At 39.2% G+C, this 576,716-nt stretch overlaps 12 protein-coding genes and 3 long non-coding RNA genes across 37 annotated transcripts in view; 9 read left to right on the top strand and 6 right to left on the bottom strand.

Annotated features, from left to right (window-relative positions):
* gpm6ab (glycoprotein M6Ab) overlaps positions 1-8,502 on the bottom strand; it is a 29,392-nt gene extending 20,890 nt beyond the window's left edge. The window contains exon 1 of the mRNA XM_058067409.1: positions 8,250-8,502. Coding sequence (XP_057923392.1) covers positions 8,250-8,286 — 37 coding nt within the window. The 5' untranslated portion in view covers positions 8,287-8,502. The remainder of the gene's footprint in view (positions 1-8,249) is intronic.
* A 4,579-nt stretch (positions 8,503-13,081) lies between these two features.
* LOC131130145 (uncharacterized) lies at positions 13,082-13,794 on the top strand. Its single transcript, XR_009129963.1, has 2 exons — positions 13,082-13,416; positions 13,713-13,794. It is a non-coding gene; the product is annotated as an uncharacterized LOC131130145 (long non-coding RNA).
* Positions 13,795-14,055: 261 nt separating this feature from the next.
* On the bottom strand, positions 14,056-17,949 carry spcs3 (signal peptidase complex subunit 3). The gene is made up of 5 exons (XM_058074343.1): positions 17,696-17,949; positions 16,565-16,638; positions 15,757-15,833; positions 15,316-15,431; positions 14,056-14,495 (listed from the first exon to the last, which is right to left on the bottom strand). Exons 1-5 carry the CDS (start codon positions 17,836-17,838, stop codon positions 14,363-14,365), a joined length of 543 nt encoding a protein of 180 aa, XP_057930326.1. The 5' UTR covers positions 17,839-17,949; the 3' UTR covers positions 14,056-14,362.
* A 532-nt stretch (positions 17,950-18,481) lies between these two features.
* On the bottom strand, positions 18,482-32,131 carry kdm2aa (lysine (K)-specific demethylase 2Aa). The gene is made up of 24 exons (XM_058091303.1): positions 31,969-32,131; positions 31,232-31,370; positions 31,067-31,145; positions 30,921-30,967; positions 29,711-29,889; positions 29,415-29,521; positions 29,252-29,345; positions 28,517-28,670; positions 28,332-28,447; positions 28,138-28,264; positions 27,850-28,052; positions 26,002-26,079; positions 25,275-25,402; positions 24,979-25,102; positions 23,242-23,370; positions 23,060-23,143; positions 22,864-22,963; positions 22,031-22,582; positions 20,479-20,608; positions 19,977-20,201; positions 19,737-19,900; positions 19,519-19,665; positions 19,230-19,448; positions 18,482-18,929 (listed from the first exon to the last, which is right to left on the bottom strand). The coding sequence occupies exons 1-24, from the start codon at positions 31,972-31,974 to the stop codon at positions 18,748-18,750; spliced, it is 3,513 nt and encodes a 1,170-aa protein (XP_057947286.1). The 5' UTR covers positions 31,975-32,131; the 3' UTR covers positions 18,482-18,747.
* Positions 32,132-42,534: 10,403 nt separating this feature from the next.
* Positions 42,535-49,447, bottom strand: hand2 (heart and neural crest derivatives expressed 2). The gene is made up of 3 exons (XM_058077844.1): positions 49,333-49,447; positions 48,525-49,260; positions 42,535-44,517 (listed from the first exon to the last, which is right to left on the bottom strand). The coding sequence occupies exons 2-3, from the start codon at positions 49,107-49,109 to the stop codon at positions 44,386-44,388; spliced, it is 717 nt and encodes a 238-aa protein (XP_057933827.1). The 5' UTR covers positions 49,110-49,260; positions 49,333-49,447; the 3' UTR covers positions 42,535-44,385.
* Positions 49,448-72,500: 23,053 nt separating this feature from the next.
* Positions 72,501-96,670, top strand: LOC131131312 (uncharacterized). 2 transcript variants are annotated; one of them, XR_009130177.1, is made up of 3 exons: positions 72,501-72,964; positions 81,633-81,739; positions 96,389-96,670. It is a non-coding gene; the product is annotated as an uncharacterized LOC131131312 (long non-coding RNA). The 2 variants fall into 2 exon arrangements; XR_009130176.1 differs by having other exon boundaries at positions 81,600-81,739.
* A 14,503-nt stretch (positions 96,671-111,173) lies between these two features.
* fbxo8 (F-box protein 8) lies at positions 111,174-129,857 on the bottom strand. 2 transcript variants are annotated; one of them, XM_058078929.1, is made up of 8 exons: positions 129,616-129,857; positions 128,674-128,776; positions 128,452-128,535; positions 118,300-118,444; positions 118,025-118,151; positions 117,769-117,887; positions 117,377-117,573; positions 111,174-115,773 (listed from the first exon to the last, which is right to left on the bottom strand). In XM_058078929.1, exons 2-8 carry the CDS (start codon positions 128,774-128,776, stop codon positions 115,586-115,588), a joined length of 963 nt encoding a protein of 320 aa, XP_057934912.1. In that variant the 5' UTR covers positions 129,616-129,857; the 3' UTR covers positions 111,174-115,585. The 2 variants fall into 2 exon arrangements, with proteins under 2 accessions (XP_057934912.1, XP_057934911.1); XM_058078928.1 differs by lacking the exons at positions 111,174-115,773; positions 117,377-117,573; positions 117,769-117,887; ... (1 more) ...; positions 118,300-118,444; positions 129,616-129,857 and adding an exon at positions 122,070-126,380 and having other exon boundaries at positions 128,674-128,715.
* A 609-nt stretch (positions 129,858-130,466) lies between these two features.
* cep44 (centrosomal protein 44) lies at positions 130,467-139,504 on the top strand. 4 transcript variants are annotated; one of them, XM_058091676.1, is made up of 12 exons: positions 130,467-130,663; positions 130,777-130,875; positions 131,525-131,672; positions 131,952-132,089; positions 132,324-132,398; positions 132,477-132,638; positions 133,458-133,586; positions 134,653-134,751; positions 137,297-137,368; positions 138,422-138,459; positions 138,544-138,613; positions 138,715-139,502. In XM_058091676.1, exons 1-11 carry the CDS (start codon positions 130,626-130,628, stop codon positions 138,569-138,571), a joined length of 1,026 nt encoding a protein of 341 aa, XP_057947659.1. In that variant the 5' UTR covers positions 130,467-130,625; the 3' UTR covers positions 138,572-138,613; positions 138,715-139,502. The 4 variants fall into 4 exon arrangements, with proteins under 4 accessions (XP_057947659.1, XP_057947658.1, XP_057947660.1 ...); XM_058091675.1 differs by having other exon boundaries at positions 138,544-139,501; XM_058091677.1 differs by lacking the exon at positions 137,297-137,368 and having other exon boundaries at positions 138,544-139,501.
* Positions 139,505-140,183: 679 nt separating this feature from the next.
* Positions 140,184-152,530, top strand: dctd (dCMP deaminase). 2 transcript variants are annotated; one of them, XM_058091680.1, is made up of 6 exons: positions 140,184-140,348; positions 140,600-140,708; positions 141,802-141,937; positions 143,428-143,544; positions 145,911-146,007; positions 151,756-152,530. In XM_058091680.1, the coding sequence occupies exons 1-6, from the start codon at positions 140,320-140,322 to the stop codon at positions 151,838-151,840; spliced, it is 573 nt and encodes a 190-aa protein (XP_057947663.1). In that variant the 5' UTR covers positions 140,184-140,319; the 3' UTR covers positions 151,841-152,530. The 2 variants fall into 2 exon arrangements, with proteins under 2 accessions (XP_057947663.1, XP_057947662.1); XM_058091679.1 differs by having other exon boundaries at positions 140,597-140,708; positions 151,756-152,525.
* A 352-nt stretch (positions 152,531-152,882) lies between these two features.
* LOC131134245 (teneurin-3) lies at positions 152,883-407,740 on the bottom strand. 10 transcript variants are annotated; one of them, XM_058079310.1, is made up of 56 exons: positions 407,183-407,740; positions 369,472-369,674; positions 369,023-369,143; positions 366,959-367,029; positions 364,782-365,069; positions 294,433-294,615; positions 277,601-277,868; positions 264,228-264,401; positions 264,046-264,110; positions 257,747-257,866; positions 254,281-254,364; positions 254,074-254,198; positions 251,175-251,424; positions 247,508-247,609; positions 247,025-247,219; positions 241,931-242,131; positions 241,108-241,293; positions 235,329-235,355; positions 228,030-228,176; positions 226,126-226,256; positions 225,942-226,030; positions 223,738-223,857; positions 223,389-223,521; positions 223,119-223,247; positions 217,428-217,559; positions 217,186-217,321; positions 210,931-211,074; positions 203,234-203,305; positions 200,595-200,772; positions 197,398-197,418; positions 193,591-193,715; positions 193,341-193,448; positions 192,345-192,499; positions 188,788-188,889; positions 188,520-188,693; positions 187,103-187,162; positions 186,793-186,955; positions 184,264-184,402; positions 184,060-184,165; positions 183,747-183,889; positions 183,370-183,548; positions 179,412-179,516; positions 177,550-177,680; positions 176,492-176,661; positions 174,907-175,033; positions 167,597-167,794; positions 167,290-167,349; positions 164,123-164,467; positions 163,628-163,872; positions 163,366-163,547; positions 162,286-162,488; positions 161,289-161,399; positions 161,044-161,186; positions 160,810-160,934; positions 159,332-159,462; positions 152,883-157,066 (listed from the first exon to the last, which is right to left on the bottom strand). In XM_058079310.1, exons 2-56 carry the CDS (start codon positions 369,572-369,574, stop codon positions 156,311-156,313), a joined length of 8,481 nt encoding a protein of 2,826 aa, XP_057935293.1. In that variant the 5' UTR covers positions 369,575-369,674; positions 407,183-407,740; the 3' UTR covers positions 152,883-156,310. The 10 variants fall into 10 exon arrangements, with proteins under 10 accessions (XP_057935293.1, XP_057935301.1, XP_057935309.1 ...); XM_058079318.1 differs by lacking the exon at positions 407,183-407,740 and adding an exon at positions 378,299-378,642; XM_058079326.1 differs by lacking the exon at positions 197,398-197,418.
* Positions 407,741-453,147: 45,407 nt separating this feature from the next.
* Positions 453,148-453,997, top strand: LOC131138929 (uncharacterized). Its single transcript, XR_009132170.1, has 3 exons — positions 453,148-453,279; positions 453,389-453,508; positions 453,906-453,997. It is a non-coding gene; the product is annotated as an uncharacterized LOC131138929 (long non-coding RNA).
* Positions 453,998-541,554: 87,557 nt separating this feature from the next.
* Positions 541,555-555,133, top strand: vegfc (vascular endothelial growth factor c). 2 transcript variants are annotated; one of them, XM_058074549.1, is made up of 8 exons: positions 541,555-541,956; positions 544,489-544,702; positions 546,005-546,044; positions 546,126-546,195; positions 546,445-546,584; positions 548,866-548,990; positions 549,836-550,160; positions 553,308-555,133. In XM_058074549.1, exons 1-8 carry the CDS (start codon positions 541,852-541,854, stop codon positions 553,414-553,416), a joined length of 1,128 nt encoding a protein of 375 aa, XP_057930532.1. In that variant the 5' UTR covers positions 541,555-541,851; the 3' UTR covers positions 553,417-555,133. The 2 variants fall into 2 exon arrangements, with proteins under 2 accessions (XP_057930532.1, XP_057930531.1); XM_058074548.1 differs by having other exon boundaries at positions 541,556-541,956; positions 546,005-546,195.
* A 1,785-nt stretch (positions 555,134-556,918) lies between these two features.
* On the top strand, positions 556,919-567,016 carry naf1 (nuclear assembly factor 1 homolog (S. cerevisiae)). 6 transcript variants are annotated; one of them, XM_058075046.1, is made up of 13 exons: positions 556,919-557,017; positions 558,914-559,119; positions 559,183-559,294; positions 559,808-560,001; positions 560,065-560,176; positions 560,686-560,891; positions 560,955-561,072; positions 562,932-563,025; positions 563,107-563,189; positions 563,509-563,669; positions 563,747-563,798; positions 564,647-564,728; positions 566,482-567,016. In XM_058075046.1, exons 1-13 carry the CDS (start codon positions 557,000-557,002, stop codon positions 566,793-566,795), a joined length of 1,752 nt encoding a protein of 583 aa, XP_057931029.1. In that variant the 5' UTR covers positions 556,919-556,999; the 3' UTR covers positions 566,796-567,016. The 6 variants fall into 6 exon arrangements, with proteins under 6 accessions (XP_057931029.1, XP_057931056.1, XP_057931064.1 ...); XM_058075073.1 differs by lacking the exon at positions 556,919-557,017 and adding an exon at positions 557,742-557,980 and having other exon boundaries at positions 560,065-560,131; XM_058075037.1 differs by lacking the exon at positions 556,919-557,017 and adding an exon at positions 557,749-557,980.
* A 481-nt stretch (positions 567,017-567,497) lies between these two features.
* LOC131135867 (CD209 antigen-like protein E) lies at positions 567,498-571,405 on the top strand. The gene is made up of 5 exons (XM_058082265.1): positions 567,498-567,606; positions 568,306-568,419; positions 568,642-568,793; positions 569,892-569,992; positions 570,390-571,405. Exons 1-5 carry the CDS (start codon positions 567,498-567,500, stop codon positions 570,598-570,600), a joined length of 687 nt encoding a protein of 228 aa, XP_057938248.1. The 3' UTR covers positions 570,601-571,405.
* Positions 571,406-571,635: 230 nt separating this feature from the next.
* Positions 571,636-576,716, top strand: part of LOC131139116 (zinc finger protein 638-like) — a 21,758-nt gene continuing 16,677 nt past the window's right edge. Inside the window, exons 1-2 of one of the 2 annotated variants that reach the window (XM_058088414.1) lie at positions 571,636-571,779; positions 574,016-575,661. In XM_058088414.1, the coding sequence (XP_057944397.1) occupies positions 574,339-575,661 (1,323 nt within the window). In that variant the 5' untranslated portion in view covers positions 571,636-571,779; positions 574,016-574,338. The remainder of the gene's footprint in view (positions 571,780-574,015; positions 575,662-576,716) is intronic. The other variant, XM_058088422.1, reaches the window with a different exon arrangement.

Raw genomic sequence — 576,716 nt, 5'->3', positions numbered from 1 at the left:
CATTCTAGCCAGCTCGCTAGCTAGCTAGCTAGCTGCGGACAGCCAGGCAAACAATGTAAAGAAAGATCCAAGAGAAGTTGGAACGCCAGTAGGTTCGATCAACACACTGGCATTGACCGGCATAGCCTGTGTCAAGCTGGCTAACCGAAGCCATTGGCGGTTTTACAGACTTGAGTTGATTCTCGCGGCAATACCGTAACACATGTTGGAAACCCTCCGTGACACAGCACACGTACACGTTCATGTCACATTTGTGTTGAAGGCAGCGGATGCGGCTGGAGGGGCCCGGCTGAGGCGGGCAAACTTTAAAGAAATGCATAGTGAAATACCAAAAGTGAGTTGTGATACCAGCGTTTTGTTGATGTTCTGGTAAAACAAGCATATTGGCTTGAAATAAGCTATGAACATAAATGTTACCAAAATGAGTAGCTATTGGCCGTTTGTATTTTGTAAAAGTAGCTCTCACAAGAAAAACACCTTGTTGACCTGTAATATAGCAAGTAGACTTCATGTATGTGATCGGTATTGGTATCGGACGATTTCACTCATGGATTATCGGGATCCGTATCGGCAACATAAAACCCTGATCGGAACATCTCTAGTATAAAGTGTATGGTGATGAGTTTTGCAGTTTTAGTGATGTCCGATAAATATCGGTGCCGATAATTATTGGCGCAATATCAGCATAATCGGTTGACATCGGTATAAGTTTTTTTTTCCTGATCATGAAATCGATATTTTTTTAAAATGCTGTATACAACACATTAGTGTTCATTCCACCACAGGAGGTATGTCATGTTACACTTATCGATATCGTAAATTGGCATATCGGTTTTCGTCAAAAAAAAAAAGCCAATATCGGACATCCCTAATTATAGTGTTAAAAAAATAAATATAGATACTATTTTGGGAACGTATCACCCATGATATGCGAGGGAAGACTGTACTCACGTTGAAATACATAATAATTTCATATAAAAAAAAACACTTGTTGGCCGTCATTTTCAACAAACAGTGCCAAAGATAAGCCCGTCCTAAAATTTTGATGTGAGAAATTCAAAATATTTCATGTCGGACTGGCACAAAAATGACACCAGCCTCATGAAACAAACACAAAAATATCTGCTGATGCAGCATAAACTGATGAACACACACACACACACACACACACACACATGTACACACACACACAAACACACACCAGTATTCCTGGTTCTTAGAAAAAGGTTTTGTGCGTTTTCATGGATGTGAGTCATGTGAGCGCTCAGGTTTAATTGACCAGGCTTGTTGCCATGCCAACAAGGGTGTGGCGGGTGCCCGCTGACCCACTTTGCCTGTAGCGTTGTCATGGCAACAGTGCAGCTCGGCAAGCGTTACAGTCATACTAATGCACATCTTCCTGATCAGGCTGTTCGGTGTTCGGGTTATATTTTTCAGCAGAAAGTGACAAAAAAAAAAAAATAATAATAAGAGCCAGTATGGCGGAGGCAGGAAGAACGGGGAACCATTTTGTATGAAATGAAGACAATGTTCTTGCTTTTGAGCTCCTTTGCATAAATAATGACGGTGGCAATTCTCACCGCGATGGAGTGTGTGATAAACGAGTTTATGCTCTCAATGTGCCCACACCTACAAACATCTATTCATTTGTATGACAATCAACATGTATGTTTTTGTATATTCCAGCCATATTATAATCCTCCTCATATTTCCATATTTGGCTTTGATACACAGGCAGGAAGACCCAGTGACCTGGTAAAAACTGGGGCACGCTAAGCACAAATGGCGGTGTACTCTCCATAAACATGAGGGGGTTTTTCTTTGTCTACGAGGAGACACAGCGACGGTATTCAGGTTTTTTTTTTCAATATTAATTCCTGGGAGTCTTTATGATGCTATAATATGTTTTAATAAACAGCATCGTTGTTTGGCTTGTTAGGTTTTGCCACTGTTGTTTTTATTGGCTGCATTGGTTGGGGATATTCTGTATGGCCTCTCTCAATTTATAGTTAATTAAAACAATAATCAAGAATATTTTTAAAAATTGTAAAATAGCAAAAAAAAAATATGTGAAAATAAAAATTAATTCAGTAAAAATAAGGCAATTAATCTATATTTGATGATTTTTATGTATGTATTATGAGGAATTATATTACACTTCTTTTTACTTTAGTCGCTTTGGTTAACAAATCAATATTTGTCAGTGTTATTTTGTATTTACCACGACGATTTTAAAGAGAATTAAACTACTTTCCAAGTGTAGTGGGAGCCTTGGAGCAGAAAACCTAATTGTTCTTTCATTTTTGCACACACACACACACACACACACACACACGCTTCCCCGGCTGACTACTGCAATGATTGTAACTGCCAGTCAGTGTTCATAAAGTCCCCGTTCCTGCGTCCATTACTCACTGCCTGCCGTTTCTGCTGTAGCTTCACAGTACCAAAAACATTCCTCCACACACACACTTTCTAAAAAGAAATCAAATACAGTATCATGATTAAGTACGCGAAGTAATACGATCGCATTCAAAGGAAACAAACAGAAAATCTTTGTGGTCTTTTGTACTCCACTCAAGCCATCGCTCACCCGCAGCAAAGTGTGCTAAGTCAATTTATATCGACTTCTTCCTCTCGCCATTAAGTTGCTCTCCGTTAGCGGTCATAATAATGAAATGGATATGAGGCATATATATACGGCAGGACTTCATCGATAGAGCTCGACATTACTTACACAAACTGGAGTGGTCGCACAATTAAAAAAAGTGAAATGACTTCCCGCATCCTGTATCACAACTTGTGTCAACAACCCGTGTCCTGACGCAGTCCATGGATATACCGTAATGTGACCTGATATACCTACTCGAAAAAAAATCTGACATTGTGATACTTTGACACAACCAAAGAGAAAAGTAACGGCAAGCGATTTGTGAGATCGGAGAGGCATTTTTTTCCCAAACTAACCGGAATTCCTCATCACCAAAATCCGACCACAACTCGGCTCACGGCACCAACTTGGTTGTAAGTCACCGCTGATGGCGATGACCACGATGTCATACAACTTCATGTCAAAATAATTGAACTAATTCAACTACCCGTCTAAGCTTTGAGATTTCTTACTTTGTTCGTTGGTCCTTGGATGCACCATCAAGATAGCAGGGGAATTTGCAAGGTAGGGAGCAATCGGTGTATCAAAAATAAACATTTTCATGGGACAATCTACTGCACACGTGCTATACATCCACTTTACCCGGAAGAACGTCAGACAAAAGCTCAACCAAGCCAATTTCGACAAACCACAAGAACCAGGATGTCACGGTTTCATAAAACTAAACACAACACTGAAACTCACTGAACAAGAAGCTTCATTTACTGGTAAAAACCATCAAAGTCTCGTCCGGACCTTCATACCAATTTCATCCATGTAGACCTAGTACATACACGCAAAGCTATGATCTATTTTGGGCAGGTCTTGTCTCTGGTGCAAGGTTTAAGAGAGGTTCACTTCTAAATTTCTATTCCTAACACCCACATGCTTTCTTCCCTCCGGCTTCTGCATCCTGTTTGTACGGTACGAGGAGGACACGGGGTGAAGTCCAACCAATGCGTGATGCGTTCATGTCAACCGGTGTCTTGGAATTAAAGAGGAAGTTGCTACACTAAAAAAAAAAACAGTGTACAAGGTGGTGGTACCCACTGAATGTACTTTGTCCATTTTGACCATCACTTCCAGTTCATGTCTGTCTGCACAATATAACGAGGGAAATTATCAGACAAGTCAGCAGAAAAGCATATTTAACCCACAAGAATAATTTCAATATGTTTACATTTCTCATTTCCAAATCAGATGTTCTCATAAAGTATGCAAAAACCTGATGACAAGCTTCTAAATGTGTTTTTTTTAAAACAATAGAGGCCTCTATATCACCTTTACTTTGGTATTATATACCAAAATAATCAACATAATAAGCCAAGATAACGCACTTAGGACATACCGTAAATAAGACATGTTATCATTAGGAGTTATGATTTATTGTTGTTCTGTACAACACTTCCTAGGGCATTTTTTTATCAATGACACATAATTATCAAAGCTGAAAATGCATGCAATAATTTGTGGTATGCATTGGCTTGTAAAATACAGTGCGTATAGTACACTGTGATTAAATGACTGAATGCGGTTTATTGAATATAAATGCACAAGGGTCCATTATTCTGCACGAATATGACCTATATGTAGATGTCAATAAAAACCAGAGTACCAGTATAAATGTAATGAATGTAAACTGCTATCATACAGTGCTAACATTAGTCACATTCGCAGATGAATACATCAAGAGCATGACATAAAAAAATGGTATTTGAACTACAACACAAGTGTACAGTGTATATACTGGGGCAAACAGGAAGTAGTGTTTTTGCTTCAGAGTTGAGTTTTAGCTTGTCATGGGTTTTACGGCCACAACAGTAGCCTGTGGAAAGGAATTAATGTGAGATGATTCGAACCTGCAATAAAAGCCTGTTGTTTTGGCGATCAAGTCTGGTGCTTGTGCGTCTCACCAGACATTACAGTAACATTACCGGCACCTAATGACCGGTGTAGAATACTACACATCATTGCGACATCTTTGGAAGGAGTCTTCTGGATTCCTTAGATTTGTATTTTACTTCAATTTATCAATTTTCATGCTTGAAAATGCTTAATTTAAGCAAAGAAACATGGAAAATTTGCTGAAATATGCATTTTTTCAACTAATAACATGTATTCAATCACAAAACCGAGATTATATATGAACTCATTCAATAGCAAAGACGTAGTTATACGTTTTTATAAATCTGAACAACCAATCCTTACAGCATATATACACATCTGCTATATTTTTTAAGGCTAACGTCGGTGATGATGCATCTCCTCACCAATGGATTAGGCTTGAGAGCAATTTTAGTGCCATTAAAAACGGCCACTAGGTGGCAGAACTGCATCATGGGAGGAAAGCCAAACACACCTGCGTAAATGTAGATGTTACGTAGCGTACTAAGTGACGCATTTTAGGGAAATTTTAATGCATGCACATACACACACAGTTCAGTTCCAAATGTGAAAATTGTGAATAGTTCATGGTGTTATATTGGTAAATACATTATTATTATTATTATTGGATGGTATTTTGATGTACAAAAAACTTTTTGTGTGGTATAGTTGTTTACATATTTGATATTATATTAAGTTATGCTTGAAATGTATCTTTTCACAAAAAGCTGGTGTTCTCCCTTTTTTTTTAGTTGGGAACTGCAATTTTCCTGAAACTTACCTATGTTTTCCTTCTGATTACTAAAGAACTGACAACAGTAGAGATACTCCTTTTTTTTCTGATGAAAGACAGGGTGTTTGTTTTGGTAGGTTCCATGTTTATATAGCCATAGAACACAATATTCTCAATATTCAATATAGTCTTTTGAAGAATGAGATTGAATGAGTTAATTAATACATTTCAAGAATTAATATATTTTTGGAACCACAAGAGAGTGAAGTCTGTCAAAATTTGAAGCGTAAGTGATTAGTGTATGAGAAACATTTTGGAGTGGTTGTCATGTGTCATGTGACTATCCCAGGATATGGCTTCTACAAAATGGCAGTGTGTCAAGGTAAGCTAGCTATTTTTTTCCATTAAAGTTAATTTTAAAACCATTTAAAGACAATTTGAATATTTTATTAGGGTGTCCAATATTACAATTCAACTATATTTCTTCAATGAATTTACATAAAACAAGGTAGGAAAATATTGCAAGTGAGCTTTTAGCCTTAAAGAGATAGTTTAGATTTATTGACATGAAGTTGTATGACATCCCCATCAGCAGTGTAGCGTATCAACTGTGATTTAAGACTTTGTTCTGTGAGCGGGAGCGAGGAGCAACATAGTTCCTGTTGGTTATTGATGTCACTTAAGTAAAGAGTTTGGCTCTTTATGCGTTCAAAAGAGTCAAAACTAGCTATTGACCGTCCTTTAAGTCGCTAGGTGAGGTCTAATAGGTCTAATTAGCATGTCATATGCATATTGTGTACACGCATAATCTGTACAAGTGAGTAAAAAGCCTTAATTACACTTAGAACTACAAGTATTTTTGATTCTTGGTTTGTTCGTTTAAAATGGTTCATCATTCCATCAAAATAGGAATGGCTTGGCTTGTTGGGTTTTTATTGGCTGCATTGGTTGGGGATATTCTGTATGGCCTCCCTCAATTCATGGTTAATTCATAAAACAATCATCAAGAATATTTTAAAAAATTGTAAAATAGCAAAAAAAAATATATGAAAATAAAAATTAATTCAGTAAAAATAAGGCAATTAATCTATATTTGATCATTTTTATGTATGTATTATGAGGAATTGTAAATACACTTCTTTTTACTTTAGTCGCTTTGGTTAACAAATCAATATTTGTCAGTGTTATTTTGGTATTTACCACGACGACAGACAGAATATTTTAACTGTAATAACTCTTTACTTAGGTAGCCCCAGCTACTAACTGGCACTACGTTTCTCTTCACCAAAATCTGATCAGAACTGGGCTCACGGAACAAAATGTGGGTAAGTCATTGTTGATGCACTACACTAAGCTAATGGGGATGTCATGTTATGTCTTCACGTCAAAAAATCACAACTCTCCCTCGGTCTCACTCACAATAAATCAAAAACTACATTTGTGGTACAAAAAAAAGTGTCAAGTTCATGACTACATTTACCATAAACAATGTAACATCACACCTTGGAGCATTTCAAATCCCAAACGTCTTCTATCCACCGTCATTACACTTGAAATGATTGTTATGGCTCTGATATGTTTGAATCTAAGATGACTATGACTTTTAAAATATTTCATATTTTTGTGTGTAAAAAAATCAAAGTTTGTGTGTCACTTATGTCAGGATGCAGCTTGAATTGAGTTCTTTATTTTGCTGTTGAGAACGCTTCAGATTGTGTGCTGGCTGGGAGGGGGATGGGTGGTGGTGGGGGGGGGGGTGGGGGGTACCAGTGTGGGCGTAGGCCAAGCCAGACAAATATTGTCAGCGGAATTATGTTCCCTTTCCGACACTAAAATAAAGAAGAAAGAACGCAAATAAAGCCAAGAAGAACAACAACAAACACATTTCATAATCAAATGTCGCCCAGGAACCTCATTGGCTACAACATAAGGCTTCCATGAAAACATTAATAAATAAATAATCCACTCGTATTTCTGTGGATTCGGCGCTAATCAACACAAACATACGATTTTAAATAATTTTCTTTTTTTTTGTCATCATTGCTTGGTTGGTACGTGAGCAGAAAGCGCTTATGTTGACGCTGAGGGTGCATGGAAGAACATGGACACGCCCATTCTGATGGACGACAACTGGAAAAATAATAAATAAAAACAGGGAGGTTATGTAAAAAGAGATACGTTAGACACAGACCGAATGAATATGAGCCCAATGAGGCCGGCGGTGCAAGAATTAGTGGAAAAAAAAAAAGAAAATGGATACCAAAGGGTGGTGACGATATGATAGTTGGGAGCAGAAATAGACGTTAAAAACAAGACCTGCAGTGGCACAGGGATGGATACATGAAGCCAGCGAATGCAGTCAGACGTGCTGATGAGAAACAGTGAGGGGGGCTCTTCATGGACGTAGAAAATGGAGGGAGACGCGTAGGGAGCCAAGAAAACGGCGCTCAGACAAGCATGAAGCGCCAACAATGGAGGCTAACAAAGAAAACCCCAATAGATCCATCAATCACTGCTCCGTTTAACCCCCCTTCTCATTTCTCTTTTTTTTTTTTTAATCCCCGTGCCACTCCTACATCCAACTATTCAGGGTGTCCATCCGTCCATCTGTCCACCCATTGATCCATGCAGCCTTCCAAAGCAAAAAAAAAAAAAAAAAAAACAACAGCATCCCACCAGAGTCTGCCATTTCATCTCATCCTCAAGCTGCTTCATTATCCATTCATCAAAAGACACAAGAATATGGCGGGATGTTCTGCAGTATTGTCAACAGCACTTGCACGGCGTTAAATAACACGACAAACAAGCCCCCCCAAAAAACGGATTTTTCATTGAATTTATACGTGACATGTTTTGCTGTGCTTGCAAATACACGGATGCTGTCTGCCCACAACACAAAGACAAGACATAACACTTAAGGATGCACGAAGAGAACAATGGCACCGCTGATGCAAGATGAAGAAACGAAGCATCAATAAATACCTTTCTGGCTTTGTGAGTCGTCCATGTTCTCCTCCATCGTGGCAGGTTGGAGCGTCTTTGTTTTTTTTTTTGTTGAGTTCGAGGCAAAAGCGCTTTAAAGCTCCTTGCGAGTGCTCAGCACGGTGTGCATGCGCGTGTGTGTAGGAGGCTCTGCGTGTGCACGCGCGTACGTCCTTTTCCCTCCCTGCAGATGATGGAGGATCAGGGAAGTCCCTCTTTCAAAGCTCTCTCTCCTCATCTGCAATCTCAGGGTCTGTACCTTTCTGTGTGGAGAAAAAGGCGTATTATTACATATGTAATAATACGTACTATTTACATATGAAGAGCTTGCAACCAAAAGGAGCTAAATCCAATTTTCACTAAGTTGCATGTTTTTCATGAGTTTAATAGACCTCTGTCATGTGTATCCAAATCACATATTTTGGTCTTGAAATCATCAAATAAATCAAAAAAATATGAAAAAAAGTGATGTGAAATTTATGCTTTCAACCAAAAGGCCCTATTTCCATTTCAGATTTCAACCAAAAGGAGCTAAATCCAATTTTCACTAAGTTGCATGTTTTTCATGAGTTTAATAGACCTCTGTCATGTGTATCCAAATCACATATTTTGGTCTTGAAATCATTTTTAAAAAATATGAAAAAAAGTGATATGAAATTTATGCTTTCAACCAAAAGGCGCTATTTCCATTTCCATTTCAGATTTCAACCAAAAGGAGCTAAATCCAATTTTCACTAAGTTGCATGTTTTTCATGAGTTTAATAGACCTCTGTCATGTGTATCCAAATCACATATTTTGGTCTTGAAATCATTTTAAAAAATATGAAAAAAAAAGTGATATGAAATTTATGCTTTCAACCAAAAGGCGCTATTTCCATTTCAGATTTCAACCAAAAGGAGCTAAATCCAATTTTCACTAAGTTGCATGTTTTTCATGAGTTTAATAGACCTCTGTCATGTGTATCCAAATCACATATTTTGGTCTTGAAATCATTTTTAAAAAATATGAAAAAAAAAGTGATATGAAATTTATGCTTTCAACCAAAAGGCGCTATTTCCATTTCAGATTTCAACCAAAAGGAGCTAAATCCAATTTTCACTAAGTTGCATGTTTTTCCTGAGTTTAATAGACCTCTGTCATGTGTATCCAAATCACATATTTTGGTCTTGAAATCATCAAAAAAATCAAAAAAATATGAAAAAAAGTGATGTGAAATTTATGTTTTCAACCAAAAGGCGCTATTTCCATTTCAGATTTCAACCAAAAGGAGCTAAATCCAATTTTCACTAAGTTGCATGTTTTTCATGAGTTTAATAGACCTCTGTCATGTGTATCCAAATCACATATTTTGGTCTTGAAATCATTTTAAAAAATATGAAAAAAAAAGTGATATGAAATTTATGCTTTCAACCAAAAGGCGCTATTTCCATTTCAGATTTCAACCAAAAGGAGCTAAATCACTGTCACATTGTCACTGTCACCTTCATGGTGCAGTCAAATATGAGCACTGCTTTTAATAATTTTTTATTAATTTAATTAATAATTATTATTTTGTATTGTATGTTGAGAATGGCTTCTGTGTTGTAATTATTTAATTAGCATAGCACATTAAAGCACCTTACATTCTTTTACAACAATGCCATTGAAGAAGTTAAAGGTGACTTTAAATTTATTTCAGCCAAAAGGCGCTAAATCCATCATTTCAGCCAAAAGGCGCTAAATCCGGAAAAAAATTAATTAAAAAAAATATATAAAATACATGGTGTGTGCAGGATTTTTATAGCATGCATTTTTATGACCTATATTGATAGCTCTTTCATTTGCAATATAGACCTGATGACCAAATAGATTGATATGTGCGTAGTTAAAAATCATTGATTTTCGCAAAATCAGTCAAAATGGATTTAGCGCCTTTTGGTTGCAAGCTCTTCATATGTATGTACTATACAACAGTAGCAATTTCGTCACATTTAAATGTGCAATCATTTTCATCTTTCAGGTATTTTTGTCAGATACTGCAAATACAGTCAGCCTTGGTTGACGTACAAATTATGTTCTGCTTTGGTTTTCATGCACTGTGTTATTATTATTATTATAATATTGTAACGTAACAAACTAGTCCATTTGCACTGTACTATATTAAAGCATACTATGCGTTGGTGACTCGCCATCCATGCATTTTTTTCATTGAGTGTGACTATAAATAACCCGCCACCGGGTCAGCGCTTAAGGAGGGAAATACTGTTGAATTTCATCTTGTCAGGATTTACAGGAAGTCTGCATCAACAAGTTCCAATCATTTGCTAGTCATATTTCATTTTGTATTGTTTTCTATATTTATTTGCTATAAATGGTCTTAATTCAAAGTAAGGTACACAAAAATAAAGTATTTACTGAGGAACTAATGATTAAGGCACGTATATTCATAGTAGTTACTGAGGAACTCGTGAAGAACTAATAAGAACTATAAGAACTATAGGAACTAAAGAACTAAGAACTATAAGAACTATAAGAACTAACAAGGAATTAATAAGTAGAGCAGATACTGAGGAACCAAGCCACATGCATTTAGAGTGGTTACTTAGCAACTAATGAGTAGTTACTGAGAAACTAAGCCACCTTCATGAAGAGTAGTTTCTGACAAGCTAAGAAGCGGGCGCAAATGAATGCTTTGCTCCGATGCAATGCATTATGGGGAAACTTTCTCCCCCCCTATTTTACACTCTCATTGGTACATGTTTATATATTTCTTGGGTGTAGCTTTTGAGTGTTAAGTTGCTGTGTGATGTTGTTAAGTGATACCATGAGATTGTTCTATTGATCAGCTCAGTATCAGAAATAGTTCAGAAGTATTAGAAGTTCACAAGATTTGAATTTAGGCATTAATTAGTTGCACAGCTGTATAAGACACACGGTTCAATTAATTCATAGATTAAGGAATTTTCAGGAAGGAAGGAAACTTTCCACTTGCACAGGCAAGCTTTTATTTATAACGCGGTAGCAAAACGGAGCAGTTGAGCTCAAATAAATTAGCATGTTAGCATACATGTTAGCAAGGTGCTCACACTTGCACCTTGCTTAACCCCGCTTCCTACATGTGCTCAAGGACAATTTGTTGTGATATATTTCTGTTCGTAAATTTACAACCCAGCCGTCTTGGGGCGAGAGGCGGGGTAACACCCTGAACTGGTGGCCAGCCAATCACAGGGCACATATAGACAAACAACCATTCACACTCACATTCATACCTATGGACAATTTGGAGTCGTCAGTTAACCTAACATTGATGTTTTCGGAATGTGACCGAAAACCGTGCGGCTCTAATATTAATACTAAACAAATACACTCCCTTTAATAATGTAGATTCAATTTATCCATTCCAAAAATGTGAACATAAAATACGTTTAGTTAGTTTTACATGTAGAAAACAATTTGAAATGCATATATATGAATGAAAGGGATAAATGTGTAATGTGTACTTTGCTGTTTCTGCTGCCATCTGCTGTCTGTTTTCAGTACCGCTGGTAGGTCTTCATTGGGAGGAGCTGCAGCTGCATCCCTGCCTCCCATCAGCAATCACTGGGACTCTTAAGCTATGCGTCCATGCTTGTTCGATGCCAGATTGTTTCTCTTACCTTCACCAGCATCCAGCATGTCCTCCTCCTCCTCCTCCTCCTCTTCTTCGTGCCTATCCTGCTAGTCATTTGTTTTTGTGCCTTCTGTCTCCGCTTTGGGGTCCAAACCTCTGGCGTGACAAAAATCAACATTTAAGGTTAATTTTACTTTCATTGAAGACATGTGACTGTTCCCAAAGACACAATGCAGCAAGATCAACCACAATCATATTTATCGACTTTAATAGGCGAGAAACTTTTTACTTTTCTGACCTCAACAACCCAAAATAGAGCCATTTTATTTCATGTCAAACCATGTTTTAGAGCAGGGGTGGGCAAACTACAGCCCGGGGGCCACATCCGGCCCGCCAAGTGTTTGAATACGGCCCGCCCAATCTTTCCAAAGTATTTCATTTAAACTCAACATACAACCTGGCATCATGGCCTGAGCCAACCTTTTGATGGTTTTATCAATTTCGTTTTTTGACATGGTCTGTTGTTTACAAAGTGCTCCTGAAAAAAGGGACACAAGCACATAATAATAATAATAATTATTATTATTATTAATTATGGGCGGCACGGTGGTCTAGGGGTTAGCGCACAGACCTCACAGCTAGGAGACCAGGGTTCAATCCCACCCTCGGCCATCTCTGTGTGGAGTTTGCATGTTCTCCCCGTGCATGCGTGGGTTTTCTCCGGGTACTCCGGTTTCCTCCCACATTCCAAAAACATGCTAGGTTAATTAGCCACTCCAAATTGTCCATAGGTATGAATGTGAGTGTGAATGGTTGTTTGTCTATATGTGCCCTGTGATTGGCTGGCCACCAGTCTAGGGTGTACCCCGCCTTACGCCCGAAGCTGGGATAGGCTCCAGCACCCCCCGTGACCCTCGTGAGGAAAAGTGGTAGAAAATGAATGAATTATTAGATTATTATAATAATTATTAGAACTATTATGATTATTATAATTATTATATTAATGCTAATTATTATATTAATTATATATAATATTATTGTTATATTTGAATATTTTACATAATAATAATATAATAATTATTATTTTAATTATTATAATATTTTATTATTTTTAAAATATTTAAATATAAATATAAAATAATAAATAATAGCAGATTGCGTGACAATTTTACAGATACAATAATACCAGGTGGACTGTTACGTGTCTGCCCCCCCCCCCCCCCCCCCCGTAAATTTTGTCATATCAATGCGGCCCGCGAGTCAAAAAGTTTGCCCACCCCTGTTTTAGAGAGACATTTTAACTCATGGTAAAACAGGAAGGTGGTGGTTGATCTCGCTGCCATAGCGTGTCTGTGGGTGACAGTCTCAGCAACATTCAGTCTTAGTAAAATTCATCTATTTCATTTGTCCCTTGTGCATTTTCAACTGTTTTATGCATGTAAAACCATCACGATAAAACTAGAAAGACATGTTTTGTGGTAATTCTTACCTTTGTTAGCCAGCTAAGAGGATGCCAACAAGGAGCAACACAAGACACACCATATTGGATTTGAACCTGAGAATGCACCCAAACCGAGGTAAAAATGTGGTGTAGATTGTCGACATGAACCTAAACACATGCTATCATGGGTGGATGCTAACCAAGGTTCCACTGTATATCCTACGTAGGACATTGTGAGTTATTGTCAATGTCTTTTTTGGTCTTTTACACCATGACTGTTTTTCTAACACAGAATTGGTTTATTTTATTTTGTACTGGCTGTGCTTGTGGACATGCCCACGCTACTTTTTCAACTTCCTGTCCTCGCCTCTGCATCTCATTGTGATACTGTAACATTTTTGTTGCACTAACTGAGCTTTTTCCTCATTGCAGATCAATGACAACATATTTTTGTCATGTTACGGATACATGAAAGCCCCAAGAGGACTTTTTCATGCGCTAGCCATCCAGCAAACAGAAAATGTGCAAAAATAATTACACGGGTGAAAATGATCTTTCTTACAAAGCTAGAGAAACTTGGATGAGCACGTTGTTTCTGCAGCGAGCAGGAGAAAAACCTGCAGCAAACGCCTATTCCTACACCCTCACTGCTGAACTGCTCAGTGTAATTCACACACACACTCATTCATAACCCTTTTGAAGAGCCCACTGTCCCACTATAAAAAAGCCCCCATCCACACACACAGTGACTTAAATGCACTAAAAAATGGCATCATTTGGTTAAAACAGTTCTTGTGTACTTTATTCAATGGTCCATGAGCGCAAAAGTGAAACTTCTACATAACTTCCTGTGATGTTGATATACGTAATTATTTTTTCTTTCTTCTAGCACCTCACCCTTGTTCCCAAATGATGTTGTTTTTTATAACTGACATTTAAATAAAAGAAATCAATCTTCAAAACTTTACAAGTCCCCCTCGCCCCCCCTCCCCATGCTTGGGGCCCTGGTACAACATTCCCACTTTATCCCCAAATGTTATCATCAAGTCTGCCTGAGAGTGAAGTGTGTATTTTCTTTATCCCTAATAGCTCTTGGTAGTCTCATATTTATCAGGAAAGGGAATACTGACGTATCCGCTCCCAACTACAAACGGCAGTATTCCAGCGTTGGGAACGACGTTCCATGCCAGCGTCAGCGTGATGTTCTTGTTGGCCCTGGCGACACAGAAATCAAAGTCTTAATGACTGTCACAACGGGCAAGCGACTGAGACAAACGCGGACGATGTTGAGCAGATACTAGTCTAATCTTTCGGGGTTGGCGCTGGTGGCGACAACGAAAGGAGGGTCACCAGCGGCGTTTATGTTGAGGGGACCGACCGTAGGGCTGGTCGCTTCCAACACTTGAAGATGACAACTAGTGGTTTTAGTTTTGAGGGGGAAGGACAGCGATGAATAACTTTTCTGGTAAGGCTACTGTTTAACTTCTGCACTGTTTGGGAAAATAAACATTTATTGAATCGTAAATCTTTCTGAGTAACATCTTTCTTTGTACTAAATATCTCATGTTATGATGTTGACATTTGTAGCTTATAGATGGGTGTGGCCTATACACTTACAAATCTTTCTTTCAATTTAATGTGTGCGGCTTGAATTCAGGAGCGCTCTATAGTCTATTCTATCTATTTATTCTACACATTATTATTATTATTATTTATTACTTATCTTCTTTTGTGTCTGTTATTATATGGGAGCCAGGCAACGACATTTCGTTGGCAATTTCACTACTGTGTTTTTGTGCAATGACAATAAAGGGAGTCTATCTATCTATCTATCTATCTATCTAGTCTGGAAATTACCCAATTTCACAAACAAGTCTGTTGTTTATGAACCAAAATTTACTGTTTAATTAAGTTACGGGAGCTCGTACATAACCAAGAAATGTTGTAAAAGTCATTTTTTTATATTGCGGTGTAAAAACAATGTTTGGATTGGAACAGTTGCTTTTTTTCTGCTACTGCTACATTTGTGCTTTACCTGAGGCCGTTTCCATCGTCAAAGAAGAAATACTTGGATTTATTGTCTTTGAGGTTCAATTTGGTGTTTTGACCACGGAGGACAATCTTATCCCAGAGCACAACCTGGTTGAGAGACTGACACACACACACACACACACACACACACACACACACACGTTATTAGTATAGTCGTAGTTAGGATGTCTTTTAACTGACATTATGTTTACAGTCACACGTAAAATTTGCAGTTGAACTCGCCAGGAGGCCTGTCACAATAAATAGGCCTATGCTACAAATTATTCTTGATAATCGATAATGAATTTCTAGATTATCATGACAGGCCTACTCGCCAGATTAGTGTAGCCTCCTTCACAGCACTAAACTCACTGGAAATGATTCAGCAAATTAACATACACTGTGATGAATTGTCATGTAAAAAAAAAAAAAAAAATCAACTTACATTGCTTTTTGTCGTGTACTCGGCTGACAAATACAGAAAGAGCTGTTTGACATTCCAGTCAAAAATGGGCTGCAAATGTACAAAGGTTAAGGCAAAAGAAAAGTACAATCACTTCTGTCAACTTAACATGGATCATATTAGGATCACATTAGGATCACATTGTGTCGGAAATGATGTGCAAAACTCATTATTTGCACGTGAACAATGTGATTGTGACTGGACTACAAAGTACTTGCGGGCCTTATGCTAGCACAGCTGAAAAACAGGACAACTCGACGATGTTGCGTCAACGAGTGGCCAACTTTTTGTTCAATCTTTTTCTTAAAAATGCACCTATTATCTAATTTTTCAGCCCTTTATATCAAGTTGTGGACTACTATAGGGCAGCTACACACAATAACCTGCACAGAAAACTTTCTAGATCTTCCAGAATCTGCCCCTCTTTCTGCCACATTTCCTTGGATTTCAAAAACTGTTTTTATTTATTCCACCCATGACCCACTCCACTGTGATTGGTCCCACTCAGCTTGTATAGCTTGTAGCCAGGCATGCCCATATAAGAAAATCCATACAGAGCATTCAGAGCCATCACAGCCGTCTTTCAAGGCTCAATTCCAAATGCTACAACTCTCATTATCCGAAACCACTTTTCACACAGGAAGTGAACAAAATGTAAACAATGTAAGCAAGTGAAATACTCACCGTTTACATGGAAGATTATGGCATAATTGAATTAATATTATTGCACTTTAGGTGTGAAGTTGACTCATTCGTGGTTGGAATGGTGCGAGTACACCTGAAAGGATATCAGCTGTGAGGTCAAAGGTGATGAAACCCAGATCACTGCGCTCTTTGGGGCCAGTGAAGTCATTCACATTCTTCCTGTAGGACAAAGGCAAAAAGTTACTTCATAACAATAAAAGCGACAGTATATTTATTTTTGTTATTTATCTCATTCACACCAGACCGCAAAAAACTATATTGATACAAAAACAGTCGTATAAAGAAAGAAGGAAACCGGGTAAACTGACGTAGCGTACAGGCGTGCGTAGACACAGCAGTATCTTTGAAGCGCCAACCTTCAGGTTGGGAGACAACTCAACCTTCATGAGCCATGACATTGAAGGGCCAAGGTGGCGTACTGGCAATATTTGGTACGTTACAACGCCATGGTCTTAATAAAAAGTACATATTGACAGTTGCTCAATACTGTGTACACTGTACTTGGTTTTGGAGTGTATTCATTTTGACAGTATAATGGTGGACCCAAATCTACGACCATTTTGACAGTATAATGGTGGACCCAAAACTACGACCATTTTGACAGTATAATGGTGGACCCAAATCTACGACCATTTTGACAGTATTATGGTGGACCCAAATCCATCACCATCGTTGTACACTTTTCGCAAATGACAATATTTTGCCTCATCTTCCTCTGTTCACTACTTTCCACGCTACAGTTTTCTCCCCAGCCACCATTATTTAAAGCTTCTCTCTCCTCTTCCGTTATGCAGCCAAAGTGACGACTACCGAGGGTAAGAATTGAGTGCAACATCCGGGGACTGCCAAGTGCACTGCATCACTTGTCAGCGTGAACGCACTTATACACTCATAAGACGAAGTGTAACGACGAAAGTGCCTATCATATTGTGTTCATTTCCACGTCACCGACAATCAACGGATATCTTATCATAGTGATTTTAAACTGAATACGCATTAAACTACATATTTTAACTTCCCGCGTGGAAGATTTTGGCATCTGTACAGTCTAAACTGTTTTAAATAAAATACCCACCAATTGTCGGATTCGCTAATGAAACCGTGTGATAAGATGTCACCTAAAACCACAGTAACTATGATGGGACATTTCATGTGTGGACAAAAATGGAATATTAAATGACGACTTTTGTTCAAAATGGACATTAAAGAGGCTTACAACATGACTTCGGAGACTCGGACGTCCACGGGAACTGTTCTGTCCTTAAACGCTGTGGTGATGAAACAGCCGAACGTTAAAGCTGCCATGACGCTGAGAGAGAAGGCGAAAAGGGAGTTCGCTCTGGACAAAACAGTGTTCATCTTTTCTGAACGTTTCAAGGCAAAATATCAAATAGTCAAACTGATGAGGACGACTGCGCGTGTTTGTATGAATTCACTGTGCTACCGCCGAAAAGTTACCATCATTGCTTGCATAACGTACTTTCTTCTAGGTCTTTCAAAATAAAACGAAACACCTTAGGTAAGTTTTTCCTTTGCACCTGTATTTTTGACTTTTGTTATCATCTAAGTCATTCAAATACAACGCTTAGGGTTATTAGAAAACATTATACTTCAATTTGTTAAAGACTTACCAGGTTTATGTATTGTAAACAGAAGGTAGCTTTTATTGTGAAGGGTGGCATGAAAGATACTTCCGGTAATGTAAACCGGATGCTCATGCATTTTTAACGATGAGTAAGCGGAAGTTATTTTTTTCAAAATAATTATTTTTGTGCATTTCCGCCACTACGCGGTAACGAGGTTTTTCGAGGAATATTCACTGTATCATAACAGCGAAATAACAACAATAGTTACATTCTCTTCATCATGTTTGTTGTTCTAAGATTCCACTCTCCACCCTTCAGTTTGCATGTTCTCTCCGTGTGTGCGTGGGTTTTTCTCCGGATACTCCCACATATGTACATATCTCATATGTACATATTCAGAATCAGACAACAGCTTTATGTTGAAAACGGACATTTTTTTTATTTTAAGTCACTTGCATAATAATTTACAATAAAAAATCACGACTCAAATGACTACTTTAATGTGGAAATGGAATCCAAATGAAGGTCTGCAATTGTTGAGCAAGTGTTGTCCACAAGGTCAAACAAAAGATGTGCTAATCATGTTTCACAAAGCTCTGTAGTGTTTTCACTCAAGGAAAGACATTTGTCTTCTTCTTTAGTTGCTTGACCTACAAAGCTTGCAGTAGTCACATGTTGTCGTTTAATTCAGACACTGGATGAGCTTCTCTTCCATCATGCAGTACGCGGCAACGTGCGACAGGTCAGAGATGAAGGCGTTGCAGACTTGCACGCTGATTCCCTTGCAGCCTCTCATGTCCAGAAGGGTCAAAGAGGACATTCTCTTCAGGTAGGACATACATCCATCTGTCAGCTGATTACAACCTGATCAGATAAACACATAATTGTTTTGGTTGTATTGTAGTTCTGCACATTTGAAAATCTGCCATCATAAGTGTGTGTATGAAGGAGAGATATCGCAGATTTCATTATATAAACTACAAAAAACTTCTTGTATACAACTTCTCTGGTGTGGTTTTGTACCCTGCTTTTGCTGCTGTAAACCTGGAATTTCCTCTTGTAGGACTAATTTATCTTATACGGATCAAAGCATCTCTAACATTCTATTGAAATGCTTCATTGGAGTGAATACGGCGTGAGACAAAGCAAGGTCAAATGAGGTACCTGCTAGGGTGAGTTCACTCAGGTTGTTGCGCGTCTGTGTGCCCCCTGCAGCCAGCACCGCTATGGAAGAATCCGTTATGTTCTTGCAATGAGCGAGGTCCAGCTTCTCCAGGTGTGGCATATTTCGCTGGAGCAGTCTCACGGAGGACTCGGTGATGTCCAGACCGGACAGGTGTAGCGTCACCATGTTCTTCAGCCTGCAGCGAGGCATGTAGGAGCCTGAGAAGGAACAAAAGAATGTAAAACGAGAAGAAAACTTGTGAGTACGTTCGTTTCTGTCGCAACGGACCATGCGGGGTGAGGAGCTCTTTAATTTGTGCATCTTTGATTCCCTCACACCAGCGCAGGTCTAGTAGTCGAAGGTAGGGCGTGACATGCGAGGCTAATGCTGACAAGGACGACCACGGCAGCCCAGCAAGCCTTAATTCACGAAGACCTGCAGTAACAGACGGAGGGATCAGGCTGCAGAACCCGTCAACGTGCATGTTGGTACTGGATGTGTTGTACCTGGAAGTCTGGCGAGAAAAGACGTGAGCTGTCTTTTGGCCACGGGGGTCCATGACAGATCCAGAGAGATGGGCCGGTGTTGTACGATGCCTAGCAAAGCATTGTGAGTCAGATGGCGCCACTGACGTAATTCCAGATGGCTCCAAAGATTCTTGTCAAACGTCCTGCAGCAGGAAGTAAAACTGTGATTCCAGGATGTACAACGTAAAAGTTTTCCGCATCATATTGGGGACAACATACCACTTGTACCAGGTCTTGCACACCATCATGCACTTTAGCAGGTCAGCTCTGTTGAGGTACTTAAAAACAGACACCCACACGTCCTTTTCTCCTCCATTCTCTTCCACATCCGCAAAGGGCAAGGGTTGTGACCCCCTGATCGATGAAGCCACCCGTGCCTCTTCCTCTGAGGATGTAGATCGCTCAACAGTGCCCCGAGTGACATAGTTACCGCGAAGGCCTGACCTGCAAGATAACATTTTAGTTACCCCATTGTCCTTTATAAACGTGCTCATGTTTTCATTAATAAGAAAAATGTCAACCTGAATCAATATTGTGTGAATAGAAACTGTCTATGTGTCTGTAGGAATTTATGGATGTGGATGCTCTTTCACATTTTAGTTTCAAGACATTTCCGTCATGGAGATTTGCTTCCACATTGAGAGCTGAGTGTCACAGTGATGATTGGAAAACATTCTATTATTATTATTATTATTCCATTTAATTGTATGAAAAGTCCAACCTTCCTGGTCCTTGTGGAAGTTGTCCATCACGGGTGTTGCGCGTAGTTTTGGAAAGCGTGGTTTTTCTGTTAAAGTTGGCATTTTGTGTCCGAAAACCCATTGCGGCTTCCAGTTTGGGAACTATAGAACCTGTGTCGGTCATAAAAAAGGGAGGGAAAAAAATCAAGCAAAAATCTCCAAAGACATTACACCAGGGGTCGGGAACCTTTTTGGCTACGAGAGCCATGAAGGCCAGATATTTTAAAATGTGTATCTGTGAGAGCCATATACATTTTTTTAAACATTGAATGCAATAAAATGTGTGCAATTTTATGTAAGACCAACAGTTTTAGATATAATGGGCTCTAATTACGTAGACCAGGCACACTACCCCACGCCAAGGGGGTGTGGCCAGCACACTTTCGTGAGCAGCGCAGTGTCTAATAATAAATCTAATACTTGTTGCCATTAATACAACTTCTGCTGCTGCATGGTTTTGCACCATACTCCGTACATGTATTTCATTCTTTTGGCCATCTTCGTCAGAAGGCTTAGTTCTGCAGCTTTAGCTAGGTGACTATTTGACTAAAGGAGGAAAGTTTATATTTACATGTTGACATCTCAATGACCGAGGTAGACTACCGCATTACCCAGTAATAATCGAGTTTTGGTGTTTGACCTGGAAAATATCACCAGGAAAGATTGATATGGTCGGCCGTATTGCAGTAGAAAATAAATGGACGGATTAAAATGCATAAGAAAGTTGTTGATTTTGAATATTATTTTTAACAGTCATTTCCGTGATGTTTACTTTAAAATGTTAGCAAAAATACATTTTTATTGTGGTAAGAAACGCTTGAGAGCCAGATACAGTCATGAAAAGAGCCCTACCTGGCTCCCGAGCCATAGGTTCCCTACCTCTGCATTAGACGTATACATAGAAGTAACGTTCCGTGTCCCAAGAACCAGATACTGTATGCGGTCACGGTACCGGACCGTTGGGTTGAAGAGAGAGCTGAGCTAAGCGCTCAATTTACCGGGCCATCTATGTTCCCACCATGACCTATGGTCATGACCTTTGGGTTGTAACCAAAAGAACGAGATCAAGGATACACAAGCGGCTGAAATTAATTTCCTCCTCATGACGCATTCTAAAAGACAGGGTGAGGAGCTTGGTCCTTCAGGAGGGGCTCAGAGTAGAACCGCTTCTCCTTCACATAGAGAGGAGCCAGTAGAGGTGGCTCCGGTATCTAGTCCCTGGTGAGGTGTTCCGGGCATGCCAGGATAAAGAAGTCCGGGGCAGACCGAGGTCACGCTGGAGGGATTATGTCTCCAACCGGCCTTGAGGTTGACCCATTCATGCAGCCCCTTGGCCTTTGGTAAAACCATAGCTCATATGAAACAGGACTGAGTTTTGAAGGACAGTGACAATGACTCCATGAGAAATGTTGAGGATGACGATGATTATTATTATGAACGAACGTCTGTCAACACAGAGGTCATTTACTACTGGTCACCGGTAATGCCGCCATCATTTGGTTTTGATCTTCTCACTCCATGCCTTGTACTTACCAGGTTTCTCTGTCCTGTCGGGGCTTTGTAGCGTCACAGTCAGGTAGGATCCACACAGGATGTCATCATTCAGATCAGACACCAGGAGCACTGGAGGTTCTGGGTCAGAATCCCAGAACTCTTCCTGCCCCTCTTCATCTTCAAAATTGTCCACTTCCTCTTCATCCGGGTCAAACTCCTGTCGGTCGCTGTCCTCATCTTCCTCATCATCAGTCTTGAACCTCCTACCCGGCTGATAAGAACGCTGATCCTGGTCTCCATTTCCGCTGTCGTCGTCATCTTCCTCTTCGTCGCCATAATCAGACTCGTCAGTTGACGCTCCTCTGTGCTGGATCCTGGAGCCCCCCCTCAACCTCACCCCTCTCCTCCTCCTGCCGCCGTCCTTCATGGTCTTCATCTTCAGGATGGAAGAACTCCCAAGAGTCAGTGGACTTTCCCGGCTCCCTCTAAGAGACAATCCTCCTTTGAGGAGTCCCCTCCTGTTACCAAACCCCCTCCTAGAAGAAGAGTGGCCACCTCCTCGTTGGAGGCGCATCCTTTTTCTCTGAGTGGCTGTGGACAACATCACAATAAAATGTGTTAGAAGAGTGACATTCGTCATCAGATAGCGGTCATGAGAAATTAGTCAACAACACTGTGTCCCGTCTCCTTCTTTTCAATGACGCATTCAAGTGCACTGCGTAATTCCCTGTTATATCACATCTCCTAATCATATTGAGATGGTTCTGTGTATTCAAGTGTTCTTGCTGAGAAACAACGGTCCATATAACGAGATATGTATAACCCACAGCTAATGAAGAAGAGCAACTTCATCTCATGAAGTCCAAACCAACCTTCATCCTCGTCATCACTGGAATCTCCATCACGGCTGTGTCTTTGTTGTCGGAAGATCTTAGCCATGCGGGCGTCCAGCAGAGAGGAAGATTTCCGTTTCTGGGAATGTATAAAAAAGAAAGCAAAAGGAAACTGACGAAGGAGAGCGAAGATACGTGAAGAAGTGAGGGCTGGTCCGGGTTTTCAGTTGCGTACCTCAGTGTCAGTGAGCCCCTGGACACACTTTGGACATTCCCAACAGCTCGGCAGGTCGTTATTGATAACGCCTTCACCCCTAACCTGTGACAGAAGGGAAAAACAACAAACATGATATGAGCTTGTACCTTGGCCTACTTGATGCCAAAGAGCTGGTGTATTTGAAATAAAAGTTCTAGTACCGTGAGGCAAGCAGGGTGGACGATCTGTGCACAGTTGGAACATTCCATCAGAGTATAGAAACCATCTGCAGTTTCCTCTTGATTCGGCTCCTTGCATACTTCACAAACTGCAGACAGTGGAAGTCCTGGCTAAAAAAAAAAACAAAAAACATAAAAAATGGTGAGAGCCATTGATGGCAGTGATTATCACCACACGTCCACATCTTGGTGAATGTAAACAGGGACGTGAGGATGTGGGTGGGTGATGCGGGGACACGTTTGATTGGCTAGACAGCGGACATGCTCATTTTAGTGCCACTGAGGAACAAATTCCACTGGCAAAAGTGACAATGATGGTCCAAAATGTGCATAATTTGAGAGGACGGGTCAAATCCACGACGTCAGAAAATATTGTGTGAAAAAATTTGTTTTACCTAACACACAAAGACAATAGGTCTGCTTTCATGGATGATTACAGAAATTGAAAATTAACCATATCTGAGACACTGAAATCAAAAGGACATTTACATTTTTTATCAAAAAATGATTAATCGTTTTGGAGTCGTTGATGCAGCTCTAAACAGGAGACATGAGCGTCTAACACAGGGGTGGGCAAACTACGGCCCGGGGGCCACATGCGGCCCACTAAGCGTTTGAATCCGGCCCGCCAGTTGCTTTCTAACTTTTAACATACGTACATGCTGGCAACATGACTTGCAAGTCAGATGTCTTATTCAGTCAAAAAATAAATTATAATAATAAAAAAAAAAAAAAAAAAATATATATATATATATATATATATATATGTGTATATATATATATATTTTTTTTTTAAGTTTGTAGTTTGATGTGATCTGATGTTTAAAGCGTTTGAATCCGGCCCGCCAGTTGCTTTCTAACTTTTAACATACTGGCAACATGACTTGCAAGTCGGATGTCTTATTCAGTAAAAAAAAAAACAATAACAATAATTTAAAAAAAATTAAAATGTAAAATTCAAGTTTGTAGTTTGATGTGGTTTGATGTTTAAAGTGCTCTGGAAAAAGGGATATATGGAACATATTTAAAACATATAGCTAATAATCTGACACGTTTACAGATAAAATTATACAAATAAGTAAATAAATAAAATAAATAATAAATATATAAAAAATAATATAATTGATATATAATATAATTAATAATATAATTATAATATATATAATAAATTATATATATAATATGTAGATTAAATATAATATATAATATAATAAATAAAATTAGACAAATAATTCAAGGTGGACTGTTAGAATTATAAGCAAATACAAATATATACAAATATATATATATACATATATACAAATAAATAAATAATAAATAAATAAAATATAATATAATATATTAAATATAATATATATAATAATAAATTAATATATATATAATATAATTAATCATTATAATATATAATAAATAAATAAAATTAGACAAATAATTCAAGGTGGACTGTTAGAATTATAAGTGTAAAATAGTGTGTGTTTTATAAAAAATATATATTCTGGACCCCCGGACAGTTTTGTTAACTCATTGTGGCCCACAAGTCAAAAAGTTTGCCCACCCCTGGTCTAACATGTATTCATGGTGAGTTGGTGAAGTTAAAGAGCTAGCAATTACTTCAATAGTTGTTGGCCTCCTTGAACACCCTCAATTTCGACCTTATTTTGTCATTAAATTCAGAAGTCATTCAGGAAAACAATGAAAACATGAATATAAGTTCCTTACTGAGAGACACTGGCGCAGCACACAGGTTTGCTTTAGCTTTCCCGGTCCTCCAAACTTCTTCATGTCTCTGCAGAAATTGCAGTCTCCGCATTCAGTTCTCATGCAGGCCTCACAGCGCTTACATCTGTAATCACACAGTCACTTATTATCTTTGTGACGTGATGTTGGCCATCTTAAAACTGTGGCACATTCACACCGGCCAAGATCAATAAGCCATTTCATCATTGATTAGCAGAATTATTATTGCATGTCTTAGTCAGCAACAGTGGCAACAGTTTGCACAATCCATTGATTACCTGACCCTACGCCTTCTCAGAACAGACATGGAGGAGGGAGGCTTCTGTGGGCGTGGCATGACTGAAACAGTGGTCGGTTTAGGACGAAGATGAGGCGGTGGAGGAGGAGGCGGCTGATAATTTAAGGCCTGAAGAAAGAAAGAAAGAAAGAAAGACACAAGCGTGCTATTCAAAAGCAAATCCATATTGTTTTTATTAGGAGTATACACATACAACTTTTTCATTTCCGATAATATACCCACACTGCAGCAAATACCGATATCGATCTCAATGAAGAGTTTAAACTCCACATTACTCACTGCTGACATGGACCCGTGCTTTTCTGATAAATTGATTTTTCGGATTTGAGATACAGGCTGATATAATCTGATATTGTTTTATCGGCCCGATATTAGCATATCAATATCAGAATGGGACATACTTAGTTAGTATGGTAATTTCTGCCTTGTCTTCCATATTTTGAGTGCTGCTCATACCCCTTCCATAGATAACTAAACTAGCTTTGAAATGAGGAGTTAAGGGATAATTGCGGTAAGATAAATTAATATATACACATTACCAAAAAATAATTTGAAAAAACATAACAGTGTGTAAAAAGAGAACATCAGTGTAATTTTTGGGGTTGCTAAAAGTAAAACAACAAATACATTTAGCAAGAAAGATGAAAGACACCAAATGTGTCAATGTAAAATTCCATTAACATATCACATGCCAGATTGTCACTTACCCTCTTTGGCCACCTGACTATGGGTTTTCCAGTGTAGGACTGTTTGGGATTGTCATTAGCATGCTCCTTGAGTAGTGCCTGCAAGACACCCATTATTGTTAACAGAGGACTGGGACTTTTACAGACACTTTAATGGATGAAATAACTTTAAACTCCGCACACAAACAAAATGGGGTGTAACGTGTTTCCTCAAATGTTGTAGTGTTAGAAACTATGAAATGCTAACTACAATGATATACTGTAATTGGATTGGTAATACAGTGGATTCAATTGCATGTTTGTGATTTTTTTTGTCAAAAATTTCCCTTCAGGGGTCGTCACAGCAAACCAAATATCCTCCATCCAACCCCGTCTTCTGCATCTGTCTCTCTCACACCAACTACCCTCATGTCCTCCTTCACTACATCCATAAAGCTCCTCTTTGGTCCTCTACGCCTCCTACCTGGCAGCATCCTTCTACCAATATATTCACTATCTCTCCTCCGAACCATCTCAGTCTGCCTTCTCTGACTTTATCTCCAAGGCCTCCAACATGTAATGTCCCTATGATGGACTTGTTCGTGATCCTGTCCATCCTGGTCACTCCCAATGAGAACCTCAGCATCCTCATCTCTGCTACCTCCGGTTCTGCTTCCTGTCTACTCCTCAGTGGCACTGTCTCTAGACCAGGGGTGGGCAAACTACGGCCCGGGGGCCACATCCGGCCCGCCAAGTGTTTCAATATGGCCCGTCTGTTTTTTCCAAATATTTCATTTGAACTCAACATACAACCTGGCATCGTGGCTTGGGCCAATTTTTTGATGTTTGAGGTAGCTGCTTTATCAATTTCGTTATTTGATGTGGTCTGTTACAAAATGCTCCTGGAAAAAGGGACACAAGCACATAATAATAATAATAATAATAATAATGTTGTCAATAATGATAATAATACTACTATTATATTAATATTGTTGTTAATAATATTAATATAATAATGGTGGTAATATTACAAAATACTCCTGGAAAAAGGAGCACAAGCACAATAATAGTAATACAAATAATGATAATATTACTACTATTATGTTAATATTGTTGTTGATAATATTAATATAATAATGGTAGTAATATTATTAATATAACAAAATAATAATAATAATAATAATAATAATATAATAAAATTACTATAACTAATAATAATAATAATTGTAATAAAAATAACAATAATAATAATAATACATTGAGAAACACACTTTACATCAAATAAATGATTTCAAAGTGCACATATAGCAGATTGCATGACACTTTTACATGTAAAATATGTGTAAAAATATAGGTGTAAAAATGGACTGTTACGTGTAAAATACTACATAATCCCCCCCCCCCCCGTCAATTTTGTTAAATTAATGCGGCCCGCGAGTCAAAAAGTTTGCCCACCCCTGGTCTAGACCAAACAACATGGCTGGTCTCACCACAGTTTTGTATACTTTTCCTTTCATTCCTTTTCATCACGCCTGACACTTTTCTCCACCCGTTCCATCCTGCCTGTCAAAACTAAGTTTAAAACTAGTTTTAAGTTAGAACATACACAAAAATATACATATATATTTATTTTTCTCCCCAAAATAGGATGCTTTTTCCCCACAGAAATCACATTCATGCTAAGTAAAAGAAAACAGCTTTAATGAGGATAAGCTGTGTAGAAAATGGATGATGGATATATATATATATATATATATATATATATATATATATATATGTACACATAAAGGAACAGCAAAAAAAATTGTCAAACAATATACAATTGCTGCGGGGAGTTTAAAGCCGTTTTTGAGGTTGGTAAACAAAAATACTGTCTGCACCGTCTGTTACCTTCATGTGTGTGATGAGTGCCGAGGAATTGTGTATACCCGCCGGGACACACTTCTTGTTGGACGGCAGTGACTCCAGTTTGCCCACCAACGTCCACAGCCCCTCCAGCTCCAATGCAGTGAAATGAACCGCTTGTCTGCCAGACTCCTCTGAACCATCCCCTTCACTTGCGCTCTTATCCTCTTCTTTCATACTGGCTGCATCTGCGGCAGACACGGGTTTTCCATTTGACATATGATGATTGACATGATAATGACAAGATGATTTTTTTTTCGTGTGTCTTCATACCGACACCCAGAGAAAATTTCTGGAAATCTGGCGTAAGATACGATGTCTGGGTCACACTGAAGATATATCGCTCCAACACATACCAGCACATTTCATAATAGAACGGGTGACGGAACTTGACTGGAACCTGTGAAGGTAGCAGACGGTTACAGGAGAAAAGTGTTTCTTCGTGTCAGCAGCTTGTCTGCGCCTACCCGTGTGCGGTCCTCTATATTGCAGATGTTTAGCTGCATGGGAATGTTAAAGCTGTGGAGGAAGTTTCCTCCAAACACGATAGAATCCACAGGGGTGTAGACGGCATGAATCCAACCTAACAAACGGAACAGATTATATGTACGGTACATGCAGTACATCGTGTAGCATGTACATCAATAGTCACCTGACGGTATGATGAAGGTACAGCCTTGGCGCAGTTCTATCCTCTGGCATTCAGACGCTCGATCGCCCAGAAAAATATCGCCTTGCTTTCCAGACAGCACCCAGTTTTCATACAGTTCTAAGTTCTGAGTAGTGGGAGGGATCAACCAGAAAACCTGAGAAGACACCAGTTTGGATGTTTATGGGATGTGACTTGGTTTTCACTAAACTACATTTTCATTTGAAAGAACTTGCTTCAGATCTGTCAACCATGAAATGTAATGAGTGCAGATCCTGACAACTTTGTTAGTTTGATTTTTTTTAAATGTCCTATTTAAAAGACAAAGCTTTGTTTTAGCAGAAAAGTTACATCATTTTCTTGTTACATAATCCCCTTCGCTTTATTCTTACCATTTTTTGTTTTAATTTTATTTTTACAATGTGCTGTAGTCCGATATAAAAATGGGCCTCAGGCCACAAATGACCCCTGGACCGCACATTGGACACCCCTAATTTTATCGTTCTTCGTCAGGCCTGGGCTTGTGACCTGACATCAACTCTTGCTGACTATTTACCTTGTTAGCTTCCTTTGTAGCGAGTGAATTATGGTAATTATAGAGCGAAGGGGAGCCTTTTATTGCAAATGCTTATCAGAAATCCAAGGATTCAAGGACAGAACTTGAAACTGAAACCGGTGAAATGCAACAAAATGCCTACTTGGAGATCAGCAAAGTGTACAAAGTGTCAAAATGCAAACCTTGCTGCCTCTCAGAACATGATACCACACAGATGTCCCTCCAAAGTCGATGTGAAAGTCTGTATAGCATCCCTCCACACTCATCAGACAGTATCTGTGCAAACAGCGGCAATATTGTGAGAAAACGTACAAAAACAAAACAAGACTGCAACGCCGCTCTTACTTTTGTACTTTGGGATATTGCATGTCACTGATTGAGTTGGTGGAGTCCCTCTGCCTCTCTTTCAGGTGACGAGGCCACATGTTATCAACCCAGTCGATAAGATCTAGCTGAGAGACGCAAAGAGAGAGAGAATGAACATTCGCTACCGAAGAGGGCTTTTGAAAAATGAGAATAAATAAATAAAGCTGTTTAATCTAATGTAAATTTGACACATGCTCTTTACTTTATGTATTGATTAATGCATGAAATTAAAAATAAGTATATAGTTTTCCCATCAAAGTATGTACTGTACATACTGTGGAAGGTCTCTGGACCAGGTTTTCCAGCTTTGTGTGGCTGAATTCCAGACTGATGACATTGTAGAGCTTCTCTCTCTGAGACGGAGAACTCTCGTAGTAACGTGTCCACTGGGCCATGGACATCTCTGTTCCCTTCTGAGTGCTGACATCCATGACGTCAATCATACGTCTGCTACCTGAGTGGAGAATGGCAAAATGAAGATGTTTTAAAATATTGAACATATTTTAATTCATCTATTCTACTGTTTTCTAATGAATTATTATTTATTAGAAGTATATGTTATAGTATTTATGTAGTTTTTCATTATAATAGTACGTATATTCTAGTTTATAAACACATGAATGCAAGCACTTCCCAATCCAATCCCCACTTTTTAAATGGCGATGAACCACTTTAGGTTTTATCCACAACCCTACACATAATGCATTCACACTTTTAAAATGACTGAAAAAAAAATACTGCCATAATAAATGGCAGAAGGTGGACACTTCCGCCATCTAGTGGACGAGCATTTCATTGTTTTGCCTTGCATTGTTCATAGCAAGTCAATAATAATTCTCCAAACAATTGAAGGACATGAGAAATTGCATGACTTCACAACCGCCAACAGCAATAGTATGTGGGCTGGGGAGGTGTTTTGTTGTATGTCGAATTTTGACGGGAACAATGGATGTATTAAATTTGGAATAAGGCCATAACATAAAATGCGGAAAAAATGCAGCACCGTGAATACTTTCAAGATGCACAGTTTGTACTTAAAATACATGAAATGTACACTTAAAACATTTAGCACTCTATCACTGACCAAATACCTCTATATACAGTATAAATAATATATCCATCCATCTTCTATGCCGCTGATCCTCACTAAGCTCGCAGGGCTATGCTGCAGGCACATATAGACAAACAACCATTCACACTCACATTCATACTTATGGACAATTTGGAGTGGCCAATTAACCTAGCATGTTTTTGGAATGTGGGAGGAAACCGGAGTACCCGGAGAAAACCCACACATGCATGGGGAGAACATACAAACTCCACATAGAGATGCCTAATTGGAGAATCAAACCCAGTTCCTCCTGATCTCCTGACTGTGTGGCCTACATGCTAACCACACCGTGCGGCCATAAATAATATATATTTGTGAGTAACTACTGCTAAAAATAGTTTATTAGTGCAGTACGACAAGAACATATGTCTTACCAACAAACATCTTGACATCACTGACACTGAAGTCTGGCTCTGGCATCCTATGGAACATAAAGAAAAAACATTCATCTTCTGTAGATTATACATTCAGTCATAACGAGTGATAAGAAGGGGAAGAGGTGAAAGAAAAAACTATGTACTTTATGCCCAGGCCATCAGTTTCCTCAAAGATGATTGGGTCTTTCAGGCCTCCTCTTTGAATGTACTCATAAGTTAAATCTAAAAGACACAAATTCAGGACCAATGAAACAATGAAATAATTAGCATCTGTACGTGTCAATAATTAATGTAATGTCATTTTCTACCTTTGCCTTGCATGCGAATGATGCGATCAGAGTTGAATCTTTGGCTGTGGACCTTTTCCTCCAGATCAAACATTCTCTTTCCATCAATCTCCTCATCAGAGATGACCTCCTCATGATAACGCCGCCGAGTACTAGACCGCTGGAGGGGGAAATAAAAATCTTGGTTAAAACAAAGAAAGAATGGAATGATATGATGCAGCGTTTCATCATGTCACCATCAAACCTAGTCAGGCCTAATGTGAAACATGTTCATTCAGCAAAGACCCACTATCGCTCCAATCTCGTGACGTCATTAAAGAGGGACGACACAAACTGAGGAGAGCCACACTTTGGACACCCTGTCACATTGAATGAATGACACAACATAGCCCCACATTTTTAGCAAACATCAGATTCGGTCAATAAATTTAAGTACGATATACTTAGTTGTGGTGAATGTCGACAATTTAGCATTGAAACAGTTGCAGCGGCTTCCACCACGATGTGTGACTTTAACTTTTTTAGAATAAAAACATGTACGTCATTACAAAGTAAGAGTATTGATCCATACAAAAACAAACAGTGTATCAATTCATAAAAACAAATGTTTTCAATTGACAATAACTGGATTCTGTTAGTTCAGACACAACAAAGTGGCAAATCACGCGATAAAACTATGCGGTGAACGTCGCCAATTGCAAATGCTAATGCTACATATAAACTTGCCGTGATTAAAGATGTAATTTACACATATTTACCCCCATATTCCACTCCAAATAAGATGTATCTGTCTTATTTTGTTGCCATGTAGTTCATTCCCTTTTCTCCGTCTTGTTCGTCTTCTTCTTCTTCTTCTTCTTCTTCTTCTTTGGTTTAAGGACGGTTGACAAGCTTATTGGCGCATTGGCGCCACCATATGGTACGGAGTGTAACTACGGCTTTGAACTGAATTTCCTACTCCAAAAACAAACGAACATATTGATACGTTTCACATCACCAACTTACTGTAGCTGTTTGGTTATTTGAAGAACATTAATTTGAACTTGTTTCATTTCTCTCCCTGAGTTGGGAGCTGAATATTATTATACTGTACGTGCATTTTCATTAGGAGTGTCATGGTGCAGCATTGCAAACCTTTTTGACATTCAGATGGCAACACCCCGTTCAAGCCATTCACTCATAATATTGCAATACAGTGGAGAAATAAGTGTTTGACCCCCTACTAATTTTGTCAGTTCATCATTTCGATGGCAGGTTTATTGTAATAGTAAAACAGGAACAGTAATGTGTCGGAAAAACAATGAAACTTGCAAAACATCCAAAACCATTGAGCAGAGGTGTAATTAATTCATTAAAGAAAACATAAATTGAATTTGATTGAGGGACAGAGGTATTTGATCCTGAAGTAAAATGAGACAAAGTGTGTACTCAAACCAGAGCAGTGATTTCTAACTTTAATGTTTGACTTGACCCTAGGTTCCCAAAGTGGGGTACGTGTGTAACAGGTGTGTTCCAGCAATAGCGTTATAATTCACCAAAAGTCCATCCTCGGTATTTATTTTCATTTTGTCATATCATTTTCATGTTGAATTATTTATTTTACGTATATTGTCATTTTATTTTGAAATTTGTTTTATTTTGGTGACTTCCTGTAAGGAAGGCACTCCCTGTAGTTTCGCGGTACTCTCCTCAGACGGCGCGAGATCATAAGTTCATATAGTCGCTCTTGTCTTCAGAGCTAAAACACAGTAAAAAAAACATTCATGAGTTGTATACATTTATATTGTTAAGCTCACATGCATTGTATGAAAAGAAGGTGTGCTTTGTGCTGACTTTTTGAGGCACTTTATGTAACGTACAGTACAGCAGTACGTACAGCTCCGTGCTCATTTATGTGAATGGCATACGCACACGGTTGCTAATGTTTCAAAAGTTATTGGCTATCCTAGCTGTGGCTACATGATGTTATTGTCTAATTTGCATAGAATTTGCACGTGATGTGGTAAGATATTGTAGAAAAAAAGCACAACCTTTAGGGGAGACAAAAAAATGAGTAAAAACATGACCATGACCAAGTGTGGTTTGTGAGTAGCACCCTCTCCTGGTGAATATATGGTATAGCAACTGAGATTCATAAAGATGGGCAATACAATAGGCTTATCGATTCCTTACATTTACCCGCAGAATTGTCAGCTAATCGTTCTATTTCTGTGAGTGATATAAAATGAAAAAGATACCAAAAATATCTCACAGGGGTGATACGACAAAAAGCTTTAATTTAACAAAAATGTGATTCTCATGTGATGTGAATCTAGTGAGCTTTTGAGGCTCAGCATCAGTCAAACGATAGCTTGCACAGCCAACCGTGGACAATATTCGCCCATATGCGCAAAGGCTAAGCAAATAACCCGAAAAATAACTAAATTAATAGGACTATAGGACCAGACTTGGAGCCCAAAAACTCCATCCATGGGGAGAACATGGAAACTCCACACAGAGATGCCCAAACGAAAACAAACCAAAAACCTGAACTCGCAATCTCCTGACTGTGAGGCCAACATGCTAACCACTCGCCACTGTGCATCCCTTCAGGCTAACAATTTTCCACATTCCAATAATTCCCTCTTTTACCACAATTTCACATTTTCCGTGCAGCATTTCAGCTCGGCTTCAGCTCTTGCGGCATTCACACACCATCTCTACACGCATTGCTTTCTCGCTTTTCGTTTCATGTCCAAATTAGACTTGAATTATTCAAGAAAAAAGCAGCGAGAGCAGCTGCTGTGGCACATAACTGGATTTGCTTCATTGTTGACACAGAACATTAAATATATAATAGACCAGGGGTGCTCACACTTTTTCAGCATGCGAGCTACTTTTAAAATGACCGAGTCAAAATGATCTACCCACTACAAAAATGCAAAACATCTATTTATTTTCAAATGTATTGAGGATTATTTGTACGTACAATGTATGTTGATGTACCTTACATAACCAAATGAGCCAATATTGCAAAACACACATAATTAACTATTAACATTTTTTGTAATTACCTGAGTTTACTTTGATGACTTGCACTGAATTGAACCAGCCAGGGATGCATAGTCCGGACAGTAGCTGCTGATAGCCAGCCTCAAGCACACTTCCAAATGTTTATCAGTCATGGATAATATCCGTATCATAATATCCGTATAATATTCCATATCCGTATGGAAGTGATATGTTTTTTGCCTTTTTACTTGGTCCAGTTTTTGCCTTTTTACTTGGTCCAGCTCCTTCACTCATTTTAGTGACCATAAACTTTAGCGAGGGCTTAAAATCTCGCAATTCGCCGACTAGCTTAGCACTTTGCATCGTCGTTTACGCATGAGCGGTGACCTAAAGGTCAAAATTCAGTTGTCATCTGACTGGTTGTCCTGTATGTCAATCAAGTAACGGGGATGGATGATAGGCTGACATCGTAAGTTCTGCTGCACTTAGAGACGTTGTTTGATTTGATTGGTCGCCCGAAGGGCAACATTCAGTTGTCATCTGAATGGCTGCCCTGTATATCAATCAAGTGACGGCATTGATGCTGGGATGATATTTTTTTAATGTCACGCCGCGATCGACCAGCGATCGACCAGTACCACCTCCGCGATCGACCGGTAGCTCGCGATCGACTTAATGAGCACCCCTGTAATAGAGCATAGATGATTATTTTGCATAGCTGGGTATTACATTTGAGGGAATTCAACTTGTACTTTTTGCAGTACAAGCATTAACAGGGACTTATTATGCTTTTCCCACTTTTCTGACCTATAAATGTCGTTAGAATGTTGCATTCACGTGTTAAACAGTGCAAAAGTTTCAGATAGTGAGGTTTGTTTGCATTTGGAAGTGAGGCCTGAAAAAGTTTGGGATGGCTCTGAACACTCAGTTCACATCCACTGACTGTGACTGATATGGGCATGCCCGGGTACAAGCTGTTAGCTGTACAAGCTGAGCAGGATCATGGGTGGAATAAATTAAAACCAACCATTTTGGAAATCTGAGGAAATACAGCTGGAATAGGTGCAGATTCCGGAAGATCCGGAAAGCTTCCTGAGCGGGTTATTGTGTGTAGCTGCTCTACACGAGTCCACAACTTAATATAAAGGGCGGAAAATGAGCATAATTGGTCCATTTTAAGAAATATTCCAAGTTATTCTTATTGTATAAGTATTTCAGCACCAGCTGAACTCTAATTTATTAGTCCTGGACTTGTTCCCGGTGTCCCCCCATGTTAATCCCCATCCAAGCACTCAACCCCCTACTGTGTGTGCCCCGATCAGTCAGCCCATTAGTTCTCATCATGTCACACACAGCTCTAATGGTGTTTTACACACACACACACAAAGACAAAAAAAACCATCAAAACCAGGACTCCATTAGTGGCCATGTGTGTGACTGTGTGTCTCCGTGTGTGTGTGACAGTATTACGGCTTTGCATGTGTCCACTTTTTACCACCTTTTATTCATGTTCCCAGGCCCGCTGATCAAAAACATGCACCCGCGGACTGGACAGCCTGGTGGTCTGTCGGGTCCCGGGTGGTCTCGGGATTTACAGCATGCTGCGTTCATGTGTGTGTATGTGTGTGTTCCAGGGGGGGGTACTTGTTACTTCACCGTGTTGTTGGACAATTTGTATGTCCTAACAAGCGACAACCAATTTCTCACAAGTTTGTTAGCAGATCATATGTTCTAATGAGACTTTGTTTAGTCGGTGTCACGTGACCTTGTACTTTTTTTTGGTCAACTATATTCAGACTTGGATGCAAAAATCAATACCACAGAGTATATTAATAGTACTTTTATTCCTTGTGTGTTGTGTCACGCCATGGTGTAACGGCACGCCATCACGTGTACATTGATTTTAAGGTCACATTGTGAAAAATGAAAGGATACAGTAAGTAAGTTATACATAGTATATTGCAATAAAAAACAGCATTTTTGTAATATAGGTGAAAAAGCGTATTATTAGTATGAACTTCACCAAATTATGACTTTTTCCCACTTTTTTTCTCTAAATCTTTTGACAGTATTATTGTAAAAGAATGATGATATTTCCATTTTTGCTGTTTTTTTTTTAAGTTTTCCTGTTTTTTTGAATTTTTGAATGTCCCACAAGGAAATATGATATTACAATTTCATCTTTGGAAAATTCCTACTTTCCTTATGATATTCTCTAACTACTTTAATATTGAAGTTGAAGTTTCATTGTAAAATTGTGTTTTTTTTCTCACAATATTCCAACTGTCATTCAGCCATTTTTTTGTGTTTCAAATTTCTTGTAATATTCTGTATTTTTTTTGGAGTGTTCTGATTTTTTTCTCATTTTTAGATTTGTTTGTTATAACATTGCAACATTGTCTTGTAAAATAATGACTTTTTCATGTGAAATTACTAATTATACGTACAAAAACTGTAGCATTTTTCTAGCAAAATTCAATTAATCTTGTAAAAATGTTCAAAACTCCAATATTTTTTTTAATTTTTTTTCCCTTTATTTGGGCAAATATGTGAATCATTACAGTGCATTTCATACATTAATCCAAATATAACTTTCCATTATTTACGTTTGTATTCAACTATCTGATCCCAAGCCCAAAAGGAGTAGGCTGAAGCAAAAGCTTATAAATGCCTACCCCTTTTTGCAGGATATAATCATGTTCATGCCATATATTAAATGCATAAAACATCAGTAACAGTGTCAAGCGTCTGAATAATTATTTTATTTTAAATAAAGTTTGCGATTGGCTGCCCGAATAGTTCCAGCTTGCTCTACCGAGCAATGGCGGCACCCTGCTTTGTCTTTGTCTATTTACATATTTCCCCGGGAAGACCAAGCATTCCCAAACAGGACACTATAAGACAAAAGAGGGTTTCCAAGCTCTGGCTTCTCTTCTGTGCTATCACTAAGACTCCAGCCAAAAACTCCCACAATGCTGTGCCGCATTGAGACCCCTGGCATATGCATGTCTTGTTTGCATGCAACACCATGCTATAGGACTGCATATTCCGCACAGCTGTAGACAAGGGCAAGGGCCCCCGTGTGAAGGCTGGAGGTGGAGGCTCCCCAAGATGAGCCTGCAAGGCAACAAAGGAGATTGTTTCTGGAGGTCAATTTGGCACAAAGTGCTTCAAGATGTTGCTTGAAAGTTAATTGGCCGTCGAACCTGACACCCAGGTAGGTAGGGGAGGCATTGTAAGGTGGAGGTGATGCATTCAGGTTCACTCGCTGGTTTTGAGGTGGAAGGTTGTGGTGGGAGTTTCTGCTGTCCTCGGTTTCTATGTCAGTATCTTTCTCTAGAGCTGCCTCCACATTGGAACAACAATTATTTGAGTACAGAAGAGCAAAATCATCAGTGCATCCATACTGAAGACCGGGTCTAGTAGAAAGGTCACTCACGTTGGATGTAATACATTTCGATAATATATCATAACATCATTAAGATCATTAAATATTTTGGGGGTTAATTAGCTTGGGATATGTGAGTAATTGGTTAAACATCAAGCAGATTCACGCCCTATAAATAAGATCTCCTCAAGCAAGTTTGTCTCTGACTTCTTCCTGTGCAACTCAAGCTTTATCGATGTAGTAAATGACCGAATTATTGAGATTATAAGCATAAAATGGCAAATTTTTCCCACAAATGACCATAAATTCCGGCATATATAGCGACATGAGTCTGTGAGAACCAGGCGGGTCTTTATTTGACAGGAGTCAATCATGAGTCAATATGAAAAACTCACAACGAGGTTGTCAACGCATTGGAAATTGCAGGAGGTCATTATTTAATATAACAGTCTTACTCACGGTGTCAAATAATACTACGCTCAACACACAGCAACTTAACACTCTAAAGGTACACCTGAGAAACCAACAAATATGCACCAGTACAAGTTGTCCCAGAATGCATTGCTTCTGAATGCATGAATTGGAGGACAAACATCATCGCAAATGGATGGATGGCGATGCAATGCTGTCTTTGTCCAGCAGAGGGAGCCAGAAAAGCCAGATACCAAAGCCCAGAAGGAGGCTGACGTCATCGCAGTGCCCTAATTGTCACGCCCTGTGTTGGTTCCCACGTGACAGTTTGTTTGAGTTACCTTCTTGGGCTTTGGTTTCCGTTTGGTTTTTGGTTTCCGTCGCTAATTTCTGTGTGTATTTAGTTCAGGTGTGCGCTTCTCCCTGTGTGGGATCATTATCGACAAATAAATATTATTTACCTGCAATTGGTCCTGGGATCATTTGAATATGCATCCCTGGGGGTCGAACCTTAAAGCTCTCGAGACCGACCGTGACACTAATGAATACATTGATGAGGTGCAATGCATATACTACATACACCACTCGTATTGGTACATGTTTGTATATGTCTCGGGTATACCTTTGGAGTGTTAAGTTGCTGTGGGATGGTTTAGTGTTACTTTTAAGGTGACACCGGGAGTCAGACTCTTATATCTAATGACATCCCGTGAGCTCCAATGGGTTGAGAAGGTACCAATAAAAACCTACCTCTAATAGAAGGCCACAAATATAATAAAAAAAATGGCAACTCTTGGCAAGCAAACAAAGGTGAACACGGGGAAGCCATGAAAAATAATCTGGCGTCTTCCTGGTGTGGACTCAGGCGTAATAAGTCATCTCAATTGCTGATTGCGTCGCCCAACGGCATCGTTGCTCCGTCCTCCAGCCACCAGACAAAGCTGTCTGAGAAACAGGAAACGGCAGGCATGAACAGGAAATTCCAACAATAAAAGCAAGCACTGTCATGCAGTACTATAGAAGTAAAATAAAGTGATATTTATTGTACTGTATGTATGTATGTATACTGTATGTATGCCATGTTTTAGTCTTGTTTGACGTAGTTCAAAGCAGACATTAAACATATCCAAAACGGATCTATTTTTATCTGGTCAATAAAAACGGAGCAATTGGTGCAATCTGTTTTTTGGTGTGGCTGCAAGAACATATTTTTTAAAAATAGTAAACATTCCTAAAATGTCTCTTTTATTGAAAATATCTTTGTGTTAAAAATGTATAGGTGTAAAAAGTTGCAGCGTAGTCGTTACGGTGTGACTGACATGACTTCAGGCTTTGTTTCCCTTTGCTAGCTTCAACTTAATCCTGCATTTTGCATGACCAGTTTAAAAGTACTGCTCATTATTCACCCATTCATGTAAAATATGTGCACCACTATCTTCACCGTTCATCGTTCACCACTCAAGAAACAAGAAAAAAAACAAACAGTTGACTATACAGTAGGTAGAAATGGCGCCACCTTATGAAGGACAAAGAAGCAGAGACAAAATGTCTGGTCGGCTGTAAAGGAGGCAGGAGTGGGAAAGGGGAGGATCTGCATGGAGTAATGGCTGCCAGATGTTTTGCTATTATTGCAGGGAGAAATTCTCTTGCAGCCTTATAGCGATCCATCATGCTCAGCGGTCCAGGAACAGGAGATATACTGTATAGGTGAGGAATGTATGCCATGTTTTAACTATTTATTTTACAATATGATGACTCAGGTCTGTTTCTGATGAGGCACATTCAAACTATACCATAATACAGCATCATAATAAGACACTAAAATTATATGTTTAAGATTAAGATTAAGATTAAGATATGCCTTTATTTGTCCCTCAGTGGGGAAATTTGTATTGCACAGCAGCAAGAGTCAGTTAAGCAGTACAAAATACACAATATAGAAAAATAAACAATATAAACAACCCAAGTATTAACAAAATCAACAGTTTTTCCCAGAGTTATATAGTACAATACAGTATGTAGATAATAAAATAAAAATAACAAAATAACAATGGGTAGTAGCACAATATCCATGGTGGATTATTCAAAAATAACCCTAAAAAAAACTCTTATAATAACCTATAATAACTACAAAACTTGATTGGATGAACGGGTTCATCCAGGCGTGGGACCAAAACCGGAATCATTACGCAATACAACAGTCTGACTCACAGTGTCATCTTACAAATAACGTTCCACTCATCACACAGCAACTTAACACTCCATAGGTACACGTCAAAAATATACAAACATGGACTACTATGAGTTGTCCCATAATGCATTGCCTCTGAACGCCTTCAATGGAGGACAAACAACACAGAAAAATAATGGATGGCCCTGCAATGCTGCCTCTGTCCACCAGAGTGAGCCAGAAAAGCCGTAGACTCGAGCCCAAGATGGAGGCTGGGAAACAGAACTTTTGTATACATTGAAAAGTTTCAGATCTTTGCGTTCAGGTTATGATGGACGATAGCGTTGAGTGTCCAAAATGAACCAAGCTGTTACTTTAAAATGGAGGTAGATCCAACCATATCGTTACACCTCTACTTAAAGACAATCGGCCATTTTTTCAACACTGAATTCTTATAAAACATCGGCAGGCTTTCACGCGGTAACGCTACAGAAACAGAATGACAAAATCCTTTGCTGGTTTTACCTCTGTGAACCCATGATGCAGCTAACAGAAACACCAGGAACAGAAACGGAACGCACTACAAGACCATCAACAAAAAGCTTGGCGAGGCCATAGCGACACAATAATTGATTACCAAATACAAAATAACAATTAATCGTCTTCGGTCAAGAGCTACATACACAATTACGCCTGGTAAGGTAAAAATGAAAGGTCAGGGACCAGCCCAGAATTGCAAGGTTAATGATGTCAAGGGAGTTGGGAGCACAGTTCCCAAGAATAGCATTAGGAGACACATGTACAGGCCCATCGGAAATGTTACAATCAACACCGGAATGACGACTAAAACTGAGCTCTTTGGCATCAGGTGAATATTCTAATGATAAGGACACAAATACTTTTATCATTTCGGTGATGAAAGGACAAAAAGAAACAGCAAAAGAAGGTCATCAAAAGGTCACTTATCAGTTCTCGGCGCTACCTCAGGCCATTACGTGCAGAAAAAGTCTCTCCAGCTCCCGTCCTTTTGTTGTCTTGTCTCCCTCCATCAACATACCAAGTGGTTTGCCAGATAAGGCATTATCAATCGATGACTGACCGCCAGCTCCATCAGTGACGACCAAAGACAATAATTGCCTTCAGGGATCAATGGATTCTGTTGTAATATTTCGTCTGAAATAGCTGTATTAATGCGTCATATAGTTATAAAAACACACAAGTCATCTATGACAGGGGTGTCCAATTGAATCGATATCCATTGATACATCTCATTCATAAGCAGTTCATTGTATTTTTACAATATGTCAATGGTCAATAAAAATTATAAGCAAATACAGCATAAATACCAACAGTTTGGAGTGCAGAGCTATAAAATATATTCATAAATATGTGAAAGGTGAAACAGAATAAGAAATCCAAATAACTGAACAGCATGAAAAAGTTACCATGTAAACATTTATTCAATTCATGACACAGATTACATCCTATACACTTAGCATTATTATTATTATTATTATTATTATTATTATTTACACTTCACAACACGGACACTGTGTCGTCACAACATGTATTTACAGCCCAGCCACTACGGAAACACAAAGACTTCACAGACACCTTGGAGTGGAATCATGACAAACATCTAGTACACGATATCCCTAAAGTCTGGACACAATATGTATATACAAATATGGATTTGGATAGAAACTAATAACTAGAGATGTCTGATAATTATCGGCTCTTTATCAGCATAAAAATGTGATATCGGTCGACATCGGTATCAGATTTTTTTTCCCCGATCATGAAAAACACATTTTTTAAATGCTGTATGTGTTCATGTGTCATGTTACAGATATCGGTATCGGAAATTGAGATTTGGACAATATCGGCATATCGGTTTTCAGCAAAAAAGCCAATATCAGACATTCCTAATTATAACATAAGGTATGTTTTTTTTTCAATTTAATGTAGACATTGTAATATATTCACTATAATTACTAGACCAGGGGTGGGCAAACTTTTTGACTCGTGGGCCGCATTGATATAACAAAATTTCCGGGGGGGTAGGGGGGGGGGGGGGCAGACTATATATTTTACACGAAACAGTCCAATTGTCATGCAATCTGCTATTATTATTTATTATTTTATATTTATATTTAAATATTTAAAAAATAATAAAATATTACAATAATTAAAATAAAATTAAAATAATAATTATTATATTATTATTATGTAAAATATGCAAATATAACAATATTATTATATATAATTAATATAATAATTAGCATTAATATAATAAATATAATAATCATAATGGTTATAATAATAATTATTATTTTAATTTTTATTATTATTATGTGCTTGTGTCTCTTTTTTCAGGAGCACTTTGTAAACAACAGACCATGTCAAACAACGAAATTGATACAACCATCAAAAGGTTGGCTCAGGCCATGATGCCAGGTTGTATGTTGAGTTTCAATTAAATACTTTGGAAAGATTGGGCGGGCCGTATTCAAACACTTGGCGGGCCGGATGTGGCCCCCGGGCCGTAGTTTTCCCACCCCTGTACTAGACAATAATTTGTTATTATGTCATTTCATTTATTTACATTTCATTAAATTTAAACATTTCATTAATTCTATAGTTTTATGAACTAATTATTAATAAATTGTACTTTTAGTGTGGAATGTACGCGTGTATTGTATGTGGACAGTAGACTTTAGGGACACCGTGTATTTTGTATATTGGTATTGAGTGGCGTAATAGTTGGGCTCGTCCTTACGGCCGCATTGCACATAAATATATCAAGTTAAATAAAGCTGAGAGCCAGCTGGTCTGCTGTGTGTGTGTGTGTGTGTCTAGGTGTGTGTGTGTGTGTGTGTGTCTGTGTGTGTGTGTTAGATGTTATTTATGGGGCCCTGGATGAATGCCACCAAACTGTTGTGTTCACTCTCATTTCTTTGAAGACAACACAACTCAATGTCAGGGGTGTCCAAAGTGTGGTTCTGCGGACATTTGTGGCCCGCAGCTCATTTCTTTTTTTTTTTTTTTTTTTATTCTCTCTCACGTATTCTAAAATTAAAATTAAAGACGACCTACAATTCATGAAAAAGGTCACCTGTAAACTGAAATCGCTGATGATGAAGTATGTTAAAGATTATTTTGGCCCTTTGGCACCAATACTACTAAGCTTTATTTAATTTATAACATTTTTATTTTGTAAAAAAAAAAAAAAAAAGTCTAAAATCAATCCAATAATGTAACCTGCATGTGTACTAAGCGTGTATTCTGTTCTTATTTGTGGCAAATCACACAATTTTATGCCTACGGTATATTCTCCATCGGCCTATTTTGGTAACGCTAAGGTAAGGAAGTTCCCCAGCAGTACCACACAGGTTATACATTTGTATAAAGTAGTACAGTTTTGCATGTATACTGGCGTATAAGGGTTTATTTTAGATGCATGCATCATGCGTGTGGTGCAGTTCCATTGTGTGTTCCACACGCTGTTATTTTTGGCTGCGCCGTGAGTGAAGGAGACGATTGGTTTGGTGACCTCTTGTCGCCGTCTCAATTACTTTGCCATTGGTGGGTGGTCCGAGAATGAGAACGCAGCTTTTGTGGCATTTCAACATTTTCTTGTTCCTTTAGGACTTTTTGACTTTTTTTTCAACATTGTTGTTTTTGTATTTTCTTGTTTTATAATACGCTGATAGGGCAATGAAAAACAAGCCGCATGCTAAAAAGTAGCCCCAGGACAACACTTTGGACATCCCTGATATATGCTAAACCAGGCGTGTCCAAATATTTTGCAGTGGGGGCCGCGTAGTAGGATGCAGGGAGGCCACTTTGATACGTTTTGTATATTGCAGATGCTAAAATGTCATTCAAAAACAATCACATCTTCGCTTTGTGTTGCATATGACAAAGCAAATTATTATAATAAATAATAAGATTTCTCATTCCTGAATATAAAATAATATAAAACAAGCTGTGGGCTGAAAATGGCCCCCGGGCCGCACTATGGACACTCACTGCAAGTGTACTGAATGCATTGTGGTTGTCAGCAAACAGTAGAAAAGTGTATAAACACACGACCGTAAGCGTCTACCGGGACTACAAATTGTGTGTCCGGTCCTGTGGTTGGGCGTCCGCACCATTCAAGAGATGATGACTTTTAGTTCCTGTGTTTGCAATCAACCTGCAACGACGTTTCAGCTACTGTTTGAGTTCCAGAGCCCAGACATGTTGGGGCCATCCTGTCCTTCCTTTTGTCTTCTTGTCGCCCACTGAAGACGACGACGATGATGATGATGATGAGGAGGATGAGGCTGTCTTGGGGATATCCGCCTACAGAAATTATTATTATTATTATTATAATCGAGAAACACATCACAGGCACAGTTAAATTGATCAGATTGATAACAATGTGGCATATTGTTCATAAGCCTGACACTAATTAGATTAACAACAAGGCTGTGATTAATTCTCTACATCATCTAACTCCTAAAGGTGTTGTGTGATATTCGATACTATTTGAACCCAAAAAAGACAATGTACTGCTTTCTGTTTGACTTCAACTCCTGAAGTCCCTATCAGTGACATATAGGAAACATTTCATGTGGTTGTCATGTGACTATCCCAGGAGATGGCTTCCCCAAAACGACATGCGTCAAGTAAGCTATTATATTTTCAAAAGCGTATTGATTTCTTCTCATGAAAATGCCAAATAAAGCCGTTTAACAATAACAATGCTTTTATATCGCGTCAAATATTAGGATTTGACTGTTCTTACTGTATTTCCTCAATTAATTTATATGGAAAAAAGCTTGGAAAATACCAGCTTTTTGTGCTACACAAAAAGTGTCAAGTTGAATTCTTTTCAAATAAGGAGTACATTTAACATCTGTACTTAGTAGTACTTTAGGATATGTGTTCCAATTTGGTCTGTCAAACAACTTAAACAACTTTGGAACTGCCACTAACAGCAATCTACATATATTTTAAAGTATTATAATATTGATATCACATACTTAGAAATATAAATAGTAGTAATTGTAAATCAATGCTAACAGATGAATAAGATTGGCGCACGCGTTTGCACTGCAACATTTATCAGCTATGGATGTGCAGTAGATATAAATAGAATATATTCTTGATAAAATGAATAAAATAATAAGATTACAGTTCCAAAATGGATGAGGTATGTAGAAAAAACGTGTACCTCTTCAATTGAAGTGATCACCTTGTGAACAGGCTATATACTAAAAATCATACAAATACAAGTATTCCAAAGGACATATATATTAATTTAGTGGCATTATTTATGCTAATAATATTTAACAATTAAGTTAATTCATGGACAATTATTTAACTGTATAAGTACATCTTCACTGTTTAATATTATTTGAATCGTATATGTTTAGTTCACAAACACACTCCATTATATATTAAACACACACACACACATATATATATATATATATATATATATATATATATATATAATTATCATAATAACATCAAATACAAAATGTATTATTGAATAATTTATAAATATGGCATCAGTACAAATGAAATAATACACAACTTAGTCCTAATAAATAGATGCCTGGCACTCTCTGGAGTTGAGTCAAATATTTATTTAAAGACTTCAAATAACTAAGAATAATTTATAATCAATACAAGGGCGATGTGATGTGTTGCAAAACGGACAAAAAAGAACTATGTCTTATTTTTGTCACAGATTTTAACCCAATGTTATTGTAATCATTTCGTCGTTGTTGCTTTCTTAATTTTGCAATAAATGAAGTCAAATCAATATAGTTTACATCACAATTGATTAGATTATTGATTAGACTTGTTCGCACGTATTTAATTGTCTGTCATTTTCCTCCCTGGTCATTCTGATGACATTTAAACATAAAGCAGCGATAAACATTTACATTTTTGCAACATGAACCAAAAGGAAAACGACTTGAGTCAGCGTCTTAAAGGAGCTGCTATCTACTGTATGCTACTTTAGTATTAAAAAATGTACTGTACCAAAAGTACTCGTCCTTTTGTGCTCAATTAACAAAATAACATGAAAAAACTCGTTTACTGTGGTTGTCCTTTTAGCACGTCAACCCGGAAATGCTATATGCCAGGTTATTATTTCCTGTTTACGTTGGCGCCTCACACAAACAACCAATCATACACCGTCCTCTCCTTCTTCTTTGTATTGATTGGCTCGCGGCATCACAGTACTTCTTGCAGCCATTAGCTGTCGAAAAAATACGAAAAGTACCGAGTAGGGAAGACACTAAAGTGGTTGGAAATGGATCACAATTTTTTTTGTAGTCAAACAGAAATAGTAAATTGCAAACATTAATGTTTAATGTAGGCTAAGGACGTATTTCTACAAGACTATTGATTACTTTACGAAAAGGAAGTGAGTGGGCAATACTATTTATCGTTTTGTGGAAGAAGTACTAAATGTAGTAATAAATCGCCATTTTCTTTCTATCAGTAAACGGTATACTCTACATGTGGGCATGTTGATATGTTTAATTTAGTTAAGAAAAAAAGGCTAAGCAATCAATTATGGTAATAAGTGAAATACACGCCCGGTTGTATGTAAGTTTTATACAGAGCTTAAGCGTCAACGTTTGAATTATTTGTCATTACATTCCAACTTTTTCATCTCCACGGTTTTATTTTTACACTATATTGAGGGACAATTTAAAAATGAGTTAGTTCTCGCTTCTAATGGCATTTTGTTTAAAAAAAATAAGCAAATATTTTTGAAATATTAACACGATGTTAGCACGTGGTCTGACGTTCGACGTTTGCTAATACTACTTAGCATATGTTTTTTTTTTTTAAAGCACGTGCCGTATTTATTTACTGCAGCCCATTGGACAGCCCTGCCCTCGTGAGCTAAGTGATCTACTTGGACAACAAAGCTGCCAATAATCTGTCCCAACAAGATCTAAATCACTTTGAAATCATAATAGCAACACTAATAATATAATAACACGTAATACCACGTTGAACACGGGGGGCACGTGTCATTATAATACAATTATCATGGCGCTGACGCTCACTGGCACGCTTAAGGAGACACTGAATAGTTGAACAGGTTGGTTGTAATCTATTGATGGGCAGCATTTATTCAATATGATATTATAATAATATAATAATATGCCTCCTATTGCAGTGCCTGTTTCTGCTTTCAGTGATGAAGGAAATCACTTAGACATGATGATATCATTTACTGTGTGCTGCCTTTATAGGCTTCCAGATATTAAACATAGAGACATATATATTTGTCTTATGGGGATTAATAAAGTGAATACGGTATGTATTTATTTTCCACCTATTCAATATTTCCACATCATACATCATGGGCAATGGTTGTGCTGAAAACACATGGTGACACAAAAGCAAAGGTGAATATTTTTAATAAATGAAAACTGACTCGATTGTAATATGAATAATATCATTTGCAATGGTGGACACCAACTGGACACCATAGCTTCACAAATGTTTATATTTCATAAGCCACATATATATATAATATAAACAGATGTCTTAATATGTTAATGTAATTTAGTAATTGCAATATCTTTATTATTATTATTACAAATACTACTACTACTAAAAAATAATACATTTGCACTGTTTGTATTATCATATTTATGAAATAATTGAGTGTACAATGTGCATATATTATTTGTTTACATTTTAGGCACACTGTTCATCAGGGGTGTCCAAACTTTTTCCACAGTTTATGTTTCAGGTGACTGTAACTTACATTAATAATTGCATTATGTAATCAAAAATATGATTCACCCACGGCTCGCAAATGACACATAAGCACGACTAAGTGGCATCTTAGATACTTTCATAAGAGTTCATAAGACAAAAATTAGTATAGGTCACAATAACATTGCTGTTCAATGTCAATGAGGCTTCATATAGTTCACTATTATTATTATTATTATTTTTTTTTAATTATTGTTCTTTTTTTGTAGACTTGCATGTAAAATGTGCAGTGGTATGCACTTTTATTTTGCACACGAGCGTCTATAAACACAGCGTGTAAATACAATATAACATACACATAATTCATAATATATGGAATAAATGATTACGGTTTATATACCAAGTTAATAAACACATATATTATATGTAATAATAAACACAATGAGGACATAAATAAATTAAAATAACGAATGTATGTTATTTGTTTATTTGTGTTATATGTATGTTATTAATAAATCATTTTAAATGTATATATTTTTACAACATATAAGATGTTTGGATAATTGCAATTCAATTCAATTCAATCCAATGGAAAAAGTAAGTCTTACCGTGTCCCTCTTCCTCCGCTCGTCCCGGCCATCGGACTTCTTGAGGTCGGCCTTGAAAGCCTGCGTGTCCCCGTGCTGTCCGTCCTTGTCCAGGATGTCCATCAGGTAGGAGATGTAGCTGGTGGCCAGGCGGAGCGTCTTGATTTTGGACAGCTTGGTGTCTGCGGGGACGTTGGGGATACATTCCCGCAGCTCCGCGAACGCCGAGTTGATGCTTTGCGTCCTCCGCCTCTCCTTCCGGTTGGCGGTGGGTCTCCTCTTAACGGTGCGGGGGTGGTGGTGGTGGTGCTGGTGCATGCCCACGGGGGCTCCGTTAACGGAGACGGCGCCGTGTCCGCCGTGTCCGGCGTGTCCGTAGTGGTGGTGGTGGTGGTGGTGGTGGGGGTCCAGGCCGCCCGGGGTGTTCCCGTGGTAGTCGGGGCTGTATCCCGGCGCCATGCCGTACTCGGTGGGGGAAACGTCGGCGTGGCTGATGAGCCAGCTGGTGAAATACGGAGGGGCTCCGGTGTCTCCGTGCAGGGAGTAATGGTGGCTGTCGTGGTGGTGCATGACCGGATGGTGAGGGAAGCCTGAAAGAACACTCATGCTGGATCTCCCGCAAGTTCTTCTCAAATATATATCTCCTTCAAATTAAAAACACTTCTACTAATGTCCCCAGCACATCACCGAGTCCGCGTTGGTACAAAGAACATCCTGGACCCGGGCTGATGTCTACTCAAGTCCATGGTGCCTAAGCCTATGCAACAAATACACAGTATTTATACTCGGCAGAAAAAATATAAAAATATGCATTTTGTTCTCTTTTTACCTTTTTAGCTCATCTCAGACGTTTTCTGCTGCTGCGGCATCTCGGCGGTTTGGTGGACTGGACCAGTGTGTGCACGACCCCGGGAGACACGTCCAGCTTTGCTGCAGCCTGGACCGCAAGACAGGAAGACCGCTTCTGACGTCATTTTTACTACCGGGGGGAGGACCAATCAGCAACCTTCTACCCTCCATTGGCCTCGTCTGTAATTCGCACACACTCTCACACACACACACACACACACACACACATACACACATGCTCTCACTGGTTTCAAAGTCAAGGCCCGCGAGCAACATCCGGCCTGTCAGTCATTTTGTCTTTAGTCATGAAAGTAAAAATATTATTTATTGATGTCTTATATGTTTATGAATAAATGCATGCAAAGCAATGCTGGTAGTAGCTTAGCTTTTCAAAGCTTTTCCATTATTTACAAAATATTACTCTGAATTTATTTTAACATATTATGAGCAAAAAAAAATTAAACAAGTATTTTTATAATTTAAAAAATATTCATTAAGAATAAACATGGTACTTGGAAATTTTACAAAAAATGTACATAACACATATCAATTTATATAAGTTGATATTGATCCTTTGTCACTGCAGCCACATGTATGACAACACAGTACGAATAATTATATTATATTTTTATATAATTATATAATATATATTTTTTAAAAGTACTCAAATAATAAAACAATACCACCCAGTGCTGTATAATAACACCAACATATAGTCAAAAAGCACACGTAAATAACATAATAAAATGAGGAACTAGAATGTAAAATATGTATAAATGTGACTTTAAAAAACGGTTTAACGGCAAGCATCGTGTCTTCTTGAGTTGCGTGTTTTCATCTTATCAGCACGTCCAAGATCAGGACCAACCAAACCAGGACTTGGGAAGCTTATTCCATCTCCATCACAACTTTTGTCAGAGGGGGGCAAAAAGCAGAAAACGCATAGCAGCAACATGCGTAAATGCCCAAAACACTTCCTTGAAATAGAACCTAAATAAGGTTATATATAACTTATATATAACCTAAATAAATCCCAATAAAATATACAATTCTTCTTTCAGTGACAAAAAAAGTACAATTTCAAACTGACAACCACGTATGTGTTTGTAGACATACATGGAATAAAATGTACATAATTTATATCGCCTATGTTTAACCCAATTCATTAATATATAAAAAAATATATTGAAATGAAATAATTTTAAAACAGTTAATATAAAAATGTTTGACATAAATATAAATATACAACTACCGTGTACTGTTATGGATATACAATAGCTTTTAATGACATTTGGATGCAGCCAATGAAAAGTAATGTTAACTAATTTATATTTCAATTTCGCTACTTGGATTCCTTTCACAACAGTTGCACAACTAAAAAGATATTTGACCACTTCAATACTTTATAGTTACTTTATGCACTAAATAACATTTTTCAATGTAAATATTCCATGCATTATTTTCGGCTTTATGGTATTGTAATGATGTGAAATCATAACGTACACAGACGTCAGGTTCGCTTCCACAACAACAATAAATATTTATGTTTTACACCGGAAATGAAGAAAGGAGACATCCGGGTTATATGAAATAAATAAAATTAGTAAAAAAAAAAAATCAAAAACTTTTGACAGCATTTATGTATATTTATTTTTTCCCAGTCTGCTTCATTGAACATTTATGCCAATGTTCAATTCCATACTTCCATACTAAATGCTCTCATAAGAGCCCATTCATTGTCCAATCACGTTATGAATATACAACTAAATTAATTCCAATATTCCATCTTCTGGTTGCAGCATCGTCTATCATACTGCAGAGTTACAATAGTTGCAATCAATAATCACCAAACTGGCTGCTAATAATCATAATGAATATGATAAAAACAGGTCCAAGTGCTGCGCTTGTGTAGAAGATGAGGAGCCAGACTGGAGGTTGGACTCATTTGTATTTGTGTGTGTGTGTGTATTTGTGTGTGTGTGTGTGTGTGTGTGCCTGCTGTGTGTAATCCATCTATGTGAATGGGAGCTGTTGCAGTAATTTAGATGAGTTTGTGTCTCCTGATAATGATATATAATTACACTGTAGGTCAGTCGGTCAGACTCCTGATCTTTCTTTCTTTTGCACACACACACACACACACACGCACACACGCACACACACACACACACACACACACACACACACACACACACACACACCTCCCCCATCTCCTCTCATCTACTTCTTTAGTATAAATAAACCTGACGGAGTAGCACTGCGTTTGCAAAGGAGAGAACGTAAAGGTGTGTGTGTGTGTGTGTGTGTGTGAGTGTGTGTGTGTGTGTGAGTGTGTGTGTGTGTGTGTGTGTCAGGCAGTGTGATGACGTACAGGTACATTCTTCAAGTGCTGTTGCTGTCTGGATTCAATTGGATTTGGGGTCTCCCTAAACTCTGGACACAGGAAAAACAGCACACAATGACATATAAATAATATTTTTTTATAATTTATCATGAGTTTGATATAATATATAATCTTATTTTTTTAACTTATATTTGTTTTTATACTTATTTTATATGACACATTTTTATCGATTTTTATTGTCCAATGGGTCGATTCTGCCGAAAATTTCAATATTTTATTATTATATATCTTATTATACACATACGGATAAACATACAAAATTTTAATTGAAATAATAATTATAAAAAAATACATAAAATGACATAAACAATTTTAAAACAAAAAAGACTTGTATTTGTTTTTATACTTATTTTACATGACACATTTTTATCGATTAAATTGTTAAATTTGTATCATCCAACGGGTCATTCTGACGAAAATTTCAATATTTTATTATTATATATCTTATTATACACATAATGATAAACATACAAAATTTTAATTGAAATAATAATTATAAAAAAATACATAAAATGACATAAACAATTTTAAAACAAAAAAGACTTATATTTGTTTTTATATTTATTTTACATGACACATTTTTAGCGATTAAATTGTTACATTTTTATCATCCAATGGGTCGATTCTGCAGAAAATGTCAATATTTTATTATTGTATATCTTATTATACACATAATGATAAACATACAACATTTTAATTGAAATAATAATTATAAAAAATACATAAAATGACATAAACAATTTTAAAACAAAAAAGACTTATATTTGTTTTTATATTTATTTTACATGACACATTTTTATCGATTAAATTTTTAAATTTTTATCATCCAATGGGTCCATTCTGCTTAAAATTTCAATATATTATTATTATAGATTATAGACATTATTATAGACATAATGATAAATATACAAAACTTTAATTGAAATAATAATTATAAAAAAACAATACATAAAATGACAAACAATTTTAAAACAAAATATGCATGCGAATATATATAAAATCAATAAATAAAATTATTACACAAAATATAATATGATTGAATGCATATAATATGTTCACAAAAAAGACAACAATTATTATAATAATATCTGTATTTTTGTAGATGCATGGTGGGATACATTGTGGTTGTCCACAACTGACACCCTCTATACTGCAAGCCGTAAATTAGCACGTGAATTTAAAAAGCTAAATAAATACACCCTCCTTAGCACCCAAATGAGGCACTGCCGATAAAGTTTGAAAGCGTGAAACATCTTCATCATCATGGACTTGATTTGTTGATGGTCCTTCTCATGCTTGTTCTCACGTCAGAGCAGGGTCACGTTTCTAGAAGGACATTTGAATCAAAGTTCTTTCCTCGGGCTTTTCCATACGATCGGCGAGGCCTTCCCACCACTCAGACAGGCCTGGTCGTCCCCGACTAAAAGGACGCTTAATCTCAGGGATTATCCCTTTGCAAAACGGTCAAGTCAGATTGACACCCTGAAACCCGAGTGACAGGAAAGACAAGATGATACCTTCACACCAGATGATACCTTCACACCGTGTGAAAACACTCAACATCTTTCACACGATTATTGTCCAAACAGACACAAAGATTCTCAATTCCACCTTTCAGCTCTCAATTACCACATTTGGCCACAGAAGACCACGTCGCCCAGGCGCCGGCCCCCGGCCGCCCTGGGCCGCCGGCCCCCGGCCAGACAAAACACGTAGCACCGGACGTTTATGTGTTGGTCTACTGGTGGGGGAGATCCTGTGTGGCTTCTTGGGGCTGGGCCTGGCCGTGCCCCGTGGATGAAGGCCCGACCGGCAGGCGCTCGCCTGTGGGCCCCTCCCCCCGGGCCTGGCTCCAGGGTGAGGCCCAAGTCTGGGCAAGATGCGGTCCCTCCTCTTGAGTTTGTTCATAAGTGAGTTTGTTCTGAATCACTCTTTGTGACCCACCCTAAAAGATGAGGAGATGATCGAGTCCGGATCCCTCTTGGACGCCTCCTTGGTGAGGTGCTCCAGGAAGGCCCAGTTCGGAACGAGCCCCGGGACAGACCAAGGACACGTTGCAGGAACGATGTCTCACAGCTGGTCTGGGAAAGCCTTGGTGTCCTCTCGATGGAACTGGGTGGCCCGAACAGTCTGGACTTCCCTCCTGACACTCATAATTTCCTAGTGGACAGAAGTGTTCAAACTTTGTCCACTAAGGACCACATCAGTAATATTCAAGTCTTGACCCTAGTCTAAACCTGTACGGCCTCCGTTCCACGCCAGACCCTCCTGGCAAGTAGGATAGCAAGGAAGTTCGACTTTGGGCTGTTTTGGGAGTTTGTGGAGTCATCCTCTTTTACCTTCAGGTATCCGAGGAAGGACTACTCTTCAGATGGTTTCTTGCTCTCTTCTCAAAACCTGCCCAGATTTCCTCAGGTTGGTATTTAGGCCACATTGAGGTCTTCCAATGCTGAGATGAAGGTCCATCTCATACCTTTTGTTTTGACTTTGGCGCATCACCAAGTCAGTAGCAATGTTGAATGCTAACAATGCTAACCTCACCTGGATTTCCAAGCTCCTGTTTCCCACCTGGCATTCAAAGTTGGCATAGAAGGTCGGAATGAGATCCACCATATGGCGTTAGATTCCATCGAACCGTAAGATGTTTCAGAGGTTGTCTCGGTGTTTGTTTTTGAAAGTTGACAACATTTCCTGTGTTGCCAACATGCTAACCAAAAAGTACATTCATTCATCGCATGGGTGCTGGAGCCTATCCCAGCTGTCTGTACACCCCGGACTGGTGGCCAGCCAATCACAGGGCACATATAGACAAACAACCATTCACACTCACATTCATACCTATGGACAATTTGGAGTGGCTAATTAACCTAGCATGTTTTTGGAATGTGGGAGGAAACCGGAGTACCCGGAGAAAACCCAAGGAGAACATGCAAACTCCACTCAGAGATGGCCGAGGGTGGAATTGAACCCTGGTCTCCTAGCTGTGAGGTCTGCTAACCACTAGACCACCGTGCCGCCAGCCAAAAAGTACATTCATTCATTCATTCATTCATTTTCTACCGCTTTTCCTCACGAGGGTCGCGGGGGGTGCTGGAGCCTATCCCAGCTGTCTTCGGGCGTAAGGCGGGGTACACCCTGGACTGGTGGCCAGCCAATCACAGGGCACATATAGACAAACAACCATTCACACTCACATTCATACCTATGGACAATTTGGAGTGGCTAATTAACCTAGCATGTTTTTGGAATGTGGGAGGAAACCGGAGTACCCGGAGAAAACCCACGCATGCACGGGGAGAACATGCAAACTCCACACAGAGATGCCCGAGGGTGGAATTGAACCCTGGTCTCCTAGCTGTGAGGTCTGCGTGCTAACCACTCGAGCTCCGTGCAGCCTCCAAAAAGTAAATTTCAATTAAAATGTAAAATAAACAATTATAAAAAATAGTAATTCTAATTGCATAAAAAAATGCAAAAATAATTATGAATGACCAAAATTTGCATTTTCTTGTTGATGCAGACTTCCTGTACATCCTAATGAAATCAAACACATTTTCTTTGGCCCCATGGCGGGTTATTTAGCAGTCACACTGAATAAAACAACGTGAAGGTGATGAGGGTGTACCCTGCCTCTCGCCCAAAGACTGCTGGGATAGGCTCCAGCATACCCGTAACCCCAGTGAGGATAAGCGGCATAGAAAATAATTGATTGATGAATTGAAATTGTTCTTTTCCTGTTATCTCTTCTGTATTATCAACCTTTTCATCACAAAATGATTCAATCTATCATCATTACTGTGGTTGAATATTGTAGGAGTTTCCTTCTGGAGGAGAAATGATCACCAGGAGAAAGCAGCCGTCATGATTAATGGACTGCATGGGCCGTATGTGTGTGTAGTTAATTATGAGCTCATTAAGGGGTAGTCCAAACTTTGTAAGACCTATCTGTTTTTACTTAAACACATTCCTGTCATGCAAGTGTGTGTAATATGAAATCAGCAGTAGTCCATGTTTAGTCTTCAGTGACAAGAACGCTATCTATACATCATTTCGCCATTTGGCATGGCGTGTTCCAATAGGTCATCGCTATGTTTCCTGTCTCCATATGGCAGCGTTTAGAAAGTTAGCCTTCAGAAGACCGGCCACTTTCACTCTGCCGTGTCTGCCGACACGCATTTTCAGCCTCATGACTTCGACTTTGGCTGAGTCTCAATTGGCGCACTTTGGTACTTACACTGGATTTTGGGAGGGCATAAGTGCTTTCACACCGAGATCTACCCTAGAGAGATCTGAGATCTACAAACCCTACACAGAGATGGCCGAGGGTGGGGTAAGACAAAATAAGAAGCCAAAAAGTTACCACTTCCACACAAAATGGGAGGAGAACTCCTTCATTCATTCATTTATTTTCTACCGCTTTTCCTCACGAGGGTCGCAGGGGTGCTGGAGCCTATCCCAGCTGTCTGGCTGTCTGATTGGCCAGCCAATCCCAGGGCACATATAGACAAACAACCATTCACACTCACATTCATACCTATGGACAATTTGGAGTCGCCAATTAACCTAGCATGTTTTTGGAATGTGGGAGGAAACCGGAGTACCCGGAGAAAACCCACGCATGCACGGGGAGAACATGCAAACTCCACACAGAGATGGCCGAGGGTGGAATTGAACCCTGGTCTCCTAGCTGTGAGATCTGCGCGCTAACCCCTAGACCACCGTGCCGCCCGTTTATTATTATGTTTATTATTATTATTATGTTCTATCTGCATCAAAATGTGTTTTTTAAGTCTTATCTAGGCTGCACGGTGGTCTAGTGGTTAGCGCGCAGACCTCACAGCTAGGAGATCAGGGTTCAATTCCACCCTCGGCCATCTCTGTGTGGAGTTTGCATGTTCTTTCCGTGCATGCGTGGGTTTTCTCCGGGTACTCCGGTTTCCTCCCACATTCCAAAAACATGCTAGGTTAATTAGCGACTCCAAATTGTCCATAGGTATGAATGTGAGTGTGAATGGTTGTTTGTCTTTATGTGCTCTGGGATTGGCTGGCCAATCAGACAGCTGGGATAGGCTCCAGCACCTCTGCGACCCTCGTGAGGAAAAGCGGTAGAAAACTAATGAATGAATGAGTTCTCCTCCTATTTTGTGTGGAAGTGGTTACCTTTTCGCTTCTTAATTTGTCTTACCCCACCCTCGGCCATCTCTGTGTTGAGTTTGCATGTTCTCCCCATGCATGCGTGGGTTTTCTCCGGGTACTCAGGTTTCCTCCCACATTCCAAAAACATGCTAGGTTAATTGGCCACTCCAAATTATCCATAGGTATGAATGTGAGTGTGAATGGTTGTTTGTCTTTATGTGTCCTGGGATTGGCTGGCCAATCAGACAGCCAGACAGCTGGGATAGGCTCCAGCACCCCTGTGACCCTCATGACGAAAAGCGGTAGAAAATGAATGAATGAATGAGTTCTCCTCCTATTTTGTGTGGAAGTGGTTACCTTTTGGCTTCTTATTTTGTCTTTCCCCACCCTCGGCCATCTCTGCGTGGAGTTTGCATGTTCTCCCCGTGCATGCGTGGGTTTTCTCCGGGTACTCCGGTTTCCTCCCACATTCCAAAAACATGCTAGGTTAATTAGCCACTCCAAATTGTCCATAGGTATGAATGTGAGTGTGAGTGGTTGTTTGTCTATATGTGCCCTGTGATTGGCTAGCCACCAGTCCAGGGTTTACCCCGCCTCTCGCTCAAAGACAGCTGGGATAGGCTCCAGCACCCCTGCGACCCTCGTGAGGAAAAGCGGTAGAAAATGAATGAATGAATGAATGAGTTCTCCTCCTATTTTGTGTGGAAGTGGTAACTTTTTGGCTTCTTATTTTGTCTTACCCCACCCTCGGCCATCTCTGTGGATAGAATTATGCTAGCATACTAAAAAAACAAAAACAAATAAACCATCCAAAAGCTAAATTCATATGATCTGCCCCCCTCTCCTTCACACTACAATGGACTGTCCCACGATGACGAAACACAGAGCAAATTTATGCGTGCCAGTCCAGTAGGTGAGGGGCCGGTAATGCGCCTTTAGGTTGGTTTGCGAAGCACCATAAAACCAAAATGGAAGAGGAACAAGTGGAGAGTTTAAGTGTGAAGAAACTTCAAATGAAGCCAACTTGCAGAGAAAAAGAAACCGGCAAGAAGATGCCCAAAAATATATTGCCCCATTAGCGAAGGTGTCAAGTTATTTACGGTGTCGGTGAGCTGAGTTCCGGTCGGCTTTTTGAACGTAAAATCTCCCTGTTTCTGTTTCTCCATCTCACATCATTTTTGCAAACAATAAATTTATGACAAAGGATTGTTGGCATATATTGTTGTGTAATTGCTTTTGTTACATTTCAATTGTTATTCTTCCAAGCAAATACATATACACAAACATGCGTGATGATATCTTTGTGGTTTTTGTCCAAAACTAAATATGGTTTTAAATGTTCATCCTGTATTCATTTACTCCAAGGTCGTATACTCATAAGGGCCTTTGAAGCTGCTTTTTTTGTGTTAAAAGAACATATGAAAAGCATACACAAGATAGATTATATCCTGAAAGTAAAACTCTCAAATCTAGCATGTATTTTATATAAACAGGCGTCTACAACGGAATCCTGCTCAAATGTTCCTGAAGTTGTAGAATTCTGATTTTAATCAGTATTGTTCGGGGGAAATACTTCTGAAGTCGTACAATATCTCCTTTGTTCTTTGTCGGTAAGCCCGAGAATATAGTTTAGCAAGCATTGGTATGTCTTTTCTTGCATTTTTTTGTTTTGCTAAACATATTTTTCCAAGAAGGAATTGTTAAGAATACACACCAGACAGATTTTAATTTATTTTGAAATGCGTTATGTGTTTTCCCACAATCAAATGTTTTCAATATTGTGATAATAACAATGTTTTCAACATTTTCAATCATACTGTTTTAGTGGTAAAATACAGCCTATTAATTCTGATTGTAAAATTTTGAACATGCATCAGATTGTAAGAAGTCGTGCTGCGGCATTTTGTACAAACTGCAGGCTTTTCAGCATTACTAGAGCCCTCTAGACCTGAAATAACACCCCTATAGTAATATGTTTAGCAAAACAAAAAAATGCAAGAAAAGACATACCAATGCTTGCTATACTATATTCTCGGGCTTATCGACAAAGAACAAAGGCGATGTTGTACGACTTCAGAAGTATTTCCCCCGAACAATACTGATTAAAATCTGAATTGTACAACTGATTACTCCAAAATGCGCACATTTAAGCAACTTTACATATTTTTGCCTAAATCAAGCATCAAAATTGATTAATGAACTAAAATACAAATATAAGGCATCCAGAAGATGCATTCAAAAATGTGACGCTGTGTAGTAAACTACACTGGTCACTAGGTGTCAGTAGTGTTCCTGTAATGTTTGAAGAGGCTCACAAGCATCAACATTAATTTAAACAAAAAGTTTGATTGCAGGTTTGAAATATTTCACAATAATTGTCACGATAATAATATGGGCTACTGTCGTGGCCATATTCCACTCCACTCCACTCCGAGCTCAACGCTGAACCCCAAAAATCAACTGTTCAAAACACATTTATAGCAACACACACAAAGACGAGTCTTAATTATGTCCTGAATTGCTTTTTTTCCCTCTGATTATATTTATTATATTGGGTAATACAAGTGTAAAAATTACTATAGGGGTGTTATTTCAGGTCTAGAGGGCTCTAGTAATGCTGAAAAGCCTGCAGTTTGTACAAAATGCCGCAGCACGACTTCTTACAATCTGATGCATGTTCAAATTTTACAATCAGTAACTGTTACATTTGTTCACTTCCTGCTTTCCTAATATAGTTGAAGTTTTTATCATTATTATTATTATTATTATTATTATTATTATTATTATTATTATTATTATTATTATTATTATTATTATTATTATTATAATAATTATTATTATTTTGTCACAGACTTGCTGGGCCTCACTGCACACCACTGCACACATCTACAATAACATCTCGGCCTTTTACATGTTGCAAAAAATATCATTTACTATGTCTATGCCTTTTTCTCTCAAAACGGTCGGCCATACTTTAAAGAGCTTAAATAAATAAACAGCGGTTACTGATGTTTTGTATTTTCCTGGAGAAGAGGCTGGCCTCTGCTCTGTTAAGTATGGAGATACTTCAACATGTTTACATTTCACAGACGCTTTTCCATGGTGTCCATGTGGTCTCACAATACTGAGGTAAATGATGGTTGGACATCGGGTGTCACGTTGACCACATGTTGGTAACATGTCTGTGGCACGAGGAAGAGGTCTGTTGGATAACAGAACAAACAATCCATGCAAATGTAGGCCCGCCCAGGGATCACACATAATTGTGGGTCCAGCTAAAATGGCTTCTTATTGGAGGGCAGCGGGGTGTGCGGGGACTGCTGGGGTGCTGGGCACTCGGTGGGTGCACTTAGGGGCTAGGGGGGTCGGGGCCAGGTGGGTTGACTGGCGGGGTTGGTGGTGTGCTTCAGCAATGTCCTGGGGTTTTGCTGGGGTGTCCGATGTTCCCAGTCTTCTTTTGTTGTTTGTCTTATGTAAGATTCTGTGATTATATGTGTGAAAAAAAACAAACAAACAAAAAAAAAAAACTTATTGAATTGGTAACTGCTATGGCGTGGAGAAGGGGTAGGATTTAATAAGCTTTGCTTCTTCCTGCTCCTTTTCAGACATGTGTAGTAATGAGGTGTTGTGTATATGCATGTATGTGTATGTGTATATGTGTATATATATATGTATGTAGATATGTGTGTATGTATATGTGTATGTATATACGTATATATATATATATATAAATAGATATTGTAAGTGTATATGTGAGAAAGAATAATGTAACATAGTATGCATGTCTGAAATAAATTAAGAAAGAAGAAGAAAGACAACACTGTGAAAGCACTTATGAACAGCGGAGGTGGATTTGAGTTGTACGTGCGATATATATCTCAATAAGTTCTATTTTAACATGTTTGGGATAACATCTAGTATCCGAACACGAATGGAAGGATATACACAGGAGCGCACACCCGCAAAAAATAGCGTTTCTCACGCTGGCTTTAGGACTAACAAACTCATTCAGACAGATAGCTGCAGCTTTGCTTTGCAAACAATGAACAACTAAAGTAAACCACATGACAACATAATAAGTAGAAATGTATTTATAACATAAAAAGGGCTAAAGTGGATAAGGATGTTTTGTAGTTTTCCAAAGACGACTTTGGCAGAATCTCTCTGTGCTGTCAGGAAGAGAGAGGATAGATAGAGCGAGCGAACGCAGGCTCAGCTATGAAATTAGCAGTTCAAAAAAGGAGGACACCAAAAATACATCACATTTTGGGAGCACGGACCTCTGCCAAGGCCTAAAGCTTACATATTTATTTAAAGCAACAGAATACCTTCCTCACGGGCGGTGTTGTTGTTTGCTTTGTGGAGGATTTTATCTGTTTGAAAATGTAAACACGTAAACACGTAAACAAACACCCGGTCAATTTCTACACCATCTACTTGTATTAGCGTTTGTCTTTTCTATGACCAAATAACATGACTTTTGTTTGGTTCCAGTTCACTTTAATTTGTTTGTTTTCCACTGTTATTGTTTCCATTAGCTCCTGTGATACGTACCGATTCATGTCTTTGCGGTGAACATGCAGTCCCGACGCTGTGTTTGTAATTATTCTTCCAGCAACAGTCTTTTGAATAAACAACGTCACACGCTGATTTATCACGGTAATGCTTTGTGGTTTGTAAAGATGCTTTCGTCTTCCTTCTGTGTCTTTGGATAGCAATTCTTACAGAGATATTTGCACTTTACGGTAGAGTGGTTGAAATTACTTTCACATCCGAAACGCCAGTGGTTGTGAAAAATGAATGTTTTACTGGGCAATTTAGAAATGAAAACAATTTCAGTCACACCGAATATAGAAAAGCAAACATAAATTGAGTCATAATACAAAGAGTGCAACTTAACTGAATAACTCTGGAGCACATTACATGGTTAAAATAGTTAAGTATTAATCATTCATTAAATGTCCGATATTGTATGGTAGCATATGTACTGTACAAGATAACACCGTGATAATGATAACAGTGAGAACAATGATAACATGATGTTACTGCAGAGAGTGGTGAGGACAGCAGAGAAGATCATTGGGACCCCGCCCCCCCCCCCCCCCCCCCATTAAGGAATCAAGAGCCCGCAAAACTTTAAATTATTGTTATTTATTCTAAATTATTTAAATTATTTGTACAAATTACTGTTTACGCTGTACATTGTTCATATTTGATGTCATCTATTTATTCTCCACATTATTTTTTATTTGTTATTATTTTTTTAATTTTTAATTTTTAATTTTTAATTTTTAATTTTTAATTTTTAATTTTTAATTTTTAATTTTTAATTTTTAATTTTTTTTATTTTTTTAATTTTTTTATTTTTTTTATTTTTTAATTTAAAATTTAAAATTTAAAATTTAAAATTTAAAATTTAAAATTTAAAATTTAAAATTTAAAATTTAAAATTTAAAATTTAAAATTTTTATTGTCCTCACTTGGGTCATGGGGGAATGCTGGAGGCTATCCCAGCTGACGAGGTACACCCTAGACTGGTGGCCAGCCAATCACTGGGCACATATAGACAAACAACCATTCACACTCACATTCATACCTATGGACAATTTGGAGTCTCTAATGATGCATTAATTTTTATTTGATATTATTTTTTCTTTCATTTTTTCATACACAAACTGCCTTGTGTAAACTTGTTACACATTCCAAACACAAACATTATTTATTGTAAGTGTGTAATATGTTAAACGCAGGAAGTGAACAAATTGTCCGAAACAAATAAACCATGACCATGTCAATGTTTTTATTACCACCATTAACCACACCAGTCGTGGTATAAAATGTACTAACGATAGCCAAAGGCTTAACGATGTGTTCATCACTACAGGCTCATCTAGAGTTGCTCAGTTGCTGCTTACGTAGTTATTAAACCATATTTTCCTCCCCCATACTTTCCTCTTTATGTCTCGGACTCAAACACGGACAGTCTGTCTGTCTTCCTTGGTGGCCCCATCCATGAGTCATCTTTCATTTTTGATGTCTTGTCATGACCACAATCACATTAGCCTCTTCTATTCTGCTGTGTGTGTGTGTGTGTGTGTTCTACCGTCTCATGTTAAGGCCAATATAATTAACAGTCTGACCTCGTGGCATCGGACAACGACGTTGCTCCTGACCTCATAGTCATTTGTGTGTGTGTGCGTTGTTCGACACGGAGAGCCTTCAAATCTGCAATAGTTTCAATACATATGCTCACACCGTTATTAAGCTATTGATATATATATATATACGTATATATATAGGTATGTATTGAGTTCCGGGCTGCACTGCTAGGAGACAGTGAGGAGACCCAAGTTCGATTCCACCCTCGGCCATCTCTGTGTGGCGTTTGCATGTTCTCCCTGTGCACACATGGGTTTTCTCCTGCATTGTTTACATTAAATATATTTTCATATGCTACATCCATAGGGCAGCGCAGCGTATCGATGAAGGACACATACAAGAACGCATTCATGCTGACTGACTTGGAGACGTTCCGTCTTCCGTCATGTGACTGGGTTGCATTCACAGACGTTATAAAAGACCGGGGAATATTTTTATATTATATAAATATTTAATAATTTTATTATAAAATATATTTTCATTATTTTCCAAGGATGCATAACTTCTATGTGGGTTAGACGCTACAGATACACATGTATGAAGCGTTATTTTCATACGCTTCTTTCATTATGTCTTACACTGAAAATAACCTACAACTATTTCATGTTTTCATGCAACACACCACGCACACTCACATAATTGGAACAAAAAACTACTTACATGTTTATTTCACCATTTTTATATCACCTCATACTTCGGTAGGAGGTGCATTATTTAAAAAAAAAACATACCCCCCCCCCCCAAAAAAAAGTCAACTGTATTATGGAAAGCAGGAAGTGAACAAATGTAACAGTTACTGATTGTAAGAGTACCAGATGGAGGGGTAGGATTTAATAAGCTTGCTTCTTCCTACTCCTTTTGGACATGTGGAACTGGGTTTAAATGTTCAAATGAAATAAAACCATTACCATTACCATTACCATTACCATTATTATTACCATATTTGCATTAATGTGCCAAACATTGAACAAAGATACTGTGAGTGTACTGTATTTGGCCATATTCAATGTTTTTGACTTGATTGAGGTAATGTAGCTGTGGCGATCCCTGACAGGAAAACATACAAACAAAAATGAAGCTGTTGGCATTGGGTACTCCTTCTTTTCATCCATCCATTTTCTACATATGTCGATTATCCTCACAAGGTTCGCAGATACGGACTGGTCGCTACTCCTTTATAGTATACCATAAATACTACAATCCCACCAGTGACTAAGTGAGCTTTTCCAAACTTAAGTGTGCTGTGATGCATGCTTTTTTGCACCAAGGATATTTAGCAACAACAAAACCTGCAACCTCATAAGCGGTCTTGCAGTCTACGTCCCATAATGGAGCCACATCAGCTGCATGCAAATGAACAATTTGCACCAACGCCGTTTTATCTGCCGCAGGTTGGTGAGCAGAGTGGTGCAAAAATGCATTACCAGATGAACAAAGACGTGGAGTAAATAATGAGCATCACTTCTAAACATTCGTTCATCAGTACGAGCTGATGAGGTTAACTCCCTCTGACCTTATTATTCACTCGGCTGAAGTTTGACAACTCAAGCAGGAACTATCTTTAGACTTGCCTCTGTGTGTGTGTGTGTGTGTGTGTGTGTGTCCTGTCTCCTGCATGGCCTCGGGCGTGTTGTTGCTTACCTCATTAGAGCCATGAAAGAATGGCCAGACCACCATCACACACACACACACACTGCAGACTATTGTGCTGCGTGGAGCGCAACCTCAGTGATTAGCGTCCCAGTCTCTCGTGTCTTTGACGGGGAAAAGACCGAAAATGTCACCGGGAAGCCATTCACACACTGACAAGCGACATGTCAAGAGTGGCCGTCTTTGTCTCGCCATCGTCGAGCGCTTCCAGCTCAAGGGATCATTTTTCTTCGTTAGTGTTGGTCATTAACATGTAGCCTGCAGACACAGAGACACACAAGTTCTTGCTGTACAGAGCTAAGCCTTGTGGGAGTGTCAGGAACACTCGGTCTTGGAGATCCTACTCAGTTGTAGAAAACGCTGGAGTACAAATGACCAGGGAGGGTTGTCATCATTGGTTTGTGTAGTTTGCTGTACCAAATGTTCATTCATTCATTCATTCATTTTCTACCGCTTTTTCCTCACGAGGGTCGCGGGTGGTGCTGGAGCCTATCCCAGCTGTCTTCGGGCGAGAGGCGGGGTACACCCTGGACTGGTCGCCAGCCAATCACAGGGCACATATAGACAAACAACCATTCACACTCACATTCATACCTATGGACAATTTGGAGTGGCTAATTAACCTAGCATGTTTTTGGAATGTGGGAGGAAACCGGAGTACCCGGAGAAAACCCACGCATGCACGGGGAGAACATGCAAACTCCACACAGAGATGGCCGAGGGCGGGGACCGAACCCTGGTCTCCTAGCTGTGAGGTCTGCGCACTAACCACCAGACCGCCGTGCCGCCTACCGAATGTTCAAATACTACAATATTATCTTACTGAATTTGAGGTTTTACCTCGACATTTACGTACTTGCAGGGCAAAACTGGTTCTAAAATCTGTCACGGGTCCTATCCAAGCTCTTCAGATGCTGGTCCTGGTATCCGTTGGACCCACCTATACAACTCGGGTGTATGGAATGACCCGATCACTATTGGCCGTCTACATTTTCCCTCGTTATGTTCTTCACTGGGGGCGGCACGGCGTGGCCGTTCTTTCATGCAGTGGTTAGTTCGCAGACCTCACAGTTAGGAGACCAGGGTTCAATTCCACCCTCGGCCATCTCTGTGTGGAGTTTGCATGTTCTCCCCGGTTTCCTTCCACATTCCAAAAACATGTTAGGTTAATTGGCGACACCAAATTGTCCATAGGTATGAATGTGAGTGTGAATGGTTGTTTGTCTATATGTGCCCTGGGATTGGCTCCACCCCCGCGACCCTCATGAGGAAAAAGTGGTAGAATATGAATGAATGAATGAATGTTCTTCACTGGTATTTCCCCAGTTTATCTCTTTGTGTACAGCCTCAGGATGCCGGACTTCCAGAGCTTTTTTGCCTTGACATCGGTGGCTTGCATCTCTTCCAGTGGTCCAAATCTGATCACTGGTAAGGCATAGGTGTTAATGGCCTGGATCTTTTTCTCCAGGATCTACCTCACCCTCTGTAGGTATTTGACTGTGTCTGACCTCCGTGGTGCCTTTTCGTTGTTGCCATTTGCCTGTGGAATCCTCAGGTATTTGTAGCCGTCCTGTACTTGTTATGTTGCCTTCAGGGAGCTCAACCCCTTCAGTTGTGGTCAGCTTCTCTTGTCTAGATATCATTTGCCAACAGTAATGGTAATGGTAATGGTAATGGTTTAATTTCATTTGAACATGCATCAGATTCCAATTGAGTGCATCCCATAATCAGTTCCCAGTTCCACATGTCCAAAAGGAGTAGGAAGAAGCAAAGCTTATTAAATCCTACCCCTCCATCTGGTACTTTTACAATCACTAACTGTTACATTTGTTCACTTCCTGCTTTCCATTATACAGTTTAAGGTTTTTTTTTAATTTTTTTAATGTTTTTTTTTAAATAATGCACCTCGTACCGAAGTACGAGGTGATATAAAAATGGTGAAATAAACACGTAAGTAGTTGAAGTTATTTGCTCCAGTTGTGTGAGTGTGCATGGTGTGTTGCATGAAGACATGAAATAGTTGTCAATCATTTACAATCACTAACTGTTACATTTGTTCACTTCCTGCTTTCCATAATACAGTTTAAGGTTTTTTTTTGGTTTTTTTTAATAATGCACCTCATACCGAAGTACTCGGTGATATGAGCATCCAATGCCATAATGGGTACCATAGTGCGTGTCAATATAGTGATATATATAGCACATCATGACTGGTTCAAGACTCTTCATCCTTGTATTTAGCAAACATCAACTGCTTGTATTGTTTCTTGAATTGGCTCATCGTTGTGCATTGTTTGATTCCCTTACTCAATCCATTCCATAGTTTGATTCCACATACTGAAATGCTATGCTAATGCTAACGTAGTCCTAGCATAGAAGTGTTTCAAATGTACTTCTTATTTCTCCTCTCTTGTAGAGAAGTATTGGATGACATTTTTAGCTAATTGCTTATTTTTAGCCTTATGCATTATTTTAGCTGTTTGGAAATTAACTATATCAGCAAGTTGAAGTATTTGTGATTTAGCAAGTTGAAGTATTTGTGATTTGTGACAGTCTGAAAGGAATTCAATCAATAAAATGATGACAACCATAAAGTCGGTGTCAGGTGTTGGGGAACCGCACATTGGATGAGACTAGGATTGGGTATTGTTTACATATCATCCAATACTGACAATAGAGTAGTGACTGAAGGGACAAGATCACCATAGGGTGGCCGGGTTCTCCCTTTGAGATGTTATGAGAAGCATTAGGACTGGAGGGTCTCCCCCACTTTGAAAGGAGCTTGATGAGGTGGCTCTGGGATGGTCAGGAAGCCTCCTGAATGCATCACTTGGGAGGTGGTCAGGGTGCGCAAAAACCAGCAGGAGACACATTGGAAAGACCATGTCTCCCAAATTGGGAACGCCTTTGGGATCCACTAGGGCAGGGGTGGGCAAACTACGGCCCGGGGGCCACATCCGGCCCGCCAAGTGTTTGAATACGGCCCGTCCGTTCTTTCCAAAGTATTTCATTTAAACTCAACATACGAACTGGCATCATGGCTTGAGCCAACCTTTTGATGGTTTTATCAATTTTGTTATTTGAAGTGGTCTGTTGTTTACAAAGTGCTCCTGAAAAAAGGGACACAAGCATAATGATGATAATAATAATAATAATAATAATAATAATAAATTTTAAAATATTTAAATATAAAATATTTAAATAAAAATATTTAAATAAAAATATTTAAATATAAAATATTTAAATAAAAATATTTAAATATAAAATATTTAAATATAAAATATTTAAATATAAATATAAAATAATAAATAATAATAGCAGATTGCATGACACTTTTACAGATACAATAATACCAGGTGGACTGTTACGTGTAAAATATATAGTCTGTCCCCCCGTTTTGTTAAATCAATGCGGCCCGCGAGTCAAAAAGTTTGCCCACCCCTGTTCTAGGGAATACCTAGACAAAGTAGGTCTGGGTTTTTTTCAGTTTTACCTATCCATACACAAATGCAGAATTTTTTTTTTTTACATCTTCACCCTGACCGGAGTTTTTTAAGGACAAAAGCCTACTTTTGTGTGAGGATGAAAGGATAAAACTATTAAAAAATATAAATATGCCCTTAAGTGTCAGTGCATACCCTTACTGACTATTACTGTAACTGGGCCAAGAATCGCGGATAAAGATTGTGTGTGGTTTCACGACAAATAACTATAAATACATCATGAAATCATACGTAAAAGTATGCAGGGGATGATGAAAGAATATGGTAATTAAAGCCAGGAAGTTACATTTTAAAGTCATTGCCAATAGATGGACTGTTCTCGCTTTGTAGGATCACAAAACACAGGATGTGTGTGTCCGTGTGTGTGGCGGCACCACTCAGGTCAGGGTCTCCGGGAGAAAAACCCTGTGTAATAGTTTAAAGCTGCACACACACACACACACATAGACACACACATACATACACAAGCATAAAAGAGCGGTAGTAGATTTTGTGTTATTATTGTAATTGTGCTGCCAGTTTGTCTGTGCGTCACCTTCATCCAGCTCCAAAATCTGAGTGGACAACAAAGTGTTTGAAAAGCCAATTAAAGCAGCCAAATAGTCCGTCCTAATGTCAGCTGGTATTAGTAGGAAGGTTAGATAGGGGTCACTTTGGGAGATGTGTAACCTGAACCACGTATCATTTTGCAGTTAAAGATGATCTCAAAAGGACATGTCTAATTTTCAGAAGAAAAAAAAATAGACCTGGTGGATTATTATTTGGGGATGTCTCGCAATTTCTATGTGTTCTTCCACCTTAACACCATATGAAATTTTCATTTCAGTTGTATGCTTTGAAAGGGGAAAGAATCGCATCACGAATGAATGAATGAGTTCTCCTCCTATTTTGTGTGGAAGTGGTAACCTTTTGGCTTCTTATTTTGTCTTACCCCACCCTCGGCCATCTCTGTGTGGAGTTTGCATGTTCTCCGCGTACATGCGTGGGTTTTCTCCGGGTACTCCGGTTTCCTCCCACATTCCAAAAAACATGCTAGGTTAATTAGCCACTCCAAATTGTCCATAGGTATAAATGTGAGTGTGAATGGTTGTTTGTCTATATGTGCCCTGAGATTGGCTGGCTGGCCACCAGTCCAGAGTGTACCCCGCCTCTCTCTCGAAGACAGCTGGGATAGGCTCCAGCACCCCCTGCGACCCTCGTGAGGAAAAGCGGTAGAAAATGAATGAATGAATTTTAGTTATTAGCTCTAAATATTCATATATCCGTATCTATTCATTTTGTATATGTCTGACTTTTACTATAACACAAAAACCTGCCACATGGAGAAGTACTGGGATGAAGTACTGGGTATTGTGGCTTGCATAGGAGGCGGAGTAAAAAGGCCTTGTAAGACCTTTTTGTGACCGGAGTGAGATGAACGGCCGACTCATTGGAGTAAGACACTGCATAAACATTGCCAATACCAGGGAGATGGTCACTGACTTTCGACAGCCAGTCAAGGGTGACACCATTGAGGTTTACAAATATTTGGGCGTATACCTAGACTGCAACATGGAGTGATCCATAAATACGGACATGCTCTAGAAGAAGGACCAGAGCAGTTTTTTTTCTTCCTAAGAAGACTAGTGTCTTTTAACGTGCGTACAGAGATGCTGGTCATGTTCTACTGGTCTGGAGGACCTGGAGTTCCAGTCATCTGCTGCCCGGGTGACAATATCACAATATCACAGCAAGGGACACCAGACGGCTGAACAGGCTGATGAGGAGACCGGAGTTCAGTATTGGGGACTACAAATGGGCAAAGCCGATGTCCAAGCTACTGAAAAGCCTTCCAGATGAAGCCAATGCTGCCCCCAAATGACTTTTATGTTTTCCAGCTGTGCGTGGTTACTGACTCCTCAGTCCTTCCATTGCATTCTAGCAGAGGAGTATCGTCATTACCGCGATACCTTTCTTTATATTAGAATTTTCACTCAATGTAATTATACGTTAAATTATGCTTAGTTTAACAAAACCAAAATAATTTGAATCGCTCAATGCTTACAGTAGATATTGTAAAATATTACTGACTTTTTTTTTCATTGAAGGCTAGTATGATTAGAAAATAAGTATCTGTTGATTTTGTAAGCTTTTTTTATTTATGTAAAATTTTTTTTTTTTTTTTTCAACTTTTGGCCTTTTTTCCGTATGAGGGAGGACATCTTTTAAAATAACTGATGCAACATTCCTCCCCGACTTTAACATCCCCTCCCCAACTGGCTGTCCAAGAGAGCATGGGAAACAGTGATGAAGATATTCTAAAATCCCTGCAATCTGTTATGATGTTCTACCAGTGACGTGCGGTGAGGTTCATGACTGGTTCTTTAGGCACTTGACTCCTTTTTCTCGTTAATACAGGTTGCTCATTAAGAGGATAGCTTGGATTTATAATAAGACATTTTGGCAGTCAAATTCATTAATTCATTCAGCAGAGAATAAAAATATATTTACATTTGGCCTGCTGCCGGCTGCACGGCGACGAGTGGTTAGCGCGCAGGCCAGACAGCTAAGAGACGCGGGTTCAATTCCACCCTCTGTGTGCGGTTTGCATGTTCTCCCCATGCATGCGTGGGTTTTCTCCGGTTACTCCGGTTTCCTCCCACATTCCAAACACATGCTAGGTTAACTAGCGACTCCAAATTGTCCATAGGTATGAATGTGAGTGTGAATGGTTGTTTGTCTATATGTGCCCTGGGATTGGCTGGCTGGCCACCAGTCCAGGGTGTACCCCGCCTCTCGCTTGAAGACAGCTGGGATAGGCTCCAGCACCAACCGACCCTCGTGAGGAAAAGCGGAAGAAAACGAATGAATGAATGAGTTCTCCTCCTATTTTGTGTGGAAATGGTAACTTTTTGGCTTCTTATTTTGTTTTACCCCACCATCGGCCATCTCCACCCATCGCCCCAAGACAGCTGGGATAGGCTCCAGCACCCCTGCGACCCTCGTGAGGAAAAGCGGAAGAAAACGAATGAATGAATGAGTTCTCCTCCTATTTTGTGTGGAAGTGGTAACTTTTTGGCTTCTTATTTTGTTTTACCCCACCATCGGCCATCTCCACCCATCGCCCCAAGACAGCTGGGATAGGCTCCAGCACCCCTGCGACCCTTGTGAGGAAAAGCGGTAGAAAACGAATGAATGAATGAGTTCTCCTCCTATTTTGTGTGGAAGTGGTAACTTTTTGGCTTCTTATTTTGTTTTACCCCACCATCGGCCATCTCCACCCATTGCCCCAAGACAGCTGGGATAGGCTCCAGCACCAACTGCGACCTTTGTGAGGAAAAGTGGTAGAAAACAAATGAATGAATGAGTTCTCCTCCTATTTTGTGTGGAAGTGGTAACTTTTTGGCTTCTTATTTTGTTTTACCCCACCATCGGCCATCTCCACCCATCGCCCCAAGACAGCTGGGATAGGCTCCAGCACCCCTGCGACCCTCGTGAGGAAAAGCGGAAGAAAACGAATGAATGAATGAGTTCTCCTCCTATTTTGTGTGGAAGTGGTAACTTTTTGGCATCTTATTTTGTCTTACCCCACCCTCGGCCATCTCCACCCATCGCCCCAAGACAGCTGGGATAGGCTCCAGCACCCCTGCGACCCTTGTGAGTAAAAGCGGTAGAAAACGAATGAATGAATGAGTTCTCCTCCTATTTTGTGTGGAAGTGGTAACTTTTTGGCTTCTTATTTTGTTTTACCCCACCATCGGCCATCTCCACCCATCGCCCCAAGACAGCTGGGATAGGCTCCAGCACCAACTGCGACCCTCGTGAGGAAAAGCGGTAGAAAACGAATGAATGAATGAGTTCTCCTCCTATTTTGTGTGGAAGTGGTAACTTTTTGGCTTCTTATTTTGTCTTATCCCACCCTCGGCCATCTCCACCCATCGCCCCAAGACAGCTGGGATAGGCTCCAGCACCCCCCGCTACCCTTGTGAGGATAAGCGGTAGAAAATGAATGAATGGCCTGCTGCTGTCCAGCTGGTTCTGCTGTTAAAAAAAGAAAAAGAAAAACCAACTTCCTCTCTACGCACGGACAGAAGTGTTGATACATGTACCTCATTGTTAGAAAAATGTAATTGAGACTGAATACATGTATTTGACAACATCCAGGAGAGTCAAATGTCATAATAATACTAAAACAATTACAAAGCTAACTTCACCCTACAACACACACACACACACACACACACACACCTAGCTCTTCAGAGTGGCTAATAAAGTGGTTTTTATGAGGATCAGGTGAGTGAGGCCCATGATCCTGAGTAGAGGAGACAGCGGGCCAATAGAAGGCCACCCAGCTTTTATATCCTGTCTGGATAATCAACCTAGCAGCTTGACACACACACTCGCACACACACACACACACACACACGGACGCACATAAAACATTGTGACCTATGGACGCTTTGCACAGGTCACTGCTGAGATGACAGAGGAAACAAATCTTATCAACAAGCAATATTGGCCGCCAAATTGCTTCCTTTGGACCAGTTGATTTGGCCTACAGATGACATACCTGTATGTTGGGGTGCATCAAAAACACAATTATTGAATTTTGATATGGCTGGGTACTAAAAGTGTTCCAATATATGTCGAAACAACACATACAAAATATTTTTTCAATACATGATTATTTAGGGGTGTTTTTGTGGAATAAAGTGGTGAACAGTTCAATGGTCGCCATGGAGATTTGAGGTCGGCAAAGACTGCAGCTCAAGAACTCTCAGGTGATCTTTATGTTTTTGTTGGTATTTATACTCCTATTACATATTACTAGCAAATTTGTGGTTTTGTCTTTGTAATTTGAATGATTTGTAGTCATATTTATAAGTATTTAGCGCTCATTGCCTTGACTGTAGCTAACGTTAGCTAGCTACAGTTTGCTAATGACAGTTAGCTAATAGCTAATATCAAGCATAACATCAACAACAGTAATATAGAGTAGACAGTATTACTGATGCTTCATATTTATTGAGAGTAGTACTGTAGTCCTACATAATGTGATATACACTTGTCCATTTATTATTTTAGGCACTGTTTAGTGCTCATTGCCTCTACTGTAGCTAACATTAGCTAGCTACAGTTAGCTAATGACAGTTAGCTAATAGCTGAGCAAGCATAACATTAATAACAGTAATATAGAGTAGACAGTATTACTGATGCTTCATATTTATTGAGAGTAGTACTGTAGTACTACATAATGTGATATACACTTGTCCATTTATTATTTTAGGCACTGTTTAGTGCTCATTGCCTCTACTGTAGCTGACATTAGCTAGCTACAGTTCGCTAATGACAGTTAGCTAATAGCTAATAGCAAGCATAACATCAATAACAGTAATATAGAGTAGACAGTATTACTGATGCTTCATATTTATTGAGAGTAGTACTGTAGTACTACATAATGTGATATACACTTGTCCATTTATTATTTTAGGCACTGTTTAGTGCTCATTGCCTCTACTGTAGCTAACATTAGCTAGCTACAGTTTGCTAATGACAGTTAGCTAATAGCAAGCATAACATCAACAACATTAATATAGAGTAGACAGTATTACTGATGTCTCATATTTATTGAGAGTAGTACTGTAGTCTTACATAATGTGATATACACTTGTCCATGTATTATTTTAGTCACTGTTTAGTGCTCATTGCCTCTACTGTAGCTAACGTTAGCTAGCTACCGTTTGCTAATGACAGTTAGCTAATAGCAAGCATAACATCAACAACATTAATATAGAGTAGACAGTATTACTGATGTCTCATATTTATTGAGAGTAGTACTGTAGTCTTACATAATGTGATATACACTTGTCCATTTATTATTTTAGGCACTGTTTAGTGCTCATTGCCTCTACTGTAGCTAACATTAGCTAGCTACCGTTTGCTAATGACAGTTAGCTAATAGCAAGCATAACATCAACAACAGTAATATAGAGTAGAAAGTTTTACTGATGCTTCATATTTATTGAGAGTGGTACAACATGTAGTCCTACATAATGTGATATACACTTGTCCATTTATTATTTTAGGCACTGTTTAGTGCTCATTGCCTCTACTGTAGCTAACATTAGCTCGCTACAGTTCGCTAATGACAGTTAGCTAATAGCTAATAGCAAGCATAACATCAACAACAGTAATATAGAGTAGACAGTATTACTGATGCCTCATATTTATTGAGAGTAGTACTGTAGTCCTACATAATGTGATATACACTTGTCCATTTATTATTTTAGGCACTGTTTAGTGCTCATTGCCTCTACTGTAGCTGACATTAGCTAGCTACAGTTTGCTAATGACAGTTAGCTAATAGCAAGCATAACATCAACAACAGTAATATAGAGTAGACAGTATTACTGATGCTTCATATTTATTGAAAGTAGTACTGTAGTCCTACATAATGTGATATACACTTGTCAATTTATTATTTTAGGCAATGTTTAGTGCTCATTGCCTCTACTGTAGCTAACATTAGCTAGCTACAGTTCGCTAATGACAGTTAGCTAATAGCTAATAGCAAGCATAACATTAACGACAGTAATATAGAGTAGACAGTATTACTGATGCCTCATATTTATTGAGAGTAGTACTGTAGTCCTACATAATGTGATATACACTTGTCCATTTATTATTGTTCATTAGAAAAAATGGAATGCCAGCCAAATTGATATTATGAATTTAAAATTAAAGTTCTGCTTTGTTTTTGACGTCTCGTGGGAGGGCGCTGTGGTCATGTGAAAGTCCTTATGCTGTTTTTTTTGTGATGCTGCGTCAAATGCGTGATACGGTTCATCGCCAATTTGGGGGCCACCACGGGGAACTTGTGCATGACAAGTTTTGCACTCAGTCTATTTCAGACTTAAACATTTCTGACTCCTGACTCCTTGTTATTGTTAAAACGTTGTTGTGATCACATGGGCTGTGATGCTGGATCCGCGGCCGGATGCTATTGGAGGGTGCTAATATTGGACATTTTAGATGAACGCCAATAGAATCGGATTATATAGGATGATGATGCAAGCACAGTTATGAGCTGGTGATGAAAAAATATTATACATAATATATTATACATATACTTAATATTGACATATAAAACAGGTCTAAGTGTCTTTTGTAGCTCCTACCTCGTTGCCCATTTGGCGCTTTTAAGCTTGTTGCCCCCCCCGACCAAAAGTTTCTAGAGTTGAAAAGCTAAGGGTTATTCTGAACATTTTTATGGCCAAATTCCTGCCCATATATCTGCCACACAACTCATCAACTACACAGTGTGTGCATGTGTGTGTGTGTGTGTGTGTGTGTGTGTGTGTGTACAATAGTAGCTGCAGAGTTTCCCAGTGAGAGAAGAAGATAAAAAAAAAACACCGCTTTCATCTAAATGTGTTTCTTTACGGGCTGAAGTGTGTCGCGTGTGTTTGTGAGAGAGAGATAGAGTGTGTGAATATAAATATGAATATGTGTGCTATTGGTATACAGGGTGACTCTAAAATCTGGGCAAATAAAATAATAAAAATAATAAAAATACTCTGAGATCTGACAAGACAAAAGTTGAACTTTGTGGAAAGTGTGTGTCCCGTTAAATCTGACGAAAAAGCAACGCTGCAGTTCAGAAAAAAGAACATCATACCAATAGTAAAATATGGTGGTGGGAGTGTGATGGTCTGGGGCTGTTTTGCTGTTTCAGGACCTGGAAGCAGTGATAAATAAACAAATGAATTCTGCTGTCTACCAAAAAATCCTGAAAGAGAATGGTCGGTTGGTGAGCTCAAGCTGAAACCAACTTGGGTTCTGCAGCAGGACAATGATCCAAAACACACCAGCAAGTCCACCTCTGAATGGCTGAAGAAAAACCAAATGAAGACTTTGCAATGGCTAAAGTCCTGACCTGAATTCTATTGAGATGCTGTGGCACAAATGTGACTGAATGTGTATTAATCAAAGAGGATAACAATTGTCATGTTTTTATGACAATTGGAGAATCGAACCCAGGTCTTGACACTTAACCAACATGCCAAAAAGATTTTGTTTTGCTTGACGCCATGAGTCCGACCCTGACGAAAATACCAGCGGCCATTCATGGATCAAGGCTCATTTGTCATTGCAAAAATGTAAAAAATAGAGTAAAATGTACAATCAGAAAAAGCAATTTCCTTTAAAAACATTTCTACAAAATGAATGAATACATAAATATATATGTATACGCCAATTTCAATATACAGTGTTGTGAAAAAGCGCCCTAGTGCCTTTTCCTTATTTCAGATCATCCAACAAATTTAAATATTAGTCACAAGTGAACACAAAATTAAATACAAAAAACTGCATGAAAATAAATGCTGAAAAGCAAGTGGACATCATAGCTTAGCATCTGCTCTTACCACGCAAGCAATTGGAGATAGTCATCTGTACACAGCATGTGTGTATTCCAGCGTTAGCCTCAGGCTGCGGCAGGTGATGTCTGCACTAACGAGGCTGAGTCTGATGTAATCTTCGTATCAGCTGTCAGTCCGTTTACAGACGAGCACTAATTCAGTCTGCTTATCTGCTCTTTATGATCTTTTCTGACATCCTCATCCATCATCTCCCCTCTTGTGGTACTCGTGGACATCGCGTACAGCTGACTGCTTGTCTTGACAAGTTTTACATTAACATTGACAGACTATTATTTTCCATGTATTTATACTGAATTTAATGTTGTAGTGACAATTATATAGAAGTCATTTAGAAAAGGTCTATGCGTTATCCTTTTATCAAGCAAACAAAATGTTCTTATCTTATTTATCTGATTTACATGACAGCATGTCGTGTCTGCCTCTACATGGTTACATTTATGGATTATATCATCTGCTCCCTGTCACATGTTGAGGAGCGGCCGCATGAATTAATGCAGTCATGCATGTGTATGCATGTTTTAAATACATTCCAAAAACATGCTAGGTTAATTAGCGACTCCAAATTGTCCATAGGTATGAATGTGAGTGTGAATGGTTGTTTGTCTAAATGTGCCCTGTGATTGGCTGGCCATCAGTCCGGGGTGTAGCCCGCCTCTCGTTCGAAAACAGCTGGGATAGACTCCAGCACCCCTGCGACCCTCGTGAGGAAAAGCGGTAGAAAATGAATGAATGAATGAGTTCTCCTCCTATTTTGTGTGGAAGTGGTAACTTTTGGGCTTCTTATTTTGTCTTACCCCACCCTCGGCCATCTCTGTGTGGAGTTTGCATGTTCTCCTCCGTTACTCCGGTTTCCTCCCACATTCCAAAAACATGCTAGGTTAATTGGCCACTCCAAATTGTCCATAGGTATGAATGTGAGTGTGAATGGTTGTTTGTCTATATGTGCCCTGTGATTGGCTGGCCACCAGTCCAGGGGTGTACCCCACCTCTCGTTCGAAGACAGCTGGGATAGACTCCAGCACCCCTGTGACCCTCGTGAGGAAAAGCGGTAGAAAATGAATGAATGAATGAGTTCTCCTCCTATTTTGTGTGGAAGTGGTAACTTTCGGGCTTCTTATTTTGTCTTACCCCACCCTCGGCTATCTCTGTGTGGAGTTTGCATGTTCTCCCCAGGGAACTCCGGTTTCCTCCCACATTCCAAAAACATGCTAGGTTAATTAGCCACTCCAAATTGTCCATAGGTATGAATGTGAGTGTGAATGGTTGTTTGTCTATATGTGCCCTGTGATTGGCTGGCCACCAGTCCGGGGTGTACCCCGCCTCTCGTTCGAAGACAGCTGGGATAGACTCCAGCACCCCTGCGACCCTCGTGAGGAAAAGCGGTAGAAAATGAATGAATGAATGAGTTCTCCTCCTATTTTGTGTGGAAGTGGTAACATTTGGGCTTCTTATTTTGTCTTACCCCACCCTCGGCCATCTCTGTGTGGAGTTTGCATGTTCTCCCCGGGTACTCCGGTTTCCTCCCACATTCCAAAAACATGCTAGGTTAATTAGCGACTCCAAATTATCCATAGGTATGAATGTGAGTGTGAATGGTTGTTTGTCTATATGTGCCCTGGGATTGGCTGGAGACCAGTCCAGGGTGTACCCCGCCTCTCGTTTGAAGACAGCTGGGATAGGTTCCAGCACCCCTGCGACCCTCGTGAGAAAAAGCGGTAGAAAATGAATGAATGAATGAATGAGTTCTCCTCCTATTTTGTGTGGAAGTGGTAACTTTTGGGCTTCTTATTTTGTCTGACCCCACCCTCGGCCATCTCTGTGTGGAGTTTGCATGTTCTCCCCGGGTACTCTGGTTTCCTCCCACATTCCAAAAACATGCTAGGTTAATTAGCCACTCCAAATTGTCCATAGGTATGAATGTGAGTGTGAATGGTTGTTTGTCTATATGTGCCCTGTGATTGGCTGGCGACCAGTCCAGGGGGTACCCCGCCTCTCGTTCGAAAACAGCTGGGATAGACTCCAGCACCCCTGCGACCCTCGTGAGAAAAAGCGGTAGAAAATGAATGAATGAATGAGTTCTCCTCCTATTTTGTGTGGAAGTGGTAACTTTTGGGCTTCTTATTTTGTCTTACCCCACCCTCGGCCATCTCTGTGTGGAGTTTGCATGTTCTCCCCGGGTACTACGGTTTCCTCCCACATTCCAAAAACATGCTAGGTTAATTAGCCACTCCAAATTGTCCATAGGTATGAATGTGAGTGTGAATTGTTGTTTGTCTATATGTGCCCTGTGATTGGCTGGCCACCAGTCCAGGGTGGACCCCGCCTCTCGCCCAAAGACAGCTGGGATAGGCTCCAGCATAGGATAGGCGGTATTGAAAATGAATGAATGAACTGGTGTGGTTGGAGATGAATATGAATATGTTATTGTGGACATAGTCATAGGCAATTTGACACAAAGTGGTACAAAAGACAGTCCGCATCCGATTTGGAACCATAGAAGTGGAACAGTATAGAGCTCCTCAGCAAAATTAAATAATAACAGCTTATTTCTTCCCATAAGCAGCTTCATAGAGTTACATTTTCCATATTGTGTCCCTTATGTGGTGAGGTCGTGTTAGTGATTCTTTTGATTGTCCTTCCTCAGGGCAAAGGTGAATCTATTTATACCACAGACACAACCTAGAAATACACCCAACAACATAGCCATTAACAAGGGAAGTGTGCGTGTGTGAGTGTTTACCAGGAAGGTTCTACACCTTGTGACCTAGGCACAAGCCAGGGTCAAAGATCAGGAACTTTTTGTCTGCCTCTTTTAACACAATGACCCAAAATGGCCGGTGCGACCTTTTGTGCACACACACACAAACGCAACCACAAACCTTTTGGACAGCAGCTCACCATACATTGGGACAAAGGAGAACGTTTATGTGGAAAATGTTTCAGTGTTGGAATGATATTGAGAAATATGGAAGTAGTAAGAATACATATTTGTAACCCTATGTGTGTGGAATCTGGAATTTCAGGAAAAGGGAAATGAGAATAGTTTTAGTCTGAATGTCCTGAACAGATCTGGCAACATCCCAAAGACCCCCTGATGACATATTTTCTCAAAAGCGACTAACGATAAATCTGGCGACTTTTCCTGGGGTCATTAGGGAGTTTTTGGTTATTCGGGGACTCAAAAGTGAAAGCACGTTTTGTGTTCTCACTGAGCAACAGAGGGCGCTGTTGAGAGGCTTGTCCTGCGGGGGGTGGAGCTCTAAAAGGCAAATATTTCTACATCTTCTGTTAGCCTGAATAAAACAGGAAGTGTGTTTATATTTCATTGTTAGTCTACAAAGACAGCTGGGATAGGCTCCAGAATGAGGATAAGCGGCATAGAAAACGGATGTATTGATATTTCAAATCGGCAGCACGGCGGTCGAGTTGTTAGCACGCAGACCTCACAGCTAGGAGACCAGGGTTCAATTCCCAAATCTCTGTGTGGAGTTTGCATGTTCTCCCCGTGCATGCGTGGGTTTTCTCCGGGTACTCCGGTTTCCTCCCACATTCCAAAAACATGCTAGGTTAGCAAATTGTCCATAGGTATGAATGTGAGTGTGAATGGTTGTTTGTCTATATGTGCCCTGTGATTGGCTGGCCACCAGTCCAGGGTTTACCCCGCCTCTCGCCCAAAGACAGCTGGGATAGGCTCCAGCACCCCCGCGACCCTCCTGAGGGAAAAAGCTGCGGCCGTCAGTGGCTAAAGCAGACGGGGTCAAACAAGCGTATGGAGCTTCGGCAATTAATCGATGAATACATGATTAATCCATTGTCCAATTAATTGACTATTATGGTATTCGTTTAAAAATGTAAATATTCATGTGATTTCAGTCTGTGAATATTTTTGAATGTCCTCAGTCATCTCATTCTCATGTGCCCTGTGATTGGCTGGTGACCAAAGACAGCCGGGATAGGCTCCAGCACCCCCCGTGACCCTCGTGAGGGAAAGCGGTAGAAAATGAATGAATATTTCAAATCATTTTCAAACCAATTGTGTTACATCAGTATGTGCATACATTATATAAATTATATACTATGTATCTATATAAGGGCGGCACGGTGGTCTAGGGGTTAGCGCACAGACCTCACAGCTAGGAGATCAGGGTTCAATCCCACTACCGGGCATCTCTGTGTGGAGTTTGCATGTTCTCCCCCGTGCATGGTTTTCTCCGGGTACTCCGGTTTCCTCCCACATTCCAAAAACATGCTAGGTTAATTAGCCACTCCAAATTGTCCATAGGTATGAATGTGAGTGTGAATGGTTGTTTGTCTATATGTGCCCTGTGATTGGCTGGCGACCAGTCTAGGGTGTACCCCGCCTTACGCCCGAAGTCAGCTGGGATAGGCTCCAGCACCCCCCGCGACCTTCGTGAGGAAAAAGCGGTAGAAAATGAATGAATGTATCTATATACAATATATATCCATAATTTAAAATGTTTTTCAAGTTGTGGTGGCTTTTATTTTGTAATGGCGTCCCGCCACAATCAATTACATGTAGCGGAAACACTCAGATTGAGAAATGTGGAAGTAGTTGAGGGTCAAAAAAATGATGAAATGCGAGGAATAAAGTTATTTCATCACATTTACGATTAATTTTTTTTAAGCCTAAACACCTTAAGTATAGAAGTTGGATGGTCCCATGTCAGTATACAAACATTACACTGATTTTGAGGTTGTTTCAAGTGAAGAGGGTTTAGCTGGAGACATATTACTGCTGAGAGGCCTATTACACCTAAATACCTCTCTTTCAGTGTGTGTGTGTGTGTGTGTGTGTGTGTGTGTGTGTGTGTAGCATGTGGTTTCTGATGACAACCATTTAAAGGTGTCAGACTGGAGCCAAAGAAAATTATCAAAGCCACACACACACACACACACACACACACACACACACACACACACTCATTCCTCTCTCTCTGCTTCTTTTTCTGTGCAGTCTAAACAAGTGTGTTATCTTGGCCCTCATTAGATAATGGATGACAACAGGTCACATGACCCGCCCTAACAAGGTTGCTGAGAGCGACATCTTAATGGCGCCTTATAGCACCGCTCACGGAAACGACGCACGTATTAGAGGTAAGTACTTATAATTACTCCTCCACAAACACCCACCATGTTATTTGGACGTGTTTGGAGTTGGATTTAACCTGTCTCTTGAAGGTTATTGACCAACATGGAATTTCAACAATTCCAATAGTCGGAAAAACATAGTGATACACTATCAAAAACTATGCTAACATGCTACCAAGAAAGAACAGCATGCGTCACAAAGATCCTTAAAGCTCATCACATGTTTACACTTCAACATGTGTGAAAGGGAGTAGGAAGAAACAGATCTTATTTAATCCTACCCCTTTTCCATATCTCAACAATTACTTCCAGTGTTTGACATGGAACATTTCTGATAGCAGAGGATGAGGAAAATAGTTAATAGAGTTTGGAGAAAGCTTAGTATTCATAATAGAACAATAAATGGGTAAATAAAGTAGTGAAACATTGAGTAATAAGGAATGAGAAAAATACACACAAAAAAACAAAAATATACCTTATTTAGTAAGACCATAAATGGTAATTTAAGGATAAATGATATCAGATACTGGTATTCATTAATAAATAATAAATATCATCTATCTAGGCTGGAGCCTATCCCAGCTGACTTTGGGCGAGATGCGGGGTAGACCCTGGACTAGTTGAATAAATATCATATATATTTATTTATTCTAAAATTAAGAAAGGGTTTCCAAGAAAGTGAGGAAGAACGACAGTAAAAAGTAAAAAGTCAAAATACCACTTCCACACAGAATGGGAGGAGTCATTTTTTTTCACTTTATCATGCTGGACACGCCGTGGCTGACTGTCATTCCATGTCTCAATAATGTTTTTTTGTTGCCTACTGACCAGAATACAGTCATCCATCGCAATTTGATTAGTTATTGATAAAGTTTTTCATAAATGAATGCATTAATAAATGATTGCTGTTTCATGGTTGACTATGGTTTATTGTTAGTACAAAAAATATTCTGCTCACTACTTGGCGTCAGTAATGTTACATTGATGAGACATTGCCTCCATTAAGTCAGCCATCATGTACCTTTTGGGGAATTTTCATTCACAAACTAATATGAGCTTGCTAACAATGGACCACATGGGAAGTACTAGGATGGATTTCCGAGATACTACAACAGCAAGGAACTCTCCCAATGTATTATTATTACTTATCATGTCTGCTACATTAAGTAATACAAGTATAAAGGCAACTATAGGGGTGCTATTTCATGTATACAAGGCTCTAAATAAACTCAAACAGGGTTCCTGTGCTCTATGACAATATTCCATTTATTAATATTGAATCCTGCTTTGTGGAAATTCACATGTTGCAGTCAGATCAAACAAGGGACTGTTCTACATATGAATTGTCTTTCAATATTTTTTTGATAATCCGTCTCTTTTATAGTTATTATCCCATATTTCCACACAATAAGTAAGATATGGTAGAACCAGAGAGCAATAAAGAGTGTGGAGTGATTTCTGATTGAGAACAAGTTTTGTTTTGTTCAATATTGAAATATTTCCCACACATAAAAAACTTTCATAAAAGAAAAAGCACTTCAGCTGCCACCATCTTAATCCAAATAAGTGTTTGTTTGCTAAGTGTGCCACACACTAAAAGACGCAGGCGCGCACCCTCAACGCCACGGCTGGCGCCTGTGATTACGCTGTTAACCTAAATGACTTTCCTGTGTTTGGTTTGATGGATGCCATCATTCTCGTGGATCTAAAACAGGTAAGTGCGCCCCCTCCCAACCTTTAGCCCTTTTATTCCCGTCCGCTGACTTCAACCACCCCCACCAAATTCCCACATGCACACATTTAGCCAAAATTGCCTTTTCCTCTTGCTTTGGATTTGAACTCACTTTGCATTATTATTGTTATTGTTGTTATTGTTGTTATTGTACCATGCAAGTCAGTTATGTGATATATGTGTTTATGATTACTATTTTTGTAAACCATCCTCTGTTGCTCTCGTGTTCCAACATTCCAACAGCTTTAGTGTTTACGTTTACGTTTTGGGAAAAAGGAGGCGGGATGAGCACAAACTTATAATCCGCTTGATACAATTTATTATCATTTCTGTATCACATGTAGAGGAGCAGTCACATTAACTAATTGATATTTTCATTTCTGGATTATTTTCAACTCTTTTGTTTACTTTCTATTATGAAAATATAGGATTCAATTGTTCCCACTGGTTTTGTCCGATATAAGCGAAATCCGTTATATGCGTATACCGGAAAATGTCCGTTTTACGCATATATCGGATTTATATCCGGTATATGCGTAAATGGGATTTTATCCGTTCTAAAAAGGCACTTCCTTGACTATGTTTCCAATGTACCTGGACGCGCAGGCAACGCCGCAAACGCTGCAAATGACGTCGTATAGCGGCCTGTCACGATTCGGCCAATCGGAGCGCCACGATGCGGCCATCCGATATATATGCGAGGGAAATTTCATGGAAATGCATTGGAACGGGACTGGAGATTTTGTCCGAAATAGGCGAAATCCGTTATAAAAAAATCCGATATATGCAATGAATTTTTATCGGAAATGCATTACAGAAAAATCGGTTCTTTTTTATCTGTCCGTTGTGAGCGAATTTCCGATATATCCGAGTCCGATATATCCGAGGTTTACTGTATCAGTATGGTAATTATCAGACCAATGCCTCCAACACACACAAACACATCGCTAGCATCGCTAATGTAACTGTCCAAGAGCGATTGCATCACAGTCGGCTATGCTACGTGCATTCGTGTTATCCCAGTCTGCCTCCGGAAGCTAGCAACCTAGGGGTTGTGTTTTACTTTGGAAGAGTGTAAATGTATGAATAACATACATTTACTTTAATCGGTCAGCAATATTGACCAATTCATAAAATGAGCGGCGTTGTGTGCATCTGTGAAAGACAACAAGTGCGTATGAGTGAGAAAGAGAGAAAAGCAAGACAGCTGGAATGTGTCAAGACTGACGAGAGACATTCCTGTTAGTGTAGCATAACCGTCTACTGCTTTGCTGATAACGCTGGCACCTCTCTGTCACACACACACACACACACACACACACACACACACACACACACTTACGCTGTGCTATCTCCTGGACCGCACTAGCGCTACTAACGCCATGGGAACCAGACTGTGGGTCCGGCAGTGTTAAATTATTCCACGGTGGACTCGTACACACACACATTGACCCACACTTTCACATGGTTTGTGTGTTTCAGTGACCTCACCGTGGAAAGAGTTAAGATAGCAATTCTTATCTGTTGTGCTCACACGCTAAAATGCTTGTGTGCCCACATACACACACACACACACACACACACACACACACACACACACAAGTCATTAATTGGGTTAATTTATTAAAGTATTTTTTTTGTATTGTTAACTTGTCATTAATTGCATATTTTTCAGGTTCTCTTTAACTAAAAGATAATTAACATTTTTTTATAACAACATAGGAACAGGGCGGCACGGTGGTCGAGTGGTTAGCACACAGACCTCACAGCTAGGAGACCAGGGTTCAATTCCACCCTCTGCCATCTCTGTGTGGCTTTTTTCCGGGTACTCCGGTTTCCTCCCACATTCCAAAAACATGCTAGGTTAATTAGCCACTCCAAATTGTCCATAGGTATGAATGTGAGTGTGAATGGTTGTTTGTCTATATGTGCCCTGGGATTGGCTGGCCACCAGTCCAGGGTGTACCCCGCCTCTCACCCGAAGACAGCTGGGATAGGCTCCAACCCCCCCCCCCCCCCCCCACAACCCTCATGAGAATAAGCGGTAGAAAATGAATGAATGAATGATTCAGGTGAGCTGGTTTCATAATTATACCTTTTGAGTGTTAAGTTGGTGTGTGATGAGTTTAGTGTTCTTTGTAAGAACACTAACACATTCCAAAAACATGCTAGGTTAATTGGCCACTCCAAATTGTCCATAGGTATGAATGTGAGTGTGAATGGTTGTTTGTCTATATGTGCCCTGTGATTGGCTGGCCACCAGTCCAGGGTGTACCCCGCCTCTCGCCTGAAGACAGCTGGGATAGGCTCCAGCACCCCCCACAACCCTCATGAGAATAAGCGGTAGAAAATGAATGAATGAATGATTCAGGTGAGCTGGTTTCATAATTATACCTTTTGAGTGTTAAGTTGGTGTGTGATGAGTTTAGTGTTCTTTGTAAGAACACTAACACATTCCAAAAACATGCTAGGTTAATTGGCCACTCCAAATTGTCCATAGGTATGAATGTGAGTGTGAATGGTTGTTTGTCTATATGTGCCCTGGGATTGGCTGGCCACCAGTCCAGGGTGTACCCCGCCTCTGGCCCGAAGACAGCTGGGATAGGCTCCAGCACCCCCGCGACCCTCGTGAGGAAAAAGCAGATGGGGTCAAACAAGCGTATGGAGCTTCGGCAATTAATCGATGAATACATGATTAATCCATTGTCCGATTAATTGACTATTATGGTATTTGTTTTTTTTTGTTTAAAAATGTAAATATTCATGTGATTTCACATCTGTCATATGTTAATAATTTTGAAAGTACTTAGTCATCTCATTCATTGGCCAACCGGGGGGGGGGGGGGGGGCTGATGGGAAGAAATTAAAAAATAGCTGCTGTTTTTCATGTTAAACCTGATGCTTGTATATTTCTTAGCTACCTATGGAGTGTCAAGTTGCTGTGTGATGAATTTAGATATAAGGCTAAACGACTGAGTCTGACTGTTGTACTGAGTAATGACCTCCTGCGATTTTCTAAGCTAGTTGTGAGTTCCCTTATAGATTGCGATCGGCTCTTGCTGAAGAAAGAACTCCCAACTCCTCCCTGACTCGCAAGCTGTAGCTACAAAATATGACCACAACATACGTTCAGAAGTTGGGGTTGGAGGAAGTAGGAGAGAAGAACATTCCTAATGTCCTTCAACGTGTGGACTAGTGGATGGTTGAGACCAGGTGACTGCTAGTCCTAGGATACTTTCATCATTACAAAGTCTTTCCAGGGAAGACACTTTTTTTTTCTTGTTCTAGATCATTCCAGCACTTGTGTGTTTCCTGCGCCAGTGATTATCTGACCCACTCTAATGTGGTCCACCTGTGTACGATTATCCCACTGTAGTGAGGGCGCCCTGTCGCCGAGTCTCCTTGGTACTTGTTCTCCTTGTCTACCTATTCCACCCTTTCTGTCATGGAGTTTAGTTTTCTATATAAACCTATCCTTTGGAATTCAGTCTTTCATGGAATTGCTACGTGAGAAGTGGGAATACAGCAATAGGTGAAAGTTATTCCGACTTGGCTATCTTTGTAATCTCTGTGGGAAAGGCTTTTACTTCCTGATTTTGTGCAAGGTTTTCTTATTATATGTGAGGAAGTTCTTTCTTGTCGTAGTGCAGGGTTTTATTTGTTTTTGAAGGTAATTTTGAACGTGTTAAAATATCTACAAAGCACAATAGAAGCCAAAATCTTGATTGATTGATTGATTGTTTGTTTGTATCTGTTGACTGTATGTGTTTTATGCTGTATTGTTTGGTACATGAAGTGCACACGCTGATGCTCGGCACAAATGAAGTTCCTAACGGATAAATAAAGTTCTTAAGTAAGTTAAGTAAGTAAGTAAGAATACAGTCCAGACGCATCACAATTGTATACTTACAGTAGTGTGAAAAAGTGTTTGCCCCCTTCCTGATTTCATATTCAAAAAATCCAAACCTATATGGCTCTGTGTTAAATATTTCCCCCTAAAAGTTGCCCCCTAAAGCTAATAACTGGTTGGGCCACTCTTAGCAGCAACAACTGCAATCAAGCGTTTGTGATTGTTGTCATTCAGCCACATTGGAGCCACATTTCTAGCATGAAGCACCTTTGTAAGGTCATGCCACAGCATCTCAATAGGATTCAGTGAGGACTTTGACTAGGCCACTTCAAAGTCTTCATTTGGTTTTTGAAGTCCACTTTTCATATAGTAGTAAGTCGATAATTGACATACCAATTGATTGTATTGTGATTGATCCCCCATGGTTACATTTCATAAACTTCCTAAATAGAAAGTATTACAAAGACCTATAATAACATTTATTTGTTTCGCAAAATAATGTTTAATACACCTGTTCTATGCAGTGACTTACCCCCCGCCCACATAGTCCAATGTGGACCAATTCTGGTCAGAATTTGGTGATGAGGAACATAGTTGTGGTTAGTTGGTGGAGCCACTTAAGTGAAGAGTTTGGCCTCTCAAAACAATATGCGTTCGAAAGACTAATAAGTTTGCATCGCAAAAGTGTCATCTCAAAAAAATCAGACCTCACATTTGCTCGTCGTTACTTTGTCTCCGGTTGTATCATTGTGTGTTGTCGCCTGTCCATTTTTGTGTATGTGTTCCACCTCCTCTGACGTCGCAACGTCCATACACAACACACGCTAGCTACGGTATATCAGTTATCACTTGTTAGTTCACTGATTTTGAAAACATTCCAGGGCTCGACAATAACGTTGTACCGATGGCCCGGGGCAAGTTAAAACAAAATTGGGGCAAGTAAATCCAATCATTAATATTCCCGTCGGGCAAGTGCACTTTAGCATGCCGTACTGCCAAGAGTTTTTTTTAAAGCGGTTCTTGTTGGGTGTTGGTAAAACACGGACTGCGTAATTCCGGTGGTAATTTGCAAACCAATCCTTGCAAATCTTGAAATGGACCAATCAGAATCGTTTTTTTAGACCGCGGTCCGTAATCCACAATCCGCGTTTTACCCACACCCGTTCTTGTTCGCGATCAACCAATCAGCGATGGTTTTACTAGGAAAACATCTATCATGGCGTCCCTGCCAACATGGTCTAATTCTTCAACAACTTGTGAAGGAAAACACCAAAAAGTGATGAAGCAGTGCCTCCTAAACAAGTATTTTATTAGCGGTTAGCAAATCAAATGATGTCACAGGTGAGTGAATCACATTGCTGTGACAATTTGAAGTGGTCACAATGAAACACCACCCATTAGATCCAATACCAAGTGCTGATTTTGCACAAGCTACAAAATCTAGCGGTTTCATTTCTCTGTGTATTTTTCTCACCTTTGCTTCACAAATTATTGTTTGACCATTGAGCATTTTTTTCTGGATTAAAAACACTTTACTAGTACACAAATGTGTCTATTCAATAATGTTTCATTGTGGTGCACAACTTATAAATATCACTGCTTACTACGACTACCATGTGTAAGGTAGCATGGCTTGCCATGTTAACATACATCTCCACAAATTTTCAGACATTCCTCCAAATACAATGCATCAGTACTATTATCTGATGAATTATCAGCATATATTGATATATGATATCATTATGACAGTATTTTCATTTTACATGGGGCAAGTTCGGGCAAGTAGTTCTCACCTTAAGGATTCCCCATGGGCAAGTCATTTTTGTTTTTAACGTAGAGCCCTGCATTCATTCCAAAAATATACTCTATATGTGTGTTTAATATGCTGTCCGCTAACATGAGGTGAAGAAGGTACAAAATGTAGCTATGAGCAAAGACACAAACAGGACAAACGGAGGAACATCCAGAGAAAGGAGCTGACCAGATGCCTCAATGATGATGTCCAGACGAGGGTCTGGACCATCCTTAATTCAGTTACCATGTACCAGTGGGCCCAGTAGTGTGTATTGTAGTGTGTAGTGCTGTGTGAGTGTTTGTTGCAGCTTGATTGGCCCTCGGCCTTGTGGCTCTGGCCCAAGAAACAGAAGGTTAACTGAATTTGGTCAAGATTGAATTGATGTGTCCTTTTTACTGCCTTTGTGTTTGCGCGCGTGTGTATGTGTTCATAGGAAGACTTTTGTAAAGAAGAGCAGAAAATGTTTGATGGATGTCGGAGTCTAACTGTATAAGAATTAGTTGTATTTCTGAAAAAAAAACAAAAAAAAAACCGTCACAAATATCTTCTATTTGTTCCACTTGGTTGGCGCTGCAGTCATCCCTTGACTCTTTGTGGTTCAAATTTCACAGCTTCAGTCCAATACAGGTTTTAACTCATTTAAAATTAATATTTATTAATAAATTGTGTTGTTGAGTATGGCCTATTATTACTAAAAAAAAATATCCACTTTTTTTAAATGACACATTTTCAATAATAAAAATAGCAAAGAGACCTGGACTAGAAAAAAACGCATTCAGTGACGCTTTGAATGACTTGTAGCATTTTCTACTTGTCACTAGCTGTCAGTAATGTTGCTGTAATGTTCGCTGAGACACACAAACTGTCACTTCCTGTCCGCCTGCCAATCAGCTCACTTAGGGAACACATTTATAGCGACACATACGAAGACAAATACGAATACGAAGACATACTTATGTCTTAAAGTGGACCTATTATGCTCATCTTTCGACCCTTTGTGTTGAGTTGTGATCTCCTGTAGAGCAGCTACACACAATAACCCGCACAAATTTTTTTTTTAGATTTTCCAGAATCTGCACCTATTCCAGCTGTATTTCCTGCCAAATTGGTCTGTTTTAATTTATTCCACACACGATCGGCCTCCGGGCATGCCCACTCCGCTGTGATTGGTCGCACGCCCAAAGTGAATTCTAACTATGAACCATATAAGGAAGTGACATCACGAAGTGGCAGTTTTACCACGCAGTTTGGAGCCATCCCAAACTTCTTTCAGGCCTCACTTCCAAATGCGCAAAGCTCATAATCTGAAACTTGGCTTCGTTTAACACGAGAATACGACATTGTAACTACTTTTATAAGTCAGAAAAGTGGAAAAAACATTAAATGACTTAAATGGCTTATTTACTCTTATTATGTCTGCTATATTAGGTCATACGAGTGTAAAAGTAACTTTAATTTCATGTCTAGAGGGCTCTAAGTATGTTAAAAACAGCATTTGGAACTACAGAGATATTTAATTTATGAATAAGGAATCCTACTACGAAGGAATTCACTTATCAGGGTCAGATCTGCAATCAATGAACCGCAATAAATGAGGGATTACTACACATTTTCCTAAAATCCTTTTAATGAATACTTCACTGAAGAACTGTGGTCTTTTGTCCAACAAAAAATGAATCTAAAGTGATGCGAGGATATGTGTTAAAAACATGAACTAGCATATACGTTAGAATTTTTCATGGTTAAAAAAAAAAAAAATAGTGAGCAAACTGTACATTCTTGAATGTGTTAATAAAAAATGTCCATGCCTAATTTGTGTTTAGTGTCCCCAGCTGAAAACTAAATAGCCTTTGTAGCACAAGATTTATTGTGTGAGCAGTTCAGGTAAGTACCCTATTAAAGCTCAACAGTTACTAACGTGACCCTTAAACGTGTACGTGTGTGTGTGTGTGTGTGTGTGTGTGTGTGTGTGTTATAAAATCACTCCGGTGGTCAGTTATGTGCTTTTTCCTGAATGTACAAAGTATGCTAAGGCTAAGTCTACACAAACTCACATGAATACACATTCACCTGAAAAAGGAATTTGCTGGCGTATTATATTATATATGTTGATATAGTGACATAATAGTACAATGTGTGTGTACATTATCTTTCAAATCAGTGCTCGCTGACACGGCGCTCTGGAAACAAAATAAATGTTTTTAACCATTTGTTGTAAGGCGCACACACACATGTCTACTGCTCCATAAAATAAAATACCTGTAAGTCAGGGGTGCTCATTAAGTCGATCGCGAGCTACCGGTCGATCGCGGAGGTGGTACTGGTCGATCGCTGGTCGATCGCGGCGTGACATTACAAAAATATCATCCCAGCATCAATGCCGTCACTTGATTGACATACAGGGCAGCCATTCAGATGACAACTGAATGTTGCCCTTCGGGCGACCAATCAAATCAAACAACGTCTCTAAGTGCAGCAGAACTTACGATGTCAGCCTATCATCCATCCCCGTTACTTGATTGACATACAGGACAACCAGTCAGATGACAACTGAATTTTGACCTTTAGGTCACCGCTCATGCGTAAACAACGATGCAAAGTGCTAAGCTAGTCGGCGAATTGCGTCAGATTTTAAGCCCTCGCTAAAGTTTATGGTCACTAAAATGAGTGAAGGAGCTGGACCAAGTAAAAAGGCAAAAACTGGACCAAGTAAAAAGGCAAAAAACATATCACTTCCATACGGATATGGAATATTATACGGATATTATGATACGGATATTATCCATGACTGATAAACATTTGGAAGTGTGCTTGAGGCTGGCTATCAGCAGCTACTGTCCGGACTATGCATCCCTGGCTGGTTCAATTCAGTGCAAGTCATCAAAGTAAACTCAGGTAATTACAAAAAATGTTAATAGTTAATTATGTGTGTTTTGCAATATTGGCTCATTTGGTTATGTAAGGTACATCAACATACATTGTACGTACAAATAATCCTCAATACATTTGAAAATAAATAGATGTTTTGCATTTTTGTAGTGGGTAGATCATTTTGACTCGGTCATTTTAAAAGTAGCTCGCATGCTGAAAAAGTGTGAGCACCCCTGCTGTAAGTCAATAACTTCAAAAAATCAGTTTTACTCATTCATACATAAACACGGAAGCCAACTTGCGTTTGCATGTGGACGAGAGGCCAAAAAATCTAGAATCTGAAAAATGTGCATTTCTTCTGAAAGGCAACTTGAAATGTATATTTAATACTTACTATATTACTTCCAAACCAATACATGAGTAGTTTTCTACAGTTCTGGTTGCAATAGCATTGCCATATAGATTATATTAGGCAGTAGAGGTGAATCTCACATAAACTGAAGTAACAACTAAAAGTGTACAGTGCTCCAATAGACCAATGATACCATGCCTGGTACGTTTTGTAAGTGCATTTCCAACGTATAGACCAGGTCTATACGTTGTTCTTTTATCAAACCAACAACATAACCTTATCTTAACACAGACCTGCAATACGTCACATTGAAAAGAAATGCTGCGGTTGTTTTTTCCATGTCTTTGACAAAATATTGACTTCGATAATGAGTCTCCGACATCAAACTGTCAGCGTTACTTGTGTTGTGACAGCGGAGACACAAAAACTCTGCAATGCAAGCCAAGTACAGAATAATAATTTAAAAAAAAAAACACTCTTGGACTGGAAAGAAAAGCATTTGGTGCACAGGTGCACGGACCGATGTGCACGTTGCGTTATTGGCTTCGCTGTTTGCCGTTGACGTCATGATGGAAGAGTTCCCTCACATGTTTCATTACACGGGACAGACATCCTTGTATTTTCATTTGTGTGTGTGTGTGTGTGTGTGTTGAAAGCACCATTCATTGGAACCGTCGTTCACCACAACGTGATTGGACAAACAGAAACTCTATGCATTTTATTTGGACTTTTCTTAACCGTTCCATCTTGCTTGAAGTCTGTGTTTTACTGAATGTCGCCATATTAAAGAGGACCTGTTACACTTTTCCTCTATTCTGATCAATAAACGTTGTTATCAATAATATATTCTCGTGTTAAATGATGCCAAAGTATCTGAAAATGAGTACTGCGTATGTGGAAGCGAGCCCTGACATCAGTTTTGGATGTCTCTCTATGCTGTGTTATTTTTAACACCTAATTGCACTGACGTCAACGCAACCTGGACTTCTTTATATGGGCATGCCTGCGTACGCGCCGAAGGCCTGCCCTCCCACTGCTCCGCTTAGCTCTTTTGTTTCAAGATTTCACACTGTTAGCACAGAGCAAAGGCTCCCAGGAAATGTCTGTTTGGGTGTGAGGGAAAGCTAATTTTGTTTAGTTTTCCTAAAGAGGCAAGCATCAGGGAGAAGTGGTTGGAGTTCCTGATTCCCCATCAGCGGCACTTCACACGGGACCGTTTTGTCAACAATACGAACATCTTAATACCGGGAATACCGAGCGACCTACTGTTTGTTCCCATAACCAGCACAGATCCAACCATCCCTGAACGGGCAGTTGCTAGCGGCCCAAGACGACCAGGGGCCCAAATAAATCGAATGAAGTAATCACCGTATTGAGCACTGTCTAAGACAAACCTCAAACTAATATGGCCCCACTTTTTAAAACTTGTGATTGGAAAAAAAAGAGTGGAATAAAAAAAAAAAAACATCAAATTTCATATGATGCTTTGACATATACGGTATTAAAATATTGGCCTCAATTTTTAAACATAATTCAAATAAAACTGAAAATTAAACAAATGTAAACATCTAGCATCGATACTATAATTATGGTCTTCAATTAACAAAAAATACAATTTTCAAGAAGTCTTTATTTATTAAAATTGCATGTTTATAACATGCTTAAAAAGTAATTAATCACCTGCTATTTATTGACATCATTGTTTCAAAAATGAATAAATCTTCATATCAAATCATCATAGTGTTTCTTGCTATTTAGATAATCAGGAATATTATGTTCATTAATGTAAACTTTAAAATGCTGTTTATAAATTACTTAATTTTATATATATAATACATATATATATTTAACCTTATTTAAATTTATATTTCATTATATATTATTATATATTTTATTATTTTTATATTTATATTTTATTAACCTTAACGTTTAACGTCATATAATTAACCTTAGTGGTTTATTATTTCTAAAATTAATCATAATTGGAATATTATAAAATCAAAATCGATGCTAGAAGTGTATCAGACTCTATTTTTTGTAGAGTAACATATCTTGACTTGCACTAATTTTTTTAAAAATAAAATAAACAAGCAATTTTTTTTCTCCTGGTATAAAAAAAATGCGGACTTTTTTTCCCTTTGGTATTCCACTACCCCTGTGAAGGGGTCTATACTGCCCCCTGTTGGTTGCCAGTGATAATGCACCGTGGTTCCCGCTGGAAGTTGTGCAGCATATGATGAGACGCTCACATCAAACCATCTGGAAGAGATGATTGCTCACCCTTGGACTTATTACCTCCTTGAACCTTGCATGAGGCCAGTCATACAGTCTTTTAATGTTTCTGCAGCACTTTGCATACCAAAAATAATGCATGTATTATTTCTTTTCAAATTTAAAAAAATATCAATTTATATGGTTTTTCTGTTCAGACTGAACATTCTGTCATGCACTTTTGGAAAACGGATGCTCAAAATCAGTGAATGTATCTCCTTTTATACCAAAAAGGCCTTTTTCTGGTGTGTGTGTGTGTTGGTCCAAGTATGTGTGTGTGTGTGTGTGTGTAAAAGTGATCAGGAATTCATTAGTGAGAGGAAGCTCTATGCCACAGTCTGTTTTCCGTCAGTCTGTCGCACTCTGATTTTTCCCAAGGCCAAGAGTATATCCCTTACATACACGCACACACACACACACACATAAAACTGTTGATACAACCACACATGGAAAAAGAAAAGGCACAACATAAAGACGGCTAAAAAAGCGTACATACGTTTGTCCTTTAGCAGAGGCAACATGATGTGTGTAAGATAATATTATGACATCATTTCATAATAAAACCCCTTTCTTTTACTTTAAACTTGGGGAAAAATATCATCATTTTTTTACATGTTTCTGTCAATGTTCCACTGATAATGTTCTTTTCCTCAAATGTTGAGGTTTTGCGGCGAGACCCCAAAGTGAAATTTATGTATAACTTCTACACTCTGACTTTCATGTCATTATCATTCATGTCACTACACATTTGATGTGTTTAAAAAATATGTGCGGCATATTAAAGACGAAAGGAGAAATCTGGAGCTGACTCTAATCTAACACTTGGCACTTTTATTGCAAATGTTGACCCGAAATTGAAGAACATCAATGTATAGCGAGCAGATGAGAGCGAGCCGTGTGTGAAGAATAAACATTTTTATGGGTGCCTCAATTACCCGGAAAGTCCATCCATCTCATTTGGGTGGCGGGGGTATGCTGGAGCCTATCCCAGATGTCTTCGGGCGAAAGGCGGGATCTGGTTGCCAGTCAATCACCGGGCACATATATGTAGACAAACAACCATTCACACTCACATTCATACCTATGGACAATTTGGAGTGGCTAATTAACCTAGCATGTTTTTGGAATGTGAGAGGAAAAAACGGAGTACCCGGAGAAAACCCACGCATGCACGGGGAGAACATGCAAACTCCACACAGAGATGGCCGAGGGTGGAATTGAACCCTGGTCTCCTAGCTGTGAGGCCTGCGCGCATAAGATGAAATAAGTATCTGACAGAATACAGCTTATACAGTAATGAAGTAAAAAGAAAAAAATAACTGTTACCAAGTACATTATAATAGATAATAATAATAATAATAATAGATATGTTGATAATAATAGTAAATAAAAAGAAAATATATAAATAATAAATGAATACAATTTATTGTTATTATATACTGTATAATTTAGTATTTTGGCTTTTCCTGTTTAACACTAATTATTTGGTTTGGTATCTACACCTACAAGATGTAAAAAAAAATAAGCAAATAAGTAGAGTTTTCTTTAAATATGGTATAATGTATAAATAAATGCAGGACATACATTAAGCAACATATGACTAATATGAATAATGCATGAAATATGTTCGGCTGTACAAGATGATATGGTAAAACGTGCAGGAATTTCGTTTTATTGTTGTTTTTATGATTAATTAATATGGCGGATTTGTGAGTATCTAAGTTGAGATCAAATAAAACATACCATGTATTTATGATTTGTATACTTCTTTTTATCATCTGCAGAGAACAACCGTGAGGACTTCTGGATGCGATGCAGAGAAGATGATGAATGATGAATGTTTCCAATTCATAAAGTTCCAGTGAAGACACTTTATGTTCTTGTTGACGTGATACAAAAAAACCTAAAAGTCTTGAAGATTTACAGTACGTGAAACTCTAAACGCTCGTAAAACAATAAGAGCTGACACATTTCTGATGCGCTGTAAAAAACATTTCATAATCACTTCATCGATACTATTCACTTCTAATATCATACAGAATATGATTATTATTATTATTATTGATGGCAACATTGGACGACCATTGAGTCGCAAATACACAAAGGTGATATTATTATGGTTTTTCTTCCATCATTTGAAATATAAAAGCTTATGTCTAATATCTTGATGATGTTAATGAAAGCAGGTTAAGTGTGTGACCTGTGTGTGTGTGTGTATGTGTGTGTGTGTGTGTGTATGTGTGTGTGTGTGTGATTGTGATAAATGGCCGCCATTCAGGGTGTGTAGTTTGTGTACATCACATGTATTTGATGTTGTTGTAACATTTAGATGCCGTCCATGTGGATGTTTGAAAAGTGCTCTACATGACATACGTCTACTACACGGGTGCCCAAAGTGTGGCCCGAGGGCCATTTGTAGCCAGCAGCTTGTTTTTTAACGGGCCTGTGGCATATCTTAGATATACAATTAAACAAGAGAACCAAAAAAAAAAAAAAAAAAAAAAACATCAGGAAATGTTAAAAAAAGAACACTAAGGCGGAAAGCAGGTGTGCCCAAAGTGCGGCCAGGGAGCCCTTTGTAGCGCACAACTTGTCTTTTATTGGCCCGGAGCATATTCTGAAATTAAAATGAAATAAGGAAACTTAAAATAAAATACATGATTGAAGGTTTTTAGTAGACGGAAGGGAAAGCAATGAAGCAGATTTGGTCTATTTTTACTACTATGCTGGCCGTTAAAGACATTTGATGTCTATATCGTAAATGCAGTCAGAAAGTAAAAAAAAATATATATATAAATATATAATCAAGATTGAAAACAGAGACAGACTTACACACAAACACACACACACACACACCACAAACGTATGAGTTCTGTGTGAAATGAAGCTTAGTAATTTATTTGCTCCTGACATAAACTAAAAAAGTGAGGGCAAATTTTTACACTCGTGGCTCAGATAGATGGATAGATTATTGTTTGCATGCATTCTCCGGTTAGCGTACAATTTGGCGTGTTATTAATACACTGCGTGAGTCCATCTGTATTTTTTAGAGCAAAAAAAATAGAAACTGTAACACATTTGTATGCATTTACAGACATAAAAAATATATAATATATATAAATGACAAATAAAATGGCTAGATGAACATATAAATTTACTTTTACCTCCATTGAAGACTGCTGTTTGTCATTAGTTATTTATGGAATTTAATTCTTTATCAAAATTCTGGCACTTGCAACTTTCTTCGCTGAGGCGAGAAGTACCGTTGAATTCCAGAAACAACTCATGTCAAAACAAGAAAGTGGTGGTGGTTGAGTTTGCGGGCATTTTGTGTCTTTGGTCTTCAAAGACAGCAAAAGTAGCCTAAAATATTCATTTATCCCTGTCATTGCATGTTGAATTGCTTTATGAATGTATATCTTTGTTGACATTTTTAGCGAGCTAATAGGACGCTAGCAAGGAAGGATGATTTGTGATAAAAACGCATAAAGAACACAGTTGGACTCAGACAGTGTATTAATATCATGCTATATTGTATGCTAACCCGAGAATGCACACAAACCGAGGCAAAACTTTGGCGTAATTTTTATTATGTTAACCGAGAAACATGCTAACCGGGGCAGATGCTAACCGAGGTTCCACTATATAGACATCTTACTGCTGTGTTATTGTATTATTTTTTATTAATATTTGGATAATAAAGATGAATAAGGGTCTGCCACTGCTACAAAAGGAACCACTTGTTGAGGAGCAACAACCGATCAAGAGGGGACTTTGATGTTAGCTGGCCGATTGGGTTAGCCCAGGGGTGGGCAAACTACGGCCCGGGAGCCACATGCGGCCCACCAAGTGTTTGCATCCGGCCCGCCAGTTGCTTTCAAAAGTATTTCAACTTTTAACATACAAGCTGGCAACATGACTTGCAAGTTGGATTAAAAAAAAAAAAAAAAAAAAACACAAAAAAAAGTAAAATTCAATTTCGTAATTTGATGTGGTCTGATGTTTAAAGTGCTCCTGAAAAAAAGGGACACGAGAACATACAGCTGATAGTATGACACTTTTACAAATAAATTACACAACTAATTCAATGCAGAATGTTAGAATAGAATTATAAACGTAAAATATTGTGTGTGTTAAATACCTTTTACGGCGCCCCGGACAATTTTTGTTAACTCAACGCGGCCCACGAGTCAAAAAGTTTGCCCATCCCTGGGTTAGCTTATTGTTCGATTCACCGCGGTAACCGACCTAGACCACTGTATCAAAAAAAAAAAAAAAAAAAAACACAAGGAAGTTCTGGAAAAAAAAATTAGACCACTTCAAAATGATCCAATATCTCTGATTTTTTAAAAATTCCATTTGTGGTGACAGCTTCAGTTTTGAGAAAATAATTTGGAAAAGTTGAGCGTCCGGATTAACTATGGGTAAACTACGGCTTTATGGACTAACTACGACCGTGCCTGATTTGAACCCAAACCACAAAGGAAATTAGCAGCTGTAATATACTTCAATTTTGAATATACGTACGTATATATATATAATTAATAACGATGATCCCTAGGGGCCAATATTTCAGTGTACCGACTTAACAACATTAACACTTTTAAGCTCTGTAATGGACTGAAAAGTACAAAAACCCTCAAGTGTCCAGTTAAACGTCATCTCCTCCATCTGGTGGGAACCGGTTAAGAAACGTGGAAGTCGTTGAGTGTCAAAAAAATGACGGAATAAGGATAAAAACACAGATAAACATATACAATTTTATCGTGAGTGGCACGGTGGTCTAGGGGTTAGCGCGCAGACCTCACAGCTAGGAGACCAGGGTTCAATCCCACCCTTGGGCATCTCTGTGTGGAGTTTGCATGTTCTCCGGGTTTTCTCCGGGTACTCCGGTTTCCTCCCACATTCCAAAAACATGCTAGGTTAATTAGCCACTCCAAATTGTCCATAGGTATGAATGTGAGTGTGAATGGTTGTTTGTCTATATGTGAATGGTTGTTTGTCTATATGTGCCCTGTGATTGGCTGGCGACCAGTCCAGGGTGTACCCCGCCTTACACCCGAAGACAGCTGGGATAGGCTCCAGCACCCCCGCGACCCTCGTGAGGAAAAGCGGTAGAAAATGAATGAATGAATGAATTTTATCGTGTAATGCAAAAAAAAACCTTCCTGACTTACTCAGTACTCTATAGAAGAGAGTCATTTGAATTTCCTTGTTGGAAAAAGAAAGGAGTGTTCTTTTTTTGGGGCGAATATGACGTGTTATTTGGCTGCAGTTGAAACAGCAACTGCTCAGCAGCTGTAATATGCATTCATTTGATTATGTTCATTCACCAAATCACTTTAAGGCTCTCTTTAGTTAACAACCTCACTTGGATGTACTTTACTTTTTTTGGAAAATCAAGAAGAAAAACACAAAGATCAATCCTTGTTTAGGATAAGTTAAAACCATTAAAACCATTAAAACTGCCCTTCTACTACATGCCTTTTGTTTGTTTCCCCCAGGTTGGATATTTTGCTGTTGTAAATAGTATTTAGTCATGTACTATAGATAGTTATATCCTATTTGTGATTGTACTGTGGTGTAATTTGTCTTACTGCGGATTCTAATCTGTTTTGTCAGCTTCCTTTCTTCCATTTATTAATTCCACTTGTATCAACATTACTCTCAATTGTTAGTCCTTTTTTGGGAATTTTGCCCATCATTCCGAATCCTTATGCGAGACACGAACAAATACTTTCTCTTTTCTGTGCCTTCTAAAGATGTAAAAAGAGACATCTGATTACTCATTAGATAATGAGACACACCCGTGCCGCCTACAAAGACGCTTTAATAATTAAAACACTTTCAAAAAAGCGCCAAAAAGGTTTTATGCATTTAAATCCATGTAGTAATATGTACATTCACGATAACATGTAATACTTACAGTATTTTGGTCCTTTTACACATTACCAGAACTTCCTTCCTGGGCGCAGGCATGTGGTGAAGCTAGCCAGCTAGGTGCTAGCCAGCTAGGTGCTAGCCAGCTAGTCGCTAGCCAGCTAGTCGCTAGCCAGCTAGTCGTAGCCAGCTAGTCGCTAGCCAGCTAGCAAGCTAGCCAGCTAGTTGCTAGCCAGCTAGTTGCTAGCCAGCTAGTCGCTAGCTGGTGTGGTGTGCTAGCTAGCTAGTAACGTAGCTCGATTGGTGTAACAATGTTGATAAGAATAATAACAATGTTGCTGTAGTTTGGTTAATATACACATCACGTTATATATATATATCACGTTATATGCAAATGGAGAATTGTTGGAAGCTTTGTTTTTTTTTGTAGGTGAAATAAGTGTTTGCCATTCCGTCATTCTTAGCTGTGTCTTTTGAGATATTTTTATATCTTTAGAACGCACAAAAAGAGGAAGAGATATGTGCTCATGTCCCATATAAGGATTGTGAATGATGGGAAAAATGTTTTTTAAAAAGTGCCGTTTTCGGTCTCACTTTACAATAAGGTACACAAAAATACAGTTGTTACTCTGGAACTAACGAGGCACTAATGAGTAGAGTAGTTACGAAGGAATTAATGAAGAACTAATGAGGAACTAATGAAGAACTAATGAGGAACTGAGGCACATAAATGTAGAGTAGTTACTGAGGAACTAATGAGGAACTAATGAGGAACTGAATAGAGTAGTTACTGAGGAACTAACGAAAAACTAATGAGGAACGAATGAGTAGAGTAGTTAACGAGGAACTAATAAGGAACTAAGGCACATTGATGTTGATTGGTTGCTGAGGAACTAATGAAGATCTAATTAAGAACTGAGTAGAGTAGTTACTGAGGAACTAATGAAGAACTAATGAGTAGGGTAGTTAGCGAGGAACTAATGAAGAACTAATGAGGAACTGAGGCACATAAATGTAGAGTAGTTACTGAGGAACTAATGAAGATCTAATGAGGAACTGAATAGAGTAGTTACTCAGGAACTAATGAAGATCTAATGAGGAACTGAATAGAGTAGTTACTGAGGAACTAAAGATCTAATGAGGAACTGAATAGAGTAGTTACTGAGGAACTAAAGAACAAATGAGGAACTGAATAGAGTAGTTACTGAGGAACGAACAAAAAACTAATGAGGAACTAATGAGTAGAGTAGTTACTGAGGAACTAATGGCGATCTAATGAGGAACTGAATAGAGTAGTTACTGAGGAACGAACGAAAAACTAATGAGGAACTAATGAGTAGAGTAGTTACTAAGGAACCAAGGAAGCTCTAATGAGGAAGTAAAGCACATACATGTACATAGAGTAGTTACTGAGGAACCAATGAAGATGTAATGAGGAAGTAAGGTACATACATGTAGAGTAGTTACTGAGGAACCAATGAAGATGTAATGAGGAAGTAAGGTACATACATGTAGAGTAGTTACTGAGGAACCAAGGAAGCTCTAATGAGGAACTAAGGCACATAAATGTAGAGTAGTTACTAAGGAACTAATGAAGAACTAATGAGTAGTGCTTAGGTTTAGGTGGGTTCATACCTCATGAACTACTCTAATATTGTGTACCTCATTATAGAGTGTTACCCAGTTTTCCTTTAACGCTTTCAATGCTAAAGACATATTTATATGTTTTATATGTTTTATATGTTTTTATGATTCCCAGTGTGATGCCACTGGATCCATATATAGACTCTCCTTGGCCTCTTTTGGGAGACTAAGACTAACACCCCAGGTATTTTTTACCGACTAAATAGTCTTTTACTTTTACTTTTTCCCTGCAGGTCATTTTAGTTTCCTTGTTACCCGAGAGTACCCAGATTTTGGGTGTACTGTTAGCTTATTATGGGCAACCATTAACGACTTTGTTTTTGCTGGCTTCCATGTCTGCACCCAGGGTCCAATGAAAAACGATGGAAAGCTCTAGTCGTTGTCTGAACAACAGAACAGACAAGGTTTTCCAAAGTTGTTCCCCAAAAATCATCTGTACACACCTTAGCTCAGATCTTCTGGGAGCACATGAAGGAGTGACAGAGTGCGACGTCCAACATGGGACATCTTTCTCTCTCCACAAATGGTTAACAGATGCTTGGAGCTGAGACGCCTTTGGGTGACCTTTCCTCATCTCCGTTGTAAAGCAAGCTAGGATGGGAGCTATGTACATGAACAACACGCAGGCTCTGGCAATCCTGCCTTGGTTTTCAACTTCAAACTATTTGGTATTGTGGTCACATGTGTAATTATCCCTCTGAAGATGTATGCACGGGACTTTACAGTGCCGGGAAACATATATAAAAACTTAAAATAGACGCCACACGCATCGCCGTGAAGTGGCGTCCCACTGGGATTGGTCACAGCCAATCAACAAAGGAAGGCCATAATAATAATGATGGTTAAAGCTAATGGTTTAGTGTCTCATTATTAATTAATTACTCATTATTATTAGCAATTTCCTATTTTTTGTGTCCACTGGAAAGTCAAAAACATTGGAACTGCCCTGACTTCCCTTTTTTTATGGCACCCCTCGCCAATAGCGCTCATCATAAATATATAAATACATTTATAATTAAGCCTTGGGATTGGTATCGGAATCAGCAACGTAAAACCTTGATCTGAGAATCCTGAATTTTAGTCTTTTATCTCTTTGTTATCATTTGTGTTTTTGTGTTTCTGTGTACTTTAAGGCTTTAAAACCCCTCACAATACTCTTTATATGTTTTTCTTAGACATGCATCAACATTTTCTTACATTTCTCTCAAGTTTAAACACTATCAACGTGGAAATGTTACTTGAATTTTAATGATCTATGCTACTAGATTGGACACAATGACTCATACGTATTCACTCCTCTGACCGTGCCTCGTGCTGGCGCCGTTCGGCTGTAGCGTTTTTGTATCCTTGTTAAAACATATTGTTCCTGCCATCGTATTTTCCTCCTCTTCGTCCTATTCCTTGAACCAAAGATTAATTTAGGTTTTGGTAGCTTCTTTTTCTTCTTCTATAAACAGGACAAACACAACAGGAAACAACACCAGGAGATTGATTGACAATGGTCTACAGGCAGAACGCAGAATCAGTACGCAGAACACAATAGGCGGGTTGTCCCTTACCAAGTTAGGACAATGGTGGCTCTATATTTAGCCAGTTATTGTCTACTGTGCCTTCCTAAGTAACACATACAATAACAGACACATACAGCAGAGATGCTAGATTGCACCAATACACCACAAGGATGTAGAATACAATAGGCAACCCTTACCAAGTTAGGATTATTGTGGCTCTATATTTAGCCAGTTATTATCTACTGTGCATTTCTAAGTAACACATACAATAACAGACACATACAGCAGAGATGCTAGATTGCACCAATACACCACAAGGATGCAGAACACAATGGGCAACCCTTACCAAGTTAGGATTATTGTGGCTCTATATTTAGCCAGTTATTGTCTACTGTGCCTTCCTAAGTAACACATACAATAACAGACACATACAGCAGAGATGCTAGATTGCACCAATACACCACAAGGATGTAGAACACAATGGGCAACCCTTACCAAGTTAGGATTATTGTGGCTCTATATTTAGCCAGTTATTGTCTACTGTGCCTTCCTAAGTAATACATACAATAACAGACACATCCAGCAGAGCTGCTAGATTGCTCTAATACACCACAAGGATGCAGAACACAATGCACACTCAAAAAAGCCCATGCAATATTGCACTTTAAAAATCAGCAAAACAGCAAATCCGTGAAAGATGAAGAGCAATGTAGTGAGGGAACACCTTATCAGCTATTTTTGACACTTTTAATTTATTTATATGATATTACCATATAATGGATTATTATTGTATGTCCTGTATAATCTTTACACGGGTCTGCTTGTTTTTTTTTTGTATTATTGTTGTAGTTGTACATATTTTTGTCTTACTATCAATAAACTGATTTATGTATCGTGTAACTCGGCAGGCCGTGACAGTATTACCGTTACTATTATCAATATCCTAATTTGGTTTGAAGTGTTTGTTTCGAGGCCTGATGGGCATCTGTAAAGTAGTACTACATCGGAGGAAATACTGCAGACATTTCACATCCACTCTTGAAGCGTCTCAACCGGCTTTATCTGTGATGGAACAGTCTGGAGTGGATCTGCCACAAAAGTGTCTCCCAAGTGGAAACGAGGGCTTTTTCATCTTATCATGCGATGTGCTTCCTCTGGCCTTCAGCCCATGTGAACACGCAGCTCTCTCTTCAACTGCCGTAGTCTTCTTCTTCTGTTTTTCATGTTGTGGATTCATTTGTATTTACAGGATGTCCCTAAAGACACATCAATACTAGTAGATGTATTTAAAAATGTAATATACGTACATAAATTAAGATTTCTATTTCATCAATAGTAATATATTGTTGTTGTTAATACAATATAAATAATATTACACTTATTAATTGTTTTTTTTACATAAATACAACATTTTTATTTTATTATATATTATATATTTTTTATTATTATTTTTATATATGAACAATTTAATTTAATTTAAATTTAAATTAATTTAATTAATTTATATTTAAATTAATTTATATTTAAATTAATTTAATTAATTTATATTTAAATTAATTTAATTAATTTATATTTAAATTAATTTATATTTAAATTATTTTAATTAATTTATATTTAAATTAATTTAATTAATTAATATTTAAAATAATTTAATTAATTAATATTTAAAATAATTCATATTTAAATTAATTTAATTAATTTATATCTGAATTAATTTATATTTAAATTAATTTAATTAATTTATATTTAAATTAATTTAATTAAATGAACCTTTTTGTATAATATATTTATATTCTATGTACACAGCCTTTATTGCAGTTTTATATTTGACGTCAATGTTTTATGCTTGTGCATTAATTATTACGTTGCATACAGGGTGCTATCATACATGATAAGGTGTAATTTCTCATTTTTTTCTCTCATCTGTTTAGTCCAGCAACATATTGTTTCATTCCCATAATGCTCACTTCTCACCTCATCCAATTTCCTCCTTCCTTCCTGTCTGTGATGAAAACGCAAGCTCTCAGCTCGTTGCTGTCCTGAAGCTCCACTGGCTGCAGTAAATCTACGAGCGGATGAACACAGAACAGAGGGAAAAAAAATGTCATCTAACAACATTTGCGTCTTTGCACTTCTGCTAAACTGATAAATCACGAAGGAGAAGGCCTGTGCTTGTGTTGTGTGGCTCGCCCATCTGCAGCCGAGTGTTGGACAACATCTGACGTGCGTCGAGACGTGGAAGCAACGAGACTTTGAAGAACAGCTGCTAGTAACGGACGCAAAAAGCAGCAGTCTGTCATCACCTCTTCTGTTGCCTGTTATACAATATATAGATGAATTCTAAATCATACGTATGCATATAATACACACTGTATGCATTCTTATTTATGCCAGTATTTGGCACATTATTAAAATTATTATACAATTTATTAGAATTATTTATTAGAATTGTTAAATGGCTTTAAAATTAGCTTTAGAGTATGTATATATATATAATAATAATAAATCGTGATCTTTATTTGTAAAAAACCTGCATATTTAAGCACATTTGACATATTTTTTTGCCTAATTTAAGTGTTTTCAAGCATGAAAATGGCTAAATGAATTATAATAAAAATAGTAGACATTAAGAAGATGCATTGAAAGACGTGATATGTAGCATTTTACTTTAGCCACTAGGTGTCAGGAATGCTACATTGATGGGACATATTTTCTGAATATTTTTTTAATTAACTGAAAATGTGAATGAAAAACAGGTTTGCCCGCCTCTGCAGGGCCCCTCCAGCTGTATTCGCTGCCATTGATGGGACATTAGGCACCAGGAAGTACGCTCACCAGAAAAACTCGCCCAGTGCTAATGTGTGAGTCTAATACGTTTATGTCTAATATGTCATATTTATGTCTACTACAATGGGTACTACGAGGGTAAAGAGTGTTGTTTCATACATACAAGGCTCTAATAATGTTGCAAAACACATTTAGAAGGTAAACACACATTCTATGATCTATTCTATAACTATGAAAATATTCCATTCAGGAATATTTTCTGAATATTTTTTTAATTAACTGAAAATGTGAATGAAAAACAGGTTTGCCCGCCTCTGCAGGGCCCCTCCAGCTGTATTCGCTGCCATTGATGGGACATTAGGCACCAGGAAGTACGCTCATCAGAAAAACTCGCCAATGCTAATGTGTGAGTCTAATACGTTTATGTCTAATATGTCATATTTATGTCTACTATAATGGGTATTACGAGGGTAAAGGGTGTTGTTTCATACCTAGAAGGCTCTAATAATGTTACAAAACACATTTAGAAGGTAAACACACATTCTATGATCTATTCTATAACTATGAAAATATTCCATTCAGGAATATTTTCTGAATATTTTTTTTAATTAACTGAAAATGTGAATGAAAAACAGGTTTGCCCGCCTCTGCCGGGGCCCCTCCAGCTGTATCCGCTGCCTTCTGAATCACAGATGCAGCCGACGTCCTTTTCTGTGCCCTCGCAACCTGGAGAGGAGACAAAATGGCAGCACTCATCCATCAGCTTGGCACTCGTGAGCTATGCATGCTAATTGGACAGTCCAACTAGGGAAGTGCCCCGAGACTGACGTGCGTACACGGAGCCCGACGCATCCCCGATATTAAAGCAGGTATTGGCCGATATTGATACCATACCGTGCTTTTTCCACTGATATCGACCAGATACCACCATAAAAGTCTTATTTCATCAGTTTATGAAACTTTTTCATGTTCATACTTGAACATTGGCTGGCCACCAGTCCAGGGTGTACCCCGCCTCTCGCCCGAAGACAGCTGGGATAGGCTCCAGCACCCCCGCGACCCTCGTGAGGAAAAGCGGTAGAAAATGAATGAATGAATGAATGAATGTTTCTTTTACCAGAAAACAACGTCTGATCTCGACATCCGGAAGAGCACAACACTGGGAACCGCTAAGATCCTGTGCAGAACCCCCAAACCTCAAGTTCTATTAACAGGGGTGTCAAGACATTACAAACATTACTTTTAAGAAAAGTCCAGTGACAAAATAAAGGACTCGACCATTTTTATTGAACAGAGGGTCATAACCCATTTTGAAATACATTTGCATGCATGACCTAATCACGATGCTTTTAGCTTTTTTCCCCACAAATTGAAACAAAAAGTCGTAATACAAGTTTCCCTGATGCCTACAAGGCTACAAAAACTCATGTTTTGAAGTCTTATGCAGTGATCGTTTTTTGATCTGACAAATCTCAACTTAGTTTGATCGAATGTAGAATTTGAACTTGGATGAAAAAAAAGTCTCAGACTCAGTTGCTATAGTGTACTAAAGCACTTAATATGTGGTTCCAATCCTGCCTGGCACACTGATGCTTCCATATTATTACATATACGCTGCAGGACGACCAGGTTCAGAGACAGCTACTTCCCCCTGGCCATCAGACTGCTCAATGCCAAATAAGCCCCTCTACCTTTACTCACATTATTATTATTTATTTAATTATTTAAATTATTTGGGCAATTTACTGTTCACGCTGCACTTTACATTACGTTGTTCATATTTGGTGTCTATTCTATCTATTTATTCTCCACATTATTATTATTATTTATTATTACTTATCTTCTTTTGTGTCTGTTATTATATGGGAGCCAGGCAACGACATTTTGTTGGCAATTTCACTACTGTGTTTTTGTGCAATGACAATAAAGGAAGTCTATCTATCTATCTATCTATCTATCTATCTATCTATCTATCTATCTATCTATCTATCTATCTATCTATCTATCTATCTATCTATCTATCTATCTATCTATCTATCTATCTATCTATCTATCTATCTATCTATCTATCTATCTATCTATCTATCTATCTATCTATCTATCTATCTATCTATCTATCTATCTATCTATCTATCTATCTATCTATCTATCTATCTATCTATCTATCTATCTATCTATCTATACAGTATTATCATTCATACTAGCCATGCCATATAGCGCACAGTTTGATAAACGTGCCCAGATCTGGCAAGACAGCTGTAAAATAAAATAAAATTTATGATTCTCTAAACGAGAAATATTGTCATGTTACTCTTGCGACCATATCTATATTCTGCACAAAGCGGTACATTTGCAGAAAACACTGAATTCCACACACCCAATTCATGATCTGCATGCCAGCAACTCTTTATTCACTTCCTGTTTCTGTTCTTTGTAGGCAACGTGGTCTGATGACTGTGGGTGGAGCCAAGCAGGTGGACTCAATCACCAATTAAGATGATTCATAAACACTGCGTCCACACCGGAAAGACATCCAATTATTTGTCATGGTGTGTTGAGCCGAGCTCCTTTTGCTGCCTGGTGCTAAATCTGCTTTCTTGTTGGATGTTTAGTCTTTTTTTCACCCTTTTGGTACGTTTTGGTTATTACTTTTTATTATTGTTTCTAATATCATTTTAATTGACTTCCTTGTTGCTTCGTTCCAAGTCTTGTTTACTCACCTTGTTTTTATTTGACTGTGACAGCGTCAGATTCTAAAATCTATCCGGGTTGTCACAAGAGGAATAATAAATCTGCAGCTTGCATGTGAATTTGATAGGAAAGGTAGAATAAATCCACAAACCCGGAAGCCTTTAATGTGACGCCGACACGCAAGCCAATGCTTCACTTTGACGACACATTAAAGCATTCCCAATCCATCAGTGAGAAGATGTGAGTGTTGGAGCACCAGAAGCTCTCCAAGTATTTGTGGTGTGTTAAGGACTAAAGGTGTGTGAACCGGCCTGCGTGGTGTGTTCGTGTGTGTGTGTTCATGTGTGTGTTCATGTGTGTGTCAGCAGCATGGACTTCCATGCTGATGAAGTGCAGAGACGGAGCTCGGGAGGCCATCCATCATCTCCTTCAAGCTTAAGTGTACCTCTCCGTGCAGGGACGCCACCAGACGACGACCCGGACTCGCTGCTCCGGGCCGGCCTAAATAAACACCAGGCCTTCATCCTCATCATCATCATCATCAGCAGCAGCAGACCCCGATTGGGTCAGCATCATCATCATCTGAAGCAGTGAAGAGTTTAAAATAAAAAAAAAAAGCAAAATGGAAGCTAGTTGGAGAGATGCTCATGTGCTTCTGACTTTCAAGGTGCCCTTGAACTACACACCAAGACCTTCTGGGATCAACTCATGGTCACAATTTGCATCCCGGCTCATGAGGGAAGTATGGAATATGGACGCTTCAACACTTCCTTTTAGGATACGCTCGAACAAACCTTTGCCAATGAGGCATAATAATAATAATAATAATAATAATAATAATAATAATAATAATAATAATAATAATAATAATAATAATAATAATAATAATAATAATAATAATAATAATAATAGCATATTTTAAAGATATTTATGAATTGTAATGTTTTTATGTGTATCATATTTTAATTATTTTTACATAATTGTTTATTATTATAACAATAATAATAATAATGATAATAATAATGATGATAATAATAATAATAATAATAATGATAATAATAATAATTTTATTGTTATAATAATAATAATAATAATAATAATAATAATAATAATAATAATAATAATAATAATAATAATAATAATAATAATAATAATAATAATAGCATATTTTAAAGATATTTATAAATTGTAATGTTTTTATGTGTATCATATTTTAATTATTTTTACATAATTGTTTATTATTATAACAATAATAATAATAATAATAATAATAATAATAATTATTATTATTATTATTATTATTATTTAGTATTATTATTATTGTTGTTGTTGTTGTTGTTGTTGTCATTATTATTATTATAAACAATAATTATGTTAAAATAATTAAAATATGATACAAATAAAAACATTACAATTTATAAATATGTTTAAAATATGCTATAATATTTTAATATAATAAAAAATATATAATATATATAAAGATATAATATTAAATATTACATTTTCTTTTTTATTAATAACTATATAATTTTTAAACCCTGCACATATGAATAAAGACAAGCATTGTCAATAATTTATCATCATCCCAAATACTCCAATACTAGTACTTCTGGTACCATTCAGTACTATGACTATACTATGACTACGATGTATGAACAAGCCTGACGTGTGTGTGAGTGATTGCATGTTTGATGACAGGTCACGTATCTTTGCCCTCCACTCTCTTCCTATTTGCTGTACCTTAAACACGCAGCTCTCTCTCCTTGGCTCTCTAACACACACACACTCACTCCTAGAGGTCAGGGTTCAGAGGTCATATTGTGTCTGGAGAGGATTTACTTTTTGGCTGCTTGATCTAAACCACACACACACAAACACGCATGTAGGCGCGGTCATACAAGACAGGACCATTCAGCTTTATTGATTGGGAAAGTAAGGACTCAAAAATAGTCAAATACTCATCCAAATCTTTTTCTCCTTAAAGTCTGTTTGAAATTTGAGAAGGAGAAGAAAGGAAAGGTCAAAGAAAGTTTTATTCTGTGAAAAAAAAAAAAAAAAGCTTGACGGTCCTGATGGCTTCCAAGGTTACTGGCATGACAAGGAGATCCCACAAGGCACAGATTTGGGGTGCGTTTCCCTTGCAACAATGGAGCTTCAGGTTGTGCAGGGGCGTCAAACGGCAGAAGGTTATGTGGAGAGGTTGCAGGGGACATCCCTCATGACTGAAAGCCCCCATCTGTGCGGTAAAGATTGTTATTTTCAACACGACAATGCTGCAGTTCACAATGCTTTTCTATTTTATAAATATGGTAATGGTAATGGTAATGGTAATGGTAATGGTAATGGTAATGGTTTTATTTCATTTGAACATGCATCAGATTACAATTAGATTACATGTCCAAAGGAGTAGGAAGAAGCAAAGCTTATTAAATCCTAACCCTCCATCTGGTAATCACTAACTCTTACATTTGTTCACTTCCTGCTTTCCCAATATAATTTAAGTTTTATTTATTTTATTAATTTTTATTTTTTTATTAATTTATTTTACTTTTTTTTATAGATTGTGCTTTTGTTTCATTTTTTACAGTGTATATGACATCAGTCTTTTTGTAAATAATTTAGTTTAATAATTTTAACTTTCACGTTTAACTCGTTATGTTGTGAGTTAAACGAGGATAAGTCAAAGGACTGTATAGTATTTTATAGAAATGTCCGATATTGGCTTTTTTGCCGATATTGTCCATATTTTGTATATTATATTGATATATTTATATTTATATTGTATTTATATTGACTCTTCTTGAACACTTTTACTTTTTACTTGTACTTTTTCTTTATATATTTAAAGGAAAACTGCACTTTTTGTGGAATTTAGCCCATCATCCTTTTGTGAGACATGAACATTTGTGTCTTTTTCTCTTCTAAAGCTATAAAAACAGTTAAAAAGTGGCCTGCTATTAAAACACCTCCAACAAAGTTTATGGTTTGGTAACATTTTACAATATGCTACACAAAATGACAATAGTTTTAGTAACCACGCCTAGCGTCAACTCATTATCTTCAGCTAGCCGGTGTGATGTGGCAAGGTGTCACTATGCCACTAACGTAGTTCTTCAGTGTAATAATAATAATAATAATAATAATGTCATTGTAGCTTGGTTAATATTAATATGCAGGTCACATTATGGAACTGGAGCGTTGTTGGCCTTTTTATTAGATCATTCTTAGCTGCCTCTTGTTTCTGTTTTTATATCTTTAGAATTGAAAAGAAGCAGCCAAGTGTTGTATTGGTTTGTATTCTCGACTACGTCAGGGGTGTCCAAAATCTGGCCTCAGGGCCATTTGCAACTTATCTGCTGGTCCATTCACAGTGCATGCATTTTTCTAGTTTAAAAAATCAACAAGTTCTTTCCACCACAGTTTCTTCATAGCTACATGTCTCGGCCAAACATGGTAGCAAACTTTTAATACGTTAAGCATCGGTGATGAAATCCACTTACAAAGCATTCAAAACACCAAGGAAACTACGCTATCCTTCATCCGTGTGACAAAGTGACAAAATGAATGAATTTACAAGCAAATGATGAAGGTAGACAATGAAGAAATGGTCATTTCAAAAATCAATCTTTAGTGTCAATAAAACATTCATTAATAATTCACTGGTTGCCTCATGTTAAATGTCACGGGTGTCCAATTTTTTTTTTTAATTGGCCCTTGGTATATTCTAAATATGCAATAACCAAATAAAAACCCCACACACAACAGTAATGAGAAAAATAAACTACATAAAATGATACCTGTTTTTTTTTTCCATGAAATATAACTACAACAAATATCAAAATGGCACCCGGCATCTTTAAATTGTTCAGTATGTGACCCTCTCTGGAAAAGGTTTGGACACTCCCGATCTACATTAATTTGCTATTAAAAAGTCCTAATTCTTATGAAGGGTCTTCCAAACCATATCTGGGCTTGAAACGATCAATATATATATTTGTTATGTATAGAAATAAAATACTTTCCAATGTAGTGTTGCCCTAACAAAGGTGTTAGTTAACATTCAAGGTGCAAAGTCTGTCATGGAACCGGATTACAGAAATTGCTATTTTAAAAATTAATTCAGAGGCTGAATTCAGGGTTATTTTATGATGTATATTATGGACCAGAGCCTCATACAACTGTCATCCAACGGTTGGAAGTAATAAAAGCCTTCATGATCAAGTAGCTTTACATCTGTCAACGTGTATTATTACACTTTGTCCATTATGAATCTATGCTTTCCTTGTATTCAGTGCTTCAATATATACTATATTAATAGCTTGTTCCCGATTTTCCCTCTGTAGGTTGTTGTAGTAATGAACAAAATCCCATCTATACATTCATTTTCTATACATATTCATAAAAGTGAGCTGAGGTAAACCCTGGACTGGATTTTAGAATCAGACATTATTTTTAAATTACATTACATGGAATTTACCTTGACGGGTTTCAATTATCACCTGACCAGCAACAGCGGGTGACATTTCTGAGGAAGCCTGCGAGTGACAGTCGCAACACGTCAAGGTAAAACTCCCATCTAGAACCCAAAATGAGCCTGTATATGCAACTATACAGATAACCATACGGATGTAGGAGAACCCCCCCCACACACACTGCTATCTGAACCCCCGATGTCCCGACGTTGAGGCCAACATGCTCACCACTAGGACAACGTGCAGCCTATTATCTAAATTTGTCAGTGCAGCGACTAAAAGGCTACGTTGTGGAACTCACCCAAGTTCAAATTTCTTCAAAACGTGTACTCGCGCGTACTAGTGAGTACAAAGTGAACACTTAGTCAGTGTACAGCTTGTATGGCAGAATAGTTGAGTGCAAATCCATCATTTCTCTTCCGTGTCTTGCCTACAATCAAACATGACGGTGGTAGAGGCACGAGTGCTGCCAAGCTGTGGTTCATGGAGGCGGAACATGAATTCCAACAGAGTAGAAGTGTTGATTTCTTAAGGGATCGTGCACGGTCCAAAACATGAAATAAACATCAACGAGAACTTGGAAGAAGAGAGGTCAGATGTTTGTTGTGGTTGTTTGGCTTGCACGCATCCCAGGAGGGATTTTGGCTGAGGAAACATCTCCGAAGCAGAATGTTTCACGGCGTTGCGGGGCTCATATTCACCATTTTGCTGCCTCCAGTCCACTTGATGCCAAAGGGGTCAACTTTGGTCTCACGTAACCACAACACATTCTCCCAAGTCTTGTCTGAGTCATTCAGATCTTCTCAACAAGCTTCTGGCTGATGTTCTTGTACTCCGTTCCAGGCGTGTGCAGGTGGATGATCATGTCACTGAGGTCTTTTTTTTTCCTCTTTGAATGGAAAAGGTGTCCTTTATCCGCATAATGAGTTGACATTAGGGGTACTTTCCAAACGGGACAGTACTAATTATGTACTTCATGGACATACCATATAATGTCATGTGTCAGAATGCTTGCTGGTTGATACGGGATCAAATACTTAGTCCCGTCAATCAAATTCATTCATTCATTCATTCATTCATTTTCTACCGCTTTTTCCTCACGAGGGTCGCGGGGGGTGCTGGAGCCTATCCCAGCTGTCTTCGGGCGAGAGGCGGGGTACACCCTGGACTGGTCGCCAGCCAATCACAGGGCACATATAGACAAACAACCATTCACACTCACATTCATACCTATGGACAATTTGGAGTCGCTAATTAACCTAGCATGTTTTTGGAATGTGGGAGGAAACCGGAGTACCCGGAGAAAACCCACGCATGCACGGGGAGAACATGCAAACTCCACACAGAGATGGCCGAGGGCGGGGACCGAACCCTGGTCTCCTAGCTGTGAGGTCTGCGCACTAACCACCAGACCGCCGTGCCGCCAATCAAATTCATATTCATTTATAATGTAATAAAGTTGTTTTTTTTTACATTCTGTCGCTTTATTATAATAAACCTACCATAAAAATGTACCCTACAAAATCTGCAGGGATCAAATACTTTCCCTACTGTATATACTGTGATGTCATCATTCCAGTACCAACCTAAGGACAACTGATCCCATCATACCCGCTTGTACTAAGTCATATTAGTGAGTTATATTCTCAATCGTCCTTTTAGGAAGCAGTCAGCATTGAAAAGGAAAGACCGTCCCCCGTGTCTGACAGTCTGTGGACTCGTCCTTCCGCGGCTTTAGTAGTACTAGGCGTCAGTGCAGTACCAGAGCTCGTCTTTATAGTTTCAATTTAAAGCATCCTCCGCTGCCTTCGTATGTGTACATATTTTAAAAATCAATCTAAAAACATTCGGTAGCGTAGTCTCTCCCACGTTGCCGTGCTAAATCATCTACAAAGTCCGTTGTTGTTATGCTTCTCAAAAGGTTTTTTTCTTCACAATTTTCCATAACATTTCAGAGTCGCATTGCGGCGGGGGGGGGGGGGGGGGGTTCATGGAGCTACGCCGCCACGTGTCCGATCAGGTATATGTTGTCGTAAAGATGACCCACAAAATCATCCGAGACGTTATGCGCCGCTCTGCGAGTGTTCCTGATGAACTCCCTCTTTGACATTTTGTTTTTGACGTGAGGACTGGTTAGATCGATGGACAGCAGGATCAGACTGTAGCACAGCACGTACACGGCGTCTGCAAACACAAAGCGAGACATGTGATCACAGCGTGCGGGGATAACGCCTCAGAAGCCATTCAATGTGTTGAAATATGTACTAAAGTCAGGTACAGGAAACATTCGGGGGGGTCTCCCGGCGTGCGTTTGTGCTGCATTTGTGTCTGCATCTGGGGTCCAAATGACATGAAAACGTTGCGCTCAGAGGCAGCGAGCGTTCATCCGTGGTTTACAAGCCATTACACTAAGTCCGCTAATCACGCAAGTAAGTATCGCAGATGGCTTCAGTATGGGCTGGCGAGGAAGATACTTCACTTCGGGATCTACGGATTTGTTGCTAATGATATCTCATTTTTGGTACCTGTTGAATTTTTGCCAGTATCTCACGTCCATATGTTGAAATACAGTTACAAATAAAGAAAAATGTTCAAAGGTTTCCAAGCATACTGAAAAACGCAATAATTTGGCACATAACAAAACGTAATATTTAGTTGTTATTTGTTTGGTACATAATAAACTAGTCTTTTTTTCACCACACATAATAACCATCTATCAATTATATATGCTGCTTATCCTTACTTGGGTCACAGGGGTAGGCTGGAGCCTATCCCATTTGACTTTCTAAAACACATTTAGAAGGTAAACACACATTCTACGATCTATTCTATAACTAAGAAAATATTCCATTCAGAAATATTTTCTGAATATTTTTTTTAATTAACTGAAAATGTGAATGAAAAACAGGTTTGCCCGCCTCTGCAGGGCCCCTCCAGCTGTATTCGCTGTACTACGTCGGATCAGGGCACATATAGACAAACAACCATTCACACTCACATTCATACCTACGGACAATTTGGAGTCGCTATTAACCTAGCATGTTTTTGGAATGTGGGAGGAAACCGGAGTACCCGGAGAAAACTCAAACACAGTAATAAATAACTAATATCTTCTAGATTGGAACAGCCTGCAGACACATTTTTATGTTTATATGTTAAATACTGTATATATAAATATCATACATATAATTCAGGGTTTTTTTTTTATTTAAAATTTTTTTAATTATAATGTATGTTACTATTTTTTCGTTTTTTTATGTAAAACCATATACTTATAACTGTATCATCATGTAAATTTGTATTTTATGTCAGTTAAAATTACAGATACAATTTCAGTTAGTTACAACAATACAATCACAAAATACACGACTATTTTTTTTTCTTTACAATTAAAATTCATAAATAACGCTAATTATATTTTTTGCTTCAAGCGCTGTATGAAACTTAACTTAAAAAAAGATTAGAAAACTCAGTGCTGTAAATGTAATCCAGCGCTAGCATATTCCTTACAACTGACCTCCACTATGAACAATTTTGATTTTATTTTCTGACATGGGAAAATTCATTAGTTATTGATACATTTTTACAGCTTCATTCAAATTGTGTTGACCATTTAGCAAAGTTGAAAACCTGACAGCCGCCTCCTGCCATATACTGAGCCAACATTAAATACATATTATGGGTAGGAAAAGAAATCTGTATTACAACTAATATAAAATATTATTTCAATTATTTTTATGTAATGGCATTTGATTCCCGTGCTGTGTGGTGGTGTCCGATCACTAACCGGGGCTGAGACCCAGCTCACGCACGAGCCCAGGGTTGCAGGTACAAAACCGGTGGCTAAATTTGGTGATGAGCGTTTCCAGATACTCTCCTCTCTCCTCCGGCGCGTGAATGTGTCTGAAGAAATCCCTCAGAGCATTTGGTAAGAACTGATTGCTGAAGTTATGGAGGGTCACCAGCTCATCCAAAACATCCCGCCTGCGCACACACAAGAAGACGCAATGTCCGTGTCATAGTTTGCCATTTTTACACTGACAGTAATGCTTGTAGATTCGTTACCATGTCAATAGATAACTCAAACGACATCAATAATTTAACATTTTTTTACTTTCAAATTAATTAAGCAAGTGTTGACGTGCTGGAGAGTTTCCAAGCATGCGTGTGTACGCCAACCTCTCATCCAGGTAAATCCTCAGCATCTTCCAGTTTAGCCGTCGGGTGTAGAAGATGAACTTGGCCAGCTCCGTGGGGTGATCCACGAGTATGCCCTTGGACATGAAATAACCGATACCCTATACGGAAGGGACACAGACAGATCGTACATCATGCAGCCTTACGGGGGCCTCCGTGCATCAGAACATCCAAGACCCAGGAGCATAGGCTGGGGGGACGGGAGGACGAGCCATCTTTGATGTTTGGCATGTGTTACCTCCTGCGGGTTTGCGTTGAATGTGAGGCTGCCTTCATCTAGCTGTAGATATAGTCTTCTATATGAGAAACCAGCAGGCAGCCTTCTGTTGTAGATGGAGCAGTGACCCCATGTGGACTTACAGAGCCTGGGAGATCCACACGCGAGGGTTATCAACAAGACTCGTTTAGGGGGGGAAAAAAAAAAAACGACATTTACTGCAAACATGTGGCAAAATGCCATAGCTGTGTAGTCACACAAAGAGGGGGACAAAAACCAGACCTAAATCTCCTTACCCCTGCCAGAGGTATTCATCATTTCCCAGGTCCTGCCACACGCACCCGGCCAGACACAGATCAGTGGCATTCAGGTATGACAGTATGGTTATGCCTAACTCTGGTGGGAGCATCTCCAAATCTATAAAACCATGTTGCTCTTTACCTGGAAGAACAAAAAACGACAAAGGTGAGATACACAGTCGTGATCAAACGTAGGTTTTTCTGTCATACATCCATCCATCCATTTTCTTTTTTTTTTTTTTTTTTTTTTGTCCCGTCCAGCCATTGGGGCAGATAGTATTGTTGATCTAAATGCCCTTACATGCTAGACAGATTTGCTCTGTGTCAGGAAAGGTGTTGGCTACAACTTCCCTGTACCATGAAATTTTATTTGCCGTTATTTGATGTCTTTGTTATGCCATTTGGGACGACCGGACCGGAGCAAGAAGAAGAACAGAAAAGAAGAAGAGAGAAGAGAAAGGTGGGGTCGGGGGGGGGGGGGCAGTAGAGGGAGAGACAAAAACAGCAACAAGAATTCCCAAAACAACAACAGTGACAAACAGAACAGTTAAATGTCAATGATGGCTAAGGGTCACACTGGAGATGATATCAGTGGAATGAAACAGTCCAACTTACCAATAGCAATAGTAACAATGAGGACATGACCCATGATAGTAAACACAATTGCAACCATACAGTTACAGTAATTAAAATCTCATTGCTTGACATCATTATTACTGTAATAATAGCATACCAATACTATATAAACATCAGGGATAAGAGAGTAGATTGTATAGAGAAGCACCCATGTGCTGTGAGTGCCCATATGGAGGTGTGTTGTGTATGTGAATGCGAGTGTGTGAATGTGTAATTGTCACTGAGAATGACAAAAGGAGAGAGACTGCCTTCTACCACCCAGCAAACCCCGCCCCGCGCAGCCAGGTCAAGCCCCCACCGCCAGAGATCCTCCGGCCCCGTGGGTGTGGGCAAAGCCAGGGCCGACTCCCCAAGACCCGCCCCCGAAGCAACTCCCCGAAGAGACCAGCAAGAGGCCATGGAGGAGCAATCCCAACCGGCAACAGGGCGCCAGCAGGCCGGAGGAGAGCCGCACCCCCGAGACCAGCGGGAGACCATACCCTACTAGGGCAGAAGGGCATCGAAGGCCACACACCCGTGGGCACAGGGGCGCCCCTGCCGGCCGGAAGGGAGCCCGTCCACGTCCGGAGGCACCGCCTCCCACCCCCCACACACCCCCAGGAAGCAGAACCCGGCCCGACCCAGGTAACCCCAGGCCCGACCACCGACATAGGACCGCCCCGGCCAGGACAGAAGAGGCCCGGGCACACTGCCCCATGGAGGACCGGGCGGTTGAGATGGAACACCCTACGCCAGACCCCCGCAGAGCCCCCCCCCCGTATATCTACATGGCCATATACCCACATACACATCCACACATATACATATATATATACATATATATATAATTATAATAAAACTAATCATTAATTATCTAAGTATTTAAAACAATAAATACATAAAATAAACTCAGACACATGCACACCCCATCCACTCAGTACACACACATGCTGTGGACGTCCCCGGGTGGGGCGTCCGGGGCATCACAGGGTGGGGGACCCAGGGGTCCCAGACCCACAACCAGGCCCCGAGCCCAGGGAGGTACGGACCGCCAAGGCATAGCACCCCCAGACTCCCCTCGACCACGGCATCAGGGCTACTGCAGTGTGGCAGCCAAGGAGCGGGCGAGGGGAGGAGGCCCGCACATGAGCAAGCGGAGGGGGCGAGCAGGCGAGTGGTGAGGCGCTCCACTGCGCCGGCCGACATCCACCGGGCAGCTCACCCCCGTGAGGGAGAGCCATAGCTCCAAGTCACGGGGAGGCCACGCACCAGAGCCGAGGAGTTAAGACCAGCGCAAGGCCCCCGAAGGACCCCACCATCCACCGGGAGGGCCAGCCCCCCCCCCACCCCCAGAACCAGCAGCGCTCCGCCCACGTACCGGAGAACCATCCCCGACGAGCCCTAAGGCAAGACTGGGGATGGGCAAAGACAGGGACAGCGATGCGGCAGAGCATAGGACCAGTGGCAGCAGACACCCAAACGCCCGAAAGAGTACCGCCCCCCCAGCAGGCCCCACCCCGAGGAGCATGCTCCCCATCCCCACACGCCACCCCGGCCCCCGTACCCACGAGCAGGATCAGGTCCCCTCCCAACACACAGCCCGGTCCCCGCAGCAGCCACCACAGCGCAACAACCCCAAGCCACCACCGTAGACTTCAGGCCACCAGCAGCGCGGACCCCACTGCCTGGAGGCCGGTGAACGCCCCCCCAAGGGCACGTTGGCGCCCGCGACCCAGGACAGATCCAGGGAGGTAGCGCCAACCATGACACCAGGGCAAGCCCCGGCGTCAGCTGGTTCCAGCGGGACCCCCAGGAAGGCCAGGCAGACCAGACCAAAATATCCTGCAGCCCAGGGCACCCCGAGCGAGCCGCCAAGCCCCAGCAGCCAGCGGGCCAATCGCGGGGGTAGGCAGTAGGCTCTCCGGTCCAGCCCGCTACACCTGTGTGTGTGAAGATGGTATTGTGTAGATAGTGCAATTAAAAATAGGCCTGTCCCATAGGGCTGACCTATGTGTGTGGTGTATGTGTATGTGTGTGTGTGTGTGTGTGTGGAAGGAAGCTGAGCAATGGTGGGTCCCCTGCCTGCCCAGACCCCCCCCAGAACTGAGTGTCTAAGGTGCGGTTAAAATTGAAGGGTGACCAGCCAGAGGAATGCCGAGGACAAAAGGGCATCCGCAAGGAAACCCTTCGCCCCCGGCAAAACCAGTTGCAGGCCACCCCCCAAAGTCCTACATGTATGTGAGGTGGTGCAGTGCAGCAGGGAGGATCGGGGCCCCACACACGCCCACCCCGCACTACCGGCCAACCGAGCCGGGCAAGCCAGCCGCCCGGAGCAAGCCCTGGGCCACAGGACCAACCACGGGCCCCACCCAGCCCATCGTGGCGGCCAGTCCGGCCTGCCAGCTCCCCCCCGGAGGGCCCCACCAGAGATTGAGCCAGCTATGCCACCCCCGGACCACCAGGAGCCGCGGACAAACCACACGCCCCGAGGCTGCTCCTACAACCACCAGAACAGCAGGAACCGCGCCCCGGCAACACATCCGTCACCATGGCAGCCCAGGGAGTGACACCACAGAGACCGCAGGAGAACCGGGACCCGCATGGGGAAGAGCCCAACCCCACCCCCCGGGCTCGTGAGCCAAGAGTGCCAGGGCGGGACAGAGACACACACACCAGGCAGCAGAGCCCACCAGGCAGACGATACCCCAACAGCCGCAAAAAGTGAATGCCCCCCCCAGTCCCACCCTCCACCACAGCGCCGACCCGTCTCCACCATATCTCCCATCCACCCACGGACCCGCCAAGTAGGACACCCCGGAGGCGGGAAGACCGCCACCAGACCGGAGACAGAAGGGGCCAACCAGACACCGGCAAATAGCAGGGGCCGCCCGTGAGCCACCGGCCAGCCCCACCCCCCAACCCTTGGTCGAGGCCCCCCCACGACCCAGAGCCCACCACCCCGCCCCCCAAGCAAGCCCCCCGCTAATCCCGGCCCACGCCGCGCAGAGCACCACCCCCACCGCTATCCGCCCCGCTACCCACGCACCCACAGCCAGCCCCCCACCCGCCCGCCCCACATCCACCACAACCCAGCCATCCCTCCACCGAAGGGAGGGAAGCAGGTAATGCCCCACCCCAGCACCGCACCTCCCCACCCAGAGCCCAAGCTGCACAAACGAGACCCCCCCTCCCGTATGAGCTTACCAGGCGCCCCACCCGGGGCCATACACCTACCATACACAAAAATTAAAATTGAGAATAAAAATAATAAAAAAAATATATATAATAATAAATAAATAAATAAAAATAAAGTAAAGTAATTGATAATAATAATAATAATAGTAACCATAATAATAATAGTAGTAATAATAATAATAATAATAATAACAATAATAGTAATAACAATAATAGTAATAATAATAATATTTATTGATAGTTATGTATGTATAATAATGATACTACTATTGATACTTAATATATAATAATTTATATAAAATATATTTTCTAATAATTTAGATCTTTTAACTATTTTAGATATGATAATAATAAATATATACATGCATACCTACACACACACATATATAGCCATGTACATACCTAAGAGGGAAGGCTCTGCAAGGGCAGCGGGGTATAACCACCCGTGCCCACACCAAGGGCAGGGCCAAAGCCTCCCATGCCCACACCCCACGGTCCCACACAGTAGCCAGGCCAGAGCACCCAGGGCAAACCCGGCCCACCCCCAGGGGCGAGGGAGGCCGCGGAGGAACCAGCGCCACCGGACGCACACAGGCCCCCCCCAGCAGCAGCAGGCGCCCACCACCCACAGGATGCGGCTCCCCGTCTACCCACCACCCCGAGGGACGGCCTGCACCACCCCCGGGACGACCACCACCACCCCACCCACGCCCCATCCCCAGATCCGGACAGCCCCCCACCAACCCCCACCTGAACCTCCAGGGGGTCAGCCCAGCAGGAAGGGACAGAGATCCACGGCACCCACCTGCTCACCCCCCAGACGCCAGGGCAACCCGGCGACCAAGACCATGCCCCAAGCCAGAGGAACGAGACCGCCAGGGGCAGAGACAGGCACACTCAGCCCTTCGAGAATTACAAAAAGAGATTAATTTAAGAGATTAATTATTGGAGCCCATATAGATTGAAATTCTGACAGTTGTTCTTTGGATTCAGCAGACATTCTCTCAATTGCTATATGATCTAACAGAAGATTTTTGTAAGAGGCTATGTTCAGTTTTTTTTTGGATTTCCAATTGATAAGAATGGTTTTCTTGGCAATGCTTAACGCTGTGATGAGGAGTTGTGTGTGATTTGTTTCTACGTTGACTGTAGAAAGATCACCCAACAAGCATAATACAGGTGAGGAAGGAATAGAGGTCCCAAGTGCCAAAGAAAGGTCCTCGCACACTGCTTGCCAGAAATTACTAATGGGGGCACATGCCCACATGGAGTGTAAATAATCATCAACTACATGATCTGGGCAGTATACACAGATGTTGGAGTCGGTTAGACCCATTTTAAACATTCTCTGCCCTGTGTAGTGTACTCTATGAATGGTTTTGAACTGAACCAACTGTAGGTTGGGATTTTTTATTAAACGGAACGAATTAAGGCATATTTGCTTCCAGAACTCAGGGTCACAGCTTGTAGATAAATCTAGGTTCCATTTGGAGACTGGGACCCCAACGGTGTTGTCACACTTTGACAAAAGAATGTACAACTTGGATAATGTTTGGGGAGCGGATATGTTTAAGAATTGGTCAATGGTGGGATAGCTTTCCCAAGATATGTTACGAAACCTAGCTCTAATTATGGATTTAATTTGTGAGTATTCAAGAAATGTATTCTGGCTTAACCCATACTGTGTAACAAGGTAAGTGAATGACACAAACTTTCCCCCCCTTATGATATTTTCCAAGCAACTTATTCCTTTGTCATGCCATGTTGTAAAATCCAAGGGTTTTTTTTTAAGCAATATATCAGGGTTATTCCAGATCGGAGTGTACTGGCAAGGATTGAGCGAGGACCTGGTTATTTTTAAAAATTCCCACCAAGCTGTCAGAGTGGTTTTAATATTTATGCTTTTAAAACAATTGTGTTTCCTAAGGATTTGACTTATGAAAGGTAAGTTAAAGATGGGGATTTCTTGGCTAAATGATTGTTCAATGTCTAGCCATAACTGATCCAAGGGGTTAGGTTTTATCCATTTTAAGATATACTGTAGCCTATTTGCCAGGAAGTAATTGGAGAAATTTGGCAGTTCTAAGCCCCCACATTCTTTAGATTTTTGTAATGTTTTTAGGCTTATTCGTGCTGGCTTATTTTTCCAAAGAAATTTATTTATATATGAGTCTAATGACTTAAACCAAGTTATAGATGGTTTGGTTGGGATCATAGAGAACAGATAATTGATCCTTGGTAATATCATCATTTTCACAGTGGACACTCTGCCCATAAGAGAGATCGGCAAAGTTCTCCAACGTTCAAGATCATCCTCAATCGATTTCAACAGTGGGGTATAATTCAAGCTGATCAGGTCTGACAGATTGGAGGAAATGTTGATGCCCAAATACCTGATATTCCCTGAACGCAGTGGTATAGAGGGGGTGCTCTGGAAAACGAAATTAATGGGCAATACTATGGATTTAGACCAGTTAATAGAGTAGTCCGAGAAGGTGCTAAAGTTATTGATGAGTGTGATAGCTTGGTGAAGTGAGAAGTGTGAGTTTTTTAGGAAGAGTAACACATCATCAGCATAAAGGCTTATCTTATGATGAACATTTGTTGTCTGGATCCCTTTAATATTTCCATGTTGTCGAATAGCAGCTGCAAGAGGTTCAATAAAGATAGCAAACAATGAGGGGGAGAGTGGACAACCTTGCCTAGTACCTCTTTGTAAAGTGAATTCTGGAGAGATCAGATTATTGGTTCGAACGGAGGCCTTTGGGATGCTATATAATATTTGGATCCACGTTCTAAATGACTCGCCAAAGCCAAATTTCTGTAGGGTTGCAAAGAGAAATTTCCAGTTAACTCTGTCGAATGCCTTTTCAGCGTCTAGTGAGACGATTGTGGTTTCCAAATTATGGATGATAGAGTGATCAATCAGATTGGTTAAGCGGCGTACATTGCTAACTGAGTGTCTCCCCTTGATAAATCCTGATTGATCGGGATGTATTATATGAGGGGTAACTTTTTCCAGTCTTCTAGCTAATACTTTGCATATTATTTTAAGATCCGCATTAATAAGTGAAATTGGACGATAACTGGAAGGTAATGTTGGGTCCTTTTCTGATTTTAGCAAAAGACTGATTGTAGCAGAATTCATATATGGGGGTAGGCGTGCATTTTCTTTTATTTCCTGAACCATTTTAAAAAAAACTGGGGCTAGCAGTGACCAGAATGTTTTATAAAATTCGGCAGGAAACCCGTCCGGTCCTGGTGCCTTGTTATTTGGCATTTCCTGTAGAGCATCATAAAGATCTGTTAGTGAAATGGGTAAGTCCAGGGTTGTCACCTGATTTTTTTCTAATTTTGGTAATTCTATGGTACTTAGAAATGTTTCAATGTCTGGATCAGAAGGGTTAATCTGAGGTGTGTATAGTCTTTTATAAAAGTCCCTAAAGACTGAATTAATTTCCTCCGGAAGGTGAGTGATGTTACCTTCTGAGTTTCTAATGGAGGAGATAGAGTTTTTTTCTTTATTGAGTTTTAGTTGGTTAGCTAAGAATTTTCCAGATTTATTGGCATGTTCAAACTTCTCCAAACGTAGTCTTTGTAATTGGAACTGAATTTTCTTATCAGTAATTTCTTTTAAATCTAATTTCAATTTTCTAAGATTATTCAGAGTATTCTCATCCTGTGAATTTGCATAAGCGGTTTCAAGGAGTTTAATTTTTTCCTCCAATTCCAATTCCAATAATCTTTCTTTCTTTTTCTTATATGATGAGTAGGAGATAATTTTCCCGCGCATTACTACTTTTGCTGTCTCCCAGAGAACACAAGCCGAGGTTCCCGGTTGGTCATTAAAATCTAAAAACATTGTCCACTCTCTCTCAAAGTCGTTTAAAAAGTCTGGGTCTTTAAGCAATGATGTATTAAATCTCCAGCATTTAGTAGGTGTACTTGTGGTTTGGTTAGTGAGAAAGAGAGAGACTGGTGCGTGATCACTAATAATGATAGGGTGTATGTGAATATTTGATATGTCAGATAAGATTGAGCTACTTGTTAAGAAGTAGTCAATTCGGGAGTACGTGTGGTGCACTGGTGAGAAATACGTATATTCTCTGTGAGTAGGGTGATAAGAGCGCCAAGCATCACAAAGACCAAAATCAGACATATATTTTTTCAGTGTTGTTGTTGCTTGAGACTCACGATGTCCCCCAGCTGGGCTAGACCTATCTAAATCTGGATTAAATACCAAGTTGAAGTCCCCTCCCAAGATCAAGCTTGAATCCAGGTGTGCAGAGAGAGAAGAAAAAAAGGTGTGAAAGATCCAGACATCCATTTGTGAAAAGACATCCATCCATTTTCTACGCCGTTGGAGCCTATCCCAGCTGTCTTCCTGCAAGAGGCGGGGTACACCTTGGACTGGTGGCCAGCCAATCATAGGGCACATATAGACAAACAACCATTCACACTCATTTTACTGCAATTACTATCACCAAACATCCATTCCAGTCTAGTCTTTAAGGTCTTTTCACAGCTCTTTGGTCTTGCCCTTGGTGGAGGAGAGGTTTGAACGACAGAAAGCGATTCCGTGAGGTCTTTTATCTACATAATGAATTGAGATTTGAGGGACAGGACTAAATTGTATATTCCACGGACACGTAACATAGCCAAGCTGTATACGCTTCTTGTCAGTGATCATGATTGACTGCAGCTGAGTTTCTCTTTAAAAGAACCGTTTGGCAACGCACACTGGAACAACAGCTAATACATAAAATAATGGCAAAGTCCAAAGAGCATAAGGAATGCAATATACCAATTTCACATCAATGCTGGTAAAAAAGTACAAAAAGCTATGAAGGGAAATCGGGAGGTCCACGATAGAAGCACAGCATACTGCAGAGGTACTTTGGTTTTATTTTATAGTTATGTTATATGAAGTTTTTGCATATGTTTTAAATAAAAATAATGTTCATCCATTTCTGTGTCCTTTCATTTTGAATTGGGCAAATGTAACCGCTGTTCCTTAATGTAACTTGTTAACGAGTGTCTGAAAGAATAAACCATACAACAGATTCTGACATTTTAAGGCCTTATATTCAAACGATCAGATTTGAGACTTTTTAAGACCCTGATGATACCCTGAAAGAACTCAATCAAACTCAATCTGGGAAAGTCTTTTAGACTTAGATTTGTTGATCCATGAGGGAAATTACTTGGTTACATTAGTAGCAGTGGTTTATTTAAGACACTCTTAAATATGATGCAATGTAATATGAATAAAATACAGTAAAATAAAAAAAGATCAATAAAAGGAATGAAAACAATACAAGAAACAATATTTGCATATTTACAAATAGTTTGTAGAAATATGGTACATACAAGTAAACGTACACTTTCACTAAACGTGGTGGATTATCTTTTACAGACAGGTGAGGTGAAACATTTACACCGCCCTTCTATTGTTCGATTTGAGTGGGTGGGTGGGTGGGTGGGGTTGTCCATGATGGAGAGAAGTTGACAGTTTTGAATACAAGTTACACATTCCAAGGTCATCACTTCAAACAATTCACCAAAGCTTGAATAGAAGTTATTTGTATGTATATGTATACCAATTGCTAAGGTCTGAAGGTGTGGAGGTGTGAGCCCCAGATGACAGGAATTTGGTTAGGCTTGGTTAGGCCGTGCTATAAAATTGACAGCTTCAGGCCTGACTAAAATTTCCATTTAATCCACATGGATTAGCCAAGTTTTAAAAGTCAGACACATCACGTTCCGGTGCTATTTCGCTCTCTGTGGTATGAAAACTAGACTGAATATGTGGGCACATTTGGGTGTTCCAACAGGACAATGAACCCAAACAAATATCCAAACTTTTTTTTTGGAATGACTCAATCATTGATCTTCCGGAATGGCCTTCCTAAAGTTGGGGTGTTATGTATATTTTGTGTATCGGAGAATTATCTAAAATAAAAGTAAACTAGTGCACCCAGTTTGTGTTTTTAGAATACATAGAATGTACACTGTGGAATTATTCCACTCTAAATAAAGAACAAATACATATGACATCCATGCCCATGATAAGTGTTTTCATTGCAGGAAATAAATAACACAATAGTATCTGCAAAAAAAAAAAAAACTTTTTATTTTTTTTCAAGGCTTGAGATTACTTTTACACCCGTGTTTAGGTTAAATTACACTTTCCAATTATTTATATTCCAGTTACTAAGTGTACAGTAAGCACGTCATAAATAAATCCAGCAACAAATAAAGCAATGTATCCAAAATACACCAAAATGCACATAACAGCAATCAGCAACATAATAAAAAATACTGAAACACTTATCTTACCTCCTCTGCGTGTTTTCAGCAAATGGTATATGTCAGGGCCATAACAATGCTGTGGAACTCTTCTCAGTGGCCGCTCATCCCTCCCTGGGAAAGAGGGAATATTTTTCTTTGGATTAAGAAAATAAATGACATTCATGCCCCCGATGAGTGCACATAAATGTCTGTGCAACCGTATCTGCTCACTGCAGCAATTAAAAAAAGAGACGCCACAGTCAAGGTTACCTTGCTCTCGCCTTGCTCCCCCCGTGTTAGAAAGCCGGCCGACAAGTTCTTCTTGAAGCTGCTGCTGTTGTCTGGGTGGGAGCCTCCACAGTGCCTGACCCATCTGTGCGGCAGGACAATGAAAATCACAACAACGTCGGTTACACTACATGTTGCACACTAATACATAGTCTTATCATCTGTGTCAGTGAAATGTTACTAGATTGCATGTTGTTTGCCATTCTTAACACCAATAAAATGTTCCAAACAATGGCAATCATTATGATATTAAAGTAATGGAAACCCACAAACAAGACAATTCAGAGTAACATAGTGATGATCAAAACAATTATCAATAAACACCTATCCAGGACAAATGAGGACAGAATACATTTCATATGCACTACATTTATATTAATTTCTTTGCATTGATGAAAAGTGTCAACGTGTGCATCATACAATGAGCAAGCATTGTCATTGTCATTGTTGTCATTAATAAAAAATAAATCAAACTTTTCTTGTGTTTTTTTGTCTGACATTTAGCAGCAACAAAGTGTCACGATGACAATGCCAAATAAAAATTATAAATAAAACAATCTCACTGAAAGCTATTTTCGATGTTGGCACTTTATAGTGGGCAGGTCAGTCAGCTGTGTTACGTAAACAATCCCTGACTTGTCAACATCAACGGTGGAACTTCTACCACCATAGGTAGGTTGGCGCGTAGTCCCGCCCTCCCTCCAATGAGAATCAAGCTTTAGTTCACATGAACCCCCGATTTGTGACGCTATTGGCCGAAAGGGATTTCTCTTGGCCACCAACCACCAGTTTGATGACTTAGCATTGCAAGCTATTTTTGTATTGACGAAGAGTGTGTTGACTTCTAAGTGTTAGTTAAAGCTTATTTATCTCGTGAGGCGTGTTTACTAAAGTTTTCGCTTGAATGAAACACTAGTCACCTACCTGAGTTGAAAGATTCCCGTGACAGCTCAACCTGTACACAATGACAGCTGCAAATGTAGTTTCTCTGAAGTGAGATTTACCCTGTCGTCATTCCATGTAGCTACGTCAGAATATAATAGAAATATTCAGCGATTAAAGCCAATGTAATTGCTGCTTTGGTTCCGGAGGAGTCGTCCATACTGTCGTAACACAGTTATCATTAGTATGTGTTGATCGCGAGCGAAGCGTGTCTTAGAAACGGCTCTTTGAGGTAAACGAGACGTCACTTTCCTCCCGTTCTTTTCTGTTAAAGCGGTACGTGATTGGCCAAAATGTGTGGTGGCGTATGTGTCGACACTAAGCAGAAGGGGGGGGTGAAGGTTTTACACACACAAGCAAGCTGGAAAGATGAAGGAATATGAATAAAATAAATCTAAACTGAGTCAGTTTGTTTTACTAAATGCCAATTTTCAGGCTAGCAAACAGTTAAATTTCCATTTGATTTTGTAATATTTGGAATTTTACAAATAATACACACAATCAGATTGGACCTTATTGTTTAATTCAGGTGGTTCACTGTTTTCTCTGTTTTGTAGCAATCTGTGCCATTTCAGCATATAAATAAAGCCATATAATGAATAAACACTTGATATAATTCTAGTTTTACAATACTAATTAATTTTACACGTATTTTGGTCAATTCAATCAACAACAAAAAAATATGAGAAGCGATTTGGGAGGCGAAATGTTCGGCAATACTTAAGTAGCCGAACTAAAAGAATCGTCTCCTTTAAAAGAGCCGAAATTCCCATCAGTCGTTATTATTTTGTTAAACCCTCCTCCTCTGCCGTCATCGTCGCCCCTCCCCCTTTTCCTCACAGGGTTCTCGAAGCAAGACAACCAACGTCACTGACGTCGATGACGTTTTTTACGTCAGTCTTACGTTTCACGGCGAGCCAATCCACTTGTGTTGTGCTGAAACCCGGTAGAAACAAAAAATGTTCAACCGCCGTCCTTCTCGCGTCCTTTGAATGACTTATTTCAACATACTTAACACAGTCCTGTTCAGGTGAGCAAATACTTAAGAACATTATTATACACGTATGTTTTAAACAGTATTTTCGAAACAAAGACACGAAGAAAATTTCAGTAACATTATTTGAACTTTTTCTGTGTCCAAAGCGGTAAAACTATGTTTTCTGGCGACGTGCGAAGCTGCCTTCGTAAACTGGATACTCTCTTGCGGGTAATAAAGTACCCAGGACACGTCGATTACAGTGGGTAAGTGGTTTTCACTTGATGGCATGTCCGCCATGACAAATGCTAAACATGTTGCTATTAAAACACCGTTTATGCCACACGGTTTTTCCAACTACCACTTTGACAAACTACTTGTATGTTCAGTTGTCATTATAGGGCCACAATGATTACTCGACTAGGGTCTGAATTGGCGCACTTCCGTACTTCGTCTTAGGGTTTGCTTGTAATGAGTGGGTTCACATGGAGAAATAAGGCAAATGCAGCACAGTACCCGGATGTTGTACTCAGAGTGATGGACACCGGGTACCCCCAATCGTCTCTATCTTGCCTACGTAGCGGAAAGGGAGGGACTAATTTGAAATACGGCGGCTGAGGAGCAACCCTAAGGTGGAAAGTAGTGGACATTGTAAGTTATACAATACAATTGTGTCAATAAATACAACAAGAAATAAAAAAAATGTTTTTGTATATATTTCATGCGGTGACTGTCAAATCCTGCACCCTCACTGTATACGTACATTGTTCAAAGTTTACTTATTTAAGTGCTTGAGGGGAAGTAGCCAATTTGACACACAGTCCGTATAATATTTGAACTTGTTTTTGTCCTTCCTGCGAGCAGTGATAGCTGTTTTAACTTGTGTGGCTTGACTTCTCTTGAATTTTCTAACAGCCTATCCAAAGGAGAACTCTCAGCTTTTCTGCCAATACTCACCTTCATTCTCACCACCGTCTCGCCATCTTTTGCCGAGCAACTGGTGGAAAGTGGACTGGAGCTGAATGGAAAAACTGACATGAGATTCATAGACACTCTCTATAAGGTACACTGCTTCACTCTCACACATGCCATGGAGTGTATAGTGAATGCTTACACAATGTACATGTTCATATTCAATGAATTTACACAGGGCCAGAAATATACATGCAGACTCATCTGCCCCTGCTATATTTAGTTGAATGCCCTTGAGCAAGTTTCATTTCAGGCTTACACGTTTTGTATCATCAGTGCTACTAATGTCCAGTTGAGACAGGAGCAGCAACGTGTTTTTTTTTCTTTTTTCATTACAAATCTTTTAAACTGCCTTCATTTTCTTCTTAAGATTCTACGAGATATCTTCCATTATAAACCCATCCTCTCCAAGCAACAGTTTCTACAAAGGGGTTTCCCTCAAGGAAAAATGTCCACAATTTGTGACATCATTGACTTGGTCCTTCAAAGACACAATGAGCTGAAAAAGGTACATACATTTCTAATGTGGTGTATTTCCTTGTCAAACCGTTCAAATGCTAAATATGCTTGTATTAGCGATGGGTTTACATGATATGATTACATCAAAGCATACTTACCTTTTATTTATTACAACTTTGACTGTCTCTGCTGGCCCCAGTCTAATGAATTCTAATGAATGGACCCCTAATAGAATTCCTCTGCAGGATGTGATTGCGTTTTGTCACTTAACATCTGCTTTAAGCCCAGAGTGAGATATCCTGTATCACACAAAGGCACCAGAAGAGAAGATCATCCATCAGTTGCCAAGCTGGACATTGTAAGTATAGTAATATGTTTTTCTGTTGCTATATTTTGGGAATATGATATGATTAGCTCCGTTTCTCTTCTGCTTCAGGTCTGTGCGAGTCCTCTTGTTGTGAATCACATGCAAAATGACGACTCGCCGCCATGCCACATTGTAACGAAGCCCTCGCACGATGACATCCACTCTCATCCTCCTGAAAATGTGACCACCCAGCCGGCTGAAAAGGAGCAGAAGGAGGATGTTACCTTTCTTGTAAGGATGTATTTATTGCGCTGCAACACTAATTAAAAAATAATTAATAATTCATTAAAAAAATAATAATAATTAATGCTACATGTTAAGGCCACATATGCTTGTAGTTTTCTATGATGGCAGAAGAAGCTTTGGTAGAAGTAGTTTGTCTGAGCCAAAGCGATCAGGTCAAATCAATGATGATACCACACAATACTGAGAAACCTAAGGCTTATTATGCCCATTTGTCACTGAATATTTAAATATGGGATGAGAGCACCTCCAAGTCTTAGTCCATGGTGCCATTTCCTGGTCAAGGATGAGATTCTGCCTCAAGTGGAGGAGTTTCTTGTTCATGAGTGAAGGAAGAATAGAGCACGAGATCGACAGGCGGATTGATGCGGCGTCTGCAGTGATGCAGACTCTGCATTGGTCCGTTGTGGTGAAGAGGGAGGTGAGCCTAAAGACAGAGCTCCCTCAGTTTATCAGTTGATTTACATTCTTACCCTCACCAATGGTCATGAGCAATTAGCTTTCTCCATAGGCACTCCCATGGAGGTTAGATGAGAAGCACTGTCATTTGGGAGAAACTGAGGAGAACTGCTGCTCCTCCATATTGAGAGGAGCCAGGTGTTTTGGCTCGGGCCGAACGGTAGGAGGCAGAGCTGGATGAAGTTGCCAGAGTGAGGGAAGTCTGGGCTTCCCTGCTTAGGCTGCTTCCCCGCGACCCGACCTCGGATAAGCGGATGAGGATGGATGGAATATACAAACACTGCATATTTTAAGACATCATACTGATGCCCAATAATAATTTATGCTCAATGTAATGATGTCTTTCAGTCTTCCAATATGGAGCAACGCCTTTCTGCATTGGAAGTTCAAATTGAGAGCCTTCATTGTGGTCTTCAAAGGCTCTGTGCTTTGGAGGACCGTCTGGAGAAGCTAGAGAGCCGAAGTAACACAGAAAAAGTAACTAGACATTTGTTCTTTACCTTTTTGTTTTTTATAAATCTATTGGAACAATTACGTTGTGGTGATTAATTAGTTTATTATGATTATGGTTTATTGACAAGGCTCAGGAAATAATTCTGAGGGTGGAATGATTATAAAATGGAAAAAAAAACATTATTGGGTACACGTTTGGATTTTTCTCAAATGTACAAAATATTACTTACAAATTCCTTCACCACTTCAAATATCACAGCTTTGCTCTCACAGCTTTTAGTCATTAATAAATCATTGCTGTTCTGTGGTTGAATATGGCCTATTATAGACCTATTATAGTTAATTTAAGAAAATTCTTCAAATACTATAAGGCACTCAGACTTATTCAAAGCCATTTTGCGATGATATGAGATATCCTCCACTGGTCACTTGATGTCTGACATGTCACATTGATGGGAAACTGGCCAGGGCAGGAAGTACTCTGTGATGATGTGACTCTCTCAATGCTAACATGTATGAGTTTATATTATCTCATGTCTCCTATATTGTGTAATATGAGTTTAAAGGTTATCATGGGCAGCTCTGGAACCAATTAACCGTATAAATGAGGGATTATATATATATACAATTCCACGAATATTTAGTTGAGTCACTTGGCAAGTTTCAGCTCAACCAGACGCTTTGGTAGCTACCACTAAACGTCTAGCTAGAACATGTATTGAGGTGTAAAATTACGGCGTGATCATAATACTTCCGGCTTGTCGCCCCATCTGTACTAAACTATGGTGGCACACCGATTTTGTCTTATACACATGACTTTGTTCTCCGTTTTCTATTTCACTGAGATTTCACCGAGACGTACGAATATATTCAAGTCTGCATGTGTAGTTCTGCCCTGGATAAAGTCAAGAAAATCCCCAATAAGTGTGCATCCATTTGAGTCCAGTCCATTAAAGATGTACGTTGTATAATCATCTCACCCTAGAAAAAGAACCACTCAAATAAACTATTAAGGTCCCAAAATGAGTATGACATTCAAGCCCATGATGAATGAACTGTGATCATCCAGTCCTTTTTGTATTTGGTACAGAAGGAAGAAGAATTCATCACAATATCTAAAGAGAGCTGGGAAAATCTCAACGATCGAGTCCTATTACTGGAAACTAAAATGGAGCTGGACCATGCAAGGGTAAGACCCATGTAGCCAAGCACATCACCTCTGCCATTTTTAAACAAATTCTACATGTCATGTACATAGAAATGACAGAAGTACATAATATTCCATTGAAAGATTGACGATGCAAAAATGCATTTGAAGAGAGGTGTTATCAATAGCTATACCAACAAATTAGCTATAACAGTAGGCTAGCATGTTGGAAGATCTGGGTTTTGGGGATCTCTATCTGGAGTTTGCATGTTCTCCCTGTGTGTGTGTGTGTGGGAGGGGGGGTTCTCTGGGTGTGCTCTGGTTTCCTCCCACATTCCAAAAATATGCATGTCAGGTTAATTGATGACTCTGATTCAGGGGTGGGCAAACTTTTGGACTCGTGGGCCGCACTGAGTTAACAAAACTGTGCGGGGGGCCAGAATATATATTTTATAAGACACACACTATTTTACGCTTGTAATTCTTACAGTCCACCTTGAATTATTTGTCTAATTTTATTTATTTATCATATATTTTGATTAATTATATTATATATATTAATTGTATTCTTATATATATTATATTTAATATATGATATTATTTTACATTTTTATTATTTATTTATTTTATTTACTTATTTGTATATATTATTTGTATATATTTGTATTTGCTTAATTCTAACAGTCCACCTAGAATTATTTGTCTAATTTTATTTATTTCTTATATTATATTTAATGTACATATTATATATATATAATTTATTATATATATTATTATTAATTACATTATGTATCAATTATATTATATTTTTATATATTTATTATTTATTTTATTTATGTACTTATTTGTATAATTCTATCTGTAAACGTGTCAGATTATTAGCTATATGTTTTAAATATGTTCCATATATCCCTTTTTTCCAGAGCACTTTAAACATCAAACCACATCAAACTTGAATTTTACATTAACATTTTTTTTTGTTATTTTCTTTTACTGAAGAAGACATCCGACTTGCAAGTCATGTTGCCAGCATGTACATATGTTAAAAGTTAGAAAGCAACTGGGGGGCCGGATTCAAACACTTTAAACATCAGACCACATCAAACTACAAACTTGAATTTTACATTTAAAAAAAATATATATTTTTTATTTTTATTATAATTTATTTTTTGGCTGAATAAGTAATCCGACTTGCAAGTCATGTTGCCAGCATGTATGTTAAAAGTTAGAAAGCAACTGGCGGGCCGGATTCAAACGCTTAGTGGGCCGCATGTGGCCCCCGGGCCGTAGTTTGCCCACCCCTGCCCTAATTTGTCCACGGGTGTTTATCTATATGTGATTGGCTGGCCACCAGTCCAGGGTGCACACCACCTGGGCCCAAAGTCAGCTGGGATAGGCTCCAGCATACCCCAACTACCCTAGATAGTTGGCAGGATGGATGGAACATAATGTGTGCTTACTTCATGCAGCACTTTGCTCTAATGTACTGCCGGTACACATACCTATAATGTCTCTGCAGTGAGACGTCTGGAGGGTAAACTAATAGCTTGAATATTTCCTCTGGAGCTCTTCTGAGTGAGGTTAGTAGGTGTGCACTGCGCTTAATCAGGTTGTTGAGGCACTGTGGAACCTCCAGTCTTGCTCTGCATGCACAATAACCTGCTCTTGTGCTTCAACAATTCTTACTCATACTACAGTAAACCTCGGATATATCGGATTCAATTGTTCCCACTGGTTTTGTCCGATATAAGCGAAATCCGTTATATGTGTATACCGGAAAATGTCCGTTTTACGCATACGTATATCGGATTTACATCCAGTATATGCGTAAATCGGATTTTATCCGTTATAAAAAGGCACTTCCTTGACTATGTTTCCAATGTACCTGGACGCGCAGGCAACGCTGCAAACGCTGCAAATGACGTCGTATAGCGGCCTGTCACGATTCGGCGAATCGGAGCGCCACGATGCGGCCATCCGATATATGCGAGGGAAATTTCATGGAAATGCATTGGAACGGGACTGGAGATTTTGTCCGAAATAGGCGAAATCCGTTATAAAAAATCCGATATATGTAATGAATTTTTATTGGAAATGCATTACAGAAAAATTGGTTCTTTTTTATCTGTCCGTTGTGAGCGAATTTCCGATATATCCGAGTCCGATATATCCGAGGTTTACTGTATTATAATCCTGTTTTCTAGCAATTTGATGTGTGTTGTTTAGTAGCACCTCTTTAGTTTGCCACTAAAACAGCCTAGTGGAGGTTGCTGGAATACATATGACATATATTATGTATTTAGTAGTTTGTTTCGTTGGACTTCTGGACACAACTATTGCGTGCCACACAGTGTACCTTAGCAGATGTGAACAAAAGGATCAGAGCAATTATGTTGATTTACTGGATAAATGTCCGTACTTTCAAATCATACTACCGATAGTGTAGCTAAAGTGTTCCTTGTAAATGCCACTGATTTGTAAGCTGACCTTTCTGTTTCTGCTTTGCTTGGTTCTTTGACTCGATGTGTTATCATCTTGTTCCAGGTTTTTTTTTTTTCACATCTCCTTCAATGTCTCTTTGTTCTAGCTGAGTGTTCCTCCAACATGTCAGGCATCTTCTCCATCCCACTCTGTCAACTCCATGTCTGATGCTTTAAAGGTGAGACACAGCGCTGTGCAGTGAAGGAATAAATCTGATTTTTTTTTTTTACATGAAGTTGCATGACATCCCCATCCAACTATGCAGTACATCAACGATGGTCCCATGACTCCGGTGCTGGTTCTGGTTGGATTTCCGTGATGAGGAAATGAAATTAGCGTTAATGAAATAGAAAAAATATTCATTGGGAATGAATGGTTAGCAATAAATAGGAATACATTTGAATTAGTAAAACATAAAAGAACACAATGAGGATGTCGACTTGAAGTCTTTGGGAGCTGTCTTTAATTTCCTTGTCGTCGATGAGTACTTGGCGTCCTACAGTCCTCCATTTAACTTGATGTTCATTTTGCAGTTGGCGCTCCAAGTGCCTTGAATTTTTTGAATTTTAAGTCGCGTGTCTTCTTGGCGATGTCAGCGCTGCGTTTTGTCATTGATGGAGAAGTTTGTTTCTTTCATATTACTTCTCTGCCTCAGCAATGCTACCTTGTTTTTCCTGTTGTTCAACTTCATGATGATGACAGACGTTCTGTTGTTATTCCTGCCTAACATCGGCGAGCATGTATCTCCACATCCACCCCCTTTGGCTGAGGACATTTGGGCCCCCTATTCCTCTTTCTCTTTGGGCTTTTTCCCCTTCAGGGTTCGCCACAGCAAATCAACTGCCTCCATCCAACCTTGACTTCTGCATCTATCTCTCTCACACCAACTACCCTCATGTCCTCCTTCAGTACATCCATAAACCTCCTCTTTGGTCTTCCTCTACGCCTCCTACGTGGCAGCTTTAAACGCAGCATCCTTCTACCAATATATATTTGCTGTTGTCTTTAGGATCTACGTGTTATGTGAAGCACAGTCACACTGACATGTGTGTCGACTGCTCCCAATCATCCACTCTGCACATCATTTGCAATACAATGACATCCTTTTTGCTTTTTTTAAAACGTTTTACGCTGTCCATTTCTTTGCAAAGTGATATATTTTCATTCCTATTTGAACACCTTGAGGCTCTTAGTGCTTTTCAATTCAATATTTCCTTCTGTCTTTGTCCAGGATGATTTAAAAGACAGACTACATCGGATCACCAACATGTAAGTCGTTACTCTACTGACATTGTTTTCCTAATTTTAATAAATGCTGTATTTAGTTTGCTGTTTTTGTGTCTTGACATGTAGGCTGAAAAGTACTTCTGAGTACCTCTGATGAACAAACACAAAATCCTCGACAAAAAGCTCAATCCATCATGTAGGCTATTAGTCTTTTTATATACAGTAGTCGTATTCACAGCAGCTTGATTGTTTACACGTCATTCTCTGGTCGCTCTTTTAACTATGGTGGAAAGATAGTCATCGTTTGTGAGAGTTAAAAGGTATGGATACGCACACAAACACGCAGTTGGTGATGGGTCACATTTTCATTTCGCAGAATTCCAAAAGGATTCAGGAAATGAAAATATTTCCTGCGATGATATACAGTACTGTTGTGCTTCATTAACTTGCAGATGATGCTTTCGGCACTCATCAAGCACCCGTGGAGCACCTCCCTAATATAATGGTGGGACAAATGCATACAGTATCTCCTGCACTTGGATAGTATTCCATATGGCATGAAATGGCACCACTTTATGCAGGTTATTTACTTTTTTTTTTACACATTTTTGTCCACCTTTTAAATGAATTTGACACAAAATAATCCCCCAGTTTTATTATTTGTTTAGTTGTTGTGTTTAGTATACAGTAATGCCAACAATTTTTTTTCTCTTCCTTTTATTTATTTTACTCGATGATCATTGTTTCTTTACTATAAATAATCCATTGTACATTTTGGCCCAGTAATATAATTTCTGTCTTCAGCATTTGTTTTGACATGTCAATGTTTTATTTTCTATAGGTTCTTTCTAATAAATCATTTTCTGATTTTATTTTAAAAAAAATGTAAATCAAATGACTGGATAATGTCTGTCAGTGTTAATGTAATGCGTGTTTAAATGCTAACAAAAGCCAAACAAGGCCAGCAAAGACCAGCATGGTGTAGCCCGGCGCCCGTGAGGAAAAAAGTAGGATCCTTGAAGCGTTTTATTGAGGCGTGTCCTCCCAGGTGTTCCAGATCCTATGAGTTGGCCAATTGCAGACGTCCTTCAGCACCTCAGACAGCGAGAGCAATGTGAGGACACAGTTTATGCCATAACACCATTTAACATTATGGAATACACTTGAATTGAATGGACAAATTGCATTAATTGGTTCAGTTAATTTTTTTAATTAAAATTTTATAGTTCTGAATTGCTCAATGCTGTTGCTTAATAGCTAAAAAAAAAACAAGTTTACAAGTCAAGTTTACATCACCTACATTATTCAAAATAACTTAATTCATAATTAACACACAATAAGATTATATAATATATTAAAGTTAATAATTTAAATAAAAACATATATGTAATAAAAATGTGTACAGTATTTACAGTATGTTGCACAGACAGACTCGGTATGACTCGGAGACGCTGAAACCACAACTACATTTGTAAAAGCAATCCTTTTCATTAACCACTAGATGGCAGTATTAGAAAGGAGACCGGACGTGTACTCCCCATTTAAGACTGACAGGTATCTGCGTTTTAATGTTTAAAAGTTACGCAACTCGTTTTCACTTAAATGCAGAATTACATAAATTTTGGGGTTAATTGCCAGCACAGGAGATTTTGACTGATTCGTGCAACAAAACTAATTTTATTACAGAGCTCAGATTATGACCTATCAAACTAAAATCGGGAAAAGACAACAGAGTGTGTGTATATCAGGGCGGGAAATGTCTTCCGGGTTCGTGTAGTGCCATACTGTAAGCGTAGTCCATAGATTGCATGCTGAATTTTAGTTAAGAGTCATAATAGTTAGTTGTTTTTTTTTTTTTTTTACAACGTTTAAACTTCATATTGTCAGTAAAAAGTTGTTTTCATGGAAGACACGGCGGACACTTGTAATGGGTAGGTTCTATCTTGTGTCGACACAGCCACAAACTTTGAAGGCGTCAAATTGTCTGTCAGAACACTTTTCTATTTCTGCTTACATTAACGTCGCCAGTAAGAAAATACTTGCATGTGTGCTAAGTATTCCTTATGACATTGAAGCCATGAGTTTCAGCTTCAAACCGCGTTTACAAACATCGAAGTAAATGTCAAAAGCTGCAGCTTTAAAAGTAATTTGCATGAAAAGGTGACGTTCTTGTGTGCAGCAGTAGCAGCAGCAACATCACTAAGAAGAGGGAGGACTACCTGGAATGGCCTGACTACTTCATGGCGGTGGCCTTCTTGTCAGCACAGAGGAGCAAAGACCCCAACTCACAGGTATTTTCAAACTACGTAGTCTTATCCTATCTATGACAGCATGCAATTTCTGTCTTAGGCTTAAGTGACCCAGTCCTGTGACGTCACAATTACACAAACCAGCAATAATATACCAAAACACAATATAACAATGCTTTGCATAACCAAATGGGGAATGAATACCATCATTACTTCATGGAAGTTAACACTTTATCTGTTTCTAAACCATTCCAAGCTCCAAATCTTTACACTACAACATCACCTGTAGCGATTCAGAATCAATGTTTATCAAATATTATGACAAAAACACACACACGTCACTCTGCAAGTTCATGTATGCACACCAAAGGTAATTGTAGAGAAGTGATTGCATTACAGTCAGGCATGCATGTGCACGTTTGTGTTGATACAGTAAACCTCGGATATATCGGATTCAATTGTTCCCACTGGTTTTGTCCGATATATGCGTATACCGGAAAATGTCAGTTTTACGCATATACCGGATTTATATCCGGTATATGCGTAAATGGGATTTTATCCGTTCTAAAAAGGCACTTCCTTGACTATGTTTCCAATGTACCTGGACTGGGCAATGAAAAGAGACGTAAGGTAATGAGAATTGAACTTTATTGGACTCTGAGCATAACAAATTGTTAATTAAGCTAGGCCCTGTTACGCCCGTCAGGCCTACGTTATTTCCAATAGTGAGGTTAAGATCTCATTCACTGCTGTGCTAGTATTATTGACGTCACTCACTTTTATATTTGTCCTAAATCTGGCCACGATGCGGCCATCCGATATATGCGAGGGAAATTTAATGGAAATGCATTGGAACGGGACTGGAGATTTTGTCCGAAATAGGCGAAATCCGTTATAAAAAATCCGATATATGCAATTAATTTTTATTGATGCATTACAGAAAAATCGGTTCTTTTTTATCTGTCCGTTGTGAGCGAATTTCCGATATATCCGAGTCCGATATATCCGAGGTTTACTGTATTTGACTGATACCTAGGGCAAATACACAACAGATAGCATATGGGTCTAAAATCCTGCTAGTATTTATAATCATTTTGGTCGCAACATTTTGGTGATGTTTCATGTGTAATCGCAGGTGGGTGCCTGCATTGTGAACCAGGAGAATAAGATCGTCGGTATCGGCTACAATGGTATGCCCAATGGCTGCGATGATGACATGTTGCCTTGGGCTCGATCAGCTGACGACCGTCTGGACACTAAATATCCTTATGGTGAGAATGCATCTCACTTTTCATCTGGCACATTGAATATGGTCACCTACTAAATTGTCTGGAACCTAATCAGCTGTACAGTGAGGGTCATAAGAAAGGACTTAGAAAATAGAAAGACATCTAAAATGTTCATTAGAGATGCATTTCCACTCTTAGACACATAATCTAAACAAAAAAAAAAATCAAAAATTTTTAAATAATTTATTTGTGAATTCCTATGGTTCATAAGTATTTGCACCCTTGAGATAATAGTGCTAATATTTAGTGCAGAAGCCGTTATTTGCAATTACAGAGGTCAAACGTTTCCTGCAGTTCCCCACCAGGTTTGCGCATACAGCATACAGCAACAGGGACTTACGACCCTTACTGTATAATTAATCTCATATACAATTAATTTTTAAAGAAAAGTGCTAGCAACATTATACAGTTTGTCCCTCATGTCTGGGCACATTGATAAAAATGTATGCAGTACAATATATGATTCCATTGATTGCATTTAATGGATGAAAAAGAGTTTATTGGGTAATTCTGGTGCATTTTCAGCACACGTATCTATGAAATAAACCAATAAATTAAATATAATTGTATAGCAGGCATGTTTGCCTCTGGGAAACCCTATACAGGTACATCACTTCATCGTACAGTGATCGCTCACAAGTACTAGCACATGCTAAGCCAGGGGTGGGCAAACTTTTTGACTCGCGGGCCGCATTGATATGACAAAATTTACGGGGGGGGGGGCAGACTATATATTTTACACGTAACCACCTGGTATTATTGTATCTGTATCTGTAAAATTGTCATGCAATCTGCTATTATTATTTATTATTTTATATTAATATTTAAATATTTAAAAAATAATAAAATCTTATCATAATTACAATAAAATTAAAATAATAATTATTATATTATTATTATGAAAAATATGCAAATATAACAATAATATTATATATAATTAATATAATAATTAGCATTAATATAATAATTATAATAATCATAATAGTTCTAATAATTATTATAATAATCTAATAATAATAATAATAATTATTATTATTATTATGTGCTTGTGTCCCTTTTTTCAGGAGCACTTTGTAAACAACAGACCATGTCAAAAAACAAAATTGATAAAACCATCAAAAGGTTGGCTCAGGCCATGATGCCAGGTTGTATGTTGAGTTTAAATGAAATACTTTGGAAAGATTGGGCGGGCCGTATTCAAACACTTGGCGTGCCGGATGTGGCCCCCGGGCCGTAGTTTGCCCACCCCTGTGCTAAGCTGTAGATGGCAGAATAGGGAAATTAATTATTACATTTGTGTTTTTCTTGACAGCCTCTGACCTTTTCTTTTGAACAAATATCAGGCCTGACTTGTTATTCCACTATCTGTGACCGACTGGGGTGAAATAAATGTTGAATCTGGATGGACAAAAATAAACGGTACCCATGACTGAAATTAACAATTGACTTGAAATGTTTGCCCTGCCCCACAGTGTGTCATGCGGAGCTCAATGCCATCATGAATAAGAACAGTGCTGACGTGAAGGGCTGCACCATTTATGTTGCTCTGTTTCCCTGCAACGAGTGCGCCAAGCTTATCATCCAAGCAGGTTGGTGTTGACGACATGCATGCACGCATACGCGCTCTGACGTCTTCAGTCATTATCGAAAGTCCTCGGTTTTCATGGTTACCGTACGCGCTACCAAACTCGATTCATGCACTGGTGCGCAAAAACACAGATGGATGCAGATGTGCCTTATTCACAGCTTCTTACACGGCGTGAAGAACTGCTTATAATTGACTCTTTACACTTCGATATGTCTGCCAAGCATAAGGCAGCCTGTTCTGGTGGATTCTTGTCCATGAAAAAGGATCTGCCCCTATTAAAAGTGACAGTGAAGTCTCACTTTTCAACGAGGTACACAAAAATACAGTAGTTATTCAGGAACTAATGAGAGGTGGTTAAGGTTAGGTGCGTTTGTTGTTCTCATTAACTGCTGTAATTTTGTGTACCTTATTGTAAAGTGTTCTGAAAGACCAGAAACAATGCTGGTTCAGGTAGTGATCCTGTACCATCTTCTACATCAGCTTCTGCTACAGCATCTCCTGCCACTTCTACTTCGTTACTGTATTTTATGTACTTAACGTTTTATGTCTACAGTGTGACTTAATTGGGACTTAATTTAAGTTTTGGCTTACACCCAAATTCAACTTTCATTGCAATGTAGGAATGGAACTCGTACTCGTAACCCGAGGACCACCTGTATTACTAATTGTACTGAATGTTCAGAAAATCAGCATTTTAAGCAACAGTTGCTGAATGTCTCTTAACTGGACAAGGAACTTATTGTTCTTCATCTTGATGGACTGCAGCAGGTGGTTTCTCTCTCATGCAGCTCTATGTATGGACAGGTTATTTAATATGTCTGGAAGAAGACCCATACTGTCACCAAACGGCAGACTGAACTGGAAACTGCAGGAACACCAGCGTCACCACGGTGGACGCCGTTTTTCATCACCATGGGCCGAGAAGAAGCCAAACTGTAATTTGCAACTGTCCACTTGTCCGCTCTAAATGTCTCCACAACCAAATAGTTTGAGTCAGATTGAGTCAGACAAGATTGAGCTAATTTGTCCACGATGACGAGAAGAAAGTCAAGCTGAGGCTTTCAAACTGAAGAACGCTGTCAACAGCTGTCAATCACGGTGGTGGTCGCAACATACCAGTGGTCCTCGTCCGCTTCACTAAGTGGATGCAAAATCATGAAGTCAAGTTAGTTTTATTTATGTACCTAAGGGTACTTTACTCACTGAGCAGGCCTTCAACCACGTTCCTCATATGGACAAAAAAAACAACTGAACCCCACATAATGAAGGAAGTAGGGAAATATCTATCAGGAAGAAACCTACAACAGAACCCAGACTCTGCCGGGCGGCCATCTGATGAAAAAGGACTACCTCCAAATTCTTTAATTTCACCTCAAATCCACAGCTAGACAGCTTAATAATATTCATTCATTCATTTTCTACCGCTTTTTCCTCACCAGGGTCGCGGGGGGTGCTGGAGCCTATCCCAGCTGTCTTCGGGCGAGAGGCGGGGTACACCCTGGACTGGTGGCCAGCCAATCCCAGGGCACATATAGACAAACAACCATTCACACTCACATTCATACCTATGAACAATTTGGAGTCGCTAATTAACCTAGCATGTTTTTTGGAATGTGGGAGGAAACCGGAGTACCCGGAGAAAACCCACGCATGCACGGGGAGAACATGCAAACTTCACACAGAAATGGTAGAGGTTGGAATTGAACCCTGGTCTCCTAGCTGTGAGGTCTGCGCGCTAACCACTCGACTGCCGTGCCGCCCGCAGCTCAATAATATAATAATGTAATACTAATATTAAGCCGGGTCTTTTACAAAAAGGGAGACTTATTACAAAGTCTCCCTTTTGTGGATGAAATTATCATGAAAAAGTTATTATTATTATTATTATTAGTTATTATTTATTATACCGTCTTTCATCCATCGCTCTCACGCTGCTCGCAACTTCACTTTGAATTCAGCGGTTGGAGTTCTTTCATGATATTTGATGATGATAACGACATTTGGTTGCCATGGTAGTCAAGTCAAAATGCAAATGTAAACAAGCGATGACGCTCACAATCACACCTATGCAATTTAGAGTCTGCAATTCATATAGCATGCATGTTTTTGGGATGTGGGACAGAGTCCAGTACCAGTCCATAACCCACATCAGCACCAGGTGAAAACATGCTAACGCCGTACAAAGACGCTCCAACAAATATTCAAATCTGGATCTCCGGAACTGCGCGGCTAACCACAAACTCCATCGCGCTGCCACTTTTGGATTTGATCTCATTAGAGTGCATACGATCATAATCATAATCATAATGTTGTGGCCGCTCAATGTCAAATGTAATGACTATTACCATCCTCTAATCCTCTGCCTAGGAATTAAGGAAGTGGTCTATCTTTCTGATAAGTACCACGACACACCAGAGATGACCGCCTCAAGGAGACTACTCAACATGGCAAGGATACAGTACAAGTGAGTACCTTTTTCATAGTAACTGTCCAAATTAGTGTTTCCAACATGTACGCGTCCTGACGTGCAGATAAGCCAAAAAAAAGCTATCCTTAATTTTTTCCGTCATATGTTAGCCGGAGATTTTTTTTTACATATACAGGGTGACCCAAAAAGATGCGTACCCATGAAAATTTCAATTGTGACTTTGATTAAATTACAAAAAAAATTCAAATTACAACCACACATTATTCAGTATATGGAAGACCATTCACCAGAGTTTCAGCTATTTCTGTCCATTTTTAGTCAATGTATGGCTTTCCCAAGATGTGTTCCAAATGTCCACCATTCCGTGGACATACCCAGGCAGTACGTTTAACGGAATGAAGCGGCCTCTGAAGCACTTTGTCTGGAACCTCCGAACCCCCAAAAAACATTGCTATTGACGTGCCCGGAAAGCAAAAAATAAGCTTCATCTGAGAACCAGACGTTCTCAAGAAAGTTTTCGTCATTTTCAAGCACATTACAGAACCATTCACACATTGTTACTCGCTTTTCCTTGTCAGCATCAGTTAGTTTTTGCTTTCAGGGCTCTACGTTAAAAACCAAAATGACTTGCCCATGGGGAATCCTTAAGGTGAGAACTACTTGCCCGAACTTGCCCCATGTAAAATGAAAAGACTGCCATAATGATATCATATATCAATATATGCTGATAATTCATCAGATAATAGTACTGATGCATTGTATTTGGAGGAATGTCTGAAAATTTGTGGAGATGTATGTTAACATGGCAAGCCATGCTACCTTACACATGGTAGTCGTAGTAAGCAGTGATATTTATAAGTTGTGCACCACAATGAAACATTTGACACATTTGTGTACTAGTAAAGTGTTTTTAATCCAGAAAAAAATGCTCAATGGTCAAACAATAATTTGTGAAGCAAAGGTGAGAAAAATCCACCGAGAAATGGAAGCGCTAGATTTTGTAGCTTGTGCAAAATCAGCACTTGGTATTGGATCTAATGGGTGGTGTTTCATTGTGACCACTTCAAATTGTCACAGCAATGTGATTCACTCACCTGTGCCATCATTTGATTTGCTAACTGCTAATAAAATACTTGTTTAGGAGGCACTGCTTCATCACTTTTTGCTCTTTTCCTTCACAAGTTGTTGAAGAATTAGACCATGTTGGCAGGGACGCCATGATAGATGTTTTCATAGTAAAACCATCGCTGATTGGTTGATCGCCAACAAGAACGGGTGTGGGGAAAACGCGGATTGTGGATTACGGACCGCGGTCTAAAAAAACGATTCTGATTGGTCCATTTCAAGATTTGCAAGGATTGGTTTGCAAATTACCACCGGAATTACGCAGTCCGTGTTTTACCAACACCCAACAAGAACCGCTTTAAAAAAAACTCTTGGCAGTACGACATGCTAAAGTGCACTTACCCGACGGGAATATTAATGATTGGATTTACTTGCCCCAATTTTGTTTTAACTCACCCCGGGCCATCGGTACATGGTTATTGTCGAGCCCTGGCTTTATTTGGATCTTGTACGGGTATAGGTGCAGATCAGACGTAAGAACACGCCGCAGTGACTCCCTTGTCATTCCGAGTTCTTGGCTGCGTCTACGCACTGATTTCCTAGGGCTGCGTCCTACTGAGTCCCTCACTGCAGCAATGTTTTCTTCTGTCCTTGCACTCTTTTTCCTGCCTGAATAAGTTCCCCCTGTGGCTTTAGAACAGGGGTGCTCACACTTTTTCAGCATGCGAGCTACTTTTAAAATGACCGAGTCAAAATGATCTACCCACTACAAAAATGCAAAACATCTATTTATTTTCAAATGTATTGAGGATTATTTGTACGTACAATGTATGTTGATGTACCTTACATAACCAAATGAGCCAATATTGCAAAACACACATAATTAACTATTAACATTTTTTGTAATTACCTGAGTTTACTTTGATGACTTGCACTGAATTGAACCAGCCAGGGATGCATAGTCCGGACAGTAGCTGCTGATAGCCAGCCTCAAGCACACTTCCAAATGTTTATCAGTCATGGATAATATCCGTATCATAATATCCGTATAATATTCCATATCCGTATGGAAGTGATATGTTTTTTGCCTTTTTACTTGGTCCAGTTTTTGCCTTTTTACTTGGTCCAGCTCCTTCACTCATTTTAGTGACCATAAACTTTAGCGAGGGCTTAAAATCTCGCAATTCGCCGACTAGCTTAGCACTTTGCATCGTTGTTTACGCATGAGCGGTGACCTAAAGGTCAAAATTCAGTTGTCATCTGACTGGTTGTCCTGTATGTCAATCAAGTAACGGGGATGGATGATAGGCTGACATCGTAAGTTCTGCTGCACTTAGAGACGTTGTTTGATTTGATTGGTCGCCCGAAGGGCAACATTCAGTTGTCATCTGAATGGCTGCCCTGTATGTCAATCAAGTGACGGCATTGATGCTGGGATGATATTTTTTTAATGTCACGCCGCGATCGACCAGCGATCGACCAGTACCACCTCCGCGATCGACCGGTAGCTCGCGATCGACTTAATGAGCACCCCTGCTTTAGAACATAAGTTCACTACAGTCCCATGCTCTCTGAACTTCGTAACCCAACTAACAATCGTTGATTTTGGTGGAAAGTTGCGACAATGGAAACGTTTTCGAAACTGAATCTGTACACTCTGGTATGATTTTGTCGCAAAATAGATCTCCAGGGAGAATATCTTCTGCTGATTTGTCCAAGACATTTTTGGGGCAACTATAGCTGAAAACGATCATCCATAGGTTCACCTTTCACGTCCTGCAACAGAAAAGACATTCGTTAAAAAATGGATTTTTTATCGAATAAAATATGGGTACGCATCTTTTTGGGTCACCCTGTATATACTATAGGCTGCATCGTATTCATATTGTAAGATGTGATATTTAGTACACAGGCAGATGTTGCACAGAAATATTGTTTTAACTTCTTATTAAACCGTGACGAACAGTTCATTTAACAGTACCTTCCTAGAAAAGTATTTATTGTCCACTTCATGCTCCACCTGGGAAATAAAACCAATAGAGTCAAAGTCTTCTTCAGTGTCACAATTGAACAGCCTCATAATTCTTTTGTCACACACGTTGTCAGTCTCTGTACTTTTGTTTTCACTTTCATCTCAAAGTGTATTGAAGATCTGTCCTATTCAATACTCAGTAGTCCAGCCTTTGGAAACCCGTTTGCGATAGTGGATGGTTGGCGGTCCAAGCGGTCCAAAGAGAAGCTGTAGCAAACATAAACGTTTATCATGACTCATCATGAATGGGAAAGGTCACCGTAACTGTAGCTGCGTCACTGTAGGGTTCAAAGCGTGAGAAAAAAGTATTGGTACGTTTAAATCAAAGAAACTTTTTCTTTTGAGGGTGCCCCCATAACACAGGTAACAGAATACAGATAACTTTTATTCAGAAAAGAAGAGTCATTGAACTAACCATTGAAGTTTCAAATGGCGGCCACAGGGATGCTCTCGTTGCATCGTTCCTCTGGCAACCCTGGTTGGTAGGGTGCCCAAGATTTGCTCTTTGGGCTTAGCCGAGGTCCCCGGACTTCTCATCATGTGTGATTATTTTTCTTGAGGGGTAAAAGATCTCGATTTTTGCTCCTCTGCTACCCACTAACCTTGATGACCTTAAACAACTCAGTGGATCGTCATATGCTGATACTCGTGTGGGAGGGGAAACACTCAGGGGTCTCAAACTCTATTTACTTGGGGGTCACTGGAGCTAGGGTCTGGGTGAGACTGGGCCGCATCAGGTTTTCAAAAAAAAAACCTGCATTTATTAAAAACAGAAAATAATACAAACTTTTTTAGTGCTTTGGTTCCGATTTTCTACAATAAAAGCTCTGATAAAACATTCCACTGTTCTCAAATATCTTCATTTTTATTTTTCTGCACAAAATAAGATGAAAAATAAATAAACAAATCAAGAATAAAGAAAATCAATCAGTAATAAATAAATATAATAATAATAGATAAATAATAAAATAATTAATAATATAATAATAAAACAGCAAATAATAAAAACTTAAGAAACCACATATAGTTGGTGGGTAGACTAATTTATTTTTTTTCATATTAAAATGAACAAAGCATTATTAGAGCCCTGTAGACATGACAAAACACGACTATAGTCACATTTATACTCTTTTTATTTACAACATATTGCGCAACTGCCGGGTCTTGAGACGCATGCTAACTCGCAAACTAGAGAGCTAGCCACCTAAACGGTAGCCTTCAAGTTATTTCCTTTCAACTTAAATAGCCAAAAACTTACCACTTCCACACGGATAGGGAGGATAACTACTAACAGTTATTTAACCTTTAACATTAAACTTTCATATCAAGGCGGGGGCCTCAAACTAGTGTCCTGTGGGCCACATTTGGCCCGCGGGCCGCGTGTTTGAGACCCCTGTACTAGAGTGTGGTCCTACGGTCTTCTTGCTGGAGCTGAATCAACAGAGCACCAACCACAAGGGCACAGATCACAACACAACATATGGACTGATGAATCTCTCCTATAATAGCCAAAAACTTACCACTTCCACACGGATAGGGAGGATAACTATGAACAGTAATTTAACCTTTAACATGAACATGAATCAAACGTAATCATTTTTTTTTACTGGGTACATGATACCATACAGCATCCATATCAAACTTATCAAGGCGGGGGCCTCAAAGTAGTGTCCTGCGGGCCACATTTGGCCCACGGGCCGCGTGTTTGAGACCCCTGACTTAAGGGATTTACCACTGTAGTAGGTAGCTGGAGGGTAGCATTATTCATTTCATGATGCATTTGAAGTGGTCCAACACAAGACATCGGAACGACTTCATGACCTCGGTCATTGAGTCCCGTGGTTGCAGGTTTCTTGGGGACTCGGTTGATGGTAGAACGTTTGAAGCAGGATGGAACTTCATACGGGTCCAGAGATTGATTGATGGTCTGAGTGGAAAAATAGAACCAGTTGATCAGCGCAGTGCACCATCCAGGCTGGGAACTTTATTGATCCTTTGTTTGATGTGGAAATGTTTCTTTTTCAAATCTGCTGTAGAATTGACCTTCATTTTTCGGAGAATGGTCTCGAGGAGTTGGTGATGGTTTGCAGGCCTCGTTGACGTCATGTGATGTGATGGGACACTCATATGTTTGTAAAGGCGGATGTAGGATGTCTGAGATGCTAGTCCTGTATGCTGATATTAGCTGGATTAAACGGGTAGTAGAGCGATATGTGTCTTTTCTGTGGTGTTGCAGATCCAAAGTGATCCAAAGTGTTCCAGTCTGTGGTGGGACAGTCGGTGTGCTGCTTTTATTTTCACGTTCATGGTTTAGTTTTGATCTGTTCAAGTCCCCAAAAATGATAAGGAGCGAGTCTGACTGTTTTAGCTCCAATCCAGGGAACGTCGATACACCAGCTTTTCTTTGGGAACGACTCATTTTGTGTACCTTATTGTAAAGTGTTACCGGTCATCAGTAGTCATGAGTATACTTATGAAAGTTAGCTACTTTTTCCCAACTCCACAACTACCCCAATTTATTTGCAAGCGGTGTTATTTAACTATGTTAAATTCCATTGTCTCGTTCCCCAGTCTAATGGTGTCATCACATTTTGACACACCAGACAGTCGGGTAGGGCGTGAACATGTTTATTGATTAACCTTTCTGATTTCTTTTTTTTTTTTTTTTTTTTGTCTTCTTGCGGTAGGCAATTCCAGCCCAAGAGGACTTCGATTGTCATTGATTTTAATTCCATTAACCATCCGCCGCTGCTGAACAGCTCAACAAAGTAAAAGTCCAAACGTCCGATAACCGGGAACGCCGCAATGAGAAAGAGGTGACGCAACATGGAGATGTTTCCTGCCTTTTTTTAAAAAATGTTTTTAAAAATGCTCTTTCAACCTAGATGACTTGGAAGGACGTATTTTTCTGTTTTTACAATATCGCTTCAAAAACTCAATGGTAGGGACCTTTCAATGTGGGTTTAAAAACTTACGATCAGTTTAAGAAGTTGGGTTTTGTCATGACTGGGACCCCCCCGACATTTGTTTATCCTGGTATTGACCCCTTTTACATAGTTGAAAGGCAGCAAAGTGTTCTTCAGTTCTGACCTCGTGAAGGGTGTTACTTTTTACATTTTTATTTTTTGCTGGTGCTGGCTAGCAGCCTCTGATTGTACGACTGCTTTCGCTGTTGCTTTCCAACATTAGAGGCTGCTGACGATCTCATTGTTCCTCATGCTTATTTATTATACACTATTTTATTCGTTTCTGTCAGCTACACTACATGGCTACATAAATCCCAATGGTGTGAAGGTTGCTTTCTACATGGTGTAAAACTCTGTGCTACCAATTCACAGAAAAATGTAAAACTCGGGTGAATAAATCAGGTACACACACAAAATGTTTTTTTCATTCCATGTACGTAGTGGACGCATCTGGATGCCACACAGCGTGCAGCATATATTTTGTGTAACCATGGTTACCGAATTCATGAAAAAGGGGCACAAGTAGAAATGATTTGTGGCGATTGTCATTGGGGGTGCCATGAGACGCCCAACTCATGAGACGAGATTGCGTCCATGAGAACAAAATGAGATTTTAATATGAAGTTTAACAAAAGTGCAATGAAAAAATATGAAGAAAAAAGTCCCAAACAATGCAGAAGCTTTTAAACAAGTTTAACATACAAATTGTCAACATTTTTAAGACCAAATAAACCACTGTTATGATAATGTATAATATATAAAAATGCATTATTTCCTTTAATATGTCATCTTTCACTGTAGAAAGTTGTGAAATTGGCGTTTGTGACTTTTCCCTCACAGGAAATGTGTATTGACGTCTCAATGTGGGGGTGTAGCACGGACAGTTCCAGCTGATTGCCCTCCATTAAAATCTAACTGCGATTAATTGAGATCTATCAGTGTGGAAAAAGCTTATAGAGCCGTTTGTAAAGCTTTGGGACTCCAGCCAACCACAGTGAGAGCCATTATCCACAAATGGCGAAAACATGGAACGGTGACGAACCTTCCTAGGAGTGGCCTCAAGAGCGCGGCGACGACTCATCCAAGAGGTCACTGACGAAAGACTCCGCAGCAACATCCAAAGAACTGCAGGCCTCAGTTAAGGTCAGTGTTCATGACTCCACCATAAGAAAGACACGGAGAAAAACGTTCAAAAAAAACATTAAAGCTTTTCTCAATTTTTGGGAAAATACTCTGTGGTCTGTGAGACCCGAGTAGATCTAGGACACGCTGGAGGAATTATGTCTCAGCTGGCCTGGGAATGCCCAAGTGTTCCCACCGGTGGATGTGGAGCAGGTGGCCGGAAAGGAGAAGTCTCTGCTTCCCTCCTGAGACCGCCGCCCTGATGATCCTGACCCGGATAAGTGGAAGAAAATGGATGGATCGACACGTCCAAAAGAGGTAAATCTTCATATTGATTTTACTGCTCTAACAATAGCAGAATAAATAACCAAGACATTGAGTTGTAATAAAACCCCAGATGACACAGGAGACATTTCAAGGATTTTATTGTTTACTGTAGAAACACTAGTAGTCTAGTATTTGTTGTACAGATAAGAGTGGAGTTTGTCAACCTTTTGAAATAAAGACGATAAATCCATAAACACACCATCAATTTATCTTGCTTCTGAAAAAAAAAAAAAAAATAGTGGCATATGATGTTACAGTAACACTCTGATAAGTTTCTTTAAAAATAATTCAGATTGCATTCCCACTCTTGGAAACACACCAAACCCTTTCTAAGAGTACAGAGACCCACAGTCAATGGCAAAACATCCACACGATTCTTCATTGATTATTGTTACTCACCAAAGTCACTGATGGCGATACACTGTCCTCTTAAAGAGAAATCATCAAAAACGTAGCGAGAAGCAACCATTGGTTACGACTCGCAACCCCCCCCCTCCCTCCCGCCCGCACTCCCCAGAAAAGCAAAGACGACATGTTTCTATTGCAAGCAATACTACCAACTTTGACCGATAAAAAGCACACATTCTATGCATTATGAGACCATTATGAGTCACATGTTGCAGAATTGTACTCTTCCTGAAGAGGGTTCAGTGTGGACCGCTGAGCCAACTGGGCCCACAAAAGAGTCCATCCACAGAGAACCAGAGCGAGCAGCCATGGCACTAAGCTACCTTCTTCCATGGAGCTGTTGATGCACAATGAGGAGTTACATGAACTAACCAAAACAGATAATATATATCACTAACCAAGAAACAAAATATGACTGCTTTTTGTTTGATTAAGCTTTCAAAAGCGCAGAAACCGCAGTACCGGAGGGGGTTGCTGGATTGCGTCTGTGTTGCTATGGTAACTGCTCAACATCCACCTAAGTAGAACAACGTCAGCTTAAAGCCCAACGTAACTGATTTTCGGGAAACAAAAGACAATTCAAACGACAAGCACTTCAGCGGGAACATGGAAAACAAGCAAACAGGCAGAGAACCGCGTATGTCGGGAATATTTGCAGAAAACAAAACACACGTGTGACCGTTTTTAAGCTAACACTTAGCCGTTCCGACGGTACAAGTCTCAGTCCTCTACCGCTAAAAGTCACCGAACAAGCAGCTTCATTTACTCTCATCCAGTAGATAGTAGATCCAAAGATATGTACATTGTCACATCTACAATTACCATAACCAAGTCTCCATTTTACTTTCATTCCCACATCAGTCATGGACATCAGGGGTCTCAAACTCATGGCCCACATGTTCTGAAGAACCGTTCATGATCTTATGTGTTGTTAAGAAACCTTGAGAAGATTGGATCTGTTGTACCTTTTGGGGAGGAATCCAATCCACCCATTTTCTTCCGCTTATCTGGGTCCGGGTTGCGGAGGCAGCGGTATCAGTAAGGAAGTCCAGACTTCCCGACTACGTTTTCCAATTCCACCGGGAGAACACCGAGGCATTCCTGGGCCAGCTGTGAGACATGATCCCTACAACTTTTTCTAGGTCTGCTCCGGTGTCTTATCCCGACTGGGCATGCCCAGAACACCTCATCAGGGAGGAATCTGGACTAGACTCCTCACCCTGAGTGCAGCCACCCTACGGAGTTCATCCGCGATCTTGTTCTCGTGGTCATGACCCAAAGTCCATGACCACAAGTGAGAATTGGAACCTAGAACCTGACTTGCGGTTCAGTTCTCTCTTCACCAACGGGGGCGGGGGGGTCTGGTACAGCGACCGCTGCACCGATCTCACGCTCTAACCTTCCCTCACTCGTGAACAAGACTTGAACTCCACCGCCTGGGGCAGGACCTCATTCCCAACCCGCAGGGTTACCCTTTTTGTGGAATACATGATTGGACCTTTAGCGGCCTCCAGGTAAGTGGACTTTGAGACCCCTGATGTAGACCTTGTAGATGCACACAAAAATGCTTCTTTAGGATATGTCCTTTGTTGGAAAAATGGCCGACGGTCGAAGAGGTTAAGCTCGCAGTCCATTCCGGTGGTGATCGTAGTTCTAGTGGTATCTGTTATAGTATGTAAACACTTTTTTTCTTTATTTTTATAACCCCTTTGTTTCCCAAAGCAAATGCGATGCAATGTTTTCATATAAAACAAAACAAAAATATTCAAACTGAACTTTTTTTTTTTTAGAACTTTGTACTAATCATTGTTCTTTTTTGTGCTTGTCTCTCTTGGAGAGAGTCCACAACAGTTCCATTCGATGGCTTCAGCCATGGAAACAAAAGATCCACATCGACGTACATCCGGGACCCACGCTTGATGGATACTGGCGACATCTGGTAGGGATCCTCCGACGTGTTTGGTTCAACGTTCAGACAGTTTTTTTAGAACTGCCACAAATGCTTGGCGACTCTTCCAGTCGTGATGGCGTCTGCTCAAACGCTCCTTTTTACATCCCACCGTATCACAGCTTGACAGCATGACATCCAGCATTCAGGTTTGGGGGGGGGGCAGGCATGCGTGCTGTTTAAAGGCTGGTAGAAAGAATGTAAGAAGGAGAGAAAAAGTAAGAAAGAAAGAAAAAGGCATTGCTCAACTGACAACGTTTTGTTGGCTTATGTTTGAAATCACATCTGGATTTGTCGTATTTTTCCTGATTGTTTCCTTATCTTTGTTATTTGTTATCTTTGTCGATCATCCTCGGAGAAAAATACATTAGTGTGTTCTTCCGTGAACACCTTTGACTCGGAATACAGCTGAGTCAGCGACATCCATTTAGCGTCTTTTTGGAGCGTCTGACAGTCCCTTTGCTGATGCCGTTACCTCCGTCCTATCTCGCTCTGCCGCAGGAACTGAATGTTGTTGGCGCTGTCAGCCAGCTGAGGGTACTGTTCGATGGACAAGACGTAATATCCGTCGTAGCCCGCCACCTTGCCGCTGCTCAGCAGCTGTCTTTTCTCCCCCTCGGTCCACAGCCGCACGCCCTCCTCGCCGTCTCGCACCCGCTGCTGCTCGCGGGTCCAGGCGCTTGTCAACGCCCTCTGTCTGGCGTGCTCCAGGACTCGTGCTTTCTCCTCGTCCAGCGTCGTCCCGTAACGCACGTGGAGCGCCAGGGTGCCGTACTGCAGCTCCACGTCAGCGAAGCGCCGCGTTCGGCCGTTCATCACCGTGGTAGACTGCGACACTGTGACATTCACGCCGTTTTCCAGCGATTTACGTCCCGAGGTTAGACGCAGAGCGCTGAGATCGTTCTCGGGCAGGCTGGTCTTGATGAAGTAGTGCGTGTCCCGTCCCTCCACTGTAAAATGCAGGCCTTCCAGGTAGAAGGCATTGTTTAAAACCGCCGCCACTTTGATGCAGTCCTCATTGGCGATGTTGAGAGCGTTGGTCACCACGCGGCCTTGAATCACGGCAAGCATCACTCCTTTCCCGATGAGCGACTTGATGGTGGCGAACCAAAGCCAAGGCTTAGCGTGGTCTGAATAGCGGCGGCTGAGCTGGATTTCAGGCATCCGCTCGAAGGACAGGAAGGCCCGACACTGGCGAGTCACTTCCTGCTGGACACCTGAGATGGACTGATGAAGAGAAGACAGACAATTTCAGGCACTTCCACACACATTAGCATACACATTAGCTGTCAGTGGGGATGATAAACGTGGAGTGGGCGAGTGTTACTGTTACACTTTTCTTTGTTGCACTTTCATAGAAACAAACCTTGGAAACTATTTTAACAATTTTTTATTTGAGAAATGTATTCATTGGAGAATTGCCTGCAAAAACTCACCTCTTTAAATCTGTTTTTAATGTTTAACTTTTTATACTTGACTGCTATGCCCCGCCCCGCTTTTACTCATGTTTTAACTGTGTATAAACCAATGAATGTTGTATTTTAACGTATCTTTTACACTGTTTACTTGAAATTTTATTATTATTATTATATTTATATATTAATATTATTATTATTATTATGTCATAATCATTAGAGAATGAAATAATAATAATAATAATACATTTTATTTGTATAGCGCTTTTTGAAAATACTCAGACACTTTACAGAAAAATGGAGTTGAATAAAATTAATAAAAATTATTAATAATAAATATTAATATTTATTATTAATAATTTTTATTAATTTTATTCAAAAAGAAGACAAAAAACAGAAAAATTTAGTTGAATAAAATTAATAAAAAATTATTAATAAATATTATTTAGTATTAGTAATTTTTATTAATTTTAGTTGAATAAAATTAATAAAAAATATTATTAATAAATATTATTAATTATTATTATTATTATTTTTTATTAATTTTAGTTGAATAAAATTAATAAAAAATATTAATAATAAATATTATTATTATTAATTTTTATTAATTTTATTCAACTCCATTTTTCTGTAAAGTGTCTGAGTATTTTCAAAAAGCGCTATACAAATAAAATGTATTATTATTATTATTTAATTCTCTAATGATTATGACGTATTGACATATTCCTTTTATTAATGTATCACAAATTATTTTTAACTCATTCAATACAAAAGACGTAGTTTGTACGTTTTTAGAAACCAGAACGCCTGATCCCAACAACATATTTATACTTTTTTTTTTACATTAGTTTTGTGTGCGAGGCTGAAGGTGGTGATGATGCAACTCCTCATCTAAGGATTAGACTTGAGAGCAAGTTGAATGCCATAAAAACGGCCACTAGAGGGCAGAATTGGATTTGATAGGAGCTGAGAACGGAGGCTAATAAAACTAAAGAATGGAAATGAGTGACCTTTCTGATGAAGGACGAGGGTCTACTCTTTTGGTAGGCTCCATGTTTATGTAGCCAAAGAACACAATATTCTTTGTGCCTTTAAAGATCAGTCAAAATCATCAAAAGTGGCCGTTACTGAAGGGGTTGTCTTGCAAATGGGATGGGATGTATAAATTAAATTAAAATTAGTGATAATTTATAACTAATCGTACTTTCAAAATGGAACAAATGCAGTCTCTATTTTATGTAATTATCATCCGGGCTGGACATCCGTGGGCTCCGTCTCCACAAACAGCCACACTAAAAGTCGTGTGGGGAAGAATGATGGCTTCACTAGATGTATCTTTATTGGCTTTCCCCGCCATTTCCTCTCTCTTTATTCCCACACTACATCCAATTCATTTGTCTCTTCATTCCCTGAAAGGCACCGTTTTGGCCTCAACTGACTATGAATCTATATTTTGTCATAACTCTGCCCGTGCCGCTGTCTGTTAGCGTTTGTGTGTTGCACATGGCTAGTTTATGTTGGAATGTTAGAATATTTAGTTTAGTTGAGTTTAAAATTAATGACCCCCCCCCCCATAATGCATTTAGTTTCAGCAAAGCACAGAAAATGAACTATGGAGCTGCAATGCTGTCTCTATCCACCAGAGGGAGGCTGACATCATTGCAGCGCCCCAATGAATGCATTGCTCAGATGCAATGCGTTATGGTAAAACTATAAAAGAGTTGTTTTTTTATCCCATTTTAAACTCGTATTGGTACATGGTTCTTGGGTATAAGGATTGTGTTAAGTCGCTGTGTGATGAGTATAGTGTCCTTTTTAAGATAACGCCGTGTGTAGTCATACTGTTATATATAATGGCCTCCTGAAAGAGCTACCGTTTCCTTACTGACTTGCGAGTGGCCCAGTATTCCAACAATTAGTAGTATTTCTGAAGTCACAGTCATGAGATCAGAATTTAGCCACATAGCTATACAAGATGCAGGGTTGAAAGTTGGAGAAAAAAGTAGTGGAATTGATGGTAAACCATGATCTCAAGTTCTTGTAACCAAATATGACGTCGTATGCGCTAGTTACTCACAGGCAGGTCATCCCACAGCTGACTTTTTTTCATCTCCAACGACGGCTGTGTCAAGTCAAATTTGGGAATAGGGAATCCTGGGATGGCGTTGTGCAGATGGAATCCAAATGTGACCAACCAGATGTTAACATCTCAAGAGACAGAGCAGAAGCACAATCAAATACACTGAAAATAAACGTACCATAAAAAGGATATATGCTACATACTGTATGTTTGTAAATATACAAAAGAATCCACACCGAAGTCTTAGGTTTTCTATAATGGTTACAAATCCAGAATACTGCATGTATGTCCATATATCCACATATAACTCAATTTTACGGTATTTAGTATTTTTCCCCCGATTGCCTTGTCACTGTATTTCTCCCCAGATTCCAATTAGCGGTGTAGTCCAGCAGTAGTGTTGTGAAAGATAACCAATATGACAAGTGAGAGATACAGCTGTGTCGGTAGCAGCCTCCTCGATCGATGGGAATCGGCCATAAGTCCTTAGATTCATCGATGGTAGCGACATGCACCGGGTATCACCAGACTAGCAATCGGTTGACATCGTGTCCAGTCACCGCAATTTCACATCTCAGGGAAAACTAAAAGTTTGACAAAAGCCATGCCATTTGTAAGGTATACAGAGCAGCTCCGAAGGCCGCTGGTTTATTTTTAATAATGCTGACTTTCTGCAGCCGCAGTCCAAACCTAAACCCCTAACGTTATTTTTTTTTAAATTTATTTTATTTTCTTTGGGCAAATATATGAAATATTACAGTGCATTTCTTACATCAATCAAAATATAACTTTCCATTATTTACATTTGCATTCAGCTATCTGATCACAAGCCCAAAAGGAGTAGGCTGAAGCAAAAGCTTATACAGTAAACCTCGGATATATCGGATTCAATTGTTCCCACTGGTTTTGTGCGATATAAGCGAAATACGTTATATGCGTATACCGGAAAATGTCCGTTTTACGCATATATCGGATTTATATCCGGTATATGCGTAAATGGGATTTTATCCGTTATAAAAAGGCACTTCCTTGACTATGTTTCCAATGTACCTGGACGCGCAGGCAACGCTGCAAACGCTGCAAATGACGTCGTATAGCGGCCTGTCACGATTCGGCGAATCGGAGCGCCACGATGCGGCCATCCGATATATGCCAGGGAAATTTCATGGAAATGCATTAGAACGGGACTGGAGATTTTGTCCGAAATAGGCGAAATCCGTTATAAAAAATCCGATATATGCAATGAATTTTTATTGGAAACGCATTACAGAAAAATCGGTTCTTTTTTATCTGTCCGTTGTGAGCGAATTTCCGATATATCCGAGTCCGATATATCCGAGGTTTACTGTATTATATAATGATATAATATATTATGAGTTATTAGGTTTACTGTACATTAAAAAACAAGAAGTTGAGACTGTGTCTGGACAGGTGACCAACCCAAACTTAACTCCACTGTAGGTTCTTAGTGTTACCTGTCACATATTCTTTGACTTGATGGATCTTGCTGATGGGGTTGTTGCCCCGGAACATGTAGAGATTGAAAGGCTGAGGGTCTTTACCGACCCTTGTCCACGTGCTGATGTCAGGAGTTGTCCACCTTGGCGACAAACACATCGGGGTTAGATGAAACGCTGACAAAGCTGTTATGTAAAACAGAATCACATCTCACGCTCGGAATAGAAAAGAGTGAATCAGGGACAGCCTACCTTCCGGCGGGGATGTCATAGTCTCTGTCCCCAAAATGCAGCAGTCGTGTCAGAGGATCATACAGCCCTCCGTGGAAACCAATTACCAGCACAAAGTCTGGGTTTGAATCAAAATAAATCTCGCCGTATGCCGTGTACTGCACCTTTAGATATCGAAAGAGGTCTTGTCATTCTGGTACTGCAACTAATACACTGCAGGCAAACCACGCTTGGGTTTTTCCATCCATTCATTGTACCACACGTACCTGCTTAAGTAAAAGCCCGTTGTTGCTGAAAACAGCCAGTGGGGTTCCGGTGTTATCACATGCAATGTAAAACTCCTCTCCACTGCTGATTTCCATCGCAAAAACATGACCCTGTGCAATAAACATACAATCATTATTCTATCATATGATCTCAGGGAAGAAGTACATTTGACACACTTCTATGCTAGGACTACGTTAGCGTTAGCATAGCTTTTCAGTATGTGGAATCAAACTATGGAACGGATTGAGTAAGGAAATCAAACAATGCACAACGATGAGCCAATTCAAGAAACAATACAAGCAGTTGATGTTTGCTAAATACAAGGATGAAGAGTCTTGAACCAGTCATGATGTGCTATATATATCACTATATTGACACGCACTATGGTACACATTATGGCATTGGATGCTCATATCACCGAGTACTTTGGTACGAGGTGCATTATTAAAAAACACAACAAAAAAAACCCTTAAACTGTATTATGGAAAGCAGGAAGTGAACAAATGTGACAGTTAGTGATTGTAAAAGTACCAGATGGAGGGGTAGGATTTAATAAGCTTTGCTTCTTCCTACTCCTTTTGGACATGTGGAACTGGGAACTGATTATGGGATGCACTCAATTGGAATCTGACGAATTTAGACGTTGGAATGGTTGAAATTGTTTGAGAAATGTGGACATGTGGTTGTTGCTAGTAAAGAAGTAAATAGTGAAGAATAAGAAGAACAATTGGTGTGGTGGTTCTGTAGTGACCTATACCACAATCTTGACCCACATGTATAAAGAAATAACATGTGAAGGATATGAACGTGCCCCCCCCCCCACGCTTCAATTTTTGCAGCCGTGAGTGAAAGCGTTTGCACAACCCTGATCCGTAGTTTCAAGGACACCGAAGCGTCTTTCACAAATAGATTCTGCAAAATTGGTGTTGGTGTTGGTCACGTTTATTTTTCAGCTACACATCCGTTTGTGCGAAAGTTATACAAAAAAGTTGTTACCTGCAAGTCGTAGTAAAATGATGTGATTTCTGAGCTGGAGTGGTTGTAAACGTGGGTAATCCTGGTGGGGTAGTTCAAGTCAGCGTAGAAGAACTGCAGATGTTGGCCCAGGCTGTTCCTAGCCGCCACCCGTCTACCCAGACCGTCATAACGGTACTGGATGGTCCAGCTGGAGGATTTACTGTAGACCCGAACGAGAAGACCTGAAGTATTCCAGAGGAAAACATCAATGTTAGGTTCAATAAAAAAATTAATTTCACAGCATCTTTCTGTGGTTTTCACATTGTAACCGGATTTTTTTTTAATTCTATTTGATATATTTTTAAATATACTGTTGACATAGTGTGTCCACTCAGCTGCTAGCATAACCGAGGACAGCGATTTGGGGGCTTGTGTCAATGTGACCACGGCTTGGTGATCAATGAGATGGCAGTAAAGGCTCGCAAGGAAATTCATTAATATTATTATGATTTATTAGTCAACTAGTTCAGGGTGTACCCTGTCTCTTGCCCAAAGACAACTGGGATAGGCTCCAGCATACCCGAGACCCTAGTGATGATGGAATGAGAAAAAGAAAAAAAAAAGAATGTTTGAGTGATGGACAGTTTACCTTACTAATGTCTACTTGTTGTATATTGTGTTTATTTTTTTTTTTACCATGACATCTATTTTGTGTTGGCAATTAACCTGGGCTGTGGGAGGAAACCTTAGTACCCGAAGTAACGCCACACAGAGTGGGAATCGAGCCCGGGTCTCCTAGCTGTGTGGCCTGCGCACTACCCACTCACGCACCATGCAGCCCTCATTTCAAAAAGTGTATTAAAAATGTTTTAATGACGTTTCAAAGTTATACTTATCATGTGATTGGGATTAATTACGAGTTAAAATGAGATTAAATATTTTAATCGATTAACAGCTGTAGTTTTGTTGGTTTTGTATTTCCCCCCTATTGTACATTCAAACAAATATGTATAATCTAGTCAATATTGTCATCACAATCACCAGGCAAACGTATTAACTGCATACGATTAATACGATTAATCACTGAAAAGTTCATTTCAAGAAAGAGCTGGCTCCTACCTTTGGAGTTGTACTCAAATATTTCTGCCCCTCGCTGTCTGAGAAAACCGTCTTCATCCAGTTTGTACTGAACGTCTCCCAAACGTGTGATTCTGTCTCTGAGGTCGTAACGAAGAGGCGTCAACCGACCACTGTTTCCAGGATTCAGCAGATGTAAGTTCCCATTGAGGTCATAATTATACCTGCAAGGCCAGTTTATGATGTTAGCAATCGTGGCCCTCGGACAAAGGGCTTTTCAAACAGCCTAATATGGCCGTCTTACCTCCACATCATCTTCTCATTGAGGGAGACCGTCTGCAACTGTCCATCAACATCATACTCATAGCCGTATTTAGTCGTGTTGGCAAATGGTCCGATTTTAATCTCACGCTTGGTGACTCTGCCCATGGTGTCGTACTGGATGGTAATCCAGTACATCAGAGACCTAAAGATCTCATACTGAATCTCCTTAATGCGACCATGCTGGTCAAAGTGTTTGGTGTAGGTCATAACGGCTGTGGAAATGATCTGAAAAGCGGAGAAACAAGTAGAGGCCATTACGAGAGAAAAAACAATACTGTTGACAAGGGAATGCAAGGGTACTACATTAGTACAACACATTCACTACCAAAGACGTATTTAGTTAGTACTTTGTATTTTAAAAATAAAAGTTGTTTACACAAAAACTACAAAGGTTTGTGTTTTGCATTTGTCAAAACAATTAGACAACCACACACAACACGTATGACTTTATTGAAATAACGCTAAGTTGTCTTACTTGGTTGATATCGTAGTAGATGACGCCAAACTTTCCAAACTGCTCGACCTTCCCTGAGATGTCATCAAACTGGTAGAGGTCGATTGGCAGCGGCGTCTCGTTGATGACAGCCTGCATGCTGGTGACTCTGAAGCTGTTGTCGTAGGTGTAGTCGAAACGTGCGTTCACCATCCCATCCTCGCTGAAGCGGAATATCTGTCGGTCAACCAGCGGGCCGATTTGCCGGTAGCGGATTGAGCAGATGAAGCCTTCACTCTGCAAGTTGACAGTCTTCAGCACGCCAGCAGTCTCATCATATGTGAAGCTGACCCGCGTTGAATCATACAGGATCTCCGCCAGCTTGTTCTGAGGAGGAAGATTAAAAAAAAAAAAAATGGTATGTTTATAACGCCAGCTCCTGCCCCCTGTTTCGCCCTCCCATCAGGTTGTGTGCAGTTTATACAAGCTGTCAAACATTACCGTTTATTCACTACTGCAGCATCACACCTCAGCACCCGAGGGACCGTCTGACATTGTTAGTGTGTGTCCACATTTGGCTCGTACTGTGTTGTACTGTGTTAAATTGATCTTACTGCTGAAGATGTACAGACGCGTGTACGGTTTGACAATGGACACCTGAACGTTTCAGACAGGGAGAATGCGATGCGGTCACACGAGACCAAAATTGAGCTTTTTGGCATCAAGTGGAGTGTTTGGAGGCAGAAAATCACGACTATCAGCCCAACGCCACGATTCCGACTGTCAAACATGGAGCAACAGAATATGAACAGTACATGAAACACAGCAAATACTGGTATTTCCGCTGTATGATACTTATACTCCTATCTTGCAGTGAATACGTGTCCTACAGTAAACCTCGGATATATCGGAAATTCGCTCACAACAAACAGATAAAAAAGAACCGATTTTTTCTGTAATGCATTTCCAATAAAAATTCATTGCATATATCGGATTTTTTATAACGGATTTCGCCTATTTCGGACAAAATCTCCAGTCCCGTTCCAATGCATTTCCATGAAATTTCCCTGGCATATATCGGATGGCCGCATCGTTATGCTAATCTTGTTGATGTCACTGGCTATTGTCTTTCTCCTGGCTCCAGATTTCGGACAAATATAAAAGTGAGTGACGTCAATAATACTAGCACAGCAGTGAATGAGATCTTAACCTCACTATTGGAAATAACGTAGGCCTGACGGGCGTAACAGGGCCTAGCTTAATTAACTATTTGTTATGCTCAGAGTCCAATAAAGTTCAATTCTCATTACCTTACGTCTCTTTTCATTGCCCAGTCCAGGTACATTGGAAACATAGTCAAGGAAGTGCCTTTTTATAACGGATAAAATCAGATTTACGCATATACCGGATATAAATCCGATATATGCGTAAAACGGACCTTTTCCGGTATACGCATATAACGGATTTCGCTTATATCGGACAAAACCAGTGGGAACAATTGAATCCGATATATCCGAGGTTTACTGTATTTCTATCATTCTGGATGGATGCAATCTACATTCTGTTACCTTGTTCCTGTCTTGTTCAATTGGATGTAATGCAATCGAAACCTGGACTAATTTAATTCATCGAATCTAGTATACCTTTAACCTTTAAAAAAAAAACGCTTCCTGTTGCAGAGAGAAGTTGTAATGCTTCTGTGTTGCTATGGTAACTGCTTTGCAACTGCCTGTATAAGTAAACACATGTTATCCAGCCGAGTAACTGGAAGAATATCAGCGAAGTAAATGTGCAAAATGTGTGTTAAGGCAGAGGATGTTACATGTCACGCCCTGTGTGGGTTCCCTCGTGACAGTTTGAGGTGACACTAGACCAGGGGTGGGCAAACTTTTTGACTCGCGGGCCGCATTAATTTAACAAAATTGACGGGGGGGATTATGTAGTATTTTACACGTAACAGTCCATTTTTACACCTATATTTTTACACATATTTTACATGTAAAAGTGTCATGAAATCTGTTATATGTGCACTTTGAAATCATTTATTTGATGTAAAGTGTGTTTCTCAATGTATTATTATTATTATTATTGTTATTTTTATTAGAATTATTATTATTATTAGTTATAGTAATGTTATTATATTATTATTTTGTTATAATAATAATATTACTACCATTATTATATTAATATTAACAACAATATTAATATAATAGTATTACTATCATTATTGACAACATTATTATTATTATTATTATTATTATTATTATTATTATTATTATTATTATTATTATTATTATTATTATTATTATTATGTGCTTGTGTCCCTTTTTACAGGAGCATTTTGTAACAGACCACATCAAATAACGAAATTGATAAACCAGCTACCTCAACCATCAAAAAATTGGCCCAGGCCATGATGCCAGGTTGTATGTTGAGTTCAAATGAAATATTTGGAAAAAACAGGCGGGCCATATTGAAACACTTGGCGGGCCGAATGTGGCCCCCGGGCCGTAGTTTGCCCACCCCTGCACTAGACACACTAGAGGTGTCAAATTATGCTATTAATTAATTTTTCATCCCTGTAGTTTCTGTATGTGAGTTTTTATAAAACGTTTTTATAAAAAGTTATTTTTATGTGTTGGGCCTGGAAAACAATGGTCACATCCTGAATTGAACACTGATTGTGTTTGGGCTTGTCTAATATAAGCTGTAGTATTTGGGAGGGCAAGGTGATGAGCGGCGAATAGCAGAGAGGAGCATGTTGGAGTTGTCAGTCCAATGGATGGAAAATGTACATTTCAAAAATGCTCCATTGATAAAGATAGTGATATGCCTTCTTTGTTGGGAGTTTCGGAGCTTACCACTGAAGCAGCTCAAGGTTAGCTTAGCATATCCATGCAGTCACAATTGCAGTGAACATTAGCATTAAAGATGTTAGCAATTTAGTGAGTCATAAAGCTTGTGACAACTCTAAACTGGAGGATGAATGTTTGAGGGCATTCTAATGTAATTCCAATTACAGATTAATTACAGACCATAATTAATTAATCTTTTTTTTTAATTTTTTTTAGTAAAAACACATTCTACAGTAGTCTTTAAAGTGTCCTCTTTACTTTGATACTAACATCATCCAGAGAAAAATGTGTCTTTTTCTAGAAAACTGTCACTCTTACTGTGAAGAAGTGAAACCCTGAAACAAATGCACGTACCTGTCTGCGGTAATTGTACAATATACGACGTCCGGTCCCAAGATGTGCAACTCTGAGAAGCTGCAGAGAGAAATAGTTGTAAAATTTTAATATCATCACCATCCCAATATCCATTACCCTTGAAACATCGGCTACTCTCAGATATTGAGATCTCGGCTACCTAAAAAGTGGAACTATGACTTGCAAATTAGAGTTGACACAAATATGAAGATTTGACTTCTTGACAGAAGAATCTCTAGTGGGAGATCTCTACCTCCTGTCAAATGACGTATGTGATGCCCGTCATCAGTGCTACTGATGCACACACCTGTCCATCTTCAGAGTAGTCCACAGTAACTGAGGCGTTGCTCTCAGGGGGGGTGTAGATATTTCTGTAGTAGCCGATGGATCTGATGGTCTGCATGGTATGTCGAGCCACGCTCGGCATCGTGACGGCTGACAGGCGGTCCCCGGAGTCGTAATCGAAAATGTACTGGTGCTGGCTGTGCAGCAGTAAGACCATGGACTGTGGAGAGAGCAGAAGACAGGAGCGCTGTGGAACAGTCGTTCATTCATTTTCTACCGCTTTTTCCTCACGAGGGTCGCGGGGGTGCTGGAGCCTATCCCAGATGTATTCGGGCGGGGTACACCAGCCAATCACAGGGCACATATAGACAAACAACCATTCACACTCAAATGGACAATTTGGAGTGCACTGTAAAAAAAAAACCTCTGTAGTTTTTACCAAAAAAAACTGGCAGCTGTGTTTGCCAGAATAATCCTGTAAAAATTACAGTAGAAATGTAAACAGTCTTACAGATTAAACTGTAAATTTTACAGTTTATTCCTGTAAAAAAATAAGCTCCCAACATGAATTATCCATTATTTTAACACTTTAATGCTGTAATTGTGACCTCATTGTACTGTTTATTGCATTACAAGTTTTCTGTGTCTAAGTCAGGGGTGGGCAAACTTTTTGACTCGCATTGATATGACAAAATTTACAGGGGGGGGGCAGACTATATATTTTACACGTAACCACCTGGTATTATTGTATCTGTATCTGTAAAATTGTCATGCAATCTGCTATTATTATTTATTATTTTATATTTATATTTAAATATTTAAAAAATAATAAAATCTTATCATAATTTCAATAAAATTAAAATAATAATTATTATATTATTATGTAAAATATGCAAATATAACAATAATATTATATATAATTAATATAATAATTAGCATTAATATAATAATTATAATAATCATAATAGTTCTAATAATTATTATAATAATATAATAATAATAATAATAATAATAATAATTATTATTATTATTATGTGCTTGTGTCCCTTTTTTCAGGAGCACTTTGTAAACAACAGACCATGTCAAAAAACGAAATTGATACAACCATCAAAAGGTTGGCTCAGGCCATGATGCCAGGTTGTATGTTGAGTTTAAATGAAATACTTTGGAAAGATTGGGCGGGCCGTATTCAAACACTTGGCGGGCCGGATGTGGCCCCCGGGCCGTAGTTTGCCCACCCCTGGTCTAAGTTATAGGAATCTGTCAAGTCTACAAAGAAAGTTGATTTTTTCCACATTATTTTACTTTAAAAATAACAGTTTTGTTTTGTTGAAAAAATAGCTGTTATATAAACAGGGGTTCTTTGTTTTTCTCTATTATTCTTATGATGTCATGATTTTACAAACATTTTTTACAGTGTGGCCAATTAACCTAGCGTGTTTTTGGAATGTGGGAGGAAACCGAAGTACCCGGAGAAAACCCACGCATGCACGGGTAGAACATGCAAACTCCACACAGAGATGGCCGAGGGTGGAATTGAACCCTGGTCTCCTAGCTGTGAGGTCTGCGCGCTAACCACTAGGCCGCCGTGCCGCCTTCATTGTGTAACATTCATTCATTCATTCATTTTCTACCGCTTTTCCTCACGAGGGTCGCGGGGGTGCTGGAGCCTATCCCAGCTGTCTTCGGGCGTAAGGCGGGGTACACCCTGGACTGGTCGCCAGCCAATCACAGGGCACATATAGACAAACAACCATTCACACTCACATTCATACCTATGGACAATTTGGAGTCGCCAATTAACCTAGCATGTTTTTGGAATGTGGGAGGAAACCGGAGTACCCGGAGAAAACCCACACATGCACGGGGAGAACATGCAAACTCCACACAGAGATGGCCGAGGGTGGAATTGAACCCTGGTCTCCTAGCTGTGAGGTCTGCGCACTAACCACTCGTCCACCGTGCTGCCCTCACGTTGTACCATAATACATAAAAAGGACAGGTACTCTAATTTACGGTGTATATGTTTCTGTGAGTAATGTAACGCTCCAAATGCAAGTTCCAAAGCCAAATGACAACCGGTTCGTTAACGGTGAACTCGCCAAAAGCCCTTTCCTAAACGTCGTCACGGTGGGATGTGAGCCTGACATCGGTCAAATGGCAGCACTTCTGTGATTTAACCTTTTTTAAAATCAGTCTTTATCTGGAGATTTAGTGCCATTTGGTGAAGCCGTGCCCTCTGTCCCTGATGTAAAATTGGTAGCTGCACCAATGTCTGTGCTTGCATTTTAAGCAGACTTTATTCACACCCTCGGGGACATCAGTAAGCAGTTGGCATCACCCGTTCAGCTCAGGCAAATGCAATTTGGTGTCGCGTCCTGTACACGTTTGACTGTAAATACCCGCCAACAAATGCAAAACACAATCATTAATTACTGCTTTTAATTGTAGCTGCACCAAATCATCTGAGACAGTTAATCCATCATCTTGGAGGTGCGTTTGGGCTCGCTATCATTTTGAATGCAGTCCAGTTTCCAAAGGGAAGGGATTATGCTGTGCTTACAATACACGTTGGAATTGAATGAACCGCAGCCCCTGAGTGCTGGCAGCACTCAAGCAGCCCCAGACGGTGATGTTACCGCAGCAGTGGTTGATTGACGCAATGGTGTTCAAATTGTATCCTCGTTTGTGTTGCCAGCCATTTGACCAATAATTTACGTATGGTGAATAATGTTCAATTATACAACTTTCATGTGTACTAAATACTTGAAATCAGTGGAGTCCACATTTGTACTTAATATGAAAGGATGCAGGGGGAATTTTACAGTAACATTACTGACACCGAGTGACCAGTGGAGAATTATGCATAGCATCATCAGTGTCATTGAATGCATCTTCTCAATGGCTTATTGGTATTTTTAAATTACATTTAAAATGCTTCATTTAAGCAAATATGCATGTTGAAGCAGCAAAATTCAAAACACCCTAACAAAGATGCCAACAGTCCAGTTTTTACCGCTTTTTTTTTTTTTTTTGGCAAATATATGAAACATTACAGTGCATTTCTTACATTAATCAAAATATAACTTTCCATTATTTACATTTGTATTCAACTATCTGATCACAAGCCCAAAAGGAGTAGGCTGAAGCAAAAGCTTATAAATGCGTACCCCTTTTTGCAAGATATAATCATGTTCATGCCCCAGTCTTGTTTTCCCGTTATTATTATCATTGTAATATTATTATTATCATCATTATTATATTATTGTTATAATCTTTATCATTATTACCATCATTATAATCATCATTAATATTACCATTTTCATCATTAGAGTTAACAATTTTTGGATTTTTTTTTAATCATTTAAAATCAATAAAATACTTATTTTCTCTGTCCAGTTTTTCCAGCAATGTTTTCATTTGACCTTTCAATGAACCAAACGTGCTGTCTTTGTCATCTTCAGGAAACCTTGATAACAGCAACTACTGTTCAGGAATTCCCTTAACCATCTCAGAATTGTGTTATGTATTCCCTTTTTAGTTACTGCGCACACAAAGCCAACAAATACTTTTACAATTCCATGTTAATAAATTATGTTCTTTTAAAAAATGGCAAGTCTTTTAAGATTGTGAATAAAAAAAATCTATTGAAGTTTTAAAATCAAAGTGAAAACAGCAGGCATTCCAGCAGTGGGATGCTGCTTGGAGAGCGGTTGGTGGCTTGCTCAAGGGCATCTCAGCCTTGAATAGGAGAAGGGGACAGTTACTGAGCCGCTTGTTCCTGCCAAGTTACTGAATGGGCTCTGCGATGGCTGCCCGGAGTTCGCCTTAATGAGCCTTAATGTTGTCTTATCAAGATCTTGGCATTGACTTACCTCGGCTACAGCACTGAGGAAAATCTACGGAATGTAGGATTAGAAAACTCGGCTATATATTTTTTCATGTTTTACCTCCAAATGTTTATAAAGTTGTTATGAAAATGTCTCCTCTCCTCCTCTCCTCCTCTCCTAAGTGAGGGAGCAGCCAGAATGACAAGGTGTCAGAGAAAGCTCTTTAAGCAGTGACTGTGAAGGTTATCTAACAAGGTGGAAAGAATCCAGGTACATGGACAATCTGGCACTGGGGTCCACCCACTGAGGTGGCCGGGTGCTTCCTTAAACCTCTGACAACAAAACACTTACACCACATTAACTTAAAACCCCTTTGGCTGCACGGTTGCCACTCTTCTAACCACGCCCTCGCCCACTCTGCAGTCTAAAAAAGAGCCGGTTTCCTTATTTTTTTATGCTTTTTTTTAAACGTTGAAAATTCAAATTTCCTGAAAATCAGCCACCTCTGCTGATTGTTTCAATACCGTGCTGCTCAACCCATTATACTCATTCGGGTGCATCAAATTTGAATGGGAAATTTTAAATTCATAATATCAATTTGGCTGGCGTTCCATTTTTTTTCTAATGAACATAAAAATGTATTTTGCAAAGTTTTGAGAAAATCCATTGAGATTTATGGGGGGGGGGGCACCTCACACATAAACTTTTGTAAAATTTCGGAAAATGTGCAATTTCTAGTCTAATTGCCAAAAAGTTGACCTGGAAATGTTGAGTACAATGAACTTGTATACAGCATCATTTTCTATATGTTAGGCTTGCTCAGCTATTAGCTAACTGTCATTAGCAAACTGTAGCTAGCTAATGTTAGCTACAGTAGAGGCAATGAGCACTAAACATTGCCTAAAATAATAAACTGACAAGTGTATATCACATTATGTAGTACTACAGTACCACTCTCAATAAATATGAAGCATCAGTAATACTGTCTACTCTATATTACTGTTGTTGATGTTATGATTGCTCAGCTATTAGCTAACTGTCATTAGCAAACTGTAGCTAGCTAATGTTAGCTACAGTAGAGGCAATGAGCACTAAACAGTGCCTAAAATAATAAATGGACAAGTGTATATCACATTATGTAGTACTACAGTACCACTCTCAATAAATATGAAGCATCAGTAATACTGTCTACTCTATACTACTGTTGTTGATGTTATGCTTGCTCAGCTAATAGCTAACTGTCATTAGCAAACTGTAGCTAGCTAATGTTAGCTACAGTAGAGGCAATGAGCACTAAACAGTGCCTAAAATAATAAATGGACAAGTGTATATCAAATTATGTAGGACTACAGTACTACTTTCAATAAATATAAGGCATCAGTAATACTGTCTACTCTATATTACTGTTGTTAATGTTATGCTTGCTATTAGCTAACTGTCATTAGCAAACTGTAGCTAGCTAATGTTAGCTACAGTAGAGGCAATGAACACTAAACAGTGCCTAAAATAATAAATGGACAAGTGTATATCAGATTATGTAGTACTACAGTACCACTCTCAATAAATATGAAGCATCAGTAATACTGTCTACTCTATATTACTGTTGTTGATGTTATGCTTGCTATTAGCTATTAGCTAACTGTCATTAACAAACTGTAGCTAGCTAATGTTAGCTACAGTAGAGGCAATGAGCACTAAACAGTGCCTAAAATAATAAATGGACAAGTGTATATCAGATTATGTAAGACTACAGTACTACTCTCAATAAATATGAGGCATCAGTAATACTATCTACTCTATATTACTGTTGTTGATGTTATGCTTGCTATTAGCTATTAGCTAACTGTCATTAGCAAACTGTAGCTAGCTAATGTTAGCTACAGTACAGGCAATGAGCACTAAACAGCTCAAAATAATAAATGGACAAGTGTATATCACATTATGTAGTACTACAGTACTACTCTCAATAAATATGAAGCATCAGTAATACTGTCTACTCTATATTACTGTTGTTGATGTTATGCTTGACATCAGCTATTAGCTAACTGTCATTAGCAATTTGTAGCTAGCTAATGTTAGCTACAGTAGAGGCAATGAGCACTAAACAGTGCCTAAAATGATAAATGGACAAGTGTATATCACATTATGTAGTACTACAGTACCACTCTCAATAAATATGAAGCATCAGTAATACTGTCTACTCTTTATTACTGTTGTTGATGTTATGCTTGCTCAGCTATTAGCTAACTGTCATTAGCAAACTATAGCTAGCTAATGTCAGCTACAGTAGAGGCAATGAGCGCTAAATACTTATAAATATGACTACAAATCATTCAAATTACAAAGACAAAACCACAAATTTGCTAGTAATATGTAATAGGAGTATAAATACCAACAAAAACATCAAGATCACCTGAAAGTTTTTGAGCTGCAGTCTTTGCTGACCTCAAATCTCCATGGCGACCATTGAACTGTTCACCACTTTATTCCACAAAAACACCCCTAAATAATCATGTATTGGAAAAATATTTTGTATGTGTTGTTTCTACGTATATTGGAACACTTTTAGTACCCAGCCATATCAAAATTCAATAATTGTGTTTTTGATGCACCCTAATACTAATACTATTATATATAACAGTATAATAAGAGTCTGACTCAGGGTGTCTTCACACTCCAAAAGTATGCAAACATGTACCAATACAAGTTTAAAATGAAAACAACTCAGTATTTTAAAGTTTGGCATTTTGTCTGAGCAACGCATTGACGTCAGCCTCCCTCTGGATTCTGGTCCTCTGGCTCCCTCTTGTGTTATGTTACATTTACATTTTACATTTGTCAGTTTCGTTTTCGACCATTTTTAAGTATGCTCATGCTTCCGGACAATCACTCTCTTTGTGACAACCCATTACAAGACTTTCTTCTACAATTCTGCTGTCATTGCCTCGTTCTCTGAATCCAAAAACCTTTCAGCCAGACGAGAGATTTCTCAGTAGTAACAAGCGACTTTGACGCAGTTTCTTTCCCTCACTAACTGTGGGACAGGACACTTTCCACCGGGGACGTGCTTCAGTTAGTTTGCTTCCTCTGTTTGACTAACATTTCCCGTGATAACCTTGCTTTGTGTGCGCAAGGAACAGAGAACAAACCTTTTAAGTACCTGTGCTTTTTTGGTGTGTGTATTCTCTCCTTTTTTATCGTGCCTCTGTAGACACTTCTGTCTATCCACTTCACTGAGAGAAAGGAGCATGTGGGCTCTTCTGTGTGAGCCCACCTGTGTAGCATCTGCCTCTCCTTGAGTTGGTAGGATTACCGTGCATGACCGTGTTTATGCATATGCTGTCTCGCTTCATTTAAATATAACGCCGCTATAAGGCTGTCCGTGGTGACATTCTCACATTATAAAGAGAAGGACATAGCGATGAATCTGAAGGAAAATACACGCTATAGTATTTGTATGAATGTACGTATATACTAGTATGAAGCTGGGATTTTACTTTACCTTATCCAAGTAGGTGTAGCTCCATGTTTTTCCGTCAGAAAATACTCTGGAAGTAATTCTTCCCTGACTGTCGTACTCCCACTTCTCTGTGGTTGGACCCCTCTGCAGACCAGTCACCTGGCCCGTGCTGGACAAATATAAGTATAAAATAAAATATAAATATAACACAGCGGTTCATTCATGTGCTACTAAAAACAACAACTATGCACATATATTGTATATATATACATATATATATATATGGTCAGGCAAAACTATCTGACACATTTGTATGCTAAATAAAAGGCAAATAAAGTAAAGAAACAAAAAAGTGTTTATCTTTGAAAAGTACATATAATGCAATTTTTGTGCTACTAAAAACAACAACTAAGCACATATACTGTATGTGTATGTATATATATACATATATATATATAGGGTCAGGCAAAACGATCTGACACATTTGTATGTTAAATAAAAGGCAAATAAAGTAAAGAAACAAAAAAGTGTTAATTTTCAAAAAGTACATATAATGCAATTTTTGTGGTACTAAAAACAACAACTATGCACATATACTGTATGTGTATGTGTATGTATGTATGTATGTATGTATGTATGTATGTATGTATGTATGTATGTATGTATGTATATATATATATATATATATATATATATATATATAGGGTCAGGCAAAACGATCTGACACATTTGTATGTTAAATAAAAGGCAAATAAAGTAAAGAAACAAAAACGTTTGTTTTTGAAAAGTACATATAATGCAATTTTTGCGCTACTAAAAACAACAACTATGCACATATACTGTATGTGTATATGTATGTATATATATATATATATATATATATATAGAGGGTCAGGCAAAACTATCTGACACATTTTGTATGATAAATAAAAGGTAAATAAAGTAAAGAAACAGTTTTTCGTTTCTTTTTCAGTTGCTGCCATGAATTGGACTGGTGAGCATCGCGCTTTTATTGTGGAAACGTTTATCAAAACAAACGAATCTGCAACTGCAACACAACGAGCGTTCCGTTTGCACTTGGTAGGTCTACTTGGTAGACATGATCCCGTGCGTACCAGCTCGAAACACGATCACATTTCAAATCAATTGCTAAACCATTTGTTCACTTCCTGTATTCAACATAAGCTATTTATATTATTCTTCATAATCATTTTTACTCTACTTACAACCTCCTAAAGCTTCAACAGTGCAAATTCTTGCAATTTTTCTCACTGGTTTTAAAACTTAGATCAGGAGTGTAAATCTCATGAAAAGTCGGGCAGGAGAACGTCACCATATTCCTGCAAGATGTTTTGAATGCCTCACATCCCAACCTTGGGTAGCGTGGGTGTCTCGTGGTAATCGGGAGCAGCTCAGTATTCTTTGTCACTTTTTTGGGAAATGGCAGGGTTCAAATTGTAAAAAAAAACTAACCATATCGCCCCACTGGGATACAATACCATTTTAAAAGTCTCTGAAATGAGCGGAATATTGTGTTGGTCTGGAGCCTAAGCGTCTTCCAAAGTGTGTCTTGAGATAATTCCAAAAATGAACAAATGGGACTGAACCCCAGGGACAGGATGCTTACCTGGAGTATGTCAGGTTAACAGAAAGTAGCTTGCTGCTTGGGACCCACAGCGTTGGATGGCCTTGTGTGTCGTAAATGATCTTCAGCTGAAACTTCCTGTGATCGTCGTAGATTTTCTCTGTTCGTAGCGTACGGTCATAATCTACAGACAAAAGGTTTCTCCCATTGACCTAAGAGTGGAAAAACACAGCGGTACACAGTGAGACCTTGGCAGATGTAAAGTGAAAAGCAGATCATTGTGTTCATTGACAAAGCAGCAGTATTTCACTCTATTGTCTGACATTTTACACAGGAAGAGACAATTTTGAGAAACGACTAATCAAGACCAGACAGCTTTTGGATATATCGGAATGATTTCCTGGTGTCCAAATTTAAAAATACTGTTGTGAATATCATCCACAGTAACTCAACAATCTGCTCACTTTTATAGGAATCGCAAAATTGGCGTTAAAATACAGGTTACAAATATACAATATAAATATAGGTTCTCATTGGGAGTGACCAGGATGGATAGGATCAGAGGGACATTACATGTTAGAGGCCTTGGAGATAAAGTCCGTTATCGGCCAGACTGAGATGGTTGGGACATGTCCAGAGTGGAGATAGTGAATATATTGGTAGAAGGATGCTGCCAGGTAGGAGGCGTTGAGGAATACCAAAGAGGAAGTTTATGGATGTACTGAAGGAGGACATGAGGGTAGTTGGTGTGAGAGAGACGCCTCCATGTTTGACAATAGGGATGCTGTTGTTGGACTCATATTCACCATTTTACCTACGCCATTCATCAGGAAGTGCATCCGGAATCTGGAAAGACGGAAATAGTCTTTCCAGATTCCGGATGCACTTTTATGTCTTTTATCCACATAATGAGTTGAGATTGGGAATACTTTCTTAAAGGGACGGGACTAACATAATTGCTCTGAGGGAGCCAGAATGCCTTCCGGGTGGTTGGTTGGTTTGTTTTTCCAAATTGGAATCCAATTTTTCCCTTATCCAGTTTTGTTGTAGTCAAGTTGAACAAAACTCTGGTACTCCCTTTTCAAGCTTAGGTTACTCACCCTAAGCTTTCTTCCAAATACTATGACTTTTCCTCGTGTCTGTTCCTTCCTGAAACGCCATTCCACCAGATTTTGTCCGTTCTCCCCTGGAAGAGTCATGTTCCGTCGTGCAATAGTCGGGTTGGCGGCACCTGCGTTTCCACACAAACGGATGTTATTTACATTTCGTACATACATTCTCTTATTCATGAGGTACTACTGTGATACATTTCAGGATCAACCGAAAATGTCAATTTTCCTCCGCTTATCTGGGAAGCAGGAGTTTCAGGAGGGAAGCCCAGACTTCCCAGGAGCCACCTCCTCCAGTTGGACCCGAAGAACACCAAGGCGTTCCCAGGCCAGTTCATCCTCCAGCGTGTCCAAGGTCTGCTTAGGGCCTTCTCCCAACTGGGCACACCGGGAACACCTCCGTAGGCGTCCGGGAGGCATCCAGACTAGATGCTTGAGGTACCCGAACTGGCTCCTTTCAATGTGAAGGTGCAGCGGCTCTACTCTCAGCACCTCCTGGATGACTGAGCTCCTCAGCCTATCTCTTAGGTTAAGTCCAGTCACTCTACAGAGTAGAGTAATTTTATTTGCCATCTTGTTCTTTCGGTCACGACCCAAAGCTCATGACCGTAGGTGAGGGTGGGAACATAGATCGACTGGTAATGAGAGCTTTGACTTCCGTCTGAGCTCTCAACGGTCCCACAACACAACGGTCCGCTACAGCGACCACATTACTGCAGACGCTGTGCCGATCCGTCTATCGACCTCACGCTCCACCTTTCCTTCACTCGTGAAGAAGACCGCGAGATACTTGAACTCCTCCACTTGCGGCACCTCATTCCCAACCCGGAAGGTTCAATCCAACTTTTCCGACTGACAATCAGAGCATCGGATTTGGAGGTGCGCAGTCTCATCTCGGAAGCTTCACACTCGGCTACAAACCGCCCCGGTTAACGCTGAAGGTCACAGCCTGATGAGACCATCAGGACCACATCGTCTGCTAATAGCAGAGACAAGATCCCAAGGCCCTGCGACCCGGACTCCCTTGACTCCTTGACTGCGCCTATAAATTCTGTCCATGAAAATTGTGAACAGAAAGGGCAGCCTTGGCGGAGGTCAACGTTCACCGGAAACAGACTCCACTTACTGCTGGCAACGTAAACCAGCTTCCTGGTCTGATTGTACCGGGACCCAAAGGCCTCCCATAGGACTCTGCGAGCGACACTTTCAAATACCTTTTTCCAAGTATAACGATCATTGTTACCACACAATACATCTTGGATGATTTTCCTAATGAACAATTAGGAATAAACAGTGAGAGACGGAATTACAGTAAACCTCGGATATATCGGATTCAATTGTTCCCACTGGTTTTGTCCGATATAAGCGAAATCCGTTATATGCGTATACCGGAAAATGTCCGTTTTACGCATATATCGGATTTATATCCAGTATATGCGTAAATGGGATTTTATCCGTTATAAAAAGGCACTTCCTTGACTATGTTTCCAATGTACCTGGACGCGCAGGCAACGCTGCAAACGCTGCAAATGACGTCGTATAGCGGCCTGTCACGATTCGGCGAATCGGAGCGCCACGATGCGGCCATCCGATATATGCCAGGGAAATTTCATGGAAATGCATTGGAACGGGACTGGAGATTTTGTCCGAAATAGGCGAAATCCGTTATAAAAAATCCGATATATGCAATGAATTTTTATTGGAAATGCATTACAGAAAAATCGGTTCTTTTTTATCTGTCCGTTGTGAGCGAATTTCCGATATATCCGAGTCCGATATATCCGAGGTTTACTGTATTATATAATGATATAATATATTATGAGTTATTAGTGTATGGTAGCACGAGTACATACCTGCCAGAATATGAGGCTCTGTCTGATAGTGTGTATCCATCCCATTGGCATAGATGACTCGAAGAGAATGGTCTTTTCCCACTTGGTAGCTGTTACGTAGTTGATCTATGAGGGGATTGGGGGGGGTTGGGTTTAGGGGCAGAGGCGGAGGGCGGATAATGGCATATGATTACCAGAGAAAATGCAGTACCTTTCTTAAAATAGAAAAAAAAAGTATAAGCTTTGAAAATATTAAAGGTGTGATGTGACGCGGATGAACTAAGAGGAGAGAAAACGGTTCCATGAATTCCTGTGATTGGTGTTTGAACCTGCTAATAGAGCACAGAGCAGGTATTACAGGCTCTTTTAATTACCTTTCCCTTGACCTCGCACGACTAATGGCCACTAACATCAGACTGTGTTAGTGTAGAAATGAGGCAGAACAGATGAATGAGCAGGAGGCCATCAGACAATTACTGCTAAAAATAGCATTTCCATTGATGGCGGATTCAAACGTTAAAATGCATATCAAAATTTTCATACCAAAAGCTATCGGGATTAACATATGTGATGTCCCAAAATATGTGAGATTAAGATTAAATGCAAGAACTAACCTAATCTAACCTAAATTGGCGACGCTGCACGGCGGACGAGTGGTTAGTGCGCAGACCTCACAGCTAGGAGACCCGAGTTCAATCCCACCCTGGGATGTTCTCCCCGTGCATGCGTGGGTTTTCTCCGGGTACTCCGGTTTCCTCCCACATTCCAAAAACATGCTAGGTTAATTCAAATTATGTATTATTTTTTTTATTAATTTATTTTACATTTATTTTTTATAAATTCATATTAATTTATTTTTATTAATTTATTCTTTATTTTATTTATTTTATTAATAATAATATTAATACATTTATTATTTATTAATTATTTTGGATTATTCAAATAATCCAAATTGTCCATAGGTATGAATGTGAGTGTGAATGGTTGTTTGCCTATATGTGCCCTGGGATTGGCTGGCCACCAGTCTAGGGTGTACCCCGCCTCTCGCCCAAAGACAGCTGGGATAGGCTCCAGCACCCCCGCGACCCTCGTGAGGAAAAGCGGTAGAAAATGAATGAATGAATGAATGAACCTAATCTAACCTAAATTGGCGACTCCAAATTGTCCATAGCTATGAATGTGAGTGTGAATGGTTGTTTGCCTATATGTGCCCTGTGATTGGCTGGCCACCAGTCCACGTTTAACGGCCAAAGTCAGCTGGGATGAGCTCCAGCATACCCCCCCAGTGACCTTAGCGAGGATAAGTGGCGTTGAAAACAGATGAATGAATGTTTGGTCTGCACACTGGAACTGCAAAGGGGCGTTGCAAAGAAGGATGAGAAGTCTCAATAACGCAACCACTACGTTGCTTATTTGTCGCTGTCCATTTCATAGGCGCACATGTTGAATAAATGAATGATCGCAACGTTAGCACTTTCTGAGCACTGATGCACCGTTATCACGCCTGGCAGACATAATATAGGGGAAAGTTAACCAACAGAATGAAAGTGATGTTTTTACAGTACATATTCTTGTTTTGTAACTACTTCTCTGTTTCTCTTTGTACAGTATTAACAACTGTGAACGCCTGTACCCATTTTCGGGGTATTCTTGTACGTTGTTTTCAAATTGTATCCTACGTAACGTGAATGAACCGAAGGAAGAATTAAATATTGTGTTCTGAAACCAAGGCAGTTTATTCTGTTATTGTTTACAAGCTCACAGGAGAGCTCCTGGGACTTTGCAGACTGGCTGCATACTGAGCCAGCGTGAGACGAAAGCATAAATAATGTATATATATTGATGCATAGGAATGCTTCACGGGTCGATAGCGTTGAATAACTTATTACGTTTATGTCAATGCCGCTCTGCTGTGTTTGCCTCACACTGTGGCCACGCGGAAACAAATCACCGCTGGTCACACATGACCCGGGTTCAACTGAGTCGTTCATTCGCGTTGAACGAGGGCGGCGCTACACGTATGATTTGTGTCCTGGTTCGGGCTCGGCGTGACAAACGACAAGAGCGCATAAGCAACAGCGTATGTTTTCTCGCCTCTCGCTCGCTCATACGGCACCGACTGTTTTTAATGAATTCATTCGGAATCCTTATGAATTTGGGCAATCATTTGGGATTAGAGTTATCTACCATATGTATCTAGGAGATTACTTGGGAGTCGTCCCTGCCAAGCAGTTGGGGGGGGCGGGGTACACGGGAATTTACAACCAGCAGATAAGAACAACTCATTCAGGCCCAAGTAACTTGCTTTCTGGACAAACTGCTTTCTTTTAAATGATGTTAACAATTCAGCCTCGGTGGAGGTCTGAAGCCACGTAGAAAAGCAATTGTGTTTGTGGGGGGGGGGGGGGGGGGGGGTTGTTAATATTCTGGGGGTTACTCTTATGCCATTGCGACTAAAACTATAATCATACTTTTCTGTATTCAGATCCTCAGCAACATTTCATGGCTTCTTCCTTAAAGATATGACTTCCTTCAGCTGCTGCTTGTTGGTGGGAATATTGCCCCCATCGCCCCCCCCCTCCCTCTGGCTTTATCTTCTTCACTTGTAAATTGAATGGTGTTAAGTTTGGCGCCATGACACTCGCTATCCACGTGAGTTCTTTTAAAATATTACATCCCTCTAGGCTTGAAGTAATGCCATTATAGTCGCTTTTACACTTATATTTCCCAATATAGTACACATAACATTTTCATATTATGACATTTGCACTCATGTGTGTTGCTGGAAATGTGGGAGAGCAGAACGGCAGGTGGACAGGAAGTGACGTCGGGGGTTCAGAGTTGAGTTTTAGCCTGGTGTGACATTGGGCCGCAACAGTAGTCAGTAGTTTTTATTATCAAAAAATTAAATAAATAGGCTGCACTGCGGATGAGTGGTTAGTGCGCAGACCTCACTGCTAGGAGACCCGAGTTCAATCCCACCCTGGGTTGTTCTCCCCGTGCATGCGTGGGTTTTCTCCGGGTACTCCGGTTTCCTCCCACATTCCAAAAACATGCTAGGTTAATTCAAATTATGTATTATTTTTTTTTATTAATTTATTTTACATTTATTTTTATTAATTTATTTTACATTTATTTTTATTAATTTATAATTTATTTTATTTATTTTATTAATAATAATATTCATACATTTATTATTTATGAATTATTTTGGATTATTCAAATAATCCAAATTGTCCATAGGTATGAATGTGAGTGTGAATGGTTGTTTGCCTATATGTGCCCTGTGATTGGCTGGCCACCAGTCCAGGGTGTACCCCCGCCTCTCGCCCGAAGACAGCTGGGATAGGCTCCAGCACGCCTGCGACGCTCGTGAGGATAAGCGGTAGAAAATGAATGAATGAATAAATTCACTTATCACGGTCAGGTCCAATTAACCAATTAACAGTGATAAACGAGGGATTACTATATTTGCAGTTTTGTTAATTTATGATTGAAAACGCTTCATTTAGGAAATAAAAAAGTAAAATTTGTTTCAATATGCATATATTTTGTCTAGCAATAGGCTGTATTCAACAATAAAACAGCATAATGTATTAATAATTAATATATTTTGGAAAGATTGTGATTGTGATTTTAAGCGTGACATGTCGAGGGATGACTTTTACTTGAAAATGAGTAGTTATCAAGTTCCTTATACTGTACATCAAGTCATATTTTAAAGCAATGGCTATAATTTTATCGCTTGTTTAATATGAACCATTGAAATAAAATCTAGTAATAACAGTTTAATTTTAATATTTGACACCCCACACAAATTGTAATCGGACACATTTGTTCATTTTACCGCTCTTTGTGTGTTAATTCACTTGCTTCAATTCAAGTCATATTCCCTTTGGAAAGTGACGAGAACATCGCAAACAATATTTACATATATCAATATATGACAGCGTCCAAATCCACACATTAAACCCCTTACCCTGCACCAAAGTGTAGAACGAGTCTACTGAGGACAGGTTGGTCGTTATGGAAACATCCTCATCTCTCCCTGACGTCTCAATATCCACAGCAACGGCTCCTGATGACATGTCGCCATGGAGATTGGTAACCACGCCAGTGGGGAAGGTAACATTAGTCAAACGACCCTCGTTGTCATAGCTGTAGGTAAAGTGAAACGGGAGGGCGGAAGGAAACACAAAATGATTTTCCATCATTTTCGGTAGAAATATATACACACGGATAAAACTCAGCAGGAGCCAACACGTATATTCATATTTCATAACGTTTTCCTAATAGACATTCACCCTACATGAGCTCGTGGTTCGCTATGCAAAGAATAACAAACATTCTGCTCACTCATAAAAAGTCGTCCAGCCAATTTGGATGCTCTTGGTCGCAAGTAAGCCACTGTTGCCATGGTAACTAAACAAAACCAGCTCTTGACCCTGAGCTGTGAGAGACTTCAGACCCCCATTTGTTCCGATGGTCAGCCAGATGACCTGGACAGAAAAACACGGGTTACGTATTCACAATCTGCTCATGCAGTTCTACAGCCTCAAACTTATTTTTTATCACTCCTGCAATGCGGATGCAATGTATGTATTTTGTAGTTGTAAAGCCAGCAAAGAGGGAATAATACTACTATGTACTACTGCAATACACCGCATACCTGATTGTCCGGGGCGACCACACGCACGGGCATCCTATTGGTATCTCTACGGATACGGAGGGTGTTGCCGTTGCTGTCAGTCACCGCTGTTAAATCCTCTTCATTGCTGTAAAAAAAAAAAAAAAAAAAAAAATGTGGTAAATGATGGTACCGATAAGGAAAAAGAAGGGTACAAGCCTGCAAATCAAATTTCCACACACCAACCTGTAGCTAAAATTGTATTTATAGTCTCCAGTGACCAGGGATATTGTGAACTGATGAGTTCCATTCAAGTCAAACACGTAGAGCTCCTGGGAGGCTGGAGAGGCCACTTCATAGGAGCTGGGTCCTGATGCCAAAGAGCCTGAGGACAAATGAAAAAACATTTTTATTTCAACTCTCGCCAGTCAACGGCCACAATGGTTGCTTTAAAAAGCTTTAAGATGCTTCCTTTCAACTGGCGTGCAGAGTGCAGACATGAAACTGGACGCGGCCTTTAATTGTATAAATCGGTCAAGTAAAAGCTGATATCTTTGCGGCGGCACGATTGAAGAAAGGGGCGTGCACCAAAAGTATATGCAGGCAAAGAAACATGACAGCATCCTCCGATTGTCACCCGATTAAAGCATTAGAGGTCATTTGGTTGCTGAGGGTTAGGGGTAAGGGTAAGTAAACACTGCCGCCATGTGGACAACTGACATGCGGCCCGAACGCTCCAAACGCCCAAAGATGTTTACATTTTTTTTTTTTTGCACGAGAGGCAAAAAAGAGGTGACTTTTCATGCAGTTTTTAAGCCATAAAAACAACCAAAAAGGTGGCAAAAATGCATTTGATAAGCGCTTGGCATGCATCTTTTCCATGTATTAGCACGCTAACATCAAGGAGGAAGTGAGGGAGTGTGGAGGAGTGTAGCGTGCAAAGGGTTATGCATTTAACGCATGACAGCTTAGTTCCGAATGTGAAAATTGCAAATAGTTCATTGTTATTGAAAAAAAAAAATTTTTTTGATATAAAAGAACCCTTTTTGTGTTGTTAGACATAGACATAGACTTTCTTTATTGTCATTGCACAATAACACAGCAGTGAAATTGTCAACAAAATGTCGTTGCCTGGCTCCCGTGTAATAAATAATAAATAATAAATAATAAATAATAAATAATAAATAATAAATAATAAATAATAAATAATAAATAATAAATAATAAATAATAAATAATAAATAATAAATAATGTGGAGAATAAATGAAGAGCTTGCAACCAAAAGGCGCTAAATCCAATTTTCACTAAGTTGCATGTTTTTCATGAGTTTAATAGACCTCTGTCATGTGTATCCAAATCACATATTTTGGTCTTGAAATCATTTTAAAAAATATGAAAAAAAGTGATATGAAATGTATGCTTTCAACCAAAAGGCGCTATTTCCATTTCAGATTTCAACCAAAAGGAGCTAAATCCCTTTCTTTATTCTTTATTCTGATTGGCCCAAGTTTCCCATCTATTGATAATCTGACCAATCAGAGAGAAGAATACAATTGGCACTGCACATACAGAAAGCCAGTATCAGTGCGCATCCTGTTTTATTTGTGTACATGAAGTACACGTATGATAGTTACAGTATGTTATGCAATTCAGGAGAACACAAATTGTGTTTTTACAGTATTCTGTAACATGGAAGGTTTTTTTTTACGCCATAAAAGGCATGTCTCTACCTTGACACCTCCAACTTTCATGAGAAACATTATTTTACTTGTACTAAAAAACATACAATGTAAAGAGTTTGGAATGAGATGATTTTTGTCACTGTCACCTTCATGGTGCAGTCAAATATGAGCACTGCTTTTAATAACATTTGTATTAATTTAATGAATGATAATTATTTTGTATTGTATGTTGAGAATGGCTTCTGTGTTGTAATTATTTTATTAGCATAGCACATTAAAGCACCTTACATTCTTTTACAACAATGCCATTGAAGAAGTTAAAAGTGACTTCAAATTTATTTCAGCCAAAAGGCGCTAAATCCATCATTTCAGCCAAAAGGCGCTAAATCCGAAAAAAAACATTAATTAAAAAAAATATATAAAATACACGGTGTGTGCAGGATTTTTATAGCATGCATTTTTGATAGCGCTTTCATTTGCAATATAGACTTGATGACCAAATAGATTGATATGTGCGTAATTAAAAATCATTGATTTTCTCGAAATCAGTCTTTTGGTTGCAAGCTCTTCAAATAGATGACATCAAATATGAACTATGTACAGCGTAAACAGTAATTTGTACAAATAATTTAGAATAAGTTTATGTTTAGAATGTGAGAATGTTTAGAAGTTTAGAATGTTTATGTTGTAGTCTCACATAAGCAAACAATTTGTGTCAAAAAGCTGTTTTTCCTCAACTTTTTTAGTTGGGAAGCGGTATTTTCCTGAAACTTACCTATGTTCTACTGCATTTTTTTTCTGATTAAAGACAGGAGTCTAATCTTTCTTTTGGTAGGTTCTATGTATATATTGAACACAATATACTGTGTGCCTTTAAAAATCAAACCAAATCATCTAAAATGGCTGGTACTTAGATATATTAGGGATTTAGATATTTTAGTGTGTTGTATACACTAAAGCAAAATGAAACATGTGAGCTTGTATTGAAAGAAAGGAAGTGAACCAAGTCAAGCTACAAACAAGTCCAATCCATGGTGGACCCCAGAGGTTGATGTATTGGTTCATCTAGAATATCGGTACCGACTCCACATACCAGTAGGCGGTTGGTTGCGTCGTATCGCTCGAATGCGAATGTTCCCTAAATCAGCCACATACAACGTCCCATCCGGGGACACCACCAAGGAGGACGGACAATTAAGTCTTGCGTCTTTTGCATAACCGTCTCCACTTTGGTAGCAATCACAGTTGGCGTCATTCTGTGGGAAGGAAGGGAAAGGAAGTGAGAAACAGATAATAATAGTAATAATAATTGTATAAATCATGTAGCGTTCATATGCATCTGAGTGGCGTTGAGAAGTGAAGGATTCATAAAGGAGAACATTTTCTCCCGCGTGAATAAGTACCTTGCAATCACAATCAGATGGTGCTCCGGCGAGGTAAGTCATTTCCCCGTCAGTCGACACCTACAAGCAAGCGGTGAATAAAAAATACGGGGTATTAAATGAGGCAAAAAGAGTAAAAATGAGTTTTATTTACTGCATGTCTTAAATGCCTCATATTCTCATATTCATGTACTATATTAGGTAATATGAGTGTAAAAAAAATGGTTTTCTGTGCTCTAAGTACAGAAATATTCCATTTATAAATATGGAACGCTACTTCACAGAAATTCACTTATCCCGGTCCAATCTGGAAACGATTGACTGCCATAAACAAGAAATCACCGTCGATTAAATTAGATATGACATTATTGATCGCGTGCCCTCAGGGAAATTAAGGTTACTGTTTCAGCAACACCGTATGCAGTATAAAGACGGTAATAATAGAAGTACAGCATACAGAGTGAAAATAGAAAACACAACAGCTAAGTAAGAATAAAAATAGCTTTAAAACGTAATTGTAAGAATGTACATACGTATGTGTACTATATACACCAGGGGTGGGCAAACTTTTTGACTCGCGGGCCGCATTAATTTAACAAAATTGACAGGGGGGGATTATGTAGTATTTTACACGTAACAGTCCATTTTTACACCTATATTTTTACACATATTTTACATGTAAAAGTGTCATGCAATCTGATATATGTGCACTTTGAAATCATTTTTTTGATGTAAAGTGTGTTTCTCAATGTATTATTATTATTATTATTGTTATTTTTATTAGAATTATTATTATTATTAGTTATAGTAATGTTATTATATTATTATTATTATTATTTTGTTATAATAATATTACTACCATTATTATATTAATATTATTAACAACAATATTAATATAATAGTAGTATTATTATCATTATTGACAACATTATTATTATTATTATTATTATTATTATGTGCTTGTGTCCCTTTTTACAGGAGCATTTTGTAACAGAACGAAATTGATAAAGCAGCTACCTCAACCATCAAATTGTCCCAAGCCACGATGCCAGGTTGTATGTTGAGTTCAAATGAAATATTTGGAAAAAACAGGTGGGCCATATTGAAACACTTGGCGGGCCGGATGTGGCCCCCGGGCCGTAGTTTGCCCACCCCTGATATACACTAACTAATAGGAATAGATCCCATGCTAGTGTCAATCTAGATTTATTCATTTCTTGGTCAACCCTGATAATTGTTGGCATTTTTTTTCAAGCATAAAGGTATATATGTATGATTTGTGATGTATTAGTATTTTATATAGGTGGGATTTCAAATTTGTATTCATTACAGTGTTGCGTAATATGGATTACTTTTTTAATAGCGAACCTGAGAAAGACTAGCAACCGCTGGAGCGGACGCTAACGAGTAAATAAACGATAAACGGTGTAGCGATTACCTGTCGAATGCGGTGTATTTTTTTCTCGTCTGTCTCAGCGATGTAGAGAATACCGTTGTAGGACAAAGCGATGGCCGTTGCTCCCTCTAACATGGTCTGGACCGCTCTCTTACCGACTGTATATTCAATACCCGGGACTTGGCAGTGCATGGGACGACCTGCCACAATTCGAACCTGGACGTCCACACACACACAAACACACACAAACACAGATACACAACTCAGGTGTTTTTATCTTAGTAGAAAAAAAAGACAACAGAGACAATACCTGTCTGTTTTCAGTGATCTGCAGCACAACATTGTTATCCAAAACATAAATGGAGTTATCCATGGGACTGATTGCGAGATCAGTGGGCCATTCCAAGCGAACCTGGGCACACAGAATGACAAGAACGTTATTTAAATATAATATCATATATAATACTTCATTATCCTATAGGTAAAAACCAAGACAGGCAACTTAGATATTATATTGTTGCCTCTACACCAGGGGTGTCAAACTCATTTCGCATCGTGGGCCACATAGGGCCTCGGGCAGGGGTCGGGAACCTTTTTGGCTAAGAGAGCCATGAAGGCCAGATATTTTAAAACGTGTATCCGTGAGAGCCATATACATTTTGAATGCAATAAAATGTGTGCATTTTTATGTAAGACCAACAGTTTTAGATATAATGGGCTCTAATTACGTAGACCAGGCACACTACCCCACGCCAATGGGGTGTGGCCAGCATACTTGTCCAATAATAAATCAAATACTTGCTGCCATTAATACAACTTCTGCTGCTGCATGGTTTTGCACCATACTCCGTACATGTATTTCATTCTTTTGGCCATCTTCGTCAGAAGGCTTGGTTCTGCAGCTTTAGCTAGGTGACTATTTGACTAAAGGAGGAAAGTTTATATTTACATGTTGACATCTCAATGACCGAGGTAGACTACTGCATTACCCAGTAATAATCGAGTTTTGGTGTTTGACCTGGAAAATATCATCAGGAAAGATAGATATGGTTGGCCGTATTGCAGTAGAAAATAGATGGACGAATTAAAATGCATAAGAAAGTTGTTGATTTTGAAAATTATTTTTAACAGTCATTTCTGTGATGTTTACTTTAAAATGTTAGCAAAAATACATTTTTATTGTGGTAAGAAACGCTTGAGAGCCAGATACAGTCATCAAAAGAGCCCTACCTGGCTCCCGAGCCATAGGTTCCCTACCTCTGGCCTAGGGAGATGTCAAGTGGGCCGGACCATTAAAATTATACCATACTCTGCTATAAATAACCAAAATAATATGTATTTCCTTTGTTTTGGTGTAAAGAAGCACATTAGGAACATTAGGAAAATATGGAAATTTAATGAACTATCCTTTTACAAAACATTTCATGAAACACCTCATATTTCCTTAGACAAATGTGCAATTTACTTTTATCATTCACAAATATGCATTGCAACTGATCCCACTGATTGTACAAAGGCACAAAACTTTAATTGGTACTGAAAAATATAGTAATGCACTTTAAGATTAAATTAAAGGGATTTTTAAAGCACTTACACATACGCATATAAAATGTAAATGTAATCCCTGCGTACACCTTACAAACTAAGGAGAGTGATTTTAAATGTGTAATGAAGAAAGTGTTCGCCTGTCCTGTAAATCTGTAAACTTCATACATGAAACATACATACACATACAATATATACTGAAAATTTATGGAGTTGTATGAACAGTAGAATTCCATCACACAACTTTTGTTTTGTTTTTTTTTGTTTTTTGTTTTGAAGCTGCTGACTAACATTAAAGTGCACATTTTTTAAATCACCACAGTAAGGATTCATCTTCACAGAGCTGTATTCTTTCAATGCAAACAGTAAGCCGTCATATTTTTCGCTGTGATGAGTCTCGTAGTGGCGTCGAATATTATATTCCTTCAATACCGAAACTTGTTGCAAACACACCAAGCACAAAGGTTTTCCGTGTTTGGATAACGACATTTTGGCTAATGAGGGTGTAGCGGAGAGGTAGAGACCAAGGTATTAACAACGTCGTAACAAGCAGCAGATGGCGCATTGATACCGTCTGCTGTTTTCAGTCTGTCTCAGTGATGCGGCTTGTCTTCTACTCTGATGGAAAGAATGCGCCCCTCAGCGGATAATCCATGAATTGCAGCGAATTAAAAATATTAATTCCATGTCTTTTATGCATTTTTTCCACTTTCAAATTATCCTGCGGGCCTGATCGAACCTCCTTGGGGGGCCGGTTCCGGCCCGCGGGCCGTATATTTGACACCCCTGCTCTACACTGTAAAAAGTCAGCTTTCATATCAAGAAATTTGACATTTTGGAAGATCCATGTATCAATTTTCTATAGCACTTGTCCTCATTAGGGTCATGGGTGCCTGGAGCCTAGACCAGCAGCTTGGGGCTAAAACCTTAGACTGGTTGTCAGTCAATGAAATACCCGAGAACCTGCTAAAGATGGTCCCCTTTATGCTGACAACCCGTCTATGTCAAACAACTCATCAATCCCAGTCCAACATGTTCTTATTACTAAAAGACCTGCTTAAGTCAAGGGGAGCCTTAAAAAGTACTTCCTGTTCAGTGCAAAATAAGCTTCAAAATAGAAGCATGTTTTTTTTTACCTGTATATAATGCATTTTTACATTTGTAGTACACAAAGCTTACACAGAAATTACCCAAGCAGCTGTTACATAAATATAAAATATTATATTATAATAATTCTCATGTCTCATGTATACGCCCTGTATACGCCCTGTATACGCCCTGTATACGCCCTGTATACTCCCTCCACCCGTCTCTCTTGAGAATAGCAGCTGTACTGGAATATTTGTAATATTTGGGTATGATGAAAATTTCGGGCTGCACGGCTGATGAGTGGTTAGCACGCAGGCCTCGCAGCTTGGAGACCCGAGTTCAATTCCACACTCGGCCATCTCTGTGTGGAGAGTTTGCATGTTCTCCCCGTGCATGCGTGGGTTTTTTCCGGGTACTCCGGTTTCCTCATCCGCATCCGCCATTTCCTCATCCTATTATCCGCATCCTTGTTACTTAATTAAACTTACTTAAGATTTGTCCGACCAAAACATGATCGCTGCATAAGATTCGGCATCCACTTCACTATTTTCACTGGAAATGTTGTCAGGGAAAATGTGGAAATTTGAAGAAATGCGGAAGTCGCTGAGAGTCAGAAAAACAGGGCAAAATAATAATAATAAAAAAAAATAAAATGTATAATTTGGGCTGCACGGTTAATTGGCCACTCCAAATTGTCCATAGCTATGAATGTGAGTGTGAATGGTTGTTTGTCTATATGTGCCCTGTGATATAGATAGATAGATAGATAGATAGATAGATAGATAGATAGATAGATAGATAGATAGATAGATAGATAGATAGATAGATAGATAGATAGATAGATAGATAGATAGATAGATAGATAGATAGATAGATAGATAGATAGATAGATAGATAGATAGATAGATAGATAGATAGACTGACTCCCTTTATTGTCATTGCACAAAAACACAGTAGTGAAATTGCCAACGAAATGTCGTTGCCTGGCTCCCATATAATAACAGACACAAAAGAAGATAAGTAATAATAAATAATAATAATAATGATGTGGAGAATAAATAGATAGAATAGACACCAAATATGAACAACGTAATGTAAAGTGGCCACCAGTCCAGCTCCCAAAGACAGCTGGGATAGGCTCCAGCACCCCCGTGACCCTCGTGAGGATAAGCGGTAGAAAATTAAAGAACGAATGAACGAATGTTTAGGTGGCACGGTCGTGATGAGAGTCACCTGTCTTATGTGCATGCTGGTATCACAGGTGAGAGGTCGTGCAGACGTCAGGTCATTGCTTCCAAGAACTGTAGATATGATTCCGTTGCGATCCACTTTCCTGATCATTGTCCCATCCACAAAGTAGATCAAACCATTCTTGTCAACTGCAATCCCTATATGGAGGAGACGCTAACGGTTACATTTTCACATTTACAGATCGGGACATTACATTTAGTCACAGTTGATGTACTACGCTGCTGACGGGGATGCCATACAACTTCATGTCAGAATATAAGAGCTACTGACAATGACCAATAGGACTTAGACACTGAAAATATATATTTAGGTTGGCTTTTATTTGTTAACTGGTTCGGAGGTATTGACCGTAGTTTGAGTCCTTCCCTAATCCTATTTCATAATCCGTTCCAGAGGAGACATATTTCCACCTGGAGACACTCAATGTCCACACCCCGTTGACACAGTCCACTTTTTGCGGAAGCAATTGGCCCAAGTGACGCACTACTTTTTTTTTTATACTTAACTTTTTATTTATTTTTATATTTTTTTAAACAAAACGTCAACAGCAATACAAACAAACTCAAAACAAAAAGTGGGCACTGGAGATACACAGCACACAATTTGGCTATCCCACATTCCCCGTCAAACAAAAAACAGACTGTGTACATATATTTATACTGTTATTCTGTATATTTTGTATTTTTCATTCTTTTTTAATAGATGTGTCTGCACCTACTATACCAAAACAAATTCCTAGTATATGTTTGATCATACATGGCAATAAACATTTTCTGATTCTGATTCTGCAATTTGAGTCATTTCCTTGATTTTTGTCCATTTCACCCATTTTTCTCCACACATGTCTTTTTTGCACTACTTTTTTTTAATGCAATAAACAGTTGGGTTGTTGTTTTATGTTAGCACAGTAAAATAAACAATACTTGAATGTAGTACATGCATGTATGTACAGGTACTATAGTATGTGTCTTCACGTACCTTTAGGTCCCAACAACTGAGCTTCTGTCGCTTTTTTTCCATCTCCACACCGCGCTTCATCAAAGGGGGGGCATTGTTCACCAGTACCTGCCACGACTTCCCCGTTACCTAAACACACAACGTAACATCACCGAACTTCATCACCTCTAGAAAAACGCAAATTATGTGTACTTTTCATTTCAATACGCTTGAAAAAAAAAGAGAATAATAACAGGACTGTGCAAAAAGGAAAAGTAGAATAGGGTCTTACTGATAAGGTCCCGTGCCCCGCTGAGGTTCTTGGGTCTGTAGATCCGTCGAGAGTTGGTGTCGGACACATAAAGCTGACCTGTCACTGGATCAGTGGCCAGATAGTATCGGTGGGCAGGATTGTTGCTAAGGTAGAGGGTCAAATAAGAGGAATAAGATTTAAAAAACGCAACAATTTGGGTGTGGAATGGTAAAATAAGATGAATAAGATTAAAAAACGCAACAATTTGGGTGTGGAATGGTAAAATAAGAGGAATAAGATTAAAAAATGCAACAATTTGGGTGTGGAATGGTAAAATAAGAGGAATAAGATTAAAAAATGCAACAATTTGGGTGTGGAATGGTAAAATAAGATGAATAAGATTAAAAAAATGCAACAATTTGGGTGTGGAATGGTAAAATAAGAGGAATAAGATTAAAAAACGCAACAATTTGGGTGTGGAATGGTAAAATAAGAGGAATAAGATTAAAAAACGCAACAATTTGGGTGTGGAATGGTAAAATAAGATGAATAAGATTAAAAAATGCAACAATTTGGGTGTGGAATGGTAAAATAAGATGAATAAGATTAAAAAATGCAACAATTTGGGTGTGGAATGGTAAAATAAGAGGAATAAGATTAAAAAATGCAACAATTTGGGTGTGGAATGGTAAAATAAGATGAATAAGATTTAAAAAACGCAACAATTTGGGTGTGGAATGGTAAAATAAGAGGAATAAGATTAAAAAATGCAACAATTTGGGTGTGGAATGGTAAAATAAGATGAATAAGATTAAAAAACGCAACAATTTGGGTGTGGAATGGTAAAATAAGAGGAATAAGATTTAAAAAACGCAACAATTTGGGTGTGGAATGGTGTCGCACAGCATCGGTCAATATCCTATCTACAATAAAACGACATTTAACAGGAAGTGAGTACGTCTGGAGGAACATCGGTAGGTCAAGGGTCAAGTCTAACTCAACAAGTTAACACATTTCTGTTTGTGTACCTTCAGAGGCTTCACACACAATCCAAAAATCCAAAAAAATACAATCCAAAAAAAAAAAAAATTGGGGGATTCCATCATATTTGTTCCCCAAAGGAAATCTGCATTTTTTTTTTATTTACACTTTTTACTAGTTTAAAGACTGAATGTTGAGTTTCTATGTTAATTAGGTTAACTAGTGAGGTATATTGTCTTAGCACCGATTTAAAAAAAAAAAAAAAAACCTCTCAGTTTGATGGCAAATCCTTTCAGACATGCCTCAGTGTGTGAGTACAGCTGAACGTAGAAACACACACACCGCCCGAGGACGTGTGTACCATGTGGACGCCACTTGATCATCTAAACACGCCAGGACAGATTAAACATTTGACTGGAAAGAAAATAGAAACAGACAAACAGAGGACATAGAAAAAAAAGAAAAGACAAAGAATGATATGGGATGGAGTTAGGAAGTGAAGATATATAAAATGGGGAACGTCAAGAAAGGAAGTGAATGCATCATGGATATGAGTGATAAGTAATTGTTATTTCTCAATTCACTTTAATTTTACTGTATTTTCCTTACTATACGTCACCTGGTGTGTCAGTCAAAAAAATCATGAAAATGAAAAAAACATATATTAACATAACAGTTATCCAACCACGCAATAGCATAAACAACACAACCAAGTTCACCGAGCTCACGATCTCATTAGTGAATCCATCCAATGGCATATAATTGTCACAGGCCAAGATAATGGCTAACATTGCGGCTAACAATGATAACGTTCACTACTTGGTTCATGCCAATGAGTATAAATAACATCTAAAAATATTATAAACTACTACATATATTCAAATAATCCGAGTATGAGTTAGCCAAAGCAGTTAATATGGAAAAAGTGTAACTTATAGTTATATTCAGTGAGGTTCATATGGACAATATTCCTTTTGGGATATATTCAGTATCTCCAGCATCTACTGTTTCCCCCTCAGCATGTCTGGAGTACAGTACGTTCCCAGTCGGTGTGAATGCATCATGGAACAGTCTGCGTTACAGCGGCACCACCGATTGGTTGTCAAAAAAAATCATGAAAATGAAGAAAAAATATATTAACATAACAATTATCCAACCACACAATAGCATAAACAACACAACCAAGTTCACCGAGCTCACGATCTCATTCCACATCAGTGAATCCATCCGATGGCATATAGTCGTCACAAGCCAAGATAGCACTCTTGCGGCTAACAATGATAACGTTCACTACTTGGTTCATGCTAATTAGTATGAATAACATCTAAAAATATTATAAACTACTACATATATTCAAATAATCCGAGTATGAGTTAGCCAAAGCAGCTAATATGGAAAAAGTGTAACTTATAGTTATATTCAGTGAGGTTCATATGGACAATATTCCTTTTGGGATATATTCATTAGCATCCCTCAGCATGTCTGGAGTACAGTATGTTCCCAGTCGGTGTGAATGCATCATGGAACAGTCTGCGTTACAGCGGCACCACCGATTGGTTGCCGTATATGTACATTATCGACATTTCTCAATAACAACTTCTACGAGTTTAATTCAAATAGTGTGATTAAGGCTGTTTTATAGACAATGGCATATTACATATTATCACATACTACAGTATTAATTGGCCCTGTACCTTAGAAACCGCCCATGAATGATACGGGAAAAGGCCGAAATGATACTGTGTCAAAGCCCAGGGCAGTGATACTGATAAACTATAGAGTTTAACCATGTCAGTATCAGCCCCCGTAGCTGTCCAATCGGAGCGCGCTGCTCTGGTATCGTGCCCGTGAAACAACCAATCAGAGAACAGCGCACGAGGGTTTGTTTTGCTAGAAATGGAACGTTTTATCGCCATTAATGAGGAGGAGACTCGAAAAAACTAAAAATGCAAATACAAGTCGGAAAACCAAGGGCGACTGCAACTGCAAGAACGAACGAAGACTGGTAGAAAGTACTCCCCCGCCTGAGTTGGACAAATACGTGTCTATGTTTATTGTAACGTCGTTGCCGACGCTACGGAAAGGACACGACTGTGATCGCTAACGAGCTTTTATTACACAACAATACTGGCTACTGTCGGCCGTAACCACGCCGTTGCAACCGCCGCCAGCAACGCAACGGTGCTTCCTCAACACGACACGCCCCCACCCCTGGTGCATTCACAGTCACGCGGAAGAGTCAGAAACTCAAGAGCACAACATGTCAACATGAACACGTCAGTGTCGCTACATTATTTTATCAATCAGAAAAGAAAACGGGGATGAATACGAGCCTGATTCTCTCAAATCAAAATTCAACTACACGTTACATGATGGAAAAACCAAAGTACGTGATGATAAGCTCATGATTAAATAGTATGTGATAATAAGATCATCACATGGTTTGTCTGGTATCAGGCCCAGTATCATGCCCCCTCATGATACTGACACTTGGGGGCATGATACGGGGCCTGATACCAGACAAACCATGTGATAACCACTAAATACAGCTTACTTCAATCTCACATCTCCTAGTTTGGTTTTTATGCTGCTTCTGTTCAAAACATCTGAGCCGACAACACAAAAATCACGTCTTTATCTACAACTCTCGTCACAATTAGAGATGGACAAACAACTTTAAAGAAAACTGAATTGATAAATCTCAAAAGGATATTTTTACTGCATTTACAAAATGGACCAATATCTGTAAAATGGAGCGAAGATAAGTGATTGCTTGGAAGAAAAGATGATAGAAGAAGAAGAACAGAAACTTCCAGAGTGGAGAGTTCTCAGTTAGTGGAATAAAGAGTGCTTATTGGCTCTTACCTATGTCTGAAATCTTTGTTTCTTTAATAAAGCGCAAGCAAAGGAAGAAAAGAAAGGAGACAGGAGTTAGAGGACAGGAAGGTAAGGGGGGGGGGGGACACGTTCAAGTGCATATGGAAAACCTTCAGGGTCAGTATTAGAAGCGTTAGAATTTCCAGCGCCGCATTTCATTGAAAATACAACGTTGCTGTCAAGTAATCCGACAGGAGAGATTCATCAGTCCGTATGTTGTGTTGTGATCTGTGCCCTTGTGGTTGGTGCTCTGTTGATTCAGCTCCAGCAAGAAGACCGTAGGACCACATTCTAGTACAGGGGGTCTCAAACACGCGGCCCGCGGGCCAAATGTGGTCCGCAGGACACTAGTTTGAGGCCCCCCGCCTTGATATAAAAGTTTAATGTTAAAGGTTAAATAACTGTTAATAGTTATCCTCTCTATCCGTGTGGAAGTGGTAAGTTATTGGCTATTTAAGTTTAAAGGAAATAACTTGGAGGCTACCGTTTAGGTGGCTAGCTCTCTAGTTTGCGAGTTAGCATGTGTCTCAAGACCCTACGGTTGCGCAATATGTTGTAAATAAAAAGAGTATAAATGTGACAATAGTCGTGTTTTGTCATGTCTACAGGGCTCTAATAATGCTTTGTTCATTTTAATGTGGAAAAAATAATTTGTCTACCCACCAACTATATGTGGTTTCTTAATTTTTAATTATTTGCCGTTTTATTATTATTATATTTATTTATTACTGATTGATTGATTTTCTTTATTCTTGATTTGTTTATTTATTTTTCATCTTATTTTGTGTAGAAAAATAAAAATGAAGATATTTGAGAACAGTGGAATGTTTTATCAGAGCTTTTATTGTAGAAAATCGGAACCAAAGCAAAGTTTATTCATTTTTCTGTTTTTAATAAATGCAGGGGTTTTTTTGGGGGGGGGGACCTGATGCGACCCAGCCTCGCCTAGCTCCAGTGGCCCCCAGGTAAATTGAGTTTGAGACCCCTGATGTAAAAAAAAAAATAAATAATAAAAAATAATTTGACTACCCACCAACTATATGTGGTTTCTTAAGTTTTTATTATTATTATTATTATTATTATTATTATATTTATTTATTACTGATTGATTGATTTTCTTTATTCTTGATCTTATTTTGTGTAGAAAAATAAAAAGATATTTGAGAACAGTGGAATGTTTTATCAGAGCTTTTATTGTAGAAAATCGGAACCAAAGCAAAGTTTATTCATTTTTCTGTTTTTAATAAATGCATTTTTTTTTTTTTTTTTTTTTGGAAAACCTGATGCGGCCCAGCCTCGCCCAGACCCTAGCTCCAGTGGCCCGCAGGTAAACTGAGTTTGAGACCCCTGCTCTAGTACTCCTGGGTACTGCTGTTTGGTGTTGCGTGCCTCCAGTACCTGTTCATCCAACTAGACTTGTTCTTAAAAAGCCTCCATCTTTTTTGGCATGGTACATTTTTCTTGCCTTGTCCCACTGAGTGCCTGAGTGAGTGTCCTGGCTTCCCTCTTTGCCTGATTAAATTTCGTTCTATTTCATCTTTTCTTCTAGTTTTCACCACACTTTTTGTTTTCATGTGTACCCGTGCTTTTAGTTGATCTCCCAAGAATCCTCGCCGGTTTTGTTTGCACTTTGTTCTTAGGAATGTGTTCGCTCCACATGAGTTCTCATTAAATACTTGGTGGCTTACTTGTTGTCGCCGTTTCTACATCTGCGGTCCAAACTACCTTGAGGCAACGCCATTTATTGAATATGATTGTATTTCCAGCGTATGAGCCACTACCGTTTCCTCATACTTCGGACCCTGCAGCTCGTCATGAAGAAGATGTGCTTGTGATGCAGCTTTCAGGTTGAAGACCATGGATTTAGCGGCTTTTGTTGAGGTCTGATGGTAGATGTTGGAAGTGTGGCGTGCTGTGGCGAGTGTCTCCAATGAAGGACGAAGATACGCTGGCGGGGTTGTTTGGTTCCGACACCGAAGAAGTCGACTTTAGTGGTTTTAGTGTGGAAGGCGGACGACTTTTCTGTGTACTAAATGCCAGATTGTTACGATGTGGACCCTTGCAGCTTTTAGATTAATTCATTCATTTTCTACCGCTTATCCTCATGAGGGTCGCGCGGGGGTGCTGGAGCCTATCCCAGCTGTCTTCAGGTGAGAGGCTGGTGGCCAGCCAATCACAGGGCACATATAGACAAACAACCATTCACACTCACATTCATACCTATGCACAATTTGGAGTGGCTAATTAACCTAGCATGTTTTTGGAATGTGGGAAAATAACGGAATACCCGGAGAAAAGCCACGCATGCACGGGGAGAACATGCAAACTCCAACTCGGGTATCCTAGCTGTGAGGCCTGCATGCTAACCACTCATCCACCGTGCAGCCTATGTTCTTTTTTGTCTCTTTAAATGTAGTCAGTGTGGTAATATTCAGATGCGTTCAATAGTCTGGAAATTACAGTATGTATATTTTTTAGTATTTTTATATTGAAATCTTTTGATAATTGAACATGTACTCATGTGATTTTTCAAGATTGTCAAAGGACGATAACGATCATAGCAAGTAGGGTTTGTGCGGGTGCTTGTGTGCTGAAGCTGAGTGTCGTATGAGAAAAGTGGGACTTTTCAGGATGTTGGAATGGTTTGAATGGGTTGACAAATGTGGAAAAAATGTCATTCAGTTCAATGGAATTTTATGGCTCAGAAAATATGGAATGTTTTGAATGAGCTGAAATGGTTTCAGTTTTTTGAGTGTGGAATTAGTAGGAATTCTCAATAACAAAGAGAAATTTGTGTTTGGAAAATGTGGCATTTTTGAAAAAGTGGGAATTGTTGGGATGTGGGATGTTGGTAGTTAAAATAGTCTGACTTGGTGGAGGAATGTCAAACTTTCAGAAGATGTTCCCTGCTTTTTTGAATGGGAATACTGTCATGGGAAATGTGGTATTATGGAAAATGTGTTCATTTGTGGAATGTTTCAATAGATAGCCATCACCTTCCCAATGAGCTGAACCTTTTGATCTGGGAATAGTTCTATCGGGTTGATAAATGTGGGAGTACCCGAGCGAGGTTCTACTGTAGAAGAAGTTTGGTGCACTATAATGTGGGAATGATCTTCAACACCAACACAATAAACCTCAACGGATTCAGCCCACAAACAGGAAACACGTCCTTCCTTTCTTACCTGAGCTCCATCACACTGGTTACGTTCCCGGAAGGGAAGATCCTCCTGATGTAGTTAAAGTCTCCAACGTACACGCTGCCATCTGCTCCACAGGCTAGAGCCAGCGGTGCCAGCAGCTTGTTGCCCTCTGCTTGCCCATTGCAGCTCGGGCAGGAGATGCTACGGCGGCGGCCATTACCTTGAAGAAGATGACACATTGCCAAATAAAAGTCAGAGGCGTGACAATTTGAGGTGTGACACAAATCCACAAATACATAACAAATATCCAGTCGTACTTTGTGGTACTAAAAGCCTTGCTGGCAAGCACAGAGGTCAGATGTTTCTTGTGGGTGGGGTGGGTGGGTTGCCCCAATCCCAAGAGGGATTTTGTGATCACATCCCATTCTTCAAAGCCTCGTCTAAGTCATTCAGGTGTTGAATGTTAAATTTCAGACAGGCCCGCACATGTGTCTCCTTGAGCAAGGAGACCTTGCAAGCACTGCAGGATCTCCGTCCATGACAGCAACGTGTCTTTTTCATGCTTTTCTTGGTCACTGTGCTCCCAACTCCCTTGACATCATTAACCAGAGGCTCCTTTGTAATTCTGGGCTGGTCCCTCCCTTTTCTCACAAACATCCTGACCCCACCAGGTGAACTCTTGCGTGGAGCTGCAGAGCAAGGGACGATTGGCTGTTTTCTGGTATTCTAACATTTTTTATCATGATTTGTCCAAATTTATTAAGAAATTAATAATATTTGTTTCACATTTGGCTATGGCCTATTACAGGGGTGGGCAAACTTTTTGATTCGCGGGCCGCATTGATACGACAAAATTTACGGGAGGGGGGGCAGACTATATATTTTACACGTAACAGTCCACCTGGTATTATTGTATCTGTAAAATTGTCATGCAATCTGCTATTATTATTTATTATTTTATATTTAAATATTTTAAAAATAATAAAATATTATAATAATTACCATAACATTAAAATAATAATAATTATATTATTATTATGTAAAATATGCAAATATAACAATAATATTATATATTATTAATATAATAATTAGCATTAATATAATAATTATAATCATAATAGTTCTAATAATAATTATAATAATCTAATAATAATAATAATTATTATTATTATTATTATTATGTGCTTGTGTCCCTTTTTTCAGGAGCACTTTGTAAACAACAGACCATGTCAAAAAACGAAATTGATAAAACCATCAAAAGGTTGGCTCAGGCCATGATGCCAGGTTGTATGTTGAGTTTAAATTAAATACTTTGGAAAGATTGGGCGGGCCGTATTCAAACACTTGGCGGGCCGGATGTGGCCCCCGGGCCGTAGTTTGCCCACCCCTGGCCTATTATTTGTCCAAAAATATAATACATGTTTAAATAAAATGTATGTATTTTGGCCAATATGAAGTATTTTCAAACATAAAAATGAGTAAATATACAAACATATACATATAAGACAAGACATGCTGTGGTATGTAGTATTCCAAAGTGGTCACTAGATGTCAGTAATGTTACATTGATGATATAATAGCCACCGCAGGAAGTACAGTGACTAAAAAAAAAGAAACAAATAACTCCCCCATGTATGAGTCTATTGTATATCTTATTTGACTATACAGTAAACCTCGGATATATCGGATTCAATTGTTCCCACTGGTTTTGTCCGATATAAGCGAAATCCGTTATATGCGTATACCGGAAAATGTCCGTTTTACGCATATATCGGATTTATATCCGGTATATGCGTAAATGGGATTTTATCCGTTATAAAAAGGCACTTCCTTGACTATGTTTCCAATGTACCTGGACGCGCAGGCAACGCTGCAAACGCTGCAAATGACGTCGTATAGCGGCCTGTCACGATTCGGCGAATCGGAGCGCCACCATGCGGCCATCCGATATATGCGAGGGAAATTTCATGGAAATGCATTGGAACGGGACTGGAGATTTTGTCCGAAATAGGCGAAATCCGTTATAAAAAATCCGATATATGCAATGAATTTTTATTGGAAATGCATTACAGAAAAATCGGTTCTTTTTTATCTGTCCGTTGTGAGCGAATTTCCGATATATCCGAGTCCGATATATCCGAGGTTTACTGTATTTTGCCAGCAATAGTCTTTGGCATCATTCATATTATTGACGTTCTTGTATCTGACTTTGACAGCTCAATGAATTAATCCCATCTCCAACATGCCCCATTCTTAAAGAATGTGCTATTATTGTTCTTATGCGCTAATGCTTTCTTGGTGCAGTCCATCCATTGACATTCCTATTTGGCCGTACTGCGGGAAAATGGTAATGTATTATAAGGTAATAAAGGGTACACAGGAGGAACATTTAGAATTGACTTGATGAACTGATCCATCCTCGTCTTGTCCTCAATATTTTACTTGACTCATTGTTAAAAATAGTCATCCGGCCATTAAAGTCTGCCAAGTAATAAAGTGAATATGTGTCTTTTTGCTTCAGGCTGAGAGATTAAATAAAGGCAAGAAACTCTTGTACACATAAGACACACGCAAATATGCATTCTTCAAATGCATATTTAGACAAAATTCTATATTGTTTGTTATCATACTTGAGGTTTTGTTGTTACTGTGGAGGAAATAAACCACAAGTACTTTCTTACCCATGATGCTGCTGATGACAGGCGGCTGTTGGGAAACAAATACGTTCTCTCCATTGCCTTTGTACAGGATGCCTAAGAATGATAAAATGTAAAAAAAGAACACAGTGAAATTTAGCTATCAACTTATTGAACTCGTTCAGTACCGACCATTTTGCACAATTTTGACTGATTTTCCAAGGCACACGGAATATTGTGTTCCACCGATATACAAACATGGAACCGACCAAAAGAAAGATTAGACTCTCGTCTTTCATTAGCAACAAAACAAAGTTTCTAACTTTTTTTGTTGTTGAGTAATCAGCAGTAGAACATAGGCAAGTTTCAGGAAAATATCAGCTCCCAACAAAAAAAAATTGAAACATTTTTTTTTGTGAAAAGATGTACTTCTCAAACATAACTTTCACTTTGACGTATATTTTTTGCATTTGTGACATACATACATAAACAACACAAAATGGTTCTTTTCACAATTTATGTACAAATATTTCCCTATAAACATTTCCCTATTAATGCGTAAACGTCCGCAAAAGGCTTCATAGTGCTTCAAATGGGACATCTAGTAGTATGGCCTGCACGGTGTCCGAGTGGTTAGCACGCAGACCTCACAGCTCGGATACCTGAGTTCAATTCCACCATCTCTGTGTGGAGTTTGCATGTTCTCCGAGTGCATGCGTGGGTTTTCTCCGGGTACTCCGGTTTCCTCCCACATTCCAAAAAACATGCTAGGTTAATTAGCCACTCCAAATTGTCCATAGGTATGAATGTGAGTGTGAATGGTTGTTTGTCTATATGTGCCCTGGGATTGGCTGGCCACCAATCCAGGAAGACAGCTGGGATAGGCTCCAGCACCCCCGCGACCCTCGTGAGGATAAGCGGTAGAAAATAAATGAATGAATGAATTTCGTAGTGTGTAGTTTCATCATGACCTTTTTTTTCCAATAATGCTATTATAGGAAAATGCTATAATACTACAATAGGGAATGTACAGTGGGGACAGTTATTAAGACATTAAGAGGAGTGTAGAGATACTTGAGACTTGTAAAGTGGTCAACTCATATAATTGATAAGATTTTTATCAAATAACTTAATAAAATAGGTTCCTTTCTTTTGTTCTCTTAAGTCAGGGTTGCCCATTTATTTTCCAAAACGGCCAAATGCAAAAAAAATTCAAGAAAATGGTGGCAATATCCTTGTTTTTACTTTTAAAAAAAAAGAGTGACCTTAAAATCAAGGTACATACTGAACGGTGATTAAGGCGCAGCGTTACACCCCTACTAGGGATTATTATTCATAATATAGCCAAAGCCTTTTTGCCCCCGTTCAGACATGAAATAGAAATCTCCTGTGGCGAACTATATTTTTTAAAGTTGGACACCATTAAAAGCTTGCCTGAATTATACTTCCTTTTCATTCCCGCCTTCCATTCTTTCCTTGCTTTCTTTTTTTTTTCCATTCCTTCCTTCCAGCGTCTATTGCTTTTTCATTTTTCTTCTCGCTCTCATCCTATCTTTAGTCTTTCACAAACGCATCTACTTTTAATCGGGCTTTTAATTGGTGACTTTCTATGTTCTTGATAGCCAGCATCCAGCATTAGTCGCACCAAATCCCACGGGGGCTTCCTTCAATTCTTCCCCAGGTCTCTTTCATCTCTCCTTCCATTAGTAGGTGTTGATTGATCATCAGAGGCACAGCCAGCAGGCTCGCACCCATGCTGTGTCGCGGCCCACAATGACAACAACTGCTTGCCTGACTACAAAACCGGCCCGTGTGTGCGCGAGCATGTTGTGATGTGGGTGAGACAGACAGGAAGTAATGCAACGCTCCAAGAGGCAACTCTCCAGCTGCGTTAAAAGTCAAGCCGCTGCAGTTTTCTCGCACTCTGGGAGTGAATGTGTTTATAAACGAGTACATTTGACCTTGATCTAAAAGACATACACTCGCAAAGTGAGTCGGAGAAGTGGGTGACAAGGTGTTGACAGCATGGAGAGAGGGATGGGGATGATGGGAACATGATGGATGAGGTGACAAAAAGGGGGGGTCGGTAAGAAGAAGGGTAAATAAAGTCAAAGCATTTTTTTTTTCCCCTAAATATTCATTATTTTTTTATGTTAATGTAAATAAACTATAAAGCCATCTGGCTAAAACACACAGCGTCCATGCACATTCATTCATGCTGCGGTGGAATCGGTAAAGCGGAATGAAGAATTTTAATTAACAAAAGGCTTCACTTCTAGCATTTCATCAAAGGGCGACTCGTGTTTTATGTCATTCTATGACACAAGCGGTACAATTGGGTTACAATGTTTAGGAGTTGGGCGGCACGGCGGTCTAGTGGTTAGCGCGCAGACCTCACAGCTAGGAGACCAGGGTTCAATTCCACCCTCGGCCATCTCTGTGTGGAGTTTGCATGTTCTCCCCGTGCATGCGTGGGTTTTCTCCGGGTACTCCGGTTTCCTCCCACATTCCAAAAACATGCTAGGTTAATTGGCGACTCCAAATTGTCCATAGGTATGAATGTGAGTGGGAATGCCCGAAGACAGCTGGGATAGGCTCCAGCACTCCCGCGACCCTTGTGAGGATGAGCGGTATAAAATAAATGAATGAATGAATCTATTAGTGTGGAGTTTCATCATGACCTTTTTTTTCCAATAATGCTATTATAGGAAAATGCTATAATACTACAATAGGGAATGTACAGTGGGGACAGTTATTAAGATATTAAGAGGAGTATAGAGATACTTGAGACTTGTAAAGTGGTCAACTCATATAATTGATAAGATTTTTATCAAATAACTAAATAAAATAGGTTCCTTTCTTTTGTTCTCTTAAGTCAGATTTGCCCATTTATTTTCCAAAACATAGGTATGAATGTGAGTGGGAATGCCCGAAGACAGCTGGGATAGGCTCCAGCACTCCCGCGACCCTTGTGAGGATGAGCGGTATAAAATAAATGAATGAATGAATCTATTAGTGTGGAGTTTCATCATGACCTTTTTTTTCCAATAATGCTATTATAGGAAAATGCTATAATACTACAATAGGGAATGTACAGTGGGGACAGTTATTAAGATATTAAGAGGAGTATAGAGATACTTGAGACTTGTAAAGTGGTCAACTCATATAATTGATAAGATTTTTATCAAATAACTAAATAAAATAGGTTCCTTTCTTTTGTTCTCTTAAGTCAGATTTGCCCATTTATTTTCCAAAACATAGGTATGAATGTGAGTGGGAATGCCCGAAGACAGCTGGGATAGGCTCCAGCACTCCCGCAACCCTTGTGAGGATGAGCGGTATAAAATAAATAAATTTATGAATTATCTTCATTTGGGTTGCGGGTATGCTGGAGCCTATCCCAGCTGACTTTGGTACACCCTGGTCCGGTCGCAAGTCAATATAGACTATGTATATAATTATATATATATATATATATATATAATATAAAAATATAATAATATATAAAAAATAATAAAAAAATATAATATAAAAATATAATATATAATATTACTGGACGAGAGGCAGGGTACACTCTGGACTGGCGACCAGTCCAGAGTGTACCCTGCCTCTCGCCCGAAAACAGCTGGGATAGGCTCCAGCACCCCCCGCGACCCTCGTGAGGAAAAAGCGGTAGAAAATGAATGAATGAATGTTTAGGAGTTACGATGCACTGCAATATTTCTTAATACTGTGCGGTGGAAAAATATGTATTTGTGCGTCGCTACACTAAGAACGGATGTCTTTCTTTGCCCTTCATTTTGTCTCCCAAGTGCAACGCAGACTCTTCTAAACATAGTCCGTCAAAGAAAAGGAACGTGAAAAGTGAAATTTGGTATTATAAAATGCTCAGAAAGTTGGGAAAAAAACTGGAACAACAACTAAGCAGTGTAGTGGTCTCACTAACGTCCCTTCCAGTTTACAAGCCAGTCACTGGGATCAAGAAAAGGAAGTGTTGTGTTTTTTTTTTTTTATTAATTTTTCCACTCAATTTTTGTATTCTGTATTCTATATGGGGCTGCACGGTGGAAAGTGGTTAGTGCGCAGGCCTCACAGATAGGAGACCCGAGTTCAATTCCATCCTTGGCCATCTCTTTGAAGAGTTTGCATGTTCTTCCTGTGCGTTTCAGCACCTCGGCATGTTTCTTCCATAGAACAACGGCATGAACGAAGTGAGTCCTTCAGTCATACAGTCTCTTTGTCTCAGTGGGGGGAGGCAGGGCCGGTAGCATACACACAGAAGAGTGTAACGTAATGTGAAGTATATTATTCATTCATTCATTCATTTTCTACCGCTGGGGATGCTGGAGCCTATCCCAGCTGTCTTCGAACGAGCGGCGGGGTACACCCTGGACTGGTGGCCAGCCAATCACAGGGCACATATAGACAAACAACCATTCACACTCACATTCATACCTATGGACAATTTGGAGTGGCTAATTAACTTAACATGTTTTTGGAATGTGGGTGGAATCGAACTCGGGTCTCCTGCGCGCTAACCACTCGTCTGCCGCGCAGCCCTGCATTGCAATCATATTTCCCCAAATAATAGCAAGATAGAATATATGCCATTAAAGAAATAAATGAGGCATGCCAATAACTCTTAATTTTTCTTAATTTTTCTTTTTCTTAATTCAGATTTTTTCAAATGCAACACAGGTATCATTTGGATGAAGGCATAAATGCAATATGTCCCAACTATACGTCATCGAATCGGCATGATGTTAGTCACCGATGTAGGCAAAAGTTCTTCTTGTCATGCTAAAATTATTTTTTTTATATCACGTAGACATATCACAACATATCTGAATACATATTTGGAATTCTTTATATTTATATTTTAGTTCAATTAGCCCCACTTTAAGCAAAATATATGTAAAATTTGCTGAATATATTTTAGAAAAAAATTATTTTAATTGTACAAAATATTTAAGTTAATATTATATTTAGTTAATAATATTTAGTTATGTTATTTATGTTATTAATTAATTATCGTTATGTTATTAATGTTATTTTTTTTGTTATTAAAGGCTTTAGAATGGTGTTAGGTTGAGCCCGGAACAGAAAAATTCAACCATTTTCTATGGAAATATTTGTTTCTGAATAAGAAGGAGGTCAACCCAACTTCCCCAAATAGATTCCGTCCGACCTCCGAGACGTTATGCTCCGTGTTCCCGTTCTACCTTTTATATTATATTGGTTCCCTTACCGTGCACAGCATCTTATTTTTGGTACGGGTCCTGTCACCTGTCAATTTGTTGTGCTTTTAAGCACAGCAGCTGCAGCAGACAGACGGAGGATTGAACTTCACTCCTGACCCCTCGCTACTACCGCGAGAGCTACATCTCTTTCCGATCCACCTCCGGTATTTATCGTCTTTGCTTTCAGTGCTTTTTTTTTCCTGTCGTCCTTTTGACACAGCTGTTACTTTTTGTACCTGTTGATTGGATTTATATACTGTGCCTTTGCAGACAACCCAAGTACTTTACTCCGAAAGCCATTATTCATTCACTCCAGCGCTGCCCCGGGGTAATCTAGTTTCTATTTTTGTACGGTGCTCTATTTGATGCCCCTGTCGCCGTTTTGGAATTACTGTTTTTGTTTAGTACTTTGTATTCTTCTCCAACTATACGTGAGATATTGAAAAAAATATGACTTTTTTCTCATACTCTGCTTCTGTTGTCTGCATCCGGGGACCAACTGTACCAAATCATCACATTTTCTCCCTTTTGTCTCAGGTGCCAATCAGGTGCCAATCAGGTACTGATGATGCTAATGTCTTGGGGTGATATTTGACTCCGGTGTATAGATTGCGGCATATCATGAAGCTGGATTTTATATAAAGCAAACATCATTTGTGGAACAAATCAATTCATTAAAATGATTTTGCCAAATACTTTGACCCCCCCTGCTGAGGCGCTCTCTATATTTTAGGATGCCAGCGCATCTCTGACAGCCAGTCATTTCTGCTCTTCCTTAACGGTATAAAATGATGGATGCAGTCAAGGTTCTTCTGAGGCCGTGCAGATGAGACAGCAACATAATAATTCATGGGAGAGCCCATTAGAAGAAGACAGGAATACATTTTGAAGCATAGTCATTTGGATGTCAACACTATATGATTATTATTATTATTATGAATGTCTAAGAATAGTCTATTTTTAATAGCTAGATGGAAAAAAAAAAATATTTCCTAATTCCAGGGAGTCTTAATTAGGGATTGTGGCGCTGTCCACGCGAGTGTGGGATAAAAATGAGATCTCGCGAGATTGAAATGTGATGAGAAACGAATAACGATAAACAAACAAATGAATGACATGATAAAAGAAAATGAACTCTATCATTTTCCCAGCCTCCATACATAGCCGTGTGTGTGGTTTAGCGCCGAGATGCTTCATAGAACAGTGGCAGCCATCAAAAAAAAAAAAAAGTGAGACCTCTTGCCAGACATACAGTCACTTGAGGCGGGGCCTTTAGCATTCACACGCAGAGCAGCAAAGGAGCCTCGGAAGGAGAAATGCAATAATGTAGTAGAAATTAGGAGATAATGAGCAAGCTGAGCCAATCAACGCCATCAAGCAAGTATGCTGAATTTCTTTGATAGTGGTTGCAACATGAAAGGAAAAACGAACTTGCTCTCCTCAAAAATTAGTTACTTGACGCAGTTTTCCCATCTGGGAAAAAAAAAAAAAAGATTGCAGTCTTCGTCCTGACAGTCAACGTTCACTAAAACATTTCATCGACAAATTAAATACAAACGCAACAACGCAAAAATGGTGTGCATTCACACAAAGTCTAGTTTCCCCCCATTGAAAAAGAAATGCTGCTACAGTTCAAAAGCCAGCATTCCCGGAAAGGCTGCAAACATTTAACAAACAGTACACATTACCTATGAAAAAACACTTGAGATTAAAATGTATTCATAAAAAGAACTGTCTCATGGGCACCAGGCCTGAGAAGATCAGGAATTAATTAATTAATCACACAATAAATCAAATTAACTAGATCATTTTGTTGGTTATGTGCATGTGTGTCTATTTTTCTTGTGTCTCTAAACTCGTTTTCAGCACCTCGGCGTGTTTCTTCCATAGAACAACGGCATGAACGAAGTGAGTCCTTCAGTCATACAGTCTCTTTGTCTCAGCGGGGGGAGGCAGGGCCGGTAGCATACGCACAGAAGAGTGTAACATAGTGTAAAGTATATTATTCATTTGTTCATTTATTTTCTACCGCTTATCCTCACAAGGGTGGCTGGGGGTGCTGGAGTCTTTGGGGGAGAGGCGGGGTACACCCTGGACTGGTGGCCAGCCAATCACAGGGCAATAAAGTATATTAGTATATTGCAATTTTTTCAAATATTTTTTCATTGTACTTTCTTAAGCAAATACGACAACGGTGTCACCGATACTCCACACTCACAACCTGACTGGAAATAAGACAGGAAACAATCCACAAATTGCAGTAAAAGAGCAGAATGGGGTAATAGCACGACCGCCCAGGGGCCAGGAGGGGGAGGTGGGAAGGAACCATGGCAATATGAATGGCCTGTGACGGTGCCTCAGGAAACACATTAGCATCTCTCCTGTTTTTTTTAAGGATTATAAAATTGATCTCTGAAGGCCAAGGTGAGGTCCTCCTGGACTGAGCCCCAAATCTATGTAAATGTATGTACAGCGTGGGATGGCTCCTATTCGGCCTCCTACCGTTTTGCACATCCAGAATGTGATGCTTATCCAGGGTCCATCCTCCCATGTTGGAGGCGTCCATCTCATAGCCTTGTAACACCGCCGTTCTCTTCTCCCACAGGATCAGGTCCAGGCAGGACTCGTATTCAAAGCCCACGGACACTAAGGAGACACAGAGGTTAGGGGTAAGTTATTCAGCTAGGAATTTAATATTACAGTAAACCTCGGATATATCGGACTCGGATATATCGGAAATTCGCTCACAACGGACAGATAAAAAAGAAGCGATTTTTCTGTAATGCATTTCCAATAAAAATTCATTGCATATATCGGATTTTTTATAACGGATTTCGCCTATTTCGGACAAAATCTCCAGTCCCGTTCCAATGCATTTCCATGAAATTTCCCTGGCATATATGGGATGGCCGCATCGTTATGCTAATCTTGTTGATGTCACTGGCTATTGTCTTTCTCCTGGCTCCAGATTTAGGACAAATATAAAAGTGAGTGACGTCAATAATACTAGCACAGCAGTGAATGAGATCTTAACCTCACTATTGGAAATAACGTAGGCCTGACGGGCGTAACAGGGCCTAGCTTAATTAACAATTTGTTATGCTCAGAGTCCAATAAAGTTCAATTCTCATTACCTTACGTCTCTTTTCATTGCCCAGTCCAGGTACATTGGAAACATAGTCAAGGAAGTGCCTTTTTATAACGGATAAAATCCCATTTACGCATATACCGGATATAAATCCGATATATGCGTAAAACGGACATTTTACGGTATATGCATATAACAGATTTCGCTTATATCGGACAAAACCAGTGGGAACAATTGAATCCGATATATCCGAGGTTTACTGTAGTTCATTGTTATTGCAAAAAAAAAAATTATATATAACAACCCTTTTTGTGCTGTTTATGTTGTAGTCTCATATAAGTAAACAATTTGTGTCAAAAAGCTGTTTTTCTCAACTTTTTTAGTTGGGAAGTGGTATTTTAACGGATTTCGCTTATATCGGACAAAACCAGTGGGAACAATTGAATCCGATATATCCGAGGTTTACTGTATAATAATACGTATGAACTATTATTTCATGCGACTGTCAGTACTTCCAATAAGTGAGTGATTCAACCAAAGGTTAGAAAAGGCAACAAAAACCAGTAGAAAGACCACCTCCATTCGTCTGTTTTTATAAAATCCACTGACTCCTGATGTTGGCTCTCTAAGGCACTCCATTGCACACACACACACACACACACACACACACACACACACACACACACACACACACACACACACACACACACACACACACACGGTTTAATGAGGCTTCTGGTCAGACCTGTCTGCTGTCACTACGATGCTGTAATGTCAAGGGTGGGACACCCGCCAAATCAGTGTGCACGCTATCATACACTGACGCACACACAGCTGCAGAACTGAACAGTCATGTAGCCGACAGGACCCCCCCACAACCCCCCCAACCCAAATTCTATTGTGTGACAGTTGCAACATATTCGATTTAGAATAGTTATTTAGAGTTATTTAAAGGGAGTCTGACAGTAGGAAAAGTGAGGGGAGGCTACAAAAACATGGAGGAAGAAGAAATTCCATATGGGCAACATTTTGATAATTGTCGTCATAATTAGAGGGCATTAACCCTTTCAAATTGCGGCATTTTGAGGGGGCTAAAATGCCTGAAAAAGTCATACCCAAAGTAAATGTTACGCTGTCCTTGAACCATTTGGGGTTGAAGTACGGATTTGGGCTCTTTGAAAACTAACAAGCTGATTTTTTTCCCCTTCCAAGTAAGAATGAGTCTAAGTGCTGCTGACACTGAAAATGGGAATTTGAATACTCTGGGAATGAGTTTTTTTTTTAGGTTATATATTATATATATATATATTTATATATATATTTTTTTAGAAATGTTTGCCTTCAAAATAACTACTTTGGAAAAATGGACTGGAAGCCATAATGTATTTGTAACGTGATTTGTTACCTGGTAATACTTTACAAAAAGATACTCAAAATTACAGTCGCAACGGACCTGCCTAACCCTAACCACTACTCATTAGTTCTTCATTAGTTCTTCAGTAACTACAGTATTTTTGTGCACCTTACCAAATCATATTTAAAATTTCACAATGATACTACAAAATGTAGTATTCTCAAAAGTTACGATTCGGTGTTCCATAGGCGTTTCATCTGGAGACCCCTGGTCACACGAGGTCAGACTCCACTAACTCCAAAAAAAAAAAAAACCCTCCATGGCTTCCTGGCACTGCATCTTGCCATCATTGTTTATATAGTAAAGACATAAAATAAAACTTGAAACTTTAAAAGGCACAAAGTTGTGTCCACGACAAAGTCCACATTTTCCATTGCTATGGAGATGAGTTGATTTCCTTGCTTTTATGACAAATATCCACTAGCAAATCAGTATTTTCATAAATCTATTAGCTAGTTATTGCAATTAAAATTTAATGTAATGGGTCCGAGCGATGTACAGGAGAGGGGCTGCTATTTTAATTTACCTAACGAGGTTGGTCGGCACAGAAGACAGGCTAAACAGTTTTTGGGTGGAGTGAGGCGTTTCAGTAGCCTGGTGTGTCTAATTCATCCAGGCTAACTGAATTAATAATCAATAATATGTGGAAAATATGCATATAAGTGTGTCTTTATAGACTTCATGCTTATAAATATATCAAATAATTAAATTACAATTATAATTGTGTCCTGGAATGAAGTACTATATCAGTTGGAACTTGCTTAGGCACGCAAATAGGGGACGGCGGTACACCCCATCGTTGTCGTGACAATAGTTGACGGCAGTGGACAAAAACAAAATAAAATCAGTATTTTAGTGCATTGGTCTTTTTAAGTTTGTTTTTAATATTTATTCAAGCCAAAAAATTAAAGCAATATAGTGTGTCTCATGTCTCCCTTTGTCAACTATTACCAGTGCGATGAATAAAGAACCAACAGAAAATGAACACTATAAGAAATGCACTAAACATTTAAGACCATGACAAAACAGTCGTGAATCTTCTTAACGCTGAACCCAATGAGACCGTCTCGTCTACTAACTGCATAACTCACCACAAGGGCATGCCTGCGGGGTATTTTTTGCTTGACTCAGAGAGTGTCAGAGGGTTAACTGGCCCATTATGTCAGAGCCATTTCCCTTCCAATGTCTTCACTGTGGCTGGCCAGCCAATTTAGTGTATATCGTACATAAGTTACATTGATTAGAAGTTTTGTTTTTTAGGCATTCTTATTGTTGGGTCCTTTGTGTCGTTTCATATTCATACTGATATACCCTGCTGTCCTGTTTGTATCTAAGTGAAATAAGTATTGATCCCCAACCAACCAGCAAGTATTCTGCCTCCTCATAGACCCCCATCGACACACATTAGTCCTCTCTCTTCAGGAAAGTACTCAAATCTTAAGACACTGAAGGCACTGAGACACCATGAGCAAATCCAAAGAACTTCCAAAGGACCTCAGGGACAAGATTGACCATCGGTAAGAAGCTTTTACCTGGTAGGGCTAAGGATAATTGTGAGAAAAGTGAGAGACCAGCCCAGCATTACAAGGGAAGAAATGGTTAAAGATGTCAAGGGAGTTGGGAGCACAGTCAGCAAGAAAAAACATTAGGAACACACTTTGCTGTAATGGACTGAGATCCAGCAGTGCCTGCAAAGCCCCCCGTTCAAGAAGACACAGGTATTTATCTCAAGTCCGACAATCGACACCTGAATGACTCAGACAAAGCTGGAGGTCTTTGGCATCAAGTGGATTGGACTCGCTTAGAGACAGAGAAATGGCGAGTATGAGGCCAACAACACCACCCCTTCTGTCCAACATAGGAAGTAGAAACGTTCTGTTTTGGAATATTTCCCTGACTAAAATCCCTCCAACTACAAGTACTGTAATTTTCTGTGCTTCTGCTTCAGGATGTAATGACATGGATGAGTGATAACATCATGCTAACATCACGACACGTTTCTAGTAAGTTTGATCAAGTGTTGAATCACTAGAGCTTCCGTCCACTGTCACCAACGGGTTTCCGAGAGTCTGGACTGAATGGAGCTAAATGGCTAAGCAAGATTGACAAAGAGAGAGCGGGATAAAGAGGGAGGCTGACAAAGTGTGTGACAAAGAAATTATGAGGTTGTTCAATTGTGATGCTTGTCAAGATGATTTGGGTGGTTTTAATGATCAGGAAGAGGAGGAAGAGGAGGCTACTGTTTAACTAGTCATCGTACTGTGGCTGTTCGTCACTGTTTAACTAGTCATGTCAACGCACTGTTTGGAGAAAGTATTCATAATTTATGTTTGGAAGTTAAAAGAATCTTCCTGTGTCTATAGTTGTGAAATTAGGTACTTCTTATTTCTCTAACCTTATTCTTCCTGAATTTATTTACACTTTCTTTGTCTGTTAAAACAAAACCTAGCACAGGGGTGCTCACACTTTTTCAGCATGCGAGCTACTTTTAAAATGACCGAGTCAAAATGATCTACCCACTACAAAAATGCAAAACATCTATTTATTTTCAAATGTATTGAGGATTATTTGTACGTACAATGTATGTTGATGTACCTTACATAACCAAATGAGCCAATATTGCAAAACACACATAATTAACTATTAACATTTTTTGTAATTACCTGAGTTTACTTTGATGACTTGCACTGAATTGAACCAGCCAGGGATGCATAGTCCGGACAGTAGCTGCTGATAGCCAGCCTCAAGCACACTTCCAAATGTTTATCAGTCATGGATAATATCCGTATCACAATATCCGTATAATATTCCATATCCGTATGGAAGTGATATGTTTTTGCCTTTTTACTTGGTCCAGCTACTTCACTCATTTTAGTGACCATAAACTTTAGCGAGGGCTTAAAATCTCGCAATTCGCCGACTAGCTTAGCACTTTGCATCGTTGTTTACGCATGAGCGGTGACCTAAAGGTCAAAATTCAGTTGTCATCTGACTGGTTGTCCTGTATGTCAATCAAGTAACGGGGATGGATGATAGGCTGACATCGTAAGTTCTGCTGCACTTAGAGACGTTGTTTGATTTGATTGGTCGCCCGAAGGGCAACATTCAGTTGTCATCTGAATGGCTGCCCTGTATATCAATCAAGTGACGGCATTGATGCTGGGATGATATTTTTGTAATGTCACGCCGCGATCGACCAGCGATCGACCAGTACCACCTCCGCGATCGACCGGTAGCTCGCGATCGACTTAATGAGCACCCCTGCACTAGAGCTTCCGTCCACTATCACCAACAGGTTCCGAGAGTCTGGACTGAATGAAGAGGATAGCTCGAGCTTAATGGCTAAGCAAGATTGACAAAGAGAGAGCGGGATAAAGAGGGAGGCTGACAAAGTGTGTGACAAAGAAATTATGAGGTTGTTCAATTGTGATGCTTGTCAAGATGATTTGGGTGGTTTTAATGATCAGGAAGAGGAGGAAGAGGAGGCTACTGTTTAACTAGTCATCGTACTGTGACTGTTCGTCACTTTTTAACTAGTCATGTCAACGCACTGTTTGGAAAAAGTATTTATAATTTATGTTTGGAAGTATTTGAAAAATCTCCCTGTGTCTATAGTTGTGAAATTAAGTACTTCTTATTTCTCTAACCTTATTCTTCCTGAATTTATTTACACTTTCTTTGTCTGTTAAAACAAAACCTAGCATATAAATTATGGTATGTTCACATCTTTGGAAGGGGGTAAAATTAGCTCCAATGTCCAGAATCTACAAATGATTAAATGTGTTCTCCTTTTAAAGAATTTCCAGGGATGCAATTGTGAATCTTCGACAGTGTAGAATTATTTTTAATGCCAAAGCAAGAAATATTAGAGGCACACTAGAAAATATGAAAACAGAATAACCATGACACAACAAGCAGCCTTGTTATGGGCAGTACTGGCTCGTCGCTGAACATAATCCCAGGAAGTAAATCCTATTTTGGCAAAGGCCCCCGGCCAACTCGTATGGAGGCCCCTGCTGCTATTGACTGTCCATATTATTTGAACACGCCTTGAGTTGCAAAGCAGTGACCGACAGATTTGACATTTTCAACTGTGAGACATGGAAAGAAAGCTGGCATTCTTGTCAACACAGCACTACAGCATGTTTCTCTTTCCCTGTCATCTCCAGGAGTCATTTTCAAATGTCAGTTGACTTATTGGTCCGGCTATTATAAAGCATAAACCTGAAAACATCAGAATTAGTAAGACACTCACCGACTGCCTCTGATAGGCCATAAACACGTTGGCCAAAAGCGTCTGTCTTGTCCCAGATGAAAGTGTAAGAAAGATTTGGCTGGGCCGGGAACCATTTCTGGAAAAGACGTCCTACGACCGCAACCATAAGGTGAACCTGAAGGAAAAAAAGCATATTTTAGTATTCAATTCCACGCAATATGGTCTGACTATACGACACAAAAGAGTCGGCATCCCATTGATATAAATACTTCAAATCTCACCTTCATCAGGTTGAAAGGTACTGAAGACTGTGTCATGGTGACTTTGAGAACCGGTTTGTATCCTGCAGCTCTTGAGCTCAGGTAGATCAGGTTGAGATCACTGCCCGGTATTGAGGTTTCCTCTTGTAAAACCTGAAAGACAAAACGTGTTTTTAGCAAAATAGTAAAACAATAGTCGTTTCTCTGAGGTTTATAGCTTTAGCATGTGACTGCATTGCAATTGTTCGTACACGGTTACTTATATTTTAAACTTTGAACCCTCTAGCTTATGCAGCACTGTGGCCAATTTCACTTCAGAACTACTAATAATCATTTAAATACTGTACTGCTTGTGAGTCAGTGTAAAAACTATAGCTCTTTCTTTGGCAGGAGCCAATCACGAGCTATAGAGGGTCCTTACTATTAGCTTGTCTTGATCCCCCCCCCCAGAGGGGGCAGCTGAATGAACTATTGCAGTGCCCATGGCCAATGAAATGCTTTGCTGTGAAGAAATGCGTGATGGAAAGCTGTTAAAAATATTCTAAACTCGCATTGTTTTTTTGTATTGTATATTTCTTACCGACCTTTTGAGTGTTAAGTTACTGTGTGATGATATTCGAATTATTTCTCTGATGGCACAGTGAGTTATCTCATAGCTCATGATTGGCTCGTGTCAAATAAAGAGCGACCCGCCCCGGCATCTAAGTGTGTCTTTATAGACGTCATGCTTATAAATATATAAAATAATTAAATTAAAATTATAATTGTGTCCTGGAATGAAGTACTATATCAGTTGGAATTTGCTTAGGCACGCAAATAGGAGGCGGCGGTACACCCCATTGTTGTCGTGACAATAGTTGACGGCAGTGGACAAAAACAAAATAAAATCAGTATTTTAGTGCATTGGTCTTTTTAAGTTTGTTTTTAATATTTATTCAAGCCAAAAAATTAAAGCAATATAGTGTGTCTCATGTCTCCCTTTGTCAACTATTACCAGTGCGATGAATAAAGAACCAACAAGGGGTGAGGGGGCAGCTGAATGACCTATTGCAGTGCCCATGGCCAATGAAATGCTTTGCTGTGAAGAAATGCGTGATGGAAAGCTGTTAAAAATATTCTAAACTCGCATTGTTTTTTTTTGTATTGTATATTTCTTACCGACCTTTTGAGTGTTAAGTTACTGTGTGATGATATTAGAATTATTTCTTTGATGGCACAGTGAGTTATCTCATAGCTCATGATCGGCTCGTGTCAAATAAAGAGCGACCCGACCCTCGTGGACTCATACGCGCCACAATGTGCTATTTTATGAAGTGGAAATGTGTGACTCATAGCGGCTTATAAATGTACAAATCTGTTGTTCACTAGTAATATAATGGAAATATAATATATATATAATATAATATATATATATAATAATAATAATATATATATATATTTCCATACATATATTATTATTATAGAAAGCAATAGAAAACTCCCAAATAATCTCCCAAAAGTTAAAATAAATACATCTTAGCAAACACACTAATAAGACAAACCTAGTGTGTCACAGTGTCAATGATACAAGTTAAAGTACATTTGCGCTATAAAAAAAAATAAATTCTCAATGAACGATGCCATAAACATCCAGGACATAAATTAGCATGTATTAAAAAAAACATTGCAAATGCCTTGAATGTGTTCCACCTGGTCTGTGCTATAGCCACCATCATTTTATCGCAATTGTCTTTGGCTCCTTACGAGGTCAAATGAATAAATCAAACAGTCAGAGGTAAGCATGTTTTGTTAATTTATACTTGAAAATATGGTAAGCCTGTTGATAATGAAATCTGGCTGCACTTGAAGCATCCTTTCAAGTCATGTCTCTTAACAGCGGGCGAGAGTCGGCCTCACCTGTGCTAGATCTTTGAAGGCACGTTCAAGTACATATTTTATCAAGTGCACCTGCAGGTGAAGGACAAGCAGGAGGACTGCTTTGATTTACGTCAGGACACGCACAGCATATCGTAAATCCTTGACCTGTTGAGGATCAGGGTGACTTTGGTATCCGGTCCTTTAAATGTGATACTTTTTCACTGGACACTGAAAGACGCTGCTTTGCCAACAGGCGAAGGCGGGCCGGTGCTGAAGGCTCCCCACAGGGGTGACCAACTTTAAATCACTACAGAATAGCGGCAATGTGGAAGGTTTATCATGACATTGGCTGACTGGCACCGAAAGGAGGCCCACGCCGTTGCTAGATTTTGCAGCGAGTAGAACCAGCTTGTGTAAACTAGGGGTGCCCAAATTGGTAATGGTAATGGTTTAATTTCATTTGAACATGCATCAGATTCCAATTGAGTGCATCCCATAATCAGTTCCCAGTTCCACATGTCCAAAAGGAGTAGGAAGAAGCAAAGCTTATTAAATCCTACCCCTCCATCTGGTACTTTTACAATCACTAACTCTTACATTTGTTCACTTCCTGCTTTCCAAAATACAGTTTTTTTTTTTTTAGTTTTTTTTTTTTTAATAATGCACTTTGTACCGAAGTACTAGGTGATATGAGCATCCAATGCCATAATGGGTACCATAGTAAGTGTCAATATAGTGATATGTATAGCACATCATGACTGGTTCAAGACTCTTCATCCTTGTATTTAGCCAGTAGAACATTACAGAACATTACAGATAGTAATAGAAGTTGGATATGGAAATGCATGTCATAATGACTGACATTTTTTTTTCGAGTGACTACCTTTTCATTAAAATAAACAAACATTCAAACACAGGAATGTAATCTGTTTACACATTTTGGAAGTAACTCTGTCTCCGGTTCAACGATTTGTTGGGATTACGTTAAAAACTCTTTCCAAAAATGGACACTGTTGAAAACTCCATTGGGAACGTCTTCTATGTTTCAACCGTGCTATAGCCTTTTCATTAGCCAGTCCTTTAGTGTTCACTTCGGATCCATAGCATTTCATTTAAGACTGCCCTTTTCACTTCCTTCCTCTGTACTGGATCTGGGTCCTCCTAAGCTAAAAAGCAGATTCATTAGATTTGTGTTTGCATGACCTTAAAACCGAGGTATGTATGTACTGAATCATTCTTATGGCGTACCGATACCGAACCATGCTGTGGTTTGGTCATCTGCTGTCGTGGTAAAACAACATGACAACTCGGTAAAATATATTATACATATACTGTACATACTGTTGGTTTCATGCTTACCATCACGTTTGCAACCACAAACAGACCAGTGGAACATTTGTGTGTGTGTGCAGTGACATTGGACCATGATGAGAGCCTCCGTTGGCTACCCGGAGAAACGTGCTATTAGGCCTATGGACAATTACGGGCCGGGTCGGGCTCTAAGTGTGTGTGGGAATGTGCAATTAGTTTCCAAGAGAAACCACTCAACAGCCACACATTCTCAGCTGTTGCATCATTGATTGTGTTATTTGTCTTTGTCCCTGGTAGTCCAGAACAAAGCTTGAAATCGTTCAACCACCATAGGCCAAAGAGCTTGTCAAAAAGATTGTAGAACTGCACCAGACTGGAATGGACGGGATGGACTACGATACCGTCAGCAGGACACTTGATGACAAAGACACCACTATTGATGCAATATAATCAATCCATTGGCGTCACTCTAGAGCTCCATGCAACACTTCTCCTGGTAGAGGAAGAATGATTGTGGGAAAGATGTGGGACAAGCCCAGAATAATATGAGAGGAGCAGAAGCTTGATGCCAAGGGAGTTGGGAGCACAGTCACCAAGAAAAGCATTAGGAACTGTAATTTGCTGTAATGGATCGAGATCCTGGGGTGCCTTCAAGGTCCCCCTGCTCAAGAACACATGTACAGTATTTCTCTGTAGAGAAATGGTGAAAAACCATCCCGAGTGTCAAACATTGTAATATAGTATTCTGGTCACTAGGCGGCAGTAATGACACAAAACATTGACGAGACATGAGCGTACTCCAACATGTCCGGCATGATAGAAAAAAAAAAAAATTCTCCTCCCATTCCGTGTGGAAGTGGTAAAGGCTTTTGGCTTAAGTTTAGAAGAAATCATGTTGAAGCTAACTGGTTGGCGCTCTAGCTTGCTAGTTTGCTAGCTAGGGGCCGTCTCCAGTCCCTGCAGCATAAGGGTTGTGCAATGTGTAAACCCATAGTGTTTTTATTTCATGTCTATAATCTGTGTTTAGAAAGTCCTAAATATGTTTTATATGCTATAACTACAAAGATACTATTTATTAACATTAAATCCAATATTAATTTATCAATTTAATCGCTATAAACGAGGGATGACAACATGCAAAAGCGCTGGCAGAAAAGGTTGACACAACGACAGTATGACCTTGACTTCTCAGTTCCGCTTGTTGTCTGCGTCTTTCAAAGATACTTTTGGAGCATTCGTTGAAATCAACACCATATGGTGAAAAACAATAAATGTCATCATGTTTATGCACCGTTTGGCATGCCGGCATGATGGATGCAGTTAATTTGTTGCCCTTCATTAATATGTATCGTCGAACACCTTTGGAGAGCAACCCAACCAAAAGATCCCGTCCTTCCCCCATACCTCCATCTGTCCTTCTAGTTAACCTCTTCAAACCTGGACCTAAGAGGGCCATTTTGCTGGAAAAAGACTAAATAAATAAGATTTTTGTGTGAAAGGTCTACATCAGGGGTGCTCACACTTTTTCAGCATGCGAGCTACTTTTAAAATGACCGAGTCAAAATGATCTACCCACTACAAAAATGCAAAACATCTATTTATTTTCAAATGTATTGAGGATTATTTGTACGTACAATGTATGTTGATGTACCTTACATAACCAAATGAGCCAATATTGCAAAACACACATAATTAACTATTAACATTTTTTGTAATTACCTGAGTTTACTTTGATGACTTGCACGGAATTGAACCAGCCAGGGATGCATAGTCCGGACAGTAGCTGCTGATAGCCAGCCTCAAGCACACTTCCAAATGTTCATGTACATTGTGAAAAAAAAGTCCACCTCCCATTCCGTATGGAAGTGATATGTTTTTGCCTTTTTACTTGGTCCAGCTCCTTCACTCATTTTAGTGACCATAAACTTTAGCGAGGGCTTTAAAATCTCGCAATTCGCCGACTAGCTTAGCACTTTGCATCGTTGTTTACGCATGAGCGGTGACCTAAAGGTCAAAATTCAGTTGTCATCTGATTGGTTGTCCTGTATGTCAATCAAGTAACGGGGATGGATGATAGGCTGACATCGTAAGTTCTGCTGCACTTAGAGACGTTGTTTGATTTGATTGGTCGCCCGAAGGGCAACATTCAGTTGTCATCTGAATGGCTGCCCTGTATATCAATCAAGTGACGGCATTGATGCTGGGATGATATTTTTTTAATGTCACGCCGCGATCGACCAGCGATCGACCAGTACCACCTCCGCGATCGACCGGTAGCTCGCGATCGACTTAATGAGCACCCCTGGTCTACATGGATGGTCTTAGTATGAAAGCAAAGGGATAATTCTAAATGAAGCTGCTTCTTCAGTGAGTTGTAGCCATAAAGGAATTTAATTGGCTTCTGTATTCCTAAAATTGCGATTTCGCTTTTAAGTGACGTTCTTCCAGTTAGATGGCTATCGATACAAGGGTCGCTCAGAAGTTAATACTACAAATACCCCCGGTACTGAGGTCCGGACGTCTTAAAAAGTCCATATAGCTTACTTGTGTTTCAGGTATGATGGGCCCATCCTCAGGTGAACTTCTGAAGAACATAGACAAAGGGGGTGTGACAATAACAGGGCTGGGTCTGATGAAACCGCTCAGGTCACAGCTTGGGATGTCATTCTCCTCCTAAAAACGGACATTGTACACATGTCAATCAATGTCAATCAGTCTTTCCTTTTACTCACCGATTCATCGACATCGGCAACACATGTCAAAAAACCATCCATTTTTTGAGAGTAAAGCGGATCGGATCAAAGTACGACTCACCTTCTTCATAGCCAGTGTGTCCATCACGTAAAAGACATTCCAAGGCACCCACACGGTTCTGTACTGGGTCATGAACGGGGAACGTTCAAAGCTCAATGTAAGGGAGGCTCCACCGTTGGCCAACAAATCAAACCTACGGCACATTGAGTAGAAATGTCACTACACTTAAGTCGATTGTTTAACCAAGGGTTTCAAACATGTACACATTTAACACGATAATGCTAGCATTGTAGGCTAATCGTCATAAATGTGTGCATACTCACTGAGGCAGATAGATACTATAATAAGGGATGACGCATTGGAACCAAATATAAATACATGTATTATATTCATCATACAGCATACATACATGCCATCTTTGCGTGTAACAGTGTGTCCATGTTCAGGGTAGTGAACAAACGACACATTGACTCCAATCAGAGGCGTTCCATCTGCGGTCAAAACCTGGCCCCGGATTATTGACACCAAGCTGAAGGAAGACAAACCAAAAGATAGTATTAGAGATGCTCGATGTAGGATTTTTATATTCAATATACCGATATGGTCCAGTGCTTCATTACTAATACCAATAATGTCAGATCATATCTCGTGTAACGAGTGAACACAATATATACGTCCTTTATTGTGATGACACCGTATGCATTTCATAAATAAACACTGCTGATCCAAAATAAGTCATATTTATTCATTTAGTCACTCAAAAAAAAATAATGACTAATTAAAGTAAGACGCCTTACTTCATAACCCTGACATAACCAGCTCTTTCATTGCAGACTGAAGATACTTTATTTCAATACGTAGATAGCATCTGACACAATGTACCGCAGGGTGTTTTTATTATGAAGTGCATTGTTTTGCCTTTTGGCTCCTGACAATGTGTGCAGTGACAGCGAGACAAGGCTACCTGCATGCTAATAAAACCAACCCCCGAGCTTCATGGCTGCCGTGCTTTCATCGTGTCAAATTATTAAAACCCTCTGTTACTCATATTTACAATCCAGAGGCCAAACTTGGATATAATCCCATACTGCGGACATAATGACTGAGCTGAGCCAGCAAACCTGTTGCTATGTGGAGCACATCATCGCTTCTATCATCATCAACAATATCTTCATCAGCAGAATGGCAGATACCAATATGAACTGAGAGATAATTTTTATGCAAATAATTACCCTAAGAGAAACCATTATACAGGGTGCTCCAAAAAATGTACACTCTGTAGCATCTGATAAAGACATAGTTTTGTTTCTTTGCAGATGAAACCCATTGAAATGAATGATGGCAGCCAGAATACACAAAAAAATTAATAAATACCAAGGAAATTGTTCCACGATATGTGCCATTCCATTGCTTTGCATTGTCAGCAGAAATTCTATTACAATTTGAAAATTTAAAAAATGCTAATAATTATTATTCATTCATTTTCTATGCCCTTTATCCTTATTTGGGGTTGCACGGTAGATGAGTGGTTAGCACGTAAGCCCCACAGCTAGGAGACCCGGGTTCAATTCCACTCTCGGCCATCTCTGTGTGGAGTTTGCATGTTCTCCCCGTGCATGCGTGGGTTTTCTCCGGGTACTCCGGTTTCCTCCCACATTCCAAAAAAAAAACATGCTAGGTTAATTAGCCACTCCAAATTGTCCATAGGTATGAATGTGAGTGGGAATGCCCGAAGACAGCTGGGATAGGCTCCAGCACTCCCGCGACCCTTGTGAGGATGAGCGGTAGAAAATAAATACATTAAAGAATTATCTTCATTTGGGTTGCGTGTATGCTGGAGCCTATCCCAGCTGACTTTGGTACACCCTGGACTGGTCGCAAGTCAATATAGACAAATATACTATGTATATAATTATATATATATATATGTATAATATAGGGCGGCACGGTGGTCTAGGGGTTAGCGCACAGACCTCACAGCTAGGAGACCAGGGTTCAATTCCACCCTCGGCCATCTATGTGTGGAGTTTGCATGTTCTCCCCGTGCATGCGTGGGTTTTCTCCGGGTACTCCGGTTTCCTCCCACATTCCAAAAACATGCTAGGTTAATTAGCCACTCCAAATTGTCCATAGGTATGAATGTGAGTGTGAATGGTTGTTTGTCTATGTGTGCCCTGTGATTGGCTGGCGACCAGTCCAGGGTGTACCCCGCCTTACGCCCGAAGACAGCTGGGATAGGCTCCAGCACCCCCCGCGACCCTCGTGAGGAAAAAGCGGTAGAAAATGAATGAATGAATGTATAATATAAAAATATAATAATGTATAAAAAATAATAAAAATAATAATAATATAAAAATATAATATATAAAATATAATATAAAAATAAAACAATAATATATATAATAATAGACAAACAACTCCACATTTGCATACTGCTATATTGTCCTAGCACAGGTTATGTTTTTCTATCAGAAGTTTATTAGGAATGAGCCTTCAAGAGTGGATCTTTCTAAAATGACAACATCATGAAAACTATGTATGCAATACTTGCAGTGCAACACGTATTTATATATAGTATACGTATATATATCATATAGTGTGAGACATGCTTGCCTTTTATTGAATGGACTCTCTGCTGGGATGACATGAGTGGATCCAGGGCCAAGTAAGAAATGTATACGCTGGTAAAATGACCTGGCAGCCTGAAAAAAAAAAAAAAAGTGCAACACCTCAGAAAAAAAGACTGCAGCTTCCTGACTTTCTTGGACATGAAGTTTGTGTTCTGTAATCTTCTTACCTGCTGAGGAGCCAGCGAGGATGGAGACTGGCTAAGTACTTCCACCGGGTCAGGAGAGCCTTTACAGTACAACTGGTTCTGACAGGAGAGCTGCAGACAGCAGTCTGGATCCATACAATCGGTCAAGCCATCTGAGACACAAACACCCAAAGCACACCATAGCTGAAGCCGAGGCGCATGTCAGAACGAGATTACAGTGGAAAAGTAGGAAAATAAATTGGATAAAAACGGGGAGACTGGGGAGACATGAAGTAACGGGGGCGTAATGGTCTGCGTCCCGACTGACTCTTATTTCGGTCACTTCCTGTCTTATTTCTGGTACTTAATTTGGTGTCATGGGTCAGGTGGACACTACTGGTAAACATTCCCATTCTTAAACCCTGCGTCCACACCAGGAACATCTTAGGATAATCCTCTTGTGTCTGAGCCATGACTTCCTTGTTACTCTTTCTGCTTGTTAATACAGTAAACCTCGGATATATCGGACTCGGATATATCGGAAATTCGCTCACAACGGACAGATAAAAAAGAACCGATTTTTCTGTAATGCATTTCCAATAAAAATTCATTGCATATATCGGATTTTTTTAAACGGATTTCGCCTATTTCGGACAAAATCTCCAGTCCCGTTCCAATGCATTTCCATGAAATTTCCCTGGCATATATCGGATGGCCGCATCGTGGCGCTCCGATTCGCCGAATCGTGACAGGCCGCTATACGACGTCATTTGCAGCGTTTGCAGCGTTGCCTGCGCGTCCAGATACATTGGAAACATAGTCAAGGAAGTGCCTTTTTATAACGGATAAAATCCCATTTACGCATATACCGGATATAAATCCGATATATGCGTAAAACGGACATTTTCCGGTATACGCATATAACAGATTTCGCTTATATCGGACAAAACCAGTGGGAACAATTGAATCCGATATATCCGAGGTTTACTGTATATCATATTACACTCTTTATTGCTCTCTGGTTCTACCATATCTTACTTATTTTGTGGAAATATGGGCTAATAACTATAAAAGCAATCTTCACTGGCTAAATGTACTGCAAAAAAGGCCAGTAAGGATAATTCATAATGCCGCCTACAGAGAACATACTTATTTCTAAAATCACAAATACTTCAACTTGCTGATATAGTTCATCTTCAAACAGCTAAAATAATGCATAAGGCTAAAAATAACCAATTAGCTAAAAATGTCATCCAATACTTCTCTACAAGAGAGGAGAAATATGATCTCAGGGAAGAAGTACATTTGAAACACTTCTATGCTAGGACTACGTTAGCGTTAGCATAGCATTTCAGTATGTGGAATCAAACTATGGAATGGATTGAGTAAGGGAATCAAACAATGCACAACGATGAGCCAATTCAAGAAACAATACAAGCAGTTGATGTTTGCTAAATACAAGGATGAAGAGTCTTGAACCAGTCATGATGTGCTATATATATCACTATATTGACACGCACTATGGTACACATTATGGCATTGGATGCTCATATCACCTAGTACTTCGGTACGAGGTACATTATTAAAAAAAAAAAACAAAAAAAAAACCTTAAACTGTATTATGAAAGCAGGAAGTGAACAAATGTAAGAGTTAGTGATTGTAAAAGTACCAGATGGAGGGGTAGGATTTAATAAGCTTTGCTTCTTCCTACTCCTTTTGGACATGTGGAACTGGGAACTGATTATGGGATGCACTCAATTGGAATCTGATGCATGTTCAAATGAAATTAAACCATTACCATTACCATTACCATTACTATACAATCAAGATTGAGTACATGGTGATTAACATAAATAATAATATTCATACACGTCTCATCTTAAAGACAACTTTAACCAGAATATTGTAACTAGTATTGATTCAATTAACCCGTACGTGAACTTACCTCCTTCGTTGTCTTTGCCATCAGTGCACAGCGTTTCCATGGCTACGTGACATCCGGCTCCTCTCCATCCCGACTGGCAGACACAGTGCCAGCCACTGGGCTCCAGGGTGCATCGTCCATTGTTGTTGCAGAGGCCCGGACAGCCCTCTGATCGGGTCAGAAAATACAGTTGGGAAAGTTAGATGAATGAGTGGGATGGGGTCCATGAGTGGAAATAGGCTTCAACCAACATACATTTTGGAAAGTTGGTGGAAAATAGTTTAGCAATAGAGAGGAAAGTGCATAAAGGCCACCGTGGGTAAATAACTTGGCATTCACGGTTGCCAACAGCCCGGGATGACTTTCTTAAATGATATTTTATTGGGTCCAATCTTCCTACACAGCACTGAAGTCAGCTTATATGAACCCTGATAATATAACATTAAATATATTGTGTGCTCGCTAAGTAATCTACACTAATTCTAGCAAAAAAGAAAAAAACAAATGTGCAAATAATAATATTAATACTAATACGGGGCAAAGTAGAAAACAGTAAACAGATTAGTAAGTATGGAAAGGTAAAATTAGAAATACAGACAATAAAATAGGGGTAAAACCAGCCTTATATTCAAACTAGTGTGTATATTATATTGTAATTACAGACAGTTGATTATGTTTAATATAGGAAAAAAAACATCTGACACATAAATATATGATTATTTAGCTGCAAAGGATGTGGACTGTCTTCAAAAACACCTGTCTTCAAAAATCCATATTGGTTTAAGCCCAAATGTGTGAAAGTAATAATGTGGTCCTATGGAAGCACATGAACTGATAGTCCCAGAGACAGACGACAAAAAAAAAAAAATGATTAAGAGATTAACCCACAAGTAAGACAAATATGTTGTAGTTTCACATGAATGACTTTGACTGCAGCCAAGCGTCTGTACTGCACAGCTTCAACAGTTATCTCAAAAATGTTTTTTCAATTATGTTATGTTTCATGTTATTTAAATTTTTCAATTTCAACTAAAAAAAAAAAATATTATTTTAGTAAAGGATGTACCCAATAGTGTGGACATATGATATAGATCAATGATTAATATAGTTTCATTGAAAAAAAGATAAATAAATAAAAATAAATTAAATTGTTATACCAAAATAATTAAAGTGAATGTGAATGTAAATAAAAAAAAAAAAATAAAATAAAACATCTATAAAATACCAAAAATTTACAAATTAGACGCATTATTGATTTATTGTATTATTTTTAATTTTTATACGTATTGCCGTTAATTGGTTGGCCGTGATGAATTTCCGTCCTTATATATAAAGTCTAATATTTTCATAGTTAAAGTATAGAAAACCTGTTTACAACCATGTAAATACAGTTTTTAACGTTATCACAGCCATCAGGACATAATCCAACACCCCTATAGTCACCTTTACACTCGTATTACCCGATATAGTAAACAATAATAACATAAAATATATCTTGTGTGTTGCTATTAACATGTTCCCCAGGGGAGCTGAGTGACAGGCGGACAGGAAGTGACATCAGGGGTTCAGAGTTGAATTTTAGCTTGGCGTGGGTTATAGCCAGAGCAGTAGTAGTAATAGTAGTAGTAGTTGTATTAGGGATTGTTGTTCTTGTTGTGAGATATTTCAGACCCGTAATAAAAGTGATGAGGTCTGGTGTTTGTGTGTCAGCCCAAGATTACAGTAGCAGTACTGACACTTAGTGGCCAGTGTACGTACTGTATCATTCACAGCGTTATATATAAATGCATCACAATTCAGCCATGATTAAGCTTAATTTAGGCAAAAATATACATACAATTTTCTTCAATATGCATGTTTTTTGACTAAAAATAGGCACTTTATTTATTAATTAATATATTTTGGAAAAACTGCGATACAGTGAAGATGAAAATCCGAACTGGAAAGTGGTGAGGGACGACTTTATATGCATTTTTGCAAATGTGTCCAGACTGTGGGTACACCCTGTAGTATAATATGGTGATGGGCAATGGAGCACTGATAATAATACCAAAAATATTTTAAGGATTCAAAAAAATCTCAAATCAGAGGACAATGGAAAATCTTGCAATAAAATCAACAAGACTTTTTTCCCCTTCAAGTTAAACCTCATTTCATTAAAATCCTTCTTTTAACCAGAAGTGGAAAAAAAAAAAAATCCCATGTTGGCATCCATGTGAAAACACAACAGGCCGAGAGTGGCACATGACGTAAAATGCTGGTGAATGCGGTTGGGGCGGCATGCCTCCAAAGATATCGTGTACTTGATGCCTGCGTGGAGCGTTCCATCGCCACAGACTACACAGCCAGGCTTTATTGGAAAGAACAACTTTCAGAACCAAGCCAAGCTTTGCTGAAGAGACAGAATGAGTTTCAACGTGGGGTTGAGGACAGCGTGAAGATCATGAAAAGATCATGAAAAGATCATGAAAAGATCATGAAAAGATCATGAAAAGATCATGAAAATACAGAAATACAGTCAACACAAACGTATACGTCAGGCTTCTGTGTGCAAGGCAGCAACGGGAGTCACATTGTGGGCCGTCTGTGTTGTGGTCTGATATTCTGACGGGAAGCCCAAATGCTCATGGAACCAGCAACATAGAACCAAACTATAGGCATCGATCAAGTATAGTGATAAAAATAGCATACAAAAGAACAAAACCACATGAGGGACAATGTGTACAATTTGTGTACAAGTTTTAGTGTGAACGCTGAAGAGCTGTATAAGAAATGTGGAATTAAGTGTGATTTTTTTGGGATGTGGAAAATTGTTAGTCTGAATATTTTTTTAATGTAGGAATGGGTTGAGAAATGTTGGGAAATTATTCAAATTCCCTTTTTTTTGCAGGCCCGAAAATACAGAATTGCAGGAAAAACATGGCTTTTTGGAATGTGCTGGTTTCAAACTGCGGTTTTGGGCACGTTGGTGCAGAATAACATACTGTATGTGTCGATGCGCTTCAGAATTCACACAATAAAAAAAAAAAAGAATAAAAATAAAGAAAAGTACGATGAACGCCAACAACAAAGCGGGTGACGTGTTTGTCATTTAGGGCAGTGGAGCCTCTGATTCAGTCTTTGGGGAAATGAATTACCTTTATATCCTGAGAAAAGGAGAGGCCACAAGGAAGAGAGGGAGGACAATTAGGGGGGGAGGGAATATAAATGGAAGAAAAGCAGCCCTGCCAAATACACTCCTGGTAATGAACAGATAGATGGACTCTGCAGCCAAAAGGAGAAGAAAGCGGGAATAGTTGGGATAATGATAAAAAATCCAAAAGAAATCTTAAGTTTTGTGTGCATGTACAAGATCTATACATGGATGATCCTGGTATGAAACCCAAGACGAGACTTTGACGGTTACAGTTCTTGTGAAAATGTTCCAACCTTTGCTACTAACGATGAGAAAAAGAAGCCGCTTGTTCAGTGACTTTTGCCCCGGGCTCACGCTGGATCCATCATGGCCGCCGGAAGCACCAGCTCCGTGAGGCAAAACGTAATGAATCCATTCAGGTTCAAACTTTTTTCATCACAAAGGCACCAAAAAACATCCAAATCTAATAAATAAATACTGTTTACCACAAGTTACCACCAGTTATCGCCTGAAAATCTGCTCTCATAGCGTCACTGCGGCAAGTGATCGCACTTGATCAGGATCAGGACCGCAGCCGCAACGGATCCAGTGTGAGCCCGGAATAATACTTGTTCTATTAGTGTTAGATTAAGTTAGGTTTGTGGCATTAGTGTTTTGTTTTTAATGAAGTTATTCTTGACATAAACTGGTCTTGGATTTTTTAAATGACTAAATGTCATCTAAAAGTTTTTTTACCGTAAGTTTAAACAATAGGCTTATTCAGGCAAACATCTAAAACAGAGGTAGGGAACCTATGGCTCGGGAGCCAGGTAGGGCTCTTTTGATGACTGTATCTGGCTCTCAAGCATTTACCACAATAAAAATGTATTTTTGCTAACATTTTAAAGAAAACACAGAAATGACTGTTAAAAATAATATTCAAAATCAAAACTTTCTTATGCATTTTAATTCGTCCATCTATTTTCTACTGCAATACGGCCGACCATATCTATCTTTCTTGATGATATTTTCCAGGTCAAACACCAAAACTTGATTATTACTGGGTAATGCGGTAGTCTACCTCGGTCATTGAGATGTCAACATGTAAATATAAACTTTCCTCCTTTAGTCAAATAGTCACCTAGCTAAAGCTGCAGAACTAAGCCTTTTGACGAAGATGGCCAAAAGAATGAAATACATGTACGGAGTACGGTTCAAAACTATGCAGCAGCAGAAGTTGCATTAATGGCAGCAAGTATTTGATTTATTATTAGACACTACGCTGCTCACAAAAGTATGCTGGCCACACCCCATTGGCGTGGGGTAGTGTGCCTGGTCTACGTAATTAGAGCCCATTATATCTAAAACTGTTGGTCTTACATAAAAATGCACACATTTTATTGCATTCAATGTTTAAAAAAATGTATATGGCTCTCACAGATACACATTTTAAAATATCTGGCCTTCATGGCTCTCTTAGCCAAAAAGGTTCCCGACCCCTGATCTAAAAGCATGTGTATTAGCACGTAGATAAAGAATTAACATATAAAAAAAACAACCTAAAAGCGCTGCAAATGTTACTGTAAAAAACATTATATTCTTCAAAATGCTTCATTTCCAGTACCTGAGCTGTTTCCCAGACATCCATGCTTAATAGGCTTAAAATGAGCTAACATGATTCAATAATGTCACAGCTTAAAGAGCCGAGAGAACATCACAAAAAAAAAAACAATCCTACAAATGTTCTGTCAAATGTTCTGACTGACATCTTTAGCGGCAAATTGAGTGTGATTACGCCGGATTAAACCCATTCACACTCGTGTGGGCGAAGAGTAGAGCATAACAACATAAGACGGACAGAAGGGGAAACAGCTTGGAGCAAAAAAAATGTACACAAGACACCGGGCCAAGACTTCATCCACTACATCAGAAACTTATTAATTTTGTTTGTGCAATCGTGATCTCGTCTGCGGAAGGAAAATATTTCTCATGGCTGCCTCAGGTTACTGGGGATAAATATCAAAATATGACATACTGTACAGTGGGGAGAATAAGTATCTGATGCCCTGCTGATTTTGTAAGTTTACCCCATTACAAAGACATCAGTGGTTCATCATTTTTATGCTAGCTTTAATGTAACAAAGAGAGACAATATATTAAGGGAAATAGATATTGGTTCCCCAACCAACCAGCAAGCATTCAAGCGGGTATGATTCCGTGGAACACAGAAATTAGTCCTGGCCCTTTAAGTCGAGGTCACAACCGTTCGTACGGACTCTTACGGATGGTCGATGTGCAAAAAAAACCTAAATAAACACGTGCAAAATTATTGAGAAATAGATGGTTCTCTGTCATATCAAGCAAACTCTACAAGTGCTTAGTTTTTTTCAGGTCACAAGACAAACTTAAGTACTTTGTACTTTGTACTTTGGCCAATGTCTGTTGTACATTTTGCTTGTGTCCGGTTTGGACAAAATGTCAACGTTTCTGTACGTTGCAATTGCGGACTCAATCATGTTTGTGGTAAGGATCGTACGTCATTGGTACGCAGAACGAACAGCATAGTTCTAGCAACCTTCATTGCACCTTTGATACACGGTCTTACAATTTACGTGTACTGGCTGTACGAATGAATCAACAACAGTAGCCTCAGATTTTGCGCACGGTATGCACGTTCAACTTACAGGGTCCGGTTGTGACCAAGGCTTTAGCAAAGTAATCCTAATCTCAGGTCATCATGTGGATAAAGACACCGGTCACAGAAACAGTCTAATCAATTCAAACCTCTTCACCACCATGGGAAAGACCAAAGAGCCATCAAAGGGCCTCAGGGACAAGACTGTAATACACTATATGACAATCAGCAAGAAGAAAGGTGAAGGTCCAACACAGCTAAGAACAAGCTAAGAACTGCTTTGTGATGCCAAGGGAGTTGGGAGCACGGTCACTAAGAAAAGCATCAGTACGGCATTTATAAAATTTGTAATGGTTGACACCCTGCAGTGCCCACAAGGTCCTCCTGATGAAGAAGACACATGCACCTCCTTGGCATCAAGTAGACTGGACGTGTTTGGAGAAATGGTGAATACGAGCCCACCACCATCACCGTTACTGTCAAACCTGGAGGTGGAAACACGTGTGCAACCCTGGTGACCAAGAACAAGACAAGTCTGACCTCCGTTGTGTTTTTTTTACATTCTGTCTCTCTTTGTTCCAATAAAACAACCTTAAAAACAATCATATCTTCGTGACTTTGAGAGGTAAACTAAGGTAAAAATCAGCAGAGGATCAACTAACTATTTCCCTCACTGATGTTTCCATTGTTTTCAAAAGAAGCAGATGGGAACTTCTTTGCTGTTTTTTTAAAAAGAGCAAAGTTCAATGCCTTTTATTTCCCTTCATACTGAGGAGCGTTCATGTTGGAGTGATGCAAATGGGAATCCGATTGTAAAATAAAACAAAACAAACAAACAAAAAAAACATTACATAGAAAGGTGTGCGAAATTTAGGAGCAAACGATTGTAAGATTGAAAGGAGAAAATATTATAGCGTTGGAGAAAAGGAAAAGGTAAAAATGATGGAAGATATTAGAACAAAAAAAATTACTATAGGGATAAACATACGTATATTAGAATAATATATAGCATCAAATTGCAGCCCTATTTTTTCAAGTACTTCAGTATTTTGTCCATTTTGCGAAACAAAAATTAAGAGCTGCGAGGAAAAATACCCCCCCCCCAAAAAAAAAAAAAAAAAAATACCAAGACCAAATCTAATCTTCATGAGGAGGATTTAGTGAAGGAATGTTGCATTGTATTATACTGCATTCATTTAGCTCAGGGGTGTCCAAAATGTGGCCTGGGCCCCATTTGTGGCCCATAGCCATTTTTTTAACATATTAAAAAAATAAATTACAAAAAAATAAAACAACACATAACAAACATAAGAAAAAAGAGCAAAAATGTCAGCTTAAAAAAAAAGCTTCAATGTTAATTCTAATTTAAAAAGTATACAGTATTTAACAAAAATATTCCCCACATCTTTTGATTTTTCACTTTGCCACCCTCACTGGAAAAAGTTTGGACACCCCTACTTTTGCAAATGAACAGATAACTGCACAAAACAATTAAAAGAATATACACCATATGATGGAGAAGTACATGATGAGTAAGAGAACAGAGGAAGAGGGGAAAAGAGTACAGTACCTTTTACTCTAATATCCGGATTGTGAGCTTTTAAAGAAGACAAAGAGAAGTGGAAAGACTTTAGTGTAGAGAATTGGCCTCCAATACCAACCATCACATCTCATGACAGAAACCAGTAGGTGATTTACTCGCCGGATGATGGAGGAGGGAGGAAGGAGATATCCGATTAGATATCCAATTAGACACACACAAGTTCAGGGAAAACAAAGTGAAATCATTTGTACTAACCAGCATGCATATTATATAATAAAGTCATGGATGGGGTCTCGCCAATATCGAAAGGCAGTTCGCTGTCGGTACCCGGATGCTGCACTCAAAACACCCAAAATGGTGAATGTGGGGTGCTCGATGAAGTAAATCCATTACTCTTGTGGCAATGACGATTACAATCATTTCCTGCTTCTTCTTCTGTTCGCCGCCATTATTTCAAGTTAGTGTCTCCCCTTTTGAGGGTGCTACGTGGTGTCCATCGCCACACACTCACCATTTTGACCCTTTTGAGCGCAACATTCAGGTAGTGCATTATTTGATTACAGAGATATTTGGGTGTGTGTCCTAAGGAAAATGAATAATACACTTATGCAATCAAAAGACAAAGGTGGCATGACTCGGGTGGTGGTAGAATAGTCGTCTCGATCCTCAGTCCTCCTTAATTATGTCAAAGTATCGTTAGGCAGGATAGTTACTGCTGATGCTGCGTCAGGTTCAGGAACAGCTTTTTCCCAACAGCTGTCTCCTTGCTGAACTCTGCCCCCCATTGCCCACCCATTCCACTACGTACATCCCCCCGCTGACCTATGCCCTCCCCCATCACTTCATTGCACTATTGTACTATTGCACTACTGTACATATACTATCTGTTGATTCATTGATCACACTGTTCATAATTTATATAATCTGCAATAACCATACTCTACTCTAGTCACTTCACTGCAATACTGTACATATTACTGCTATTATATATTGTCATATCCATACTGTTTATAATCTGTATAATCTACAATAGCCATATTATAGTCATTTCCATACCCTAGTCACTCCATTGCAATATTGTATATATTACTGTTATTATATATTGTCATACCCATACTGTTTATAATCTGTATAATCTGTATAATCTACAATAGCCATATTATAGTCATTTATATCCCTGTACATATCCTCACTGTATTATAGTCATAGCCTGTATAGTTTTATTTACATAGATCTGTCCATACTAATGTACTTATAAAAAATTGCACTTCTGGTTGGATGCTAACTGCATTTTGTTGCCCTGTACAAGTGACATGAGCAATAACAATAAAGTTGAATCTAATCTAATCTAATCTAATCTAATCTAATCAGTAGTGAAATACTGTTTACCATTCCTCCATTGTAAATACAGAAGTACACCAATTGAGACACAATCCTGGACACACCCTTAATAATCACCATCTTGGCTATGCAGCGCACATAACAAGTGGTGAGTTAACCCCTTGAAACGTGGGGGTACATGCAACAAAAGGAAAAAAGTCATAAATTCGTTTTGTAGACATAAAAAGGTGACAGATATTTTATGGGGTAATCCAAATGTTGGCAATAATGCTCAGTTGAGCGGTTGCAATAAAGTTATTGCAACCATTAAAAATGAAAAAGTAGCAGGTAAATGTTGTGATTGTTATTTCCGGCAAGTGCACCATTCCTGGGTTTGGGATGGCACTAAACTGTGTGCCGGAATTAAATACGCAATGTATACAGTATTCCATTTGAGCAAGAACACATTTTTTTTTTTTTACAGGAATACTGTGTAAAATATTCCAAATATTTATTTTACGATACAGAAAGTGAGATCATAGCTTCACGTCGTTTCATACGTGATGTGAATGTCCCGTTTGGAACCAAAGGAAATTAAAAAGCGAGTCTTGTGAGTTTAATGCGAAGCCGTTCCGCCACGCCAGTGTACAATTCCTCTAAACAAACAAGCGTTCTGTTAGCTAAGCGCTAAATAGATTTCTCCTCGTCTCGCTGTTGTTCTCTCCCGGCTCGCCGTGAGTCACATGGAACGTGTGCCTGCAAGTGATAATAACCGAAGCCAATTTGCGGCTCTTTGACAGCGACACTGTGGCTGTCAGTCTGTTTGACAACACTTTTCATGTCAAGTGTTTGTTGACGAAGCGAGGCCATCGCAAATGTCCGACTATTTCAGCTGGCGAAGCCACAACAACACAATTATGTATTTGATGCGTCGACGCAGCTTTTTCCGCTGCGCATTTGACTTGACTTGGGCACCGTCTGCATGTTGTGTATTTATAAAAGTGTGACGCAAACCACCGTCTGTTCGATACCACCTTGCCAGCACCTTTAAGTCAAAGGTGTTTGTCAGGTCAGTAGAGGATCGTGACGTCTTTGTGAGAACAAGAGTGACATGGGAAGAACCAGGGCTTGACAATAACGTTGTACCGATGTTAGAACAAAATTGGGGCAAGTAAATCCAATCAGTGATATTCCCGTCGGGCAAGTGCACTTTAGCATGCCGTACTGCCAAGAGTTTTTTTTAAAGCGGTTCTTGTTGGGTGTTGGTAAAACACGGACTGCGGAATTCCACTGGTAATTTGCAAACCAATCCTTGCAAATCTTGAAATGCAATCAGAATCGTTTATTTAGACCGCGGTCCGTGGATTACCCACATCCGTTCTTGTTGGTTCTTGATCAACCAATCATCTATCATGGCGTCCCTGCCAACATGGTCTAATTCTTCAACAACTTGTGAAGGAAAACATCAAAAAGTGATGAAGCAGTGCCTCCTAAACAAGTATTTTATTAGCGGTTAGCAAATCAAATGATGGCACAGGTGAGTGAATCACATTGCTGTGACAATTTGAAGTGGTCACAATGAAACACCAGCGATTAGATCAGGGGTGGGCAAACTATGGCCTGGGGGCCACATCCGAATATGGCCCACCTGTTCAAGCACATAATAATAATAATTAAAATAATAATAATAATACATTCATTTTCTACCGCTTATCCTCACGAGGGTCGCGGGGGTGCTGGAGCCTATCCCAGCTGTCTTGGGGCGAGAGGCGGGGTACACCCTGGACTGGTCGTAATAGTAATAATAATAATACTACTAATAATAATTCATTCATTTTTACCGCTTATCCTCACGAGGGTCGCGGGGGGTGCTGGAGCCTATGCCAGTTGTCTTGGGGCGAGAGGCGGAGTACACCCTGGACTGGTCGTAATAATAATAATAATAATAATAATAATAATAATAATAATAATAATAATAATAATAATAATAATAATAATAATAATAATAATTTCATTCATTCATTCATTCATTTTCTACCGCTTTTCCTCGCGAGGGTCGCGGGGGTGCTGAGCCTATCCCAGCTTCTTGGGGTGAGAGGCGGGGTACACCCTGGACTGGTCGTAATAATAATAATAATAATAATAAATTTATAACGCACTTTACATCAAATAAATGATCTCAAAGTGCACATATAGCAGACTACATGACACTTTTACGTGTAAAATATGTGTAAAAATATACGTGTAAAAATGGACTGTCACGTGTAAATTAGTATATAGTCTGCCCCCCCCCCCCATCAATTTTATTAAATCAATGCGGCCCGCGAGTCAAAAAGTTTGCCCACCCCTGCTGTAGGAGCTAGGTCGCTATATGCCCTTGGTAGGATCTCGCAAGTCCAAGAGTGATTCAGAAGATCCTATAACGAACAACGTTAGGAGAGGCTGCACCTCACCCAGGCAATAACCAAGCACCTGGTGGTCACCTCCATACCTCCATAGACCCACCACCTGGCAGCCGAGGACGGGCACCAGGAGGACCTGGTCTTCGCCTTGATGAAGCCACGAGGCAAAGCTCTCAATTAACCTGCTGATCTACCTTCCTACCCTCACGTATGGTCACAAGCTTTGGATCGGGACCAAAAGAGCAGGATTGCTAATAAAAACCGCCTTTCCTTAGCAGGGTGGCTGGACTCACTCCAAGAGAAAGGTCAAGGAGCTCAGTCATCCGGAAGGAGCCCTAAGTAGACCTTCACTTGGAGACCAGCCATTTGAGGTGGCTCAGGCATCTTGTTCTGAGGCCTCCTGGATGCCTGCCTGGGAGGAGGCCCGGGGTAGACCGAGGACAAGCTGGAGGGATTATTATGTTTCACAGCTGGTCTGAGTCCTCTGGTGGAACTGGAGGGGGAGGGTGGAGGCCGGGAAGCCCGGGGTTCCCTATTGAGACCGCTAGCCCACAAATAAGCAAAAGGAAATGGATAGCTGGACGGCTGAGCGGAGGGACGGCTTCTCAAATGTAAAAATACGATCAACAATCAAGTGTTTTCCTTCTTTACTGAGTCGGGGATTACCTTTTACAAACTGAACTTACTCCAGAGCGACTTATAAATAAAAAAAAAAAAATATGCTACATAAACACTGGACACCTTTTCAGTCAAGTAGCATCCTCATAATTTCTAATTACCGTATTTTCCGAACTATAAGTCGCACTTTTTTTCATAGGTTGGCCGTTCCTGCGACTTATACTCCAGAGCGACTTATAAATGAAAAAAAATGTTTATGTTACATAAACACTGGACACCTTTGCAGTCAAGTAGCATCCTCATAATTTCTAATGTACCGTATTTTCCGGACTATAAGTGGCAATTTTTTTCATAGGTTGGCTGTTCCTGCGACTTATACTCCAGAGCGACTTATAAATAAAAAAAAAAAAATATGTTACATAAACACTGGACACCTTTGCAGTCAAGTAGCATCCTCATAATTTCTAATATAATTTCTAATGTACCGTATTTTCCGGACTATAAGTCGCACTTTTTTTCATAGGTTGGCTGTTCCTGCGACTTATACTCCAGAGCGACTTATAAATTAAAAAAAATGTTTATGTTACATAAACACTGGACACCTTTGCAGTCAAGTAGCATCCTCATGATTTCTAATGTACCGTATTTTCCGGACTATAAGTCACACTTTTTTTCATAGGTTGGCCGTTCCTGCGACTTATACTCCAGAGCGACTTATAAATAATAAAAAAAAAAATTATGCTACATAAACACTGGACAGCTTTTCAGTCAAGTAGCATCCTCATAATTTCTAATTACCGTATTTTCCGGACTATAAGTCACACTTTTTTTCATAGGTTGGCCGTTCCTGCGACTTATACTCCAGAGCAACTTATAAATAAATAAAAAAAATTATGCTACATAAACACTGGACACCTTTTCAGTCAAGTAGCATCCTCATAATTTCTAATGTACCGTATTTTTGGGACTATAAGTCGCACTTTTTTTCATAGGTTGGCTGTTCCTGCGACTTATACTCCAGAGCGACTTATAAATAAAAAAAACGTTTTATGTTACATAAACACAACTTTTGTGTTCATGTTTATTTTTTGTGTAGCTGAATAAGCATTGTGTTAGCATATCTTACACCTATTCAGCCTGTTCTCTATTCTTTTATTATTGTTACAACTTGAATTCCAAGATGACGTAATGTCTGTTTTGGTCAAGTAGTTTGGAAAAAAAAATGAAAAAATGAAAAAAATGAAAAAATGAAAAAAAAGAAAAAAAAAGAAAAAAAGAAAAAAAATGCTACTTATACTCCAGTGCGACTTATGTATGTTTTTTTCTACCTAGTTATATATTTTTGGCCTTGTGCGACTTATACTCCGGAGCGACTTATAGTCCAGAAAATACGGTAATATTGTAATACACTGCTCTGCTTTCTGTGTGTGTGTGTGTGTGTGTGTGTGTGAAGACGATCCACTTACCAATATTGCAATGCTCCCCAGTCCATCCTTGGTCACACTCACACTTGCCCTCCTTACACACACCGTTCTTGCTACACATTGGATGGCAGGCCTTCTGGTCGCACACGGTTCCAGTCCAACCCTCCTCGCATCGACACAGACCACCGTAACAGACTCCATGGTTACCGCAGTCCACTTCACAGACCTCTGTTTGGAAAATTTAAATATAATATCATTTATTAAAAATGCATTAACCATTCGGGCTTCATTGAGCTCTCAGAAAATGCAGGTTCACCGTGAACCTCAGAGGTGGAGTAGCAACTCACGTCAGAAGTGCAAACTTTAAACCCCCTAGAAGTCTCTAAACGGTGGAAATTGCTATAAAGTTTGTATAGTTAACTTTATATTGAATATTATTTCCATTTGTTTAATAAAAAAAATGTATTCTTCTCTTTTCAAAACAGCAGAAAGGATGATGGATTAAAGACACTCAATAACCTTGCACACTGCAAAGGACATCGTATAAAAAAAAAAAAATCAGACTATTGTGGAGTATTGTTTTAACCCAAGATAATAAAGACAATTTACGATTTAACACAATGCAAAAAGAAATGTAATTTATATTTTTCTGGGTTCAAGGAGGTCCTAAAAAAGTATAAATATTCCTAAATATTTAATTTAATATTATATTTCTTTGTAGAAACACTACTTTCATGCATGGGGGGGGGGGGGGGGGGGGTGGACTCCCACTCCACATGTTGAATACTGTGACTGGGCAAACGTGTGATTTGCTTTAATTTAACCAAATAAACCATCCGAAATAGAAATAAATCATGATACAAACCTAAGGAACAGTCCGGCCCAGTCCAGTTCCGGTCGCAGGTACAGGCACCGGTCTCTCCATTAAATGTGCCATGGCCGGAACACTGGTCCGGACACATGGCCTTGGCAATCTCACAGCTGGCTCCACCCCAGCCGGGCTGACAGTGACACTCGCCGTGGATACACACTCCGTGGGCCGAACAGCTGGGGTCTATGCAATCCACTGCAGGCACACAAATACAGCGGTACATTCAACTGAAGAGTGCAGCTATGAAAAGGGCCGACTTTTTTGGGGGGGCATCTGGAGGGGGGGGGGATCAGGAGTTTTACTGCCATGTTATAAATAAAAGCTTGCCTGAAGCTTCCCCCCTAAGTTCATAGGAGAACATCGAGCATAGCTCAGTTTTCCTTCTGACATAATCTTACAACTTTTTTTCTCATAAAGTCAGAACTTTATTCTCCTACGGGTTTTTTCTCGTGAATTTATGACTTTATTCTAGTAAACTTACCACTTTATTCTCGTAACATTTCAAGGTTACAATTTTTCTTTCTCAATGTGGCTCTACTACTCCCGTCGTAATTCTGTGTGTTAAATTAGTATTTTTAATGGCCTCTTGTATTATACAGTAAACCTCGGATATATCGGATTCAATTGTTCCCACTGGTTTTGTCCGATATAAGCGAAATCCGTTATATACGTATACCGGAAAATGTCCGTTTTACGCATATATCGGATTTATATCCGGTATATGCGTAAATGGGATTTTATCCGTTATAAAAAGGCACTTCCTTGACTATGTTTCCAATGTACCTGGACGCGCAGGCAACGCTGCAAACGCTGCAAATGACGTCGTATAGCGGCCTGTCACGATTCGGCGAATCGGAGCGCCACGATGCGGCCATCCGATATATGCCAGGGAAATTTCATGGAAATGCATTGGAACGGGACTGGAGATTTTGTCCGAAATAGGCGAAATCCGTTATAAAAAATCCGCAATGAATTTTTATTGGAAATGCATTACAGAAAAATCGGTTCTTTTTTATCTGTCCGTTGTGAGCGAATTTCCGATATATCCGAGTCCGATATATCCGAGGTTTACTGTAGCTAAGGCTGTCAATCAATGAAAATATTTGATCGCGATTCATCACATTTTGTCCATAGTTAACTCACAATTCATCGCATTTAATCGCAGATAGAAATACATTTTTATCTATACTAAGTAGATGAAATCTTATTTGTGGTAAACGATTCCATGTGCAACTATAACTATAAATTTTATGTAAAAGGATATAAATTCCGTAAATGTGGGCCATTATTTCAATCAAACTACGGTGTGGGCCGAGGGTCAGAGAGGAGGAGCGCATATTAATCTAGCGTCCAAAAAATTGCCACCGTCATTAACGCGTTAACTTTGACAGCCTTAGTTACATCATATGTGTTATATTTTTCAAAAAACTTTGTTTGTTCTCATAGACTTACAATTTTATTCTCGTAATATTACGAGATTCTCTCATAAATTTAAGATTTTTTTTGTCATAAATTTATGAGCTTTTATTTATAAATTCATGACTTTATTCTTGAAAGTTCAGATGTCTTTTTTTCCAATGTGGCCCTGAATACTCAGTTGTAATTTTGTCTGTTAAATTTGTATTTTCTTTAATGGCCTATTGTGCTATATGATATTTATTTATTTTTATATATGCATTTTTTCGGGTTTTTTTGGTTTCTTTTTTTGATTTCTTGGTTAATTCTTGTAAATTTACAACGTTATTCTCATTAATTTATGACTTAATTCTTGAAATTTTAGATTTTTCTTTTCTCTGAGTCCCTAATACTCTGTCATAACATACTGTTTGTATATAGTAATAAGTATTTTTTTAGGGTGCCTTATGTTAAATGATCCGCGTTACATTTTTCAAGGTCATAGGGACAGAAACACTGAACACAAACATTGTCGGAAAGTCCGATATTTTGACAAAAGTCTAATGACACGCCTCTTAAGCAAGTAATTTGGCTACTTTCGACTCTGAGTTCTTGTAGATGTAATGTTTTTTGTTTTTTTTTACCATAACATAAGATCGATTTTCACTCTTAATATTGTTGAATGATATTGTCATTGAAATACAATTTTTGTGAGTCCTCTTTTGTCCGTACAGTAATGACATGCAGCATTTATTAATAGCTTTGTTTTGTTTTTTCACCAGAAATCAGACAGTACCACAAGGACAACAATCACACCGAGAAGAAAGAGTGACTGGCGAAGGGAAAAGATAAAATCTCCCATGAAAAGACAAAAAAATGAGCTGCAAGCAACTCATATGGGAATCATTCTCTTTCTCTACTCCGTAATGCTTCCCTAATGTACACGTACGTACATGAATGGCCTTTATTGATGTACATATTTATGTTTCATTGAATTGCCAAATGCCATAGTTAACATCATTTTCCACTCATAGCCACAGTAAACAGGATTAAAGCATGCATGCACACCGACACACACACACACACACACATTCTGTCACTCGGACACATTCTCCTCTTTGACTCTACCTCTTTCTGTCTCATCATCACACACGTCGACCAAGGATGAGCCAGACAGATGGTTTAATTGGTCTGAAATCTAGTTAACGTTCCTGCGTAGATATCTGGTGGCGTGACATATGTATGTGGGTTGTGTGTGCACGCTCAGCAACTCCAAACCGTTACACAGCGTCTCCTGTTCTTGTGCTCCCAAACGAGGCTCTGACTTGACTGGAGTGTTGAATTAATCATAATGAGTCAGCATCGCTATACCCGACGCGATTAATCTATCTATCTATCTCATGCGACTCACTTCAGCGAGACTTTAGATTTTAGAAACAAGTCAAACCACAAGCGTTTAAATCAAAACATGCTGAACACATTTATTTATTCTAAATTAAAACCTTCAATAAGGAGTTTTAAATATTTCACTATTAAAGGTGATCAATATTTCTGTGTACACAAAAAGTAACTACAAAAAGTTATGTGGGATTTTTGACTCCCATTATTCTATTCCTCAGGGAAAAACTGAAAAACATCCCTCAGTTGTTTAATTGTATTTTCTATCAAATGGCCCCCGAGTCACACTTTGGACACCCCTGGTGTACGGCCTTAGACGTAGGCAAAAATACATATATTGTATGACTTTAATAATTATTATTTTTTATTTAATGTACAGTATGTCATTAAATAATACAAATCATGTATTTAATTTGGGCGGCACGGCGGTCTAGTGGTTAGCGCGCAGACCTCACAGCTAGGAGACCAGGGTTCAATTCCACCCTCGGGCATGTCTGTGTGGAGTATGCATGCGTGGGTTTTCTCCGGGTACTCCGGTTTCCTCCCACATTCCAAAAACATGCTAGGTTAATTAGCCACTCCAAATTGTCCATAGGTATGAATGTGAGTGTGAATGGTTGTTTGTCTATATGTGCCCTGTGATTGGCTGGCGACCATTCCAGGGTGTACCCCGCCTCTCGCCCGAAGACAGCTGGGATAGTTGAATTCATCTGGGATAGTTGAATTCATTTTTTTATATTATCAATATGAATTTTGTTGAAATTGTTATGATTATATCCATCCATCCATTTTCTGTACCGCTTATCCTCACTAAGGTCGCGGGCATGCTGGAGCCTACCCCAGCTGTCTTCCAAGCCAGCCAATCACAGGGCACATATAGACAAACAACCATTCACACTCACATTCATAGCGATGTAGAGTGGTTAGCGCGGAGGCGTCACAGCTAGGGGACCCGAGTTCGATTCCAACTTCGGGCTTCTCTGTGTGGAGTTTGCATGTTCTCCCCGTGAATGCGTGGGTTTTCTCCGGGTACTCCGGTTTCCTCCCACATTCCAAAAACATGCTAGGTTAATTAGCCACTCACAATGTGAGTGTGAATGGTTGTTTGTCTATATGTGCCCTGTGATTGGCTGGCTTTATATGTATGCTGCATTATATTTATACGCAGTAAGAGTACACAGTTCCAACTTTCACTATTTTGGCTAATTTAATGAATTACTTCATTTTGGTCCACAAACTCTGGACTAACGTGATTGAACACCCAGCGGATCGATACGTGTGCAGCGGCTCGCTGCAGCGGTGAGACGCTAAGAGAGATTCTGCTCCGATGAAAGCAACAGAAACAACTCAGAAAAGATGTTAATTTGTTGTTTTGGATGGAAAGGTTGCTGGTGCTCTGGCTGGAAGACCAAAGACGCACCTTTTTAATCAGGCTTTTAACTAATATTGTTAAGCTTTTATTATGTTTTCATCCTTTTAGTCCCATTTTATGTTCTTATTCTTCAGCTTTTAACTCCAGTGTTATGTTTTATCTTTTTAGTCATATTTTCTGCTCTTGGTCTTCAGTTTTTTAACTCCAGTGTTATGTTTTATCTTTTAGTCCTATTTTATGGTCTTAGTCTTTAGCTTCTAACTCCAGTGTTATGTTTTATCTTTTAGTCCTATTTTTTGCTCTTAGTCTTTAGCTTCTAACTCCAGTGTTTCCTCAGGGGGGTCCTCCACACTGGGGGCTGTTCGGGTATGCTGAGGGGGTGCCATCCTTGGGTCCCTTCGACACGGCCGGCTGGGGGAGTTCCTCCCTTTAATGTGGGGGTCCGCCCGTCTAACGGAGTCGGGGGGCCCGGGTGCTGGTCCTCCGATGGCACGGCCTGCAGCTCCTCCCAGTGTGGACGGCCCCAAAGGTGGCGTTTCCTTGTTCCTCAGTACCATGCCATGTCTCCCTACTGTGGGTGTTTGTGTGCTTGCGTGTGTGTGTGTGTGGGTGGATGGGTCTAGTATGGAGGGTGGGAAGGAGGGGCTTTCTTTTTGCTTCATTGTTTTCCTTTTTAATCGTGGAAATTGTTTTAATTCTGGAAAGCACTTTGTGTTGCATCTCCTTGCAGGAAAAGTTCTATATAAATAAAGTTGATTTGATTTGAACACCGTATCGCCTTACATTGTACTGATTGTATATTTGTATTGTTTCAGTTCAAGTACCTGAGAGTGACATGACATAGGTAGACCTAATTATACGTAATGGTGTGATGGTTATGTAGTAATAATATCACTGTGGTCGTAATATTATGAGGGATTTACCTTCCTCACAGTTGTCTCCCTTATACCCAGTGTTGCATATACAGGCGCCCATGATGCAAATGCCGTGTCCTCCACAATGGATGTCCACACACTGGTTGGCGGGCACATCACACTCCGTGCCTTTCCACCCGCTGTAACACTGGCAGCGCCCACGGGAATACTGGCCATTCCCGCTGCACAGCACAGGGCAGGAAGCTGGAGCAGACACAAAGATAAATGGCTTAGACTCCACTTTAGTAGCTCCGCTGGTCTCAATAATGCAGGAAAAAAAACACCCAAGCGATTCATTATCTTGTGGCGGTCTTATTTCAGCAGTGGACTTTCACATTCATTAGTTTTCTTTCAAAACGGAAGACAAATAATACATGATGATGATAATAACGCCTTGTTGATCGAGCATCCTGTCAACCACTTCTATTGAAGACTCGGCACTTTCGCTATTTCTCCCCACGGTTACATCATTTTTGTGTGTGCGTGGCGTACCTCGAGAGCAGTCAGGTCCCAGGAATCCAGGAAAACAATGACATATTCCTGAGAGGCAATCTCCATTTCCGTGACAGTTCTGGGGGCACTCCATAATCGACTCTGATTTAGCAAAGAGGTCATGCAAGTTAATTGGGCAGGCAGGAAATGGAACAGTGTATCATAAGAATAAAAAAAAAAAAAAACACTGAAAGACATGTATTCTACAGTTGCCATAGTTACAGCCAGTCAGTCCAATCAACACGTTCTAAAATCCAATTATCCTGCTTCCTTGCTCTTGCTCACTCTCAACACCGCACGCCGTTTGTGTGTCTCTGCTTCACGGAAGGACAACATGTTGTCGGTTATGTCGTACACGTGGTATACGTACGGAGCTAAGGCCTACTCCTTTAACCCAGGGGTGCTCACACTTTTTCAGCATGCGAGCTACTTTTAAAATGACCGAGTCAAAATGATCTACCCACTACAAAAATGCAAAACATCTATTTATTTTCAAATGTATTGAGGATTATTTGTACGTACAATGTATGTTGATGTACCTTACATAACCAAATGAGCCAATATTGCAAAACACACATAATTAACTATTAACATTTTTTGTAATTACCTGAGTTTACTTTGATGACTTGCACTGAATTGAACCAGCCAGGGATGCATAGTCCGGACAGTAGCTGCTGATAGCCAGCCTCAAGCACACTTCCAAATGTTTGAGTCATGGATAATATCCGTATCATAATACCCGTATAATATTCCATATCCGTATGGAAGTGATATGTTTTTGCCTTTTTACTTGGTCCAGTTTTTGCCTTTTTACTTGGTCCAGCTCCTTCACTCATTTTAGTGACCATAAACTTTAGCGAGGGCTTTAAAATCTCGCAATTAGCCGACTAGCTTAGCACTTTGCATCGTTGTTTACGCATGAGCGGTGACCTAAAGGTCAAAATTCAGTTGTCATCTGACTGGTTGTCCTGTATGTCAATCAAGTAACGGGGATGGATGATAGGCTGACATCGTAAGTTCTGCTGCACTTAGAGACGTTGTTTGATTTGATTGGTCGCCCGAAGGGCAACATTCAGTTGTCATCTGAATGGCTGCCCTGTATATCAATCAAGTGACGGCATTGATGCTGGGATGATATTTTTTTAATGTCACGCCGAGATCGACCAGCGATCGACCAGTACCAGTACCGTGGACTCAACGTGTCAATAGTGCATTGACTTATCTTGGTGCCAGGAAGCCGTGGAGCTTTGTTTTCATCCAGTTATTGAAGACACTGACTTACAGGATGTGACAAAGGATCTCCCAATGGAACACTCGGTTCAAACTTTAAAAAAATGTGTGAAATCCTTCATTTCTGTAGTATCGTAGTCCACTTTAAAATGTAATCGGGTACGGACTCGAGCCAAGGCCTCACTGGGTTTCACATCCCATATCTGTAAACCTGTTCCGGTATTCAGAATCTGATGAGTCAGTGTCAGTAGCAGTTAGACCAGGGGTGGGCAAACTACGGCCCGGGGGCCACATCCGGCCCGCCAAGTGTTTGAATACGGCCCGCCCAAACTTTCCAAAGTATTTCATTTAAACTCAACATACAACCTGGCATCATGGCCTGAGCCAACCTTTTGATGGTTTTATCAATTTCGTTGTTTGACATGGTCTGTTGTTTACAAAGTGCTCCTGAAAAAAGAGACACAAGCACATAATAATAATACAAATTAAAATAATAATTATTATATTATTATTATAACTATTATGATTATTATATTTATTATATTAATGCTAATTATTACATTAATTATATATAATAATATTGTTATATTTGCATACTTTACATAATAATAATATAATAATTATTATTTTAATTTTATTTTAATTATTATAATATTTTATTATTTTTAAAATATTTAAATATGAATATAAAATACTAAATAATAATAGATTGCATGACAATTTTACAGATACAATAATACCAGGTGGACTGTTTTGTGTAAAATATATAGTCTGCCCCCCCCCCGGAAATGTTGTTATATCAATGCGAGTCAAAAAGTTTGCCCACCCCTGAGTTAGACACATTCTAAATATTTGGGTTTCTTTCAAATTAATGGTAATGGTAATGGTAATGGTTTTATTTCATTTGAACATGCATCAGATTCCAATTGAGTGCATCCCATAATCAGTTCCCAGTTCCACATGTCCAAAAGGAGTAGGAAGAAGCAAAGCTTATTAAATCCTACCCCTCCATCTGGTACTTTTACAATCACTAACTCTTACATTTGTTCACTTCCTGCTTTCCATAATACAGTTTAAGTTTTTTTTTTTTTTTTTTAATAATGCACCTGTACCAAAGTACTCGGTGATATGAGCATCCAATGCCATAATGTGTACCATAGTGCGTGTCAATATAGTGATATATATAGCACATCATGACTGGTTCAAGACTCTTCATCCTTGGATTTAGCAAACATCAACTGCTTGTATTGTTTCTTGAATTGGCTCATCGTTGTGCATTGTTTGATTTCCTTACTCAATCCGTTCCATAGTTTGATTCCACATACTGAAATGCTATGCTAACGCTAACATAGTCCTAGCATAGAAGTGTTTCAAATGTACTTCTTCCCTGAGATCATATTTCTCCTCTCTTGTAGAGAAGTATTGGATGACATTTTTAGCTAATTGCTTATTTTTAGCCTTTTGCATTATTTTAGTTGTTTGAAGATGAACTATATCAGCAAGTTGAAATATTTGTGATTTTAGAAATAAGGAGTTAGTATGTTCTCTGTAGGCGGCATTATGAATTATCCTTACTGGCCTTTTTTGCAGTACATTTAACGAGTGAAGATTGCTTTTATAGTTATTAGCCCATATTTCCACACAATAAGCAAGATATGGTAGAACCAGAGAGAAATAAATGTAATAAATTACAAAATACTTTTTGAAATACTACAATTTCTACACAAGACATTTTTGACATACTTTTATGTAGAGGCTCAAATATACCATATATATATATATATATATATATATATATATATATATATATATATATAAAATTAAAATATGTCAAAGGTCCAATTCCCTCACCCCCCTAAAATAACAAAATGTATCCGGCAGGGGGTGTAAGAGGTGGGTGACCTCTGGGTCCTGGGGTACTTGGTTGAAATTCAGGTGGATTATTCCTACTGGGTCTGCTTATTTTCTGTGTCCTGAGTTCAGACTTGTAGGTACTGTATGTTTGGTACTTGGTACTTTGTATGATATATGAGCACCGTGATCTCTGAGTATACAATAAGACTCAGACTCATTTGGTGCTCCCAGGGGGAACAATGAATAGAAATGAGTACTTTGGGTAGAACGCCCCAATTTTTGCTCTTCTAAGAGAGAGCATCATGTGGGGTATTTTTCTGTTATCTGCTGCTTATTCGTTTCGATATCTCCATATCGCTTACTTGTCTCTTTATTCTCTCTCTCTGTCTCGCTTTGGATTTAGAGTCGGATTGTTCAGAGCCAAAGCACAGATTTGATTGGCTGAGTGGTTTCATGTTGGATGCAATTGGTCGGTGGATTTCCTTATCTGAAGTAACATAAGTCACATTTCTTTTTGTTTTCTTATGTGTTGACCACGCGTCTTTTAAAATGACCTCCAAGACCTCCAAGACCTCCAACTCACCAATGATGACAGTACTGAAGGCCACTTGTTCTGGATTGCGTCCGTCGTTGTAAAAGGCCAGATGCCAAATGCCCGTGTCCAGGTACTGAATGAAGCCAGCCTCGTGCACGTTCAGTGAACGTTTGTGACGCACCTCTCCCAACGAGTCCTTTTCAAAACCACCGAGGAAGAGTACGTGCGGCACGTCCACGTCACTGAGGGACCGTTTGGAAATGAGACGACTTCCATCCAGCAGCTCCACAAAGTCATACTAGAAGATAAGCATGTAGCAGAGTTATTATTTTTGACAAATTCTGTTTATAAGAACCATAGTTAGTCACATGACAAGCAAATTCCTATATGTCACTTAAGGACCGATAAGTTCAAGTCCAGTTCGAAGCTGTCCAGGATGCGTTTGAACCTTTAAAGTTCTTTATGGGTTCTTATGAGATAAAACGTGGGTGACAGCTGTTGGCTTTTGTGATGATTAGGTTGGTTTCTGTTGTTTCTTTCATAATAACAGCAATAATGTGCCTCCTACTCCAGGTCGTCAATCAAGCCGTTACTATTATCCAAACATTTATTACATTCTATTAAATCTGACATGCAAATAACTCATTTAAATATCGGGCTATTAATTGTAACGAGCCACTGCACAAGGGCATTCTACCGAGCTCCAATCACAAGGATATGTGTGACCTTTCACCTCTGAAGCGATAGATCGTATGTGAAGATTAGGATTAGGATGAGCGGTGCGACCGTTGCTTTCTCGCGTACTGACTGACTTGACTCTTGTTACACAAAAAGACACCGCACGAGATTGACAATCCACAATAAAACAACAACTATGACCGGGTCGGACTACGACAAGGACACACACCAGCGTCTATCTTCATAAGTGCTAACATTAAGCTGTGATATGTCTTATGCAGATAAGTGGATTAGTCCCTTCACAGAAGATGTGATTTACCACAGAGAGATGTAAGTGTGGTCATTAAAAAAATATCCTAGCCTTGTAAGAGGCTTATCTCCTTCATTATGAACAAAGACTCCATAAAGCACTTGGAATGCAAAATTCATCAATACTTTCTATGACCGCTCAAGGTTCAGAGTTTGAAAGATTCTGAAAGGAGAAAGTCGGGGTCATATGTTTGTCAGCAGTTGTCCTGTATAGTCATTTTGTTTCCATGCACTAAATATTACAGCGTTGGGCAGAACACAGTAATATATTGTGACAACTTTTGAGATGTAAACATATTTTTCAAATTGCAGATTTAAAATCACCATCATAATGGGAGCCCCTGGCATATATCAACTGTAGTAAAGTTTATTTTTGTAACGTTTCACCTTTAAATATTTTGAGGTCATAAATTATTAATATTGTACAAAAATAATATGGAAAAAAAGAACGAAGTCACGCATTGTTAAGAACATTTAGAAGTGTCAGAAATTGTGAACGCACGGCAAACACACCGCAACCTTTGCTGAAACAATGTGGGTGGATTCGTTTCTGATTCATATGAATGGGCTAACTTGCACTTCCAACTTGCCCACCACCGCTTGGAAAAAGTCAGGGGAGGGAATTCTCGAGCTAACCCTAACCCTAACCCTAACCCTAAAGCTAACCCTAACCCTAACCCTAACCCTAACCCTAACCCTAAAGCTAACCCTAACCCTAAAGCTAACCCTAACCCTAACCCTAACCCTAACCCTAACCCTAACCCTAACCCTAAAGCTAACCCTAACCCTAACCCTAACCCTAAAGCTAACCCTAACCCTAACCCTAAAGCTAACCCTAACCCTAACCCTAACCCTAGCCTCTGAGACCTTCCTTGTGAATTTCTGTGAAAAAGGGACCTATTATGCTTTGTCCACTTTTCTGACCTATAAACGTAGTTAGAATGTTGTATTCTCGTCTTAAACGATGCAAAAGTTTCAGATAATGAGCTTTGCGCATTTGGAAGTTAGCCCTGAAAAAAGTATGTCATGGCTCAAAACGCTCGGTTTCAAAAGGCGTGGTAAAATTGCGACGAACTGTGATGTCACAAAGGGGTGGACTTCCTTATATGGTTCGTAGTTAGGAGGCACTTTGAGCCTGTGACAAGCCGGCATATCCGGAGGGCCGTGGGTGGAATAAATTAAAACAGACCGCTTTGGCAGGAAGCACAAATCAAGGGAAATACAGCTGGAATAGGTGCAGATCCTGGAAAATCTAAAAAGTTTTCTGTGCGGGTTATTGTGTGTAGCTGCTCTATAGGAGACCACAACTCAACCAACAGACATAAACAGTACTTGATATGCACCATTTTCGGCCAGGAATGGCATGCAAAGTACGTATTTTATGTGTGAACACATTATTAAAAGTGCGCAAACCAGTTTTAATACTTTTGAAATTGTTCGGCAAAATGCGTTCAAGTGTAAACACTGCTTAACTAACTTCCTAAGCCTGCCACTCATTCCCTTGCAACACAATACTGCCAATGCAACATCCCGTGTGCAAGTAATACAAGTAAGAAATTGTTCTCTATTTATTACAGTTTCATTTTATTCTTGTATTTAATCCTATTATTACATTCATTGATTCATTTTTTAAACCGCTTGTCCTCACTAGGGGCGTATGTCATTGAAGTCTTAGATCTCCTTAAAGACTTCAATGATATTGAATGCATCCATCAACACTAATTTTATCAAAGTAGTATCCAAAAAAAATTACTTTTTTTTTTAAATGCTCTATACTATTATTTACAGCACTATAATATAAAGTATGTTTTCAATATTTTCAATATATTTTTAATATATAATGCAAAACCTACAAGGCAACAAACATAAAAGCAAGCATTTCGTAAAAAAAAAACTAATAACATTCTTATTCTTATTCGCCATGATATTGTGAATAAGCTGCTTGAGTCTTGGTGTGTACCTGTGTGTGTGAGGGTGGCAACCCTTTGCGTCCATACACTCCAACCAGCGCGTCTTTATGGACTGAAATGTTGAATTTCAGGAAGAGTGCTTGATCAACATATAACTGAGATCTCCAAAACACACCTACATAGGGCGAAATAATAAATACACCAACGTCCAAATCAATCACCATTGACGCTGACACACTATCTGGATTGTTATTAACCTGGTGGGACGTCTTGTATGGCTTGTCGACCCACATCCACCCCTCCTGTGTCGATGGTGTTGTTCTCTAGGAAAAACATTTTAGCTGCAGACACAAAAAAAAAACACAACCTCATTAGTGTTATGACTGAAACCTCAGAAGATACTTTGATGATGACTGTAAAGGTACATCTAAAGGAAATAGAATATCATTTGAAGTGAAATATTTTTTTATCAGAATCATATACCTTGTGTATCGCGTCTAATTGGTTCCCGCTCTGACAATGATAAGTTCATTTCCGCAAAGTAGGATTCCTTATAAATGGAATATGTCTAAAGTTAAAGTATACTATATTAAAGCCCTCGAGACACAAACTAACAACCCTATATTTACACACATATTACATTACGCATAAACATCCATATATTTTCTATGCTGCTTATCGTCACTAGGGTCACGTGGGTATGGTGGAGCCTATCCCAGCTGTCTTTGGGCTAGAGGCACCCTGGACTGGTGGCCAGCCAATCCCAGGGCACATATAGACAAACAACCATTAACGCCCACATTCATACCTATGGACAATTTAGAGTGGCCAATTAACCTAGCATGCATGTTTCTGAACATTCAAAACCAGGTAGACATAATACGAGTAAATAAGCCATTTATGACATAAATAAGACTCATGCTCATGTGTGTTGCTATAAATGTGTTTTCCCTAAGAGAGCGGAGTGGCAGGTGGACAGGAAGTGATGCCCGAGTTTTATCTCGGTATGGGTTCCTGGAGCAACAGGAGCTGGTGTTTTTAATAGGGATTATTGTGCCTGTTAAGAGATCATTGACACCTGCAATAAAAACCTGTTGTTCTGGCGATCTAGTCTGGTGCTTGTGTCTCGCAGTAACATTACTGACACCTGGTTGCCAGTGTACAATACTACATATATTCACAGCATATTTGAATGTGTCTTCTGAATGCTTTATATGTATTTATTATTATTTCTAGTTTTTATACTTTTTTAATACTTTTTATACTGTTTTTATACTGTTTTATACTGTTTTTATACTTTTTTTATACTTTTTATACTTGAAAATGTTACCGTGTATACTTTAATAATGTCAATGGTGTTAAGTCTGTATTTATTGCCACTATGGAATACAGGAAAAATAATTTTGAAGATTATATAAGATCAGTCAAGACGGATATTAAACAATTGTCAAGCTTGTAAAAATGATGTTCATTTCTATGCACACGAGTTAGTGCATCCATGGAGGCAATCAGCCTGTGGTACTGCTCAAGGTGTAATGGAAGCCCAGGTTGCTTTGATAGCGGCCTTCAAGGTCATCTGCATTGTTGGGTCTGGTGTTTCTCATCTTCATCTTGACAACACCCAATAGGTTGTCTTTGCCGGTCAGTCAAGCAGAGTAACACCGTGGTCATCAAAGCAGCTTTTGGTCCCTTTGGCAGTGCGGGCAAGTGCCAAGTCCTACTAGAAAATAAAACTACGTAAAGCTTGTCAGCAGACGCAAGCATGAGGTGTCCTGGCTATGTTGACTTGAGAATACACAGCGGACCAAGCTCAGTAGATGACATGGCAGCCCAAATCATTCTTCCACTCTTCCTCCAGACTCCGGCTCATTGAATTCCAAATGACATGCAAGATGTAGTTTCATCTGAAAGGAGAACTTTGGACCACCGAGCAACAGTTGTTTTTCTCCACAGACCAGGTAAGACACTTCTGACATTGTCTGTGGTTTTGGAGTGGCTTGACACGAGGTAGATATGTAGCTCATATCTGGGATTCGTCTGAATGTAGTGGCTCTTCATGTGCTCCTTGTGGATCTCCTCCGAATTCTTGAATCTGGAATGATTTTGGTTGACAATCCTCGCAAGGATGCAGTTGAAACTTTTTCCTTCCACTCAACTTTCTATGAATATGCTTGGATAAAGTACTCTGTGGACAAGAAGCCTCTTTAGCAACGACCTCCTTGTGGGGGGGGGGGGTCCCAGTCTTCTCCAAGCCAATGACCCAGACTCAAAGACTATGTAAAGCAGGGGTGCTCATTAAGTCGATCGCGATCTACCGGTCGATCGCGGAGGTGGTACTGGTCGATCGCTGGTCGATCGCGGCGTGACATTAAAAAAATATCATCCCAGCATCAATGCCGTCACTTGATTGACATACAGGGCAGCCATTCAGATGACAACTGAATGTTGCCCTTCGGGCGACCAATCAAATCAAACAACGTCTCTAAGTGCAGCAGAACTTACGATGTCAGCCTATCATCCATCCCCGTTACTTGATTGACATACAGGACAACCAGTCAGATGACAACTGAATTTTGACCTTTAGGTCACCGCTCATGCGTAAACAACGATGCAAAGTGCTAAGCTAGTCGGCGAATTGCGTCAGATTTCAAGCCCTCGCTAAAGTTTATGGTCACTAAAATGAGTGAAGGAGCTGGACCAAGTAAAAAGGCAAAAACTGGACCAAGTAAAAAGGCAAAAACATATCACTTCCATACGGAATGGGAGGTGGACTTTTTTTTTTTGTCTTTTTCGAAGTGCGTTTGCCTCATATGCCATTCTACCATCGCAGTACCAAAGAAGGGAAATGTGGAGTAATGTGGAGGTAATTACAAAAAATGTTAATAGTTAATTATGTGTGTTTTGCAATATTGGCTCATTTGGTTATGTAAGGTACATCAACATACATTGTACGTACAAATAATCCTCAATACATTTGAAAATAAATAGATGTTTTGCATTTTTGTAGTGGGTAGATCATTTTGACTCGGTCATTTTAAAAGTAGCTCGCATGCTGAAAAAGTGTGAGCACCCCTGATGTAAAGGCTCAGAAAACCTTTTTGAGTTATTACATTTGGCTGCGACACCATGTATATAAAATAATGCTCGGTTAAAACGGGATGATTTATTAAAGTAAACTATTAAATCCACAGAGGTCAAGAAATATGCCCTGCGTTATATGAAGGTGAAATGTTTTCATCACTGTTGGTCATAAAGTTTGTAATTCCATCGGTCCTTCCTGTTCATAACACTTAAATTTAACAGCTTAAGTCACAACATCTGGGTAGTAAACCTTCCCGCCTTTTTAGACTCGGCGCGCCGTTGTTACACTAATTTAACCTGCAACGCGTGGCAAGCCTCAAACGCTGCGATCATAATACAAACTCATTAAAGTCATTACAATAGCTGAAACCTGTACTGATGCGGCGATAGGATTGTTCTAGAACTGGAAGGATATGAACGGAAACAATAGTCAACAGAAATAATATTGTGGAATGTATCACCGTTCCAATGAAACAAAATGTATTAGTGAGTACAAAGAGCACGTAATTCACAGGTTGGATCAAACGTTCAGTGGTGCTCTTTTGAACCCTAACGAGCATTGATGACTTCGGATGGCTTGGTAAACGCCGAATCGTGCACCGTCATATTTGATCTGGTAGGAGAGAACGGTAAGCGACTCACCGTTGTCTGTGGACACCATGAAGGTGTTGGGGGTCGTGTCTCTTCCGATACCTCCATTTTCAAATGCACCGTATCCATCGTTGTCCTGGAGCTGCCAGTTGAGACCAAACAGGTGCATCGCTGCAACAAGAGGCGGGAAGTGAGAAAGTGACGGCAAAGAACAGAAGTGAACCATAAAATGAAGAAAAACAACTCAGAAATAAGAAATACTGACAATAAGGAGAAGGAAAAGAAATCATGAAGCAATAATGGACAGCGGAATCTGGAAAATAGCGTCTCATCTATTTTGGAAGGGACCACTACAATATGAATATGGGTTACATTCAGTATTGCACAGCGATAAAGTAAGTACCACTAAAGTCTACATACCGCAGATTTTTATTTTACAGGAGCCAATGATCTAATCAAAAACCCATTGGTAATTGCAGGAGATCATTACTCAATAAAACAGTCTGACTCACGATGTCATTTTACAAACAACACTAAACACATCACACAGCGACTTAACACTCCAAAAGCAAACCTAATAAAAATATATAAACATGTACTCATATGAATTGAAAATGAAAAACAAGTTGTCCCATAATAAATTGCGTTTGAACAAAACATTTCATTGTCGGACAAGCGGCATAGAAAATAGTGGTTGGTGTTGCAATGCTCCCTATGTCCACCAAAGGGAGCCAGAGGAGACCACAGGGAGGCTGATGTCATTGTAGCACCCCAATGAATGTTGTTCAGATGCAATGCATAATGGGCAAACATTAAAAGAGTTACTTTTTTTTCATATTAAACTTGGATTGGTACATGTTTGTATATTTTACGGGCATATCTTTTCTCGAAGCTTACCCATGTTCTACTGCTGATTACTAAAGAACGGAAAAAGGTAGACACAAACAATTTTTTTCTGATGACAGATGAGAGTCTAATCTTTTATTTTGGTAGGTTCCATGTTTATATAACCATAGAACACATTATTCTGTGTGTTTTGAAAATAAATGATTTGTGTGACAAGAATATCTCAAGGGGCAAACAGCAGTATTGGACATTTCAACGAACCACAACAATTGATATCCAATTCACTGCTTAACCAACCAGATGAACCAACATAGACTGCAGCATGGAACCAGGAACTACATGTCCGTGTGCACCTTCAACAAATGTGGAGACCAATAATAATAATAATACATTTTATTTGTATAGCGCTTTTCAAGATACTCAAAGACACTTTACAAAAGAATGAAGTTGAATAGAGCAAGTAAACAGAATAAAAGACACACCAAAATGGCTAGGCTCCATTATAATCCATCTTGTTTTTAATATTTTAATATCCATTTTACTATTTTATTTCTTATTTGATCTATTAGTTTTGGATTAAATTCAATTTGTACCTTTATTTATTGTATTTTATTTGTACTTTTTATTTTACTAGTCTGTGCAGCATTTTGGAAACTCTGTTTATAAAATGTGCTCTATAAATAAAGTGGATTGGATTGGATTGAAAGGCAGAATGAAGTGACTACATTGATGTTAAAGAGGGCAGGTACTTTGCTCCACTGGGGATATGCTATTACTACTATAATACTATCTCATTATAAACTGGAATTATATGTAAATATTTTCATTTACTATATTTATTTTTTACTTGATCCACTTTTAATTGTATTTTTTAATGTGCTTCTGGAAGTATTGGCCAATCAAAAAAATGATTTGAAGCCTTTTAAGTTGAAATAATAATCAGCAGAAGTAATTTGATGTAAGTTATAACACAACATAATAGGCCAATGTCAAGTGTCCAAAAAATCCCACTATTATCAGATCACAAGAGATACACACGGGACAGAATCACAAAGCGGTAATTATGTTCCGTTTGAGTTTGATGAAGAAAATGTCTGAGTCCCATGACAATACCGTACTCAGCGACTCCACAAGCAGTAACCTGTTTCTGTCGGCTGGAAGAACATTTGAGAGACCGTGAAGCGGACTCCTCACAATACATATATTAAAGTGTGAGTCAAAGACCAATTATTGATGCAACATGGGGATATTTGGTGAGAGAAATCCCTGCCGCCCCTCCCCCCCCGTACAAAACACAAACACACACATTCTGCTAACACACCTCACTGCCTCATTAAATTAGAGCCATGCTGTGCCAGTCCGTTAACCACAACACCCCCTGGTGAGCACAGGAGCAAAGGGTCATGGGAGAGAGCTATCTAATCGACAGCACCCGTGTGTGCATGTGTGTGTGTATTTTTGTGTGTGACAAAATTCGATGATTAATAGCCACTGTAATGGGCACGGGGCATTGCATGTTTTTATCTTTTTAACTCGCATAGCGCAGAAAACTACTACTAAATATGTGAAGTAAAAATATGGGAAGAATTGAGCTAATGGCTTAATGGACTGCATGGAATATGCTTACAAAGTACATGGAAGAGGAAAAAGACGAGGAGTACTTTGACATATTTACATATTCTCAATGGTATTCTTCTATTACTGTTAACAACTGATTGCTTCGTATAATTGTATTTTTTTTTACTCCTGCATTAATTTATTCAAACATTATCTATGGTATTAGCATTGTTATTGTTATTATGATCAATGATTATTTTCTATTTATTTAAGTGGTTTTTATTACTTTTTATACATCTATTTAATTTATTGCCATGAATTATTGAATGACTTAGTTATATAGTCGTGTGAAAAAGTGTTCCTGATTTTTTTTTAAATTAAAATATTTATTGTTAAGGGAGAAAAAATGATTGCACCCCCGTCAAAACATAACTTAAACGAGATGAATTGAGATCCATCAGTCTGAAAGGGCTTATAAAGACATTTCTAAGGCTTTGGGACTCCAGCAAAGCACAGCGAGAGCCATTATCCACAAATGGCAAAAACAGTGGTGAACCTTCCCAAGAGTGGCCAGCCAACCAAAATGACCCCAAGAGCGCGGCAGACTCAATTCATGCTAGAAAAGCCTCCAATGTTTGTCCACAGCGCTGGAAGAGACTCATTGCAAGTTATCGCAAACGCTTGATTGCAGTTGTTGCTGCTAAAGGTAGCCCAACCAGTTATTCATTCACTTTTCACACAGGGCCATGTAGGTTTTTTTCCCTTAAAGATGAAAAATTTCATTTAAAAACTGTATTTTGTGTTCAGTTGTGTTGTCACCAACTAATATTTTAATTAGTTTTATTAACACTTTTTCTCTCACTGTATGTAGTGTATTTATTGAATAGGTTTGCCATTTTTTTCATTACTGCATTAATATGACTACAGTATTATTACACATTTTCTATTTGTTTCTATCGCTCTATTAGAAAGTGGTTACACGTGAACACAAAAATTGAACAAATTGTCACTAATAACTGAGACTTTAAGACATAATAATCAACCATGACTATTTTTAAGAAAGTTGGGAGTTAACAACTAAGTTCAGAAAGGAAAACACCAAGCTGGTCCTCTTCCTCATCCTCTATGCTTCTTGTTACCGTGTCAAGAACTGTGAATGTTGTCCTCCTCCTCGTCCTTCACTTTCTTCCATTCTGGTCTCAAAATGTTTCTACTTCTTTTTTGCAGCTTAATTCTTCCACTGCTTCCTCATCTTCCTGCCATCCTCGGTGCTCTGATCTGCTTTTGCCTGGCATTCCATGAGTAGTAGCTTTTAGTTTGTTCTGGCTGTTTCATCAATGCTGAACATGAAGTCTCATACCAAGCCAAGCCAAGCCAAGCCAAGCCAAGCCAAGCCAAGCCAAGCCAAGCCAAGCAGGATGGGATAAACCATTTGAAGAGCAGAGTCAGGCCCTACCATATCATAAATTGTCGGAAAATTGAATAATGCGCCTCTGCTATTTGTAAGATTTACAATTTTTCGAATTGCGGCGAAGGTTTTTTCCCAAATCATTTAATCCTAACAGCCTAAAATGTTCTGATGGCGTTGCCAAGGCGGCTGATCAACGCCCATGACGTACTTTTCCAACATTTTCCAACATTTTCCAACAGAATGAGAAGATGTCAATTTATGCATTTGAAGGCATTCATTGCCACACAGCCATCCCTGATTTATTGCAGTTCGTTGGTTCCACACCCACAAGGGAGGATTTGCTATTTAGAAAAATAATAATACTATGCCCCGTGATTGGCTGGCGACTAGTCCAGGGTGTACCCCGCCTCTCGCCCGAAGACAGCTGGGATAGGCTCCAGCACCCCTGCGACCCTCGTGAGGAAAAGCGGTAGAAAATGAATGAATGATTAATACTATGCCCCTGTGATTGGCTGGCCACCAGTCCAGGGTGTACCCCGCCTCTCGCTTGAAGACAGCTGGGATAGGCTCCAGCACCCCAGCGACTCTTGTGAGTATAAGCGGTAGAAAATAAATGAATGAATAATACTATGCCCCTGTGATTGGCTGGCGACCAGTCCAGGGTGTACCCCGCCTCTCGCTTGAAGACAGCTGGGATAGGCTCCAGCAACCCCCTCGACCCTCATGAGGATAAGTGGTAGAAAATGAATGAATGATTAATACTATGCCCCTGTGATTGGCTGGCGACCAGTCCAGGGTGTACCCCGCCTCTTACTTGAAGACAGCTGGGATAGGCTCCAGCAACCCCCTCGACCCTCATGAGGATAAGTGGTAGAAAATGAATGAATGATTAATACTATGCCCCTGTGATTGGTTGGCGACCAGTCCAGGGTGTACCCCGCCTCTTACTTGAAGACAGCTGGGATAGGCTCCAGCACCCCTAGCAACTCTTGTGAGTATAAGCGGTAGAAAATAAATGAATGAATAATACTATGCCCCTGTGATTGGCTGGCGACCAGTCCAGGGTGTACCCCGCCTCTTACTTGAAGACAGCTGGGATAGGCTCCAGCAACCCCCTCGACCCTCATGAGGATAAGTGGTAGAAAATGAATGAATGATTAATACTATGCCCCTGTGATTGGCTGGCGACCAGTCCAGGGTGTACCCCGCCTCTTACTTGAAGACAGCTGGGATAGGCTCCAGCACCCCTAGCAACTCTTGTGAGTATAAGCGGTAGAAAATAAATGAATGAATAATACTATGCCCCTGTGATTGGCTGGCCACCAGTCCAGGGTGTACCCCGCCTCTCGCTTGAAGACAGCTGGGATAGGCTCCAGCACCCCTGCGACCCTCGTGAGGAAAAGCAGTAGAAAATGAATGAATGATTAATACTATGCCCCTGTGATTGGCTGGCGACCAGTCCAGGGTGTACCCCGCCTCTCGCCCGAAGACAGCTGGGATAGGCTCCAGCAACCCCCTCGACCCTCATGAGGATAAGTGGTAGAAAATGAATGAATGATTAATACTGTGCCCCTGTGATTGGCTGGCGAGCAGTCCAGGGTGTACCCCGCCTCTCGCTTGAAGACAGCTGGGATAGGCTCCAGCACCCCTAGCGACTCTCGTGAGTATAAGGGGTATAAAATGAATGAATGAATGAGTAATACTATGTATTATTTTTGTAGTGAGAGTATAGAAAAAACTGTTTAGGACTTCTAAATGATATTTTTAACATTATTAGAGCCCACCGGACATGACATAGCACCCCTATAGTCATCTTTACACTCATATTAACCAATATGAACCAAATGACGTTATCCTGGTGTGGGACTGCAAGACAGACGATGGCCCTTTGGCCATCAGTGGCATTCTTAAGCACAGCGTACTTATCATACCCAACCTTTCCCTCATATCTCATGCCCTCAGTCCTCCTGAATGCCTTGTTGCTCCATCCTGGCTTACCCTTTTTTTTTGCTTAAGCCGTGTCTTTTTCCCGCCGTGCCTTCTTGATATTTCTATGCACCGTTGCTTTTTTGTTTAATGACGTGTTATGAAGGACACCACAATTAGCGTACAGTCGTTGTTGATTATTCACAAAGGTACTTGATTACTGAGAACACAATGCTGTCTTAAGTTTGATTAAACCTTTTTATGGGGCTATTTCTGATATTGCCTGCAATTTATCACATACTGTAGCAATTAAACAAATGAGGGACAATTTATTATAGCCATGCCTGAGATAACGGCCAACATCGGTAATTCAGTCGGTAGGACTTATTACCTCGGGAGACAGTCAGCTTATCTGATGGGGCCATACCAAAAAGTGAAAACCAACCAAGAAGCGTATTCATACGTAACTTTGAGAAGACATAAAGGATAGCATTGTAACATATGGAGAACTGTAATGCAAAGTTTCATTTATGAAATGTATTTATTATTTATGGTTATTTATTTATGGTTATGTGATTGGGACATAGGAGATAGAGATGTTAGGTCTTACCGATGCAGTAACACAGCAGGACCGACAGCAGCAAAGACAATCCTACTGCACTGAGGGCTGTACACCTGAAAGGGAAACACATCAAACCGTGATGGTGTGTTCTTGTTCAAGTGAAACCGCTGAAAACGTATTATTATTATTATTATTATATTATTATTTCATGTTACTTGATGCAGCCTTACCTCCATGAGCAATACTTGGAGGATTTCTTAAACTTGAAAGCAGAGCGGGACAGAGTGTTTCGTGGCAACGGTCTGGTCGGAGGCGAGTACACTGAGCCCGTCGCCATCGTGTAGCCAGGTGTTGCTGTGGAGAAGAGGGGGGTGGTACCGGTTCCTGTCTTAAAAAGGAAGTGCCTGCAAACAAATAAGACAGGATAAATAAGGTACTACACCAAATACCAGTACTGCATGTCAACGTGTCTCCGTCATGACTTCAGTCTACAATAGTCAATATTCTGAATTGAAAAAAACATGTTTGGCTTTTGGGCTGCACGATGGCCACACAGCTAGGAGATCCAGGTTCGATCCCCGTCTTGGGCATATGTGTATGTGTGGAGTTTGCAAGCGTGGGTTTTCTCCGGGTACTCCGGTTTCCTCCCACATTCCAAAAACATGCTAGGTTAATTAGCCACTCTAAATTGTCCATAGGTATGAATGTGAGTGTGAATGGTTGTTTGTCTATATGTGCCCTGGGATTGGCTGATTGGCGACCGCCTCTCGCCCAAAGACAGCTGGGATAGGCTCCAGCACCCTAAGCGCTAGAAAAAGAATGAATGAATAAATGAATGCTCGGCTTTTTGTGGATGATACCACTTTGCTCATTAAGTTTGCTGCTTCAATCTATGCTAATTAATAAATAATTGCCGCCCGGTGGTGAATATAGCTTATTGGTTGTACAAAAATGCTAATTTTGTGTATTTTTGTGCCAAATTAAACATTTTCAGGTATTATATTCAGGTATTAAAATGGAAGAATTAACTAAACTACAGTATAAAGTGTTCAAAAGATGCATTCAAAGACACTGGGTCACTCTGTGTCGGGAACGTTTCATTGATAAGACAATAGAAGTAAAATAGAAACAAAAAAAAAAACGTACACAAGTCTATAGTATGACTTATTCATGCCTTGTCTTGACTGTGGATGTGATTTTCATAGAAAGCATGTGATTGGCATATGCCGATCAATGCCTTGCAAAGCGAATCGCAAAACGATCATCTGTGGCTCGTATCACTGCCGAGATCCCTGTGTGCAATGTTGCGTCCTGCTCGAAAAATGAACTTATATGCCATTTGTGTCATTTGAGTGATGTCAAGTTTGCATCCTGCAACATATGCCATAACATTTAACTCGCCAGGGTTTAAATAGCTTTAATTGAATAAAGCAATTGAAGATCAAACACTTGACGGAGTATGGCGAGTTTTCGAGGCTCACGGCGAAGAATCAAAATCGACAAAATAAAACCTTGATCGGCGCATCCCTAATGAAACCTATTTAGAAGGTCATAATCAGACTCTCTATGCTCTAACTATGAAAATATTCTCCAATAAATCCTACTTCACTTATCACGGTCATGTCTGGAACCAATTAACCTCCATCAATTACTACAAATATAATTATATAAATGCAAATCTGTACAAAAGTTAGTTTTTTTCTTCTTTTAAAAGTATCAGTCGAGAGATCCACAGTGATGAAAATCACTGCAAAAAACATGTACAGTAATTACCTAGGTCACTATGTGTAATTAATGGCACAGCTTCACATAATGAGCATCTGCAATTACAATTAGACTCCTCTCTAACAAGGCTGTGTGATTAACAATTAGAGGCGATTATAACAAGGGCCCTGCAATTAATACCTACCTCCAGGCAAGATGTGACGAGCGAGAGGAATTTTGGCGGCACGAGTGATTTTTGCCGAAAACGATTGAAGAAAACACCTGCAAAAGTTACACACCGTCATGGAAAGACGCCGAGCGCTTCCATTAACCTTTTAGGAATTTCAGCAGTTCAATTTAAGGACCAGTCTGGAGGACTTTTGTCCAATCTCCTGCCTGAATTATTTAAACACATGGTGTAATCTATGATGACCTTAGGTTATGTTAGCCGCAACGCTTCATTTCGCCAACAAGTTAACACCGGCGGGTACAACCATGTCTCATTTATCACGGTTAGCTGGTTAACGACCTGACCGTGATGAGTACATTTCCGTCGGTAGAAGTAGAAGACATGAGATAACACCCCTATAGTCACTTTTGTACTCTTATTACCAAATATAGTAGACGTAATAAGACTAAATAAAGACTTGAATTGACTCCAGAATTGAGTTAAGATTTCAATTTCAGTGTTGAGTTTTAGCTTGGTGAGGGTTATATGGTTGTGTCCATTCATTTTCTATGCCGCTGATTGTATGCTGGAGCCTATCCCAGCTGTCTTTGGGCTTAGAGGTCACCGGCCAATAACAGGGCACATTAAGACAAACAACCATTCACACTCACATTCATACCTATGGACAATTTGGAGTGGCTAATTAACCTAGCATGTTTTTTTTGGAATGTGGGAGGAAACCGGAGTACCCGGAGAAAACCCACGCATGCACGGGGAGAACATGCAAACTCCACACAGACATGCCTGAACGGGGAATCGAACACAGTTCTCCTAGCTGTATTATTATTCATTCATTCATTCATTTTCTACCGCTTTTCCTCACGAGGGTCGCGAGGTATGCTGGAGCCTATCCCAGCTGTCTTCGGGCGAGAGACAGGGTACACCCTGGACTGGTGGCCATTTCTTATTAATAATATAAGAATCAATTTAATAATAATAATAAAATAATCATAATAATATAATAATAATAAAATAATCATAATAATATAATAATAATAAAATAATCATAATAATAAAACAATAATAATATTATTACAATAACATTATTATAATAATTATAATATTTATAATATTATAAATAATAATAATCAAAATAATAATTAATATAATCAAAACATGGAGGTAGAGTCATTCATTCATTTTCTACCGCTTTTCCTCACGAGGGTCGCGGGGTGCTGGAGCCTATCCCAGCTGTCTTCGGGCGAGAGACGGGGTACACCCTGGAATGGTGGCCATTTCTTATTAATAATATAAGAATCAATTTAATAATAATAATAATAAAAAAATAATCATAATAATATAATAATAATAAAATAATCATAATATTTTTACAATAACATTATTATAATAATTATAATATTTATAATATTATAAATAATAATAATAATCAAAATAATAATTAATATAATCAAAAAATGGAGGTAGAGTGAATCTGCAAAATTGAAACCATGCCGTGCGTAGGTCCGACTATGTAGCTGGTGCTCGATGTTTTGTTATGATGTGCCTTGAGAATGCAACCTTCCACTTTATATATCAAATTTATTTTGTTATCGTTTCCTCTACTGGTCTTCTTACTGTATTCCATTTTTAGATGAGCGCCACCTACTGTGCCGTCCTGTTAGTGAGGTTTTTAAGCGCTGCGGTTGTGTTAGGAAGACACCGGAATGTTCCTCCTCTGAAAAACTTCCCTTGCTGCATTCCTTACTCGTCCTCCTCCAGTAGCAGCGACCTACCACGGTCTTGTATTACAATCCCTGCTTTTGTAGTCAGTCATGCAAACTGTTTACCATCTTCCCCACATTCTCGTTGCTACGCCCCCGCCCCAATTTTTTAATCTAACCTGTCCTTTTTGTAGTATTAGTAGATTTTTATTGGTAATGCACTTTGGGGTTTTTTCCCTGCACCATCGTTTTTAGTTGCAAGTGCCTCTGTTTTGTATTTTTGCCCTCCGAGAGCAAAGATATTAAAATGCATTCTTTTTGGCAAGCTTTGCATCTGTCTCTGCATCCAGGGTCCAAGCCACTATTATTGTCTCACCTAGCTTCCTGTCTGGGTACCAAAAAACTTAAGACGTTGCCATGGGGGCAGTGAGGCCAAAATCATCAAAGATAGATATGATGGCATTTTTCCACTTGATGGAATGTCAGATGGCGGCAGGATGATCAATGACCTTGCAGTCCCGTTTGGACATCTTTGTATTTTATTATATTATATTTGTCTTTTATTTTGAAGTTAGTTTCTTTCATTCACTGTTGGTTGTGTTTCCGCCTCATATCACCTAATCTTAGCCGACATCTACTAGCAAACATCAAAAATGTGTGGCAATTTGTGCATACTATGCAATATTTATTCAGAATGCAAGTGATGATCCTCTTAATGTAACCAGGATTATAATAATATCTCACAATGGATAAAAAGAGCTGGGAGGGGAGCGTTAAAAAGATAAAAATGTCTAGAGATGCGAGGGTACGCCTTATAAAAAATGTATCATCATATTGGACCCCTCTGCGACTGTTTCAATGAGGACTAAAAGAATCACCTAATTGGTGGGGCTGCAATCAAGAAAATTATGGTTTTGCAAAGAAATTCAACAATTCTGGGCACAAATACATAAAAAAAAAAAAATGATATTAAAGAGCTAGATATATAGTCCTAGATCAGGGGTGGGCAAACTACGGCCCAGGGGCCACATCCGGCCCGCCAAGTGTTTGAATACGGCCCGTCCGTTCTTTCCAAAGTATTTCATTTAAACTCAACATACGAACTGGCATCATGGCTTGAGCCAACCTTTTGATGGTTTTATCAATTTTGTTATTTGACGTGGTCTGTTGGTTACAAAGTGCTCCTGAAAAAAGGGACACAAGCATAATAATAATAATAATAATAATAATAATAATAATAATAATAATAATAATAATAATAACAATAATAATAATAATAATAATAATAATAATAATAATAATAATAATAATAATAATAATAATAATAATAATAAATTTTAAAATATTTAAATATAAAATATTTAAATATAAAATATTTAAATATAAAATATTTAAATAAAGAATATTTAAATAAAAATATTTAAATAAAGAATATTTAAATAAAAATATTTAAATATAAAATATTTAAATAAAAATATTTAAATATAAAATATTTAAATATAAAATATTTAAATTAAAATATTTAAATATAAAATATTTAAATTAAAATATTTAAATATAAAATATTTAAATTAAAATATTTAAATATAAAATAATAAATTAAATAATAAATAATAATCTTGCACAGATACAATAATACCAGGTGGACTGTTACGTGTAAAATATATGGTCTGCCCCCCCCGTTTTGTTAAATCAATGGTTTTAATACAACAAGACAAAGATACTAAGAGTTGTTTTCAGTTGTATAAGTGCCGTGATTGCTAGAATCATTCTATAAAAATTGGGACAATGAAGGGCCACCATTTGTTCATGAATGCGTGATGGAGATGGCTAGAGTACCAGATACTGACCGATACAACCGCTCTGTATCAACCCCCCCACCCAGTTGGAGAGGGGGGTCGGCTGTCTGGAACTCACCCTGAGTGAATCAGACAAGATCTGAGGTGGTCCACCTCTAAGAGGCGCTGCAAAGGAGGGCCCCGCTTTGGCTGGTGATCATCCCAAGACCCCCTGGCTCACCGACCCCCCTGATGTTGTCACCACATACAGTATATGATATATGAACTGGACTGCTATCCAATGCTATTGGAATATACATTTTTATTATGTTGCCCACTCCGCATCCATTGCAGCCTGGTCATCCTGGAAGCGGGAGTACCCCCTTTTTTCACCAATGATTTTTTAGCTTTACCTTGCCCGGATGGGGGTTCAGATCCGGGGATGTCTACTGTTGTCTACTGTTGTCTATTGTCGTCTATTGTTGCTTGCCCTTTGAGGCTCTTTTGTAATGAAGGGCTATATAAATAAACTTGACTTGACTTGACTTTCAGCGGCACGGTGGTCTAGGGTCTAGCGCGCAGACCTCACAGCTATGAGACCAGGGTTCAATCCCACCCTCGGGCATCTCTGTGTGGAGTTTGCATGTTCTCCCCGTGCATGCGTGGGTTTTCTCCGGGTACTCCGGTTTCCTCCCACATTCCAAAAAACATGCTAGGTTAATTAGCCACTCCAAATTGTCCATACTAGGTATGAATGTGAGTGTGAATGGTTGTTTGTCTATATGTGCCCTGTGATTGGCTTGGCTGGCCACCAGTCCAGGGTGTACCCCGCCTTACGCCCGAAGACAGCTGGGATAGGCTCCAGCACCCCCCGCGACCCTCGTGAGGAAAAAGCGGTAGAAAATGAATGAATGAATGAATGACTTGACTTTCATTCATTCATTCATTTTCTACTGCTTATCCTCATGAGGGTCGCGGGCTGTGCTGGAGCCTATCCCAGCTGTCTTTGGGCGAGAGGCGGGGTACACCCTGGACTGGTGGCCGGCCAATCACAGGGCACATATAGACAAACAACCATTCACACTCACATTCATACCTATGGACAACTTGGAGTCGCCAATTAACCTAGCATGTTTTTGGAATGTGGACAAAACCCACGCATGCACGGGGAGAACATGCAAACTCCACACGGAGATGGCCGAGGGTGGAATTGAACACGGGTCTCCAAGCTGTGACGCTAATCACTCATCCGCCGTGCAACAGACTTGACTTTCAATAACTCAAATTGAAAAATTGGTCCTAAAAGCAGAGTCAGACAGTCGCTTTTGTTTTGTTAGAAATAGAAAACAACAACAGTGTTTGATTTTATTATATTATTTTTGCAGACGACACCACTGAGGACGAGCAGTACAGAAAATGGATGTCTCCTGTCTAGCAATTTTCCCGTGAGAAAATAATCCCATGTTAAAAAATTACAGCCAATTCTTTTGAATATGTTTTAAATGTGACTTTTCACTGAAAAAACGTAAACCAAATAATGCAAGATAAATAGTTTTGTTTTTTAAGGTGAAATACGAAGGGAATCACAAAAGTGCAAAATCCTACCCGGCATGCCGGAGAACTATCAGTTCCATGCAAGTTTTCCTGAAATGAATCTATCCATGTGTGGCAGTTGAACGTGGGCTCGTTGTGGCCTTTGAGTCATGAGCTTCTTTTCAAAGCAGCGCCGGGACACATAAAGGGCTTTGGAATTGACAAATGTCCAACAATATGCTGTGATGGCTTGATGCAGCGGAGCAGCCATTCAAGGTGTTAGTGCAAACTAACGACAGCAGACAAGCAGAGAATGCGGGGACAATACCGACGTGAAGTGACACAGACCACAGTGGGTGGCAACCATAACTAATATGGTCGCCTCTTGGTGCTTGGAAATCTCTATTCAATAACCCGCATTAAGGAATTATTCACACTGGATCTCTGTCTGTATTAATCAGAGCAATGTTGGAGTTATTTTCTTGCTGATTTTAAGTCGTATGAAGAAAATCCAGATGGCTCCACAGAGTACAGCAACTGGGACGGTATGAAAGCCTTGAACGCATCACCAAGAATAAGCAGAAAAACAACTTAGAGCAATTTTTCAATAAATGCAAATAGACAAATTGGTCCTAAGAGCCCAACAGTTATTACAGTTATTTTTGTTTTCTTGGAAAAAAAACCCAAAACAACATCAGTGTGTTTAAAAACCACGCTCCTATGAAATTGTTTATTTTATTCTTTTTGTAAAACCTCTTGTATAGCAAATCAGCATGCATTGCTATCTTTTTTTTACCGACCATAAAAGCTCCTTGTTCCTCCAATGGCGGAAAAGAGTGAGATCCAATTCATATATCATGCTCATATATCATGCTAGATCAGGGGTGGGCAAACTACGGCCCGGGGGCCACATGCGGCCCACCAAGTGTTTAAATCCGGCCCGCCAGTTGCTTTCTAAGTATTTCAACTTTTAACATACAAGCTGGCAACATGACTTGCAAGTCAAAAAAAAAAAGTAAAATTAAACTTTGTAATTTGATGTGGTCTGATGTTTAAAGTGCTCCTGAAAAAAAGGGATATCCAAACATAGCTGATAGTATGACACTTTTACAGATAAATTAGACAATAATTCAATGCAGGATGTTAGAATGATTATTATTATGACTTGTAATAATAATAATAATAATTATTATAATTATCATTATAATAATAATTATTTGTCACAATATTATTTGTTGGAATTAATATAATATAATAATAATAATAAGTATTATTATTATTAAAAAAAGTGTGTGTGTGTTAAATATATTTTCTGGCCCCCTGGACAATTTTGTTGACTCAACGCGGCCCACCAGTCAAAACGTTTGCCCACCCCTGTGCTAGATCATCAAGTAGTTCATTAAGCTAACGTCCGTATTGTGCTTTCGGACATGGCAGTACGGGGGATGCTAGGATACAGTGACCAAATGTCCTATCTTCCCAGGACTTGATGAAGTCATAAAAATCCCTGTTTTATATTTGGGCACTTTTCTACATGTGACGTAACCCAATTTCAATTAGTGCTGCTAAAAAAGCCGTAAAAAGCCAAATAAAAAGCAAAACATGCATGAGTTAATCCTCTCTATGTGAATCTGGTGTTGTCATTTTTTAAATATAATAATGTGTATATACAGCATACTTTAAATATACACATTTTAAATTCATTATTTGAGTATCACATTGGCCGTATGGCTGCACAGTGGTCCGAGCGGTTAGTGGGAAGGGTTCGGTTCCCCGCTCTGTGTGGACTTTGCATGTTCTCCCCGGTGCATGCGTGGGTTTTCTCCTGGTTTCCTCCCACATTCCAAAAACATGCTAGCTTAATTAGCAACTCCAAATCGTCCATAGGTGAGTGGGAATGGTTCTTTGTCTAAAATCAAATATGGCCACCACAGCTAACGTCCGTATTGTGCCTTCCAACATGGCAGTACAGGGGGATGCTAGGATACAGTGACCAAATGTCCTATCTTCCCAGGACATGATGAAGTCATAAAAATCCCTGTTTTATATTTGGGCACTTTTCTACATGTGACGTAACCCAATTTCAATTAGTGCTGCTAAAAAAAGCCGTAAAAAGCCAAATAAAAAGCAAAACATGCATGAGTTAATCCTCTCTATGTGAATCTGGTGTTGTCATTTTTTTTAATATAACAATGTGTATATACAGTATACACATAAATACATTTAAATTCATTATTTGTGTATCACATTGGCCGTGTGGCTGCACAGTGGTCTGAGCGGTTAGTGGGAAGTGTTCGGTTCCCCGCTCTGTGTGGACTTTGCATGTTCTCCCCGGTGCATGCATGGGTTTTCTCCTGGTTTCCTCCCACATTCCAAAAACATGCTAGGTTAATTAGCAACTCCAAATCGTCCATAGGTGAGTGGGAATGGTTGTTTGTCTAAAATCAAATATGGCCACCACAGCTAACATCCGTATTGTGCCTTCCGACATGGCAGTACAGGGGGATGCTGGGATACAGTGACCAAATGTCCTATCTTACCAGGACATGATGAAGTCATAAAAATCCCTGTTTTATATTTGGGCACTTTTCTACATGTGATGTAATCCAATTTCAATTAGTGCTGCTAAAAAAGCCGTAAAAAGCCAAATAAAAAGCAAAACATGCATGAGTTAATCCTCTCTATGTGAATCTGGTGTTGATGTGAATGTGATTTTTTTTAATATAACAATGTGTATATACAGTATACACATAAATACATTTTAAATTCATTATTTGAGTATCACATTGGCTGTATGGCTGCACAGTGGTCTGAGCGGTTAGTGGGAAGAGTTCGGTTCCCCGCTCTGTGTGGACTTTGCATGTTCTCCCCGGTGCATGCGTGGGTTTTCTCCTGGTTTCCTCCCACATTCCAAAAACATGCTAGCTTAATTAGCAACTCCAAATCGTCCATAGGTGAGTGGGAATGGTTGTTTGTCTAAAATCAAATATGGCCACCACAGCTAACACTGCTGTGTTTCTGACTACCAAAATACCGGTGCAAAAAGAGCGAGTATCCCGGGAATCCGTTCCAGTGCCCGGTTATGTCAGACGTTCCTTTAAACTACAATTGGTTGCAGTACAAGTGCTGCGTATGTGGCGTGACGTGTACTGCTGTGCCTCCTGTGAGATGATTGAGTGGAACACATCCTTTTCATCGGACAAGAATCCAATACATGTTCCAGTATTATCCTAATCTGTGTACTGTATGTGTCTTTTCGCTGTACTGGGCTCTTGTGTTCTCAACAAACAAAACAAAAATAGATATGCAGCTTAATCAGTGTTACTTTTATTTTTTCTTCCAACCTGTCCGTCTATAAACAACACAGCAAAACTACAATGGATGCTTATTTAACTCAACTCTTCTTCTTTCTCTTTGGGCTTCTCTCGGGGTCGCCACAGCACATCAATCTCCTCCATCCTAGCCTGTCTTCTGCATCTGTCTCTCTCACACCAACTACCCTCATGTCCTCCTTCACTACATCCATAAAGCTCCTCTTTGGTCTTCCTCTACGCCTCCTACCTGGCAGCTCTAAACGCCGGACATGTCCCAACCATCTCAGTCTGGCCGATAACTGACTTTATCTCCAAGGCCTCTACATGTAATGTCCCTATGATGGACTTGTTCGTGATCCTATCCATCCTGGTCACTCCCATTTAATGTCCCTATGATGGACTTGTTTGTGATCCTGTCCATCCTGGTCACTCCCAATGAGAACCCCAGCATCCTCATCTCTGCTACCTCCGGTTCTGTTTCCTGTCTTTTCCTCAGTGGCACTGTCTCTAGACCAGGGGTGGGCAAACTACGGCCCGGGGGCCACATGTGGCCCACTAAGCGTTTGAATCCGGCCCGCCAGTTGCTTTCTAACTTTTAACATACATGCTGGCAACATGACTTGCAAGTCGGATGTCTTCTTCAGTAAAAAAAAATAATAAAAAATAATTTTTAATGTAAAATTCAAGTTTGATGTGGTTTGATGTTTAAAGTGCTCTGGAAAAAAGGGATATATGGAACATATTTAAAACATATAGCTAATAATCTGACACGTTTACAGATATAATTATGCAAATAAGTACATAAATAAAATAAATAATAAATGTATAAAAATATAATAATTGATACATAATGTAATTAATAATAATAATATAATTATAATATATACAATAAATTATATATATATATATATATATATATATATATATATATATATATATATATAGATTAAATATATAATATAATATAATATAATAAATAAATAAAATTAGACAAATAATTCTAGGTGGACTGTTATACAAATACAAATACTAATATATACAAATAATATATACAAATAAGAAAATAAAATAAATAAATAAATAATAAAAATGTAAAAATATAATATCATATATTAAATATAATATATATAATAATACAATTAATATATATAATATATTAATCAAAATATATAATAAATAAATAAAATTAGACAAATAATTCAAGGTGGACTGTTAGAATTATAAGCCTAAAATAATGTGTGTGTTATAAAAAAATATATATTCTGGCCCCCCGCACAGTTTTGTTAACTCAGTGCGGCCCACGAGTCCAAAAGTTTGCCCACCCCTGCTCTAGACCAAACAAGATGTCTGGTCTCATCACAGTTGTGTATACTTTTCCTTTCATTTTAGCTGAAACTCTTCTATCAAACATCACGCCTGACACTCTTCTCCATCCGTTCCATCCTGCCTGAACACGCTTCTTAACGTCTTTTTCATAATCTGCATTGTTCTCAACTGTTGACCCCAAGTAATTCCCCACCTTCGGTATCTCTTCTCCCTGTAACCTCACTCTTCCACTTGGATCCCTCTCATTCAACTCAATTCAACATATAGTCCGTCTTGCTGTGGCTAATCTTCATTCCTCTCCTTTCCAGGGCAAACCTCCACTCTTCCAGCATCTCCTCCACCTGGTCCCTCCTCTCACTACACATCACAATGTCATCTGCAAACATCATAGTCCATGGAGATCCTTGTCTAACCTACTCTGTCAGCCTGTCCATCACTATAGCAAACAAGAAGGGGCTCAGACCTGATCCCTGTTGCAGTCCCACCTCTGTCACACCTACAGCACATCTTACCGCTGTTTTGCAGTCCTCATACGTCCTGCACCGCTTGAACATACTTGTCTGTCACTCCAGACTTCCTCATACGATACCACAGTTCCTCTCGAGGCACCCTGTCCTAGGCTTTCTCCACAAGACACCAAGCAGCTCCTTCTGACCTTCTCTGTACTTAAAGCAAATACTGCATCTGTCGTACTCTTTTTTTGGCATGAAACCATACTTCGGTACCTCAGTGTTGTGGTCACAGTTTTTAATTATTTTTAAAATAATAAACGGCAAACTTCTTCTTCTAGAAGAGTATTTTTCCACCTTAGCATTGGTATTAGCTGATTGGAATCAAACAAGACTGCCTCAGCAACTCTTTCTACATTGATCCACACGTCCAGGTCTGTCTTCCATGAAGGCAGTTCTGAAAATGCTCTGAACATTCAATACTGAAATACATCCAAAGCAGAGAGACAACTATTTCCTCTTCCATCAATCTATCAGCATCCACGTTTCTCCTCCCGGGGAATGAGAACCAAAGACATTTGGACAGAATGGGATGGAGGTGGATCTGACAATAAGGTGTTTACTATTACTATTGTCCTAAACACTCACACAAAGTCTACATGGAGTATTAGTACTGCTGACAAATACATCTGTCTATGGAATACAGTGATACAGACATTGACAAGTGTAGTAATCCCTCGTTTATCACGGTTAATTGGTTCCGGGCCTGGCCGTGATAAATGAATTTCCATGAAGTAGGATTTCTGATTTATAAATAAAATATTTCCATAGTTGGAGCCGCAAATTATTATTATTATTATTATTATTATTATTATTATTATTATTATTATATAAATTATATAATATATAATTTATATAATATAATAATTTATATATTATATAAAACATTTTTTAATTTTAATATAATTTTAAATATTTTTTAAAATTAAATTACATGTATATATTATATGGATTATGTAAATGTATGTATACATTATTATCATTATTATTATTATTATTATTATTATTATATTATATAAATTATATAATATATAATTTATATAATATAATAATTTATATATTATATAAAACATTTTTTAATTTTAATATAATTTTAAATATTTTTTTAAAATTAAATTACATGTATATATTATATGGATTATGTAAATGTATGTATACATTATTATCATTATTATTATTGTTATTATTATTGTTATTATTATTATTATTATTATTATTATTATTATTATTATTTATTATACAGGATCCATCCATCCATCCATCCATCTCTCGATCTATTTAAACGCATTGTTGAATACAGCAAACCTCATTTAATAAACCAACTAGTCCAACTCTCCTTTGGTACGGTGTCACACATAAAACATTCCCTCTGTAACTTGCGTCAACTCAAAACATTCCCATTGCAGTCCTATTGTAAAAGTGTCCCACTGTTCGTGTGCTGTGGATCAAAGTTAGATTTATATTTACAAATTTACAGATTTACGTTTTTTTGTGTGATCTAAACAAGGCATGGAACGTTGAACAGACATTCCAACAAAAGAAAATCTACCTTGTTTCCAGAGGCACATTGCTACCCAGCACCCAGCTGTCTTGCAGCGGGACGCTCTCCGGGGGTGTGGTCTGCAGCTCGGCAGGTGATTGGCCGGCCACGGCGGCCGGGTTTCCAGTAGGAGGAGTTAGCTGCCGCGTCGAATTCAGAGATTGGCCAGCGTGATGTGCGGAGCCCAGGGATTGGTTGAGAGCCGTTACCGAGGGTCGCTGACGATGTGGGGGGGGCACAGGAGGCAGAGTGGAGCTGTGGTGATTGGATGGTTGTTCTGTTGGAAAAGACATACACAAAAACTTAAGTTTTAACTTAAAACTTAACACACACACACAAAGGGTAACTCCCATGATATGACCTTCAAGTCCTCTGGAGAGATCTTCTGCAGTTCTTTTATAATCTTCTGAATCATCTGTGATAATGGCTTAGGTATGACATGTACAGTAAATCATAAAGCATCGCTCGCCAAGAATATGTTTCCATGGTCTGCAAACTTTTTGTCTTTTTGTCTGATTGCTTTCCAAAATGTGTTCTCGGTCCTTCCAGCTTCCAATGACAACTGCCAATGTAGTTATTGATAACATGTGAAGGAACAGTAGTCATTGAGGCCAAATAATAATCTCTCTGGTGGGCTGTGGAAAAAAGTATACCGCCATAAAATTCTGAAAGTCAATCTCAGTGTGCACAGCGGCCGCGATGGTCACTAGTCTATCTCTAATCAAAAACTGATAGGACCTGTGGAACTCGCCAAGGGTCTTTGCTGTACTCGCTTAGTCTACAACAGTGTTTTTCAACCTTTTTTGAGCCACGTAGGGCCCTATAATTTCCGCGTTTGCGGAATCGCGGACGGAATCGCGGAATTGGACAATAAAAACGGAAATTATTTTGAATGCGGAATATCGCGGAAATGCTGTTTTCATGACAAAGAGGAACATAAACCTGGGGAATCGTTCCCGGAGGTCGGTAATCAATGTGACACAATACCTGCCTACCGCCCTTTTTCAAACATGGCACTCCCCCCCGTCTGCGAATAAGTTGCGCAATACCACGCTAACGCCGAAATACAGAGCCGAGCAGTACCCAGGTGACTTCTATGTATCTGGTGACATGTTATTTTGTACTTTGGAAGCGAAAAAACACATGTGATGACCACTTGTTATCCAAAAGTCATCTAAAAAAAAAAAAAAGAAACGCATAGCGCTAACGCTAGCAGGCAGCCCCGACAGACATGCGTTACTGCCTCGTTCAAGTCAGCGGACTTAAGAAAAGACTTTGTCGAGGATTTTGTGAGCATGTGTGCTGAGGCCGACATCCCCTTGGAGAAGTTGGGAAAAATACGTCCTTTTCTCGTGAAGCACTGCAAACGGGGAGGAGCGCTGCCTGAAAATGCCAGCAGCCTCCGACAACTTCACCTCCCCCGAGTGTACCTCGTGCAATGTCGTGTTACATGATGCAGTAGTAAAGTATTGAGGAAAAGTGCAATATTGTGTCGCCTCAATGAATGTAAGTTCATTTATTTTTTATTTTTTATTTTTCCCTTTATTTGGGCAAATATGTGAATCATTACAGTGCATTTCTTACATCAATCAAAATATAACTTTCCATTATTTACATTTGTATTCAACTATCTGATCCCAAGCCCAAAAGGAGTAGGCTGAAGCAAAAGCTTATAAATGCCTACCCCTTTTTGCAGGATATATTCATGTTCATGCCACTGTCTTGTTTCCCCTGTTATTATTTTCATTGTAATATTATTATTATCATTGTTGTTATAATCTTTATCATTATAATCATCATTAATATTACCATTTTCATCATTATAGTTAAAAATTTTGTGATTTTTTTATTTTTAATTATTTAATTTTACAGACTTCATAATTAATTTATAATTAATTAGTGTGCATTTTATTCATAAACATTATTAAAACACACTCTTTTGTGGTAAAATGAGTAAAAGGTAAAACAAAAATGGAATTCCAAAAAATTAAAACGGAAAAAACGGAATTTGGGAAAAAATAAAACGGAATTTGGGAAAAAATATAACAGAATTTATAGGGTGTATATAGGTGCCCTAGCCACGGCACGTTTTTTACACTGGAAAAATCTTGTGGCACACCACTAACCAAAAATGTTCCAAAATGTCACCACGACCTCACACGTGCATCAATAGGTCCATCGGAGGAACAAGCTAGGTGTTGCCACACGGACCAATATTACATTGCTCTGCCAGTCTTTACACCACAGACACTCCACAGTAGCCACGTTTTTACATCACCACTTTTTCTCTTTCCCAATGACCTCTCGGGAAACAATGGTATCCATGGAAAGGAATATTCCAATCTCTTGTCTACATGCGGCGTGAAAATCAACCAGAATAGTCAATAGGGCATGCCCAGTAAAACGTAAACATCAACATCACGTGATACCGGCTTCCCAAAGTTATTCTTTCACTTGTCGGAATAACTCCGTATTGCCAGTTTTTCGTGTGTCCAGTTTTGAAATTTAGTTTGAATCAAAAACAAACTTTGCTTAGTCCAGTGCCGATTGCTGGCCTCCATTTTTAAAAGTGAAGAACGTCTGGATCTGCGTGTTACGTCATATCTGAGCATGCTCTGAAAGATCAAATTCAAGCATATAAGCATACAAAAGCTGCTTGCCAACCGCCAATAAACAACAGAAGAAGAAAAACACCAGGAAGAAGAACGCAGTCTGACAACTTTCCGTTTGAGCGGGTACAAGATACCTCAATCGGATTGGTTAAAGGAATATTCCTTCCCTGTTCAATTATTTTCGTTTGAGCAAATAAACCAAATGCATTTGGAATATTTGGGTCCATGTATACTATTGACATAATGGCTATTGACATCATATTTGCAAATGATGATTAATAAATGTTAATTATAAAAAGTGATATTGGATAATTTAGAATTTTGCCCATGCATTTTACCCAAGTCCCGGTAATGCTTAAAAGGACCAAAATACTGTAAGTTTTACATGTTATCATGAATGTAGCCGTTACTACACGGTTACAGCACGTATATAAAACCATGAAACCGCGTTAGAGGTTGTTGGATGTGTTCTAATAGCAGGCTTTGCAGACGGCCGAGGTACAGGTATGCCCCATTATGTGCAGTAACAAGCTGTCTCTTTTCATCTGTTCTCTCTTTAGAACACACAGAGAAGAGAAAAGTATGTGTTCATGACTCACATAAGGATTGTGGATGACTACAAAATGACAAAAAAGTGCAGTTTTCCTTGAAAGTATGTCATCCTTTCTCAGAACAAAAGGGTGACCTGTTCAGGTCTACAGTGAAGACACCAATGAAGAAGAGGAAAGAAAACATTGTTTGTGGTTATGAAAAAAATACATCTCTTTTATATATACATGCATGAGTCATTCTGCGTCAAAAAGCGCAAGGAAGCTAATAGGTTAGATGCAAATCAACAATGATTCGACACAGTAGAATGTAAACAAATTCCAAATTAGTCACATTGTCAGCAAAAAAAAAAAACAATTTTTGTGAGAAATATGCCGCTGAAAGGAAAGCTGTTGGAAATGGGAATTTTGTACTTGATGCTACTGCAAGGAGATGTACTAAATTATTTTCAGTCATGTGTGAATTGCTGTATTTACAGCATTTTTTATTTACTGTATTTACATATACATTTGTATTTATTATTTAATAATTTAATAATTATTTAATAAATTTAATAATATTTTATTAATTATTATTTATTATTTACAGTTTGAAATAAAATCGTGTTTCTTGATTGTTTTATTTCAAACAATTTTCATACATGAAATCGACAAACAAATCTTGTACAAAATACATTGTGTAGAGCAGGGGTGGGCAAACTTTTCGACTAGCGGGCCGCATTGATTTAACAAAACTGACGGGGGGGGGGGGGGGGGGGGCAATCCACAGTCCACCTGGAATTATAGTATCTGTAAAAGAGTCCTGCAACCTGCTATTATGTGCTTGTGTCCCTTTTTTCAGGAGCACTTTGTAAACAGCAGACCACATCAAATAACCAAATTAAAAAAAAAAAAAAAACCTACCTAAACCATCAAAAGATTGGCTTAAGCCATGATGCCAGGTTGTATGTTAAGTTTAAATTAAATACTTTGGAATAAACGTGCGGGCCGTATTTAAACACTTGGCGGACCGGATGTGGCCCCCGGGCTGCAGTTTGCCCACCCTTTTTTTTTTTTTTTTTTTTTTTTTTTTTTTTTTTTAATGCCCAAACCCTAAAGTAAAATAAAGTGAGGCATTTTGTTTGCACCAATTCATGCAAATTCACAACTCGGGCGGCGACTTCCTTATATATTTTGGCTTTGTCACGGAGCCTAACCAAAAAATGTTTGTTACCAGACAAAGCAGGAACACAAACATGTAACGACATCATAGCCATTTATTGCTTTTACACCACAACTCTTGGCTAAGCCTTCTGGGTAATGCAATATTGACCAAAATTCAAAAATCCAAATTCTCACGACCAATCCCAGGGCACATATAGTCAAACAACCATTCACACTCACATTCATACCTATGGACAATTTGGAGTCACCAATTAACCTAGCATGTTTTTGGAATGTGGGAGGAAACCGGAGTACCCGGAGAAAACCCACGCATGCACGGGGAGAACATGCAAACTCCACATAGAGATGGCCGAGGGTGGAATTGAACTCGGGTCTCCAAGCTGTGAGGTCTATGCGTGAGGTCTACGCGTTCCCCAATTTTAACAATGACCAAAGTAAATCAGGATACAAAAGAGCCAGCTGTGCCACAAGAATTCTATTAAAAGTTTCAGTACAGCAACGGTCAACAAAGTTGAACAGATACCAAAATCCAACCATAGACGGACGGCAGCATAGGCAGCGAGAAAGTGAACGACAGAAAGTGAGTGATTGAAAGAGGAAGACGGGAAAAGGGACAAGAGAAGAGGAGGTGGAAAAAAGGTATGGACACTTGACAGAGTGAATGAGGTCAGTAGAAGAGTTAAGACTCGTGGTTTGTGAGGCGTGAAAACTCATTCCACCTCTGGTCTCCGCCAAGAAGAAGGCAGCAAGTCTGGGTTCTTTCAAAACAACTATCTTTGTGTGCCCCTCTTGGACTCGTGACCCACACCGAGTAAAAGACAGCAAAAAGAAGAAAAAAAAAAAAAAAAACAAGCGAGATGGAGCATGACAGATTAGAGGTCTTGAATGTAACACGTGTTTACTCAGGTAGGATTTATTCAGGGACAGGAAGAGAAATCTAGCATGTTTTACTCAACATGGTTTTAACTGTTCACCATTTCCTTTAGGTTTACAGCTTTGGGGTTTTACTATAAACACACACATGCACGGACATTGTAGTGCTATCGCAGAAACAGACCATCCAACCCTGGACTCTAAAGGTTTCAAATTGTCTAAGACAAATAAAAGTATTACCATAAGAACGACAAATAGAGTTGGTCCTTTACGGAAAACCCAATCAGTTTCTCTAGTCACACTAACTGTAGCATGACTTGGACTTTTTATTCTCTATCCTCATACCGCTTTCCCATCCCCTCGCTGACACTCGTCCAATCCTCTTCATCTGACCTCCTCTTACTTCCCAATCCTCTCCTTCATGTTCTCCTCCAGTGTAGGCAGCTGCAAGCCTCTCAGAGGCTCTAATCAGTCTTCCACATTTTTCTCTGTGTATTGAGGCACCAGTGTACTAACCACTCATACGCCCTCCCTCTCTCACCCTTATTCTTTCATTTTCTCCTGCCAAGTCAGCTTTTGGCGCCCCGTCTCTCCCCCTTTCTGTCAGGCCTTTTTTTTTTTCTTCCCCCCTCTACGTTGTTAGTATGGAAAAGCACATTCCTCTAGTCAGTGGCTCTTCCTTTGCTTGGGCTAATTTGGTCGTTTATCTATTATCTCATTGGGTCCCGTGAGCCAACAGCTTTTGTTACACTAACGGTTTTATGTACTAATCTCCTACAATGTTTGTGTGCTTTACTGAGCTCAACATTGCACTTTATTCAATGGATATATGACAAAGTCTAAGCTCCATAGACAAGTTTCGGCCCAATTCCGCATCGTGTTTCCAAGCTGCTTGAAGCCCTGGGCTGTGCCGTACTTCTCTGGCTTGTATCAGGTGCCAATTACTTCTGCATTTTTTGAGTTCGAGTTTCAACAATAATAATAATAATAATAATAATAATGTAAACTGGAGTGTGTCTATATTCGGTTTCACTCGACTTAAAGCTCAGGGTTAGAAAAGTGGCTTCTCTACGTTTCATGGTTGTTTCCTGAACATTTTCATTGTTATGATGGACTATCGTAGTAATTGCATTCGTATAAATCGTATAAATACATTTATACGATTCCCACATGCGAGAACAGCAAATGTATGTAGCATTTTTGCTCTGATTTTGCTTGACTTCTAGTTACGAATACACTAATTTGCCCCCCATCTATTTGAGGTGGGCCGATAACAACTGGATGTGACGTCACATGAAACGCAGCATTTAGAATATAGTAAATACCTTATTTTCCAGACTATAAGTCGCACTTTTTTTCATAGGTTGGCTGTTCCTGTGACTTATAAATGAAAAAAAAAAACTATTTGTTACATAAACTGGACACCTTTTCTGTTTATGTTTATTTTTTTGTGTAGCTGAATAACCATCGTGTTAGCATATCTTACACCTATTCAGCCTGTTCTCGATTATTTTATTATTGTTAGAACTTGCCTTCCAAGGTGACGTAATGTCTGTTTTGGTCAAGTAGTTTGGAAAATAAATTACCTGCAAAAGATGCGACTTATACTCCAGTGCGACTTATAGTCCAGAAAATACGGTATAAACTTTTGAGACAATTTTTTGAAGATCGTCAATTCATTTACATGGAAATGGGAACCTCCAATTGGTTGTGGATACAAATGTTGTCTAACTCCAAACTGCAATATTTTGCACATGGAAACATGTTCAGTGATGGTTTTGCTATTAGTCAGTAGTTTTTTTTTTTTTTTATATTGGTTTGTGTAATGATAAGGGACTTTCAAACTCAATGGGTAAAAAAAAATGCTAATCTTGTAGGAGCTAACAATTCCTGGCAGAAACAACTACAACTACAACAACTATAAACACAGAAGTCATTTTCACCATTACACTCCATTAAGAGTATTGGTTTATTGATTCTCTTTCAAGATCCATCCAGGTCGCATGGGCAGCAGTGTCTGTAGGAAAGCCCGACTTCCCGGACTCTGGCCACCTCCTCCAGTTCCACTGGGAGGCACAGAGAAAAAAACATAATCCATCCAGCGTGTTCTATGGTCCACCCGGGGACCTCCTCCTAGTTGGGCATGCCTGAAAGGCATTCAAAAGTAGGAACTTCCTCTTTGGAGAAAGCCTCTTTAACTTGTGGGGTTCCCCAAGGCTCAATGTTGGGACCATTGCCATTTTCCTTCTACATGCTGCCACTGGGATCTATTTCTTTGCATATGATGTGCAAATGTATTTACATTTTTGAAACACTATTTAAATGCCTACAATAAGTTAAAAGACTTAAATTTTCTTAATTTAAATGACAAAAATAAACAGCTTTTCACATTTGATGAGGTTCTGGACTTGAACAGTGCCCTCGGCCCACTACGGTCCTACTGCTGCCCCTCTGTAAAAAGTCGGAGTGTTTTTAATAGTTATTTTGAACTTGACAAGCAGATAAGTTTAGTGATTAAAACTACTTTTTTTCAGCTCAGACTTTTTGGGAAGGTCAAGCCATGCCTAAACCAACTAGAAACAGTTTTGTTAGCTATTTGATAACATCTGGCATGAACTATTGCTAGTCTTTATACTCCGGCCTTGAACAGTCCTCAGCTTGCTGCTTACCATTGGTCCAAAATGTGGCTGCTCGACTATATTCCATCTGCTCTGGCTTCTCTGCACGAGCTGCCTGTTGATTTTATTATTTGGTTTTTTTTTTACTTCTCCACGGGCTGGCTGCACCTTATACTATACTGGAATCTCTTGTTCCGCAAACTTCAGTCAGCTCTGAGGTCATCTAACCTGTGTCTATTAGAGTGCCCAAGGTCTAGACTGAAAAACAGTCGAGACGGAGCCTTTGTGGTCGGCTCCACACTCTGGAATGCTCTCCCTCTGAAAAGCTGCTTCATCTTTTGAGAGTTTCAAATCAATGCTCAAACACACTTCTTTGCACTGGCTTTTAACACTGGACATTTCTTAACGGCTATGATGCCAGTCAGGAGACCCGGGTTAGTCTCTTCGTTGGAAAAACTCTATGTGGATCTAGCACAGGGGTGGGCAAACTACGGCCCGGGGGCCACATCCGGCCCGCCAAGTGTTTGAATACGGCCCGCCCAATCTTTCCAAAGTATTTCATTTAAACTCAACATACAACCTGGCATCATGGCCTGAGCCAACCTTTTGATGGTTGTATCAATTTCGTTTTTTGACATGGTCTGTTGTTTACAAAGTGCTCCTGAAAAAAGGGACACAAGCACATAATAATAATAATAATAATAATAATAATTATTATTATTATTATTATAATTATTATTATTATTATTATTATTATTATAATTATTATTAGATTATTAGATTATTATAATTATGATTAGAACTATTATGATTATTATAATTATTATATTAATGCTAATTATTATATTAATTATATATAATATTATTGTTATGTGTGCATATTTTACATTATAATAATATAATAATTATTATTTTAATTTTATTGTAATTATTATAATATTTTATTATTTTTAAAATATTTAAATATAAATATAAAATAATAAATAATAATAGCAGATTGCATGACAATTTTACAGATACAATAATACCAGGTGGACTGTTACGTGTAAAATATATAGTCTGCCCCCCCCCCCCCCCCGTAAATTTTGTCATATCAATGCGGCCCGCGAGTCAAAAAGTTTGCCCACCCCTGATCTAGCATCTTCTCCCAATACACCGGCTCCCTCACACATGTCAAAAACATGAGTGTTAGGCTGGAGATTCAGAATGATCTATATAGGTATGAATATTAATGTCAGTCATTGTTTGTCTATATGTGCCCTGCGACATTTGTATTTATTATGGTACTTTTATAACCATATTGTTTCGTTATACTTACTTACACTACAGCACTTCGGGGCAATAGTGGCTGTTTTAAAACATTGCACGATAAAATACAGACATAAAAAAACGACATAAAAAAACAGGGGGGCAGTATAATTGTCAACTGGCACAGGGTCCCTTAATTCAGGCTCGCTAGTGCATTTAAAACGGATATACTGTGTGCTGTGTTTAACAACTAAATCCCATTTCACAGTACTCCAAAGGTACATATGATTTAACAAAAGTGCATACACATTACATCATATGTATTTACTGGATGCGTCATCCTTGGGGAAGCTTGTGCTTGTAACCCACTTATTCACATACAGAAGTTCATGTTACTTTGGGGTGACAGTAGATACGTTTACATGAGGAGTTTTGCCTCTTTCCGAATGACTTATCCCAAAACAATGGTATACATGGAAAGGAATATTCCAATATCCAATGTCTACATGCGCTGTTATAATCAACCAGAATAGTCAATGAGGCATTTACAGTAAAACGTAAACATCAACATCGTGAATGGCGTATAGAAGGGTTTAGATTGTGTTCCACAGATGGCGCTAATGCACACGAAAGCTGCTTGCCAACCGCCAATAAACAACAGAAGAAGACGACGAACTGATGCTAACAACATTCCGTTTGAGTGGGTACAAGATACCTCAATCGGATTGGGGAAAGGAATGTTCCACTCCTGTGAAACCGATTATATATTCAATCGGATTGGCACTTTTCTTTCGGAATGAGGTGTATTCAAAAGGTTCAATTCTTTCGTTTGAGCAAATAAACCGAATGCAATTGGAATATTTGGAATATACGTGGCTCCTGTAGAAGATTCCACAGAACAAAATGCTTGGGAATGTGAAGGAAACGGAATCATGTAAATGAGTCTTGATTGATTATTCTGGAATTTTAATCGGAAATTTATAATCGGTCAGGAAAATCACCAATTAATTCCACTCCTATTTCATTGTTGTTTATTTACAATAATTACATTGAAGTTAATGAACTTGACCTTCTTGGGCGCCCTTAAAATTGATTCATTCTCGTGACTGGAAGCATTCTTACATTGTCTCTCATTCTTTTCATCCAATTGCCCTCATTGATTAGGAGTGGCGTTGAAGAGAATTTTTTTTCACCCTGAATCGCTCCATCCTCTTCTTCGTTCAGTGGCTCATTGATTATTTCTGGTGTTGAGGAGAATTGTCCACTTGGTCTTGGATTAAAAAGCACTAAGTGTTATTTGCTGTCTCTCTTTGCCAAGTCTGACCTCCCTTTAACTTGTAGTACAGACGTCGTCAATAAGCTCTGGCGTCATCCCACCATTTGCAAGGAAACTTTGCTTTTTTTTTTTCCCTGCTGTGTCTTCTGTTCTGAGCTGATGGCCTTGGCGTCACTGAGGCACCAAAAGGCTGTGGACCGTTGTTGGCATCTTTTCACTCTCAGAAAAGAAAGTGGTTGCTTCAAGTTCCAGTAAACGAATGCCTTGGTCATGTGATTTCTTGTTGTATGCTTTAAACAAAGCTGATGTGCTGTCATTTCCACTATACGTACTTTTTCTCAGTCTTTGAACCTTGCAGTTTTTACAGTGATATTTTACTTAACGATATTTACTATAATGGTATCGATGTTTGATTTTAGAGCCAAAATATCTGGTATCAGCGGTGTCAATATTTCAGTACTTTTCACTACTCATCATGGAGAACGCATGTCGAGGTTCATGTGATGTCTTTCAGGTGGAAGGCGATCGGTCTAGCGGCTTTTGTTGGGGTCAGCCAGTAGATCTTGACCGAATGGAGCGGCGCTAGGAAGTCCGCTGAACACTGGATCGGTGGCTGATTTGCCTCAGGGCGGGGGTGACGGTGGTAGCGACAAAGAAAGGAGAGAGACGAGGGGCCGAGGGGATTGTGTGGGTTTCCCAGGAGGACGAGGACAGTGATGAATGACTTTTCCGCTAGGCTGCTGTTAAAATAGTTATATTACACGCATTGTTTGGAGGAAAAAAAACATTTATTTAATTTAGAAAGTTTCAAAAAAAAACCTTCTGTGTAACGTCTTTCTATGTCCTAAATATCACAATATCCCACCACATGGACACCTGGTCCTGTGGATGGATGGATGGATGGATGGATCCTTCCTTCCTCCTTCCTTCCTTCCTTCACAATATCCCACCACATGGACACCTGGTCCTGTGGATCGATGGATGGATGGATCCTTCCTTCCTTCCTTCCTTCCTTCCTTCCCTCCCAATATCCCACCACATGGACACCTGGTCCTGTGGATGGATGGATGGATGGATCCTTCCTTCCTTCCTTCCTTCCTTCCTTCCTTCCTTCCTTCCTTCACAATATCCCACCACATGGACACCTGGTCCTGTGGATGGATGGATGATTCGATCCTTCCTTCCTTCCTTCCTTCCTTCCTTCCTTCCTTCCCAATATCCCACCACATGGACACCTGGTCCTGTGGATGGATGGATGATTCGATCCTTCCTTCCTTCCTTCCTTCCTTCCTTCCTTCCCAATATCCCACCACATGGACACCTGGTCCTGTGGATCGATGGATGGATGGATCCTTCCTTCCTTCCTTCCTTCCTTCCTTCCTTCCTTCCTTCACAATATCCCACCACATGGACACCTGGTCCTGTGGATGGATGGATGATTCGATCCTTCCTTCCTTCCTTCCTTCCTTCCTTCCTTCCTTCCTTCCACCGCTTATCCTCATGAGGCTTGCAGGGGGTGCTGGAGCCTATCCCAGCTGTCTTCAGGCGTGGTACACCCTGGACTGGTTGCCAGCCAATCCCAGGGCACATATAGACAAACAACCATTCACACTCACATTCATACCTATGGACAATTTGGAGTGGCCAATTACAAGTACTCCGATGTGTTTCCGAGGTCCAGCCTCCATTATTCCCAGTGAGGTGAAGCAACAGGTACACCAGTAAATAGCCGTACGTACATAGCGGCTATTACCGACTTCCAGAGCGGTTGTATTTCCTTGTCCGTCTGCAGTATTTTTCTTCATGAAGTATTCCCTTTCTTGTTTTTGTACGCTCCTACATTTTGTCATTGGCACGTTGAGCTATTGGGTCTTCAAGATGGCCTCCATGTTTTGTCTCAGCCATCTTTTTGAAGTAGCTGTTATTTTTTGTTACTTGCATTACCTGTTGCTCTAAACGTCTTTTTGTTCCTTGACTTTTTTGTACTAAAATGTTATGCATTTTTTGTAAAACAAAATGATGATTTTTCATTCAAACTAAATCCTCGCCAAAGTTGTTGTGAGTTGGAGCGTCAACTGGAATTTTCCTTTCCCATTTTGGCAGCTGTGAAACTGTCTGCAGTGAGTATCTTCATGTGTGTGTTGAGGTGATAAAGTGGTCAACTGGAAAGCCGCTGGGTTTCCCGGTTCCTCCTGCAGACAGACAGCGACTGTACCCCTTGTTGCCCCCGAGGCTGCATCATAAGCGTTTGTGGGAACAGTTTGTGTGAGATGATCTCGGGCAGAAAGGAAAACTACTGCCCACTGGCCATATGCAGCCCATTAAGCTTTCTCATCTGGCCCGCCCAACTTTTCAGAACTGTTTTAGCCCTTGAACCGCAAAGGAGTCACTGGCGACTGGATTTGGAATGTCACTTTTAAACCATGAGCCTTGAACCATTTCAGCTATTCAAAATCATCCTAATGGATTCTATAACAAGACGCTCTGTGCTTCCCGGTGATATAGACACTCATGTACACACATATCAATGAACATAGTAAAAATATGACACGATATTCTGCTTTCCCTTACCCAATATGCACAATATTATTGAAGACTGCAGCACCTTATAATCATTACTGGATATTTTACATACTATGTTTTATATCAATATATTTAGACTTTTTAAACATTTTAAATCATGCTTTAGAATCTCCTATTGCTGCTAGAAATGGAAGTGAAGCCAGCAAACTAAGTTCCACGGTATATTGTGTGCACATATAGACAAACAACCATTCACACTCACATTCATACCTATGGACAATTTGGAGTCACCAATTAACCTAGCATGTTTTTGTTTGTAGGATTCCTTATTTATAAATTAAATATTTTTCTAGTCAGAGCATAGAAAACCTGTTCACTTCTAAATAAGTCTGATTTTTTTTACATTAGAGCCCTGTAAGCATTAAATAACACCCCTATAGTTACCTTTACACTCATATTACCCACTGTAGTATACAAAATACACATAAATGAGCTATTTAAGACATAACTAAGACACATGCTCGTGGTGTATGTTGCTGTAAATGTGTTCTGGTGCAACAGAGTTTCTGCTTGACGTGGGTTATGGTCTCAACAGCAGTCTGTGATTTATATTCGCAATTATTGTGCCTGTGCCAGATAGTTCAAGACAGCACATACAGACAAACAACCATTCACACTCACATTCATACCTATGGACAATTTGGAGTCACCAATTAACCTAGCATGCATGTTTTTTATCTGTAGGATTCCTTACCAAACTCTGCAGAATCGAACCCAGTGTCACGATCTGAGAAGCGGTCCATGGCTAGACCCCCAGGATGCAGGTTGCTTTTAAAAATGGTTTCATTGAATACGGGCTTTTAAACCCCACTGATTGTAATTGCCACCAGCTGTGTACAATTACACCGGGGTCAACTTCCTCACAACAGGAAGTGCAGTACACCAAAAATAAGAGCATGACACCCAGGTCTTGCCGATCTCCTGACTGTGGCCAAATGTTAACCACTCATCCACCGTGTGGCCCATAGTCGCAAGTAAAATCTGTAAATCCAATTCAGTGTTTTGAGCTGGTCCGCCATTATAAGCCGTTGTACCACTTAAAGTATGTACGTTACATGTACAAGTACATATTAGAAGCCATTGTGACTCCAAAGTCAAAAAGTATGCCCAACTTTATAGTAGTCGGTAAAATAGGTACTCCAAATAATACATGAAATACCTGTTTGATAAACTACATGTGGACAATAAAAGCATATTTTGAGTGACTTCCTGTCAAGGTAGACAAGTTGACTTCCTGTCAAGGTACTAGGAACCGAAGGAAGGCAAGGAGAGAAACATTAGTGAAAGTGGGGAAACAAAAAAGACTACAGGAAGTGGTGAGAGTGATATTTTAGATGTTTGGCTCAACAGTGGTTGGTAAAGTAAGGCTGGGACAACTTTGTGGGAAAAAGACCACACACATCTGCAAACACACACACACACACACACACACACACACATAGAAGAACACGCACAAGCATTTGGTACATTCAAATCATTTCAGAGCTGTTTCTGATTATGTTTAGATGGCAACATAAACATGCACAGACGTCGTTCTGTCTGTTCCGATCATTCCATTCAGCTCGGCAACACTTTCTCACACCGCCTCGACTTTTCTCTCGTTACGCCACCTTTCCTGGTCTACTCCGGCTGCGCTTGTGGTTGTCCTCGTTCCTTTCTTCCAACCATCAAGGTCTGTTTCCCATCCAAATACAGAACGACAGAATGATGCGGGGTCATTGGCGAGCCAACAGAACCTGACAGCATCCGGAGGCGATCTGGACTAAACCCACTGGAATTAGCTCTTATGGCTGGACTGATTTTGGAAAAATCTGCCCAGCTTCCCCCTGATTTACAGCTTTGGGGCGTGGGGGGAACAAATACTTGCGCGCATACAGTACATGTGCACAGCACACGCTCATAATAAAAAGCTTTGATCTGGCGCCCCTCTACTATATTGGGGGGAGGCGGGGCATACTGCTGAGTCTAATGTTTATCACATACAGTGTGCCGTGAATTAGTCTCACAAATGCAAAACAAGTACATTAGATGGATAAAGCCACTGCTAATACTGGTGACATCGTTGTTTATCTTTCCCCAAAACATTCCCATTAAAAGTTGGCATGAGTTCAACCAAAAAAAGAGATTACATATGTTTTCCACTACCTCAGCGAGCGACCCATTCAGTTTGAGACCATGAATCTCTCTTTATCTTTTACCACATAATTGGATAATCTCCATCTTGAACTTTTGCCGCCACTACATATTTACACTAAGACTAAAAAAAGCCTCCGAGTGAGAAAAAAAACATCCATTCAACTTACTCACTTTGCTTTCTTTTGGTTTACATTTCTAAACACGGTTATTAAAATATAATATCAAATATCTCCATAGTGTGTTAACCTTAAAACAACAGGACCCCCCCGCCCCCGGTACTGGGGAGTACTGACTTATGTATGTGTTAATATGCTAATTGCTCAATATCAATAAACACATGTCCACGGCGCTACAAGAACATCACCTAAAAGCTAAACATGACTGATATTAAGAAAACACAAGACAATTCAAACCATAAAATAAAGTTGAAAACATGAAGCAGTCAGGGGCCCTCAGGGGCCATCGGGGGCCAGCAGAGGTCATGAATCATTTTATAAAACAAATCACTAACGCAGTACACTACGTTAACACTTAGCCCTCTTTTTTTCACACTTCATTGGTCCGAGACACAACTGTGAAAAGTCAATTTCAATGAAGTATTATCTAAATATTTTTTCCACATAATTAGAGCCCTCCGAACGTTAACTAGTACCCCTATAGTCACCTTTTTACTCGTATTTCCCAATATAGTAAACATAATAACTATAAATAAGACATTTAAGACATAAATATAACTCACACGTGTTGTGTGTTTGTGTAAAAGTACTCTAGTGATGGGGTCGACACAGTTGAGTTTTACCTTGACGTGGGTTACGGTTGCAACGGTAGCTCATGGGACTGTTGTGAGATAATTCAAACTTGAAATAAAAGCCTGTGTTTGTGTCTCACCCAACATTACTGTAGCATTACCAGGTGACCAGTGTAGAAAAGTAAATGTATAGTATTTGAATGCGTCTTTGAATGCCTTATATTTGTATTATGGATAATGGTGCTTTTTTTATGTTTGAATTTAGACACAAAAATATGCAACATTTCCTTCAATATGCATTTTAACTAATAAAAGTACGTATTCAACCACAAAATAGTGATGATTTATGAATTAGTATAATTTTTAAGAATCGTGATAAAATGAAGCCAATCTCCTGACCACTTGTCCACCATGCGACCTAAAGGTAATGTCATGTAAGCTAATGTCTCATCTGAATAACTACTACATATTCATTTTCCTGTAATATTTTTGACTAATAATAATCCATAATCAACCACATTCTTTAATTACATTTAGAAAAAAACGTGACATTGCCAGGAACGGCTGTATTGTTTTTTTTGGTGCTTTTACGTCCATTGTCGGAATGAAAAAATTATAGGCTCAATGATAGGGATGTCTGATATTGGATTTTTTTTTTTTTGCAGAAAAGTATTATTATTAGTATTAGCCGATAGGGACACTAACATGTGTAACATGACATATCTCGTCTGGTAGAATGAACATACAGTATATGTGTCTTATACAGCATTTTTGAAAAATATTGGTTGTAATGATCAGGAAGAAATCCGATACCATTGTAAATTTTTTATGCTAATATCGGGCCGATAATTTTTGGCGATCCCTACTAAACAAGCAATACAGGTAAACAGAACAAAAAGCGCTCCCAAGGGAATATAAACGGAAGACAAGCACAACACGATTGAAAGAAATCAGTCTTGCTACATTTCAGAGCAGAGAGTAAAGCCACAAGGAGCCTTTTAAATGCTTGCATATAAAAAGATTATAGTTCATTACCATGGTTTACCGGTAAGTACAATCGGCTTCTATAATCCACCTGCTCCTCCTCTTCCTCCTCCTCTTCCTCTTCCTCGGGCTCAGCTGTGTCACTTAACGCTTGGTTGTCATGCAGACGGGATGATTGTGGATGTATTTGGTCAATGACAGATGATGGACAGGAGGGAGAGGGCATGGGGGAACCTATGAAAAACAATAAAACAATAAAAGGGAGGGATTTAATGAATGATATATGAGACAAATCATGGGAATAGAATGACGATGCTCCTTAAAAGCGCTGGATTTTGGTTACTGAGAAAACACAATAAAAGTACTTCATCTTGCCCGCATCTACTACAGTAGCTTAATTGAACGACATGCTAACCCTGAACCATGCACAGAAGTCCTGTCTTCTCTTGGCGGACATGATGTTCACCCAGCAATGATTGCCAAGGAGACTCAAGGCAGTACACATCACAGGCTCTGATCGATGTACTAAAATAACTTTCCACTGAAATACTGAGCTCTGCGCCTGCTGGCATCGCAACATGACGCCTGAGGGAAACATGTAATGCTGCGTTCACATGACGGCTGACTCACGGCACACAAGAAAGACAAACTGTTATATGCCAGAACACAGGGTGGCCAAAATGTTTCCACATACAGAAACTTTGATATTCAGCACCTTTTGGTTTATTAAAGTAATTAAATGCAGGTGAGAATACAGTCATTTCCATATCCATTCTTAGGTCACCTGAAATCTGCAGATATAAATCATTATCCTGGTACTAATTAGCAAATAATTGTCATCAATAATAATTATTATAATATTCTAACTATTTTTCCATAGTTATTATAGTGATTAAAATAATGAATGAATGCACATTTCCTCACCATTTTAATTCACAAATGAAATACATTAATATATTCTTGCTGATTATCTCAACACTAGGTGCTGGAGCCTATCCCAGCTGTCTTGGGGCGAGAGGCGGGGTACACCCTGGACTGGTGGCCAGCCAATCCCAGGGCACATATAGACAAACAACCATTCACACTCACATTCATACCTATGGACAATTTGGAGTGGCTAATTAACCTAGCATGTTTTTGGAATGTGGGAGGAAACCGGAGTACCCGGAGAAAACCCACGCATGCACGGGGAGAACATGCAAACTCCACACAGAGATGGCCGAGGGGGGGATCGAACTTGGGTCTCCTAGCTGTGTGGCCTGTGTGGTAACCACTCGCACACCGTGCAGCCCTATAGATTTTTTTCATTATATTCGTTCATTCATTCATTCATTCATTTTCTACCGCTTTTTCCTCACGAGGGTCGCGGGGGGTGCTGGAGCCTATCCCAGCTGTCTTCGGGCGTAAGGCGGGGTACACCCCAGACTGGTCGCCAGCCAATCACAGGGCACATATAGACAAACAACCATTTACACTCACATTCATACCTATGGACAATTTGGAGTCGCCTCATTATATTCAATGAATACTTAATTATTAAAATACAATTTATCACACCAACAACAATGACTAATATTTGAACTATTTTTTCCTACAAAATGTTTGAATGATTGAGTAATTCCACTAAATGTTGTTTGTTGCTGCTTTATAGAAAATGGAAGCTTGGGGGAGAGAGAGCAACAACAATGTACAATGTTCAATGTATGTATTTTTCCATGGGTCATATCTAGTGTTGCGCAACTCTGATTGTGCTATGTGAGAAGAAGGCCTTCTGTGAGAAGCTATTCTGAAAATGCCAACAGAGCCAATAAGAAAATATAGGCGTAATATAGATGTAATAGTAATATTTAAGAGCAGTTTTTGTACATGTCCGGTGTAAGTAAATGTACCTGCTGGGTGACAACAGAGGACAGTACAGGACGAATGCAACAATGCCGTGTGTGTGTATCTGCTAAAAAAAAAAAAAAACAATAAAAAAAATATAATAAAATGCCAAGAACACCTGCCTACATGTGACTTTCTGTGTTCCACCAGGTCTTCCACACATCGTGCCTGGGAGGTGGAGATGAAGAAGAGACAGCAGAACAGGAGCCAGGAAACAATAATGAGATGAGAGATGAAGGAAGAGGGCAGGACAGCGAGCAGGAAGAGCAAACCCAGAGGAGATGTGTTAGAGAGCAGGGCTTCCAGGGCTTCTTCACAGGAAGCCACACTCTGGAGACGCTGACATAATAACAGCAACACTCTGATAGTCCGGTTAATTTAGAACATCACAACGTGGAGTGCACCGAGGTTAGAATACGGGCAACAAAACAAGTCATAAATAATCATGAATAACCCTTACGCTCCGTAAAAAACACCGACTTCCATTGCATTTTTTGGACAAAAAAAAACAAAAAAACTCATGAAATCAGACATTCAAGGTCACAACAATGTTGTGCCAGAGAATAAAGAAGCCAGAGAAGAGTGGAATGCTCAGCGAGGGTGAGGTCGTAGTCACACTAACCCAAATGTGGACTTGGTTTCAACCCCCCCACACCCCCATCCCCATCCGCCCACCCTCTCCTGGCCTGCGTCCACACTGTCAGCCTTTTGTTTGTCCCATCACTTTGATTTCTTTCTACATGTGGACGATATTCACCCTTTTTAGACACGTTCAGATGATTGATTTTAGACGAGGTTGCCACTGTTATTAATGCCTTGCTAGAGGAGTGGATGAATGAGGAAGTGCAGGGCTCTACGTTAAAAACCAAAATGACTTGCCCATGGGGAATCCTTAAGGTGAGAACTACTTGCCCGAACTTGCCCCATGTAAAATGAAAAGTGCCATAATGATATCATATATCAATATATGCTGATAATTCATCAGATAATAGTACTGATGCATTGTATTTGGAGGAATGTCTGAAAATTTTCAGACATACTACCTTACACATGGTAGTCGTAGTAAGCAGTGATATTTATAAGTTGTGCACCACAATTAAACATTATTGAATAGACACATTTGTGTACTAGTAAAGTGTTTTTAATCCAGAAAAAAATGTTCAATGGTCAAACAATAATTTGTGAAGCAAAGGTGAGAAAAATCCACAGAGAAATGGAAGCGCTAGATTTTGTAGCTTGTGCAAAATCAGCACTTGGTATTGGATCTAATGGGTGGTGTTTCATTGTGACCACTTCAAATTGTCACAGCAATGTGATTCACTCACCTGTGCCATCATTTGATTTGCTAACCGCTAATAAAATACTTGTTTAGGAGGCACTGCTTCATCACTTTTTGATGTTTTTTCCTTCACAAGTTGTTGAAGAATTAGACCATGTTGGCAGGGACGCCATGATAGATGTTTTCATAGTAAAACGATCGCTGATTGGTTGATCGCGAACAAGAACGGGTGTGGGTAAAACGCGGATTGTGGATTACGGACCGCGGTCTAAATAAACGATTCTGATTGGTCCATTTCAAGATTTGCAAGGATTGGTTTGCAAATTACCACCGGAATTACGCAGTCCGTGTTTTACCAACACCCAACAAGAACCGCTTTAAAAAAACTCTTGGCAGTACGACATGCTAAAGTACACTTGCCCGACGGGAATATTAATGATTGGATTTACTTGCCCCAATTTTGTTTTAACTTGCCCCGGGCCATCGGTACATCGTTATTGTCGAGCCCTGAAGTGTGCTGTGGGTTTCACTTTGGGATCCTTTAGAGCAGGTGTGGGGCTGCATGGCGGATGAGTGGTTAGCGCGCAGACCTCACGGCTAAGAGACGAGGGTTCAATTCCACCTTCGGGCATCTCTGTATGGAGTTTACATGTTCTCTCCCCGTGCATGCGTGGGTTTTCTACCCATGGAAAAATACTGGGACAATTGGCAAACACCAGGTACATTTACTTACATCGGACATGTCCAAAATCTGTTCTTAAATATTACTACAGTAAAGTCTCGTTATATCGATAGCGGTTATATCGATAGTACTGCTTATTACGATACTATTTTCATTTCCCGGCAAATTTCTAGTCTTTTATGATATAATTAGTTCCGCTTAGTACGATACCTGGTTATTACGATAATCCGGTTACTACGATGCCCTTTTCATCTCCCGCCAGCCAATTTGGTCTGCTTATATCGATACAAAAGCAGCTTAAAGCTGAATCAATATTTGCTTAAGGATTTCAATACCACCATTAGCGAAATCTGTAAACGCCGTATTGTTTGATTTTCGGCTAACACCGTTTCGGCTTTTCCACCGACGGACGGTAATTAATATGAGGTAAGTATTAAACAATCTTTTGAAGTAAAGGAGTAAATATTCGTATAATTTAGAGGGAAGATTCAGTGAATAGACTTAGTGTTTTCAGATGTGTTCAATATTCTTGGCACTAGCTTTACTGATAAATTATGAAAATAAACTTACGGTATTGCTTGATCAAAGAAGCAATCTCTTGTTGTTTGAAATAAATCAATACACGTGTATCTTAAAGATGAATATGATAAGTAAATGTACAATACTAGTAAACACCAAAAGGGATGAAAGCAGGTATAAATTGGAGTTGTGAAGCTTGTGAAGAGAGATTTTTTTAAAGTATTTCAAAATAAGTAATGTAAACGTTGCAGTTTTTGTTTTCCATACATGTATTTAATTGTGTTGTATTCAGATATCTTTTTATCGCTTGCAATAATCACTGTTTTTCATGTGTACATGCTGGCGTTCGTGGTTTCTCTCGTGTGTATAGAACAATGTCGAGTGCATTATTCAATATTTACTCAGAGTCACTATTGCAAGAGTGCGTTATGAAAATAATAAATGTTGACTTTTAATGCAGTTCGGCGCAGGAACGGATATATCGATAGTCCGGTTATATCGATATTTTTTCCGACTCCCGAGAATATCGATATAACGAGACTTTACTGTATTACACCTATATTTTCTTTTTGGCTCTGTTGGCATTTTCAGAATAGCTTCTCACAGAAGGCCTTCTTCTCACATAGCACAATCAGAGTTGCACAACACTTAGTAGATATGACCCATGGAAAAATACTGGGATAATTGGCAAACACACAACATGTACATTGTTGTTGGTCTCTCTCCCCCAAGCTTCCACTTTCTATAAAGCAGCAACAAACAACATTTAGTGGAATTACTCAATTAGTCAAACATTTTGTAGAAAAAAAAATGTTCAAAGATTAGTCATTGTTGTTGGTGTGATAAATTGTATTTTAATAATTAAGTATAAATTGAATATAATGAAAAAAATCTGTAGGGCTGCACGGTGTGCGAGTGGTTAGCACGCAGGCCACACAACAAAGAAACCCGAGTTCGATTCCACCTTCGGCCATCTCTGTGTGGAGTTTGCATGTTCTCCCCGTGCATGCGTGGGTTTTCTCCGGGTACTCCGGTTTCCTCCCACATTCCAAAAACATGCTAGGTTAATTAGCCACTCCAAATTGTCCATAGGTATGAATGTGAGTGTGAATGGTTGTTTGTCTATATGTGCCCTGGGATTGGCTGGCCACCAGTCCAGGGTGCACCCCGCCTGTCGTCAACTATCCATTTTATGTGCTGCTTATCATTACTAGGGTCGAGGCGGGTATGCTGGAGCCTATCCCAGCGGACTTTGGGCAACACCTTAAGAGTAGCAGCCTAATTTTCTAGAATGTGGGAGGCCACTAGAGCCCCCGGTGAAAGCCCAATGCCGTATGGGGAATAGACAAAGAGATGCCCAAATTGAGATTTGAACCCATATCTTCCAATCTGTGTTACCAACATGCTAACCACGAGGCCACCGCGTGTCCCGCTACTGTACAAAACATCCATCCATCCATTATCGATATCCTAATTCCTGCATGGAATCCTGACAAACCGCAAACGACCTCCTTCAATGGCGGGTCAAATATACTCTGCTTTGGTTGTGAAGTGGGCTCAGGCACAGAAAGATTGTTCTATCTAGTGTGAGTATGCCCTGAGTTAGTCAATTAGTGTACATATGCCGGAGTAAAAAAGGGAGTTAGTAAATCAGTGACAGATTGAAAGAATTTAGGTTTTGAAGAGCATCACAGCCTTTTTTATTTTTTTTATCACTGCTTGGATGAGTTCTGGCAGACACACACACACATCTGTTTTCTGTGGTCTCTTGAGTGCCTTTACAGTTTTCTGGGGCTGTCTAGACAACTTTTTGTCATTGTGTGAATGTTGGAAAACATACACAACATACTGTATTTTATTCTGCACAAAATATCTATACTGACATTTCTTTCACTACCACTACTTCCACATTTGTAAACTCATTCAAATCATTCCAATATCTAAATATTCAACTTATTTGCTACCAAAGATATATTTATACTTTTTTTTTAAATTTACTGTTCTGTCACAAAGACTTTTTTTGCACGGTAGGGACAAAGCGGTCCAACTCTACAATAGAAGAGCGCACGTTAAATGCCGTTTTAAGCCAAGAAAGCGACCAGAAGGTGTGCATTATATAAGAACTTGAGCTGCGTTTCTCCCATTGAAATAGACGCTGCACAGCAACCAGGAAGCGTGAAGGCATCTGACAGTGTTGCACGCGTCTGTGCACGAGTGTACGCGTGCACACACACACAGTTCAGTAGCAAAAGAAAATGTTATTTTCATGTAAAACAACCATTGTGTTGTGTTGTTTATGTTGTGGCATCATTGTTTAGGCTAAATATGTGTGGCTAAATTAATGTAAAAATGAAAGATATGCTTTTCACAAAAGGCCTTTTTTTCCCTTTCTTGTTGAGAAGTCATATTTTTTCTGAAACTTGAAACTGAAACTCTACTGCTGATTACCAAAGAAGAGAAATAGCCCAAGAACACAATATTATGTGTGCCTAAATCAGTCTAAATCATCAAAAATGGCCGATAGTTGGACTGTTTCATTCCACTGATATCATCTCCAGTGTGACCCTTAGCCATCATTGACATTTAACTGTTCTGTTTGTCACTGTTGTTGTTTTGGGAATTCTTGTTGCTGCTGTTTTTGTCTCTCCCTCTACTGCCCCCCCCCCGACCCCACCTTTCTCTTCTCTCTTCTTCTTTTCTGTTCTTCTTCTTGCTCCGGTCCGGTCGTCCCAAATGGCATAACAAAAACATCAAATAACGGCAAATAAAATTTCATGGTACAGGGAAGTTGTAGCCAACACCTTTCCTGACACAGAGCAAATCTGTCTAGCATGTAAGGGCATTTAGATCAACAATACTATCTGCCCCAATGGCTGGACAGGACAAAAAAAAAAAAAAAAAAAAAAAAAAAATGGCCGATAGTGAAAAACATCTGGGATTGAATGAGTTCCGCAAAACACACTTTCTTTAATTCCACATTTTCTGAGACAGCATTCCCATTGAAAAATAATGGTAAATTTTTCAAAAGTTGGACAAAAGTTCCTCATTTTCACACTCTCAACCAATTGGAACCATTCCTGTATGGAAACACATCATTTCAGGGCATTAACACCAAAATTCCCCACTCACAAAAATTCCCTTTTATCCTGATAAATAATAATGATGGTCGTCTACATGACTTAACTGATTCCAACAATTCCAACAACAAATTCAGAGTATCTATTTCCAAAATCTTAAATTTCCTGAGCAACTCGATGCCATATTTTCCATACAGCCCTCAAGTTCAACTTCAACATTCACACACAATTTGTACACAAATCATCTTTAGTGACTTTTAATCTCCGCTGTCTTATGAGCTGTCTTCCAGACAGATGTGCGGCTCGGTAGGTGTTCTCCACTTTGCTTCAACTTTCTCAGGATAAATCAACAACAGCTGAGGGATTTACATTTTAATATTGGAGTCCCTGAATCTTGACAGTAAATGCTTTATTAATTGTTGACCTTGTCAGTCAATTTTACCCTTGAAATAAAAGTTTTTGGTGAGGGAAAATATTCAATCCTCTTTTTGTGTTGTCTTTGTAAAACAATAGCAATAAAATGAAGACAACATTAACATGTGGACAGTCAAGAAGTTGACTTTAATTCTTGGTCAAACCCCCCCAAACATTGCCGTGTAATTGTCTGGTGAACATCTAGTGTTTAGCCTGGCTAAAACACGCTACCAAGTAGATTGTCTGCTATATTTGTAGCTGTATTAATCACTTTTAATTGAAGCTATTACTGATCACGTAAAGACAGAAATGAAATGGCGTATTCCAAATGATGTGTTTTGGTAGTGTGTCATTTATCCTTTAAATATATTTAATTTGCTAAAGAAATGTCTAATGCATATTTTAAAAAGAACAACAAAAATGGCAGAGAGAACAGCTGTTGGTTGGTTATTGTTATTGCTATTGCCCTTAAAATAATAAAAGAAAACAGCTTTTGTGATGATGAGTTGATAGTGAAACTAAATCTAAATGGTTGCCATCAAAAGAGCAAACTCCAGATGTAATACATGTGTACATATTCCAAAAACCTTCTACTGTTTTCCACATATCCACACACATCCATTTTTTAGCCATTGGTGGCTTTTAATGTAATGAGTGCTGCTAACACATTTCCTAGAAATGGTTTGGGGATGGTTTGCAAAGTCGGGCATAACTGGAGGATATCATGGATATCATGCGAGATATGAGGCTTTTGGCTAACCTCGAGCTATCTGGAGCAGCCCGACATATGCCACCCACTACCACACGGAACACCACGGCCGGAGGCCAAGTAAGGTTAGACTAAGTCACGGTTATTTTTGACAAATACCACAGGCACAATCAAAGTACTTTTTCATCTGTTTGTTTGATGCTAAAACAAGCAAAACAGGCTTCAGGCCTCAGGCACTGATTGTTGTATAAATATACAGTCGTTTGGAAGAATAGTCAAATTACACGACTATTGAAGCAATGTTTATGACCAAGTGTTTTCATTTTTTCATTCGGGCCAACACTACTTCTTTGCTTTGTCTCGTTCCCCTGTGAGTCTCGCCGGCCAGGGCGTGTTGGCCCCACCGTCCTGGTTCTACCCACTGAAGACCATCACTTATCAGATCGTGGGAGGAGTTGACTTTTAATGAATTGACTTGTCTTTTGACTCGACTCGGCTTCTTTTGAGTGAACAAGGCTGCCTTGTGTTTGACCTGATGGATTCTTTTCATTTCTATGAAGAAAATCCCCAAACTGACCTCCAAAGAAGACTAGGAAGTTTCTCATTTGCTACAAAAGATGCATTTATGTGTTTTTTCAAACCCAAACGCACCATCCTATGTATATTTATTTTGCACAAAAGTCAAAAAGGGGTAATGACGCAAGTCCACAATCAAAGAGATGAAGAGAAGGTGGTAGAAGTGCTTTAATAAGAGCTCGGCATGCATCTTTCCCATGTATTAATGTGTTCCACAGCAAGGACCAAGTGGAAGGGAAATTTTAATGCTTGCACACAAACACTTCAGTTCCAAAGGTGAAAATTGGAAATAGTGTAGTATTTGTAAATTAATTGCTATTTTGATGTAAAACAACCATTTTTTTGTGTTGTTTATGATGCGGCTTAGTTCTTTGGATATTTTGGCAAAATAAATGACTATATTTGTGTCAAAGTATAGTTATGCTTGAAATTATACGGGAGCCAGGCGACGACATTTCGTTGGCAATTTCACTGCTGTGTTATTGTGCAATGACATTAAAGAAAGTCTATATATCCATCCACCCATCCATCCACCCATCCATCCATCTAAATATAAAAAGCGTTTTTTGTCGAGAGCTGATGTTTTGCTGAAACTTACCGATGTTCTACTGCCGATTACTAACGAATGGAAAAAGGTACCAAAGGTTCTGATGAAAAACAAAAGTCTAATCTTTCTTTTGGTATGTTCCATGTTTATGTAGCCTTAGAACACAATACTTTATGTGCCTTGAAAGATCGGTCAATTGTGAATTGTGCAGCCCCGGTTTTCACCATTTTTTGCAGGAATTCTTCTTCTTCTCCTTCTTCAAGTAACTGTTATACGGCTGTAATAATGCTAAAAATACTATTTAAAAAGTCGTAAAAAGGATTTCTATATTCTAACTACTCAAATATTCCATTTATAAATAAGGAATCCTACTTCACGGAATGGTAAATGCATCTTCAAGGCACTCAAAGTTATCACATTTGCCAACTAACGGGGCAGTATGAGCAGCAATCACGGGTTCTGTATCTTGCCCAAGGATACTTTGACATGATCAGGGTGGACGGGGAATCAAACAGCCCTCAGGTTGGGAGACAACCACTCCACCACCTGAGCCATGCCACCCCTGAGCCAATTCGCTTATCACGGTCGCATCCGGAGCCAATTAATCACAGTACACGAGGGATTGCTGTGAACCATAAAACTGATGAAATTCATTTAAGCGAGACTCGAGTGGCAAACAAACGTACTAATGGACAAACGGTGAGAGGTATGGATCTTGTATGATTGTACTATGGAACCAATAATGTTCATGCATCCGCCAGTGTTTAACAAGCCATACAGGAGGCATCGGGCCAGGCTTAAACATGCATGCTAATTAGACTGTCTTCCTTTGCTTCACATAAAAAACACACACAGTCCCACAGCATGTCCACTTGAGCCAAGACAAAGACAGACAAATGATAAATGCTCATGAATCCTACCCATCATGTCCACTCACTAAATTTAATTTTGGTTGAGTGACAAGGAGAAAACAATGAGGAGGATTAGAATTGTGACAAGCGCCATCCACCATTCCTCCCTTTATTCACGCTAGGGGATTTGTTTGCTTCTCCCAAACAACTGCCTGGAAACAGACAAAAAAAAAAACCAAACTTATACAAAGCGGTGCTGCAGTCTTGGACACTGCAGTCTGATTTTTTTGCGGTCCTCTTTATCACTTGTCTTTTGCTTTTACGGGCCGATGAGATCATGCTGGCCTTTTGTTCTTCTGAACTATAAGATGGTGTAAAGCCACAGCGTCCCGTGGGCACAGTAATAGTAAGAACCGCGGTGGTGAGGAGACACATGCTAAAACCATCGACTCACGCAGACTCCCAGATAGAGTCTTGACATGAACATGAGCGTGGATGAGAAACAGATTCGGAAAGAGATGCCTTTGACTTGAGCGTGGATTGTGATTAGAAAGCACGCGACTTGGGCAAGCGGGGGGGAAACCAAACCATTCGGGTGCCAACTGTAAAATCTACACTTGGAGGACCGGCCACAAGACAATGAAATACACAACACACATGAAAAGCTTGGATTACGGAATAAAGTCATCAACCTTCAACAGTACTACAGTACAAAGGATGGTTGATGAGAAGATCTGGAATTGGAAACTTCACAAAACTTAGAATTCAATATGACAATAAATTATTAATTGCAATATACAGTAAACCTCGGATATATCGGATTCAATTGTTCTCACTGGTTTTGTCCGATATAAGCGAAATCCGTTATATGCGTATACCGGAAAATGTCCGTTTTACGCATATATGGGATTTATATCCGGTATATGCGTAAATGGGATTTTATCCGTTATAAAAAGGCACTTCCTTGACTATGTTTCCAATGTACCTGGACGCGCAGGCAACGCTGCAAACGCTGCAAATGACGTCGTATAGCGGCCTGTCACGATTCGGCGAATCGGAGCGCCACGATGCGGCCATCCGATATATGCCAGGGAAATTTCATGGAAATGCATTGGAACGGGACTGGAGATTTTGTCCGAAATAGGCGAAATCCGTTATAAAAAATCCGATATATGCAATGAATTTTTATTGGAAATGCATTACAGAAAAATCGGTTCTTTTTTATCTGTCCGTTGTGAGCGAATTTCCGATATATCCGAGTCCGATATATCCGAGTATGTTATTATCAATGTACTTGTTAATGCATGATCACAACATGTACGTATATATGACACAATAGAAGGCTTGGTAATCCGAATAGGTACCTCCTAATGACTTGCATTGTTGGCTTGCTCATACTAACCGAGGAAAGAAATATGAGTTCATGTTTCACATAAAAATCGTGGCTCCTGGGCAAATAGTAAGTGCAGTTTTCCTTTAAGGCATTAGAGTTAGTAAATGGCTTTAAAATGAGATTTAATTGAAAAAAAATGAGCTTAAGTTCAAGTGAAGCACAAAGCTGTCTCGGGCACATTTTATGGTTATGGCTTCTTATGGGTTATGTGTCTGTGGTTTAAATTAGGACTCTGCTATATACACAAAGGCAGATTACAATGTATTATACTCATTTTCAACAGCTACACACAGTCAATCTCCTTGGAAGGTGCATCAAGAATGCAGTTGTATTGAGACGTTAAGATCCGCTCAGCATGCATGTGTACACAAACGGAAATATTGGCCTTTTTCCACATGGACCAACTGACTGTAAAACATCAAGTCTGTCTTTATTTGAGAAAGGCAATAATTTAAAGCTCAAATTAGACATTTGTGGGTGTTTTCTAAAACCAACACACGGTCAGTGTTCCACAACGTGCCTGGTAGATGTACAGTAAATGCGCCCAATGAGATTGTTATTTCAGTCGCGCCGAATGAGCCAACATGTCTTTTAACTTCACAGGGCCTCCGAGCTTCCTGGTAGTAATGATGATGGAGTACAGCTGCTAAATGGTCTCCGCCAACATTTAAAGCACTAACACAGCGCCGTACCCAACATCTGACCACAACTGAAGGTCGGGAAGTTGAAGAGGTCGTCCGAGAGCGAAAGCTCATCGCTTGTACGTTTTACCATTAGTATATATTTACTTTTTATACAGCACCAGACCACTAAGATATTAATTGAGTTCAATTTAACAACTATACCTTTCATACAGAACAGGTGTAGACATTGTTCTTTTCTAAAACAAACCAAATTGTATTACCTGAATGACCTCATCGACATCACAGCATGCCATGGTGATGTTTACAATGTATCGTCTGCTCTCTTATTGTGTGTGGAGGAGTGATCGCATTCATTAAACCTTTATTTTGACTTTGTCAGCTCAACTCGCAGCGACAGTAGATACAAATAACTTTGGTCTTGTGGAGAGAGCCATCTGCCAGGGCTTTGACGCTCAACTTAACATTCAAAATATACTTTTCATTCTCCATTTCTGCTCAATATTTGCATCTGCAGGCACGTTTCCTCATATAATTATAATATATTCCTAATATAAATACATATAAATGATGGCATTTATGGTCACTTTTTACCATCATTGAAGACGTAAACATTGAGCTGACTGACAACAGGGAGGTGGTGGTTGCCAGATTGTGTCACATCTTCATTGAAGGTCAAATAAATCTAAAATGTTCATTTATTGCTTTTATTCGTCTTATATGTGCATTTAGAATTGTTTATGCGTATAAAACTATTATTGTGAACCTATAAAAACATGTTTTGGATTCATATTTCTGAATGTTAACCGCTAATGACTTCTGGTTCCATTTTTTTTTTTAGCTAGCTAAATAGGACGCTAACAAGGAAGAATGTTTTGTGATTCAAAAAAGGACATTTAAAACACAATTGGACTCACGCTGTGTATTTATTACGCCAACTAGAGAATATACATAAACCGAGGCAAATATTTTCCAACATAAGAAAAAAAACAAACATGGCGGACGCTAGCTGAGGTTCCACTGTACATGCGGTTTGACACGCAGGTTTGTGTGACTTGCTATTTATTAACACTTGCTGTCATAGCAATGTCCCCACTGAAAACACTGTCACATTAACAAACCAGGTCAGGCACACCAGTAAAGTACACACACACACACACACACACACACAAAGATACTTTCTCATTGTGTTCTGAGTGACTGCTCAACTTTTGCCTGTGGGCTGACAGTGACCTCCAAGTTGCATCATTCTCGTCATGTGTGTGTGTGTGTGTGTGTGTGTGTGTGTGTGTGTGTGTGTGTGTGTGTGTGTGTGTGTGTCATGTGCTGACCTGACAAGAGCTCCATGCATCCCCGCAGACATTGTCTACCTTTCATGTCATATTATTTCCAGTGGGAGTATAATAGAAAATGTTAGTGGGATAAGTGTGTACAAATAAACTAATCACTACGACCATATTGACAAAGCAGTAAAAAAAAAAACCTGTCAGCATGAAAGTCTTTTTATTTAACTGTTTTACAATTATAGTTTTACATGCAGAAAACAATTTGAAGTACTTACAAATCAGGAATGAAAGGCATAGCGTATAATAATATGTGAGTTTATCGCCTTTTTAATTAAAAAATGCTGGCACTCGCAACTTTCTGGGGCTCCATTGTGGATTATTTTGTAGCCATGATCAATAAGAAACACTTCACGAAACAAGACAACACGCAAGATTAATCTATGTACGAGAATGTGACGTTATGAGATATTAATATCACTTTTAAGAAAAGTACAATGAAACATATAAAATATATATATATATATATATGACAGTTAGGGATATCAGATATTGGCTTTTTTGCTGAAAACAGTTTTGCCAATTTCCGATATCAGCCGATATCGATATGTGTAGACTCCCAGACTCTAATCCTGCAAAGCACATTTTATGGATTGGAGCTTTGCATAGAAACGCTACACGTTCAGATTTACCTCCAGTCCTCCTTTTTCTACGTTCAAACATCATAATCTGAGTTCAAATCTCCTTTCCACAATTAAAAGTGATATCACAAATAAAAGATGACCAATTAGGGGTTCATTCATTCCCAAAAACAGCATTCAAGGCTCCACAAACGCTCTGAAAATTAGAAAATACATTTTGCACTTGCTACAGCAGACCTTCAACGCACGCTAGCTGTGTGCTGTTATATATCATAACTCAGCTTCCATTATGGATCATCCTCCATTATCATTCACTAGTGGTGAGCACCTATACATTTTATTCTGTCAATGTGTTTTAAAGATGTATGAGGCATTTTAGGGTTTAAATCTGGATTATGTTGCAGGTGAACAATGTTATTTAAAGAAAGGTCAGGGTTCTGGAGCTGAATATAAAATATAATAATTACAAATAATTTTAATATTACATATAATAATAATAATAATATTACTTTATAATTACTTTTATTGCAAATGTTGATTCAAAATCAGAGAAATACGTTCAACATGAAGATAGCAGGAGGCTTTTGGATTGGGGGAGTGATCCACGTGTGATATATTATGGTGTATAAATTACTTGTGGTTTTTCGTCCCTTGCTGGCGGTCCCGGGTGTAACCATTGCAAAAAAAAACTGGGATCTACCAAATGAACTGGATGATCACTCACAATAATGCCAGTGTGTTTTCTTTTTGGCATTTACTTCAATGTTTATTATTGTTTAGGAAATAATCAATTTCCGATATCAGCCGATATCGATATGTGTAACATGAATTATCTCCTGTGGTGGAATGACTACATATGTGATGGAAAAAATCCAATCCAATTTCGGGCCGATAATTATCAACCATCCCCAATGATAATATATTAGAGTCTAATAATTGAATCTGTACCGTGTTACACTCTTCTAGTACACTCATATTGCTGGGTGTACAATTTGATGTTTGTCGCTTTTAGTGAGTCTTGTGTGTGGAAAAAGACACAGGGGAAAAGAGTGGAAAAAGAAGAAGAAAGAAGAGCAAATGAGTGCCTGCTCGAGAGCAGGACAGATGGTCTGATACAGATCACTATTTGCACATTCCGTCCATCTTTCACCAAGTCATTCGCTCAATGGTCGTGATAGAGGTGACATGTGACACGTGTCATTCAGTCTGCAGTCATTATCATGGGAAATATACTATGCCGTTTTTCATGTTACGTCCTATGGTCGTCTACTTTATACTTTATATAGGTGGTACTGGTCGATCGCTGGTCGATCGCGGCGTGACATTAAAAAAATATCATCCCAGCATCAATGCCGTCACTTGATTGACATACAGGGCAGCCATTCAGATGACAACTGAATGTTGCCCTTCGGGCGACCAATCAAATCAAACAACGTCTCTAAGTGCAGCAGAACTTACGATGTCAGCCTATCATCCATCCCCGTTACTTGATTGACATACAGGACAACCAGTCAGATGACAACTGAATTTTGACCTTTAGGTCACCGCTCATGCGTAAACAACGATGCAAAGTGCTAAGCTAGTCGGCGAATTGCGTCAGATTTCAAGCCCTCGCTAAAGTTTATGGTCACTAAAATGAGTGAAGGAGCTGGACCAAGTAAAAAGGCAAAAACTGGACCAAGTAAAAAGGCAAAAAACATATCACTTCCATACGGAATGGGAGGTGGACTTTTTTTTCACAATGTCTTTTTCGAAGTGCGTTTGCCTCATATGCCATTCTACCATCGCAGTACCAAAGAAGGGAAATGTGGAGTAATGTGGAGGTAATTACAAAAAATGTTAATAGTTAATTATGTGTGTTTTGCAATATTGGCTCATTTGGTTATGTAAGGTACATCAACATACATTGTACGTACAAATAATCCTCAATACATTTGAAAATAAATAGATGTTTTGCATTTTTGTAGTGGGTAGATCATTTTGACTCGGTCATTTTAAAAGTAGCTCGCATGCTGAAAAAGTGTGAGCACCCCTGGTCTGAATGATGTTGCTGTTCAAATAAAGGAAGGCTACATCTCCGGTGTTGTTGTTAATTCACGGTGTCTATGACCACCACCAAATATTCATTCACATTCATACACACTGGAGGTGAGTGTCTTTAACAACGACATATTGTTGTGCTCATCCTTTGATAAATATAAATCCAATTATCATTTACTTGTGAAGGGGAGCACTTTTTACTTGAACTGAATTTAACACATCAATTAGTAGAAAAGAAACCGTCATGGCTTCAAGACATTAACCTTTCCAACGGCCTGGATCCTAGTGCAGGGGAAAGTGTGGGTGCAGTTGTGTTGCTATGGTAACTGCTACGCCACGCTTGTATCAGTGGATACATGCTATACATCCACGGAACCGGGAAAATGTCAGCTAAAAGCTCAACTGAACCAATTACAGAAAGAAAAACAGACGGCAAAACAAATTAGGGATGGGAGAGTACACAACGGTCTGTGTCTGTATCTGTGTCTGTGCTTGGAGTGGGCGGAGCATAAACCAGATGTGGGTGTGGTTTAACCAACATTTGACGGGCTTAAATCAGTACATTGAGTCTGAAATTGACATGGATTGATCAGAAGTTGCGATACGTGTTGCATGTATTACTCAGCTCTATGCGTACTGACTGTGTATCTGTATAAGTGATCTGTAAGACTTTATTATTTAGAAATGACCTGTGTGAAGTTGGTGACATTATCTGTCAGCCTTGTTCACTGTATCTTTCTCAAAAGCGCCGAGCAAAATTTTCCAAGCGACATCATATTACCAGCCAAATCAGTAGCAAGCAGACAGACAAAAAAAAACAGGAGTAGTTTGAGTCGTCATGAACGTGCAAACTCATGAACAAGTCTTTATGCGCGCTGAGTATCTTTTTGTGTGCACTGATTTTGTCTTTAATGTGATTAATCGCTGTGATTTTAGGATTAATTAATTTATGATTAATTAAAACCGCTGTACGGCGGTCTAGTGGTTAGTGCGCAGACCTCACAGCTAGGAGACCAGGGTTCAATTCCACCCTGGGCCATCTCTGTGTGGAGTTTGCATGTTCTCCCCGTGCATGCGTGGGTTTTCTCCGGGTACTCCGGTTTCCTCCCACATTCCAAAAACATGCTAGGTTAATTAGCCACTCCAAATTGGCCATAGGTATGAATGTGAGTGTGAATGGTTGTTTGTCTATATGTGCCCTGTGATTGGCTGGCGACCAGTCTAGGGTGTACCCCGCCTTACGCCCGAAGACAGCTGGGATAGGCTCCAGCACCCCCCGCGACCCTCGTGAGGAAAAGCGGTAGAAAATGAATGAATGAATAAAACCGCTGTACGGCGGTCGAGTGGTTAGTGCGCAGACCTCACAGCTAGGAGACCAGGGTTCAATTCCACCCTCGACCATCTCTGCGTGGGTTTTCTCCCACTCCCCCATTCCAAACAAGGTTAATTGGCCACTCCAAATTGTCCATAGGTATGAATGTGAGTGTGAATGGTTGTTTGTCTATATGTGCCCTGGGATTGGCTGGCCACCAGTCCAGGGTGTACCCCGCCTCTCACCCAAAGACAGCTGGGATAGGCTCCAGCACTGCAGCCAACTGTGAGTTTGACTGGCCAACCACTGAGCGTGAAGTCATCACTATTACAGATAATGACAAGTTGTACTTGTTTTAGGCTTGTACTCTGCAAAACTGCATTATCTGTAACGGATAATCATCTCAAACAAGTATCCGGCTCATCCGTAATACAAACCACAAGCATGTGAAAGAGGAAATGTGGAAAACAAGCAAGCGGAATTTGTCATAATTTCATAATACAAAACACTAATGTGAAAAACGTTCACACGTAGACCTTGCACAGGACGAGCGTCATTCATCTACCACTGACACTCACCGAATAAGTAGAATCATTTACTCATTTTTCATCCCATCATCCATGCAGAGCCAGTATATGCACAGAAGAATCTACTTTTGTCTTTTTCTAGCAAGGCTCTCAAGCCAAGGGTTTAAGACAGGAATGTCAGCTGTCACTCGCTCATTAATATGTCACCGGCCATATCTTATACACCACGCCCTCTACATCTACACCAGGGGTGCTCACACTTTTTCAGCATGCGAGCTACTTTTAAAATGACCGAGTCAAAATGATCTACCCACTACAAAAATGCAAAACATCTATTTATTTTCAAATGTATTGAGGATTATTTGTACGTACAATGTATGTTGATGTACCTTACATAACCAAATGAGCCAATATTGCAAAACACACATAATTAACTATTAACATTTTTTGTAATTACCTGAGTTTACTTTGATGACTTGCACTGAATTGAACCAGCCAGGGATGCATAGTCCGGACAGTAGCTGCTGATAGCCAGCCTCAAGCACACTTCCAAATGTTTATCAGTCATGGATAATATCCGTATCATAATATCCGTATAATATTCCATATCCGTATGGAAGTGATATGTTTTTTGCCTTTTTACTTGGTCCAGTTTTTGCCTTTTTACTTGGTCCAGTTTTCAGCTCCTTCACTCATTTTAGTGACCATAAACTTTAGCGAGGGCTTAAAATCTGACGCAATTCGCCGACTAGCTTAGCACTTTGCATCGTTGTTTACGCATGAGCGGTGACCTAAAGGTCAAAATTCAGTTCAGTCATCTGACTGGTTGTCCTGTATGTCAATCAAGTAACGGGGATGGATGATAGGCTGACATCGTAAGTTCTGCTGCACTTAGAGACGTTGTTTGATTTGATTGGTCGCCCGAAGGGCAACATTCAGTTGTCATCTGAATGGCTGCCCTGTATGTCAATCAAGTGACGGCATTGGTGCTGGGATGATATTTTTTTAATGTCACGCCGCGATCGACCAGCGATCGACCAGTACCACCTCCGCGATCGACCGGTAGATCGCAATCGACTTAATGAGCACCCCTGATCTACACTGTCCCTTCTGTAACTTCCCCAACTCTTATTTCCACTCCAGCTCATTGTCTTCTTCTGATACCCCCCCCACCACCACCGCCATGCTTTTGCACATAATAATCAGTGTCATACGACACTACAACACTTAAGTAACCTGTGGAAATGATTTATTACAGTCACTCACGCACACTTGTGTACACGCACCGGGTGATTTATTGCTTTGCAGGTAGGCAGTAATTCAAGGGTGAGAGATTAGTCTAACACCCACTGAACACCAAATTATTACTACACATTTTTTCAGCCCAAGAAGTGGGTCCTCCTGCTGGCGCTCTCTCTCTCTCTCTCTCTCTCTCTCTCTCACACACACATGCATCACACGCAATCACATACACACAAACGCACAAACGCACAAACGCACAGATGCACAAGCGCACCCTCCGGTAGCCTCTGATTTCATATTATTTTCAACTACCAGCTTGGCCTAATTTGTTGAACAAAGAAAGCCTGAAAACTAGAAGTCGCTAGATGATGTCATTATCTAATTTGCATATCATTTGCATATAAGGTTGTAAAATGTTGTCGGAAAAAAAAGCACAACCTTGCAGGAAAGACAAAAAAAGTCAATAAAAACACCTTAATTAAAATGGTATGCTGCGTTGCGGACTACTATAGTGCAGCTACACACAATAACCCACACAGAAAGCTTTCCAGGTCTTCCAGATTCCGCACCTCTTTCTGCAGTGTTTCCATGGATTTCCTGTTTCCCACCCAAATAGTCTCTTTAATTGACTCCACCCATGGCCCGCCTCCAGACACGCCCACTCTGCTGTGATGGGTCACATTCCCAAACGCTCCTGAGGACTTCTGGACACATAGGTCCGTGTTTACTGAGTGCAGGCAATCTGCAGCCCAATGTAAGGAAGTCCGGATCGCATTGGTTTTACCCAAGCAGTGTGCCGCGGAAGCTGACTGTACACGCCCTGCTTGGCAGAACTGTCAACAGCAGATGACAACGTGCTTTCACTTTTGAGTCCCCAAACACCACAAAACTCCTGAATGAAGCCATGAAAAGGCCATCGAGTCGCTTTTGAGAAAATATGTCATCGAGAAGAGTCATATTGAAAAAATCGTTGGCAACACTGCCTCGACCAGTGTGCAAACTACGACCAACGACCCGTTACGATTTTTAATACGGCCAACCCAACTTTTCCTGATAATTTTATTCATTTAACACACAATTTACAAACCATTTACACTATCAAAATAATTCCAATGGTTTCGAAAATGAATGTTTTCCTGTGATATTTGGGTCATTGTGGAAACACAAGGGACTATATCACAGCAGCTCAAGGAAAATGAGGCATTGATGCAAAGCAGAGTGGGGGTTTCATTACAGAGGAGTGATGAAGGATGACGCAACAAGCGGTACATAACAAAAGTTCTCCCAAAAAGTGATGTTATGTTGGACATTTTGATGTTTTTTATATTTGTTTTTTGTGTTTGGAGGTGCTTTTTCATTTTTTCCGTGTTTTTGTTTGCAGGCAAAACTGTGGAGATTGATATACAGCTGTCTTTACCAGAAAAAAAACATGACAGCTGAAGATTAGACAATCAAAATGCAAACATGCACTCTGACAACTTGCAAATAGCTGTGAGTAGTTGTCAGGATTCCACGCGTGTTTTCATCTGAGTAGATTGTAGTAACAATTGGGTCGTCAGCAGCTAAAATGGCAATGCTGACCGAGCTGTCTCTTCACATGGGAATCTACTGCCTGACAAGAGTGTGTGTACGTGTGTGTGTGTGACGGAGAGGGAGGGCAGGCTAGTTTACAGGGCAGTTAAGTTTATTGTAAGAGAATTTTATTGCAAAGGATGACACTTAGCCAACCCTTAGCTGACCTCACCGCCAATGAGGGGAATTCTTATGCTTCATTCTTTTCCATTCCTTATTCACCGTCATCCTTTTTTTTTTTCTTTTTTATTCCAAATGCCACCCACAAACACAGCCCAGACTCTAATCCTGCAAAGCACATTTTATGGATTGGAGCTTTGCATAGAAGCGCTACACGTTCAGATTTACCTCCAGTCCTCCTTTTTTTTTACGTTCAAACATCATAATCTTAGTTCAAATCTCCTTTCCACAATTAAAATTGATATCACAAATAAAAGATGACCAATTAGGGGTTCATTCATTCCCAAAAAACAGCATTCAAGGCTCCACAAACGCTGTGAAAATTAGAAAATACATTTTGCACTTGCTACAGCAGACCTTAAACGCACGCTAGCTGTGTGCTGTTATATATCATAACTCAGCTTTCATTATGGATCATCCTCCATTATCATTCACTAGTGGTGAGCACCTATACATTTTATTCTGTAAATGTGTTTTATAGATGTATGGGGCATTTTTCGGGTTTAAACCTGGATTATGTTGCAGGTGAACAATGTTATTTAAAGAAAGGTCAGGGTTCTGGAGCTGAATATAAAATATAATAATTACAAATAATTTTAATATTACATATAATAATAATAATAATTCATTCATTCATTCATTTTCTACCGCTTTTTCCTCACGAGGGTCGCGGGGGGTGCTGGAGCCTATCCCAGCTGTCTTCGGGCGTAAGGCGGGGTACACCCTGGACTGGTCGCCAGCCAATCACAGGGCACATATAGACAAACAACCATTCACACTCACATTCATACCTATGGACAATTTGGAGTCGCCAATTAACCTAGCATGTTTTTGGAATGTGGGAGGAAACCGGAGTAATAATAATAATATTACTTTATAATTACTTTTATTGCAAATGTTGATTCAAAATCATAGAAATACATTAACATCAACATGAAGATAGCAGGAGGCTTTTGGATTGGGGGAGTGATCCACGTGTGATATATTATGGTGTATAAATTACTTGCGCTTTTTCGTCCCTTGCTGGCGGTCCCGGGTGTAACCATTGCAAAAAAAACTGGGATCTACCAAATGAACTGGATGATCACTCACAATAATGCCAGTGTGTTTTCTTTTTGGCATTTACTTCAATGTTTATTATTGTTTAGGAAATAATCAAGGTGGCTGACAGGGGCATTCACAAAGCAACATATAAACGCTCCAAACACAACAATGATCCAAAACAAAACAACACACGCGCACCATAAAGTGGGAAAAAGGGAAAATGCTCATAATCACATAAACACTGCAGGATCAAAAACAAATAAAAAAAAAAGAAAAAAAGAAATGCTACAAATGCCAAAACCACACACAAACCCCCAAAACAACTGCAATAAAGAAATGTTCATGGACGAAAAGGCAAGTTAGCCAGCCTGCCAGGAAATGAGCCAGGCTACCAGTGGAAGCCAGACCTGATGGAGATACGAGCAGGATGCCCAGAAGAATGTTGGCACAATGAAAGGGGATATTTTTCTTTGTCTTTGTTAAACACTTGGCTATAAAAAAAAAAGGTTGCTCGGTAATCATGGAAAATATTGCAATCTAAGACTTTTTATTTTAATTAAATTACTTAACTTCATTTATTTCAATGACTATTTATTTTTATTTCTATGTCTATTATGAAAGTTTGTGTTATGTAACTGTGGAGGAGGGATTACAAAACCGTCTGGAGGATTCCATCCATCTTTTTTCTATGCCGCTTATCCTGGACTGGTCGCCAGCCAATCACAGGGCACATATAGACAAACAACCATTCACACTCACATTCATACCTATGGACAATTTGGAGTCACCAATTAACTTAGCATGTTTTTGTCTGTAGGATTCCTTATTCATGAATTAAATATTTTTCTAGTCAGAGCATAGAAAACCTGTTCACTTCTAAATGAGTTTGATTTTTCTTTTACATTAGAGCCCTGTAGGCATCAAATAACACCCCTATAGTTACCTTTACACTCATATTACCCACTGTAGTAGACAAAATACACATAAATGAGATATTTAAGACATGGAACACTGCATATATGTATATACTATATATTTGTTAGTATATTAGTTCATTTAGACATTTTATGCTTAAACCTGTTCGATTTAGGCAAAAAAGTTAGTCAATGATTAGGGTTTCTCCGATCGACATGCCACAAAGAGCACTTGGTAGGCTGTGGTGAATTTTCGAGGCTTGCGATGTGATCAACCACCAGGCAGAGACCAAAGCCTCGGTCCCAAACCCAATGTACTTGCAAGTGTGGGCACAATTTGGGGATGAGTACCGCCTCAGTACGGATTTGGGAGCATGCAGACACTATGTAGCACTTTTAGCGCAGGAGGAACTTTTGTTGTGTGTCAGGCTGTGTCGGGCTACTGATGAGGCATGACAGAAGAAGGGTTCCGGGCTGAATTGGCAGTCCAGAAGGCAGCGGATGCGGCTGGTGGGGCCCAGCAAAGGCGGGTAAACCCGCTTTTCATTCAGGTTTTCAGTTAATAATGTGAGAAGACTAGAAAGAAATACAAACGGTGAATTAAAATAAAATAAACTGTGAAAATAAATGTTACCAAAATGAGTAGCTCTTGGCTTATTTCGTTTTGTAAAAGTAGCTCTCACGCGAAAAAAAAAATATTGGTGACCCCTAATATAACCATTCATTCATTCATTCATTTTCTACCGCTTTTCCTCACGAGGGTCGCGGGGTGCTGGAGCCTATCCCAGCTGTCTTCGGGCGAGAGGCAGGGTACACCCTGGACTGGTCGCCAGCCAATCCCAGGGCAAACAACAAACAAACAACCATTCACACTCACATTCATACCTATGGACAATTTGGAGTCGCCAATTAACCTAGCATGTTTTTGGAATGTGGGAGGAAACCGGAGTACCCGGAGAAAACCCACGCATGCACGGGGAGAACATGCAAACTCCACACAGAGATGGCCGAGGGTGGGATTGAACCCTGGTCTCCTAGCTGTGAGGTCTGCGCGCTAACCCCTAGACCACCGTGCCGCCTAATATAACCAGTAGTACATTTAAACATTAACACTGCACATAGGTGACTGATTTCGTTCATGGATGATCAGGATCCGTATCGGCAGGATAAAACCCTGATCGGAAGTGTGTAATAATAAATGAATGTGGATTCATGTGTTAATATTTTCAGATTTACATATGACAATACATATTAAGTACCGTATTAAGACTAGAAGTAGTCTGTCAATGTCAAGCTTCCAAGTATTTCACGTGCATCCCTCTAATTTCTCAGCAGAGCAGCACTTTGAGCAGCACATTCTTGTCCATTTGGCTGCTGATCAACTGCTGAGGAACGGCGGAGTCTCACTGCTTTGACAGTTGGGCAGCAGCTGCTCCAGTAGAAGAGGAATATTGTCATTTGTCACTCAACCGAGATCTAAGATAACAACCTCCCAATGACCGCCCGAGTCAAATCTACAAAGGAATTCTCCGTCTTAATACCCCAGCACTTGCTAATGTTTCTGTCAAACACGTTTCCAATGCTGCGAAGAATGAACGAACAAGCAGAGGTCTTGTTTGTGCCACATGATGACAGCCCCTCGCAGATACAGCAAACTTTAGTGCCGCTGGCGGGTGAATTTGGAGCCGGAGTCAAGCCGGTTTGTAGACGGCTCCGGCCGCGAACTGACTCGACACCACTTTCACTTTCCGTGTTCTTGTGGCGCTGTGTCATCTCTCGTGTCGGGGTTACGGCTCCCATCAGGAAACCACAAAAGCTAGATCAGCGTGAGCCGCGTGATTAATTATTGTTTGTTTGGTCCAATGTCAGGATGAAAAGTAATGAGGTTCACACAAGAGCTTTTATTTTGAAGATTCATGACAGCCAATGAAAAAAAAAAAACATTTACAGCTATTGTGTGAAGGCATTTCTGGCATTTTAATTCACTTTATTAAACTCTGTTGTCTTCAAAATTGGTTTCTTTTCAATACATTTTAATTTGTTTTTGAAATATATATATATATTATATTAGCATTCTAAGTTACAAAAAATAGTTTAATATATATGTTTAAGGGGCGGCACGGTGGTCTAGGGGTTAGCGCGCAGACCTCACAGCTAGGAGACCAGGGTTCAATCCCACCCTCGGGCATCTCTGTGTGGAGTTTGCATGTTCTCCCCGTGCATGCGTGGGTTTTCTCCGGGTACTCCGGTTTCCTCCCACATTCCAAAAACATGCTAGGTTAATTGGCCACTCCAAATTGTCCATAGGTATGAATGTGAGTGTGAATGGTTGTTTGTCTATATGTGTCCTGTGATTGGCTGGCCACCAGTCCAGGTTGTACCCCGCCTTACGCCCGAAGACAGCTGGGATAGGCTCCAGCACCCCCGCGACCCTCGTGAGGAAAAGCGGTAGAAAATGAATGAATATATGTTTAAGATTATCACAATTAATAAAAACATTTTTTAATTTTTGACTGATTTTAGGACCAATGTTTTCATATGTAGTTATAGAAAAAAATCAGTTTATTGATCAATTTTAATGCCTGGTCCAACTAAGTGTGCATTTGTTTGTATGCAGATATAATGATGGTACAGTAAACCTCGGATATATCGGACTCGGATATATCGGAAATTCGCTCACAACGGACAGATAAAAAAGAACCGATTTTTCTGTAATGCATTTCCAATAAAAATTCATTGCATATATCTGATTTTTTATAACGGATTTCGCCTATTTCGGACAAAATCTCCAGTCCCGTTCCAATGCATTTCCATGAAATTTCCCTGGCATATATCGGATGGCCGCATCGTGGCGCTCCGATTCGCCGAATCGTGACAGGCCGCTATACGACGTCATTTGCAGCGTTTGCAGCGTTGCCTGCGCGTCCAGGTACATTGGAAACATAGTCAAGGAAGTGCCTTTTTAGAACGGATAAAATCCGATTTACGCATATACCGGATATAAATCCGATATATGTGTAAAACGGACATTTTCCAGTATACGCATATAACGGATTTCGCTTATATCAGACAAAACCAGTGGGAACAATTGAATCCGATATATCCGAGGTTTACAGTAATAACAACAGCTCATAAGAGTTAAGAGAGTAGTATTTTTTTATTTACACCAGAAGCACCAAAGTGTCCACCCATGCTGCCTCTCCCATACAGTAGATAAGGCACCTGAGTGTGATGTGATGTAGGTCACTAATCCGTTTCCACGGTGATGCCCTGTGTGTAAATCAGAAGTTGTTCTTGTGCAATGTCCACCCAATGGAAAATCCATCCACAAGTACGTGTGTGTATTTCTGGATGCCGGTGAGTGATGGCTCCCTCTCCCTGCTCCACCAAGTCCTCCTTGACTGGACAGTCTACAGTACTGGTAATCAGTTCAGCTACTTACTTTTCACTGGAAAACTGTACATATATTATGCCTTCAATTAGTTTCTACTAGAAAATAATTCTACAATGATTGTTGAACTCAACAACAATCCAACCCCTGACATGGACTGTGCTTCTGGCAAACTGGCTCTGCATGCTATGAACTGACTGAAACTCCAGGTCTTGATATCAAATCAAGGCTAAAGACTCATTATGAAGCTTTTTTAAAAATGTTGATTCGGTTGGTTGTGAGTTTGCGTTTAACTACATAGCACATGATCTGTCATATGCAGTGGCGATTATTCTCCATTTGTGTATTTTTGCACTACAGTAAACCTCGGATATATCGGACTCGGATATATCGGAAATTCGCTCACAACGGACAGATAAAAAAGAACCGATTTTTCTGTAATGCATTTCCAATAAAAATTCATTGCATATATCGGATTTTTTATAACAGATTTCGCCTATTTCGGACAAAATCTCCAGTCCCGTTCCAATGCATTTCCATGAAATTTCCCTCGCATATATCGGATGGCCGCATCGTGGTGCTCCGAAGCTAGCTGACATTCTGAGACGTTTTAAAGCAGAGGACATTTTTAATGCCGACGAAACTGGGTTATTCTGGCAAATGCTGCCAGAAAACACCCTGGGATTTATTGAATGAGATCTTAACCTCACTATTGGAAATAACGTAGGCCTGACGGGCGTAACAGGGCCTAGCTAAACTTCCGAAGTTTACTGTATTTGCAGCACAAAAGCGAATGAGTACATTGCGGATTTTGTTTATGTACTGGTCAATGTCTTTGTCAAGTGAATTACCGATAAGCATGCTCCTGCTCGATCGGTGGCAATCCTTACATGTGAATCCAATCTTATCTACTTCAGCAAATTGTGTCACTGTCCCCTTTTGCTGTACCTGACTGACAGCTATTAATCGGCAAAGCAACTACAGTAAACCTCGGATATATCGGATTCAATTGTTCCCACTGGTTTTGTCCGATATAAGCGAAATCCGTTATATGCGTATACCGGAAAATGTCCGTTTTACGCATATATCGGATTTATATCCGGTATATGCGTAAATCGGATTTTATCCGCTATAAAAAGGCACTTCCTTGACTATGTTTCCAATGTACCTGGACTGGGCAATGAAAAGAGACGTAAGGTAATGAGAATTGAACTTTATTGGACTCTGAGCATAACAAATTGTTAATTAAGCTAGGCCCTGTTACGCCCGTCAGGCCTACGTTATTTCCAATAGTGAGGTTAAGATCTCATTCACTGCTGTGCTAGTATTATTGACGTCACTCACTTTTATATTTGTCCTAAATCTGGAGCCAGGAGAAAGACAATAGCCAGTGACATCAACAAGATTAGCATAACGATGCGGACATCCGATATATGCCAGGGAAATTTCATGGAAATGCATTGGAACGGGACTGGAGATTTTGTCCGAAATAGGCGAAATCCGTTATAAAAAATCCGATATATGCATTGAATTTTTATTGGAAATGCATTACAGAAAAATCGTTTCTTTTTTATCTGTCCGTTGTGAGCGAATTTCCGATATATCCGAGTCCGATATATCCGAGGTTTACTGTACAAGCAAAATCATGCCGTTCATGGCATTGGGTGAGCTGCCAGTTTTGGTCGGTGTGCACTTTATATTTGGTAAGAGGCTCAAATCAGGTGTGCTCAGCTGGTCGTCTCCCAACCCGAAGGTTGTGGGTTCCGTCCTCCGTCCTGCTGTGATCCTTGGGCAAGATACTGAACCCCCAGTTGCTACCGATGCTGCATCATCAGTAGGTAAATGTAAACACAGTCAAAGCGCTTGGAGCACCTTAGGGTTGGAAAAGCACTGTACAAGCGAAAGACCATTTACCATTGTAACCTGATGTGCAAGTTGTGTTTACTTTTAAAAAATAAACAGGAAGCTGCTTTGACATGGACACTTTTGACAGTATTTTTAACACCAGCAAACTTTATGGACAGAAACATCGATAAGTTGAATGCCCATACTTTCTGCACATTGACACTTGTGAAACCACTGGAATACATGAATAAATCAACTAGAAATAATAATGTTTGAATAGATACACATATCCATATCCTCTTCCCATTCCCCAGCTGAGAAATTAGCTCAAATGTAGCATTATTACAACCGAGTGGTTTAAACAAAATATGGCACAGACTAAATGCCCCCCCCCTCCCAAAAAAAAACCTATAAAAAAATAAATAGTTTGTAGCCCGGCGTTGTTTTGAATGTCATTTAAAGTGTAATGTGGTGTGTTAATTAGCTCAAAGACAATCAGCCAGGTGGCGGGTGGAAAAGGGGGGTTTATGGCACTGAATTGAACATTTAGGTGTACACCTATGACAGCTGAGGACGTGTCGGAGCCGTGGTGCAATGAAAGACACACACATGTATGTGTCTAGGACATGTGGGGGTGGGGGGGGGGGGGCTACAGGACACCGAGACAAACACATGCACACATGCAGCGCAGCCAACTGTATTCCAATCCCTCCTTTATAGTTCCATTGGGTGGGAGGGGCAACACCCTAATTTAATGGTAGGGGAAACACTGCACTGGTACCGCAAACAGCTCTCATATTTGTCTGTCTCCATACACCACAGAAAATACTACTGCGGTAAAGTCCTATAATGTCCACTCTATGATACACTGTATGTGTGTATTGTGCATGGAGGAACGGAGAATGGATGTCAGTCTAAACCAGGGGTGGGCAAACTTTTTGACTCGCGGGCCGCATTAATTTAACAAAATTGACGGGGGGGATTATGTAGTATTTTACACGTAACAGTCCATTTTTACACCTATATTTTTACACATATTTTACATGTAAAAGTGTCATGCAATCTGCTATATGTGCACGTTGAAATCATTTATTTGATGTAAAGTGTGTTTCTCAATGTATTATTATTATTATTGTTATTTTTATTAGAATTATTATTATTATTAGTTATAGTAATGTTATTATATTATTATTATTTTGTTATAATAATAATATTACTACCATTATTATATTAATATTATTAACAACAATATTAATATAATAGTAGCATTATTATCATTATTGACAACATTATTATTATTATTATTATTATTATTATTATTATTATTATTTTATTAATATATTATTATTATATATAGCATTTTGTAACAGACCAAATCAAATAACAAAATTGATAAAGCAGCTACCTCAACCATCAAAAAATTGGCCCAAGCCACGATGCCAGGTTTTATGTTGAGTTCAAATGAAATATTTGGAAAAAACAGGTGGGCCGTATTGAAACACTTGGCGGGCCGGATGTGGCCCCCGGGCCGTAGTTTGCCCACCCCTGGTCTAAACTATTGACTTCTCGCCTCGCCTCATGGAAAATTACAACCTCCGCAACACATGGACATTGATTATGTTTATAATACCAAAACACTCCTGAATTACCACAAAAAAACACAAAATCTGAAATAAAATTAAAAAATATTTGTGACATCGTCTTCCAACTGCCTTAATTTTATTTTATTGATTTAGTTGACTTCATATTTTAATAATACAAATAGACCGAAATGGTATGCTGTCAAGTAAATAAGAACAATGACCAATATATACACAGTGGGGATGCTGTGGTGGTGGGTTGGAGTGGGGGGGGGGGCTCCCTAATATAATGGTCTAAGAAATAGTGAATCGGTACTGCCAGTCTTGTGTGCTTTGCAATTGCTAAAACAACAAATTTAAGGCGAAAAAAAAAACACACCCAAACCTGAAACTTGACCAGAGGGCCTGTTGGGATGGCGACCTCGCCTTGCCCCCAACACCCCCACACAAAAGAGATTGAGGAGGAGGAGGAGGAGGAGGAGGAGTAAAAGAGCAAGGGAAGGGGGGGTTAGCACCCAGAGGACAAAGGGTTAAGTGTGCCTGAAGGTCTTTGTAAGAGGTTTTGTTTGTTGTTTTCCTTCAGTTATTTATCACTAACCGCTAGGCTAGGACAGATCACACAAAGACAAAACAAAACCAAAACATGACGGTTAAAACTCCTGAGCAAATGTTTGATGGTTGAAATGTCGAATGCTACTGCCTCCCATTGAGACACTCACGTCACACAAATTGTACTTGGCTCCTTCGCTTTTTGGCACTTAAAGTAACTCCATGAAAACGGTGCTACCGTCTTCGCTAGCTACTGTGCTACAAGGCGTCACACACATTTCCGTGTGTTTACGGAAGCAAAGATTGCTGCAGCGTGTGTGCTTCCCTTAACCGTCTCAAAGATTTTCTGCAAAGGGAGTGAATATTTTCTTAACCAAATAATCCCGCATGGAAGATTGAGAAGAAAAATAATTTTGGCTATGGAAGTTTGTGGAGAACTTCAAATAAACAAAGGGCTAAGTCCAGGGATAACTGTACAAATCAAAATGATGGATTCATGCATGTAGAATATACATACAAACACACACACACACTCAAAAAAACATTATCAAACACCAAACACCACTCCCCTCCACCAGGTGCTTTTTTGCCGTCACCTCGTCTGTCTTCATTTTCCATTGACGTTAGATAAGACTAAAAAGAGGTTAACTAAAGATATCAGAGTCTGCATCTTTGTGTGCATGGCCTTGTGTTTTAAAGGTTTGCTTCTCAGTAATGATTAATTACGACTAACATTATACTGTCTACAATAAAAGTCTAGGATGTGATATTTTCATGGTAACCACTGCTAATCATCGTCTTTATTTGTTCAGTCAAAAAAAACTAGAGTGAAAATTACTTTTTGATTATGTCTGATTGAATAAAATCTCTGCGAAGGTGCTGGTATCATGGCCTTTTACTGTATGTGCTGTTTTTAATGAATTTAATTATTATTTTCAGGAACTCCGTTGACTCAACCAGACACGGGCAAACTACGGTCATATGCTGTCCATTAAATGTCTTAATCCAGCAGCGACAACTTTTCAAAATAATTTTGTTCAGACCCCTGAACTCATTCAACACCAGGCCTTTTTGAAAAGACAACCCCTTCAGTATCATCCATTTTAGACGATGTCAGTGGATCTTTCAAGAGAATAGTGTGTTCTATGACTCTATAAACATGGAAACTACCAAAAGAAATATTTGTTTCTACCTGTTTCCGTCTTTTAGCAATTAACAGTAGAACGTGGGTAAATTTCAGGAAAATATCAGTTCCCGACTAAAACATCTTTTTTGTGTGTAAACATACATTTCAAGCGTAATTTTCACTTTGACACAACTCGACCAATATTAACAACTCAAAAACGGGGCTATTTTACATCAAAATAACAATTTATTTACAAATATAACACCATGAACCATTCATCATTTCCATTTTCAACTATGTGTGCATGCGTTAAAATTTCCCTACAATGCGTAATCTTCTGCATGCTACACGCCTCCACACGGTTGTGAAACTTTTGAAAGTTTGAAAGTTTTGTGATAATAATTCCAATAGCTTCCGAATATAGAGGTTCTGTTATTTCCAATAACATACATTGGGTCAGTCGTTAGGGTAATCCAAGGGACTGTCACAGCACCTCCCAAAAACAAGGTTGTTATACAAAGCAGAGTGGGGGTTTGTTTACAAAGTTAATCTTGTATGACAAAGATGGCCGGAGAAGCAAGGTTTATATGACAAAGTACTACAGAAAAGTCACATTTGGGTCTTTCTTTCTCTTCTCACGTCTTCCCATGTTATTGTTTGATTGTAAATCATGCCTTGAATGACAGCTGATTCAAGGGGGGGGGGGGGAAGAAAAAAGAAATACAGCCCCAGAGTTCATATACTCTATGATGTTCATAGTTCATTTATTCATGTTCATATTGTGTGCCTTATTCAGTAAAACCCTGTTAAATTCAATTCCGTTTTATTACTTGGTCATGTGTTATTATACACTGGTTTTACACCAGCATCTCTGGTTCAGCAGCGCTTTTTCCTGCGGCGCACTATGATGTCTACAACGCTGCTCTCATGATGTAATGCAGCTCATGTTCAGGGAAGTACAGCCTTTTGGATGAAGCTGCATCAACAGTCAAAGCCGGTGCACAATTTAAAACATTGAGGTCATACTCAAAATGTGCATGTTGGGCTGCTGGGGATGGAAAAATGGGGCTGAAAATTGAAGAACGGATTGAGGAAAGATTTAGGAAAAACAACAGAGCGAGAGAAAGAACACAAATGAGGTGTTTGCAAGCCACCTGGACTCAGGCTCTGATAAGACACGCTTTGTCAGCAAACGTCTCGTTTTTCCAGCCTTTTTTCTCTTCACTTATCTGAATCTTCAGGTCCTCTTCTGTTTTTTTTTTTTTTTATCTCACTGATGATAAAAAACTGGGTAGTGATGACTAAACGTTTAGGAATGGGAGGCTTACTGTGGGCTGCTTGGGGCGGCTTTCTTAGATTCAGGGTGGCTTTGGTTATCGGGCATTGAGGCAAATATATTCTTAAAATGTATCTCAATGACGTGAAATGTTTCAGATATGTAGTAAGTATAAATCTTTAATAACACTATCGTGTATGCCAAGTATGACTAGAGAATTAATCACAACTGCACTGTTCAGGTTCTCTTAAAAGACACTCAAAGAGTATTTAGGACAGCTCTAGTCGGCTGGTAGTTGACTACGGTAATAGTAATAGTTTATTTTTATATGAAAATGCAAACAAGTTATATTGGAATACATTCACAATAATACAATGCCTATTAGCCTTCATGATTTGATGCTGCAATTAATTGAATCAGTTAAGAAATGTAGTAAGAATTATTTTAACAGTTTATGAACATGCATTGTGCTCTGTGTCATTGTGGTGTATTAGAGTGATCTATCTGTGCTTTGTTGTATGAGTCTGTTGTACAGTATACTGGGTGTTGTATAGTCACGTGAGAGTTGAAGACGTGCCCAGGCATTTCCAGTTATTTCCAAATATAACAAACACAACATTCCTGAGTGGCCATTGTATTCTGCCTTCTGGCTTTAGATCTTTGTCAATCAATCTCCTTCGTGCAGGACTGCTAGCAATACATGCTGAATGAAAGCATACATGAGGTAAATGAATCTTTGGTTCATGGAGAACGAGGAGAAGGAAAATGTTTTTACAAGGAAACAAAAACGCCACAGCCTAACGGCCCCAGGACCAGCCACGATCAGAGTGAAATATGCATGAGAAATTTCTTGTGTCCAATCTCAAGTTGATCATTAAAAATTAATTCTTTGAGAATGTTTAAACACAATTTATCATTTATACGCATTTACTTTTTTCAAATTGTAAAAATAATTGCAAAATTATTTGTGTTTATGGAACTGATTAATTGGATTTGCATGACTTCTTATGGGAAAACTGATTGAAACTGGTTTGAGTCAAATGAATGAGGCTAACCGAGTTACCGTTACCGTTATGGTTTTATAATTCTGTGAATGGTCTTCATCATTAATTAGGGGTAAAGAACCATGTATGGTTATCTAAGTAGGTGTTCAAAATGGTCATCTTCTCAGGCAGTACAACTACATGTTAAGCAGGTTTGTGTGAAATGCAACCAAATCAACCTGATTTATCCAGCCATGACTAAAAACATCGACTTGCCAAAAAAGTGAAAAAACGTGAAATGATATAATTTTATTTTTTTTATGTGGTAAACACTTGAATAATGATGAATAATTGCACCCATTATCTAATTGAATCTGCCCTTGAATGTTTGAGCCTGCATTCAATTTAGTCAAAACATATTTTTCAATTTTCTTTGTGTTCGCTTTTCAATGGTGTACTTTTTGCCTGCACAATACTTGTGTAAAAATGACTTACCCATCATGCTGCTTTGCTTATTTACACAGAATTTAACAGTGTCTGCTTACTGCTGGCCCAGCGTGTCACTTCAGAATGTGTTCTGGCGTTCCATAATAGAGATGTGATGACACCATTGGTGTTTCTAATGAGCTGGCCCGCTGTTCCGCTTGTCCAATTTACGCAGACATCTACTGGGACACCATTCAGTCTGTGTGCGGTGTAGACTGCACTGTGACAATACGTACTCTCAAACGGATGTTGCTCACAAGCTGACCTTGTTCACTCCCAAAATACATTGTGCACTTTGCACGATACGATTCATTTCAATGTTTTCACCGTGTTCTTTAGTCATTTATGACAAGTCAGTCTTCCTTTTGAATTAGTGATGAGAAAGGATTGTGCTGCACTTTTACCTGAAGAGCTTTCCTATTACACTGTGCAGTTAAACACACACCAGATAGTGCTTTAGAAAAGAGGGTTATGGCATACTGCGCGCTTGTACACGTATACACAATGCATCCTTGTGCGTGATCAACAATGGATAAAAACAACACTACAACACAAAGGTTAGCTGAACAAGAAGATGCGGAATTGGAAACTTTTCACCGCACCGACCATAAACAACTGACTGTACTGCTTTTATTGCATGTAAAAGTAACATTGACTTTGATGATAAATGATCAACATTTAGCAGAAACATGGATGCTAACTTCAGGAAAATAAAATAATACATTTCACTCATTCATTCAGCCATGTAGAAACTGGATGGGTCTGGTCTTTTACTATTCATTCATTTATTATTTAATCGATTATTGAATTTCACCATTTTTTCTATCCATTTATTCAAATTAATGTCTTTTCCATTGTAGCTAGTCTAACCATTTTGTTCATCACTGCAAAAGCTGTTTATTCTGTCATTTTGTTTATAAGTTATGATTTATATTCACTTTATTTGTTCTTCATTTCAATTTATCATATTGTGGAATTATTTTTGAATTTATTCACTTGTCCGTTATTTATTTTCCCTTTTGTATCTTTTTTTAATTTTTACATTCTGTCATGTTTGACTCCTATTTACTTAATGAATCAATTACTTGGCTTTATTTATTGTAATTTACCTTTTTAAAAATGTATGTATTATTTTATTTATTTGATTTTATTTATTCACCCATTATTATTATTCTGTTCTTTCCATTCATCACTATGATATTCTCTATTCTTCTCTCTCCCTGTTAGAAAATGCTAACATTTAAACACAGGAAGTGAACAAAGTCTCAGTAATTACTGAGAAATTGAAAAAGGGTAGGATTAAATAAGCTATGCTTCTTCCCGCTCCTTTTCCGACGTGCTGAATTGTGTCAGCATGCCTGAAACATTGTGTTGGTGAACTGGTCTAAATCTTTTTCTGCATAAATAGCTAAAAAAAAAGAATGTAACAAATGATGGCTGTAGGCCAGTGGAACAATAAACAATGAAAACAAAGCGATCATTTAGTTTATGTTAAATTGAAGCAAACGACTAACTCACTTGTTCACAACCTGAAACAGACACACACATACACACATGCACATACACACACACACACATTCCACTGTACATTTCTGTACTCCCCACCAACACACTCCAACATCTCCTAGCAACAAGGCCTCTGTGAGATACATTAGGTGTGTGTAAAATGTATTTACATACATGCACGTATATGGAGGGGGGGGGGGGGGTTAACACAGCCTGTGGGGTAATAGAGAGAAAAGATACAGGACTGAGGAACACATGGCAAAGTCAACTATCTTAACACGCAATCAGGTAGGAAGAAACAATGTCAGGCTGTAAATCCATACAAGTACAGTAAACCTCGGATATATCGGACTCGGATATATTGGAAATTCGCTCACAACGGACAGATAAAAAAGAACCAATTTTTCTGTAATGCATTTCCAATAAAAATTCATTGCATATATCGGATTTTTTATAACGGATTTCGCCTATTTCGGACAAAATCTCCAGTCCCGTTCCAATGCATTTCCATGAAATTTCCCTGGCATATATCGGATGGCCGCATCGTGGCGCTCCGATTCGCCGAATCGTGACAGGCCGCTATACGACGTCATTTGCAGCGTTTGCAGCGTTGCCTGCGCGTCCAGGTACATTGGAAACATAGTCAAGGAAGTGCCTTTTTATAACGGATAAAATCCCATTTACGCATATACCGGATATAAATCCGATATATGCGTAAAACGGACATTTTCCGGTATACGCATATAACGGATTTCGCTTATATCGGACAAAACCAGTGGGAACAATTGAATCCGATATATCCGAGGTTTACTGTACTGCCATACGTACGTTACCATACTGCTTACGTATGATCACACAACCTTTCCCTTTCGTCATCGAGCATCGTTTCCATAAAACACTTAGTCTTGTACTTCAACGAAAAAATCATTTATGTGCGAGTGTCTGTGTAAACCCTATACACTTTCATTTTACATAAACAGAATATAATATATATACTAGTACAGTAGAACAATGCTATTTAGGATCGACCGATATGGGTTTTTAAGGACCAATGACGATTAGTAGTCCTTCAGGACAACAGATATTTGCAGTGTAAAAATTAAGGTAAAAACGTTGAGTAATGGCTGCATGGCGGTCAAGTGGTTAGCACGCAGGCCTCACAGCGAGGAGACCCGAGTTCAATTCCACCCTCGGCCATCTCATGTTCTCCCCGTGCATGCGTGGGTTTTCTCCAGGTACTCCGGTTTCCTCCCACATTCCAAAAACATGCTAGGTTAATTGGCCACTCCAAATTGTCCATAGGTATGAATGTGAGTGTGAATGGTTGTTTGTCTATATGTGCCCTGGGATTGGCTGGCGACCAGCTGGAATAAGCTGCAGCACCCCCCGCGACCCTTGTGAGGGTAAGCGGTAGAAAATGAATGAATGAATGAATGAACATTGAGTAATCAATAATCAATAAGTTGGTTTAACTGCCTAAAGCATGTTTATTTAACCAAACTAATGGAAAAATAGCTCCAGAAGAGCATGAAGTTCCTGGTGCATCTCCTAGAAATTGAAGAAAAACTTCAATCAAAAGCTCCCTGAGATGTTTCCACAGTCAATAAAGTAACATTTATATCTAACTGATCTTTCTTTTAACTTTGAACACAACAGAAAGTACAAGGAGTTAACAAGCTCAGCAGCGACTCTTGCAAAGTTGAATAAAAACTTAGATAATAGCTCCCTGAATGTTTTCAGCCTTCATCTTTGCGTACTTTCCTGCAACTAAACAAGACTGAATAGAAGTTCTTACTCTTTCACAATCACACACACTGGCGTCTGTGATCATGGACTGTTTGCACATTTATATTACCAACCGCTTTGTTTCAAGTCATTCACAGACATATTGGGAGGTCGCAAAACTGTAGTAGTCATTGTAGTTATTGGAGTAGTTATAGAGTTTCATGTTTCTTTCATGCAGACGCACACTATGCTCTGCATTACATACGTACATTCTACCCATTGCTAATATATAGTCTGCTGAATCTTTGGACTAAGCCAGACTGGCAAACTAATGCTATGGCCGGCTAACCAGCCTCCATCTTGGTGTACAGATGTCAACACCTACCGACATCTACCCATGAAAACCTTTCTGTTAGTTTGATGTTGACGTTCTCCGATGTTTCCAATATAATAATAAACATTTCCAATAAAAGTAATTCCAATAACGTCCAATAATGTCTTCATCTTATTGTATATTAAAACAAAGTGTCAAAGGCTGTTTATGTTCAAGTCAAAGAAAACGGCTTTGTGCTGCTATTAAAATGCGCTCTGTCACAAATTGACAAAGAATCATCAGTGAAGCAATTATCAATGTTGCACACAAAGACAAGTCGCTACACAAAAGGCAGCACTCAGGGATGAAAGCTTAAACAAACGAGGGTTATCAGTGGAATAAAGGAACCTGCTAGCCTAAACAGCACGCTAGCATCACTTCATGTGGCGTTATATTGTACACTGCAACAAACACACGTGCCATAATGTTATCAAACATGACTTTTTGTGTTTACATGCAATATCAGAATGTGGGAGCAAAGTAATTTTCAATTTTTTTTTACATTACATTTATAAATCACTAATTCTGTTACTAATTCACTTGTTTTCGGGGAAAGTAAATATAACGACTTTTTTAAAACACATAAACACGTAACTATGGTGCCTTCAAGGACTACCAAATAAACTACATCCGGCCGTAATAACTCATTTTCAGCAAGAAAAACATACTTAGCCATGATGTTCCTGCATTATTATTCCCGTCCCTTCATGGTGATTCTTCTGTCAAGCGTGATGACAATATCTTAATTAATTACGGCTGTAGACTTCTGACGGCTTGAGTGATCTCCCAAACAAGAACAACACAATCAGCAATTAAAACTGACATGAATGTGTTGTTCTCTTTCCAAATAAATGAAATCACTACTTTGTTATTGGGATTGTGTTTTTTTTTAATTGAATTATTTTTTTACAATTGTATCTGGCAGCGGAATGCAGCTGCTTTCTATGCTTGACTGATTCTATTGTCTTTCCCAGCGGTTGGTCCGAATCTCCTAATCCACTAAAACATTCCAGAGAAGAGGGGGGGGGGGGGAGCCTAAATATAAATCTCCCTGACAGACATGTATGATTATTTATTCTATAAAAGCAAGGCTGTTTTTCCCGATGACCTGGGCCCCGTTTCAAGAAGCAGGTTCAACCAACTCTGGAGTCTAACCCTGAACTCTGAGTTGATCTACTCTGAGACAGGAAACTCTGACTTACGGGTTTCAGAACAGGTGATTTCAATTGGTTCAATCAACACAGAGTTTGTTCACTCTGAGTTAAGTGCGTGCACCACGACTTTAAAAAGCCCTGATCAATGGAGCCCTGTTCCCTCGATTCACCATGGCAACGAGTGAGAAGAAAAGATTGTCGTATTTCAGTCCTCTGGAACTGGATATATTAATGCGGTCATACGGCAAATTTGAAAGCGTTTTTAAAAAGAAAAGCAACATTGAAAGCGTTTTTAAAAAGAAAAGCAACATTGAAAGCGTTTTTAAAATGAAAAGCAACATTGAAAGCGTTTTTAAAAAGAAAAGCAACACGGCTGCAGCAGCGAAAGAACGCGAGTCGGCGTGGGAGAAGATTAGTGCTCGAGTCAATGCGTAAGTTTAAATTTATTATATACATTTATGCAATCACAATAATATTAGGCTACAGATGCAAACAAGTAGAATGGTGTTACAGCTACAATTTATGTCACTTAGATGTAATCCCACCGGCGAAAAAAGAACGTGGAAGCAGCTGAAGATGAAATATAAAAACATTGTTCAAACAGGTAAGCCCTCAGCATAACAGTCAGGGTGCCTTTTTTTAATCATGTTTACCACTAAATATCATTCAGCAGCTGTTTCAGTGTGCATTATCTCCAACATAATATTGTTTTCACACACATAAATGTCCTCGCCTGTATACAGTTAAATCAGACATATGAAAAGCAACATCTAACTTCTACTCAGCCAACAGAAAGCGGGCATCTGCCCGCAAAACTGGCGGAGGACCACCCCCACCACGTCTGACCGAGGCAGAGGAGCTGGCCATGGGTCAGACTGTCGGGAGGCCAGTCGCAGAGGGGATCCCTGGAGGAACCTCATCCTCGGACATGATTACACAGGAGCCACCAGCCTTGATAAGATGCAATAGGCCTAGGCCTCAAACTTCTTTTGGGCCTATAGTTCAATGTTAATTTCCCTTTCATGAGTTTTTCTTTTGTCTCAACAGATTCTGAAGACGTACTTGGTCTAGTGGATCCATGTGCCACTTTAACTGTAAGTAGCCAATAGTCCAGAGATTATGCCATATTTAAAGTATAGCATAGTGAAACACAACACTCTAAACAGGATGATGAAGATGATGGGACCACAATGTCTGCTGCCTTCTCTGTGGTGTCTGAGAGGGAGCCTGAGAGGCCTACAGAGGTAAAATCTTGATGTTACTGATTTCCTCTCCATTCACATGTGTTTACATGTGGATTATAGTGACTTTTAGCCTACACTGAAGTATTAACGGATTCTTATCCATTTTAGCAGAGCATGGCTGGGCAGCAGGAAGAGGGTCCCTCAACCTCCACAGCACAGATTGACACAGTGAGATACGTATTCAGTAAATTCCAGAGGTTAATTCAGTGGAATTCATGTGCAACTGTATAATGTCATCCTTATGTGTTCCCAGCTACCACTAAAAGAAATCTACAAAGTGCATTTATTAAAAACAGTACAAAAAACAGAAAAAGAAATGGTGCTGCTGGACCGCCAGATAACTAAAACGGATCTGGAAATTGAATTATTAAAACACAAGTTAGAGGTGGGTGCATGGTCATAGGTGAATTGTGTTGATGATTGTAACAATTAAAAAGTAAGAAACCATTTTTTTTCTTATTTGTAGGAAATAAAGAAGACCAAATAAAAATTTTTTTGTCTTTCTGTTTATTTTACTGCTGTTAGTGATGGTGATTATGAAAAACGACCAAACTGGCTTTAAACAGGCGCGACAATGAATGAATCACACCGGAGACAGAAAGAAACTCGAGGTTCATTGAAGAAAACCTGGTCCCGACCAGGTTATGTTCACAGAGTCTGTTGCCATAGTAACTGACACCGAGGTTAAGTTACCTCTCTCTGTGAAACAGGCTGGAGTTACTCCTCTGTCTCTGGTTTGACTTACCTCCCTTTTTGAAACGGAAAACTCAGAGTTTCCCTCATTTCAGGGTTAACATACTCCGAGTTTTCACTAAACCTGCTTCGTGAAACGGGGCCCAGGTGACTAGTTCTGGTGGTCCCTGTCAGTTGCTCCAACTGAAAACACCTTTATTTTTTTTTAATTCCTCTCCTACTTCACACAGCATCTGTATTAACTTCTCAAGTTTTTATCATCTACAATACTTTTGTGAGCCATGAGCATATACGCCGCCCATGAAGCCTTCTGAAAAAAACTCCAAAATGCGACATGCATATTAACCAAGCTACAGCCACATTGTTTTTATTATAATTATCACCCCCTCCAAATGCAAGGTTATGGTTTTTGCCGGTCTTCACCTGTTTGTTTATTTATTTGTGTTCAAAATAACTTCTGAATAAGTTCTGAATGGATTTGGATGAAATTGTCAGGAATTGTCGGAAATGGGATATATTTTATTTTCAAAATTACATTTTCACCGTCTGGGCCCATTAATTGTCTTGGGGCCATTCCTGACATTTGTGCATGTAACTCTACAAAAAAATGGTCAGAGCACTTCCAACAGGTTCTACAATATATCCTGATTTATTAAATATGATATATTGATATTATTCCAGATATGATGGTCCAGAATATGAAAAAATGGGGGACGTTTGGAATTTTTATCATAGGAAGACAACAAAAGAAGCTATAAGCATGAATCACCATTATATTCTATATTATAGTATATAGCCAAGACACTGTGGAATCTGGAGTGCAACAGCGGATTAGTTGTATGTTCAAAAGCTATGGAAACAAAATTTTGTTTTTTGTTACTACTGAACTAATATTGAAATAATGAATCCAGTTGCTCATGGTGTGTTTTAATGGTCAAGTAATGTAAATACGCAGATAAAATAAATATAGAACTACAATTTATGGTGTAAATCGCAAAATGGGGGGAAACCATGGCACTTGGCGGAGGTCTGTGCTCTTCAAATGCCTTTCTAGTTAACATTGTTACTCCAACCAAACTACGTTAGTGACTACATATTGACACCTTGTCACACCACACCGGCTAGTAGCTAGCAACTAGCTTCACCACATACTCTGCTGTGTTTTTATTTTTTTGAGTTTGGAAAAGTGCAGGCTTTGGTTTCTATGTGAAATCAATGCACCCATAAATGAATATTAAATGGAATATTAAATATTAAAAGTACCAAAATATGTTATCAAGAATATACTGTATGTGTTACTACATGGTTACGACATGTAGTGATGTGTATATAAAACATGAAACATGTACGTACAGTAAACCTCGGATATATCGGATTCAATTGTTCCCACTGGTTTTGTCCGATATAAGCGAAATCCGTTATATGCGTATACCGGAAAATGTCCGTTTTACGCATATATCGGATTTATATCCGGTATATGCGTAAATGGGATTTTATCCGTTATAAAAAGGCACTTCCTTGACTATGTTTCCAATGTACCTGGACGCGCAGGCAACGCTGCAAACGCTGCAAATGACGTCGTATAGCGGCCTGTCACGATTCGGCGAATCGGAGCGCCACGATGCGGCCATCCGATATACGCCTGGGAAATTTCATGGAAATGCATTGGAACGGGACTGGAGATTTTGTCCGAAATAGGCGAAATCCGTTATAAAAAATCCGATATATGCAATGAATTTTTATTGGAAATGCATTACAGAAAAATTGGTTCTTTTTTATCTGTCCGTTGTGAGCGAATTTCCGATATATCGGAGTCCGATATATCCGAGGTTTACTGTACAACCATAGAGCCTTGTTTGAGGTTTTTGGAGGCGGTATAGATGTCTCCCATTATGTGCAGTAATGAGCTGTCTCTTTTTATCTGTTGCTATATCTTTACAACATGTGAGCCCATGTCCCACATAAGGATTGTGGATGATGATGGACAAAAGTCCCCAAAAAGTGCCCTTTTCCTTTAAAGCATTATGACGTCTTACGGGTGAAAGTGTATATATAATTTTAACAGACATCTTATCATGCTCAATAGGCCCCTCGGAATCTTAATCAGTTACACATGTTCATCGTCTCAGAAGTACTATCTTTGCCCTCCTGTCGTTACTATGTGTCTCTTTAAGCGTGTTTCCGTTCACTGTGACACTTTAATTCTTTTAATCCATCACCTACTTCCTGCCATGACTTTCTTTCTCACACACACACTTTAGGAGTGTCTCAAAATGTACGTTTCCAAATGAAAAGGTAAAGGCGGGAGGGGTTGAGGGGGTTTGGGGGGGGGACACACACTCTCACACACACGGCAATGGAATGCAAATGTGTGTGTCTGGAAGTCATTAGGCAAACAGAAAAGCCCGTCTTCTTTCTCTGCGTCTGATCAGCAGCACGGCGTCCACCCTTACCTTCACCTCACCACACACACACACACACACACACACACACACATCGGTGCGCCTCCAAAAACACACACTGCGCTAAAAGAAACACTGAAGGCTTTCCCGAGTTTTACGCTGTTAAAGGCAGTTCAACCACAGCTGTCATGGTGATGGACTGTCACACATAAATATATGTATTTAAGTCCAAGGCTTCATTCGTTAAGTATAAGTGCTATCAATTTATCACCCAATGATCTTTTTCACTGATTAAAAGAATGCATGTATGGGAAAAACATTCTTGCGTGAAAAAGGTTTCACCAACTGTACTGCAATCCCGCCTCCGTAGTTTATACATTAGGGTTGCACACATGGAGCGTAGAAATGTTTTCCAGTCGTTCTCCGCAATTATATTTCGCAAACTTCCATAATGGAAACCAACGGAAAGATTCTAAATACAAAATAAAACTAAAAAATGTCATTAAATTCATGCAATCGCTCCTCTAAATTGCAAATGTGATCACGTAAAGACAGAAACGACATTCTGTAATGTAAATAATGTAAATAAGGTCAATAACGTCCATTCATTCATTTGCTGGAGCCTATCCCAGAGGCGGGTTACACCCTGGACTGGTCGCCAGCCAATCACAGAGCACATATAGACAAACAACCATTCACACTCACATTCATACCTATGGACAATTTGGAGCCGCCAATTAACCTAGCATGTTTTTAGAATGGGGGAGGAAAAGGGGGGAGAACATGCAAACTCCACGAACCCAAGTCTTCTCGATGTCCTGACTGTGTGGCCTACATGCTAACCACACATCCACCGTGCGGCCCATCGATCAATAACATGAGACTATTTGAATTGTTTAATGAAATAACAATCTATTGACCTGTACTGCATAAAATATCGAACTAGCGAGGATTAGTCATTCATCCAAATGTTCCCGTGCCACATTTTGGACAGTAAGCTAAATAAAATTAAATAAGAAAGGTGTGTCCAAAGTGCAGATGGAGGCCATTTTTGTTGTAAAAATAAGACATTTATTATAAATGAGATATAATATTTGACATTAAATATTTTTTAACATAAAGGTGGTATGTTGATGGTTTTTTCAGACAGTTTCGCATATGTCGACCTAAACTGCGTTGGTATTAATGTCCAAAATGTACCACAGTAGCCCCCTCCGTCCCTTACGTTGAATGTGCGCAACCTTCACTGGAAATGGACACCCCTGATCCAAGAAGATAAAATGCACAAAGCTTAGCTCGGATGAAAAAAGGCTTTTTTTCCCCTCACTGCATCGCTTAGCCTCTCTTTCAGGGGTGTCCAACATGTGGCCCACATCCCGTTTTTTATTGGCCCGCGGCATATTGTCAAAATAAAATGAAGCATGGTCCACATGAGAAGGATTGTGAAGTATTTCAGCCACTTAAAAAAAAAAGAAATGGCTCAAATCCCTGAAAATATGCACCTCCAAACCAAAATGGCCGACGACACTCTTCCTCTTATTCGATGATTTTCATGCATCTTCTTATAAATTGGCGTCAATGGCGCGCCCTGTTGGTTTTGGGTGATTGTGTCTGGCGTTCTAAAATACGTACATTTTCTTTCAAGCCGGACCGCATGAAAAATAGGAAAATGTGCCATCTCGTCAAAATTTTATTTTATTGATAAGCCGCATCACCAATGCTTACTTTTTACTCAAGAACTCATGACGGCCGACGCTTTCCTCATTGACCAGGACGAGTTGGCTCCACAGCCCGAATGCTCCACATCGATGTCTTTACGCTTAACGTATTGTGGCGCGAACAAGTGTGCCATGTTTTTGACTTGATGGCTTATTTTCAGTCTTTACCGTCTGTCAAGAAAGTCCCCTGTCAATTGTTGGTCCCGGACATCCCGTGTAGACCATTGGGAGGGTTCTTGTTCAAGCAGAACAAGACAGTGAGGAGTCTAATAATAAAAATGATGATGGTGTGATATATTTAAAACATAAGCACATGGCCCTGAACATGGTGTGTGTGTGTGTGTGTGTGTGTGAGTGTGGTGTGTGCTGTGAAAAATCATCCTAACAAATCACTAAAAAATTATGAATAACATTTTTTTCTTTGTAACCTATAAGACAAAACTGCATTTTTTTTTCTTCTTAATCCTACACTGGATTGGTTTTAAAATGTCCCAATCAAACTGGTCCTCATGCTTCCATTTGGGAAAAGTTTGGACAACATACCAAAATCCAAACACAAGTAAATTAGGAAAATAATTGGTGAAACAGTTTAGTGATGAATGAGTTAGGATGTAAGGAAGGAGAGGAGCATGAATGCTGCCATTGAACAAAGTCCTTACCTGCTGGGTGTGAGGACTCCAGTTTGTTGTGCTGTGAAGCCTTCTAGAAATCGCATAAGATCCTTTCATGAAAAAAAAAACACACCTCCGTGTGGTCCTTTTGTCTTATTCTTCTCTAGCAAAAACAAAACAACCAAAAACAGCCAACACGTCTGTCGTCTGTCGGCGTGTGAGGACTGACTACACTTGTAAGGAAAATAAGCAGGACATGTTGGATGGCTCCGCTGCCTTGTCTTCCTTTCTACTCGTAACAAAATCCTTTTTTTCTCTACGCGCCGATGCCGCAACCTTTACGAACCGGTGTGTGAATGTGTGCGTGCGCGCGCCTTGCGTGTGTGCGTCCACGCCTGATTCTAGCAGTACAGCTGCGTGTGCGTGCGTGTGCGTGTGTGTGTTGCCTTGGTGAGTTGTGATGGTCGAGCGAGGAAAGGGGTGGAGCCACGTGGACAGAGGAGCTGAGGGAGGGCGGTGATTGGTTAGCTGTGAGGTGGGCGGGACTTTGGATGATAGGGGTAGAATGTCTATTCTGTGCATTTGGAGGCAAGAAGTGTGCGACCGTCGCTCTTTTTTCCTCCTCTTTTAAAATCCACACACATAGATTCAGAAGACTCACTTACATGTACAGTAAATACCCACTCTAGTTTTTTTTTAACATTTCTGTGTTTTCACTGTTTTGCACGGACACCCCCACTGGTGTGTGTGTGTGTGTGTGTGTGTGTGTGTGTGTGTGGGTGTGTGTGTGTGTGTGTGTGTGTGTGTGTGTTTGGCAGCAGCTGTATAAACTCCAATAAAGGATTAAAAAAGGAGAGAAATACATATGGTTAGTTACTCAGTCACTGGTATCCAAAGTGTAGTCTGGAGGCCTTTTGTGGCCCGTAGTTCATTTCTTAAATCACATTTTCTACAACAAAAAAAATAAAAATGCAACAATAGCAAAAAATATTTTGTTCTTTTTGTTTGTTGTTTCAATATGTTGTCTATATTCATACATTGTTCACAAATAAGTTATCACCACTGTATATCCCCACACATTCATACATATAATTAGTCACACTTAAATGTTTCAGATCATCAAACAAATGTAATTATATGTAATTATGTAATTATAACACAACTGAACACAAAATGCAGTTTTTAAATTAAACATTTTATTACTAAATGAGAAAAAAAAATACAAAAAAATATAGCCCTGTGTGGAATAGTGATTTACCCCTAAAGCTAATAATAACTGGTTGGGACACCCTTATGCTATGTTCACACCGACGCCGAATCGATGGCGAATTAAATCGGCGAGCAAAGCGGCGGCAAAGCGTAACAAAGCTTAATGAAAAGACCGTAATACAGCGTAAGAAAGGTTTGAGCAATTCGGGACATTCGGCAAGAGCGCCAAAAATTTTTAAACTGTTTAAAAATTTGAGGCGATCTGTCACGAATTGCGTAAAGCGGGGAGAGCGTATTAAAGCTTATCAAAGCGTCACAAAGCTTATCAAAGTTTTTCTCAAAGCGTAGGAAAGCTTAACAGAGCTTGGTCCGAAGGATCAATGGATCTGCTGCATCTTTATTATGCTCTGGATCAGAGGCGGGATGCAGTCGGGATCTCGAAATTTTCCATTGCGTAACAGAGCTTAACAGAGCATAAACCTATCTGAGGAGATCGTGAGATTTTTTGAAAAATGACGCCGAATTCGTCGCCGATTCATTCGGCGTCGGTGTGAATGTAGCATTAGCAGCAACAACTGCAATCAAGCATTTGTGATAACTTGCAATGAGTCTCTTCCAGCGCTGTGGACGAATTTTGCACAATTGTTGTCATTCAGCCACATTGGAGGCTTTTTAAGCATGAACCACCTTTTGAAGGTCATGTCGCAACATCTCAATAGGATTCAGCTCAGGGTTTTGATGTGGCCAGTCCAAAGTCTTCATTTGGTTTTTTCCCAGCCATTCAGAGGTGGACTTGCCGGTGTGTTTTGGATCATTGTCCTGCTGTAGAACCCAAGTTTGTGTCACCAAGGTTCAAGATTTTTTGGTAAACAGCCGAATTCATGATTCCATTAATTACAACAACACTTCCAGGTCCTGAATCAGCAAATCAGCCCCAGATCATCACACTACCACCACCGTATTTTACTGTTGGTGTGATGTTCTTTTTCTGAAATGTTGCTTTTACGCCAGATGTAATCGGACACACACCTTCCAAAAAGTTCACCTTTTGTCTCATCAGATGACAAAGTATTTTCCCAAAGGTATAGGGGATCAATCATCAAGATGTTTTCTGGTAAAATTGAGACAAGCAGTAATGTTGTTTTTGTTCAGCAGTGGTTTTGGTCTGCTCTACTATGCAGGCCGTTTCTGCAGTGTCTTTCTTATGGTGGAGTCATGAACACTGACCTTAACCGAGGCAAGTGAGGCCTGCAGTTCTTTGGATGTTGTTGTGGGGTCTTTTGTGACCTCTTGGATGAGCCATCACTGCGCTCTTGGGGTAATTATGGTTTGCCAGCCACTCCTTGGAAGGTTCAACACTGTTCCGTGTTTTCGCCATTTGTGGATAATGGCTCTCACTGTGGTTTCGCTGGCGTCCCAAAGCTTTAGAAATTGTTTTATAACCTTTTCCAGGCCATTAGATCTCCATCTCAGTTATGTTTATGTTAGGGTTATGTAGGGTTGGATTTTTGGAGTTTCATTTAAAAAACGCATTTTGTGTTCAGTTTTTTTGTCATTGACTAATATTTACATTCTTTTGATGATCGGAAACATTCAAGTGTGATAAACATGCAAAAGATCACACAAGAAAAAGCCAACAGTCATTCAAGCTGTGTCATGTTATCGTGTTATGAGTCCAAATTGCATCTTGACCACCAAGACGCACCTACTATAAAGATGCACCCGCTTCAGCAACGCAAAAGCAGAATAGTTGTGTAAAAAGCCGAGCTGACGGACAATGCAACTCCTTCTTTTGCACCAAAGAGTTAGGCTTACAAAGGGGAACACAAAGCATTCTACTATGTCTTTATGAACAAAACCATCCAACTCAATACACAAAGAGAGTGTTAACACGCTTAAGGTGGCTGAGTGAAGTGTGCTAAATTTGTACGACATAGCTCCGACTTCAATGGATCTGGTTGCCTTACTGCAACCATCCAGTATTATCATTTAACAATAAGCAGATACGCTCCATTCTATTTGTGGAAGTAAATAAAGCTCAACCACCTTCTTCTAACGTCATCCATTCCTAATGATATCCCAAGAAAATGATTGTTTGTTCAAAGAAGTCTTTCAGTTGTAGAACGGAACACCTGGAATGAAAGCAGGTCATACAATTCCTTATTCCGACAGAACCATTCCTCTAAAATCGCACAAAGCTTTAGCGTCATTCGTGACGTCACACATGCTTCAGTTTCTTTGGCTTTCGGTGGCTTTTTTTGTATCACTCCTATTCAGGACAAAGATTCAGTCTCAAGAAGGATTATGGAGCAAAGTAGAATGATTTTTTTGTGAATGCAGAGCAAATATTTAAACATCGATGGCACTAATTGAAAAACCACTGAGGAAATGACCATTATTATAGACCACAAACAGCGTGCACTTGGCGTATTTACACAAATGAGCCGCCGTGGTGTAGTGGTGAGCATTCTGGACTTTGGTGCAAATGCCCTAAAGTGATATCATATTTATGATCAGTAATGCCTGCAACACCCGAAGCCATCTCATCCAAAGTCAGCTGGGATAGGTTCCAGCATACTCCAGCGACCCCAGTGAGGATAAGCAGTATAGAAAATGGATGATCAGTAATGTCCACATGATTTTGTCTTGTGATTTGATGACCGATTGATGGACTAAAGCTTGTCATAGCTTGACCAAGGCATGGACAGCCATTTGGTTGCAGAGGGGGGAAGGTGAGCAAACAGCGACATCAAGTGGCCAACTGACACCAAGACCAAGCCTGGCTAAACGGGTGATCAGTAACGTTAGATGTTCATTCATTCATTCATTTTCTACCGCTTTTCCTCACGAGGGTCGCGGGGGGTGCTGGAGCCTATCCCAGCTGTCTTCGGGCGAGAGGCGGGGTACACCCTGGACTGGTGGCCAGCCAATCACAGGGCACATATAGACAAACAACCATTCACACTTAGGGGTTAGCGCGCAGACCTCACAGCTAGGAGACCAGGGTTCAATCCCACCCTCGGGCATCTCTGTGTGGAGTTTGCATGTTCTCCCCGTGCATGCGTGGGTTTTCTCCGGGTACTCCGGTTTCCTCCCACATTCCAAAAACATGCTAGGTTAATTGGCGACTCCAAATTGTCCATAGGTATGAATGTGAGTGTGAATGGTTGTTTGTCTATATGTGCCCTGTGATTGGCTGGCGACCAGTCCAGGGTGTACCCCGCCTTACGCCCGAAGACAGCTGGGATAGGCTCCAGCACCCCCCGCGACCCTCGTGAGGAAAAGCGGTAGAAAATGAATGAATGAATGAACCATTCACACTCACATTCATACCTATGGACAATTTGGAGTGGCCAATTAACCTAGCATGTTTTTGGAATGTGGGAGGAAACCGGAGTACCCGGAGAAAACCCACGCATGCACGGGGAGAACATGCAAACTCCACACAGAGATGGCCGAGGGTGGGGATTGAACCCTGGTCTCCTAGCTGTGAGGTCTGCGCGCTAACCACTAGACCGCCGTACGTTAGATGTTATGTTCTACATTATTTGTTGTGTACATAGTAAATTGTAACTGCCTGAGGCCCTGCCTGCCTTTCAAGGTGAATCATTATTTTGGGTTCTCACGTAACCTCAGTTTGTTGCTTTTTCTGTGACTCCAAAAGAAAGATCAGATTCATGAAAAGATGTTAAGAGAACACACGCTAAAAGTGATACAAACAGTACAGTAGTACCCATAAGTGTTCCTTACTGGAAAAACGAAAGGGTAAGTTACGTTGGCCGTAATGGTTTTAGTGTTTAAGTGGGACATTTGGCCATGGAAGTGTTACTTTCTTTCTTACTTACGTTATTCTACTTTCAAGCTACCACTGTATTATGATAAATCTGTACATCATGATCACAGGCACATGCAAGGTAATGATATAGACATCATCTCACACATAGGTTAATAGAGTATTGATTTTTCTATATAATCCATTGGCAAAGAGCTTACATAAATTTTCCTGAATGGTTCTTTGTTCACTCTATCCAGCAACGAGCCATTACGTCATTGGTCAACGCTGTAGTGATAAAAAATTCCACTCTTATCAGATTGTTTTGTTACTTAAAATGTTTTATTAATAAAATACATGTAGGATGAATTAGTAATGTAAAAATATTAGTTTATATAATATTAATTATTTATTCATTCATTTTCTACCGCTTATCCTCACAAGGGTCGCGGGCGTGCTGGAGCCTATTCCAGCTGTCTTTCAGCGAGAAGCGGGGTACACCCTGGACTGGTGGCCAGCCAATCACAGGGCACATATAGACAAACAACCATTCACACTCACATTCATACCTATGGACAATTTGGAGTGGCTAATTAACCTAGCATGTTTTTGGAATGTGGGAGGAAACCTGAACATGCAAACTCCACACAGAGATGGCCGAGTGTGGAATTGAACTCGCGTCTCCTAGCTGTGTGACCTGCGTGCTAACTACTTGTCCGTCGTACAGCCTATTCATTAATTATATGGCTTTAATTATATGCTCAATATGGAATTAACTGCAAGAAAAAATGAATGATAACATACAAAAACAAAGGCCCATCTCAATAAGACAAAAAGTCAAATTTGACAATTGGACAGTTACACTTGACGGCCAAACCCTAAAGGAACTTTTTCTCTCCGTAGGAACGGACAACGATAATCCCAGCCGTTCATTGTCACGTTCCCTTGCTACCTGAAGCTGTGGCCAGCCACCCCCAACCGGCGGTGAGCTGCCACTCTCGTGGCAACTTCCAGGCATGGAGCATGGTCCACCGGGAGCTGGAACCTACTGTAGCAGGTGACTAGTGACGAGTGACTCGAGTGAATCCTGGTCCCAACTGACTTGAGTGAGTACGTAACCCCTGAGAAAACAAGTCAGTAAAAGGAGTCAAGTTTGCCATCACAGTGGACCAGTACTGCTTTGGCTTTGCATGTTTCCCTTAGGCAGTATTATCAGAAAGTACTGCTAACTTCTACTGCTAAGCAGATAACACACAACTTCATTTAGCAATGAAACCCAATAAAGTAACGAGCTATCCGAACTGCAGGCGTGTCTTTAAGACATCAAGAATTGGATGACTTGTCACATCTTACTAATGATATCAGATGGAACTGAAATTGTAGTCCTTAGCTTCTGGCGTAAGCCAACTGCGTTTGGTCATGTGACAGTGTTGGAGCTGTGTGTAGATTACAGTCCCTTCTCAAGTCAGGCCAAAGTGCCACAAACTGGCATAGAGCTACACAATCTTCCTTACAGCACCGCTTGAGCACTGAATAGAAATGTTCGATATCAGTAGATTTTATAGTTGGTCACAACTCAGAAGGGATTTTGGTCAGAGAAACATCCCTAAAACAGAATGTTTCCACCTTTCCACCATGACGTTGTTGGTCAAATTCACCATTTCCTTTACTCCAATCACGTCCAGTCCACTTGATGGCAAAAAGCTGAAAAATCACGTTCTCCCAGGCCTTTTCGGAGTCATTGGGGTGTTGGGAAGGAAGTATCAGATGGTTCTGTACATACTGTATGTCTTCATGAGCAGTGGGAGCTTGCAGGCACTGCAGGATATCAATCCATTACAGCAAAGTGTCTCACTAATGCTATTCTTGGCGAATGTGCTCCCAACTCCCCTGACATCACCAACCAACTCTTCCCTTATGATTCTGGGCCGGTCCCACACCTTTCTCGGAATCCTTACACCCCATCAGGTGAACTTTTGCATGCAGGTCCAGAGTGAGAGTGACTGACTGTTGACTTGTACGTCTTCTATTTGTGAATTCTTGCACCAATACTTTTCTTTTTCTCACCAAGCTTCTTGTTGACGGTCTTGTCGGCCGTCCCCGCCTTGTACAGGTCTACAATGCTGTCCCTGAAGACCCTAGATCAGGGGTGGGCAAACTTCGGCCCGGGGGCCACATGCGGCCCACTAAGCGGTTGAATCCGGCCCACCAGTTGCTTTCTATAGTAATGGTCATGGTTTTATTTCATTTGAACATGCATCTGCATCACTGCATTTTGTTGCCCTGTACAAGTGACATGAGCAATAACAATAAAGTTGAATCTAATCTAATCTAATCTAATCTAATCAGATTACAATTGAATGCATCACATAATCAGTTCACAGTTCCACATGTCCAAAAGGAGTAGGAAGAAGCAAAGCTTATTAAATCCTACTCCTCCATCTGGTGCTTTTACAATCAGTAACTGTTACATTTGTTCACTTCCTGCTTTCCATAATACAGTTTGTTTTTTTTTGTTGTTTTTTTTAATAATGTACCTCGTACAGAAGTGATGTGACTCTACAATGACATAATAATTTGATCACTTCCTGCTTTCCTAATATGGTGTAAGGTTTTTTTTGTCACGTAGCAAGTACGAGGTGATATGACCATACAAAGACATAATGGGTACCATAGTAACTGTCAATATAGTGATTTATTGTATTTATTAGTGATTATTTCACAAACATCAACTGCTTCTAAATATTTCAAATTTTAAAGTCGGCTGTATGATTCAGAAAAAAAACTGTAAAATTCAATTTCGTAGTTTACTGTGGTCTGATGTTTAAAGCTCCTGAAGAAAGTGACATGAGAACATACAGCTTATAGTACGACACTTTTACAGATAAAATTAGACTAATAATTCAATGCTGACTGTTAGAATTATAAGAGTAATATAGTGTGTGTTAACCCTTAGATGCATGAGTGACTGGACCCTACACTCTTCCATAAGAGGGTCAAAAATGACCCATACTAGAATGAATGCGTTTTTATGCAATTTTGCCGTTTTGGTTAGGAATAATCACTTGTATGATATTTAGTATTATATTTAGGAGTTGATAAGTTGATAAGAATCAAAGGTTCCTATTGGATTCCATAGAAAATGCATACGGGTCATTTTTGACCCACTTATGGAAGGTTGGGGTAGTAACACAAAAACTAAAATTTCTTAAAATGTATAAAAGGCAAGTTAAAAATGTGAATGGCATGATATCAAAAACATGTTTTTTGAGGAATACCTGGAATATGAAATGAAAAAAAATTCTAAGGGTTAAATATATATTCTGGCCCCCCGGACAATTTTGTTAACTCAAAGCGGCCCGCGAGTCAAAAAGTTTGCCCACCCCTGGACTAGATAGCTCTTATGCAGGTTTACAATCCTGTCCCTGAAGATCGTAGACTGCTCTTTGGTCTTGCCCATGGTGGAGTCGAGGTTTGAATGGAAGAGACTGCGACAGGTGTTCTTCATTCATATCATCTGTTAAGATCATCAGTACTTTCTTCAAGGGATCAAATACAAACTCAAGCTAGTATATCTTGACACGTCCCTGTTTTTACATTTGAAAAGATAGAATATCACAAGAAGCCAACACAGTATATTTTGAGGTGAGGTGTTTTTTTCCACACTACTGTAGATTTCATCGGAAATGACTTGGGACTGGATTTACTGAGTAGAGTACATGAGAAAGAGTACTCTGGAGAGAGTACTTTGGACCCACTGGACAGCCTCTGTGTTCTTTTCTTTATCTCCATCTCCGTCCTTCCAGCTGTGATGCTTTTCTTCCACCAATGAATTTGCAGGTACCCCCCCCACCCCCCCACCAACTATACCACAGTATAGACCTTCACAGCATGGATGCATAATCAATGGGGAGAGGGGAGCTGTGTACAACTCTGTTTCATGTTGAGCTATTCCTGCCAGTTAAACATCCCATATTTGACCCCCCCTTGGTGTGTGTGTGTATGAGTGTGTGTGTGTATGAGTGTGTGTGTGTGTGTGTGTGTGAGCGAGCGAGACAGAGAGAGAGAAAAGAGAGTTGGATCCTTAAGCTCTTTAATTTCCATGTATAGGACCCCTACTAGGTAAGTTCATAACCTTAGAGAGAGCAAAGGAGAGATGGAAATGAAAGAAGAGGAAAAAAAGGAGAAGATAACAAAAAGAGAAAGAAAGTTTAAAAAAAAAAAAAAAAAAAAGTGTGATGCTGGCTTAAACAAGCCAACTGGTGAATCGACGATGGAGGAAAGCAATGAGGCGAGAATCCACATCCTTAATCCCTCATTCAGCATGTGAGGATTTCAGTTGATGGTGAGATAATTTTCGCACTGATGAACACACTGGTGTGTGTGTGCGTGCATGTGTGTGTGTGTGCGTGTGTGTGTGTGTGCGCGATCCACTGTGAATTTGGACGCTACACACCTCCTGGTTAGACTACAAAATAACAGTAATCATCTTGACCACTGTTCCCCGTAGCTCTCTGTTAGAAAGAGCCCAAAATTGTGTGCGTGCATGTGCGTGCACGTGCACGTGTGCGTACCCTATCAACCTTTGTACAGTCCACGCTAATAACAGTGATTTTAAACATACGGGGGTGGACTAAACCATTTTAAATAAATGATGGTAACCTGCCACTTTGCCCACCTGGGATTTAACTGCATCATTACATCATAAAACTACACACTACAAGCTTGCTGAACATCCATCCATCCACTCATCCATCCATCCATCCATCCATCTCATGTATTTAAACCTTATTTACAGTAACAACATAACACGACTCATTAAGTTATTGATTTACGAGTGCTTATTTCATTTCATGCAGCGATGGACACACAACTACGCATGGGTGACTCCAAAATGCAAATGACGGCGTATTGATCCATTTATAGTTCTTCAGCTGGGGACCAGCACTGGATGTGCAATTCTCCAACATAACACTAGGGGTAGAGTTTTCCTGAGAGCTAGCAACCACAAGGACCAGCATCTTCATGTACAGAATACATCAAATTGTCTATAAGCAGCTCTCAGTGGAAATTATTGTACAGTAAACCTCGGATATATATTATATTATATATATTTATATCCGGTATATGCGTAAATCGGATTTTATCCGTTATAAAAAGGCACTTCCTTGACTAAGTCCTCCTTGACTGGACAGTCTACAGTACTGGTAATCAGTTCAGCTACTATCTTACTTTTCACTGGAAAACTGTACATATACGTATTATGTCTTCAATTCGTTTCTACTAGAAAATAATTATTCAATAATTGTTGAACTCAACAACAATCCAACCCCTGACATGGACTGTGCTTCTGGCAAACTGTCTCCGCATGCTATGAACTGACTGAAACTCCAGGTCTTGATATCAAATCAAGGCTAAAGACTCATTATGAAGCTTTTTTAAAAATGTTGATTCGGTTGGTTGTGAGTTTGCGTTTAACTACATAGCACATGATCTGTCATATGCAGTGGCGATTATTCTCCATTTGTGTATTTTTGCACTATTTGCAGCACAAAAGCGAACAAGTACATTGCGGATTTTGTTTATGTTCTGGTCAATGTCTTTGTCAAGTGAATTATCGATAAGCATGCTCCTGGTCGATCGGTGGCAATCCTTACATGTGAATCTAATCTTATCTACTTCAGCAAATTGTGTCACTGTCCCCTTTTGCTGTACCTGACTGACAGCTATTAATCGGCAAAGCAACTACAGTAAACCTCAGATATATCGGATTCAATTGTTCCCACTGGTTTTGTCCGATATAAGCGAAATCCGTTATATGCGTATACCGGAAAATGTCTGTTTTACGCATATATCGGATTTATATCCGGTATATGCGTAAATGGGATTTTATCCGTTATAAAAAGGCACTTCCTTGACTATGTTTCCAATGTACCTGGACTGGGCAATGAAAAGAGACGTAAGGTAATGAGAATTGAACTTTATTGGACTCTGAGCATAACAAATTGTTAATTAAGCTAGGCCCTGTTACGCCCGTCAGGCCTACGTTATTTCCAATAGTGAGGTTAAGATCTCATTCACTGCTGTGCTAGTATTATTGACGTCACTCACTTTTATATTTGTCCTAAATCTGGAGCCAGGAGAAAGACAATAGCCAGTGACATCAACAAGATTAGCATAACGATGCGGCCATCCGATATATGCCAGGGAAATTTCATGGAAATGCATTGGAACGGGACTGGAGATTTTGTCCGAAATGGGCAAAATCCGTTATTAAAAAATCCGATATATGCAATGAATTTTTATTGGAAATGCATTACAGAAAAATCGGTTCTTTTTTATCTGTCCGTTGTGAGCGAATTTCCGATATATCCGAGGTTTACTGTATATATTAAAGTATTATATATTATTTCATACTTTTTATTGATGTTTTGCGTCCCTTAAAATCAAGGTACGTTCCGAACCGTGATTATGGTGTATTGTTACACGCCTACCAGGTATACATTCAACTGGCATCGGGGCAAATCCCACATCAAGTTCCAATGTAGACGAAGGCTGAACAAGTATAAGAGGATTACAAAAAGCTTGAGTGTGCAATATGAAAGAAATAATACCTGAAGGGTGCAAGAAGATGGGGGACACAACAGAAGACTCTTTTTAAGAATTGTGTAACTTATTCTCACACAATTGTTGAATGTTTTTTTTTTTTCCTTTCTTGTTTTTTTTTAAAGCTGCCTCTGTCATTCGGTCCTTTTAGATGATGTGATTAGTTAAAAGCCGATATTCACTCATCACGCTGATGGCGATGGAAGTAGATCAGCGTATCCTTGCACGCCCTTGAGCGGGTGTGCATGTGAATGTGTGAGTGCACGTGTGTCTCACAGTAGAGGTGCCATTCAAAATCCACCTACTCGCCTTCTGGTGTTCAAACCAATAACCTGTCCTCCTTCACGCTTCAACAGACATGTTTTGTACAGTCATCTTTGTGGGGACATTTAGGTTGCGTTTACACTTGCTTTGGTAATCTGGTCCACACCGAAAATTTATAAAAACATATTTATTGTGTATTTTAGTCATCAGACCAAAGTCTGTGCAGTAAAAACATATGCATAAAGTAATGGACAGTTTTCGTGACTTATTATGTGACCTAAGTCAAGCATTGCCAAACAAGCTAGCATCTGCTGCATTGAATATGTTGCTTATTTTGGTGTAAAACGTGCCCAAAAAAAGCCAATGTATTTGACTTACAATCATTTGTTTAGATTTTAGTTTGTTTGGGGACAGTCCATGAGAGGAAAGTGTGCTAAAAATTATTTTATTACTGACTTTTATGAGTGGCTCCCAACTCCCTTGACATCATCACTATTCAAATTCGTCTCCCCATGAATTTGCAGATTTTTGGTAAAAAATTTGATTGATTAAAAAATCATTTTTCTCTTTGAAAATGAGTGGCTTATGAGGTAAAGCAGGTAGTCCAGAAACTACCTGTTGTACTACCTGTACTACCTACTTGTTGTGACCTTGGCCAAGACACCCGCCTTTCCTTGAAAGCAAATGAATATTTGGTGGTGGTTAGCGAGACCGTAGCCGCCAATTGGCAGCCGCATTTGCGTCAGACTACCCCAGGGCACCTGTGTCTCCAGATGTAGTTACCACCACCAGTGTGGGATTGAGGAGTGAATGAATAATGGGTTCATTTCACTGTGAAGCGCTATAAAATGTAATCCATTATTATTATCATTTTTAATTAGTGTTACTTTTCTGGAATTTTTTTGTACATTCTGTCTCTCCTATAAAAATTGTTCACATCGTAAGAAAAATCCCTGGCTATTTTTATCTTTGGCATAATTGTTTGTTCATACACACACACTTCTGAACAAATGCATGTAGTTTATATTTAGTGTGTAATTAATTTAATACATTGGTTGTAGAACATTTGTATCAAATACTTCAACCATGTTAGTGAGACAGCTGCAGTCTTAAATGAAGAGGGACCAGTTCCAGCGGTCAGTGAGGAGCAGATGATGGAACAAATGAGCGGGAGCAAAGAGAGGAGGCTGGATTTGACCAGAACTGTGGGGAGGGGATCAAGCTGGCATGTGGAGAGTTTAGATCTAAAGATGAGGTCTGAGATTTTGGAGGGGTCCGGTAGGTGGTAGGTTGGGGGGGTTTAACTGGGCTTTGGAATCTTGCTGAAAAGTGAAAACCAAATTTGGATGAGGGAAAAGGGATGAGACCACAGCAACAAATGAGATCCAAAGTATGACCTTTTATGTGAAAGGCAAAAACTGAAAACTGATTAAAACCAAAACTGTGGAGGCATGATGAAATATCCCTTGTGAGAGTAAAATGACTGTTTACTGTGGCATGCTGGGAGTGGGACCAGACACGTTTACATGCTATATATCCAATTGAAGTGAAGACTGGGGCAGATTTGGACTAGACTTTCCACATTCTGTGGTAAATGATCTTGAGACCTCGTGACCTGAGCCATGGAGTTGACATGTAAACAAACCCTTGATAGAAGAAGCGTTGCGAAGCCTGGTGGTGTGACAGGTAGGTTCAGTTTCAAGTCTTTAAAATTCTACATGTGATCAAATCTACTTCAGATTTTTCGGATGAAAACATGTATATGTCCCAACATGTCTGCACTCTTAATCATTGAGCTGTTTTATTTGCACTCGTTAGATTAGGCTGAATGCCAACGTCATAACACACCTCATACGTGAAAGAGATCCGTGTTGACAATTTAGCCACATGGTGTGATTAAGCGAGTAGAAGTGCATTTTATACGTTTTTCTTTTTCATGCATTTATTCAGTAATTATGTACAAGCACTGCAAAAATGTAGTAGTAGTATCCGCCATGCAGACAAGTGTGAGTGCAATGTACAATGGGTGTGTACTTCCTACCGCCGTACAATGTGGGTGTGAAAGCTGCATAAACCCCTCCATAATGCAATCCGACACACTCCTTTGTCACCTGGCAACACTGGCGAAACATGTATGAGTGTCCAAATTGTGGCTCAGGGGCCATTTGTGGAATGTGGCTCAATGCAGAAATAAAATAAACAAAAACCCAGCAAAAGTGGAAAAATACAGCAAAAAGACATAATTTAGCTCATAATTTTTCCTATATTTCTCAACCCATACCAGCATCAAAATATTCAACCTCACAATTTTCCACATCCCAAAAATCTCTACTTCCCCCGTAGTTCCACATTTTCCATACAGCATTCCAGTTCAGCTTCAGCTCTTCAGCATATACACCCAATTACACAAATTCTCTATTATTTTTCCTCCTTTTTTTTTTTTTTTTTAAAGATTTGGCGGGACAAATCGGACAACCCACTCAACAGGTGCACACAGGGGGCGGCATAATTTGGGTGGTAGAGTTGCCATCTGGCAACTGGAAGCTCAGCGGTTCGATTCTGGTCTCTCAAGTCTTGTCAAAGTATCCTTGATGGAGATACTGGCCGCACACACAACTGTGACACGTAAGCATTTCGACACACAGATACACACACTCACACATACACTGCATACATCGTGATGAACGTGTGACAGGTTCATAATAACACATGTAACCAGAGATGCGTAAATAGAGACTATTTATTTATATATGACGACTTCATTACGTCTTCCTATTCAGAAGTCTAATTGTATTTAATTGATTAAAGTGTATATATTAATATGTATTATGGTGGCACTGAAATGAGGCGGGGCGGCACGGCGGTCTGGTGGTTAGTGCGCAGACCTCACAGCTAGGAGACCAGGGTTCAATTCCCACCCTCGGCCATCTCTGTGTGGAGTTTGCATGTTCTCCCCGTGCATGCGTGGGTTTTCTCCGGGTACTCCGGTTTCCTCCCACATTCCAAAAACATGCTAGGTTAATTAGCCACTCCAAATTGTCCATAGGTATGAATGTGAGTGTGAATGGTTGTTTGTCTATATGTGCCCTGTGATTGGCTGGCCACCAGTCCAGGGTGTACCCCGCCTCTCGCCCAAAATACAATACAATACAATACAATACAAAGGGTTAGCCACTTGCAACCTGTGGTTGAAGGTATCTAATGTCAAAACAACACAAAATGCAGTTTTTAAATGAAAGTTTATATTATTAATGGAGAAAAAAAAAATCCAAACCTATATGGCTCTGTATGAAAAAATCATTACCGCCCCAGATAGTCCAGTCAGAAGCATAATGTCATGAAATAATCATTTAATTTAATCCCACGCAAGGTTACTTTTGCAGTTATTCTTCCTCATTTCAGGTTTTTGCTTACTGTTAAATGACGTCAACGCCACAATAATGATGTATACATGTACTATACATCCAAATTATAGTGAATTTGGAAGCGTTTTAACACATTTTTTGGTTGGTCTCTGCTTGTTAAAAGTGAGTAACTGTGGAGAATATGTGTGTATTTGTTGTATTTTCAGTGTTCCATGTGTAATGTGTTTTATGCACTTAATGTCTGCTGTGTTAAGACTACTTCATTGAAAGTATTATTTTTGAAAATGATTTTTTTTTTACACTGTGTTTTGTATAAACAAACATATCACACAATAGTTCACAGTGCTGAAGCAACACAGCATTACTCGTGATTATTTCACACACACACACACACACACACACACACACACACACACACACACACACACACACACACACAGCTGAGGAGCCATTGTTAGTGTCATAATCACATTTAGTGGAAGCAATATGACACTGTAAATATGTGCCAAGGACAGGCAATGCAACGTGAGAACATGCAGATTTGTATTGAAGCAAGAGATGTTTTTTTTTTTAAAGAAAGAAATTAGCCATATGCCGAGGTCAGCCACACTATCACTTCCTTTCCGACACTTTTGGAAGGCTGGCATGCGTGTAAGAAAGGAAGACAGCGAGAGAGAGAATGAGTATGTCGTATGTTCCATCCTAACTACAGTTTCACATACCAGAGTATACAAGCGTTCAAGAAAAACTACATTGTTAGTAACTTGAAAAGGTCATTTGAAAAGTGCCGTACGGAAAATGACGAGTTGGGAAAAGTGGGGATTTGGAAAATTGTTTGCATGAATGTTTCGAGGCTGGAATGCTTTGAATGGGTTGTCAAATGTGGAGAAAAAAAGGAATTTATGGCCGGGAAATGTGTAATTTGGGGAAAAGTGGAGATTTTTGGGATGTGTAAATTGTTCATCCGTGAATCATATCACCATAGGTTTGTTTTTTTATGTGTCGGTATTTAGTCATTGTGTCCTGAACGAGCTGAACATGATGTTGGAATGATTTGAATTGATTGGAAGATGTGGAAGCAGTCGAGTCGTACTTGTCAACATTATAAAATATGAGAAATGTTCAGTAAAAACGGGAAAATAAGTAAATATATGAAATAAATATTTAAAAAAAACAAAAAAACAATAATAATAATAATAATAATAATAATAATATAAAATAAATTCTGATGCCCAAGAATTTCCACCGCCACCACTAATATTAATATTATTAATTAATGCTATTCATTTGCAAATGATGGAATAATCATTAATTTTACTTCATATGTATAATTAGAGTGGTATAGTACTTCATTCTGATTATTTTGTTGAAAACCGGGTTAAGAAGTATTAGTCAAGCGTCCAATAACAAGGAGGAGTAAAAAAAAACAAATATAAACTTGTGAATAATATTATGTTTTATATGTTTTATGTTTTAATATTATGAATTATATTATGTTTACGTATGTGCAGATGCTGATATCCCATTTAAAAACTTAACCAGATTGTTACCAATAAATAATTAAACCTTTTTCCTGACTTAAATTTCATATCATTTTATATGATATAAAGCGATGTGCGGACAAGTGGTTAGCATGCAGGCCTCACAGCTAGGAGACCCGAGTTCGATTCCACCCTCGGCCATCTCTGTGTGGAGTTTGCATGTTCTCCCCGTGCATGCGTGGGTTTTCTCCGGGTACTCCGGTTTCCTCCCACATTCCAAAAACATGCTAGGTTAATTAGCCACTCCACTAAAAAGCCACTAAAAAAAATAAAAAAATAAAATAAAATAATAAATAAAATAAAATAAAATAAAATACCACTCCAAATTGTCCATAGGTATGAATGTGAGTGTGAATGGTTGTTTGTCTATATGTGCCCTGGGATTGGCTGGCCACCAGTCCAGGGTGTACCCCGCCTCTCGCCCGAAGACAGCTGGGATAGGCTCCAGCACCCCCGCGACCCTCATGATACACTGCATACATCTTGATACTTCTTAAAAAATATCATGATATGTGCTAAGGTCCATATCGCTACTGCAAATCCTTTAGCATTTGATTAATCGCACCAGATAAAGAAGAGGCTTTAATTACACACGCACGCTGTTCCATGAACTTCCTTACTGTTCAAGTCCCTGAGCAGCCTATTTAATTATCTCTGCTGGACAACAATATATTCCTGTACTCTATAACGTGATAACTGCTGATGAATCAACTTGCTGAATAGGGCGAGCTTCCCTCAGGCTGACACTGAGGGTTTAAGTGTTATTGCTCATCAGAGATGCAACTAGTTGAAAGTCCTTCCAGCAACAAATATGTTTTCTTTCTTAAGATGACATACAGGACCCATTCAGATCAATAATGAGCAAGGATGCAAACATGTACACGCTTTCGTTCGTATTTAATTCAGCAATTATTCAGCTGGAGACAATAAATAGAAAATGGATGAAATGATGGTGGAGAGAGAGAATGACAGTGGCGGCGGACCACAAGCCAGTGGAAAGTGTGGTGAGTGGTAATTATCACTCTTGTGTTTCTGCACCTAAATTATTCTATTTATTTTTTTCATTCTGCCCCATTTGGACTCAACGACTTCCACATTTCTCAGCCACTTCAAACTATAATGATATATACTATCATTAAAATGTTCAGCACATTCAGGACACCCAGGCTGGCGCAAAACCTTCATCTCAATCAGCACATTTGGACGAAGAATTCCACACATGCCCAAAACGTTCAAGCTGGTTATTTTCCACATTTAAAAACGGCAGATTTTCCAGGAATTCCACAAATTCCCCAAAGTCTCCAATGGAATGACGGTAACTTTGTAACTGTTGAACATGTCCTGCAGAACATCAGGCCACCAAATGACACATTCCCAAAAATTCCATATCTAATAAATCTACATGTTCCAAGGAATGGACAGTTGTTACAAGTTCCACATTTCTCAACCGACAAACATTCCCAACATAAAAATGATATCAGGCTTCTATCAACAACAATAGGAGTATCGGATTATATCAGCCTCCATCTGCAATCTCCGATATTGGGAAGCAGTCGATTCCAGATTCCATCCAGCAGCCATCAGTAAGAGCCCATGTGATCACAACAATAGCTTGTGCTAACGTGCTAAAAAAGTATCGTGAGGTTTCAACAAGGTTTCAGCAAGAATTCTTACTACTTACACATTTTACAGTCTACATATTTGACACATTCCAAAAATTCCAGTTTTTTTCATAACTTCACATGTACCGAGACAACATTCCCAAAGAAATGGACCATCATATTTCTTGACTAATCTCAACACCAAAATATTCAGCTCAATGAAAACATCCAGGCCTTATTTTCTACATTCCAAAAATGTCCGCATTTGTGGCCAAAAATTTACATGTAAAAATATTTTCCGTATATGTCAAAATTCAGCCCATTCATTCCATTACATTTCCCCAAATTGTCACGTTTTCTGAAATTTCCACATATTCCCTGACAAATGACAAGTCCCACATTGCTCATATTTTGTAACTGATTCAAATCATTCCAACATGAAAACAGTGTTAGACATCCCGTACATTCCCATTTACCCCAAAATTCTAAATTTGTTTAAAATTAAGAATTCTTAACAGATACTTCCATATTTCCCAACCGATTTAAGGCATTCCAACTTGGAAACATTCAGCTCACTCAAAACATACAAGCTTTATTTTCCCACATCCATCCATTTTCTATGTCGCTTATCCTCACTAGGGTGATGATGGAGCCTATCCCAGCTGTCTTTGAGCGGTGTACACCTTGGACTGGTGGCCAGCCAATCCCAGGGCAAATATAGACAAACAACCATTCACACTCACATTCATACTTATGGACAATTTGGACTCGCCAATGAACCTAACATGGATGTTTTTGGAATGTGGGAGGAAAACAGAGTATCCGATCTCCTGACTGTGTGTCCTACATGCTAACCACTCATCCACTTATTTTCCACATTTAAAAAAATATATATAATTTTTTATTTTTAAAATTTTTTCCACATTTCTCAACTCACTTCAGTTTCAGCTCTTCAGCATTCACACGCAATTTCTATACAAATTGCCTTCTCCCGTTTCCTAATGATGTAGTGGCTGTCAATGAGGTCACATGATCCTGTAAGAACAGTAGAGATATTGATCTAGCCATTACACAACACCACGTACTAATTAATGCATGTGTGTGTGTGTGTGTGTGTGTGTGCATGCATGTGTGCGTGTGAAAGGAAGATGAACATTATACAGAAAACACAGTGTGTCTTATTTAAAAAAGAAACGTCGGTGTTGGTTTTTGTGAGGGCGGCTTTAGCCGGCCAGTTTGTCACTACTCCCATTACTATAATGTGACAGATATGAAACCCAAGCTGAACTTGATACGCGTGATATTTGATCATAGTTCTCACCTTGAATGTTTGACACAAAAAACATGTAAAGTACAACAGTTTTTCTTCACACATTTATTACTGCACAATATCTCTGATATGTTCATTTATGAATTACATCCATACACTTTCTATGCCACGAGGGCCGCATGGGTATGCTGGAGCCTATCCCAGCTGACTTCAGGCGAGAGGCGACTCTGGACTGGTGGCCAGCCAATCACAGGGCACAAAAAGACAAACAACCATTCACACTCACATTCATACCTATGGACAATTTGGAGTGGCTAATTAACCTAGCATGTTTTTGGAATGTGGGAGGAACGCTGGTCTAATTTATTAATTGGTTTATTTATTTATTCTTTCTATGAATGTGAGTGTGAATGGTTGTTTGTCTATATGTGCCCGGTGATTGGCTGGCCACCAGCCAGTTAATTAACTTATTCTTTCTTCAATAGCAATGTAATAAACTCTCCTAAACATTCGAAAGACTCGAAACATTCCCACAAGTTTCCATTGTTAATAAAAGTCATATTTTCTTTCTGGCCCCAAAATGAAATGAAATTCCACATTTTCAACTCATTCAAACCATTCCAACATCAAAACATACTTTTCCACATCCCGATAATTCCCACTTTTCCTATAATTCCACATTTTGCGTACAGCATTTGACATCAGCTATGGCCTTCTCTAGTTCTTATTATTACGTTTATGTTTGTTATTCAATGAAATGGTGTTTTTGTGATAGCTTTTACTGGGAGACAAAGGAAAAGTCAGCATTCCCAACCAACAGTCCTCAACAAGATGCATTTGTTTTATTTTCAGATCATTCCCAGTTCCGTGTGAACCCATCCAGACATGTGGCTAAGTGTAGCAGCTCATGCTATCGTGTTAAGCAGCTTAAAGATGGTGAATGGATTAAGTGTTTGTTGACACATAGTAAAGTAATCTGGTTAGAAAAGAGCGATTACATCCACATTTTATATCTTCTGTCTGCTTCTTCCTGGACTATTCTTCTGGTGTTGGGTTCTAAAATATAAAAATATGATGTGCTTTTCACTTTCTGTTTTTTTTTTTTTTTGCCTCACTTGATATAGGGGTGTCCAAGTATTTTCCAATGAGGGGCACATATTGAAAAACATTGTTGGTGACAAAGTACATTATTAATTAATACAGGAAGTCTCATGTTACAGCGTTCAAACAAACAAATTAAAAAAATGTTTGAGGCTTCCATACATTCATTTTCTATGACGCTTATCCTCACTGTGGTATGCTGGAGCCTATCCCAGCTGTCTTGGGGTGAGAGGCGGGGTCCACCTTGGACTGGTGGCCAGCCAATCCCAGGGCACATATAGACAAACAACCATTCACACTCACATTCATACCTATGGACAATTTGGAGTGGCTAATTAACCTAGCATGTTTTTGGAATGTGGGAGGAAACCGGAGTACCCGGAGAAAACCCACGTGGAGCGAAGAATCAAACCCAGACTGTGTGGCCTATGTGCTAGCCCAGGGGTGGGCAAACTACGGCCCGGGGGCCACAAGTGTTAGAATACGGCCCGCCCAATCTTTCCAAAGTATTTAATTTAAACTCAACATACAACCTGGCATCATGACCTGAGCCAACCTTTTGATGGTTTTATCAATTTCGTTTTTTGACATGGTCTGTTGTTTACAAAGTGCTCCTGAAAAAAGGGACACAAGCACATAATAATAATAATAATAACAATTATTATTATTATTATTAGATTATTAGATTATTATAATTATTATTAGAACTACTATGATTATTATAATTATTATATTAATGCTAATTATTATATCAATTATATATAATATTATTGTTATATTTGCATATTTTACATAATAATAATATAATAATTATTATTTTAATTTTATTGTAATTATTATAATATTTTATTATTTTTAAAATATTTAAATATAAATATATTTAAATATAAATTTAAATATAAATTTTAAATGTAAATTTTGTCATATCAATGCGGCCTGCGAGCCAAAAAGTTTGCCCACCCCTGTGCTAGCCACTCATCCACCGAGGCATATTTTAGCAATTGCAGTGTATCAATCAAAAGGGAAGTGAAGTTAAATTCGACATTGTAAAATGCTCAGGAAGAGGACAAATGCTGATCACCATTACCTTGTTTCAGCCACTCAAACACTGTGACCATCATCAAGGATAAGATGGTCACATGTGAAGGATCTGGTCCTATAAAATAGACAATGACCACTAAGCAATATCGTGGTCTCACAAAGGACACACCCTGGTCCCAATAAACCCATCTCTGCCTCTCATGTAATACCCCTTCCATAGTGCAAGACTACCCCAAGGATAAAAGTAAGAAATGTTATCTTTTATTATTGTTTCACATGATACCAAGATTTGTAGCATCGTCCACCTCAGTCATCACCGGCCTGACAAAGATGCTCCATGCTCTCTCGTAAGAAGACAAAAGTATACTCCCTGTGATGCAATCGGTCCCACAAGTGAGCAAGCGTTGTCATTTCAACCACTTCAATCTCCATAATCAAACATGAAAATAAGAGCCAGCACACCGACTTAAAGCGAGGCTTAATAAAATGAGTTGCGCACCAAACGCCCACTCAAACCTGAACAGCTGCTTATTTAAGTGTCAATTAGCCACGGGAAACTTGACGACTACTCACTTTTACAGGAGAAGTGTATCCTCCGGAGCTCTGACTTACACCGTATAATGTCATCTAATAAAAACATTATCAAACTTAATATAGGAAATATAGCCACTCAGCACTTTATCTCAGCGTTAATTACAACATCATGTCTCTTAATGAAAGCCCACTCTGGTGTGTGCTAGTCCACCTTAATGAAAATACAGTGCACACTCTAGTGTGTGTGCATTTGTGACTGAAAGATGTCCTTTATTAATTATGAAAATCACACCTGTTAGGGAAAGCCCCTCCCACAAACAGACACACACAAACACACACATAAACACACACCATGCATTTACACAACACACACAACTTGGTGAGTGGATGAGATCGGGTACATACATTTTCAGTTTAGTTCAAATGTTCCAACTTCCATCCATCTTCTGCTGCTTATCTGAGGCCCAGAATTCCCTCTTCCCGCCCACTTTGTCCAGCTCCTCCTGTTGGATCCCAAAGCGTTCCCTAGCCAGTTGGGAGACATTATCTCTCCAACGTGTCCTGGGTCTTCCCCAAGGCCTTCTACCAATTGGACGGGCCTTGATCGCTTCCCCAGGCAGGGAAGGCATCAGGGAGGCATCCTGACCAGATGCCCAAGCCACCTAATGTGGCTCCTCCAACAGCGGTTCTTCCGGATGACAGTACTTCTCCCGTCATCTCTAAGAGACAACGGACCGAGGACAACGGACTTCATGACAACGGACCCATGCAGAGTTCGCATCACTGCAGACGCCCCAACAATTCGCCTGTCGATCTCGACTTCCATCCTTCCCTTGCTCTTGAACAAGACCCACGAGGTACTTAAACTCCTCCACTTAGGGCGGGGGTGTCAAGGTCATGCCATGGAGGGCCGAGACATTGCAGGTTTTCTTTCCAGCCGGTGACTAAAGCAGGTGATTTTAATGATTAACCCTCCGTTGGTTTGACGGAATGAGCTTGTCAATCAAATCACCTGCTGGAGAAACTGGTTGGAAAGATAACCTGCAGTGTTTCGACCCTCTGTTGACACATGTGACTTCGGGCAAGACCTCATCCCAGACACTAAACTCACTCTCCCTTTCGGGGCGAGTTTTTACAACTTTATTGTATCCACGTAACCACAAAAATCCCAGGAACTTTTTAAACAACTTAAAATAATTCCTGGTGTCTTTTACTGTATTTGAGCTAGCGGTATTACTATGGGCCCTTTTCCATCCAAATTCCAGGAACATTTTTACCAAGAGGTAAAACAATTGCTGGTCATCTGTGTTTGTTTCCACCTCAAAGGTTGCAATTTATTGCAATCAGGCTGATGATGAATGAAGGGTTGCTATATTTTGACATTGATGTCATGTAGAGTGGAAGTGTTGGTTTATGTAGTGAAAAATCCATCCATCCATTTTCCGGGTCGCGGGGGCAGCAGTCTTAGTAGGGAAGCCCAGACTTCCCGATCCCCGGCCACCTCCTCCAGCTCCACCGGGAGGACACCAAGGCGTTCCCAGGCCAGCTGTGAGACATAGTCCCTCCAGCGTGTCCTAGGTCTGCCCCGGGGCCTTTTCCCGGCTGGGCATGCCCGGAACACCTCACCAGGGAGGCGTCCGGGAGGCATCCGGACTAGATGCCCGAGCCACCTCAACTGACTCCTCTCGATGTGAAGGAGAAGCGGCTCTACTCTGAGCCCCTCCCGGATGGCTGAGCTCCTCACCCTATCTCTTAGGGTGAGTCCAGCTACCCTACGGAGGAAACTCATTTCAGCCGCCTGTATCCGCCATCTCATTCTTTCGGTCATGACCCAAAGCTCATGACCATAGGTGAGGGTGGGAACATAGATCGACCGGTAAATTGAGAGCTTTGCCCTCCGGCCCAGCTCTCTTTTCACCACGACGGTCCGGTACAGTGACCGCATTACTGCTGTAGTGAAAAAGTGAAAATAAAATCCTGTAATGCTGCATTTATGTTTCTGTCAAGAGATGAATATATAGATGTAAGAAATGAAAAAGACCAGTCATGTCATGTGTGTTTTATCCAACAATACTGAGACATCAGAAAAGAAGAGAAAATATCCTACCATTGTCACTGTCGGACTTGTTCTCATGCTCGGTATCGGTGAGAGTCAGTACCGAGTTGGAGCGGCTGGACAGACAGGAACTCCTCTCAGACGACTTGCCCAAACCCCCACGGCCCCACAAGTTCATGGCTCGATCTGGTGACATCACAGCCTGGGCGTCCACGTCCAGGTCCTGGGTTGTGGTCACAGAGAAACCATGGTGGGGTAGGCCCATCTCGGAGCAGAATACCAGGCCATGACGTGAAGATGGCTCACAGATGCCCAGCTGACGAAGACTGAAATTTTGACCTAATAGAGTTGGAACAGAACCATTAGAAAACATTTCTATTATTCATTCATTCATTCATTTTCTGCTGGAGCCTATGAAAAAAATGAATTGGTCTGTTTTGGTTAAAGTGGGACCTTCTGGAATGGATTAAGGACGATAACCAAGGTTCCACTGTTCCACACATTTTCACAAGAAGACAAATGAAGCACATTTGATAACGGGTATTTAAGGATGAAGGTGAAAATTACCTTCAAATTGGAAAATGAAATCGGGTCCAAATGATATGCAATCCTTTGAAATATGAATGGAAGGGGGGCAAACAAATTATCTGAAAAATCACAGCGTGTTCCCGTTCATCTTTAATCAGCAAATGAAAGGGAAATTACAAAGGCGTTCCGTAATTAATGTCACAATTGAAGATAAAGAGTGCCGCTCTCCAATTAAAACTCATATTAATTTTAAATGAGCTCCAATTAGAGCAAAAGTGAATATAAAGCAGATAAGAATTTCTCCAAATTGACAATGTGTTAATTGGTGCAGGAGAATATTGGGGCAGCTATGGTCTGGTATACTTTCTGTAGAAGTCGTATTTAAGTTTGGATTTTTTTATCATTTTTGTTCTTGTTGCATTTTGTCAATTTTGATGCAACCAAGCGTTTAGTGACGGTAGCCCATGACTGGATGACTTATACGTACATTTGTATGCTCGCATATAATACACTTATATTACACTGATATATTGATTTTTTTGTAACTATGTCGGACCTTTTTGTTCTGCCGCTCCTCACATCCAGGGGGGGTGACCCACAGTCCACGGAATGCGAATTGAGACCTCTCAGCGTTGATCTAAAAACCCGTCTGTCAACTCAGTGTTCAGGTTGACTCTTACGGCGTCGGGGAGGGAGGTTTACCGATACACCTTCACACAGCTGGCATCCATTTCACCGGCATGCTAACTTGGATCACCATAAATGCGCTTGCCTCACATGCTAGGCAGTAGACCATCATTTGTTTATTCTTGACGTTGGGGAGACGTTTTAATGGGTGGGAAATTGCAGGACGAGGTCAAGCTCCAACTTGAAAGAGGTCAAGCTGCCCATGGAACGAAACCAGGAGAAAGATCAAATGAAACACCCATTTTCCCGGGCGAGACCAGGACTATACTACTAAGTCAGAACATGAGGGGGGTCAGACCTTGGTGCGGGGAGAAATTGCTCTTTTCACCAAGACTTTTTAACCGTTGCTTTCAAGCAAGTTTGTCCCCCTGCTATTATCATCTTTGAAATGATATATTCTATACTATGGATTTTTACATGCCATGAAAGCAAGTCCCGCATTGGTGTGGTTCCCTGTTTATTGTTGAGAAAAGAAACGTAGGGCAGCAAGGCAGCAGATGAAGTTAAGATGAAAGCCAAGTGGCGAGCAAGGAAGTTGAGATTCCAACCTTTAGTATCTTCTGCTATTATGAAAAACGTGCCTGCGCTGAGAAGGAACATCAAGACCTTCAGGGAGTGCATCTTACTGTGCTTCAATGGAACATGGCTAGGAGCTACTAGCATCCCAGATGCTAAAGTAGAGCTAGCAGACTTTAGCACAGTCCGAGTGGACAGGGACACAAGACCGTGTGGGCTTGCACTGTATGTAAACAAACGGTGGTGTCATCCTGGACGTGTGAACATTAAAATATCATATATATAGCATTTTTTAAATCATTTTTCATTAAATGAAAAAAACATGACACCAATATCTGTCCAATATCTATCAGGCCAATCATATCGGTGGGCCCTAATTGAAATGCATTATGATCACAGATAAACAACAATGTTTATTCCAAATTCACTATGTTGATTTTACAGTAAGTATGCCCAAAAAGAAAATAAAGTAAGAATTGAAGAGAATTGATACTCACCATCTATGTTATAATCATCTTGCTCACGACGAACCATGTCCTTGTGTCCTTTTGTAGTCCCATAAAGTAACCTGTCAAAATATGTCATAGTTTCCTCTGATGAATTACAAACAGAAAATGTATAATTACAGAAAAACAGTTGGTAGACAGAATACATCTTTTTTTTCCTCCTTTCAGCTTGAATGCATGTTCATGATTTCAGATGGGAAGTTTTTGGTTTAGTTGTTACGCTAGATGCCCTTCCTGAAAAAAACCCTAACTAGGAATTGAATAAATGCAAATACAGTATTTGCCATATTACACCACCACGCAGCTATAGTGTAGAAAATAATATTTGAGCCGAATTTGCAAGTTTACCTACTTGCAAACATAATTTTACCCCGGGCTCACACACTGAATCCTTCATGACACACTAACGCCGTCTGCGGCGGCTGCCGAAACGGAATGGAGCACTCTCTGGTAAAGCTGAGAGTTTCGGCACCCAGATCGAACCTTACTGCTACGTCTACCGGAGTCAGTATGGATGGCACCTTGAGGCAAGCCGGACTTGATCAGGATCGGAGTTACAACAGATTCAGTGTGAGTCCGGACTTATGTTTTTTTTAATGTAAAAAAATACAAATAAACTCAAAAAGGATAAATAACATTAAATCGACTTTATAAATTATTTGTGACATGACATATCTCCTGTGGTGGAATAAATATATATGAAGAGCTTGCAACCAAAAGGCGCTAAATCCAATTTTCACTAAATTGCATGTTTTTCATGAGTTTAATAGACCTCTGTCATGTGTATCCAAATCACATATTTTGGTCTTGAAATCATTTTAAAAAATATGAAAAAAAGTGATATGAAATTTATGCTTTCAACCAAAAGGCGCTATTTCCATTTCAGATTTCAACCAAAAGGAGCTAAATCCCTTTCTTTATTCTTTATTCCGATTATCTATTGATAATCTGACCAATCAGAGAGAAGAATACAATTGGCACTGCACATACAGAAAGCCAGTATCAGTGCGCATCCTGTTTTGTTTGTGTACATGAAGTACACGTATGATAGTTACAGTATGTTATGCAATTCAGGAGAACACAAATTGTGTTTTTACAGTATTCTGTAACATGGAAGTTTTTTTTTTACGCCATAAAAGGCATGTCTCTACCTTGACACCTCCAACTTTCATGAGAAACATTATTTTACTTGTACTAAAAAACATACAATGTAAAGAGTTTGGAATGAGATGATTTTTGTCACTGTCACCTTCATGGTGCATCAAAAATATGAGCACTGCTTTTAATAACATTTTTATTAATTTCATTAATAATAATTATTTTGTATTGTATGTTGAGAATGGCTTCTGGGTTGTAATTATTTTATTAGCATAGCACATTAAAGCACCTTACATTCTTTTACAACAATGCCATTGAAGAAGTTAAAGGTGACTTCAAATTTATTTCAGCCAAAAGGCGCTAAATCCGAAAAAAAAATTAATTAAAAAAAAATATATAAAATACATGGTGTGTGCAGGATTTTTAAAGCATGCATTTTTATGACCTATATTGATAGCTCTTTCATTTGCAATATAGACTTGATGACCAAATAGATTGATATGTGCGTAGTTAAAAATCATTGATTTTCTCGAAATCAGTCAAAATGGATTTAGCGCCTTTTGGTTGCAAGCTCTTCATATGTGTTGTATATCGGTTTTCATGATCAGATGCCGATATCAACCGATCACATTTTTATGCTGATATCAGGCCGATAATTATTGGTACTGGTAATTATTCCACATTCCTTACTGACATTTTTTGAACACATTTCATCCTGGAATGGATGTGTTTGACAATGGAGGTTACACTGTAATATTAATAATAATCAGTGCTGGAAACGCATGCTAATTTCCAATCACACATACATCCAAAGCTAAAAAAAAAGTATATGATGTATTTTCTATCCAAATGAAAAGCATTGATTTCAAAATTATCTGACTTTCTTTGAACTTAAAAACAACCAAAATTGAAACTTGAATGGGCAGCAACATTATGTAACGTGGTTGCAGTTCTAACCTGGTCTGGTCTTGGTGCTGGTCAAAGGCCTTGAGGGTTTCACTAGATGAGTAAGACTTTTGAGTCGGGACTCGCAGGCCGTGTGGAACAATGGCACAGTCTTCACTGTCCCCTGAAGAACCTACCATAGATTCATACAAAGGAGCGGATTTCACATTCCTGGATATGAACTTCCAGGACTTCTTCAAAGAAGCGTAGTAGTTCCATGTTTCTTTTTGCTTACGTGTTAATTTAGGTATGAGTTTTGTCTTACACTATAATTTGAAAAGTTTAATTTTTTTAACCTTATCTTTGGCATGAATTACTAGTACTTCAGAACAAAAACATTATCGTATATCCACAATAATTTTACTTCTTGAGTTAAAGATGATTCTTACGGGTTGAAAGATAGTTTCCAATTTACAAGCACCGCGGAGTGAAATCAAATGAATGAATGCTGACTTTCTCACCAGGGTACGGCCCCTCCTTGTCCTTGTGGCCCTTGGTCAGTGAGCAGTATGGACGTCGCTCTTTTACTTCCATAATGCTTCTGCTGGTGTTGCTGGCAAACATTGAGGCATGCTGTGGTGCAGCTGATCAGGTGGAAAGACAGAAGCAAAGAAAAAGAAAGCAAGAATAAAGAGCAAAGAGATAGAGATCCGTTGAAGTCCACCTGTGAATACAGAGAACACAGAAAGAGACATATCGTCACTTATTTCATATTTATATCATGATGAATACCAACGATGCTTACTAGGGGAGATTTGAACCTGGATTAACACGTTCATCCAACAGGGTGGGTTAATATTCATTAAACACACTTTGAAGCCTCACAGTGACTACTGGTTCGACATCACTCATATATGTACAATGTTTTACATTTGAAATGTAAGAATTTGTTTGAATTGGATTTAATGTATCACAAGTTAAAACTGATACTAAGGATACTTCAGTGGTGAATATCATTTACATCAGCGGTGGGCAAACTACGGCCCGGGGGCCACATGTGGCCCACTAAGCGTTTGAATCCGGCCCGCCAGTTGCTTTCTAACTTTTAACATACATGCTGGCAACATGACTTGCAAGTCGGATGTCTTCTTCAGTAAAAAAAAAAAAACAATAAAAATAATAAAAAATAATTTTTAATGTAAAATTCAAGTTTGATGTTTATTTGATTATTTATGCAAATAAGTACATAAATAAAATACATAATAAATGTATAAAAATATAATAATTGATACATAATGTAATTAATAATAATAATATAATTATAAAATATATAATAAATTATATATATATAATATGTAGATTAAATATATAATATAATATAATAAATAAATAAAATTAGACAAATAATTCTAGGTGGACTGTTATACAAATGCAAATATATACAAATAATATATACAAATAAGTAAATAAAATAAATAAATAATAAAAATGTAAAAATATAATATCATATATTAAATATAATATATATAATAATACAATTAATATATATAATATATTAATCAAAATATATAATAAATACATAAAATTAGACAAATAATTCAAGGTGGACTGTTAGAATTATAAGCCTAAAATAATGTGTGTGTTATAAAAAAATATATATTCTGGCCCCCCGCACAGTTTTGTTAACTCAGTGCGGCCCACAAGTCCAAAAGTTTGCCCACCCCTGATTTACATGATATATATGTATGACATTTGTGTTCTTGGACAATCCATGAATACCAAAAAAATTTGGAAACACAAACCAACAGGAGGTCATGCTTCCCTCACTCACGGTGCAACCAAAAATAACACAACAAGTAACACGTGGGACATAACTGCACCACACGCCACTTTAGTTCTTTTTTAGTAACTTATTAACGTTAACTTCCATGTCGACCAAGCGTGAGGGACACTCTTCTTAAGGCAGTGCATCAAAGAAAAGGAAAGTGACAAGTGAAGTGCAAATTAGACAGCGTTAAATGCTGATCAACGCAGACTGCGTGCCTTGTACAAGCCGTTAAAACGCTGCGACCATCATCAAGGATAAAGATGATATGTTGGAACACATGTAAGGATCGGCTCCTATGAAATGGACAGTGAAAACTAAGCATGACTAAAGGTGTCGTTATTGTTGAAAATGGTAACTATGTCTCAGACAAAATGGCCATGACCTGGGGGCTCCCCAGAAGTCAATCCCGGGACCCCTATTGTTCAATCTGTGCATGCCAACGCTACACATACAAATGCTAAGTGTCTGTGTCAGTTTAAACCTGTGAAAATGGTTAAAATGCTAACATGCTAAACAACACACTTAGCGTCCCACCGCCACATTTAGCATTCTCAGTTTTTTTTATCTATGAAGTGGGCCACTTGTGTGGTAATGACCGGGTCTTTCAACAGGACAACCCTGCAGTTCACAATGCCCGCCTGACAAAGGACCCGTCCAGAAGAATAACCCCTCTCTTTTTGGACCATCCTGTGTAGTCCCCTGGTCTAAATCCAATTGAGAACATTTGCGGATGGATGGCAAGGGAGGTTTATCGTAGAGGTTGCTCAATTCCACTCAATTTTGGGAGATTTTTGTGAGTTTTTTTCACACCTCGACAAGGAGCTTGTCAGGTTCGTTTGATTGCATATTTAAAAGAATACATACCATATTATAATCAGTGTTACTAAATCAGTTACATCATCATCATTAGTATTTTTTAAATGTGTGTGAATAGCACACAATAGCACCAAGAGTGCTGTCATATGGTGTTTACATTTCGCAACACATTATGAAATCAAAACATTTTGACCTACGACATGTCTAAATTGATACAAGTAGAGGAACAGTTACCATGACAACACAACTGCAACCAGACTGCCCCTTGGCATTGTGTAAATGGAAGCTCTTGCTTCAGTGCTGCATGTTGGCCTCACAGACAACCCCACGTTCAATGCTGTGACATTCACCCACCAACACAATGCATTGCCGTGAATGAAGAGTGGATAGCGATCAATAAACTGATCAAGTCAATGCCAAGTAAATGCAACGATATCCAGACAGTTGACAGAAACTTAGTTTGTTGTTGACAATATAACACTTCAAGAAGGTTCCATATCGAAAACTCAGATTACAAATACATATTATGGTAATGGTAATGGTTTTATTTCATTTGAACAAGCATCAGATTCCAATTGAGTGCATCCCATAATCAGTTCCCAGTTCCACATGTCCAAAAGAAGTAGGAAGAAGCAAAGCTTATTAAATCCTACCCCTCCATCTGGTACTTTTACAATCAGTAACTGTTACATTTGTTCACTTCCTGCTTTCCATAATACAGTTTAAGGTTTTTTTCTGTTTTTTTTAATAATGCACCTCGTACCGAAGTACAAGGTGATATGACCATACAATGAAATAATGGGTACCATAGTAACTGTCATAGTAACTGTTAGATACATTACTAATGAGGAGGTTCTAAGTCGAGGTTCAACATGCAAAATTTAACGCAATTCAATGCAATTTATTGAAATTATTCAATTTATTGAAATTATTACTATTATTTAACTGAAATAGGCTCTCAGATGGTAAGGTGAAGTTGAAACAATGTAGCATCAAGTTGCTAACATTGCAACAATGTTCATTTCATAACAATGCGTCAACACAATTTCAGTTGTATTTCAGTATTGTGAACTTTTAAATGTTTCAAATTCAATGTCACTAAAAATCAATGTGTTTTCAATATTTCAATGATAATGTAAAAAAAACCACGACTTATTTAATGCTTCATTCATTCATTCACCAATGAATTGAATGTTGTTCGGTACCAGCATTTAATAAAAATCATGCTTTGTCCAAAGCAGTTATTTTCTGTCATGGCCCCCCCAAGGTACAGAACATTTTTCACGCTTCCCTGATTTTAAATACTAGAGAAAATGATAATTCTATTCATTTATCTGTACCGTACAAACTGAACTTGAGACTGAAACAAAGAAAATGCAACAAAAAGGTACAGCATACAAGCGTATTCAAGAGTCAAATTGCATGTTGAGTACTAAAATGAAAGCATCTCGCGTTCCCCCCTGACAGTCCCTCGAACCCCCCCAGGGTGATCTTCCCCACTATTTGAGAAGCACAGGTCTAAAGTCTGGATGTCATAGGCTTAAAATATATATGATTTCATCAAACAGGTTTTATTTCATTTCATTCATTGCCATGACTAACACTTCCTGTTTGTCCTGGTGCATCGGGCAGCCACGTTTCCACCGCTTGACTAAATCATCATCGTTCGGTGCCGAGATGTTGGGTTAGGGCATCTGAAACAAAAGCACAAAACACACAAAGTAAAGACATGTCCATTATGAGTCAATGCAAACGTTTCAGAAAAGAAATGTTTATGTTCAACTTCCTGGTCGTGACATTGTATTCTATTGGAAATGGAAGGCCAGTGTACATTGAACTGGGTCCAAAGATGTGGAAGACCTTTCTGATCCCGGGTGACTGGCTGGGATTTGAAGAGACTGACTGGTGTTGATTCATCTGAAAAGGGGATATGAATGTTGAGTTCATTTATGGTGGGCTTCCCATATGGAGGACCAAAACTGCCAAAATAATAAATAAATAAATAAATAAATATATAAAATATAAAAGCAAAAAAAAAATAAAAAATAAAAAACAAGATTCAAAAATTTAAAATAAATACAAAAATTAATGTAGAAATAAATACAAAAATAAATATATAAATAGAATTACATATCAATAAATAAATAAAAGCACTCTGCTCTCATATGTATTTATTTCATGCAGCAGACAATGTCAGCTTGAAATGCAGAAGGAAAAACTATTCAAATGAGGGGGCGGTCCTAAGTGTGTCTTGGGTTGAACTGTTCGCCTATTGGTTGATCGACATGTGAGTGCGAAAATCGACTAGGTATGCCTGCAAACGGCCACAGCAAGAGGAAGTCACCACGCCACACTCAATGGCGGTAAATATGGCTGCAATCTCCAGCTCGGACACCGACTTCCTGGTGGACCCCGCCATTATTGTCCCGGTAAATGTATACTTTTCTCCCTGTATACTTCCTCTTGCTGTGGCCGTTTACGTTTACGCTTTTATGTAATTCTATTTATATATTTATTTTTGTATTTATTTCTACATTTATTTTTGTATTTATTTTTAATTTTTGAATCTTGTTTTTTATTTTTGTATTTATTTTTGCTTTTATTTATTTATTTATGTATATATTTTTTATTTTTGTTTTTATTTCCATTTATATTAATTTTTTTGTATTTAATTTTTTGATATTTTTTTTCATTTTTGTTTTTATTTCCACTTTTATTTATTTCTTTATTTATTATTTTGGCAGTTTTGGTCCTCCATATCCTATACCCAATGTGTGCAAAAGATAAACCGATAGTAACAGTATTAGACAATAAAAAACCTACATGGAGGTGGTGAAGACATACATATATCTGACCTGCAAAAGGCACATAAACACAGCAGATTGGTCACATAACGTGCGCCACGCTGTTCATCGTGAATGTTAGCTCAAAGCAGGGATATAGTATGACTTGATTGCCAATGCTCTTAAATACATAACTGCATAACTGTATAACTTCACCACAGGGCTTCCAGGCACACGGACAGTCCTGTACAGCTTTCTTGATTTTTTTCTTTCTTTCAGGATTCATTTGGAAAGAAAGACCATACAATGTGTACTGATTGGAGAAAGAATATTGAATAGTGTTACTAATGTAATCTGCACTGGAGAGGTCAGGAGTCTGAATGGGACCTCCTTGGGCGTCTATGCTGCCAGGATGGAGGGATGGTCGTGTTATCCTCTGTCTCAATACTTGAGTCCATCAGCTGCAGACATTTCTGATCTGCTTTGGTGTTGGAATCTATGTAAAGAGAAAAATGTTTTTGAGCCAGTAGCAGAAAAATTATACACAGAGGAAACGTGCTAAATACAATCTATACAATCTATGCATAGCAACATTAGCTCACCTGTTGTGTAGCAGTCTTTTTTTTTACCGAATGTTTGCACGAGCTTGTTAAGTGCCCAGCTGGCACTTCACAATATGACATCACACATTAGTTGCTGCAGATGAAGCCATGCTTAAAAAAATCAGATCACTAATTACAATGGGGTGAAAAGATATATAGAAAGGAAAAATATACCTGCTGTAAATGCATAAACCACATACCTGAGAAGTGTTTTAACACACCATGTCGTCAGGCCAGCTAGCCAATTACCATATTACATGCTTAATTCAAAATGGAACAAGCGTGAATGCCAGTTACTCTCGCTGACTGTACTATTGTGTGCTAAAAAAAATATATTGTATTTAGTTTTAGCTCCCAATTCACTGTCTAAATATAGGCTACCACATACACTGTAATAGTATACAGCTAGGAACAGTAGAACAACTGCTTGCGCAAACAGACATATAAATACAAATATGGCATCATGACTATTAAGCTGATTTTATAAACAACAGAGCAATTTTATTAAATCATTTGAACACAGTCTTCTGTCTATCACTTAAAAACAAACAAGTACCTGATTAATTCCTCTGGAAGACGTCCTTTGATATATTGTGGCATTGTGAACTGCAGCCGGTCATTACCACACAGACCAGGGCCTTCATCTGCTGTTTGACGCCCCTGCACAACCTGAAGCTCCAATGTCGCATTGAAGGAAAAATCACCCCAAATCATGACGGCGCTCCTTCCACTGTGGCGTATGGAAAACATCTCAGTAACGTTGGAAGTCATCAAGACCGTTAAATTGTTTCTTAATAGAGGACATTTTCTTCCACCTTTTAATGAATTTTGCGTCTGGCTTCAAAATAGACAAAAGCCTAAAGAAGTTCTTTAAGAATAATAAACAATTAAATAAAACGCTGCATGAGACAAATGTATAACTTCGACATCATATGCAAGGGGAGGGCTAATCTGAGAGGTTAAAGCTATCTTAAAATGCCAGGACGCCCAAGGATGTTGAACCTGAGCATGTGAAGAGAAGAGGTCTTGAGCTTTGAACAAATAATCATAGCAAGTCTGTGTGAAAACTGTGTCAATATTTTTGTGGGTTTACCACTTGACTTTTTTGTTCCACCCTCGGGATCGTTTACAGAAGTTGAAAATAAATGTCGCACTGCGTCCAATCTCAGCAGGAACGGCGCAAAAGCCTTTTTGTTTTTGCCGTCAAGAGATCACGACATTGGGGTAACATTAATAAAATAAATTAACATTGATTCCGCATTTTGAAGCTCTACTTAACCTCCTTAAGATCCAACAGTGTAAAATGTCAATTCTTGCAATTTCTCAATACTTGTCACAATGGCATTGTGCAAAATGATGTTCAAACCCTGCCTCCGCCACTGTCACTCACACACATCAAACCACCTTTTCCGTGGAAAACTCAAGGCTTACATCGATGGGGAGTCAGCACAAATGTTTGTGAGAACACACACGTGTGACTGTGATATGATTACTACATTACAATTACATCAGGGGTACACATGTGGTGTGTGTGTGGTGGGGGCTTTGTGGATGGGGCTGATCAAATGCAATGTAGCCAAGTGTATTGCAATTGATACTTTGACAAAATATAATGCATTTCTTTTCTTGGTATCAGGAACTCCAACCACTTGTGCTTGATGATGCTGGCAGCTTCGGGAACTGTAAACAAATGTGGCGTTCCCTTTTGAGTAAAGCAAGTAAACTGTGAGGCAGCACTTGGGGGAGGGGTGGGAAAGCCGAGCTTGGGGGATGGCCAGAGAGTTTATATATAAGGAAGTCTGTCCCTCTGTGACATCACAAAGGAACGGTTTTACCACTCCTTTTCAAACCCAGCGTTTTGAGCCATACTAAATTTATTTTAGGCCTCTTTTTTTTAGGCATCGTTTAACTCGATAATACAATATTTTAACTACATTTATAGGTCAGAAAAGTGGAAAAAGCATAATAGGTCCACTATGAGAAAAACATTGATTTTTGCAAAAAAAATGTAAAACAGTAATCCCTTGTTATAATCACGGTTTATTGGCTCCAGACCTGACTTGTGATAAGTCATTATAATACAGTAAACCTCGAATATATCGGATTCAATTGTTCCCATTGGTTTTGTCCGATATAAGCGAAATCCGTTATATGCGTATACCGGAAAATGTCCGTTTTACGCATATATGGGATTTATATCCGGTATATGCGTAAATGGGATTTTATCCGTTATAAAAAGGCACTTCCTTGACTATGTTTCCAATGTACCTGGACGCGCAGGCAACGCTGCAAACGCTGCAAATGACGTCGTATAGCGGCCTGTCACGATTCGGCGAATCGGAGCGCCACGATGCGGCCATCCGATATATGCCAGGGAAATTTCATGGAAATGCATTGGAACGGGACTGGAGATTTTGTCCGAAATAGGCGAAATCCGTTATAAAAAATCCGATATATGCAATGAATTTTTATTGGAAATGCATTACAGAAAAATTGGTTCTTTTTTATCTGTCCGTTGTGAGCGAATTTCCGATATATCCGAGTCCGATATATCCGAGGTTTACTGTAGAATGATAACAGAACACAATCAAAGTGTAACATATATATTTATAATGAACTGGAGAAGAACTCGTAGAGCACAGACCTCCGCCAAGTGCCAAGAAGGTGTCGACATTATTATTTCAAAGTGGTGAATGTGCCGGCCACACTTGACTACAAGTCAGTTTCCAGGTCATGCAACTACGGAGTCAAGGGTTTGTACCACTTGTCCTCCATGCCTGTCTCGTTCTGAATCACATTTGGTGACCCTTGACGTGAGTAATACGTCGACAACAGCGTGGCCCGAGCGGCTCCACTCAGTGCTAACGAGGCAGCTAAAAACGGCGCAATCAATGCCCAACTTTTGGCAACACGGCCCACAGCCTGTGGTTTGAGCACATCAAAGCCTAGTTCCAACTGCAAGGAATAACACAGGATGTGACAAAGTATTTCCATATAGCGGCCCCGCTGGACCGCCACTTTCTCTCATTCCTCAGGAACTGCATGGCGGACAATTTCATTTTGAAACCGTGACTTTTTCATACCATGCTTTACCTTCAAACCGGAAACCGACACTTGCTTATCTGCTACAATGGCTTTTCCACCTTTACGTACATGTGGACGGCGGCGTGAAAAGAACAAACAATATCAGCATGAAACTTGCACAAACAAAAGCCAATTCTTTCAATATTGTAGGAAAATGGGTGCCATGACATAACACTTAATTCTTTGGATATATAAACACGGAAACAAGCACATCTGCTTTGAATTTGAAGCCTACCTGATGTTTTCTGCTCATCTGTTGGCAGTTTTCAATAACTCTTCTCCATAATAATCAAATGAATCTGAATGAAACTCATCCATACCAAATCCACAAACAGCATAAGTGCTCTTCCCTTCATTTTTTTTCTGCTTATACTTTGCCATCCCACATAATCTGACCTGAGTTTCAAGGAGTTCACAAGTGCAATCTACTTAATCTCTTTCTCTTTCCCATCATCTCCTAACTTTCCCTCACTCTCACCTAATCCCGCATCTCTCCTACAAGATTAAAATAGAGGGAGGGATGGCAAAAGTGACAGTTGGAGAGAGGATCAGGTTTGGGGGGAAAAAAAACGGTGTGGCTTTTTTTTGCTAAACTTATTCCGATGAATGACCGGCTTCAATTTAGGTATAAAGAAAAGAGAGGTGTGGAATGAGAAGAAGAAAATATATTACAGTAGAATCCCGATTTTCCCGGGGGTTACCATCCCGGACCAACATCAAATGGCAAGTCATTGTTAAAATGGGTATTTTTGATACACACCTTGCTACCTATCCAAACCCTCTTGCAAGATTGTGTTGACATTCCCCTCGGATTCCTGATCAACATATGTAATAAGACTGTCGGAATTATTAGATTAGATTCGGCTCTTTGGTGTGTCTCGCATATTATAATTTTTTTTAAATGCATTTAAATGAAAAAATGTGCACATATTGGGGTCACGGTGTAGAACAAAGTGTGTAATCTCAACATCTGATGAAAAAATATAAGTTATAGCATAAAGGCATAAACATGGGCACTGGTACCGGTACATGTATTATGTAGTATATCTGCATTATCACATATTTCTATATTTCATTGTGGACTTATAACGGTGCTTCTCAAATCACGGGGCAGGCCCGGTGAACAGCCGGGGAGACGCGAGCGGCAGGGAGGATTTTCAATATTTGTGCAGACCTGCCAACATGTATTAATTTGTCATACTCAGCATGCAATATGACTCTTGAATATGCTTATATTTCTCACTGTTCTCCATTTTGGTTCAGTTTCCAGTTCAGCTTGAACAGGAACTACTGATAGTGTATGGAATGAGATGTGTTTTCTGCAGAAAAATAGCTTATTGTCAGAGAAAAAAAATACAATTTTGACAAAAAATCCGCAAATTTGCAGGGCCGTGACTGCTGAGGGTGAGTGAGAGGATCTACTGTAAAGTGAGCCAAACCTAGTTGACTTCAGGTACACTCTGGACTGGTCGCCAGCCAATCACAGGGCACGCAAACAACCATTCACACTCACTGATAATTTAGAGTCTGAAATTAGCCCAACATGCATATTTTCAGAGAGTGGGAGAAAGCTGGAGAAAACCCACAAATGGGAAAAACATGCAAACTCCACACAGATGTTCCAACAGAGATACAGAGCTAGATCTCCTGACTGTGCACTCAATATGCTAACCACAAGGTCACCGTGCAGCCTGCAAATGAATCTAGTTTTCAAACTATTTTCATCACCTGGATGTTGTGGGACCGTCTTGGTCTTTTTAACATTGTGTGTTAGTAGGTAAAGGTATCTTAGGATTGGCAGACTACTTTGGTGGTCCCGTTTTTAAAGAAGACCCGAGGGTCTGTTGTGACGACAGGGGATCACACTCCTCAGTCTCGCGAGGAAAGTCCAAGAGTCCCAGAGTGCCGGAGAGAAGAGTGCATCCGTAAGTCAAACCTCGATTACAAGAGGTCCAATGTGGTTTTTGTTATGGGCATGAAACACTGGACCAGCGCTACACCCTTGTGTCAGAAAAGGGTGGTGTTCTGGGAGTACAGGGTTCCTCCATGCAATGAGTCTGGTTCCCACTGCCAGTAGTAAGTCGAGCCTGTTCACGGCTGTGACCTTTAGCATTTACTGAGGCCCTCTGCAACTGAGTGTGAAGCTTCTCGGATGAAACACAGCACCATCTGAGGCCATGGTCCTCGGATGGATTTCACCCTCCTGGTTGGGAAAGAGGTCTGGTCTAGGTGGAAGAGTTCAAGTATCTCTCACAAATTTAGGCATTTAGTTTTTTTTATGGAAAAAAAAAGTTGCCAGCAAAAGAATATTTAAAACTGGATGGACAATTGGCCAATGAATGGCCTCTTTCATAAAGCTGGGACTCCACATTCTAAGTCCATTGAGAGTATTGTTAAATAGGACATCATGCTGATGACAACGTCTGCACAGCATATGAGCAAAAAAGATGGCACTCCATCTGGGCCCTTGGTATCACTGGTATCACTGGTATCACTGGTACCGTTGTACTCAGAAGTTTACATTCGATCACCATCAATGTCAAATTCATTTTTAACTTAAAACTAAAATGCATTCTAATTAATTCATAGAATGAATCAGAACCCTGCCTTTCCCCGATAGAATGATTATATGCCCCACGGTGGTGTAGTGGTTAGCATGTGGTGGCGTACTATTGTCGTACTATTGTTGTGCACGAGACATAAACAGTGTCCGCCATGGTGTAAACAAGTTGTGAATTTCTATCGTATATCGCAGGAGCGTGGTCGGTTGGCGTCAATGGGCCAATTTCGCTCACAAATGCCAAGTACCAATTTATCCATACACAAACTGAAACAGTGCGTAAACTAGTCTTTTAGGTGTGTTATAAATAAATAAATGACACACACTGCCGCGGAAAAATTGCAGGACCATGTGGAGGGCAAACACCGCTCTTGTGTACTGCTATGCGAGTTTTTGGACTACTTTGGCGTTTTTTCTGACGACATATCTTGACCACAATCACAAGATTGCTTGCCGATATCACCACAATCCAAACTTATTATAGACCGGAGGAAGGAAAACCATAAACTACTACTTAAAACTACTTAAACCATCAAAATATTGGCTCAAGCCATGATGCCAGGTTGTATGTTAAGTTTAAATTAAATACTTTGGAAAGCAACACTTGGCAGGCCGGATGTGGCCCCCGGGCCGTAGTTTGCCCACCCCTGATATACAACATTCACAACTTCTGTGCCCAGGGTCCAAAACCTAGCTGGACTGTAACAAAATATCTACAATACACAATCATATGGGAGAAGTTGTTCCGAAATGAAAACAGTTTAGCCACGGAACAGATTGTGTTTCCCTTTGGAAGTTCCAGTTTATATACATTTCCATTTTTCAGGAAGGGCATGTAACCTTCCACATGACGCTTCAGGCATATCTCAACGTAAAGCCTCACTTCTAAAATGTAAATGTGAGCAGTCAGGTGACTGGAGAGTCCCGAGCATGCAAATAGAATCTCATCCTGATTTGAGTCCAGCTGGTGAAAATGCCAGATGTCCGTGCGGATTACGTGAGGTTAATTCCTTTCATGAAAATAGCACAAATGGCATCCGAATCAGTGAGATAAAACCTTGATCTCTCCATAGTGGCTGGTACTGCTTTAATTCTGTTATTTATTATGTCCATGATTGGCGTGCTGTGGACGACAATTCAGATAATGATTACCTTTTTGGAATAAATGTACTGTACTTATTGTCACTATATCTCCTCATCTTGTGTCTATCCAAAAAGAAAAAGAAACATGCTAAATTTGAAGATTTTTTTTCATTTGGACAGCAATGTTATTGACATTCCCGTCTCCCCTTTTTCCCTTCAGCACTTTTTAGTAGACTTTTTTTTAGTATCTTAGATTTTAGTATCTGACCGTACAACATCCTCAGACATCTTGTTAACAAACTGTTAACCCAAACTTCACAACTGTAGGAAGAACAATGAACAAAATCCCTGATAAAGTGAACAGTTTCAAGCTGGTTAGTATTTTAGGCTAATCTACTGTGTATTATTATATTTAGTCTAACTTCTGAGCGATTTAGAAGAATACAGAATACACCATTGTACAAAAACGCAGGTTCTGTACCAGAAAATCTGACCCAAATTACATGTACATGGACCATTACTACCGTGATAAACACTAAGGGAAAAACATTCTTGTACGCAAATCATGAACACAACACATGCAGGGAGTAGATACAAAGAAACGGAAAAGGCAACAAGAAATTGGAAACAAGTGATCGCATCATCACAATCACTCAAAGACAACAAGAGTTCAAGTGTATTCATAACTGAAGAAGCAGATGACTATTCCCTCTATGAACAACCACAGAATGAGGATGATAAATCGCATCCCCAATCACAACATCGAGTCATGGCGGCCTTCAACGATCAGCGACTGTAAGCCTCACAGCCGTGGTCTCCTTGTTTGCTGCCCAAGGCCAAGTAAAGCCACCTTGACACTTGCACACATTTTGCCTCTGCATTGTCCGGCATTTCTCTGTGGCGATGCGTGTCATTTTAGATGGTACGCCTGAACGTGTGAACACTGGTTTTGTGTGCTGTTTACGTCTTGTTTACAAGCATGTTTTACACTTGGCACACAATTCATCACACACTTCAAATGCCACGTTACTGCACGACTTATTTACACCGACTCCGAGTAGTGTTAAGGTGGAGTGTACGACATAATACACACAACACAACGCATTGTTCCAGCATGGGTATGTACTGTCACCACTACTTCCCGCATCTGTGAAGCAGTTATTTGGACGCCATGCTATAGCAGACTTCTAGCTTCATGGATTCTTCTATTCAGGGTTCTCACGGATTCAAAATTCCATACTTTTTCCAGCCTCAGTCAATAGATGTGTATCATTAAAGAAGCAACAATGAATCCATGATTTATCGATTATCCAATTAATCAACAACTCTCGAATTTTACAGCTTCACTCTGTCACGGCTTTTATAAAATATATTAATTTATAAATCATACTGTTTCATGGTTGAAAAAAACATATTAATTTTATTAATATTATTTTTTTCTAAATGAAGCATTTTGTAAGTAAAATGCAAATATAAGGCATTAAGAAATCAGTATTGCAGTATTCTACAATGGTCACTCAGTGACACATACAAGCATGCTAGAATTATCTGACAACAGACGCAATAATAACATAACATGTATTATTATTATTATTATTATTATTATTATTATTATTATTATTATTATATCCATAATGATAACACTATTGTTGTGGCCATAATCCAGATGAAATTCAACTCTGAACCCCTGGCATCATGACACGTCCGGAACACATTTATTGTGACACACAAGCAGGAGCCTTATTTATGTCTTAAATAGCTTATTTTTTCTGAATGCATCTATTATATTTGGTAGTATGAATGTATTGCTTTGTATGAATTTAATGCTTTTAAATCCCATATTTACAAGGTGGTTTTCTATGTTCTAACTGCGAAAATATAGAAATATAATTCATTTGTAAATCCTAGTACATGGAAATTCAGTCATCACAGTCAGTTCTGGATTCAACCGACTGCGATGACCGAGGGATGACTGGATTTTGGTATTCAAGTCGTTGTACTCCAGAGAAGAAACTCTCATTGCGTGAAAGTAAACTAGTCTATATTATCTTGCAACTGCAGTACTATTGTGGAAGGATACAGGGAGAAATATCCCTCTCTGCAACTTCCGGCTTTCCTTCTGTCTCAGTTTCTTGCCTGGGCTCTTCTTCAAGTCCAGGCAGTGCTGGCCTTGTCCTGTTGTTGTCTTCCTGGCAGGCAACTTGTATTGCAGTATTGTTCGCTGATGGCTTTGAAATAACGGGACTCTGCATTATTTTATGTACTGCAGAGTGCATGAAATCAATGCATGGAGGGTCGGAAAGAGGCACACTTTGATATGCACCACTTGCATTGTTTACAAATACTGCACAATATTCACGACTAGTTGTGGCAAGAAGAAATTTGAAACATCGCAAAATTGGCACATAGTCCCACTGTTTCCACATACTTCACACCAGTCTACGACAGATTTACACATTGGCTTGCAAAGTTGCATAACTTGCAAAATGTGTGCAAGTGCCAAGGTGGCTTAAGTCATATCATCATCAGGGCAAAACTTGTGCGACTTGAGTGAGTGCTCTGTGCCACGCAAACTCAATACACCTCCCTGGCTGCAGTACAGTTAGAACACATCAGCCTCGGCTCGACACAAATGCTCACGCATGAGTACAGGCTTGGCCCAACTGTACACATTACATAATCACCGGGACTGTTCCTCACTTCATCATTATTTAATGACTATTAATCCCACTGTAAAACCCATTGTATATCTGTTCATGCACAATCACGTTGGTCATTAACGCTGGCAATGACATCACTGATCTTTTGCTTCAGGTCACTGATGTCTGCGTAACTTTGTTCCATACATCTTTAACAGAACTCATAGAAAGAAGTCAGACAGATAATTTGGTCATTCTTCCAATCCAATGGTCTGGAAAGGTTGGATTTAGGAAGCCACGATCATGCAGTCCCAATGTAATGCAATGTGATTCAAAAGCACTGAGTATGTACAGTAAAGGTTTGTGGATATCCTAAACATTCTGCATTCTTTGTCCGAGGTTGGGTCGCAGGGTCAGCAGTGTAGGTATAGAAGGCCAAACTTCCCTCTCCCCAGCCACTTCGTCCAGCTTCTCCCAGCGGATCCTGAGATGTTCCCAGGTAAGCTGAGACACAGTCCCGTCGGACGCGGTAAATGATAAATGGTCTTTCAGTTGTATAGCGCTGTTCCACCTCCAAGGCACTCAAAGTGCTTTGACACTGTTTACCTACTGATGACGCAGCATCAGGAGCAGCTGGGGGTTCAGTATCTTGCCCAAGGACACTTTGACATGATCTCAGGAGGACGGAGGATCGAATTTGGCCACCACCTGATCCATGCTCCCCCCTGCCCTGAACACCTCCCCAGGGAGGCACCTCCCCAGGGGGACATTCAGACCAGATGCCCAAGCCACCTCACCCGGCTCCTCTCAGTGTGGAGGAGTACTGGTTCTACCTTATTTCCAAGGCAGGGCTCAACCATACTAGGAGGAAAATTCATTTTGGCTGCTTGTACCCACAATCTTGTCCTTTCGGTCACTAACCAAAGGTCACGACCATAAGTGAGTGTAGAAATGTAGATTGAGAGCTTTACCTTTTGGGTCGGCTCCCTCTTCACCATCAGTCCACATCACATTACATGCCACACCAATTCGCTTGTTGATCTGTTCCAACCTTCCTCACTTGTGAACAAGACCCTGAGATACTTAAATCTGGTGCTGGCCACTTGGGGCAAGATCTCATCCCCCGATGGCACTCCACCCTTTTTCTGGGCGAGAATCATGAATTCGGACTTGGACTCGGAGGTGCCGATTCTCATCCCAACCACTTCACACTCAGCCGCAAACCGATCCAGTGAGAGTTGAAGGTGACGTCTCGATGAAGCCAGCAAGACCACACCATCTGCAAAAAGCAGACACCCAGTCCTGCAGCCACCAAACCGGAACCCGTCAACACCCTGATAAGCCAAGACATTCGGTCCATAAAAGTAATGAACACAACCAATGACAGATGCAAGTGTATTTTTTGTGTACCCATTCTTCCTATTAAAGACGTATAATTATTCCAAAGTGGATAATTAATTGTTCAAATAAATGATTGAGTGCCCAAAATGAACATGACATTAATTCCCATGATGAATATATCTAAACATCTGGCCACTGTGCATCTCATGATTTATCTCGTATTTTATTTACTTGTTGTTGAGCGAAACACTATTCAGATTCTCTGCACGCGCTGTACATATGGCGACTTGACAATAAAAATCTTTTCAATCTCGATTAGGTATTCCAGTGCTGAAGATTGTGTCAGGCCGGCACCAGATTTCTCTGCTTGTTGTCAGAAAGGGGAATTGGGAATAAGTTGGCTCAAAAGCACTCAATTGTGTATTCACCCCAAGGGAAGCTTCCAACTGGTTGGGAGAGTCAGGAGCCTGACTTGGCATGAGTGTCATTAGCAATGATGGCCCAGTGGGTCTACCTCTTTCTGTTAGCAGGTCTATCCGAGACGTCACATGGTTATTCCCTAGCTGTCAGCTCACATCAATCACTGCCGAGGGTTTATATGGTTACATAACTATGTTGACAATACGAGACAGTAGGGGCGTAATGGTACGCCATAATCAGAGACCAGTACGTACAACACTGTTGAGGTCACGGTTTGGTTCATTTTGAGAACTGTAAGGGAACGGAATGTACAAAATAAAGCTGCTTAGCTTTTGTGCACACACTGTTAATTATTTTGAATTAAGCATAAAAATGGCAAAATATTCTACAATATTTTATTTAAATTAATTTATATATTTTCCTTTATATTATGTTTTTTTTTTAGCTTTTTTTGTTTGATTTGGCTTAGTTTTTACAAGGGACGTCATTTATTCAGGCTTGAGTCTGACAATGGACAACCCCAAAGGCAGTGTGTTGGTGCCATGGTTAAAAAAATCTTGAACAAAAATAAAAAAAATTACAAAATAAGATTTTTAGAAGGTGTCTTTTTTCTGAAAGTGCAATAGTAACATTTTTCACAGTATGAACAATTAATTGATTTGTATTGAAGTAAAGGGTTTTCTCGAGTCATGACACCTGCTAGCCAAAGGCTAGGCTGCAATGTGTTTATTAACGTGACAAACATTTCCTGCCAATCACTTAATGTAATTGGCATGTCTCTGTACCAAATATACTGAATATTAAGGACTTATATGGTTACATAACTATGTTGACAATACGAAACAGTAGGGGCGTAATGGTACGCCATAATCAGAGACCAGTACGTACAACCGTGTTGAGGTCACGGTTTGGTTCATTTTGAGAACTGTAAGGGAACGGAATGTAAAAAATAAAGCTACTTAGCTTTTGTGCACACACTGTTAATTATTTTGAATTAAGCATAAAAATGGCCAAATACAATCAGTAATTCTACAATATTTTATTTAAATTAATTTATATATTTTCCTTTATATTCTTTTTTTTTTTTTTAGCTTTTTTTGTTTGATTTGGCTTAGTTTTTACAAGGGACGTCATTTATTCAGGCTTGAGTCTGACAATGGACAACCCCAAAGCCAGTGTGTTGGTGCCATGGTTAAAAAAAAACCTCAAACAAAAATAATTAAAAAAAAATACAAAATGAGATTTTTAGAAGGTGTCTTTTTTTCTGAAAGTGCAATGGTAACATTTTTCACAGTATGAACAATTAATTGATTTGTATTAAAGTAAAGGGTTTTCTCGAGTCATGACACCGTCTAGCCAAAGGCTAGGCTGCAATGTGTTTATTAACGTGACAAACATTTCCTGCCTATCTCTTAATGTAATTGGCATGTCTCTGTACCAAATATACTGAATATTAAGGACTGAAAAATCTGATTACAAATACATGTATGCTTGGACCTCTCCATAATCATTGACATTAACATTGGCGGTCCAGCCGTTTCCAGGTGTTCCTGAACACCCTAACCACTTCTCCTTTCATCAATAAGGCACCAAGAAGGTACAAATGATTGTTCTTGTTGTAGCAAAATAAAGTGTATTTAAAATAAATTAAGTCAGGGTGCCTCTTTAAGCCAAAGAAAGATGTACCTCTGTAATATTTGTGCCTGACTCCCATGAGCTTGGAGGACTCCATCTGTACTCCAATGACTCAAACAAGTAATTGATAACCCCCCCCCCCCCCACGACTTCATCAAGATTCTTTGGTTTCATCTTCCAAACCTCCTCCTTCATCTAACCCCAAACAGGCTCAATAGCGTTCATGTATGATGTCTGGGCTGGCCATTCCTGGAGCATTTTGATCTTCTTCACTATCAGGAACTTTGATGTAGAAGGTCCTTCTTAGAAGCTATTAACAATTACCAGTCATGGCTGAGCATGCGGAGCATGTTCGAATGTTTGCGTCTCCAATGCAGTACGAAACATGACAGACAGCACCTTTAATTACCAACAATTTGCTTTGTCAGCTATAATACAAAGCTTAGTTAAATATATTTACCTACAAGTATTATCACCTTTATGGAATTGGTTTAGCATGTAATTAAGTAAAGAAATAGCAAATTAATTGGACGTTGGATGTGCAATTTTTTCGATATGCTGCCGTCGGTGCACAATGTTTGGACACCTCAGACTGAAGAGAAGATGAAGATAGAAGTTTAGCTGACTGATAATTTACAGTAAGAGCCCTGGAAACTCCAAACTGTACCAGTATGATGATAATAGCAACCCAGGTATTGTCTGCATAATAATCAAGCATTTGACGAGACTTGTGTTGCATGTGAAAATCAAGGCTATATAGCAGAGGTAGGGAACCTATGGCTCGGGAGCCAGGTAGGGCTCTTTTGATGACTGTATCTGGCTCTCAAGCATTTCTTACCACAATAAAAATGTATTTTTGCTAACATTTTAAAGTAAACCATCACAGAAATGACTGTTAAAAATAATATTCAAAATCAACAACTTTCTTATGCATTTTAATTCGTCCATCTATATTCTGCTGCAATACGGCCAACCATATCTATCTTTCCTGATGATATTTTCCAGGTCAAACACCAAAACTTGATTATTACTGGGTAATGCGGTAGTCTACCTCGGTCATTGAGATGTCAAAAAAACATGTAAATGTAAACTTTCCTCCTTTAGTCAAATAGTCACCTAGCTAAAGCTGCAGAACCAAGCCTTCTGGTGAAGATGGCCAAAAGAATGAAATACGTGTACTGAATACGGTTCAAAACTATGCAGCAGCAGAAGTTGCATTAATGGCAGCAAGTATTTGATTTATTATTAGACACTGCGCTGCTCATGAAAGTATGCTGGCCACACCCCATTGGCGTGGGGTAGTGTGCCTGGTCTACGTAATTAGAGCCCATTATATCTAAAACTGTTGGTCTTACATAAAAATGCACACATTTTATTGCATTCAATGTTTAAAAAAATGTATATGGCTCTCACAGATACACATTTTAAAATATCTGGCCTTCATGGCTCTCTTAGCCAAAAAGGTTCCCGACCCCTGCTATATAGTATTGTTTTTCTAAATCTGTCAATCACAAATGTGGCAGTAAAGAAAACTGATCGGTCCTGCTCTGTTGAATGCAGAGCGTCATCCATTCAACCACACACACACAGAGAGAAGCTGCTCTCGGAATGTTTTAGTGGAAACAGATTTTCCTCAAGAGTTGCCTTCCACACTTGACAAAACCAGAAATTGGCAATTCATTTGCTTGTTGATTTTCCTTTTCTTTCATTGTTTCCTGCCCCTTCTTTGATTCATCACAATCGCTTGTTTCCTGCACGTGTTCAAATTGCAGAGCGGGTGATGTGCTCCCCCCCAGTCGAACTGTGAGAAGAATGTCCTAATCAAGTCTAATGTTCTCACTCTTCAACAAGAGATTTCCAGAGAAAAGACACAAGACAAACGTCAATGCAGTCAACCAATAGACAGCACAATACATTACAGAATAACTCAGACTGTCACGTTACGCTTTTCCGCCCAGCCTTTTATTTCCTATTATTTTCCTCCACTGGTTTCTTTTTGTGTTTGCTCTGCAAGATTCAGTTACTTCCACTGTGGCGTCGGAGCAATGAGACACACCTGCAGTCGCTTCCCAATTAGTCATGTTCAAAAGCACAGCGTCTGTGGCGGTCCTCTTCCTCGTCTTCCACGGTTCTCATTACCATGCCAAGAACTGTGAAGGTTGCTCGTCATACTTCTATTATGGTCTTTTCTATCTTTAAATAGCTTTATTAAGCTTCATTCTAAAAACAAACCTAAATAAAAAAACATTTAACATTAGATATGAAACGGCGGCAAAAATTGAGTTTGGCAGCAAGAAAATTTCAAAATGTTTAAAATCTTCGTCCACCAAGTGGAACCAAATGTCACAAACAATCCGCCGATTGGAATCCACTGGAATGTAATGGTGCGAGCCAAGTTGCGCCACTGATGCTTGGAGTCCACTGGGCCGGTGCCAGTTGGTGCCAGTTGGTGCCAGTTCATGCCAAAGATTATGTGATTGCCGTGTAGTGGCTCGCTGCGGCGTTGAATAACGGCAACATGGCAACATGCCGAGCGAACATTAATTCGGCGCTACAGCCAGCCACTACGCACCAATCACATAATCGTTGGCGCCAACTGGCGCCGGCCCAGTGGACTCCTAGCATAATATAGGCAAAAAATACAAAACATAACATTTGCTGAAATATGGATAGCATAGTGTTAAGTATGTTTTACTTGAGTGAGATTTACTTAATATTGAAACAATAAATGGTTTTTGTGCAAATTGTTAGAATAAATCTTTTAAGTGAATGTGATTTAGTATCATGCATGTGTACACACATGGTTCAAGGAGTACTGGATCTGATTCCCAACACTCATGCCATATAATGTTTGTTATGATACAAAGGCTGTCATCATCTGGGTTTTTAATAAAACCGCAATTTGTATATACACTCAAAATACATTTTGTTGAAAATGAGCTACATTAAAAGCATCTCTTGAATGGAGCACGGCAGTGAGTGTTCCTGCTGCTTTTTAACGGAAAATTCTCTCTAATTTAAATCAAATAATGAATGGGATTTTATAATAGCTATCTCCACTCCAAAATGCATGTTGCTATTTACCGCCTTTATCTCGCTAATCACGGCAAGAGCTTTTAGAGTACAGAAAGAAATATGCATTTACTGTCTCATTCAACAGTCAGATTTTCTCAATGGAAATGAATAATGGATTGAATAATCAGCAATTTGTCACATTAGCATTCTGCAAACTATGAACCTCCCACAAAGCAGAGAATCAATACCCAAATTAAAATGAAAACTGGGAATGTTTTTAGTCATTTAAAACCGCCCAACTCCATAGTGGGGCCTGCCAGGTTGTGTCTCTGTTGCTATGGTAACTGCTCATACCAATATAGACATGTCCACCGAACCGGTCAGCTGATACCAGCTATAACTTAAACTGCTGTTTATGTTGTTGTTTTTCTGTCAAAATGGTCCAGGATTTCACAAAATATCCTTCACACTTGTGATTTATGAATGAGGAATTATAATTATGAATTATAGTGGTGGCATGGCTCAGGTGGTAGAGTGGTTGTCTCCTAAACCGAAGGTTGCAGGGTCGATCCTCCATCCTCCCCTGATCATGTCAAAGTATCCTTAAAAGTTATCGGTATCGGCTTGAAAACAAGAATATCGTGCATGCCTGCTTCATAAAAAATAAACATTGACAGTAGACTTGCTTTTCATATTACAGTTTTGTTACAAAATGCAAACACATGCACATCAACACAACTGCTTCAACAATTTCTGGGAAAAATAGCGAGGACGACTTAAAAAGGAAAGGTTGGGTTGCAGAGGATTTCATGTGCTTGTCACCGAGCAGTGATAATGAGACACATGTCACCCTGTCACCTCTCCAACACCATGACACCAGAAGCAGCTTACAACTCGCCCACACTGGAGTCCATATAGAAGGCCATCTGTCTTTTATTGACAAGGTTACGTGTTAATGTCTGTCTGGCCTCCTTTCAAGAATACCAATACAATACTATAGCATACTATATTATACTGTGATATCCTAGACTTACAGCTCCCCATGTCATCTACCTGAAGCTGCAGTATGTATACGTGCAAAATGCATTTGGGTCAGTAAAAACTGACTTTGAAAAGCGCAAACAAGGATGAAGGTTATTCAAACGTAGATTTTCTGCATGACAGAAAAAAATATTGCATAAGAATCCATGCTGACATAGTTTAAATATGTTAAAATCACATATGTCTGGTCTGGGAGCTGCAAGGCCTCGGACTGGACGTTACTGCAGAGAGTGGTGAGGACAGCGGAGAAGATCATCGGGACCCAGCTCCCCCCCATTAAGGACATAGCAAACAGCCGGTGTGTATCTAGAGCCCATCGGATCTGCTCTGACCCCACACACCCCCAGCATGGACTGTTCTCTCGCCTGGCATCGGGGAGAAGGCTCTGCAGCATCCGCTGTAGGACGACCAGGTTCAGAGACAGCTACTTCCCCCTGGCCATCAGACTGCTCAATGCCAAATAAGCCCCTCTACCTTACTTACATTATTATTATTTATTTTAATTATTTTAATTATTTGGGCAATTTACTGTTCATGCTGCACTTTACATTATGTTGTTCATATTTGGTGTCTATTCTATCTATTTATTCTCCACATTATTATTATTATTATTATTTGTTTTTACTTATCTTCTTTTGTGTCTGTTATTATATGGGAGCCAGGCAACGACATTTCGTTGGCAATTTCACTACTGTGTTTTTGTGCAATGACAATAAAGGGAGTCTATCTATCTATCTATCTATCTATCTATCTATCTATCTATCTATCTATCTATCTATCTATCTATCTATCTATCTATCTATCTATCTATCTATCTATCTATCTATCTATCTATCTATCTATCTATCTATCTATCTATCTATCTATCTATCTATCTATCTATCTATCTATCTATCTATCTATCTATCTATCTATCTATCTATCTATCTATCTATCTATCTATCTATCTATCTATCTATCTATCTATCTATCTATCTATCTATCTATCTATCTATCTATCTATCTATCTATCTATCTATCTATCTATCTATCTATCTATCTATCTATCTATCTATCTATCTATCTATCTATCTATCTATCTATCTATCTATCTATCTATCTATCTATCTATCTATCTATCTATCTATCTATCTATCTATCTATCTATCTATCTATCTATCTATCTATCTATCTATCTATCTATCTATCTATCTATCTATCTATCTATCTATCTATCTATCTATCTATCTATCTATCTATCTATCTATCTATCTATCTATCTATCTATCTATCTATCTATCTATCTATCTATCTATCTATCTATCTATCTATCTATCTATCTATCTATCTATCTATCTATCTATCTATCTATCTATCTATCTATCTATCTATCTATCTATCTATCTATCTATCTATCTATCTATCTATCTATCTATCTATCTATCTATCTATCTATCTATATGTCTGGCTGACATTGGCATAAAAGTCCAATTCAGCAACAATGACGGCAACGAATGAACTGCAAACAGGTTTGCTTTGCTGGGAAACAATGCATGATGGGAAGCAGTTAAGAGAGTTGTTATTTGACCCTCGTATTGGTACTTGTCTTCTATATTTATTACATACAGTGTCTTTTGTGAGTTAAGTTGCTGTGTGATGATTTTAGCATTCTTTCTTCAGTCAGACTGTTTTATTGAGTTTTACCTTCTGTGATTTCCGATGCGTTGACAAGCTCGTTGTGAGTTCCCTTATACAGCTTATCTTTTATATTATTACACATAACATTATGACATAATGTGTGCTTAAAATATTTGGATATTTATTTGATAATTTTGATTGATTAGATGACTCAAGATGATGCCTGTACAAATTACCAGGTGTTTTATTTCTATGTTGTGCACAGTGAATTGAATGTTTTGGGTTTTTTTCTGCAATGCCACTCCATGTACATCTACATTACCTGCTTATACTATACATGTATCCGTAGTGGTAGTGTAATATTAAAGAAAATACATAACATTATAAGAATACACTTCCAAGACAACTGAGGCCACATTCATCCTGTGAACTTAGAGGAGTCTGTGATCCCGTCGGTTCAAAGCCTTTCTCGTTCTTCATGTTTCTATTTTCAGCAAAGATTGTCTCAGATCTTCTCTTTTCTATGTCATATCTGTTCATCGTGTTTGTCGATGTGGCTGGTTCAGTTGTTAGATGAGAAAATATGGATGGTATCAAGTCAGGACAGGTTGGATATGTTTTTATTCTGAAAAGTGAAGATTATTCATTTGCATGCTTCACATAATGTGTTTGCATTCATTTTTGACATTGATAATTGCTGTCCTGCAGAAGGAAAATACATGAAATGTAATCTGTCTAATACTGACATAACTGATATAGATGTTCTGGATCCACGCCTCTCTGTCTGTTTTACATGGAAAAGGACATTATATATGTATTTACAATTTTATTTTATTATTGTATTCACATGATCTAACCATTCCACCTTGTTTATCCAAGTCCACAGGCATTGTTCTCGCTCATACCCAATTCCTGCTTGCTTCACGCTACCAATGAATTGTTGACTACACAGTACTGCCTGGAGTGGAGGTTCCCATTCCCATTCCTTCCATCATGATTTTCTGTTCAAAACACTTGAATCTACTTTTTTCATCAATTACTGTCCTTCCGAAATACATGAAACAATATCTTTATGCTTCATGTTGTGGTTTAGCCTTAAAATCGTTATGGAAAGCCTGACATGACATATTTGTTAGAATAGCAACAGTAATAATAAGACACTCAAATGTCATTCTTTTAATGATTTTCAATGAATACTGTATATATTGTACGTATATTCAATTCAACGTACATTTGTGCTACACAAAACAATATTAAGTCGTCATTTAACCTTAAACAAACGTCTCCGGATTCTTGATTTTTAGGATTTTTTTGTGCTAAAACTAGGCATTATTCAATCCCAAAACAGCATGATTTTATATATTTTTGAAAAACCGTGAGAGTCAAGCGGCCTAAGTAGAAGTGCCAAGCTGCAATGGAAGACTGTATATTAGTCCTGTTGTATGTCGCTCTGACAGAAAGTGTTTTGTTGAAATGGGTTTCTACTCAGCTTTTGGCAATGTTTCTGCCAATGACTACTCCCCATGTCCTGTTCCTTTCTTATAAAACTTAAATTGGGTTGTGGAAAAAAAGAAGTTCAGCAAAATCCTGCCAGTCTGCACATTCCTGCTCTTGGGTTCACTTGTCTCCCCTCCTCATAACATCTTAGTCTGCGTTGTGTGTCTCTTAGCTGGATGCTTCTTCACCCTGCCAAGGAGGCACAGTAACATTCTGCACGTAGGAGGACTGGCTCAGCCGCACAGTTCCTTTCCATATTTATGACTGAGAGGTGTGCAAGGAATTACTCCCACATCCCCCTCCCAACTTACCTTTCCCTCCCTCAGCTCTCGTCTATGTTCCCTCTTTTCCATCTGACAGACCTTCCAGAGTGCCTACTAATCACAGAGGGCTTCCACTAGTGTACCTGAAGTTCATTGGCTTTAGTTTGACATTTTGTTCCTCTGTGCCAACACGGTGGAGTAATATCCACAGTAATCCATGCATCCATCCTTTCATTTGCTATATCGCTTCTCCACCTTAGGGTTTCGGGTAAGATGGGGACTATCCCAGCTGACTTCAGTCAAGAGGCGTAGTACAACCTGGGCTGGTGGCCAGCCAATCGCAGGGCATACACGCTAATCAAAATTTGAACACCAGCTGAAAAATTGCAAGAATTTCAATTTGCACCGTTGGACCTTTAGGATGTGCTCCAAAATTCAAAAAGTAGTCAGCAATTTATTGCAGTAAAGTGAAGACCACAGCTTTTTGGATCTTGGCAAAAATATGGATTCAATGTCATTTTCTGTTAGGTATTCAGTCATGGTTTCCTGATGGCAAAAGCAAAAAATGTTTGTCTCTTTGGACACAATCAGATTGTTGAGCTGCGTAAGCAAGGTCAAGGTTGGAAGAAGTAAGACAGTCATTTGAAACCTCCTCAAAGATCCTGACGGTTATGGAAGAAAAAGTCAAGTGGCAGACCTAAAAAATTGTCACCTGATCCGGTGGATCCGATTGTCTGCCTGTCTTGACACTGGACAATACTTGGCCTAAATGAAGGTTGTTATTGGTGTCGAGTGCAGACCAAGTGTAGGAACATCTGCGAGAGAACAGATAAAAAAAATCTTCAAAGGCCTTATGTCCTCTGATGCCACCAAATGCTACATTTGGACAATTTTTGTACAATTGCACAAAAGCACAAACATGGGAAATTGAAAAGTGGAAGAAAGTTGGATGGTACTGATTGGTTCCCATCTTACTGGCGTGACAAGAAGATCCCACCTGAGATGTTTTCCACATGGCACAGTGGAGGGGGCGCCATCATGATCCGAGGTGCTTGTTCCTTCAGTGGAACAAGGGAGCTTCAGGTTTTGCAGGGGCATCAAACGGCAGCTGGTTAAGTGGAGATGCTGCAGGGGTCATTCCTCATGACTGAAGACCCTTAGACCCATAGACCCTTGTGGTAATAACTGTTTTTTTTTTTCAACAGAACAACACTACAGTTCACAATACCTGGCTGACGAGGATGAGCATCACTCTTTTGAAGAATCTCTTTTGAAGAATCTAAACGAGTGAGTGTGCCATCTTTTTCACTTGATTGATTTTTTTTCTGAACTTCCAAGAAGAAAGACCAATGGAAGCTTATTTCAATCAAAACAAAACCATGAGGAGTTTAAGGTAAGCACTGAACAATAAAATCAAGATGTACATTTATTCCAGATTCATGCAGCCACAGCAGCAATGATTAAACATGTTGTTCTACTGTATTTGTTGTTACCTTGTGTATTGTTTCAACTGCAGACTCTTAAGGGTTCCTGTTTCTATTACCGAATTCCTGGCACTTGTTCAATTGACTACCAAACTGATCAAAGAAAAAAAAAAACAGGGGCCATAGTTGGATACAATATTTAAAAAACAAATGAATGAATATTTTAATAGTCATATAATAAAAGAGAGTTTAAAAACATAAACCGATGATGTAACCATTCAGCAAGCCCAAGCACACATGAGATTACAGTTACACAAAAACAATACGAGACCTTCTGGGAACTAATTCATTGTTTTAACTCTACAGAAACAAACGTCTACCACAACCACTCGACAGTTTAGCTTTTTTTAGCTACTAAAAATTAGGATCCCTTGTTGACATATTTGTATGCTATTCATTAATTTATGAATTAATTAAGTGATGCACTGTAAGGTTGATGGCTGGTGTGGCACTGACTCCTTTGGAGTTTTTTTATGTAATACTCATTAAGAGGACAGCAAGGAAAAGAAACGGATAAGTCACTTTTGGGAAAGAATTTGGACTAAAAATACTACTTGGTTCAGTGAAAATACACAAAAAACAAGAAAGTACAAATAAAGCACTAAAATAAAACACTAATGCCTTAACTAGCTTGCGGCATATTAAAACATGAGACCTCCACATCAAATCCTGTCCATATCGATATGAATGATATGCTTGTTTTTGATATCATGCTTAACAGAAATACTGATATTTGTAAAAAAAAAAATCTATATCAATCCAGGACCATGGAATAGACTTTGCCAGGGAGGCTGAGGAGTGTGACCCTTATTAGGGTTGTGGGTATGCTGGAGCCTATCCAGCCTATCACAGCTGTCTTCGGGCAGCCAAACAACCATTCACACTCACATTCATACATATGGACCATATGGAGTCACCAATGAACCTACAGATTTTTTTTTTTAATGTGGAAGGATGAAAACTGGAGTACGCGGACAACATGCAAACTCGAACTCAAAGTCCCGATCTCCTGACTGCGTGGCATACATGCTAACTACACGTCCACGGTGCGGATCCGCTATTTTAATTCATTTTATTTGTTCACTTGGCAGATCATCATTATTTTGCTTATTTTAAGTCATACAGCTTCAATTTGAGTACATATAAACTTAAGACAAGCAAACTGGTGTAACATAGTACGATTAAAGCTATTTTAAGGATATTTGGCCGAATTGTAAGAACATTGCAAAGCACTAGACATTAAATTTAAGCTTATTACTACCCACTTATACTAGATACACTGCTTCGACACACACACACACACACACTCACACACATTTAGAGTCCAGGATATACACACTGCCGAGTAGAGTTTCAACATGGATGAGCACCAACGATCCAAATTTGAATATGCGCAGACATCGAGAGGAACACATTCACAGTGTGTGAAAATGTGTGTGTTTTGTTTTTGTGTGGACTGATATGCAAATACAATTACTGCGAGAGAGAATTTCACACTTTCAGGCAGGATGGCGCTGACCTTTCCACACATAAATGCATACATTTTCATTCTGTGTTGATTTTTTGCTGCAAGTCTAGTTTTATTTTGTGTTCTTGTGGCCTAGCTGAAACATGAAAAATGTTTTCTATTAAAGCAGAGGTGTGGATTCCAATGTGTGTGTGTGTGTGTGTGTGTGTGTGGAGTCCAGTCCACTTGAGTCAAACTTGTGTTGGCTCTTAAAATTCAACAATTCAATTGACTCGGGACATGACTTAGACTTTAGTCTGATGACTTGAAAATACCCTGTCAAGTAAAAATGGGTCTTGTCACACAGGTCTTACTTTATTTAAACAATAAACCAATTCAAAATGTACCATGCTTCAAATTTAATAGATGCATTGTTAAAATAGAACTTTATTTGAGAAACAGTAAACAGTGCTTGTAAAATTCCAAGACTTGAGACTTGACTCATCTGATTTGCTCCCACTTCTGTTATTAAGTATGATGAATGCAAACCATTTAAACCCAAAATAACCAGCAAATGCAAGCATAAGCGCATGAGAATGAGCACCTGCAAGTTATACTTATTTTCATCCCACCCACCAGACCTGTAAAAAATATACTTTTTTAAACCTTCAACATCCAAGCGGTAGCCAGCAATATGGCTGCAATGTCGTTCTTTAATTACCGTAAGTCTTGAACTAGGATGATTATTCTGGTATTTGGTGACTGACACAAACACAAATTTCTAACATCACAATATTTACATTATTTGGGACAAGACACAAATCGATTAAAACATTCCAAAAAAAAGTCACTAATTCCACATTTTGGAATGGACAATTTTTCCCACATATTCCTTTTTCAAGATCCCAAAATTCCAACTTTTCACACATTTCTCTGTGATCTTAAAAAATCAGACAATCCTATGATCTTCACATTGTGTTATGACCTGTGGTTCCGTTTAGCCTTTTATTTTGTATTGGTTGGCCTACCTGCATGGCGGCGGTCAAGTGGTTAGCGCGCAGGCCTCACAGCTAGGAGACCTGAGTTCAATTCCACTCTCGGCCATCTCTGTGTGGAGTTTGCATGTTCGGGTTTCCTCCCACATTCCAAAAACATGCTAGGTTAATTAGCCACTCCAAATTGTCCATAGGTATGAATGTGAGTGTGAATGGTTGTTTGTCTATATGTGCCCTGGGATTGGCTGGCCACCAGTCCAGGGTGTACCCCGCCTCTCGCCCGAAGACAGCTGGGATAGGCTCCAGCACCCCCGCGACCCTCGTGAGGATAAGCGGTAGAAAATAAATGAAGGAATGGCCTACTTGTATTGTATTTGGTTTTGTTTCCTGTCCCGCTTTCGGTTTTGTTCCAGTCTGTGGTGGAGCAACGAGGTACATCAGCAGCCACTTGACAGTTAATCATGCTTTTAAGCACAGCAGCTGCAGCAGGAAGTGGGATTGTACTTCACTATTGAAGAGCTGCATCCCTTTCCAGTCTGCGTCTCGCACATATTCTTTTCTGTTCTTTTCTGTCTTCCTGCTCCCTTGGAATTTGGAATTACAAGTTTTATGTTGTACTTTGTATTGATATTGTGTATTTTTTGTCATGCACCGCGTCTCTGCCAATACAGAAATCCTCACATTTTGATTTCACTGTCCAAACATAAGTAGTAGTTGTAAGTATCAAATACTATAGAAACCTAAATTATTCATATTTCTGTAAATACAAGACTATTCTTGCTTTGCATAAATCTGGAATACTTCTGTTGTGATTTACGGGCTCCACGCGGAAATGTTGTCAAGTAAAAATGGCAAATTATCTTATCGCTATAGCCTCTCATCGACACAGAAACAGCGTACTGGGTTCCTATTTTTGTAGTATTGCTCTGTTCTTTATTGCTGCCTCTGTTCCTTTATCTTCCTGCCATTGGCGTTGCTCGGCTCCAGCTACATCTTAGCTATTATGACTAATCATTGTAATTCCAAGAAGCATGGCTGAAGCGTTCTAACGAGAAAAGAAAATGCAAGCGTGGCTGAAGACAAGTCACTGTCTTTCTCTTAAACATGGCGCCTATTCACTCCACCGACCCAAGCATTTCTACAGGAATAAAAATATATAAATCGCAGATCCTTTGTCATCATAAATTTATTTCAAAAATGGCCGAGAGGAAAACAAAGTTCCCACGGTTCATGTGGCGTGCTTACCCAGCCGCGGCCTTCTCTCCTTTTCACGCTTTTAAGTGAGCTGGCTGGCTGCTATGACAGCACCACAGTAGTTTTTTGTACATCACGTTGAATACAGTCAAGCAAATCCTCGTGTCGGTGTTAAATAGTTCCGGCAGGGGTGTCTAAACTTTTTCCACCACGGATAAAAAGATGCAGGGGCCACAATTCTTCACATTTGTGTTTATAAAACCAATCCTGTGCAAGTGAAAATATGCTTAACACAATTTGCCATTAAAAATACCTGTATAATTAGTAGAATTAATAACAATAATATATAATAACATATAAATGTAACACGTTTTTTATTTGCAATTTTATTTCAATATCCAGGATTTTTAAATAAATAAATATACTATGGGCAAACCAAAACAAGCTGTTGGCCACAAATAGCCCCCAGGGTGGACTTTGGACCCCACTGAGTGGAAAATTCAATGAAAAACAGTATTCATCATGGGGGAAACAGTAATTGTGTAATGATCCATGACAAAACACGCAGTAATACGACAGACGAGAAAGTAGCGTTGAACGATTGTGAGGTCCGATTTTTTGCGAGGAGGCGTTTTTATCACCATCACCTAAATCCAACCAAAACTCGCGGGATGAAGTGTGGGGTCACTATTGATGCGCTACGCTGATGATGGGAATGTCATGTCAAAACATCTGAACTATCACGTTAAAGGAAATATTATTATTATCATTATTATTATTTTTTTTTCCCTTTATTTGGGCAAATATGTGAATCATTACAGTGCATTTCTTACATCAATCAAAATATAACTTTCCATTATTTACATTTGTATTCAACTATCTGATCACAAACCCAAAAGGAGTAGGCTGAAGCAAAAGCTTATAAATGCCTACCCCTTTTTGTAAGATATAATCATGTTCATGCCACTGTCTTGTTTCCCCTGTTATTATTTTCATTGTAATATTGTTATCATTATTATCATTGTTGTTATAATCTTTATCATTATTACCATCATTATAATCATCATTAATATTACCATTTTCATCATTATAGTTAAAAATTTTGTGATTTTTTTATTTTTAATTATTTAATTTTACAGACTTCATTGCTTCTTGTAGAGTGTAGAGAGTTATTTTCTGAAATCTGCAGTCTTTGTGTGTCAATTTATTAGCCCACTTTTTTTGTGACATTTACTTATTTACTGTATTGCATGTGTCTAATCTTATGCATTAAAAAACAAGAACTTGAGACTGTGTCTGGACAGGTGACCAACCCAAACATCAGTTTCTTCTTGTTAAACCCTACCTGAGGTTTTTAGACGTGTTTATTAGTTTGTGTGTGTCTAGTCTTGTGCATTAGGAAGCAAGGTTTTAGGTCTGTGCTCAAACCAATTTTTGAAGCAATGATGTCTTGCTGTCCATTATTACTATTTTTTGTAAAGTAATAATTAATAATAATTAATGATAATAATAATGATAATCCCTACCTCTATATTTATGCATGTTAGCCTGGGTACCTCTAACAATTTATAGTTGTATGTGGTATTAAGGTAATATTCTTACATTTCTCATATCAGTCAATCAGAGATTCCAGCATTATTATTATTATTATTATTATTATTATTATTATTATTATTATTATTATTATTATTATTATTATTATTATTATTATTATTAGTTTGACAATTTCAACCCCCTCCGCATGGTTTTGGTATTCGGGATTGGGATTGTTTGTCCAGTCATACAGTATTTACTTGCATTATACTTTTCTTAAAATCAATATTAAAATCCCGCCTTATCTCATGGAACCAATCTCGTGTATCGTCTCGTCTCGTGAGTTGGTTGTCTTGTGACATCCCTGAACAAGACAATAAGGAGTCTAATACTAACAGTAAAAAACAGGCATATGACCCTGAACATGGTCTTTGTGTACATGTGTATGTGTGTGTGTGTGTGTGTGTGCCCATACAAATAGTCCCAAATAATCAGAATCTCTCTCCACACCCACACACAAACACACGCACACACAACCATGCATATACATATGTATAGCCTGCAAGTATATTGTTCAAAATTATGGATGGACAAAATGTTTAATTCTGAACTCTATACTCCTTTTTTCTATATGCTTTTACAATGTAAAGCGTCTTTGATTTTTTGGAAAAGTGCTCAATAAATAAAATGTATTATTATTGCTAATTTCTATAGTTTCCCAACCTTTATACTTGGAAATTTAAAAAAAAATTGAGATCACATCAGAAGTAATAACAAACTGCATTTCATACAATATCTTACTTCGCTTACTTGCATGGCAGTATGGCATTTCTGTCGCTACACGTTTCCAATTTATCATATGCTCTCTGTATCGCGCGTGGAAGAGAAATGCCGTCATTTCAATGATCATCATGTCTGTAATTGACTTTTTTGGAGTCTTTCTATTGCTTTTTCTTATGACAGACTGTGAGATGTAACTGTGTTGTTAGCTTGTAACTGAGCGATTGCATCACAGTTAGAGTCTCTCACACACACACACACACACACATACACAACAAAACACACGTGCAAATGTAAGTGTAAGGAGCAATCACAGGACACTTTGTATGTGACCTTGATTGAACCAACAACACTTCCAGTTCCTATAAACTACACAGAATTACAGTATTTAAGGAGGAACGAACCTACCTAACACTAACCACTACTGATTAATTCTTCATTAGTTCCTCAGAAACTACTCCAAATGTATGTAATTTAGTTCCTCAAATTCAGGAATATAAGAGGTTACATTCGTATTCCACACACTTTCAACCCTGTGGCTTAAATGATGATGATGCGTCCAAACAATGGCTATAAAGTCAAATAACCCTATCATAACCGGAACATTGCACACGGCCATTTAGACACCAATATACCTTTTGATAAACCCAAATATGCTCATATTCCGTTTCTCAAAAACCTGAATATTACCCCTGGGTTACCCCTTTCCTAACCTGAATATTGGGTCATGTATACGCCTACCAGGATATCGCCATGTAAAGGAATATTGATTTGTGTTCTGCGCATGTTCCATTCAAAAGGAATCTTGGGTCTTTGAAGGGAACTATTGAATTTGAAAACATGGCGGCACGCAAAACTGCACGTTTTTTGAGCGGGGAGGAAACGAAGCATCTCATTAATGTGGTGAAATGTCCAGGGTTGTTCATTATAGTGGAAGAAGAAATCAGAAATGACGCGCGTTGTGTCATGACGTTCTCCGTGCGTCGAGACATTGTCTGTGCATCGCTGTTTTGATTGGGATATCCCGATTGTTTACAATTACAATGTCTACAGGAATAACCCTGTTTGCTCAGGCATGTAAACAGATTATTCCGAATGTTTCAGAAACCGGAATATTGACTGAATGTAGACGTAGTGAATGATGCATCAATGATGCGTCTAATTTATGGCAGGTCCTGTGATGCTTGGAGTGCAGATTCAGGAAGTAGCGAATTGGAGTACTAGAGAGCACACTAATGTCACCTTTTGAAGTCTTTTTGATCTGACAAATATTAAGTAAATTGGATCAAGTGTAGGATTACTACAGCTTCTGCTTGGAATTATTGGACCACGGCAGATGTTCAGCTCAGATGAAAAAAAAATCACACTCACCGAAACTGACGCTGGGAACAGAGGTTAGAAGAAAGATAGCAAGGTTTATAGTCTGTTCTTCTTTGTAAATATCCCATGTTACAATGTCGACATCTATGGCTTGTAAACAAGAACGGCCTATGTAGTGCAAAATGTGTTTCTCTTTAGAGTTGGTGGCTGCAGCTTGTATTCAGCTTACCCTATGGTTAAAAAAAGCCATTTAAGCATATATATTACATATAAGTATCATATTTACAATAGTCACCATGACATCAGTCATTACATCATCAACTTACAGGTTTTTGCAGCTCGAGAGATGAGTTATATTTGATTTTCAACCCATCAAAACAATCCTGATCTACAATAATCCGACCATCATGGTTAGATTCTATTGATTCATTTACAGTACAAGTGTTACATGCAGTATCAGCTCGTTTATTATTGGCCCGCATGTTGCAGCGTGACACGGTGGTGCTGTGGCAACGGCCTCAAGATGAAAAAGACGGAACCCAAGTGCAGGTAAAATGGATAAAGACTTCACAGCAGAAAAAGCCACCCGGCAAGACAAAACCTAACAAGCACAATGCTCAATACGCCAATCAAAAGGCAAACACAACAAATAATCCCAACACAATTTAGCCGCAGGTGCGTGAAAGCGGCAGGTTAAGGCGGCGGAAAACTAGATGGAACCAAACAGGAAGTATAACAAAATAAGAGCATGGAACCGTAGCTAAGGCAGGAACGGAACGCAAAGTCCAAATTGTCAACCGGAGCGTGACACCGCAGCGCATTCTAAAAATACGATTAAAGAAGACTGAAACTACTAGTAAAAATAGCAAAAAAGATCAAAGGGTGTCATATATGTTCATAAATTAAATTCATCAAAATTAAAAAGCCCACATTTAGGTCATTTTTGGCACACCATCATCCATACTGTACAAAGTTGTGATGGTGATGTTAGCTCTGTGTGTGTGTGTGTGTGTGTGTGTGTGTGTGTGTGTGTGTGTGTGTGTGTGTGTGTGTGTGTGTGTGAGATTTTAAATGATTATATACTTCAAGCTCAGGCTAGGTCGGTAGGTATCTAGGTATCAAGGCATACTGTATATACTGTGTATTTAAATACATATACAGTAGTTAGGTTACACTTATTGTGTAATGACTGAAGGTTATTCACACAATAATAAATGTTATATTACAATATATGTTATTCTGCACCTACATTATTTTGTTTTTATGCCAGACATTTTTTTTTCGCTCACCGCTGATCTACTCTCACATTTCTCAAATTCGAATCATTCCAAAATCAAACACATTCCATTTCAAATAATTCTCTAATTTTCTCTAAGTCCACTTTGTCCGCAGCAACATTCCCATTGAAAATGAATGGAAACAACGTACACAGAGTCTTCAACGTATCTAGGACATTCGAGCTGATGACTTTACACGCCCCAAAAATTCCCAATATTCCACATTTTCGGCAACACAAATCCTAAGAATTCTTACCACTCGCATATTTCTCAAGCGATTCAAACCATTCCAACACCAAAACATTCAGCTCGTTCAAAACATCCAGGCTATTTCTTCTACACATTCCAACAATTATCCAAGAATTCCACATTTCCAGTACAGCATTTCAGCTCAGCTTCAGCAATTCATTTTCAAATGTCCACATTTCTCAGCTCATACAAAACATTCCAGCATCAAAACATTAAGGATAACAATTTCACCATTATGGAAAGTCACGACTTTCCCACAATTTCACATTTTCTGTCTCAGTTCAGCCTCAGGATTCACACTAACTTCTACACGAATTGGCCTTTCTATTTATTATTACTAGTCTCAACATTTCAACAGTCTTTTGTTACACATATTTTTGCTCTTTTCTCAAATGTTTCAGTTGTATTTATTTGATTGTACTTTTAGAATGTGCCGAGGGCCAGTAAAGAACGAGCAGCGGGCACCAATGGCCCCCAGGCCGCACTTTGGACACCAGTAAGTCATCGTAAAAACAGATGACGACTGTATCTTGCAAATAAATGCACAAATTTGGGCTTTCTGGAACTAAAACTGAATTGACTTGATGTGTGTCCGTCTGTGTGCGTGTGTGTGTGTGTGTGTGTGTGTGTGTGCGTGTGTGTACACCCAAGTCCAGATATTGATCCATGCATCTGTCCAACCATTTTCTGTACCGCTTTTCCTCACTAAGGTCGCACGTCTGCTGGAGCCTATCCCAGCAAGAGGACGACATACACCCTGGACAGGTTGCCAAATATTGACAAATGTATTTATGTATAAGTGTATACGTTTTGACACACTGTACAATATATACGTTCATTATAAAAAAGATGAATTTAGTTTATATTTACTTGCTAACTATCAGTGAATAATACATGAAATTTAAAAACAATTAAAATGTAATTAAAAAATATATAATTATATAAATATGTATGTATGTTATGGATGTATATATATTTATGAACTTAAATGAATGAATAAGATGTGAAAAATATATAATTGTAGAGCATGAGCATATTTGCCTGTGTCCAGACTTCAGACCCCCTGTATATAATATACACATATATACAGCTATATAGGTATTAGACAAAAAAGGAATTTAATAGAAAAAAAATACATATACCAAATTATTTTTAAAAATCTAATCAAATAAGTGTCAAAACTGTTAGTAGATTATCATTATTAATAATTAGTAATAATCATAATGAATATTAATACATATATTATGTCATAATAATTATAAACAAAATAGATAACAGGAATAAATCAAATGTCAAATATGTATTTTATATAATATTTAAGATTATATATATTAACTAAAAATGTTAATACATAATTTGTATAATTGTATACACATTATTTCAGGTTAAAATTAGATAATCTTAAACTTAAAAATATATAAACACAAAATGTAAAATGTAAATCCATTGTAAATGAAATAAAGAGTTTAAAAGATAGATGTATTAATGCTATATTATACGTCCATCCTAATGTTTCTATATGCATTCGTGCCTGCACGTGTCCATACTTGACAGCCTTTTGAATGAACAGCAAAAGGCGGCATGAAGAAGACGTTGGAGACTCAACGGCAACAACTAAGTCTTCCCATTCCCATTATTCCTTTACTTTGGTGTCTCTTTTGGCACACGTCTGGCTGCTTGAACGCCGACCGATGACACAATAAAGTCTTTTGGTTTCACTTTCACTTACCTGAGATGTTCCTCGTGCGTGTCGTCAAGCAGACTCCTCAATGGAGGAAAGACGACATGGGGGGTGGGAAAAAAAAAGCTACAAAGTTCTTCTTCCACTCGGTTGGTTTGTCTTTGCTTTTGTCCGTCTTCTCTCGCGTGTCTTTTAATTGTCAAAATGACATAAAAAAGGAGAGTCATTGAAAGAATGCTGCGTCCATCCAAAGACAATAGTGTCGTTAGAAAAGACTACACGCCGTCAAAAAAGAAAGACGGTGATTTCATCTCCGCCTGTGTGACCTTGTGATGGATTCATCACGTCCAATTGTGAACGATCATCATCGTCAATGATAGAGCCTCCAACAAGTCGGAAAGTATAAAATAACAAAGTGCTCTAAAGGTCAACCATTTTGTTCGCTCGTCCGACGAGGAGCGCGCGTGCGGCCAAAGAAATAAAGTGCGCGGGAGGACTTCTTCGTCCTCTTCTTCTTCTTCTTCGAGTTTCTCTGCGAGCGGGAGACGCCGCGATGTCATCTCCTCCTCCGGTAAGAAGATGATGACACGCCGAGCGAGGCACAAACGGACTGCCGGGGATCCCCTGCTGCGTCCAATCCTGACGTCCCAGCCGGGCCGCAGCGATGTGCGCGTTTGCGCGGGGAACGGTGGCGGGTGTGCGTGTGCGTGTGTGCGTGTGTGCGTGCTTGAATGGTGGGTTGGGTCAGCCGTGACTTTCCAGGTGGAGATACACAGCATCGTGGTTAAAGAGTATCGTCTTTAATGGCACAGTCGTCCTCTTTGGTGAAAGCATGTGTAGCTACAGCCACAATATTAGGTACACCTGCCGTAAAGCCAGGGATGTGCTCACTTTATCCTAATAGCAAAACAATGGGGCTTAAGAAATTAAATACAGGCCAAGGAAAACGTGGTATGTGCTTAAAATTACCATGGGGGGGTATGGTGGGGGGTTCCAACTGCCTACTCTTACATGCTTTTCTTACTTTAATTATTGTAAAGGCTATGGGATGTAGTACACCTGTATTGTATGTCTATTTTCCATATTCATCAGACTGTGCTTCCGGAAAATATACAAAAAACACACTGTGTATATATATGTATTTATACTGTATATTCTGTATATTTTGTATTTTAATTTTTTATTTTTTTAATAAATATGTCTGCACCTTCTTCACCAAAATAAATTCCAAGTATGTGTTTAATCATACCTGGCAATAAACAATTTCTGATTCTAAATATTTCTGATTTTCTTAGAATTTCCAGCCCAAACATTTCTACTGAATTGATTTTATTTTCCCTATTTTCCCATAATTCCACATTTCCATCCGCGATATCAGTTCAGCATTCACACATCATTTTAAGTTATATTAACAAAATAAATCATCTTTTTAATCTCTTGTTTACCTTAATTGGTTCCAGACCCGAACCTGATAAGACGATTCCCGCAAAATAGGATTCCTGATTTGGTAATGGAATATTTTCCTCATGTCTTGTGACACGCCTGCTATTGATCTAAGTAGAATACGTACATAACTACATATACGTATTTTAGCTCATATATTGTATTCATATAGCAATTTTCATGCTTAAATGCTTAATTTAGGCCAATAATAAGTACTACTAATTTGCTTAAATAGCCATAGAGTTGTTTTGAAAAGCCATGGCAGAATGAGGGAGCAATGCTCGAACCGCAATGTAACAAGGTATGACTGTACTGTATGTTCAATTTCTTTTGTGAAGGGAAAGAATAAATATTGCCCAATCCTTGAGCCTCTGAGGCAATTATTTGTATGCAAATATGGGCTTTACTTTGATGTCTGATCATTGCAGCCAACATTTACAATAGCGAGAGCATTTTCCTTCTGGTGGGAAAAATAATTGCAGTTTCTTCAAATCAAATAAAGTATAATTTACAGGGCAGCTCGTGCATACTGTTTTTTTTAACAGATTGTTTCTCACACATCCACACATTTTTACGACCTTATCATTGTCCACTTTTACATTTGTACTATCTGTATTCATGATTGTTTTGACTGCAAATTAATTATCCAAATGAATAATAATGGATAGTCACTACCACTATACATATACTATACATCTACGTAAAACTACAAGAATCCAAAATCCCAACTGCATCATTCCCTGCAGTGGGAATATATCCACGTATGGATCCACCAGAGGTGTTCGTCTCACAAGCTCGCGAGATTAAAGCCTGGTCAGATTTCTCATTCCTAAAAGTCTTGCGATAATAAATTTCCTTTTAGTGCAGCCCTGCCAACATGTACAAACTTAGAGTACTCAACATGCAATTTAACTCTTAAAAACGCTTGTATGCTCTCCCGTTTTGTTGCATTTTCCTGCTTTCAGTTTCAAGTTCAGTTTGCACAGCACAGATTAATGAATAGATATGATCAGTTTCTCTGGTATTTCAAATCAGGGATGGGGGAGAATTTCTGGCCCTTGGGGGTGCAAGACAAAAAATAATTGAGAAGCACTGAATTAGCCTAAAATGCATGTTTTGGGGATATGAGATGACACCAGAGTAATCAAAGCATTAAACGGGAACAGCATTTTTTTTTTTAGAATTGCATTCTAACATGAGAAAACAAGTTTATATGATATATATATATATACCTATTTTTTTACACAAAAATGCCAACATACCTGCCTTGTATATCAACCAAGCTACAGCCATATGAAATATTTTTATCTCGCTAACTAACACGATACGTCGCTAATGGCTCGTCTCAGCGTCATTCACAGACGAAGAGAGGATATTGGATGCTGGAACATGTGATTTATCTGCTGAGAGCAGACATCGTAAGTTCCTGTTGTTGTTGACAGAACTAGCATACGTAAGTATGAGTATAATATATATATAAATGTGCACTTTCGGTAGATACTGCAACTCTTACATGTTGTCATCAGTGTACGTAGTAATGCATGATCATAGCATGTATGTCAAACGATGCAACCTTGTTAGAGGTTATCCCAATGAGAGCATTGTAAGATAGCTGAAATTAACACATTTTTCTCATGGTATAATGCACAGAAAAAAGAAAGAAATATGTGTTCGTGTTTTACATAAGAATTGTGAATGATGGGCAATTTTTTTTTTAAAGTGCAGTTCCCTTTCAAGTAAATGTGGGACAAAGAACATTGTTTACCAATAAAATCCCATACAGTGGAACCTTGGTTAGCGTATTTCGGTTTCGGTTAGTGTCGTTGAGCTTTTGACAAAATTCTGTCTCTATTAGCGTACATTCTTCAATTAGCATACAATGTGCTGTTCGTCATCTTGTGTTAATACACTGCGTCAGTGCAACCGTGTTTTTAATGTATTATTATCCCACAATACATCCTATTAACTTGCCACATGGAAACAGGAACTGTTCCCAAAGACACGATGTGGCAGCAAGCTCAACACGAGCATCAACTTCCTGTTGCCATGAGTTATTTATTAAATTCAATCGTGATTGTCACATTCCTTATGAAATGCTGGCACTTGCAGCGTTCTTTGGCTCAGTTTTGGGTTATTGAGGAAGGTGGTGTTTGTATCCGTCCCTTTGGCAAGAATCATGTCTTCAATGACGGCAAAATAACCTCAAGTGTTCACTCATCATTTATATGTATTTTGTATCATTTTAAGCATGTCCAACTATAATTGTAAAACCCCATAAATGTTTTTTTCATTTATCATTTTTGGATTTCTGGAATGGATCCATCGGATTTACATTATTTCTTATGGGAACATTTGTTTCAGTTACAATTTTTTTGTTAGAGTTGGACCTTGTGAACCAATTAATGAGTGAAACCCACTTAAGTTGACCCCCTTTATGTCAACAAACCATGGACCAACTCATCAAGTCTTGGTCCACCATTTCCACAAAGTTACACAACATAGAACATAGTCACTTCCTGTTCAGTGTAAAATAAGCCTCAGAATAACAGCATGGCAGTATTACCCAGTACCTCTCTCGAGAGATTAAAGCCTGGCAAGATTTCTCATTCCTAAAAGTCTTGCGATAATAAATTTCCTTTTAGTGCAGCCTTGCCAACAAGTACAAACTTAGAGTACTCAACATGCACGTTAACTTTTGAAAAGGCTTGTATGTGCTCCCGTTTTGTTGCATTTTCCTGGTTTCAGTTTCAAGTTCAGTTTGCCGAGCACAGATTAATGAATATTTCCACATTTCATTTCCACAAAGTTACACAACATATAACATAGTCACTTCCTGTTCAGTGTAAAGTAAGCCTCAGAATAACAGCATGGCAGTATTACCCAGTACCTCTCTCGAGATTATAGCCTGGCAAATAAATTTCCTTTTAGTGCAGCCTTGCCAACAAGTACAAACTTAGAGTACTCAACATGCACTTTAACTCTTGAAAACGCTTGTATGTGCTCCCGTTTTGTTGCATTTTCCTGGTTTCAGTTTCAAGTTCAGTTTGCCGAGCACAGATTAATGAATATTTCCACATTTCATTTCCACAAAGTTACACAACATACAACATAGTCACTTCCTGTACAGTGTAAAGTAAGCCTCAGAATAACAGCATGGCAGTATTACCCAGTACCTCTCTCGAGATTATAGCCTGGCAAATAAATTTCCTTTTAGTACAGCCTTGCCAACAAGTACAAACTTAGAGTACTCAACATGCACTTTAACTCTTGAAAACGCTTGTATGTGCTCCCGTTTGTTGCATTTTCCTGGTTTCAGTTTCTAGTTCAGTTTGCCGAGCACAGCTTAATGAATATTTCCACATTTCATTTCCACAAAGTTACACAACATAGAACATAGTCACTTCCTGTTCAGTGTAACGTAAGCCTCGGAATAACGGCACGGCAGTATTACCCAGTACTACCCTGAATTCTTTATGTAATCTTATGTAATCGGAAGGAAAATTTGCACATGCACGAAAGCTCATTACCGCAGCAGCTTTGCAGAAGAATCCAAATAAATATATATATAATATATGCACAAGTGGTGCAAAAAGAAACCTTTTACTATCACCCGTTCTCTGTGTGTCTTTCATCAAAGTTGCATGTAAATGTACAAACAATGACTTTGAGTCAGCCGGTCCGAGGGGCGTCGACATACATAAACAGGTTCCACTGTATCACCCTCGGACGTGATCAACTCCGTGTTGAACACAACGCCACACGCCCCGCCTGTTCATGTGCTCGAGTGTATCCACACACAAACACCGCCTCACAGGTTGACACTCCCCAAACTGATACAGTGACACACTGACACATCACATCTGGGGACATTTCCAAAGTAAAATCATGCAAATGTATTCCTCTTCTGGGACAAAGTGGGCAAACCCTGAGGAAAAGTGGAAGTAAAAGAGAGAGAGCGAGAGGGGAAACAAGTCAAAAGGGTGAATGAACAAGAGAAGTAAGGGAAAAAAGCCTGGCTGAGGTTGTTATACAGAACTTTCACCCTGTGAGGAATTGCCTGTGTACATGAATACCCAGGAGTGGGTTAAAACACACATATGCACGCAGAGGGCACGGCCTGTGGTCAGTCTGGATGCTGTGTTCCATCGAGCGTAAGGACAGGTGTGTATTCAAGCGAAACCTTTCTCTGTGTCACTGTCAGCGTCTGTGTGACTTTGGCTCGGGGTTGGGCTCTTATGTACATCCGTTGGCAATGTGTGCGCATTAAAAAAAAATAGCCTAAAGCTGTTGTTAATGTGGAAGTAATCTGCGTCCAATTGTTCCTGCCTGTCCTTTTCGCAGTTTGGTCCAACCCTCGATAAAAAACACAACGATCTTCTAAGTTCTGTCATTCTTCTATGACGAGTTGGCGGCCTTTAGCATCAAACGAGTCATTTCCCCTCATCTTCCTGTTCAGGAAAATGGTCTGGAACCGCAAAACATGACACAGCATATAAAGTTTTCGAAGTTATAAACCTTTTTCAGCTTTTTACAAGAACAGAATTCGACTCGTACAAGTGGATGTCTAGGCAAGTTTAAACACCGAACCACATCATTACGGTACAGTAAACCTCGGATATATCGGATTCAATTGTTCCCACTGGTTTTGTCCGATACAAGCGAAATCCGTTATATGCGTATACCGGAAAATGTCCGTTTTACGCATATATCGGATTTATATCCGGTATATGCGTAAATGGGATTTTATCCGTTATAAAAAGGCACTTCCTTGACTATGTTTCCAATGTACCTGGACGCGCAGGCAATGCTGCAAACGCTGCAAATGACGTCATATAGCGGCCTGTCACGATTCGGCGAATCGGAGCGCCACGATGCAGCCATCCGATATATGCGAGGGAAATTTCATGGAAATGCATTGGAACGGGACTGGAGATTTTGTCCGAAATAGGCGAAATCCGTTATAAAAAAAATCTGATATATGCAATGAATTTTTATTGGAAATGCATTACAGAAAAATTGGTTCTTTTTTATCTGTCCGTTGTGAGCGAATTTCCGATATATCCGAGTCCGATATATCCGAGGTTTACTGTATAACATTAAAACAGGACATAGCCAATGTCATCATAAAAAAAACATCATAGTTACATTATATACTGTACATATGAGTGCTGTCTGCTCAACGTCCTTTGTCGCTTGAGTCGTCACAGGCAATTCAATATGCTGAATTAATGTCATCAAGTCGCCTACTGGTGATGTTTGTTGCCATTGTGGTGGTCCTGGCCTTGACCGTCTTTGCAGAGAGAGGAAAATCTTTCATTTTGTGACTAATTTCCTGTTTATTTTTTTTTTCATTCGGAGAATAGATGCTGCTTCTTGAAAATCTCTTTGCTCTGCTCAACCTTCCGTGGTAATTCCGAAATCACTCCCTCGCATCCATTTGCAATGGGGTACTTTTACGGAAAAGCTGAATGCTTTCTTTGAAAATTGTTCTCAACGTTACATTTTCTTTGTCCTGCTGTTTGCTAATTTCTTGTCACACATCAAGCACACGAGAAAGAATCGGCAGTGAAGGCGAAGGAATATGTCCATTCAGAATGCCTGTGAATATTCGTATTCATCCGGGTCATTGTATTCCCAGGGCATTCATTTAGCCTCGAACAAATACGAGGCACAGCCACCTTGGTTTCATCCCATTTGACTATCATGTCTTGGAAATATTCCACTATTAGATTTGGAGGCCATCTCTGTGTGGAGTTTGCATGTTCTCCCCGTGCATGCGTGGCTTTTCTCCGGGTACTCCGGTTTCCTCCCACATTCCAAAAACATGCTAGGTTAATTAGCGACTCCAAATTGTCCGTAGGTATGAATGTGAGTGTGAATGGTTGTTTGTCTATATGTCTACGGGAGTCTCCGTGTGAGTTTTTTTTTTTTTGCACATGAGGGCTGCGACACCCAACTCGAGTGAATCAAGTACTCAATTCACTTCAGTGAGTGACTCATGAAAACTCATTCACTTCATTCATTTTCATGTTCCCACCTCCACGCTTGACAGTCGGAATGCTGTTGTTGGACTCATATTCACAATTTCTCTGCCTCCAAACTCGTCCAGTCCGCTTCATGCCAGAAATTTCCATTTGGGTCTCATGTGACCACATCACATTCTCCTAAGCCTTGTCAGGGGGTGATTGACTGTGGTCTTGTATTTCTTCTATTTATGAATTATTTCACCTATAGTTTCTCACTAGGCTTCTTGTTAATGGTCCATTTCAGTTTTGTGCAGGTCTTGTCCCTGCCTTCCTTTGACGGCTCTTTGGTCTTGCCCATGGTGGTGGGGAGTTTTGAATGGAAGAGACTTCCTGTGATAGGTGTCTCATATCCACATAATAAGTTGAGGGGTACACCCTGGACTGGTGGCCAGCCAATCACAGGGCACATATAGACAAACAACCATTCACACTCACATTCAGAATCAGAATCAGAATCAGAAAAGGTTTATTGCCATGTATGATCAAACACATACTAGGAATTTGTTTTGGTGTAGTAGGTGCATACACATCTATTAAAAAAGAATGAGGATACAAAATATGAAATACAAAATATGAAAATACAAAATATACAGAATAACAGTATAAATATATGTACACAGTCTGTTTTTGTTTGTTATTCCGGAAGTGCAGTCTGATTGTTTTCCTAAGAGTCCAAACTGAGCGTTAATGTAACGTATACAATGAAAGTGTCAAAGTGTCAAAGTGGCAGGATGAGGCAGAGGTGGGGTGTGAAGAGTGTCAGGTGGGGTTCCGGGCCTTGTTGATGTTCATACCTATGGGCAATTTGGAGTGGCCAATTAATTAATTAGCATGTTTTTGGAATGTGTTGATGGAAACCGGAGTACCCAGAGAAAACCCACGCATGCACGGGGAGAACATGCAAACTCCACACAGAGATGGCCGAGGGTGGAATTGAACTCGGGTCCCCTAGCTGTGAGGCCTGACTGGAGTCAGTAAAAGGAATGGAGTTTACCATCACTAGTGTGTGTTCATGCTGTTTTCATTAACTTCTTTATTTTGAAAGTCTGGTCAAATGGCTTATATGAAATGTTTTGGGGTTTTTTTTGTCTTTTAGAGGTAGTAACTCTATCTTGTGACAGCAATGTCTGTCAGTATAATTAACTCACACGCATACCCTGAAACAGCGTCTGCCGTGGTATGTTCAAGAGGTAAGGTGGAGTGTTTGACACACAGGAATGGCAGCCATACAGCTATGAAAATAGGTTTAAAAGCACTTGGGGAAACTGTTGTGTCAAGGCAGTTTCCCATTTAACCCCCCCTCTCTCTCACATACACACACACACACACACACAGTCGTGCATATATTCCCATTCACAGATCAGTTTACTAATGGTTATGTTTTAAGTGCCAGATGAACTTGACTGGACTTGCCTTGAGGGGCTCTTGAATGTGTTTTCTTAGCAGAGTGAGTGCGTGCCACACCAGTCTTGTTTCAATGAATTAGGCATCAGTAACATGTAGGATAGAAGACCATTGACAACGCCTTGAATTACAGGACATTATCAGAACTTCAGATCTTGGCTAGGTGGCTATGTTGGCCTCTTCTAGGGTTTTACGTCTCTGCATGCCTAAAGAGGTTGTCTTCATTGTTTCAGTATTATTTCTTCCTGTTCATTCTTATACAGTGGTTTAGTGGACATCATTTATGTCGACAACCTGTCTAAGTCGACCAACCCATCAAGTCCTGCTACACAGTGTTTTTGTTATTACTATTATTACTAATTTCAGTAGGTGGTAATTTCTACAAAAAAGTTTTTGTTAATGTGTCTTGTAGAGTCGTTAACTTCAAGTTGATTTGTGGTTCTGTCCATAGTGGGTCAGATTTGACCATAGAGTGACAGAATAGCAGAGTACCGTGATGTCCGGTAAAGGGAGGCATAGCCTCACTTCAGAGCCTCATTTGGCATGATGAAATATTTTTTTATGAATTTTAACCAAAAAAAATATGAATGTGTCAATTGAACTGTACTATAAATGCATTGTCTGTTTGATTCCAATCATTTGTGATACAGTAAACCTCGGATATATCGGACTCGGATATATCGGAAATTCGCTCACAACGGACAGATAAAAAAGAACCGATTTTTCTGTAATGTATTTCCAATAAAAATTCATTGCATATATCGGATTTTTTTATAACGGATTTCGCCTATTTCGGACAAAATCTCCAGTCCCGTTCCAATGCATTTCCATTAAATTTCCCTGGCATATATCGGATGGCCGCATCATGGCGCTCCGATTCGCCGAATCGTGACAGGCCGCTATACGACGTCATTTGCAGCGTTTGCAGCGTTGCCTGCGCGTCCAGGTACATTGGAAACATAGTCAAGGAAGTGCCTTTTTATAACGGATAAAATCCCATTTACGCATATACCGATTATAAATCCCATATATGCGTAAAACGGACATTTTCCGGTATACGCATATAACGGATTTCGCTTATATCGGACAAAACCAGCGGGAACAATTGAATCCGATATATCCGAGGTTTACTGTACTTTCTTAAGTAAAAATCACTGACTTTACACATTTCCGGATGTAATACAGGTCAGAAACCTAAAATGAGGCCGCAGTGAGCTCCACTTCTCAACTTTGTGTGTAAGCCCCGCCTCCCGCCTCCCGCCTTGCGCTTTCCGTCTTTTGTACACACTGAGTGCGATCATGCTCTGCAGAACGAAGGAATGAATTTGACTGCCAAGATGGAGGATTATGTACCCAACCTCACCAGGGTTCACACTTGTCTGCCTCCAAACATGTTGAATGGATTTGAAGCCGAGACCTCCCTTCCCATTCATTCAGATATTGTCAAGATATTTTAACATCTACCACAAAAATTCACTCCTTCCCGACACTCCTGCTCTTGGACTCAGATTCTTTTAACTGTCATGTCAATCAATCTATAGTAAACAATGAAAAGCAAAGATCACCCACAGTGTTTTTGGAGACAATGGACCTTTTTAAAGTCTAGTTTTGGACTCTGGCACAGAGGTGTTGTTTTTCGTTAACAACGAAATCAAAATCATTACATTTAAGCTTTTTTTTTCATGATGAAAACCAGATGGTGACCAGCCAAAGATGGCTACTGGATGACTAAAGTAGTGAGTGAGCTTTCATTGACAAGACCAGACTGGATAAGAATGTTTGTGGGTGGTCTATCAGATGTTTTAACATGCTAATATGTTGTGCTGGAACAAATGATGATTTAAATGATATGTATGTTATTTAAGATATGCCACACCTACAGTTGATTATGTAATAACCTGTTGACCTGTCATGCCCCCCTACTGGAGGACACAATTGTTTACTTATAGGAATTCCTTGCCTTATTAACACGTTTGGGACCACCAGTTGTGTTGTGTGTGTCCAAACTTTTGTTCTGTACTGTGGAACTAACTCAAATGTGATGAAAACAAGAAGCGTTTTTGTCCAAAAATCAAAGCGCCAATAGCAAGACTGCGGTTCAGGGGGTGTCCGTGTTGCTATGGTAATTGCTCAATAATAATAAACACATGTCGGTGTAACTGAAGAATGTTAGCTAAGGTCAAATAAGGAATATACAGTATTCACCATGCACAAAGATACACATACTGTATGTAACATCACACATTGTTGACATTAATCAGCAGTATTGAAGAAAAACACACGTATTCCGCCGCGTCATGTTACTTGAAATGGCATAAAATGACATATATTAGCATTTAGTTAACGTTGTCTTTTTATCCTAGTCTGCATCGTAGGGAAGCAGAGTGAAATGACTGTGTCGATGTCAATCAAACAAAGGTGCCAGTGATCTGTAAGACAAAACATGACAATAGCTACAGATCAGTGGACTGTACATCTGCCTTGTTAAAAAAGGCTTTCCTAAATCTGTGACAGCTCCAACAAGTTGAAACTACGTACTACTGAACCATTGCTAACCGTGACTGGCATACTTGGCGACATGCTGAACGCATTCGTAGGAACGCTTCCACTATTGCTTGCAACCACGGAGAAGACATTTTATCTGCTTTATCCCCATCGGGAGAAATGTTCACTTGTGATTTGTGAAGGACAACGTCCATTGGTCGTCCAAATGAACAAATTATATACAATGAAGTTGGTCTCTAGGTCTCAAGGCAACATATTTGGACACACACAATGGACCAAGCGTTCTACACTATGAGACCTCATAATGCCTCTTCATCCTCCTACTCGCTGTTCTTTGTGTTTCCTCCCCAGAAAACCTTGCTCCGGTGTGGGACTGAACAAAGAGCAATCTCAGCTCGCTGCCTATCCTTCTAAAACCGCAAGTTCTGAGGCCTGCTGGGTTGTCAGCCAAGTTAACCACCACACTCTGGAGGACCAAACCCCCCATGATCCTCCACTGCAGTAGTTTCATCTACATCTCGCGTTGTGAATCAAGCTATTCATCAGAAATATTGGCAGTCATATTGAAGATGTTATTTGTTTAAGGGATTGTGTGCGGCTCGCTCCAAATTACATTTTTTTATAAAGCAAACAAGAAAGAGCACCATAGCATATGTTACCAATAGTGGTGTAAAATGACAGATTGTCCAAATCTTTCACAATTATGAATTCAACTGCATGGAAAATATTGTCATTTTTTTCCTGACTGAATAAAATAAAATAATTCCTGGCTGCCACTTACGGCTGTCTCATATACACGTTAATGTCCATACGGTCTCAGAGAAGCAACCAACAATTTGGAGTTCTAAGGTTATGATACCAGGCTGCACGGTGGTCGAGTGTATAGCATGCAGGCCTCACAGCTAGGAGACCCGAGTTCAATTCCACCCCCGGCCATCTCTGTATGGAGTTTGCATGTTCTCCACGTGCATGCGTGGCTTTTCTCCGGGTACTCCGGTTTCCTCCCACATTCCAAAAACATGCTAGGTTAATTAGCCACTCCAAATTGTCCATAGGTATGAATGTGAGTGTGAATGGTTGTTTGTCTATATGTGCCCTGGGATTGGCTGGCCACCAGTCCAGGGTGTACCCCTCAACTTATTATGTGGATATGAGACACCTATCACAGGAAGTCTCTTCCATTCAAAACTCCCCACCACCATGGGCAAGACCAAAGAGCTGTCAAAGGAAGGCGGGGACAAGACCGTAGCCCTGCACAAAACTGAGATGGACCATTAAACGAGAAGGCTAGCGAGAAACTATAGGTGAAATAATTCATAAATAGAAGAAATACAAGATCACAGTCAATCACCCCCAGGGTGTACCCCGCCTCTCGCCCAAAGACAGCTGGGATAGGCTCCAGCACCCCTGCGAACCTCGTGAGGATAAGCGGTAGAAAATGACTGAATGGTTATGATACCATCCATTCCATATCCATATGTATTATTATCATTACTTCTGTTTGTTGTCATACTTTTCTGGAGAATGGTGGATTGTATAAATGTGAGCATGAATGGTTGCATGTGTCCTGTGATTGACTGGCGACCAGTCCACGATGTACCCGCCTCTCCCCCGAAGTCAGCCGAGGCTCCAGCCCAACTGTGAAACCCAATGAGGACACGTTCAGTAGAAAATGAATGGATGGTTGAATGTTGTTCTCTTCCTGTGCCCTAAATGATCAAAATTGTGACCTTGAAGCCCAGAAAAGTACCCAACTATGATTATGGCGTACTGCTCCATTCCTACAGTTTCAATTGAACTACTTTCAACTTCATCTTTTATTTTTCAACATGAAGTTGATTTACTTTGTTTTGCATGGGACACACACACACACACACACACACACACACACACACACACACACGTATCTCTGCTGCTTTTCCGGGATTGAGGATAGGGAAGAAAAAGTCTAAGGAGCAAAAAAACCCTGACCTATTTTCTGGTCTTGACCCATCATTAAATGCAGTTGACAATAAAGAATTGCCTTGAATATTTCAGTAGCATAGTAAGCCATCCTGTGTTTAATAGTTTGAATCCCAAGCCAAGCCTTTCGACAGATGCTGTATTTGAAGAATCACAGGAGGGGGCTATTTGAAAATCCCCTACTGAGGCGGCTCTTTAAACTTTCTCAGCCTGGGACAGAAATTGAATAAATTCAGCTTATCTTGTCGACTGAATCTCATTAGGACATTCTCTTGCTTGCTATGTTGGAATGAAACAAAAACAAGACCTGTGACCCAGTTCAATGCATTTACCAACAAAATAAATACCATTTCAACAAAATCATCAAAACATTTACTTCAGCGTGACAGTCGAAGCCAATTTTGTGAATTCTGCACCTTTTTTTTCACTAATGCAACATTAACCTTTTAAAAGGGTCGGACCCCAGTCCAGGGGGCAGCTGGGTTGCGTTTGTGTTGCGATGGTAACTGCTATGGGACACTTGTATCAATATACACACGCTATACAGCCACATAAATAGACCAAGTTCAGCTGAAACTCAACCAAACCAGTTTTGGAAAAACAGGAGACAATTCTAACCACAAGCGCCGAAATTCCTCTACCGCTAAACGTCAAACGTCAAACGTCACTGAACAAGCGGCTTCGTTTAATCTTATCCAGGCACCATTTTTACATCCACGGTAACCATCAAAATCTCTTTACTTTCATACCAAGATCAGCCAAATAAACCTTGTACCCTTGGCCCCTGGGCTTGAACCGGGGGCCCCTAAATGAGTGTCGAGAGCGCTAACCATTGAGCTAGACAAGGAGGAATTAGTTAGTGATTTAGAGTCGTGTCTCCTAGCATACCCGGGAGGCTGGGTGAGTGTTCAGCGGGGGGACACAGTTTGAAACAAAAGGCTAAATTGGTTCTAAGTCCTATTGTACGTTTTGAGAGTCAAACCACGTACCAAACACAACCATTCACCTGCTGAGAAACCAATTCTTGCAGGATCCGTTGTTTGGTGAGTGGAGTGAGCAACACCGCTGTTAAGTGTGTCACAAGAACCGGGATAGGTAACGTTGATTCGTGTTTGAAAATAAATGTGATGGTGTTATTTTTGATTTGGGAATTGGAATTTATTGGCAAATTTGTCGCCATACAGTTTTGACACCACGTGAACCAAAAGGGTTTATCTTTGTCTCATCAGGCTCCAGGACATGGTTCCACTAATCCAAGTCCTTAACCAGATTGTCTTCAGTAAAGTGTTGGCGGGATCATCTTTCCAAGAGGCTTCCACCTTCTGCGGACAAATTTGATGCAGAGTGCACCGTATGGTTTGGGCACTGACAGACTGACCCCCCCCCCCCCCATCCCTTCAAATTCTGCAGTACTCAACGGTTGATCACCTGCACTCAACTTCTTTGGTGAACCGTGGGAAGTACTGTATATACCTGTTAAAGTACTGCATATACTATAGTCTTTTTCCTCATGCTGCACCTAAGTTTCGGGGTGTTCGGAATGTTCTTATAGTATAGAACATCTTTATGTCGAGCAACAATTCTTTATCCACATCCTCAAAGAGTTCTTGGCAACGAGGTGCCATGTTGAACTTCCAGTGACCAGGATGAGAGAGCAGCAACACCAAATTTAACACACCTGCTTCCCATTCACACCTGAGACCTAAATGAGTCACACCGGGAAGGGGAAATGGGAAATAGGAAAAAGGGCCAATTTGGACATTTGCTCTTAGGGTATAAGACAATATGTTCTATGTTCTATCTATGATAAGACAATCAGGTTAGGCAATACATTTACATTGTCGTACGAGTTGTACGCCGACTACTGTACTTTACATCGTATCAAAGTACTGTTTTCAGAGTTGTCCCATGAAAAGATATAATACAATATTTGCATACTGTAGGGTCAAACAACCATTCACACTCACATTCATACCTATGGACAATTTGGAGTGGCTAATTAACCTAGCATGTTTTTGGAATGTGGGAGGAAACCGGAGTACCCGGAGAAAACCCACGCATGCACGGGGAGAACATGCAAACTCCACACAGAGATGGCCGAGGGTGGAATTGAACTCTGGTCTCCTAGCTGTGAGGCCTGAGCGCTAACCACCAGTACGCCGTGCAGCCCAGTTTTTAATTAATTCAAGTTAATTCATTAATTGTACTCAGTTTCATTCTTCTGATGGTCGGATTTGTCATTTTGGTCAAAGCAAGGTTTTAGGTTTTCGCTGCAGGGAACCTGCTCGTTTTACCTGCGTTTCCATTTTTTATGGTTTTCCAACATGAAAGTGGTGGCTCGTTTCTAGTAGACATTTGAATGACTATTCCTTTTCCAACTTCATCCTTGTCTTTCCCGCATCACACGTTGTTAAACATCTCTATATCCAAAAGTCCGAGTACGACTCCACCAAGAGACTAAAAAGTCATTTAGGCGCGCATGAGCGAGGCTCACAGATCTGTAATCGTGAAGTTGAAAATGCGCGGTTGGCTTGTCATGGTTACTGGTCGTCTAATGGAATGTCACGCTGATAGACACCGCCCAGAAAAGATGAGAGGGACAGGGGCACAGACGCAAAAGGGCGATGACACCGATGACTATGTTGCTGGAAAAGGTGAAGTCGGGTCTCTGATGGAGGCGTCGTGGAGGGAAAAGAAGGGTTCCTGTGATGAAGAGCATCAAGACTCCCGGAAGGACAATAAAGTCATCCATCTGGGGGTTCTTTGATAGAATACTTATTTCTTCCGCATGACTTCCAACTGATGACCACGCTAACAACAAGCATCCAGCACATTCAACATATGAAGGCTATCTGCGTTTCACATTCCAAACACAAACATCGCACATTGAAATGAATGTCATTTTTCTACATTTCTTAACCTTAACCCATTCAAAGTATTCCAGCATTAAAACCTTCAGGCTAATAATTCCTTCCTGCTGCGTACAGCATTTCTCTTCAGCTTCAGACAACCTGACACTGATCCTTTTCTCCCATGTAGCTTCACTAAGTGTGTACCCAAGTGTGGAATGTATGATATTGATTGGGTTGAATTTCGATGTGATTGGGCATGTGACCAATACTTTCTTAGTATTAGTCCGATAAACGAAGCTATATGATATATTTAACTGAAATGGCTGATCCCGACAAGCAGTGATTTATAAAGAAAAATCTTGAAAATTAGCAGGGGTGCCCAAACATTTTCCTGTCTAGCATTTCAGTTCAGCTTCCACACTTCAGAATTCACACGCAATTTCTACAACAAATGTATTGTGTAGTGCAGGGGTGCTCATTAAGTCGATCGCGAGCTACCGGTCGATCGCGGAGGTGGTACTGGTCGATCGCTGGTCGATCGCGGCGTGACATTAAAAAAATATCATCCCAGCATCAATGCCGTCACTTGATTGATATACAGGGCAGCCATTCAGATGACAACTGAATGTTGCCCTTCGGGCGACCAATCAAATCAAACAACGTCTCTAAGTGCAGCAGAACTTACGATGTCAGCCTATCATCCATCCCCGTTACTTGATTGACATACAGGACAACCAGTCAGATGACAACTGAATTTTGACCTTTAGGTCACCGCTCATGCGTAAACAACGATGCAAAGTGCTAAGCTAGTCGGCGAATTGCGTCAGATTTTAAGCCCTCGCTAAAGTTTATGGTCACTAAAATGAGTGAAGGAGCTGGACCAAGTAAAAAGGCAAAAACTGGACCAAGTAAAAAGGCAAAAAACATATGACTTCCATACGGATATGGAATATTATACGGATATTATGATACGGATATTATCCATGACTGATAAACATTTGGAAGTGTGCTTGAGGCTGGCTATCAGCAGCTACTGTCCGGACTATGCATCCCTGGCTGGTTCAATTCAGTGCAAGTCATCAAAGTAAACTCAGGTAATTACAAAAAATGTTAATAGTTAATTATGTGTGTTTTGCAATATTGGCTCATTTGGTTACGTAAGGTACATCAACATACATTGTACGTACAAATAATCCTCAATACATTTGAAAATAAATAGATGTTTTGCATTTTTGTAGTGGGTAGATCATTTTGACTCGGTCATTTTAAAAGTAGCTCGCATGCTGAAAAAGTGTGAGCACCCCTGGTGTAAGGCGTATCGCGGAGGGACATGACTATTGACAATATGGATTTGTAGCAAATGTAAGATCAGACAGTGAATGCAGTGAAATCATTCATCTCCAGTTGGGCTCTTTTGAAACAAGCAAGTCTAGCAAAGTCAAACGTTTAAGGGAACAAGGATACCCGAAGAAAGGAAAAGGAAATCTTTGGAGAATTGCTGTAAATGCCAAATGTCAGCCGTGAGTCTCTAAAGCTTTGTTTTGGCCTACTTTAGTTTGGGATGCTACTTACAATTCTTGAACGCTATATCATGCTAACATCATGTTTGTATTAATAAACCACAAGCTTAAGCTGCACACATACAATACTGTGATTGATGACTCCAAACTTGTCTGTTACAGAACGGTACAAAAACTATTTTTAGCATGTTAGAACCGTTGTAATGGTACGCCGTAATGGCAATTCAGTACGAGCCCCAGTCAATGACTTTGAAAATGAAACTGCAGGGAGGTGATTTTCCAATCATTCATTCATTCATTCATTTTCTACCACTTTTCCTCACGAGGGTCGCGGGGGGTGCTGGAGCCTATCCCAGCTGTCTTCGGGTGTAAGGCGGGGTACACCCTGGACTGGTCGCCAGCCAATCACAGGGCACATGTAGACAAACAACCATTCACACTCACATTCATACCTATGGACAATTTGGAGTGGCTAATTAACCTAGCATGTTTTTGGAATGTGGGAGGAAACCGGAGTACCCGGAGAAAACCCACGCATGCACGGGGAGAACATGCAAACTCCACACAGAGATGGCCGAGGGTGGAATTGAATCCTGGTCTCCTAGCTGTGAGGTCTGTGCGCTAACCCCTAGACCACCGTGCCGCCCCATTTTCCAATCAATGCAATTATAAAAAAAATAAAGAAATATATTGGTCAAAAACAAGATGTTTCAATTTCAGTGTCCAAAGCTAATATATCATGAATAAATATTTAGATTTAAGCAGTAATTGTTTGGTGAACTGGCTGCAGCAGCTAGGAGACCCGAGTTCAATTCCACCCTCGGCCATCTCTGTGTGGAGTTTGCATGTTCTCCCCGGGAAAGCGTGGGTTTTCTCCGGGTACTCCGGTTTCCTCCCATTGGCGACTCCAAATTGTCCATATGTATGAATGTGAGTGTGAATGGTTGTTTGTCTATATGTGCCCTGTGATTGGCTGGCCACCAGTCCAGGGTGGACCCCGCCTCTCAGCCATTACAGCTGGGATAGGCTCCAGTACCCCCACGACCCTCGTGAGGATAAGCTGTAGTGTTTGGTGAACTCGAACAATGAATATCTATTAACTTTGATATGCCATTTTAATAACCTTAAAATCCATTCTCATTAACCTGGAAGGCCATTTTTCATGTTTATCCCAGCTGACTTTGGGCGAGAGGCAGGGTTCACCCTGGACTGGTTGTCTTTGACCCCTAAATATAAAATGATAAACGCTTTCTTTTTATGAACATACAACAATGCCGTCAACTACAACAGTCGGAATTTGAACAGCGTGAATGATTATTGTACTTTTAGTCAGGTAAAATTCCTTAGGGGCTGAAGTGTCGTATTAATAGTTCCGGCTTGTTGCCCCATTCCCCATCTCGACGGAATAATGGCGGAATGCTGCTTTCTTCTTATTCACTTGTCTTTGTCCATCCATTCATTTTCTATACCGCTTATCTTCATTAGGGTCACAAGGTTATGCAGGAGCCTATCCCAGCTGTCTTTGGGTGAGAGGCGGGGTACACCCTGGACCGGTGGACTTGTCTTTGTATGTTTATGTATTTCACTGGGAGGACCATGACATGTTCCCAACCTCAACGGTTGGGCGGTTTCAACTTCCGACTTCTGCTTGATGCTATCGCTAGTCATGATTCCAGCTTGGCATTCTACCGAGTAGAAGCCCGTCATGATCCGGTCCTTTAGTATGTATCTTTACCAAACACAATGTTCCATACCAAAAAAATGTGATGATGAATTACCATTATACCATTAAAATAAGTACTTAAGTTCAGTTAAGGGCGGCACGGTGGTCTGGTGGTTAGTGCGCAGACCTCACAGCTAGGAGACCAGGGTTCAATTCCCACCCTCGGCCATCTCTGTGTGGAGTTTGCATGTTCTCCCCGTGCATGCGTGGGTTTTCTCCGGGTACTCCGGTTTCCTCCCACATTCCAAAAACATGCTAGGTTAATTAGCCACTCCAAATTGTCCATAGGTATGAATGTGAGTGTGAATGGTTGTTTGTCTATATGTGCCCTGTGATTGGCTGGCCACCAGTCCAGGGTGTACCCCGCCTCTCGCCCCAAGACAGCTGGGATAGGCTCCAGCACCCCCCGCGACCCTCGTGAGGAAAAGCGGTTGAAAGTTCAGTTATAGTTGACACAATTTGGTCTTGCTGAGGAACAAATAGGGAAAAGAAAACAAGGAAAACATGGGTCAAGAAAGCAGAAACAGGATATTCACTCCTGAGAGTTTCCAACATGAAAAGTCCTGAGAGGTACGTATAATGGCTGACAAACGCCAGTAGTCCTACCTCCGTAGAGCTGTTGTTGGCCTAGTTTGTCTTGAGATGCAGCTGTATGCTCTGTCATAGAGGTGGCAAATAAGCACCACAGGGGGTTCTAAAATGCACATGTATGCACACCATTTACAACCACCGAATACACCCAAAATACAAGTACTAGTAAATAAATAGCACAGACCGCCAACCTTGGTATGGCTACTAGTCCTTGCGATCATATTTTATTAATACATGAATTACAAACAAGCACTGACGGGAAATAGGCTGTTCATCACCTGATCAAAAGTCATAATGTTGGCAAAATTTCGACTTAATGTCATTTGCTCAAGTCGGAAAATATTTGATTTGGAAATAAGAATTCCTACTTTGTGAAAATTCCGTTATCACTGTCTGTTCTTCAACCAGTCAACCCCAATACACTCATGATTACGTACGTGGTTAACGTGTCCCTTTCACTTTCTTGTGTATCACAATTTTTTACCTTTTCCAGTTAGAGTACAATATGGCGTCCATCTTCAAAATGTATTTGGTTAGCATCCGTTTTGGTTACTGTCGGACATTCAAGAAGGAGTTAATGATTCATTAATAGACTGTATTAATGATTGTGGTCATTGTACTGTTTTCATTTCTAATAAGAGCTGGACCTCCAATCGGGTATAAGCAAAGATTAGTAGAGCTGGAAAGATCAATCAATCAATCAATCATGTCAAGATGATTTCAAATTGTAAACCAATACCAATGTATGTTCACACCGTCACAAAGCTAATTCACTTCCTTTCCTTTCCTTTTACTACAATGACTCCAGGTAGTTGGTGACGAGTTCCTCCAAAGCATGGCCATATTCAATATTTACAATAGTGAGCAATCGCAGAGGATGTCCCTTGGCAGCAGTGAAAAGACTGTATAGACGTGACATCATTTACATTACGCAAGTAAACACTACACTACACTACTCCAAATAGTGTCTTAGTAGGCTATTTGAGACTCATATACAGTAGCACCATTAACTGCAGCAATTTTCACTTTAATTTTCAAAAAAAAAAAAATCCCAACAATTTAAATATTGATTAGTTTAAGTGAAAGGGAGGGAATCATGTTCATTATTGATGGCTATACACTTGCATACACTTACCATAGGAATTAATGTCGAATGCATTGTGTTCCCTTAATGATTTATTTGAAGTATTCTTCTTCCAGAGTCAGATGATTATACAAAGTACATTTTCACATCTTTTCAAGAGTACATTCTTAAAAGTGGTCAAAAGTACATATGTTCAATCTGTTCGTCCTACATTAGTATTGAGTACTGGTACAATTGGCAGAGTTCATTTAAATCAGGGGTGCTCATTAAGTCGATCGCGAGCTACCGGTCGATCGCGGAGGTGGTACTGGTCGATCGCTGGTCGATCGCGGCGTGACATTAAAAAAATATCATCCTAGCATCAATGCCGTCACTTGATTGATATACAGGGCAGCCATTCAGATGACAACTGAATGTTGCCCTTCGGGCGACCAATCAAATCAAACAACGTCTCTAAGTGCAGCAGAACTTACGATGTCAGCCTATCATCCATCCCCGTTACTTGATTGACATACAGGACAACCAGTCAGATGACAACTGAATTTTGACCTTTAGGTCACCGCTCATGCGTAAACAACGATGCAAAGTGCTAAGCTAGTCGGCGAATTGCGAGATTTTAAGCCCTCGCTAAAGTTTATGGTCACTAAAATGAGTGAAGGAGCTGGACCAAGTAAAAAGGCAAAAACTGGACCAAGTAAAAAGGCAAAAACATATCACTTCCATACGGATATGGAATATTATACGGATATTATGATACGGATATTATCCATGACTGATAAACATTTGGAAGTGTGCTTGAGGCTGGCTATCAGCAGCTACTGTCCGGACTATGCATCCCTGGCTGGTTCAATTCAGTGCAAGTCATCAAAGTAAACTCAGGTAATTACAAAAAATGTTAATAGTTAATTATGTGTGTTTTGCAATATTGGCTCATTTGGTTATGTAAGGTACATCAACATACATTGTACGTACAAATAATCCTCAATACATTTGAAAATAAATAGATGTTTTGCATTTTTGTAGTGGGTAGATCATTTTGACTCGGTCATTTTAAAAGTAGCTCGCATGCTGAAAAAGTGTGAGCACCCCTGATTTAAATTGTTTGCTTTTATTGGGACACATTCCAAAATCAGTCCAAGTTTCAGCCATGTAGATGTTGATCTGAGGGGGATTTGATTAATATGGAGGCAGTACCAGTAGCAGTACCAGTAGCAGTACCAGTAGCAGTAGCAGTACCAGTGGCAGCCAAGCAGCCCCAGAGCATGAGAGCATCTACCACCCACATCCATGACTGACAGTTGGAAACCTTCCTGTCATTGTTGACAAATAACGTAAATAATCTTTTCCCTTATGTTTAGTTGTTCTTCCTTGGTGCCATTTATGTGTTTTTTGTCGACGCACCATTGCTTTTACTGGTCAAATTCTCTGAAACTTTGGTTTAGTTATACTATGTTCTTTTTTGCTCACTTGAAATGGTTCAAATAAACGAATAAGGGCCCACATTAAGATGACATTGACTTTAGAATTAAAGAAGGCTAGATACGGGTTTTAAGGCGTAACCTTGTGACACAGCTTGGCGGTTATGTAAACTGTGCATTACTATTAACTCATTCATAACAAAGACATAGTTATACATTTTAATCAACCCAAACGCACAATTCCAACAAATGTATTTATACATCTTTTACATTTTTTTTTTGCGCAAGAGGAAAATAAAGATAATGTTGCTACTCCCCACTAATGGATTTAATTTCATAGCAATTTTAAGCCATAAAAAGGGACACCACGCATTTGATAACAGCTCAGCAGAGATCATGTAGACAGAAAAAACACACATGACAGGAAGGAGGAAGTGGAAGAGAGTGGATGAGTGTAGGGCGCAGAACACGCAAAATTGTAAACAGTTCATGGTGTTTTATTTGTAAATAAACTCTTATTTTGATGTCAAACAACCAATTTTTTGTGTTGTTTATGTTGCTATAGTTGCTTAGATATTTGATTATTCATGAAAGCAAAAAATATTTGTGTCAGAGTGAAATTTGCTTCTAGTCGGGAACTGATATTTTCCTGAAACTTACCTATGTTCTGCTTCTGATTACTAAAGAACGGAAAAAGGTAGAAAGAAACTATTTTTTTCTGATGGAAAACGAGCGTCTAATCTTTGTTTTGGTAGGTTCCATGTTATTATAGTCACGGAACACCATATTCTGTGTGCCTTGAAATATCAGTCAAAATAATCTAAAACCGACGGTACTGAAGGGGCTGTCTTTTGAATAATGGCTGGGATTGAATGAGTTAAATACCATTTTTTGTATTATTTTAGTATTGTTGGCGATGTTATAACATATCATTGTGACTTTTCTGACTAAATGATGAACAGAAAACAGCAAAAGCACACATTTCTTGCGCAACGCCTCAACGACTGTCTATTCAAGATTTAATCATGCAGAGTTTCAAATGATAAAATGAATCATATTTTCATGCCAAATATAATCTTACCAGTGTGTTTGCCTCTCCATAAGTCATCCACTGTCTTTGCCCATGAATGGTTTTCTTTGAGAGTTGGAAAAGAAATGATCTTTTCTCCGTGGGGTGGTTCCAAATCCAAACAAGAACACCTGCAAGGTAAATGAAACAACAGGTCTTAGTTGAATTAAACTGGAAGACCGAAGGCATGTTTACATTCAACAAAAGCCGCATGCTATCTCCATTAATCTGTAGTTTCGATGACCGGACACAATCACGTGAACATATTTACCTACAATTCCGATAAAACAGCAGCTAGATTGGAACATAATGCAAAATAAGTCCATGCCAAAAGATGTTGGGTAACGGCCTTTGCACAAGGAACAAGTCAGCTGTCAGCTGTCAGCTCGGTTGCACTGTACAATTTTCTCTCCGTGTGCTTTGTCGTGTGTTCGCTCCAGCCTTTCACAAACCTTTCTGACCTTTCGGTAAATGAATGGTCATGGGAAACTCAGTAGGCAGTGCCCGGAATCCGCAGGGAATCCCACCTCTGCTAGACCCCCCCCTCGGATGACTAGTGTCTCTCTGTCTAATTCTGTTCCATGCCGCTATGTCGTCCCTTAGGCAGAAGCTTCGTGGAAACTAAGTCAGTAAGAGATATTGTTGGTGTTGTTGTATTCTTGTATGTTATCCGCACCTACAATATGTTTTTTGACATTAAAATTCTTCTATTTATTATTTTTATTTTGTCATTTGTCATGAACTACTTTCACAAAATGCTCAACACAAGCACGACACAAAAAAATGCACATGTATCCCATGTAAAAATGTACAATTTTTTAAAGTATTTGGCGATAAGGTTATATGATATAAGGATATAACAGGAGCACAAACTCAGGTATGTAAAATTACAGTCGTTAATGAGGAACAAACCAAGCTGCCCCTAACCACGACTCATTAGTTCCTCATGAGTTCTTCATTAGTTCCTCAGTAACTACTTTCAATTTATGTGCATTAGTCATTAGTTCCTCATTAGCTCTTCTGCAACTACTGTATTTATACCTTATTTTAAAATGAGACCATTTTTATTTTTTTTTTAATTGTTTAAAATACCATTTTCACATATTTGACATGATTTAGTCTTCTGTTTTTCTCTACACTGCATAGTTTAAAATAACTCAATACTGTGTTTTGTATTCTGTATGATTTGAAATACATAGATTTTTCAAATGTCCTAGAGATATTTGGCGTAATTTGCACAAAAATCAGATTCTGTATACCTGATACCAACCAATATTTGATTCCGTGGATCAATGAAGCTCATTAAATCTTTTCCCGAAATTCCACACAAGCATGTAACAAAAATGTCTCCTTGGAAAAAAAACACTCGCACTCTGCATCCATTGTGGAACACATTGTACATAAAAAATGGACGCTTTTGAACGCATATTGTTTTGAAAAAAAAAAAACCCAATTCTTTAATTAAATGGCCACACCAACTAATTGGAACTACAATCCTCATCGTCGACCATCGACCAGAACGTGGTTGACGGGACGAAGTGGGGGGCAAGTTACCGTTGATGCACTACACTGCTGATGGGGGATTTCATATAACTCCATGTCATAAAAATCCCAACTATTCCTTTAATGGTTTGATTCAAACCATTTTTATCTATTTTTCACATTCATGCAATTCCCAGTTATCTGGGAATTCCACATTTTCTGTCCCTTTGAATTGAATGTCATTTTGTTCCTAGGTCACATAAAAGACTTTGGTTTTTCTAAAATACTACTAATTTCTGTCCAAGATGTGTAATGTTACATACATGTTACGTTGTTCATGGTAAATGTGTTTGTCAATAGAAACACAAATGTAACATTATTGATCACTTAGAGAGAATCAGCGTATGAAGTATACAGTAATAACAGCACAGCCAATGGAGTCAGAGTAGAAAATACAAAAGTACCAAAAGTACAAAAAATTCATGACAAAAATGTCCATGTTTGGTGGAAATGCAAGAGATGTTCCGATGAAGGTAAATCCTCTTCCTATTCATGATTTTGATACCATTGAAGAATTATGGACAGCATGCATGTCCATAATTATTTCATTCAAGGTATAGCGGTCCCGTCGTATAAAAGCCGTGTCCCTTTAAACACATTTGGGACCTGACAGAATGAAAGAAGCAGATCTGGGCGATGACAATCAACCAGCACCTTCAGCCGCTCTTCTCCTCCATTTGGCACAAAATGGCTGCCTGGTGGGAGAAAGGATGCCATGGAACAAGGTTGGACAGGAAGACATTTACAGGCCACAGGAGGTCAATGCCTCAAACTTCATTCAGTGACCGATGCACAATGTCCCCCCTGCTGGGTGAGCACAGGCCGTGAAATAATACCAGACCCCAGAAGCACCGCATAAATACGTCTGTCAGACAAAATGGCTGACTGCAGAGAGGCCCTATGGCATGAAATAACATTTGGCAGAAATACACTGGCTGTGTTGTGCGGGGGGTAAAGCTGTGGCACGCATGGAGTGTATGGACGACCCTGGAAAGCATGAATGTTTCTTTCATGTTGACAAGAACCAGGACTTTGCCCTCACATGATCTCTTCAAATGCGTCAAAACAAGACGTCCTGCTCATCAAACTTACCCGCAAGAAGCCATGATGCACCTCAACTCATTTTGGAAAACATTTTGGAGTGGTTAGCTTCCCAAAATGGCAGATTGTCAGGTAAGCTAGCATTTTCCCAAGCTTGTCTTTTGCCATTAAAGCTTATTTTAAAGCCATTCAATGCTTTAATATGGTGCAATTATTATCACTAAATTTATTTTTAAATCCTTTTTGTTAAATCGGACCTATTTGTAGGGTTGTCATCATCCTGTATTAACAATTAGACACGATAGTCTCCGTTATCATGAGAATCCAAAAATAGTTTTAGTAGTTAGTGTACTTATTCCCAGCCTTTTCCTGCTCCGTCGCCAATGATTTTAAATTAAAGAGCAAAAATCACCACTTATTTTGGTAATAAGCTTCTTTCTTTTGTGATTGCATTGTCCAACTCAGAGGAAAAAAGTTATAAGCTAAAGTTATTTTTTTTTGTTCTCTGTTAAATGTGTTATTTAGCACAAAAAAATAATAATTATTGCATAACTTCTTTCCCATTAATTCATACCACTCCAAAATTCCAAACAAATTCAGCTTTGGCTCAAAATCATTTTGCACAAACAAAAAAACGACAAAAAAATCAAATCAAATGAAAGATGCTAATATCAGTCTTGATCAATAAATGTCACTGTTTCAATGATTTTCAATGACTTTATGTTCTCAAGTACATTTGGTCTACACAAAAAGTGTCAAGTTGAGCTATTTTGAAATAAGGAATACATTTAAATAATGTAACATGAACACATCTTTGGTACAAATTAGTATAGTATTTAATATTATATCTATATTGACCTGAGGAAAAACCACGCATGACAGAATCTAACCTGGATATATTTGCATTTGTTGCTTTATCGCAGACGCTGCTCCGGTTCACTTAGGTCATGCTGTGGTGGTGCATTTGAGGCCACGGAATAATCCATATCGTCACATCTTTGAATGCATTTTCTTTATTAACTCAAATTAGATTGATTTGGTATCAAAATAGGTTATATCAATCCAAATAAAATACATTCTATATAAAAATATACTTTAAAACCCCATGTTTAAAGCATACATCCATCGCACAGAAAATGCTTGTGGAAGTTTTTAGCAGCAGTAAGTCCTCGTACTCCAGCCCACTTCTTTGTACAGAGGAAGTGATGCAGCCTAGTATTCAGCATACATTATGTCTTCACTTTAAATGTCAAGCCAAACATACACTGTCATAAATCTTCAAAAATGAACACAGCATCGCCGTTCCCGAGGGACGTACGTGTTGTTGGGGAAATGAAACAGGCCTCCAAAGGGGAACTCTTGGTAGCGCCTGTCTGTAAATTGCAAATTCCCCTGAAACACTTTGTCCCCGTTTTATAAACGATGCAATGCCTTGTTTTTTTTTTTGGTTTTCAAAGTAAAACCAAGCATTTCTTAGTTTAGAATTGTTTTCTGAAAGCGCCGTAATCAATATCACACAACTGAGGACAGCTTCCGTACAAGTGAAGACGGGATCCCAGTGTCCATCAGTAACCAGGGCTCGACAATAACGATGTACCGATGGCCCGGGGCAAGTTAAAACAAAATTGGGGCAAGTAAATCCAATCATTAATATTCCCGTCGGGCAAGTGTACTTTAGCATGCCGTACTGCCAAGAGTTTTTTTTTTTTTTAAGCGGTTCTTGTTGGGTGTTGGTAAAACACGGACTGCGTAATTCCGATGCTAATTTGCAAACCAATCCTTGCAAATCTTGAAATGGACCAATCAGAATCGTTAATTTAGGCCGCGGTCCGTAATCCACAATCCGCGTTTTACCCACACCCGTTTTTGTTCGCGATCAACCAATGAGCGATGGTTTTACTAGGAAAACATCTATCATGGCGTCCCTGCCAACATGGTCTAATTCTTCAACAACTTGTGAAGGAAAACAGCAAAAAGTGATGAAGCAGTGCCTCCTAAACAAGTATTTTATTAGCGGTTAGCAAATCAAATGATGGCACAGGTGAGTGAATCACATTGCTGTGACAATTTGAAGTGGTCACAATGAAACACCACCCATTAGATCCAATACCAAGTGCTGATTTTGCACAAGCTGCAAAATCTAGCGATTCAATTTCTCTGTGTATTTTTCTCACCTTTGCTTCACAAATTATTGTTTGACCATTGAGCATTTTTTTTTCTGGATTAAAAACACTTTACTAGTACACAAATGTGTCTATTCAATAATGTTTCATTGTGGTGCACAACTTATAAATATCACTTACTTACTACGACTACCATGTGTAAGGTAGCATGTCTGAAAATTTGTGGAGATGTATGTTAAATACATCTCCACAAATTTTCAGACATTCCTCCAAATACAATGCATCAGTACTATTATCTGATGAATTATCAGCATATATTGATATATGATATCATTATGGCAGTCTTTTCATTTTACATGGGGCAAGTTCGGGCAAGTAGTTCTCACCTTAAGGATTCCCCATGGGCAAGTCATTTTTGTTTTTAACGTAGAGCCCTGGTATCGGATCAATACTAGTGGGATGACTTTTCTGTGTCCTTCCACTTTATACTTAAATATATTAAATATCCTGGCGGCTGTTGTGTTGTTAATATTGTTGGCACTGTCATATTTATATCTATTGTAGCTACAAATAAAGTACACAACAAAATACTATTGCCCTAGCATTTGATCATTGAAAGAAAAATAAACAACTACTGTATATGAAAGATGAAAAAATCCACCGACAAACCAAATGCAGCCTCAAATAAAAGCACTGCTACACTTGTGTTGTACTGGAGATTTTTATATTACAGATTTTTATATTATTCACCCCTGCAACGGCAGGAACATCCAGAGGGTTGAGTAACAAAGTTGCACAAATGTAATTGTACGTTTTGAGTGCATTACGATAAATAGATTACCCGGGTTGGTGCAGGCCAGACGTACTGTTGGGGGAACTATGCGAGAACCTTCTTGAAATACTGCTGTGGTATTTTACGATCACAAACCGAATATTTGTTGTTGTTGGGCATTCTTGTCGACCAGTGAGACCAGCTGCTGATTTGAAACATTTATAAATGTTTGTATGAGCAACAGGGGAAGAACAATTGACAATTTCACAACAACACCAAAGGAAGTAACAACATTGGTTGGTTTAAGAGGGGACAGAGAAAAGACGACAAAAATTGAGCGTATCAAAGTCAAACAACAAAAACAATGAATACAAGAGTGACCTACAGTAATTGATGCAGATATGGAGTTATTACCTATACAACAACTGTAGACTTCTTTTACCACTCCCACAGTGGGACCATTACTGACTAAAACTGGTTTATAGCGGACAACAGCAGGAGGACATCCCACAAATCCACCGTGCAGCCCAGGCTGAGATTCATTCATTCATTCATTCATTCATTCATTTTCTACCGCAAGGGTCACTGGAGTGCTGGAGCCTATCCCAGCTGTCTTCGGACGAGAGGCGGGGTACACCCTGGACTGGTGGCCAGCCAATCCCAGGGCACATATAGACAAACAACCATTCACACTCACATTCATACCTATGGACAATTTGGAGTGGCCAATTAACCTAGCATGTTTTTGGAATGTGGGAGGAAACCGGAGTACCCGGAGAAAACAGAGAACATACAAACTCCACACATAGATGGCCGAGGATGGAATCGAACTCGGGTCTCCTAGCTGTGAGGTTTCACGCTAACCACTCGTCCGCCATGCAGCCCAGGCTGAGATTCAATTTGTTCGTATTGTTTGTAAATTCGTACTGCGTAAAAATTTGGGTTTAGATGTTGAGTCGTGGCGGCACGGCGGTCTGGTGGTTAGTGCGCAGACCTCACAGCTAGGAGACCAGGGTTCGGTTCCCGCCCTCGGCCATCTCTGTGTGGAGTTTGCATGTTCTCCCCGTGCATGCGTGGGTTTTCTCCGGGTACTCCAGTTTCCTCCCACATTCCAAAAACATGCTAGGTTAATTAGCCACTCCAAATTGTCCATAGGTATGAATGTGAGTGTGAATGGTTGTTTGTCTATATGTGCCCTGGGATTGGCTGGCCACCAGTCCAGGGTGTACCCCGCCTCTCGCCCGAAGACAGCTGGGATAGGCTCCAGCACCCCCCGCGACCCTCGTGAGGAAAAAGCGGTAGAAAATGAATGAATGAATGTTGAGTCGTATGGTCCTTATGGAACCAACAGAATCAGGAAGTGCTTCAATTTGGAAAAATAATCAAATCATTGATTGCATGATGGTAACGCATCACTTAAAGGTTGTAAAGATAGGGAAAACTTTTCTAAACCTCCACTTGCTAAGTGCATGTCATACAGTGGTACCTCAATTTTTGCTATGAACATTGGAAATAATATCAATTCAATAAATTTGTTCCGGAGACCCCCAGTGTACATTTATCGAGAATAATTAGAGATTTACATGCAGACAACAATGCACAACAATCAGGGATGTCCAATAATATTGTCTGACTGATAAAACGAGACATCAAGTCATATCAAACTTTGGCTGATATCCGAGCTCGAGGTGAAGACGTCTTCCACGCTAGCTCACTATATCCAGAGTCCAGAATTATATTCCAAGTTTCGCCTCCGGATTGTAAAATTTGCAATTTGCAATGAGTGTAAAGCAAAGGCAAGGGTGAGTAAGATGACTTCCTTTAATACTTCCAATCTAATATCACACCTCAGGAAGGATCACTTGGACTCATACGAAGGTCAAATAATGAGTGACGGCAGACGTGCTGAAACGAGTCCAGTTCATTTAAGTGCGTTTGTTGGTCCAGAGTTTCATACTTGGAACTTTTTACTTTGTTCTTTTGTTCTCCAAAGAGTATTGTCGCCAACGTTATGTTATCATCATTTATTAATCTTGTAATCATCTTGTAAACATTTGTCCAAAATGACTTAAAGACTCAAGATTCAGAGGCACATCCAGTCAGCGGTCTAAGGGTTCACACTAAGGGGTTTAGTCTAGTCCAGGGGTGGGCAAACTTTTTGACTCGCGGGCCGCATTGATATGACAAAATTTACGGGGGGGGGGGGGGGGGGGGCAGACTATATATTTTTCACGTAACAGTCCACCTGGTATTATTGTATCTGTAAAATTGTCATGCAATCTGCTATTATTATTTATTATTTTATATTTATATTTAAATATTTTAAAAATAATAAAATATTATAATAATTACAATACAATTAAAATAATAATTATTATATTATTATTATGTAAAAATGCAAATATAACAATAATATTATATATAATTAATATAATAATGAGCATTAATATAATAATTATAATAATCATAATAGTTCTAATAATAATTATAATAATCTAATAATAATAATAATAATTATTATTATTATTATGTGCTTGTGTCCCTTTTTCAGGAGCACTTTGTAAACAACAGACCATGTCAAACAACGAAATTGATAAAACCATCAAAAGGTTGGCTCAGGCCATGATGCCAGTTCGTATGTTGAGTTTAAATGAAATACTTTGGAAAGATTGGGCGGGCCGTATTCAAACACTTGGCGGGCCGGATGTGGCCCCCGGGCCGTAGTTTGCCCACCCCTGCACTAAGGGGTCTAGGCTAGTCCAACTCCTGATTGATTCACTCCTTTTTTTCGAGCTCATTTTGTGTACACCCCAACATAGATTGTGACACTCGTGCTTTCATATCTCCAAACATTTCTTTTGACTTCATCAGCCCTTTGTCATGAATTTTAATGACCATAAGTAAGCCATAATATATCAGCGTACGCACACACTTGGACACGGCCACAGGCGCCACTGATCCTGGAGCGCAATCATTGTCTGCACTTTGTTTATTATCTTTTACGATAGGTAAGGGAGTATGCGTGTCTGCGTGTGTGTCTGTGTGTGTCTGTGTGTGTGTGTGTGTGTGTGTGTGTGTGTGTGTGCGCACAAGGCCATGAAAGGTGATATGAGCACGGACCTTTTGGATGCCATACCAGGCCATGGCCGTTGTTGAACTGGGCCACAAAAGAGGACAACAGTATAGGAATGTCATCAAGCAAGGTCGTTTGAGTCAGTGTAGGCCTTTAATGGTATCACTGGCCTTTTTAAAAATACCATTAAAGAAGGAAAAAAAAAACATCAAAAATTGGGGAAAAGGAAAGAAAAGGTTGAATATTACACTAAAAATAATAATAAGAAAAATTATTTATCACATAATTTTTTAAAGGTTATGTCAAGTGTGAAAATATTTAAGACATTAGATTAATTTTTTTTTCTGATATTCACAAATATTTGGACGTAGTAACAAAACAAATGAGTACATTAAGATGATGGTTAAGCAAAACCCAAATTATGTTGTTAGGAATTTATATGGTAGAAGAACATTTATAACTTTTTTTTTTAAGGTTATGTCAAGTGTGAAAATTCTGATATTCGCAAATAAAAAAAAAAATTTAAAAATAATTTTTTAAAGGTTATGTCAAGCGTGAAAATATTTAAGACATTAGATTAATTTTTTTTCTGATATTCACAAATATTTGGACATAGTAACAAAACAAATGAGTACATTAAAATGATGGTTAAGCAAAACCCAAATTATGTTGTTAGGAATTTATATGGTAGAAGAACATTTATAACTTTTTTTTTTAAGGTTATGTCAAGTGTGAAAATTCTGATATTCGCAAATAAAAAAAATAATTTAAAAAATAATTTTTTAAAGGTTATGTCAAGCGTGAAAATATTTAAGACATTAGATTAATTTTTTTTCTGATATTCACAAATATTTGGACATAGTAACAAAACAAATGAGTACATTAAGATGATGGTCAAGCAAAACCCAAATTATTTTGTTAGGAATTTATATGGTAGAAGAACATTTATAACTTTTTTTTAAAGGTTATGTCAAGTGTGAAAATACTTAAGACATTAGATTAATTTTTTTTTGCTGATATTCGCAAATATTTGGACGTAGTAACAAAACAAATGAGTACATTAAGATGATGGTCAAGCAAAACCCAAAAAATTGTGTTAGGAATTTGTATGGTAGAAGAACATTTATAACTTTTTTTTAAAGGTTATGTCAAGCGTGAAAATATTTAAGACATTAGATTAATTTTTTTTCTGATATTCGCAAATATTTGGACGTAGTAACAAAACAAATGAGTACATTAAGATGATGGTTAAGCAAAACCCAAATTATGTTGTTAGGAATTTATATGGTAGAAGAACATTTCTAACTTTTTTTTTTTAAGGTTATGTCAAGTGTGAAAATTCTGATATTCGCAAATATTTGGACGTAGTAACAAAACAAATGAGTACATTAAGATGATGGTTAAGCAAAACCCAAATTATGTTGTTAGGAATTTATATGGTAGAAAAACATTTATAACTTTTTTTTTTAAGGTTATGTCAAGTGTGAAAATTCTGATATTCGCAAATATTTGGACATAGTAAAAAAAAACAAATGAGTACATTAAGATGATGGTCAAGCAAAACCCAAATTATGTTGTTAGGAATTTATATGGTAGAAGAACATTTATAACTTTTTTTTAAAGGTTATGTCAAGCGTGAAAATATTTAAGACATTAGATTAATTTTTTTCTGATATTCACAAATATTTGGACGTAGTAACAAAACAAATGAGTACATTAAGATGATGGTTAAGCAAAACCCAAATAATGTTGTTAGGAATTTGTATGTAAAAGAACATTTATAACTTTTTTTTGAAAGGTTATGTCAAGTGTTAGTGTTTAGCTAACATCGTAGCACAAACTATCTTCAACAACTTCTTTGACAAATATGCGACCGTAAAACAAGCACCAATCCGAAGGTCCCTCGAGCAAATAAATAAATAAACATGATCAAGCTGAGCAAGAATGCGAGCCAAAAATAACAGCATCATAATAAGACGATTTAACCGAGGTATCACAGCCATTTCAATTACAAGTCGACCATATTTGTCCCCTTCCCTGGTCGGCGTCGAGCACAACTGATGCCACACATAGCCACTATTAAAAACACCAACTGATTAAAAACCATTTAATTTGATGGCTAAATGGCGCTTACCCATTTTGAGACTCGCCATTCATCATGGCGCCAGACGCCCAAATGCAAAAAACAATTTGCCTCCAATTGTTGTAATTGTTGAATCACGCTGCGAGACATGCTAAAGCTAATTTGCCAGACAAATTAGCTGGTGCAATCAGACTTCATCGGCAAAGTTATAAAACCACGTATGGAAAGTAAAGTGCTCTCACCGTACTTTATCCTAATTGTTTGGATGAAGACCACCGTGGGGGGACATTTTAGATGCCCACCCTTGAAGCCATTTTTTAAAAACCGCAGCTGTCAGATGGCTCGGCGTAGGACACCAACCATTACGACAACTGCTCCTCCATTTCGCTAATGGAGTCTTCCATGTGATGCCAACACATGCCGAACTGTTGCCATATCGCGTGCCTAAAGTAACCGTTTCAATATCCTGCTCAACCAATAAAATGCCAGCTTTAAAATCCACTTTCACTCCAACGACTCAATGTTGGGAAGAAAACATTTACAGTGTGTACTCAAGTACACAAAAATGTTCAAAGTGACTCGAAAGTTACATAAAAGTAAGTTTGAGTCACTTTTATTTTGTCGTTGACTTTCCTTGGCATTTAATTGTTCTTACTTTGCTACGGATTTTCACACAAATACATAATATTTAATAACAATGATTTTTTTTTAAGTTACACAATAAATTACTGATGCATGTTAAAGGTTGTGCGATTTCAAATATCATTTTTCGATTCCATTACAGTGGAAAATGTGTTTGTAACATTTTGAGGACAATTCCAAAAAAGTATTTGGAATAAAAAGTATTTTTTGGAATTGTCCTCATAATGTGTTTGTAACATTTTGAGGACAATTCCAAAAAAGTATTTGGAAAAAAAAGTATTTTTTGGAATTGTCCTCAAAATGTGTTTGTAACATTTTGTAACAATTCCAAAAAATAATTAAAAAATGATTAGGATTTTGTCAAAAAAACAATCTCTTTGTTTTACTTTTACATTGACCAGCTGCCCCCCATATCTAGATGAAATGGTTTGGCCCTGCATTTAGCACACAGTCTGGTGACAGTACTTCTTAGCAGCCCAAAAGATACAGTGTTGCCGAGTATTAAAATAAAAATACATGGTGTATTACTTCATAACATGCATCTACGGGGGCCCGATATGATTTTCTTTCTTGGGCCCAGAATTCCTGTCGGCGCCCCTGTATGCGTGGATGTGACATGGACCAGAACTCCTGATGCTAAAGGCCCTACATCAGGGGTGGGCAAACTTTTTGACTCGCGGGCCGCATTGATATGACAAAATTTACGGGGGGGGGGGGCAGACTATATATTTTACATGTAACAGTCCACCTGGTATTATTGTATCTGTAAAATTGTCATGCAATCTGCTATTATTATTTATTATTTTATATTTATATTTAAATATTTTAAAAATAATAAAATATTATAATAATTACCATAACATTAAAATAATAATTATTATATTATTATTATGTAAAATATGCAAATATAACAATAATATTATATATTATTAATATAATAATTAGCATTAATATAATAATTATAATCATAATAGTTATAATAATAATTATTATAATCTAATAATAATTATTATTATTATTATGTGCTTGTGTCCCTTTTTTCAGGAGCACTTTGTAAACAACAGACCATGTCAAAAAACGAAATTGATACAACCATCAAAAGGTTGGCTCAGGCCATGATGCCAGGTTGTATGTTGAGTTTAAATTAAATACTTTGGAAAGATTGGGCGGGCCATATTCAAACACTTGGCGGGCCGGATGTGGCCCCCGGGCCGTAGTTTGCCCACCCCTGCCCTACATGGATTACATTGATATGGCAACACATACAGTAGACGCTGAAATCAGAAAAAAAACCCATTATCAGCTACTGGAAGACGAGCACCCTGAAAAGACGCTACTAAACTTAGATAATAGACTGTTGGGAATAAATGACTACTATTGCATTATTTTTTGGAATTGTCCTCAAAATGTTACAAACACATTGACAATTCCAAAAAATACTTACAAAGTGATTAGGATTCTGTCACAAAAACAATCTCTTTGTCGTTACAATTCCAAAATATCTTAATTATAAATGAAACTGTAGGTGATTCACCCCCAAAAAAGGCGGCTAGTTGGTGCGGTCCCAATAAAGAACTCCATGAAAGTGGAGCAGGTCCATGCAATTGAATCCACCGTGTAATTGAAACATTGTCATGTGGTCTAACTGCTCTCCTTTGACTGAGAAAGGTATTCATGTATGCCCTGCAAAAAAAAAAAAAAAAAAAAAAGCTTAACCGGGTTAAGAAGACTTCAATGATCATTATTTACAAAGAGGATCGTGTCTTAAGTCACTGAGGATTGCACATTTCAACGGAGACCACAAATTGATGACAAATGAAGAAAAAGCACAAAGGCGGAGTCTGGAAAGTAACAAGAATGGATGGCGGATCAAGAGAACGACAGCATGGCAAATTGCTTTCCTCCTGGCTGTCGTCACAGGTTACACATTTGGCCCTCTGTCCTCTCTTTCGTACACGTATCCCTCTTCAGATGTCTCCTTGTCCTTCATTTCCTACATCTCACGTCCTTTTTTATCAATCTGACTGCCAAGATGGAGGATGATATACCCGAACTCACCAGGGGATGATCAGACTTTTACCACAAAGTATCATAACTTCAAAGAGAACGAGTAAAGCGGCAAATAAGTCAAGTAAGAAGACGTTTTTTTTGTGTATAAAAAAGTAAATAGTATCAAAAAAACTATCTAACTATAAAAAAAAAATTCTCTTCTTTTTTTGTTTTTGTTGCTATACTTTTGACAGGCACAAGAGTTTTAAAAATAATTTTGACATGACTATTTGAAAAGGTTGTGGTTTGAAAATGGTTAGCGATAAAGGCACACTGAAAATTAGAAAAAACATCAAGTTTGTGATTGGTAAATTTGTGCATTTTATGACATCACCAGGCTCAGAATTTGTCAGATTCCTGTCTCCATGGTACCTGATACCATGATACATGGAAATGTCCATAAAATCCACTTGATGATAAAACTCTCACTCATCTCGTAAACAAACCCTTGTCATTTACAGCAGAATCTTCGATACCACTGCTACCTCAAAGGCTATTTTTACTGCTATTATTACATAGATGGATATAATTATTTGCTATTTGTCTGTTTATTTTGCCTGTGAATATTCTCATGAATCCAGACCCTTGTATTCTCAGGCTATATCTATTGACTAGCAGTTTATACTTTCTGAGTCGTCTCCAACGGATCATACCGCATATGCTGCTATTTCCGCATTTTTTTTTAACGTTGCCTCAAAGTATATTTTTCTGCTAATAAAAATAATATGAAAAATTGTATTCAAGGGTGTGCGGATACAGTCAAGGTCAAAGCAATTCAACTTTTTTCTCCTTGTGTGTCACCCCTCTAGGAATTTGACCCTGGCCTAATATCATTCTCTGTTATGAAGAAAAATAAGTACCCCCACAAAAAAAAAGACGTACGTGTGGGTCATATGTTTCCATACATAGGAAAAATAATCATTCATTTTAGATGTTAGTTTTTATGCCTTATATCTCCTATCACCACCTGATACACCTTGGTCTACACCAGGGGTGGGCAAACTTTTTGACTCGCGGGCCGCATTAATTTAACAAAATTGACGGGGGGGATTATGTAGTATTTTACACGTAACAGTCCATTTTTACACCTATATTTTTACACATATTTTACATGGAAAAGTGTCATGCAATCTGCTATATGTGCACTTTGAAATCATTTATTTGATGTAAAGTGTGTTTCTCAATGTATTATTATTATTATTATTGTTATTTTTATTAGAATTATTATTATTATTAGTTATAGTAATGTTATTATATTATTATTATTATTTTGTTATAATAATAATATTACTACCATTATTATATTAATATTATTAACAACAATATTAATATAATAGTAGTATTATTATCATTATTTGTATTACTATTATTGTGCTTGTACTCCTTTTTCCAGGAGTATTTTGTAATATTACTACCATTATTATATTAATATTATTAACAACAATATTAATATAATAGTAGTATTATTATCATTATTGACAACATTATTATTATTATTATTATTATTGTTATGTGTTTGTGTCCCTTTTTACAGGAGCATTTTGTAACAGACCACATCAAATAACGAAATTGATAAAGCAGCTACCTCAACCATCAAAAAGTTGGCCCAAGCCACGATGCCAGGTTGTATGTTGAGTTCAAATGAAATATTTGGAAAAAACAGGCGGGCCATATTGAAACACTTGGCGGGCCGGATGTGGCCCCCGGGCCGTAGTTTGCCCACCCCTGGACTACACCAATGGCCTTTCCAAGGATATCTGAAACATACAAAATATACATTATACATTGGCCTATGTTGGCCTAAACGTATGGTAGAAATAAGCATAGAAGGAGAAGAAAAACGACATATTTACAGTAGAGACAGATTTAGAGGCAGTCGGCAGATTTGTCTTTGTCAAGACACACAAATTGAAAAAAGCTTTGTCCTGGAAAGAAATTGCCAGCCAGCAAATAAAGCCGATCGGATTGAATTTTTGGCTACATTTTTGGTACATCCAAATGTACAGTAGATGAACTTCATTGTTTTCATTAGTTGACATTGAAAAGGAGTGTGAATGGTTTGTTTTTTTGTCTATATGTGCTTTCCGATTGGCTCCCACCTCTCACCTGAAAACCTTTGGGATAGGCTCCAGCATACCCGCGACCTTGTGAGGACAAAGTGAGGACAAAGCGGCATAGAAAACGGATGGATTAGTTATCTGAAGTGTATTATTTTTGCCAAATTAACGCTGTTGATATTTTATTTATTTTCTAGTTTGCATATTTTATGCTTATTTTAATACAAATCATTTGTTTTGTGAGTTATTAGTATCAACATTTTTGCTTCTTCATTTCACATTTGGCCTTTTTGCTCTATTTTTTTCTCGTTTTATTTTATTTCTAAAATGTGTTAAGGGTCAATAAATGATAATAATAATTTTGAATACTTTGGAGCAACACAAAATAGTATTTTCAAAATTTTACTCACATATATAATTCGAAAATACCCGGGAAATGAATTATTTTGCATTTTTGTGTTTTAATTTGTTGTACTTTGTCGTCTGTCCATCTGTCCATCCCCTACTTTTGCAAAAGGTTCACAATTTATATTTACCAATGCAATAATCCTAATTACAAATTCAGTCGTTGATTATACATTATGTACAGTCTATGTGTCTTTCTTGGCACTCTTATGCATTGACTAAACATTAGTTATTAAATATCAAAGATCTCAAAACTGTGCGCCATCATCGACAGCCTTTTGGTTAAATAAATATGTCACCCTGCTGGTGTTTGTGTTTCAGGAATCACAAAAAAATAACTAAATAAAGCCACGCTTGATTATTACTCATGTTTGTTTTAACGAGAGATTGTCAAATACGAGAAGTAAACATCAGCAGTACCTCCAGTGTGGACGTAATGCCAACATTTCTTGCTGTCAGATGTCTACATTTGCAAGCAGTAAATAATGGTTGCTTTGGGAGCTGGCTGCTCCTATTTTTTTAATAGGTTTTCTTGGCGTATTTTTTAGCATTATGCATTATTTTCAGTCTTTCCATTTAGAATCAGAATCAGCTTTATTGACCAAGCATGCTTCCACATTTGACTGTGGTTAAATGACCTCTCACTGCGCACACACACAAATGAATAATTAAAAAGTAAGATTAAGATGTGCAAAATGGATAATAATCTAATGACAGTGCAATTCAGGTAAGTGATTGGGTCATTAAAGGACCTGGACATGATCACCATCATATTTATATAAAAAACAGGACTTAATAGTCCATTAATAATTAATAATTTTGTTTTTATTATTCAATTGTTTTATAGTTTATATTTATAAACTAATATATCTCGTATACACACACTTACATACAGTATATATATCCATAGACAGAGATTTTTTTATTATTTTTTGCATAAGGCATATATTTCATATATACCTACATGCCCTGTGTGGAAAAAGTGAAATCCATAACTGAGATTATTGAGATCTATCAGTTTGGAAAACATTATAAGCCATTTCTAAAGCTTTGGGACTCCAGCCAACCACAGTGAGAGCCATTATCCACAAATGGAGATTACATGGAACAGTGGTGAACCTCCCCAGGAGTGACTGGCCAAACAAAATGATTCCAAGAGCGCAGTGGAAACTCACCCAAGAGGTCACAAAAGACCCCGCAACAACATCCAAAGAACTGCAGGCCTCGGTTAAGGTCAGTGTTCATGACTCCACCATAAGAAAGACACTGGCCAAAAACGGCCTGCATGGCAGAGTCCCAAGACCAAAACCACTGATGAACAAAATTTTGCCAGAAAACATCTTGATGATCCACAACACCTTTGGGAGAATGCTTTGTGGTCTGATGAGACAAAAGTTGAACTTTTTGGAAGGTGTGTGTCCCATTACATCTTGCGTAAAAGTGACACTGCATTTTGTAAAAAGAACATCATACCAACAATAAAATATGATGGTGGTAGTGTGATGGTCTTGCTGTGATAAATGGAACCATGAATTCTGCTGTCTACCAAAAAATCCTGAAGAAGAATATCCGGCCATTTTTGGTGACCTCAAGCTGAAACCAAGTTGGATTCTGCAGTAGGACAATGATCCAAAACACACCAGCAAGTCCACCTCTGAACGGCTGAAGAAAAACCAAATGAAGACTTTGGACTGGCCTAGTCAAAGTCCTAAAATGAATCTTCTTGACCTTAAAAGATTGATTGATGCTGTAAAAAGCCTCCGATGTGGCTGAATGAAAACAATTCTGCAAAGATGAGTGAGCCAAAATTCCTCAGAATTCCTTGATTGCAAGTGCTTGATTGCAGTTGTTGCTTCTGAGGGTGGCACTTTGTCAGACACCTTTTGTCATCTCTGTTCAACAGCTGCCACAGTCCAAGCAGACGCTGCAGTAAAATGTGATATCCATAGCATAGCTCTTTTCAGACACATCATTGGTAATGGTAATGGTAATGGTAATGGTAATGGTAATGGTAATGGTAATGGTAATGGTAATGGTTTTATTTCATTTGAACATGCATCAGATTCCAATTGAGTGCATCCCATAATCAGTTCCCAGTTCCACATGTCCAAAAGGAGTAGGAAGAAGCAAATCTTATTAAATCCTACCCCTCCATCAGGTACTTTTACAATCACTAACTCTTACATTTGTTCACTTCCTGCTTTCCAAAATACAGTTTAAGGTTTTTTTTGTTTTTTTTTAATAATGCACCTCGTACCAAAGTACAAGGTGATATGACCATACAATGACATAATGGGTACCATAGTAACTTTTTGTTACTGTTATTGTTTAAAGGCCGTGAAAAATTATAGTGGCTTATAGTCCATAATTTTCAAAGAATTTAGGTGCATAATAATATGTGTGAATGCCTTTCAACATTGGCGCAATGAACGGCGAAAGCTAATAAGAAGCGCATAAAGGCGGGCGATAAGCAGAAATAAACGTGAGATTGAGAGGAAGGCAAAGCAGCGGAGCGTGACTAACATGTTGGCAGCCACGAGAAAAAGATAGATGGAGCAGAAGGCTTGTAAATGTTGGATGAGAGAAGTATACATGGCTCTGTGGCTCACTGGAGCTGCCCCGGCACTTGTGAGGGCAAGTGCTTTACACTCTCACGCGCACAAATTAACACACACACACACACACACACACACAATATGCTTTACCTGTCTTGCAATGACTGACAGACTAAGAATTCTTCTCTCGACAAAAGTCCAAAATATTGTTGACCAATTTGTGAGTACTAGTACTGTACTTAATTCTCCAAACCTACACTGACTTATTTCAAATAAAATGTAAATTCATCTATCTAATATTAAATAAAATAAGATATACCAAAAGAAAGATTAGACGCTTGTTTTCCATCAGAAAAAATAGTTTGTTTCTACCTTTTTCCATTTTTCAGTAATCAGAAGCAGAACATAGGTAAGTTTCAGGAAAATATCAGTTCCCGACTAAAGGCAAATTTCACTCTGACACAAATATTTTTTGCTTTCATGAATAATCAAATATCTAAGCAACTATAGCAACATAAACAACACAAAAAATTGGTTGTTTGACATCAAATTAAGAGTTTATTTACAAATAAAACACCATGAACTGTTTATTATTATATAACAACACACACTTTCACTTCCTCCTTCCTGTCATGTGTGTTTTTTCTGTCTACATGATCTCTGCTGAGCTGTTATCAAATGCGTGGTGTCCATTTTTATGGCTTAAATTTGCTCTGAAATTAAATCCATTAGTGGGGAGTAGCAACATTATCTTTTTTTACTCTTGCGCAAAAAAAAAAAAATGTAAAAGATGTATAAATACATTTGTTGGAATTGACGCAGTCACCACACCAGTCATCACAAGCTAACATGAATATAACATGGATATAAAAACATCATGTTATGGTATTGTTTCAGTGAGATTAAAAAATAAATGTGAGAAAAAAAGACAAATATTCTTTAAAATACCTCAAATTAAAAAATCACATTTGAGTCGTACTACTTCCCTATTCTCGCTGCTATCCCAACTACAGTGTTATTAACAAAATCAAGTTATATACAAATACAGTTTGCAGATAATATGAAACAAGATGAAATATATGACCAGTATATACACTATGAGATCTTGCTAGTGAGTTAATATGAGGCATTATAGAAATCATATAAGACTTAATATATTGCATTTAGAGCCTTAATATTGCACGTGGAGGTTGATATATAATAATATAGATATTGCACAGTGAATGGAGTTGCGTTGTTAAACATAAATGTATTCCTTATTTGAAAACAACTCAACTTAACACTTTTTTATGTGGCTCAAATGTACTTGGAATTGAAGTAAACAACATATATTTATTGAAACGAATCATTATTTCAATAGTGAAATGTAGTTTCTTAAGTTGAAGCGTATTGGCCAATAATTGTTGTTGTGTGCATGGAACGGATTGAGCCTTGTTCTCTTTCACTGCCTCTTGTGAAGATAGCGCAGTAGACAAGTATAGTGCTTTTTCTTCCCTTGGTTGGGCAGGTAAAATATTTATGAGTGTTTTAACCTCTGGCTGACCCCATTGCAGCATTACACGAGGCTTTTTAGAAGAAGACCGGTGACATTGTGTGATCTACCGTCAAGGATAAGTCATGACTACGTTGAACGTGCCCTTAAATTCGCATGAAAGTTGAACTTTCTAATTAGTATGAACGCATCAAATATTATTCAAAATGATGATGTTAATCAATGTGAAATGAGTGGGAATTTTATCATGTGGAATTTTTTTTGATGTTGGAATGGTTTGTATGAGTTTGGGAATTATTGCACTTATGAGATAATGTCATAAAAATCTCATAAAAATTCTGAGATAAGAAATTCAAAAATTATGAGATTAAAAAAATCATAATTATAAAATAAATAGTCCAAATCATGAGATAAAAAGTCCAAATTATGAGATAAATAGTCAGAATAACGAGATAAGAAACTCAAGATTATGAGATAAAATGTCATAATTATGAGATTTTGTTTGTTTCTTTCAGCTTTTTCCTGATTAAGGAGTCACCACAGTAGATTATTTTTTTTTATCCACATACAATTTTTTTGCTTGAGCCATTTATATTCCAGATGCCCTTAAAAAGTCAAAGAAAGTCAAAATTCTGAGATAAGAAATTAAAAAATTATGAGATTAAAAAGTCCAAATTATGAGATACAGACTCAGAATAATGAGATAAGAAAGTCAAAATTATCAGATAAAATGTCATAATTATGAGATTTTGTTTGTTTCTTTTGGCTTTTTCCTGATTAAGTGATAAATGATTATGTGATAAAAAGTGATAATTTGGAGATAAAGTCATAATTATGAGATAAAAAGTTTTGTTTTGATGTTGGAATGGTTTGTATGAGTTTGGGAATGTTTGCGCTCCAGGGGTACATTCCCGATAGCCTGTATGTTGGGGATGAACTGGATATATATTCTATCCATATTATATTATATTATATTATATTTATATAGATATTATATTTATATATCTAGATATATTTATTTTGGTTTTAATTGGGTGAGAAATATCAGTGCTAGTAGTCTAATGTGGGAAATAGATGGAATTGTTTCAGTTTGTTGCTAAAAGTAGAAGTACATGATGGAACGGTTTAATGTTCACTTTGATGCAGAAACTGGTATTGGGAATAATGTGCTATTCACATTCCCATAATAGGAAGATGGAAGGAAGATTGTACAAGCTGGTGTCTGAAGGTCATGGATAGTGTCAGGTGAAATGATAACCTGTACTGTATCACCTGAAAGTGGAATATAAAACTCCATTAAGCCCAGTTGAGAAGCTCCGGTCCAAACAATGGATGTCATCATGTTGATGCAACGTCCCGTTCCGTTGTTCCGTGTTCAATGCTGCGCCCCGAGGCAGGATGACTGTGCTCTTTGGGAGTGTAGCGGGTCAAGCTAAACGTTCCTCCTGTTGCTGCCAAACGGATAGCCATGAGCTAAACTTTCAAACTGCACGGCCTGCTGGTTGGAGTGTGTGTATGTTAATTGTGGCAGGAAGTACGTTTGCTCAGCGCTGCCGGACCGCTGATGCGTGTCCAAACCTCAACCACTTTTCTTTCTTTCGTACATACGCTTGTCCATGACACCTCCCTTCAGCTTCTGGGTCTCCATAGCTTTTACATATATTCAAATTAGTCCAGACTACATTCCTGACCCGGAAAGTCCAACACACTTACATAACACACACACACACACACATATAACAGGTTCCTATGGAAGCCCGTTTCCGCCACTGAAAAAATGATCCCAATGGTAAGTCATAATTATGAGATTAGAAAGTCAAAATAATGAGATAAGAAATTAAAAATTAGGAGATTAAAAAGTCATAATTGTGAGAAAAAAAGTCATAATTATGAAATAAAAAGTCTAAAATACAGGATAAAAAGTCAAAATTATAAGATAAAAAGTCACACTAATGAAAAAAAGTAAAAATTATGAGATAAGAAATTCTAAATTATGAGATAAGAAGTCATAATTATCAGATAAAAATTCCAAATCATGTGATAAAAAGTCCAAATTATGATAGTAAGTCAAACTAATCAGATAAGAAAGTCAAAATTAGGAGATAATAAGTCAAAATTAGGAGATACATAGTCATAATTAGGAAATAAAAAGTCAAAATAATGAGATAAGAAAGTCAAAATTATGAGATAAAATGTCATAATTATGAGATTTTGTTAAATTTTTTCTTCTTTTTCCTGAATAAGGAGTCGCCACATCGGATCTTTTTTTTTTTGGATCCGCATACAATTTTTTTGCTTGAGCCATTTATATTCCGGATGCCCTTAAAAAGTCAAAATAATGACATAAGAAATTCAAAATTATGAGATAAAAAAGCCCAAATTATGCGACAAAAGGTGATCTTTTGGAGATAAAGTCATAAGAGTCCTAAAAGTCATATGAGATAAACAGTTGAAATTCCAAGATAAGAACGTCAAAATTATGAGACAAAAAGTTTTGCACTCCTATAGAGCAGCTACCCACAATAACTTTCCTTTCTTTCTGCAGTGTTTCCATGGATTTTTTTTCCTTCTTTCTGGCTTCAATTTTCCTGCAACCTCTCCTTTCATGGTCATCTGTACTAGGCTATCCAGCCATCCCTTCCAGTGGATGTAGATACACATTTTCCTGTACTTCAACGGAGGAAGCAGACTACTTCTGTTACTCCTACCCATTGGTAAACCCAAGCTTTGGTTTGCTTGTCAAAGATTTCCTGATGTCAGTCTGTGTTAGAGTCCATGTTTCTGCACCCAACAGGATTTCCCCAACTGTTTCTTTATTTTCAGGCCGCTCTACGTTTCCTGCCAAAATCCATTTAGCTGACTGGACTGGACAATTGTTCATCTCACACGGATCTTCAATGTTGAGTCTCCATGCTTTCTAACCACGGAGCCAAGTTCCACTTGGTTGGTAGTATTTCTCTTCTTTGCCTCCATGGAATATCACAGGAGGTTTGGCGGAGTGTATGTGTAGACCAAAATTACAGCTGTAGTCCTTCAGGGTTCAATCCCATGCATGATTTCCTTTCGGAGGAAACTCTCACAACCACGTTGCTTGATGTGTTGTACACGGACATTCAATATAATAGAATTGTGGCTGTTTTGCTAAATGCTCACACATAAAATACCATACTGCCCATACACTTCATAGCAGTTATATGCAACAACAATGAATGGAAAGCTAACAGACCACAGGATGCTAATCTATCTGGAAGTAGTGAGGAGGACAGAGTGTGAACTAGAAGAATCCGTTTTGACTCGTTACACATGCATACGGTGACATTTCTTTTCTTTTCTTTCCCAGGCATGGCTCAGGTGCCTGGGTGGTCGTCTCCCAAATTGAAGGTGGCTGGTTCGAGCCTCATTCCTCTTGTTATGATATGGAAGTATCCTTGGGCAAAATATTGAACCCCCATGCGTTTGTGATGCTGCATCATCGTTGGGTAAATGCAACAGTGTTGGTGCAAAAGCGTTTGTTCAGTCAGTAAAGGAGCGTCACGATGCTAAGCTAGTTGCATTTGTGTCTTCCTGACTGCTTACTTGTTTTCAACATTTACTCATGAAGTTCCCGTGGTTTGAGTTGTCTTTCTCGAGCTTCTAGCTGACGTTCTTCCAGTTACATGGATGTGGACCATGTACCGTATTTTCTGGACTATAAGTCGCTCCGGAGTATAAGTCGCACAATGCCAAAAATGCATAATTCGGTAGAAAAAAATATACATAAGTCACACTGGAGTATAAGTCACATTTTTTGCGGGTCATTTATTTTACTTGACCAAAACAGACATTACATCATCATGGAATTCAAGTTGTAACAATAATAAAAGAATAGAGAACAGGCTGAATAGGTGTAAGATATGCTAACACAATGCTTATTCAGCTACACAAAAAATAAACATGAACACAAAAGAAAAGTGTTTATGTAACGTAAACACTTTTTTCATTTATAAGTCGCTCTGGAGTATAAGTCACAGGACCAGCCAACCTATGAAAAAAAAGTGCGACTTATAGTTTGGAAAATACGGTGTATATTGAAACAAGCTTTGCAAAGCAGTTACCATAGCAACACAGCTGCAACCACACTGGCCCCCCATGGTTTAAAAGGTTAAAATGTACCATCATTTCATATTGACAAACATTTACTGTACTTCTTCAACTAAAGACACCCAGGACTTTTCCATGCAAGCAGTCAGGACCTGAACGTGGAAACCTTCCCAAGCAAAGATGCTTATTCATAATTTACATTCTGAGGTCACACCCTGTACCCAGTCTTCCTCTCTCACTCCACAACCAAACTTGAACTTTTGAACCCGCTGTTCCCTTTCAGCAAAGTGAGGGCAATCAGAGTGCATCACGCTTGTTTCAATGTGCCTCCAACTGGAAACTGCAAAGTATGTGTAGCGAGATACACGAAGAGGGCTCTACCTGGTTTCTGTTTTGTGTGTGAACAACTCAGGTGTTGAAGGTTACCTGAACCCAAAACTGCAGATTGAACACATATTTTCCCAACATCTGACACTTTGGGTCAAAATAAACGGAGTTGCAAACATGAATTCACTGAAAAACACTCCTTGGGAAAGTAAATGGCAACATTTAGTTAACAGAAATTGGAGAAAAAAAACTTGCCAAAACTTGCCAAAACGTGGCTATTTTCGGTTAGGTATGTTGATGTGACAGGGTTCAATTCCACCCTCGGCCATCTCTGTGTGGTATTTGCACGTTCTCTCCGTGCATGCGTGGGTTTTCTCCGGGTACTCCGGTTTCCTCCCACATTCCAAAAACATGCTAGGTTAATTGGCCACTCCAAATTGTCCATAGGTATGAATGTGAGTGTGAATGGTTGTTTGTCTATATGTGCCCTGTGATTGGCTGGCCACCAGTCCAGGGTGTACCCCGCCTCTTGCCCGAAAACAGCTGGGATAGGCTCCAGCACCCCCCACGACCCTCGTGAGGAAAAAGTGGTAGAAAATGAATGAATGAATGAATGAATGAATGAATGGAATGAATGAATGAATGGAATGAATGAATGAATGAATGAATGAATGAATGAATGAATGAATGAATGGAATGAATGAATGAATGAATGAATGAATGAATGAATGAATGAATGGAATGAATGAATGAATGAATGAATGAATGAATGAATGAATGAATGAATGAATGAATGAATGAATGAATGAATGAATGAATGAATGGAATGAATGAATGAATGAATGAATGAATGAATGAAGTGAGTCAGCCAATCCAAGGACCTTAATGGGCTCTAGTCAAGCCTAAAGCTTTACCGGAAACATTCTAACTCAATATTACTGACACATATGTCATGATGGCTTTAAATGAAAAATGCCATTTAGACCATATGACGATGTAAAAAACTCACAAAAAAAAATAACTAGAGCCAGAATGCAAATGAATGAACAGCTAAGAAAAAGTTGTGGGTGGCTTTAAAAGAACGGACACCTGTCAAGCTCAGCCCCACTGAGAGTATAGCGACAGAGCAAAAAATGTCCCTGCCCTGACCTGGGGACAGAGTGACAACATCTTTGTGTGCGTAGGAGAGCATGTGTGTGTGTGTGTGTGTGTGTGTGTGTGTGTGTGTGAGTGTGTGTGTGTAAGTGTGACAGACAGAATGACAGGGACAGGGAAGCAGCAACGTCCCCAGTGATTGTGGTTTCATGTCTGGTTACATTGAGTCCTGACAAGATGCTGAGGGCTACATAAGGTTGTTGCTTTTCCAGAAATGCAGCCACATTATTCCATTGAAATCCTGTCTTCAGTGGATTGACTGTATTTGCTTAATGGCAGTTTGCAGGCTGATTGGCTGCCACTGCACACTCTTTGTCTGCCTGGTCCTTGTATGCAGTGTTGCATGTACAGTATATGAAGAGCTTGCAACCAAAAGGCGCTAAATCCATTTTGACTGATTTTGAGAAAATCAATGATTTTTAACTACGCACATATCAATCTATTTGGTCATCAAGTCTATATTGCAAATGAAAGAGCTATCAATATAGGTCATAAAAATGCATGCTATAAAATTCCTGCGCACACCATGTATTTTATATATTTTTTTAATTATTTTTTTTCCCGGATTTAGCGCCTTTTGGCTGAAATAAATTTGAAGTCACCTTTAACTTCTTCAATGGCATTGTTGTAAAAGAATGTAAGGTGCTTTAATGTGCTATGCTAATAAAATAATTACAACACAGAAGCCATTCTCAACATACAATACAAAATAATTATTATGAATGAAATGAATAAAAATGTTATTAAAAGAAGTGCTCATATTTGACTGCACCATGAAGGTGACAGTGACAAAAATCCTCTCATTCCAAACTCTTTACATTGTATGTTTTTTAGTACAAGTAAAATAATGTTTCTCATGAAAGTTGGAGGTGTCAAGGTAGAGACATGCCTTTTATGGCGTAAAAAAAAAACTTCCATGTTACAGAATACTGTAAAAACACAATTTGTGTTCTCCTGAATTGCATAACATACTGTAACTATCATACGTGTACTTCATGTACACAAACAAAACAGGATGCGCACTGATACTGGCTTTCTGTATGTGCAGTGCCAATTGTATTCTTCTCTCTGATTGGTCAGATTATCAATAGATGGGAAACTTGGGCCAATCAGAATAAAGAATCAAGAAAGGGATTTAGCTCTTTTTGGTTGAAATCTGAAATGGAAATAGCGCCTTTTGGTTGAAAGCATAAATTTCATATCACTTTTTTTCATAGTTTTTAAAATGATTTCAAGACCAAAATATGTGATTTGGATACACATGACAGAGGTCTATTAAACTCATGAAAAACATGCAACTTAGTGAAAATTGGATTTAGCGCCTTTTGGTTGCAAGCTCTTCATATGCATATATCTATGTAATAAGCCTTTTACAAATGCCAAAACATTGTTTATCTGATGCTTTGGCATAGTTTAACATGACAATGCAACATTGTCATAACATAAAGAGGTCAGAAAAGTCACAAAACCTTAATTGGAGTCCTTTTCGAGAGGAACAGTATTGGGGAAAGAGATGAATAAAACAAAAAAAATGTAGTTTTGGTTTGCAGGGTGTGAAGAAAAAGGCTACAAAGCATGAATCAAGAAGATATTGCATTTACAGTTTTTCTCGATTGTTTAAACACATTTTCTGAAAGGATGCCTCATATTCTCAGAACTCTACACACAAATCAAACATTTCTGAAAACCCCTCAATTCTCCTGCAAAATGAAACTTTACATCCGAAACAGTCTTCATTCTTCTCAAAATGGTGTTTTGTCTCCAAATGACGTACACAAATATGAACTATATGAACCACTATATGAACAAACATTTATATGAACCAATGTAAAACACTGGGATTACGTAATATTCATCATGACTCGGGCCTTTTTGTATTCAGTGTGACAATTCTTGCAAAATATTTTAGAATTGTTTTTTTTTTTTTTGCATTTTTTTGACTCAGAATCCAATCCAATCCACTTTATTTATATAGCACATTTTATAAACAGAGTTTCCAAAGTGCTGCACAGACTAGTAAAAATAAAAAGTAATAATCCAAAACTAAAAGAGCATTTAAGAAATAAAATAATAAAATAGATATTAAAATATTAAAAACAAGAAACAAAGCAATAAAAGTATAAAAAATAAAACCAATTACAATAAAAACAAAGAACTAAAAGACACAGGACCATACGACTCACTCCGAGGTAAAAGCTAGAGAATAAAAGTGGGTTTTAAGACGAGACTTAAAGCTTTCGATATTGGGGGCCTTTTTTACTTGGGAGGGCAGAGAGTTCCATAGTTTGGGGCCGACACACAGACCACAGAAACACAAAATTACACAGAAATATATATTTTTTTTCACTAAAAACAATGTATTGCAATGTAATGTAATGTTATTGGCATTGTTTGTTCCAAAACAGAGAAACTCACCTGTTGTCGTTTTATGCTAAATCTCTGCTTGCTAATTGTAAAAATGTATGCCAGGTGTTGGAATATTAATTTTACTCTTTTGAGTGGCATTGTGTTCTTTGTGAAAACAAGAATTTTACTTCATGAAAATTGTGCCAAACCTCAGAGAATTGTGTGTAGTGTTTTGAAAAAAGTGTGTTGTAGATCTGCAGTCCGAGTGTAAAGCAGGAATTGTGCTTATAGTTTAGCTGACTTGGTTCATGGAGTTGGTGCATTGGTTACATGTTGTGGTCATTGGGTCTCGGGCATCACAAATTGTGTGTAAACAATCGAGAAAAACTGTAAAATATGTCCAATACATTGTAATTGTAAACAGTGGTGATTGATGTCATGGTTTTCTTTAAAAAAAAAAAAAAACAAGGTCAGTCTTTCATTCTCATTTTTCACCAAACAAAAACTGAAATGACCTGAACTTTGAACTCGTTCCAAATTCAAGACTGAACTTTGAAGTACTTCATGAGAACATGCCGGCGAGGGTGCCTTCACTTCACAATACATTGCTTACTCCACTCACATTTCTTCTTTTAGTATTTTAAAGTTGTTCTTACAACCTCCTTAGGATTCAACCATGCAAAATGTAACCTCTTGTCATTTTTCAACCGTTTGTAACATTTTGACCGCACCCATTACAGTACCAATAGGCTACTGAAAAGAAGTAAAGTGCAGCCATTCGACTGGACTGTAGAGACTGTGTATATACTGTAATATACTGTAAAAACACTTAAGTACAGCCTTGAGATCAGCATTCAATTTATATGCTCGGGAAATGATATTTACTCAGTTTACTCAGTAGTCTCATTAAAGAGTCCAGCACGCAGGTAACTTATCCACTGGAAGTGTAACATTTTGCTTTTGGATGGGACCCCGGATGCGGAGAGAGGCAGCGATAGCAAAAAATAAAGTCATTAATGCTCACAAAGAGTGAGATTGTCCATAAGCACACCATAAAAAACAATCAGGATACTCTCAGGTGACAAATAACCAAATATGACGGTGCAGGGGAAAAAACAAAAGGCCCATGAAATACTAATAATTAAGTTAACAACAGAAAAGGCAGCCAGGCCAAAAGGGCAGCAAGCAGACCGGCCAGGCTGGCTGGAAGACGAGGAAACGGACAGACCATCTCCGAAACGGGAATTGGAAAATATTCCTCCTATGAAGCCTTCTGAAAAAAACAGCAAAAACACTACATTTACATATAATGTCATGTGCATATTAACCAAGCTACAGCTACATTATTATTATTATTATTATTATTAACATTGTTACCTCGATCTAAGTACGTTTCTATTGTATTGACACCTTACCGCACCACACCGCTTCACCATAAACACTCTCGATGCCCTCAGGCCACGACCAAAAGGTACTGCTCCAACTTGGAGCTGCCGCTACTGATGCTGATATACGTATTTTTGTTATTGAGTTTGGAAAAGTTAACGCTAAGCTAAGTGGAGGCGTTCGTTTCTATGTCATGTGATATCAATTCGCCCAGGAAGGAAGTTCTGGTAATGCTAAAATGGACCAAAATATGGCAAAATATTGTAAGAATGACATGTTATCATGCAAGTGCTGGTATCTAAATGTACAATAAATCAAATCTTCAACTTTAATACATTTTGTACATTTACATAAAATGAATTCAATGAATAAATAACATTAAATCCAATCTACTGTAGGACAATATAAACTAAATAAATATAAATATATACACTAAACTGTCTGAGCAAAACATCCACATCTTAACTTTTGTGTTATAGTTAATAAAGCAAGATAGCCAAATATCAACTGATAGCTCATTAATAATTCATACTATTTATTTTTAGAATATGCAAAGGGCCAATAAAAAACAGACTACAGGCCCAAAACTGCTACCTTGTGGTCTTGAAGGTTTCTTTGTATGAAAGTTTTCACCAGCTCTACGGAACAATGGCAGCACATCGCTATTATGGTATTCACGTGTCTTTGACCATTCATGGATTTCACTGGGAAGTGAAATATACCCCTTGAAATATTTTAAGATGAGCTTTTGGTTGTGTAAAAAAAAGTCTGAAAATTGAGTTTTGTGTTCAGTTACAGAAAAAGAGCAGCTTTTGAGAAATGTTTTTTTTTAGCAATGGAGAAATGGCGTGCTAAGTGTTTCAAACTGCTGCATGTTGTATCTTTTTAGAAGGTATCGCTTGGTTTTGACTGGAGAATTTCATTTTGATAGAGCTGTGAAATGTGAGTTTGGAAAGAAGTAAGCCAAATTTTGCAAAATGTGTCCACAAAATCCACAAAATCTGTATTTTCCCGATGATAACGAGGCATTTTGTCTTTGAGTTATGTTGACTTAAGGTAGGAAACGTTGTGTACTGTTGTGCAACAACTGTGTTAAACAATTGCAAGCAAAGTACAAAGCAGAAAATGTGCTTAAGGAATTGTCGCATTGTCTCTTAGCTGCTTTTGGTTCTGAAGCTTTGGTCCGAGCATCGGCTTTTTGGGTGTAAGCGGTTGGCAAAAACTGTAAATTGCTTTAAATGTTTGTTTTCCGTGGCAAACAAAATAAGATGACGCAAATGAGCTTACCTGCCACAGTATCCATTTCCTACGTGTCTTTGAGGGACTTCACCAGTTCAAGTCAAACATAAAGCTATATAGGACATATTTGAACACGTTGAAAGTGTTGCTGACACACTTTGTCAGCATGGATTCTTATGGGTTAAAAATACACTTTGGGGTATATCGAGGACAGAGCAGGTTCTTTGTGTGGGGAATATACTGTGGATGTCAGCTTGTCAAACTAAAGCAGGGTAGCACAATTCATGGATATTAAAGCGTATGAAAAATAGCAAAAAACCTGGCAAAGTACCAAAATAGAGAAAAACAGGGGGAAAAAGAGATTGTAGAAGGTTTTCATCCATCCTCTTTCTCTCTCCATCCCAACCCCTCCTCCCTTCTTCTGTACTCTCGACAAATGTGACACTTGGGATCTTCTCCCTTTTCCACTCTCCCTTGATGGATAGCACACACTTGCACAGCCGCACTTACACATCGGCTGATTTGTTGCCTCTGGATGGCAGAGTGGAGAGGAGTCGGAGGGCTAACGATTACAGGAATTGTCATTCACTGATCATTTATCTGCATTTGTAAACCATCAACGTCAAGAGCTCGCACAGATGTTATGAGAAAAGCCGGGGTCATCAGCGAGTGTGCGTGTGCATGCGCCTGCTTGTGTGTGTGTGAGCGGAGGCATGTGTGCTTTGTTGTGTCTCTGGCGTTTTCCATCATCTAATTACCAAAACTTACATTAAGAAGATTAGAGACAGATCACGTTACCGTGGTCTCGGTGACACTCAGGGAAAAAAAAAGTAAAATCGCGCTTGTAAATTGATTTGTATTTGACTGACTGACATATGTGATCCCCGACCGACCAGGCAGGATTCCGACCCCCCCCCCCCCCCCCCGCAGACCAGTCGTGTGTCCATGAAACACACAAATTAGTCCGGAGTCATCCGACCGCATCATACCTGAATGTGACGTGGTTAGTGAAATGTTTTTGATTCATATTTAAAGTACACGCATCCGATATCCTTCACCGGGAAAATGTCTTCAGTCACTTTCTGTTTTTGAGTATTTGACTACAAAGTCAAATACATTCATTCATTCATTCATTCATTCATTCATTCATTCATTGTCTACCGCTTTTCCTCACGAGGGTCACGGGAGTGCTGGAGCCTATCCCAGCTGTCTTGGGGCGAGAGGCAGGGTACACCCTGGACTGGTGGCCAGCCAATCCCAGGGCACATATAGACAAACAACCATTCACACTCACATTCATACCTATGGACAATTTGGAGTGGCTAATTAACCTAGCATGTTTTTGGAATGTGGGAGGAAACCGGAGTACCCGGAGAAAACCCACGCATGCACGGGGAGAACATGCAAACTCCACACAGAGATGGCCGAGGGTGGAATTGAACCCTGGTCTCCTAGCTGTGAGGTCTGCGCGCTAACCACTCGACCGCCGTGCCGCCTCAAATACATTCATTCATTCATAATTTATTTCATAATTTGGACTTGCTGCACTAATCTCAGCGATTGTGACGTGTGGATATAAAATAGTGCAGCTTTTGCCCCCGACCTTGAGAGAATGGCGAGGAGGTGGTTGATCAACGATCACTTTATTGAAAGGAAAAACCACTCCGAACCAACCATAGTCATATATATCCACAGCCCCCCCCCTTTCCCTGGCTCATCCAATCGATAGTAAGGATCCATTCACTGCCACAGAGACTATTGGAAAGCAGACATTTCAAGCAGGAATGAAGGCGGGTATTTTCATAAACATGTCTGTTCTTGTTGTTGTTGTTGTTTTTTAAAGTCTCTCCACATGAAAACACATTCACTAGCTTTCAAGCACATTTGGTGTGTGCTGCATTATTATATCCATATTATATTGAATATTATATTGAATGAATATTCATTCATTCATTCATTTTCTACAGCTTATCCTCACAAGGGTTGCGAGGGTGCTGGAGCCTATCCCAGCTGTCTTCGGACAAGAAGCGGGGTACACCCTAGTTAAGCTCTCCAATTTACTTATTCTCAACTTCAAAACAGAGTGGGGATGAAGGACAAAGAAGCCAAAAATCTACCACTTCCACATGGAATGGGAGGGTACCTTGTTTCCACTGGATCATGTCGCATCAATATAAGGTACACCCTGGATTGGTCACCAGCCAATCCCAGGGCACATATAGACAAACGACCATTCACACTCACATTCATACCTATGGACAATTTGGAGTGGCTAATTAACCTAGCATGTTTTTGGAATGTGGGAGGAAACCGGAGTACCCGGAGAAAACCCACGCATGCACGGGGAGAACATGCAAACTCCACACAGAGATGGCCGAGGGTGGAGTTGAACTCAGGTCTCCTAGCTGTGAGGCCTCCGTGCTAACCACTCATAAACCGTGCAGCCCTGAATGAATATTATATTAACAAATTGAATTTTTACATAGATTTTAAATGAGTAAAGTGGATAATTAAATTAATAATTTAATTAAATAATTAATTCACGAGGGTCGCAGAGGGTGCTGGAGCCTATCCCAGCTGTCTTTGACCAAGAGGTAGGGTACACCCTGGACTGGTCGCAAGCTAATCACAGGCGAGAGACATGGGTGTACCCCGCCTCTCGCCTGAAGTCAGCTGGGATAGGCTCCAGCACAATCCCGTGACCCTCGTGAGGATAAGCGGCATAGAAAATGGATGGATGCATGTATGGATGCATCTATGTGAATGTGTGGAACATTTTTAGACTACAACTTTTTTCTCTGAGTATTTTGACTTTATTCTTGGAAAATCATTGCAGATTTTTTTTTGTTTTCTATTTAAATTCTATTTTTACATCATGCAATAAACAAACAGCAAGGAGCCGCACTTTGGACACCCTTGATCTATATAGACGTCGTACAGACTTGTCGTAGACTCGTCACCCTTTCATCTAACCGCCCATTTTATGGTCGCCCTCTCCTATCACATTTTGGCCATTCTGTCTCCTTTCCTCCGTGGGGCTTTCAGTCCTCCTACTTGTATGTTTTCATTATTGATGTGATGCATTCCATCTCACGTCTTCTTTGTACGGAGCTTTAAGAGACATGACTCGGCTGTGGACGACACTTTGTTCAAACCCCAAATCACAAACACATTTTAGCGTAGAGTTCAATCAAGGGTCATGCGTGCTCCATTAATGTTGTAGCAGAAAAAAAATAAAATATGTAAGTGTAGCTAAATTTGGCTCAGCAGTAGTTGAAACTAATTGAATTTTACAGGTGGTCCTCTGTTTACGGACTACGTTATGCTAGCCATAGCATTTCAGTATGTGGAATCAAACTATGGAACGGATTGAGTAAGGGAATCAAACAATGCACAACGATGAGCCAATTCAAGAAACAATACAAGCAGTTGATGTTTGCTAAATCCAAGGATGAAGAGTCTTGAACCAGTCATGATGTGCTATATATATCACTATATTGACACGCACTATGGTACACATTATGGCATTGGATGCTCATATCACCGAGTACCGAAGTACGAGGTACATTATTAAAAAAAAACTTAAACTGTATTATGGAAAGCAGGAAGTGAACAAATGTAAGAGTTAGTGATTGTAAAAGTACCAGATGGAGGGGTAGGATTTAATAAGCTTTGCTTCTTCCTACTCCTTTTGGACATGTGGAACTGGGAACTGATTATGGGATGCACTCAATTGGAATCTGATGCATGTTCAAATGAAATAAAACCATTACCATTACCATTACCATTACCATTACCATTACCATGTTGTTATATTCATTCATTCATTCATTCATTTTCTACCGCTTTTCCTCACGAGGGTCGCGGGGGGTGCTGGAGCCTATCCCAGCTGTCTTCGGGCGTAAGGCGGGGTACAGCCTAGACTGGTCGCCAGCCAATCACAGGGCACATATAGACAAACAACCATTCACACTCACATTCATACCTATGGACAATTTGGAGTGGCTAATTAACCTAGCATGTTTTTGGAATGTGGGAGGAAACCGGAGTACCCGGCGAAAACCCACGCATGCACGGGGAGAACATGCAAACTCCACACAGAGATGGCCGAGGGTGGGATTGAACCCTGGTCTCCTAGCTGTGAGGTCTGTGCCATGTTGTTATATTATTTACAAATTCAGGGAATTAAACTCAACAAAGCAGACTGGTATTTTGCATTATTCACTTATTTTGCATGTAATAAAAGATTATTTAATAAAAGTATTATTTTGCTAATGATGTTACCCAGTGGTTAGCATTTTGGGCTCACAGTCTGGGTACGTATCTCCACTGGAACATCTCCGTGTGGAGTTTGCATGTTTCCAGCTCCAGCATGCCTGTGACCCCAGTGAGGACTAGCGATATAGTAAATGGGTGGATGGGTGTTACATTGTCTTTTATTCTTGTATTCATATACAGTGGAACCTTGGTTAGCATCATTCATTTGTGCCAGAGGCTGACACGAACACGAACACCATTTGGTGGGTTATTCTTTTCATCACAGCTGCAAAGTAAACCAAAAAAATGGAGAATTTGAGAAATCACTCACGACAAAACATGGAGGTGGTTGATCTCGCGGCCATATTGTGTCTTTGTCAACAATTAGCAGCAATCAACAATTGTAACTCGATAATTTCCCCTTCTGAGCGTCATGGAGAGAAAGAGTCATCTTGTCCCTCACTGGCTTAACAACCTGAGCGCCATTCCGACGGTGTGATCCGCCTTTTTGATCAAATCCAATGATTATTACCTCCGTGATATTCCTGGCCACGATGCTCCTCTTCTCTCCCTTGGCAGACGACAGCAAAGACACTTGTTATCACAGACTGATGGAGCTCCAGAATTTCATCTCACACAATGACAGACGTGATCCTCCTCTGGAAATTGTCTGCTGTTTGGTGAGACACACAAGCACCAGACTTGTTCACCGGAACAACAGGCTTTTATTGCAGGTTTGAATTATCCTTCGGTGTGTGCAGCAAGCCGTGGAAGATGTGTTACCAGACAGTGGAAGTCAGCGCCCTGGACTTTGCAGTGACTTCTTGTGGGGACAGCGTTGGCAAAAAGGCCATAAACTGTACAGTAGAGACAAAGTGATCCAGAAAGCAGGACAAGTCATGAGCACTCAGCTGGAGGTGTTTGTGACAGTGAGAGACAAGAGGACAAACTGCTCTCCGTCATGGAGATCAAACCCGCCCATTCACTCCACCGGACCATAGAGGGGCAGCGGAGCTCGTTCTTCAACAGACTCCTCCAGTTTCACTCCCACAGTGGACGCTAAGGACTTCATTCATTCATCCATCCAGCTTTACTTCTCACCTGCCTGTAACTGATCTTTTTGGATTATTAGCAAAAAGTCAAATGCAATAAAAACATTTTCATGCTCTGCTGAATGAATGAATGAAGTTGACTGCCAAGATGAAGTATTATATATGTAAGGTAAAATATGCATCAAAAACAGAAAGTGATCAAGGAAAGGTGCATGTATGAAGTCAAAGGTCAGACCAAGGAACTTCGTAATGGTAATGGTAATGGTAATGGTCATGGTCATGGTCATGGTCATGGTCATGGTCATGGTCATGGTTTAATTTCATTAGAACATGCATCAGATTCCAATTGAGTGCATCCCATAATCAGTTCCCAGTTCCACATGTCCAAAAGGAGTAGGAAGAAGCAAAGCTTATTAAATCCTACCCCTCCATCTGGTACTTTTACAATCACTAACTGTTACATTTGTTCACTTCCTGCTTTCATAATATAGTTTACGTTTTTATTTTAAAGTTTAAGTTTAAAATAGGAGTACAAAGAATATATCAACACAACAAAAACATATGAATGTGATACTATCCATATTTGCCTCTCCTTTACATTCATCGTTAGTCATATACATGAACGTCAACTGCAGCATCATCATGAAAGTGACAGTGACACACCAGACAGAGGATGCCCTCCATGAAGCCATCTTCACCACCCGGACCAACATTCCCACTCGCCCCCTGGAAACACCGGCATACCAAACAAGCATACCCGTACCGATTTTGAAGGTGATTAACAAGAATGGAGCAGCTACTCATTACTGAGTCCTTTTTTAAAAATGTTATTTCTGTTTGAGGGAACTTTATGGTCTTCAGCTTTTGATCAGTTGATGAACGGCTTATTTCACTTTACTGCTTGTTTGCAATAAAAACACGTCTCGCTCACACTTTTTTCTTTTAGCGTTTTGTAAATCTACTTAGACCTTCCTTAAGATCCATCAGTGCAAAATATAAATTCTTGCAATTATGCAACTATGGCTTCGGCCAATGATAAAACTTAAACTAACTTAAACTATATTATGAAAGCAGGAAGTGAACAAATGTAAGAGTTAGTGATTGTAAAAGTACCAGATGGAGGGGTAGGACTTAATAAGATTTGCTTCTTCCTACTCCTTTTGGACATGTGGAACTGGGAACTGATTATGGGATGCACTCAATTGGAATCTGATGCATGTTCAAATGAAATAAAACCATTACCATTACCATTACCATTACCAATGATATGTACATATACATATATGGTGGACTCATATAATTCGTAGTCCGTTGTATTCATACTTTGCAATTCTGTTTTTCAGTGACTTTACCCCTTCAGACGTTGAACCCGAAGCCTATTCCTGCGCACTTAAAAAAAAAAAAAACTTATTATGTTAATTAACTTGAAATATCAAGGACAATTCATCGGTTCATTTATTTCATAGTAATTCAGAGTAATTCTATATTGTTGTATGATATTTTGAAAATATCACCGACTTTGAGCCGCATGTGCTTGTGCTGTGATTTACAAGTGACAGCTAGTTTTAATCCTGCTTGTTGAGTATGGAATCTTTCCATGGTGTCCCAACTCCAAAGGAACCATTACCTCTTTCTTAATAGTATCTGAAATACAAAAATACAAACCGTCAATAAAGCCTCATTTTTGAGTGTCTGTCCACTCACGGTGGCAGCTTTTCACCGTGCGGGGATGAATTGGAACGCCAATATCAATGAAATCTTCAAGATGAATCATTCAGACATACGTATTTGTTGATATGATGCAGTCTGTGAGGCGTTCAGGCGCACTTGGCATTTTGAGTGTTTTTATTCACATACCTCCTTTGGCCATTGACGTACCACTTTGGGGACCAATACAACAATACAATACAACCAATTCAGTCCAGGGCCACATACAGAAATCCTAAGGAATGTGAATTCTTTATTTTAATTGTTATGAAACACACTAAACGCATCCCTAGTTGTTAAGTATATTATAATATATTTAAAATGTTTTTCTTTCCAATGTGGCCGTAATCTTCCTGCATAATGTTTCATCTTTAATTTTATTTATTGAATCTTTCCTGGGTGGCCAATAAAGAAAATCCACATGCACCCCCCTGTTCTCACATTCACACTTAATTTCCATTTCAGCCTATAATATGGGAAAAGGCTAATATTATAATAAGAGAGAAGTAATTTTAAATAAAATTGCATCACATTTTTAGAGTTTATCCCAGGGGTGGGCAAACTACGGCCCAGGGGCCACATCCGGCCCGCCAAGTGTTTGAATACGGCCCGCCCAATCTTTCCAAAGTATTTCATTTAAACTCAACATACAACCTGGCATCATGGCCTGGGCCAACCTTTTGATGGTTGTATCAATTTCGTTGTTTGACATGGTCTGTTGTTTACAAAGTGCTCCTGAAAAAAGAGACACAAGTACATAATAATAATAAAAATTAAAATAATAATTATTATATTATTATTATAACTATTATGATTATTATATTTATTATATTAATGCTAATTATTATATTAATTATATATAATAATATTGTTATATTTGCATATTTTACATAATAATAATATAATAATTACTATTTAAATTTTATTTTAATTATTATAATATTTTTTTATTTTTAAAATAAAAAAAAATTTTGTTATATCAATGCGGCCCGCGAGTCAAAAAGTTTGCCCACCCCTGGTTTATCCTCTTTTCCGGTTTTTAAAAGCGGACATCAGTTGCTGAAATCTTGTTTTTTTTGTGTCACCGTCACACCGAGTCAATCCCTAAATCAACCCCTAAATCAACTAAAGTGATATGAAATAATCAAGAGCAATTGAAGCGGTGTAAGTAGTAAATACTTTGTTGGTCTTACACAGCGTATCAATATTTCAGCTCTCTCCTTTGCCCATAATTGAAAGGCCAGGGCAGGGGACCGGAGCAGCAAATAGCATGATCAATACCAGACCTGATGTGTAAATTGATTGTGTTTGTGTGTATGACACGGTGCGCAAGTGTGTGAAATACGGACGCAGCATTCACTCAGCGTGTGTGTTTGCGTGTCGGGGGGGCTGGGGACTTGCACTCCCGCTTATTGAAGTGTTCAATCAGTCTAATTCATTCTCACCCAGAGAATTGTGTGCTTGCAGGACGATTCATTTACTCTGCATGCTCCAATCAAAAGTATTCCCAACATTCCCCGCTGTAATAATCACTGCATATGAAATGAGAAGATCCATACTGCCAAACTGCTTTCCACCGAGGTCCAAACTGGCACGTCGGGGAGCGTCAACGCCTGCATTTTTATGAGTCATTATGACACACTGATATTTGGACTTCACATAGCCGCTGTAATTACTTTGTATGGATTTTACATTCTTTTATTAATCAATCACTGTCCCTTACTCGAGTTATTCATATCACAAATATAATTAAGTATAGGTATTTTCACCTTTGCAATCATTTGGGGAGGGTTTTGTCACGGGGTCTGCATGAGGAACATCAAATATTGCAGACGGAAGAAAAAAATGTTTGGGCGTGGTTCAACATGCAAACTTAGTACAAGCAGTCAGAAGAAGCTTTACATAAACATCATTTATTTGATGGAAGTAAAAACAACAGCACGCCGGCACTTTTTCCGCATTTAGTTACGTACAGCAGTGGTGTCCAACCTGCGGCCAGGGGGTCACTTGCAGGCCATGCCATTTTTAAAAATACAATTAAACAAATCTAATAAAAACAACAGCAACTATAAAAAAAGCAGTGATTTTATGAAATATAAAGGGCATAATAACAAGACAAAAACGTTTTGAATCATGGAGTTGAAATATTAAACAAAAGTCATAACATTTGAAAGAAAACAATCACATGGAAGTTTTGGGGAACTGTATAAATATTATGAAAAGAGTCAAAATGTGGTGAAAAATATTTAGGGGAAAAATATGGAAATATTATCATTATTAATAATAATGATAATAATGATAATAATGATAATAATGATAATAATGATAATAATGATAATAATGATAATAATAACAATTATTATTATTATTATTATTATTATTATTATTTTAATAATAATTATAATCACAATCACAATAATAATAATAATAATAATAATAATAGTAATAATAACAATTATTATTATTATTACTATTACTATTATTATTATTATTATTATTATTATTATTATTATTATTATTATTATTATTATTATTATTATTATTATTATTATTATTATTATTATTATTATTGTACACTTTGTCCCCTATATAAAACAAAGCTTTTTTAGGAGCACATCTTCATGGGTTAATTTAGAAAATATATTAACAACGTGCCTCCCTTACTTAGAATTTGAAAAGCAACAACAGCAAAAACGAAAGTGGAGAAAAGTAATAATAATAATAATAATAATAATAATAATAATAATAATAATAATAATAATAATAATAATAATAATAATAATAATAATAATAATAATAATAATAATAATAATAATAATAATAATAATAATAATAATAATAATAATAATAATAATAATAATAATAATAATAATAATAATACATTTTGTCCCCTATATAAAACAAAGCTGAGATGCAGGCTTTTTTTAGTAGCACATCTTCATGGGTTGATTTACAAAATATATTAATAACGTGCCCCCACTGCTGATTTTTTAAGTAAAAAAAAAAACAAAACTGCTGAATACAAGCGTAGGAACAAGCTGTTGAAATTTCAGTTTACAATTTATTCAATTTGAAGTTTCCAATTCAACTTCACAGTACTTGTGCTACCACTACAATAATAAATATCCAGATGATTATATATTGTCATTTCTAAAGAACCCCGACTCAATGTGATGTGTGTGTCTTGTTTTTGTACTCGCGTGTGGCAAAGAGTGGGTGGATAAAGGTTTAAAATGGCGCCTGTCTGGAAACAGGTCCATTATGGGTTTAAAGTACTTTAGTCTCCGTAACATTCCTGACTCACTCTCTTGCTTTATTTCTCTCTCTCCCTCTCTCTCTTTTTTTTTTTTTACTACATCCCTCTCTCCACGCCTCACTCTATGTTGTTTCCAAACTTCTCTTTAGCCAATTAGTGCTCTGGCTGTTTCAGCAGAAGACAATATGTCTCCTCTAAATCCAGCGAGGAGGCCTTAAACATTCTCCAGAGATTCAGGGAGTAGGCAGCAGAAAGGGAGAGAGCGATGGGGGGAGAAAGAGCACACACACATGCATTAGGTAGAGAAGGTCTTGTGGGTCCACTAGCCTTTGCTCGGAGTACCTGAATTGCTTGTCAGAATAGATTTGCATATTTGAACTCAAGTAATGCTGTCTTTTTTCCTTTCAAAATGCGCTTGGAAACACCTGCAGCACCTGGCATGCTTAAACTTGTTGTTGGTCACGGTGCCGTGCAGAAACTATTACCATAAATACTGTTTAATATGAGCTTCGTGTGGGTGCAAACACACAGACGCACGTCACGTAACATCACGTCACGTCAACTGTGACGGCCTGGCTCGGTCGTTCGACATGACACAAAAACACAAAACAGTATTTATTTATTCACAATTTCATTTATTAGAAAAAGATATATAAAATGAGAAAAAGTCAATGACACTATAAAAAATGCAGAAAGCAAAGTGTAAACAAAAACAACAAAAATTTTACTCTAAATAACAACATAAAAAATCAAGGGTATCCAAAAGGGGACCTAGTATACTCATTTTTGGCCCTTTGTATTGAGTTGTGGACTCCTATAGAGCAGCTACACACAATAACCAGCACAGAAAGCTTTCTAGTTCTTCCAGAATCTGCACCTATTCAGCTGTATTTCTTTGGATTTCGCGTTTCCCATGAAAAGCATCTATTTTAATTTATTCCACCCACAACACGCCCACTCTCCTGTGGTTGTTCACGCTCCCAAGTGCTTAGAAGGACCTCCGGTGTTGTGCTGCTAGCTACGACCCCAACTTTATAGGAGTTGATAAACTTGTGCCTGATGTTTTCCTCATTTGGAATTGTAAACAAATGTAGTTTTCCCCTCCGACGGAAGAAACACTTCCCGGGGGACATTGCTAACAAATTAAACAGAGAAGCAGAGGGCGGGAAAAGAGAGCTTCTGTGACATCACAAATCGCCAGTGTTAGAACACTCTCTGAAACCCAGCGTTCAGAGCCATCCCAAACGTCTTTCAGGGATTACTTCCAATTTATCTGATACTTTGGTATCGTTTAACACGGGAATACGGTATTCTAACAACATTTACAGGTCAGAAAGGTGGAAAATATGGCATAGTAGTTCCCCTTTAAGGTGAGTACAGCACTTACAATATCAGACATGAAGCCACAAGGCAGTCCAGGAAGTTAGTACCAACTAAAAACAAAGTAACACCCAAAAAGCAACCCGTAACAAACGCAGACAAACGATGGAACCTCAGTTAGGATGTTTTTTTTTTCGGTTAATGATGGAGGCCTCGGTTTGAGTACATTCTCCAGTTAGCTTATGGTCCGTGTCTTGTCGTTTTATTACTACACTGCGCAAGTCCAACAGTGTTCTTCATATTTTTTTTTATTACAAACCACCCTTGCTAGCATCCTTAGCTTGCTAACAAAATGGCAACTGGAACCGGAAGTCAGCCCGTCGCCATCTTTGATGTCATCAGAAGTTGCCTCTCAAAAAACGTTAACACAAAACACGTTTTTTATGGTTCTACATGCTTAAATGAACAGAAAACATTTCACGTTACTTTGATTGACTGTTCCCAAAGACACAATGTGGCAGCGGGAACACCTTCCACCTCGACACCACTTTCCTGTTTTGTTGATTTATTTCATGAATTCAAAAGCGCTTCTCACTTCCTTTGTCAGTTTGCTGACACTTGCCACTTTCTTTGGATCCATTTTGGGTTACTGAGGTGAGAAACGCCGTTGAATTCAAGAAAAACCTGAATAAATGGCAAAACGGGAAGATAGTTTACAGAGAAAGGTGCTGATCTCGCTGCCACATCGTGTCTTTTGGAACAGTCACATTTCATAGATATATAAAATAAGAATCACAACTTCAATGAAAGTGGACAAGTTGGATTTTTTTTTTTTTTCTTATGGAAAAAAATTCATAATGCTAACCAAAGTTCCACCAGACTTAGCATGGAAACTTGTAGCAAGCAAACGAGGGAATGTGGAAGTAGTGGCACGCAGGAGGTAATAGTTATAAGTCAGCTAGCTAATATGATGCTAACAGGGATGTTTTGTGATTAAAATACATTTAAGAACACAATTGTACTCATTAAATGTATTAATAACACAACAATATGTGTGTACTAACCGCAAACCGAGGCAAAGGTGTTCAAAACAAAAAAAAAAACATGCTAACCAGGATGTACGCTAACCCGTGCCCCGGTTAGCATCATCATTTCTGCGCTAGAACGTAGAAATGATATAAAGCCCGGGTTCCCAAAGTGCGGTACGCAGATTTATTAAAAACGGCTTGACTACATTAGTGTTCAAAAAGATTTGAATTAATTTCCTTCTTGATTTCTGTACATTACGTGCCTATGTATTCATAAATATTCAATTTATACGTGTAGCATTAGTTGCATTGTACTGATTATTTCTATGTTGTTGCAAACCAAAGCACAACAAAAAAGCACAAAGATCACAATTCACCACATTTTTCCCCAGCTTGTCATCACACCAAACAAAAAATCATAATCATAATCATGGAAAATTCAACGAGACAACTCCAACGGACATTTCAGATGTGACACCCAATCGATATAAACGCTTCCACTTGTGGTCAAAGGTTTGCTTACGCTCATCACAGACATGAATGTCATATTGATTTGGGGATTTTTATAATGTATTTTAACCCTTCGTTTTTCCAGGGTGTATAATTACTGAGTTAATTGTGTATTTACAGTAATCCACACAGGCTCAAATATGTACAGTCGCTACTCCTTAAACGGTAATGGTTTCATTTATTTCACAAAACAACATGGAAGAAGGTCTCATGGTTAACCTTGTACAGTTCCATTTGTCCCAAAAGGAGCAGAAAATGAATTTCAAAGCTTTGTTAAATATGAAACTACAAACAAAATTAGTGATGTCTGATAATAATCGGCCTGATATCAGCATAAAAATGCGATATTGGTTGATATCGGTATCTGATTATTGTTCACAATCATGAAAGGCTGCAAGGTGGTCACGTGGTTAGCACGCAGACCTCACAGCTAGGAGACCCGGGTTCAATTCCACCCTCGGCCATCTCTGTGTGGAGTTTGCATGTTCTCCCCGAGCATGCGTGGGTTTTCTCCAGGTACTCCGGTTCCAGAAAAACTCCAAAATAGTCCATAACGTCAGCATATTATACGTAGATCTCAGGTAATAAAAATCAAATCAAAATCAAATCAACTTTATTTGTAGAGCACTTTTCCTGCAAGGAGATGCAACACAAAGTGCTTTCCAGAATTAAAACAATTACCACAATTAAAAAGGAAAACAATGAAGAAAAAAGAAAGCCCCTACTTCCCACCCTCCATACTAGACCCCCCCCCACACACACACACACCCATCCACCCACACACACACACACGCAAGCACACAATCACCCACAGTAGGGAGACATGGCATGGTACTGAGGAACAAGGAAACGCCACCTTTGGGGCCGTCCACACTGGGAGAAGCTGCAGGCCGTGCCATCGGAGGACCAGCACCCGGGCCCCCCGACTCCGTTAGACGCGCGGACCCCCACATTAAAGGGAGGAACCCCCCCAGCCGGCCGTGTCGAAGGGACCCAAGGATGGCACCCCCTCAGCATACCCGAACAGCCCCCAGTGTGGAGGACCCCCCTGAGGAAACACTGGAGTTAGAAGCTAAAGACTAAGACCATAAAATAGGACTAAATGATAAAACATAACACTGGAGTTAAAAACTGAAGATTAAGAACATAAAATAGGACTAAAAGATAAAACATAACACTGGAGTTAAAAACTGAAGATTAAGAACATAAAATAGGACTAAATGATAAAACATAACACTGGAGTTAAAAACTGAAGATTAAGAACATAAAATAGGACTAAAAGATAAAACATAACACTGGAGTTAAAAACTGAAGATTAAGAACATAAAATAGGACTAAAAGATAAAACATAACACTGGAGTTAAAAACTGAAGATTAAGAACATAAAATAGGACTAAAAGATAAAACATAACACTGGAGTTAAAAACTGAAGATTAAGAGCATAAAATAGGACTAAAAGATAAAACATAACACTGGAGTTAAAAGCTAAAGACTAAGACCATAAAATAGGACTAAAAGATAAAACATAACACTGGAGTTAAAAACTGAAGATTAAGAGCATAAAATAGGACTAATGAGATAAAAACAAAACACTGGAGTTAAAAGCTGAAGAATAAGAACATAAAATCGGACTAAAAGGATGAAAACATAATAAAAGCTTAACAATATTAGTTAAAAGCCTGATTTAAAAGGTGCGTCTTTAATCTTCTTTTAAAAATATCAACAGTCTACAAAAATGTAACATATCATCACGAGCTGTATCGCTAATCTATTTTCATTTCACTTGCTTATTTTCACTGACGTCCCAAAACCTTGTTGATGCAAAAAATAATGTACAAACATGAAGCGTTGAATAAAAGACATCTTCTTGCGGTTGGCGGTTGGATGGCGATAGCCATAAGAATATTTCACCCAAGGCATCGGACGCGAGTAGCAAGAGTCCACTTATTGCGCCATTATTACAGAATGCGCCATTACATGTACTGTAAACAGCTGCTAGCGAGCTAACAAGCTAACCTCAAATTGACTTAAGAAAGGCTTTCAGGCTTAGTGGACAAACTGAGAAGCCTCATAATTACCACTTCCACATGGAATGGGAGGAGAAACTTCTTCTCACTCTGCATTCATGGATGCATCCATGTAGTTGTGAAAATAAGGAAAACAAGGCTGAGCCGCAACACAAGTTTTCCAACAGCAATAATATAAATCTGGCCAATTTACTTTGTCTATGCACGTCTCTGTGATTGGGTGAGCGTTAGCCCGTATGACTGAACGCGAGTAGCAAGAGTCCACTAAACAGGACCTATGTGGCACATAACCAGGCGAGGACCCGCAATATTACCACAGGGATCTATCTGTGTCTCTCACACACACACACACACACTCACACACACACTGATGAGGGGACAAGGACAGTATAGAGGGTCCGTAATGAGAAGTCTGATGTTTTTAGTGGCCTATTCCTTGAGTCACAGCTTCATTTAAAGCCGTACGCAGCGCATGTGAATGTGTGCGTGTGTGAGAGCGAGGGTTTTTATTTTTTTTAATCCACCAGGGACGCATGCATGTGGTGGCCTGAGCCAATTGGACATGCCTGAAAGACTCCTTTTGGAGAGAAAATGAAAGAAAAGAAAGAAAGGATAGAGTGGGTGTCTGCAGAGTGGTTGTAAGACAAGGAAGCGGTGGCAAGAAGCGGAGACACCCTGTAATCCTATTCATTATCTATTCTCGCAGTGAAAAGACCACAGGCTGACCACGGAGGAGGATACGCAGTAATAGGGACTGTCATTATTTCCAGAAACAATTATCAAATATGACTTTATATTCAAATGGTAAGAGAACTTCTTGACCTACAGTGGTGAAAGTAATTGTAAGTTCACCCCGGCGCGATGATATGAACGCTCCTGAATTTTAATGGTAGGTTTATTTTAATGCTGAAAGATAGAATGTAAAAAAAAAATTATAAAAGTTTTAATAAAACTTTTCAATAATTTGTATTAAATTTGTAATTTTTTTCCGGACCCGACTGCGATACATTTCCGTAATGTAGGATTCAATGTTATTAGAGCCCTGTAGACATTAAATAACACCCCTATAGTCACTATTGCACTCCTATTCACAACTGTAATACCGCATTATGTAGTAATGTTGATATATGTATGCAAAAATGTAATACATTTTTACGTCATTATGTAATTACTTGTCATTTTGTAACATATTTTGTAATACATTTGTAATAAATTTTGCCGAAATATCTTGTTAGATATTTGTGCCCACAAAAATGTGGTCAAACTTGTGACATATTGCAAAGGTTATTACATAATGCGGAAAAAATTATTACAAAATGTGTTCAATACTCTAATTACACAATGTGGACTTTATTTCAAATGTGTCGTTTTTCCATAATCATGTGAATATTTATGACATCGTTAGTGCACCACATCATTATTATTGCGCCATTATTACACAATGCGCCATTACATGTACTGTAAACAGCTGCTAGCGAGCTAACAAGCTAACCTCAAATTGATTTATTTTAGACTTAAGAAAGGCTTGCAGGCTTAGTGGACAAACTGAGAAGCCTCATAATTACCACTTCCACATGGAATAGGAGGAGAAACTTCTTCTCACTCTGCATTCATGGATGCATCCATGTAGCATTACTGCTGCCTAGTGGCCAGAATGCTACATAGCACTTGCATTTCAATATGTTTTGACTAATAATAGACCTTCGTTCATTCATTTTCTACTAATGGGGAAACCCTGACTAATAATGTGCCGTGTTCCTGGTGTGGACGCTGAGCATATGAATGATGTTAATTATCGTTTAGGTCCATCTGCCTTGTTGCTCTGCCACCAGCCACCAGATCATGTAGCCGACAAAAAGAGCAAAGGAAATGTTTCCTTGTTTCATATTGCGGGCTATTCATTTGACAGGCGATGGGACTGGATTTGCTTACATAACAAATATTACTTCATATTTTTTTTCATATTTGTCATTTTTTTTTGTCCAGGTTGATTTTTGTAATGCAGCGTACACAGAGAGACATAAATTCTAGCATTATTTTATCCAAGATATTTTCAAGTTATTTTTACACCATTAAGACCCATCAAAAATCTGTTATTTTATTTATAATAAAATATATTTTGCGTAACCGGAATATGTGTCAGATAGTTCATTCATTCATTTTCTATTGCTTATCCTCACAAGGGTCACAGGGGTGCTGGAGCCTATCCCAGCTGTCTTTGGGCAAGAGGCGGGGTACACCCTAGACTGGTCGCCAGCCAATCACAGGGCACATATAGACAAACAACCATTCACACTCACATTCATACCTATGGACAATTTGGAGTGGCCAATTTGGAATGTGGGAGGAAACCGGAGTACCCGGAGAAAACCCACGCATGCACGGGGAGAACGTGCAAACTAGATAGTGTTTTATATAATATACATATTACAATATAACAATTTTCTATCCATACAGAGGAGGCATACTTTAAATATGGTGATATTCTGAGTCATCTTTGAGTAAACTTGGAAGAATCATTTGAGTATCTCATTGCCAGGCCGACTGTCCTGGTTTTTGGTAATCAAAATAGGGCACCCTATTTTAGCCTGAAGTTTTTGTTAGCCTCATATTAAGAGGGCCTCAGTCTGAAAGTATGATGGTAAGTTGCAATCATGATAAAGCTCTACTTATAGACAGTATGGTAATGGTAATGGTAATGGTAATGGTAATGGTAATGGTAATGGTAATGGTAATGGTAATGGTAATGGTAATGGTAATGGTAATGGTTTTATTTCATTAGAACATGCATCAGATTCCAATTGAGTGCATCCCATAATCAGTTCCCAGTTCCACATGTCCAAAAGGAGTAGGAAGAAGCAAAGCTTATTAAATCCTACCCCTCCATCTGGTACTTTTACAATCACTAACTGTTACATTTGTTCACTTCCTGCTTTCCTAATAAACTTTGGTGTTATATGGTGTTATATTTGTAAAAAAAAAAATATTTTGATGTAAAACAACCAATTTGTGTGTTGTTCATGTTGTCACAAAAGCAAAAAATATTTGTGTCAAAGTCAAATTTATCTTTTCACAAAATTTTTTTTTTTTAGTCGGGAACTGATATTTTCCCAAAACTTACCTATGTTCTACTGCTGATTATCAAAGATCGGAAAAAGGTGAAAGACGCTAAAAAGACATTCTGTGTGCCTTTAAGGATCAGTCAAAATTGTCAGTCAATATAATGGCCAGTACTGAAAAAGTAGTTGCCTTGTTTTGCACCAACAGGGTTTATTTGTGAAATGCATCCAGTGGCATCATAGCAAAAGAAGTCAATGTGTTTTTTATTATTTTTTAATGACTGTAGTTTCAGGGAAGAGACGCTGCCAGTATCAGTATTGCTAATAAAGAGCAGTACATCACCAATATTTCGTCTATAACTGCCATCAATTTGTCAGGAGAGGGAAAGGTATGTGATTTGGTGAACACTGTCAGTATAAAAAAATTATTTGAAGGGCGAGCAACAATCCTCCCACTTCCTAATTCCTAATATAGAATTAAGATTCTAATTTGGGATTAGAAAGCTTCTTTTATCTCTCCAAGTTTTCAACTTCCTAGCGGTGTGCATCAACAATTTGTCAACCCTGGTACTCGATAAGACTTCCTGTGCTTAATTAAAAGGGTAAAATACTGGAACAGTCTGCAAAATGTTTTCCTTTTAAGCCTGACAATTTTCTGATTACGTTGAGGTGATTTTGAACAGAGCAGTAAATGAGTGAGTAATTCACAAGGGCTATTGACTGCGTTTAATACCAAAGATTATGTTATTTAAATCAGTCACAATGGTTCCATATGAAGGACCATACTTGGGAAAAAAATGGTATGCGTTGTTAGACATCGTCTGTATGGTCGGCTGTTTTAGATTACACAACCCAAATCTTCAATGGTTTTTAAAAACAAGCGACATTTGCATTTTATTTACTCTATTTTTTTCCCCTCCATTTTGGTTTAGCTGCGGATTGTTTCTCCTATTTAGCTTTGTTCACTTTTGTTGTTTTTTACACACCATCGCCTTTTGAACGACTCTTTTACTTTGTACAAAAACTCTACATGAGCGTTAATTAAAGACACTTTTGTTGGCGTCTCTCCATCTGGGGTCCTGCCAATTTCGAGATGTGATAAGAGTTTAGAAATAGCAAAAATGTACAGCAACTCAAACTAAACAAAACAATCATCAACAAATATTTGTCAGGTATTAAAAAGAGAAAAGTGTTGACAAATACAACAGAATACAAAGTCAGTTCTTATCAGCAAGTCTTATCATGGCTTTCAGTGATTGTGTGTGTGTGTTCGTGTGTGTGTGTTTGTGTGTTTATGTGTGTGTGTGCGTCAAAACAAAGTTCTCTGTCATTCTTTTAGTTTTTAGATTGGATCGCTTCATTACAGACATTAGCGCTCTAACAAAGAAATCCTCTTGGTGCTGGCATTAAAAGCATCTCATTTTCACCTGAACACACAATCAAGGCCATAAAACAATACGTTACGGCCTTGAATAATTACCAATGTGGCAACTTTCATAATTGAATAGCACCACTTAACAAATCCCGCTTGGCCAAGGTGTATTAAAAAAAGGCCGATCTTAATTTGAATGTGTCAAAGAAAACAAATGACATTGCAGGGAGCAATCTGTATGAAGTCAGGTAATAAGGTGGGCATCCCCGACACTTTAGTGTTTATGTTTTTGCTAAATTAACCGCAATCACTAACATTTTGGGGGGGGAATGTGTTCCAAAATGGGCCGCATTTCCCCAATGAGCTGAACAATTTGAAATGTGGAAAAATTGCACTCAACAGGAATTTTTGGGGCTGGAAATGGGGGAATCCAGGAATACCTTTCTGAATGGGAAATAGATAGCTTGAATGTTTGGAACAATTAGCTATGAAAGCATTTGGAATTTTGAGGATGGGGAAACATGTTATTCACAATGTCCTGAATGAGTTCAATTGTTTTCATGTTGGGATAGCTTCAATCGGATTGGAACTTGTCCATTCATTTTCATTGGGAATGTTGTTGTGGAAAATGTGGAAGTATGCAAAATGTATTTATTTTTTTTAACATGATGGTAGATATGCTACATTTCCTGAATGAGCTTAACATTATAATGTCGGAATGTGGGGAATTACATTTAATTGGATTTTTTAGGCTGGAAAATGTGAAATTCCAGTAAAACTGTACAATTTCTGAATGTTTTGAAGAAGTTAAATCTTCTGAATGTGTCATTTGAGTACTAAGAATTCTTTAGACCAAAGGGAAGTTGGATTATGAAAAAGGTGGAATTTCTGAAAAGTAGGAATTTGGGGGAAATTGGGGGATTTGACTTGTTAGCCTGAACATCCTATATGAGGTCAACGTGCTTGTGTTGGAATATCAAATGTAATGTATGTTCTGAAAATGTGGAATTTCAGGAAAATGGGGAATTAGTTGGATGGAAAACTGGAAATTAGTTGAATATTGAAATGGTAGAATTGGTTGACAGCTCTTTTTGACGCAATTGTAAAAATTGTAGTTGTTGTAGAAAATGTGTAATTATGGAGAATGTGGGAATTTTTTAGTGAATATAATTGAAGTGAATAGATGTACTACATTCCCAGAATCAACTGAAAATGTTGATGTTTGGATTGTTTGGAAGATTGTTGCATCATAACTAGGAATGGCACAAAACATGACAAGATTTCTTGTTTTGCGAGTATGAGGCTGTGACAATAAGAAAGAAATAATATTGTCATGTGCATGCGTGTCTGTTTTCCTCTCCTCTGGCTTCCAAACAAATGGTCCACTCTTTGGTGCGTTTGTGCCATAAAACAACCACATGAACAGAGTGAGAGTCACGCCGCGTCTCTGACCGTGGTGCTGCAAGCGAGGACACAAAGTGCAGACGGAGAAATGCAAGGTAACACAGTAGAAACTGAATTAGAAATCCATTCAGAAAGCAACACAAAATGCGTTCACAGAAAGTGTCGTTTTCTACATTACAAAAGAAAGGCTGCTCTTTAATACGTGAATTGTGAGAAATGCTGCAAATGATTAACAGACAGTATGAATTGCCTGTGAGAAAATACATGTCACAAACTTTAGTTCCACAACTTAACAGCAATGAAAGATAATAATAATACATTTTATTTGTATAGCGCTTTTCAAAATACTCAAAGACACTTTACAGAAAAATGGAGTTGAATAAAAAAAAAAAAAGTAAACAGAGTAAAAGATATGTTAAAATACAACATTCATCATACAAGATGACATATTACAGGATATATATAATTATGACTGTAATGATTTGTATCGGTGGTTAATTTGGTGTCAAAAAAACAGCAATGTTTGCAATAATATTTTTTATCGGTATTAATTTGGGGGACAATAAACATTTCATACATGTCATATTTTTCATTATACTGTAATGTTGTGGCACCCCTAATAATAGCCCATGTATATAAGACACATTATGTGTGTGTATACATGTATATGTGTAATATACAAATATGTCAAATGAATTATTGGGTGAATTGTGTTGATCATTAAGACAATAAAAGTACTTGAGTGAAGTACTATTTCTGCAGTTCAGGCACCACAGACCTTTTCTCCTTGTCCTAATTCCTGGCACGGCGATAACGCAGCTCTAACAGCACACCAGTTAGACCAACTAAAAAGTTTTTTTCCCCGGAACAAAGAGAAATGACTGCTTCACAGAAACACGGAGAAGAGCACGGAGAAGAACACGGTGAAGAGCACGGTGCAGCACGTTTCAGAGGAACAAGTCGACGGCGGAGAGGATCCAGTGAGAAAGGGGAGCACATGAACAATGGAGGAATTTATTCCAGCTCAGCGTGAGGGAACAGAGGCAGATGGAGCTTCGCCCCACAATGAGCGAGTCGTCATAATGAGGACACGCCGGCGTCATACAAATTGAAGGACTTTTCCCCAAATGCTGTTTGAGAGAAAAAAAGTTGCCAAGAAGTCATTGCGTCTGCTCACGGAGCATCTCACTAGGAGAAGGATCACATGTGGCAATAAGCAAGAAACATTCAATCAAAGTGAATTATCAAAATGATTCATTATTCATCTCAACAGCATAGTCATTAGTCCTGATTATTATTATTTCTTTATTATTGTATAGGGCCGCACGGTTGTTAGGACGGGTTTTTATACCCTTTTGGGATTACATGTTCTCCCCGTGCTTGCATGCGGGTACTCCGGCTTCCTCTCATAGTCCAAGAACATGCATCTTAGTTTCATTGGAGACTGTAAATTGTCCAGTACAATTATTATTATTAATTATGTCTTTAATTACGTTATTTCCTGCATCGCTCCTGTTAAGATTGTTTGAAATAAAGGCAGGATTTCATGATTATGAAAACGCAATTCAGCATGTCCAAAAAGTAGTAGGTAGAAGCAGAGTTTATTGAATCCTACCCCTTATCCATTTATATCTATAACTTTAAATGTCATTTTCTGATTAAAGAGAAAACAACAGAGAATGTTTAATAGTAGATAGATAACCTATGCTGTGTGGAATGAAAACCTAATAATCTAATATAAGTACCAAAAAAACATGATATTATATACTGTAGAAAATAAAAATAAAAAAATTAAATAAAGATCTTAACTAAAAATACCATAACCATTCATATTAATGATAAATATAAAATAAGTTACAATTGAAATAAGCTACAAATGAATAAATAACTGGATTAAAAATTATGACACCAAAAAATGACCTTGCAAAAAACGTAAAAGAGTAATAAAAGAGTCATAAATGGTTGATAATACAATAAAAAATTAGTACATGATTATAACTGAAGACGTTAAAAAGTAAGATAAGTGAATCACATTTAAATAGTGGAATTAACATTTGGACTGAAGTATCTGAATGTACTGAATTACTGAATGTAGTACTACTGTAGCTTCTTGCTGACAATTGTCTTTAACAAGAAGCGGGGGCTGTCCCAAGTCCTCCCCAGTCTCAGAGCAAGCGAGCGGTGAATATGGCGGGCTCCACCGACCCCACCGAGGCTTGATTGCAAAATGAATCGTGCAGGCACATACCCAGTCCAAGTCCCAGTCCCGGTCCCAGTCGCCACATGTAATTGGTTCTTCATTGTCATGTCAAAATAAATCACTGCATTTCTTTATTTGTTCTAGACCAGGGGTGGGCAAACTACGGCCCGGGGGCCACATCCAGCCCGCCAAGTGTTTGAATACGGCCCGCCCAATCTTTCCAAAGTATTTCATTTAAACTCAACATACAACCTGGCATCATGGCCTGAGCCAACCTTTTGATGGTTTTATCAATTATTATTAGATTATTAGATTATTATAATTATTATTAGAACGATTATGATTATTATAATTATTATATTAATGCTGATTATTATATTAATTATATATAATATTATTGTTATATTTGCATATTTTACATAATAATAATAATAGAATAATTATTATTTTAATTTTATTGTAATTATTATAATATTTTATTATTTTTAAAATATTTAAATATAAATATAAAATAATAAATAATAATGTTGCCCACCCTTGTTCTAGACATAATAAGTGCATTTATATATTGCTAACTCTTTCTCTGTCCTATGATATTTGTATGAAAAAATCTGTTAGATCTCCAGAAAAAGTGAAAATTAGTTGATGGGGTCATGCAGTGACTATTATAATGGATTTAATATGACTTAATAATTAGTTCAAAATTTAAATGTATTTTTTTACATTTTCCCACAATGCATTTCATCTGGGCAAAGCATTATATTGGAGGACAAGCAGCATAGAAAATGAATCTCTGTCCACAGGAGGAGGAGGAGGCCGACATCATTGCAGCACCCCGGCAGGCACCAATGAATGCTTTGCTTGGACAGAATGCATTGTAGTAATGAGGTTGTTCTATATTTTAATTGTAATATACAGTATATTCCCAAGGTACACTTTAAGTGTTAAGTTGCTGTGTGACGAGTTTAGTCATAAGATGACGCAGTGATGACTGTAATAATGTGTAATGACGATTTCCAATGGGTCAACAAGCTCGTCATAAGTTGACTGCTAGCTTGTGATTGGCTCCCACCAAAGAAAAAGCTACCATTTCCTCTCTGACTGCACAAGCGGTACAGTATTTAGAGTTACTGATACCATTTTTTACACCGATTCATTCAACGTCACCTCAATTACGAATTATTGACACAAATAAACATTCTGTTCAGGATTCAGATGAAAAAAAAACACTGCAAAATGTAGCTCAGTCACACAACACTTTCCTTTTATTTGATATAATTGAATGTGACCTAATACAAAATAAAATTCACTCAATTATAAGATCAGAAACATTCATATATCAAATATCATGCAACGCTTCCTCTCCTGCAAACATGCAGCGTTCCTTGTTTTTTTTTTTTTTTTTTTGTGGGTTTGTTTGAGACAAACAGCCTAAATGAAATTCACTGACATTCCCTAAAGTAAATGACAATGTCAAAATATAATAGACTGACGACCATCTGTTTTAGACAATACAATTTATTTCAGCCAATATTTGATCAAATGCCACGGCAGTGTGCTTGTAGCTCCATAAGCCTTAACTGCATTACTTATTCAGGAAGTTTATGGGCGTGTTAATAATTGATCACCTAATTAGGGTGGGAGTTGGGAAGATATGGGACCATTGCCTCTTTACCAGTGGGCTTTTGGTAAGTGCATGGTTTTGCTGTGCACGACAGCGAGGCGCCGATAAAAGTAACTTCTGACCAGTGCCTATAATTCATTTTCAGATGAATTGACAGAAGTATCATACACTTAAAGGCTAAAAGAAGTTGGAGAGGACGGTGATGTTAATGACTGGCTTCAACCCGCACCTTCCTCGGGAAAAGGAATCTTTTGTGGATCTCAATTAAGTCTAAAATCATACCTACTACTTTCTGGAGACAAATGATTTTGGTTCTTCAAGTCTTCGGCTTTCAGGGCTTTTTTTTCAGAGCTCTAATGTAAAAATCAAAGTTGATGGATTCTCTTAGAGAGGCCTTTTAAGAAAGCTGTTTTGTGCCAACTGATCACTATGTTGGAAAACTAATGCCTGGGCAGCAGATTGAAACGGTGCGGCGCCGACACCCGTCCGACTGGCTCGCCAAAATCAGCAGATTTTATTTAGATTTTTCTGGTTTTATTCTCAAATCTAACAGTCAAGGGAAATTTTGCTGCTGGCTTCAAAATAGAGACAAGTCCTTTGAGGAAAAAATGAGCGGTACGATGACTAAAACTCTACTAAAAAGTAATAGGGTGACCCAAAAAGATGCGTACGCATATTTTATTCGATAAAAAATCAATTTTTTAACGAATGTCTTTTCTGTTGCAGGACGTGAAAGGTGAACCTATGGATGATCGTTTTCAGCTATAGTTGCCCCAAAAATGTCTTGGACAAATCAGCAGAAGATATATCTATTTTGCGACAAAATCATACCAGAGTGTACAGATTCAGTTTCGAAAACGTTTCCATTGTCGCAACTTTCCACCAAAATCAACGATTGTTAGTTGGGTTACGAAGTTCAGAGAGCATGGGACTGTAGTGAACTTATGTTCTAAAGCCACAGGGGGAACTTATTCAGGCAGGAAAAAGAGTGCAAGGACAGAAGAAAACATTGCTGCAGTGAGGGACTCGGTAGGACGCAGCCCTAGGAAATCAGTGCGTAGACGCAGCCAAGAACTCGGAATGACAAGGGAGTCACTGCGGCGTGTTCTTACGTCTGATCTGCACCTATACCCGTACAAGATCCAAATAAAGCAAAAACTAACTGATGCTGACAAGGAAAAGCGAGTAACAATGTGTGAATGGTTCTGTAATGTGCTTGAAAATGACGAAAACTTTCTTGAGAACGTCTGGTTCTCAGATGAAGCCCATTTTTTGCTTTCCGGGCACGTCAATAGCAAAAACAATGATTTTTGGGGTTCGGAGGTTCCAGACAAAGTGCTTCAGAGGCCGCTTCATTCCGTTAAATGTACTGCCTGGGTATGTCCACGGAATGGTGGACATTTGGAACACATCTTGGGAAAGCCATAAATTGACTAAAAATTGACAGAAATAGCTGAAACTCTGGTGAATGGTCTTCCATAAACTGAATAATGTGTGGTTGTAATTTGAAATCATTTTAATCAAAGTCACAATTGAAATTTTCATGGGTACGCATCTTTTTGGGTCACCCTGCTAAAGCAATGGTTTTGGGAGAGAATGTCTAACTTGAACAGAGACTAATGTTACTATATAATAAATGCGTATGCGAGGAAAGTTGGAATCTAAAATGAGAGGCTAAAGCTATCTCTCACATGCCCGGACGCCCAAGGCTATTCCAATCAGGAGTCAAGTGTGACGGGCCCGCTGAGGCTCCATGGGACCGGTATGTCATATTGGCTAACGTGCTGTCTACCTGAGGTTTCCATGGAAGCCGGCCATCCCGATTGTTGATTTGCAGCACCTGGGAGGACGCTCCCAGGAAAGAAAAGAGTTCTACCTGTGGCGGATCGCTAGCTCAACTCTCTGTGGACTCTTGGCTGGTTTTTGTTTAACTTGAGTTTGAACCAGAATTTGGTTCTTTATCATATTTCACTTTTTCTTAAAGTAAAGACATCATATGACAGAACACAAGAAGACTACCAATAAAGCATATACTAAGGATTCTATAAGGAATCGTTTTATAAGCTGCTGTGGTCCATTCATTGTATGTCTTGACTGCGTTGTCAATATAACTTTTGTATACCCAAACAATCAAAAATATATATTTAGTTCCAAGTGTACTTTGAACAGGAAGGCCAATTGTACTACAACACATATCAACATCAACTGACCCATTTCCCATACAAATGTCAACACAAGCAGTCAACCACGTATGTTGACATTGGAGTGCCGCCCATTCAACATGGGTCTCCCTCTCGGCCTTGCTAGCTTGGTACGACGGTACGCAGAGTTTTACAATTTGGAGCAGGTTTTGCCTTGCGAAGTCGGTTCAGGTGTCTTGCCCCAGGGACACAACAAAAGTGACTGGGTGGATCAAACCGCCAACATCCCAGTTTGGCGTACCAGGTCGTCTACCGTATTTCCTGTCTTGTTGTCCTAAGACAACAAAGCATATTGTCAGATTATAATTTAGATGACAATGTTCCATAAATTGTCCAGCCATGCATTGTCTTCTGCTTATTTCGGTCGGGAAGTCCAGACGTTCCTGATGTCCAGCCACTGGCGGTGGACACTGAGAAATAATCTCCCCAGTGTCTCCAAGGTTTGACTACCATTGACCTAGATTCCCAAGTTGCCTCAACTGGCTCCCTTCAATGTGAAGGAGCAGCAGCTCTACTGGGTCCTCACCTTATGATTAAGGGTGACGCCACAAACTCATTGTGGTCATGACCCAAAGCTCATGACCATCGGTCAAGGTTGGAATTGAAATGGACCATCAGATTGAGAGCTGTTCCTTCTGGCTCAGTTGTCTCTTCACCAAGACGGTACGATACAACAACCTTGTTACTGCAGATGCTACGCCGATCTGCCTGTCAATCTCACAAGTCTCTGTGGCAAGACTTCACTCCCAACCCAAAGGGGGGCAAACCAGCCTTTTCTCGGTGAGAACCATAGCCCCAGATTTGGAGGAGTCTCATCCCAGAAGCTTGGCATTCATCATCTGCGAACCGGCCCAGTAAACCAGGCTGTGACCTACTGTGCCATAAACAAAGTTCATTTTGTCACTGATGGCTTCCTGGATAACTCGCCTGACTTCAGTTGCAGGGACTTGCAGCCCCCACAAAGCGACAATATGGGTGAAGCTCTCTCCATGACAACGGACACAGGTCGGTTTCTTGAAACGGGCGTTTAATACATGAGCTTGTTTCCTTGGCTTCACGTCGTGAGAACTGCATTCAACCAGATACAAACGGTACATGTCACATGTATGATCCCGTCATATCAAACGTATGCAAATGAAACTTAATATCGTGAAGACTAATTAACGACTGCTGGTCGTGAAAGGAGGTTCTTAAAGTCTTAAGGACTTAAGTCTTAGCAGCACAAAACAAGAATCTTTAGTTCCGCCATGGGAACAACCAAAACATACACAATAAATTCATCAACTTATTTGTCAGCTCATTATAATAATGTACAACCTTTGAACCTGTTTTTAAGTTTCAATGAAATAAATAATGTATTAGCTAAATTCATGAACTGATTTAAGAATTATGCTTAGTGCATTCCTGTAACAGAACTTACAATGAGTATCCTGTGATTGCCATACTAGCGAAAACGTAAAGATACGAAACTTCCCAGAAAATTATTTCAGTAAAAGACAAAGTGTCACGTTCCGGCTTGTGACCTTTGCGATGCGACCCCAGGATGCAGAGACGAGGACCCCAATAGCAGGTATAAATGTATTTTATTGGTAATGCAGCAGAATAACGCACTAGCATGTCCAAAAGAAAACAACATCAACGACCCAACAACGAAAGGAGCGCACCTGAACTAAATAGGCATCACATCATGAGAAACAGGTGAGGGAGATAATTGAAAGCAACCGAAACCAAAACAGAGCAACACAGGAAGTTAATACAAAATAAGGGCAACTAGGAACTCGGGCAAAAAGGAAAACTAAGAGTTGTCACAAGGTTGTGAAGCCCGATCGGGACACAAAGTATTTTCTTAACAGAAAATACTCGAGTTAAGCTTTATTCTTTGTTGTACTCAAGTAGACAAAAAAGTCAAAGTTGGCCTTAACAGAAAGTAAAAATATTCCACAAATGAACCAAGTTATGTATCGTTCTTGTTATGATTTAGGAAAGTGTACCAAACCTGACATGGGCACGATCTCTGTCAGCAACGCCAAGGAGAGATACTCTATTTTATGATCTCAATCGTGGCAAAGCGTCAGCTAACTTGTGTCAACTCAATCAATCAATACAAACTGAATAGGTTAATTAGCCAATATATTTGACAAATTGTTGGTACGAGTGACTCGGTGGCGCCAATGACAAATGTGAATTTAGCGACGTTTGTGGCGTCCAATCAATCAGGACTCATTGTTCATGTTAATCAATGCATACGCAGAAGACGTGCATCATGTGTTAGTTGTCACGGTCGCGATGCTCACATTGTGCTCACGTATGCGTCAAGTGTCAAAGTCAGTTATGAGCTAATGGAGAATCATTGAACTCACGGTAAGTATGATTACGTTATTGGGGATGCCGTGTAAAAACTAAGTTTTTGAAACATGTTCATCGTCATATATTTTTTTTTATTCAAAGATAATTTTCAGGCGGCACGGTGGTCTAGTGGTTAGCGCACAGACCTCACAGTTAGGAGACCAGGGTTCAATTCCACCCTCGGGCATCTCTGTGTGGAGTTTGCATGTTCTCCCCGGTTTCTACTCCAGTTTCCTCCCACATTCCAAAAACATGCTAGGTTAATTAGCCACTCCAAATTGTCCATAGGTATGAATGTGAGTGTGAATGGTTGTTTGTCTATATGTGCCCTGTGATTGGCTGGCCACCAGTCCAGGGTGTACCCCGCCTTACGCCCGAAGACAGCTGGGATAGGCTCCAGCACCCCCCGCGACCCTCGTGAGGAAAATGAAGAAAATGAATGAATGAATGAAAGATAATTTTCCATCAGTTGTGATCTGTTAATGATAATAAAGACAAAAAAGTTCTGTATCTTTGAGCGCGGATGGATTATTGAGCTGCGTAAGCAAGGCCTGTCGCAGTCTGCCGTTGCTGTTGAGGTTGGACGTCGTAACACTTCTTCTTAAATGAGAGTTATGAAACAAAAAAGTCAAGTGGTAAACGCCCCGAAAATGTCAACAGGATCCTGTTGGCAGTTCTTAAAGATACGGGACCATCCTTGGCCTGTACCAACGTTGTTGTTACTGGTGCCCAGTACAGTCCAATAAGCATCAAATGGCATCTGCAAGAGAAGGTTCGTTTGGAACCAAAGACATTTTTCTCTGGAAGAAAAAATGTTTTTCACGATCTGGGGTGCTTTTTCCTTCAACTGAACAATGGAGCCTCAGGTTGTTGCAACCAGCTATTTGGAGATGTTGAAAGGGGGCATCCCTCATGACTGAAGGCCCTCGTCTGTGTGGTAATGACCGTCCTCGGGTTTTATTTAGGACAATTAACTCTGTCCTAAAGCCTCCTACTGCAGTGTCGCAGGTCTCGAGTACTACTTGTGACAATTTTCAAAGTTCCTCCAGAGCATCTTGTGCAGCAGGAGTGGATGTCAGCTCACGTTCCCGTGAATGCTGGGTTGCGTTTGAAAGGTTTGAGCGGGTCTGTCTGGCACAACTCCGTGAAATTGTTAACAAGATGTCACATTCCGATTGTTGTTGGGTGGTTTTTCCTCCCCAGGTGCTCAAGGATGTTTTCACACTGTTGCAGTGTCTTCTCTATTTTATTAACAGTTGTCTCAGTTCAGGGGTGGTTCGGATGTTTTTTAAACATACAATTGACACTGATTAAAAAACTGTTTCATCTAATTTTAGACCTTTTTGCAACCTGTCATCCAAGATTTGATAAAAAAAGGTTGTTTTATTCAGTTGGAGTCATTTTTAGAAAACAATATTCATTCAGGCGGCACGGCGGTCTGGTGGTTAGTGCGCAGACCTCACAGCTAGGAGACCAGGGTTCAGTCCCCGCCCTCGGCCATCTCTGTGTGGAGTTTGCATGTTCTCCCCGTGCATGCGTGGGTTTTCTCCGGGTACTCCGGGTTCCTCCCACATTCCAAAAACATGCTAGGTTAATTGGCCACTCCAAATTGTCCATAGGTATGAATGCGAGTGTGAATGGTTGTTTGTCTATATGTGCCCTGTGATTGGCTGGCGACCAGTCCAGGGTGCACCCCGCCTCTCGCCCGAAGACAGCTGGGATAGGCTCCAGCACCCCCCGCGACCCTCGTGAGGAAAAAGCGGTAGAAAATGAATGAATGAATGAATGAATATTCATTCATTCATTTTCTACCGCTTTTCCCCACAAGGGTCGTGGGGGTGCTGGAGCCTATCCCAGCTGCCTGGACTGGTGGCCAGTATCGGCCAATATCGATATGATATCGGTAGATACCAATCGGTGGCCGATCAATCGGAGCATCCCTAGTTATGGCAGATGGCGTTGAATTGGAATTGCGACTCGGTTTGGTCGATATTAACATATTGACTTGCAAACCACATTTAAGTACCTTTTTATATACGTATATATATATAAAAAAAAACTGTCAATATACTAATTGGCCTGTTGTTATTCATATCATTTATGTCACCTGACTTAATAGCTGGGGTCACATGTGGTTACTTGATAAATTGATTCATTTAGTAAAAGGGCATGCCTTTGCCTCTTCATACCTTTCCAGAAATCCAACATCAAGGTAAATAAATTATGTCCTTAGCTTTGGAGTTCTTCATAGCAATAATTTTGTTGACAACGTCTGGCACAGATATTTTGTTTGTGTTTTTTTTAATGGTAAAGTTTGTAAAAAAAAAATATTCACTGACTTATAAGATAATGGTAAAATATTTGCATATTTTTTCCACGGAGCGTAAAGACGATAAGTTCAGCTCTTGGTTGTCATTGACAAGGACTGACACACTTCAGGAATTTTTTGAAGAAACAATTCTGAACACGTGTCAGTCACATTTTCCCAGTTTTACAATGCTCTTTTTTTGCCAACGTGTGCTTCGGTATTGTCATGCATTTCATTTTTTCTTCATAGATAGCAAATAGATATTCCAACAAATGCTGACTTCGCTGTCTGTATAGCTCACAGTTGGGCAAACTGCGGCCCACGGGCCACATCAGGCCCGCCAAGCGTCTTAACCCGGCTTACCGAGCATTTCCAAATTCTTTCTTTAAAACCTTTAATAACGAAACTGTAGCTAACAACATGACTTGCTATTGTGGCACGCTTGAGTCGGCAAAATAGTCAGATGCAATCTATAGCTTGTAGAAAAAAGCCATCCATACATACAACAGGTCAACATACATGACGCACATTAATAAATATATATGCCTATGCCAAAAAAAAAACACCCATATATTCCCACTGCAAGGTATGCTGGGTAGCTTAGGGTACTCATTTTGCTGTTTATGTTGCATTTTTGCTTGGGGGAAGTAAACAAAAAGGAGTTACACATTCCTGATATCTAATGTTTTATTTTTTATGACCAAAGTTCATATTATTGTTGCAGCTGGACTACCCAGCATGCCTTGTGGGCATTTGAATTCATTCATTCATTCATTCATTTTCTACCACTTATTCTCATGAAGGTGGTGGAGGTGCTGGAGCCTATCCCAGCTGTCTTTGGGGCGAGAGGCGGGGTACACCCTGGACTGGTGGCCAGCCAATCACAGGGGCACATATAGACAAACAACCATTCACACTCACATTCATACCTATGGACAATTTGGAGTGGCTAATTAACCTAGCATGTTTTTGGAATGTGGGAGGAAACCGGAAAACATGCAAACTCCACACAGAGATGTCCAAGAGTGGAATTAAACTCAGGTCTCTTAGCTGCGTGGCCAACCACTCGAACGCCGTGCAGCCCCGTTTGATGCTATTCATTCATTCATTTTCTACCGCTTTTCCTCACGAGGGTCGCGGGGGGTGCTGGAGCCTATCCCAGCTGCCTTTGGGCGTAAGGCGGGGTCCACCCTGGACTGGTGGCCAGCCAATCACAGGGCACATATAGACAAACAACCATTCACACTCACATTCATACCTATGGATTTTTTTGGGAGTGGCTAATTAACCTAGCATGTTTTTGGAATGTGGGAGGAAACCGGAGTACCCGGAGAAAACCCACGCATGCACGGGGAGAACATGCAAACTCCACACAGAGATGGCCGAGGGTGGAATTGAACCCTGGTCTCCTAGCTGTGAGGTCTGCGCGCTAACCCCTAGACCACCGTGCCGCCCCCGTTTGATGCTATATTAATCAAATTGAGTTGCCTTGAATTTAATTTGTAGTAGTATTCCAAAGTAGGATGATTACACAAAGACGTAGTTGATGTTAAGGTACACCAAACCTCTCCCTGCCCGGTTGACTTAATTATGCAAATCATTTGAATTGCGCTGTAATATTAATGCAGTGTTTTCCTTCCGCGTGCACAACCACATACAGTAACCATGCAGACATGAACGCGCTTTGGAGGAGCTGCATTTCGAATGAAGCCAAATCATTTGCTTCAAATGATAATCAAACAGCAATGTTTGCAAAACAATAAATAATAAATGCTGCAATCGACTTCAGAATGCAACTGTCCTTTTCATCAAAGTTTGGTTTCCTAATTGCCTGAAATGCTAAATCGATACTCAATATTCTTACAATTAAAGTTTCTAATAAGATCTTCTAAAAACCTGCAAATATAGCACAAGGATGAAGCTGGAATTGGAAAAAATAGAATTATTTAAGACTGGGAGCCATCACAAAACCCAAATTAGTCCCTCCTCTTCCGCCATGATTGAGCAATCGGCAGCACAAACACCAAAAACACACAATTGTCACGACTCAAACCCACAATAACAACACACACACGGGAAGCATCGGATGCAAGGTCTTGGAACGTCTGTCTCAAAAAACAAGCTGCACAGGACACATTTAAACACACGTAACTCGTTCAATCCCGGCCATTTTTCAAAAGACAACCACGTTAGTACCGGCCATTTTGGATAACTGATATTTCAAGGCACACATAATATTGTGTTCTACGGCAATATAGACATGGAACCTGCCAAAAGAAATATTCAACTCTCATCTTTCATCAGCGAAAAAAGATTCTTTCTATTTCTACCTTTTTCTGTTCTTTAGTAATCAGCTGTAGAACATAGATAGGTTTCAGGAAAATATCAGTTCCCAACTAGAAAAGGGACAGAAACAACTTTTTGTAAAAAGATCAATTCCAAGCATTGGATGCAAGGTCTTGGAACGTCTGTCTCAAAAAACATGTTTTTGATATCATACCATTCACATTTTTAACGTACCTTTTATACATTTTAAGAAATTGTAGTTTTTGTGTTACTACCCCAACCTTCCATAAGTGGGTCAAAAATGACCCGGTCAGGTTGTTTTCTTGAAATATCTTCGTAATTAAAATTTTTTTATCATTTCATATTCCAGGTATTCTTCAAAAACATGTCTTTGATATCATGTCATTCACATTTTTAACGTACCTTTTATACATTTGAAGAAATTTTAGTTTTTGTGTTACTACCCCAACCCTCCATAAGTGGGTCTAAAATGACCCGGTCAGGTTGGTTTCTTGAAATATCTTCGTAATGAAATTTTTTTATCATTTCATATTCCAGGTATTCCTCAAAAACATGTCTTTGATATCATGCCATTCATATTTTTAACTTACCTTTTATACATTTTAAGACATTTTTGTTTTTGTGTTACTACCCCAACCTTCCATAAGTGGGTCAAAAATGACCCGGTCAGGTTGTTTTCTTGAAATATCTTCATAATGAAATTTTTTTTATCATTTCATATTCAGGTATTCCTCAAAAAACATGTTTTTGATATCATACCATTCACATTTTTAACGTACCTTTTATACATTTTAAGAAATTTTAGTTTTTGTGTTACTACCCCAACCTTCCATAAGTGGTTAAAAAATGACCCGGTCAGGTTGTTTTCTTGAAATATCTTCGTAATGAAATTTTTTTTATCATTTCATATTCCAGGTATTCCTAAAAAAACATGTCTTTGATATCATGCCGTTCACATTTTTAACTTACCTTTTATACATTTTAAGAAATTTTAGTTTTTGTGTTACTACCCCAACCTTCCATAAGTGGGTCAAAAATGACCCGGTCAGGTTGTTATCGTAAAATATCTTCGTAATGAATGTTTTTTTTTTTAATAATTTCATGTGGGGAAGTATTTACTCAGCGGACCTCCCTTTAATGTAAGGGATGTTTCACAATGTCCGATGAAAAGATGCGGATTCTGGGTGGGTGTAAAAAAAAAAAATACGAGAAGAGAGATGTTTATTTTGCAGCTCGTCTTACTTAGTCTTACACCGAATACACTTCCGTAACCGTCCTTCAAATTAAGAGCGCCGTCTGCCCCATGTCTGCGTAAACAAAACAAGAGTGTCATAAAAATATCTTCCCTATTGAGTTGGAATTTCCTGGAATTTCACCAAACTGCACGTAAAAATATCACTCACACACCAACACACACCAACACACACCAACACACACACACACACAACTGCACCACAGGAGGGCACTAGAATGTCCATAGAAAAAGAACAATCCACACACACACAAAGGGTCATGTGCTTTGAGATGATGATGATGATGATGATGATGATGATGATGATGATGATGATGATGATGATGATGATGAGTATGTGCCACCATGTTGAGTGGCATATATGATTCTTACACTTAGTGTTTGGAGAAGAACACTGTTTCCCCTTTTCATCTCCAAGAGGGTAACAGAGCATAAGTAAAATAAAAAAAAAATGAAATATTGGTGATCTGTCCTATCATAATCAGAGATGATTATTGTTTATAGGCATTTCCTTTCCAAACACAGTAGGAAATAAGTGCTCCCCCACATTGATGCTCAGGGTATGTAGGTTCAATTTCCATTTGTCCATTTTTCATGATCATTCAATACAATTCTCAATTAAAATTAATGAATACATATGAAATAATATATAATAGTTCACAACAGTGAGGGCTCCATACCAAAAAAAAAAGGGACGCAGGGGGCCACTATGATACATTTTGTGCATTGCTAAAACCACGCCAATGTGTGTCAATATTAGTATATGTAAAAGTGATAAAGCAATATCTAATTATTATTTTTTGTTTGTTTACAATATGCCAAGAGACAGTAAAAATGAACCGTGTGCCAAAAATGGCCCAGCTGTAGAAAAGCATGGTGGATGTTTCTGCAAACTTTATAATGGCAACACGCTGAGATTAAAGACGGGACCCGCAACCCACTTTTCAGGGATTGTGCTAATGAGAAATAATAATAATTGCAAATAGACCAATTTTTGCTTAAGAAAATGTTAAAAATGATTGGAATCGTACAGAAATTAGATGTATAACACGGATCATTGGACAAATGTTAAGATTTAGTTTATGTATTTTTTTCATGTCATGTCACATGTCACTGGGAAGGACGTACCGTTGGAGTACACAATTTTTTTTTAAATTTGATACTGATATTGACATATCAATAAGTACAATTGAAAAATAAAGTATATGTGTATTTTTTGCTATATAAATGAAATAAAAATATATTTTTTAAAGTAAAAGACGATTAGCCTGATAGTACTGTTATTTTGTTCTGAGGCATCTCCGGTATTGAAATGCACTATTTATAATAATAATAATAACAATAATAATGATAATGATAATGATGATAATGATAATGATACTACTACTACTACTAATAATAATAATAATAATAATTAATAATAATAATAACAATAATAATGATAATGATAATGATGATAATGATAATGATACTACTACTACTACTAATAATAATAATAATAATAATTAATAATAATAATAACAATAATAATGATAATGATGATAATGATAATGATACTACTACTACTAATAATAATAATAATAATAATAATTAATAATAATAATAATAATAATAATAATAATAATAATAATAATAATAATAATAATAATAATAATAATAATAATAATAATAATAATAATAATGATGATGATAATAAATATGCAATATAAAATGTATTATTATTATTTCTATTAATTTTTTTGTCCCGTCCAGCCATTGGGGCAGATAGTATTATTGATCTAAATGCTGAACAGATTTTCTCTGCCAGGGAAAAGTATAAGCTACACCTTCCCTGTTGTATATTTGGCTTTATTTGATGTTTTTGTTATGCTAATGTAGAACGTCCGGACCGCTTGTACTTTATTACAAATTTCCCCACTGAGGGACGAATAAAGGCATATCTTAATCTTAATCTTATTATTTCTTAAAATGACAAAAATGTCATGTCCTTAGCTTTGGAGTTCTTCATAGCAATAATTATGTTGACATAGCAATAATTATGTTGAAAAAATTAGCGATATATTATTTCCCTTGAGGTCAAAATTAAAATCTGTATGACTTTTATATATGTTTATTTGACCTAACAAGAGTATGGATTGCAAATTTAGCAAAATATTGAAATTTAAACTTGAAAGTTTGTGTGTTTTTTAATCCAAATGATAAATGATGGCTTATATTACGGCTTTCTATAGTTGTAAATCTGACAGCTGGAATCAACGTCTCACCAATAACCTCACATCACGTCACAGCCGAAGAGAGGAGAGAATTTCAGAGTGGAATAGTGGGGGTTTCGGGGAATAACTAGGTCACCATTTTTACTACCATGTTTTTTTTTTTTTGCCCTTCATTGTTACTGAGCAGCTTTAAAGCAACCCCCTGCTACGACACACATCGTTTGCGTCTATTGGCTAAGAGCTGAGGATGACCCGCAGGTGCTGAAGACGCTGGTATTGGACGATTCACAAATGCGCAACGTGATTGGAGGGCAAACAGGAAGAGGTTGGAGGGTGGCGGCAGAAAAAGAGAGGCAACGCTTACCCCCTACCGAGTTACTATGGCACCCCGGAGAGAGCTGTGGGCCGCAGACGAGGCTGGGAGTTTGCATGCGTGGAAAGCAGGAATAGAAGCAGCTGGGATGATGTTGCTTTGAATGGGATGACAGGTGATTGGTCCGGAGGAAAACTGCCACTGGAGGAGAGCCGGTCTTTGCAGACTTTGCCTGTGCAGGGAATCCTTGCACAAAAGTCAGTTGACATTAATAAACATGAATATTTTTGACAAAATCATGTCCTCCCAAAGGGATTTCTTGTTATTCGCATGCATCACTGTTGTCGATCATCTGAGCCGTGGGAGTTTTTAGAGCCTTTTAATGCTCCATATTTAAATACTTCAATTCTGCATTTATGGAACAATCACACTCCGCCATGGAACACATATGGAATCAGACAATTTTTATCATTTTATGCGTCTTAACCCATAAGAATTTACATACATCCATTTGAAGTAAAATGATGTGCAAAATACCACATAGAAGATATATGTAGTATTACTATACTACTAATTGATGTGAGAAGATGCCTCCCTGGTGAGGTGTTCTGGGCATGCCCAGCCGGGAGAAGGCCCCAGGGCAGACCAAGGATATGCTATGAGGGATGATGTCTCATAGCTGGCCTGGGAATGCCTTGGTGTTTTCTCAATGGAACTGGAAGACGTGACCGGGGACCAGGAAGTCTGGACTGCTGCCCCCGCAACCTGGAACCGGGTAAGCAGGGGGCACTTTTTTGTGTGTGTTTGAAACGGTGACATTTATTGAGTGTCTTATTACGTTTTTGGCTTCATATTGCCATTTTTAACCTAAAAGCCTGTTAGCGATATGAAATCATTGAGGAAATCTAGCAGGAGAAATTATTTTTTTGTGATATTTGACACCCTATTAAAGCATTACAATTGTTAAATGGCTTTAATATGAGCGTTCATGGCAAGAAAGAGCTTGTGGAAATGAACTAGCTTACCTGACATGCTAACATTTGACATGCGTGACTGACTGGTCGTGACGTCAGGTCAAGCACTAAGCTGCACAGGACACATTTAAACACACTTAACTCGTTCAATCCCGGCCGTTTTTCAAAAGACAGCCACGTTAGTACCGGCCATTTTGGATAACTGATATTTCAAGGCACACATAATATTGTGTTCTACGGCAATATAGACATGGAACCTGACATCTTTCATCAGAGAAAAAAAGATTCTTTCTATTTCTACCTTTTTCTTTTCTTTAATAATCAGCTGTAGAACATAGATAGGTTTCAGGAAAATATCAGTTCCCAACTAAAAAAGGGACAGAAACAACTTTTTGTGAAAAGATCAATTCCAAGCATAATTTTCGCTTTGTTTCAGATCAAAATAACAATTTATTTACAAATATAATAGATTTGTGCTGCACGGCGAACGAGTGTTTAGCATGCAGGCCTCACAGCAAGGAAACCCGAGTTCAAATTTTAAAGAAATTTTAAGAAAATGCGGAAGTCGCTGAGAGTCAGAAAAACAGGGCAAAATAATAATAATAATTTTTTTTAAATAGAATGTATAATTGGGGTGGCGGCACGGCGGTCTGGTGGTTAGTGCGCAGACCTCACAGCTAGGAGACCAGGGTTCGGTCCCCGCCCTCGGCCATCTCTGTGTGGAGTTTGCATGTTCTCCCCGTGCATGCGTGGGTTTTCTCCGGGTACTCCGGTTTCCTCCCACATTCCAAAAACATGCTAGGTTAATTAGCCACTCCAAATTGTCCATAGGTATGAATGTGAGTGTGAATGGTTGTTTGTCTATATGTGCCCTGGGATTGGCTGGCCACCAGTCCAGGGTGTACCCCGCCTCTCGCCCGAAGACAGCTGGGATAGGCTCCAGCACCCCCCGCGACCCTCGTGAGGAAAAAGCGGTAGAAAATGAATGAATGAATGTATAATTGGGGCTGTACGGTGGTCTAGTGGTTAGCACTCAGACCTCACAGCTAGGAGTGTTCAATCCCACCCTCGGCCATCTCTGTGTGGAGTTTGCATGTTATCCTGCTTATCCTCATGAGGGTCGCGGGGGTGCTGGAGCCTATCCCAGCAGTCTCGGGGCAAGAGGCGGGGTACACCCTGGACTGGTGGCCAGCCAATCCCACGGCACATATAGACAAACAACCATTCACACTCATGTTCATAATAATACCAATTACTGATGAAATGTCCACAAGTATAAAGTCTATAATTGTCACCTCCGGTTCAAATATGTTAAGCTGGAAAAAAGGCGTCAAGTATGTGTGCTTTTCTTAGGGGAATTTTTAACGCAACTCAACTCCGCTTCGAGGTGACACTTCAAACGTTGTGTGTGTGTGTGTGTGTGTGTGTGTGTGCATATTTGTGTGTATATGCACACTAACCGGCATAGCTTTCATCTGATCACCTACAGTGAACACTAGGGGGGCTGGGAGCTACCAACTGCATTTTTAAGTATCCAAGCTCAAGACACACATTGAACAGCCTTACTGTATGTTTGACTTATTACTAGCGTAGAATGCCGACGCGTGACATTGAACATATTGTCCTCCAAATATGTAGTCCGGCTAATTCTACTGTAGCACCTTGTAGGTTTAGTTAACGGTTTCATCAGTGTGACGCTTTCTATTACAGTAAACCTCGGATATATCGGACTCGGATATATCGGAAATTCGCTCACAACGGACAGATAAAAAAGAACCAATTTTTCTGTAATGCATTTCCAATAAATGAATGACTTCATTGCATATATCGGATTTCACCTATTTCGGACAAAATCTCCAGTCCCGTTCCAATGCATTTCCATGAAATTTCCCTCGCATATATCGGATGGCCGCATCGTGGCGCTCCCGATTCGCCGAATCGTGACAGGCTATCGCTATACGACGTCATTTGCAGCGTTTGCAGCGTTGCCTGCGCGTCCAGGTACATTGGAAACATAGTCAAGGAAGTGCCTTTTTATAACGGATAAAATCCCATTTACGCATATACCGGATATAAATCCGATATATGCGTAAAACGGACATTTTCCGGTATACGCATATAACGGATTTCGCTTATATTGGACAAAACCAGTGGGAACAATTGAATCCGATATATCCGAGGTTTACTGTACTGTTACTATTTGAGTCTTATGTTAACAACAACAATAGCCACGTATACATGGACCCAAATATTCCAATTCCATTCAGGTTATTTGCTCAAACAGAAAGAATGTAACCTCATTCCCAAAGAAAAGTGCCAATCCCAATGAATATATAATGGGATTCCCAGGGGTGGAATATTGGAATATTCCTTTCCCCAATCCGATTGAGGTATCTTGTACCCGCTCCATCGGAAAGTTGTCAGGGTGCGTTCTTTCAGCGCATGCTCAGCTGTGACGTAACACGCAGACGTCTCTCAGGTTTTGAAAATGGCGGCGAGCAGTCATCAGTGGACAACAGCGGAAAGTTAGTTTTTGATACAGTAAACCTGGGATATATCGGATTCAATTGTTCCCACTGGTTTTGTCCGATATAAGCGAAATCCGTTATATGCGTATACCGGAAAATGTCCGTTTTAGGCATATATCGGATTTATATCCAGTATATGCGTAAATGGGATTTTATCCGTTATAAAAAGGCACTTCCTTGACTATGTTTCCAATGTACCTGGACGCGCAGGCAACGCTGCAAACGCTGCAAACGCTGCAAATGACGTCGTATAGCGGCCTGTCACGATTCGGCGAATCGGAGCGCCACGATGCGGCCATCCGATATATGCCAGGGAAATTTCATGGAAATGCATTGGAACGGGACTGGAGATTTTGTCCGAAATAGGCGAAATCCGTTATAAAAAATCCGATATATGCAATGAATTTTTATTGGAAATGCATTACAGAAAAATCGGTTCTTTTTTATCTGTCCGTTGTGAGCGAATTTCCGATATATCCGAGTCCGATATATCCGAGGTTTACTGTAATAGAAAGAACTGAACGTTCAAGTTGCTGCTTTAAAAAAAAGCGTAGCAACTGTCCCAACAACCGTGGTAATCACACTCTCGTCCGCCATCTTTGATGAATCACGTGATGTTTATGTTTACGTTTTACTGGGCATGCCCCATTGACTATTCTGTTTGATTAGAGCGGTGCATGTAGACAAGAGATTGGAATATTCCTTTCCATGTATACGCTGTTTTCTGGTAAGTCATTTGGAAAGATTCCATTCGGAAAGAGGAAAATCTCCTCATGTAAACGTGGCTATTGATACATGCATTCCGAGATCTGGAAATATGAAATATGCCCGTAAAATTGACCAACAGGAAAAAGAAGGTAGCAGCCGAGGCAGACAAGCAGGCTGAAAGGAACAAACATCTACAAAAATGTGCAACTGACAAAACGCAGCGTTGACATCGCCAAGAAAGCCGAAGCTGTGAAGGTTAAGTGGCAGCTCCGTTCCTGTTGCTCCTGTATCGATTTCGACATAAGGACCTACGTATCTACTGTGGCAAAAACAAGCCATAATGATGTTCGCATTCGCATAGTGTAAACTATGATGAAACTTTCTCCCCTACAGCTAATATGACCAGTGTCCGGGTATTAGCACAGAAAGCAGCACAGGAGCAGCTAGTTGTTCACCAGATGGATGTAGAAACTGCTTATCTTCATGCACCAATCGAGTGTGAAATCTACATTGAACAACCTGAAGGTTATGAAGTTGTATCAAAAGAAGGTGACAAATTAGTGCGCAAACTAGAAAAATCCCTGTACGGTCTAAAACAGTCAGGACGCAACTGGAATAAGATGTTGCATGATTATTTGTGTGAGATGAAATTTGTACAGAACCCAGCCGATCATTGTGTTTATAGGCAAAGATGTAAGCATGTGGACATTAAATACCACTTTGTGAGATCTTTACAAACTGATGATGTGACATTGGAATACTGTCCAACCAATGAAATGGTTGCAGACATCCTAACGAAACCAGCCAGTAAGCTGAAGTTGATGAACTTTGAAACCTTTATGTTTGGTGAATGAACCATGGACTATGAACAACTAATGAACTCTGAACTTGTGATTTTTGTGTGACCATTGGGAAAAAAAAAAAAAAAACCTGTGAAGTTTATGTTGACATGATTCTTGTAAAATGTGAGCAAGTGGGGGTGTTGGTGTGCTCTCATTTCATTTTGTTTGTTAAAATGTTATGATTTATTTGTTCATCTTGGTATCACGTGACTGTGATTAGGGAACTGCCCACATGCTCTAATTCAGAGGTAGGGAACCTATGGCTCGGGAGCCAGGTAGGGCTCTTTTGATGACTGTATCTGGCTCTCAAGCATTTCTTACCACAATAAAAATGTATGTTTGCTAACATTTTAAAGTAAACCATCACAGAAATCACTGTTAAAAATAATATTCAAAATCAACAACTTTCTTATGCATTTTAATTCGTTCATCTATTTTCTACTGCAATACGGCCGACCATATCAATCTTTCCTGATGATATTTTCCAGGTCAAACACCAAAACTTGATTATTACTGGGTAATGCGGTAGTCTACCTCGGTCATTGAGATGTCAAAAAAACATGTAAATGTAAACTTTCCTCCTTTAGTCAAATAGTCACCTAGCTAAAGCTGCAGAACCAAGCCTTCTGACGAAGATGGCCAAAAGAATGAAATACGTGTACTGAATACGGTTCAAAACTATGCAGCAGCAGAAGTTGCATTAATGGCAGCAAGTATTTGATTTATTATTAGACACTGCGCTGCTCACGAAAGTATGCTGGCCACACCCCCTTGGCGTGGGGTAGTGTGCCTGGTCTACGTAATTAGAGCCCATTATATCTAAAACTGTTGGTCTTACATAAAAATGCACACATTTTATTGCATTCAATGTTTAAAAAAATGTATATGGCTCTCACAGATACATATTTTAAAATATCTGGCCTTCATGGCTCTCGTAGCCAAAAAGGTTCCCGACCCCTGGTCTAATTAATATAAAACAGGTGAGCCCGTGTGTGCGGGTGCTTCACTCAGCACTGAACAACGTGTGCCGTGTGTTATGTGCGTTTAACGTTTAACGTTGGGTAAAAGAACTCTGCTAACAATTACAACACGACATAAACGACCCATTTCTCGTAGAAATGACCCATTTGGATTTCAATGTATGTTGATTTTTTTTCTTTAGACCAGGACTTGATCATTTGACTGAGATCACTGTAGCTCCTATCTGTGCTCCACCGCAGATCAATCTTCTCACCAATTATTAACTACACCCGACAGCATGATTGTAACGGATCGCAAACAGGCAGACCCCGTGTGCGCCCCACTGGGGGCTTATTTTGGCCGGGTCATGTTGTCATGATGGCAACCATGCAGGAGTGCAGGCAGGGGAAATTACACAGAAGTACGTTGTACAAAAAAAAAAGTGATGGAGGCTCATGTTGTGCAAAGCGATTTTGATTGACAATGACAAACCGAAACCAGCCTCAAACTAAATCCAGACCGGCTAATCAATGAGGCACACTTGGGAAAGACGGAAGTGGAAGGGGAGAATTGATGGGAGGAGACAAGAGGAGGAATACAGGAGAAAATCACAACACAACAATGGACGCCAGGGAACAACAGGAAAAACATAACTAAATATCATGTCAGGAAACAACAATCTTTGGTCATCAATAAAAAGTATGCCAATTTCCACCATCCTCCATCCAAAGTCAAACGATCTCAAGGTTCTAATTGCTGATTATGAAAGGACAGTGCCCATATTTGAAGGTGTGCAATTTGTGCGTCTCTGGTTTTTCTCTACCCGAGTGTGAAAGCCCGTGAAGTGGTGTGTGTACGCAGCACTGTGATGAGGGGTATTGCATGTATAAATCAAGTACTCTAATTGTTCAGAAGCTAGGTACACCACAGGAGTTCCTGCCTCAGGTTGGCGCTAATTGGCCACCTGCTACTTGGCGTATAACGATGGAAGTCCAAAGTAAGAGTCGGTTAGGAACAACAGGTGTGCAAAGATTATGGAGGACTGACTGTTTGTTTTGTGTCCAACATGTTTAACCTGTCTTTGTCTCTAGTAGCAGTTTAATGTGGAGATATTTATTTTTATGAGATTATTAAAGGGTTACATTATTGTTTATTCATTCATTTTCTACCACTACCCCTTATAACAGAGGTAGGGAACCTATGGCTCGGGAGCCAGGTAGGGCTCTTTTGATGACTGTATCTGGCTCTCAAGCATTTCTTACCACAATAAAAATGTATGTTTGCTAACATTTTAAAGTAAACCATCACAGAAATGACTGTTAAAAATAATATTCAAAATCAACAACTTTCTTATGCATTTTAATTCGTTCATCTATTTTCTACTGCAATATGGCCGACCATATCCATCTTTCCTGATGATATTTTCCAGGTCAAACACCAAAACTTGATTATTACTGGGTAATGCGGTAGTCTACCTCGGTCATTGAGATGTCAAAAAAACATGTAAATGTAAACTTTCCTCCTTTAGTCAAATAGTCACCTAGCTAAAGCTGCAGAACCAAGCCTTCTGGTGAAGATGGCCAAAAGAATGAAATATGTGTACTGAATACGGTTCAAAACTATGCAGCAGCAGAAGTTGTATTAATGGCAGCAAGTATTTGATTTATTATTAGACACTGCGCTGCTCACGAAAGTATGCTGGCCACACCCCATTGGCGTGGGGTAGTGTGCCTGGTCTACGTAATTAGAGCCCATTATATCTAAAACTGTTGGTCTTACATAAAAATGCACACATTTTATTGCATTCAATGTTTAAAAAAATGTATATGGCTCTCACAGATACACATTTTAAAATATCTGGTCTTCATGGCTCTTGTTGCCAAAAAGGTTCCCGACCCCTGCCTTATAAGGTGTGCTGGAGCCTATCCCAGCTGTCTTCAGGCGAGGGGCGGGGTACACCCTTGGAGAGCCAATCACAGGGCACATATAGACAAACAACCATTCACACTCACATTCATACCTATGGAAAATTTGGAGTGGCTAATTAACCTAGCATGTTTTTGGAATGTGGGAGGAAACCGGAGTACCCGGAGAAAACCCACGCATGCACGGGGAGAACATGCAAACTCCACACAGAGATGGCCGAAGGTGGAATTGAACCTTCATCTCCTAGCTGTGAGGTCTGCGCGCGAACCACTCGTTGTGCTGTGCACAATTTTTAATTCACAATCGCTTATCTTACGGCGGCCGCGGTTTTATGTGTAGTATTATTTGGCTTTATTTGATGTATTTGTTATGCAAATGTGGAGCGGCCGGACCGGAGCAGGAGGGGATAGAAAAGAAAATGTCAACGATGCTTATAACGGCTCACAATGGAGAAGACAAAGTATTAAACGGTCACAGTGACATTACTGAAATGAAACTATGCCCACAGATAAGTCGCTGGGCTGTGCAACAAAGTACTTATGTACTGCGAGTGTGTATAATCCCGATCCTAATGTGAATAAATGAATGTAAAACAGAAAGACTTCATACCACACAGTGGCTAAGACGGGTGTTAGCTACCCTTCCGCTTGACGGGACAACGTACATAAGGAAGTGTACTGGTCATTTTGTAGAGACCATGTCTCTCAACTGGCATGGGAACGCTTCGGGGACCGTCAGAAGAAGCTGGAGTAATTATGGTTTGCCGACAACTCCGGGGAAGATTCAACACTGTTCCATGTTTTCACCATTGGTGGATAATGGCTCTCACTGTGGTTGGCTAGAGTCCCAAAGCTTTAGAAATGGTTTTGTAACCTTGGTTGGGACGGATGTCAGGGTTTCCCTACTTGGGCTGCTGCTCCCATGATCCAACTTCGGAAGAAGATGGCTGAATGGATCAAGTGTAAAACATGTTTGTGAAGGAATTTGGACACCATTTTTAGACAAGACTGTGAAAAGAAACTCTTATCAGTCAAAGGTATTAATTACCTTCATCGTCAGACTTCAACCACGATTATTAACGTTTGAAAAATGGTGATATAATATATAAAAATGTAAAATATACAAAATAGACATGCATTTGTTTGTTTACTTCTGACAGCAATGAAGACGGAATTAGGTCAGCTGAATGATGACCACATTGATGTAAACAAATTCTATTCCATCATTAACGACATGATAACGTGGACGCGTGCGAGGGTTCCTCCATTCAGCAAACCTCGCTCACTATTGTCTTCTCTCTTCTCCTTGGCTGTGGAAATGATTGTGACTCTAATCTTTCTTCTTTTCTCTAAACCGTCTGTCTCTTTTATGTGGCGAGTAGCGTCAGACGCCACATAGCACAAAAGCGTCTGCCGTACAAAACGACGAGACAGCAGGGAGATGTCTCTCTCATCGTTTCAACACACGGAACTTTGTCAGACCAAGACAAGATTATTTTAACCCGGTTGAACTCCTACTTGATTTTCCGTCTAAATATATCTTCTGATAAAGGCGACGTCGTTGCATCACATTTGCAATAATAACAACACGTTGATCCATCAAGACAAAAGATGGAAATTCCATTCTCCATTCCAACACACAAACATGGAACGTTTTGTTATACCAGAGTACTATGAAGGAACAACTCAAAAACTCAGTTGAATTTTACAGTTTTTGATTAAATAAGAAACTCTGAATAAATGATTTTACATATGAAGAGCTTGCAACCAAAAGGCGCTAAATCCAATTTTCACTAAGTTGCATGTTTTTCATGAGTTTAATAGACCTCTGTCATGTGTATCCAAATCACATATTTTGGTCTTGAAATCATTTTAAAAAATATGAAAAAAAGTGATATGAAATGTATGCTTTCAACCAAAAGGCGCTATTTCCATTTCAGATTTCAACCAAAAGGAGCTAAATCCCTTTCTTTATTCTTTATTCTGATTGGCCCAAGTTTCCCATCTAGTGATAATCTGACCAATCAGAGAGAAGAATACAATTGGCACTGCACATACAGAAAGCCAGTATCAGTGCGCATCCTGTTTTGTTTGTGTACATCAGGGGTGCTCATTAAGTCGATCGCGAGCTACCGGTCGATCGCGGAGGTGGTACTGGTCGATCGCTGGTCGATCGCGGCGTGACATTAAAAAAATATCATCCCAGCATCAATGCCGTCACTTGATTGATATACAGGGCAGCCATTCAGATGACAACTGAATGTTGCCCTTCGGGCGACCAATCAAATCAAACAACGTCTCTAAGTGCAGCAGAACTTACGATGTCAGCCTATCATCCATCCCCGTTACTTGATTGACATACAGGACAACCAGTCAGATGACAACTGAATTTTGACCTTTAGGTCACCGCTCATGCGTAAACAACGATGCAAAGTGCTAAGCTAGTCGGCGAATTTCGAGATTTTAAGCCCTCGCTAAAGTTTATGGTCACTAAAATGAGTGAAGGAGCTGAAAACTGGACCAAGTAAAAAGGCAAAAACTGGACCAAGTAAAAAGGCAAAAAACACATCACTTCCATACGGATATGGAATATTATACGGATATTATGATACGGATATTATCCATGACTGATAAACATTTGGAAGTGTGCTTGAGGCTGGCTATCAGCAGCTACTGTCCGGACTATGCATCCCTGGCTGGTTCAATTCAGTGCAAGTCATCAAAGTAAACTCAGGTAATTACAAAAAATGTTAATAGTTAATTATGTGTGTTTTGCAATATTGGCTCATTTGGTTATGTAAGGTACATCAACATACATTGTACGTACAAATAATCCTCAATACATTTGAAAATAAATAGATGTTTTGCATTTTTGTAGTGGGTAGATCATTTTGACTCGGTCATTTTAAAAGTAGCTCGCATGCTGAAAAAGTGTGAGCACCCCTGGTGTACATGAAGTACACAAACAGTAATTGTTATTTTTCATGTGTCGCTCTACTGCAGCCTACAGGTTGAATGCACCTGCAATGTAAGACATGTCTTGTACCATTGTCTTGTATAATTGGGTATGTTGAGTTGTGTTAAAGCTGATCATCATGGAATGTGGATGATGTTAATGTGTGCTATAATATCTTAACAACATTTTATCAGTAACAGTGTACTAGTAGTAGGTTATAACATTTTGTTTCTGTAATGTGTGAAGGTGAACGAGTGCATGTGTGTGTGTGTGTGTGTGTGGGTGGGGGGGGGGGTGTATTGTATGTTGAGAATGGCTTCTGTGTTGTAATTATTTTATTAGCATAGTACATTAAAGCACCTTACGTTCTTTTACAACAATGCCATTGAAGAAGTTAAAGGTGACATCAAATTTATTTCAGCCAAAAGGCGCTAAATCCATCATTTCAGCCAAAAGGCGCTAAATCCATCATTTCAGCCAAAAGGCGCTAAATCCGAAAAAAATTAATTAAAAAAATATATATAAAATACATGGTGTGTGCAGGATTTTTATAGCATGCATTTTTATGACCTATATTGATAGCTCTTTCATTTGCAATATAGACTTGATAACCAAATAGATTGATATGTGCGTAATTAAAAATCATTGATTTTCTCCAAATCAGTCAAAATGGATTTAGCGCCTTTTGGTTGCAAGCTCTTCATATACAATTTGAAGTATGAACTATAAAAGATTGAATTCATCAAAGAATATGTGAACTTTGGGTCTTTTTTTTTTTTTTTTTTTTTTTACTACTAACTGGGGATGATTTCGTCCCACCTTGACCTCCCCCACATGTTTATAATCAAATAAAACCATAGCAAAAATGTGTCTTTTCTACACAACTTTGTCATGAAAAGCTCGCTCCTCCGTTCCTCTTTGTCAAACAGGCTCAGTCTGCCTTGCAAACACCCACTCTGCTTTGCATCAAAGCTCCGTCTTCTCAAAGCTGCGGTGACGCGGTGCCTTTGGATTACCGGAGTGAAATGTAGTGGCGTGAAAAAGTCTTCACATCCTGATTTTTTTTTTTTTTTTACATGATTGTCACACTTTAAATGTTTCAGATCACCAAACAAATGTAAATATTAGTCAATAGCAACACAACTGAACACAAAATGCAGTTTTTAAATGGAACATTTTATTATGAAATTTTGTTCAAAGCCAAACCTACATGGCTCTGTGAAAAAGTGATCCCTCCACATTAAAACGCAACTGAGATTTATTGAGTCTTATTTATCAGTCTGGAAAAGGTTACAAAACCATTTCTAAAGCTTTGGGACTCTAGCCAACCACAGTGAGAGCCATTATCCACAAATGGTGAAAACATGGAACAGTGTTGAATCTTCCCCGGAGTGGTCGGCAAACCATAATTACTCCAAGAGCGCAGTGATGACTCATCCAGGAGGTCACAAAAGACCCCACAACAACGTCCAAAGAACTTCAGGCCTCACTTGCCTCAGTTAAGGTCAGCGTTCACGACAGAAAGACACTGGCAGAAATGGCCTGCAGGGCAGAGTTCCAAGACCAAAACCACTGCTGAGCAAAAAGAACATTAAGGCTTGTCTCAATGTTGCCAGAAAACATCTCAATGATCTCCAAGACCTTTGGGAAAATGGTCTGATGAGATAAAAGTTGAACTTTTTGGAAGGTGTGTGTCCCCTATCCTATCCTATCTGGCATAAAAGTGATGCCACATTTCAGAAAAAGAACATCATACCAACAGTAAAATATGGTGGTGGTGGTGTGATGGTCTGGGGCTGTTTTGCTGGTCTTGCTGTGATAAATGGAACCATGGATTCTGCTGTCTAAGGAGAATGTCCGGTCATCTGTTGGTGACCTCAAGCTGAAGCCAACTTGGGTTCTGCAGCAGGACAATGATCCAAAACACACCAGAAAGACCACCTCTGAATGGCTGAAGAAAAACCAAATGAAGACTTTGGAGTGGCCTAGTCCAAGTCCTGACCTGAATCCTATTGAGATGTTGTGACATGACCTTAAAAAGGCTTCATCCTGGAAAAGCCTCCAATGTGGCTGAATGACAACAAAAACCAGAAGGTGGACTCGATCAGAAATCAATGTCAAAAGCTGAGCATCCACACCAGGAAGATGCTGGCTTGTTTCCTCAGCTTCCCTCGCAGCTTCCATGCACATTTTCCATTCCTTTGTGTATTTTTTGCTGACGCAGTCGTTTCCTCGTTGCACCATTTCTGGAAGGTTGCGGTCATACTTTGTGTTCTGGGGTTTTCCAGGTTTTTCTCTCAGCTCCCCTGCTTAGACTTTGTTCTCAATAATATTGACATCTTAATTTTTTTTTTATATTTTTTCTTATTTTAGTATTTATTGTCATAGTTTTGCAGGTGCTTTTTATTTTTCCTTTCATCTTGTGTTTACAATCATCCATTTTCTTCAACATATTGGCTTCATGTTGTACAGTATTCTAATTTGGGTGGGGAAATATTACAATGGAGATACATTAAGTCAAAATAATTGGTGATTTTCAAAATAAAATTTTACATGAAAAAGATTTACAGATACGCATGTCTAGCCCTTCCTTACCCCGCCCCATCCCCATTCCTAACCTCCCCATGCCTAGCCTGTTATGAGTATTAAAATAATCTGGGATTTCCAAAATAAAGCAGAAAAACATGTAATATCACGAGAATAAAGTCGAAAATTCACAAGAATGTGAATTGTTTACAAAGTTGACAAAGACTGGAGGACAGGAGTGCCCAAAACCTTTCCCAGAAAAAGGATGGGGGGGTCCACTTGGATACATTTTGGCCATTAAAGATCCACCAACCAATCCACTGTAAGTGAATGTATGCTAAACTAAAGGGGGCAGACACAGGACCCGGAGCCCAGAGGGAAGCTGACATCACTGCAGCGCCCCAGTGAATGTGTTGCTCAAATGCAATGCCTTATAGAAAAACCTTTACATGCACATACAGGGGTGCTATTTAGACTCCTATTGGGACATGTTTGTATTTGTTTATACATCCCTTTTGCGTGTGAAGCTGCTGTGTGATGAATTTAGTGTTAGTATTGTTTGAAAGACGACACCATGAGTCGGATTGTTATGTTGTTATAACTATCTAACTATCTCCTTGTTTAGGTGTGTTAAAGACAACTAAGCAAATTAGCATCTTATCTAATCACACATCTCATTAATGATGAATTCATTAAATGTATTTGAAAAATCTGCCATAGGCCAATACAAAAAAACGAGCTGCCGCTGCCTTGGTGGCAGTCGACTGATGAAAACCTGAATGTCGGATGCAGAAGTTGTACTAATTCTACATTTGATCAAAGTTACTTAAGATTTGTCAGATCAAAATACAATCGCTACATATGACGTGATACATAGTTTGGATTTTGTTTTGTCCCTTAATATTAAAAAGAGCCATTTAAAATCTGCATTTTGTGTTGCAATTGACTAATATTTTAATTTGTTTGATGATCTGAAACTGATTTTGGTGAATCTACGTCGACATTTGACTATTTTGACCGTGTGTATCTGAGCAAAAATCTCAAATGAATTCAAATTTGTGCATCCAATTCCTGTTTTTAAAAATGATTAAGGAAAAAGAACAGCTCAAATAAACCATCACAACATGCACACTACTGCCGCATGTAGTTCAAATGTAAATGTCCGAACTTGGAACGTCATCTAAATGTCGGGTTTCCCCAGGCGGGGCAAAATTGTCAATAAATAAACGCCATTAGAAAAGAACGCGATGGACCCGTAATGTGGTTCTTTCACACTGAACATTTGATGCAAGTGTAGAACTGTGAGTTCAGCGCAGCAACACAATGACTGGTAATGTTGTTAATCAGTCAACTCAACATGGACATGACAGACTTAATACAGGCAATGAGAGGCGGCCATCGGGCGTGAGTGCTTGCTGGTTTAAAATCAATGCCAGTATCATTTTTAGGTCTCAATTTCCCACTGTGATGCATATGAATGACTCGCACGCCCCATTAGACTCCTCGCACGCTGACAAACACTCTGGCTTCTGCACGCGCGCACAAACAATGCCATGGCAGCTCACGACAATGACTCCTTCACTTGTCACAGTAAATTACCTGCGTGTCAAAACGGGCAGATAAATTGTCTTGAGAGCACAGATAATTGACTCAGTCAAGGCTGTTGATCTATCGCAGCGCTGCAACCCTTTGCGGCCTCTCGCTGTCTCGCCATCGCTGATTCACACACACTTCTTATGTTCTTATGTGGTTCTTTCACTTGGTTGCACTTCACACATTAGTGTGTCAATTTCATATTTTTATATACATGAAACTGAGCTGAAAGACGTGGCATTGGCGTTCCAGGATTTCTTTTGTATAAAAAGTCGGTTATCTCACCTCACTTTTTTTCATCTATTTTGATAATCACATGATTACAGCAGAATAAGAATAATAAAAATAATGGATAATTATATATAATTACATTCTGAATAGTAGAGGTGTTACAAGATCTCGTGTCAGCTTAAAACATGATCATATTTCTTGTTTAAAGTTAAACGATAAAATGATATTGCTACCATGAACGATACTGCATGTCATAGGGAAGAGGCGGTGCACGATGCAGAATTAGAAATATACATTACATGCTTTACGTAAACCTTGCAATCCTACCTGCACTTTGTGTTCCCAGCGTAACCCGCTTCACTGTTGGAATGGGGATGGGGCGGGGTAAGGAAGGGCTAGACATGCGTATCTGTAAATCTTTTTAATGTAAAATTTGGATTTTATTTTGAAAAAAATCACCAATTATTTTGACTTAATGTATCTCCATTGTAATATTTCCCCACCCAACAGAAGTTGTACTAATTCTACATTTGATCAAAGTTACTTAAGATTTGTCAGATCAAAATACAATCGCTACATATGACGTGATACATAGTTTGGATTTTGTTTTGTCCCTTAATATTAAAAAGAGCCATTTAAAATCTGCATTTTGTGTTGCAATTGACTAATATTTTAATTTGTTTGATGATCTGAAACTTGTAAAAAAAAAAAAAAAAAAAAAGAAATCAGGAATCACTTTTTCACACCACTGTTTATATATACACATATATGTACTGTATGTGTACTATATGCAGTATATCTACACCAAATGATCCCTTGGGTGGTTTTGCATACTTTAAAACTCTATCCAAACTATCTATCCATTCATCCATCCATCCATTTTCTATGCCGCTTATCCTCACTTGGGTATGCTGGAGCCTATCCCAGCTGTCTCGGGGGGCGAGGCATTGTACACCCCGGGCTGGGCTGAAACTCCATTTAGCGGGTAAAAGGAATCTGTTCCGCCTGAAGACAACATGACTTTGCCGATCATTATTTCATGATCTATTAGTCAGCCTCCATCCATGCTGGATGATTCTCTGTGTACTCTCCAAAGCATATATTTATATTTATATAACATAATATATAATGTATACAACCCCCGCTAGACACTTGTCTCTAAATGTGGACCCACGAAGCTGATTTAATAAAAGCTGTTTCTACGTGACCTCAGAGACACGCTAGTAATTAAAGCCACAGCGTGGCCCGTATGAACATTATTAGGGGTTGCGAGGAGAGACTCGCGTTTAAAATGTCTTGTCCCTGTGGCCAACGTAGCATAAGATAGTTAGGCGCGTTAATGATGGAATCGTGAAGAGCACATACACACCATCAACTACACCTCAACGACTGAAAAGATTAGTCTTTTATTCAATAGCCACCTTCAAGTTCAAACATCCACATAAATCAATATCATTTATGCTTTTTGCCTATTGAGATGCTCTAGTACAGGGGTGGGCAAACTTTTTGACTCGCATTGATATAACAACATTTCCGGGGGGGGGCAGACTATATATTTTACACGTAACAGTCCACCTGGTATTATTGTATCTGTAAAATTGTCATGCAATCTGCTATTATTATTCATTATTTTATATTTATATTTAATTTATATTTAAATATTTAATATTTTAAATACATATATTTAATATATTTTTAAATATTTAAATATATTTAATATATTTTTAAATATTTAAATATATTTAAATATTTAAATAATTAAATTAAATTAATCAAATAATAAAATATTATAATAATTAAAATAAAATTAAAATAATAATTATTATATTATTATTATGTAAAATATGCAAATATAACAATATTATTATATATAATTAATATAATAATTAGCATTAATATAATAAATATAATAATCATAATAGTTATAATAATAATATAATAATTGTTATTTTAATTTTTATTATTATTATGTGCTTGTGTCTTTTTTCAGGAGCACTTTGTAAACAACAGACCATGTCAAACAACGAAATTGATACAACCATCAAAAGGTTGGCTCAGGCCATGATGCCAGGTTGTATGTTGACTTTAAATGAAATACTTTGGAAAGATTGGGCGGGCCGTATTCAAACACTTGGCGGGCCGGATGTGGCCCCCGGGCCGTAGTTTGCCCACCCCTGCTCTAGTATGAACTTAAAAAGGAAATTCATCCTGGAGTAAGTCTATATTTCAATAAGAGCCAATTCAGTCGTCCCTCGTTTATCACAGTTAATTGGTTCCGGACCAAAGTGAATATAATGTATACAAACATGTGTATACAAACATATATCAATACGAGTTTATGAAAAAAAAAAAAAACAATTTAAAGTTTTCATTTGACTGGAGGAGCATAGAAAGCACATGTGGATGTTGCTACAATGCTGCCTCTGTCCACCAGAGGGAGCCATGGGACCCGGAACCCAGAGGGAAGCTGACATCACTGCAGCGCCACAGTGAATGTGTTCCTCAAATGCAACGGTTTATAGATAAACTTTAAAATGTTGGGGGGGGGGGGGTGGACTCATATTGGGACATGTTTGCATATTTGTATATACATATATACATTTACACGTTTTGCGTGTAAAGCTACTGTGTGATGAATTCAGCGCTGTTAGTAAAATGTTTGAAAGATGATACCATGATATATATAATGACTTCCTGTGAATTCAAATTGGTTCATAAGTTTATTGTGAGTGATGATAGCTGATAGCTCCGGCCAAAGAAACAGTTACAGTTTCTCGCAAGCGGAACAGTATTTAAACGCAGTATTTATATGTTCTAGCTATGAAAATATTCCACTTACACATAACCGATCCTACCTTGCAGACTCACTTATCACGGTCGGGTCACTTTACTGTTTAATGAGCTTTAAATTGTAAAATGCTTTTGGAAATGAGCTAGCTTACTTGAAATATTGCCATTTTGGGGAAGCCATATCTGAGGTCGTCACATGACTTTCCGGTCAACTGCTCCAAAACGTTTCTGATACATGACTTGAAGCATATAGGACACGTATGAACACTTTTAAACGTGTTGCTGACAGGCGTGTCACCAAGGATTCTCACAGGTTAAAGCCTTCATTTAACACCCGAGAGTGTTTTTAGGTGGCTTCATTATTTAGAAGAGGCGGGAAGAGCGACAGAGGATATGTGAGTGTTATTTCATTATTAGTAGCGGAGGATGTAGAAACCAAGTACAGGAATTGTCCAAAGACTTTTAATTGGATTTCTAAAGCACTTTCTTAATTGACTTTTGTATTCTTGGTAATATAAAATGCGCAGACGGAAATTGAACCCAGGGGGTCAGGGTTAGCAAGAGAAGATGAGAGTTGATGAGTTGAACACCGGACGCTTCAGCGAAAAATTCAATTTAGACAACCTTAGATTGACTGGTTAATTTCTAACAACTTACCTGTAATAGCTTTCCTTACTGTCGCCTTAATTAAGTTCTCACATTAATGCATTAGCTGGGGAACGGCACTAAAAAACCTGCCGTGTTTCCTTGGTGGTCAGAACACACACCAATAAGAAGGAAATGGAGACGTGGAGACGTGGAAACGACAATGACCACGCGTGCAGTTGGCCTCAAAATTCATCAGCATGTATTGTCAACTTTTTAGATTTACATTCAAACTTTGACAGCTGATCAATTGAAATAGTAATACTGCGATACTGCTACATCATCGTACTAAGACAAGTGTTTGTGTAATGTGTATCATTTATAGCCTGACTGCACGGTACAGTTTATGGGCGTAGTCCTAATTCTGTAAACTGACTTTATGAGTGATGGACAGTTTACCTTACTATTGGGTTTGGTTTTTTTAATAAACAATTATTTGCATAAAGCAAACATATCTAGTGTTGAGCTGATGTGGGCAAACAGGAGTTTTTTATTATTTTATTATAGTTTTTTTATTTTATCCAAAATGCAGGACAAAAAAAAACAACGGAAGGCGAAACACACGACTTGGAAAAATGGGAACAAAAGGACGACTAAGTGCAAAAAAAGGGTGAGGCGGCAGACCCTGACAAAATTCCACACAAAAACAACTTAAAAGCAACACTGATTCAACAACAAACGTGGCCGAGGAAAAAGCGCCAGGAGACCAAAGAAATAAAGTTAGTAGTAAAAAGAAAATATATACTAGGAACGCCTGAGTAGCGCAAATAGGTCTGAGGACCAGGGTACCAAGGCGTGTGGCCTGCAGCGAAAAGGCATCCACGATGAAAAAGAACAGACGATGAATTACCTACAGGTGCGTCTTTTGGCTCAGCCTCCTTGTCGCAGGAATTCTGAAAAAAATAAAAACAAGGAAAAAAGTAAGTCAAACGCCACCAGGTCAAAAAATATTGAATCATATTAAACCAAAGTGTGGGGCATAACATTCACTCATGGTGATGGGTGCATTCATTCATTCATTCATTCATTCATGCGTTCATTTTCTACTAAGGGTCGCGGGGGTGCTGGAGCCTATCCCAGCTGTTTTCGGGCGAGAGGTGGGATACACCCTGGATTGGTGGCCAGCCAATCACAGGGCACATATAGACAAACAACCATTCACACTCACATTCATACCTATGGACAATTTGGAGTGGCTAATTAACCTAGCATGTTTTTGGAATGTGGGAGGAAACCGGAGTACCCGGTACCGTGCACATGGAGAACGTGCAAACTCCGAGGGTGGAATTGAACTCAGGTCTCGTAGCTACAAAAATATGGTTTATATAACAATTAGGGGAACAAACATTTGAAAATGCACTTTCATAATTGTGTTAAAATAAAAGTTTGTTTGCCCATATATTTCCATTGCACTTTTCTTAAAAAGAATGTTAAAAAAAAATCTAATCTCGTTCCCATGAACCCAATCCTGTCTATCATCTCGTCTCGAGAGCTGGCCCAAACTTTCTGATGCAGGATGTTTTATACTTCATAGTTCAAATTGTAAATCCAAAATCTTTCATTTATATGCATTCTGGGAGTCTTATTCAGTCAAAAGCTGTAAAATATTATTTTTATACTATTCATAATACCCCAGCTGGTGCATAGTCAAATAAAGCCAAAATAGGATGCTGAAATAAGTAGTCATCTAATAATAACAATAATAATACCTTGTATATGCGATAAATATACCTTGTTTATCGCATATAATTGGCCCCAGACCGACCGTCCAGGGCAGGGGTGGGCAAACTACGGCCCGGGGGCCACATCCGGCCCGCCAAGTGTTTCAATATGGCCCGCCTGTTTTTTCCAAATATTTCATTTGAACTCAACATACAACCTGGCATCGTGGCTTGGGACAATTTTTTGATGGTTGAGGTAGCTGCTTTATCAATTTCGTTATTTGATGTGGTCTGTTACAAAATGCTCCTGTAAAAAGGGACACAAGCACATAATAATAATAAACATAATAATAATAATAATAATAATAATAACATAATAATAACATAATAATAACATAATAATAACATAATAATAACATAATAGTAACATAATAATAACATAATAATAATAATAACAACAAAATAATAACAAAATAATAACAATAGTAATAATAATAATAACAATAATAATAATACATTTAATTTCTAACACACTTTACATCAATAAATGATTTCGAAGTGCACATATAGAAGATTGCATGACACTTTTACATGTAAAATATGCCTAAAAGTAGACTGTTACGTGTAAAATACTATATAGTCTGCCCCCCACATCAATTTTGTTAAATCAATGCGGCCCGCGAATCAAAACGTTTGCCCACCCCCGGTCCAGGGTGTACCTCGCCCCTCGCCCCTCGCCCCTCGCCCCAAGACAGCTGGGACAGGCTCCAGCATATCTGTGACCCTAGTGAGGATAAGCGGCATAGAAAATGGATGTATGGATGGATTGGTCCCAGACCTGATTGTGATAATTTTTTTTCCATAGGATCCCTTATTTAGAATTTTTTTTGTTGTAATTACATCATAAGAAACCTACAGAACGACCTTCAAAATATGTTTTTTTAAATTATTGGAACCCTTTAGACGCGACACCTTTACAATGGTATTACCCAACAAAATAATAGAGAATAAGCCATTACAATACATAAGGTCCCCAATATTATTGTATCATATAAAGGGAGCGTTTATCCAACGTGATGAATTCCTTGCATGGATGACCATTTTGTTGCCTGTAAATTAAAACCTTTCGGCCTATGGACAAAGCTTGGCGAGTCACGAGGCTGCGATAAGCGACTTAAGAAGCTATTTATATTTAATTTCAAGCAAAGCAAATCCACCTCAATTAAAAAAAATCATTGTAAATTACTGAAGCTTTGCAGACGAGTCTCCACTCCAAATAATCAGGTGAAGTCATTAATGAGCGACGGTGCTTCATTTTCCGTCTCTTTGCTTTTTTTTGTATTTTCTTTGATAAGAGCAGCGTAATAAAGCAATAAGTAAAGTGGCAGGAGACAAAACCTTTAACACTTGGAGTAATTACTTCTATTTGTATTTTATTTAAATTGATTTTAATTAGAGGCATCAAGCATTGCCTGTAATTGTCCACTGTCTGCTAATTTAAAGTAATGTGACTGCTAATGAAAAGGAATTTCAATGTGTGGAGCCAAAGTACTGATACAGAATCAGAATCATGCCACCGCCTCAGTTAGGCGCACGTTTATGCATACATATCAAAAAGTTCATGTGAAATACAACGGGGGAGGGAGGAGGGAGGGGGGTAAATCCCTCCTGGGAAAAGCCGGAGGCATGCTATGGATTTTTTAGCCATTCTTTATGCAGTTTGATTTGGATGCCATTTGTCATGATCCCGCTTTCATGTGTGTTTCCCGTGTTGGAGGCGCTTCTCCGCTTTCTCTCCTTAGTGCCCATTCCTGGAGTTCCTGGGGCGGAGCCGCCCGATGACACCCTGCCATGGGGCAGGAAGATGCGGCTGTTTTGTTCAGATAGCTTAGCTTATAATGTGTCCACCGACACTGGATTCTTTTTAGCGTTTTTAGCTGATTTATTTGAACTTATTTATACATATTTATGTTTTTGGTGCGTGAAAGGCAAAAATAGGTGCAAGTTTACAATAAAAGTGGTCACATTTCACGCAGTTTTAAGCCATAAAAACAGCCACAAGGAGGATCTTTATCATTTATATTAATATTGATATAATAATAACAATTAATATTATATAATAATTATATTATATATTATAATTATATTATAATAATTTATATTATTTACTAATAAATATTATTTATTTGTATTAATAATTTTGTTATTTATTAATATTAATATAAGGAATCAACAGCAACAAGGAAGTAAAAGAGAGCGTGGAGGGGTGTAACGTGCAGAAGGTTGCACATTTGAATGCATTGCACACACAGTTTAGTTCTTAATGTGAAAATTGGAAATAATTTGTGGTGTTACATTTTTAAACAACTCATTTTTTGTGTTTTTATGTTGTGGTATATTAAAATTCTATTATTATAAATATTATATAATTTATATATTATTTAGGTATTATAAATATTTAAAAAGCAAAAAACAGTTATTCTTGAAATGTATCTTTAAAAAAAAACTTCCTTTTCTTACTTATGTTTTACTGCTGATTACTAAATGACAAAATGCATTGTAATTAAAGACAAGAGTCTAATTATTAATCATCTTTTGGTGGGTTCCATGTTCATATAGCCATAGAACACCATATTCGGTGTGCCTTGAAAAATCAACCAAATCATCTATAATGGCCACCATTGAAGGAGTTGAATTTTTAAAATGTAATCAAAGTGGCCCCTGCATCGGAAGTTTTCCGTACGTTTTCCAAGTTTTCCGAGAACATGCAAACTCCACACAGAGATGACCGAGGTTGGAATTGAACTTGGTATTGAATTGCCTGTGATGAAACAGCACGGATATGCATGACTCTACATATTATACTGTAATGCTTAAGTAATGAGGTAATTGCTTAAGTAATTCTATGAGTTGAATTTTGTTAAAAGTTTCTAAGCTGTGTCATGTTTTTCCACTCCAGACTATTTTTCTTGACTGGAAGAGAAGGCAAAACGGCTCTTTTGATGCTGAAGATTGAAGAACCCTGACTTATCACGGTCGGGCCTGGAAGCATTTAACAGCAATTAACATAGGATGACTGCACTGTACATGGTTTTCTCATGTAGACATGATCATTTACATATCCCACACTGCGTGGACGCGATTCTTTTTTTTTTTTCAATCCGTCCAAACAAAAAAAGAAGAGTTCTTGTGTGGGCAGGCCCTTGAAGATGTCACAAACTGGATGACTTGTAAGTTCTTAGTACTAAAGTCAGATAAAAGTGAAAGAAGAGTCCTTGGCTCCCAGCACTTGAGAAGCAAAGTCTCTAATGATAGAACTGCTCTGATGGCTTTGCACTCAGCCCCAGAAGCACAGTTAGGAACCTTGGTGTTACACTTGATCAGGATCTATCCTTAATTGCCACATATAACAAGTGTCGGGGCAGCGTCTTTTTTCCCTTGCCAAATATAAAAAAACACCAGTAATTGTAATATTAGTACACACCATCATCATTACCGATCATCCCCTACTACGGTATGAGTATTATTGATACAGCTATTCTTACACACATTGTTCCCCGTGTCCCTTCCCCAAAACACGTTTTTGACTGCATCAGCATCCACCATCCCCAGCGCTCAGGTCCCCTGTGGGATGGAAAAGCACCACCATCAGCTAATAAGCCGCCAGATGTGCGTGCCTGCTGCTTGTAGTCCAGATAACATCGAGTCGCCAGTTATGACCTGCATTCACCAACAATGTACATACACTTGGGATTTATTATGGATTATTATTATTATAATTATGGATAGATAGATAGATAGATAGATAGATAGATAGATAGATAGATAGATAGATAGATAGATAGATAGATAGATAGATAGATAGATAGATAGATAGATAGATAGATAGATAGATAGATAGATAGATAGATAGATAGATAGATAGATAGATAGATAGATAGATAGATAGATAGATAGATAGATAGATAGATAGATAGATAGATAGATAGATAGATAGATAGATAGATAGATAGATAGATAGATAGATAGATAGATAGATAGATAGATAGATAGATAGATAGATAGATAGACTTTCTTTATTGTCATTGCACAATAACACAGCAGTGATAAATAATAAATAATAAATAATAAATAATAAATAATAAATAATAAATAATAAATAATAAATAATAAATAATAAATAATAAATAATAAATAATAAATAATAAATAATAAATAATAAATAATAAATAATAAATAATAAATAAATGGCGGCACGGTGGTCTAGGGGTTAGCGCGCAGACCTCACAGCTAGGAGACCAGGGTTCAATTCCCACCCTCGGCCATCTCTGTGTGGAGTTTGCATGTTCTCCCCGTGCATGCGTGGGTTTTCTCCGGGTACTCCGGTTTCCTCCCACATTCCAAAAACATGCTAGGTTAATTAGCCACTCCAAATTGTCCATAGGTATGAATGTGAGTGTGAATGGTTGTTTGTCTATATGTGCCCTGTGATTGGCTGGCCACCAGTCCAGGGTGTACCCCGCCTTACGCCCCAAGACAGCTGGGATAGGCTCCAGCACACCCCGCGACCCTCGTGAGGAAAAGCGGTAGAAAATGAATGAATGAATGAAATAATAAATAATAATGTGGAGAATAAATAGATGACATCAAATATGAACAATGTACAGCGTAAACAGTAATTTGTACAAATAATTTAAATAATTTGGAATAAATAATAATAATTTAAAGTTATTTGAATAATGTGCCAAAATGTATCAATCAGTCAAGTATGTATTTGTCCCCTTACCAAACCAAAAACACCCCCATTGTGCCCCCCACAGAACACACACATTAGTCCTGTTCCTTTCCAAAAACTAATGAATGAATGAATGAAATGCACGGTGTGCAAGTGGATAGCACACGGGCCCCACAGCGATGAGACCCGAGTTCAATTCCACCCTCGGCCATCTCTGTGTGGAGTTTGCATGTTCTCCCCGTGCATGCGTGGGTTTTCTCACCAGTCCAGGGTGTACCTTATATTGATGCAACATGATCCAGTGGAAACAAGGTACCCTCTCATTCCGTGTGGAAGTGGTATATTTTTTGGCTTCTTTCTTTGTCTTTCAATCCAAAACTCAGTTTAAAACACTTGAAGTTGAGAATAAGTAAAAATTGGAGAGGTTAACTAGTTTTCCCGGTAGTTTGCTATGCTTATGTCCTTGCAGCAATATGGTGTAAACAAAGAATAAAGGTGACAATGGGTGTGTTAGTTCACGTCTACAGGGCTCTAATAATGCTAAAAAGATATTTGTATGTTTTCTATGATCTGACTACAAAGATATTCATTTTTATTAATGATGAATCCTTTCCTGAGCTATGGTCTTCAACATTTGAAGAGCTGAGGAACATCCTATTTCAGTTTAAGGGTTGTTTGCCATTAATTGCTTTTTCAAACCTCATTAATATCCAATGTAAATTATTCAAGTTCTTCAAGCGGTCTTAACATTTTCTACAAGTGCAATAATTCATAAATGTAAGAAGAAAAACACGTGGAGCTCCGTGCAACATGTCACCTGATGGGGAAGGGATGAATATGGAGGGAATATGGAAGGGATGATTGGGAGAAAAGTCCCGGTCTGTGTGACTTCCGTTCTCAAACAGTCAATACAACGGTCCTATCGATAACGTTTATTGGAACACGCCTGCTTTATGATGCTAAAATACTAAATTACATTGGCAATTGCAACGAATAAAAAACATGGAAATGCATGGAAATATATATATATTTTTATTTATATTCCCATAATATATATGGGAATATAATTTAACACATCTCTGAAAACTGGCCATTGTTATAGCAGGAACAATCCACAGTATGTATACCAACAAATCACTATAATTAGTAATAATAGTAACAAAGTTTTTGGAATGGTGTGTAAATGCTGAAACTGAATCAAAGCACTGTGCGGAAAATGTGGAATTTCAGGAAGAGTGAGAATTTGGGGAGCTGCCATGAATGTTTTGATGCTAGAATGGGTTGAGAAATGAGAAAATATTACATTCATTTTAATTGGAATTTTTAGGCTGGAAAACATGGAATTTGGGCAAAATCTGGAACATATTTATATAGAAAACAGCCTGAATGTTTTGGTTTCGGAATGGTTTTAATCAGTTGACGAATGTGGATGAACAGATTCTCAAGGAGCAAATAGAATTTGGGCAATGGAAAATGTGGAATTTGGGGAAAAGTATGAATTGGATGAATGGAGTGTGGAAAACTGTCTGAATGACCAAACATATGAATAAATATAGACATGAAGTAAATCATAAGAGGAACCTTAAAATTCACAATTTTAGCTTTCCAATTGTATTTTATCCCACTAATCTCAGAATCTACAAATACTTACTAATACATATGGTGTATAACATACATGAATTACTTCAATTAAATAATTCATATTAACATATAATATGGAACATACTGTACCTCATGTCGGCAATCCATCAGGGAATTTTGATTGGGTATGACGATGTAACCCGCCATTTTGTTGTTGGTAAAATCTTCTAAAATGTCCGACGCCCAAAGAGAACACCAAAAAAAAAACACCACCCAAAAAATCGAAAGTTTTCTATTTAAGAAAGGTTTCTATGGATCCATCTATGACTTGGATTCTGTGGTGAAGTACGAGGTTTAGCTGACACAAAATGCAACCTTTGGCTCGACTCGTCTACGCGCTTATAATAATAATAATAATAATGTCAACTCTTTTCACCCTTCTCCCTTTCTTCTCATTCTTTCAAAGATTGGTGGCTGTGAAAGGGGTCTCCCCGAGACACCAAGCACTAACCTTTTCTGTATTGGCTCCAACTTAATCCTCTCACCCTGGGGTTCCTGGTCACAAACATCACCCCCCATCCCCCCACCCCCGTACACCCAACGATCAACCCAAACACTCATCCATTGAAGTACAAGCTTTCATTTCATTCATTTGACTCAAGGTTACACAACTTCCTGTTATTGCTTGACCGCCAATCAGGCCCGAAGCTCACTCATGTCCTTGAACGAGCTGACAGTAGAAAAAGTCTGAATTTAAACAGGAAAAAAAAACCTTCAGGACCTGGAAGACTTGCTGTGATAAATGGAACCATGAATTCTGCTCTCTACCAAAAAATCCTGAAGGAGAATATCCGGCCATCTGTTGGTGACCTCAAGCTGAAACCAACTTGGGTTCTACAGCAGGACAATGATCCAAAACACAGCAGCAAGTCCACCTCTGAATGGCTGAAGAAAAACTAAATGAAGACTTTGGAGTGGCCTAGTCCAAGTCCTGACCTGAGTCCTATTTAGATGTTGTGGCATGACCTTGAAAATTCAACAATTGACTGAATGACAACAATCCTGCAAAGACGAGTGGGCCAAACTTCCTCCACAGCGCTGGAAGAGACTCATTGCAAGTTATCACAAACGCTTGATTGCAGTTGTTGCTGCTAAGGGTGGCCCAACCAGTTATTAGCTTTAGGGGGAAATCACGTTTCCACACAGGGCCGTGTAGGTTTGGATTTCTTTTTCTCCCTTCATAATAAAAGGTTTCATTTAAAAACGACATTTTGTCATTGACTAATATTTACATTTGTTTGATGATCCGAAACATTGAAATGTGACAAACATGGAAAAACACCCCGGTTGGCCTTGGTCTTGGTCTTAAAGCCACAGGTGTCCAATTGTAAACCTTGCCATCCTACCTACACTCTGTGGGCCCAGCATCCTTGTTACTTAATTAAACTTACTTAAGATTTGTCCGACCAAAACATGATCGCTGCATAAGATTTGGCATCCACTTCACTGTTTTCAGTGGAAATGTTGTCTGGGAAAATGTGGAAATTTGAAGAAATGCGGAAGTCGCTGAGAGCCAGAAAACAGGACAAAATAATAAAAAAATAGAATGTATAATTTGGGCTGCACGGCGGACGAGTGGTTAGCGTGCAGACCTCACAGCTAGGTGACCCGAGTTCAATTCCACCCTCGGCCATCTCTGTGTGGAGTTTGCATGTTCTCCGGGTTCCTCCCACATTCCAAAAACATGCTAGGTTAATTAGCCACTCCAAATTGTCCATAGGTATGAATGTGAGTGTGAATGGTTGTTTGTCTATATGTGCCCTGTGATTGGCTGGCGACCAATCCAGGGTTTACCTTATATTGATGCGACATGATCCAGTGGAAACAAGGTACCCTCCCATTCCATGTGGAAGTGGTAGATTTTTGGCTTCTTTCTTTGTCCTTCAACCCCACTCTGTTTTGAAACACTTGAAATTGAGAATAAGTACATTGGAGAGGTTAACTAGTTTTCCCGATACTTTTCCCTGGGATTGGCTGGCCACCAGTCCAGGGTGGACCCCGCCTCTTGCCCGAAAGACAGCTGGGATAGGCTCCAGCACTCCCTGCGACCCTCGTGAGGATAAGCGATAAAAAATGAATGAATGAATGAATATATAATTCATCCAAACATCGCCTCCCCCCCTAAATCCGCCATGGTAAAGTCCACCTCCACTGTGGCCTTCAACTGAGTGAAGCTGAAGTGATAAATGGGCTTCAGTTGCAGTGGCTTTTCTACCTTCAAAGTACTGGAAGTTGTCACCTTCTTCACCCCTCATACACAACCATTCAGGAAATATGTTGTCATGACTAGAAAAACACGATTCAGATAGGAGAGACTTCCATCTTTCTCATGGCGTTCTACTGACACACATTTCTCGCTCTCACTCTCTCTCTATCTCTGTCTCTCTCTATCTCCCGCTATCATCTCCACTAAAATGTCATATTTGCCATAAATACAGAAGGGCTGCATATCTCTTCATAGTTGGTCAGGGTTTACTACATGAAGGGACATTAACATTCCTGAAAAGGAGCAGGAAGAAGCAGCACTTATTCAATCCTACCTCTTCTCCAAGTCTCAGCAATTACTGAGTGTGTTCACTTCCTGTGTTTAAATATTGATATTTTATAATGGGGAGAGAAGCGCACACAGTATGTGTAACAAGAAGTATAGAAGTCGGCAATTTTCCCCACTGAGGGATGAATAAAGGCATATCTTAATAAATTAGGAACAAAACAAAGAAAAACACTGAAACAAATTGTAATTGGAATGAAATGGGAAAGAAAAAAAAAGAAAGATAAATGAATCAATAAGTAAATTAGGGTACAAACAACAGACGGACGATATATCTTGTGTAGTGATAATAAAGGCAAAACTTAAATTGGAATATACAATATCTTTGGCAGTGATGAGAGGAAAGAGGAAAAGATCAAATGAAAAAAAAAATGAATATGACCCTAAACAAATAAAATTAGAATCATTGAATAATTGAAAATAATGTGAATGACAATAAATGAAAGAGACATCATTTAAAAAGTAAATGGCTGAAATATAGCATGTGTGGTAATGAAGGTTAAAAAAAATGAAATTAACAATTAACAATAAAATGGATAAGTGACCCCAAGCAAATAAATTAAGAATAAATGAAAATCCATTAAAAATAAGATGAATTCCAACAAATGAAAGAGATGAAAGTGCAGGGATGAGGTAAAAAGAATAAACTATAAAAATGTAGTGATGAATATGAGCAATTCAAATATATAAATATAAATAAATGACATTAAAATAAATCATTATAAATAAATGAATAAATGAACATTGATGAATAAATGCTAGATAAAACTCTAGAAATAACTAAATAATGACAATGAATGATATCGGCTTGTATGATTTTGTTGATACTGTAAATATTTGCCGAATGTTATGTTGTTGTTGTTGTGTTGCTCCCCACGTTCAGTTTATTAATAACTATTGAATGTCTGCATTTATGTTTATCTCTGAATGTCAGTGTTGAAATGTAATCTTCTTGTATGCTTTCTGTGTTCTGTCTTTACCACACCAGGACACACCAGGACCCACCAGGACCCACCAGGACCCACCAGGACAGAGAACTCCATTCTCAAACGTACAGTAGCCCGTCAGCGCCATCTATTGACGTACAGTACATCCTTCAGGAACACATGATGAAGCAGCCTGGTGAAAAAGGTTTCATTCCTACAGCGTTCCATGCTTATGTTCATGTCATTTTAGAGAAATAAGTCATTGTTGGAATTTTTAAAACAGTAAAGTTACTGTTAATATTTATTTGTCTATTTTTTTTGCGTATTAGTGGACCTCAAGGGTCTTATGAGGAACAAAAATCCACTTTTATTATATACAATAAATCACTTCAGTATTAAAGGAGAAACTGGACTGAATATAGTAACCCTTGGATTAATAATAATAATCATAATAATAATGAATTTGGTCCATATACATTTGTGAGAACAATGTTGATTTTACATTTCATAAAGCTTTTTCATCAAAAATGAATATTGTATTCATATTACTTTACTTTTTTACTTTATAACATGTGTTTGACCATCAGTAACGAATGTGGGCATCACATACCAAATTAACACATTCATTATTCAAATTAATTAACATATTGTTATGAATGAAATAATTTGAAAATGTCATTTTCATTTAATTGATCATGAATACATTTGGGCTGCTTAACTACAAAAAGCATAATAAAAACCTCATATTATAAAATTATTATTATTATTATTATTATTAAAAGCCTGAGAATATATCAACTGAAGCCAAGCCAATGTACTACACTTTACCGTATATAAAGTATATAAAAAGCATCATTTAGAATATTTCTTCTTTTCATTGCATGTAAATAAATACTTGATTTTAAAAATGATATTTACAGATCATGTGTTTTGAGATGAAGTAGGATGGATGGATGGATGTTTGATATCATTCTATTATATAATTCTATATCCACATTCATTGTATTTTTCCTCCACTCCCACGGCCATATAGGAGAGCTAGAATCCATTGTAAGGAACATGGCTTATTCATTCACTAATACTAATGAAATATGTTGAATATTTTGAATAATTAAAACTATGATGTTCATTATAATTGAGAAAATAATTAACAGGAAAATGTCAAAGCAGAGTGATCATATATTATGAATGCCGAGCCACTGAAAGGAAAACGATGGTGAAGATGATTGTTCCTGGTAAATGTATTCCACAATAATCAAACAACATATATTCATATATCCAACATATATTCATTGAAAATCAGTGATATTGAGTGAGTGATTTATTAGTATTTTTGCTATTGTGAAGAATACGTCATGTTAGGCTATCGTTGGGAGTTTTAAGGCTAAACGCCCCTTAGTCATATTTTCTTTGCTTGCTTAAAAATTTGATAACAGATGGAAAAAACTACATTTCTATGCTGATATTGAGCCGATGATTATCGGACATCCCCAGTTTAAATGATCTCACAACAAGCACAGTAGTAATAATAATAATAATAATAATACATTTTATTTGTATAGCTCTTTTCAAGATACTCAAAGACACTTTACAAAAGAATGAAGTTGAATAGTAATCAAATAGTAATCATAATAATAATACATATGAGCTACTGTTGGGGCCAAAACCCACCACAAGCGAGAACTCAACCCTGAAACACATTTACTGTGACGCACACCAATAGGAGTTTTATTTATGTCTTAAATACATTATTTACTATGATTATGTGTACTATATTGGGTAATAGCAATGTAAAGACATTTAAAGCCGCCATTACAAAGCATTGATGAGACAATAGCCATGCACAAAAACAAAGAATCTTGTATCTGAAATGACATATTTTGTATTTTATAGCTACTATATTGAGTAAGATGACTATAGGGGTGTTATTTCATGTCTAGAGTGCTCTAATCATTTTAACAACTTTATTCAGAAGCTCGTAAACAGGTTTGCTATGACACAACTACAAAAAATCTAATCCAATTTCATGGAGTCTGCAATAAATGATTGGAATGAACGACTGCCAAATATGCCAAAAATAAATATTAAATATAATTTTTATATATATATATATTTATTATATATAATAAATAAAAATAAATAAATAAATGTGTTTTTCAAAGAGCTAGAAATGATACTAATGGCTCAATTTGATGTTTTTCTTCTCCTCTTGAAGTCGTCAAGACTCAAACTAAAAAACGTGTTTTGTTGCTCGACATCTCAGCGGATGGGCTCCTCAGAAAGCGACCGAGGCGGACTACGGGTTGCCAGATGCAAAGACCAGTCATGTGGTGTCAGCCCCTTTCACTCCCAACAAGGACGGCAGAGCAGCTTCCTGTTTCACATCAGCGAACACATGTTAGCGCGGCGGGAATATCAAACACAAAAAAGCGCCGCATGCCGCACTTCTTCACTGCAGCGCTTGCTTGGAAGCGAGGTTAGCTTTTATTGCGAGCGCGTTTAAAAAGAGAAGTCACGTTGGGCTGTTTAACAAAGAGCTACAGGTGGAATCCGTCACTGTTTTTAATGTCGACTTTTCAATTCCAGGGTTTCCGCTGCATGGCATTGATCACGGTGGCGCACCGCCACGGCAAAATAAAAGCCCACATATCTTAAAATTGAGTGGTTAGCGGGCACCTGTTATGCTTTCTCCACTTTTCCGACCTACAAATGTAGCTAATGTTGGATTCTCGTGTTAAACCATACCAAAGTTTCAGATAATGCGGTTTGCGCTGAAAGAAAAAACGCTCGGTTTCAAACGGCGTGCCTTTCTATGCACTCGGGAGAGGACGAAATCGGTATTTATTATCAACTCTTATAGAGTTAGCGCCACAAACCGGAATTCTTTCTCTGCACTCGGGAGTGTGACCATCCACAGCGGCATGGGCGTGCCTGGAGGCCTGGAGGCCTGGAGGCTTGGAGGCGGGCCGTGGGTGGAATACATTAAAACAGACCACACAATCCAAAGAAGTACAACTGAATAGGTGCAGATTCTGGAAGAACTAGAAAGCTTTATGTGCTGGTTATTGTGTGCTGCTCTATAGAAGTCCGCAACTCGATACAACGGGCCGAACAATGAACATAGATAGATAGATAGATAGATAGATAGATAGATAGATAGATAGATAGATAGATAGATAGATAGATGGATGGATGGATGGATGGATGGATGGATGGATGGATGGATGGATGGATGGATGGATGGATGGATGGATGGATGGATGGATGGATGGATGGATGGATGGATGGATGGATGGATGGATGGATGGATGGATGGATGGATGGATGGATGGATGGATGGATGGATGGATGGATGGATGGATGGATGATGGATGGATGGATGGATGGATGGATGGATGGATGGATGGATGATGGATGATGGATGGATGGATGGATGGATGGATGGATGGATGGATGGATGGATGGATGGATGGATGGATGGATGGATGGATGGATGGATGGATGGATGGATGGATGGATGGATGGATAGATAGATAGATAGATAGATAGATAGATAGATAGATAGATAGATAGATAGATAGATAGATAGATAGATAGATAGATAGATAGATAGATAGATAGATAGATAGATAGATAGATAGATAGATAGATAGATAGATAGATAGATAGATAGATAGACTCCCTTTATTGTCATTGCACAAAAACACAGTAGTGAAATTGCCAATGTTGCCTGGCTCCCATATAATAACAGACACAAAAGAAGATAAGTAATAATAAATAATAATAATAATAATGTGGAGAATAAATAGATAGAATAGACACCAAATGTGAACAACATAATGTAAAGTGCAGCGTGAACAGTAAATTGCCCAAATAATTTAAATAATATAAATAAATAATAATAGTTTAAGTAAAGGTAGAGGTTCACATAATAGGTCACCTTTAAGTAATATATTGTATGAATGGTTGTACTATATGCTGTATAGATACACAAGTAGCTTATTATTTATGTACATATTCACCACAATTAGTGACACAAAAATTGGAATATCAAAAAAATGTTTCACTATGCGGGCTGCACGGAGAACGAGTGGTTAGCGTGGAGTTTGCATGTTCTCCCCGTGCATGCGTGGGTTTTCTCCGGGTACTCCGGTTTCCTCCCACATTCCAAAAACATGCTAGGTTAATTAGCCACTCCAAATTGTCCATAGGTATGAATGTGAGTGTGAATGGTTGTTTGCCTATATGTGCCCTGTGATTGGCTGGCCACCAGTCCAGGGTGGACTTGGACATTTGCAGATGCAAATGCTGCTGTCTCATATTTGTCTTTTTGTCTAAACAAAGCATGTGTTGTTTGTTGCATGTCTAGTTACACTCATTTTTGCATCGGGGTGAAAAAACTGCAGATTTGGGAATATGCGGGTATGTACTATATATATATATTTGAGCTTGTATGTTACGTTTGACCAAGAGTGAATTTTTAAAAATCCCAAATATATTCAAACATGTGCACCCAATTACAATCTGTTTTAAAAAATACTGCAAGGCTTAATTATTTGACCCTGCAATAATTAAGGTCCCAGAATTAATATAAAAGTCATTCCCATGATGAGTGTATGTCAACTTTCTGCCTACAGTTGTGTGTGTGTGTGTGTGTGTGTGTGTGTGTGTGTGTGTGTTGTGTGATGAATTTCAGCCCAAGTAATCATGATTTGGTGGTGTACTGTTCCAAATAAGGTAACAGCCGAGCCTTAAAACATTCCTCATGTGACTCCCGAATGAACCCAGCGCAGCCCACTATGGGACATTGACCCTCTGTTTCAGGGGGTTTTCGTGTGTGTGTCTGTGTGTGTGTGTGCATGCATGCAAGTTGTGAGAGAAAGACCGCATGCAGGCTTCCTAATTCAGGATTTATTGGCCATTAGCAGAGGCTGAAAGTCATTAAAGTTCATTTTGCTCCTGGCTTGACATTTTATTAGGACAAATACAGGCTTTGGGTGTATGTGTGTATGTGTGTATGTGTATATGTGTATGTGTGTATGTGTGTATTTAGGAGAATGTGTGTGAGGGAGTCTTGGCATCCTTTTGTATTCATCACCAAGTTTGCATGTGAATGCATTTGAGTGACATTTTATCAGGACAAATTTCCCCGCAGAGATTGATGCTATGATATATGAAAGCAGGGAAAAGCAGAAAAGATGGATCGCCAGATACCATCGCCATGGTGTGCAATAGGTGGGTGGTTTAAAAAAAAAAAAAAAAAACCCTGATGAACAAACAAATGCAACAATACAAAGAGAAATGGTAATAAAAATAAACATATTTTTAGAAGTCCCCAAATCAACTTTGTTTTCCAAAGGCATTTTTTAATTAAAGGTATTTTTTAATTAAATTACACTAAACTCATCACACAGCAACTTAACACTCAAAAGGTATACCTGAGGTATATGCAAACATGTACCAAAATGAGTTTGAAATAAAAAAAAACAACTCAACAAAAAAGTTGTCATTGCTTTGTGGCTAAGCAACACATTCATTGGTTCCTGTTGGTGTGCTGCAATGACGTCAGCCTACCTCTGGGCTCCTATGGCTCCAGCAGGTGGACATCGTCAGCATAGCAGCACCATCCATCCATCTATCCATCTATTTTCTATGCCACTTGTCCTCCAATGAAATGCTTTGCTTAAACACAAGGCATTGTGGGAAAACAAGTTTTTAATTTTAAACACATGTTGGTACATGCTCCCATATTATTAGGTATGCCTTTTGAGTGTTAACCTGCTGTGTGATGAGTTTAGTGTTATTTGAGTCAGACTGTTATACTGAGTAATGACCTCCTGTAATATCCAATGGGTTAACAAGCTCTTTGTGTACCATAGAATACGCAGTATTTGAAGCGATACCGTATACATTTATGCTAGCAGGAGGAAAGAGTAAGAAAGCAATTGTTTTTCTCTAATCTGTTACATCACCACAAAGAAGAGCTGTATATTTCTTATTTTATTTGTAAGATATGGATTTTTTTCTGCCTTAATAATAAAAGGTTTTATTTAAAAACTGCATTTTGTGTTCAGTTGTGTTGTCAGATCAGATATCTTATCAGATAAGATAAGATATGCCTTTATTCGTCCCTCAGTGGGGTTAATTTGCATAATGCTAATGAATGTTAAATGTCATTATTTAATGTTAAAGATTGTTAAAGTACTTGAATTTACATGTTTTGCAAGAGATGCAACTTGATGTCAGGGACTCTTTAAGGACTGCATGTTATTCTATTTATGTAAAATACATATGATCCACTTCTGTTGTGCTCTATTTTATTGTTTAAAAGTGACTCTTTCTCCTCAATAAAGATAATTCAAAATGACACATTTTAGAGCCATCTGGTCAATATTTGCCTTATGTTTATTGATATGGATATGGATATTTATATAGATATGGATTTTTTTTCTGCCTTAATAATAAAAGGTTTTATTTAAAAACTGCATTTTGTGTTCAGTTGTGTTGTCAGTGACTACTATTTCAATTTGTTTGATGATCTGAAACATTTAAGTTTGACAAACATGCTGGAGCAGTTCATCGGGGGTGAATAAACAATCTGGGAATGAAATGGCGCTGATACGGGACACAAGTTCATGTCTTTAATGTTCCGGATTTAGATGAATTTGGATATTGACAGCTGTGCAGACCAGAACAGCAAATCAGGTCCAGGCTATGACCTTTAATGTGAGTAGTGAAGTCTGAAAACTCATGAAAACCAAAACTGTCCAGACATGATTCATAATCTGTATATTAAAGTCACACAGTAATAATCCGCTAGGTGAGAGTGTGGACAAATGGGAACGTAAAACTGTGAGGTCGTTTAGGAAATTATCGTGTGGCTTAGGAGGGCCGTAAACGGTGGCAATGATGTTCGCAGTGGGACCGGACATGACATGCTATATATTCAAATATACCCAAGTCTGGGGGTAGTGGAATCGTTGAGTTGACCAAAATACGGCAAAATGCAGCATGTATGTATATTCATACATGCTGTGCGGGGGTGCTGGAGCCTATCCCACCTGTCTGTCCGGCATTGTGATGATGCCGTACATCCCATTGATACGCCATCATTGATAGCAAGGACTTTAGTTTGTTTCATTCATTCATTTTCTACCGCTTTTTCCTCACGAGGGTTGCGGGGGGTGCTGGAGCCTATCCCAGCTGTCTTCGGGCGAGAGGCGGGGTACACCCTGGACTGGTGGCCAGCCAATCCCAGGGCACATATAGACAAACAACCATTCACACTCACATTCATACCTATGGACAATTTGGAGCTGTCTTTGGGCGAGAGGCGGGGTACACCCTGGGGGTGATTGACTGTGATCTTGTATTTCTTCTATTTATGAATTATTTCACCTATAGTTTCTCACTAGCCTTCTTGTTTAATGGTCCATCTCAGTTTTGTGCAGGGCTACGGTCTTGTCCCTGCCTTCCTTTGACAGCTCTTTGGTCTTGCCCATGGTGGTGGGGAGTTTTGAATGGAAGAGACTTCCTGTGATAGGTGTCTCATATCCACATAAATTGAGGGGTACACCCTGGACTGGTGGCCAGCCAATCCCAGGGCACATATAGACAAACAACCATTCACACTCACATTCATACCTATGGACAATTTGGAGTGGCTAATTAACCTAGCATGTTTTTGGAATGTGGGAGGAAACCGGAGTACCCGGAGAAAACCCACGCATGCACGGGGAGAACATGCAAACTCCACACAGAGATGGCCGAGGGTGGGAATTGAACCCTGGTCTCCTAGCTGTGAGGTCTGCGCTTTAGTTTGTTTTCCTAATGTTATGTTTATGTATTGATTTGTTACCAATATCATTCATGGTTGTCGAAATAAGTTTTCTCCACAGTTTTCTCCCTTAGAGATAAAGTAGGAAGCACTGGGAGCAACTGGGAGAGACTCTGAGTAGAACCGCTCCTCCTCCGTATTGAGAGGAGCCAGATGAGGTAGCTTGGGCATCTGGTTAGGATGCCTCCTGGAGACCTACCTGGGGAGTTTTCATTGCATTCCAACCAGTAGAAAGTCTCATGGAATACCCAGGACACATGGGAGAGACTATGTCTCCTAACTGGCCGGGGAACGCCTCGGGATTCCCTGGGATGAGCTGGAAGACGTGGACGAGGAGAGGGAAGTCTGGGCCTACTGGGCCTGAGCGGTAGAGGATGGATAGATGGATGATCACAATGTCGTAACGCTGATATCACGGCCCCATCACATACGTTCCTTCCAACATCAAACTGTTCAGCTGTTCAAGCCACAACAACTTCCTATTGTCATATTTCCAAAACATTTTTTCATAATTCCAGATTTGCCGCCACAACATTCCCATAGAGCAGAGGTAGGGAACCTATGGCTCGGGAGCCAGGTAGGGCTCTTTTGATGACTGTATCTGGCTCTCAAGCATTTCTTACCACAATAAAAATGCATTTTTGCTAACATTTTAAAGTAAACCATCACAGAAATGACTGTTAAAAATAATATTCAAAATCAACAACTTTCTTATGCATTTTAATCCGTCCATCTATTTTCTACTGCAATACGGCCGACCATATCCATCTTTCTTGATGATATATTCCAGGTCAAACACCAAAACTTGATTATTACTGGGTAATGCAGTAGTTTTTTGAGATGTAAAAAAAACATGTAAATGTAAACTTTCCTTCTTTAGTCAAATAGTCACCTAGCTAAAGCTGCAGAACCAAGCCTTCTGACGAAGATGGCCAAAATAATGAAATACGTGTACTGAATACGGTTCAAAACTATGCAGCAGCAGAAGTTGCATTAATGGCAGCAAGTATTTGATTTATTATTAGACACTGCGCTGCTCACGAAAGTATGCTGGCCACACCCCCTTGGCGTGGGGTAGTGTGCCTGGTCTACGTAATTAGAGCCCATTATATCTAAAACTGTTGGTCTTACATAAAAATGCACACATTTTATTGCATTCAATGTTTAAAAAAATGTATATGGCTCTCACAGATACACATTTTAAAATATCTGGTCTTCATGGCTCTCTTAGCCAAAAAGGTTCCCGACCCCTGCCATAGAGGATGAAATAACTAATTTTTACAAGTACTGGATTTCTCACATTTCTCAACCCACTCAGTCCATTCCAACATAAAAACCTTCAGCTCGCTCAGGCCATTTTTCACATCCCAAAAGTTCCCACTTCAAATGATAACTAAAGTGTCAGAAATGCTACTCTCACACACACACACACACACACACACTTGCCACAATTATAACCCCATCACTGCTGTCCCCTTTGGGGAATGGATTGGTCCCTCGTCATCGGCTGTCAGCCCTCGCTAATGGCCCCCTTCCCCTCACAAACACAGATCCCTTCCCTAAAATCTCACTGAGCTGTCAGCTAGCAGCACTGATATCTGTGTGTGTGTGTGTGTGTGTGTGTGTGTGTGTGTGTGTGTGTGTGTGCGTGTGTGTGTGTGTGTGTGTGTGCGCACGTTGCCTGAGGGCTTTGGCCTGCCCTGAAGGTAATATTAAGGATTATTATTATTGTAGTTATATTCCAGCAAATATAAAGTGGAAGTTTTGGAAGTTGAGATGGAACAGTAATGGAGAATAAGAACATGCCAGAGGAATATTGAATTTGTCGTGTACTTGCTATTTACTGTACAACCAACTTGCTGGAATCTAAGTGCCGCACACTTCCTGAAGATATTTACTTCACTGCCGTGAGAGACAATTTCATCAAGGAAATAACTGGAAGAAAAACCTATTGTACTTTTCATAGAATAAGATAAGACAGGGGTGTCTTGGGGCCGGAACCGGCCCCCAAGGAGGTTCGATCAGGCCCGCAGGATAATTTGAAAGTGGAAAAAATGCATAAAAGACATGGAATTAATATTTTTAATTCGCTGCAATTCATGGATTATCCGCTAAGGGGCGCACTCTTTCCATCAGAGCAGAAGACAAGCCGCATCACTGAGACAGACTGAAAACAGCAGACGGTATCAATGCGCCATCTGCTGCTTGTTACGACGTTGTTAATACCTTGGTCTCTACCTCTCCCTACCTCTCCGCATCACAGCGAAAAATATGACGGCTTACTGTTTGCATTGTGCACTTTAATGTTAGTCAGCAGCTTCAAAACAAAAGTTGTGTGATGGAATTCTACTGTTCATACAACTCCATACATTTTCAGTATATATTGTATGTGTACGTATGTTTCATGTATGAAGTTTACAGATTTACAGGACAGGCGAACACTTTCTTCATGACACATTTAAAATCACTCTCCTTAGTTTGTAAGGTGTACGCAGGGATTACATTTACATTTTATATGCGTATGTGTAAGTGCTTTAAAAATCCCTTTAATTTAATCTTAAAGTGCATTACTATATTTTTCAGTACCAATTGAAGTTTTGTGCCTTTGTACAATCAGTGGGATCAGTTGCAATGCATATTTGTGAATGATAAAAGTAAATTGCACATTTGTCTAAGGCAGGGGTCGGCAACCTTTACTATCAAAAGAGCCATTTTACCCCCTCGCTCACTGAAGAAAAATAGAATGGAGCCGCGAAACATAATTTAACAGCAGAATATAGGGGCTGCATAGCGGTCGAGTGATTAGCGCGCAGACCTCACAGCTAGGAGACCCGAGTTCAATCCCACCCTCGGCTATCTCTGTGTGGAGTTTGCATGTTCTCCCCGTGCAAGAAATGTGTAGCAACATGCTCACATCCAGAGCAAATTGCGAGTCTCCCAAGATTTTGATTGACTGCCAGATTTGGAGGGAATTTTGGGGTATCAAAGTAGTTCAGAGGAGAAAAAGCGGAGTTGATCAAGTACTCTTGCTAGTATACGGTCTCACAGAAAGTCCCATTTTTTTCAAAAGTAATTACAAAGATGCATATTTTCCTCATTTGGGTGTTAAAACAAATATTTGAGCATTGCAAAGGGAGCCACAACAAAGAGGCTGAAGAGCCACATGCGGCTCTGGAGCCGTAGGTTGCTGACCCCTGGTCTAAGGAAATATGAGGTGTTTCATGAAATGTTTTGTAAAAGGATAGTTCATTCAATTTCAATATTTTCCTAATGTTCTTGTGCTTCTTTACACCAAAACAAAGGAAAGACATGATATTTTGGTTATTTATAGCAGAGTATGGTATCATTTTAATGGTCCGGCCCACTTGACATCTCCCTAGGCCGTATGTGGTCCACGATGCGAAATGACTTTGACACCCCTGAGATAAGATATGCCTTTATTCGTCCCTCAGTGGGGTTAATTTGCATAATGTTAATGAATGTTAAATGTCATTATTTAATGTTAAAGAATGTTAAAGTACTTGAATTTACATGTTTTGCAAGAGATGCAACTTGATGCCAGTCTTTAAGGACTGCATTTTATTCTATTTATGTAAAATACATATGATCCACTTCTGTTGTGCTCTATTTTATTGTTTAAAAGTGACTCTTTCTCCTCAATAAAGATAATTCAAAATGACACATTTTAGAGCCATCTGGTCCATATTTGCCTTATGTTTATTGTTCATAAATGTGTTCTGACAGACGTCACTTGACACTTTCAGTTTATGCAACTTAGATAAAATCCACTATGATATATGACCAGAAGACATTTTTGACACATTGCGAGACAATTGTAGAGCTGTCAGGGAGAAAAGCAACATTCCATACTATCATTCATTCATACCTTCAGGCATTTTCAAAGTTCTCCACCAACATTTTGCCATTTCTCATCATGCCATTTTTTGACGCTCAACTTCTTCCACATTTCTGATTCAGACCATCCCGGCATCAAAATGTTTCATTCATTGGGACATTTCCATCATTGAAAATGACTGTTTTTGACGGTATTTTTGACTGTATGAAAATGACTGTATTTCTTACATTTCTCAAGCTATTCAAACCATTCCAACGTGAAAACATTCAGCTCTTTCAGGACGTTATGGCTTCACAAACACATATAAAAATAACAATGCCGTTTAGTGAACAATCACTGTGTCATAAAGCAATGAAGACAATAAAACACTTACCGTACCTCTAATTTGCTCTCAATCAAAAAAAACTAATGTGAAGAGTGAGACCAGTAAGCACTTGGACATCCCAATAAAATAAAATAAATCATCTTTAAACCCTGGTGCAATTGCGACACCCTGTGGTAATATCCGGTACAGACTGCTGACGCCTATTCAACTGAAGGTTGAAGTGCAAGCAAGTCAAGCACAGGAAACCTCCAACTTTTTCACGGTGATTGTAATTATTCAAATGATTCGCTAAATGGCAGCATTTCCCTTGTTCGATACAAAAAGCGAATCTGTGACATTGTATAGTTCCAAACAAAATATAAAGATTTAAAGAGTTATCTTCTTGAAACCAAAAAGAATAAATGACCTTGGCTTTTGTTTTGAAGGCGCACTGTCCCTGTTCCGGTATAAAACAGGATGCCAGGCGCTCTCAGACCTTTATTGAGGAGACTATTCAATTATATTTGGACCGGATGTAAGTGTTTCTATATGAGCCGCTTTCCGCTCACAGCGGGATACCAGCACGCAGTCATTGACTTGAAAAGACGTCAGCGCATACACGGACAAAGAAGACAAGAAGACAAGAAGACAAGAAGACAAAAAGACCAAAAGAAGGCTGGAATTTATTCAAGACAAATGAGACAATTACGTCATCGGCACGAGAGGGGCGCGTGCACTCAGGGTTTGTTATAAGTGTTTTTTTTTAATGATCGTTGGATTACAAAAACGTTGTTGGACTTGAAAAAAAATGCACCTTGTGGGAATAACTTTCTTCCTGGCGTACCTGCTTCACACCGACTTGAGTTACTGCGAATATTCTGATGAGGATGAAGAGGAGCACGTAGATGAGGCGGTAAGTTGGAGAAATATTTCACAGTATTTGAGTCAACATCCATCCGGCTTCTATACCGCTTGTCCTCACTAGTGTACGGGGGGGGTATGCTGGAGCCTATCCCAGCTGACTTTGTGCGAGAGGCGGGGTACACCCTGGACTGGTAGCCAGCCAATCACAAACAATATTCGAGTTAACATAACACATACATGTACATGTATGTACCTCCTATGGATGAAAACACTGCAGTCAAGAGACAGTGATGTGTATTTCATATGTATTGCAAAGTTTTTTGTGTACATTTGTGTTGAAGTTCACACAAGTACACAAGTACACAAGCTCCTGAGTGCATGTTTTCTCCAAATATCCATGAATTACAATTTTTACAACATGTTTTGAAATGGTGACTTCCAGCTACTGTAGGTATTGCCATCACAATTCATCAATCACAATTTGGCCATTTTGAGACAAATTAGCGAGTAAGGAGTGTGATTTGGAGATGAAACTAATTAGCATGTTACAGTCATGTTCATGTAAATCACTGAAGGCGTTCTCATGAGTTGAATACACACAGGAAGTGTTCAAAATCACCAATGGCAGCCTTTATGGAATAAGGTTAGATTTTTCTTTATAGGATAGCGTATGCACATCACATCAACAAGCAGCTGATTTCAGCCATTTCATCATTTATAATGTTTTATTTTCATGCACCTCATAACCATAACACTAACAATAAGACATGCACACACACACACACACACACACACACAAGCCTCACTTATGGACATTGTGGATGTCGGACCCTCCTGACACTCATGGCTTCTGTTTCTGACAGTTTGAGGAGAAACATCCACGAGTGTCCTTCTCATAGTTGGTTGGTTTGGCTTGGTCCAACTGCTTTTTGGTGGGGGTTCTTCTCTGGTCTGTCCTCTGATATTTCAACCTTTTTTAATTTTTAGTTTCAATTTAAGAGGAAACTCCAGAAATGCCACTTACCAATATGTCAGTTAGTTATTTGATGATTGGTGGAAAGGCCAAAAAAATGCATATCAATTTTTGGAAATATGGGCCATTATTTAATTCATTCATTCATTCATTTTCTACCGCTTTTTCCTCACGAGGGTCGCGGGGGGTGCTGGAGCCTATCCCAGCTGTCTTCGGGCGAGAGGCGGGGTACACCCTGGACTGGTCGCCAGCCAATCCCAGGGCACATATAGACAAACAACCATTCACACTCACATTCATACCTATGGACAATTTGGAGTGGCTAATTAACCTAGCATGTTTTTGGAATGTTGGAGGAAACCGGAGTACCCGGAGAAAACCCACGCATGCACGGGGAGAACATGCAAACTCCCATTATTTAATTATTTAGTATTAATAATAATAATAATACACAGTTAGAATTTGTACAGTTTTTGCATGTTTATGTTGTTTGTTTCAAGCGCAGAGCTGTCCCACTGTGTTTGATGGTCCTTGAACGTACCATCTAACTGTATCACACGCTGCACAGATAGACTGCTATACTGTATTGTTCCCTGTTTTTCTTTCATCTCATATTCATATCTCATATTTGCCATCTCTGTGTGGAGTTTGCATGTTCTCCCCGTGCACACGCGGGTTTTTTTCCAGGTACTCCGGTTTCCTCCCACATTCCAAAAACATGCTAGGTTAATTAACGACTCCAAATTGTCCATAGGTATGAATGTGAGTGTGAATGGTTGTTTGTCTATATGTGCCCTGTGATTGGCTGGCCACCAGTCCAGGGTGTACGCCACCTCTCCCCCAAAGACAGCTGGGATAGGCTCCAGCACCCCCCGCGACCCTTGTGAGGAAAAGCGGTAGAAAATGAATGAATGAATTTACATTTAATCCAATAACAAAGATATGTACATTTTCACGTCACACCAAGCTCATCCATGTAGACCAGGGGTGGGCAAACTGCAGCCTGTGGGCCACATCAAGCCCACCAGAGGTGGTCACGGAATTACACAAGGAGACCCGCGATCCAGCATGACCTGCGGGCACTTGTAATTAACATTTTGTTACACATTATGTTTAGACCTTAGTAGTTGTTAATTACCCACGTAGTTGCAGTAGTTGGCTTATGTGATGTGTTACCTCGCTGTGGATGTGTTTTGGATGGATAGGCTCCAGCACCCCTGCAACACTTGTGAGGATAAGCGGTAGAAAATGAATGAATGAACAAAGTTAGAATTTGCATGTTTATGTTGTTTTTTCAAGTGCAGAGCTGTCCCACTTTGTCTGATGGTCCTTTGATGGTCCTGTAAGATTTAATGACCTTATTGAGTGCTAATGTAAATATGTGTCCAGTCCAGAAGCTCAAGTTAATTCATGCCAAGATGTTATAATCTTCTCACTAAAAAATATATCCTACTCCACTGGCTCTCCATGCTGAAGAGAATCCACTCCAAAACCCTGCTACTCAGTTACCAAGCACTCCCTAACAAATTGTAATTACATTTTTAGTTTTTTTTTTTTACCTCTGCTGACTTAAGACTTTAAATACGATATGTTCTCTCTTTGTTTCAGGACTCCCCAGCATTGCCAGACATGGAACAGAGGTTGCGCTCAGCATCCAGTGTTGATGAACTGATGCGTCTCATGTACCCTTTATACTGGGCTGCTCTGAAGTGTAGATCCAAACTACCGTTTGCCGCTACGTACAAACTGTCCCATCGCCTGAGCCCACAAACGGACGAGACAACCTTTGCTGCTGCCTACCTCAACTTGGACGTTCTGAAAAGTAGGTTTTGGGGTTGCTGTTCTGCTTGGGCCTTTGTCCGGCACGGATGACGTAACCTGGAAAAAAACATTTAATCTAAGCAAGGAATAATCAAGTGCACATATGAGGCGCATCGTAGATTTTTGAGAAAATTAAAGCCTTTTAAGTGTGCCGTTTCGTGTGGAAAATACAGTACAGTTCCCATGATGCTTAGCGTGCACTACTAGGAATTAGGTCCGAATTATCGCATGTTTTGCTAAAGTCACATGCAGTCATCATGTTTGGATCTGACAACTTTGATCAAATGTAGAGTTATTACATCTTCTGCTTGGATATTAACACTGTACTACAGCGTTAGCAAGCAGCATTTAGTTCTTACCTCCGCTGCCCCAGTTGCTGTATGCTAACATGCAAAATGATTTAGTTTAGCTTAGCAGGAACATTACCCAACAACATCATTCCTGCTGGCAAACATTATTTTCTTCAATCAGATAAAACAATTTATAAGCCTTATTTAGGTTATGGGCACGGCGGTCTGGTGGTTAGTGCGCAGACCTCACAGCTAGGAGACCAGGGTTCGGTCCCCGCTCTCGGCCATCTCTGTGTGGAGTCTGCATGTTCTCCCCGTGCATGCGTGGGTTTTCTCCGGGTACTCCGGTTTCCTCCCACATTCCAAAAACATGCTAGGTTAATTAGCCACTCCAAATTGTCCTTAGGTATGAATGCGAGTGTGAATGGTTGTTTGTCTATATGTGCCCTGTGATTGGCTGGCCACCAGTCCAGGGTGTACCCCGCCTCTCGCCCGAAGACAGCTGGGATAGGCTCCAGCACCCCCCGCGACCCTCGTGAGGAAAAAGCGGTAGAAAATGAATGAATGAATGAATTTAGGTTATGCTGTTTTTCTGGATTTTATTATGTCTTTGTTACAATAAAATCAGCACAGGATCAAATTATTATAATTATTTTCCCCACTGTTTAGTTTACTAATCATTTGAGGGAAATTAAGGATACGGATATGCATTTTGTATATTATGTTAAAAAAGCAAAACCATATTGAACCTCAACAGTGCAAGTCCCAAAGATCGACTGGTAGATTGTAACATATTTGACCTTGTAACACTAGGTCACATGATCCCAGGGGAAACGCTGGAATAGGCAAATTAACCACAGCAGCAACATAGTTGGAGCCAAATTAACTTGTGAAGAACAAACCAGTGTTTATTGATTTAATATGTTTTTTTTAAACCATATAAACCATATAACCCCCCCCCCCCCCTCCCCCCAGAGCCAGCCATTGATGAAGTGGATACTTTGTGTGTGCAGGTATAGAGTCAGAGTGGAGAAAAACCCAGTGCATACCCAGGGAAGTGTGTGTCGACGTGGGCAGGGAGTTTGGTGCACCCACCAACATCTTCTATAAACCACCATGTGTGTCCGTCTACAGATGTGGAGGATGCTGCCACTCAGAGGACAAACAATGCAGGAATATCTCCACTGGTTACCTCAGCAAATCTGTGAGTAACTCTTCAAATTTTAGTCTGAAAAGGGAAATATCTACTAGCAGTTCTTTGTATTGCACATCCATGATGCCAGACTTCATCTGATACACAATATAAACACAAATAGACACACATCTCTCCCACCTTTAATGGACGCTGGTGGTCTTCGTTAATGAGGTCATGTTATAAGAGGGTATTATGTGTGTTTTATGTGGCGCCGTATTTGTATAATTCTTTGCCTAAATGATCTTTTTCATATTGCAGATTTTTGAGATCACAGTCCCTGTCAGTCAAGGCACCAAGCCCGTAACCATCAGTGTGGCCAATCACACGCAGTGCAGGTGTTTGTCCAAACTGGACATGTACAAACACGTCCACAGCATCATCAGGAGAGCCGTGCCCCAGTGAGTACTACACCATGATTTCACATCGGGGGGTACACCTACAACTACAAGTTCTGTGTTTGGTCCCAATACAGTTTATAGATTGGAAAGCGTGTTCGTAAGGAACATACTTTTGTGGGATGGTACGTTCAAGGACCATCAAACACAGTGGGACACCTCTGCGCTTGAAACAAACAACATAAACATGCAAAAACTGTACAAATTCTAACTGTGTATTATTATTATTTATACTAAATAATTAAATAATGGGAGTTTGCATGTTCTCCCCGTGCATGCGTGGGTTTTCTCCGGGTACTCCGGTTTCCTCCCACATTCCAAAAACATGCTAGGTTAATTAGCCACTCCAAATTGTCCATAGGTATGAATGTGAGTGTGAATGGTTGTTTGTCTATATGTGCCCTGGGATTGGCTTGCCACCAGTCCAGGGTGTACCCCGCCTCTCGCCAGAAGACAGCTCCAGCACCCCCCGCAACCCTCGTGAGGAAAAGCGGTAGAAAATGAATGAATGAATTTACTTTTAATCCAATAACAAAGATATGTACATTTTCACGTCACACCAAGCCCATCCATGTAGACCAGGGGTGGGCAAACTTTTTGACTCTCGGGCCGCATTGATTTAACAAAATTGACAGGGGGCCAGACTATATATTTTACGCATATAATTCTAACAGTCCACCTGGAATGATTGTATCTGTAAGTGTCATGCAACCTGCTATGTATATGTGCTTGTGTCCTTTTTTCAGGAGCACTTTGTAAACAGCAGATCACATCAAATAAACAAATCGATTAAAAAAAAAAACTACCTAAACCATCAGAGGTTATCTAAAGCCATGATGTCAGGTTGTATGTTAAGTTTGGAAAGAACGTGCGGGCCATATTTAAACACTTGGCGGGCCGGATGTGGCCCCCGGGCCGTAGTTTGCCCACCCCTGATGTAGACCATCAAGCCCACCAGAGGTGGTCACGGAATTACACAAGGAGACCCGCGATCCAATGTTTTAGCATTTGTCACAGGACTACCCAGCATGACCTGCGGGCACTTGTAATTACCATTTTGTTACACGTTATGTTTAGACCTTAGTAGTTGTTAATTACCCACATATAGTTGCAGTAGTTGGCTGATGAGATGTGTTACCTCGCTGTGGATGTGTTTTGTTGTTTTGTTGAACTGCGAGTCAAAAAGTTTGACCCCCCCGATGTAGCCTACATGCACAGACTTTTGGAATTATTGTTTATACATATTTTTTTTTAAGCCAGCCTCTCAAGCTTTAAGAAAAAAATATGTTCTAATTGAATTACCTATGTTAACAATAAGCGAGCGAGCTACCGGTCGATCGCGGAGGTGGTACTGGTCGATCGCTGGTCGATCGCGGCGTGACATTAAAAAAATATCATCCCAGCATCAATGCCGTCACTTGATTGATATACAGGGCAGCCATTCAGATGACAACTGAATGTTGCCCTTCGGGCGACCAATCAAATCAAACAACGTCTCTAAGTGCAGCAGAACTTACGATGTCAGCCTATCATCCATCCCCGTTACTTGATTGACATACAGGACAACCAGTCAGATGACAACTGAATTTTGACCTTTAGGTCACCGCTCATGCGTAAACAACGATGCAAAGTGCTAAGCTAGTCGGCGAATTGCGAGATTTTAAAGCCCTCGCTAAAGTTTATGGTCACTAAAATGAGTGAAGGAGCTGGACCAAGTAAAAAGGCAAAAACTGGACCAAGTAAAAAGGCAAAAAACATATCACTTCCATACGGATATGGAATATCATACGGATATTATGATACGGATATTATCCATGACTGATAAACATTTGGAAGTGTGCTTGAGGCTGGCTATCAGCAGCTACTGTCCGGACTATGCATCCCTGGCTGGTTCAATTCAGTGCAAGTCATCAAAGTAAACTCAGGTAATTACAAAAAATGTTAATAGTTAATTATGTGTGTTTTGCAATATTGGCTCATTTGGTTATGTAAGGTACATCAACATACATTGTACGTACAAATAATCCTCAATACATTTGAAAATAAATAGATGTTTTGCATTTTTGTAGTGGGTAGATCATTTTGACTCGGTCATTTTAAAAGTAGCTCGCATGCTGAAAAAGTGTGAGCACCCCTGCATTATACTAAAGCCAATCCCACCAGAGGGCGGATGCAGGTTAAGATGTTCCAAGACTTTGTAATCATATACAGTACATACTCCACACCACATAGTTTAATCTTGTAGTAGGTCATTTTTTCAAAACAGTTTAAATGTTTGTCGAAGGTGCCCAATAGCCAATCAGGCGTGTGCCCAAGATGAAGACTGGAGCAGCACACGGTGTCGATGTGTCAACACGGCAAACAATCAGAGTCCATCATCGTCCCTTCTGAGATCGCCCCAGGAACTCGGTGAGCTTTTGCACGTTTTCTAATCAAGATGCTATGTTTACTTTCTGTGGTCTCATCTAATAAAATGTGTGGAATCCTGACTGAAAGTCTCTGTCGTTACGATAATCGATGAGTTGAATGATTGTAAATGGAACTGACATCCATGTACGTACGTACGCATGTCTGCTCGTCTCTCTGAGCCACACAGGCTGGATGACAAGAGGGTTCACTCTGCATCTGTCTGTGTGCATTGGTTCTACAGTAAACCTCGGATATATCGGACTCGGATATATCGGAAATTCGCTCACAACGGACAGATAAAAAAGAACAGATTTTTCTGTAATGCATTTCCAATAAAAATTCATTGCATATATCGGATTTTTTATAACGGATTTCGCCTATTTCGGACAAAATCTCCAGTCCCGTTCCAATGCATTTCCATGAAATTTCCCTCGCATATATCGGATGACCGCATCGTGGCGCTCCGATTCGCCGAATCGTGACAGGCCGCTATACGACGTCATTTGCAGCGTTTGCAGCGTTGCCTGCGCGTCCAGGTACATTGGAAACATAGTCAAGGAAGTGCCTTTTTATAACGGATAAAATCCCATTTACGCATATACCGGATATAAATCTGATATATGCGTAAAACTGACATTTTCCGGTATACGCATATAACGGATTTCGCTTATATCGGACAAAACCAGTGGGAACAATCCGATATATCCGAGGTTTACTGTATAAGTGGAATGAACGGAGAGAGTGGGCTGTCATCGCTAGCAACACTAGCTGCTACCCTAGCTGCATGAGCTAGCATACGCTAACATGAATGACAGTTATATAAATACAACTGTCCATCTCTGCAGACATATTCCCAGCTGATGTGTGTGGCCCGCATAAGGAACTGCATGTGGAAACCTGTCAGTGTGTATGTCAGCGCACGGATCCGACTCCAGACTGCGGCGCTCACCGTCACTTTGACCGCAGTGCTTGCCAGTGTGTGTGCAACACGGCGCCGACCCACCCATGCCCCCAGAACCACGTCTACGACAAGGAGACCTGCCAGTGCACATGCAGTAAGACCTGTCCAAAGCACCAGCCACTCGACAAGACCAAGTGCTCCTGCCAATGTAACCAGTCCCCCACTAAGTGTTTTCTAAAAGGGCGCAGGTTTCATTATGCTACATGCAGGTAAGATGACAAAGCGAAATCATAAAATAACATTATTAGACATTTTCGTGATACAATGTGACAGTAATTGTCTACTTACTTCACACAAGTCTTTAAATGATCTAATGATGATGATTTAGGCATACAAGACTGAGAAAAGACAACATCATTTCTGTTTTTTCTTAGGTAAGCATGTCTGAAACAAATAAATCACACCACACCATACCATACCATACCATACCATACCATACCTGGGCTTGGACATCAACATCTCCAGGACCAACAGTGTGGTTCTCCTGGGATTTTTTACTGTTTTTTTATTTCAATTCCTGCAAGTAGTTTTGGCTACATTTGGTTTACTTGTGGGGCGGCACGGTGGTCTAGGGGTTAGCGCACAGACCTCACAGCTAGGAGACCAGGGTTCAATCCCACCCTTGGGCATCTCTGTGTGGAGTTTGCATGTTCTCCCCGTGCATGCGTGGGTTTTCTCCGGGTACTCTGGTTTCCTCCCACATTCCAAAAACATGCTAGGTTAATTAGCCACTCCAAATTGTCCATAGGTATTAATGTGAGTGTGAATGGTTGTTTGTCTATATGTGCCCTGTGATTGGCTGGCCACCAGTCTAGGGTGTACCCCGCCTTATGCCCAAAGACAGCTGGGATAGGCTCCAGCACCCCCGCGACCCTCGTGAGGAAAAGCGGTAGAAAATGAATGAATGAATGAATGGTTTACTTGTAACAAAATAAGGGTTTCATCAAGGGTGTCAATAATATATTATTTATATTTATATAAATACTCAATATATTTATTTATATTATATATATTTGTCATTTTATGAGATTTTCAAATGTAAACATCATCTGTGTAAGTGTACTCCTGTAAAAAGAAACATCATGACATTTATATTGAAGTTGAATACATTGGTATTTATATGCTGCTTTAAAATAGCCATTCAAAAAATTAATTTGATTTTAAAATGTCCTGGAGATGATCAGATATTTCATTAAAAAAAATTGTGATTAGCACCATCATTAAAACCATAAAACTTTATAACCATGCCTCTTAACAGCATCAGAATCGAAAGTGGTTTGGAACTGGAATCGGAGCGGGGAATCTTCATTTATTTTCTACCGCTTATCCTCACAAGGGTCGTGGGGGTTGCTGGAGCCTATCCCAGCTGTCTTGGGGCGAGAGGCGGGGTACACCCTGGAACCTGAATCATTCCAATTGAAACCATGGCCAACCCTTACCATACCATACTACACCATAACATACCATACTACACCATAACATACCATACTACACCATAACATACCATACCAAACCATAACATACCATACCACACCATAACATACCATACTACACCATAACATACCATACTACACCATAACATACCATACTACACCATAACATACCATACCACACCATAACATACCATACCACACCATAACATACCATACTACACCATAACATACCATACCATACTACACCATAACATACCATACTACACCATAACATACCATACTACACCATAACATACCATACCACACCATAACATACCATACTACACCATAACATACCATACCACACCATAACATACCATACTACACCATACCATACCATACTACACCATAACATACCATACTACACCATAACATACCATACCACACCATACCATACCACACCATAACATACCATACTACACCATAACATACCATACTACACCATAACATACCATACCATACTACACCATACCACACCATAACATACCATACCATACTACACCATAACATACCATACTACACCATAACATACCATACCATACCATACTACACCATAACATACCATACTACACCATAACATACCATACCATACCATACCATACTACACCATAACATACCATACTACACCATAACATACCATACCACACCATAACATACCATACCACACCATAACATACCATACTACACCATAACATACCATACTACACCATAACATACCATACCATACTACACCATAACATACCATACTACACCATAACATACCATACTACACCATAACGTACCATACCACACCATAACATACCATACCACACCATAACATACCATACTACACCATAACATACCATACTACACCATAACATACCATACCATACTACACCATAACATACCATACCACACCATACCATACCACACCATAACATACCATACTACACCATAACATACCATACTACACCATAACATACCATACCATACTACACCATAACATACCATACCACACCATACCATACCACACCATAACATACCATACTACACCATAACATACCATACCATACTACACCATAACATACCATACTACACCATAACATACCATACTACACCATAACATACCATACCACACCATAACATACCATACTACACCATAACATACCATACTACACCATAACATACCATACCATACTACACCATAACATACCATAACATACCATAACATACCATAACATACCATACCATACCATAACATACCATACCACCACACAACTCCATTCCATACCATCCAATGACGTGTGTGATGAAAATTAGTCTCCATTTTTTTAGTCTTGAGTTTGTGACTCACACGTCACAAAGTGTTGGAGAACTAGAGGATACCACTAATAGAAGATCTGGCTGTGCTAATGACCTTTCCTACCTGTCACTTAGCTATTTCCTGTCCCAGCACAGGAGAAAAAAACAATACACACACACACACACATATACACACACATATACACACACATATCCGTCCAATGTGAGCCTGTTTACAAAGTGATTTATGTGAATCAGTAGAACTGACTACTTTAGTGTTTTTCAAGTGTACTTGAGTATCATGAAGGGTGTCCAGGTTCATTTGCACAATCCGTATTGAAACATAACAGAGAGAAGACAAAAGGGAAATGTATTGCTGGGTTGAGAGGCGGACCACGCCACTTCTGGTTTCTGGATGGGGCAATCACCTCAATATGCCCACTGCTGTGGTGCCACCAGCTAAAGCAGATGTTCGAATATTGTCCAGGTTCAGAGCTGAATTTGATGGAACTATTGGAGAGAACCTGACCGGAAAGAACAGACTGTGATTATTAGAAATATAATAATAGTTATAATAATAATAATTTTTCTCCTTGCTTTCAGTTGTATCAGGCCTCCATGTGAAGTCAGGAGACGAAGGTGTGAAGCAGGCTTTTTCTTCAGCGAAGAAGTGTGCCGCTGTGTACCGTCCCACTGGAGACGAGTGGACTGACCGCCACGTTGTAGAACACCTAAAGCTGCCGATGGAAGACGGACCAGGTCCTCTTGTCCCGTGGACTGCAATGGCAGCAATTTGACTTGGATGAACGTGAGTAAGAGCCCGTCCGCACTGCGGCGTTTTCGACTTGCACGCTACCTTTGTGAACCGATGCCAACACAGCGGCTGCCTCTTTGTCCTCTGGAGTTGGCTTGGATGAGCCGATAACACGCTGCGTGAAATCACCATATTATTGGGACTTCTACGGCAAAACCAGCCAGTTTTTGGCAACTGTGATGAGCAGCTAAGGATCTTGGATGACAACTTCTACCAGATGCTTCAAAACCAGACGCTAACTAGGCGTGCCACCACACCCGATGTCCCTAACTAAGACAGACCTGCTTCTCAAATCCTCAACAAATAACAGATTTTTCTCTCATCTCTATAATCCTTATGGCATTAAGATGGATATCAATATAAACAAATGGCCGCCTCCACATTAATTTATCTTTAGTTATATTATCTTTATTTATTTATAATACAATAGGCAGAATTTTTGTATTTTAATCTAAATTGAATGTAATTACAGAATAAATGAATAAACCATGATACTGATAGTCAGGAAAATAAGTATTCGATCCCCTTTCCAACGACATGAACAATACATAATACATATGGAAACATTCATTAAAAACTCTAACTTCCTTTGTTTTTGATGAAGTGGTGTAAGTATTTGATCCCCTACCAACTAGCAAGCATTCTGACCGCCACTCCAACTTTCAACTCATTCTGTGGATAACAGACCCGATTCACAGAAACAGTGACTTTCATTCAAACCTCTCCACCACCCGGGCAAGACCAAAGATCTTCCCAAGAAGTAGTCATTCATAAATTGAAGAAATCACCGTCGCTCTGGAGCTCAATGCAAGATTTCAGCTGGTGGGGTAAGGACGATTGGGAGACAAACGAGGGACCAGCCCAAATTCCAAGCAAGGAGCTGATCAATGACATCTGGAATGGACCAACGTTGACGTTGATGAATGACGTTTGGAGGAAGGGAAACGTGACTACGAGCCCAACAAGCCCGTCCATACTGGCGAACACGGAGGTGGAAACGCATTGTTTCTCTGACAAAAACCCTTCCGGAGTTGTTGAGACGACAAGAAACGTCTGACCTCCGTGACCTCTGACCTCTTCACCAAGTACATATGCTTTGCTTTGGGGTGAAATCAAATCAATCCATTTTTTTAACAATGTCTCTGTAGCAAAAAACCTATCATAAAATATTATGGACAGTTCATAAATCAACAGGAACACAAAAACTTATTTTGTTTATCCACATTTTATATCATTACAGAATAAATAATGAAGCTAGTATATTTATGTAATGTATTGCACTACAAATATATTTATAAAGAATTGTTTTGGATAGAGTGATGACATAACGGAATTCATATAATACAGCAAATACTACACAGAATATTTTGATGAGATTTTTTTGTATTGTATTTCTAGCCTCAAATAGCTCATAGGAAAGGTTTGACTGACAGTGTTTGAAAAATCTCCATCCCCGTTATTACCTATATGTTTTTGTTTATATTTTTGTTTGTTTGTGTTCAAAATAACTTGAAATGTTCTCAATGGATTTGGACTTACGTCGTCTCAATTGTCTTGTAAGAAATGGATGGAATAATTTATTGAAGGATGTTTTAACTTCTGTAGATTGACACATTTTGCCTGATTAAAAAGTTATGATAAAACACTTTTTTGCTGTGCATTTTATTATTATTATTATTATTATTATTATCAGCAATGCTCGATCTGGAAGGAATTCAACTTCTGTCCAAGCTGATCATAAGTGATTCCCAAAGGAGGACTTAGGGTTAGGGTGGTCATGTTTGGAGTTTGGGGTTAACTCAGGGATGTCCAAACATTTTCCACACTGAAAAATGAAAGGAGGCCACTTTGATATTTTGTAAACCACCCAATGTAGTTATACGAATATATTATATACAAATTTATAGAAAAAAAAGTCATTTCACCTTCCAAGATTTTGTTCCCATAATATTTTCATTTTATTCCCATAATCGAACACCAATCTCATTTTCCAAAAATGACAACCATATTTCGTTCTGTTTGGTTACACAAAAAAAGTAGTTTCTCTTTAATATTTCAACACTATGCTACTAAAATGACATTATCTTCTCTCATAATTATGAGTTTATGAGAATTATGAAAATGTGATATATCGGTTCATAATGGTATCGGATTTTTGCCGAATCTTGAAAACCGATATTAAAAAATGCTGTATACAACACATGTGTTTTTTCACCGTTATAGATATGACAATAACATGAGAAGATGCTCCATGTGTCAACAAGCCGGAGTTTGTGTATGTTTTTGTTTTAGTTTCCAGGAACTCAGAGCTGGAAATGTTGGAAGTTCAGTAAACAAACACTTGGAACGCACACACATACCACCTCAAGACTCTATAAGAGGGAAGGAAGCGGACAGAATTAGCCAGGTCTGCTGATGGAAAGATAAGATGTTGCTGGATTGTGATTGTGTGTATGTGTGTTTGGGCGAGCGAGAGAGAGAGAGAGAGAGAGAGAAAGCAAGTGAGCGAGACCCTCACACGGAAGCAGACAGAGAAGTTAAAGCCACAAAAACAGTTCACACCATATGTTACCGTTAAGTCCGGTATTAACAATCCCACTCCCTTCCTGCCATTCAAACGCAGTATGACTTACGATCTTTGTGTGTGTGTGTGTGTGTGTGTGTGTGTGTGTGTGTGTGTGTGTGTGCGTGCGCGCAATGGAAACTGATGAGATAGAGGGCAAGAGAACACACACTTATTGTTAAGAAGTGGGTGTGTTATCACCGTGGAACATGAAAGAAATGTTTTCAAGGTTCTTACAAGCGGCCATGTTTGTGCAAAAATCAAAAAAGAACATTTAGTGGAAGAAGAATACTTTTGTGCTTTTTTGTTAACATTTCAATTTTAACCTCCATTATGTCTCCAAAGTGTGAGGCGCACCCACATTTTGTGGGTTGTGCGTCAAAGAAAAGGAAAGTGAAAAGCGTAGTGAAATTAGACACGGTAAAAATGGAAAAAACGCTGAACAACATCGGTATGCTTGGTCCCAGCGGCTCATTATTCAGACTTCCAATAATCCTGTCTCTCCCTTGCTTGCAACGCCCCTTCCAGTGTGCAACGCAACCACAGGGATAAAAGTAAGGAGTTCCCGATTATTATTTTTTTCATTGTGTTATCTTACATGACCTTGGTGTATTATGCGTACAGTTAGGTGTTTATTTAGGTATCGTTCAGGTCTAACTCTCGACTAACGTCGCCATCGTAGGAACGGAACTTGGACTTGGACTGAAGACGTGGCCACAATCGGTCCCTCTCCAGCCACCCCAATGGCCACCCCCACAACTGGAGGGCCAATTTTGACAAACATGGCTCTATGGTGCAGAACATAAGTTCAGCCTAACCATTGTTTCCGCTCAGGCGCATTTCACTGCAGCACACAACTTCCCGTGGGAGAGCAGAGGAGAGCTGCCTATTTCACGGCGGAGATGTCAATAAAACTGCATGAACTGCAAGATGTGGGTAAGTTTTCCATGATTACTTTTCTTGGATCTGGTCAAGTTTTCTCACTATTTTTACTTTGACTTCAATTCTGAAGCGTGACTCGGGACATAAATCCATTAATATTGGATGAATGAGTGGGAGTTCCGATCGCCATCCACTTCCCTACTATTAGTATTAGTATGCTCTGCATGGGTTTGGCCGCCATGATGGTGAGCAGCATCCAGAAATTGAAACACTCTGGTCACTCTTTGGCCACTCAGAGAGTGAAGAAGAATAAAAAAAAATATTAATGAATTAATGAAGAAAAAAAATAGTTTTTACCATTACATTTTACACTTAAATGTGCAGAACTGGCAAGTTTATTGTGGAAAATACCACAAATGACACACCTCAGATGACGAAAAAAAATCACAAAGGTCATTACTATACTACTCTCAAGTATATAACGCTTCATGTCTAGTATTCACCCAGGAGAATACGTCGAGTACTTTAATAAAAATGTTTGAGCTACTAAGCACCAAAAAAAGTATCGGTATCAGTATTTGTATCTACTACACTGGCCTGTATATACAACAAAATATTTGTATCACTTCCACCATTCCTCGCTACGTGCCCGCCCCTTTTTCTTGCGCAGGTCCGGAAGCACGACCCGCATGGAGACATGCGGCTTTACTCACATCAAGTCACACTTGTACTACACAAACCTCCGTCGATGGATGTCAAAATAAAATACAATGGTTCCATTTTTTTCCTTCTTCGAGCGTTCAGCCTTGCTTGGAATTGTTTCAACGTTATATCTGACTTTCATTTTTTGTATTTTTTATTCTGTGCTATAGAGTCTTGACATATTTTACAGAGTGTGCAATGAAATAGTATCCATGCACGAAAACAGGCTTTTATGTTGGAAGTTCTCGACGGAATCCAGCAGTTTTATTCGTTATTCGTTTTATGCGTTTGACGCTGCTTGTGTACCTTGTAAAGGTAGGTGTTTCATTTAACTACTTTGCTCGTTAGCAAACGTTTATTTTGGCTATTAATTTGTTCCCGCTTCGTGCTACTTAGCTATTGTTTAAGTATAGTTGAGTCGCTTGGTTGTAACGGTTGAGTGTAGTAGCCGCTACATTTTCTGGTTTTCTTGATACATTTTACCATTCCAGTTTTGGCCATTCAGTGAGACCACTTTTATAAAGTCATGGCTTACAACTCGGCAATAGTCGGGAGTTCGGGGGGCGAATTGTCACAAATGTCAAAGCCTCGTTTTTAATACATTAACGTGCTGCGTTTGTGTGCCGACCAGCAGTGATGTTTTGAGGCATTTGTAGTGTGACGCTGGCTTATTTGTCTTATTTGGCTCCCATCAGTAGTGACACTACATCTTTTGAGTGTATAAGTTCGTTCCCACTGTGAAGTACTGTACGGTAAAATGCAGAGCACTGTCAGTACTCGGATTTTGTACTCAAAATAGCGCTAGGGCAGAGACTAACTTGAAATAATGGCGGCTGAGTAGCAGCCTGTAGCGGGAAAGTACCGAACCGAAGAAGGAGGTTGTGTTTCCATTCTCACATTCCCATACTTGCACTTAAATAAGTACACCATATCCACTGCATACTTCCTGTGTGTGTGAATTTTGACAGTATAGTTACTTTCCCAAACTCCCTTCTTGTCGTGGTACACTTGCTGCAAATGATGATTGAAGTACTCAATTTGAGACACAACCTAGTTATGTTAATCAAGATTACTCCAAGGAACTACGCTTTTCAGTCTTTCCATAAGTAGTATGTTCAGTATGACAAGTAAAAGCCATCAAGCTAGCTGTAAAAAAAAAAAACAAAACAAAACACTGTAAACATGTCTTAAACGAATAGATGAATTAACATAATACTGTGCAAAATACCTCATGTTGAAATCATTCAGATGGAGCAGCTGTTGGAAGAGACAAAACCTCCAGAGATGAGCGAGACGGACGTGACTACACAAAAAGATGATTTAGATACCGAGTCAAACACACCAGAACATCCAGAGGCGAGTGGATGTGAAGTTGCTGGGTCAGCCGTACCATCCTTGGTCAGTGAGAGCAGGATGGAGGATGCTGATGGGAACGCTTCTGAAGATACAGACAGGTACCAAAGTGTACGCTTCAGTTAGACTGCTGAGATTTAATTATATTTGTTTTTTGTTTTTAGGGAGAGCTCCTCTTCATCGTCAATGTCACTTGCCCCCGTCCTTGAAGATGACAACGATGATGAGCGTGTAAGCCAACCTGTCTTCAAAACCAAAGATGAAGTTTTACTCGAGGTCAGTCTGTTTTGGTGTTTTTTGTGTGTTTTTCGGGGCCATTGCTGTGCACTGACCATTTGGGGCGTTTTGAGTGCAACAGTCGGGTATGATGGATGATGCACCGCCCTGCATTTTGTCTTGCAGTACTTATAGTCGCAACGCACTTCTGTACTCTAAAGACTAAGTGTGAAGCGGGTAAATATTACCACCATCATTTCCAGTAAGTGCACAATGACGGTGATGGATTTGGGAGAGCACTACACTGTCAAAATTGTGTCAAAAGTACGAATTAGTATACATACTAAGCAGTATACATTTTTAATTGTACTGATTGAGACACAACCTAGTTGTGTTAATCAAGATTACTCCAAGGAACTACGCGTTTCAGTCTTTCCGTAAGTAATATGTTCAGTATGACAAGTAAAAGCCATCAAGCTAGTTGTAAAGAAAAAAAAAACTTTAAACAAGTCTTAAACAAATAGATGAATTAACATAATACTGTGCAAAATACCTCATGTTGAAATCATTCAGATGGAAGAGACAAAACCTCCAGAGATGAGCGAGACAGACGTGACTACACAAAAAGATGATTTAGATACCGAGTCAAACACACCAGAACATCCAGAGGCGAGTGGATGTGAAGTTGCTGGGTCAGCCGTACCGTCCTTGGTCAGTGAGAGCAGGATGGAGGATGCTGATGGGAACGCTTCTGAAGATACAGACAGGTACCAAAGTGTACGCTTCAGTTAGACTGCTGAGATTTAATGATATTTATTTTTTGTTTTTAGGGAGAGCTCCTCTTCATCGTCAATGTCACTTGCCCCCGTCCTTGAAGATGACGACGATGATGAGCATGTAAGCCAACCTGTCCTCAAAACCAAAGATGAAGTTTTACTCGAGGTCAGTCTGTTTTGGTGTTTTTTTTGTGTTTTTCGGAGCCATTGCTGTGCACTGACCATTTGGGGCGTTTTGAGTGCAACAGTCGAGTATGATGGATGATGCGCCGCCCTGCATTTTGTCTTGCAGTACTTATAGTCGCAATGCACTTCTGTACTCTAAAGACTAAGTGTGAAGCCGGTAAATATTACCACCATCATTTCCAGTAAGTGCACAATGACAGTAATGGATTTGGGAGAGCACTACACTGTCAAAATTGTGTCAAAAGTACTAATTAGTATACATACTAAGCAGTATACGTTTTTAATTGTACTGATTGAGACACAACCTAGTTTGTTAATCAAGATTACTCCAAGGAGCTACGCGTTTCAGTCTTTCCGTAAGTAATATGTTCAGTATGACAAGTAAAAGCCATCAAGCTAGCTGTAAAAAATAAAACTTTAAACATGTCTTAAACCAATAGATGAATTAAAATAATACTGTGCAAAATACCTCATGTTGAAATCATTCAGATGGAGCAGCTGTTGGAAGAGACAAAACCTCCAGAGATGAGCGAGACGGACGTGACTACACAAAAAGATGATTTAGATACCGAGTCAAACACACCAGAACATCCAGAGGCGAGTGGATGTGAAGTTGCTGGGTCAGCCGTACCGTCCTTGGTCAGTGAGAGCAGGATGGAGGATGCTGATGGGAACGCTTCTGAAGATACAGACAGGTACCAAAGTGTACGCTTCAGTTAGACTGCTGAGATTTAATGATATTTATTTTTTGTTTTTAGTGACAGCTCCTCTTCGTCGTCCTCGTCCTTGTCACCTGCCCCCGTCTTTGAAAATGACGACGATGATGAGCGTATAAGCCAACCTGTCTTCAAAACCAAAGATGAAGTTCTACTTGAGGTCAGTTTTGGTGTTTTGACTCCAGTTACCTGAAACAATATCAAATATACAACAATGTACCCCCTCTCTTATGGCAGGGGTGTCCAAAGTGCAGCACAATTTTGTCTCACCCCCCTCAGTGGTTCCCAAACTTTTTACCCCTTACTCCTGCACACTTAAAACCATAAACCTTTATCGAAATCAATTTGAAATATTGAAAGCCCCGCTTTTTTAACTGTGTACTAACCAATGAATGTTGTATTTTGGTGTGTCTTTTATTCTGTTTACTCTCTCTCTCTCTATTCAACTTCATTCTTTTGTAAAGTGTCTTTGAGTATCTTGAAAAGCGCTATACAAATAAATAAAATGTATTAATTGATTGGTTCATTTTATAGTGGTTTCAGATCAAAAATGAGTATTTATCATATTCCCATGCTAATAAAGTTTCTTGTGAGCGCTATAATAAATAGCTAATAATCGTACATCACATATATGTTCTCTCAGGCAATTCTTACTGTCTGTCAAACATTTCTAACATTTCCCAAAATGGTGGCTTTTCAACCGCTTCTTTAATGTAGCGAGCGACACTGTCTGTGAGCGCGCACCATTTTGCGAGATTTACTTTGCCAACCAAACTCCTTGGTAAGCGTTGACTGCCGGGACGAAGACTCTGCTGCATTCGGCTTAGAAACCATTGCTTTTGTGCCTTCATTCATATTAGCATTCACTTGCTAACTTGCTGCTAGCGCTCTATGTATGCCAGTGTATCCACTCACTAGTAGAAGTTTTTTACACGATGGTTAAAGCTTACTGTTCATTCCACTGTAGAACCAAAGCGCACAGACACATGCAGAGTGACTCCTCTTGTCATCCAGCCTGTGTGGTAAAGAGAGACGGGCCTAGTTGAGCGTTTGGGGAAAAAAAAAAAAAAAAAAGAGAGAGAGACACAGACTCAAATATGAATGCAATACTACAGGGGTGCTCATTAAGTCGATCGCGAGCTACCGGTCGATCGCGGAGGTGGTACTGGTCGATCGCTGGTCGATCGCGGCGTGACATTAAAAAAATATCATCCCAGCATCAATGCCGTCACTTGATTGATATACAGGGCAGCCATTCAGATGACAACTGAATGTTGCCCTTCGGGCGACCAATCAAATCAAACAACGTCTCTAAGTGCAGCAGAACTTACGATGTCAGCCTATCATCCATCCCCGTTGCTTGATTGACATACAGGACAACCAGTCAGATGACAACTGAATTTTGACCTTTAGGTCACCGCTCATGCGTAAACAACGATGCAAAGTGCTAAGCTAGTCGGCGAATTGCGAGATTTTAAGCCCTCGCTAAAGTTTATGGTCACTAAAATGAGTGAAGGAGCTGGACCAAGTAAAAAGGCAAAAACTGGACCAAGTAAAAAGGCAAAAACTGGACCAAGTAAAAAGGCAAAAAACATATGACTTCCATACGGATATGGAATATTATACGGATATTATGATACGGATATTATCCATGACTGATAAACATTTGGAAGTGTGCTTGAGGCTGGCTATCAGCAGCTACTGTCCGGACTATGCATCCCTGGCTGGTTCAATTCAGTGCAAGTCATCAAAGTAAACTCAGGTAATTACAAAAAATGTTAATAGTTAATTATGTGTGTTTTGCAATATTGGCTCATTTGGTTATGTAAGGTACATCAACATACATTGTACGTACAAATAATCCTCAATACATTTGAAAATAAATAGATGTTTTGCATTTTTGTAGTGGGTAGATCATTTTGACTCGGTCATTTTAAAAGTAGCTCGCATGCTGAAAAAGTGTGAGCACCCCTGCAATACTATCACCTTTAAAATGTGAATGTTGATATTTGTGAGCAGGACCTGCCTGCAGTGGAGGAGCTGAAGGTGTCATTACCAGAGGGCGTGACCCTAAACCCAATAGGAACGGTATCCAGCATTATAGAGCAGCTCGGTAAGTAAGCCCTGTAATAATAACAGATGCCGCTGTGTATTTTGTCACCTAAATCCTGATGCACTCTGCATGTCTCTGCAGTAATAATCCAGTCTTTGAGAGACACGCCCCCTTTGACCGATGACAGCATCATCTTTCGAGACGATCGACTCGCTTTGGGCAAGGTTGGCTACCAACACCAACCTGTTGGATTTCTATTGTGGTTATTTTCAATCCTGGTGAAGACCAAATTATACTTTACTCTAATGTTGCTGCTCCTCCATACTCAGGTGCAGGGAGAGGGGTATTGGAATTACATTTTGGAATCTTAAGAATTGTGTCACTTTTCCATGACTTTGTTACACTGACTCCCTTATTTATATACAAGACTAGTATTGAAATTCTCCATTACAGGGTCTTATTCAACCTTCTTTTGTACCTTTTGTACTGTTAAATAGTATGTCAGCAGGGAAGTAACTTGCCTTTCCTTTTTCTGTGTCCAAGGTTTTTGAAATATTTGGTCCCGTTTCCAGTCCCCTCTATGTTTTGCGCTTTAACTCTCCCGAGGATTTAAGCAACAAGGGCCTGACGCTTGGCTTGACCGTTTACTATGCACCAGATATGGAAGAGTACACAGGATACATACTCATACAACAACTTCAACTGTGAGTTCAGTTCACACAAGCATACGCACATCACTACTTGATCAAGATGTTGATGCTAAAATATCTTTTTTATGCAGTTTAAAGGGCTCAGATGCATCATGGAAGAATGACCAAGAACCACCGGAAGAGGTCTGCTATACAATCGGAACGTCTGCATTCACTGCTAAAGATGTCATAGAGTTTGAGCAAATGGTTTGGTTTTGGTGACCAAATGTTGAATAATAAAAAGCTTAAAAGCGCAAATCCCACCCTGATTTGACAAAAAAAAAAAGAAAAAAAGTATGACCTCAAACTTAGCAAACTGCTATAGGTTTCCTGGAATACAGTCATGTGAAAAAATGAAGACAACCCATGGTTCTCATTTTCCGATGACTGTTAATTACTTTTGTGGTGGTCCCACGGGCTTGGTTCAAAATGCTATGGCAGTCCTCCATGAATACATGTAGTAGATATAGCCTCAGTGTTATGTATATAATCATTACACTTATGGACAGTTATTTACCAAGTTCCACATATGCCCATGCAAAGATCTTCCAGGATGGTTTTATAACCAGTCTTGCTAACTTTTACGTGCGTGCTTTGTCAGTCCCTTAAAGTGGACCGATTTTATTGCAATTCTTGAAATTTCAATCTCATGTAATTTTAGTTTAATAACAGTGGAGTTGTGTATGTGGTGTATTTTTCGGAAAAATAATATCAATACAGCATGTTTTTGCCAATTTTCACCCTTGCATGCAGTGGTTCAGGTGTAAAAGAACGTCCTTGTTTTCTCTCCTGATGAGCCAATATTACCGGATATCCCTCCTACTTATTATTGGTGGTTACAGCTGATACAGCAGGAAGAGTTCACTATTTATTTGAAAGTTCTCTATGACCACAAAGGTCCTCTTGGGATTGCAGTAACCTTCCTGTTGCTTGTGTTTCTGAAGGAAGCCGCCCGATGTCACACAGCTAAACCGTGATTTTCTACTCCCCAGGCTTTAGACTACAGTGATGACGAGAAGGAGCAGCAAGCTAAGAGAATGAAAAACTCCAAAAAGAAGCAGAACAAATACACAGGTACACATAAAGATAATTAATCCTTGTAGTTAGTAGAGTCTAAATTACTCATAGTTATGAATGCGGGTGTGAATGGCTGTGCCCACCCATTGGCTGGCCACCAGTCCAGGGTCCACCCCACCTCTAGTCCAATGACAGCTGGGATAGACTCCAGCATGCCCCTGCAACCCTTGTGAGGACAAGCGGCATAGAAAGTACATGGATGGATGGATATATGCATAGAAAGTACATGGATGGATGTATGCATAGAAAGTACATGGATGGATGTATGCATAGAAAGTACATGGATGGATGGATGCATAGAAAGTACATGGATGGATGGATGGATGCATAGAAAGTACATGGATGGATGGATGGATGCATAGAAAGTACATGGATGGATGGATGGATGGATGGATGCATAGAAAGTACATGGATGGATGGATGCATAGAAAGTACATGGATGGATGGATGCATAGAAAGTACATGGATGGATGGATGGATGTATGCATAGAAAGTACATGGATGGATGGATGCATAGAAAGTACATGGATGGATGGATGCATAGAAAGTACATGGATGGATGTATGCATAGAAAGTACATGGATGGATGGATGTAGTATGCATAGAAAGTACATGGATGGATGGATGGATGCATAGAAAGTACATGGATGGATGTATGCATAGAAAGTACATGGATGGATGGATGTAGTATGCATAGAAAGTACATGGATGGATGGATGCATAGAAAGTACATGGATGGATGGATGTATGCATAGAAAGTACATGGATGGATGGATGGATGGATGCATAGAAAGTACATGGATGGATGGATGGATGGATGCATAGAAAGTACATGGATGGATGGATGGATGCATAGAAAGTACATGGATGGATGGATGGATGCATAGAAAGTACATGGATGGATGGATGGATGCATAGAAAGTACATGAATGGATGGATGTATGCATAAAAAGTACATGGATGGATGCATAGAAAGTACATGGATGGATGGATGGATGCATAGAAAGTACATGGATGTATGCATAGAAAGTACATGGATGGATGTATGCATAGAAAGTACATGGATGGATGTATGCATAGAAAGTACATGGATGGATGGATGGATGCATAGAAAGTACATGGATGGATGGATGGATGCATAGAAAGTACATGAATGGATGGATGTATGCATAAAAAGTACATGGATGGATGCATAGAAAGTACATGGATGGATGGATGGATGCATAGAAAGTACATGGATGTATGCATAGAAAGTACATGGATGGATGTATGCATAGAAAGTACATGGATGGATGTATGCATAGAAAGTACATGGATGAATGGATGGATGCATAGAAAGTACATGGATAGATGGATGGATGCATAGAAAGTACATGGATAGATGGATGGATGCATAGAAAGTACATGGATGGATGGATGGATGGATGGATGCATAGAAAGTACATGGATGGATATATCAAAATATGCAGTTTATAATAAAAACAAAGACGTTCTCTGTAAAAATGTATGCTCAGCAGAGGCTTGGCCACACCCAATGTTTATGATTCTACAGTGAAATTGATAATCCAATCAGACGCTTTGGAATCGAATTGATTGTCAGACACCACTAGTACTATCAAATTATATCTCTTATGAATAATATGCAGAGGACCATTTAAAAAAAAAAAAAGATGCAAGGTACTATAAAACGTGTAAATGTTCCTAACATGGTTGTATGTTTTCTTTTTCTTTTCTTTTTTTCTTCTCACAGAAAATTGTGCTCAGGGAACTACAAACCATAAGCCACATCGCCATGGTGTAACAGGAAGACAAACGGGGACGCATTTCAGTCACCAGCCCTTGAGCCAGAACGTCCAACCACCATTTCCTCACTCGCATCCACCGCCTCAGCACGCACATTTCCCCCCCCCTCCCTACCTTTACCCGCCCCACCCTCCACCCCCGCTCGCCTTTCTTCCTTATTCCACCCCATCGTTCTATAATCCATCTTATCCTCCTGCTGCCTGGCAACCAAACTTTGGACCATTCTCACCACTTCCTCCACCCACCCCTCCCCCTGAGTGACCCCCATCACACAGGCCGTACATTAAAAGAACTGTATTTTTTTTCAAATTTGTAAAATTAGATATGTTCAAGTGTAGAAACGTAGTTCTTGTAAATAAAATGTACAATGAGGGTGGAATCATTTTGAATGCAAATGTGTATACGGTATATGTACAGTATTGCTCATAATTAGATCACTTGGAAATGTCTTTTATTAAAGAAATACATGTTTTCATGCAGTTCTCTATTTGATCCATTTCACAAAAAATACAAATCAAGTGATATTCAAGAATATAGTACTTCACGCCTGTGTAACGCAAGTCCACTTACAGTAAGCGCTAATCAGATTAATTGTCAAAAGGGTAAAATAGTCATCGTTTTCTTGAGTACTGTGTACTTGGTTACTCTTTATGTTATTGCCACGCCTGGTTAGCACAATAGTATTTACTCGTTTGATCATTTTCCTCTGTATTTAGTACCTGGAATGGTGGAGGGCCAAGTCCATACATGAATAACCGTTAAGACAAGACAGCCATCCAAGAGCATCTTATGGCGGTCCAAGTATACCATTATACTTACTCAATGAGATTTAAAAAAAAAAAGACCCCACACACAGCAAGTGAATGAGCCAGGTAGGCTTGTGACGGGAAGGATATGGTGAAATACTTGTAGTTCCTCCTCCACTACACCACCTCCAGCACATCTCATTGCATCTGCCTAAACATGGCTGTCGTGTTTACATCTCACGGTCCTCAAGTCAGCGTTGAAATTGGTGAATATCAGCAATTTCCAAAAGATCAACATGACGACAAAACGGAAACGACTCCACCAAGTAGGTTTGGTTTTGTATAACTTCTTAACGCCTGGGCTTGCTGGGGGAAAAAAAACAATATTTTGTGTGCATGTTCAAGAATGATTTTGGTATGAAAGTGAAGAGGACACTGATGGTTACTGGAAATGTGAGATTGTGAAATTCAAACTCGGATCTTCCAGATTTCCTGACTGTATGTCCATCATATGCTAACCACACAGCCTGTCGTTTGAATTGTCTTCTGTTTTTCTAAACTTGTTTTGGTTGACTTTTTAGCTGATGCTCTTCCGGTTATGTGGATGTATACCACGTATATATTGATGCAAGCATTGTGTAGCAGGTACCTGAGGTGGAAGCGGGTCAGTGTTTTGCAAGTCTCAAGTCTTCGTAACACCAATGTGACACATGTAGTTGCTTTTCAACCTGATTGAACAATAGAAGCATATTCAAAGGTAAAATATGTCCACAATAACCATCATGTTAGTTGAATACTTTTAGTTGAATGGGGTCACATTTTACTCAACACAGTCAATGAAAATCTATTTTCAAGTCATGAGACTGAAGTCTAAGTCAATACCATGGTCACTGATGTTAGAGTCCAAGTCCAGTTTGGTGATATTTTCACCACCAATCCACTGTATTGGGGTCCTGTGCTTTTAAAATGTCAATTTATTTACATGGGTTGTTATTATTCTGTATTTATGTGCGTGTCTTGTACAGAATCCAAACATATCCATGTGTTTCTGCTGGCCTTTGGAATTCTCTTCGTTCTTCAAGCAGTTCTCAACATCACTCTGAGACTGAATCACAGCGAGGCAGCGCCTAAAGGTGGAGGTATATGAAAACATATCTGTGTCTCAAATGTCGTCTTCCGTCTGTTCTCCCAAATTAGTCATTGTGTTCTTACCTGAAATAAAATATGATATTACATGAGGCTAACATGATGGCATGTCAACTGACTCGTTGTCTTCAGAAGCGGACATTGGCTTTTTTCTGTTGTGACTTTCATTGACCAAGGTCTCCAAAGTTCTGTGTGACTTTTGAATCTGCATCCAGGTGAGACGAGGGAAAGCTGTCCGGAAGACTGGCTCCTGTTCAGCTTCAGCTGTTACTACATTTCCTCCCGGAGGAAGAGCTGGGATGACAGCCGACTGGACTGTCTGCAGAGAGGTGCTGATCTGGTCATCATCAACAACAGACAGGAACAGGTAGCTTTCCGCAATGGCAAAACCGCAGCCTACGTGCTAACACGTCAGTAAAGGGGCATGGACAGAAAATAGGATTTTATTCCTGTAACCCTCAGGTTACACGGGTCTACAAAACTTAAAAGTGGCTAAATTTTATTTATTTTGATATGATTAACTGAAAATCAATTGATAACTGTGCTCTATTTAATTTATGTAATAGATATAATAGGTACTTTTGTTCAAAAATATTTTGCACTTATCTGTCAAGAAATAAGAAAAATCAGGTAATATCTTATGAAAAACAAGGTAAAGTATCACTTCAAACAACAAAGATCCCTTTATTCAGTATCTGAATGACACTTTTTGGCTTGTCTCTTCTACTCAGCAGCAGGGTCATCCCTGGGGGTCTGCCACCAACTGCTTATAATTATCTGCTTTGTAGTTTCCGGTTGCTTGTAAACACACTGTATATTCTGATGAACTAACATTTTTGCCTTATTTTGCATAAATATCCTATTTTAACCCAATACTGTATCATGGAAACGATAGCCAATTTGAACTTCTGACTTACTTTGACTTACTTTTGACTTTATTAGTGACTTAAACCAAGACAAATGTCGCTACTTTTCTTCTGGAAGCATTTTGCTTTTTACTGCTTCCAAACTCAACGATCCGACCGTGTTCTAAGAGAGAAAGCATGTTTGCCTTTGCCATCAAGAGATCATGACAGTATAAATACCTGATGACATAGAATCCACAATCCAAGATCTTTGACTGTGGTCTTCAACTTTTGACCAGCGATTAACAGATTATTTTACTTTAATGCTGCTCTGCAATAAATTGCTGACTCCATTTCTTTTGTCTCACTCTACATTTTGAAGCTCAGCGTAGAACCTCCTGATGATCCAACAGTACAAAAAGTCTTGCATTTTTTCCTAAATGTATACAAGAGTGTATATTAAATATACTATAATTAGTCATTTTTTTACCAAGGTTGTTGAGTACAGTGCTGTGCATTGAAAATAGAAGATACATTACATTTGAAAAGTAGAATATTTGAGTCAATATAATGTTTTATAGGTGTGTGTGTCTTTGAGTGTCATCTTTGAACTTTGACAGGCTTTTCTCACCGGGTTCGCCGAGGCAGCATGGATCGGAATGTCTGACAGGGATCAGGAGGGAAAATGGATGTGGGTGGATGGAACGCCAGTCAAAGACAAGTGAGCTTAAAAAAACAAACGATATTTATTGTTGAACTCTGCTGCATTTTGGTGTAGAAAGTAACTTGGATAAATACTTTTATAGCAATATATTTACAGTTGTGCCTTCCCAATAAATCCTCATTGTATTGTGATGGACTAGGGCCAATTATTAGTCAAAGAAATGCTTTTTTTAAAGAAAATTTTACATATTTTGGGGCAAAATTAAGCATTTTCAAGCATAAAAATAAGTCATTCAGAAGACACATTCAAAGACAAGGAAACCAGAAGGGAAGAAAAACCGGTAACATGACACCTTGTAGTCCCAGTAGTCCCAGTTGGACGGTGAGAGAGGATGTTGGAGATGGCGTCACCTCATACACGTCTTTGCCGTTAATGTTTGGCTTTCTTCCCATAGGCTGGAATGGGCCTTGGGTCAGCCTGATGGAGCCTTCGGAGGTGAAGACTGTGGTGAACTTCGTTCAATGATGAATTTCCTGGGTTTGAATGATTATAGTTGCATTGTCAGATCCCAGTGGATCTGTGAAAAACCACTCATGGAAGGTACCATAAAGAAGGACATTGTAAACAAGGGACAAGGAACAAGACAGGGAAACCATCAGGAATAATCTGCTGATGAATGATTGAATTCATTGCCCCTCCCCATCTGCCTCATTGCTCCGCCCCCAGCCACCAAACAAAGCTACCGGCGAAACAAAATAACATGCAAAAAACAGAAGAAATACAACAACAAAGGTATGGGTTACACGGATAAAACTCATGAACTCACGTGCAAGCATGCAGGTAGGAGGAGAGGTGTAGGAAAACAAGGAAAGTCGTCATCCGAGAGACCAAGGCCACCTGGTGTTGTATTCCTGGAAACTACTTCCTGGAACAGGGCTGCATGGCCGAGTGGCCACACAGCTAGGAGACCTGAGTTTGATTCCACCCTCGGGCATCTCTGTGTGGAGTTTGCATGTTATCCCCGTGCATGCGTGGGTTTTCTCCGGGTACTCCGGTTTCCTCCCACATTCCAAAAACACGCTAGGTTAATTGCCAAGTGTGAGTGTGAATGGTTGTCCGTCTATATGTGCCCTGGGATTGGATGGCGACTAGTCCAGGCTGGACCCCGCCTCTCGCCAGAAGACAGCTGGGATAGGCTCCAGCACGCCCGCGACCCTCATCAGGATAAGCGGTATAGAAAATGAATGAATGAATAGTTCCTGGAACTAAAAGGTCCCCGTAGCCAGTGGCGGTTGTAGCTAAGGGGCATTTGGGCAATTGCCCAGGGCAGGATTCTGCAGGGAATCCAGGGAATGCCATTCAAGTGTCATTCAAGCCCTGCCACGGCCTGAGGCCTTGTGTGTGTGTGTGTGTGTGTAGTGCTCTGAGAGTGTAAATAAACATTTTGTTTTTCACTAAAGTAAATAAAACACAAAGCCACCCAAACCATATGTGTCTGTTTCTATCAGTTTCTATCAATATCGATTGAAGCCTGGTACAGCAGGCGAACCAAGATGGTGACGTCATCGTCACCGTTCGTTTATTTTCTAAAGAAGAAAAATTTATAATGTTAAGTATCAGTAGATAAATTTGGCAGTCGTTAAAAAAACGACATATGGTAATTCGAATGTATTTATTTTAACCAGAGGGGGCGTTAACTACTAACTGAAGTTTGATACCAAAGTAATAGAACAGAAGAAGACGAAGACGACGAAGAAGAAGAAGCACCAAAAGCAACATCAGCATCAGCGGTTATGGTACCAGGTTGGTAACCTGAGCCCCGGTGCGTCTTTCCGCAAGAAGAGGTATTTCAATATAGTTTAAATGTATGCAAATACATCAAGTGTAGTCGTAATCATATTGTATAAGTCGCCATGATACTAATCCTGACCTAGCGAGCTAGCTAGCTAGCTAAGTAAAATGGCTTCCATGTTACGATTCACTCGGACTGATTCTACGATTGTTGGTGTAATTTGGCCCATGTCTGTTTAAGACACACTCATTTTACACAATAACGTGTACGAGGGTGTTGACTGCACGATGGTTTTATTTTGTGTGTGGGCGTCAATAAGATGGTGCTTGGTCGTTAATTAATGATCGTCTTAATTTCAGCATTATTTGGAACGTACTACTATTGTTTCCTGTTCCATTTGCTGTGAAAAACAACACTTTCGGGTTGGTTGAAAAGTCTTTAATTCTTGTACTTACAATGACGCTAAACGTTGCTTGCTGCCCGGCAATATATACTGTAATTATGGAAATATTATATAGTTGATGAGTCCTTTACCAGGGCTTTATATTTGGAAGACGTTGCCGCACTCAGACATACATTACTCACACAAAAAAGTTAGAGATATCCGGCTTTTGAGTGATATTTGAGGATGAACCAAAAATAGACTTTACAGGTGAACTTAATGTGACCGTGTAGAAACGTTTAAACTCTTGCACCCATCTGTTCACAAAGGTGTGTGATTCATGCATCCACTAATAAATGTCCTGGTTTTCTCTAGAACTAATATTCTTGCATCCAGAAAGTATTCACAAGTACATGTAATTTAGTTACATTGCACAAATTCCCAACAAAACCAAATCTCAAGGTCTTTCAGGAGCCAAGATAACGCTCCTTACTCTTTTTAAAAGGCCCCCTCAGTGCGTCAGGTGAGATACTGACTCTTTATAGAAGCAGTTGCTGTGAGGTGGTTCACCTGATGGGAAACAAAAGTCCCGTGTGAGACCTCTTTCACTCTAGTTATGAGTTAGTTTTCATGGTGAAGGAGAGGTTAGGACAATTACGAGGTTTCACAGGCAAGTGTTTACCATTTACCTCCGTTTCTAGGGGCTCGATAGTAGTTGAGCAATTGGCTCTTTGTTTAATAAAGACTAAGAGTGAACCCTCTTGTCATCCAGCCTGTGTGGAACAGGGAGACGAGCAGATGAAACACACATGCACATGTCAATTTATTGAGGGCGCCATAATTATAGACCTGTTTATATAATTGTTCGATTAATTATCGCGACAGGCCTAATAAAGACTCTAAACATACTGCTAAAGCAAGGAAAGCTCAGTATTGGGTGATGTCAATTGACTGTGAGTGAACTTTGTCCAAATACATTTGAGCCCCTAAAAATTGAGGTACAAAAATGTATATAATGCCTATAATGGAAATTCTATAGTTTTCTGAAATTTCTGGTGTACAAACCAAAACAACTGGAATCATAACATTGTCCTTTGCTTTCTGCTGTAAGCTTACAGGAGACAGATAACGATCTGAATGAAATGAATGCGGAGTACAGACAGGATGATGTTTGTGCATACAGTGGAACTGTCGTTAGCGTCATTCATTTCTTCCAGAAAACCGTCTCTAACAAAACAATATTTTACAGTCTGGTTTATAAAAGTCAATTGGTTCCAGACCCAACTGTGATAAAAACATTGAGAACAGGGTTTGGACTAATGCAGTGTTTTGATAACATGACAAGACGCTTGCCGTATTGTCCGCTAACTGGAGAATGCACGAACGCAGGAAAAATTGTGGCGCACATTTTCCACGTTAACTGAAAAACACGCTAAGCGCGGTTCTACTGTATTTGTGTTTGTATGTGAGCTCATACTTACTGGTATATATTGCTATTTTCTCACCTTCTATTAACCCCCTCATCAGCCTATCTCAGTGTTTCATTTGGGAGAACCGGAATTGGGGAAGTGGTTTGGCTAAAAAGTGAAACATCAGAGCAGAAGTTCAGTTTCCTTCTGCTCAACCTGGACTACGTACAGTGGATTTGGCTTTTGTCAAGGTTATCCATAGTTTCCATTTGTGACTTTAACCAAATCAACATCCTTACATCGTTTGCTTTTCTGATATTAAGATAAAGCATTGGGTACACATTATCAATTTCAGTATGAATATATTTAGGGATTGAGACATGCTTCACAGAAGAAAGGATACTTGGGACTATGACGACTTTGTAGCAAACAGTAACGATGAAAAGAACTAATGCCTGCTCATCTATAATAGTGTATTTCTGCTTTTCACCTCACAGCCACGCTGTGCATACAGAGTAATTTGCATCTTGCGTGCACCCTTCATTTGGAGCCCATTTCTACATTGTCACCAGCGACACCAGAGAGACTTTATTCACATTTGGAACTTCAACAGATGATACAGCAACACTTTGATGAGACATTCAGGTTAAAATGGTTTTGGGTATCTTTCCATCCTTGTGGCGAAACAGTTGAAGTACCGTGGTCACAGCCACAACTGGACTGCTGAGTTATCTCGGCAACAGATCCACCCAAATCTTCTCCATTAAAAGGACTTGCAAACGGCAAAACTGTTATACCACAACAATATCTGCCTGCTGTGATGTATCACCACCAGTCCCAGTCACAAGACGCCACGTCTTTTCCCAATTCACCAAGGCCCGTTCATAATCAGCAAACAAATCAACAACATAATTCCTCTGCCTCTAACATGCGTTCTGGCTTCCCATTTCCTCGCCATACGCAACTTCCTGATGAGCTAGAATCCGCTCTGGCTGTTCGAGGAAGCAGGGACACGGACCACCGCCTAACTTACCACACAAATCAGCCAAACCAACATCAGGGCAAAGGCCCGGTGTCGGCAGTCGCTCAACAAGGAGGCTACAGTTCCAGCCCATTACCACTCACCTCTGATAATCAGGCTGGTCAGCAAAGGGCAGACTGGTCAAGCTTCCAACCTGCAAATAAACTGTTCACCAAACCTCCATCTGGTGTTGGTCATCACTCTCAACTCCAAGGCCACCACCAGCAATCTCAGACAAACCAAACGGGAACAACCATTCCAAGTTGGGCATCAAGCAACTCTTCTCAAGCCCAGCAAGCACATAGTGTTGGTGCACACGGCCAGAGTTTGTATACACCTGAAAATGCGGGAAGTATCTTGGCAAGCTTTGGACTATCAAATGAGGACCTCGAAGTGCTGAGTCATTACCCGGATGATCAGCTAACCCCAGACACTTTACCGTTTATACTCCGTGACATACAGATCAACAAGTCGGACAACCAAAATACTGTGACACACAACATTCGTGACAAGCTGCTTCCCCAGACAAACAATTCTCAGCTGAGCGGGTCATGCGCCCCTGAAGTACCCAGCCTTCTGACGGTTACAAAGCAAGCAGGGCAAGTCATTGACTATGGTCATGCCAGCCGGGCAAAGGAAAGTACTACGACAAAGACTTTTAAAAGAGAGAAGCTTTCAAGTGATAGGAAAGTTGAATTGTACCCATCATCGTCGTCATCATCATCCTCCTCCTCTGCATCTGCTCCAAAAGTGGAAAAAGCTGAAAAACGTCAGGTACGTTTGGTGCAATTGGAATCCAGCAAACACGGAGACCGGGACTATCGCAGGCCAAGCGGCCACCATCACAAGAGGAGTCAGTCACCGAGTAGTGAAGGTCCACCATCTAAATCTCGTCTTGTCGACAAAGACTACAGGCACAATGAATCAAAGCCAAGGTCGTCCGCAGAATCAAGGAGAGAGCTGTCCTCAAGACACTCTAGCTCGTCATCATCTGGCACGGCGGCACACATTACGAGCAAGAAGTTGCCAACCTCCGACTTGATAAGCGATTTCTCTGGCACGCGTCCTAAAGTGTTTCCTCATTCCTGCACCCTGTGCCACATTGCGTGTGATCAAGAAAAGGTGAGTGTAATAATGGTAATGGTTTCATTTGATTTGAACATGCATTAGGTTACAAGTGAATGCATCACATAATAATCATTCACAGCCCTTATAAATGCTAAAAGAGTTTGGGAATGAATGTTTTTGTGGTGAATTTCAAGTTCAAAATCTTCCTTCACCATGCCTTTTGTAAAAAGAATTACAGGATGGTCTCATTAAATCATGTTTTATTTTATGGGTCAAGTTATGGTTTTTGGTTTGCCACAGAATAAGATGTAGCAAGCAGAAGTGGGATATTTGGGAACGGGTTTAGGTCAACAGAAAAGTCCAGTGTTCATTTCAGTAGCCATCATTATATTAGGGAAAGTTAACTAAGACAGTAGGCTAATAAGGGATAGTAATACTACTAAGAGATGGGTATTTTACTCAAATGATTTCATTTATGGGCTGTCCTCATCAGGGTCGTGGGTGAGCTGGAGGACTTTGGGCAGACGTGGGGTAATGCTGTGTAGTTGTGACCAGATGTGTACGTCAACTGAGAATGGACACATGCAATTGCACTTGAAATTATTCAACCGCCATCGTAAATTCCATTTTCAGAAAATGTACCATAAAAAATGGTTGGAGCTATTGTTTTCTTGCTTTATTGTAAGTATAATTTACAATGATTCTTGAATAATTTTGAGTGTGCCTGTGCCTTTGTGCAAACTAGTTAAGTAGGTTTTGATTCAGACTGAACTATTTAATCACAATTCTTTGTGATGTCAAGGTAATTCCAGAAGCAACATGTGAGCCATTATTAACATTCTACACCATACCTTGAGTGCACAGTGGTGAAAAGAAAGTACACCATAGAAGGTTTTACCTATGAATAAAATACCTGGTCTTTAGAAAGTTTTAAAACCACCTAAGTGCAACTGTAGTTGAACAACAAAACTTCAAATATTACATCATGTCATTATTTATTCACTGTAATACTAAACAAATCTGAATTCCCAAAGCTGTGTGAAGGGTACGTTGAATTGTTTAAAGAGTACAAGTAGCAGCCAGATGCCGCTAAAATGCATCTGATGTGA

Source organism: Doryrhamphus excisus, chromosome 1 (assembly GCF_030265055.1).
Source record: "Doryrhamphus excisus isolate RoL2022-K1 chromosome 1, RoL_Dexc_1.0, whole genome shotgun sequence".
In the NCBI taxonomy this organism is placed as follows: Eukaryota; Metazoa; Chordata; class Actinopteri; order Syngnathiformes; family Syngnathidae; genus Doryrhamphus; species Doryrhamphus excisus.
This window is presented reverse-complemented; position numbering and strand designations above follow the sequence as displayed.

What these genes read in the sequence shown, in the direction of transcription:
- spcs3 (XM_058074343.1), bottom strand. Translation starts at nt 17,838, where the DNA reads ATGAACACTGTTTTGTCCAGAGCGAACTCCCTTTTCGCCTTCTCTCTC. An exon ending in CACCTTTGACCTCACAGCTG is followed by an intron (nt 15,834 to 16,564) that starts ATATCCTTTCAG and finishes TAACCTTTGTAC; the next exon opens with ATTTGCAGCCCATTTTTGAC. An exon ending in AGTACACGACAAAAAGCAAT is followed by an intron (nt 15,432 to 15,756) that starts GTAAGTTGATTT and finishes TGTGTGTGTCAG; the next exon opens with TCTCTCAACCAGGTTGTGCT.
- kdm2aa (XM_058091303.1), bottom strand. An exon ending in CATTCGCATGCAAGGCAAAG is followed by an intron (nt 31,146 to 31,231) that starts GTAGAAAATGAC and finishes TGTGTCTTTTAG; the next exon opens with ATTTAACTTATGAGTACATT. An exon ending in TGATGTCAAGATGTTTGTTG is followed by an intron (nt 29,890 to 30,920) that starts GTAAGACATATG and finishes TTCTCCACTCAG; the next exon opens with GTAGCAGACGTATGATTGAC.
- hand2 (XM_058077844.1), bottom strand. Translation starts at nt 49,109, where the DNA reads ATGAGTGTTCTTTCAGGCTTCCCTCACCATCCGGTCATGCACCACCAC. An exon ending in AGCGGAGGAAGAGGGACACG is followed by an intron (nt 44,518 to 48,524) that starts GTAAGACTTACT and finishes TAATTTCTGTAG; the next exon opens with GCGGATATCCCCAAGACAGC.
- fbxo8 (XM_058078928.1), bottom strand. Translation starts at nt 126,271, where the DNA reads ATGTCTGATTTTGGTCTTTGTGATGCTTGGCGCTCTTATCACCCTACT.
- cep44 (XM_058091676.1), top strand. Translation starts at nt 130,626, where the DNA reads ATGACTTATTTCAACATACTTAACACAGTCCTGTTCAG. An exon ending in CTTAACACAGTCCTGTTCAG is followed by an intron (nt 130,664 to 130,776) that starts GTGAGCAAATAC and finishes CTGTGTCCAAAG; the next exon opens with CGGTAAAACTATGTTTTCTG. An exon ending in AGGAGGATGTTACCTTTCTT is followed by an intron (nt 132,639 to 133,457) that starts GTAAGGATGTAT and finishes GATGTCTTTCAG; the next exon opens with TCTTCCAATATGGAGCAACG.
- dctd (XM_058091679.1), top strand. Translation starts at nt 140,320, where the DNA reads ATGGAAGACACGGCGGACACTTGTAATGG. An exon ending in ACGGCGGACACTTGTAATGG is followed by an intron (nt 140,349 to 140,596) that starts GTAGGTTCTATC and finishes TCTTGTGTGCAG; the next exon opens with CAGTAGCAGCAGCAACATCA. An exon ending in GGACACTAAATATCCTTATG is followed by an intron (nt 141,938 to 143,427) that starts GTGAGAATGCAT and finishes CCTGCCCCACAG; the next exon opens with TGTGTCATGCGGAGCTCAAT.
- LOC131134245 (XM_058079310.1), bottom strand. Translation starts at nt 369,574, where the DNA reads ATGTTTGCCAGCAACACCAGCAGAAGCATTATGGAAGTAAAAGAGCGA. An exon ending in CATACAAGACGTCCCACCAG is followed by an intron (nt 254,199 to 254,280) that starts GTTAATAACAAT and finishes CGCCCTATGTAG; the next exon opens with GTGTGTTTTGGAGATCTCAG. An exon ending in TGTCATCAGCAGCATCATGG is followed by an intron (nt 200,773 to 203,233) that starts GTAAGAAAGTAC and finishes ATCTTCTTCAAG; the next exon opens with GTAATGGCCGCCGCCGTAGC.
- vegfc (XM_058074548.1), top strand. Translation starts at nt 541,852, where the DNA reads ATGCACCTTGTGGGAATAACTTTCTTCCTGGCGTACCTGCTTCACACC. An exon ending in CAACTTGGACGTTCTGAAAA is followed by an intron (nt 544,703 to 546,004) that starts GTAGGTTTTGGG and finishes TTGTGTGTGCAG; the next exon opens with GTATAGAGTCAGAGTGGAGA. An exon ending in GAGATCGCCCCAGGAACTCG is followed by an intron (nt 548,991 to 549,835) that starts GTGAGCTTTTGC and finishes CCATCTCTGCAG; the next exon opens with ACATATTCCCAGCTGATGTG.
- naf1 (XM_058075037.1), top strand. Translation starts at nt 557,948, where the DNA reads ATGCGTTTGACGCTGCTTGTGTACCTTGTAAAG. An exon ending in AAGATGAAGTTTTACTCGAG is followed by an intron (nt 559,295 to 559,807) that starts GTCAGTCTGTTT and finishes GAAATCATTCAG; the next exon opens with ATGGAAGAGACAAAACCTCC. An exon ending in ACCAAGAACCACCGGAAGAG is followed by an intron (nt 563,799 to 564,646) that starts GTCTGCTATACA and finishes TCTACTCCCCAG; the next exon opens with GCTTTAGACTACAGTGATGA.
- LOC131135867 (XM_058082265.1), top strand. Translation starts at nt 567,498, where the DNA reads ATGGCTGTCGTGTTTACATCTCACGGTCCTCAAGTCAGCGTTGAAATT. An exon ending in AACGGAAACGACTCCACCAA is followed by an intron (nt 567,607 to 568,305) that starts GTAGGTTTGGTT and finishes TGTCTTGTACAG; the next exon opens with AATCCAAACATATCCATGTG. An exon ending in TCAACAACAGACAGGAACAG is followed by an intron (nt 568,794 to 569,891) that starts GTAGCTTTCCGC and finishes GAACTTTGACAG; the next exon opens with GCTTTTCTCACCGGGTTCGC.